The following is a 576,716-nucleotide window of genomic DNA, read 5'->3' on the forward strand; positions in this document are numbered from 1 at the left end:
TACAGAACATGAACGAAAGAAGTGAAGGTACTAGACTTTCAGTTTAGGCTTTCGTATAAAATAGTTTACACAAACAAAGAATTGCTTAAGATGTAACTAATTGATGACGACATATTTACATGCTGGGAGGAGGAACACGAGGACATACGACACACATTTTGGAAATGCATATTTGTAAAAATGACCTAGGGAAAAATCACTTATTATGTATTTGACAGTATATCTTTCAATGTTTAATAGCATTTGGATATGACGCTACTACATAGATACTACCTAGCGTACTAGTTTTATAAGTGGTATATCCAAATATGCAGTACGTGTAGAAGAGGCCGAATGTCGGAGGATTCTCCAAACATCAAAACATATAAATCATGTTGAACAGTTTATAGCAAATTAAAATAATAATTTCATCAAGCAAAAGATAAAAAAGTCACCATTGATGACACATTTCAGTTAAAAACAGAATGATTAATGACTGTGTACTATCATGGTAACAGTCACTGTCGATAACCCGTTGATATCCGTGAACAACCCCTCTGTCAGTGAAGATATTCCTGAATCACCTACATGTTGTCCAGTGAGAATATGATACTGGTTAGAGACAAATCTAGAAATAGCCAATTCGTGATGTTTACTGTGTGGAACTGATTTCGACAAATTTCCCTCGGAATATGTGGATGCTGTGTCACTCAACAAATATCACCTTGTGAATATTGAAATGTATGCAAACAAATAAAATATTATGAAAATATGTTCTCCTTTTACCATTGTCACATCCATATATATCTCCTTTTACCATTGTCATATATATATATATATATATATATATATATATATATATATATATATATATATATATATATATATATATACGCCCTCTGCCTCATAGCATTCATTCACCAGAAGAAGGAGTAAGCGTATGCTCCAAAACGTTGGGTTCCCCATAATAAAGAAGTTGTCATCCATAAATTCCTCTTCTTTATATGTATCACTGCTACATGCCTTTCAAAGACGTTAATCTAAGACATGTTCTATTATGTCGTTCCTTATGGATACAAATGCATTTACATGTACCTGTTTATAGCGGCGCCACCAGCTGCGGCAAGTTATTTGAACTACGTAACTTGACCTATTAATCGAAAAACCACATTTCACATATTGACAAGATATTACAAAAATATACACCAAAGCAGGTACTAACCATGGTGAAGTGTATATTTTAGCAAATGCACCTAAGGCGAGGTATTACGACATAAAAGCTTTGTAATGTATATAGTTTTCTCGACATAATTAATGTGTCCTGTATTTCATTCCATAAAGAGGTCATTGGATGGTAGAAGGCATCGGAATATAATGTATTATTAATATATTTACATAACTACCGTGTAGAATGTGTGAAACCCAATTCTGGTGCACAACTCCGTGATATTGCTGGAATGTAGTGACAAACAGCATGCAACCCACTCACTCGAGTATAAAGTCCCGTTCTATTTTCTGCAGGTGTGTGGGTGGTTTCAGAAAAGGTTCTGCAGCTGTTTGGCAGACTTGGGTCAGAATCTCAGACTCGATTTATACCGATAATGAGTTTTACTACTTTGGTAAGCGTGCACGATCGCCTTAGCTTTCTAGCTTTCTTCCCACAGTAAGCTGACAAGCCTTGGTATTACTGAAATACAGTTTAATGTGGCTTTAAAGAACAAGGATGGTGTGTGAGGGAGTTGAAACGGTGTTTTAGTCCTCTCAAGGCATGCGAATTGTTCCATAGATTCTTTGACTTCTAGACGTTTGTGGAAACAGTAAAAGCAGGTACAGAAGTACAAAACAAGGATCAAGATGATGAATAGCTCAGGATATAACCTATATCTACATGATAATTTCCCCTCTACCCGGGAAAAGACACTCTTGAAACCATACTTTTGTAACATTACATTCTGACGGGATTGATTGGAGTCAGTTGATGAGGAACATTTTTACCGCTGTGTCAAGTTCTACCTCAGGTGGCACGCAAATACTATATTAGTCATGATAATAACATTACACTGGTGCAATGTTCACCTTTTACGATGAAATCTGTTTACAATGAATCAAAGAGTTCCCATCTTCAGTGTTCAGGAAAATATACGTCTGGACCAGCAAATGTACTAACAAATCTCTGTCTTAAAGATTAACCATAATTCTTAAAACAACAAAGGAAGGACTTTCTTTATATTCACAGAACGTTTTTGAGACAAGTGAAATTAATATCATGTGGATTCTAAAAAATTGCTTGACTTTTTACAATCTCAGAAAAGAACCAAGTTCAATTCTGGCAAATAATTTTACTTTTCAACTTTGTACACCGCTATCCCACTTACCAAACTTAAGGGAAGACTTCATTCCTTGATCTAAAGTTTATTTTCTGTTAAACAAAGTGGTGGCCAGGACAATTTGGAAAAAGACATGTGAAACTGAGAAAGCCATGCGTGAAATGATGGACCTCCTCATTGATATCATCTGTGTAAAATTTTGGGGAAAGACATTAAGGCAAGAAGTAGGCATCCCCATGAGCACCAATTGTGCTCCCCTTCCTGTTGATCTGTTTCTTTATGCATATGAGTTTGAATTTCTGTTCGGATTGGCAAAGTGAAAACAGGTAAGTTGACCAAGAAGTTTAACTTAAGCTTCAGGTATATCGATGAGCTGATATCATTCGGTAACCACCAAATAGTCAATTTCCTTCCACTGATTTACCCTCCTAAACTAGGAATAGATCGTCTCATTTGTTTCATATTTACATTTAGGCATAAAGATTCAGAGTGACAAAATACTCTTCACAAGACAGCATGACAAGAGGGACAAGAAAACATTGATGCAGAGCATCAAAGTTCCCCGCCATATGTGATGCCTCACAAACGCATAATTATGATGTTACTGAAAGGCATGATGGAGCATAATTATATTAACCACAAATAACACAACGCTGTTGTGGAAAAAAATATTATTTATTTTGAGTATTGGGCAATACAGTTGATACATTTGCATAGGGTAGGTCTATTTAAAAATAGTTTCTTGTTTAACGCCGCACTCAGCATTATTCCAGCCATATGACGGAGGTCTGTAAATAATCCAGTCTGGACCAGATCATCCAGTGATTGACACCAAGAGCATCGAACTACGCAATTGGAATATGATGTTATGCATCGACCAAATCGGCGAGCCTGACTACCCAATCCTGTTCGTCGCCTCTTACGGCAAGCATAGGTTGCTGAAGACCTATTCTTACCTGGGTCTTTATTTAAAAAGTAGATCGAAGGAAATGGAAGCAATTTCTGGCACAAATGTAAACATGTGGAAGGAGTATCAAAACTGCCAACAACATTGGCAGATGCACTTACTCAAAAAATAGATCACATTCTTTTTACACTTAGCATTTGGTTATAATAATGTAAATGAAAATACTAAGGGCTCCATATGGCAAAAAAAGTCATACTAGATAAGGTCTTTTTGTCACAACCACAGATGCACATACTCAAAATATTATCACGTAGTTGGAGAACATTTCAATACCGGAACTAATCAATAACGGAGATTCCTCGTCTTTGTTTTACGTTTTTTTGTCAGTTTTTTGTGTATTTCTTTCTTTCAAAGAATAGTAATTGTGATCATGATGAGTTGAGTTACTTGTTTTTTTTCTATATACTGTTTTTTTATCCAGTGTCAGTAACTGTTGTGGAATGTGGTTTACTTGTAACAATGACTGGTTTGAGTTCATATGATGATGATTGATTGGTTTGTCGTTTAACGCCGCACTCAGCAATATCCCAGCTATATGACGGCGGTCTGTAAATAATCGAGTCTGGACCAGACAATCCAGTGCCTAATATCATGAGCATCGATCCAAGCAATTGGGATCGACGCCTCTTACGACAAGTATAGTAGCCTGATATATATATACTGTTAAGATGTAACATGACAATTCATCCATACTACTAAACAGAAGTAAAACAGCTTGTCCATTCGGATCAATGTGACCAAGACCATTCCGCTGATGACAGCAAATAATGCATACGAATCGAAATCCGTAAAAATTGCAATGGAGACATCATTAAAAGTTACCAAAAGTGACGGGGATATCAATATTGCTTTTTGAAATGATTCTATGAAATTTTTTTTCCCTGCTTCAATATTTGGAGCACCTGTGACGGAGCCATAAAACTGATCTGTTATGTAGACAATATCGCTTGAGGCAGTGGCTGCTGGGGACTGATTATGACCTAAATACACCTCATAGCCTTCGGTGTTAACTTTGTGGCTGTAGAGAGCTGTGCCTTCATCCCACAGATTATCGAGGTCAGTGGAACACGGTACAGACGCAAATAGATTTGAGCTATGGGACACAAAATATATGAATGACCAGAGCTACGGCTGTACATTGAATTCCATTTAACGGTTGAAAAATACTACAGCCTTGATGCAAATTCGCTGACACACTACTCCGATTTTGCTTTGACTTTGCTACCAAATGTTTCACATGTGGTTATGTGCGGTGCACTGATTAAAAAACACACACGGGGGACTGGGTTAATTCAGAATACGGAATATAACTATTCCAAATATTTCCAGTGAACAGAGCATCCAAACAATCAAAAGTGTGGTATGTAGAATATGGAATTCAGCCATATTACATTTAAATTGAGATGTCGTCGTTGTTCATGAATAAGCATATTCAGAACATAATTTTTATTATGCTGTTATTTACGATCTCCGGAGCACAGTTCTTCTTTTGTATACACCGTGAAAATCAGAAAATTAGTCCTTGAGGAAAAAAGGACATCGGATTACACATGAATGGTTTAATTATGTCAGCTAATGACCAGAAACGGTCAGATGCATCAATTAACTACATAAAGACGATTTTGAAGTATCTCTTATTGCTGGAAAAGAATAGCATCAACATTCGACGCACATGATTTGTATGTTTTGTTTCCGTAAATGCGTGGCTTGAAATTTCAAATAAACCAACATGTCGACATACATGCCACAAATTTAACGTTTCCCGTATACTTCCCCGCCTTAAGGGCGGGGAAGAATGACTTCAACTTTCCAACAGTCAACTTGCCTTTGTTGTTTGCATTTCACAACTTTTGAGGTACAATCGATTATGCTCTTTCTACAAAGATATCACTGAGTGTCTCTTGCTCAGAAGTGGTTTTATCAAGGTTACAACATTCAAGGCCTCAGTAAAGCTTTTAAAAAGTTTTATGGTTGACATGTGGAGGACATTTCCAAATTCGATGCATCAGTTTAAAAGATTATGTCCGATGAAGTTCTCTCTGTTGTATATGTGCTTTTTTCAGGTCAACAATTGACTTGCCTTTTCGCGAACACCTGGTATCATTACTTTTTAATAGTGATTCATAAACACATGTTCATATACTCCCGTCTCAGGTTTGGCTGCAGTGATCTTAACGCCTACAAATTTGCCAGATTTATATCCGACAGCCCGAGATGTTGTTGTGGCTATCACACGGAAGTTGCACTTCACTTCTTTCTTACGTGTCCCTTAAACAGTACATTAAGGCAAAATATGTATTATTTCGTAAAAGGCTACGATTTGAATTCAATTCTAAATGGTAATTCACATTTAACGACTGTAACAAATCTTAAAATTTTGAAATCAGTGCACAGTTTTATTCAATCTTCTTGCCAATTTAGAGATGTCTGAGATGTTGGCTTTGATATATGATACTGCGATGTTGTTGTGTTGGATTTAAATAATAACGTAGCTGTAGTTATGAAAGGTAATCCAGTAATTAAACACTTTCAGAACAATACTTATCAATTATATAATATATGCTATTTCTCATGTCACTTTTAATACATTGTAATTTGAATATGTATCATGTTTGGGAGAAGCATTCAGATAAGCAAAATTTGCTTTTGTTCCCATTCCCTGATTAAAATTCCATTTTGTTCTCATTTTGAAAACAATTGGCAATGTAATTATAGTTTTGGAGATGATTCCCTTTTCTAAATCAACAAACTTAATGCATTGATCTCAGTTGTTTTGACAGCCTATTATCACAAAGAGAATCATTCACTTTCTTAAAATAACACACAAATTAGTTTGATGGTGTTGATGATATCATGTTTTATAAGCTTAAATAAATTGGACTTCAATTGTCATCCTGAGTGACTGTATACGGCATGTCAGGAAAGCCTAGGACCAAATCACACCTGCTACAATTGCAAACACACGTGTATCCTGCCACAATTATCAGTTGGTTTATGTGAAAACAATTTTTAAACCTATCTGAATTATAATTGTCCACATTTGACCCCAGAGTTGGCGATGCATATGCTGAATAGCAATGTCTTGGTTTTTATCTAATATTCCACATATCACGTCAGAATGGTCTTGTTTTCCCAACCCTGGTTAAAATTCCATATTTTCCATTGGACGAAAGGTGGCTTTTCTAACCAGGGAGGACTGTATTACTGATCATTGTAAAATTAGAAACCATTCGTCACCACTCGCCCCTTTGTTATTCCGGGTGGCTTGTCCCGGAATAACACGAGTTGGTCACGAATGATTAGAAACTCCTAAATGTCTGTTTTCGATTGCTTACGTTTCTTCGCAATGCATCGCCAATTCCCTTTGTTTGAGGGAGACCCCGGTTTTTCCCAGCACAAATAGTTTCAATGACTTTAGACACGTCAATCTTCACATGGGGTAGAAACATTCCCGAACACTGTGTAAGAGATAAGACATTCGATTTGATTTTGCTGTTGACTATTCTGAAAGGCCCCCAGAATACAAAATATCACACATTGGGTGATATCATGTGGATTTCCTATTCTGATAAGTTAAGACGACATGTATCAGACATGTCAGACTGCACTTGTTGGTATCACTTTGAAAACGCAATTAACTTTTTCTATACCTGTCACAAATACGATAATATCAGAAACGCTATGTATTTCTACACACATGGGTATGATTTAAAAACGATATTACATGGCAGTGTTGGCTTCATATATTTCATTTGTGCATTTAGTATGTTTATGTTTAGCACTATCTTACATATAATCTTATATATAACCAGCTGTTGTAAAGTTATTACCTGGAGAGGTATTTACATAAGCAAGTTTTGCTTGTTTACCGATCCAGATTTCTTTTGAAATAAAAATATGTTTAAACCATCTCCCATTCTAGAGGTCAATGTATTGCTATGCGGCCTCAACTATCGTGCGAAGTATTCATGAAAAATATATTTTGTGTATGCATTGTATTACATTACCAAAACTTACGTTGGTACTTAGTGTCTGTAATATGTTACTTCTGTATGTATGTTGTAAGCTGAAGTAAATGTATAGATTATGTTATTAACAAAGAAGTCCCTGTGTTATTTCTATGTTGGGTATGTTAAGACCTGAGAATATAGCTTGTATTATAACAAGGCGATAATATTTGTCTTCTTGACCCTTTCTGTACCATTCTGTCACCCAAACTGTGACTGCCATTCATGAAAAGTCCCAATGACAAGGCCTCAAATAACATAACCATTATATGTAAGCATCACTTCATTAATTGTTTGATTAAAGAACTTGGTATAAGTGACACATCAAATAATGCCACATATAAGGCCAGTATATCAACTGAGGACGAAATCTGCCAAAACCACGCGTCAGTACTATTTTTAGACTTGACTCTAAAACCTAAAGCTACATAAAAATCCGTACAAAGAGACATATTTGGCGGGTTCTTGGAAGGACTTTCTCCACGTTTACATAAAATATTTGAGACAAGTAGAATAAATGCAATGTGGATTCTACAAAAATCAAAGGATTTGCTCGAAATTTGGCAATCTCAGAAAAGAACCAAGTTTAATTCTGGCAAAACATTTGACTTTTTGACTTTGTACACCACTATCCCACATGACAAAGTCAAGGAAAGACTTCATTTCTTGATAGATCGGGCAAAAAGTGGTGAGTTCCAGGACAATTTGTCAAAAATGAAAGCAAACGTCATCTGTAGTTTCCTGGGGAAAAAACATGTGTGAAATGATGGACTTCCTCATTGATAACATTTATGTAAAATGTTGGGGCAAGACATTTAGGCAAAAACTAAGTATCCCAATCGAATTGGTAAAATCAAAACAAGAAAATTTGACTTTAACTTCAGGAAAATCCATGAACTGATATCGTTCAATAGTGGTCAAATAGCCAATTTCCTTCCACTGATTTGCCCACCTGAACTAGAAATAAAAGAGACCAATGAGACCGCCTTATCTGTTACATATTTAGATTTATGCGTAAAGATTCAGTGACAATATACTCTCCACAAGTATCAATGGACTGAGGGATGACTTCATCTTTCCAATAGTCAACTTTACCTTTAAGTCGAGCAATATTCCTGCATCTTCTTTGTGCGTCTACATTTCACCATTTTTAGGTACAAACAAGCATGTATCTTTCTACAAATATTTCAAAAAACGTCATACAACTTTTACTTAAAAGCTGTTACAGTAAGGTTACAACATAAAGGGGTCGGGAAAGCTTTTAAAGTTTTGTGGTAGACATTTCTGGGGGACATTTTCAAATTTGATGCATCAGTGACAGAAATGATGTCTGGTGAAATTCCCATTTTTTACTTGTTCTGTATGTCCTTATTTACAGGTGAAAGTTGACTTGCCTTTGCATGTGTTTGTGACGGGTGCCACCAGTGAGGCAGAATACCCTTACCCTTTCGCGAACACCTGGTATCATCACTATTTGACAGTGATTCACAAACACATGATCATGACATGGTTACTCTACAAGAGACGCAGTTTTCAGCTTCTAGAAATTTAATCAAGTATAATCCCTACATCTGTTCACAAAAGTAAATTATGAGTTATGCTGTGTTAGTTGTGAAGAGAACACATCACTATATCCCAAGAAAGATAGTGTATAATTACCTAAAGTATAATTACAACTATGCGAATTTATGGAAGATTGTCACACTCACACCCCAAAATACGTTGTCAGTGAAGGCTAGGTGAATGTGTATGATTACTACCTTTTTAGGCAAATTCCTAGGTATTCCTATGAAGATTCTTGCAAACCTTCACTTGTCTGGCTGGTAGTGTGTATAATGGATATACGTTATGTATTATAAATATGCTGCATTGAAATATTTAGCAATAAAGTCGAATTAGTCATCTGTGCCATCAACAAGAATATGTTGATAACAGTAAATGAAAAGTCAAGAAACACCAAGGAAGTATCGTCAGTCGCCTCTTAAAAGTATGGGTTGTTGAAGACCAATTGTAACCTGGATCTTCACGGGGGTCCACACACCAATATTCAATTTTCCTTTGTCGTGCCATATACATAAATGTTGCGACGATTGAAACCCGTGTAGCTAGCATACAAAGTGCATACAGATATATCATGAATAGTTCGCGAGAACAAGTGTAACGGTCTTTCTGTATTGATTCTTTGCTGATTTGTTGATATGTAACATCCAATATAACGTCGCAGTAAATCGATAAAGATCTTAACGTGCCTAATATGTGGCAATAGGTACAAACAACCATGCGTGTGGGGTCTCCAGAAACGATGATACTAGACACATTGAGGAGGCCCCAAACTTATTCCGATGTAAGTCCGCACCTTCATGAGGTTTCGGAAGGCCAAACCAAAACATTGCACTTTCGAATTCCTAACGTCAGAAATTCTAAGATTGTTACTTAACAACCAAAGTGTTAAATTCCAATTCTTCGTGTTAAAATAAGTCTATTAATATATTCAAGTGTTAATAGACAAATTGTAGTTAGCTGTGTATTAAGCTTATAATCAATGGATTTCATAGATTAAGGTATGGTCCGATGTGATTCAGCTAGCACACAATAACACCTTCCAGATAGCTATAGCTGTATTGACATCGGTCTGACATCTTATGAAAGGCAATGTGTGTATCAATATCAAAATCAAAACTATTTCTTGTTCACATGTGTCTAAATTTGTGTTCTAAATGAATTAAACTGATTCCCGATAAGAGCTGATGCGTTGCCAAGTCTTGTAAAAGCCAATGATCAGTCGACTAGTAACAGAAAGTATAACTATCTCTTTGTGGGAATACTGTGTATACTTAACAGCAAACACAGTGGGATTTCCTAGTTTGAAAAAGACAGTCAAGCATGGTTTAAAGAGGGTGGGATTTGCGTCTGAGAATCACGTTCCTCTGAGAAACACTTTTTTAATAATCATGAGAAGGTTCTGCTGAATGAAAAGTACATTGTACGTCTCCGACCATATCATAAACATGTCTTTGTGAATCATTGCCCCATCAATAGCTAATTAAGCTATAGCTTAACATGCTATGTGTCATTATCATAATCATGTGGGCATTCTGCCAGCAGAGCTTAGAGTGAGTGAGTTGGGTTTAACGCCGCTTTTAACAGTATTCCAGTTCTATCACGGCGTGTCAGCTTAATGTGGGACGAAAAAACCCCGAAGTGATGCATGTCTCAGACGATTACCACTTCGGTGAAACCCACGAGCACGGGTATGGTGCTGACAAACCTAGAAACATAATCGGGGCGAACTGGGATTCGAACCCACAATCATAGGTTTCTGGCGTGCCCAAGGGACGCAACTCTGCACAGCGAATCGCGGCGCCTTAGACGACTGGGCCACCCGTGCCCCCAGCAGAGCTTAGAAGTTATGAAAGCGGAAAGACACATCTCGAGCACATATCTGATTATTGTCATTAATCGACGGTCGTACTCCCTTCATATTTATAACTTTCCATCTATTCCTATTTTTATGATAAAAGGATCTACGACAACCTTTGTTTTATTTTTTTATGACCGAGAACTCACCCCTGAACTACTTGACATTGTTAATCTTGATTTATCTAGATAGAAATATGATTGAATCATCAAGTGTTTTGTGTTATAGTCATCCGGTGTTTATGACTTTTCTAAATATAGAACATATGTATATTTATTTCTAACCCGATGGAGATTCTGAGTTAGAATTGGTCTCAAGCATTTTCGTTGCACATAATATCAATAACTAGTTTGTCTGGTCCACAATCGATTATTTACAGGTCGCCGACATATTGCGGGAATATTGATGAGTGCCGCATAAACAAAAACAAGAACTAAATAACGCAGTGCACGTTCACACTGGAAATTGGCATAATGAATTATTTGAATTAGGTAGCTATTTTGGTTCCGGGTTTATAACTATATTCTGTCTACAAAAACGTCACAAGAAAAACACATATACAGAAAATACATGTCCTGTATTGTAGGGGCGGTCGGGTAGCCTAGTGGTTAAAGCGTTCGCTCGTCACGCCGTAGACCCGGGTTCTATTCCCGACATGGGTACAATGTGTGAAGCCCATTTCTGGTGTCCCCCGCCGTGATATTGCTGGAATATTGCTAAAAGCGGGGTAAAACCATACTCACCCCCTCTCCTGTATTGTAGGGGCGACACAATGAGATAATGCAGTGTTCTATCAACTGTCCTTGATGTGTGCGAGGTTCAAAAATACTAAACGCAAAGCTGTAAACCCCAAACTACACCTATAGAAATAGTACATACGACTACCGAATAACACATACGTCATACGCTGAGTAGATAACACTGCACATATAAGACGCTCTGGTTAGAGACACTTTAACCACAGCGGTTGAACGCTACAGTGGACGTTGTGTGACTACCTGTCAGCGACACTTTGTCGTTGAGGGACGTGGAGTGTTTTGGGACAGTGCATTGAAATTGTTTCTTAGAGGTAAGCAATTGACACATTTTACCACTAATCTCCAATATCTGCATTTACACGAACAGGGTTGTTCTTTTGTGTAAACTTATGCTGATTTTTATCATGACGTTAATATTAGAAACTGCCTGTGTAATTAAAGTGACAAATCCTTCCACAAGGAAATTAGAAATCATTGTTGAAAGCACAATCTATTGTACGACTGCGAATATATCATAAGCATGTGATTATGGATATGTTCCTGAAAAGGCGAGAGTATCCTGCCCCTTCGGTGGTACCCGTCACAAACAAAATGCAACAGCAAGTTAACCTGAACAAACACGAGAACCCGTTACTTGAAGAAGCTATATATCGAAATAACCTGCATCATATACACATGTATGTACAGTGTCTAATAAATAAATGCGAAACAAGAAATGTCTGTTACAAGCAGAGACGATTGTATGATTGCGACAATGTCATAAGCATTCGTATATGAATCCTTACCAAAGAGCGATGATTTCGCGGACAGGTGAGCGTGTGTCAGGTGTTCACGTGAACAAATACGGGAACATAATGTACAAATCAAATCAGGGAATCGGACATCATTTAATACTACTACTACTACTACTACTACTACTAATAATAATAATAATAATAATAATAATAATAATAATAATAATAATGTGCATAGCGCTACATGTGCATTACCCCGGTCAATGGATCAGCGTTCACTCGATTTTCATTCTCATCTCCCTGGGAAGTATACAACCCAAGCTGCCTTTGAGGCGCTAGAAGGTTAACAGCCACATTACCATCTCATCCTACCGGGTACCCACTCACTGCTGGGTGAACAGGGGCACATTTCGAACAAAGTCACTTGCCTAAGGAGACACCACATGTGGTACATGTGCTTCAGTGTGGGGCAGAACCGAAGCACTAGAAACTCTCAGGAGTCAAGCTGCTTAACGTGGTCACCCAACGATCTACTCTCCGAGACCGACGTTGCTTAATTTTTGTCTCGGAAGCGTCAAATTTTGAAATATCCTCCAAATGTCTACCATAGTACGTTTTGAAAGTGTTATTCAGGTCTTCTGTGTATACTTATGCAGGGATAATTTACTGCACATTGAAAAATAGGATTGATCATTTTGGGTAGAAGATTTGGGATTGCGAGAAGAGAGTGTGTGAGAGAGATGTAGTGGAGGGCCACAAACACAATTGATATTAACAAATGGGTCATGGTAATTGTTAATTGATTATGTTTGTTGTTCTTCGTCGCTGTCAGCAATATTTCAGCTCTACCATGACTGTAAATTCTCAAAAGACAAACCTGTGGTTGATATCATGAACAAAACCCCATGCCACCGGGGCACGATGGCACACAACGAACCAAACCACCAAGTCTGACTACCTGATTCTACCCGGCTCCTAAGGGGTCATATGTTATCAATGAGAACAGTTTTTAAAAAGTATGTTCGTATCATAAACAGACATAAAAAGGTTACATTGTCGTAAAACAGCATATCACAGGCACCTTAAGATGTACAAAAGATATTTAACTTGCTTAAACGATAAAAGAGCTTATTGTTAACTTAGAATTTCTTTGCACAATATTAATGTAAGCGTATGTGGCAGGTCCAAAAACGGGGATATTGTGAACTCTATTTGCACAAACTGTTCATCCGGAGAAGTAGAGGATGAATACCATGTCTTACTTATATGTGAAACGTCTTCCGATTTAAGGTATATATTTCTCACCATGTTGCAAAGTATTTTTAACGACCGTCAGTTAATGATAAATCTGCTAAACTCTGAAAATCCATATATGATCCATGATGCTTCTGTATTTTTAGAACATGTCTTTATAATGAAAAATGTGTAACCTGATTTAAAATCTAACCATGTACATCAAGTGACAACATGTAAGTATGCAATCTGCAATGTACTATGGGCCTTGATGCCTTAAGGGGGCACGGGTGGTCCAGTCGTCTAAGGCGCCGCGATTCGCTGTGCAGAGTTGCGTCCCTCGGGCACGCCAGAAACCTATGATTGTGGGTTCGAATCCCGGTTCGCCCCAATTATGTTTCTAGGTTTGTCAGCACCATACCCGTGCTCGTGGGTTTCACCGAAGTGGTAAACGTCTGAGACCTGCATCCCTTCGGGCTTTCCTCCCACATTAAGCTGACACGCCGCGATATAACTGGAATATTGTTAAAAGCGGCGTAAAACCCAACTCACTCACTCACCCACTTGATGCCTTAAATACTGAATGAACTGCCTGTCTGTCTGTTAAGATGAACACGTTCTTACGCCTTATGTTCTGGATTTTCAGATGGCAAAAAAAAGAAATCCTGACCCAATGAAAGAGGCGCACATGCACGGACTACGAAAAAACTGGCATGTGGTTAAGGAAAACCTGGATTTAGACGATATTATATATATCCTTAAAGACAAAGGGGCTTTAGACACAGCAGACGTCGAGTTGATTAAGACAAACGGCACAAAGAATAGGTTCAAATACTTTTTTACAGCTCTTACTGAATATGGAGGAGCAAATGGACTTCATGTCTTTGTTGATGCTCTAAAAATGAGAGACGAAAAGTATAAGACAATCATAGAAGAGCTGTCGGGTGTGTTGGATGAACCGAATGTAAGTAGATGTCTTACAACATCCCAAATCGCGTATGTCTAAGGTACCTACCTCCCTAAGGTACAATTCATGCTGTAGAGTGGTAAATACAATTAGACAGTATATAAACGGAGGGGCAAAAGAAAGAATGCGAGTGTGTTTCTTATGTTATTGAAAGAACTGTTGTTAAATATGAATATGTCCATTTGTCCATCACTCATTTCTCCAACAGTTTGTAATCAGTAATCTCTGGGTGGGTAATTTTGTATAAACATAAATAGTCCAATGGGGTAATAACAATTTTGCAGCCAAATGATTGGAAATGTTTGAAATGTTATAAATGTGTGCCGAAAAAAAAGCAATTTTATTGATTTTCCAAGATAAGATGTCTAAAATACTAATTAGCAGGGTATGATGCGAATTGTGGATTGTTCATATTTCTAAAAGTTTTAAATACATTATACTTTGAAAAACAAAACCATGTGTTCTTTGAGTGCTTACTAAACGCCAGTACAGTTCAGTTTTGGGATATAATAACTTTTAATGATATCTATTCACAATCAAACATACCATAAAATCAACTGAGGGGTATAGTTTCCTTTTCTCTGTGGTCGGTCAATTCATTACAAGAAAACCTTCTATAAAATCTATATAAAAATTATCTATGATTCGATCATATTGGTTCAACAAAAAATCGCATTTAGATGTTCTATGGTTAACATTATGTTTTTTCTAGGGAGGGAGGAGAATAACTGCACGAAAGTAGTTAATAGATTACATACTAAGGAACAGAACTCCGTGACTAGAGCGTCTGCCCGGAGAGCGGAAGGTCGGTGGTTCGATTACAGCATTTCACCCCACATGTGAGTGAGTTAGTGAGTGAGTTGTGATTAACGCCGCTTTTAACAGTATTCCAGTTATATCGGGTAATACCTGATTATCCCCAACTTTCCTTCCTATTTTACAGGATGACCTTGAGGAAAAAGATAAAAAGATATTTAAACTAGAACGTCATCTCGAGGTAGAGAGAGACAAGAGGAAAGAACTTAAAACGAAACTGAAGAAAATGAAAACGGATTCAGCTTTTAAGGACAAAGAAATATATCGTTTGAAAACAGAATTGAATGACGTCACAAAACGGGTCATGGATTTACAGAATACTATCGAAGAAATGCGTACGGGGAAAAGCCAAGAGATGAACGAACTATTGCAGGGTATGATACAATGTGAAATACAAGCACATTTTAACACCGACAGAAGAACACCGACACATAGGCCTCCATCGGCAACTGATCAGATGAATAAACAAAGGAAAACTAGTGCTCCGTGTAAACCGAACGAGAGGGTGTTGCCCCACTTGCAGAGTCCAAGAAAATGAAAAACATTTTACCTGTTCATCAAGACTTGGGACAAAAGACATATATTGTTTTGTTGGTCACATTTAGAACAAACTCAGTTGAGTCTTTGATTTTAATATAATACTATAACATAGTATAGTACAACGTAACCTCTTTTACTCGAAGTCCATGGGGGCGAAGAATATATGTCGAGTTATCTGTGGTTTGAGACAAGACGATACCTCCCCATCCATCCAAGATGATGTATATTATATACCCGATACATCTACCCCCAACTTCATCCCATTATATCATAAAAACTCAAAATTTGTTTCGAGGTTATGGTGTCCTTTGTTATAGTTCTCCGACACATCAAACCCCTAAAAGCATCAGCACTTATACACTGAATACATGTCAATTACTGTCAAGCTACAAGGGAATAGGTTATCCTATTTTGAACTACACTTGAATGTCTCTTTTCAACTGGGAAACCCCACTGTGTTGTTTGTTGCACAAAGTATTCCAAGAAATACTTCTACTGCCTGTTAGGAGTTCATTGGCTGTTACAAGACTTGGCAATAAATCAGCTCTTAAGCCGGACCCATACGTGCTTGATTGAAGATTTCGGGGTGCAATAACACCATAAAATCGTAAATCACGGACGCATGGTTTACCTGATCAAAATATCTTTTATTCAATGCCGGTTTATTTTCTAAAAGACATTACAGATAATTTTTATACAAGTGACTTTTTAAAACTTGTCTGCAATATAAAGTTCCATGTAACTGCTTTGTACAGACATGTAAGTTAATGTTGTGAATGGTGCAGTTCATGTCAAGTGTACACTGTGCGGACATTAGCTGTACCCGGAATTCCACTGTTGCAAATCAAACTTCACAGGTGTAAAAACCTAATCTATAAACTTAGCGGGAGAACTCACCTAGTGCACGATAACATTCCAAAAGGATTACAATTACGGATTATCTGCCAACGACTGGAATATTTAAAGTAAGCCAATGAGCTTGTACCTACAAACCCTGGTTATTGAGTTAGTGAGTGAGTTAGGATTAACGCCGCTTTTAACAGTATTCCAATTATATCGCGGCGTGTCAGCTTAATGTTGGAGGAAAGTCCGAAGTGATGCAGGTCTCAGACGTTTACAACTTCGGTGAAACCCACGTGCACGGGTATGGTGCTGACAAACCTAGAAACATAATTGGGGCGAACCGTGGTTCGAACCCACAATCATAGGTTTCTGGCGTGCCCGAGGGGTGCAACTCTGCAGAGCGAATCGCGGCGCCTTAGACGACTGGGCCACCCGTGCCCCCGGTTATTGAGTTAATTCTTCTTGCAAAGTTAGTATGACCCAACACAAATTGAATGTGTGTTAGCAAGACTGTGCATCGCGCGTTCTCTCCAGTTGCTAAATACTAGTATAAAAAAAAACAGATATATTTTTAAGAGTGAAGACGCTGATATTCCAGCTACATGACGGCGGTCTGTAAACAATCGAGATGGACCTGACTATCCACTGGTAAATATCATGAGCATCGATTCACGCAACTGGGATCTATGACCTGCATCAACCAAGTCAGCGAGCCTGACAACCCGCTCCTGTCAGTCGCCTCTTATGACAAGTAGAGTCGCCTTTAACGGCAAGCATGGGATCCTGAAGACTTATTTGATCACTATCAAATAATGATGATACTATGATAAAAGGTGAGCATATTCTGCCCCACCAACAACTAATAACGACTTTACATTTGCAGCATATCATGTGTGAATTATTCCTATTAGTTTCATAACTTTCTACCTTTTCCTGTTTTAATAACTTGGTGGCGATTCTGGGTTAGAATATTGCTGGAATATGGCTGGAGTGTGGCTTTAAACAAACAAAGCACCAACAAAATAATTCGAACTATTGTAGTGCATGTTCACACGCACTGGAAATTAGCATTATATTATTAGCAAATTATTTGAATTAGGTAGCTAGGTTGGTTCCTTTATCATACATTATCACTAGATTTAGTGTGGTATCCATACCATGATAAACAAACAATGGAGACACGCTTATCCGGACCCTTGATGTTCGGAAACTGGAGGAGTAAAGCTGAAAACTGTGCCTTTGTAACTGGAGAATGGTTGATGTGAATGAAGAGAGAATGCGATGGACGCGTAGGATGCCAGACTGCCAAATATGAGGGAATGTTTCTATGCTCGAACAGTTAAGGCAAGTGCATACTGCCTAAATTATCTATGTCTCTATCTATATTCTGTTTGAAATGATGTTATGAATAAGGGAATGGTCATTCACTAGAGGAGAGGGAGTCCAGTGAGTTTGAGGGGGTGGGGGTTGAAGGAATGACACACGGAAAAGGGGGGTCGCCACAAATTATCACAACTATATGGGGAATTCAGGGTATGAACAAATTACACCGAATATGGGACAGTCCCAAGACTAGATTCACCACCCACCCCTTCCCTTCTATTCCAGTCCCTAATTTCAAGTAAGTTAATTACAGTAAAGAACAAATGTCCCAGATGACCTGAATAGCCTTTAAGTTCGCTTTCAACTGTCAGTGAGTGAGTGAGTGAGTATGGTTTTACGCTGCTTTTAGCAATATTCCAGCAATATCACGGCGGGGGACACCAGAAATGGGCTTCACACATTTTACCCATGTCGGGAATCGAACCCGGGTCTTCGGCGTGACGAGCGAACGCTTTAACTAGTAGGCTACCCGACCGCCCCTTTCAACTGTCAGTAAAAATAATCACAAAAGCTTTCAACAAAATATCTGCGGAAGCCTTTTAGTGCCATTTATTTATATTTTGTTGACATTTCAATATACTAAGTTGAAATTTCAAGATACATAAGTTGGAATTTCAAGATACATACTAAGTTGAAATTTCAAGATGTTATGTTCACATTTCAAGGTACTGAGTTGAAATTTCAAGATACATACTAGAACTAAGTTGAAATTTGAAGATTATAAGTTGAATTTCAACTTAGTGTCTATCTTGAAACTTAGTATGTATCTTGAAACATCAAGTTAGTATCTTGAAATTTTAACATAACACTTTAACATTTCAAGAAAAAACAAAACAAAAAAAACAAATGGCCGCAAAAGGCTTCCGTAAATATCGCGTGTCTTCAAAACAAAAACGGAAACACATATGAGATAAAGCATTGTTCTAACAACTGTTCTTGGTGTAAGCAAATTATAATACGCGTCCCAGCATACACCTATTCAACCCAAAGTACACCTATAGAAAGGTACATTCGACTATCGAATAACGGCCACCTTTGCTGACTAGATTATACTGCACATATAAAACGCTGTAGTCAGGGCCACTTTTACCACAGCGGTTGAACGCTACAGTGGACGTTGTGTGACTACCTGTCGGCGAAAATTGAGATTTTGGGGCAGCGCATTCATATATTGAATAGCAATTCCAATACTACGATTTCGAACCTGTAATCATAATTTACCTAATGAGACTGGCCGATGGAAAAATATTCCAAAGGAAAATAGAACTTGTAAATTATGTAATTCCCCATCTATTGCTGATGAATTTCACTACTTATTCAGATGTAATTATTTTAAAATAGAGAGGCGAACATTCCTCTCACCATATTATACTGAATGGCCAAATATTATAAAATTTGTAAAACTCTTATCAACAACAAACACACAGGATCTAAAAAAATTATCGAGATTTATTGTAAAAATGTCCATTAGTATTAAAAATGCTAGGTAATCACATGTTGTTATTTATTGCCATCTTGTATGCTTTTTGTACATATGCATAATTATTTATTGTAATATGCTCTTGTACCACCTTTTGTGGTTTCTGAGAATAAACTGATTCTGATTCTGATATCACTTCTTAGAGGTACATCGTACCACTAACCTCCACTATATGTATACACGCGAACAGGGTAGATCTTATGTGTAAACAAATGCTGAAGAAAAAACAGAATCCATTGTACAATTCCAACCAAATCATAAGCATGAGGTCATGAAAGTGTTCGCGAGAAGGTTAGCGTATCCTGCCTCAACGGTGGCACCCATCAGAAACATTGAAAAAAGACAGGTGTTCACCTGAACAAGCAGGTGAGCATATGGCACAAGTCAAATTAGAGAACTGCATCAGACATTACTGATGGGTCAAAGATGGAAACTTTTTCTACTCGTCTAACATATACTGAACAACAAAAGTTTCTGTGACATTGAATAAGATTTAATGCAAAGTTATGTTTTTTACCAAATCTGAAACAATGTCGGTTTGCAACAGATAAAAGACTCCTGCAAGTGTTCAAATGGTTTAATTTGCCATACTGACTTCAGAAAATGCGTGATTCATATAAAAAAAAACATGAACATGCCAAAATGTCAATTAACAAATCAATAGCGTGTTTGTCCACCTCTGGTTGCGATGCAAGCAACACATCTTCGTCTCATGGAATGGACCAGGCGTCGTACAAAGTCCTGTGGGATATCTGTCCATATCTGCTGGAGCATGTTTCGAAGTTCCTAGAGTGTCTGTGGAACACGTGGTTGACGTCGAAGGCGCCGATCCATCTCATCCCACATGTGCTCGATTGGTGAGTGATCAGGGTAGCGATCCGGCCAGGGAATGACATTCACGTTGTTTTCTTGAAGAGAATCCCGAACAAGTCGAGCAATATGAGGCCGGGCGTTGTCATGTTGAAAGGTAATGCCTGGGCCATGACGACGCAAAAACTGTAGAACAACAGGGCCGATGATCTCGTCGCGGTAGCGCTGTCCATTGTGATTTCCCTCTACCACTATCAAACGGGTCCTCTGTCTTGCTGTAATCCCACCCCATACCATAACGCGGCCGCCCCCGAACCGATCTTCTTCCATGACACAATGATTGACGTAACGTTCACCTCGACGTCGGTAGACTCGAATCCGTCCATCGCTGTGGCTGAGGTGAAAACGAGACTCGTCAGTGAATAGAACTTGTCCCCACTGCATGGCCGTCCAGCGTAGACGCTGTCTGCACCACTGTAGACGTGCTTGACGGTGGTTTCCTGTCAAAATAGGACGTCTGGCGGGTCTTCTGGCGACAATCCCTGCACATCTGCGGCGACGTACGGTTTGTGAAGATATTCGTCGAAGGCGATGCTTCTTGCAGTCACTGCTGCTGGCTGGAATCGATTTCGTATGTGTATTGTTCTAATCCAGTTGTCTTGTCGACTATTGGTTACGCGTGGCCTGCCACTCCGAGGATGGTCTCTGACTGCATTCGTCTGTTGCCAACGTTGCCATAAACACCAAATGGTGTTTCTGTGGACGTTTAATTGTCTTGCAACATCACGTTGACTCGATCCTGCTTCAAGCATACCAATGACTCGCAGACGCTAAGTTTCGGACAGGCGTGGCATTTCGTAATGTTGAATAATTGCGTAATTTTGTTGTTTTTCTGAGTGGTTGTTGTCAGCACGATGCTAAACAATGCATATGGAATCCCGTTAACGCACATGTTTTTATACCCATTCTTGGGTAGTGAAATGCATTGGCCTTGCATAAAAGTCAACTTTTGCATGGAATGCATGCTTTTCTGTAGCAGTTGCGTTTTTATGACTTAATTCCATCAATGTACTACAATATTGAAAACCAAACTTTACTTGTTTGAAAAATACACTAAAATATTGGTGTCACATGAACTTTTGTTGTTGAGTATATAAACAATCTGAAAGCTGTCCGCCACATATCTACCATAGTTCCTTTGGAACGTTTTATTAGTGGGAGAGTGAGTATGGTTTTACGCCGCTTTTAGCAATATTCCAGCAATATCACGGCGAGGGACACCAGAAATGGGCTTCACACATTGTACCCATATCGGGAATCCAACTAGGTCTTCCACGTGACGAGCGAACGCTTTAACCACTGGGCTACCCGACCGCCCCGAAAGTTTTATTTAAGGCATTGAATGTGCTATTGTGCAGATGGAATTTACTGCAGATGGAATTTATATGAATGATCATTTTGTGTAGAACATTGGTGATTGGTGATGAAAGATGTAGTGGACGGACCACAAACACAATTGAAATAAAAACATGGGTCATTGCAGTTGTTCATAGATTATGTTTGTTGTTCTACGTCGCTGTCAGCAATATTTCAGCTGTACCATGATGGTCTGTAAATAATCGAGTCTGGTCAAGACAAACCAGTGGTTCATATCATGAGCAAACTCCCAAGCCATCGGGTACGATGACACACAATGAACTAAGACACGATGCCTGACTACCTGATTCTTGTCGGGTGCCACGAGGATCATAGCTTATCAACGTGAAAAGTAATATAAACATGTTCGTATCAAAAAAGGTGTCATGAAAGAGTTACACAGCCATAGTGCACATTTGTGAAACATCATATCACAGGCACCGCCAACACAACAGTATTCTATTCAGAGTATAACAACATTTTAAGTCATCTTAAGATGAACATGTTCTTACGCAATAATTTCTGGATGTTCAGGTGGCCATGACAAGGATCCCTAACCCAATGAAAGAGGCACACATACACAGACCAGAACAAAACTGGCATTTGGTTAAGAGACATCTGGATTTAAATGATATTTATATATATCCTTAAAGACAAAGGGGTTTTAGACACAAAAGACGTCGAGTTGATTGAGACATACAGCTCAAAGAAAGGGTTCAAATACTTGTTTGTAGCTCTTACTGAATATGGAGGAGCAAAAGGACTTCATGTCTTTGTTGATGCTCTAAAATTAAAAGAAAACAAGTATGCGACGATCATATCCGAGCTGTCGGAGGAGTTGGAGGAACCGAATGTAAGTAGACAACCCAAATCGTGTATATATTAGGTGCCTAACGTGCAATTAACGCTGTAGAGTTGTCTCCCTTAGTCGGTTTAGAATCCACTGATCGCCAGTTCACCGCCACTATTATTCATGCTTCGTCATCACAAACGCCGCTCTTATGGGATCCATCGAAGGAGTAAATACAGTTGAACAGCATATTTCGGTTTTTTGCAAGAATATCTTTGTTGTGCCAGCTCCCTATTAAATTACCTGTGAATCGGCCATATCGGTTCAACCAAAATCTCATTTATATGTATATGATTACTGTTATATTTTGTATAAAATCCAACTTATATATCACGATTGTCAACCTGAAAATCCCTTTTTTGATTAGTGTTTGCGCCTAATTGGAAGAATTCATTATTTTTAAGGGGCTTGGTTGGACCTGTTGTTTATAAATAGGGTTTACAATTGCAAAGTGGTTGGACCTTTTGTTTATGAATAGGGTTTACAATTGCAGGGATGTGTCCCAAGCAATTGGGCAACAATGTGTTATTCAACATGTGTCTGTTCTTTATATTACTTAGAAATGCATGTGATGACTTCCCTATTCCTAGTTGATTAATTCATTGTTGTCAATTGTTGTTATAAATCGGTATAGTATATTTCTAGTTATCCCTAAATCCAAATGAAAACACACAATAGGGAAGCATGATATATTGCATTTTCCGGCATGTCATATGTGCATTGTAATAAATATTTAACATATTTATCCTCAGCTCTGCCTTTCCCTTTCACAAGAGCTTGATGAAAAAGATAAAAAGATAGTTGAACTACAATGTGACCTCGAGGTAGAGAGAAGAATGAGAGAAGAACTTGAAAATAAACTGGAGAAAATGAAAATGGATTCAGCTTCCAAGGACAAAGAAATGCACCTTTTGAAAACTGTCTTGGATTCTGTCTCAGAACGAGTCAAGGATTTAGAGAATTCAATCCAAGATATACGAGAGGGAAAAAACCCAGAGATACGGAAGCTTGTACGGGAAATGATACAATGTCAATTAAATTCACAAGATAATGTCGACATACAAGCAAGACCCAGGTTTCCTGGATCATTACCAGGAACTAATCAGGCAAATAAACAAAGGGAAACTAGTACTGGTGCTAAACATACCAAGAAGTGGTTGCCCCACTTGCAGAGTCCAAGAAAATGAAAAACATTCCACCATTATCAAGACTTGGGACAAACGATACCTATTGTTTTCAGATATTCAACTGTATATAACATTGTAACTGTAAAACATTGTATAACATTCAACTGTATATAACATTATAACCTCAACTCAAAGTCAAAGCGAAGAATATATGTTGAGTTATCGTAGTTTGGAGACTAGGCGATAGCTCCCCCAACCATCCTAAATTATATATATCGTATAGACGGTACATCAAACACACCTACGGTAGCCCATACCCGCCACTGGTGAGATCATTTTTCACTGTAAACCTCTATATTTTATCTCACCAGTGGAAGTATCTGGCTGCCGCCAGAAAAGTATTTGGCGGCCGCCAGATAAAATATAGAGGCTAACAGTGAAAAATGATCTCACCAGTGGCGGGTATGGGCCACCGTACACACCAACCTTCGCACCAACTCATACAAACCGTTCTTTAATCGTTTTTCGAGGTTATGGAGCTCATCGGGCTTTTTCACTGTATATGACCAACGTCGTGTATGATATGCCAATGTCCATCATATAACAGTAAACTTTTCAAGTGTAATGACATGGATGTAATTACTTATCAAGTAACTTCATATTAATTCACTGATGTCCTTGTTGATTCAGACTATCAAAAGTCCCAGTGAATTATGCTTGTGGTAAGAGGAGACTAAATGGTTTGAGTGGTGATTAAATATCATTGCATCCCCACCGCGTGAGACGTTGCTCATATTGTCAATCACTGGTTCAGACTCGATGATTTACAGGCCGTCTTGTTATAGCTGGAATAATGCTGAGTGCTGCCAAACAAACATACTGCACTACAACCTGATAATTAATAATATTCATTAAATCAAAGTAGATAATGAATTATTAATTTAACTAATTTTTATATTAATTTAATTCAATGTTACTCATAATTGTTGCAATAAAACTCATATTTGTTACAATAAAAGGAACACTGTAGAGTTTTTGGTAAGTCAACAGTATATTGTCCCTTGCCCGGTGGTTAGAAAACATATTACCAGGTATACTGAAATAGTTTAAAAAAAGGAATTCGATTTTTTGTAATATTTAGTAAAATAGTTACCCAAATGAAGTTGTTCTGTGTATTTAGGCATGAGATAATCACACACAACAATAATATCGTACGGGTTCGAATCTCATTCTGTGTGTTTGGAGATTGGCTTGAGCACAAAAACGCATCTTTGAAGTTGATTGTGGTTATCATCGTGTGTCAGTGTAACAGCTTACCACGCATTCTACCAGATTAGAAACATCAGCAATTTTACGTTGAATACAAGCCACTTGCTACATGGGGATATTCCAGTATCCCAGTTAGTATCGCAGTTTAAGTTATCACTTGGCTGTATGTGTAGCAGTGTTTGTTTTAATTTAAAACATTCAAAACATTGGAAATTTTATATTTTGGCAAGTAATGAAGTGCATCTCCTACTTTGCATTGCTAGCTCAAAAACGTTTCGCCCATATTGTCTAGAATTCGTCAGACCAACAAGTATTGAATATCTGTCGGGTCACGAGTGAGAGAACGCTTGATCAATAGCAGGACGCATTGAAGACGACGAATATGGAGAACTGACAATAGGAATACATAAACACAAGAGGAAGAAAACACACGCAAAGATAACCTACAATCTGAATTAACTGCAATGTTGGAGTGGGGTCATGGAGAACCATGACACGGTGTCTGTACATGTAATTATCATGCATGAGTCTGCAAAGTCCATGCAATTTTTTTATGGGGCATGTGATATTTTTTACACAAGCATATATTGGTATTTATCAAATAATGGGTAGGTTTCTCAGCAGGATAAAGCCAAAGGATAAAAACGATATCCGTTGGGTTCATATGCGGATAGAGATATCAAAGGTCAAGTAGGGACTACTTTCACTGTTTATAAATAAACATGGCGTCGCCCTCGTCATTCGGCGATCGAGTCAGAATTAACCATCGAGAATCTGGATAAACTACAGGGATAATTGCTGTTATTATCAAAAGAACAGTCTAATATACTGAAAATCAGTGTCTAACTGTGACGTAGCTAAGGCATTTTATACGTTTAAAGGTTTTGGCAACTTTGAAGATATAAATTTCGAAACAGTTTTGCGAGGGCACGAGGCCTACCTAGCCTAGCGGGATCAGTAGCCATATCTATGCTTGTAAGCCTCTGCGGCTTGAAACCTTCTCCACAAATTAAAATAGTTGGATTTGTCCGAAATATGTTTGAATTATTACCTTGTTTCGTTTTGTTGCTGTGTGTACATCTGGCTAATCTTCTAAACGTTATGACAGGACAGACCGACTGTCAACAACGTCTGACCGTGGCCGTGACGTCTCATAGACTAGGGTTAGAGTAGCTTCCCTTTTACAAAGGGCAGTTACTCTCGCGGACAGACCGATGGATTGCCGCGAAAGGCAAATAAAAACAATTGTTGTTTTGCGTATACATGTTCCTTCGCCACTGTATAAGAAACAGATTTCAGTTGGAACTATATTGGCTACTGTCACTCTCCGACTGACACATCACTTACCCTGTGACGTAATAAATATAAATGCGCGCATTGCAGCAAAACTCGCAATGTTTCGTTAATGTTTGTGAGAGAGGGAAAGCGATTTTGAAGCACAGAATTAAAGAATGGCATTATATGATAAAGAGGTCATCACGCTTGTGTGTTTGGGGATGGTAAATATACTGTATAGGAATAAACACTATGTATTTAGCTCGCTACAATGTTTATTCCTCATGCAGGATATTTACCATCCCCAAACACATTCGCGTGATAACCTCTATATGGTCTCTGCTCATATAGGCAGAAGTTTCACATGATCAACAACAATACTGTAATTACATATCTAGTTGATACCAGTTATGTACATGTATTTCTTCGTCCCATGCCAAGTTTGAGTGAGTGAGTGAGTATGGTTTTACACCGCTTTTAGCAATATTCCAGCAATATCAAGGCGGGGGACACCAGAAATGGGCTTTGTACGCATGTCAAGAATCAAACCTGGGTCTTCCACTGACGAGTGAACACTTTAACCACCAGGCTACCCGACCGCCCCTGCCAAGTTTGAAGAGTGCATGTGGTATGAATATTACTGGAGTGTACAAACACAACACTAAATTACCATCCATATTACAGTACATGTATTGGTTTTCCGTTACCGTATTCGACGTAATAAGCGCCCAGGGCGCTCTCAAAATTAGAAATAGGGGGCTCTTATTAGAATATTATTTTGGTGAGAAAAAAAACGGAGTTGAGAGATAAATTTCTTGGTTTATGCTGACAGCCTGAAATGTTTATGTATTAATTGCCCATAATTTAGGATGCATATAACACACGAGTGCGTCTTATTCGCGAAAAAATAAGTCTTGTGTACATTGCTCAATCGGAAGGGGTGCCAATTGGGATTGTTCACTAGCCAATATATTAGCAAATATCGCCGTGGGCGCTTATTAGAGCGGGGCGCTTATTACGTCGAATACGGTAATACATTCTCTGACAGAACGGTGAGGTGTTGCATGTGGTAGTTGTGGTAGCTACATGTTCCAAGCAAACGTTTACTGGCCATGAATCGCTTGTCTGGATCAGGCAAGGAACAATGTCATTTTATGCCTCGTATGTTGTGATTATCATGCATAGCAGTAAATATAAAAATATTAAAATGCCATTTTTACTCCCACATTCCCGAACCAAATAAAAACTCCTCAGGGTACTCACCATCCTCTTCCTCGGCTCCAAGATGGTGTTGGGGCGGTCGGGTAGCCAAGTGGTTAAAGCGTTCGCTCGTCACGTGGAAGACCCGGGTTCGATTCCCGACATGGTTACAATGTGTGAAGCCCATATCTGGTGTCCCCCGCCATCATATTGCTGGAATATTGCTAAAAGCGGCGTAAAACCATACTCACTCACTCACTCCAAGATGGTGTTAAACTGCGTAAACTTGCAAGACACACAGAAAACACACTGAACATTTTTCTTTCAAAATCTTTAATCAAAATGTGATAAAATATCATAATCTCACATGGCATGTGAAGACAAAACATCAAAATACTTCATAAGATACAAACATCTATCCTCAGTTGACCACAAATCTTTACCTTTCAAGATAACAGCAATTCATTTTCAAGAGGACTACTTGCATATTTGATTATATGTATTTGATAGTGATGAAGCTTCATAAACTTCTGATATAATACATTCATACAATCAGAGCACTTAACCTATGACATTGATTACAAATATACAAAAAATATTCAAAATAGTTAATGCACAACCTAGCACAAAAATGTCAGCACATTAGTGATACCTCTAATAATGGATACTAATTTTTGTTCTGCCTTAACATATGGCCATTTAATAGTTTAATGACATGAATCTTAGACTATCAATTATCCCTCACTGTGGGCCTGGGATGAGTCCAAATTTACTACCCAGGGCCCACTTGCACAAAGCGATCTTAGCGCTAAGACTATTGTAAGCCTATGCTAAAGTATGGGAGTTACGATCATCTTAGCGCTAAGATCGCTTTGTGCAAGTGGGCCCAGGTAACCAACCCCCTGTTACCCGACCCTACCCGGGTACTGTCTCAAGAGATAGGTACAAAAAGTCTGATTTGGAATAGTTTGACCATAGCCCTGGACAAAATGTATTTACATACACGTATAAAACGATCTGGTCATGCATACACTGAAGTTGACTGAAGTTTTATCTTTATTCAAACATATAAAAGTCAGAAGGAATGGGTTCATTGTCAGAAAGAAATGCAAACATTTGTGACTTGTAGTTTAACCATATAGTTTTAAATAATTTTTGTCGTTAAACAATATATCACATGACACTTACTTTATCTTAACCAGAGCTTCAGATTCGAGTGGCATAACTTACCTATTAGTCTAAATGTTTTTACAAGAATCAGGCTTCAGTCTGGTAGATAAGTCTTCTATTCTACTTCCATATTTTCTTGTATATATTTACATAACAACATTGTCAGGGGTAGACCCAATTGGTCAAATCCAACTAGTCCACAATTCAATTTGGACAAGTAGTTTCATGTAAATTAGATCGATTTTAGGAGAAATCAACAAGTTTCAGAAGATTTTCAGTATTCTTGGACTAACGGACAAGTGGCCGGGTCTATCCCTGACTGACAGATATACCTATCCTTGAAGCATGCTAAACAGTCACAAGCATTTACTGACAGTGTATAAAATGATGGCACATCTCACCCATCAATCTCCTTCTGTTAATACAATGAAACATACCTTTAATGGCTAGTAACGTGCATTATCAAATGTCTCACACAAAAGACAGGGTAAAAGCATAGATTAATGTGGAATGTGTTAACACTGTAGTGTTCATGTCACTTCATTTCCAGCTGGGTTGTTTGGCACCCCGGATGTACAAAGTTATAATGACACTATGACATTGTGTGTCAAGTCCAAGAACCTCCTTAACATGCGTATATTGTAACATGTCAAAATCGGGCAATTGCCACCCTAAGTCTTTTGTTTCATAATCAGTAACTAATCTAATCAATCTAATGTTTCTAAATACTCACCAAGATCGTCATAAACATTTTAACAAGAATAATGAACCTAGGCTAGGAAATGACAGGTAAATATTTATTGCAGCCGTAATATATTTATGTGCATTTTCTGCACAATTTACACCACATTGCAAAGTAAACTCCCATGATACATGAAACCCATTAAATAACTGATCATTTAGATATCCTCTGCAGGCTACACTCGGCCCTATTTCACACAGCCATCGTAGCGCAACAACTGCCGAAATCCCATACAGGACAACCGACAGTCTTAGTACTAAGATCACTTAGTGAAAAAAATATGGCGCCAACAAGTAAGTAACACATGATCAGCTATTGCTCTACAAATAACATGGTACCCGGATTATGTAGAAAAGCAGGAAAAATAAGTGTGCCTGTCGCATTGAATATACATATATACATATACAAATTGTATATAGGTCACATGAAATGAAGCTTACATTCATAAATCAAAACAATGCATAAACATCTGATGAATGCATCATGATAAAAATCATATTTGTTTCTTGCCATATTTTAAAACAATCAATAAAATAATATTGAAATATAATATCTGCCAAACAGACTCGTAGTGGAGCATACTATGAACAATTATAACTGAAAGACAAATAGTATGAACGTGTAAATAATTGTAAGCAAACTACATACTTATGCACCCTTTGCCATTTCTAACATTGGTGAGACTACAACATTAAGACCAATGAAAATAATGTCAGCCAAGCAACATTTTTTCAAAATTATTTCCTTCTCTCAAAAATCAACAAAATCATTCGATGTAAAGATAGTTTCATAACAAAATAGTAAGGAACAACTAAATGAAGAATAAATGTTTGTGATCATGAAACAAAAACAACTTTTATAAAACAATTCAGCATTGTCTAAGAAGACTACAGCTGGCAGTTGGATCCCATGTTGTGTTTGTTGTCTTACATTGGAGTATGCAATATTCTAGTGATTTCACAACAGACTGTAAATAATCGAGTCTGGGACAGACAAACCAATGGTACATATTATGAGCAATGTACCACACTGTTTCAACACGTCAACATGACATGACAATCATGAAAGTCAACGAGAGATCCTATCTAAGCTTGCAACATGTGCCATTGTTGTTTATTCAGAAACCCAATGACAGAAGGTCTCCTGAAGAATACAAGACCTTGCAGGGTAAGTCAACTCTCTGATCATGACTATCAGGTAAAACTTCGCACCGTGATAGCCAGATCATCTGGTCCACAGATGCAGATGGTCACACAGCCAAACATTAAATCAAATCATAACACAGAAAAAACATACTACTGTCCAAATATAATAAGCACAATGCCTTGACTGAGTAAGTTACCATATTCGATGTAAGAAGTGCTCTGGTCTTCTGAGTGACAAGCAAACACCTTTACCATCAGGCTTCCCATTTTCTGAAGGCAAGGGTGTAAAATGACTACAAAAGTCCAGTTATCACCCTTGCCGAACTAGGCTGGAACTTTGTGGCTCGATCAAAGCGCCACCAGTGGCTATTACAAGTTAGGTCCCTCTTTGCCCCATTATATGCTCTATGTAACTCGTATTGACCAATCAGATTCCACGTCTCATACCACTTGCATTTCCTTGAAACAAAATGGCGGCTCCCAGTGAAGACAATCTGATCAATAATCAAGATCTATATTCTAATAGAACATGTCTTACCTCACAAAGTGCATCTAATGACATGAATACCTCGATTAAAAACATGAAAAGATTTGTAAAATATCTGTTGATGCCCAGTTGGCGGTACATATGCCCCATTTTTTTATGAACCAGATGTCAATTTCATTGTGTGAATTTGATTGCACTATTCATAGACTCGTTAGTCCTGCCAAAATAGAAACTGCAGCCTAGTTCAGCAAGGGTGGAAACAGGACATTCATAATCACTTTACTCTTTTGCATAAGCCAGATGTAGGCAGCCAAACTGACGAACATTTTTCCTTGAACAAAAAGTGAAACTAAAACTAAAATACATTCAACTTCCTGTAACAATTTTAAACATAGAGCCACTAAATCAAATATAACATGCTTTCCATTATAGAAACCTGTTTCTTGCTCCCTTTGTCAGTGTCCTGCCAATGATGAATGTTACCCAGAAATTACAGCATTTGTCAAACTTAAAAATAATTCAACAAGTCTGAGTTGTGACAAACATGCTCTCACCTAGGACATAAATGTTCAAATATCAAATGCCATAAAGGGTTTGAGCAATGTTGTGATTGATAAAACATTATGCTTACAGCCATAATTCTAAAGTAACTGCATTAGGGAATGATACAAAAAGGCTCTTGTCCATTTAGGGATTGCCATTTGATCAGGTGGAATGAATTTATATCCTGATATACATACTGCAGAAAATATACTAAACATGACTATAGGCTAAAGTCTAGCTAGACATACATTTTATGTTTTGTTGAACTCTCAGTTTGCAGTAGAGCTTGTGACACTACAGTATCAGACCATAATCTACTGCCTTGCAAAGATATACCGGTACTCAGATTTCACAGAAATGCCTTAGGTGCTTGATTGAACTGTTCCACTGTTGACATGCAATGCAAGCTTACCGCTATACTAAACATACAACTATACTAAGTTATACTGTCATTAAAATTCCATTCTACCCTTCATGATTTCAAGGACTCAACATTAAAAGATAAATGATGACTTCTGCCACATATATGATGGTCAGCTTTGAAGCTGATGACTTCCTATTTGGTAAACTAAAAAATAACATACTGAGATCATGGCTTTAGTTGTTTGAAAAATAATACAATATAATGGCATTATGGGAGATTCCGAACAATTAATGTTACATGTGAAACATGGACAGCTTGTGTGATGCCTCTACAGACAATGTTGCAGATGCAGAGGCTGCTGATGGTGGCAAGATGAATTACGCAACCTCAATACCCTATACCTTGGTGCCTTTCAAGAAAAGTTATTATAAGGTCAAATAACCATATACCACTTAAAGTTGGAATGAGAAATATAACTAAGTACATTACACTATGCCTAATTCAATTACATCATAAAAAAAACTTAAAAACATGGTTTTAACAATTCTATTCCAGCTTCATTATCATCTTAAGAAACTGATTCATTAAATACAGAATAATACTGATTTCCATTGTGACACTGACAATATCAAAGTTCATAAAAAATACACAGTTTTCACTTGAAATACATTTTACAAATGCAATTAATTGAAGATCAGCAGTAAGAAAAACAAAAGGAATCCTGTTTTGATAATTAATTAAATATATCATGTAAATAAATTACATCATATAAAACATTCACAGATGCCAATAGATCAGAAAAATAAAATGCTTCTTGAAATGGTTGCAAAATACAATAATGTTCTTAAAGACTTGTATACAATAGAGGTGTCAATATATCAACAATGCATAATCTGTTTCCAAATAATAGCTTTATGCCATTTGTATGTAATGCTTTCAAGCATATAAAGTTGTAAAGCCATGTCTAATCATACAAGAAGAACAGCCTATTTTTGTGAGCTTCTCTATAATGGAAGACAACAACAGTGAAACATTGTTAATTTAAACTCAATCAATTTAAAACATCACTTACGATGTTATATCATTGTTGCAGAAGAATCTGTATCAGCACTGTTGTCTAATATTGGAACTCCACAATTCAAGTATGGAAAGAATTACAAAATCCCCTTGACTTTGAATTAACAAGATGTCACTGTCTTTGAATATCATAACCAGTTGTCATGAAAGTAATGTTGTAAAGCTTACAAAAATAACAAAAACTCCTACAGCTTACAAATGCCGGTATGCTCCCTTCAGTCGATGGTTTTGGAATCTTTGACAAGGGATATACATTTACCGTATTTGACACAAAAAGCGCCCAGGAGGCTCTCAAAATTAGAAATAGGGGGCTCTTAATAGAATAAAATTTTGGTGAAAAAAAAACAGAGTTGAAAGATCGTAAATTTCATGGTTTATGCTGACAGCCTGAAATGATACAAAAGAAAAGTCTGTGTGTATTATACACAATATATATTTTCCAGAATTTAATTGCCCAAAATTGAGGGTGCAGATAACACCCGAGTGCGTATTATACAAGAATAAATAAGTCTTGTGTACATTGATCAATCGGAAGGGGTGCTAATTGGGATTGTTCACTAGCCAATATATCAGCAAATATCGCTCGGGAGCTTATTACGTCGAATACGGTATGTAGAACCAAATATATGATACAAACTAGCCAAACAAAACAACAAACCACTCAAATACACTGATACGAGGCAGTTAAAATATATCTTCAAAATTAACAGTATGGTAACTGTTCAACAGAAAATTGGGGCGGTCGGGTAGCCTAGTGGTTAAAGCGTTCGCTCGTCACGCAGAAGACCCGGGTTCGATTCCCGACATGGGTACAATGTGTGAAGCCCATTTCTGGTGTCCCCCGCCGTGATATTGCTGGAATATTGCTAAAAGCGGCGTAAAACCATACTCACTCACTCACTCAACAGAAAATTAGCTCAATGAAGGTTGAACTATACCATGAAGTATTTGCAAATACGTATTTGTGTTCAACACAAGCATATAATGCACTAATTTAAATATTCATTTCTCTCGAGTGACTTTATAAGAAAACTATATACATAATTCCAAACAAAAGAAAAATGACTTCTATGGTGCATAGAACGTCTAATAATATTTCTCATAAATATCACAAGTTAAAAGGTAAGTTTTGATCAAGGAAGAATGTCATGGCACCACTGATCAAGGTTACATTTAAATACAAACAGTCATGCACTCGTCACCACTCAACCCTTTCCGTAACCTGCAGGTCCCTCGTCCCTCGTCCCCCTATCGATGAATGTTATGTAGGAAAATACTACAAACCAATCAGAATGCGCATATGACTTCAAGTACTTCAGTCAAAGAATCCCTAAGGAATATTTTTCGATTTTACTTATGTCTTGCATCTACAAATATACCCTAGGTACAGTTAAATATTTTCAATCATACTGTATAAATACTGTAAGTCCTGATGTGTTTTCAGTAGCAACTGGAATATCTATGACATGGGGGAAAATATACGTGAAACATTATGCAACAAGTTGACAATTCTTTTAACTATGCCCGTTGGCGCTTAGGGTGAACAGTCACAAAAATGGCTACAAGACAGGCACGAGTTGCTATTCAGCTTGTCCAAGAATAACACAAGTTGGTCGAAATGACAGTCATGTTGAACCTGCATGACCAAGATGATTCAGGTTAAATTTGGTTTGAGGTTATATGCAAAACAGGTCAACTGTTATTACACACTAACAATCTGAAACCTGAGATCTTCTGAGATCTTGTGACCAAGAAACATCTTTTACTTTATAAAGCAATACTTGAGGACTAGTAAGGCAGTAGTACTAGTTGAGGCAGTAACATGCATGTGGTCTTGATGTACATAAAAAGCAAATACTGTACTTATTGGCCATAATAAATACTTTTTTCATTTTCATCCCCGCCCACCTCACGAACAAACATCCAATCCATATCATTTTATTGCCCTGACATGCCTACAGATGAAGTGATTAGTTCCTGTCCTCATAACATTCATAAGCATTTAATCTTCACAGATGCTCTAAAGAGATTGTTTAAAAAGACAAAAATGAGAAAAATTAAAATGCACGTCAAATAAAAAATAAGAGGACATTTTTATAATTTTTGGTCTGAAATCTAATAATAAATTCATCAAGCATACATTACAAGTTCATCTAATACTATCATCAATCCTAATTTCACACGTCTTACGCACATGAAACTATACAATGTACAAGTACAAGGCCGAATATACAATGATAATGCATGAAGCATATCCAAATCTCACAACCAGTTAGCACTTGAATAATACAGAAAAGTCCATAAATGATTGCATAGCAACTATCATGCAGCATCCTTATCGAGTACTATATAAGCACCAGCTGAAGCATGCATCGCAGGATCTAGTGCTCCGAGGCTTGGCTGGCACTCTGTCCCTACACTTTGTGCTGTATTACGCCCATCTCTAGGACGGACACCAGTCAGCCTTCACCTTCACACTAATGAAGAGAGAATGCAGGTTACTTTGGGCTGCATCTGAACTGATCCTAGGTTCAGCTTCATCCTACGGTGAAGCGGCAGAACACAGCAGCCTCACCTTTGTAAGTGTTGGTAGACTTCCATCACATCCGTGATACCCAGCAAACATTAATTTCTATTTTTTTAAACTGAGGCAATGTTCTTTTTTTACATTAAGTTTATTTCCCCCAAAATCCATGTCCCCTTTCCCAGAATAGCAAATGGTCAGTCCCTTATAAGATGACAGACTTCATCAAGGCATCAGGGACATGAGGCACAAGGTGACTTGTGTGCCATTAATATACACTCCATGCACACTACCAGTGGTTCTGTCCCCCTAAGGCCTGCCTTCAATCAAGGCACTGTCTCTATGTTGTAGTATCTATCATCTCACACATATCTCATCCCATACCACCCATACATCTATCAGAGTCAACATGATCCATGGCACTAGTCCACCTCAGTCACTGCTTCAACATAGGGGAGGAACACACACTGGCCCAATGGTATTGGTAAAGGAGTCCCTTCTGGAAATAAGGCCTGACTGCTTCAACTAACGGAGGAACACACACAAGGCCCAATGGTATTGGTAAAGGAGTCCCTTCTGGAAATAAGGCCTGACTTCTTCAACTAACGGAGGAACACACACAAGGCCCAATGGTATTGTTAAAGGAGTCCCTCCTGGAAATAAGGCCGGACTTCTTCAACATGAGGGAGGAATACACACAAGGCCGAGTGGTATTGTTAAAGGAGTCCCTCCTGGAAATAAGGCCGGACTTCTTCAACATGAGGGAGGAATACACACAAGGCCCAGTGGTATTGTTAAAGGAGTCCCTCCTGGAAATAAGGCTGGACTTCAGTCCTTTCTGAGGAATGCTGAGCAAATGTGAGGCAATTAAAAAACAAGATCCTCCATAGCGGTAAAAAGGGATTCTTGTCCTGTGTTGTGATTCTGGTTCAGGATCCCAAATGACACACCTCCTTCACATCCTTGAATATCTTCCACCATCTCCAGCAACAGCTGGTGAGAGTCCTGTGGAATCCCAGCACCCATGCCATCACTATGGTAACACACAGGCACTATGATTCTCTTGGACACAAAAGCAAATGGATGTGGCAGATTCTGTCTTTGCTGGAGGTCTGTCCGGAACATACACACCTGTACTGTACCTTGTTGGGGGTGATGACATACGGGTCCAGGGAAGAACCCGTGCCACCTTCCACACCACAAGCAGCAAACATCACAACCTTGCTCTGAAAAGGTGATAACAATAGATGTATGCCTCTTTGTAGTCTGTCATACAGACCCTGATACAAATATATCCAATACAGTCCATGCAAGTCTAAAATGTTGGGCAAGTCTAGATTTCTTTTGAAAATGGAAAGTCTCTGGGGTCTTTTGTATTCTATTTTTATTAAGATAATTTAACAACTGTTTTTTTCTGTAAGATATGTTCATTTCAATCCTCATAAATAATAGCCTTTTTCCCCTGGCACAGATGTACTATATACAACACCATCATTTAAAAGCTTTTTGTCATTTCAGGACCAATTTACCACACAATTCTAGTCATCTGACCTTTACGATACAACACATTCAAACTAAAACGACATTCCTACAAAATGTTCAAATATCTTTCTGAGAAGGCTTGGGTAAAAACCTCCTTCTGGTCCTAAGTGAATCAGGTGGTCAGGCTAAGTGTGTGTCTTCTTACCCCAATGGCATGAATCGTTGCTCACAATATTGATAACTGGATTGTCTGGTCTAGATTATATTTAGGGGCCACTGCCATATAGTTGGAATATCCCTGAATGTGGTGTTAAACCAAGAAGACACAAACTGCATCTCACCTCCAGCTGGCTCATCTCTGGCTGGAAGGAGGTCCTGGATGGAGAGGAGGAGGAGACTGCAGTACTTGTCACCTTTTTGTATTCACATGCTGACAGGTTCCCGACCCCTGCTGGACCCTGCAGTCAGAATGGTAGTATTAATAATCAGTGGTGAAAGTATTCTTCACATTGGCAGTGGAGTGGACAGCAAGATGTCTGGATTACCTCCCTTGGAGCAGAGACCATATAGCTATTCCAGCCATATACATGTCACAATCAATGGTCAGCTAGATGCCTGGATTACCTCCCTTGGAGCAGAGACCCTATAGCTATACCAGCCATTTACGTGTCACAATCAATGGTTGCGGAGCTCTCTATACTATTGCTGCCACCAGTCAAAACTCCCCACTGTGATAGGTGGCCCCAACCATGCTTGGAGTTGAACTCGCAACCGAATGACCGTTATGTTTACAAACAAGTGACGACTGTCATGACGCCGAATACACTTACCCCTGCTAAATTACTTTCTTTGTTTGTCAATTTGAATTTCTATTTCATTAAAACTATCATCTTTAATTGATAAAGTAAGAATGTAAGGGAGAAGTTGGTTGATTTTCTGTTAGTCTGCAATGTCGAACCAATCTGATTATTAAAACAACAAAGTAAATTCATCTGGAAAACATGGTCAGTCGTAAACTTTTTCAAAATGAAATATGATGGCATTCCCAAAGACATAAACAAAAGTATAAACATTACTACATTTGGGGTTTGTGGGCAAATCTAAGATTCTTGTAATGGCCGCACCCACACTGGTGGCAGCGATGTTACCGAGAGTGTAACGAAAGTGTCACACGCTGGGAAGGAGCTTGAGAGACCATATAGCTCTACATGTCACAATCAATGGTCAGCAAGATGCCTGGATTACCTCCCTTGCAGAAGAGACCATATAGCTATTCCAGCCATATACATATCATAATCAATGGTCAGCAAGATGTCTGGATTACCTCCCTTGGAGCAGAGACCATCAAGCTCCTTCCCAGCGCGTGACACCTTCGTTACACTCTCGGTAACATCGCTGCCACCAGTGTGGGCGCGGCCATTACAAGAATCTTGAAATTTGCCCTCTAACCCCATATGTAGTAACGTTCATACTTTTGTTTATGTCTTTGGGAATGCCATCATATTTCATTTTGAAAAGGTTTACGACTGACCATGTTTTCCAGATGAATTTACTTTGTTGTTTTAATAATCAGATTGGTTCGACATTGCAGACTAACGGAAAATCAATCAACTTCTCCCTGACAATCTTACTTTATCAATTAAAGATGATACTTTTAATGAAATAGAAATTCAAATTGACAAACAAAGAAAGTAATTTATCAGCGGTAAGTGTATTCGGCGTCACAACAGTCGTCACTTGTTTGTAAACATAACGGTCATTCGGTTGCGAGTTCAACTACAAGCATGGTTGGGGCCACCTATCACAGTGGGGAGTTTTGACTGGTGGCAGCGATAGTATATAGAGAGCTCTGTGAACGGACTATCGCTGTGAGGAGCTTAAGAGACCATCAAGCTCCTCATGTCGCAACTCACCTTATATATGGTATGAAAATGAATACAATTTTCTGATGGTATGCACAAGTTTTTAAGCATGTAGTATAAGTATAATTTACATATTTGTATTAGGTCACTACTCATTGACTAAGATGAAGGAATATGGCTTCTCCATGTGCAAATTATCGTCAGACTTTAATATATCATATTGTTCATCACAATTACAATGCAATGCATATTGTATAGCCCTACAGAGCTATTACATATTCTTAATCTTCCCGACTCACCTGTGGTCCCGGCATCTTCTGGGTCTTCACGATGCTTTCATTGAAGTAGGCCGTCCAGTAGTCCAACGTCTGTGACACATTCTGCTGGGTGAAGGTCATTTGTTGATCCAGACTGTTGAGTTTTTCCTCAAATGTCAACACTGTCTCACTGGCATTGGTCAACTGGAAAGATATGTTAGATGAGTGAAGGAGTCAGATTTTATGCTGCTTTAGCACTAATCCAGCAATATCAACAAGGCGGACTAATCCAACATTATCACATAGGGGGATTAATCCAGCAATATCTCAAAGGGGGATTAATCCAAAAATATCACAGGGAAGGGCAGGTGTATCCAGCAATATCACAACATGGTATTAATCCAGCAATACCACAGAGAGGGATTAATGCAGCAATATCACATTGGGAGGTTAATCCAGCAATATCACAGAGAGGGGTTAATCCAGCAATATCACATTTGGAGGTTAATCCAGCAATATCACCAAGGAAGATTAATCCAGAAATATCACTAAGGGGGATTAAACCACCAATATCACTCAGAGGGATTAATCCAACAATATCACAGCGAGGGATTAAACCACCAATATCACTGAAAGGGATTAATCAAACAGTATCACAGAGGGTGTTAATCCAGCAAAAGCACAGGTGATTAATCCAGTAATATCACTGAGAGGGATTAATATTATGATTGTTCCATTTTTAGGATAGATTAAAGAATAAAGATATAAAATGCAACCAAAAAAAAGATATTTCATTTGATAATAAAATGGTAAAATGAAAAATATAGTCTCTGGCTACAGCAAAAACCTAATAAAAACAACAAACCATTTCCTGGCAACTGAGAATAGTTGTTACGCAAATTTAAACAGACTAAGAATCAATTACAGTTTGAATCATTGACATGATACCATGCTGTAAGGGTAACATTATTTTTCAAGGCATTATCATTTACAGCAGCCCGAAATCTGATATTAAGTGCCTGATGAATGAAGATATCTTAGTAATTCAAATGCATGGAAAATATATCATTGAGGAAGGATAACTTTAATTTATCAATGTCTCAATAATAAGTGGCCAAATCACAGTCCCAACACCGATTATCTCAAAATGTTCCTGTAGTAAAAAATCTTCATTACTTTAATGCAAGTTATGCAACACATTTCTGAAAGAATTCAATCTGACTTAGCTATACAACAAAACATTTCTTTTATTATACCGTATATGACCGCGGATAAGCCGACCCCGTAGATAAGCCAGGGTGTTAACTTGACCATTGAAATACGAAAGAAAATGATATGACCCACAGATAAGCCGAAACAGGAAGTGAAAGGCAAAAAACACTGCGAAATCGGACTGCAAGACATGTGCTGCTGGTACTCGCAGATATTCAAAAATATAAGATGACCCCTTTCTACAGAATCTTTTTTCTGGTCCTCAAAATTCGGTTTATACGCTGTCATATGAGGTATATGTCTGCAAAACTTTAAACTTCAGGATTTTTTAATCATTTTAAAGCAAGTACAAATACTTCTATATTTCTGGTTATTGTTTCACAAAGAGATCTTACCACTTCAACCATAGGCAAGATGCTAAGATCTCCTTTTGGAAAGAGCCGCTGTGTAATCAACAGATGTGAATGGGCTAGATCTTAATACATTACATGATTAATCAAAAGGTGAAAACATGCAACTGTTTATGGATTACAACTTCTTTATTCTTTGAAAGGATGTTTCAGTGCTACTATATGTCCCCTTATCAGTTGACCCACCTGACAGTTCCATGTCTTCACGTTCTTCCAAATTCTAAAAGCCTATCAAAGACCCAATCAAAAGGTATATCTCGATCCTTCATTACAGCTTGATATGAGCTGACAGTTGTCTTCTTATATCATTGAGTTCATGAGAACAATGCAACAACAATAACATGACTCACAGTTTTAATGAACGGAGATGTCGTCAAGGAAGTGTTGAAGCCTGCTGCCGTCACAATCACCAGGAGTGCTTCATTCTGGACAGGAAACATAATGAACATGAAGGTGATCAATCCAGGGACTGAGATCATGAGCATCAATCCATGCAATTGGGATACGATGACATGCATCAACCAAGTCAGCAAGCCTGACCACCCGATCCTGTTAGTCGCTTCTTACAACAAGCAAAGTCGCTTTTTATGGCAAGCCTGGGTTACTGAAGACCTATTCTACCCCGGATCTTCAGGGGTTTGGGGAACATTGAGTACTATTTTAAAAGTTAATTGTCGGTGGGCATATTTAAATAATCATATGTACAATTACAGTCTACAAAATGAAAAGTTGCGGTTATTCAATGGATGTGTGGCAATACATCAGAATACACAATAGAAATCTACATTGTATTTCAAGTTTGGAGGACACAGGAGAGCTTGGTATTTGGTGCTTTTTTATATACAACTGTGATGTCAAATGTTTTGCGTCACAATGAGAGACATGACATCATGAACGTGATGTGGGGTGTAGAATGAAACCTTTGCAAGGCTTGCTTAGTTTTTTTCAGGGGTGCTGTGCTACATGCTTTCATTGCCTGTCATATGTTTGAGTGAAGTATTTCGGTGTAAACAAACTGCTTGAGCATATACAGTGCCATATTTTGTTTAGAGGCTGCTGTCAGTGATTCCGTAAATTCTGATTGACAACCCACTCAAAACACTGGACTCAACCCATGCCGCTTCACTCATTATATTTGCTAAGACCAAAGAGTTAGCATTTTATTTAAATCATGATAGAATTGAGATACCGTATTCGACGTAATAAGCACCCAGGGCGCCCTCAAAATTAGAAATAGGGGGCTCTTATTAGAATATTATTTTGGTGAAAAAAAAAAAACAGAGTTAAAAGATAAATTTTGTGCTGACAGCCTGAAATGTTTATGTACGACAGATATATTTTTCCAGAATTTAATTGCCCATAATTAAGTGTGCATATAACACATGAGTGCGTATTATACACGAATATATAAGTCTTGTGTACATTGATCAATCGGAAGGGGTGCTAATTAGTATTGTACACTGGCCAATATATTAGCAAATATTGCTGTGGGTGCTTATTAGAGCGGGGCGCTTATTACCTCGAATAGGGTAAGCATACTGTGTTTCAATGTAGAGCTAGGTTACCTGTAGATTTAACCACACTAAATAACCTTTGAAATCTCACGTTGCACATTCGGTCCCAAATTCAATTGAACGTAGTTAAATCTACAGCATGTTTAACTCCTAAAAAAATGATAAATTTATTCAATTTGAGATGTGAGATATTATCATACTGTGATGTTAACAAAGATCTCCAGTATCCTGTACAAATATCCGACACACAGACATCATGACACTTACTTCTTGTGACAGTTTCTTATTAATCTCTTCAAGGCTGTTGAGTCTGCTCAGCACAAATTTGTTGTGATCCATAACTAGAAAAAAGAACTTAGAAAGTTGGGAAGTATCACTGTTACTTGATTCAAGCAGCCCTAAAAACTCCTCAGTGTACACATCAATGAAAAACACAAGCTTCTCCGAGAGGTGAAAATGTGTTGCTGTTATGGTACCAAACATCATGCACTGACATCATTTTAGCATCTACTTTACAAACTGACAACCTCACACAACGCCATACTGAAAAATAATAATCTGATACTAATATCTAATTTATTTATTTTTCAACCTGTCCATGCTTATCAATTCCAATGGCCAACCATGACAATGCCAAAATATACATTCAGGTACTAACTTTTTATTTTTTGTTGTACAATGTATTTCAACCTGTCCTTGCTTAAAAAGTGAATATTTGTTGCTGTAAAGATAATAAGCATCCTGCACAGTAATCATTTTTTACTTTATTTCATTAACTGACCAAATTGCTGCCAAACAATAAAACACACATTCTTATACACACATTTTTCTTTCAAACTTTCATGTTAATCAATTACTCATCTACTAACCATAACATAACCATAAAAAAGAAGTATGGAATTGTCTTGGACATTACACTCAGAGAAAGATGGGTGAGTGAGTGAGTAAGGTTTTACAGCACTTTTAGCAATTTTCCAGCAAAATCCTGGCAGGGGACACAAGAAATCGTTTTCACACATTGTACCCATGTGGGGTAACAAATGTAGACATCATGAGTGAGTGGTTTAACGACTAGCCCACCCCACCACCCCCAGACGAGGATAGAGGGCTGACCTTGAAAGACGAGGAGGTACAGGCTGAGAGCCAGGGCGGCCAGGGCGAGGATGCTGAGGAGGAGGAGGAAGGCACACTGGACTTGCACGTGACGCTCCAGACTGGATTGCTTCTGCTGCTTCTTCTTGCGGGCGTACGATGATGACGCGGACTCACCTCCGGGCTGGTACAGCGGGTTGTAGCGTTTCCTGAACACACAGGCAACTGAGACTTGAGACTTGAGATATATATTTATAATCTGTGGCTTACTGTTTCTTCCTAATCCAGATTAACACACATTTCACTCACATGTGTGGTAAGCTGTTCTCATCAATAACTTACAACATAGACAAAAAGCAAAATTTATTGTTATATATAAAGTGTGTCTTCGATCTTTAAGTATCACATTAAAAAATACCAAGGGATGTAACTAATGCTAGAAACATATTTCTGTCACATCCAGAGAGCTGTTTAATCGGACCTGAATATCAGTACCATGCAAGTCCAGTTTAGAGTACAGAATACTTTCACATAACATTTGATGAATTATCTAGCATTTGTAATTTCATGAAATATGTCCAATTTCTGCATAGGACGAAATCAATGATAACAAACATAGTAAAAATAGCAATACTGAACCAATAAGTTGTTATGATTTAACTTATCTTTAACATCTCCTCAACCCTAGCAGCTATATGGAGGGAGATCTTCATGACACTCAAAGTGTAAAACCGTTACTCACTTCTTATCAGCGGCTGAGCGGAAGATGGCAGCAGTATCATCTGTATTCATCGTCACATCAGTCATAGCAGACCTCGACTCGGACACCACTGACTGCCTCACGTCATGGCCTCCATTAGGTGTCTGTGACACACTCCTGAAGCCAAGACATCATCAAGTCATCAAGTCAAACGCCCCAGTATTTCAGTTATATCCCAATGTGTCAGCTTCAATTGGAGCTAAGCCCAAAGGAATGCAAGACTGAGACATTGACCACTGAGGTCACACTCACAAGCCCAGGCAGGTGCTGACAAGCCAGGGATCCTTATCTAGGATTCAAACCTCGACCACAGGATTTGGGCAAACTTATGGATGAATTCCAGCTCCTTTGATGATGGGGGACATGTCCCTCCTCATCAGCATGATCACACACCATGATATGAATTCTTGTCGTATTAACACGTTACTCATCTGCTGCATCAAATATATCAATGTCGCAACAAATGAATACTCTCCTTCAAAGAGGTTCAGACTGCTGAGGGGGATGAGTGGTACAAGAAGGAAGCTAACTCTGCCAAAAGAGTCTGTGAGTCGGTTAGATGGGGCTACCAATGCAGCATTAGAAATTGACACCAGTCCTATAGTCCTTGCCAAACTTCCCAATAGTTAAGGTATCATAAGGACTAGCAGAAATTTGCCCTTTTTAAGGGTTTTGCTATATGTTATCGGGGCGGTTGAATAGCCTATTGGTTAAAGCGTTCGCTCATCACGCCGAAGACCCGGGTTCGATTCCTGACATGGGTACAATGTGTGAAGCCCATTTCTGGTGTCCCCGCTGTGATATTGCTGGAATATTGCGAAAAGCGGCGTAAAACCAAACTCACTCACTGTATGTTATCATTATAACGACTAGTGGACTAAAACTGTTAGTTTATATCACTGCAGTAGATGACACTTGTGTCAAAGGGCACGTAAAGAAAACATAGCATCTTTGCAGATTTAAATACTTTAGGGCATACTTACTCAAAAATGCTTGACCAGAAATTAAATTAAAAAACGGAAATAGCTTAAAATAGACGATACAGAACGACAGAGGAAATCGTCCCCCAATCAAAACATTCCGCCACTGTGGAGAATCCCCTTACTGGGGTTAAAATGGGTTACGCCAAGTTTGCCTGCTTCTGCCTCAGATTTTATTATACATATCTTTTTTCTGTCTGCTCTCAGGGGATTAATCCCTGTCAAGAATTTAATGTGTACAATAGTGCAGAGAGCAGTTGGCACTCAGTTCCCTATGTATTCCGAGGCCAAAAAATAAAAATTTCGCTGTCAATTTTTTGTAAATTCTGCAACCACATGTTGACAATTCTGCTCACAATTCTGCAATCTTTAAAGTTTAGTTTTTGTGAATTTCATGGTTTTGCATCTGTAATTGATTTGTAGCAGACATGTTTTTATAAACTTATCCACGGCTAAAATAACTTATTGAAGTGAATCAGGAGATCACTAGTGTAAACATAGACATGCACTTTCAGTAAGCAAAAATACAAAAGTCAACTTTTGAAAACAAAATATAAATTTGTTTCTGCAGTGTATTTGACAAATTCCTTGGCAGATAAATTATTTTCTTCAAGATAGGTACATTTCTGCACTGAGAGGGCATTTCTGCAAAATATTTCTAAACACAGAATCCCTGAATACAGGCAGGACTGTGGTGTTTTATTACCCAAACAGGATGTTAGTAATAAAACACTAGTTACCGATTGCTAATTGTCATCTTATTTGTTCACAATGTCAAGATCAAGAGTTGTTTCACTCATTCAACAATGTTAGCAATGTTAATATTATTGTGGGGTTAACGGAAATAACAGAAACAGTGCATGTACAAAGGCTTAGAATTACAAGATCAATAAACCCAGCAAAAGTAGCAGCCAGTGAAAACAGTTGTCACCAATGCGCCAGTAGGTTTAGGACACTGCCCTGAAATAGGTTTGTTTTTAAGCCGATTACGAAGCGTGTGATTTCATCACTTTCACTTAGACATTTAAATATTTTCAACGAATATATTGTATTTTTCTCTCTTGGAAATGTAAATTGACTGAATGTATCTAGGAAAATTGATATTTGCAAAACAATTGCAATCATGTGATTCACTTTACTTGCCTGTTGTGATATGATAGGCCAAACAGAAGACAAGACTACTATATTGGTAACAGGCACCAGCCCAGCGGACTTGTTATGATGGTTAAACAGTGTTCAAAGTTAACATAAGTTCACTAGTTTGACACTAAAATGATACTCAGGAAGGACTATTGATGATTTTTACTTTATCCATTGGAATATGGTGACTCAGTAGATCATTTTCATAGATGAGTGAAAATAAATAACAATTTCTGACACTGCTGAATGTACACAGCTGAAAGACAACCATAAGCATTGTAATGACTATTATAGAATATAACAAATCTTATATGGAAATGCATATGAAGTGATTACCTTGCAAGGGTTCCGCGAACATCCTCATAGTGAGAGTCGGAGTCGATGTACTCATACATGGCTGACGACTTGGGCCTCGGGGAGTTTGACAGCCGATGCATCTCGAGATCAGCTACACCTGTGGGGAGTGAATGTTGTGTTACTCAAACAGCCAGCAATATATCCACATTACATCAATACCTGTAAACAATCAAGTCTGGATGAGACAATCTACCTGCAACAATGTGCAGGTTGTGTCACAATGTTTCTATTAACACTAGCACTGCAAAATATTTTAGAAGTATTAGCTCTTCTATAAGTAATGAATACTGTTTTTACATGTTTAGTTTCACAAAGGCAGATATAGGTTTACGAAAGATTATTGGGATGGGTATTGGAGGTTCAAAGTGTATCACAATATTTTGCGATGCACAAGGCCGTATTTCTATACGTATCACGATATATTGTATAATTCTAAATTTTGAATTCAGAAGCAATCTGTTACAGTAAGGTATGAATTCATAAATGGAACAAAACAAAATGCTGGTACAAAATAATGTTTACTCAGTCAATAATCATCTTGGGGCTCCGGATGCATGCTCCGGGGCAGCGTGGCATTTGGCAAGTATATAAGTATTAAACACATCATAAAAATCACTATTTGAAATCACCCGATAAATCAAGCATGGAAAAATAAAACTGTGATTTATATCGAGGAAAACATTTACCTCAATTTACAGACATACTGCACACCCTTACAAAAGAAGTAAATAATCTGCTATGCTGGAAGCAGTCATAAAATGTACAGTTCTCTCTCTTTACTCTCTTCCCAAATACAAACAGACATGTTCATATCGCGTATGGAAATCACAAGAATGTGTGTAATAGATTAAGAAGACAGTGTCCATATAATTTTTCACAAAACTTTTATTGATTTTGTTAATACTCTTTAACTTTTATAATTAATAATTCTATTCGTGAATGGGTAGAACTCTGTTAACACCATCATGTGTAATACCACAGCTACAAATAACTGAATGAAATCAAGACAAACCAGTGGTCGATAGTGTGAACATCAAACCACAGAGCAGAATGACATACATGGATCCAGTTGTAAAGAATGATCATACAAGTACTAATGTTATAGATTATGTTTTAATTAGGTTGAAGTTATGTTTGGGTTTGGGTTTGTTTGTTTGTTGTTTAACACCACGCTCAACAATATTTCAGCTTTATGACGGCGGTCTGCAAATAATTGAGTCTGGACAAGACAATCCAGTGATTGACATCATGAGCATCGATCCACACAATTGGGATACGATGACAAGCATCATCCAAGTCAGCTAGCCTGACCACCCAATCCCGTAAGTCGCCTCTTACAACAAGCAATAGTCGCCTTTTACGGCAAGCATGGGTTGCTGAAGACCTCTTCTACCCCAGATCTTCACGGGTCTTGGGTCTTGGTGATGGAATTACCTTAATTATTCAACCTAGAAGAAGAGAAAAATTACAATTCCCAGTATGAATATATCCAGTATATTGTACAAAATTTGAAATACCCAAGATGAAGGTTTTTCAGCTTCCATGGCTGTCTGTTCAGTCAAAGTTTTCTGTATTTTTTACAACCCTGGTACCCAACTCCCTATTACCCGACCCAACCTGGGTACCCACTGTAGCTATCAAACGTTGGGTACAAAATGTTCAATTGGGAATTGTTTGAACCAGAGCCAGGCAAAAACTATTTAGATAGTAATATATATCGTAGGGTCATAGGTTTTCGAACATCATACGTTTTCGTACAGCTATGTTTATCAAATTTCTCACGCTATAGCAGGGGTGTAGCATCATGCAGACATTGTAAATAGCTAGATGATGGCTTGTTTTTAAGAGAAAGTTGTCGTTTGTAAGTGAATGAGATTTTTTACAGTGTTCATGTGATTAGAGAGAAAACTATGAATTTTCTTAAGCGCCCCAAAACCCATAACACAGGGATACACGTATAAACGATCTGATCATGCATACACTTTTAATAAAGCATATGAAAGTCAGAAGGAATGAGTGCATAGTCAGGAAGAAACGTGAACATTAGTGACATGTAGTGGAACCATGAGTTATAAATACAACACTACAAGTACAACACTACCTGAATACTGCTGGCTATATAGGTAGATGTACCACAATCCCTGGAAACAACACTACCTTAACACTGCTGGCTATATAGGCAGATGTACCACAATCCCTGGAAACGACACTACCTGAACACTGCTGGCTATATAGGTAGATGTACCACAATCCCTGGAAACAACACTACCTGAACACTGCTGGCTATATAGGTAGATGTACCACAATCCCTGGAAACAACACTACCTGAACACTGCTGGCTATATAGGCAGATGTACCACAATCCCTGGAAACGACACTACCTGAACACTGCTGGCTATATAGGTAGATGTACCACAATCCCTGGAAACAACACTACCTGAACACTGCTAGCTATATAGGTAGATGTGCCACCATCTCTGGAAACAACACTACCTGAACACTGCTGACTATATAGGTAGAAATACCACAATCCCTGGAAACAACACTACCTGAACACTGCTGACTATATAGGTAGAAATACCACAATCCCTGGAAACAACACTTCCTGAACACTGCTGGCTATATAGGTAGATGTACCACAATCCCTGGAAACGACACTACCTGAACACTGCTGGCTATATAGGTAGAAGTACCATAACCCCTAGAAACAACACTACCTGAACACTGCTTGCTATATAGGTAGATGTACCACAATCCCTGGAAACAACACTACCTGAACACTGCTGGCTATATAGGTAGAAGTACCACAATCCCTGGAAACAACACTACCTGAACACTGCTGGCTATATAGGTAGATGTACCACAATCCCTGGAAACAACACTACCTGAACACTGCTGGCTATATAGGTAGATGTACCACAATCCCTGGAAACAACACTACCTGAACACTGCTGGCTATATAGGTAGATGTACCACAATCCCTGGAAACAACAAGTACCTGAACACTGCTGTGTATACAGGTAGATGTACCACAATCCCTGGAAAAGACAAGTACCAGAACACTGCTGGCTATAAAGGTAGATGTACCACAATCCCTGGAAACAACAAGTACCTGAACACTGCTGGCTATAAAGGTAGATGTACCACAATCCCTGGAAACAACAAGTACCTGAACACTGCTGGCTATAAAGGTAGATGTACCACAATCCCTAGAAACAACAAGTACCTGAACACTGCTGGCTATAAAGGTAGATGTACCACAATCCCTGGAAACAACAAGTACCTGAACACTGCTGGCTATAAAGGTAGATGTACCACAATCCCTGGAAACAACAAGTACCTGAACACTGCTGGCTATAAAGGTAGATGTACCACAATCCAGGGAAACAACAAGTACCGTACACTGCTGGCTATATAGGTAGATGTGCCACAATCCCCGGAAACGACCAACTACAGTGTACCATGTAGCCACACATTTCTGGGAAATGACACTTGTTTGTGTCTGTGAGTGGGTGTAGGGTGAAGCCATTAGTAGTTTGTGTTATCTGGTCATGATAAACCATACACATTATTCTGCTTACTGGTAAGTCCTATCATTGGCTCCAAAGGAAACAATAATTAAGACAGCAGTTAAAATTAATAACTCTTATCAACTATTAATTAAGCCAGGTCCAATTATTTAATACCACAATGGAACCTGTCGATGGAGTTTTTCCAAATTTTGAAGAAGTGAAGAAAAAAATACAACTTTTGTTTTTGTCTACTAAGGGAATGAATCTTGTTTTAAGCCATAGTTACCAATATTCAGCCATATCACTACATCATACACATAATCAGGAAAAGACGTAATGAGTCGTGGCCGTCAAAATTGGACAGTTAATAAGTATTTTTAAAGTCACTTTTTCATCGACATCAGTGTAAGATATTGGGGGGGAAATGGGTAGGTACAAAAGTACCAGGGTTTGTAAACTGAATCTGTCAATCACACTGCATACTTAGGTCTAGAATATGAATGAAGATTGCTTTACTTTCTCTAATCAATTATTGTTCAGTACTTTCATTATCGGTTTATCAAGTGATGATTAGGTCATTTGGGGCCATCAGCTACCTCTTGGTAATGGGGGGCGGTCGGGTAGCCTAGTGGTTAAAGCGTTAGCTTGTCACGCCAAAGACACAGGTTCGATTCCCGATATGGGTACAATGTGTGAAGCTCATTTCTGGTGTCTCCCGCCGTGATATTGCTGGAATATTGCTAAAAGCGGCATAAAACCATACTCACTCACTCACTCACTCACTCTTGGTAATGGGATATAAGGCAAATTATAAACTGTCTCTTTATTATTTAAAATTACATATCACTTGTGTTGTTATTATTATTTCCATTAAGAATACGATTTGATATCAAACAAGAATTCCCTTATGTACAGACCAAAAGGTCTGTCCTTGTGACTTGATATTTTCTGGGTTTTTTCATACTTAATAGTTATTCATGTGACATACTAGTAAATGATTTCCTAGCTAATGTCTGAACTTTTTGTCTCTACAAAGTGAAACTGACCACACTAACTGATAATTAATATACCAGTAAATAAAAACATAAAAAATAATTATTTTATGAATCACTAAACCTGTTTAAGCACATTTATATGTTGCCACCATGGAAACAATAGTCTGAGAAGACCTAGATTAAATATCATTGCCCCTTTTAAAAAATGTTCATTTCTATAGTCATGTTGATTGTTAATCACAAAAGCACTTTCTGTTGACATCTATCACAATTGCCGTGATGTCGACTTCCTGTAATGGCTCAGCTGGCCTTTCCAGCCAGGTTCTGTAAAGGCCTGGTTCTGACATAGTGACCGACATTGTCCTGGTCTCAGACAAACAATGGTTTGTCAGCCACTTCCCTTGACTCACTATCAGCATGACACCATCAAATAATTTCCATTTTCCCTCCCCTACATGAAACAATTGTGATTCTGAAACACATAGTTGATATGCAAGGAAGATAAGGATAAACTTGGAAAATCTAAAATGTTCTGGAAAGTACTTTAACAAGGGCAAAATATTATGAGTAAATAGTTGAATTTAACACTGCTATATATAACAACATTTGGACTAATCACGGCATGTCAACTTTATGGGGGCAAAAAGCTGAAGCAAGTGCAGGATGTTTACCACTGTCATGAAACAACCAAGGTACAAACACTTTCAAATTTAGAAGAAATTTACTGTTAAAGCAATACTCACCAAAAACAAATGTTTGACAACCATCAACAAAAAAAGTTGATCTACCTCAACTGGCTACCTTGCAGCATGAAATTCTAGTGATATGTCCTTCAAACAATGAACTCTTCACAAGCCAATCCAGCTAGAAACCTTTGGACTTCCTTTTTGTCTGATTTGTGCCAAATGCCAGTATCGCCAACATTTTGACTGATTTGTTCAAGATGAAAACCTTTCACCCATTTACTTATTATGTGTTGTCTGAAACTTGGTCCTTTGAGAACCAATTACCACCTACAAGTTACATTCCACATCTACAAGATAATTGGGACTAATGGCACCCCTGTATCATAGTCAGTGTAGCTGGCGTATAACATTACAGGGACAGCCAAGCCCTGCTGGGCCAGATTCTGTTCATCCAGAAACCTGGTTGTTCAGAGAATTATTATTGGAAAGGTCTACATATACAACCCAAAAGAAGTTCAAGAACAACTGATTTATTCATGTTAGTATGAGTGAGTGAGTGAGTGAGTATGGTTTTACGCCGCTTTTAGCAATATTCCAGTAATATCACAGCGGGGGACACCAGAAATGGGCTTCTCACATTGTACCCATGTCAGGAATTGAACCTGGGTCTTTGGCGTGACAGGCGAACGCTTTAACCACTAGGCTACCCGACCGCCCCATGTTAGTATGAAAGCATCGGGTGTTTTTTTAACATATTACGAGTTGTATATATAGAAAAGGGACATTACGAAACAGAAACACACGTTACATGACTTGCTGCTGACTAGTTGCAAAAGTTATTTGCTGAGCTTACAAAACAGAAATACAGTGTACTGGACCTCCCTCTGGTAAGTTGCTTAAGTTATTATTTGAGCTTGCTAAACAATAAAATGTCATTCAGACTAGTGGCTAAAGTGACAGACTGGAAAGTCAGAGTATTGTAAACATGGACTAGTCAAAATGTAGGAGTGTAAAGTGAGGTCAACTTCAATACTTACAGCAACTAAGCCACATTATGGTGCAGATGCAGTTTTCAATCTTGATATCACCACTTGCTTGTTAAAGTACATACTCCGAGCTGTGCCTCACAATGACATCAACATCCATATACTTAAACCTGCTACTTTTTCTTCACAATGGAACACTTTCACTTATCATTAAACACGCTTTATCATGACTATGTATTCTCATTATATTTGACCCTTGAAGATCCAGGTTAAAATAGGTCTTCAGCAACCCATGCTCGTCATTAGAGGTGACTCTGCTTGTCAAAAGAGGTGACTACACTTGTTGTAAGGGGCGACTACGCATGTAAGAGGCGACTAACAGGATTGGGTGGCCAATGGCATAGATCGATGTTCATGATACCAATCACTGGATTTTCTTGGTCCAGACTTGATTATTTACAGACTGCCATCATATAGCTGGAATATTGCTGAGTGCAGCGTTAAACAAAAAACAAAGTTTAATGTTTTCATTGATTCCATTACAAAATACTACTTGTGAAATGTACATGCAAGGGCAATTACTATTGCAACCCTGATTCTCAATGATACAGTTTTCAAACTAAACGATAAAAGTAAAGGGCTCCTTGTCATAACCCTAATGTAAAAAAAACCTGAAAGTTTGGGGGGGCTGCGGGTACCCACAGGACTAACCCAGACCCGTGGTTAGTCACGTGATATATTGTTTAATGACAAAAATTATATAAAACTCTATGGTTACACTACAAGTCACTAATGTTCGCATTTCTTTCTGACTGTGCACCCATTCCTTCTGACTTTTATATGTTTGAATAAATATAAAATTTCATGCAGTAAACTTCAGTGTATGCATGACCTGATCGTTTTACACATGTATCTAAATACATTTTGCCAGGGCTATGATCAAACTTTTCCAAATCGGACAGTTTGTACCTATCTCTAAATATCTACAGCGGGTACCCGGGTAGGGTCGGGTAATATGGTGGTGGGTACCCAGGTAGTAAATTTGGACTCGTCCCAGCCCTAGTATATTCCTTAATTTACATGCAATAATAGCATATCATTATTTCAATATGTGTTCTGAGTACATCATTGTTACAATATAGGTTTGTTTCTATAGTCATCATATGCCGGATGAACCATAAATCAGCTTTGTTTCCGTTTCCCCAGAAATCCCATAATACAGTAATTCCTATCCCAACACACCCCTCACATCATAAAGTACAGTTCCATGAACTACACAACCAGTGACTCATCAGATATACAATATAGATGGAGGGTCTTGTCAAACTTGCATAATAGGGCTGGGACGAGTCCAAATTTACTACCCGGGTACCCGCCCCCTATTACCCTACCCTACCCGGGTACCCACTCTAGGTCTCAGGAGATGTCTCAAAATGTTCGATTGGGAATATTTTAAGCATAGCCCTGGCAAAACGTATTTCGATACATCTATCAAACAATCTGGTCAAGCATACACTGAAGTTGACTTAAGTTATATCTTTATTCAACCACATGAAAAATCAGAAGGAATGGGTGCAGAGTCAGAACGAAAAGCAAACATTAGTGACTTGTAGTGTCACCATAGATTTCCAGATAATATTAGTCATTAAACAATATATCACGTGACTAACCACGAGTCCGGGTAGTCCAGTGGGTACCCGGGTCCTATTCTGTACCCACCCGCCCCGGTTACCCGAGTTACCCGTCCCAACCCTATTGCATAATCCTCTCATCATCAAATGGGTTATAGTGTTGGAATCAGGACTAACTCAGCCCCTGACACACCGACATGCAGTTTTGTGATGACATGCTTGGCCATGCCTGTGTTGCTGTGACTATGAGAACACTGGTTCATTGCTAGATGAACTTGACAAATTCTCCTTTACAAAGTGAGGAGAAAAGTACAGTAAACTACGGTTATAACAAACTCAAAGGGGCCACTAATTTTAGTTCGTTATAACAGTAGTTAATTATAAGCATATGTACAGCAGACATACAGCAAATGGCCGGGACAATAAAATAAGTTTGTTATATCCGTCAGTTCATCATAAGTGTGTTCATTATAAACTTGTTTACTGTATGTAATGACAATGACTATGAAACACAATTCCACTTTTCACCCAATGATTTCTCAACATGTCCTTAAAATCATTAATTGTATGATAAATCGTGTTGAAAAGCACTAAAGTGAAATGGGTTTACAATCATGCTAGGAGCCACAGTGATATGTGTTCGGCATACACTCAGCGTTAGAATCAAACAATTTTAATCCACTAGTCCTTATAATGATAACATATAACAAAATGAAGCGAACACTTTAACCACTAGGCTACCCGTCCTCCTCAATAACACATAGCAAAACCCTTAAAAAGGGCAAATTTCTACTAGTCCTTATGATACCTTAACTATTGGGCCGTTTGGCAAGGACTATAGGACTAGTCCCATTTTCTAACACTGACACTGCATCCAGTATTGTGTTCATCTATAACATATCTGTCCCAATAATTCCCTCCAATTCCTCAGCTAGTTTTACCCATCAAATCATGTTACAATTTCCTGTTCACAGCACATTCCAGTATCTAACTTAAAGGTAGAGAATACTCACTGTACGGCTACACGGTGCTAGTCCACAAGTCCTCTAACTCACATCACGATCACTACAAGAAAACGTCTACTTGACACAACCGGCTCATTTCCCCTCCTTAACAAGCCTGGTCTTCCTCTCAAACACCAGCACAACCATCACATGAACTCAGAGTCCAAGCCTTCCCTCAACTGATGACCAAATCCATTCACTTCTAAAATCAGGAAATATATCTTCCAACAAGTCATCAAGGACATTCCCTTGTTATGATTTTTCCAAAGATATCACCAGTCATCCAAGATCTCGGTATACTTTTCCTTTGACGTCTAAAATCAGGAAATATATTTTCCAGTGAAAAGTCAAGGACATTCCCTTAAACCTTGATTATTTCCAAACAAATCAACCTCAATCAATCCAGCTTTTAGAGACCTCCTTGTTTACTTTTGCCTGAACCGGAAGAGCACATACACACATCTGACACGAAATACCTGCCTAGAATTCACATTGAGCCAGCAAGACTGGGGGTGGCTCACAGTGCATGTTTACACATAGCCTGTCCCAACTTATCTGTGTAACCCTGCATGTTATCTCAGGTCAGATGTTCACCTCACGCAGTACGCGGTACACCATCAGTCAGGCAATTGTTCAGTAATTCCATATCTCTTGATCTCTAACACATTCACTGTTTGTGGTAATCCGTTTAGCTTCTTCAGAATCATGCTGCAAGCATCTCTGTGCCAGTTTTTGATCCTTACATCATCGTGTAAGAAAGACTTACCGGTAAGGGTATTTATCAAGAGGATAAAATAATCCTGTGGAAACTATCTGTATTGCTGTTTATACAGGTTAAGCGGTAGGGTAAGAGTGTGAGTTAGTGAGTGAGTTAGTGAGTTGTGTTTTATGACACATTTAGTAATATTCCTGCAGTATCTGGGACACCAGAAAGGAGTTTCACTCATTTTACCATTGTAGAGAATCAAAACTGGGACTTCAGCAAGACAAGCCAACACTTTAACCACAACGCTACCTCAACATCCCTACAAAGTTGGATTTTACATAGCTTTGAACGGTATTGATCTCACTGTGTGAGCCTAATGAGGAGAATATGGGATGGATTTGAGATTTAGCTCTGCACAGTGAGTGAGTGAGTGAGTTGGGTTTAACACAACTTTTAACAGTATTCCAGTCATATCACGGCGTGTCAGCTTAATGTGGGAGGAAAGCCCGAAGTCATACAGGTCTCAGACGTTTACCACTTCGGTGAAACCCACGAGCACGGGTATGATGCTGACAAACCTGGAAACATAATCAGGGCAAACCAGGATTTGAACCCACAATCATAGGTTTCTGGCGTGCCTAAGGGACGCAACTCTGCACAGCGAATCGCAGCGCCTTAGACGACTGGGCCACCCGTGCCCCCTAGCTCTGCACAGCAACTTGCAGCACACTAACTGTACATCTAGAGTCCCTATATCAATTCAGATGACAAACAAACACATGAGCTCAGCCTAACCATCAACTTTGATTGGAACAAAGATAGCTGCTCATAGCAAACACTACAGTGACAATGTCTCTGACTTAGGGTTTTGTAAGTGCAAAGGATAAACACAATTTCCTTATAATCAAACAAAAAGGTAAATAGAACTTTTAGGAGAAGCAAGCATTCATATTTTTTGTTGCAAATGGATACTTCTACACACGTCATAAACTGCCAGAAATACTTACGATTGTCTCCCCAAACACCTACGCCCCAATGCACTAACACTTTGTCAAAACAACAACGGAATTTACCTTTTGTAATACATATAGTAGAACAGTCCAATGAGGGTGAAAGCTAATAAACCCATGAGAGTAAGGGGGCAGTCGGGTAGCCTAGTGGTTAAAGTGTTTGCTCGTCACACGGAAGACCCCAGGTTCGATTCCTGACATGGGTACAATGTGTGAAGCACATTTCTGGTGTCCCCCGCCGTGATATTGCTGGAATATTGCTAAAAACGGCGTAAAACCATACTCACTCACCCAGTCACTCACTCACTCATGAGAGTAAGGATAAGCTTGTTAACCCAGACCAGAGCAGCTTCACTCCAACCCGGCAAACTTTACACAAGATGATAAAACAGCACAGGTACAAAACAATACACATTGGCCAAATTTATAGATTTCAGGAAAGCACAACAGCCTTATTCAAAAACTACCGAACAAACCCGTGAACGGGCAAATTCTAAATTTCATACACACATTCATAACAGACAGAAATATCACACAATCCCTCCAACTGTACATTAGATATACTGACAATGAATAAGGTGTGTGTTGAAAAATCTAAACAGTTTTATTGTGCGAGAAAAAACAGAAATAATGGCTATGATGTAATAGAGGTAAGGTATTCAAAGGAATTATGTGCTATTCATTTAATTATCTCCATACAGTTGGTTCTTTATTCGGGTTAATCCATTTAATTAAAAAGGCAACAGGCGGGTCAGTCAACTGTGAGCTTTGTCATAAGCAATAGGGGTTATGGGGATGTAGGAGTTTGGGGAGGACATCATACTTACCCTTGAGCTACGAAAACAAAAACAGTTTATTTCCAAACAATTAAAGTGAGTGAGTGAGTATGATTTTACGCCGCTTTTAGCAATATTCCAGCAAAATCACGGCGGGGGACACCAGAAACTGGCTTCACACATTGTACCCACATTGGGACTCGAACCCCGGGTCTTCGGCGTGATGAGCCAACGGTTTAACCAATAGGCTACCCGACCGCCACCCAAACAATTAAACTTAATCACGGAACATATGCGGAGGATCTCAATTTATGTGCATATGTCAAATTCACAGGATTCCTCTTATAAAGACATCGTTCTTGGAAACTATTGACTATTGACAACTGTTACAACTGTTGTGCAGAACCATTGAGGAAAATAGAAATATATAAATGGCAATACACTTTAGAAGTAGGGATCGTAATATTGAAAATACAATCAAAGTTGTAATCAACAGTGTTGCATAGCATATTACCATGAAATAACATTTACGCCGAAGTTGTGACCAAGTTTGTAATATCCTGCACACTCCATCCAAGACTTAACATGAAGCAAACAATTTTGACTCCGTTATTTACACAGAGCATTCTCCATGGTATATTCTACAAGGGGGCATATTAATAACAATAGAATATGGTAACCAACAACCGCCTCCGTGGCCTAGTGGTAGAGCGGAAGGTCCGGGGTTCGATCCCCGCCCGCGTCATACCAAAAGATGTTAAAAGATGGTACTTGTTGTTACCCTGTCTGGCGCTCGGCATTAAGGACTTAAACAAGGACTGGTCGGCTTGGAGTCAGTATACTGCGTCTGAGTGGGGTATTCATGTTAAACTGTAGCATGGTATCTCAGTGAGCTAGCACTATACATCGGCATCAGTCCGGACTAGTACAAGCAGCCACACAAACACATGCACGTCGCTATATAAGTGCAATAATCTTGGACGCGACGTTAAACCCCATTTCACCACACCTCACCGGTAACATACACTGTGTAACTGAGGCTAAGGAGGCATACTCTACACAGTTCTGATATTGTGTCTTGTACTGTCATGATACAGCCTATTTAACATGTAAATTGATCTACCGGAATCATATTTTCTGGTGTGAGTTCAGAGGAAATGCTGTCTTGTGGACAAGAGTAACTGGTATACTACACTACTGACTTGCTGACAGGCTATTTCTGATGTAGGATGCTGACAGCATTGTTTTTGCTATGAGGAAAAATCAAAACTCATTGCATACTAAACTGTATAATTGACATACCAATCTACACAGCGGTACATTTTTTAAAATGTCTGCATTATACACAAGAAAATATTGCGTCACCAAGTGAGTATCACCATATTATACAATATTAACAAATAGATAGGACACCATTTACTTCTGGCAACAAATACAAAACTACCTGAATCAAATCTTGGCTTGGATTCCTGGCGTCCGTCTTGACGTAGGTCAGGTTGTGATTGCTCAGGCTGGTGTTTCAGTCTAGGGTCAAGGTCATAGTCTGCAGGCCGGGGCTGGAGGTACCCATCTTCGGACATTTTGTCTTTCCTCCTGGCTCAGAACAAGGCTCTGACTTTACACATGAACTACAGACCCATCAGTTGTTAACCCTACATCTGGAAAAGAAAAGAAACATTTTGTGATTGTTTCATTTAAAAAATCACAGGTTGCAAAAATAATCTATTCAATGATGGTCTAGTCCTATAATCTGATCTTAATCAAGATTTCACAGGAATCAAAACCACAATCAGCAGATCCAGCCATGGATAAATGAGGATGCAACCCTGCACAGTAGGGCTGGGACGGGTAACTCAGGTACCCGGGTCAGGTGGGTACAGAGTAGGACCCGGGTACCCACAGGACTACACGGACCCGTGGTTAGTCACGTGATATATTGTTTAATGAAAAAATTATCTAGAACTCTATGGTTACACTACAAGTCACTAATGTTCGCATTTCTTTCTGACTACGCACCCATTCCTTCTGATTTTTCATGTGGTTGAATAAAGTTAAAACTAAATTCAACTTCAGTGTATGAATGACCAGATTGTTCAATGCATGTATCTTAGAATGTTTTGCAAGGGCTATGCTAAAAATGTTCCCATTCGGACATTTTGAGACATCTCCTCAGACTTACAGTGGGTACCAGGGTAGGGTCGGGTAATAGGGGGGTGGGTACCTGGTTAGTAAATTTGGACTCGTCCCAGCCCTACTGCACAGCCAAATTCATCACCTAACAGTGTTTAGTTTTGGTTTCCTTGGATTCATGAGGAAAGTATTGGACTCAAGCAATGCACGAGATCTTCAATTTTTAGCACAGGGTCAAGAGAAGGAACAATAGACTTCAATACCTAATTTCGAACCTTGCACTATGCTTCTTGACCACTGGGCTACTCATGCACAGTGCTTTCTGAATCAGTGACTACCCCGGTATATCTTGTTTTAATTTGTTTGTTGTTTAACGCCGCACTCAGCAATATTCCAGCTATATGATGGCGGTCTGTAAATAAATGAATCTGGACCAGACAATCCAGTGATTGACAGCATGAGCATTGATCTATGATTGGGATATGATGACATGTATCAACCAAGTCAGCGAGCCTAACCACCCGATCCCATTAGTTGCCTCTTACAACAAACATGGGTTGCTGAAGGCCAATTCTAACCCATAATCTTCACAGGACCCGGTATATCTGTACATACAGGTTTCGTCTCTGACTCATGCACTCAGCATATAGTAGAGCCAATCCCATATTTGAACAAATTCACTAATATAAATCTGTACATGTAATAAAATGTTATGGTTTGTGAACTACTGTGTCTTGTATCTACATATCTTTCTCTGTTCCATACAATAAGAAACTTAAAATATCTAAATAAATATGTTTAAAAAGATTAATAATTTGAAAATCTGTTTCACTAAATATAGTGGTTACAGTGCTATCAAATGGCTAGTTTAGCTATCATTTATATTAAGGTATATATGCCCTGCACATTGTATTTAAAAACAGGACAAATATTAAAATAAATATCATAAAATGCAGCAGTATCTCATATCTATCTATCCCCATTCATATAAACAAATAAATGAATACATGCACAAACGCTCTTTACCTATATCTGTTCTAGTCTGACTCATGACAACTTTAAGAGTCTAAAGTCTAAACACTTGTGGTATTGTAGTCAGCAAAAGATTTTGTGATCTTACCAATCTTTCAAAAACACCTCCCATGACATACCAGTCCATGTCAGAATGTTGAGATCTGATTGGTTCACATGATCTGATTAAATATGATGTATCCCGCCTGGGAGAGAAATTAATTTCTAGGCGGGAGAATAAATCCCTTATACCAGTGTATACCCCATTTCGAAAGAAAAGCAGCACACTTTTTCCAAATCAATGAACGCGACACATGGGATGCATATCGATCGAGATACTGCTATAACTCATATACATAGTAGATGCTAACAGACGATATTATTGGTAACATAATCAGATGAATGCACAAGCAGGATCTTTTATTATGTTGCGTGATAGACTGGATAAACCCTTCAAAACAGGATCTAAAACTCATAGTCATTGAATGCATCACATATTTCTTCAGCTAGTCAGAGTTTTGTCTGTGACTTGTGACATAGATGCTATGGACTTTGACTAATTTAGATTTCTGGCAAAACTGGACGATAAACAAAATTTCTTCAACCTTACCTCTATGTCCTGTTCCTAATCCCATGCTATATATAATCTCACTAATCTGGACCTCTGTCAAAACCAAACTAAACTTACAGTACCAGAATTTGGTTTAGACAGACACTGTATGCCAAAAATGGTGGTTGACATTAGGCATGTCAAAATACATTGTAGTATTGATGTATTGACTGCAATAATTCTTGACAAGTATTGATACTTAGCCATACTTACACAGCCACCTATACATGTAATATTTCATATGTTTCATTGAAGTTATTCCATTTATTATGTTATTTATTATACAGAACATCCTTACCCTTATCACAAACACCTGGTGTCATCACAGATTTTCAGTGATCCATTCATATGATTTTCACTCCTTTTTTGGCTTTTACGCCTAATGGAATCTGTTTTTGAGGATGATCTAAACCGGTTTATTCCTTGGCATTGACGTTTTATATTTACCTAAAGTGAGATCTGCAACCATAAAAACTATTTGACATGTCAGCTACCGGTACTTTTACAATAGAAGTGAGGTAAAACAGCGCTCTTGGTGCTGACAAGCTTCTGTATGCAGTACTGACAGCACATCTGCTATTTATAGATATACAGTAAACTACGGTTATAACGAACTCAAAGGGACCACTAATTTTAGTTCGTAATAACCGTAGTTCGTTATAGGCATATATACAGCATTTATACAACAAATGGTCGGGACTAAAAAATAAGTTCGTTATATCGGTCATTTCGTTATTAGAGTGTTCGTTATAAACATACTTTACTGTATTTGCTATTTTATTCTGGAGACATTATGTGTCAATTTATCAATTACATAATAATTGGACCCATGAAGATCCAGGAAAGAATAGGTCTCCAGCAACCTTGTCATAAAAGGCGATTATGATTGTCGTAAGAGGCGACTAACGGGATTGGGTGGTCAAGCTCGCTGTCTTGGTTGATGCGTGTCATCGCATTCCAAATGCGTGGATCGATGCTCATGATGTTAATCACTGGAGTGTCTGGTCTAGACTCAGTTATTTACAGACCACCGTCGTGTAGATGGTGAGTGTGGCGTTAAACAACAAACAAACATAATAATTGTGACATACGTTTTTAAATAATAGCACACAGCCCTATGTAACATCACCTGATGAAGGGATGAGAAACAGCTCTGAAATGTCTCAACAACCAATAAAGAAGTTGTTATCCATAAAACGTCCTCATGTCCTCAACTCCTAAATGCCTATCAAAGACACAATACTCTGACAGTTGTTTAACTTGTACCATCAAAATTGATATTAAACAACTGTCCTCACATACACACAAAGTATTCAATCTAAAAACATTCTTCTTAACTTCTAATGTCCAAAGACCTTAATACTCACAAAAATCCCCATGTTTAAAAAACACAAACCATAAGAGATCTAGACTGCAAATCTTACACACTATACCAACATGATTAATACTCAGACGTTTGTATAACATGTGCCATCACAATTAGCTATCAAACTAAACATGAAAGCAGTCATTCACTCTAAAAATAAACTTCTAAAGAAGATAAAACAAAAATCACCAAAAGAGTAAACAGGAAAACAAAAGGTTTCTGTCCCACTTCCCACAATAAACACTGCAGTAGACCGACCTGTGAGCCGTGTGACAGCTTCCGATGTTAACAGTGGCGAGGATACTGGCAGTTAGTCAATGGGGGAAAGGTGTGGAGAGGGACTATGGAACACAATACAGGGATCAATGTACTGACCTTTATGTCTGACAGAAACATTTACCCTACCCACATGTCAGCAGGGTACACAGAGCAGTCATATTGTCCTGCTACACCGTTACTCAATACCCACCCACTGATAGCCCATTTTCTTGCACATTGGACAAACTCCATATTCAAATACAGTAATAAACTGCACAGGCTATAAAGTTAAGGATCTCTGTGTCTCAGGCCCAGCTTGAGACACCTACAATCAGCTTTACCCATAACTTGGCAATACACATCACCTTCTATTCAGCTGTGTTTTCTGTTAAAAAGTGTGCATAATAGAGAAGAATATATGAATATCAATACCGGGTAATTTATCATACTGTTAGGTATCCATCAGGAGACTATCAGAAAATAAATGCATTGGTCATGGAGATGTTACATTTTTCATCTAAAAAAGCACAATGTATGGTGGCCACATTTTCGGCAAGGCTTGTTATGGCTTCTGTTGTTGTCAATAAAAATAATAATAACAATAACAATAACAATAAAAATGATAATAATAATACACAAATGTTTCAGTAAAGAATTCTAAGTAAAAAAAGAAAAAGACTGTATATTTTTAGAAAATCCAAATATTGAAATGAAACTTCACATTGCACCTCTCCTATAGGCATAAAAAAGTGTTCCTTGAGTTTGAAAAGAATCTATGAAGTTTTCAAGATATAGGTCACACACACAAATGTCCTCAAAAGGACAGAAAAGACGGAAGGGCAGACAGACAGACAGATTCCTTGGTATAACTATATACGCTCACCCTTTTAGGTCGGGAGTATAATAATAGACCATTTATATTGCGCATATTTCCACACCACTCAGGGGCAAGTGCTAATATTACCCCGGTCACTGGATCAGTGTGCACTGAACAATCATTCTCACCTCCCTGTGGATCATATAACCCAAGCTGCCTGTTAGGCGCTAGAAGGGTAACAACCACACTGCCATCTCATCCTACCGGGTACCCATTCACTGCTTGGAGAACAGAGGCAATTTTCAAACAAAGTCTCTTGCCCAAGGAGACACTACATGTGTCACATGTGTTGCATGTGTGTTTCAGGACCAAAGCCCTAGATATTCTCACTAGCCAAGATGCTGAAACATGGTCACCCATCCAAGGACTCTCCACAACTGATGTGCTCAATTTCACCTGATTTGTGACCTGTGCACTGTGATAATCATATCAATATAAAGAAATTAAATATGAAAAACCTCTCTTTACAGTTCATGTTCAATGTCATCAAATCCCCGTTGGCCCTTCCTTACAGAAGAACATACAAATTAAACTATGGTCAATTTTGGAGACGGTTGATAGTTAAAAATCCAAAGATCTTACATTATGTATTTATTTTCATTACATTCTTAATGCAAAGTCTTGTAATAGTGTGTTTATCTGATCATGCTGATAGGTAAAGGAAATTTTCAAAAGTGACAACAACAAAAACATACCAATAAAGCAGTCCTATAGAATGCTGTTTTCTTAGAAACTAATGTATGACATTACATCAATTAATAAGCTTAATATTTCATTAGAAATATTATATTACAGGTTTTTAAAAAAATGGAGATCCAAAAAGTCACTCTACATGGTAAATCCTTTTGCTTTGTGTTTGTTCTTCTTCCATCCTTTGGGGATTCTCGCACAGTTAGGTCCCCAGTACCCTAGTACACAGTATGGCATACTGTATGCACACCGTTTTTACGTTTATACCTCTATATTGTTTGTTTGTTTGTTGTTTTACGCCACACTCATCGATTCTCAGCTACATGATGACGGTTTGTAAATAATCAAATCTCGACCAGTCAATCCAGTGATTGATATCATGAGCATCAATCAACACAATTTGGGATATGATGACATGCATCAACCAAGTCAGCAAGCCTGACCACCCGATCCCTTTAGTCGCCTGTTACGACAAGGATAGTCGTCTCTAACGACAAGCATAGGTTGCAAAGACCTATTCTAACCCATATCTTCACGGGTGACCTCCGTATCGAATTTCTTTTAATGGTCTCACTCTCTGTGCTAAAACTGTAGGTAGGCCCTGGTAGATTATGTGCCATAATATGCAGACTGCATGGATTGTTATTGAGGCTATTAGCTACTTGTGTCCCTGTCTTAGGCTTGATTATTAACAGTCGTCAGTGATTATCACGGAATACTGCTGACACATGTGTAAAACATGTACTCACTCTTACGAAAAAGCTAAAATATTAATATGAGGCAATGTCCATTACAAGTATGCTTCTTCTCAGCCAGTTTCTTTACAACTGCCTGGTGTCAGGCAGTTGGCATGTGTCAGATAGTTGTCAGGAGTTCTGACATCAGAAATACTTCTACAACGTTACAATTTTCATACCTTTCACATCTCGTTGCAGTCTATTAAGCTCAGCCAAGAGTTCACATGCTCAAATATACTGCCAATGATAAGGATCATTTTGGCTGGTAGTTTTTGGTGCAAACTGACATTTGCCACATGCTTGGTGATAATACTTGGAAATATCCTCTCTATTGGCATTGATCTTGATGGTTGTTTGTCATCCTATCATCGTCCATGAGGAGGAAATAGATGTGATACTGTTAGTGAAAGACTGAGTTTTCGGAAGTTGAAAAAAAGGGATATTTTCATTGCAGTCAGAAAAACACTTGATATTTCACTGCAGTGAACATAACTCTTTGACGGAACTATTGTCTTATAAGAGTTACCTCCCCGTAAACTGTCTGCCCCTTTATTGTAAATGTCCAAGTACCTCACAGCGTTAGCCCCTTCGTGGAGCTCTCTATACTATCGCTGCCACCAGGCGGCCACAACCATGGTTGAACTCTTCGACAGGACAACATTTTAACCACTAGGCTACAAAACAGTTATGTGGTAACATGTGATATTCCAAAGGTTACATGAGATGCCAATTTTGTGAGTTTAAATGAGTCTAAATAAATTTAAGTTGTATTCATTGTAATTCCTGCATTCTGATTAGGTGAATTGGTCACATGTTATTGCAGTCATTTCCCGATGAATATAAAAAATAAAGCCACGCCCACCAATGCGTACTACTTTCACCACTACAGAATGTCGGGGAATCACAATACTTCAGTCGAGGGAAATCGTGGACATTTTAGCAACATTCATGCATATTTATCGGCCAAACCACCAAACAGCAGAGAAGTGATTATCAGTCTCGTCATTTTTGTCTGCTTTGATTTACGTAATTATTTTTGAATAAACAACTGTAGATAACAGTAGATGATGTTTTCATTGTCAAATTTAATTATAAGGATCAACTGTGTATTCTTTCCAATTCATTGAGGTATGATAAAAATTGATGTACAAACTTTTGTGAGAATCTGCTACACTACACAGATTCATACAGTTTGCACATCGGTTTTTCGATTCATACCTCAATAAAAAAAGAATTACTAAGTCAATCCAATCTCATTAAAATCAGATCTTAGTTCAAGCTATCGCTAAACAAAGATCTGAGGACATCCCATTACGGGTCACGTCAGAACGACCTTTCATTCGACCAATTAAAGCATCGCTTACCAGATCATGAAAGTGTCAGTCGGAATGTGTTTTCTGATCATGCAACCTCGAAAACGTTAACACGAGGAATTCTGAACGACAGTTACAGCCCGTACGACTGATTCCGACAAAATTATCGTCTATCTCTTGCTTCAGTGGGATAAACATTTGAATGGAGGAGGCATTGCACAGTACGTGGGAAGCACTGCCATACAATCTCAACCATATATTACACCTTCTGGAATGTTCGTGTGTTCAGTTTTCAAAATTTTAATCGTGAACTGTGTCAACATATTTTTCAAGCGTATTCTGAAATGTAAGTCGCCAGGTTGAAACGAGTGCCGTAGAGCTCGAGAAAGCTGCTTTCTAATTGGCTGCTGTCGACTTTTTGTTAGTCATTTAAGTGGTCGGTCAAAGTTCGCAAAAGGTCGTTCTGACGTGACCAGTAATTAGATGTCCTCAGATCTTTGTTTATCGGCAGCGAGAACTTAGATCTGATTTTAATGAGATTGAAAGTCAATCCTTAATTGAACTTTCAAATAATGTCAATTTGGTCAAACATTCAATATAAAGTTATCTCTATTATCAGGTATCATGGATGCAAATGAACTAGCCCGATCAGTGACACCACATAAGCCTATAAAAAGCGTGAAATTCTACTAACCCTTTGGATACCTGGCTAGTACCAATTTGCATGCCTGAGTTACTGACACCAACAATCAATCACTGATTCCTTACAATGTAAGCACCCCAACGGATCAATCATTATTCATACATAAATCATCCAGTGTTAGAGATAACTTGGGGTCATGGTGTCCTTGAGGTTTGGTGTGATGTCATCTGAATCTAGCATGTCTCAGGATCCTCTGAATGTTTCAGGACACCATTACTTTCATTCTTAATTTTGAACCTTAAAACATCAAAAATCAAAAGTCTTAATTCTAAATCATTACAGATAGTACAATACCACACTGATGCTATGCTCATGCAGGTTAGAAATATTATTTTTTATATAGTTATGTGGAGCATAAACAAGGGAATACACAAAGAATGAGGAAACATATCTATATATACTTGATGGACCTGGAAGTACAGGGATTATACAACAGACTAACAGATGGGGATACGGAAAAAACAGGGTCTTAATACAAGCTCCTGAAGCATGGTGTCTATTTCTAGTACAGTATTTGACCTAATAAGCGCGCAGGGCACTCTCAAAATTAGAAATAGGGGGCTCTTATTAGACAGCCTGAAATATTTATATACGACAGATATATATTTCCAGAATTTTATTTCCCATAATTAAAGACGCAGATAACACATGTATTATACACGAATAAATAAGTCTTGTGTACATTGATCAATTGGAAGGGGTGCTAATTGAGATTTTCAATATATTAGCAAATATATTAGCAAATATCGCCTTTAGCGCATATTAGAGCGGGGCGCTTATTACGTCGAATACGATAAATATGCAGAGACTAAAGATTGATGTGCCAATAAATATATTGCTAGTGATTCGGTGGCAATTGATTGACTTACCAAGCAATGTTTCCATAACACTGCACCCCCCCCTCCCCCCCAAAAAAAAAATAAAGGCCACACCCATTAACGCACTACTGTTTCCTGATAAATAAATAGAATGGGCGGAATTTTTGTTGGATAGTAATGATGAACGTTATTGATTTCGTATTGCTGTCTACAGTTTTTTATGTTAATTGATTGAACAAGCATTCTGTGAAATTACTGTGTTAGACATACTTTGTATAAGAAATGACTTCAATGTGTCTGTGTTTATACAGGTATATATGTAGAACTAAAGTGTACACACAAGTCTTTACCTTTAGAATGCCAATACATGCAAATACATATTGAGGTCATTTCTTAATATTTAGTTCATAAACTTACAAGTAGTATTCTGTGGTTAGGGAACCGTTACCAAAGGGAAGAGACCAAATGATTACTCCATGTCTATAATATGTAAAGATTCCTTTTCATCAGACCATTTGCTGACAATCTTATTTCTTTATCCACTGATGATAAGAAAAGCACAGTCATTTTTTTCTATGTTTGTTTTGTTTCTTAAAACATCTCAGACATAACTTGAACATTTCAGTTCTTAAATGATGCAGAGAGTTATCTAAGATTCTATACTAAGTTCCCTTGGCATGCAAACTGGGAACAAATTATTAATTTGTTCTAACAAGTTCTTATTTTCCCTAAATTCTGAGGTATTTCAACATTGCATTCGGTGCAAAAATGTAAACTAAGCATTAAAGCCTCTAAAAGTCTGAAAGCTTGATCACCGATCCCTGTCACCGAGGTATGATAACATGCAACTAACTACATTGTACCAAGCCTGAGCACCCATTTCTCTTCAGGTGGCTCTTATGACAAGTGTGGGATGCTGGGGACCAATTCTAACCCAGAATCTCCTACTACTGAGTTTTACAATGAGTATATGACGGGAAGCATAAATAAAGTTCACTATTTAGTCGTATGCAAAGAAAACCACAATGTTCTGTTCATGTCAAGCATGAAAGTGTGACATTTTTTTAAACCAACAATTTTATAAACAACATCCTGTAACATGTGCAATTACAGATAAACAAGTAAAAATAAGATGCATCTTCTCTCAAATATATTTTTTATTTTAACAAACCATTGCAATTGAAAATATAGTATAAAACTTTGCTTGAGCCAAATCATGTCTGTGTGATTGTCGATCAGTCTCTTATTTATTTCAGTTGACAATAATTCATTTAAAGTATATCAGCATCAGAATCCAGCACTAGTCCCATAAAGTGAACCAAAGTTCATAATGCTTAAGGTATCTGTAGAAATTGTATAGATTACTAACAACTGGAAGCAACAGTAGAAGGACTCATGACTGAAATGAGTTGGTTTCTACCCCTTGAGATATTTGCACACATTTGTACATTATTATATGTATGTCAGCCTTAGCTGAGGTTGGGTTTACCTTATATGAGACCAGTGGAATATCTAAAAATATCTAAAGATCTGATAAAACAACGTCCATTGGGTCACGGTCGGGTAAGAGAACACTCCATCATTATCTTACCATGACAACGCTGGAAATCCTATTTCAACATTATAATATGGACCTCATTTATATCACCTTAGGCATAGGATAGCATTAAATTTTCAACTTTTAAGACATTTATTCAAAACTATCAGATAATAATATATGTTCTTGTTTTATTTTATTTTCCACAAAATTATATTAAAAGAAAACCCATACATGACACAAACTACTTTCATGTTTTTTACAGTTATGTAAATATTAAGAAACATATATATTTAGTGTAGAAAACAGGATATGAAGTTCACTGCTCTGTTTTTTATATATAAATATCACTTAATTAGATATGGTGATCCAATAATATTCTAAATCAATTTGTTCAGAAACTTAAATAAAGTTTGTTATGGTCTACAAGTTACAACAACGATCCATCAGGTCCCAGTTCTAATCTTATTTTCAAAGATAAGATTCTTCTTACCTGCTAAAATACGTCCTGAATGCAACAGTGGCTACCTGCCCCGAACACTTATCCATCACTCACTGTATAAAGAATGGGACAACTCGGGCGTGACACCAGTCGACCGAATACTGATGACGCAATTATACTAATCCCTACACGGGTTACCCCCCTTGAGTACAGTTGATCGCTTCTTGTTTACTGAAGAAATGCGATGCCATAACACGGGTTTCAGAGTAGCTGTCACTTTCTGTGAAAATACGATATAGGTCACGATGAATGCGACAAATATTTCGTTTGCGAGTTTACCCCAATAATTACTGACATAGAACATCGAGATAATAAAAATATTGTGAAAGCCAATATTTACCTCTGGTCAATGTGGATGACTAAAGTCATCTCTGACACGCTTTGACAAGCAGATCGCAACGTGAAGTGCACGCAGTAACAACACTGCTTCGAGATTATATTACTCCAGGGAGATCTTATTATGTCCAAAATCATTTTCGGGAATGTTGTGTTTTGGGGTTTCTCCCTCAGTGTATCATGTTCTTAATCTGAAGTATTGACAATAACGATAAAGAATCTTATTTTTTTATCTAGAATAATCAAATATTGTACTCTGTGAAACCAAGAATGTGTCAAGTCATATCTTCATATAGCCGAGAGACGCGATGGGGTCGTACAGTCAAGACGATGTGGAGTCATGTCTTGACTGTAGAACGCTATCGCGGATCTCGGCTAGTTTTCAAAATCTCTTTATAACGCCGTCGAAATTTCGGAACAGGTCCCAGCGCGCAATACTTGTCATAAAAAAAACGACTGAAAGGTTCGTTCTTTCAAAATCACCAAGACATTATTTACAGGCCACCGGTGTAACGTTATGACATCACAGTGGTTAAGGTCACAATCCACAGGATATTGTGACGAAATACTACTCGTCTTAACTTTGTGACGTCACAATAGGCGGATCCAGCACGCCACCCCGAATGCATCGCTTGCAAGCGATTGGCGGATTGCAACGCACCCCAAGTCGCAACAGCAGCGGAACAACAATTTGACAAATGACGTCAACAATCGCCATCTATGACGTCGTTTCTAGTGTGACGTCATTCCGACCTTACGTCACAATAAGATTCGAATGACATCAACAATGCCGTCGGGATGACGGAATCAATACACTGTTTTCTCGTGACATGATTACACTAGGTCACATATGATTTTTATGAACCCCGATATGTTTCCTCGTAGGTAATAAACAACGCTGCTTCGTGCTTCATTGTTCTTTGCGATTTATCGTGTTGCTCTCTCATATTACATACTTCAGTGCGAAAGGGTTTACCGAAGTTGAGAAAAGTGATAAATGCAGTTAACATAACACTTTGACGGAACTACTGTCCTACAGGAGTCACCTCCCCGCAAATTGTCTCCCTTTATCGTAAGTGTCTCAAGCTCCTCACAGCGATAGCCCGTTCGCGGAGCTCTCAATACTATCGCTGCCACCATTCAAAGGTCCACACTTCGATAAGTGGCTACAACCATGCTGTGTTGAACTCGCATCCAACTGACCGTTATGTTTACAAACAAGTGATAATTGCCGTGACGCCGAATACTCTGAATTATTTTCTTTGTCAATTTCAATTTCATTTCAACTATCATATTGGTATAGTATTCTATAAAAATGTAAGGGGAAGTTGGGTGATTTCCGATTAGTTTGCAACCTCGAACCAATATGATTAAACAAACAAAAAGATAAATTCATCTGGAAAATCTGGTCAGTCATAAACCGTTTCAAAATTCACTATGATGGCATTCCCAAAGACATGATCCAATATATTAACATGGCTACATTTGCGGTTAGAGGGCAAATTTCAAGGTTCCCTGTCATGCCCGCTTCCTAGCTGACCGCAGCAATGTCACTCAGAGTGTAACGAAGGTTTCGCGCACTGGGAAAGAGCTTGTAAGTGTCTGGCCCATACACAAACCGTTCACTTCCATTGTATGTTAGTTCCACATTGACAAGACACAATAATGACAGTTGGTCATTTATGGAGTTAATATTGCTTTTTGTCGTTTGTTATTCTCTTGAAAATGTTTCGTTATAAACTGTAAATTGTTCTTCTTTGATAGGCATTTAGAAGTTGGAGTACTAAGTAAGGATACGAATTTATGGATGAACAACTTCTTTATTACAATTAATTCTTTATTACTCTTAATTGTAATAAAGAAGTTGTTCATCCATAAATTTCTTATCCTTACTTTGTAAATTGTTCATTTAATTCGTCAATCGAAAGTGTGCGTTTCGCAAAGCGCCAATTTTGTTACTTGACCAGCTTGTATCCATTGCTTACAAAAGCGGTCGTTGTTTTCAAGAATATATTTTTGTTGAAGTCGATTTTTTATATAATCATATCCAAATAGTAGATAAAGAACTTTAATGACTAAGTAAGGATAAGATATATGGATGAACAACTTCATTATTACAATTGGGAGCGACGTTTCGGTGTAGATTCTAACACCGTTATCAAGCAACTTTAGTGACCTCAAATATATTTTATTACGTTTGTTTATATTTTTTAAGATTTGGAAAAATCGCAATTACAAGGGGTAGTGCAAAAATTCCTACGTGTTAGTTTTACATTTGTAAAGAAAAAAACTACACGATAAGTATATCATAAGTAGGATATTCCATGTGTCGAAACATTATATTTCATTCGACACATGACATATATCAGACTTCGAAACCTCTATACTGAAAGCCCAGTAGGCTTGTCCTACCAAAGTGAAGAATTAAACTGGTTGTACTAGCGGAATTGATGAGTAGTGCGGCATAGTCTGATCGATGTCGTCAGTAGGTCAAATTCATGAACCAATAACGACCGGTTTTAAACCCCATATATTTGTTCCCATACCCTCAATTTAGTTTATAAAATCCTCTAGCGCAGATCAATCGGTCCTCCCTTGTAAGACTTATATAAGGCGCCGCGATTCGCTGTGCAGAGATGCGTCCATTGGGCACGCCAGACACCAATGATTGTGGGTTCGAATCCCGGTTCGCCCCGATTATGTTTCCAGGTTTGTCAGCACCATACCCGTGCTCGTGGGTTTCACCGAAGTGGTAAACATCTGAGACCTGCATCACTTCGGTCTTTCCTCCCACATTAAGCTGACACGCCGTGATGTAACTGGAATACTGTTAAAAGCGGAGTTAAACCCAACTCACCCACTCACTCACTCAGTTCACCGCTGGCATATGGACTCATAGGGAATTTTCATGAGACAATCGGCGATTCCCCAAGTTTCTACGCTCTAAAATCATTGGTGTCTGGCTAGAATACCTCGATAATTGTGTACAGACCAGTAATGAAAGGCAGAATGGGTCCCCAGTACCCCACGCTTGTCAGAGGCAACTAGAATCATGACGGGGTTGTCAGATCTCGTTACTGATTGCGTTCCATCGTACTCCGGTGACAATATGGGATCTTATGACATACTTAATGTATAAATATGTAAAAATGTAGAAATGGAAATGTCATTTTGTCTCATTTCATGACCATGTAACTTTCCCTACACCGTCAGGAAAGTATTATCTTTTTCGATCAAGTCAAAATCACGTGATTATAGTCTGATATGTTTCTAAGGAATCAAAATGATACCTGGTCGCCCTCACTTTTTCATCCCTCCCAGTCAGACCATTGTTTTAGGGCACAACAAACGTATTCAAGTTTTTCCCCCGTTTCTGAAGAATTGTTCTATGGTTCAAAGATCTTCAGAAACGGTATGGGGGACGAAATCTTTGAAATTAGGCAGAATATTGTATATGGGATAATCAATCCCCTTTTACTTCGTTAGTATATATTATGATTGTATCTATTAAGCCATCTAATGATTTGATTTTATTCCGAGCTGTGGGTTTATTTTTTGTTTAACGCCGCACTCAGCATTATCCGAGCTCCACTACGACGGTCTGGACCGGACAATCCAGTGACTGACAATATGAGCATCGATCTACACAATTGGGATACGCTGACACGCATCCACCAAGTCAGCGAGTATGACCACCCGATCCCGTTAGTCGCCTCTTACGACAAGCAAGTTGCTGAAGACCAATTCTAATGGAAATGCATCCCCAAAACCTTAGACAATTCTCATAAATTGGAGTTTCAATATGGCCTCTAACGCCCCGATAGCTTCAAGGCTGTGTTTGCATTTTGGTAAAGAGGTACCGAATTTCGAAACATTGGAGACAGAAAGTCTCGGAGTTAAGATAATGGGTAAAGGAAATCAAAAGAATGGTGACTCACCGGTCGGTAAATTTTCCGATAACCGAAAAAACATGTGATTATAGTCTGTAATGTTTTTAACGAATTAAAATAATACCTCAGGGTACGTAACAGGCAAGTCGGACTCGAACACCTTAAAAAGAGCTTTTTATACGCATTGTTAAGCTAGGTCATGAGATCCAGTCGAACCCTGGTCGCTCCAGTTGCCCATTCGGTGACGAAGCTGTCCTGTCAAGTTAGTGGTGTATACAGAGGTGGGCTGAAGATGTTGCTTTAATTCTTGTATGATTGTGCGACGGACACGAGTCTATGTATAAGTGATTAGGCGCTGCGGTCCTCGGACCCATCGCTCCTGGATTTCGAGAACCTCTCACGGCCATGTGAGTTGCAGATTGATGTCTCAGGCTTACTATGGCGACACTGAACGGCAGTACTTATGTAGGTAGCTGCTGACGGTCCCTTGGAAACCCCAAAGCCAGTTACAACGTGTTGGAGTAGGCGGATTTCTCTTGAACTTCGTGTTTAAGACGATCCCAATATTTACTTTCGTATTGTCGTTCAGGGAATAGTATCCAAATGACGGACACTCCTTTTTTCCTCAGATACACCTTTCTCTGATCCTGCCCCTCACCATACACCCACGCCCCTCGGTGCCTACGTCTCCCTCAGCCCGCCCAGGCGTCCAAGACTTTGCCCCCGCTGCTGACTGTATTAGGGGAGAGAACGGAAGATGCTCTCCGGTTACAAGAGGGTCCATATACTCTTATTCAGTCGGAAACAGAAGTTAGCTAGTTGTTAACAGTTGTTTAATTCGGCACTCAGCAATAACCATGCCAATCTCATTAAAATCAGATCTTAGTTCTCGCTACCGCTAAACAATCTCATTAAAATCAGATCTTAGTTCTCGCTACCGCTAAACAAAGCTTTGTTTAGCGGTAGCGAGAACTGAGGTCTGATTTTAATGAGATTTAACCATGCTTTATGGCGGTGACCTGTAAATAATCGAGGCCGGACCAGACAATCCAATGATTGATTTTATGAGCAACGATCCACGTCGTTTGTACAGTAAACTACGTTTATAACGAACTGATCGATATAACGAACTTAGTTTTTAGTTCCGGACATTTGTTGTGTATATGCTGTATATATGCTTATAACGAACTACGGCTATTACGAACTAAAATTTGTGGTCCCTTTGAGTTCGTTATAACCGTAGTTTACTGTATATGTTAATGACACCCCACAAACATGTCACTGAGTCTGACCACCAGATCCATTTAGTCGCCTTTTAGGACCAGCATAGGTTGCTGAGGATGCCCTTGGTACGCCATCTTCCCGAGAGGCTGCCTCCGTGGTCTAGTGGTAGAGCCGCCGCCCAGAGAGCGGAAGGTCCGGGGTTCGATCCCCGACCGCGTCATACCAAAAGACGTTAAAAGATGGGACTTGTTGTTACCCTGTCTGGCGTTCGGCATTAAGGGGCTAAAACAAGGACTTGTCGGCTCGGAGTCAGTATACTGTGTCTGAGTTGGGTATTCATGTTAAACTGTAGCATGGTATCTCAGTGAGCTAGCACTATAAATCGGCATCAGTCCGGACTAGTACAAGCAGACAAACACGTACATAAGTGCAATAGTCTTGGACGCGACGTTAAACCCCATTTCACCTCACCTCACCATCTTCCCGAGGCAAAGGGAGTCAACTGACTGTAAAAGTGGAAACTGGACTTTTATAGTCAGTTAACTCTCTTGCCTCGGGAAGAGTGAGTGTGAGTGAGTGAGTATGGTTTAACGCCGCTTTTAGCAATATTCCAGCAATATCACGGTGGGGGACACCAGAAATGGGCTTCACACATTGTACCCATGTCGGGAATCGAACCCGGGTCTCAGGCGTGACGAGCGAACGCTTTAACCATTGGCTACCCGACCGCCCCTGCCTCGGGAAGATGTTGGTACGCTGAATGGCGAACCCTGTTAAGTGGTATTCCGGACGCCACAGTGCAGTGCGCCTGGATGCCATAATCTGTTGACACTATTTCAATGTTGAATTTTTTTTTGCGTCTTTTCTTTATCTTGCAAAGAATGGCAACTCAATAACATATTTAGCTCAAAGCTTTTCAATCTCATTAAAATTAGACCTTAGTTCTCGCTACCGCTAAACAAAGCTTAGGTCTGATTTTAATGAGATTGAAAGCTTTTAAGCACGCATGGTAATGCATTGTATGTAAATATTCCAGTCTAATTTACTTGTACTAGCTGTGTACACTGATATGACTCAAGAGTTATCAAACTGGGTGCCACGGCAATTCAATTGGGATGCCGGATGCCTATAGGGTGGGAGGGTTGGCACCCTAGTTGCTTGGGAGCTATTCTAACCCGGATCCCCAGGGGACACATTATTCATATCATATAGGAGGTTCGTTATTGGCTGAAATGAACTTGCATATCGAACGTCATTAATTATCATTTTTCATTAAGCATAATTTGTATATGTACCAGTCACATGTCCACATTATGAATATCAAAGGTTGCTTCTCATATATAGTATAAAATCCTCGATAATCAAGTATAATATATCTCCAATCTATTATGAGATTAATGACACTGGATAATGGAGGATGGTGGTAAGACCATCGTGATTTCTTGTCCTCATTAAGCTGTACCAGTTTCATAAACACTCAAACATTTATAATAGGCAGAGCAAGGAAAAGTACTCAAACAAGTCGTATTTTCGAAAAATCTTGCTCGTAAGATCATAGACATTTAGTCATCTTCCCTAGGAAGATATTTGTACGTGTTCGTTTTCATTAAAAGTATGTCAAGTGATCCATGTCTAAGGCGCCGCAATTCGCTGTGCAGAGTTGCTTCCCTTAGGCGTGGGTTTCACCAAAATGTTCCAGGTACTTGCATTCGGTTGGGCATGAACACTTAACAAGATGCTCAGCGGACATGTGTTATTTCTTTTCTCCCATATTAAGCTGACGAGCTGTACAATAATTCTGTGGGTTTAAACCTAACTCACACATCAATTAATCAAACGAATCAATGTAAGAAGTTTCATTCGCCTGCCCGAAATACTTGTTGGTTTCTCCTGAAAACAAATTGAAATGAAAGTAAAGGTAACCTCGTGTAATATTGATGTGTCAAAAATATAACACAAGAGCCATATATTTATGTTAATAACTAAATATGTAGTTATTTATTTGGAATATTCAAATGTGTATGAGTGCAGAAATATCAACAGAGCCTGCTTCTTAGGAGAACAAAAACTTTTTTCATGTTACTGGTTGGTTGGTTTGTTGTTTAACGCCGCACTGAGCAATATTCCAGCTATAAGACGCCGGTGTGTAAATAATCGAGTCTGGACCAGACAATCCAGTGATTAATATCATGAGCATCGATCCACGCAATTGGGATGGATGACATGCATCAACCAAGTCAGCGAGCCTGACCACGCGATCCCGTTAGTCATATCTTACGACAAGCATATTCGCCTTTTACGGCAAGCATGGGTTGCTGAAGACCTATTCTACCTATTCATGTTACTGGTAGGAAACGTAATTGTTTCTTTTCATTTGAAATGTTCTTTCTCAAATATCGTCACGACGAAGACCCGGGTTCGATTCCCGACATGGGTACAATGTGTCAAGCCCATTTCTGGTGTCCCCCGTCGTGATATTGCTGTAATATTGCTAAAAGCGGCGTAGAACTATATATATACTCACTCATTCACTCTTTGTCAAATAAGGGAATACACAGACATAGATCTATGTGAAAGTAAGAATTAGTAAACCACGCGCACTGTATTTCCATATGTGACATTTATTTGCGTTTCCAGAATTGAGCTGATTAATATGATCAATTATTTTTAGTGGTATGCTGCCTTAGTGTCCATAGTCAAGTGCCGTGGCCTCAGTCACGTCTGATTTCAGGTTCGCGAAATGAGACCTCCCTAACAACTAGGATATCCTCGAACCTTCTGCTCGCATTTTCACGGAATCCAATCGTATGTTGTGATTTGGTCACGTGGCCTGTCAAGCGGGAGTTTGCAAAGCCCAGAAGCCAGCGTTTTCAAAGTCAAATTATTCATGTTATTATAATGTCTGGTCTTGCAGAGTCTATTCTAGAAACCCAAAACAATTACGAACAAAGGTAATGTCACTGTTTAAGATTGTTCCTCTTATTCATCTAGCCTATACGTAGCCTAGTGATCATTTGAGTGGAATCTGTACCTTCCAAAATGGGGCGTCAGCTTGTCTCATGTTTACATCGACACAAACAATAGACAATGTGTTGAGATGTCTCGTTTGTACCGTACAGGGCTGTCCAGTTAAGTCATTTTCAGGGACCCAATACGAATCATTGTAAGGGTTTGACATATTTATCCTTGTACCGCCTGACACGTTCACAAAATTCGTGAACCAAATGCAGCTAGACCTAATATATATTGACTGTCATTCAACTTGCGTAGTTGCATCCAATTTGAACATGTTGAAATATGCTGTTAAATGCAGCAGACAATATTTTCCAATGACAATTGTGGTGTTCTAAATCTATATAATTTCAATAAAAACATCGAAGTGAAGTTTTATCTTTGATATCGGCCATTTAATATGTATGTTAACAATCAGATAATTTACTTCACCCATTTTAGGCCTATTCACTATTGTAAATAAAAGCAACAAACCCCTTTCTGTATTGATATGAAATCTCTGTAATAAACAATCGATTGTATGATTATAACTAATCATGAGCATATGTTTATGAATCACTATCAAATAATGATGCTACCAGACATTCATTTTAGCAGAGGGTCCATGGCTCTGGTATCATTGCTGAGTGACCAGACCATGCACCTACATAATATATAGCCTTAGATGTCTAGAAGTATAGTATCATAAACATAGTATTGTCTGTAACTAGTTTCAGCATATATACAATTTTGATATCTTCATACCATCACTAATTACTGATGTGGCACAATATCTCTCATGATACATGTGGGGATCCCAGGTTAGAATATGTCCCTAAGCTGGCCGTATGAAGCAACTAAATGGATTGGGTGGGCAGGCAGGCTTGATGAATTGGTCGATGTTGTCACAACATATCCCAACAGTGTGGATCATAAGGCTACTCATAAAATGAATCACTGAATTGTCTGGTTCAAGTTTGATGTTTTTACAGGCTGCTGACATATAGCTGGAATAATGCTGGACTTAGGCAACAAACATGCACCCATTCAATGGCGAATTCTGTATTAGGTTGATAAAAGATTTCTCAGAACAATTTTGTGTTCAAACTGAAGATTTTATCATGAATGACACTGAAAAAACACTTTATACTAAAATGCATATGTTTCTATACTGAAACATTGTAAACTAAATTGGGTATGAGACTTACTCCAACAGAGGTATTATTCTTCAATTGGCTTATTACTCCATGATCTGTATTTATCCCGGTCCTGAATACCAACATTACAAATACCTGTGTCAGGGCCTACTAATATTCTTTTGAAAGATGATTATGTGTAAGGTTATTATGTTAATGTGCATGTTATAGGTTCAACTGTGCTGTGTGTTTGTGTCCTAAACTACACATGGTTTATGGGTACTGCCAACACCACTTCTGTGTTGACTGTCTCTATGATGCAGGAGGAAACATAAGAACAAGTATGATAAAATGTCCAACTTGTCAAATGGACAGCGCTTTCCCCAAGACCAGGTAAGGTTAAACTGTGTTTCTGAATACAGAGTACTTCATGATAATGTTTGCTGACCATTGTCACATTGTAAATTTATTGCTGTTAAGATCTTTTTGGAATTAGCTGTATATAAATCAGAGAGAGTTCTATCATGTTAACAGTTCAACTTGACGACCTGGGTATATGTTAACAATTAATTTACATTATGTTTAAGTGTTCTGCTTATAAATTTGAGCAGATTAATTTCTGTTTTCATAATGGATAGCATGTTAAATGTTCCGTGACTATATTGACATCAGTATTGTGCTTATTTGCTAAGGAAAGAGTACATGGATTATGACAATAATCTACAGATGTATTGCATTTTGATGATTTTCCGTTCTACGACCACTGATGACAGAATTTTATGACCTTGTTAATCAGAACTTTACATATGATGATATATGTTTCTAGTTAATCATGTTAACAGTTTATTTAAAAACTTAAGCTAATGTAATCTGGCTGATAAATAAATGAGAACATGTTCTCTCTAATATCATGATTTGTCATTGGGTACAAATGCCAACTTTTCTCTCCTGCCTTCCCATTGTCCTTTTCAACCATGGTAATTGTAATAAATCTAAACATTGCTTTTGTATCGATATTCATAAAAAAGTATTCATACATCATCTTCTTGACATTAAAAATTTGCAGATACATCAATATCACGAAATATAGGGAGTATTAGTGACATCGTTAATTTAATGTTATTGTACATGTATTATTTGCCTGGCAGACCTGATATTCCTGATGACAATCTGGAGATGATGAGATGTCTGGGTGTACAGTTGTGTGAGAACAAGGGTTGTGATGTGGAACTGTGGCAGTGGGAACTAGAAGACCATGTCAGGTAGCTGTTCTCTCCTGGACAGATATATCATGGCCATCATCATAAACTATTTGCTTTCTATAACCTTTTACTGTTTAATATGAAACCCAATTTTATGTGTATGTGTAATTCTTCCAAGTTCTAAATGAGGGGTCATTTTACACTGAGGTAACATACTTGATCAGTTTACAAGGATGTTTCATAACACAATTCAATAAATGCGTAGTTGTCCAATCTTTAACATGCTATTGGTTTTGTACAGTAACTTGCTTTGGTTGTTGTAGAAAGTATGTGTGGTTAAATAAGTATATAAATTAAATGTTCCAATTTTACTTTGTTCATTTGTAACTAAACATATTTCATGTCATAGCCCCAAGCCTGCTTTTCTCCAACTCAGTGTCAAACCACAGACAGCTAAATTATATACTGATTTTCCCTTTTTGTCCCCAAATGCACACTGATTTATTACTGTTATTCATTTCAGGTCCTGTCCAAACAGAGTGGCCACACCTAAAACACCATACAGCAGACATCGCATAAAACCAGAGAGTAGCAAGAGCACAAAGAAGGCAAAGAAAGAATCAGTAGACTCTCCTCCAACAACAAGACAGTCAGGAAACGTTGTGTTACGGAGACTGCGATCCTTCAGACGCTCCTCCTTGTTATGACATGGATTGAGGAGTTGGCAGTAGACAGTTAACTTATTCAGTATTATGTAAATACAGACTTCCTTCCAATTTGCCTGTGTGCAATGTGTTACAGTGTGTTGGTAAATAATTAATGGACCAAGGACAGTTAAGCAGTGCTATTGGATATGTATGAATTTTATTATACACATGTATTATGTGTGTGAATATGCAAAAATCAAAAATAAGACTTGGCAAGTCAGAAGCTTTTATGCTGATGATTGCTTTGATAATTAAATTGTACATGTTATGGCGTTCAAAAGATCAGCAGCAGTATTGACCATGTGGGCTGAAGAAGAATACCAATATCTGGTTGAGATTGACCAGTTACTCGGACGTGTGTCATGAGGAGTAGGTTATCGTGATGTATGTTGCAGTTGTGTTCAAAGCCTAAACTAGTAATAGTTTCCGTATCATGCCTGAGGGCAGTAATGGAAACTATTATGTGCCAGTGTATATAAAGATGAAAATTGTCTCCCATTGCACCAAGTCTGGACAGGGATTACCCAAGCCAACATGAGGGTCATTACCTTACTGCATCAAGTTTGGAAGTCTGGGGAACAGCAACTATGTCTTGTTTTATACTTTATTAAATACTGATGTATTGGATATGGAGACTTCCTTCAAGTTACAATCTCATTAAAATCGGATCTTAGTTCTCATTATTGCTGAACAAAGCTCTCAGGACATTCCATTACGGGTCACATCAGAACGACCTTTCATCCAACCAATCAAAGCGTCGCTTACCAGATCATGAAAGTGATAGTCGGAATGTGTTTTCTAATCATGCAACCTCGAAAACGTGAACACAGGGTATCCGGACGACAGTTACGGCCCTGCGACTGATTCCGTCAAAATTATCGTCTATCTCTTGCTTCCGTAGGATAAACATTTGAACGGAGGAGGCATTACACAGTACGAGGGAAGCACTGCCATACAATCTCAACCATATATTAGACATTCCGGAATGTTCGTTTGTTCAGTTTTCAAAATTTTAATCGAGAACATTTTTTTCAAGCTTAGTCTGAAATGGAAGTTGCCAGGTTGAAACGAGTGCTGTAAGGCTCGAGAAAGCAGCTTTCCAATTGGCTGATGTCGACTTCTTGTTATTCATTTCAGTGGTCGGTCAAAGTTCACAAAAGTCCGTTCTGACGTGACCCATAATGGGATGTCCTCAGATCTTTGTTTTGTGGCAAAACATGTGCAAAAGCTATATTCTGCAGCAATATGTACTTGTTGTCAAAGGGTTTTATTTACATGTCGTAGAATAGGTCTTCAGCAACCCATGCTTGCCATAAAAGGCGACTAACGTGATCGGGGTCAGGCTTGCTTACTTGTTTGATGCATGTCATCGTTTCCCAATTGTGTGGATTGATGCTCATGATGTCAATCACTGGATTGTCTGGTCCAGACTCGATTATTTAAAGGCCGCCGTCATATAGCTGGAATATTGCTGAGTGCGGCGTTAAACAACAAACAAATAAACAAATATTACCATTGTCATGTTCACATCAATTTTAGTCAACAGTGTGGGACTCCTGTGCCAAGAAAAGAAAATTAACAGAGGGATATTTAACCAACATTTATAGACGATGAACAGTCGCAATACAAAATTCTTCTTTTTTACAAAAATGCTGAAACAAATTCTTTAACAAACAAACAAATCTAGGGTTTATCAAGTTTTTTTTATTCTGTCTCTGTAGTTTTTAACCAATATGCCCAGATACCTCAGTCAATTAATAATAAATTTCTAATGAATGATGCTGACCATGCCTTATTATTCATGCAACCCGACTCACAATGCTACATTGGTTTTACTAAAGCCACAGCCAGGATCTACTATATTGTGCTGAGGACAAGTGAAGATCCAGTGACAGTAGTCTTCATTGACAAGTAGTATTTGAGGGCTGTAATTCCAGAGGGGGCATGGGTGGCCCAGTTGTCTAAGGTGCCATTATTTGCTATGCAGAGTTGCATCCCTTAGGCACACCAGAAACCTGTGATCGTAGGTTTTAAATTCCGGTTTGCCCCGATTATTTTTCTAAGTTTGTCAGCACCATGCCTATGACGGTGGGTTTCACCAGAGTGGAAAACTAAGACCTACATCACTTTAGGTTTTTCTCGGACATAAGCTGACATGCCTTGATATAACTTGAATACTGTTCAAAGCGGCGTTAAACTTAACTCTCTAGTACTCACCCAAATGCTTCAATTTTTCTTCTAATTGGAACTGAATACAGCTGATAGAAAATGTAAGCATTTTCATCCCATTCAGAAAGAACTAGCAGCAAACTCTGATGACTAGTGAAATAAGATTTCCACTAACTGTACCTAGTTAACTCCCTTTGCTGGCAAGAACTTTTTGTCTTCAGTTCACAACCAAGATTTCCCCCGATATGATCTGTCCTGGGTTTTTTAACCAAGCATGAAAGTCAAAGGGTCCTTGTCTTAACCCATATAAGGGGCGGTCGGGTAGCCTAGTGGTTAAAGCGTTCGCTAGTCACGCCAAAGACCCGGGTTCGATTCCCGACATGGGTACAATGTGTGAAGCCCATTTCTGGTGTCCCCCGCCGTGGTATTGCTGGAATATTGCTAAAAGCGGAGTAAAAGCATACTAACTCACTCACTCACTCAATCTCATGTAAATTTGGTCTTTTACTCTGATACGATTCTTCTCTGCGGGAAGATCAGAGGACACCACCATAGGTGAATTTAATGAGATTGGGTGTATTGTTGTTCAAGATATCTGGAACATTGCAAACCAAAGTGATTTGGCTTTAATATTCTCTTGTTGACTCAAGTATTAACTACTAACCTGTTTTAATAATTCTTCAATATTACTGATAACTTCCCTTCAGTAATGTTGTGTTCATATTTTTGCAGTCTACAATGTTGTAATTGTACTGATTTATCATGTTAGGAGTTCCATGTTAAAACTTGTGTTTAGATTAATATTTGGTTTAAATTTCCATGTTTCTTTCAGTCCGTTGATATATCAAGATATTCTTTTGGTTAGTTCTTATCTATTCATATAACATGGGACAATTTCGTGATATGTAATGTTTGTAAATATAACTGATCACATTGTGGCATAGCTGGTAATAGAATATTAAAAACGTCCAAATGTGAAGGCCATTCATGATGATGTAATATGTTTTGTGTTTCATATGTATATATTTGGTTAACCAATGGAATACATCAACAAATGCAAATGAATAAATTCTTTGCAGTGTAGTAGGATTGTCTTTTGTTCATTGACATCAGAATTGCACAGCAGCCAAGTATGATGGCATCTTCCTGCGGAAAGGGAGTTAATTGACAATGAAAGTCCAGTTGCCACCCTTGCCGAACGAGGTTGGAATTTATGGGCTCGATCGTACTTTGAAATCTATGTTTACCCTCCGGTTGTCTAGTTTGTTACGCGATTTTGATTGGACTATTCATGACTCCTTTGTCCAGCCAAAATGTAACTCTGAAATTCCATCCTTGTTCTGCAAAGGTGGAAGCTGGACTTTTTATAGTCAGTTAACACCCCTGCCTCTAGAATATGGAATGATGGGAATGTTCTTATAGGCATAAAGGAAAACGACACTGGATATTGCATTTCCAAACAGACATGTTTCCAACCTAGTATTTGTCAAATCTTGGCATCATTTACAGGTGTTGATTAAGTTCATCACAAATGTTCTTTTAACAGAAATTGAGGATGACTAACAGTACATTATCACATTCATTAACCATGCACTGTGCTGTGAAGTGATCCTGTTTTTCAAGTCCTTGACAGGAAGACCATGATTCAGCGCTGTAGTTTTCAACTAGATCATAGTTTCAATATGGCTGTGATCACTGATGTGAACCAATTCTTTAGTGGCTACTAGAAAAGATAAGGCATTTAGCAGAAGTTCTACGTTTTATTGATTAAATCTTTAACGACATGGAGAAAATGAAAACTTAATCTTGAGTAGAGCAACAATGATGACAGGACCCAAATACAACTATAAGACTGATCACGTATGAAATGATAAAAGAAAATTATTCCCAAGGAAGACTTCAGAGGCGTCTCTTATCGTCATTAAAACTGATCCCATCAGCTCTCAAATGCATTTCAAGCAATTACATAAGATCGTCTTACATGTTCAATTTCTTTCTCCTCTAAAAGTATTTCCTAAACACGGTTATACATGACAGATGTTTACATAAATTGCTATGTAAAATGGCACTCCAATGTTAAGTCCATATTGACACACAAGAAGGGAAACATTTTGAAACTAAAACTCCCGATGTTTGTGACAAAATACAATCCTTTGAAACAATATTGTATCAAATATGTTCACAACCATGTGCAGGTACTTCCTTGGTATTGTTCTTGCAGAAATACACACTCCAAGTCACAGACCAAGTATCTTCTGGTTTATAACATTGCAACACTTGCCGACAGGCTTAACTATGAAACACTGACAAGAAGGCACATTATTGAATGATTGTGCACAAAAAGCAAATGAAAAAAAGGCACATTAATATGCAGTTGAAACAAATAAATGGCATAACGTGTTTAACAAAATATTATTACAAAGTGTATAAACATGTATGATCGGTGAGCACAGTCGGAAGACGGCTAGAGACATGGCTAAAATGTGTGACTTTCCAAGCACACAATAACCCACAAAGCAGGTTTCACAAGTTACAATTTAATGATCAACACATCTTGTACAGACATAAGTTGGTGTCTTTTCAAATTACCCACTTCTGAAAAGATATCTTCACAACAAACAAGGAAATGATGTAAATTGCAGTTCATTACTAAATGGCCTCCAAGGAAAGTCCTAACAAAAGAGAGTGGACGAGTGAGATGAAAGTCATATTTGGGTCAATAAAGATTGGTTTGTGACAGGTGATTATGGACTGGCAGGACTGAAAAGCATTGACAAATTTCATGTTTATAAAATGCAAATAAACTGGTTCTCCCAAAAAGGTTTTCAATAATCATGGTTTGGATTACCTGGTTTTCAAAATTTATTATTTTCCATAGTTAAATTATCCTTTGAGCATTTGTATTAATCTAGAAATATATTTGGTCACCATGTACATTGATAGGAATAAAAATAGATCTAGGTTTGGCATAAACATGTTGGGAGTTTGAAACTGGAAACAGAATCACAATGAAACAATTCGATATCTAAAATAAGGAAAACACAACGGAAATAGACAAGTTTGATGACACTGTCAAAGCCCTGAGCTCATAGTGACTAAAGGTAGTGAGTGTTATTTGTTTCAACATCTAACACTACATTAAATCTGCAGCACAAAATCACATGGAATGTTAAAAAAATGTAACCAGCCAATGCTCAGATATACATTGTGCTGGAATCAGTCTTTCAGTTGGAAAAAAACTGTAATGTAAATGAATTATGCACACAAGAATTAAGACATACCGTATGTATTCAATAAAATGTACACAGAGACATATTCTGAGAAGAAGTGCGACAGTTATACAGGCTGCATAAAACAATGTAAGTTGTAACCTTAAAATACATGAAATTTTAGTAACACTACATCACAAATTAACATATATAGTTGAGATGAAACTACGGGATGTACAAGCAACAGTATGGGTTATAGCACTAGGGTGAGATACAGTTAGGCAGTGATATTATATATGTAGTGAGGTTATGTCATTTCATATATCATAGCACTGGGTGTTACATTTATCTGAGGGGTCTCTCACACACTCATTCCCTCAACCAGTCCCAGACAATTCTAAAATGCTTTGAACCCACCATGTTAACTAAAATATTGATGTTAGTAATTTATTTATGCTGGTTCTTTCAGTTACTTCATTTATACCGGGGTATTTATCACTAGGTCAGACAAGGCTAAACAACACTAAACAAGACCATAAAACAGAACCTATTCGATTTTAGAGCCTAATGGTAGGCAATATTTGGAAAGACAGAGAGAGAGAATTGAAACTTACTGATAAAATTGTGTTTGACTGTTTACAGTGTTTATAAATGTTCTTTCACTTGGAACTGACATTGTTAGTCAGGTTTCAAATGTTAAAATTTCAACTTATAGTATACTTAATAAAACTTGCAAATCTAAAAACACACAATGTTTTACCATGAATTCATCTGAAACTGAATGTAAGGTGTGAGAATCTGTCCCCTCAGTACAACCGGTGAGACATGATACAGTCTTGTGATACATGCTTGTGATACGACACTACACGAGTGATTACTGGCCAGGATACATAAACATGATAAAGCTGAATGTATCAAACCAACATCCATACAGAGACTCGTTTATGAATCCATCTTCACAACTCCTGATTTCCTGCAGCTGTGTGCTACAAACCAAGGTTGTTCTCCACACAGAAGAAATCTGCTCTCTTTGAAATTCCCACATCTTTGGAGTATTTAATCACATGGCTTCTCATCCAATGTTTTACAGGGATATACCTTTGTCTCCATGTCTTCATTACAAGAGTATTGCGTATAGATAGAAAATATATATGTAAATATTAAATCTTTCATCTATGCACATCTTAAGAAGGCAAAACTAACAACATTAAACTTATAACATTTACAAACTTTTGGTATATAATAACTGCAGGAACTGTGGTATCAAAAGTACCATCTATTTTGTGCAACTAAAGCAGGTACCATATATTTTTGATTGTCATACCTAGTACCACTATAAAAGCTCTGCTTAACAAACAGTATGATCATAACAAATAACTGTGCTTGAATACAAATGTTCTTATGTGATATCCACATATCCGTCAGCAAGGGCTTATCAAAGGCAACCGTCTACTAAACATCATTTGCTATACACATCTAAAAATGCAATATGAAAAATACAAACTTTCTTCTCTAAAAACCCTATGCGCTATCAACATCATTGCCAGGTATAGCAGGTAGGAACACCAGATGTTGAATGATGCCTAAGGACAAGAAACTAAACCGGATCTACCATCAGGGCAAGCCAACACTGTTGCCACAGGGCCACCTAAAAAATGCCTGCTGATCTATTTTGTAATATAGTCTCTACCCATCATTGTATTCTAAATTCATAACAATATCCTGCTCCAGAGACGGGTCATGAAGGTCGTTGCCATTGGTATTTCAGCGGTGAGGTAAATGTCATACTCACAAGTTAGCTATTGAAAGACGCCCTTAGACAATATCACAAAAATAATGTCCTGACAAAACATTTTACAGGTATCAAAGAATTTACAAGTATCACAATACTGACAATTACTTCCTCTACAAATAACATATTCAGATTCTGATTTTAAGCACCATTAAACAACAAAGGAAACCATTTTGAGTTTGAAATATTTTAATCCTACCATCACCATTTTGATTTTTACAAGTACAACTGGTTTCTAGGATTTCTATAGAATGCTTAAAATACACAGCTGCCTAATCAAATAATAGCCTATAAAGTGTTCCTATGTTCTAAATCTTGCTTCCACTGTCACCACTGACAGGTGGTTCTGGTCGGAACTCTTGTTTAATGTCCTCGGGTATCTTATTGAGATACCACTCATGATTGGCTAATGTAGCCAGAACCCCCTCGGAGTTCTTCCTTTGAACATCCCGATGGTACAAGATGGGTTCCCCCAGCATGTTTGTCAGGGACCCCCCTATCGCATGAAGCACGGCCTCTGGGGCACAGGTGTCCCACTTCTTGCAGCCCTTGCTGGCAAACACATATGCATGGACTTTCCCTTCTATCAGAAGCAGCACCTGTAATCAGCAAGTAACAACATATCAAATGATCATACCGGATGAATAACTATGATATTACAGTTTGCAATATTTCCAATATTTTCTACACTATTTCATGTATGAAAAAGGAACTCACATCATGCCCCCGTCATACCTGACTAACTCACCTTATGTCACTCCCATCCCGACCTGATCAAATTACCTTATGCCCCACCCATCCCGACCTGATCAACTCACCTTCTGTCCCATCCTCCCACCTGATCAATTCACCTTATGTCCCATCCTCCCACCTGATCAACTCACCTTATGCCCAACCCCTCGCACTTGATCAACTCACCTTATGCCCCACCCATCCCGACCTGATCAACTCACCTTATGCCCAACCCATCCCGACCTGATCAACTCACCTTATGCCCAACCCATCCCCACCTGATCAACTCACCTTATGCCCAACCCATCCCGACCTGATCAACTCACCTTATGCCCAACCCATCCCCACCTGATCAACTCACCTTATGCCCAACCCATCCCCACCTGATCAACTCACCTTATGCCCCTTCCATCCCAACCTGATCAACTCACCTTATGCCCCTCCCATCCTGACCTGATCAACTCACCTTATGCCCCACCCATCCCAACCTGATCAACTCACCTTATGCCCCACCCATCCCCACCTGATCAACCCACCTTATGCCCAAACCCTCCCACATGACCAACTAACCTCATGCCCCACCCCACCCACCTGATCAACTCACCTTACGCCCTATCCCAACCACCTGATCAACTCACCTTAGGGCACCCCCCCACCCACCCCCAACCACCTGATCAACTCACCTTATGCCCCACCCCACCCACCTGATCAACTCACCTTATGCCCCACCCCAACCACCTGATCAACTCACCTTATGCCCTGCCCCTCCTACCCGCACCACCTCTGTTGGCTCCACTGCTTCTACTGCTTCGGTAACAGTTCTAGTAGAGTGTGATCTTGTTGTAGTTATGATGTTTTGATCTTTTGGGGGCATCTGTTTTGTAAAGCCATAAGCTCCTAAAAACATAAATCATGAAAGCATGATTAATGTTGTGTAAAAACAGAAAATAAGATTTGTCTTGTCAGTCTTCTTCGTTCTTTGAGAGGCATTTAGAGTACTAAGTAAGGATAAGATATATGGATGAACAACTTCTTTATTACAATCAGGAGCGACATTTCGGTGTAGGTTCGAACACCGTTATCAAGCAAGTGATCGATTCTGACCGGCTGATCCATATTAGTTGCCTCTTATCTATTCCAAACCAGGTCCCCATGCATGTCATAGCCTGTCAATAATCATCTAGACCAAATAATCCAGTGATTGATATTATGAGCACCAATTCACATCGTCAGGGTATGCTGACATGCTGACAACAAAGTCACCAAGCCTGACAACTAGTAGAGGTCGCTAAGGGGCAGTTCTCACTTGAAATCCCCTCACAACAATGAGTGCCTAGCTGCGTGAGAGCCACATGGGTAGGCCTATAATAACATGTCACTCACCTAGACCAATAATTCCCCATATACATCGCCCAAAGTTGTTTTCATCCCCCAGCTGGTAATTGTGATACGGCTGATATATCACTCCTCCAACCGCCTTGCCCTTGACTGCTACACCAATCAACACTGTCACATGATCCAGCAGACCTGTAGGACAACATAGGAAACAGGGCATTCTCAGCTGATATGATGACCAAATGAAACTGAAAAACATTAAATATATGTCATTTCTAAAAGTATAATGGTACTGTTAGGATGTAGTGTAGTTTTCCTTTCCTTTCCAATTAGTTGTCCTCTTTCTGAGATGGTCTGGCTTCATTTTGAGCAAAAGACAACCCATGCAGAACATAAATATTCGTTGACTGGTACTTCCTTATGGGTGTTTGTTTGTTTGTTGTTTTACGCCACACGTAGCAATATTCCAGCTATATGACGGTGGTCTGTAAATAATCGAGTCTGGACCGACAATCCAGTGATTGACATCGTGAGCATCGATCTACGCTATTGGGATATGATGACATGCATCAACCAAGTCAGCAAGCCTGACTACCCGATCCTGTTAGTTGCCTCTTACAACAAGCATGGTCACATTTAACACTAAGCATGGGTTGCTAAAGACGTATTCTACCCCAGATCTTCACGGGTACCTTTTGGGTGTAGATGCCTGGTGATGCCATGGCTTTCAAACATGACAGGCTGTGTAAAATATCCATAACGCTATAATGGCTTGGAATTATTTATCTACACTCAGAACTTGTTGTTTCAGTTCATTCAACCCTGTTCTCAATAGAGCTGAGTATCACCTCGTATCACCTCGTATCACGGTACAGACTGATGATACTACCGGTATCACAATACACAACATCAAAAAGTAAAAAATGCTGAAATCACTGAAATACAGCTCTACCTCTTTCTTCATACATTTATTTTTTGTTATTAAAGAAAACCACAAGAACAAAACAGTTTTAAATGAAGGGATGGTTATCAAATGTAACAGTTAGTGAGTGTGTCCCAGCTACCACGTCCTTGTGTCCTGCCATGCTTACAGGTAGCACTATGCTACTTCTGCCATTAAGGGAGGTAACTCTATTGGTTCCTGATCTATTTATAACATATCGCAATCTCACAAACTGATGATTCAAGTATCGTGTGAACCTATGTCATCATAGGTATCGGTGAATTGTTACAGCCCTAGTTCTCAATTTACAGAAATCAGATATGCTAGTCTGAATGCTTCACTCATTTGTATCGACAATTTAGAGGCCTCATCACTGACTGGGTCAGTAGAAAGTTCACCTGATGCAACCTATTATGGAGTGTCCTCAGTTCTTCACGCAGAGAGGTATCTTATTGGAGTAAACTTGATGTGATATTAATGAGATTGGGCTGCAAAATTACATTATTGGGTTGAAAAGGCATTTGTAAAGCCTGCAATCATTTTGGTTCAAAACAATTAGCATGATTAGAGATGTCACGTTTAACATGTTAAATATGTATCTACTACTTCTCCAAATAAACCATGACACTAAAAGATTCACCTTAAACAATATGAATGACCTGTTTTCACACCTGCCCAACAAGATAGGGTTCTGCAACGGTTTAACTAGGCCTGCTCAGTGGCTCATATTCAGCCCCAAGTTTGTAGCAATTGTCAGTAAAACTTCCCAAATGGGAAACTGAAATAAGTTCCTATTCCATGTTAAAATAGTTAACTAATGTAATGATTGTGCTGTGGTTGCTTGAATTCCACTTATAACAGAAGTGAGTGAGTGAGTGAGTTGGGTTTAACGCCGCTTTAAACAGTATTCCAGTTATATCACGTCGTGTCAGCTTAATGTGGGAGGAAAGTCGAAGTGATGCAAGTCTCAGTCGTTTACCACTTCGGTGAAACCCACGAGCACTGGTATGGTGCTGACAAACCTAGAAACATAATCGGGGCGAACCGGGATTCGAACCCACAATCATAGGTTTCTGGCATGCCCAAGGGACGCAACTCTGCACAGCGAATCTCGGCGCCTTAGACAACTGGGCCACCCGTGCCCCCACTGATAACAAAAACAAAAAACAGGAAGAGGCTTCACTTTACATTCTTGTATTGAATGCAATGTTCAAAAACCTCTGAAAATAGGAAATAATCCCAATTTTAAGAAAATTGTAAATTTTACAATTAATTGTATATTCATAATACTTAAGTGGAAACGTGACTAAACATATTCACCGAAACCCACCTAGCATCACCATGGTCACCTCCCAGCAATCTGGGTCATGCATGATTTTCTTGCCGGTTGAGCCACTCATGCTGAAGACATGGTTTCCCGACCCAACTCATTCTCTTTCTGGAGCTTAATGGGCTAGAGGAATTGTGATGTGGGGATTGTCGGGTGAGATAGGACAAGTATTTTAGATATACAACTTATTGTAAAATGTGATTTAAAACCATATTAGTGAGTGAGTGAGTGAGTATGGTTTTACGCCGCTTTTAGCAATATTCCAGCAATATCATGGCGGGGGACACCAGAAATGGGCTTCACACATTGTACCAATGTCGGGAATCGAACCCGGGTCTTCGGTGTGACGAGCGAACGCTCTAACCACTAAGCTACCCGACCGCCCCCAAAACCATATTAAGTAACACTGTCTAGTGTCCTAAGACAAAGCTCATGGATATAGATGACACACTCACACAGACACATGTACGTGAAGAGAGGAAAACACATTTGTGTTGCAATATGTGTAACATGTTCATACGTGAGTGAGTGTAATTGTTAAGCTAAAATTATAATCGATTCAGAATGTATCCAGCTAATTGATTCTACAAGATTTGTGTATTACTATCTCCCATTGATGATAGGACCAACCAACTTGGAATCTCCTTTTACACTTCGTCAAAACCCGCCATCACTGTCTCGGTGGTTGAATCAATAGGTAAGGATGAGAAGAGGAACGATCTACAATATCCACAAGAGGATCGTCGATCCACTACCCAACAACACATGCCCAAAGCAGAGGTGAGAGGTGAGTGCATTCAAACTCTATCTCGGCAAGAGGAAGAGGAATAGCGGAGTTCAACGAATCCGTTTTCAATGAAGGTGCTAATAGTTTCGCTTTTTTACCGGAGTTTCCTGGTTTTAGTTATTTTGTATGAGATTTTAGAGAGCCTATCTAGCTCACAGCCCCAACATTTGTGCAAGTAAATACAAAAGGATTCATCAGGCAAATCCACACATTGGGCACATCGCGCCAATGTGCTGCAACATCAATTGACAATCAGAACACACATCATGCGGGTATGATGGTAAAAAAACAACGTCTGCAAGCAAGACACACAGGACCCCACGTGGACTTTTCATCCATGATGAAACATGACTAGTAGGAAAAGAAGGGGGTAAATTGAAATTGAAAATGAAAAAAAAAATGAATCCCCTTGTGTAGAAACATGTCACCACAAGGTGGCTGTTAGAAAGAGAATGAGTTGGCGGGGGAAACCACGTGTTCAGCGTGTGTGGGTTAACATGCATGACCCAGATTGCGGGGAGGTGACCATGGTGATGTTTGGTGTGTTCAGGTGAATGAGGATAAGTTCAAAAATTGACATTTGTCTCCTAATTTACCTGCCACATGATTAGATCATTCCTGGATCTGTACATGGCATATGTGCATGTTATGTTTATGAAATCAAAAACATGCACCCAAACACCTGGTACAGGACGTTGGGACCGGTAATATGTCTTGCATCATAGTTGAAATTAATGTGCTAATGCCGAACATAAGAATGAACCTTGTGACACCTTTCACAGTATTAACAGCATTAGTATGCTATCACACCTATCACATCCATAGAATCACTTTGGCAATAACATTAACAACAATAACAAAGAGAACAATCTGCAATCTTGTCCACAAAACACAAAATCATGCTTAAGCTTGATTGATTATGGTAAGTTCAAAGACTGAAATTTGCTATGGATAGAACCTGTGGGGTTGGACTGGAGAACTGTGGGTGGGAATATGGATCTGTGGGGTGGGCAATATGAACTGTGGTTGGGGCTTAGGATCTGTGGGGTGGGGAATGTGAACTGTGGATGGGGCTTAGGATCTGTGGGGTGGTCAATATGAACTGTGGATGGGGCTTAGGATCTGTGGGGTGGGCAATATGAACTGTGGTTGGGGCTTAGGATCTGTGGGGTGGGCAATATGAACTGTGGTTGGGGCTTAGGATCTGTGGGGTGGGCAATATGAACTGTGGATGGGGCTTAGGATCTGTGGGGTGGGCAATATGAACTGTGGTTGGGGCTTAGGATCTGTGGGGTGGGCAATATGAACTGTGGTTGGGGTTTAGGATCTTTGGGGTGGGCAATATGAACTGTGGATGGGGCTTAGGATCTGTGGGGTGGGCAATTTGAACTGTGGATGGGGTTTAGGATCTGTGGGGTGGGCAATATGAACTGTGGATGGGGCTTAGGATCTGTGGGGTGGGCAATATGAACTGTGGTTGGGGTTTAGGATCTGTGGGGTGGGCAATATGAACTGTGGATGGGGCTTAGGATCTGTGGGGTGGGCAATATGAACTGTGGTTGGGGTTTAGGATCTGTGGGGTGGGCAATATGAACTGTGGATGGGGCTTAGGATCTGTGGGGTGGGCAATATGAACTGTGGTTGGGGCTTAGGATCTGTAGGGAAGGCATATGAACTGTGGATGGGGCTTAGGATCTGTGGGGTGGGCAATATGAACTGTGGATGGGGCTTAGGATCTGTGGGGTGGGCAATTTGAACTGTGGATGGGGTTTAGGATCTGTGGGGTGGGCAATATGAACTGTGGATGGGGCTTAGGATCTGTTGGGTGGGGAGTATGAGCGGTGAGTAGAATAAAGTATTCAAATCCTGACATTTATTAATGACAGCTCAGAGTATCTACCCATTTTTCTAGTGATCTCAAAATAACTAAATAAGAACAGAAAAGAGGGCCTCTATCATGTATATGTTATAAACATTCTAAATAATTCTAAACAATTACCAACTATTTTTACTGTTCAACAAAATATACCAACAGCAATACAATCTTGTTCATAAGATAAACGTTCATGAAATGTTAAGCTTATTAGCAACCAAAAGTCACCATGGCTTTAACTGCTTACAGTGTAATACCGAGACACTTTTCATGTGTACTGGTTTCTTGTAGGTGATTCAGTGATGGGGAAGTTAATAAGTGGGTCAAACGTACTACAATCTCATTAAAATCAGACCTCAGTTCTTGCTACCGCTAAACATAGATCTGAGGACATCCCATTAGAGGTCACATCAGAACGACCTTACATCCGACCAATCAGAGCATCACTAATGATTTCTAATCATTTAACCTTGAAAACTTTAACTCTGAACGATAGTTACGGGTTTAACGACTGAATCCATAAAATCTAGACCGTCTATTAGTCATTCCAGAATGTTCTTATGTTTAGGTTTCAAATTTGTAATCGAGAATTTGTCAAAATATGTTTTGAAGCGTAGTCGCCAATTTGAAATTAGTGCCGTAAAGCACGAGAAAGCTGCCTTCTGATTGGTCATTCCATTGGTTGGTCAAAGTTCGCGAAGGTCGGTCTGACGTGACCCGTAATGGGATGTCCTCAGATCTATGTTTAGCGGTAGCGAGAACTAAGATCTGATTTTAATGAGATTGAACGTACTAGGGAGATGGCACAAAGTCACCTCTCACTAGTCAACTAGTCCTGTCCAAGTTAACATGGTCATCAATAATGTCAGGATGTGAACAGAATACTGTCAACTGTTCAAACAAAGAGCAACACAGGGACACGTCAAGTTCTGCCAAAGTAGACTAAGGCACAGCAGCAGATTTGTGTAGGCTATGTTAGAGGCGATTGTCATAAGCAAATGTATGCACAGCAAGTCAACACAATGCATTCCATCTACTTGACAAGGACTAGGGGAGGTAACTCATCCAACCTACTTCCTGCGCTACTGAGATCCACTTGTAATCCAGGTTTCTGTGCTTTCATTTTAGATGCACCTGCATATTGAGGCATCTATTGCAATTGTTGGAGAAGCAGTATGGTAACAGAGGTGATAGAAGAAGTCATTAACAAGGAATTAAGTTCCCCAGCAACAGATACAATCAGGTCAAATCAATTTATTTTCTTGTTTAAGGTTAAAAAAAATAATAATCTTCGTTCTCAGGCGCTGCCCGCATCATCATAAAGTCTGCCGCACGTTTCATTTTTATTTCCATTTTGCAAAGAATTTTTTTTTTAAATGTTTCAATATTCTGCATCTCGAACAAACGATCCCGGCAGATAACTGCTACAATATTTAAGAACATGATTTCCCCAAGATTATTGTAAACAAAATTTGGTTACATACAAGCTTGAACAACCCCCGCCAAAAAAACCACCACCCACCCACACAATAATTTCAAAAGCCTTTACCTGAGAACCAATCCTATTATTTTTTTAAGCCTAACAATCAACTCACTCCCATCCCCACTCTCTCCCTCCTTATATTTGGCAAACGTACTGTATTTGAGAGTTAAATTTACCTTTTGGACATTTATTTATTGAATCTTTGTTAGAGCAGTTTTTGCAAGAATATGAGAAAATATCCTCTAATCAACCTTGGATATCACTTTTAAATCATTTTGCTCATCGAAAAATCTGCAAAACAAGAAATGATACTAGTCTGGCCAAACTGATCCTCTAAATTTAACTAAAAGTTGGAATGTACAGGCTATAAACATGATAATGGAGTGCTGACCTATTGTAAATTCTGATGTTCCATCCAACGGGTCCACCCAAATGACAATCTGAAAACAAAAGAATGACAACTTTGACAGTGAACTTAACAGGCACCAGAAATCTTGATCCAACTTAAGGAAAACTGATGATTATCATTCATGTTCATTCATAATCATGATGCAGGTCATTGGAATTTAATTTCTGCAAAAAATTATTCGCAGTCTTCGAAAAAAATGTCCTTCAGGTTTGTTCACATAGTATTTGAATCAGGGGACCTTCTCAATCTTAAACGTTTAACAATAGGGTTATGACAAGGACCACTTTCATTCTTGATTACGAACAGGTATCAGTTATCAAATTTGAAGAAAAAATGAATTTATTAGACTTAACCTCATTACAGAGATGCGAGGTGAGGTGAGGTGAAATTTGGTTTAATATTACATCCAAGATTTTTGTACTTATATAGCGATGTGGATGCATGTGTGTATGCCGCTGCCTGTACTAGTTCGGACTGATGCCGATTTATAGTGCTGGCCCGCTGAGATACCATGCTACAGTTTAACATGAATGAATACCCCCACTCAAGACACAGTATACTGACTCAGAGCTGATCAGTCCTTGTTTTAGCCCGTTGATGCTGAGCGCCAAACAGGGTAACAACAAGTACCATCTTTTAACGTCTTTTGGTATGATGCTTCCAGGGATCGAACCCCGGAACCATCCGACAGAGATGCAAACTCAAAATCAGTGACAATTTGCAGTGAAACTGGTATCCCAGGTGATGGCTTCTAACGATAGCCACAAGAATCTCTGATGCAAATTCCTTGCAGTAAGTACAAATCAAACGTCATTTTCAGTCATTTTGCTTGGTTCCTGGGTGAGTTAAAATATACAGATTCAGCATTTCCTTACATCATCATCCTGGACGTTGGTCAGGTTTTCAGGACACTCCAACTTGAGGACCTCTTCATCCATGTCGGTCTCGACGAAGTCATCTGGGATCTTCTCAGCTGGATCCAGTTGCTGGAAGAAACAGTTCATGAATAAACATTCAAAACTCATATCTCTAGCTTGAGAGGACAACTTCATCCTTTGAAATGTCAGTCAAACCTCATATATCTAACTTGAGTGGACAACTTCATCCTTTAAAAATATCAGTTAAACCTCATATCTCTAGCTTGAGTGGACAACTTCATCCTTTAAAAATATTAGTTAAACCTCATATCTCTAGCTTGAGTGGACAACTTCATTCTTTCAAAATATCAGTCAAAACTCATATCTCTAGCTTGAGAGGACAACTTCATCCTTTGGAATATCAGTGACACCTTATATCTCTAGTTTGAGAGGACAACTTCATCCTTTGAAATATCAGTCAAACCTCATATCTCTAACTTGAGTGGACAACTTCATCCTTTGAAATATCAGCTAAACCTCATGTCTCTAGCTTGAGAGGACAACTTCAGTTTTTGAAAATATCAGTTAAACCTCATATCTCTAGCTTGAGCGGACAATTTCATCCTTTAAAAATATCAGTTAAACCTCATATCTCTAACTTGAGCAGACAAATTCATCCTTTAAAAATATCAGTTAAACCTCATATCTCTAGCTTGAGTGGACAACTTCATCCTTTAAACATATCAGTCAAACCTCATATCTCTAACTTGAGTGGACAACTTCATCCTTTGAAATATTGGTTAAACCTCATATCTCTAGCTTGAGTGGACAACTTCATCCTTTGAAATATCAGTTAAACCTCATATCTCTAGCTTGAGTGGACAACTTCATCCTTTAAAAATATCAGTTAAAATATATATCTCAAGCTTGAGTGGACAACTTCATCCTTTAAAAATATCAGTTAAAATATATATCTCAAGCTTGAGTGGACAACTTCATCCTTTGAACATATCAGTCAAACCTCATATCTCTAGCTTGAGTGGACAACTTCAGTTATTGAAACATCAAATGACATATGACTGATACTTAAAACTCTCTTAATTGTATGAACCCTAACATTTGCTAAATCTTTCAACTTCATCTTGAGGCTCATGGCATGAACCCTTGACCTTAATCCCAAAAGAATGAATAATATGAGATATCAATACATCTGAGATAAAATAGTTTGATAACGATGACAGATGTTATGTAAGAGACTGAGATAACCGATTGCTCAATCAACAGACACAATATCTCCACTACCACGAGTCGTGACACACGACAACATTGTTTTCTTTATCTTGAACATGAAGCCTTAGATATAGATGTGTACACATATTGACATCTAGATAGAAACAGTGACAGACAAGACAAACATCCATGTTGACCTCACTACGATAAAACCTAATCCACTGTGATGCTGATGCAATGTTATCCACATGACATCAGAGACCATATAATAGAGGGACGGCCCTCTAGCCTATGCGCGAAACCATCAGTGCTACGGCTTGTACTGCGCAGCCTGTCCGGAAGCGAGCTGAAACGCGTTCACTGCAGTCATCGTTGTTGCCTTTTTTTCCCATGCAAAAGATATATTTCACAATACATAATTACACTCATGTATTTCTTAACATTGTTAACATTACAACTGAGATTTGTTGGTGCCCTAAAGCATGTCGTTGTTACTGTATTTTGTGACTGTGATCACGCTTTGTCTTTGTCCGAGAGAACAAAATGGCGCACATGTAAAATCGGCAAAAGTGCAGATTTTGATTTTCAATAACGGCCTCTAATTCGCAATGAAAGTCCTTGGTTACGTAGGTGTATAAAAAGGAGATATGTTAAAAATTGGCTTAGTGCCATTAACAAATTTAGGGCTGATCCGAAATTTCAGATTTTGACTCCAGAAATGGGACTAAATCTGAATTTATCCGAAATAATTACATCACAACTCTTAATTTTCGCATGCTTTCAGACGAATGTGTTCCTATTATCGGTCCTGAATTTAATAGTTTTACATTCATCACGATTTCCCCTATGGCTTGGTACCAACGTTATTTAGATACGATCGGTAGTTTTTTGGGTATGATTTTTGGCGCAAGGCCATATTTTACGTCACATATTTTAAGTTAAATTACCATATAGCAAACACATAACATGAATTTGTCTGTGATTATCATCCGCATATATCCTTTGAAACATTCTACAAAGTGACTTATATTGTATGATATTAGAATTGTTTTTGTAAAACGCGTATTTTTTTTTACCATTGCTTCGCCATTTCTTCGTAAGTTTAAATTTGTTTCAGTTAGGCCTGATCACATAGCGCGCATATACTACATACTACAATACTACATATTTGTTATCTTCTGTAGATTTTGTCTGTATAAATCATGACTACATTTAATCAATTATTTTTTTTATGCCGTATAAATATTGATTATGAGCAAAATGATATTGGCCTAAACCCAATCATAATAATGTAAATATGATGAAGGTACTACTTACTTTGTGTATTTACACAACAATGAAAACATCATACAAAAATAAAAATCCGTTACATGAAATATTTGTATAATAAAATTATCATTTGCTTTGTAAATGCCAAGAAAGAAGAAGGATTATATCGGCAGTCGTCGGGAGAGAAGTTCCAGACAACAAGGTCGAAGGTGTCATTCAGTAAAATATATAGATGGTCTATTGTCCTTTTCTGTGAAAAATACATTTACATATTTGTCAGAGTTTGTGATGTTTTGTTTTGTTTTAATAGTAATACATGTGTAGTTGCATGCTTTGTTCCAGGTTAGAGTTTAAAGTTTGTTTTTCATTGATCAGATATAGAAAACTATGATGAAAGAATTTTGAAAACAACAAACGTTACTACAGTTTACGATATACTAGTAGATATCTGGTACCATGCTCGTTGAAGCTACATTGTATATTGTTATACCTGTTGTTATTGCAGCATAAAATGAGATCTATTAACTGATTTTTAAAACAAATAGAATGCGTTATAAAATACTTTTGATATCGGAACGGCTTTTTCTTCACACGCCCTCGAAAACTTACGCTTGTGGACAGACGTCATATTTTCATTTCCTATCTTTTTCTTTGAGTGAATCTTTTTGGGAGGTATTTACCAACGGCTTGGTAGCGGTAACATCACTGTCATTCTATTTAGACCAGGAAAATCTTTGTGATCCGCTAAGAGACGTCCTTTTATTGCATTGTCGCTGGTCGTAGTCGGAGAAATCTCGGCTAAGGGAATTAACTCTAGCCCCGGATATTATATAATATTGTTTACGTGGTTACCAGAATGGTCAGTCGTGAATGTCTGCGCATCTATTGCGCATCTGCAGCGGTACAGAGAGGTTAACAGCAGGGTGTCGGGGTGTATCAGTTACATGCCAGACCGTAGCGCTGATGGATTATGATAAACTTTTGGGGAGGGCCGTCCCTCTATTATATGGTCTCTGATGACATCAATCTAAATTGATTGAATTTTTCAGTGACTATAACCACAAAAAGAAAATGTAACATGTTGTCAAATCAAGCTTTGAAATTAACATACATCTGCAAGTCTTAAATATAATTTCAGGTACAACTAGAAACATTTCCTTGTAAAATACCACTTTGACCATGAGGTAGAAAGCAAGATGTTGCAGATCATGTTCCAAAACAAAAATTAAATTCTTCGCCTGCAAATTTGGCTACTCTAACTACTTATTGAGAAGTATTTTAGGCCTCTCGTGACCAACTCGTGTTATTCCGGGATAAGCCGAATAGCGACTTGTGCCCCTCTCATGGCCATTTTTGCGACTGGGTTCCGTCTTAGCGCAAACGGGCATACCTAAAACAATTGTCACCTTGTTGCGTAATAGTTTACATATATTTCCCCATATATTAAACATATTTCAGATGCAAATTAAAGCATATCGGGATGTGCGGAATTATACAGTGTGATTGAACACACTTAACTGTGTCTTGGGTATATTTTTAGATGCAGGACATGTAAAATAAAAAATTATTCTTTGATGAAGAACTTGAAATCATACGCGCATTCTCATTGGTTTGTTGTATTTTTGCACATAACATTCATCGATAGGGGGACGAGTCTTCTTGCAGGTTACGGAATGGGGTGAGTGGTGACGAATGTATTTTAGGCATATCACAGCGTGTTGGGTTAATGTGGAAGGGAAGACCCCAACGTGATGAGGGCTTAGATGTTCACCACGTCGGTGACGGCAATGGGCATGGACAAGGTGCTGACTACCAAGGATCAGAATCTGCTATTTAAAACCAGCTGATCCTGGGATGCACCTCTGTACAGCTATCTCTGCTGTCACATCAGGGGGGATTTATAGTGCATATTTTGGACACTTTGAAATACTTTAAGAACTTCCTAGACATTTATTATACCATGTATGCTGTCCAGTAGCGACAGAATGAACTTTTTGAGAGCTTTTGTTTGTACATGGTGATTTTCATTGTGACATTTTCCTTATGAACTGATATCTTTTCCACAAAAGATAAATAAAATACTAAAAACATGTTCCATTAGCTGTATGTTCTGTTCACATTTTTGCAGTATAGCTGATAGGTGCCAGCACATATTGGCTACAAACATGTGCCCATGTTGGTGATGAAACCCATGGTCCCACCACCAGGAAGTCAAAAGATGGATGATTTATCTGAAATAGTGTCTGGTGATCTGTATTCAGAGTACTAACTTTTTCTAAGATAGGGATTTTAATAATCTACATTGCAACTGTCCATATGAAAAAAGAAGTGTGTACTGCATGTACTGTACATTTTGTTGCTCTAGGCACACTTACTAACTACAGCTGCAAATTCACACATAGTGTAGAGGCATATAGGGAAAGCACACTTGTATGCCGATGTGTCTTATCTTGCACATTATCAAGGGAAGGGTGGAACACCTGAGCTTCCTACACACTACAACCCAGGTGGCTGACCTACTAATCCGCCCAAAGTGGAAATCTTCCATGGTCAGCTGACACTAATCGGTATTCTTCCTTCAAGGTCCATTCAGTTTTAAGTTTCATGGGCTACTCTGAATGTATCAATGATTTGGCTTGATTTTTTATTAGTCATGCAGCTTTGCACAGAGGCTGCAAGGCTGTTGGCGTCCTTTCATTATGATGCTGAAAAGCTATTTGAAAATCTATTGCATTACAATAAGATCCTTATTAATTGAAAAATTAATATACCCAACATTCTCTGGTAAGTATTCAACTTCATGCTTGCAGTGACCGTATGGTATATACTGAATCCTTGTATGTATTTCTAAACACTTTCAAACAATTTAAGCCCTACACATTTCTCATGTCCCCTTGAATGGTAGGTTAGTGGACCACGATGAGATAATCGCACTGTGACTTTGTCAGTCTAAGTTCAAGTAAGGAAGTAACAGCTGAAATAGGCCTCAGGTCATCACCCAACATTTTCCCAAGGCAAGGGAGTTAACTGACTATGAAAGTCCAGTTTCCACCCTTGTCGAACTTGGCTGGAATTTCATGGCTCGATCATAGCACCAGCAGTGGTTATAATGAGTTGTGCCCTTTCCATGCCCTATTGACCAGTCTTGACTCGAGGAAACTTTACCTTGCCTTTGGAAGATGCCATCCCTTGGATACTGTTAACACTGAATAATTTGGCTTGATCTCCAGGAAGTTTATAGGGTTGTACTAGTGTAAAATAGCCTCTCATGTCAACTTACCTCTTCTCCAAAAATGGCGACTTTAGGAAACTGTCTGTGCAATGATGCAATGATACACCGCTGAGCTGACCTGTCAGCTTCTGTCTGCAGGTCATTCTTGCCCTGAAACAAAACAGTCAGACATTCATATGACCAGGAACCAAAATGCCATGCTTTGATCTGTTATCAATATCAACATCACCCCCTGCGCTGTGAACATAGTTATTGTCTCTACTGTAATAAGCACCATGGGCACTTAGAAAATTGACAAGCGGGGGCTTGTAATAGTTTTTCAGAGATCAAACAATTGTGAACAAACTCAGTTCAAGGATCAATGACACCAAACCTACTTTGATAATAGTTACAAGGCAATGATATATACCCCTTATGAGCTGCTGTTTCCTGTAAAAAGAATCTGCAATATACACAAGAAAAAATGAACTCACATGTAACATGATGTAATTTTTCTGTCTTAGTTGGGGTCCCTAATAAAAAGATAGGTGTGTGTGTGTGCGTGCGAGAGAGAGAGAGAGAGAGAGAGAGAGAGAGAGAGAGAGAGAGAGAGAGAGAGAGAGAGAGAGAGAGAGAGAGAGAGAGAGAGAGAGAGAGAGAGAGAGAGAGAGAGAGAGAGAGAGAGAGAGAGAGAATAAGGCACTTTAAGCACAACTCCATCCATATCATGCTTGGGGACAGTGAGAATGTGCTTCACGCAGTGTATTCATGTAGAGAATCAATCCCTGGTCTTTGATGTGAGGAGTCACAGACCCATATACAAGTCCGTGGAGGAGTCAACACTTTAACAACCAGGCTACGCCTACACCAATTAACACACACAGAATAATCTTGAAAATATATTTCTCGTTGCCTTCTTTTACTGGAATTAGTTCCATAAATGGCTGTGCCACAATTTGTGGGGAGGAAACTCTTGTATGACAATACTTCCGTCAAACTGAAATGTTCGCTGCAATGTCAAGTGTTATGTGCACTGCAGTGAAATATCAAGTGTTATGTTTCTGCAGGGATACAGGAACGTTGTTCTTCTTTCCCTCCATTTCACAAAGGGGACAAATTTTCTCAAACATTATTTAAGTCAGAGAAATTAAATTTTACACACTAATGTTACTGGTTATGATCCCATCAATTATTGTTTTACAGAATTATGGCCCTTGTCCCATGCTTTTCAACTTAGTGTACACTGTGTAAAATGGGGGGACATGTTTTCTCAGTAACTACTGAAGTTACTTGAATGAAAGTTCGCATGCTTATCTAAGAGAAACTTGTAAAGACTGATTTAGAAAATTGGTCCCGTAAATTATTTGTTATTGCCCTTGGTCCATGTTATTTTACTTGGTGCATATGTCTGCAACGGGGACACGCTTTCTGAGAAACAACTGAAGTTAAGACTTATCAGGACTGAGTTAATTTTTTCAGGTCCTTCTGTATGTATTAATTTCACATTAAATCATTTAATCTGAAATAAAGAGGCCCAAGGTCTTATATAGATCTACTGCACTCATTCTGCTGAGTCACATGAAACTGGGACACTCTAATCTCAACGACAGAAACTACTGAAGTTAGCTAACTGATATCTGAGAGATACATATCAAGACTGAGTTATTTTTTCCAGAGAGAGGCCTTTTGTGTGTATTAATTTCACAAATGCCTATCTCTTTTTAAGGCTTAAAAGGACTCTTTTTTATAGTTTATATTCACAACTATATGAACTAACAAAATTCTAATGTGCCCCATGGTGGGAGATAGTGATAATCTGTTTTCTTGTTTTTTATGTGCATAAATGTCGGACTACTCCTGGAGTTAAACTAGATCTTTCCCGCACTCATTCTGCTGAGTCAGATGAAACTGGGACACTCTAATCTCAATGACATCTATCCACAGCAGAAACTCAGCTCATTCTGACTTGTAGTTCATGCAACCCAAATAATTATGTTTAAGTAAATATAGAGCTTCAGTCAACTTCAGTGTATGCATGAACAGATTGTATTACCGTATTCGACGTAATAAGCGCCCCGCTCTAATATGCGCCCACGGCGATATTTGCTAATATATTGGCTGGTGAACAATACCAATTCGCACCCCTTCCCATTGATCAATGTACACAACACTTATTTATTCGCGTATAATAAGCACTCATGTGTTATAAGCACCCTTATTTATGGGCAATTAAATTCTGGAAAAATGTATCTCTCGTATATAAACATTTCAGGCTGTCAGCATAAACCACAAAATTTATCTATCAAATCTGTTTGTTTTCTTCACCAAAATTTTATTCTAATAAAAGCCCCCTATTTCTAATTTTGAGAGCGCCCTGGGCGCTTATTACGTTGAATACGGTATATGTGTTTCTAAATAGTTTTAGAGAGGGCTCCAGTAACATAATTCCCAAAGGGACATTTTGTACCCAACTCTTGAGACCAACAGCAGGTACCCGTCATAAATGTCACTATATCATAAATGTCTCTTGTTATAAATGTCACAATGGGACAGACGGGTAGCCTCATGGTTAAAATGTCACGCTGAAGACCCAGGTTCAATTCCTGACATGGGAACAATGTGTGAAGCCCACTTCTGGTGAAGCTCACTTCTGGTGTCCCCTGCCTGATATTGCTGGAATATTGCTAAAAGCGGTGTAAAACTCTAGTCACTCACTCACTAAATGTCTCTATGTCGTAAATGTCTCTCTGTCATATATGTATATGTTACACAAGCAGAAAACAATATGTTTTCAAGTGTGCCACAGGATACTTCTATCATAAATGTGTGCCCTTGGAACTAAAGTATGCCAAGAAGGTGAATACTTTTGAGGTTATTTGAAATGTTGTCTTTTATTCTTTTAGTCAGTGTTGAGTTTCACTCATTTCACTCACTGGTCACTTTAGTTAACAAAGAAATACCATGTCAATCAACCAGGAAAGTTTCCATTGATAGCTTTTATGCAATTACTGGTTGTGATCAAGACCTATAAACAAGTCCATCTTCAAACCTAATAAATGCCTTTCACCCCGAGCTAAATATAAAGCAGTTGTAATTATGTAGGCTTGACTTTTTCCTTTTTATTGACATTAATAATACCATTTTAGATTTGTCAATCCCAGGAACTTGTTGGTTTTTATTATTATTTTTTAATTATGGGCTTTCAAGTTTCATATGCTTATCATTTATAACTGGCTTCATATTATTGAAGTGTGTGGTTTGTAGGCACCAGAAACTTATTTTAACCATGCTATTAGTATTACATTTTAACTATGCCGTTACAATTTTAACCGTTTCATTGTGACTTGAGAACACCAGACCCTGTGTTAACTTTAGAGCAAATAAATGTGCAGCAATTGAGGACGTAACAAGTGATGTGGATGCTGATGTAAAATGGGTCCCCCTTACACTTAACTGTCCTAGAAAGAGTCATTTGTATGTGTCAGTTGCCGATCAACAGACAATGAATTTCTGAAATTCTCACAAAAATGTCTATACAAGTGTTATGCATTTCAAATAAGAAAAAAATATTACATACAGTTATTGACAATTATAATATAACTGTAAAATAAAAATCAATAAATAGTCAAATTTGATGAAGAATGTGCAAAATTTGGACACATTTAGACATTTTTGACAGTGTTTTTGTCTATGTGCATATTTTTCAAGAAAATAAATTTAGGTACTTTTATTGTAGATTACAAAAATATGTCAGTTTTACGCACAGTGATCATGGTGATAGTAACCCCCACACACATTTGCGATCTCCATAAAATGTTTAATTTCTTTCAAAACCATGTAAGAAATTACCTTCAAGTATACAAGTGACTGGGTGCCACAAAACCGCACCCATCTTGTATACAAGAGGTGGTAGTCCATCTTGAGTACATGTTACATCTGCCACTACTCTATGAAAGTTCTGAAAGTACTTTCTGACTATTGCCCTGGATTCTGGTTGAAAACAGATGCCCAGTACAGCCTACCTCACGCTTGACCTAAGAGCTAACTAAAACAGGTTTGTCATGCTGACTGATGATGTGGAACATTATGCTATTCAGCCAAAACAATATAAAAAATCTAGATATAGTCATCATCTTGATTATGGGTATTCAACAATGATGCAAGTGCAACATTAACATTGATTAGTTTATCAGAAAGCTTTTGACATAGATGAATAAACATCAATGCACATTTATCAAACCTGCACAGGCTTAGGTGGTCTGTATATACATTAGTTGATAGCAGTTTGGATTAAAAAAATTATTGAATAAATTAAACATTGTTTAAATTAACAGGGGCCAAAATATTAGCAAATTAATTTGCCAATAAGTAAAATCAGTAACTTAGTTTTTAGCAATTTAACAAATATGAATAAATAAATAAATTTATGAAAAAGAAAAGGAGTACCACTACCAAAGCAACTTACTGGCAACCAAAAACAGATTGACAAAATAAGCCTAGATCTAATTTGGTCCCAAAATAAATGTAGAAATTAATTAATACAAATTACATCATAAAGTAATAGAAAATTCAATCAATCAATCAACAGTGGTCAACCTATCAATCAATTTACGCGAAAGACAGATAGCAGTGATGCGCCCAGTTAATAGGTTAGCCTAACGGTATAAAGCATTGGCCTACTGTTAACGAGAGCAATCGCTGAGGACTTGGGACTCGTCACCTAAAAGCGACCTTGGTGACAGGTTAATTTATGAAGTAATTTGATCATTTTACCTTCTCGACGATCCCCAAATCTCCCTTTCTGAGAATATCTCTAATAACTAATCCTGCTCGCTTTGAAACAGCAACAGAGGATGAAATTATCCGCATCAGAAGTGGAGCAGTGGCGGCCATGATGTATCACGGGTAAACAGTCGGGTGCGAATGCTTTCTAAGTCGTGATCGAAACGGTTTTGGGTTAACCCTATATATAGATAAGAAGACCTCAGCTCGTGTACTCGAATGGCTTTCTCACGCACGCTGTCATTATAACGTCCAAAGTTCACATCAAGACATCGTTAGATAAATGACTTGGTTCTTTCTAAAACACCATCACGCCTTCAGGTTATTTTAACGGCATGTTTGATTGTCTGTATCATCATTTAGCTTATATTTCATCCATAAAGGTTATAATTTATAATGAATTCAAATGCCAGTAGCTTAAAAGTAATGTTTTCTTCGATTGCAGCTTTGAAAATACTGATGCACAAAGAAGATGTGCGCCATAGAGACGAAACCAGTTAAAAGTATTTTAGCGACATGCCGGTTTCAGGTTCAAAGGAAATCGGGGTCGCGCAGTTTCGGGTTTCCGCTTCCGGACACATGAGAGCTGACACGAAGTCTTAGTGATTACAAGTGAAATAGTCATTGTTTTGAACGTTTAATGGAAGAGTCGAGATGTGGTCCTTCTTCAGTAGGGACCCTACGAAAGACTTTAATTATGACATAGGTGAAAAGGTGCCAGGTTTGGAAGAAAAGTCGATATGGACCCTGTACAGTGGGAAGAAGAGGGTGTGTTTGTTGTCTGTTGATTGATCAGTGATTTGACAGTTCTATCATCTGATCATATATCATGTACAGTTGGATGAAGTTCTCAATATAAGGATCATTGTCTTACACTAATGTGATGCTTTGTACATTTTCTTCAAAGACATGTAACGACCATGCTGAAAGCTGGGATGTTCTGATACTTATTTTTTTCATTTATACGAGAATGAACATGATTATTGAATAAGGGAAATTTTCAAGACACATGTCCTCAATACAGAAGATTTTCATAGCGATTGTTGACTTACATAAAAGATTTGGCAACACTGCAGTTTACTGGGCGCAGCTTCTTGTGCTAATTGGCTCAGGCTGCCGTCTGTTGCTCACGCTTCACATATTTTACATGCCTCTACCACACACTAACACGACTAACCCTAAGGATTGAAAAGTCATGCAGAATCAGTAAAGCGAGAGACACATCCAGGACCTGTAGCCAATCAGTGCAGGAAGCTGCGCCTGGTAAACTTCAGTCTTGCCAATTTATTTGTCTTTGTATAACTGATGAGGGGATGTGTGTTTGACCTAACGTACAAATTTGACACTCTGGGTCGAAATGATGTTTGCATCAATGAGATCATTTCAAACGTGAATGAAATCAAGAATCTGACAATTTATTTTCTAGGGAACTGGAGATCCTGTGTCAGTATTTGCATTTGATGTCAAAAGTGCAAGTGAATCTCAGGTATGATGTGGATAGTTAGGATTAAATGTGCTAATATTACTGTTATGTTATCATATAGTTATAATGCTTTTCTGAAACCATGTTTACTGAAAAGGTATTAGGCATTGACATGGTTAAGACAACAAAAATTAAATATATTTTGCACTGATTATACAACAAAACACTCAAACACTCTGTACCAGACTTAATGTAGAGTGGCACTTTAGAAATTGTAGTATCAATGAAGACAGAATTGAATTATGGATTTCAACTTCTCTATTCTTCCTATGCGACATTTTGGTACAGATGCTTGAGCCTATATCAAGCAATCCTAACTTTACCAGCGCCTAAACCAAAATGTCACAAAGAAAGAATAAAGAAGTTGACATCCTTACGTCAACTTGATCTTCATTGTACCAAACTTGTCCTTCCGTGGTATCTGAATGTTTTATTTCTCAGATATTATCTGTCAAGATCAGAAGAAAGAAAGAATTTTACCCAGTTCTGGTATTGATGACTAAGTATGGGTAAACATGCAATGGAGATTTCTAATCTGTGTATTGGGTCCAATAATATGCTTTGATTTTACCAGGTTCAAATTGCAAAGGGAGCATTCAAGAGGATAAAGACGTTGAGGCATCCCAATTTCTTGACTTTCCTTGATGGAATTGAGGTAAGATTCAAGCATAATGTCAAGGTGTTCCTCTCATTTTAAGGTTATTCAGTGTTGTGCACATGGTTACCATGGTTACATGGACATTTGCCTATGCCTGTTCTCCCCGTCGCAGTCTCACTGAAGAATTCACCATAAGCAAATGGAGAGCATTTTCCTTCAATGTTTTTATTCCCATCAACAAAATATGGTAGCAGGCACAACGCACTAATGAATTCACTTATTGATGTTGTCATTTAAACATATAAATATAAGAATATGTAAAACAGTTACACAAATAAGTAAAAAAGTAGAACACATTTATAACAAACACAGATATATATTAAACTATTTAAATGTTTTGACTGCAGCTCTAATTATATATTACCGTATTCGACGTAATAAGCGCCCTGCTCTAATAGCGCCCAAGGCGATATTTGCTAATATATTGGCTAGTCAACAATCTCATTTAGCACCCCTACTGATTGATCAATGTACATAAGACTTATTTATTCGCGTATAATACACACTCATGTGTTACATGCACCCTTAATTATGGGCAATTACATTCTGGAAAAATATATCTGTCATATATAAACATTTCAGGCTGTCAGCATAAACCGCGAAATTTATCTTTCAACTCTGTTTTTTTCACCAAAGTAATATTCTAATAAGAGCCCCCAATTACTAATTTTGAGTGCGCCCTGGGCGCTTATTACGTCGAATACAGTATATCTTACAAAAGTCATCTCCATAACAAACTCTGTATAATGAACAAGTGGATATACATGTACATTACATACATAGTGAACTGATGTAGTTTGATCTTATGTCATGTTGACATGAATAGGTAATCAACTGATATATCTTCTCAAGGCAAAGGAAGACTGAACCATCACAGGTTGTTGTGTCATGGATACATGCTCTATTGTGTCACAGACATACAGGGAACTGAAAATGCATTACTTTGTATATGAAAACATAAGTAGCAAATGGTTGTATCCTTGTATCATCTACATGGTTAAATCATTTCTGATACATTGACTACAATTTCTGTAAGTTTTTACTGCTGTTTTGAACAGCAGTAAAAGCATTAAGGTAGTAATGCAGGATAAGATTTGACATGTAAAAAATATTTAGAATTTACTACTATTTTTGCAGACAGAAAAGGTGATATACTTTGCCACCGAGGCAGTGACCCCCCTTGAGACACACTTGAACAACAATGATGGGGATGCCAAAAATGAGCTAGCCATATCATGGGGCCTGCACCAGATCGTGGTGAGTAGAAGTGACAAATCCATTCTCAGAACGTATCCTCATAGCAAACCATAATACCGGTAGTCAAAAAAGGTATTTTTAAACGAAAACATAATGAAATTTGTACCCAATCAATGCAAAGTGGGACATATCCTACAAATCAAGATGCTTAAGTAAGAGCAGACCCATAGTTTCATCCTCGTCTTTATCATGTCCATAAGTTCATCCTTGTCTTAATCATGTCCATAAGTTCATCCTTGTCTTTATCATGTCCATAAGTTCATCCTTGTCTTTATCATGTCCATAAGTTCATCCTTGTCTTTATCATGTCCTTAAGTTCATCCTTGTCTTTATCATGTCCATAAGTTCATCCTTGTCTTTATCATGTCCTTAAGTTCATCCTTGTCTTTATCATGTCCATAGTTTCATCCTCGTCTTTATCATGTCCATAAGTTCATCCTAGTCTTTATCAGGTCCTTAGTTGGACCACTTGGTTTTTTAAATTTTTGTTTGTTGATCCAAATACAAATAATTCCCGTCTGCTACTCTTCGTACCTTTGGCAACAACCTTAGAAATTTTGATTTGGTCAGTATAGTATGTCCCCATCATCATTGTTAACAGAAAGGACTGTCCTTCCTGGTGAATGACTGCAACTTGATCCACAACAATGTGTGTATGGCATCGGTGTTCGTGGACCAGGCTGGGGAGTGGAAGCTGGGCGGAGTGGAGTACATGTACCCTGCTGAGGGGGCAGAGTCTATTCCCCCTGTCAAAATACTCCCCATCCTGGAGAAGTACGACCCTCCTGAGAAGGCAGAGATGAGGAGGGGAATCAGGGGAGATAAGTGGTGAGTCGAGTGTGTGTACCTTAGTGCTTACAAAGCATCATTTGCCTCGTGTCACTGTTTGATACAATAGTTACACATTTCATTCTTCAACTAGTTTCAAATGAAGATGTGTAATGTGTTTCTGGTAATTTGAGAGAGCAATTCAAAAGTTTGATGTCTAAGAACTTAAGAAAAATACTGTTATTTCTGGTATCAAACTTACAGTTCTTCTTTGAAAGCTTTTCAAAATAACAATAAACTATGACATGTTCTTGTCACAATATGGCTGAAATACTACCGATGTGACTTGAAATTGTAAATAAGACCCATGAAGACCCGGGATAGAATAGGTCTTCAGCAAACCATGCTTGCCGTAAGAGGCGATTAACGGGATCGGGTGGTCAGGCTCACTGACGGGTGATGCATGTCATCGTATTCCACTTGCGTTGATCGATGCTCATGATGTCAATCACTGGATTGTCTGGTCCAGACTTGATCACTTGATGACCACTGTCATATAGCTGGAATATTGGAGTGCAATAAACAGCAAACAAACCCCCCAAAAATTGTATATCACCCACTCTCTACCAGATAGGGTGCTCCAAATTTGATGATATACTTCCTTTTGGAGTTTTTGTTACGTACAGACATTGAAGGATAGCCAGTCTTCTGCGGCTATCTGCTAGAGTAGAACTTTGAGGAACTTGGCCTAAAATCTCACTTGCTCCATATTGATGAAGTATGTATTAAGATGTATTTTGAATCCTAGTGTTAACTGTTACAGGTTTATAAAATTAACAGACTTCATTCATTATAGGAGTGCATTAGCTTTGCTCTATACAGAAATATTTTATCTATAATTGCACAATACACATGCCAGAGATAGACTTGTTGACAACTTGTTGATATGTATCAGGTCGTCGGATATGTGGGGACTGGGGTGTCTGATATGGGAAGTCTTCAATGGAACACTACCAAGGACAACAGCACTCAAGTCACTTGGAAAGGTACTGTGTTTGACATGGTATTGCTAAATTGTGCGAAATTCTTAGGAGATCCTAATGGACAATGTGAATGGAAATATGATAGTTCAGAATGCCTCCAGGTGATTCAATAATAATTACCAAAAATGATATGTATTGATATAATTGCTATATTTACTACTTACTACATGTACCACATGTACCACATAATTGGGTATTGTTGCTTGAGCTGACATAGATTGGCTGTGGTGTGTTTATTGAGTCCTACTAGAAGTAACTTAAAGTTCTTCTTACATGATCACATAAAGTCAGGTACCTTGTGTACCCCTCTGACAAGTGTAAATTGGCACGGCTGCCATGGCCGAAAGCTATGAACACACAATGCCATTTAGAAAGTGGTCAAATGTAACAAATGTTAAATTTGGGATAACACTTTCTTTGTATCAGAGGGGTACTCAAAGTACGTGATCTAGACTACCAGTTATCAGACTTTCATCTTTGTGGAAGCCTCGGAGACTGAGTGGGTTAGATCGCTGACTTTGTGTGCTGGCGATTAGGTGCCTCACTCTGGCAAGTGTGGGTTCGAACACTGGACGGAACTCAACCCCCCAAAATACGAGAATCTGTAATTTACAAAGAAAGTGTTATCCCAAATATAACATTTGTTACATTTGACCACTTTCTAAATGGTATTTTGTGTTCATTCTTAAACATGATTAAGTAAGCCCTTTGTTTTAGTTTAAATTTCTTGATTGACAAAGAAACAACACACTCAGCACTCTGGAGTCACAGCATTCGTTCACTGAAGAAAAAAATTCCAATAGTTTTGTCTTAATGTTATTGTTACAGATTCCAAAGAGCCTGGTGCCCAACTACTGTGAACTTGTGGGGGCCAACCCCAAGTCAAGGCCTAATCCGGCCAAGTTCATGGGAGCATGTCAGCGTAGAGACGGCTTCATGAACAACTCTTTTGTCAAGTCCATGTTGTTCTTAGAAGAATTTCAGGTAAAACTAAAGATTGGATATTTCTGCATAAATTTGGTACCGTCATGTCCAACACTTGTGTAGTAAACCATGTATGCTCTAAAGTAATTACATTCTTTCTTGTTTCAGATAAAAGACCAGAATGAAAAGACGAAGTTCTTCTCCAACCTCACTCCATCACTTGATTCATTTCCACCCCAGTTCTGTCGACACAAGATTTTACCCCAGCTCGTGAATGCGTTCGAGTACGGCAATGCCGGGTCCTCAGTATTAGCACCTCTGTTTAAGGTATTGGATTAAGAGAATATCTGATCAAGTAACAGCAATCTTTTATGTTTTAACTTATTCTGCATTACTCCTAAATGCATTTACTGCTGTTTTTTAAAAGAAGACAAAGATGTGAGGGGTCCAGCTGCACAAGAAGTTGTTCCAACCATTTGTGTGGCAGTACCCTCACATAGCTGCCACGCATTACTCCTAAATGCATTTACTGCTGTTTTTTAAAAGAAGAAAAAGATGTGAGGGGTCTAGCTGCACGAGAAGTTGTTCCAACCATTTGTGTGGCAGTACCCTCACATAGCTGCCACGTGATCTGGAAGTGGTGACGTCATTACCATGATTACTGCTTTGTCACACAAAACAGATAGACATGTTTGTGAGAAGCCTCTACCATATTCCAGCATCCTTTGCGTATTATTTCTACAATCGTTTCCTTATTGATATTGTTGTGTTGCTTATGGTTTGTGCCTTTTGGTCTTCCCTATTCCTTATTTGCAATTAATTCCTGCTTGTTTGTGGCTCTCAGTCACGGTAATTGGGTGTATTTATGTTCAAGTCCACCATTTTGAATTAACCATGTGGCCATGCTCTTGTGTTGTGCATTGTGAATTCTCTTGCTTGTTATTGGTAATTCATTCATCTTTATTACCTCTATCTTTGTGTGTGTCTTCGTGTTATTTTATACGTGCTTTGCATAATTTTTCTCTTCTAAAAATCAATGTAAATTCCAGATTTAATCCTCTCATTAATTGTCATGGCAACACGTCTGTCAGGGATCTCCACCCTGTGTGTTTGGATTGCATGGAGCCCTGTTCGACGACGTTCTCAGTGTTGTTTCTGACATCCTCTCTCGCTGAAAGCCTTTTCTCTTTACCAGTGAGAAATGCCAGACTCAGTAGTCACATCACCACCCTATGATGTCCGACTCTACTGAGACCCCTTCTACCGACTTCTATGACTGAGTTACAGCCTCCCGCAACTGCGCCTTAGGCTCTGACCTTACCCTATCTACACCTCTTTCACCACACTGGTGCTTGCACCTCCTTTGGCAACAACATCCTTCTTCCTCACCACACTGTCAGCACCGGTGCAAGTGCATTTCAGCCACTCATGGCGCCAACAGCGCCACTGGGATATGGACTTTTACATCTGCTTCTACCAGTGTCCTAACTGGATGTAATCGTAGATGCAGTCCATGTTTCAACACATTCGGTTTCAGCAACAGCAGCGCCAATGCCACCTGCATCTTCTCTTGTGTCTTTTTCTTATTCTCTTATTCTACTGTACCTTCTGCAATGCTGTCTTTTCCTGTGACTGTGGTGCCAACAGCGCCTCTTGTTGTCGTGGACACTACACCCACATCTCACCTATTTCCATGTCTCCTAGCTCCTCTAGGCCCAGCTCCAAGTTGTGTCGGTCACACTGCTGATCTCGGAGCCATTCTCCTGTACGCAGGAAGGATTGCGCTTATCATTCTGACTTTTCTGAAGGATCCTTCATCCCAGATTATGACCCTACCTCTCCAGACATGGACACGCACTTACACCTGAACCAAGACTCCGACTGGATGCCAACCATTTGGCCTTTAAAGCAACCCACTATAGGAGCGACGACTTCCCTGTCCATTTCTTTGAGGTGGCTAATGGAGCTCACGACGATTCGAATGCTCATCTGATCCACCTCTCTAAACCCCTGCCTCCTCTTCATGGGCTATTGATCTTATGATTGTGGGTTCGAATCCTAATTCGCCCCGATTATGTTTCTAGGTTTGTCAGCACCATACCCGTGCTCGTGGGTTTCACCGAAGTGGTAAACGTCTGATACCTGCATCACTTCGGGCTTTCCTCCCACATTAAGCTGACACGCTGTGATATAATTGGAATACTGTTAAAAGCGGTGTTAAACCCAACTCACTCATTCAATCACTGTCCACATCAGCACCATGCAACTCTGCACATTTGTCACAATGGTGAACACCACTTTTATTTGCAGCTTGGAAAACTACTTGATGCTGATGAATACCAAAAGAAAATAGTTCCCTGTGTCGTCAAACTCTTCTCCTCACCAGATAGAGCTACAAGAGTCAAACTGCTGCAACAGGTATGAATTGGATGGATTATAGTGATGATGAAAGATGATAAATGATGAGGATGATGATGTTAATTGATAGTGATGATGAAAGATGATAAATGATGAGGATGATGATGTTAATTGATAGTGATGATGAAAGATGGTAAATGATGATGATTATGATGTTAATTGATAGCGATGATGAAAGATGGTAAATGATGATGATTATGATGTTAATTGATAGTGATGATGAAAGATGATAAATGATGAGGATGATGATGTTAATTGATAGTGATGATGAAAGATGGTAAATGATGATGATTATGATGTTAATTGATAGTGATGATGAAAGATGATAAATGATGAGGATGATGATGTTAATTGATAGTGATGATGAAAGATGGTAAATGATGAGGATGATGATGTTAATTGATAGTGATGATGAAAGATGGTAAATGATGAGGATGAGGATGTTAATTGATAGTGATGAAGAAAGATGGTAAATGATGAGGATGATGATGTTAATTGATAGTGATGATGAAAGATGGTAAATGATGAGGATGAGGATGTTAATTGATAGTGATGATGAAAGATGGTAAATGATGAGGATGAGGATGTTAATTGATAGTGATGATGAAAGATGGTAAATGATGAGGATGAGGATGTTAATTGATAGTGATGATGAAAGATAGTAAATGATGATAAATGATGATGATGTTAATTGATAGTGATGATGAAAGATGGTAAATGATGAGGATGTTAATTGATAGTGATGATGAAAGATGGTAAATGATGAGGATGATGATGTTATTTGATAGTGATGATGAAAGATGATAAATGATGAGGATGATGATGTTAATTGATAGTGATGAAGAAAGATGGTAAATGATGAGGATGATGATGTTAATTGATAGTGATGAAGAAAGATGGTAAATGATGAGGATGATGATGTTAATTGATAGTGATGATGAAAGATGGTAAATGATGAGGATGATGATGTTAATGGATAGTGATGATGAAAGATGGTAAATGATGATAAATGATGATGATAGTGATGGATGATGATGATAATTGATAGTGATGATGAAAGATGGTAAATGATGAGGATGATGATGTTAATTGATAGTGATGATGAAAGATGGTAAATGATGAGGATGATGATGTTATTTGATAGTGATGATGAAAGATGATAAATGATGAGGATGATGATGTTAATTGATAGTGATGAAGAAAGATGGTAAATGATGAGGATGATGATGTTAATGGATAGTGATGATGAAAGATGGTAAATGATGAGGATGAGGATGTTAATGGATAGTGATGATGAAAGATGGTAAATGATGATAAATGATGATGATAGTGATGGATGATGATGATAATTGATAGTGATGATGAAAGATGGTAAATGATGAGGATGATGATGTTAATTGATAGTGATGATGAAAGATGGTAAATGAGGATGATGATGTTATTTGATAGTGATGATGAAAGATGATAAATGATGAGGATGATGATGTTAATTGATAGTGATGAAGAAAGATGGTAAATGATGAGGATGATGATGTTAATTGATAGTGATGATGAAAGATGGTAAATGATGAGGATGATGATGTTAATTGATAGTGATGATGAAAGATGGTAAATGATGAGGATGAGGATGTTAGTTGATAGTGATGATGAAAGATGGTAAATGATGATGATGATGTTAATTGATAGTGATGATGAAAGATGGTAAATGATGAGGATGAGGATGTTAATGGATAGTGATGATGAAAGATGGTAAATGATGATAAATGATGATGATAGTGATGGATGATGATGATAATTGATAGTGATGATGAAAGATGGTAAATGATGAGGATGATGATGTTAATTGATAGTGATGATGAAAGATGGTAAATGATGAGGATGAGGATGTTAATTGATAGTGATGATGAAAGATGGTAAATGATGAGGATGATGATGTTAATTGATAGTGATGATGAAAGATGGTAAATGATGAGGATGAGGATGTTAATGGATAGTGATGATGAAAGATGGTAAATGATGATGATTATGATGTTAATTGATAGTGATGATGAAAGATGGTAAATGATGATGATTATGATGTTAATTGATAGTGATGAAGAAAGATGGTAAATGATGAGGATGATGTTAATTGATAGTGATGATGAAAGATGGTAAATGATGATAAATGATGATGATAGTGATGGATGATGATGTTAATTGATAGTGATGATGAAAGATGGTTAATGATGATGATTATGATGTTAATTGATAGTGATGATGAAAGATGGTAAATGATGATGATTATGATGTTAATTGATAGTGATGAAGAAAGATGATAAATGATGAGGATGATGTTAATTGATAGTGATGATGAAAGATGGTAAATGATGATAAATGATGATGATAGTGATGGATGATGATGTTAATTGATAGTGATGATGAAAGATGGTAAATGATGAGGATGATGATGTAAATTGATAGTGATGATGAAAGATGGTAAATGATGATGATTATGATGTTAATTGATAGTGATGAAGAAAGATGGTAAATGATGATTATGATGTTAATTGATAGTGATGATGAAAGATGATAAATGATGAGGATAATGATGTTAATTGATAGTGATGAAGAAAGATGGTAAATGATGAGGATGATGTTAATTGATAGTGATGATGAAAGATGGTAAATGATGAGGATGATGATGTTAGTTGATAGTGATGATGAAAGATGGTAAATGATGATGATAGTGATGGATGATGATGTTAATTGATAGTGATGATGAAAGATGATAAATGATGAGGATGATGATGTTATTTGATAGTGATGAAGAAAGATGTTAAATGATGAGGATGATGATGTTAATTGATAGTGATGAAGAAAGATGGTAAATGATGAGGATGATGATGTTAATTGATAGTGATGATGAAAGATGGTAAATGATGAGGATGATGATGTTATTTGATAGTGATGATGATGTTAATTGATAGTGATGATGATGTTAATTGATAGTGATGATGATAGAGATGGTTTCTGAGGAAGATGATAGTTATGAATATTGATAAATGACAATGGTGATGAAGCTGATGGGTAACAATGGTGATATGGTGATGAATGACAATGGTGATGATGGCGATGGATGATAATGGTGATGATGAATGACAATATTAACGAATGACGATGGTGATGATGGTGATGGATGACAATGGTGGTGATGGATGACAATGATGGTGATGGATGACAATGGTGGTGATGGATGACAATGGTGGTGATGGATGACAATGGTGGTGATGGATGACAATGGTGGTGATGGATGACAATGGTGGTGATGGATGACAATGGTGGTGATGGATGACAATGATGGTGATGGATGACAATGGTGGTGATGGATGACAATGGTGGTGATGGATGACAATGGTGGTGATGGATGACAATGATGGTGATGGATGACAATGGTGGTGATGGATGACAATGGTGGTGATGGATGACAATGATGGTGATGGATGACAATGGTGGTGATGGATGACAGTGATGATGAATGACAATATTAATGAATGACAAAGGTGGTGATGGTGATGGATGACAATGGTGGTGATGGATGACAATAGTGCTGATGGATGACAATGGTGGTGATGGATGACAATGGTGATGATGGTTGTGAATATTGACATCAGTGGTGATATGTAATGATGCATGGCAATGAAAATCAAAATTAAAGAGTGTGATAATTGATGGTTATGATTAATTATAATGAAGGTGGTGATAATGAAATGTTTATGTAGTCTGGATATGGTGATCATATTCCAGGAGTTAACATTGGATGTTTTTTGGTTGATCTTTTGTCAGGAGCTATATCAAGTGTTCAACTTTTAATTCTTTCAGGTGGAGTTTTTTGTGGAACACCTACAGTCTAACACAGTGAATGACCAGATCTTCCCCAACCTCATCAGTGGCTTCTCAGACACAAACCCAGTCGTCAGGGAGTGTACAATCAAGGTGAGATCAGGAAGTAGGGTCGACTGACACAAACCCAGTAGTCAGGGAGGGAACAATCAAGGTGAGATCAGGAAGTAGGGTCGACTGACACAAACACAGTAGTCAGGGAGAGTACAATCAAGGTGAGATCTGGAAGTAGGGTTGACTCACACAAACCCAGTAGTCAGGGAGAGTACAATCAAGGTGAGATCAGGAAGAAGGGTCAACTGACACAAACCCAGTAGTCACGGCTGTACAATCAAGGTGAGATCAGAAAGTAGGGTCGACTGACACAAACCCAGTAGTCAGGGAGAGTACAATCAAGGTGAGATCAGGAAGTAGGGTCGACTGACACAAACCCAGTAGTCAGGGAGAGTACAATCAAGGTGAGATCAGGAAGTAGGGTCGACTGACACAAACCCAGTAGTCAGGGAGAGTACAATCAAGGTGAGATCAGGAAGTTGGGTCGACTGACACAAACCCAGTAGTCAGGGAGAGTACAATCAAGGTGAGATCAGGAAGTAGGGTTGACTGACACAAACCCAGTAGTCAGGGAGAGTACAATCAAGGTGAGATCAGGAAGTAGGGTCGACTGACACAAACCCAGTAGTCAGGGAGAGTACAATCAAGGTGAGATCAGGAAGTAGGGTCGACTGACACAAACCCAGTAGTCAGGGAGAGTACAATCAAGGTGAGATCAGGAAGTAGGGTCGACTGACACAAACCCAGTAGTCAGGGAGAGTACAATCAAGGTGAGATCAGGAAGTAGGGTCGACTGACACAAACCCAGTAGTCAGGGAGAGTACAATCAAGGTGAGATCAGGAAGTAGGGTTGACTGACACAAACCCAGTAGTCAGGGAGAGCACAATCAAGGTGAGATCTGGAAGTAGGGTTGACTTACACAAACCCAGTAGTCAGGGAGAGTACAATCAAGGTGAGATCAGGAAGTAGGGTCGACTGACACAAACCCAGTAGTCAGGGAGAGTACAATCAAGGTGAGATCAGGAAGTAGGGTCGACTGACACAAACCCAGTAGTCAGGGAGAGTACAATCAAGGTGAGATCAGGAAGTAGGGTCGACTGACACAAACCCAGTAGTCAGGGAGAGTACAATCAAGGTGAGATCTGGAAGTAGGGTTGACTGACACAAACACAGTAGTCAGGGAGAGTACAATCAAGGTGAGATCTGGAAGTAGGGTTGACTGACACAAACCCAGTAGTCAGGGAGAGTACAATCAAGGTGAGATCAGGAAGTAGGGTCAACTGACACAAACCCAGTAGCCAGGGAGAGTACAATCAAGGTGAGATCAGGAAGTAGGGTTGACTGACACAAACCCAGTAGTCAGGGAGAGTACAATCAAGGTGAGATCAGGAAGTAGGGTCGACTGACACAAACACAGTCGTCAGGGAGAGTACAATCAAGGTGAGATCAGGAAGTAGGGTCGACTGACACAAACCCAGTAGTCAGGGAGAGTACAATCAAGGTGAGATCAGGAAGTAGGGTCGACTGACACAAACCCAGTAGTCAGGGAGAGTACAATCAAGGTGAGATCAGGAAGTAGGGTCGACTGACACAAACCCAGTAGTCAGGGAGAGTACAATCAAGGTGAGATCAGGAAGTAGGGTTGACTGACACAAACACAGTAGTCAGGGACAGTACAATCAAGGTGAGATCTGGAAGTAGGGTTGACTTACACAAACCCAGTAGTCAGGGAGAGTACAATCAAGGTGAGATCAGGAAGTAGGGTCGACTGACACAAACCCAGTAGTCAGGGAGAGTACAATCAAGGTGAGATCAGGAAGTAGGGTTGACTTACACAAACCCAGTAGTCAGGGAGAGTACAATCAAGGTGAGATCAGGAAGTAGGGTCGACTGACACAAACACAGTCGTCAGGGAGAGTACAATCAAGGTGAGATCAGGATGTAGGGTTGAAAACCAAAACACTGTTATATAACCGAAATCTGTTCAAAGCTGTTTAAATCCTATTGTATTAATCTTGTTAAAATTGATACAAATCTTTTAATTATGAATGAATCCTTTATCATGTCAGGTAATGAAAGGAAGAAATTTCCTGCTCGTAATGAAATCTTGTGTAGGATATTTGCTGATGTGCTTTTTAACAGCTTGGATTTAGTCTTAAGATGCTGCCAATTTCTCATCTATACAGTGTGAACAAAATAGTATACCAGCTAATGTGACATTATTGTTTTGACAGGCGATGCTTCATTTAGCATCAAAACTCAACTATAAGAATTTGAATGAAGAACTTATGAAACATTTTGCTCGCCTGCAGTCAAAGGATGATCAGGTAATATTTATATATCTTACAACTGATGGAAACTGACAATATGTATCCAAGTATTTTATGTCTTTTTGACATGATTCAGCTTTATGTATTTTCTTTTTGTCTTGCTGTTAATGCACGGAAAACAGCATAACTTGGTGTGCACTTCTCAATCATTGACCACTTCCATGTCAACATAAACCGTTGTTTTGGTTAATGTCAAGTTAATTACTGGTTAATGTCACATGCATTGTGGTTTTTATCTATATCCTGTGTTCCAACAGGGGGGCATCAGAACAAACACAACCGTCTGTCTTGGAAAGATAGGTCATTTTCTCAACCCCAGCGTAAGTATTCATTGTTATGTTATTGTTTTATCACATTCTCATTTTCAATTATGTTCCCTATATTAACTCAACCATGTTAAATGATGTTGATTTCAATAATATTTGCCATTACCTTTTTGATTATGATTTTTTAATCAAAATGTTTATCAATGAATGCATAGTGTATCACATGAAGAATCAACATCGGATTCCACTGTCCTTCGCGATTTACAAGGTCATCATATCGCCATGTTATTATGATAATTACCTTGGACCTGCTTGCCACCTTAGCTTTGTTTGAGAAGTGACCTCACTATGTTATCACAGCATCTTTCTGACTCATGAGCCTGGAGGGGGAACGGGCGTCCCAGTCATCTAAGGCGCCGCGATTTGCTGTGCAGAGTTGCGTCCCTTGGGCACGCCAGAAACCTATAATTTGTGGGTTCGAATCCAGGTTCACTCTGATTGTTTCTAGGTTTGTCAGCACCATACCCATGCTCGTGGGTTTCACCGAAGTGGTAAAACTCTGAGACCTACATCACTTCTGGCTTTCCTCCCACATTAAGCTGACACGCCACGATATAACTGGAATACTGTTAAAAGCGCGGTGTTAAACCCAACTCACTCACTCACTCATGAGCCTGGAATAAACAACCTACCCGTGAAGATCCGGGGTAGAATAGGTCTTCAGCAACGCATGCATGCCGTAAAAGGCGACTATGCTTGTTGTAAAAGGCGACTAAGGGGATCGGATGGTCAGGCTCACTGACTTGGTCAATGCATGTCATTGTAATCCAATTGCGTGGATCGATGCTCATGATATTAATCACTGGATTGTCTGGTCCAGACTCGATTATTTACAGACCACTGCCATATAGCTGGAACATTGCTGAGTGCGATGTTAAACAACAAACAAACAAACAAGCAAACAAGCAAACAAAATGGAATAAACAAACATTTGAAATGAGAATGAGGATTCGGCAAAAATCTACAGTAAAGATTGTGCCATTTATGCATTCCCGGTTGTATTTGAGACAGAACACAACACGGTGAGTCTCGTGCTGGTGATATTGCCGCCTGATTCAGTAATGAGTGAACAGTGTAATTTGATTGGAAGTCTATTTTTAGCATTGTGTCTTTAGAACTGGACTCAAAATGAAGCTCTGGTGGCGAATGGGTTCAGGGTATTTATCAAAATAGAATGGATATATAATACACTCAAGGACTTGTTTCACTGTATTGTGAATATCCCCATGTGTCAGGTGTATTTTGTGGCAGTGATGATAAGGATGAGTAATCAAGGACTAGGTTCACTGTATTGTGAATATCCCCATGTGTCAGGTGTATTTTGTGGCAGTGATGATAAGGATGAGTAATCAAGGACTCGTTTCACTGTATTGTGAATATCCCCATGTGTCAGGTGTATTTTGTGGCAGTGATGATAAGGATGAGTAATCGAGGACTTGTTTCACTGTATTGTGAATATCCCCACGTGTCAGGTGTATTTTGTGGCAGTGATGGTAAGGATGTCTAATCAAGGACTTGTTTTACTGTATTGTGAATATCCCCATGTGTCAGGTGTATTTTGTGGCAGTGATGATAAGGATGAGTAATCAAGGACTTGTTTCACTGTATTGTGAATATCCCCACGTGTCAGGTGTATTTTGTGGCAGTGATGATAAGGATGAGTAATCAAGGACTTGTTTCACTGTATTGTGAATATCCCCATGTGTCAGGTGTATTTTGTGGCAGTGATGATAAGGATGAGTAATCAAGGACTTGTTTCACTGTATTGTGAATATCCCCACATGTCAGGTGTATTTTGTGGCAGTGATGATAAGGATGAGTAATCAAGGACTTGTTTCACTGTATTGTGAATATCCCCACGTGTCAGGTGTATTTTGTGGCAGTGATGATAAGGATGAGTAATCAAGGACTTGTTTCACTGTATTGTGAATATCCCCACATGTCAGGTGTATTTTGAGGCAGTGATGATGTCTAATCAAGGGCCTGCTTTCCTCACAGATAAGACAAAAGATTCTGTGTTCGGCCTTCCTGAGGGCAACTAAGGACCCCTTCCCTCCGGCTCGTCAAGCGGGCGTGCTGGGCCTGGCAGCCACACAGAACTTTTACAGCCTGAAGGAAATCTCAAGTCGGCTTCTGCCATCAATGTGTTGCATGACCATGGACCCTGAGAAGATTGTCCGAGACCAGGTACGTTCCCAGTTAGGGCTGTCATTGGTTGAAAAGTTTAGTATCGATAAGTTTACTCAAAAGTAGCATGATATCACAATATGTTGATTGTATGTGTGTGTTTGTTCTGCAGATGTATTCAAGGTATTTGTGTAATGTGTGTGTTTGTTCTGCAGATGTATTCAAGGTATTCGTGTAATGTGTGTGTTTGTTCTGCAGATGTGTTCAAGGTATATTGTGTAATGTGTGTGTTTGTTCTGCAGATGTATTCAAGGTATTCGTGTTATGTGTGTGTTTGTTCTGCAGATGTATTCAAGGTATATTGTGTAATGTGTGTGTTTGTTCTGCAGATGTATTCAAGGTAATGTGTGTGTTTGTTTGCAGATGTATTCAAGGCATTGTGTAATGTGTGTGTTTGTTCTGCAGATGTATTCAAGGTATTTGTGTAATGTGTGTGTTTGTTCTGCAGATGTATTCAAGGTATTCGTGTAATGTGTGTGTTTGTTCTGCAGATGTGTTCAAGGTATATTGTGTAATGTGTGTGTTTGTTCTGCAGATGTATTCAAGGTATTCGTGTTATGTGTGTGTTTGTTCTGCAGATGTATTCAAGGTATATTGTGTAATGTGTGTGTTTGTTCTGCAGATGTATTCAAGGTAATGTGTGTGTTTGTTTGCTGATGTATTCAAGGTATTGTGTAATGTGTGTGTTTGGTGTGCAGATGTATTCAAGGTACTGTGTAATGTGTGTGTTTGTTCTGCTGATGTATTCAAGGTATTGTGTATTGTGTGTGTGTTTGTTCTGCTGATGTATTCAAGGTATTCGTGTAATGTGTGTGTGTTTGTTCTGCAGATGTATTCAAGGTATTCGTGTTATGTGTGTGTTTGTTCTGCAGATGTATTCAAGGTGTTGTATGTGTTGATTCTGCAGGTATTCAAGGCCATCAAGGGTTTCATAGAGAAACTGGAGAAGGTGTCCGAAGATCCTGAGCTGGAGGAGGAGATGGGTATGTTACGATCCCACTGTTGTCATCTCGCTGTTGTCATCTCGCTGTTGTCATCCCGCTGTTGTAATCAACCTGTTGTCATCACACTGTTGTCATCCCGATGTTGTCAACCTGCTGTTGTCATCCCGCTGTTGTCATCCCACTGTTGTCATCCCACTGTTGTCATCCCGCTTTTGTTCATCCCACTGTTGTCATCCCGCTGTTGTCATCCCACTGTTGTCATCCCGCTGTTGTCATCACACTGTTGTCATCCAACTGTTGTCACCCCACTGTTGTCATCCCACTGTTGTCACCCCACTGTTGTCATCCCACTGTTGTCATCCTACTGTTGCCATCCCACTGTTGTCATCCCACTGTTGTCATCCCGCTGTTGTCATCCCACTGTTGTCATCCCACTGTTGTCATCCTACTGTTGTCATCCCGATGTTGTCAACCCGCTGTTGTCATCCCGCTGTTGTCATCCCACTGTTGTCATCCCACTGTTGTCATCCCGCTGTTGTCATCCCACTGTTGTCATCCCGCTGTTGTCATCACACTGTTGTCATCCAACTGTTGTCACCCCGCTGTTGTCATCCCACTGTTGTCACCCCACTGTTGTCATCCCGCTGTTGTCATCCAACTGTTGTCATCCCGCTGTTGTCATCCCACTGTTGTCATCCTACTGTTGTCATCCCGATGTTGTCAACCGGCTGTTGTCATCCCGCTGTTGTCATCCCCCTGTTGTCATCCCACTGTTGTCATCCCGCTTTTGTTCATCCCACTGTTGTCATCCCACTGTTGTCATCCCGCTGTTGTCATCACACTGTTGCCATCCCACTGTTGTCATCCAACTGTTGTCTTCCCACTGTTGCCATCCCACTGTTGTCATCCTACTGTTGCCATCCCGCTGTTGTCATCACACTGTTGCCATCCCACTGTTGCCATCCCGCTGTTGTCTTCCCACTGTTGCCATCCCACTGTTGTCATCCAACTGTTGTCACCCCACTGTTGTCTTCCCACTGTTGCCATCCTACTGTTGTCATCCCACTGTTGTCATCTCGCTGTTGTCATCCCACTGTTGCCATCCCACTGTTGCCATCCCACTGTTGTCATCCTACTGTTGCCATCCCGTTGTTGTCATCCCTCTGTTGTCATCCCACTGTTGCCATCCAACTGTTGCCATCCCACTGTTGCCATCCCACTGTTGTCATCCCACTGTTGCCATCCCACTGTTGCCATCCCACTGTTGTCATCCTACTGTTGCCATCCCGCTGTTGTCATCCCACTGTTGTCATCCCACTGTTGCCATCCCACTGTTGTCATCCAACTGTTGTCATCCCACTGTTGCCATCACACTGTTGTCATCCCGCTGTTGTCATCCCACTGTTGTCATCCCACTGTTGTCATCCTACTGTTGTCTTCCCACTGTTGCCATCCCACTGTTGTCATCCCACTGTTGTCATCCCACTGTTGTCTTCCTACTGTTGCCATCCCACTGTTGCCATCCCACTGTTGTCTTCCTACTGTTGCCATCCCACTGTTGCCATCCCACTGTTGTCATCCTACTGTTGCCATCCCGCTGTTGTCATCCCACTGTTGCCATCCCACTGTTGTCATCCCACTGTTGTCATCCCACTGTTGTCATCTCGCTGTTGTCATCCCACTGTTGTCATCCCACTGTTGCCATCCCACTGTTGTCATCCCGCTGTTGTCATCCAACTGTTGCCATCCCACTGTTGTCATCCCACTGTTGTCATCCCACTGTTGTCTTCCTACTGTTGCCATCCCGCTGTTGTCATCCCACTGTTGTCATCCCACTGTTGCCATCCCGCTGTTGTCATCCCACTGTTGTCTTCCCACTGTTGCCATCCCACTGTTGTCATCCCACTGTTGTCATCCCACTGTTGTCTTCCTACTGTTGCCATCCCGCTGTTGTCATCCCACTGTTGTCATCCCACTGTTGCCATCCCACTGTTGTCATCCCACTGTTGTCATCCTACTGTTGCCATCCCGCTGTTGTCATCCCACTGTTGTCATCCCACTGTTGTCATCCCACTGTTGTCTTCCTGCTGTTGTCATCCCGCTGTTGTAGTCAACCTGTTGCCATCCAACTGTTGTAATCAACCTGTTGTCATCCCACTGTTGTCATCCCACTGTTGTCTTCCTGCTGTTGTCATCCGGCTGTTGTAATCAACCTGTTGTCATCCCACTGTTGTCTTCCTGCTGTTGTCATCCCGCTGTTGTAATCAACCTGTTGTCATCCCACTGTTGTCTTCCTGCTGTTGTCATCCCGCTGTTGTAATCAACCTGTTGTCATCCCACTGTTGTCTTCCTGCTGTTGTCATCCCCCTGTTGCCATCCTGCTGTTGTCATCCCACTGTTGTCATCCCACTGTTGTCATCCCACTGTTGTCTTCCTGCTGTTGTCATCCCGCTGTTGTCATCAACCTGTTGCCATCCAACTGTTGTAATCAACCTGTTGTCATCCCACTGTTGTCATCCCACTGTTGTCTTCCTGCTGTTGTCATCCCGCTGTTGTAATCAACCTGTTGTCATCCCACTGTTGTCTTCCTGCTGTTGTCATCCCGCTGTTGTAATCAACCTGTTGTCATCCCACTGTTGTCTTCCTGCTGTTGTCATCCCCCTGTTGTCTTCCCACTGTCCAGGATGAGTGACATTGTGAAGGATAAAGCACATCTGTGATATACAACATTCATTATACAAAGCGTATTGACTATACTTTCACGGTCACATGCATATGTACTAAAAGCTTATGTATCACAATACTGACTCATTATAGTGGATATATTTCTCACACAATTTTACACGTTACTAAAGTGGGAATTGCCAAATCTCAGTGTGCATTCCCGCTTTTCAAAAAATATGTATCTGCACTTGATACGCAAGAACACTTGCTACGACACACGATACAACTCCTTGATATAAAGCATACATGATACACAACAATGCTATACCCCATATAGTATATGATACAAAGCGTACATAATACATGATTTGTATCAAATGCTATTCATATATTAATATGATATCTTTACCATATGCATTCTGTCTGTTGACACTCAGATTATCCAGTTGAGAAATAAATCTTATGAGAAATTCTTTGTTACCGCGGTAACTGTTTATTTCCACAACAGAGAGAGAGGTGATGACAGGAGGATCTGAAGCATCGTCATCAGCTGGTTGGGCCGGCTGGGCTGTGACTGGGATGACGTCTATCACGTCCAAGATCTACAACAAGGCCACAGCCAAGAAGAAAACTCCTTCCATGTCTGGTGGGTCGGGAATATCTCTGGTCAAGTCCCCCACCTCACCAGACAAGGCAACACCATCGTCCCAGCAGCCAGCTGCTGCTGAAGAGGAAGAGGAAGAGGAGGAAGAAGAAGGAGAAGAGCAGGAGCAACAGACGGATGAAGGATGGGACACGGAAGACTGGGGGAACATGGACGTGAGTAGGACATGGGGTCTTAATGGGGGGCTTAATTTGAGTTTTCTGGTGTGACAAATTGTGAAACGGGGAGTGCAACATTGTAAGGTGAGGCAAAATGGTGTTAAACGTCACATTGAAGATTATTGTATGACATGGGTCTCAATGGAGGGCATAGTTTTCTGGTTGAGGATGACATGTTTTTCTTTTGGAGGACAAGGCGTTTTTTCAATCTCATTAAAATCAGATCTTAGTTGTCGCTACCGCTAAACAAAGGTCTGAAGACATCCCATTAGGGGTCAAGTCAGAACGACCTTTCATCCGACCAATCAGTGCGTTGCCTACCAGATTATGAAAGTGACAGTCGGAATGTGATTTCTAATCATGCAATCTCGAAAATTTTAACATAGGGTATTCCGAACGATAGTTACGGGTTTAATGACTGAATGCTTACAATATAGACAATCTATTAGTCATTCCAGGGTGCTTTTTTGTTCAGGTTTCAAATTTGTAATCGCGAATTTGTCAAAATATGCTTCGAAGTGTAGTCGCCAGTTTGAAATTTGTGCCGTAAAGCACAAGAAAGCTGCCTTCTGATTGGTCATTCCATTGATTGGTCAAAGTTCGCGCAAGGTCGGTCTGACGTAACCCGTAATGGGATGTCCTCAGATCTTTGTTTAGCGGTAGCAAGAACTAAGATCTGATTTAAATGAGATTGGACATTTTTTCAGTATAACAACTTGTTAAGCTTGAGGAATATAACATGGGGTCTCAGAGGAGGGCATGATTTGTTTTCTGGAATGACAAAATGTTAAACTGGAGGTATTAATGCCCAAGGGCTGATTGAATGGCTGGTCCCTTAGGTTGTTGCCAGTAGAATTTACAAAGGGCCTGCTAAGTCAGTTAATGTAATTTTAAAGTCAGTATTCAGAACCGGCATTCCAAGCATACACCAACATAAGTATATCTGATAGATTTTTAGATTAAGCATATAACATTGTTGGCTCGTGATGAGTTTTAGGTCCAGTTCGTTTCTTAACAAGCAGGTCATGCTGACCAGTTGATAGGATTTCCAAAATTTGCATGTACTTGTTTCTGTATCACAAACGTGGCAACACACGAAACTGTGAGTGGTTGTAAACACTGACCATTGGTGTTGCAATATGGGTGAACATATTCTGATACTTGCTTCTGGTAACACCCTCCTCCCATTTTCAATTGTTTGTGAGTTGTCTCCCTTGGTGTAAACTGGTTGCTTTCAAATCATGAATTTCGATTGGTGTTGCAGCAGTTTGGAGGGAGTCAGTCGACAGCGTCACCAAGTGGCCAGCCGAGCCAGGCAGCTGTATCAGCAGCAACTGATGGCTGGGACAATGATGAAGATGATGACTGGGGCAGTCTGGAAGATACTGGCAGGAGTACAACTAGTGCAATGGTATGGACACACATATATTGTTCCCCCCAGTGATACAAGGTTGAATATCTGTTGACAGGGGGACAGTTCAGGACTGGGTAGATCCAGTGATACAAGGTTGAATATCTGTTGACAGGGGGGGCAGTTCAGGGCTGGGTAGATCCAGTGATACAAGGTTGAATATCTGTTGACAGGGGGGCAGTTCAGGGCTGGGTAGATCCAGTGATACAAGGTTGAATATCTGTTGACAGGGGGGGTAGTTCAGGACTGGGTAGATCCAGTGATACAAGGTTGAATATCTGTTGACAGGGGGGCAGTTCAGGCGTGGGTAGATCCAGTGATACAAGGTTTAATATCTGTTGACAGGGGGGGGTAGTTCAGGACTGGGTAGATCCAGTGATACAAGGTTAAATATCTGTTGACAGGGGGGCAGTTCAGGGCTGGGTAGATCCAGTGATACAAGGTTGAATATCTGTTGACAGGGGGGCAGTTCAGGACTGGGTAGATCCAGTGATACAAGGTTGAATATCTGTGGACAGGGGGGCAGTTCAGGACTGGGTAGATCCAGTGATACAAGGTTGAATATCTGTTGACAGGGGGGGTAGTTCAGGGCTGGGTAGATCCAGTGATACAAGGTTGAATATCTGTTGACAGGGGGGCAGTTCAGGACTGGGTAGATCCAGTGATACAAGGTTGAATATCTGTTGACAGGGGGGCAGTTCAGGACTGGGTAGATCCAGTGATACAAGGTTGAATATCTGTTGACAGGGAGACAGTTAAGGACTGGGTAGATCCAGTGATACAAGGTTGAATATCTGTGGACAGGGGGGCAGTTCAGGACTGGGTAGATCCAGTGATACAAGGTTGAATATCTGTTGACAGGGAGACAGTTCAGGACTGGGTAGATCCAGTGATACAAGGTTGAATATCTGTGGACAGGGGGGCAGTTCAGGACTGGGTAGATCCAGTGATACAAGGTTGAATATCTGTTGACAGGGGGGCAGTTCAGGGCTGGGTAGATCCAGTGATACAAGGTTGAATATCTGTTGACAGGGGGGCAGTTCAGGACTGGGTAGATCCAGTGTTACAAGGTTGAATATCTGTTGACAGGGGGGCAGTTCAGGACTGGGTAGATCCAGTGATACAAGGTTGAATATCTGTTGACAGGGGGGCAGTTCAGGACTGGGTAGATCCAGCGCTGCCAAGTCTGGAGGATCTGACTGGGGAAATGACTTGGGCCAGGAGGACTTCACCTCCACTGCTGATACCGGGATGATGTCCACCAGCGACTACAACTGGGGTGGCAGTTCTACAAACGATGACTTCTTTTCTACAAGCATGGGGGCAAGCAAGGTAATCATATTAAATGCCAGGAAGGAAATTGTATTGTGTTAAGGACCTAGAAACTCAGCAATTCGGTTTGGGAATGTGGGGCACCTTAAGAATATGCGTCATGTGGTGGCACAGGTCACAGGTCACAGGTCAGAGGTCACAGGTCAGGTGAAGTCAAGCAATGTCAGTCACGGAGAATCCGTGGATGGGTGACCATGTTTTGGCAGCTTGGCTCCGGAGAGTTTTTGGGGCTTCAGGCCTGCCCCACTTTGAAGCACATGTGACCCGTGAAGATTCCGGGGTAGAATAGGTCTTCAGCAACCCATGCTTGCCGTAAAAGGCGACTATGCTTGTCGTAAAAGGCGACTAACGGGATCGGGTAGTCAGGCTCGCTGACTTGGTTGATGCATGTCATCGGTCCCAATTGCATGGATCGATGCTCATGATATTAATCACTGGATTGTCTGGTTCAGACTCGATTATTTACAGACCGCCGTCATATAGCTGGAATATTGCTGAGTGGGGCGTTAAACAACAAACCAAACCAACCATGACAGTTTCCTGTAGCCAACACAATTTGACATGGAACTACTTCATCCTGCTAACTCGACATTTTTGTGAGAAAAATAAATGCAACTGAAAATGTGAAAACAATAAAATAAACAAAAATACCCAGACAAGTGCATTTATTTGTAGGCTCCATGTCTTCGGCTCCATTGTTTGAAAATGCATTAGAAGGAGATACAACCCCCTTAGACACCTTTCACAGCTCACAAAGCCTTGTATCATTTCCTTGTCAAAACAGATCTAACTGATTTATTGCAAAAGAAGTCCCATGATAGATAGTTTTAGGACCAGCGACATTTAGATGTGTGCAACGTCAATAAATGAATATCTAGTAAACTGCATTCCTGTGCATGATGATAAATACTGAAGCGAAAACTAAGATATGCATTTTAGTTCACATTTATAATCCTTTCAACCACATGATTTAAGTTGAATTTTTTTATTGAACGTGAAAATGCCTTCATAAACTGGCACCTGCTATAAAATGCACCACTGCAGGCTGTATTTAGTAAACAAAACTTGAAAACTCTCAACATCGCTGTGTGTAGAGATGATAGATCACTGAGTGGAGCTAATGCACACTCGATGACCCCTGACATCACAGGACGTATCTGGCAACACAATTGCACAAATTACATCAAAGGCTATTGTGACGTGTTTGAAAAGCTTGTGGTACTGTATTCTAAAGGTAGACTGAAATATGCAGGGGTGAGAATCTTCCACGGATCTGCAGATTTTAGTGGCCACAAATTTGTTAAACACCCCCCATAAACACCCCCAAATTATGGACCACGCTCCATTGCAAAGAAGTTTCAGCTGAAAAGGAAAATATCCATACTCATCCCTGAATATGTAGTCTGCCTCAATGGAGATACAATGGTACATACTGCATGAGCAATATTCATTATATGCTTCTCCACCTTTGATAGGGGGATGTTTTTATCTTTCTGATGAAACTGATTCTCATGATATGCCAAGTGTAAATTTAAATAGAATGACAGTTCTGATTATCCCAAACAAAAATTGAGCAGTATAGGCTAAAGAAAATAATAGTCTTGGTTCTCAGGCACCGCCCGCATCATCATAAAATCTCTCACACATTTCGTTTTTATTTCCATTTTCAAAAAACAGCAACAAAACAATCCTAATACTTATATTTAGCACTCAGTTACTTCCCTTTACATGTGCACTGTTTTACTGCACATCTAGTGTTATGGTCATGGCTGCAATTGGAATTTGTATGCTTCTTTATGTAGGGAGGCCAGGTTGATGGTACACTGTTTATTTTGTTACATACTAGTCTGAACAAGCCCCCCCCCAAAAAAAAAATACCGCCCAACTGCACTATATTTTCAAAAGTTATTGCCTGAGAACCAATTCTTCTATTTGGTTAACCCATATATTCATATTTATGATGGAATTAATGTTTTTTCAGGCAAATAAACCATCACAGAGTTCTGCCAGGAGGAAAACGCCACCAAAAGAGACTCCGAAGTCCCGAACTCCAGCCCCTGCTCCCAGAGCAGCATCAGCGAAAGTCACATCACCCTCCAGTAAATCAGAGGATGCTGCCTGGGCTGATACTGGAGGGGGCTGGGATGATGGTGGTGGGGAGTGGGCCCAGGATGCCTGGGGGTCAGGAGGGGGTATGCTGCTTATATCATACCTTTTGCACTTTGAACAACTCCTATTATGAACATACAATGCCATTTAGAAAGTTGTCAAATGTAACTAATGTTATATTTGGGATAACGCTTTCTTCGTAAAGTACAGATTCTAGTACTTTTTTTGTGTTGAGTCCCATGCAGGATTCGAACCCACACTGCCAGAGTAAGGCACTTAATCCCCAGCACACAAAGTCAGAGATCTAACCCACTCAGCCATCGAGGCTTCCACAAAAATGAAAGTCCGAAAACTGGTAGTCTATATCACATACTTTGTGGACCCACTCTGGCAGTGTGGGTTCAAATCCTGGATGGGACCTAAAAGGGTACTAGAATCTGTACTTTACTAAGAAAGTGTTAGGGCGGTGGGGTAGCCTCGTGGCTAAAGCGTGGTCATCACGCCGAAGGCCCGGGTTCGATTCCTGACATGGGTACAATGTGTGAAGCCCATTTCTGTTATCCAAAATATAACATTAGTTACAACTATAATGGTTGGTATAATTGTTTTTAGTCGTCACTGTGTGGATAATGAAGAATTGAGGTTAAGCTGGTAAAAGTGGTCAGTATTGAAAGTATTTGCAGGTTACTAGGGAAGAGAAGGTCAAGGTCCCTAATCTGTGACCTGACAACTTCTCACTCTCTGCGTTTACTTGGTCATCTGTGATGTAGCTATGATGTTGTTGACAATGGCATCAATCAAAGGTTAACTCATTCACTGTGCAGAAGATACGGGGTAGAATAGGTCTTCAGCAACCCATGCTTGCCGTAAAAGGCGACTATGCTTGTCGTAAAAGGCGACTAACAGGATCGCGCGGTCAGGCTCGCTGACTTGGTTGATGCATTTCATTGATCCCAATTGTGTGGATTGATGTTCATGATGTAAATTACTGGATTGTCCGGTCCAGACTCGATTATTTACAGACCACCGTCATATAGCTGGAATATTGCTGAGTGCGGCGTAAAACAACAAACCAAACCAAACTATTCACTGTGCAACAGGAGTAATCAGTATCAAGGATATTTCATCTTATATTTATAAAAGTAAACCTATTCCTACACTCTTGATTCAAGTTTCTTTGGTTGTTTAACACTACACTTCCCCTTGTCAGGCATGTCTGAAGCTGAGCGCAAGAAACAAGAAAGGGAAGAGAAGAAACTCCAACGTCAACGAGAGCTCAACGAGAAAAGAGAGGCTAGAAAAGGGGCAATGAAACTTGGTGCCAAAAGAATTGGCTAGCTCTTGTCATAAACTCGGCGAACTGAACCCAGGAAATTATTTTGAAGTCCATTACCGTGGTGACAGGATTCAAATTGTTCCGACTGTTGGACTTGTTTGTAGGACTGCTGTACGGTGGATGAGCTATGGGTGTAGAATATTACATCATTGCCGTACATTCGAAGATCCAAGTGTTGGTATTTGTATAAGTGCTGGACATTGGAAGATCTGATTTTTGGAAGAAGTGCTTATGTTGCCCGGTCTTGACTGTACAGTTGTGTTGTAGACAATGATACACCACGTTGTGTGGATTAGACAATGATACAGCATGTTGTGTTGATATTATCACCACTTCCTGTGGATGCATGTTGTGATCCCCATATGTGATTAATAGATGAAACCATCATGTAATGTAATGAATAAAATAGACATGATATGGATATTGCAATTGGAATTCACAGCAGTTGTTAAGGTTTGTTAATGGTAAATTGTTACATAGATTCTGTTGACTTTCAGTGCTTGTGCCTTTCTTTCTGTAGATGTATTGAGAGGCCAATGAACGGTTTTGTGCTCGTACTGATTCATGGATTGTTTCAGTTACCATGGTTACACAGTCTCTTACTTCCATCTGTCATGTTGGGGCATTTGTGTTAATTAATATTTCCTTAGGATTGGTGGTCTACCTATAATACATTTTGATGGCACAACATATTTACTTACACTTACATTTGTGAACTTTTGAATTGATAGATTGTGAAAAAATAGTAATATTTAAATGCCTTATTTTAATCCATCTTTGCGGGAGTATGCAGACTTGATATATCACTCTTGATTCTTGCCTGTGGCATTATATGGTGTTCTCTATCTACAAGCAACTGTCCGAGATTATGTGATATTTATACCACCCTTATTCCTCACCAACCACCTGTTTCTTATCTGTATACTTGAAGTTGAGTGTTGAGACACTCAGTATTCTGAAATGAAATCAGTTCAGATCAGCTTTTGCCTGTTGCCTCAATCAGTAAGAAACACTACTATCAAAATGTTGTTGAACTTGACAACTGTCCTGTACTTAAACTCTCTCATTACTTGTCTGTAACCCTGTGGGGAGTCCAGTTAAAATTGGTCTCCACAACATATACACGTATGCTTGTCATAAGAGGCCACTTGGGGTATTGGGTGATCAGACTTGGTGACATTGTTGATGGCATTTAATCAATATCCTGACACTGTGGATCGATGTTCAGCAACACTTGATTCTTTACAGGCCGCTGTCATATAGCTGAAATATTGCTGAGTGCAGTATTTAGCACACGCACACACGCACACACGCACACACGCACACGCACACGCACACGCACGCACGCACGCACGCAAGCACCCACATCACGTGAAACACGCGCACACGCACGCACACATCAAGTGAAGCGCACGCACGCACATGCACGCACGGACGCGCACACATCACACGCATGCACACACATCCACACATCACACGTGCACACACATACGCACACACGCACACACGTGCACACACACACATCACACCAAATCACACCATGCTAGATCACACAACACGTGAAAACACACTTGTCAACATATCTCTGTTCACAGTGGCATGTAATTAAACTCACTCACTCACTCACTTACTCACTCACTCCCGATCCTATGAAGATTTCATGATTTTGTTTAAGCAGCCTTTTCAATAGAGCTCGACTTCAACGAAACATGTCAATCATTGAAGATGGTATCATAGAGCTTTTCAATTTCTCATATACATGATATGCTAGGTTATTGATAGAGATAGATTCTCTATTACATCTCAACATCGATTCCCTTCATATCATTGACACGTTCTATATTATATGTAACTTTGCATATTCTTGTGTTTGTTTCATTGATGAAATCAACATCTGACAGTGTCTTCTACATATAATCTGAGGAATGATGGAATTGGTCAAGTTATTGCTCTATTTCTGGGATAGATTTTCTGCAGATATCAAGACATGATGAACATAAACCTTCAGTGTAATCTGAGTGATGTCACTCTCTTTAAAACATGGCCCTGTCCTTCATGAGACTTCATTAAGAAATCATTTCCTCATCAAATCTTTATTTGAATTTTGGTAATTTTTTAACTCCAACTAAAGTTGAAAGTTCTACTAAATGCAAAGAGTTACACCCCTCCAGGGTTCCAAGATCGAGCAGCCTTTCCTGATTTGCAAAACAGCAATGAACAGCAATGCTAGTCTTAAGGACCAGTTACATCAGAAAGTGCAGCTTCAGAATTGAAAATAATTACAAACATTTGAATCCGGGTCGATATTAACATGTTAAAATATTTTGTAAACTCCAGGATTATGTTGCAGGAAAATGAAAGTGATGCATTGCAGTGGTTATATGCAGGTTATAAAGTGAGACTGGTATTATAAAGTTGTATCGGTTTTTCAGCTAGTATGACGTAATACAAATAGTATCCATGGGAGTAGTATTGGTGTAGATCATTCATACTTTGAACTTGTGTTTTATTTTGTTTGATAGGCATTACTTAGAAGTTGACAGATGACAAAGTAGAGATAATTTATGGATAACAACTTCTTTATTTACTGTAGAGGCGACGATTGGGTATAGATCCTTATACAGTTGTCAAGCAAGGCTATACCGAAACGTCGCCTTTACAGTTAATAAAGAAGTTGTTATCCATTAATTATCTCTACTTTGTCAACCTGTGTATTGCAGAACATTGAAGAATGGAAGCAAGTGACAATGCTTCCTGCTTTACAGGGTACACGGTTCAAGACTTTTATTTAGCAGGGATTGAACTGGCTTATAAACAGACAAGATGGAGTTCCTGGTTTGTTTTGATGCTGTACCAATTACAGTGAAACCTCACTTGTCTGGACCCCAGTAATCAACCCTGCCATCCGGACAATACATATCAATGATTTGCAAATCCAGCCAAGAACTTGAGATTAAAGGGGTTTCATGTTGATCTAAGGCTAAAAAATAATAGTCTTGGTTCCCAGGCAAAAAACAAAAATAAAATCCTAATACTTAAAAACAATGCGATCCAATATAGCACCTAGTTACTTCCCATTACATGCACACTGCTTTACTGTGCATCTCGTGTTATAGTCATGGCAGCAATATGAGTTTGTATGCTTGTTTATGTAGGGAGGCCCTTTCCCAGGTTGATGGTTTATTTGGTTACATACTAATTTAAAAAAGGAAAAAAAAACCAAAAAAAAACGCCTGCCCACACTTTATTTTTAAAAGTCATTGCCTGAGAACCATTTCTTTAATTTTTTATGCCTAAGAGAGATAAAAAGATCTCCATCAATAGTATAATATAATGATTGCTGCAGATGCAGTGTGTTCCTCTCCATGGAGTCAGACTTGATTGTAGCAGAGTGGGCCGTTCTTGAGTTATTTCCTGTTAATCTGGCAATACATGATACAGGTTCCAGTTTCTATCCCTGTGGTGGTGTTATGTGGGGGCTGTTGTTGATGTGTAAGGATATTTATTGTTAATTATTAGAGCTGTGTTATCACGTTGCAAATGTTAAAAATGTACAAAGATGTTTCTGTACAGCTTTGAATGAATAAATGAAGACCTGTGTACTTCCTGTTCCCTGCAGTCTTTCACTGTCCACACCTCGGCCTCAAAGTGATCTTAGCACTACAACTACATGTTCTGATAGTCTAGTTTACCGTATTTGATGTAAAAGCGCCCCGCCTTAATAAGAGCCCACGGCGATATTTGCTAATATATTGGCTAGTGAACAATCCCAATTAGCACCCCTTCGATTGATCAATGTACACAAGACTTATTTATTCGTGTATACTATGCACTCGTGTGTTATATGCACCCTTAATTATGGGCAATTAAATCCTGGAAAAATATATCTGTCGTATATATAAACATTTCAGGCTGTGAACATAAACCACGAAATTTACGATGTCTCAACACTGGTTTTTTTTTTACCAAAATAATATTCTAATAAGAGCCCCCTATTTCTAATTTTGAGAGCACCCTGGCCGCTTATTAAGTCGAATAAGGTAAACAGAATTACAGTAAATGGATGTTGTCCAATGAGAGACTGTCAGTTGATCATGTGTTGTACATTCATATCAGAATCAATGGACAGGAATCTGTGGGTGTTGTTTAATGCTGCTGTCAGCCTATATGATGGCAACCAGTCATATAAACAAGCCTGACCCAGGCAAACCAGTGACTGAAAGCATGAGCAACAGTCTCCACAGCAAGGTCTGCTGAGAGCCAATCAGTCACATCACAGAGCCTGACAATTCCATCCTGATTCTAGTTGGCTCTTGTCATGTCATGGTGGTATGTGGTCCTATGCACAGCACAGATCACAAATCAGGTGAAGTCAAGCAATGTTGGTCGCGGAGAGTCCTTGGATGGGCGACCGTGTTCAGCAGCTTGGCTCCTGAGAGTTTCTAGGGCTTCAGACCTGCCCCACACTGAAGCACATGTGACATCTCCTTGAGCAAGTGACTTTGTTTGAATTGTGCCTCTGTTCACCCGGCAGTGAATGGGTACCCGGTAGGATGTGATGGCAATATGGTTGTTAACCTTCTATCGCCTAACAGGCAGCTTGGGTTGTATACTCCCCAGGAAGCTCAGAATGATTGTTTAGTGAACACTGATCCACTGACCGGGGTAATAAATGTCTAAGCGCTTGGAGCATGCTTATGCATGGAGTACAGCGCCAAATAAATGGACTACTACCATTAATATTATTATTATCATTATCATTATCATTATTATTATATACCTGGGAACCCATCTAACCCAAAATAACCACAGGCTGGACTAACGAGGTGTTGAGGTCAGCAGTTTACTTCATCATCATGGTGACCGCTTCCGTGGTCTAGTGGTAGAGTGTCTGCCCGGAGAACGGAAGGTCCGGGGTTCGATCCCCGGCTGCGTCATACCAAAAGATGTTAAAAGATGATACTTGTTGTTACCCTGTCTGGCGCTCGGCATTAAGGGGCTAAAACAAGGACTGGTCGGCTCGGAGTCGGTATACTGTGTCTGAGTGGGGTATTCATGTTAAACTGCGGCATGGTATCTCAGTGAGCTAGCACTATAAATCGGCATCAGTCCGGACTAGTACAAGCAGCCACGCAAACACATACACGTACATGCACGTCGCTATATAAGTGCAATAATCTTGGACGCGATGTTAAACCCAATTTCACCTCGCCTCACCTCATCATCATGGTGGTGATGCTGTCTACAGCCATGCGCTGGGTAATGATAGCACGTGACGTCATGATATTACATCATGTCCAGATAACAGTGAGTGAGTATTGTTTTACACAAACACTACAGCTCTCACAATATGGAGTCCTGATGACTTATTCTGACTGAGGAATATATAGTGCACATACAACTGTGCTGCATGTTTCATGTGAGGTCTGACTGTATTATCCCAGGTGTCAGTGCACATTTTTCTGACATTTGCAGTGTGCACACATCACTTTTCAGTTATTTAAGTAATAAATACATCCCCAAATGTCCTGTCACAAGTTCTATATGATATGATAAGACGTTCCTCTTTGCCTCCAGACATGAGTCCTTATCTTGGCAAGTCCCTGGCAAGTCCCTCGCATGTCCAATCAATGAGTGTTTTCTAATGCATCGACTGATTACAGTATGGTTAATGTTCAACATGGTGGCAATTGCCCAACATGACATGCCGTTTGGTGAATGCCAATGCTTTGCCATTTTCTGGGATAGTATGCTTAGGCATTTCAGTTACAATGATTCCAAAGACAGACTTTCAAATTTGGAGAACTTTCATTCAAAATTAATAGCAGTAAAGATGCATAAACTTTCTGTCATCAAACATGAACGTCTCTATAGAAACCCCTCAGGTGTGGACACGGCTCTCATAAACACACCTACAAGGTTGGCCAGCTACCATCCTACAGGCAGATTTGATCAAATCTCTACACTGAAAATGAACACGCAATTACACTTCAAATTTGGGGGATATATTTTGGACAAAGTGTATATATAAGGAAAACATCAGGGGTAGAAACTAACAGTTATAGTCCACTAGTCCTTACAATGATAACATATAGAAAAACCCTTAAAATTGGCAAATTTCTACTAGTCCTTATGATACCTTAACTATTGGGCAGATTGGTAAGGACTATAGGACTAGTGCCAATTTCTAACTCTGAAAAATATGTTTTATACAAAAATGTGCATGTATAATGCATATTATTTATTCCTTATATTTCATATTATCAAAACGGAAAACACACGAGTGATTATCTCTTTATCATGTAATATCATTTAAGACGTAATATTTCTCAATGAAGTAACTCTTAGTCTCAGAAACAGTGTATCAGTAAAGTGTTTAACTAAACAACCCTGATCAACATATAAGTGCCAAATGATTTGCATCCATGTTAGTCTTCACAAACACACACTCAATGGAGAACCCATATCTAAACTTACTGAGAACGTTAATCAATGGTTTATTGAAAAAGTAATCATTGAATCGTTGTCTGGAGATTTTTGTTTGTTTGTTTGTTGTTTAACGCCGCACTCAGCAATATTCCAGCTATATGACGGCGGTCTGTAAAATAATCGAGTCTGGACCAGACAATCCAGTGATTGACATCATGTGCATCGATCCACGCAATTGGGATCGATGACATGTATCAACCAAGTCAGCGAGCCTGGCCACCCGATCCTGTTAGTCGCCTTTTACGACAAGCATAGTCGCCTTTTACGGCAAGTATGGGTTGCTGAAGACCTATTCTACCCCGGAATCTTCACGGGTCTGTCTGGAGATTAAAAGTTTCTGCTAGGTGACCTCATTTTATATTTATGGGATCGTGATGCCAACTTTATCAGATTGGCTCATTTTATCGACAACACTATCCATTATATTACAAGCACTGAAGCTAGTTTACAAATAAAGCCTTTATTCATGAAAAACATTCACACGATAGTGTACATGGACCACACATATAAAGATATAACATAAGCAATAGGACTGATTTAAATTGGACTGTAAACTTAATAAATGCTGGATGACATTCGTTCAGAATATGACAAAAATGTAAGTATAAAAAATAATTCTAAATTACAACTTTGGTTTCAGTAAAATATTGGCTTCATTAAACATGAATGGTTATTAACTTTATTGTTGAAGTTAATAGCAAACATCATAAAGATTACAAAGGATTTCTTACAAGTTACATCCAACATGAAAGATGACTAGTCTCATGTTATTGAACAATATTCACATTCTTTCCATCACCCTCCCCTTCATTATCCTGGGTATAAGATCTATAATGATAAGTATGCTGGACCCATGTGCCAAGTTTTGTTTCAAGAGGGATGTCAATCTCAGCAATCACGTTCTTACCACAGAATATCTCTCGCTCATGACTATAGTTTTAGATTGGATGGCTATTTTTAGCATCATTTGATTTTAATCGCGCTCAAAACGAAGCTTTTGTAGTGAATGGGTAGAGTCTTTTGATGAAAGGGAGATAACTTCCATTCCGGATGGAAAGAGTTTTAATTTGAAAGAGAAGGTTTCACAAGCAAGGAATAAAGAAATTTATTTTGAATTGAGGATGTCTTCTGTGCTCGTGAAACCTTTTCTTTCAAATTAAAACTCTTTCCATCTTCTCAACTGTAAACAGAGAGTCTAACAAGTCAACATGGGGCTGCTATAACAATAAAATATAAGACCAGGTAATGAATATGGAGACTGAGCAGCCCTCGTTTCCACCAACTTTACCATTTTAGGGCTGACACCACTTTCCTGTGAGTTTAAATGCTGCATGCTGTTTGTGAGTTCACGAGCATTGTTGTACAGGACTTGCCACCATCACAACACAACATGACTGCATTTGTACGATAATGGTTTTACTTTTGTAGGAATGATATGAAGATAAGATCAGTGCAGTACAAACAGGGAGGCACTATGTTGGTGGTTGGGATTCTAAGTAATTTACATTGCTATTCCTGGTGGGAGCTAAAAGCTATCGTAGTTTGAATCGTTAACAAATTAATCGTTAACACAAATCATAGGACTTTTCAGCATAAAAATTGCATATTCATAGACATTTATCAAAATATGTATGAATTTTACTAAAACGTCCTGCACAAATCAAACTTGTGACATATACCGTATTCGACATAATTAGCTCCCTGGGCGCTCTCAAAATTAGAAATATGGGGCTCTTATAAGAATATTATTTTGGTGGAAAAAAAACAGAGTTGAAAGATCGTAAATTTCGTGGTTTATGCTGACAGCCTGAAATGTTTATATACGACAGATATATTTTTCATGAATTTTATTTCCCATTATTAAGGATGCATATAGCACACGTATTATACACGAATAGTTAAGTCTTGTGAACATAGATCAATGGGAAAGGGTGCTAATTGGGATTGTTCACAAGCCAATTTATCAGCAAATATCGCCGTGGGCGCTTATTACGTCGAATACGGTAAATGAATTTCAATTCTGGTAAGAAATACACTTTGCCGTGTCAATGGCATGTTGAACATGTTGAAGCCCATCTAAATTAGGCTTCTGGGGATGTGCAATACACATCAGTAAAATTACTGGAATTCCAAGTGAAGCATGTTGCCAGCCTGGGTCCCCTAAGTTTATGCCTTGGACCCCATACATTATAACTCGGGTCCATGAACTGAAAACTGAGAGACCAAATGAAATCCCTGCGTCAAAACCATACACACAGAAACCTCATCTCAAACTCTGACTCTTGACTATTGCTTATCACAAGATATTGTCATGATCCTGGTGGAATCCTTTATTCATCATTATTTGTTTCAAGTCAGATAATTTAAAAATATCTGATAAAGACCTCTGTTTTTCTGAAATCTAAAATCAGAATGTCTAGTAATGATTCCCCTTTGAGCTAGGTTGCCATTTTCATGGGACATAAATGTCAGTGATTATTGAATTCACAACCAACCATCTTGCAAGCATCTCTGTGAGGTGTTGTTGGGTTGTTTTCGGCATGGGTACTCTAGAAATGTACACCAGTAATTTCAAACATTGATGTTTGATACATTGAAGCCTTGAGTCACCCATACCAGTGCTACATTGTGGACTTCAAATAGATTTCACTGTCCCAATGTTTGAACTCATAATAACACAAAAGTTTCTGTTGTCCCAAAGACTTTAGTTCCACAGGAATCACTGTGTATATCATGTTATTAATATTAAACTGAACTGAATCCATTCCACTGACCACTGTACTTCATGCTTGTCAACAAGCTGAAATTAACATTTCTAGTCATCCTCAAACCCCAGGACCCTGTTCTTTATGTTATGACCATCTTCTCGAGGCGAGGGAGTTAACTGACTGTAAAAGTCCAGTTTCCACCCTTGCCGAACCAGGTTGGAATTCCTGAGCTTGATCGTAGCCCACCTGTGGCTATTACGAGTAATGTCCCTTCTATGCCTCTCCTATGGACCAATCAGATTCCACCTCTCATATCACCTGCATTTGCTTCAAACAAAATGGCAGTGCCAAGTCAAGACGATCTGATCCATAATCAAGATCTATTTTGTGATAAAACAATCTTACATTGCAAAGTGCATCAAATCATGTGAGCACCTTAATTAAAAACATGAAAAGAGTTAGAAAATATCTGTAAACAACAAGTTGGCGGTGCACATGTTTTGCAAATCCTGCAATCAACCGAAATCTGCACGACAATTTACAACCCGGATTTCAATTTCATTGCGCGATTTTGATTGGACTATGCATAGACTTGTTAGTCCAGCCAAAATGTAACTCCATAATACCAGCCTAGTTCGGCCAGGGTGGAAACTGGACTTTTAAAGTCAGTTAACTCTCTTGCCTTGGGAAGATGTGTGATGACTGTCACAAGTCAATGTTAATATATGGGAAATATGATCATCTTTGTGCTAAGATTGCTTCTGTATGTCCCATGTTGTTACTCTAGTTGTGAAATGATACACCAATACAGTATTGTCATACACAGCTACAAATGGAACTGTTACTTTTGTAGGAATTCATAAACGTGTACATCAGGGAAAGTCTGTCCACAAAAGAAAAAGGCTACACTAAAGTTGAAACAAAACATGACTGAATTAACATATCAGCCTGGGTATTCTGCTCTAAGTAAGTTGCCAGCGATTGTTCTGTGCAGATAAAACACACAAGGAAACATTGTGTATTTGGAAACATATTGTATCACATGTGTATCATAATGAGAATCAAATCAAGTATCTCTATTAAACTGAAAAACTACAAACAGGGATGACTATCTACTTCGGTGTAGTTCTAAAGTGAAAACTAGCTTGGTAATTTCTGTGAATCAGTTGTTGAATCAGCTCACAGTTCTAATCATATAATGCCTCATATATGAAATTTGATTTGTCATTCAGTATTCAGTGGGACTACGGTATTTTGATTCAAAGTGACTGATTCGTCTGGTGGTCATCAACACTGCACTAAAACATATTTCTCAAGTCATTTTCACAGAACTCTGCTGCTGTGCTTGCTTCAAAGTTTCTTCCAGCTCAGAAACTTCCATTTGTAGCGATGTCTTCTTCTGTTTTAATGCCAAGATAACTTCTGTAAAAATAAAATACATAGTGAGTGAAGGAGAAAGGGAGGCATGAGTAGGGTTGTATGTCACTTCAAGCAATACTCCAGCCATAAAACAGGGAAAACCAAGAATGACCATCACACACTGTACCCAGATGGTGAATCCAACCTATGTCTTTGCAATGGCCCCCATGGGGATTCTGGGTTAGAATGGTCCCCAGCAACTTATGCTTGTCATAACAGGTGACTGCCCGGATCACTGTTTTTTTCTGATTCAGACTAAATTTTTACAGGCCATCGACAAAAGCTGGAATATTCCAGAAAACAGCATTAAACATTACACAAAACACAAACAAATCTTTGGCATAATGAGTAATGATTATAACCACTAGGCTTAACCACCACCCAATATTGTCAATAAGTTTATTATGAGTTTGAAGTACCATATGCCACAACACACACAAGACAATCATGTAAGTCTGAAAACATCATCTTGATAATGTCGATATGATTGAAAATTGAATCTTAAAAACTTAAACAACAAACTCCATGGTGATATCACACTACTAGGTTATCACACTAGAAACACTGTCACACCTGAAGGTTGTTGACATCATTTAACAACACATGCTCGAAAGATAATCTCTATATATCTATTTATAATCCCTGATAATGAGAAAAGTGATCAGCTGATTGTTTTCTGTTATTGTTTACAGTTAATGTGGGAAAATACAGATAAATGTACTAACCATTTTCTGAGTCGGGGTTCTCTGCGGTTGACTGACTAATTCGCAGTGCTTCTTCGTGTGGTGTGGGTATTATTCTTATTCCACTCTCATTGAAGCACCACCGCTTTTCTAATTCTAACTTTTCAATTTCCTGTCGAAAAGAAAAATACCAGTATTATCATCATGATCATGACATTCATTGAAATACTTGTCTTGCAGCGTCCCTTTCGAACAATTATTAACTTGATTAACAGTAGACCCATCATCAATACTTCACAAGTACACAAAGCTCCTCAATCACCCACGATAATACAACCGCTATGTGGTTTAGTTGCTATTTTAACCCAACAAATCAAGTGAGGGCCTGGTTCCTGATTCTCATCTTACATCGCAATGTTTCTTGCTTGACAATGCATGTGCCATAGGCTTGAGGTTGCCTGCTCTACACGTTGTTTTTTTCACAGGCAATGTTCTGGTTTGTATTGTTGTGTTAGATTTGTTTACATATTGTGAGCGCCAATGTGCACGCGCTACTACGTCATACGTCACATGCCCCAGCATCAGGAGGGATGTCATGACCATGTACCTGTGGTCAGTTACGAATAAATCATCGTTCAGTTCAGACGTCTTGTTGCTTGATGTTCCTCCCAGTCTAGGTGCGGGTCGTACAAGTACCTGAGCATGATGTACAGTCTTACAAATACACTACAAGTATAGGGCTCATTTGATTTCCATTAGTTATAAATGGTCTCAATGTCATTAGCTTACTTCCAATAGGTATGCATCACTAATAGTATTTTCTGAGAAGACATGGTCGTATGACAATGACAATGAGTATGCTACTGACAACCTGGTGATAATTATCTACTGTTATTGTTGTAGATAAACACACCCTTTAAAAAAACACACAATTGCCGATGGTCTTATTCGGGATGGATGCAGTCAAAACTAGTTTTGACCCGCTCCCTAAACATGTTGATCGAAATCTGGACAGCATTAATAAACGTTACAAAATACAAAGAATTGTTTATCACTTAAGTTGAAAAAGAAGAATAAATTAATGTCTACCTGTTGTAGTTTCGCTACATCATCTTGAACACGTGTGGTTATGTTCTGTAGAGCATGCTGCTCATATATTAAAGTTGATAGGGAAGCAACACTTTGTTTTATTGTCTGTGAGGAATCCATTTTTCAGAGTTACCTTTTCTTGGTTGTGCTAAATGTGAAGACATGTTCGAAAAAACAGTTATACAATTATCCATCTATTTAATTAATTTGTGATATATTATATTCACACACCATTCGTATAATATACGTCTAGTTTAGGTTAATACTAGAAATAATATATATCGCAACGTGTTTCATTTTGTATTAGTGTTTGTTAAGAACTGGTTACAGTATTCGTTTTGGAAATCGCATTTCAACATTTACATATACCTGTTGCTGTCAGTGCACGTGTTGTTTGTAAACATAAGAAGTCAATGGTTTGTCAAGCAATATGTCTAAAATTATTGCTTTGATTACAGTACATGAGTTGCTGTGTTTTATTTTGTGTAGGCTACTATCCGAGAGCCGAGATGTATGTCTTAACTGTTGCACCCCGTGTAAGATCTCGGATAGTCGCCAACAGCGTGGACATTTGACATGCTTAGCCCTTGGATCCCCTTTCCGATCAAACACTCCTTTCTGGCCAATTACCCCTTAGAGTTGGCATCCCTTCCAGTCAAACAAAGCATGTCATGTTTTCACAATAAGTTGTGTTGCGTATAAGCTAAGTTGGAGTAGGCTAATTTCTAATGTAAACTTGTTTTAGCATCTCACAATTATTGGTGTCTGCAAGTTACCATATAAGTTAAATATCACTTATTTGATCAAGGTAAAAAAAAAATAAGGTGCCGTTTTCGCCAGGCAATAGTAGCCGTTTTCGCTCGGTGACGTTTTGCTGAGGTGCCGTTTTCGCTATCATCCCACATAGTCATGTGATGAAGTATTGGCTAATTTAATAGAATAACACGTTAGCCTAGCCACAGACTTGTAGGTCCGTGGCCTAGCTTAGCTTCAAGATGGCAAAGCAAGTTTGATCCTCCGTGCTAACAGATATTCAAGTGTGCCCAGTAAAGTGCAGTACTCCTGAATCATCATTGAAGCCAATTCAATTTTGTAACAAGGAACAAATGTTACTGTTTTTTACCTACAAAGAGAAAGGTCACGCCTGTTCTAAAGCAACATGAGTCTATTGTATGGATCTAGTCAATGTATTGCCATGCACTCACACATTCACTGCCAACAATGCTAAATGGATTTTGAAAAATTAAAACAATTCTCACGGGACTGCAATATGACCTGTGTTTCAATATCCCGTGTTATCCAAACACTAATTATATAGACAACAAGAATCGCTTCTGACTTGACACTTTACTCTCGGAGGCCATGATCTTAAAAAGCCCGGATGTACAGGGATCAGTTATTGTACTGGATTGTGATATGATAGGGAGCAGTCATTACCAGATATTGCAACATCCCTTCTTCTTTAAGAGTCCACGAGTCCATTGGAAACTTTGGCACACACTCCTTATTAATATCAAAATTATACTGGCATGGAAGTCAGTTTACATTATTTTGAATTAACGTTTAGGGTAGCTTTCATATTAATAAAGCTATTAAATTATGAAGGCCTTATAACTGTAAGTGAATCAAATTAGTGTCCATGACCTTACTGGTCTGTAAACATTCACTCACATTAACAGAATAGAATGACTGTTAAATGAGGCTTCAACATATAATTGTTGAACTTGAGCACAACTGTACTCTACACAGTAAAGTCTCTGAGATGTTTGGGCAACTTCACTGAACGGCCACTTCTGGTGGTAGTAGGTGGTGTAGTCTGTGCTTGCTTCATGATAGTCGTCGGTCTGTCCGTCTTCATCGGTGTCACAGGTGGAGTCACAGGAGAAGTCTTCTCATTACTCCTGCTACTAGTAGGACTGTTAGATGGCATAAGCTTTTCTCTTGACATTAATGGCTTTCTGAATCTCTGTTCACTTTCAACTTTGACAGGTGGTTGATTCAAAGAATGTTGTTCAGCTGTTTTCCTCAAATGTACACGGTTACGTCGGAGTATTCCTGTAGGTGTGTCTACCTCATAGCTTCTCTCGTCAAGTCTCTTTAGCACTGTTCCCTTTTTCCATACTTTGTCATTCATAGTGAATGGCTTCATCCTAACAGTATCACCTTCTTCTAGTGGCGTTAAATCTTTTGCAGATTTGTCAAAGGCTGACTTCTGTTTCTGCTGTTTCAGACAAAGTCTTTCTCTTTCACCATTCACTGTTCTCGGCTTCAGCAGAGTTTCACTTGTTGGAAGGAGAGTCTTTGATCGTCTGTTCATAAGTCGTTGCACAGGACTAGAGCCGAGTCCCTGAGTTGGTGTATTTCGGTAGTCTAATATTGCCATATACTGGTCGTTTCCACTGTCTTTTGCTTTCCTTAGTAGTTTCTTCGCGGTCTTTACCGCAGACTCTGCCTTTCCATTGGCTTGACTGTTGTGAGGACTTGAGGTTAAGTGCTCTATGTCCCAATCAATGACAAATTTGTTAAACTCCTCTGAGTAGAACTGAGGTCCGTTATCACTAACCAGCTGGTCCGGAATCCCATATCTGGCAAAGTGTGCCTTTAGCTTCTTGATAACTGTAGTAGACTTGGTGTCTGACAGGCAGTCCACTTCCCAGAAGTTACTGTAGTAATCCACGGTTATCAGATAGTCCTTATCATTAAGTGTGAACAAATCTGATGCCACTTTTTGCCATGGTCGTTCTGGTACTTCAGTGGTCTGTAGTGTCTCCTTCTGCTGGTCTGCCTGGTATTTGCAGCACAACTCGCAAGTACTGATGTACTGTTTAATGTCATCAGACATGTGAGGCCAATACAAACTCTCTCTTGCACGCCGTAAACAACCTTCGATCCCTAGGTGAGAAGTATGGATCCTGGTTTTCATTGTTGTTCTCAGGTTGTGAGGTATGACCAGCCTTTCTCCTCTGAATATGAGACCATTTTGTACTGTGATCTCGTCTCTACGTCTCTACAGTTGAAGTATGGGTACAACTCCATCGGTAAAGCGTCTCTTTCCTCTGGCCACCCACTTAACACGATTTGTTTGAGTTTCTGCAGAGTTTCATCCTTTTCAGTCTCTTCTCTGATCTGCTTGATCCTGTCATCTGTTATCGGCAAAAACTTTGCCATGTTCACCTGACTGAAAGGCTCTACAATCTTTGGCTCTGTGCTTGGCAAATATGCTCTTGACAATGTGTCTGCCAAAACAACATCTGCACCTTTCTTGTACTTGATAGTGGCGTCATACTGTTGCATAGCCAGAATCATAGACTGTAGTCGTCTAGGAGCACAGTTTAAGGGTTTGCTGGTTATTGCTTCTAGTGGTTTATGATCATTTTCCACTGTAACTTTCCGACCAAATGTGTATGTGTGGAACTTTTGAAGTCCGAAAACAACAGACAGCATTTCCTTTTCAATCTGTGCATATCTGGACTCAGCCGGTGTTAGGGCACGGCTAGCGTATGCAATTGGCTTGTCTTGTTGTAACAGCACAGCACCTAGTCCAGTGGAACTTGCATCACACTGCAGTGTCAGTTCTTCAGCTTCATTGTAGTATGCCAATACTGGAGCTTCCGTAACCAGTTTTTTCACTTCAGTGAAGGCTTTCTCGTGTGCCTCCATCCATGTCCAGTCCACATCAGTATGTGTTAATTGTCGAAGTGGTTGCATTACCCCTGACAGACGAGGTAAATATCTTGCAAGGTAGTTGACGAACCCTGAGAAGCGTTGAATGTCCTCAACATTCTGTGGTGCTGGCATTTCCAACACAGCCTTTATTTTCTGTGGGTCACACTTAAGTCCCTGATCAGTGATGATGTGACCAAGAAAGGTAACCTCTTTTCTGCACAACTTAAGTTTCTCCTTCTTCAACTTGATACCAAGTTTCTGACAACGCTGCATAAGGCATTCCAGATTCTTGTCATGGTCAACCTGCGCTGTCATCTTGTCATACCCTGAACCATAGATCAGGATGTCATCCACAATACATTTGACACCTGGTAGTCCTTCCAAAGCTTGGATTAAGCGTTTCTGGAAGATTTCAGGGGATACACTAAGCCCGAATGGTAGTCTAGTCCATCTGTACCGACCAAACGGAGTTCCAAAAGTACACAGCAAACTGGATTCGAGATCAAGTTCAAGATGCCAAAATCCAGCAGACAAGTCACATGTACTGAAGACCTTCGCATTTGTCAGATCGGGCAACACTTCCTCGATCGTAGGCAGCTGATAATGCTCACGACGAAGTGCCTCATTTAAGCGCTTGGGGTCAATACAAATTCTAATTCCCCCTGATTTCTTGGGTGCTATCACTAACGAGCTAACCCAATCTGTTGGTTCATCCACAGGTACCAAGACACCAAGTTTCATAAGACGATTAAGTTCTTGTCTCAATTCCTCTCTCTGTGAGATAGGCACTCTGTTCTGATGTGAGACGCTTGGGGTTATTTCCGGATTCACCTGCAGGTGTACTTTGCCAGGCAAGGTCCCAAGTTCCCCTTCAAAATTTTCAGAGTAAGTCTTAATGATAGCCTCAGAATTCCTCTCTTTGACTAATGTTGGTCCTGGCTGTGAAACTGAACAAACAGAAACAAAGTTGTCCACATTCACTGTTAGCAGTCCCATCTGCTGCACTGCTTTGGAACCCAACAAAGGTACAAGATGATTTGTGTCATCGGACACAATCACAAATTCTACACTGTAAGCCTTCTTGTTTTTGGGGTTTTGAATCAGCAGTCTTGTTACACCATCAGGGTGTACCAGTGAACCATTCCACATACGAAGCATTTTCGAAGTGGGTGTGACATCAGTATCAGCATTAAGTAATCTCCGTGGTAAAATGTTTACTGATGCTCCACAATCCAACTGGAATTTTACATTGGTCTCATGCTCCACAATCATCTGAGCGAAAATATCTGAGCCTGCTTTCTTTCCAACCTGGTTGCAAACTTCAACATCTGGATCCAATGACACACTGCTGATCACCTCAAGACAATCATCTTCCTCTGCTCCACTGTCTTCATCATCTGAGACAGAGTGAATCTTGCTAGCTTTGTTACCATGTCGACAACATTGCTGATAATGATTCTTTCCCTTACACAGGGTACATGTCTTTCCCCAGGCTGGACATTTGCGTCTGTCCATAATGTGTTTGTATCCACAAAACTTGCATAGTTGTAAAGATCCTGCCTTCTGTGACATGCTTGGCCCTTGTACAGGTTGAGATTTACCAGTCCTCTCTCTGTATTTATAAGACTTGTTTCCTGCTGAATGTCTGCTGACACGGTGTACATCTTCAGAATTCATGGCTTTAATTCTTACATTGGTTGCTTCAGCACTTCTGCATATTGCAATGCAAGATTTCAGTGACAGCTTAGTTTCCTGTAAAAGCCTTTTCCTGGTGTTAGGGTCTCTGATCCCTGTCACTATTTTGTCCCTTAATAGTGATTCACGTAGACATTCACAAAAGTTACAGCTCTTTGAGAGTGTGCGAATAGCTGTGAGGTATTCCTCAAAACTTTCTCCATCTGCCTGTACACGATTGTTCAAAATGTATCGTTCATACGTCTCATTAGTTTCTCCAATTGTGTATGAATCAAACTTGGCCATAATAGTAGTCACATCCCTGTGCTCTTCCGGCAAGAATTCCATTGCATTGTAGACTTTTAGTGCATCAGTTCCGATAGAATGCAATAAAGCAGCAGCTTGGTAATTCATCGGGTAATCATCTAGTTGTGAAACAATCACAAAGTTCTGCCACGCCTGTTTCCACATTCTCCAATTATCTGCCAAATCACCCGACATTTTCAGCGGCAATGGAGGTGTCAAATTCGGCAATGGCATTCTCCTGCCGTGCGGTATCTGCAAGCCCACGTGGTCGTCATGTCCGCCCGGTTCACGTTCTTCCTGACCATCCATAATGTTCATCAGTTAGGAAATCGAATGTGAAATCCGTGTGAAATGTTCATTCATTCACCAAAATGCATAATTAATCCAGAATCATCAAAATCCTGTAGTCGCAAACCACGTGCGATACTGCAGAGGTCCGACATTACTCACTCGCTTGGTGAACTGTCTCATCCGTGTAGGCACCCAGCACTACTGACAGCGTCAATTCTAGCGGTAAACATCAACATCAAGTTAATTCCGCACCGTTGCCACCATGTTTCAATATCCCGTGTTATCCAAACACTAATTATATAGACAACAAGAATCGCTTCTGACTTGACACTTTACTCTCAGAGGCCATGATCTTAAAAAAGCCCGGATGTACAGGGATCAGTTATTGTACTGGATTGTGATATGATAGGGAGCAGTCAGTACCAGATATTGCAACAACCTGAGCCTCGTTTAGGTTGGGCATGTGTACACAGAGATTATGAAAGTGTTCCCAAGCTACAGCTTTGATTATTGATCAACAAGTAGTTCACTACTTTACATGTTTGAACAAAAATTGATAAATAATAATTCAACATTGGAAGAGTTTCGGTCATTACCTTCAGGTTGAAGTCTGTTTGGTTCTATTACTGGCAGATATACTACAGACAGTGAGTGAGGGTTGAATCTGCTTTAAGCATGTCTCTGCAATATCGTAGCGGGACAAACATATTGTGACTCCGTCATTGTACCAAACTAAAGAGTAACACAGAAATGAGGGTATGCTGGCAGATGTGTCATGTATATGTGTCATAGTAGACTGGAGATTGAGTACACTCTATCACCAAAGAAGGGCTCACCCTTGACTATAACACTAGACTACACTACGGGACAGACTGGGTCTGAGAATGACAGAGAATCACATACAAACTTTCTTATTTCAGAAATACTTCCAGGCCATATGATGTTGCTAAATTTGTTTTATAGACACTGTTCTGTTCTGTTATAGATTGTCAGAGATGAGTTCTAGTGATGATGAAATAGACGTGTTCCGAAAAAAAGTTTTAAGTATCAACCCCACATCGAGTAAGATTTCCAAGAAAGGACCAGTGGAACAAGATTCAGACAGTGATGATTCAGACAGTGATGACTCAGACAGTGCTATGTCAGCAGATTTTCCGTCAAATTATTCAATACCAAAACAAGAATTGTCTTCAGAATCTGAGAGTTCAGAACTTGACACTCAACAGCATAAAAAGTCAGTGAAATTGAAACCTGTGAAAACTAAAACTAAGGACAAAAATGATACCAAAGTACATAAAGTGACGAAAGGAACGAAAAGGAAGTTGAAAATGAAAGAGGAGGAACCTGATCAGTCAGAAGATGAGCCTGAGGAGGTTACCATGAGTAACGTAGAAAAGGTTTCTCCTGAAGATGGGGAAGAATATGTGAGTTGAGATTTATAAAGGACAGACTGAGATTCATAAGCTCTGTTTGTCTGTAATGCTGGTGTAGATTTTGTACTTCACTATCTCATCCCATTTGAAACCAGGCTCTACGACTGACTGATTGTTGCATGGATCGTTGCTCATGCTTTCAGGGACTTGAATGCATGGTTCATTTGTATTATCGTATTCGACGTAATAAGCACCCCACTCAAATAAGTGCCCATGGCGATATTTCCTAATAATGGCTAGTAAACAATCCCAATTAGCACCCCTTCCGATTGATCAGTGTACACAAGACTTATTTATTCGTGTATAATACGCACTCGTGTGTTATATACACCCTTAATTATGGGCAATCAAATTCTGGAAAATATATGTCGTGTATAATATGCACAGTTTTCTTCTGTATCATTTCTCACCAAAATTTGAATAAGAGCCCCCTATTTCTAATTTCGAGAGCTCCCTTGGCACTTATTAAGTCAAATACAGTATTTACAGGCCAACATGGGGTAGCTTGAATATTGCTGCAGTGTTAAACAATTACACACTCATTACATAAAATGATACACCATCCTTATGCATTAGAAACCTTAATAATTCCAGTTGATCTAGTGTGATGTTTACCCAATGTGATGTTGATATCGAAACAGTATTCTAAGAGAATTTATCATCCAAAACTGGCTCCCACAGGAGATATCACTTGGGTGAGATCAAGCGATATCTACAGTTTAGATATCGCTGCAATGAAATTGCATCACAATGCTTTGCAGACCATTGTGACGTCATTGGTTACCATGACGTCACAATCAAATGACATCACTAATGGTTCTGCTACTGAGGCTGTTAGCAGTACTTTTTACACTTAAGACACTGCTTATTACTGTCTACAAACTGAAAAAGCTGGAAGAATGATGTTGGATGATAAATAAAATCTCACCCTTGTGTCTTTTGATATCAAATACAATGTATATCAACACTCGTTGATAAAAGTGGAAAGATTTTAAGAGAATGTAAAAGCATGCATGGTTTATATGTATATATGTGTGTGTAATTTTAAACAAAGTGTATTCGCAGATGGGAAATGAATTATTATGAGATAAGAAACAATAATTTGAACATTTTTTCTGTTTTTCAGACTGCAATAAGAGAAGGTATGTGGATACTCCAGCTAATGATGAGATATCTTAGAGATGTCTAACTTCCATTGCATGTACATGTGTTTGCTTTGTAATAAGTCAGTGTTGAGTATGACAAGTACATCAAACATGTTAGAATAATCTATTATTAGTAATAAAAAGTACCTATGCAATTTCTCACTGTCTTGTCCAGTTAACATGGTTAATGATTTGTAGTATGCATAGAGACAGCCATGGGGAAGGATCTCTCTGAGATACTATCAATTCACATCCATGTCCATTTATATATAAAGCATACTGATTTCCAGAATACAAATGCACTGCTGTTGCATGTAGCCTTATGAAATGATTTCAAGATTGACTTTTTAAAAAAAATAGCATTCAACATAATTAATTATCAATTCATGATCGATCATGAATGAGAATTGAAAACTTCTATTCAGAGCGTAGTTTCACCATATCTTTCGACAAGTAAAGTACCAAAACTATTACCGGTAAATAAAATATAATTTTGCTATACTCGTCAACACAGCATATCTTCTGGGAAACCTTGCAGTAGCAACCGCATTTGAAACTTTGTCTGTATGCAGCCTATGATGCTTTAAGCAGGTAATATGTATACCACTGATTTCCAGAGTTGTCACACATGTCGTTTGAGGAACTACAGAAGTTGAGAGATCGCTTGGGAGTAAAGGTGTAAGTATATGGTGAATCATAAAGTTTGTGAGTGATTTGGTTTGAATGCGTCAACATTCGAGAAGGGAACTATTCTTGTCTAATCTAATAGTCCAGATCATAATTAGAGTGACCTCTCTTTCTAAAAATCTCTCTCTCTCTCTCTCTCTCTCTCTCTCTCTCTCTCTCTCTCTCTCTCTATCTCTCTCTATCTCTCTCACACACACACTGATAATCCTTTTTTGGTGTCAGTTTGGTGTGGGAAGAAACCCCACTTCTGCCTATTAGGCAATGGGTTAGGATGAGTGTGAATTTTGGTCTTGTCTGCATCATAATACACATCAAATTGATGAGACCAGTGAAGATCCAGGGTAGAATAGGTCTTCAACCCATGCTTGCCGTAAAAGGCGACAATGCTTGTCGTAAGAGGCGCCTCACAGGATCGGGTGGTGAGACTTGCTGACTTGGTTGTCGTAAGAGGCACCTAACAGGATCAGGTGGTCAGACTCGCTGACTTGGTTAATGCATGTCATCGATCTCAATTGCGTGGATTGATGCTCATGATGTCAATCACTGGATTGTCTGGTCCAGACTCGATTATTTACAGACCACCGTCATATAGCTGGAATATTGCTGAGTGCGGCGTTAGACAACAAACCAACCACCCAACAAACAAACAAACAAGCAAACATCAAATTGATGCAACTTATGTTGTATGGATTTCATCCCCTTTACACTTGGGACATGTAAACCACAAATCCTTGTTGTTTATAGGTTACCTGAAGTATTTTATATTTTGGTAATGTTATAGATCTGATATTGTGTTTATATATTTGAACATGAGATCTTGTTTGGATTTTATTAGCTGGACACTTGAAATGTGTCACGTCCTTGGTTTCTGTAACTATCCGTTTCACTTTTAGATGTGCAGGGGATAAGTTAGTGTCCTGCATACATGTTTAGCCACCATAAGTTACAAAAACAAAGTTTTTGGTATCCAGTATATGTAAAGTATGTAACTTTAGATATGCCAATTTGTATATTTTATCTATAAAATGAGGATAACAAACATTTCTACCAGGAAATTAAACATTTAACCCTCAGATGATTTTAGACCCTCATCACTCTTACACTGAATATGTTCCAGCTACAAACAAGTGATGAAAGGTGAAAGAAAACAAACACATCATCTTTCCACAGCGAAGAGGAGTTTCAAACGAGAAAATAAAAATAGGTCAGAGCTGTTAACTTCTCACATTGTTCTTCTATTATGACATAGTTTGTTGTTTGTGCTTTGTTCCCTGAAGAGAAATAAAAATAGGTCAGAGCTGTTAACTTCTCACATTGTTCTTCTATTGTGACATAGTTTGTTGTTTGTGCTTTGTTCCCTGAAGAGAAATAAAATAGGTCAGAGCTGTTAACTTCTCACATTGTTCTTCTATTGTGATGTAGTTTGTTGTTTGTGGGTCAGAGCTGTTAACTTCTCACATTGTTCTTCTATTGTGACGTAGTTTGTGATATATTCCCTGATTAAATGATGCAATCATTCAGGTTCAATTATTTGTTGATCATGATAATTGTTTTTGAATGTGAAAAGGTTTGATTTTGCAGACCAATGGAAGCATCATCCAAGAAACCAGTGTCCATTTACAGAGACGTAATTCCAGTGAAAAAGAGGGTAAATATGGTGTCTGTTACTGTGTGTGTTTGTCTATGTTTGTCTGTGTTGTGTGTGTTTGTCTGTGTTGTGCGTGTTTGTCTGTGTTGTGTGTGTTTGTCTGTGTCGTGTGTGTTTGTCTGTGTCGTGTGTGTTTGTCTGTGTTGTGTGTGTTTGTCTGTGTCATGTGTGTTTGACTGTGTTGTGTGTGTTTGTCTGTGTCATGTGTGTTTGACTGTGTTGTGTGTGTTTGTCTGTGCCGTGTGTGTTTGTCTGTGTTGTGTGTGTTTGTCTGTCTCATGTGTGTTTGTCTGTCTCATGTGTGTTTGTCTGTGTCGTGTGTGTTTGTCTGTCTCATGTGTGTTTGTCTGTGTCGTGTGTGTTTGTCTGTGTCGTGTGTGTTTGTCTGTGTCATGTGTGTTTGTCTGTGTCGTGTGTGTTTGTCTGTGTCATGTGTGTTTGTCTGTGTCGTGTGTGTTTGTCTGTGTCGTGTGTGTTTGTCTGTTACTCTGTGTGTTTGTCTGTGTTTGTCTGTGTTTGTCTGTGTTGTGTGTGTTTGTCTGTGTCGTGTGTGTTTGTCTGTGTTGTGTGTGTTTGTCTGTGTTGTGTGTGTTTGTCTGTGTCATGTGTGTTTGTGTCGTGTTTGTTTGTCTGTTACTGTGTGTGTTTGTCTGTGTTGTGTGTGTTTGTCTGTTACTGTGTGTGTTTGTCTGTGTTGTGTGTGTTTGTCTGTTACTCTGTGTTTTTGTCTGTGTCATGTGTGTTTGTCTGTGCCGTGTGTGTTTGTCTGTGTTGTGTGTGTTTGTCTGTGTCATGTGTGTTTGTGTCGTGTGTGTTTGTCTGTGTTGTGTGTTCGTCTGTGTCATGTGTGTTTGTCTGTGTTGTGTGTGTTTGTCTGTGTTGTGTGTGTTTGTCTGTGTCGTGTGTGTTTGTCTGTGTCGTGTGTGTTTGTCTGTCTTGTGTGTGTTTGTCTGTGTTGTGTGTGTTTGTCTGTGTTGTGTGTGTTTGTCTGTCTTGTGTGTGTTTGTCTGTCTTGTGTGTGTTTGTCTGTGTCGTGTGTGTTTGTCTGTGTTGTGTGTGTTTGTCTGTGTTGTGTGTGTGTTTGTCTGTGTTGTGTGTGTTTGTCTGTGTTGTGTGTGTTTGTCTGTGCCGTGTGTGTTTGTCTGTGTTGTGTGTGTTTGTCTGTGTCGTGTGTGTTTGTCTGTCTCATGTGTGTTTGTCTGTGTCGTGTGTGTTTGTCTGTGTCGTGTGTGTTTGTCCGTGTCATGTGTGTTTGTCTGTGTCGTGTGTGTTTGTCTGTGTCGTGTGTGTTTGTCTGTGTCGTGTGTGTTTGTCTGTGTCGTGTGTGTTTGTCTGTTACTGTGTGTGTTTGTCTGTGTTGTGTGTGTTTGTCTGTGTCATGTGTGTTTGTCTGTGTCATGTGTGTTTGTCTGTGTCATGTGTGTTTGTCTGTGTCATGTGTGTTTGTGTCGTGTATTTGTCTGTGTTGTGTGTGTTTGTCTGTGTTGTGTGTGTTTGTCTGTTTGTCTGTGTCGTGTGTGTTTGTCTGTGTCGTGTGTGTTTGTCTGTTACTGTGTGTTTGTCTGTGTTTTATGTGTTTGTCTGTTACTGTGTGTTTGTCTGTGTTGTGTGTTTGTCTGTTACTGTGTGTTTGTCTGTGTTTGTGCAGTAAAGCACTACTCACTCACTCTTCTCAAGCTGTAACACTTGTGGTGTCATAGCGCCATTGACACAACACCATGTTCAGCAACAAATCCTGGTTCCATCTCAACTTCAAAGACTGATGGTCATAGTTGTGTTTAAAGATGTGCCCAAGAGTACCTCCAGCAGTGTACCACAGCACAGCACAGCACAGCACAGCACAGCACAGCATAGCACAGCACAACCAATACAGTGGAGTTGCATCCGTTAGATATGCCAGATAGTTATCAGTCATGAATTCATCCTGATTATATGTCACTTGGTCCGTCAGCACCATATTCATGGTCGGGAGGTTCAACAAAGATAGAAGCATGTAAGACCTGATTCACTTTGGGTCTTCCTCCTGTATTAATCCGACACATGATATAACTGAAATGCTGTTCCAAGTTGCAATAAACTTCACTCACTCAGCACCAGCTGGGGCTCCAGCAATGATAACTGACATTATCTGTATACAGCATATTCCATATCCCTAGGCTGTGAGGTCATCCTCGTAAGGAAAAATATGAATTGGATTTGCTCAAAGCAAATGTATTAGTTTGACTGTAAGAAAGTTTGGTATCAGCTTGGATAGTAATGGATAACATTCTAAACAAATGTGTAACTCTATGTGTGGTCTCAGATGTTTTTAGATCAACAAAACAGTTACCTTTCAAATGTAGAAGACATGTCATTTTCTTGAAGGTTACTCGGGATCCTAGGTTTGATGACATGTCCGGGAAATACAACGAAGCCATCTTCAAGAGCTCGTATGCATTTCTTGATGATGTGAAGAAAAGGGAAAAAGAGGTGAAAAATACAAATTTATTTCAACTGCTGCCTTACAGATTATTACTACATGATGTCACATTATTACTGCTGTGTCCATCAAACCCATCCATCTGTACAATATGAAACAAACCCATCCATCTATGCAATACGAAACAAACCCATCCATCTATACAACATGAAGCAAACCCATCCATCTATACAATATGAAGCAAACCCATCCATCTATACAATATGAAGCAAACCCATCCATCTATACAATATGAAGCAAACCCATCCATCTATGTAATATAAAACAAACCCATCCATCTATGTAATATGAAACAAACCCGTCCATCTATACAATTTAAAACAAACCCATCCATCTATGCAATATGAAACTAAGATAAGGCTATGTCATCTTTCTTTTCAATTTCAATGTCCCAGAGGTTTTACCTGTTATGTTTGTGCTCTAATTGTGTTTTTGTAAATTGATAATTAGTACCTCTTTCTTAAAAGTGATTTTGTTTTTTATCTATTATGAATAATAAACAACTTTTATTTGGCATATTGTATGATGTATGCAAGTAACGAATATGAGTATGTATGAGCAATGAAGTTGTTACCTAAAAGATTGATTGTCCTCATAGAACATGTGTATCTCCTCAGTTACTAGTTAGGGTATTAATGGGTTTGTCACAAATTGTGTCACTCTTTCATTGACAGAAACTGGCGAAACAGCTGAAGAAGACAAAGAATGACCAGAAGAAAAAGGAATTACAGTACTTGATCAACAGAATGGTATGTTCCTGTGTTGTGTCTTACATTGGATCCCCATCGGAAGGTTCCAGTAATCCATCCTTGTGATTGGCCATGAAAAAAACAGCTAAATACTCACTTAAATGTGGATCAAATGAACACAGTGTCTGCTGAACATGTATTATAACTGGAGGAACACGTTTCTCACCTATGACCTATTAGCATAGGTTGGAGGGTGAACAATGTATTTAATATGTTTGTATGTTCATATTATGAGGTGTGGAGTTTTACTTATGCACATGCCTATTGGTTCTTCGAGATGGATTCTGGGATTTGGTGGTCGGTGTCTGTTACATAGAAGGTGTTATTGTACCTTGAAGGTGTGGAATGTTTGTCATGCTTGCAGTCACTGGTTTACCTCCAAAATAGCTGGAATATATCTGTGATGTTGAACAACATTCACTAACTCTCCCAGATTGACCATGTAACTTCAAGGGTGAATTATTGCCGAAGTAACGTCATGATATCACTCACTCGTGTCTTGTGTGTCGTGTGCAGGACCAGCAGGCATCTGCTGACAAACAGAAGCAGACGAGGAAAGAGCTGGAGAAGGACTGGAAGAAGAAGGAGCTAGGTCGGGTGGTGGAGGGCAAGAACCCATACTTCCTCAAGAAAGGTGAGGGCAGGAGTGAGTGAGTGAGTTGGGTTTAACGCCGCTTTTAACAGTATTCCAGTTATATCACGGCGTGTCAGCTTAATGTGGGAGGAAAGCCCGAAGTGATGTTGGTCTCAGACATTTACCACTTCGGTGAAACCCACGAGCATAGGTATGGTGCTGACAAACCTTGGAACATAATCAGGGCAAACGGGGATTGAAACCCACAATCATAGGTATCTGGCGTGCCCAAGCTATGCAACTCTGCACAGCGAATCGCGGCGCCTTAGACGACTGGGCCACCCATGCCCCTGGTGAGGGCAGGATATGACCCAGACTTAAATTATTATTCAGTTTATGTCAAGCGTCTTTGATCAGGGATAGAGTTGACTTCATATGAGAAGTTAACTAGCCCAACAATTCAGTAATTGATGTAGGATGAGTGTTGTGACATGGACGGGACATAAAGTTACCGAAGGTCCCTCACACAGAGAGTTATTGTATCTAATTGTACATATTGGCTTTCTGGGCATGTGATTATTTCCAGCTGAGTTGGGGTGCAAATGTTGAGAAGCATGTTGTACAAGATAACACTGTTAACAGGTGACTTACGGAAGCTGGAGCTGGCCGAGAGATTTAAGGAGCTGAAGAAGACAGGTAAACTTGACAAGTACATGGGGAAAAAGAGGAAGAAGAACGCGAGCAAGGAGAAGAAGAAGCTGCCAGACTAGACCATCTACCACTGGACTGCGATTGTGCTGTAGCACGTGTAATAAGAACCAGACAGTGCAACAATTCTAATAATGACAAACGTTAAATATGAGGACAAGAAAGATACTTGAAACAATGTGAACGTTTGTTACCAATCAGTCATAAAATATGACTGTATTGATTTAATATTATGGAGGGGATGAAAATGCTTATGTTCATATTTGCTTAATTAATTTTGGGTAAAAGGTCCGTATTCAAATTCTCTACATGTATGGTGACAATACTTCTTTGAAAACCTACATTGATGTTCAGATCCACAGAACAGACTTGGTTTGAGATGTCAAACATGTACTTGTTAAGAAGAGTTACTGCATAAATCAAGCAAGACAGGCTTTGAAAGGCTGAACAAAGTGCTCTTGTTTTGAAATAAAGATGTGTCCTAGCCAATGAATCATATTATGATTGATGGATATGGGTGAATGCAATACCAACATGGACTGCCAAATTATTTGACAAATTATTATAGACATGTGATTTCAGACAGTTGTTTTAAATATATAAATGTGTGTATAGTGACTTTGTAGACACTGTAATTTCTGACTTCAATATAACAGTAATTTGATACATTCATTATGTATTAGACATTTTGGCCTTTGATATTTGTATGGAAATTTCACCTTTAAGTGGCACTATGTTGCCTTGTTTGTTCTTTAGCACTGCAACATTCCAGCTATGTGGTAGTGGCTTGTAAATAATTGAGTCTGGACCAGACAATCAGTGATTGCTGATATGAGCAACTATCCACGCCGCCGGGGTATGATGACATGCTATTAACTCAGTCACAGTTTGGACAAGTGGATCCTCATTTTTCATTTAAATTCAGTGTTTTGGATATTCTCCTTTGTTATGTCCGTGTTCCTTGCAAGTGTACCACACTAAATCATTTAAATGAGGACCAACTGTACTCTCATTTGACTTGCATCTACTATGATATAGGCATGTCCTGTATTAAAATATCACATTATCAAATGTTAGTTCAGACTTCTGGAGTGGGATGAGACTTGTCAACAGATGTTCATCAGACATATTGCCAGAGGTGAGGTGAAATGGGGGTTTAACGTCGCGTCAAAGATTATTGCACTTATATAGCGACGTGCATGTACATGTGTGTGTTTGTGTGGCTGCTTGAACTAGTCCGGACTGATGCCGATTTATAGTGCTAGCTCACTGAGATGCCGCAGTTTAACATGAATACCCCACTCAGACACAGTATACTGACTCCGAGCAGACCAGTCCTTGTTTTAGCCCCTAAATGCCGAGCGCCAGACAGGGTAACAACAAGTACCATCTTTTAACGTCTTTTGGTATGACGCGGCCGGGGATCAAACCCCGGACCTTACACTCTCTGGGCGGATGCTCTACCACTAGACCACAGAGGCTATATTGCCAGAGTGACATGTCATGAACATAACACGGGCCAGAATTTTGTGGTGTGAATAGTGAAGAACTTTCAAAAACTGACAAGACATACATATGTATATTGACCAAAGACAAGAAAACATCACTTTGTAGATAGTATTTCATATTTATTGTCTCATATACTATTCTTTCAAACTTGAGTAATAATCACAAACACCATGCATTATTCATACCACATGTTTACAAGTCTTTCAAATTAGCATATCTTTATTACTGATTCAAGAAAATATATCTTCTTACAATTTTAACTCTTGCTTGGAGTTTTAACTATTTAAGCAACAAAATTAGTAAGGGTAAATACTGAAGATAGTTTAGATGAATGACAGCATATTATCAGGAAACATTTCTTTGTGATTGAAATGATAGCTAAATGTAACGGTTTCAGAGAACAAGCCTTAACACTGGAGCTGAATCTTTGTAATATTATCACACAAATCCAAATCAGTCATTCACGGTGTAGTGCTGAAACATTAGATGACACAAACATGATCCTCTGATGCACACTATATGACATCCTAATATATCAAATCTGATCAGCTAATACTAAATGCATCTGAAAACACACACACTTCTGTTCTATCTTCTGAACAGGTTCTAAAAAACACTGAAGAAGTCATTTTTACATGAAATGTACTCTTGTATACGTCTCTTGACACATACTTGGTCATGAAGGGATACATTTGATGAACCCAAACATGTCATGAATTTCCCCCAATTCTCCAAGGATTCCAAGAAACCAGCTTGTGGATCTGAACAGGTCAAGCAATACTTTGCTACTGACATTACCATCTGACACAACTTTGATGTCTGCTACAACCTGAGCATCTTGCTTTGCCTCGTCTCCTCCAGCTTCTGGTCCTGTTCCTCGACTTCTAATTTCCGCTCTTCCAGGAACTGTGCGTAGTCATCTGCTTCCAGCTTCTTCACCACCTCAATGCCTAGACTGTGGGCCTGACCAATTATTGACCTACATACTGTCTCCAAACTCAGAAACTTAAATGTAGGGTCCTGAGATTTGATCTGCGCAATTTCATAAACATGCTTCAGAGATACTTTCCCAGCTATTTCATGATCTGCAACAACAAAACAGACCTTATGAGAGATGCCAATCCTAACTGAAGCATTGGAGTAATCAGTGGGGTTAAAACAGAGTATTGTCAACAGCACAAGTAGTCCGCAAAGATCAGTTGATGAAATTACTTTAGTTTGTGTTAACATAACAACCAATCAGAGATCTTGTATAACTGAATATGAATACTTTAACGCTATGTGAATAGTCGTGGGGAATTAATGATTTGCTCTTTGTGATAGGTTATGCAATTTGTGAAAAAAATTACAAAAATCAATTTGGAGGAGGACAAGCACAATAGTGTAATTTTAGGTTCAAAATCATATTGGTTGGTATCTCTGTGTTATACATGCTTCTGAAACGTTGGTAAGGAATATGAGCTAATCTCAGGCTCATATCCATTAGAAAGATAGCTGGCATCAATTGGTGTGCATGTTTCACAGTTGAATTAGATCATATTCCACAATGCAAATTCAAATATCTGATGGGAGTTAGGCTTACCACCAGCTTGAATATCACGAATAGCGTGAGATAAATAAGACAGACCTTGGTGTATGACCCACGAAAACAAGATAATAATTGGGGTTAATCTGGGACTCCGGCCCTTGGCTAGCGGATCCGAGCAGAGCAGAAAGAATACAAAGCTTCAGAGCTAGACTATCTCTTGAAAACCAATTCATGGCTAATATTCTAAACAATAGGGAACATCCTAACTATAAATCATATTACTAGGTTTCCTGGCTCCAATCCTGGCCCCTGCTGCCTGCTTCAGGAAGTAAGAGACTGGTGGCTGGTGGATTACGATGTCAAAGGATCGGTCAGGCTGCAAAAAAAATAGGTTTACATGAAATATATATGATTAACAAGGTGAGCGTGTGTGTACATAGCTTGTTTGTATATAGCTTAACCAATGGCATGGTTCCACGTATTACCATCTTTAACATGTTTAGTACCATACAATATACATCATGTAATTTTATACAATAGTGTGTGTGTGTGTGTGCGTGCGTGCGTGCGTGCGTGCGTGTGCAAAAATACATCTTCAGTCCTCATACTGACAGACACATAAACCATGAAAAAAACAATCCATTTATTTATTTAAAGTGATGTTGTGACGTCATCTGCCCCAAAAATTCCATGTGGGTTACGTCACTCAGTTTTACAAAAGTCATAAAAAAAGCGGCTACGGCATTGTCAATCATTTGAAAAACAAGTTGCACCCAGTAAAGCTAGAGTTGGAAAGAAATCCAGACCTGGTTGATTCTGAAAATGGATCAAAATAAACTTTAGGTGTGTGTTTGTCTACTGTTTATGTCATACGTTTGGTAAGTAGAGCATTCTCTGTTGTAACTTCGAATGGACGCTTTGGTAACGACACATAATGATCAGTCTGACTTCAAAGCCTGCATCATTCATAGCCTAAATTGTATGATGATACCGTCCCTATCTGCATGATCTGATATTATTTTTGATTGAGCAATTCCCCTGATGTTTGTCAGGAAATGAATGACACTCCGCTTGGCAGTGTTCATCTCGGCAAGGTCACCCACTACTGTAAATATTAATGTGTGTAGTCCCGGATGGTAGATAATCTTCACTCAGCAGTCCCAGACAGTTATTAGTAGGACCAGACTTACTTATTCAGTGAAAACAAATTATACTACTGAACTTTTGAAGGGATACTGAAATATTTCAAACTGTGATGAAACGTGAAAACAACAATTAACTTACTGAACTGTGTATTTATGTTTAATCGCGGACGTACATATTCTATATACGTCTTTGGTTTAATCAACTTAAAATGAAGCAGCAGCATGCTTCAGTTTCATGGCAAATTAGACTACTATCCATATGAAAACACCCGAGCGATCAGATACATTCAGATGCCACCTTGATACTCCCAATCCCTATCAAAAGTTGAATAGTATATTTCAAGTCTCATCTAGCAGTAGCAACTTACTGGCACATCATCATGATCATCACATCAGGCATGTAAGGGGCCTGCTTTTGAAACTACAATCTTACTTTGTCGGGGGTTTTCTTTGAACAGTTTGAAAATATGTTAACATCTTACATTAACCGTGACTCGAGTTGGCAATGGTATGCCAGGTCTGATATCCTTCGTCCTTTCATTGAAATCCTTGCAGAATGGAGCTATCTGGATGCCAACCTGGAATCAGAGAATACATAATCCATGTTACCATGTCTTTTTTATTTTTACTGTCACTGTCACTTGTGTAACAGTGACATTAAAAAAAAAGACATGGTAACAATTGGACCAGTGAAGATTCGGGGTAGAATAGGTCTTCAGCAACCCATGCTTGCTGCAAAAGGTGACTTTGCTTGTCGAAAGAGGCGACTAACGGGATTGGGTGGTCAAGCTCGCTGACTTGGTTTATACATGTCATCGTATCCTAATTGCGTGGATTGATGTTCAAGACATCAGTCACGGGATGGGCTGGTCCAAACATATTATTTACAGACCACAGTCATATAGCTGGAATATTGCTGAGTGCTGCATTAAACAAACAAACAAACAAACTAAGAATTGACTTTCACTTTGTGTGAGTTTATTGGAGTATGAACCTTCATAGAGTGAGGGCCAAACTGTATGAACGTCGGAGCTTGCAATGACATACATACAATATTTGGCCCTCACTATATGACATTTCATACTCGAATGGACTCGCACAAAGTGAAAGTCAAGTCTTATCATTTTCATATCACTATTTTTCCTCGAAGGATGTAAGCCGATATCAATACACGATTTTATTTAGTATCTAGATCTCTACATGTGACTTCATGTTTACACTGACAGCCATACAAACAGCTGTATTGCAGAATAAAATAGTACCTCAAACAGAGAGGTGACATGAGCATATCATGCAACTTGCTCTGAAGGAACATCTGTTGTAGTTTGTTAACTACAAATGTATTCAAATGATATCATCATTGGATGAGAAAGTTCTGTTAAGAACTACCTCAGTGAGACAGTCACAATGACAGCGCATCGTAATTCATTTACATCAAGTACAAGACGTCAAAATGGCCGACACAATAAACGTGATGGAAGTCGTTTCAAAAGTTGTTATTAGTGAACCTGTGGCGGTCACGTGTCAATCATCATTGATCAGTTGGCCCAACATTGAAGGGTGATTACAAAGATGTGTCAAGTAGATACTAAGGTAAGTTCATAGATTGCTGTAGACTTTCACTGTCATTCTAGACACAGATCGAGTGGATACTATGATAGTTTGGATGTGCATTTCTTCATTTTTTTCACTAGGATGGTCGAAGTGAGGATAATTGTGAACGTTCATGCAGTCAAACTCTCGAATGCTTCTCAATTTTTGCTAAAATTTGAGTTCAACTGAGTTCAACATTAAAGGGTCTAAATCAGCATCAGCGCTTCTGTGTTTATTCGTGCAAGGGAATTCCAAAGGTTTCCTCGAAGGATTGTATAAATAATGTGTCAGTGTTTTCATATTTCAAGAATACACTCTCGCGAAAAAGGAATGAACATCAAATTGAGTCGTTCATACACTTATGAACATCAGTCTATGCATAATTAACATGATTAAAGTGCATGATCAGCATAGTGACTATTTGAGCTTCATTTCATTTGAAAAGCTATTCACATCACACCTTTTATCTTGCATTTATAAATAAGTCTTTACTTTTAGTTCGCTATTCCTGGGGCCAAACACATTAGCAGGGAATAATAATAATAATAATAAGAGTACTACATATATGTACCCAAGGTACTTTTCTGCATACAAAAATGTATCCTAGCCAAAATCAAAACCCAGATAGGTACCTGGTACACTTAACGATGAACAAGTCCATGTTCCTCAACCCGAAACCAGCTCACCTTGTAGTTCGGTTTGCCTAATGACGAGTACAGGCTGGATAATGTTGTGCATCGTGGAATATTAAAGTAACGTACGTACATCACTGTGTTTGTTTGTTCTTGTATAGCAGACTGGAATGCATCTCATACAACATTATGCATTATACAACATGGAGTTGTGCACTTTATCGGGCACAGTTTTTCAGATCCAATTAGCCCTGTGGGGGCTCGAAAGCGCTTCTCTGGCTTACCGACTTGGCTTATTAGTGCATGCATGTTATTGATGTCACACCCTCTCTATTCATCTTTCTGAAGAAGCCACACCTACCATTGGCCATCAATGAGTGATGAGTAACCAATTGAGAGACAAAACATGTTAAAACGGACTACACTCTAATAGGATTACCCACACTGAATTATTGGAAACACTATAAAAAGGTAAGAATTTATGGCTAACCCTATCCCTAACTATGCTAACCCTAACGATCGAAGAGGGGTGTTGGATCTGAAAGGCGTTTCGGCTCCCTAAGATCAAAAGAAGTGTTGGATCAGAAAGGTGTGTCAGCTCCCAAAGATTGATGTGTCAGCTACCTGAGTGAGTGAGTGAGTTTGGGTTTACGCCACTTTTAGCAATATTCCAGCAATATCACGGCGGGGGACACCAGAAATGGGCTTCACACATTGTACCCATGTCAGGATTCGAACCCGGGTCTTCGGCGTGACGAGCGAACGCTTTAACCACTAGGCTACCCGACCGCCCGTCAGCTGCCTGAGACAAGAGCAAGTGCATTCGAGTGTGAGCCATGGTAACAGTAAAAGTGAGACAGCGGTAGTGCTAAAGCGCTGTAAGAGCTGTTGGAAGATGGCGAAGCTGTGCCCGGTAAACTGCACTGTTGACGAATTTCACTGTAGTTTGGCATCCAGGATGTGTTGTATACGTAAGCGTTCAATGAATCGGTTCTGCAACCATTATACAGAAACGTTCCTTGTAGGGCTTGGACAGGAAACTCAGGTACTCAGGTTGGGTTGTTCCTGAGAACCGGACCCATGGTTAGTCGTGTTATATATTGTTTAATGGCAAAAATTTTTACAAACCTGTAGAGGTTATGAATTCTCTGATGAAATCCTCCTTGGGGCACTTATTGCATTTTCCTGGCTCAAGAAAATCTACATGACATAGTTGTAACCATTTTCCTTAATAAAAATTGTTACCACACAAAAAACTTTGTTTTTGTATGATATACGTCCACCCTTATGGTGCCTCACCCTCCACGGCGCGTCACGCCAAGGGAAGCAACTCTCACCCAAATCACTTTCCATATGTCTAATGCTGACGGAATGTGGGGAGGCGGGTGGCCGTGCCCCAAGGAGGATTTCATCAGAGAATTCATAACCTCTACAGGTTTGTAAAATTCTCTTTCAGATTAAATCCTCCTTGGGGCACTTATTGCATCAAGATAGACTCCTAAAGATAATCTAGGAAGTGGCATCCGTCAGCAACAAGCGTGCATAAAATACATCGTATTTTGATTATTTCAATGAATAAACAAGAGTTCAATAAATGGAACCAACCTTATCGTGAGGCACCACCGTCGAAAGGCGGGGGCTGGAGACAGGGCGTTATCGACCATACACAATGAAAAGAGCCATTCTTTGTGGCTCATCATATCGAGAACTCGAGACACACACACCCCCCACCCCACCCACTTTTTTGAACAAGTGATATTGGGGGCACAGATCACGAGAGACTATAAACCCGCACAGAGCTAGGCCAGAGGGTCCCCGTAATCGAAGGAGTGCATGTGCAATTACGATGATTATCGACTAGTAATGGCTGGTATTGTATCGACCGTAGAAGATAAAATCCGGACCGTTACTGAGCAGTGTTATAACCGGTCCGGGCGGTCTAAAATCTCGAAGGCTCAATCGGCTAGAGATGTAGTACTTTGCCCAGTTCGGAGAACTGACTGACCAAACCGAGCACGCTCGCTTGAGTGTTTGTCGAGTTGGTAATGTTTGATGAACGTGCTCGGCTGGCTCCAAATAGCCGCGGAGCAGATCTCCTCAATGGGCAGAGCCGCAGCATACGCTTGTGTCGTAGCCACTGCTCTAACCGAATGAGCCTTCAACTTGGTAGGGGGGTCCCTGCCTTGAAGCGTGTACGCCGTACATATAGTAGAGACTATCCACCGCGAGATAGTTTGTTTGCTCGCAGGTGAGCCAGCCTTCCTACCGCCATAACAGCAAAATAGTTGATTATCCTTACGGATACCCTTAGTTCTGCTGATATAGGACTTAAGGGTCCTGCGGACATCCAATACATGAGCATGTCTTGTAGTGGTCCCCGACGAGGAAGGCTGTGAAAGAGCAGGTAGCTCAATGAAGCCGTCACGTGGAAGGCGTGTGCGACCTTAGGACGGTAAGAGTCCGGCAGGCGAATACTGACCCTGTCCCGGTGAAAGACAGTTAGTTCGGGATCGGCTGACATTGCGTGAATGTCGCCTACCCGTCTGCCGGACGTTACCGCCACAAGGAACGCCGTCTTCCAGCTCAACAGCTGAAGAGAGAGAGACGACAGATCCCGAAAAGAAGGACCGGACAGCCAATCAAGAACGATTGACAATTCCCAAGGGGGACTGATCCGCCGGACAGGCGGTCGGATCCTGTCCACACCTGCTAAAAAACGCTGCACTAATGGGTGCGCACCCAAAAGTGCCCCGTCGACGGGTACGTGAAAGGCAGCGATAGCTGTAGAGTACCCCCGGACTGTCGATGCGGCCAGGCCGACATCTAGTCGCGACTGGAGGAACTCAAGTACGGCTACGAGATCTGCAGAAAAGGGATCTGCAATCCTTCTATCGACACACCAGTGCGCATAGCAGGCCCATCTATCCTCGTACTGAACGTTTGTCGAATCCCTCCGCGAAGCCAGTATTGTGTCTGCAACTCGTGCAGGAATACCGCTCTCCTGGAGGCGATTCCGGACAGTGGCCAAGCCACCCACTGAATCCTGGGATTCGGGTGGAGGGCCTCGTTCTGGGATAGGAGGTCCGGTCGTAAAGGTAATAGAACAGGAGGCTGAGCCAGAAACCTGAGTATGACTGGAAACCAACTCTGCGCCGACCAAAGGGGTGCCAGGAGCACAAGTAGTCGCGCAGGCTGAGTGGCTAGCTGAGACAGGACCTTGGAAATCAGAGGTACTGGGGGGAATGCCCACAGTATTCTGTCCGTCCAATCTAGCTGGAAGGCGTCCGGTGCCACCGACCTCGGGTCGGGGACTCGGGAGCAGAACGTTGGTGTCTGGTGATTCACCCCAGACGCAAACAGATCCACCTGGAACGACCCGTATAACTGGGAGATAATCCCGAATATCCCCGGGTCGAGCCTCCACTCGTGAGGAGCGAGGATCCGGCGAGACAGAGCGTCCGCACGGACGTTGTCTACCCCCGGGAGATAAACAGGTAGCACCCTGATAACGTGTGAGTCGCACCATAGGAGGAACTGCCACGTCTCTTGGAGAAGCGACGGAGACACCGTTCCCCCCTGCTTCCGGATGTAAGTCATCGCCGTTTGGTTGTCCATCTCTAGACGCACCACTTGGCCACGAAGCAGATCCAGGAAGCGTTGGAACACCAACCTGACCGCTCTCAGTTCTAGCACATTGATATGCAGTTTGATCTCCTGCTGGGACCATAGTCCCGAGGCAGTGTGATCGTTCAGAACGCCTCCCCAGCCGGAGAGTGACGCGTCTGTTTGAACTGTGAGAGACGGCACGGGAGTGTCGAGGGGGAGCCCCCGGGACAGATTCCCGACCTCGGTCCACCACTGAAGGTGTGCATTGAGCCACTGCGGAGTCTCGAGAACAGTCTCGAGATCTTCCGAGTTCACCCAAAGTCGACAGAGCGCTTGTTGAATGGGTCTCATTCTCAAGCGCGCCCGCCAAACCACATCCACTGTCGCCGCCATGTTGCCCAGTAACTGGAGCCATGTACGAGCAGTGTGACTGGCGGACAGAAGGAACTGGGAAGTAACACTTCTGACCTTGGTAATGCGATCTTGTGACAGAGATACAAGTCCGCTCACCGTGTTGAAATTCGCCCCTAGGAAGACTAGATTCTGAGTAGGGCTCAGATCTGACTTCTTGAGATTGACTATCCACCCTAGAGTGATCAGAATATCTAGCACTTCTTGTGTAGCTATCTGACTCAGGGATTGCGATAGAGCTCTTAGTAACCAGTCGTCGAGGTACGGATGGCAGAACCGACCTTTTGACCTGGCCACTTGGGCGGGAATCAACATCAGCTTGGTGAACACCCTCGGGGCCGTAGCGATCCCGAATGGTAGAACCCTGAACTGATAACACCTCCCGTCGAAAGAAAACCTGAGGTATTTCTTGAACTCGGGGTGTATGGGTACGTGGAGATAGGCGTCTTTTAGGTCTATTGACGTTAGCCATTCTCCGGTCTCGACAGCTGAGATCACCGAGCGCAGTGTCTCCATCCTGAAGGACGGTACCTCTATAAGTTTGTTCAGCCTTCTCAGATTGAGAATAGGCCTGAACCCTCCGTCTTTTTTGGTGACTAGGAAATATGTCGAGTAGAAGCCCTCGCTTTCCTGTCCCACGGGAACCGGTTCGATCGCAGCCTTCATAAGAAGTGCGTCGACCTCGGCACGGAGGAATTCCGCCCTCTCCAGGGTAGCAGGCACCGGAGTGTGCTTTATCCCGGAGAAGGGGGGCGGATGATGTTTCCACCGAGGCAAATGGCCATCCCTTAGAGTGGACAGGGTCCAGGGATTGGATGTGACTGTCTCCCATTCCTGCAGGAATAGAGCCAGTCGGCCGCCTACGGGGACATCCGGCTTGAGGCAGCGGACCCCGGCTGTCGGCAGTTCGAAAACATGCGACCGTGGGTCCGCCCGGGGCGCTTCGGGCGCTAATGGGAACCCGATGGGTTCCCGGCCCCGCGAAAAGGCTGCTGGCCTCAACCAGCTGCCCTGCCCCGACCCCTGCCTCTCTTGCTCCTCCCGGCGCCCTTACCTGAAGGAAGCGGCTGCTTCCAAGCAGGTGCAGACTTCTGACCCGGCGCGTCAGCGTAGGAGGAAGCAAGTGGAGAGGTCCGCTTACGCGGTTTAACGCATGGTACCTCCAACAAGGCCTTAGAATCCTTGATGGAGGCATACAACTGTGCGGCCTCTCGGACCACCTGCTGAGCCCCAGGGAAGAGGGTGGCACCCATCTTATAAGGCAAAGCAAGTAGATCCTGGCGTGTGGAAGCCGAGTATTTGGATACCGACATCCACAGCCTGCGCATGCCCATGACTGCGCACATCATCTGCGAGGCACAGCTACGAATAGCGTCCCTCGCAAGATGACTATGTACCTCCGTCAGTTGCGCGGCCAACTCCGAAGAGTCGGCCGGCCCCTCTCCCGCTAACTCCCTCTGTACGGCCGACAGATAAGCGGAGTGTACGGACACCCGGAGCTGCTGACATGCGTTACGATATTGCTCCTCAAAGCAAACGTAAGCAGCCTTCAGCTCCGTACCGCACGCGGGAAAGGGTGGCAACCGCCGGCCCTGCTTGACCTTAGCCAAGTTGGGGGTCGAAGACCCCCCCAGGGTAACGGAGGTCCAGACGCATTCGTCCACCACCGGTACCTCAAAATCACCATCCTCTGCTAACGGGTACCGCTTAATAAGTTCGGGCAGGTCGAACTTCCTGCGGGCACCCGACAACAGAGGGTTGATGACTTCATGCACCAATGAAGACAGAATACGGAGCCGCACCTGGGGCGCCTTGCTCGGAGCAAAAGCGTCCCCCGGAAGGCGGAACTCAGTCGGATCCGACTGGGGCATGGGCGCAGCCACCTGAGGCAGTACCTGGACAATCTTGTCCCGTACATGCCTCAACGAGGAAACGAAGGAAAATATTCCCGAGGTCTCCGAGTCGTCTCCCCCCTCCTCCATCCACTCCTCCTCTCTCGATTCCGAGCCGAAATTAATCGACTCTTCCCCGAGAGAAGAGGCAGACGAAGTCGGAAGGGGACGCCCGAAGGCCTGGGCCTTCGCATCCCTGGGCTGCACCCGGCCCGAAGCCGAGTCCCGGTCCCGAGGTGCCGGGGGTTCAAGGGAACCCACCTGGCTCTGGGCTAGAAATCCGCTAGAGGAAGCCTCGGCCTCGGAAGAGGCGTCTGGCTCCGCTAGGGAGAACTGTGCGTCGGTAGTGAACGGGCCAGTGCCCGCCACCCCTCCGCTGGGGAGCGACCTCGAGCCGGCGCCGAAGCCCGGTCTGAGTTCGTCCCCGAGACCAAGTGGCCTGCCTCGGCCGACGCCGGGCATATCACAAGGTCTCGAAGCCGCGTCCGGCGCCGACAACGGGGAAGGCTCGGTCCGCAACTCCTCTCGGAGCTGAGACTTTACCTCCTCCATCATCGACGCCATCTGCGACCTCAACAAGGCAGAGATGTCTGCCAAAGACGGTGCAGGAGAGGGTGCAGTGATTGTGACGGGGACCCTAGAGCCTTCTCCCCCGGCCCCCGGGGAGGGAGCGGAGGAGACAGTCTCAGCTGCCTTTTTGCCCTTTCTTACTTTTTTTGAGGGGGGCGGGGCGGTCTTTGCCGATCTAATGTCCACCCCCGCCTTCAATAGACCCTTAAAGTGTAAGAGGTCCACATTTCTCTTTTTTTGCGCCCGTGGTGTAAATGCAACACAGATCGGGCATGACCCATCGTCATGCCCGTCTTCGGCCAAACACTTTATGCAGGTATCATGCCTGTCTTGGGGGGGAATCGAAGCCGAGCACCCCGTACACAGTTTGAAGGTCTGTAAAAAAGACCGTAATTTTTGAGTTTGGCGGGAAGGGTAATAAAGTGTATCAGTGCGATTGAAAGATCGGAAAGATACGTGCATAAATTGTGTAACTAGAAGCAAAGGCGTAATTTAGAATGCGATTGGTAACGCGATACTAATAGCCAATGTCGTAGTATAATTATAACACCAAAGTGGGCGTGTTACGCGCGAAGGTGTAGAAAACCCGTAAAAAAGGTAAGTGTAATTTAAAATGATTAACACACCACCTTGGGTTTATTTAAAGGAAAAGATTGTAGGCTAAAGCCCGATGATATAGATTAAAAAACCGAAGCCGTTTTTGATGGCCCTGGTGTTACATATATCATACGTGGCACTACAAAATGGACGCTACGACGGCCTTATTTCAAAGGTATCGTACACGTGTCACATAATTACAACTTTATAACTTTACAATGCGAGGTATTACGCCTTTGCATGAAAGAAATGTACCATACATACAGTTTGGTCTGCCATGGTTCTTGTACGAACGATTATCTTGTCTTTATATTGTCTTGAAAAAAACAGCACGTCTGTCTTTGTCAGATGACATAAGGAAAGTGATTTGGGTGAGAGTTGCTTCCCTTGGCGTGACGCGCCGTGGAGGGTGAGGCACCATAAGGGTGGACGTATATCATACAAAAACAAAGTTTTTTGTGTGGTAACAATTTTTATTAAGGAAAATGGTTACAACTATGTCATGTAGATTTTCTTGAGCCAGGAAAATGCAATAAGTGCCCCAAGGAGGATTTAATCTGAAAGAGAATGTTCGTATTTCTTTATGACTTTATAAATTTGAATTGCGATAAAACTTAATCACGTTCAGTCTGCTTCAGTGTATACATGACCAGATCGCTTCATACGAGTATTTAAAGACATTTTGCAAGGGCTACAGTCAAACTATTCCCAATCGGACATTTGTACCTAGCTCTTTGAGACCTACAGCGGGTACCAGGGTAGGGTAGGGTCAGGTAATAGTCTGGTGGGTACCCAGGTAGTAAATCTGGACTCGTCCCAGCCCTAGTACCTTGGGTACATATCTGTATAGTATCTGTGCCGACAACGGCCTCTTCAACGAGCGATACTCGTTTATGCAGCATTAGACCAATGAGTAAAATATAAACGGTCATCGACATTCACGAACCAATTTTTAATTAATTTTTAATACTCTACATTAAATACGACAATTGACGCATTAACATGAACAAACTCAAAATGTCAAACAAATGTCATTGCGATCATCACTTAGACCAACATTAAAGTGACATCCAAAATACTGCTATCTACCTGACCAAGTTGGGGTCCTAAAGGTGGAGCAGCTGCAGCCTGACCCGCGGGTATGTCTGTCTTCAAAAATGGTGGGTGAAAAACTTTTGGTCCTAATTTTTTGGCTGCTCTAGCAACCTTTCTCACTCCTTTCGACGCCATGTGCGCTGAGTTAGCTCCCCTTCACCTTAAGGGGCCATCCTTTCCATGGTAGAATAATTTTAGGACTAGGCACTTGTCTAGTATCATAGTTGATATCGTATGTATGTTGCGGCCGCGCGTGTAAGTAGAAAACATCAGTTCCTATGGGTGAGGGGGGTATACCTGGAAACCCTTTTTCCTTATTTGATTCTTTTTTATTTTGTGTATTCTGATACAATACGATGTAAGTTTTAGATAAAAAAAATTAGAAAAGGTTTTCTTTGACGACCATCATGAACCGAGGTAACCAAACGTAAAATGGCGTCGTAGGGAAAACGTGAAACGAGCTATTGACAAATACAGTGATTTGGATAATACAGATTGGGTTCTCTGGCATTGGTAGGTGTAGATTTTCGAAACATTTGATCACTTTATTAATATATTGCGATTACAGAGAACATGCTACATCAGCAATCTCATTGTTTTTATTCGTGACTCCAGTCTCAGTTTTCGCGCACCTGCAACACCGTGGAAGTGTATTGTTTATTACTGGTGGGCGCACCAGTATTCTATCGTTTATAAATATTGCCTACCAAGGCCCCCCTCTCTCAAAATAGTAGAACTAGCCCGTGTCGTTTGATTGATGCAATCCTGTATTGAGTTGTCATTGAAAAGTGCAGTCGTTGGTGTTTGAATGAAGCATGGCCCAAACGGGAAAACAGATCACGTCCTACTGACTATAACCCTGTAGGAAAACTTATCGCCTATCAGTCAGATGTTCAACGAATGTGATCAACTGTAATAACATTGCAACATTGTTGGGTAATGAGGTAGCTTAGTGGTTAAAGTGTTTGCTTGTCACACCAATGACTCGTGTTCAATTCTGCACGTGGGTACAATGCTTGAAGACATTGAGATTGCCTCCACAGTGCCGAAAGCGGTGTAAATCCCAACCCACTTACTCATTAAAGCATCAATGTCTGAACTTTGACAAAAATGTTTGAAAAACATCTTACCATCCTAGTTCATGTGGTGCCTGGAGACTATCCAGTGTTTACACATTTCCAATTGCCAATCAAACAACAACTGTGACAAATTAATCTGACATGTCTGATGTAATCATGGTTATTCTGAGGAAAATCTGTACAACTTTTTTCAAGTTTCAAGTTTTTCAGAGAAAATGGCTGTGTGCATGCACACAAATGTAAACAACTCAGTGCTAATTATTTGGTTAATGAGCACTTATTATTTCTGATTAACTCGTTTGCCTAGCTTAGCTTCAAGCTGGCAGTGTAAGTTTGATCGTCCATGCTAGCTAATTGAAATGGAAATGTGTGCCTGGTAAAGTGGAATACACCCCAAATTGATACAACCTGGATATGGACAAAGATGGAGAAAATGGTGGCCTATTTACTGCTGTTTTTGTTTAGACCAACTGGAGGTTAATACAGGTTTTTAGGATGAATAATTTGGTTGAAACCTCTTCAGAAAATGCCCAGACATTTACCCCGGATTGAAATACAAATAGCACAAGAAACCCTCCTGCACACATAGATATGACAAGTACATGTGGTACTTTATTTGATTAAAACACACACTAATGTTTCATAAATATGATTATGTTAATGATCATACTCATTTTTATTTTCAGAATTGAAAACTCATTAAAGAAGAATCACATAACAGAATGGCTGTGAGTAGAGTCTTTTAATTGGAAATTAATTAATTTGCCTAATGATCAGTTGATATAAATACTGTCAGTGACTTATGACAGAGTGAGTGAGCTGAGTTTTATGCCACATTGAACAGTATTCAGGTTATATCATTGCATGTCAGCTTGATGTTGTAGGAAAGCATGAAGTGATGCAGGTCTCAGATGGTTTCTACTTTGGAATAACCCATGCACATGGGTATGGTTTCATGAAACCTAGAAATATAATCAGGCAAACCAGTAATCGAACCCACTATTATAGGTTTCTGGCGTGCCCAGGGGACACTTCTCTGTCACTTGTGCCCCATGTAACTCATGAAGTAATATAAAAACCACACAATGACCAAGTCATGCCAAAGTGGTAAAACACATTGTGGAATTGCATTCTGGTCAGTATTAGATGTGACTGTTTTATTTTTTTAGCCTAGAAATTCAAGGCAAGAAATCAAATTGATCTGACCAACACTGCATGTATACTTGATATATAAGTAAAACATGATGCTTAGTACCATTGATTACCATGATTACCATCACTAAGAATAATTCAGTACCTTTTTTCACAGGGAATGGATGAGATGGATGATCTTCCAGAGGATGGTGAGTAAACCTGCAACCTATGTGTATTATCTGTGGTAGTACTTTTTGAAATCATTGTGATACTATGCTGATAATACTGTTATCAAATGAATGGTGTCAAAATATAATAAGAACTTTCCTCAATACCATGATACAGATCAATTATAGACTATTGTACTTAATAGCTTATCTTAACATTTTCATTTGATGAGGACCGAAGGTCCTAGTGAGCTTATGTCATGGCTCTTTGTTTTCAAACTCCTTAAAGGAAAAGCCTTAAAACTCTTAGAGAATCGTCTACTGAGAAACTAGGAAGACAAAAAATTGGTATGATGTGTGGCAATACAAATTAATGGGATTCGGATTTGTTCATGCCAGTAAAATATATATTTTAAAAAATCCTCAGAGAGATGTTATTTTGGTAGGATATGTACTTCAGTGGAGTTCAGATATGGCATGTAGATTAAGATGAGATTTGTGTGATTTTTAAAAAAAATATAATAAAAACTAGAAGAATTGACAAAAGAAAACTTGGAAGACAATCACATTACTGCATTGTGTGTATAATTTCACTGCAAATATTGTAAATCTGGAAAGTTTTACACCTTGAAATTATTGGGAGTGGCTTACAATGGCCTTAAGTTCATCTGGAATGTTTTGTGACACCTTGTCTGGCGTATGTCAGGCCTTCACAGTGTTGACAACTTGACAAGATTGGTGGGTAGGTGAACTTTCCTGATCAGACTATGGTAGCAAAGTCACAAGATATAGTTAAGGAAACATAATATGAGGAATCATGTATTTAATCATGTACTGCCTGGTTTGACAATATATGGAAATGACTCAAAGAAATATGCCTCCTTACGTTTTTTGTTGGTTGTTGGTCTGCAAAAATAACTATGTCAAAAAAGTGTTGCAAATATGTGCCACTCGCAGTTTTCACAGTACATTGCTGCTTGCAACACTTTCCAGATGTACAGTGACATTCCGGTCACTTTGAATGTTCAAAGTGAACAACAGTGCCTACGTTATTTGTAGAGATTTTACTTCTTGGGGAGTCAGAGTAAGTTGTATATTCTTTCTACTTAGTAAAGATATACAACATTATGCCTATGGCCTTAAGTATGTTACGGGCTGATAACCAAGCGTTGTCATGATTATATCCAAGTGGTTCCGTTCCCCACATGATGCTAGAAGCCTGTTCCTGGTGTCCCCTGCTGGAATATTGCTGAAACTATAAAGAATAAAAAGATAAAAGAAAATGAAAACATTATGAAGTCTTCTGTTCATTGCACATTATATACATCGTTTGGCTCACCCCTCTTGGAATTGACGTCTTTTAGCAAATGCTTTTCATATGTCTCCGTCCCCTCATGTCAACTGTAAAAGTAAACAAGCTATTATGTTCTTCAGTGAAGCTGTGAAAACCAGAAACTGTAACCAATGACATACACTATGTATTGAACACTGAGGCTTTACATGCTATGAGCATGATGAGAAATAACATGATTGATTTCAGAAATGGAAGATGAGATGAATGTTGGTCGGTTTGATGATGACCTGCAGAGGAAAGTAATGCTTCAACAACAGATGCTGGAAGCAGAGCGTCAGAAGGACGCAACCATGATGGTGTTCGCCCCACCCCCTGGAGTCCCACAGCCCATGCAGCAGCAAATGCAGGGTGTGCCTCCAGGTATGCCCCAGGGGATGCCACCAACTGGGCCTCCCCCTGTACCCCAGCAGATTGCCCCACCGATGCCCCCACAGATGCCTCAAGGAGGCCCCCAGGGTCTCCCGCCTGTCCCCCAGCCTATGGGTCAGGGTATTGGCCCCCCCGGGCCACCAGGTATGCCTCCTCCACAGGTGCCACACAACGTACCACAAGGTGTGCCGCAGTCCGTTCCCGGTGTTCCCCCACAAGGTGTTCCGCCTGGCGTTCCTCCGCGGCCTCCCCAGGGAATGCCGCCAGGCGTTCCTCCAAATATCCCCAGAGCCTTACCTCCAGGTATGGAGGAAGGGATGAGTCCAGAATTGATGCATAAGGTGATGCAGCAGCAGCAGATGTTGGAGATCGAGAAGATCAGGGAGCAGGTGGTGAGACTACTGGATTATAATGCTGTTTCACCAATAGATTTAATCAAATTGGTCCCCAGCACCCTATGCTTGTACGGGGCGTTTTAATGGATCATGAGTCAGACTTGGCGACGTGGTTGATAGCGTGTCATTGTAACCCAATGGCATGCTCCAAATATAAGTCACTGTTTTTCTGGTCCAGACATGATAACTAAGTTTTTGGATTCCAGGGCAGAGTAAGTCCACCACAGCCAAAGTTAGGACCAACAGAGTTGGGTATTGGGTGGTCACAATATGCAGCGTTAGAAATTGGCACTAGTCCTCTAGTCCTTGCCAAACTGCCCAAAAGTTAAGGTATCATAAGGACTAGTAGAAATTTGCCATTTTTAAGGGTTCTGTATATGTTATCATTATAAGGACTAGTGGATAAAAAATGTGGGACACACATTTTGTCACACATATTCAGCGGTAGAAACTAACTCAAGGCATGGGTTGTTGCTCCTGCTATCAACCACTTGTGTGCCTGGCCCATATCCCAGCTGGAATATTGCCTGCTTCAGCATAACATTACATTGGCTAATCGTTTCATGTGGCTTGATGTCCTCTTCATTATTATCTTTTGGCATGTTTGGTACGTAATTATATACCTTCTCAATTACAGATCCATTTTGACAGACCTCATCAGCCAATGGTGATGATGGAAAATCAACAATCAGGTCAGTGGAGAGTGTTGGTTATATATTCTGTGAATACTGATATGGAAAAGTATGGCGACACAGCAAAGAAGTGGAAGTATACTGCAGCCGACGATATGCATGATGGGGCTGTCGGGTAGCCTAGTGGTTAAAGCGTTGGCTTGTCACGCCGAAGACCCGGGTTCGATTCCCGACATGGGTACAATGTGTGAAGCCCATTTCTGGTGTCCCCCGCCGTGATATTGCTGGAATATTGCTTAAAGCGGCGAAAAACCAAACTCACTCATGATATGCATGATATGAATGCCTAATGTCAACAAGACAAGTGGTGCAGCTCCTTATAAATAACTAACATTGCTGTACACCATGTACTCTGCCTTTGTTGGATTGTAATGGCTAAATAGGCCCCTTCTACTCTGTGCTTATGCTATAAACTGACTGAAAAGTTGATTTGGTGGTTTCAAGATTTAGTGGATGCTGCATGTGAAGTGTTAGTAAATAGGTGCCCGCCATGAGTGAGAGAGTGAGTGAGTTCGGTTTAACGTCGCTTTTTAACAGTTTTCCAGTTATATCACGGCGTATCAGCTTAATGTGGGAGGAAAGCCCGAAGTGATGCAGGTCTCAGACGTTTACCACCTCGGTGAAACCCACGAGCATGGGTATGGTGCTGACAAACCTAGAAACATAATCGGGGCGAACCAGGATTTGAACCCACAATCATAGGTTTCTGGCGTGCCCAAGGGACGCAACTCTGCACAGCGAATCACGGCGCCTTAGACGACTGGGCCACCTGTGCCCACCACCACCACCATGAGAAACCAGCAGTCAGCGTTGACCATGTGTCATCATACCCAAATGGAATAAGTTGGTTTTCCCACCATCAACCACTGGTTTGTCTGTTCACAGTGTGATGACATTTAAGGTTGATATTGCCGACTGAGGCTGTATGAAACATTCCATCATCATGTTGTCATGTTCCCCAGGACCTGGACCTAATCAAGGCATGCCCCATCCCAACCAGATGTCCCAGCCCGGCCCGGCCCCCATACAGCCGCCTCCTCCAGTCTCTCAGCCAGGCCCCCCACCCCAGGGGCAGATGCCGCCACACCCGATGGGGATGCCTTCTTCATCTCCAGCAGGACCCCCAGGTGTCCCGCCACAGGGCATCCCACCACAGGGCATCCCGCCCCACCCTCCCCAAGGACCCCCACAACAGGGAGTGCGACCACCACCTATGATGGGAGGCCCCCCAGGGAGTCAACAGCCACCCCCACAACACGGTGGACCTCCCCAACAACATGGTGGACCTCCCCCACAACATGGTGGACCTCCCCCACAACATGGTGGTCCTCCCCCACAACATGGTGGACCTCCCCCACAACATGGTGGACCTCCCTCACAACATGGTGGACCTCCCCCACAACATGGTGGACCTCCTCCACAACATGGTGGACCTCCCCCAAGACTGCCACCTCCTCAGCTGGATGACAAACAGTCGATGACGCCTGTGAGTTATAAATATGATGTTGTACTTACATCCAGGGGTATTCTGTGCTGTGGTGGGTTTTTAATCTACGTTCTTGTCTTAGAAGCCTATTCAAAGTACTTCTGCCATTTGTCATATTGAGGAACATTTGCAAAGCATGATTAATTTATAAACAATTCCAACTAATATATCAGGTGGGAGTGGGTAAGTATAAACAAAAAACAAAATTGTCAATACACAATTATTCACTATGGAGAGGCCTGTCCACTAATGTTTTGCCATGACAGTTAAGTTTGTGGATGCCCTCTAGCAATACTCATAGATCTCATAGATCATAGATCACATGTGTAAAATTATGGAAACAGAACAAGTCATGTTTACTTCAGATGGAGCAACGCCCACCCCAGCCACTGCCCAAGGAAATCCGCCTGCCCCAAGCTCTGGAGAAGGTTCTTGAGTTCAAGACCGTGCGAGCCCAGGAAGTGGGAGTCACCCCAGAGGAGCTGGAGCACCTCAACAAACCAGATGGTGAGTGTTGACATGTCAGACAAGCCAGATGGTGAGTCTGTGTAGACATGTTAGACAAGCCAGATGGTGAGTCTGTGTAGACATGTTAGACAAGCCAGATGGTGAGTCTGTGTAGACGTGTCAGACAAGCCAGATGGTGAGTCTGTGTCGACATGTTAGACAAGCCAGATAGTGAGTCTGTGTAGACATGTTAGACAAGCCAGATGGTAAGTCTGTGTAGACGTGTCAGACAAGCCAGATGGTGAGTCTGTGTCGACATGTTAGACAAGCCAGATGGTGAGTGTAGACGTGTCAGATAAGCCAGATGGTGAGTCTGTGTAGACATGTTGGACAAGCCAGATGGTGAGTCTGTGTAGACGTGTCAGACAAGCCAGATGGTGAGTGTAGACGTGTCAGATAAGCCAGATGGTGAGTCTGTGTAGACGTGTCAGACAAGCCAGATGGTGAGTCTGTGTCGACATGTCAGACAAGCCAGATGGTGAGTCTGTGTCGACATGTCAGACAAGCCAGATGGTGAGTCTGTGTCGACATGTCAGACAAGCCAGATGGTGAGTCTGTGTCGACATGTTAGACAAGCCAGATGGTGAGTCTGTGTAGACATGTTAGACAAGCCAGATGGTGAGTCTGTGTCGACATGTTAGACAAGCCAGATGGTGAGTCTGTGTAGACATGTTAGACAAGCCAGATGGTGAGTCTGTGTCGACATGTTAGACAAGCCAGATGGTGAGTCTGTGTCCACTTGTTGGTATCCTGAGAAGACATTTAACATTTATGCCTATGTTAAGACTGGTATGATGCAAACGTTCAGTTTTGCTGAGGTCTGTAGGAATATATCATGCCCATTCCTCGTGTATATCCCAGATGACGATGATGACCAAGACTATGATGATGATGAGGATGAGAGACAGGATCTGGAGGCAGACGTTGACGAGGAGGAGGAGGAGGAGGAGGAGGTCAAGGAAGCGCCGTCTAAGAGTGCCAAGGAGGTATGATATCTATTGTCCCATATTTGGACTGACGTGATCCACCAAATATACTATGGAAAAACAGTATGGGATAGTGGGAATCATCAAGACATATTTTCTGATCTACATGGTACTGGCAAATGGAAATGACATGATCATATCTGCTGGGGAGTAGGCCATCAGATCTAATGGGTTCTAATGGTTGGTCTGATGAGATGGTGGCGCTCTAGGTCGTTAAAGAAGACGGGTCAAATTCAAAATTTGCCTTTTGCAGCCAACATCACTAGTATTGGGTAAAACCACATCTGTTGGCCAGACAGGCACACATTCATAGAGGCATGACTCATGTTCTTCCACTCCACAGTGGGACCGCCTCCATGGTCTAGTGGTAGAGCATCCGCCCAGAGAGAAAGGTCCGGGGTTCGATCCCTGGCCGCGTCATACCAAAAGACGTTAAAAGATGGTACTTGTTGTTACCCTGTCTGGCGCTCGGCATTTAGGGGCTAAAACAAGGACTGGTCGGCTCGGAGTCAGTATACTATGTCTGAGTGGGGTATTCATGTTAAACTGCTGCATGGTATCTCAGTGAGCTAGCACTATAAATCGGCATCAGTCCGGACTAGTACAAGCAGCCACCCAAACACACACTCGTACATGCACGTCGCTATATAAGTGCAATAATCTTGGACGCAACGTTAAACCCAATTTCACCTCACCTCACCTCACCTCCACCCAACAGTCTGCCACTGGCATCCCAGAAATGTTCATTAGGCAAAAGGTCAGGACTGAGTGCTGGCCATGGCATGACATGGATGTTTTGCTGTTGGAGGAATTGGGTCCCAACTCTGGCATGATGAACACAGGCATTATCATCTTGAAAGATGAAACGTTGCCCAACATGTTGTGATGCATTGTTGTATTCCTGATAGCGTTGACATGTGAATCTGCCATAGACAGTATGGAGCGCAGTTCGGCAAGTCATTGTTATACACCAAAACAATCATGCTGTACAACGTTAACGTGCTCAAAATGCTCATTAGGACATCTCCAAACTCATTTCCTTCGGTCATGGAAGTCGAGAGTGAACCTTGATTATCCCAGTGCTGATGTTCCCTAGACATCTGACGCCTCTGATTCAAGTGACATGCTGTAAGTTGTGGGATGACAAGTGGACTTTGTGCACGCAAATTCCATCTGTGCTTCATTAATGATTAAATGTGTTTCATAAAGTGTCTTTGAGCATTTGCTTCCAAGATGACAATATGCGTCTGCTCACGTCCAAGTCTGAGTGACAATGGTAAATCTGAGGTCACATGCTTAATGACTGATTTGGGGAGCATGATTTCTTTGAAAATGTTCTTGCCACATAAATCACTTGCTTTCATTGCCAGACATCTCTGTATTTTCCTGTAGTTTCAGCTCAAAACAAAATATCCCCTACTAAGTTTGCATAGTATATGTGGCTGATCAGGTCAACTTTTATTGTGTTTATATCGTTTTGATTTTTGGTGTTTAAAGGTTTTCTCGTTCTGAGGTTTTTCACTGATGATGCTTTTGTTTGGTATTTACTGTAACTTTCCCCTGGCAGTCCAAGAACAAGCGGCGCAAGAAGAAAAAGAAGAAGGCAAAGAGAAGTCGCTTGCAGGAGCAAAAACTGCAGAAGAGGATTGAGCAGGACTCCGAGAAGAGAGATGAAGAACTAGTTCACATAGAGTAAGTAGGGGGCTAGAGTAAGGAGGACACAGTAGGTAGGATGCTTGCGTAAGGAGAGACTTTACACAGTAAGTAGAGAGCTAGAGTAAGGAGGGGCTATACTCAGAGTAAGTAGGGAGCTAGAGTAAGGAGGACACAGAGTAGGTAGGATGCTTGTGTAAGGAGAGACTTTACACAGTAAGTAGGGGGCTAGAGTAAGGAGAACACAGTAGGTAGGATGCTTGTGTAAGGAGAGACTTTACACAGTAAGTAGAGAGCTAGAGTAAGGAGGGGCTATACTCAGAGTAAGTAGGGAGCTAGAGTAAGGAGGACACAGAGTAGGTAGGATGCTTGAGTAAGTAGAGAGCTAGAGTAAGGAGGGGCTATACTCAGAGTAAGTAGAGAGCTAGAGTAAGGAGGACACAGAGTAGGTAGGATGCTTGAGTAAGTAGAGAGCTAGAGTAAGGAGGGGCTATACTCAGAGTAAGTAGAGAGCTAGAGTAAGGAGGACACAGTAGGTAGGATGCTTGAGTAAGTAGAGAGCTAGAGTAAGGAGGGGCTATACTCAGAGTAAGGAGTGAGCTAGAGTAAGGAGGACACAGAGAAGTTGGATGCTAGAGTAAGGAGGGGCTGTACACAGTAAGTAGGGAGCTAGAGTAAGGAGGACACAGAGTAGGTAGGATGCTTGAGTAAGTAGAGAGCTAGAGTAAGGAGGGGCTATACTCAGAGTAAGTAGAGAGCTAGAGTAAGGAGGACACAGTAGGTAGGATGCTTGAGTAAGTAGAGAGCTAGAGTAAGGAGGGGCTATACTCAGAGTAAGGAGTGAGCTAGAGTAAGGAGGACACAGAGAAGTTGGATGCTAGAGTAAGGAGGGGCTGTACACAGTAAGTAGGGAGCTAGAGTAAGGAGGACACAGAGTAGGTAGGATGCTTGAGTAAGTAGAGAGCTAGAGTAAGGAGGGGCTATACTCAGAGTAAGTAGAGAGCTAGAGTAAGGAGGACACAGTAGGTAGGATGCTTGAGTAAGTAGAGAGCTAGAGTAAGGAGGGGCTATACTCAGAGTAAGGAGTGAGCTAGAGTAAGGAGGACACAGAGAAGTTGGATACTTGAGTAAGGAGGGGCTGTACACAGTAAGTAGAGAGCTAGAGTAAGGAGGGACCTGCACACACTAAGTAGGGAGCTAGGGTGTGAGTGAGTGAGTGAGTATGGTTTTACGCAGCTTTTAGCAATATTCCAGCAATATCACAGCGTGGGACACCAGAAATGGGCTTCACACATTGTACCCATGTCGGGAAACGAACCCGGGTCTTTGGCGTGACGAGCGAACGCTTTAACCACTAGAGTAATGCTAGTTCAAAATGATATGTAACCAAACAAACAGTAGCTTAACCAAATAAACAATTGTGTACAATCAATGAGAAAGGGCCTCCCTACATTAATGTATTTCCTTGATGAGTAAAATACTGGAATGCAGTATTTGACTACCATTGGACTTCGAATTATTAATGGGTTTTTTTTGGATTTTTTTTTAAATGGAATTAAAAACAAAACGAGCAGCAAACTTTATGATGATGCAGGCGGTGCCTGAGAACCAAGACTGTTATTTTTTAGCCTCAACTACATAAGGAGCTCGAGTAATGAGTGAGTGTGAGTGAGTTGGGTTTAACGCCGCTTTTAACAGTATTCCAGTTATATCGCGGCGTGTCAGCTTAATGTGGGAGGAAAGCCCGAAGTGATGCAGGTCTCAGACGTTTACCACTTCGGTGAAACCAACGAGTATGGGTATGGTGCTGACAAACCTAGAAACATAATCAGGGCGAACCTGGATTCGAACCCACAATCATAGGTTTCTGGCGTGCCCAAAGGATGCAACTCTGCACAGCGAATCGCGGCGCCTTAGACGACTGGGCCACCCGTGCCCCCTTTGAGTAATGAGGGCTTAAACATAGAGTATATGGGGATCTCTACATATAGAGTAAGTGGGTTTAAAAGATATTATCATCATATTTCCCTTGTTACGCCATGGTGCACTGGAGCATTAGCGATGAAGTTGCTGTCACTAGTGAGAAGTGCCTTACATGTACACAAGGCTCATATATGTAGCATGTCTGTATTGTCCTGTGTTTTGTGTAGGTACGTTCAGGAGCAGCTGGACCTGGACCCCATGGATCCTAACTATCACACCTTCGCCATGATATTTGATGCTTTCAAGGTGATCATATTGACTTTCTCTCAGTATTTAGAATAAATACTGACTTTTTCTTAGCATTTAGAATAAAAACAGATTGTGAACTAAAGTAAAGTCATGTTTCTCCCCATCTCCTCATGGAGTTGTCTCGTACAATTCTTTGACTGACTGAATTATGAAATTATCCAGGCTTGATAATTTCTGTTACCGTATTCGACGTAATAAGCGCCCCGCTCTAATAAGCGATATTTGCTAATATATTGGCCAGTGAACAATCCTAATTAGCACCCCTTCCGATTGATCAATGTACACAAGACTTATTTATTCGCGTATAATACGCACTCATGTGTTATATGCACACCTAATTATGGGCAATTAAATTCTTGAAAAATATATCTGTCGTACATAAATATTTCAGGCTGTCAGCATAAACCACAGAATTTATCTTTTAACTCGATTCTTTCACTAAAATAATACTCTATTAAGAGCCCCCTATTTCTTATTTTGAGAGCGCCCTGGGCCCTTATTACGCCGAATACGGTATGTGATAGGGGAGATAATATTAAAGTACTCATGGAAATGAAAAAAACCTGTTTTGCTGGATTTAATAATCGACACAAAGCATTACGTAGATGTAAATACGAAATAACAAAACAACTGGAAAAGTACTAGTCTGGATTTGCTAGCTTTATCTCAGTGCTCAATACAAAATGTACTTTACAGGAGGTAATTTGTAGGCACTTTCAACATTCAAAAATAAAACTAAGTCCAAATTGACATGGCAGAAACAGGCTATAGGCATTATGCAAATTAGCCTGGAAAAAAGTTATCAAAACAACAATAAAAATAATAGCTATGTTTATGTACATAATAATAATGACATGTAAGTTGTTGTTTGAGAAGGGAATATGTTACTTTTACCTTTTGATATTTTGACGATGATTCACTATCCCACAATGTCACTCACAAATCACTAACCACTGACAAATCAAATGCACGTGGGTTTCAAGCACCTGTTTTCACCTGTCGTCAAGGTGTCATAGGTCATGGACATTCACCTTGATCTACTAACACCTGGTTAATATCAGTTTCACAATAGTCTGTTTTGTTCATATTTCTACACACTTTTACGTGTAAAAAGACGTAAAAACCTTTGATACGCTGTATTTGTGCCAAGGCCAATTAGTACTATTTGAGTTGTTTGAATATTTATATATTTTGTATAATAACTGCATTTATTTAAAATCTGAGATCGAAAAGACAGGTTTTTTTCATTTCCGTGAGTACTTTAGGTACCCACTGGGAGACAGAATAATTTAAGGTGCATGTTTTGGTAGCTCCCTCACTGGTTGACTCATTCCCTTTTAGCTTTTTTTTCAAATCGTTGCTGCCGGTATGTTCCAGATTTCTGAGCCAGAGAAGCCCAAGGAACTGCCGAGAGCTGAGGAGAAGAAACCTGAGCAGAAACAGCCGGAGAAGATGGTGCCGAAGATGGATGACAGTGACAGCGACAGCGATGATGAGGTGAGTGGATGGATGGAGGCCCTGTTGCACAGAGTTGCCTTAGTCCTGGAGGTGATGCTACCATTGTAGTACAGATTACTTTCTGGTAGAAGTGAAGTTTGGTGAAAATGTTATACAGTTCGATTATCTGTCTGCAGGATACTCATTACGTACGAGCATGTTTAAGAAGTTGAAAAACTTTACTATGTAATATGATGATCACACTTTTATTTTTTATTTTTACCATGTTAACAAAATTGAAATCAATGTTTGTGTTGATGTTTTGTCCTTTAAATAAGTGCCTGCCTGTAGGCCCGTGGCAGGTAGATTTCATATCGGACTCATAGTTTCAAATTTGTAGTGGTCCTTATGGCCTGCAGTAACTTTATGTTTCGATTTAATTGTCACAATAAGATGGCGGCCTGGCACATTATTTTTATTTGGAAAACTGTTATCACTTACAGTAAACTACGGTTATAACGAACACGCTTATAACGAACACGCTTATAACGAACACGCTTATAACGAACTCACGGATATAACGAACTTACTTTTTGGTCCCGACTACTTGCTGTAGTCATGCTGTATATGTTCTTATAACGAACTACGGTTATAACGAACTAAAATTAGTAGTCCCTTTGAGTTTGTTATAACCGTAGTTTACTGTACGTCATATTGTGATACTATTCTGTTTCTCTCCATTGCGACATGACAAATTTAGCTACCCCAAAAGGTCAATCTGACAAATTCTAGTCTTTCTGCATATCATGGTTATTATTTCAGATGACAACGCAACTCTTTCATTCAACCATCTGGCACTCTGTTATGAGCTGCAGAATTACATGCTCTAGCCAAGCTGATCATGCTCGAATCCCATAGCTTATGGCCTTTGGTATGTCTGTACCATGTCTGTGCTCATGGATTTCCTTTAGTGTCACTTTGTCTGTCCTGTCACATTATTTTGATACGCCATGCGTTGTTTGAAACACTAGTCAGGATCCCAACTCACTAACTCTCCTCATGTCATTCAGGATGCTCCGCCAGAGGAAGAAACTCCAAAATTGTCGAAGAAGAAGATGAAGAAACTGACGCGACTGAGTGTGGCACAGCTCAAACAGGTCAGTTCCTTGAAGTGATCTACAGTGCTGATACAGTTTATCCTTCCTTATTATTTATACCCACCTCTGTCACCTTTAATATCACCTTCACTCTTGAAGCTCCCTGGGACTCATTCTGTAGCCTCTCTATGCCTAGGTAAGCTAGGTATTATAGTATGTCATCACATGGTTACATGTTACAGCTGGTAACTTATTCTGTAGTTTCCCCTTACAACAGTGTGTTACACATGTTACAGCTGGTGGCCTGTTCTGTAGTCTCCCCTTGCCCCTGGTATAACTACTTTAACAGTGTGTTACAGCTGTGACCTATTCTGTTGACTCCCTTTGCCCCTGGTATAACTACGTACAACAGTGTGTTACATGTGTTACAGCTGTGACCTATTGTGTAGTCTCCCCTTGCCCCTGGTATAACTACGTACAACAGTGTGTTACATGTGTTACAGCTGTGACCTATTGTGTAGTCTCCCCTTGCCCCTGGTATAACTACATACATACAACAGTGTGCTACATGTGTTACAGCTGTGACCTATTCTGTAGTCTCCCCTTGCCCCTGGTATAACTACGTACAACAGTGTGTTACATGTGTTACAGCTGTGACCTATTGTGTAGTCTCCCCTTGCCCCTGGTATAACTACGTACAACAGTGTGTTACATGTGTTACAGCTGTGACCTATTGTGCAGTCTCCCCTTTCCCCTGGTATAACTACGTACAACAGTGTGTTACATGTGTTACAGCTGTGACCTATTGTGTAGTCTCCCCTTTCCCCTGGTATAACTACGTACAACAGTGTGTTACATGTGTTACAGCTGTGACCTATTGTGTAGTCTCCCCTTGCCCCTGGTATAACTACGTACAACAGTGTGCTACATGTGTTACAGCTGTGACCTATTGTGTAGTCTCCCCTTGCCCCTGGTATAACTACATACATACAACAGTGTGCTACATGTGTTACAGCTGTGACCTATTCTGTAGTCTCCCCTTGCCCCTGGTATAACTAAGTACAACAGTGTGCTACATGTGAAACAGCTGTGGCCTATTGTGTAGTCTCCCTTTGCCCCTGGTATAACTACATACAATCAACAGTGTGTTACATGTGTTACAGCTGTGACCTATTGTGTAGTCTCCCCTTTCCCCTGGTATAACTACGTACAACAGTGTGTTACATGTGTTACAGCTGTGACCTATTGTGTAGTCTCCCCTTTCCCCTTGTATAACTACGTACAACAGTGTGTTACATGTGTTACAGCTGTGACCTATTGTGTAGTCTCCCCTTTCCCCTGGTATAAGTACGTACAACAGTGTGTTACATGTGTTACAGCTGTGACCTATTCTGCAGTCTCCCCTTGCCCCTGGTACAGTGATCGCTCGCTATTGCGCTCTTCGATAAAGCGCTACTTCGGTTATTACGCGCGGTAACGCATGGCTCCCAAAATTTATGTACACTTTTAATACTGAGAGTTTTACACAGACATGATTGTATTGTTGTTCGTTGTTTATTTGCACATAGCGCTTCTCATTGCATAATCAACGGTTTATCGCTGAATGGAGTTCTAATAATCTGTTTGAAAATATCCGTGGCAAGTCCCGGAAATACGATTGTTCAACTAGTTAACTTTTCACACTATACATCCTTTGATCTTAGAAGCGCATGCATGCAATAAAAGAGAACCACAAGTGAAGTTTATATTCTTAATTAGTGGGCAATCCAATTTAAGGCTAAACTGTCACACAAATGTAGTTGCTGTCACAACACGGCGGTCATTCATTTCGTAATCGCGCTTTCGTAACATCGCCTGTTTTTTCCCCGTAGTTATAACAAGCGATTTCATTGGATTAAAATTTGTTTCTAATGACGCTTTCTTGCCAAAATCTGCTACAAGTTTCGTGATTGGTCAATTTTGAGCACGTGACCTCAGGCAGCCAATCAAGCTTTGATACAAAGCTCGTGTTTGATAAATTTCAGAAGTTAGCGAAAGATTTTTTGTTAAATCGTGTTATTCTGAGCGTTTTAAGCAGGAAATCACGATATATATTAAAAATATGGAACTTTGCGAATGTATAGTGCTAGGTTACGAGCTGTGACAAAGATTTTTCATGCATATATTTTTGCATTAAACGTTGTGTCCGAGCCGAGAATTCAAGGCGACGAAAGCCGAGATGTCATTTGACCTACATTACACGCGATCGCACGAAACGATGGAAATAATAACTTAGATGTAAGTTTGATTACTTTTAGATATATTTTTGTTGATTTTATTTATCACTTTGTATAATATATTTAAAGATTTGCTTAAAATAGTCTTTATTTTGCTCTTTGACATGTTCGATGCGGACCAGTTGTCGAAATGTGTGTCCCAGAATTTTATTTTCAATAACATCGCGGGAAATAGTGAATAATTTTTTAATTTATTGATAAAAAATGATAAATTAGAATGGAATACGTATTTCAGACATTGTGAAATATGACAGATTTAATAAATGAATGATATTACAGGTAGATCTAGGTCCATAAAAATATATACTATTTTGACGTGACGTGAGATAAACACATAGGCCTATTGATGATTTGAGATTTGCCGAGCGCGCTCCCCCGCCTCGGCCTCGGTTAAACAGCTCATCGTCTATAACGCCCACCAATTATTTGGACCCCATTGGTAGCGCAATAGCGAGCGATCACTGTATAAGTACGTACAACAGTGTGTTACATGTGTTACAGCTGTGACTTATTGTGTAGTCTCCCCTTTCCCCTGGTATAAGTACGTACAACAGTGTGTTACATGTTACAGCTGGTGACACGACCAGATGTGGTGGAGATGCAGGATGTTACAGCAAGAGATCCCCGACTCCTCGTCCATCTGAAGGTAACTACCCCAGCTACTGTCTACAGACGCTACCCCCAACTGGCATAGCATGTCACTGTGTACATGTCACATTCAGAAATGAATCGATAATGATAAATATGTTGCTGAAAATATTAAGATTAAAGCAGTTTACTATTTACGTTACTGTTGTTTGAATTGTTTGGATGAGAATATTTTTTTGTATTTATAAATTGCACATGGCTTAAACCTAGTGGTAGAGCATCCGCCCAGAGACCTGAAGGTCCAGCATTCGATCCCAGGCCGCATCATACGAAAAGACGTTAAAAGATGGTACTTGGTGTTACCCTGCCTTGCGCTCGGCGTTAAGAGCTGAAACAAAGACTGGTTGGCTCAGTATACTGTGTCTGAGTGGGGTACTCATGTTCAACTGCAGCATTGTATCTCAGTGAGCTAGTACTATAATTGGGCATCAATCCAGACTTGTACATGCAGGCACGCACACACGCTATGTGTGTACAATAATCTTGGAAGCGACGTTAAACCTATTTCACCTTAACTTATGGCTTAACTATGGCTGATGCTACATGACACATTAACACTCTCACTCAGTTGAGAAATTTCCTGTTAACGTCCTCACACACCCTGTTAAGAAAAATCACATTAACACCCTCACACACTCAGAAAGATCCTCTGTTTGCACGCAGGCCACAAGGAACACCGTGCCGGTTCCCCGCCACTGGTCATACAAGAGGAAGTACCTGCAGGGCAAGAGAGGTATTGAGAAGCCACCATTCGAGCTGCCCGACTTTATCAAGGCCACCGGCATACAGGAGATGAGAGCAGCACTGGCAGAGAAGGTAAGTGTTTGGTCCTAGCGCAGATAGGGGGCACGGGTGGCCCACTCGTCTAGGATGCCGCGATTCGCTGTGCAGAGTTGCATCCCTTGGGCACACCAGTAACCTATGATTGTGGGTTCAAATCCCGGTTCGCCCCGATCATGTTTCTGGGTTTGTCAGCACCATACCTGTGCTCGTGGGTTTCACCGAAGTGGTAAACATCTGAGACCTGCATCACTTCGTGCTTTCCTCCCACATTAAGCTGACACGCTGTGATATAACTGGAATAATGTTAAAAGCGGCGTTAAACCCAACACACTCACACCTAGTGCAGATATATACTTAAACCTGGGCCCATTTGCTCAAAACAGTCTTGGCACTGACTGTTGATACTAGTACTTTGACCCAGACTTACTGTAGTTGTACTGTTGCTTTGTGCAAGTGGGCCATGGTCCAGACAGCTACTGTAATGGTACGACTATCAACTCCAGTATTTGAACATTGAAATTGAATTGAGATTGTTTTGTTGAATGGGGTTCCTGTTTGATGAAGTAAAGGTAGAAAGTAGCTTTGAATTGAAAATGATAAGAAAAATGTCATCTGTGAATGTTGTATGCCAATGTTAACTATAGGAGTTAATAAATAATTGAATTTCAATCACTTTTTTGCACGGAGCTTGAACTCATCAGATGTAGCAGTCTGCTACATCTGAGTACTGTGATGTATCATCAGCGAGGTCACACATTGCAGTTACCCAATTCCGATGTATTCCACTCCTACAATTACCATAGGATACTGATACCAAGGTATTCATAATCTCCACCTGCTTGTGATTGTGAAACAGTTTGAAAACAGAACAAGCCTTGGTATACATTGTTCTGAAGGGATCATGCCTCCTATGGAGGGGAATCCACACATTCATTACTCGTTACCTCAAGGGGGATAGCTTGGTTGATGCATGTCATTGTATCCTAATTGCATAGATCAATGCTCATTATGTCAAACACTGGATTGTCTGGTCAAGACTTTATTATTTACAGACCGCTGTCATATAGCTGGAATATTGCTGAGTGTGGCGTTAAACTACTAACAAGACAGAGTTATGTCCCTTAGTGTTCAAGGATCCCAAAAGCATAGGTTTGAATCCCAGATTCACCCTGATTCTGATGTTTGGTTTGCCAGCACCATACGAGCATCACCTGTATAAGGCAATACAGCTTATATATGTCAATGTTTTGTCCATCAGGAAGATCAAAAGACGCTGAAGGCCAAGATGCGAGAACGAGTCCGACCAAAGATGGGCAAGATTGACATTGACTACCAGAAGCTCCACGATGCCTTCTTCAGGTTCCAGACCAAACCCAAGATGACAATACATGGAGATCTCTACTATGAGGTAAGACAACACATACAAGTTAAGGAGCAATCAAAAAAAGAAGAGGTGCCTGTTTTCAAACAAAGTTGCCCTGTGAAGATCTGGGGAAGAATAGGTCTTCCGTAACCCATGCTTGCCATGAGGGCAACTAACGGGATTGGATGGTCAGGCTCACTGACTTGGTTGTTGCATGTCATCGTATCCCAACTGTGTGGATCAATGCTCGTGATGTCAATCACTGGATTGTCTGGTCCAGACTCGATAATTTACAGACCGCCGTCATATAGCTGGAATATTGCTGCGTAAAACAACAAACAAACAAACAAAGTTGCTCATTTTATTTCATGTCCTGAAGTTTATTAGACTATTTTGACCATATCCACAGACCCAAAATTTCACATAATAATGATTTCTTCTTTTTCAATATTTCCTTTGTGTTTTTATCATTGTTTATCTCAAGCACACACCTTCTTTGAGATTAAGTGGTAAAACAAAGGCCCTATTCATAGTCTATCCTATGATGGTTGATGTTGATTGAACAGAATACGTTGTTCCTAGATGATTGATATACACTCTACAATGTTTTTTTGTGAGGGGCACAGGTGGCCCAGTCGTCTAAGGCGCCGCGATTTGCTGTGCAGAGTTACTTAACTTGGGCATGCCAGAAACCTATGATTGCGGGTTCAAATCCCAGGTTCGCCCCGATTATGTTTCTAGGTTTGTCAACACCATACCTCGTGGGTTTCACCAAAGTGGTAAACGTCTGAGACCTGCATCACTTTGGGCTTTCCTCCCACATTATGCTGACACGCCGCGATAGAACTTGAATACTGTTAAAAGCGGCGTTAAACCCAACTCACTCACTCACTTGTGGTCTTTCTTTGCAGGGCAAGGAGTTTGAGACCAGATTGAAGGAGAAAAAGCCAGGCAACCTGTCTGATGATTTAAAAGTTGCTCTTGGAATGCCAGTGGGAGCGGTGAGTCTTGGAATGTACCTTAGGAATATCAAAATCTACCTCTCTCGTTCACCTTGTCTGTAAATCAAGCACATTTGTATTAAGCTCATCTATATCCTGCACAACATAAGCTTAGCAGATTATTATGCACCAGGGTATATTTGAAGGATTATTGTCTCTATACATATTGTAAATTGCAATTTTTTTCTCACACTATGCATATAAATATACAATTTATACTAACCTTTCCAATTGATGTAGATGATCTCTGTATGTGTGAATGTATTTTGTTCAGAACTCGGACAAGGTTCCCCCACCATGGCTGATTGCTATGCAGAGATATGGCCCTCCTCCATCCTACCCTAATCTGAAAATACCAGGACTCAATGCTCCCATTCCAGAGGTATGTATCCTTCATGCTTGCTCTCAGCTTGAGCCAACACAAGTGTAAAAACGGTGGTACCATGGACAGATAATTAGAGAATATGTTATATCAAGTATGGGGAACAAAGAATGCCCTGGGTGAATGTAATTCCACATTTCTTGTTGGTTGGTCTGTATATATAACTCATTGTCATTATAAAGCGATACTTTTTTGTCTGAATCCTGTATTTCTTATAAGAAAGGACATACCATGTGTAAACAAAAGGACTGATGTGCTCGCCTCATGACCATGACAGTCTGTGACTTTAGCCACTGCTCTCTAGAAACATTGTGTTGAGTCAAGTCAGTTCAGCTAATAATAGTCACCCTGCTTGCCGTAAAAGGCGACTACACTTGTCATAAGAGGCAACTAACGGGATCGGGTGGTCAGACTTGTTGACTTGGTTGATGCATATTATCGTGTCCCAATTTTTGTAGAACGATGCTCATGATTTCAATCACTGGATTGTCTGGTCCAGGCTCGATTAATTACAGACCGACGTCATATAACTGGAATATTGCTGAGTGCGGCGTTAAACAACAAACAAATAATAAATAATAAAAATAATAGTCTATAGTAATATCTGAAATCTGATGAAAATGATGCCAAGAATCAAGTTTAGGCTTCTCCTAACGTATTTGCACAGACTGCAATGATAAATTCAGATATGGCTATATTTTATCTCCACCCAACACCTAACAACCAGGATTTTTTAGTCAATGAAAAGAATTGAGGACATGGTGTGGAATGTCATCGAAAGAAATCTGGCATCAAAGAAGATTACTGTCCAGTTTCATCATTGTTGTCTGCACACATCAGCGGGCTTCTTCTGGTCACTTGATGAACATTTAGAAATTCTTTTGTCCCCATTAAACATTGAGTGTATGATGTTATACACCACGCTGTGTTGCAGGGCTGTTCGTTCGGCTATCACGCAGGTGGCTGGGGCAAGCCTCCAGTAGACGAGAACGGAAAGCCGCTGTATGGAGATGTGTTTGGTACCCAGGGAGGAGAGTTCCCAGTAAGTCACTTCCTGTCTTTTCTCACCATGCTTCCATTACATGCGACCCGTGAAGATCCGGGGTAGAATAGGTTTTCCGGTTACCATGCTTGCCGTAAAAGGCGACTATGCTTGTCATAAGAGGCAACTAACGGGATCGGGTGGTTAGGCTCGCTGACTTATTTGATGCATGTCATCGATCCCAATTGCGTGGATCGATGCTCATGATGTCAATCACTGGATTGTCTGGTCCAGACTCGATTATTTACAGACCACTGTCATATAGCTGGAATATTGCTGAGTGCGGCGTTAAACAACCAACCAATCATTACATGTACTTCTGCTTACTTGAACCTGCTGAGATGTTATCCAAGAACTACAATAGCCAAGTTAATAATAACTTTGTTTCACATGGACATAGATAAGATGATTTCCAAAGGGACCCAAATATCCTTACTATTTTCTGTGTCAAAGACAACTTTAGACACTTATTGTGGAATGTTGAATAAATAACCCAAAATATATTTGTCATGAGGAAAAATTCCCTAGTCCTTGAAGAAGACAGGATCAGGGTTTTTTTTTTCAGGGTTAAAAATAATAGGTTCATTTTCACTTGTCCACAGAAATGATCTGCTACAATGTTGCTATCTACCTAATGGCAAAAGTGGTATAGTCCACAAGGATTTCTACTGTAGTCTCTGACTGGTGGACTTGTGTTAATTTCAACCCTCCTTTTACACAGCTCAGTCTTCATAGCACTATTATCAGTTCATTGTTTTGACCCGTGAAGATTCCGGGGTAGAATAGGTCTTCAGCAACCCATACTTGCCGTAAAAGGCGACTATGCTTGTCGTAAAAGGCGACTAACGGGATCGGGTGGTCAGGCTCGCTGACTTGGTTGATACATGTTATCGATCCCAATTGCGTGGATCGATGCTCATGATGTCAATCACTCGATTGTCTGGTCCAGATTCAATTATTTACAAACCGCCGTCATATAGCTGGAATATTGCTGAGTGCGGCGTTAAGCAACAAACGAACAAACAAACAAACAAACAAACAGTTCATTGTTTCATGGCTGCAAAGAGTGAAAGCAACATGGATTTGCCTTTGTGTCTCATTGTTAGTTTCCCTGCCTGGCCAGGATGTACGGTCTACCTGACGCACAGGTGTATGTCTTGTATCAGTGACCCCTGTAGACATGAGAGAGGATGCGTTAGTGTTGGAACTGTTCAAGATGAATGTTGTTCTGTTGTAGGCCCCTATAGAGGAGGAGGAGATTGACAAAAGTCACTGGGGAGAGCTGGAGTCAGAATCAGAGTCGGAAGAAGAGTCGGAGGAAGAGTCAGACGAGGATGACCAGACAGGCCTTGTGACGCCAGCCGAGGGGTACGTAGACACATGATAACCGGTGACGATGGGAATAGGGGGATAATAATGCGAGTTGGTGTGATCATGTCTATGGATTACAGCACATGCCATCAGCCATCATAACTATGGATTACAGCACATGCCATCAGCCATCATAGCTATGGATTACAGCACATGCCATCAGCCATCATAATTATGGATTACAGCACATGCCATCAGCCATCATAGCTATGGATTACAGCACATGCCATCAGCCATCATAACTATGGATTACAGCACATGCCTTCATCCACTGATCCACATATAACTTTAACTGTATGCAAGAAAATTAGCACTTGTTGAGATTCTTCAAATCAGTTGACAGAAACTGAGAAAATGAGATAAAACATAAATAGAAATAAGCCATCCAACTCACAAGATGTATTGAATGTCTGTAGAGGAACACAGACAAATCAGCTGGCAAGATGTCTGTTATTGAATGTAGTGTGTCATTCCATCTGTATCCTCCAGTCTGGTGACTCCAAGCGGCATGACATCAGTACCTATCGGTGTGGAGACACCGGAGATGATTGAGCTAAGAAAGCGGCGTATCGAGGATGCGATGGACCAGGGAGGTGACACACCTGCTCTCTACACTGTGCTGCCGGAGAAGAAGACAGCTGTGGGCGGAGCAATGATGGGTTCCGCACATGTGTATGATATGACAGGGGTGAGTGTTGTCAGCACGCATGTTGAAATCAGCAGTTTCATGGGACTACGAAGTTCAGGAGTCACAAGTAAAGCAGCTCAGACTCCATTCAAATTTTATGTCATATGTTGCATACTGTTACTAGTTCATCCCCAAACTTAACCTTCAAAGACAAATATTTGAAGAAATGAAACCCCAGTACTCTAGGTATAAATCCTGACATAAGGCTGAAAAAAATAATAGTCTTGGTTCTCAGGCACCAACCGCATCTTCGCAAAGTCTGCTGCACGTTTTGTTTTTATTTCCATTTTCAAAAAACATTAAAAAAATCCTAATAAATGCAATCCAATATAGCACGCAGTTACTTCCCTTTACATACGCACTGCTTTACTGCACATCTCGTGTTATGGTCATGGCGGCAATATGAGTTTGTATGCTTGTTTATGTAGGGAGGCCCTTTCCCAGGTTTAACAACTGTTTATTTGGTTACATACTAGTTTGAACAAGCGAAACAAAAAAGAAACTGCCACCCACCCTATATTTCAAAAGTCATTGCCTGAGAAGCACTTCTTTAATTTTCTTAAGCCTAATGCATTCTGTGTAAGATGAAGGTTGTAGCAGCACCATGGATGTTGACTGTGTTAGGAAACTACCACTTACAGGCTGTAACCATGCCTAGGACACCATGATTGCCAGTGTTTGAGATCAAGACTGAAAGTCAAGGGATCTTTGACATAGCCATTATGTTGAAAGTTAAGGGGATCACTGGATCAAGTAGATTCAACCCCCCCCCCCCCCCTTTTTTTTTTTGTGTGTGATTGTTATGATACATTTGTTCTCAGGTGACAGCCAAGAAGGTGGGCGATAAGGTTCCTACAGAGGGCATTGAAGTGTCCTTGAACCCTGAGGAGCTTGACCTTGACACTGCGGCGATGCAGGCGAAGTACGACCAGACAGTACGGGAGCAGCAGTCGCAGCTGGAGAAGGAGGACCTGAGTGACATGGTGGCTGAACACGCCGCCAAGCAGAAGGTGAGCCAGACGCAGGCATAGACGGGTCTCAGAGCTCATTGAATAATGAGTCTGGAGGGCCTTGAACTGGGAGGTCTGTCCTTCAAAGGAGGGGCGGTCGGGTAGTCTAATGGTTAAAGCGTTCGCTCGTCATGCCGAAAACCCGGTTTTCGATTCCCGACATGGGTACAATGTGTGAAGCCCATTTCTGGTGTCCCCCGCCGTGATATTGCTGGAATATTGCTAAAAGCGGCGTAAAACCATACTCCCTCACTCACCTTCAAAGGACCTTGAATATGGTTTCTTTCAAGGGACCTTGTCTTTCAAAGGGATTTGTACAAAATTGTTTGTCTTTCGAAGAATCTCTTTGAAATATCTTATAAGTTAGGATATTTGTCTTGGAAATGCATTGAATTTGGAAAAAAACATAATGACTTTGAGATCTGCTTTGAAATGCACTAAACTTGAGAGAATTTGACAGTACTTCAAAACGGTGACATGCTATCTAAAAAGACCTTCACTTATGGTCATGAAGTTAATAATTCTCAGATGACTGACAAAGATGTTTAATTTTTAAGCCTTTTCTACACGTATATTGCATGTATCCATGATCTGTATAGTTGTGTTGTTCAAGGCATAACATGCCAACTGGTATTTTTTCCCAAAAAATGTAGCTGTAACTTTACATCAAATAGGTACATGGTAGTTGTGCTTTGTGCTTCATTACAGGTAGGGTGGTGGTACAAGTATCAATAATGAGGACATGTTATTGGATATAAAAATAAATTCTACCATTGATTTTGTAAAGAACAGATCTCAAGCCATTGTTATGAAGGATTTCTAAATTTGTATTAGAAGAGTCTTTTGTCATTGGTAGTAGAATATGATGCATTTGATTCATGGACAGTGGTCAGTCATCATGAACTGTATTGTGTATCTTATTGCAACCTTACTATAGAGATAGATTTTGCTACAAAATGTAAGATTACAGCCCTGCGTTTAGTGTTTCATATCTCATCCTGTTTCATGGCTATATGTCATGTCTGTTTTACCACAATTTGCTGTGCAGAGTTGCATCCCTTCAGCATGGTAGAAACATTTGATTGTGGGTGCGATTCCTAGTTTACCCTGATTGTTTCTTGGTTTCTCAGCACCATACCCGTGCTCGTGGGTTTCAGCAAAGTTGTAAATGTCTGAGACTTAAATCACTTCGGGCTTTCCTCCTACATTAAGCTGACACACTGTGGTTTAACTGGAATACTGTTAAAAGCAGTGCTAAGCACAACTCACTCAGTCACTCATATCGGTGTTATATCTGCACTGTTCCAATCAACATCCGTGAGTAGAGAGCCAGAAGTACTGGTAAGCATTTGCATATTGCACATGTGACCTAACATGTGATAACCGGTGAAGCTGAAATCAATTCCCGCTGTTTTAATTACTCACCATTGTCTCTTATATGTTATTACTTCATAAATGAATTTTATTTTACGGGCACCAATTTGGTGTCGTACCGTGTAAACACAAAATGGCAACATGTGCTGGAGTTACACACGCGACCAATCATCGTAGAAAAAACAACGCAAGATAAACATATTTTTATTGCATATATAAGGTTTGTGTGCGCACTTGTGATGTGCTTCATTCCAGGTCGCCTTATACACGGAGTATAGGATTTTGGGTTGATTTTGAAGGCGTGTACAGGGGGGTCGTCTTATACGTGGGGTCGCCTTATACACATCGATATACGGTATATCTCCGTCAGATTTTGTTTCACATCTCTCTCTTTCCTATCTGTTTCAGAAAAGGAAAAAGCAGCAGCAAGACAGTGGCAAGTCAGCCAAGAAGTACAAGGAGTTCAAGTTTTGATACACAGATTTTATCCGTAATGCTTGTCTTGGTGTATGTGTATTTGCTGCCCGATACTGATCATGTACCAAATTAACTTCACAGCATTTCCATCGTTTTGATTTATTCTTCTCCTGAAATCAGAAGAAATCATTTGTATGAAGCTTGGATTTTTGTCAGAAATTGAGTGTGCAAGCCTCGTCATGTTCCACATTGCTTATGCTGTGGTGCTCTATTGTCATCGTCTCCATGACCAGTCTCAGACTGTGTGAAGCTAAATTGTTTGATAGGCATTACTTAGAAGTTGCCGGATGACAAGGTAGACACAATTTTATGGATAACAACTTCTTTAATACTTTAAAAAGCGATGTTCGGTATAGATCCTTATACTGTTGTCAAGCAAGACTGGCTTGACAACGGTATAAGGATCTATACCGAAACTTCGCTTTTTACAGGATTAAAGAAGTTGTTATCCATAAAATTGTGTCTACCCTGTGTAAAGCTGTTTGTCACTGTTAATTTCCCTTTGCTTCGAAGAAGTTGCTATGTTGAAAAAGTAATTTTTAATGATGTATTGTTCAATATCTGACAGGTAGATCTAAGAAATTTCGTAATTCTTAAATTGAGGAAAAATGGATGCCACTCATGCCAACCTTAACCAGATCAAATTACTGTATGTCTGCTGTCTTGGATTATATATATATAAGAGTACCTCGAGGAGTGGAAATCTGTTTCTGCTTGTTTTGAAGTATATTTTTATGACATATAGTGTATGACAATGAAAATATTCAGAAAATTCAGATCCTGATCATAAACTATTTCCAGAGGAGCTCCAACAAGATCAGAAATTCTGGTACCCAATCATCACTTTTCATATTTTTCAAATAATAACATTGTATGGTAAATAGAATTATGCCTGCCAAAGAGGAATGTCAGGACATGTATGGGGAATATTTATCAAATTGTAATTTTTGGTACAAATGTCCAAACAATTTGAGTGAATCTTTACTGCCAAATTATTTTAATGACATCAAAGGCAAAAGGGAAATCATCAGCTGATGAAGAATGTTTGTGAATGTCTATTCATGTGTAAATATCATAAAGGAGAATAAACGCCTCCAAAAGGGAAAGATTGGCTTGTGTCCCTTAGTTGTGCCAGGATCCGCTGTTCGTGCCATCGAAGTCCAGATCATGTTTCTTGGTTTGTCAGCACTATCCCATGCTCATAGGTTTAATCAAAAGGGCAAACAGTGTCACTTCGAGCTTTCATCCCACATAAAGCCAACATACAATATGTAACTGAAATAAGACCCAAGTCACTAGAAGACTTTCTGTGAGGGCAGTGGTTGAGTGTTGACTACCTTGAAAAGTTACATTTGTCAAAGCCTGCTTCAGTCCTTGCTGAAGAGTGAGTGAGGTGAACCTATCACACACAGTCTGTCAACTGGAAGTGAGGCAGGTCATAGATGGATACTAGTTTAGTGACACCCATGAGCATGGATACAGTGCTAATAACCACAAATTGGGGTAAATCAGGTACTGGGTATTCTCAGGGATGAGAATCTTCTGCGGATCCGCGAATTTCCGCAAATATTAGTGACCACAAATTTGTTAAAATCTGATGGCTTCCCTCATAAACACCCCCAAATTATGGAGCACTCTCCAGCTGAAAAGGGAAATATCCATTCTCGTCACTGTATTCTTAAACCATTAAAATCCCTGTGGGCATACCAGGTTTTATCATCCAAAACAGGAGATATCGCTTGGATTAGATCAAGCCATATCTACACTGTAGATATCGCTGCAATGAAATTACATCATAATGCTTTGCAAACCATTGTGACGTCACTGGTTACATTGACGTCACAATCAAATGACATCACTAATGGCTCTGCTACTGAAGCTGTTAGCAGTACTTTTTTACAGTGAAGACACTGCTAATTACTGTCTACAAACTGAAAAAGTTGGAAGAATGATGTTGGATGATAAATAAAATCTCACCCTTGTGTCTTTTGATTTCAAATATATCAACACCCGTTGATAAAAGTGGCAAAAATCCTTGGCAAGCCTCAGAATTTTTCAACTCGTGTTGATATATTTGATATCAAAAGACACTCGGGTGAGATTCTCTATATGTCCCCAGTAACCTATATTTGTCGTGAAGATTCCAGGGTAGAATAGGTCTTCAGCAACCCATACTTGCCATAAAAGGCGACTAACGGGATCGGGTGGTCAGGCTCGCTGACTTGGTTGATACATGTCATAGATCCCAATTGCATGGATCGTTGGTCATGATGTCAATCACCGGATTGTCTGGTCCAGACTCAATTATTTACAGACCCCATCATATAGCTGGAATATTGCTGAGTGCGGCGTTAAACAACAAACAAACAAACAAAATATATTTGTCATTAGAAGCGACAAACAAATTGGGTAGTCAGGCCCTGACTGTGTGTGACATTGACAACACTATCAATCACAGGTTTGTCTGGTCCGCCATGATATATCTGTAATATTGCTGATTGCAACATTAACAACATGAATTCAGTGAATCAATTCAGCGATTCAATTCAGTGATGGTGAAATGATGGAAAAGAAAACACACACACAAATAGTTCATATTCTTTATGTCAAGACTGGAACACAATGAAATCATGAGAAGTACTGTTTCTATGAATGAAGATACTTTCACTCCAATAAAATTACATAAAAAGAGACCAATCTATCAGAAGCCAAGATACCTACACAATCTTTCTAAACACAATGAGATTCTTATATATACTTTGAGTAATTCATTTTCACATATAACATTTCAGGAATGTTGTTCTCAATTTTACTAAACATTTTCACTGCTATTGCAAAGGTTCCATTCAATGATATGAGGCTATATTGCAAGATAAAAATAATACATCAAGTATGTTTTTGTTGGTTATTTTATGCACCATCAAAAAATCAAAGTGTTAAATGTGTATTTTGGCAATGTTAGTTGGACTACTTACTACGCATCTAAATAACCTATACAATACCACTGATGGACACGCATTGCATGTATCAGCTTGATCCAGGACAAAACATTGTGACTATGCCTTCAAAATTAGAAGAAATGTAAACAGTTAACTTCTTGTAATACTTCTGGCGAATCAGCAGAATTTTAATTATTTTTATTCTATTCTAATTATGCATAATGATCACATATCTATTTATTAACTCACGAATTATTACCATGTATGTATTACTTTGGTAAATAATATCTCTAGAATTCATATAACTTGTAAAAGAAATAACAATTTGTTTCCAATGTAAAGAAAATGATAACTATATTGAATTTAGATATTAATAATGCTAACTTGACCTAGTGATTGTCGTATCAGGTTCCCTGTTGAAAGCATGGAAGGCAGTCTCGTCATTCTGTCAATCTAATTGTAATTCACACAGGACATGCAGTTTGTTAAAAATAATGTACGCTTTGTGATTTCTTCTGCAGGGTATATAAACAATATTACAGATCTAATGTCCAAACACCAATTTATGTTTTAGTAACAAAATAATAGTTACACAGATCATGATTTAGAATCCTGAAAATATATCATTCAGGGAGACATTGACCTGCTTTTGATTTTGAATTCAGAAAATATTATTTCCCAATATTAGTATATTTCACCAGGAAGTAAACAGTCAATAGATCTCATCTATAAATGTGTTCTGAAAATATAATATGGCATATTCAATTTAAATATTCTGTAACAAGATTATTAACAATGCTACTATCAATCAGCTACGACATGCATCAAGAAATCATACTCTGCTACAGGATAAAATATTGTTTGATTATGCATCATACGTAAGTAATCAACTCAATAATAAGGCATGCATATTTCTGACAACAAAATATACACAGAGAAATAAATGCAGTGTGTCATCTCTCTACAGCTCTGTCGACACCAAGGTCACAGCAAACGAAGGTCAATCATACCATAAATAGAGATACCCACTAATTAGCACTAGAGAAACAGACAAACGACTTGCAGGATCTCGCACACCTTGAACATGGAATACCAAATCTGATGTATTAAGCGCTGTAAAGGATTATAGACTCAACAATTAAGGGTCCAAGTGAATGCTTGTTATTGATGTATTGAGAAATATCTTGGCTATATGTTCCTAAAGTCTAAACTGTAACTGAATATTTACTCAATACAGGTAACTAATATTGTACCATGGCCCCTTCCACCTAGTGATATTAATGCTTTGACTTTCATAACTCTAATACCCTAAAACAGGAATAAAATGTCATTGATCGTTTTGTGGAACAGGGCCCCGTTCCACAAAGCGATCTTAGCACTAAGTCGATCGTAACTCCCATTCTTTACCACTGACTTACGACAATCATAGCGCTAAGATCGCTTTGTGGAACGGGGCCCAGGGCCCATCCTTGAGATTCTTCAGTGTATTACATTTCAATCCTTCTATGAATACCCTTGATTCACCATCACAGATGCATTTTGGGACAGATTTGAATGAATGCTAAACATAGCCGGCCAATCAAATACACCGTGCTTTCATGATTGGATCAAGTGGTGATATGTCACCAGGATGAGAATGCCCCTAAAACAACTGGGAACGCCTGATCACTCAAGGATAGGCCCCAATGTTAATACTCAAGAATACACTTTTTTTCCAGTTAAAGGATCAATTTTAGTCTTTGATTGAATGTACGGAGGGCTTGCTCATGCGAGGCTTCAAGTTTGAAAGCAAATGCATGCAAAACCATCAGTAAGAAGAGTCACTTTGATTGGTTGTTGGTTTCAAGCAAGATGGGGAGAGTCTGAGCTGGTGATGTCACTTCCAAAGTGAAGCTATGGAGGCAAGGTTCAAGGGTATTTATCAAAATAGGATGGAGATATAATACACAGATAATCGGGGATGGACCGTCCTCGAACTTTCATGACTTTTTAGAAGCACCCTTCCTGAATCTCTCCACACAGACTGTGACAAATGATGGTTGAAGATCTCTGTGTATTTCACAAATTGCCGACCCCCTGGGTCACCCTCCCCAAATCTCTCCACCCAGACTCCATAATAAATGATAGCTCGCAAATACACCCATCAACATGATAGACTAAACATGCTGGCTCTATCCACACTTACTCGGCAGCCATTGTTGCCACAAGATCCCCATCAAAAGCACTATTACTAACATCGGAGACCACACACCGTGTTAACATGTAATGTGGACATAAACAGTGATATTAAAATTACAACTTTTATATGTGAGTATTACTTGGCAATATCATGACAAGGATGTTCAAAGATGGTAATAACAAAATCTATCCTATCAATCATATGACATAAATCTGTAATAATACATTATTTGATGCAACTTATGCAAAAGTAAGCGCTTAATATATCACACTTGGTAAATCAATTTTCTAAAAAAAATCTCATAATTTGTGGAACTTATATCTCCCTGGGCCAGTATCTCAATGACGGTGAAAAGTGGATGAAAGTTTTACATCATGACAAACTGTATGAGGTTAAAATATTAATACACAACAACATACTATATATCTCTATATTAACTTTCAATAAACTCTTATGCAGTGGGATAACGTTGGATACGACTACAGCCAGCACAAACCGCTGGCTAGACGCATCGCAGTCGCTTCAAGTCAGATTATACATATACATCATTCGATTTCAGAACAGTACACACAATCGGTGGACAGCTGCTTCTGTCATCTCCATGACACACACAGCAGCAGTTGCTGACCTCATATCGCTGTAAGCAATATTGCAGCTATATTTCGGTGGGAAGAATCAATGAGCTTGACACATTACCCAGTCGAATCAACATGTTACCTTATTATGATGGAACGCCCAACCCATCAGGCTGCCAACTTCCTGTACACCAACGAGTCCAAACTATCATAACCATCATATATTCCGCGGATAAAACCATCACAAATTCACACTGTATGCTATGACAACATAAGCTCTCGTTCCCCCTGCCCCACTCCTTTGTGTTTATTCAGATAACATAAGACATTCCTCCTTAATTTATGAGTTCCTATTATGCAAGAAGCTTTAAGCAAATTACAGGGAGACGGCTTGGGTGAGCTTGTGATTCAAGTTTGATTCAAGTCTCAATTGTTATTAAGAATAACAATTCCAGTTAATGACTACCATATTTCACAGAGATGTTTCTATACTACTCAAAAGAAGTTAAGGGCCACCTGATTCTTTCATATTACTATAGTTAATCTGTCCGACCAGACAAGGAACACATCTAGCCTGGATATGGTACACGATTGTGGTGCAGTCTCCCAATATCACAAAGTGGAAAAGGAAGTCTTCACTTCACACACATCTCCTTGGAAATCCTCCATGTGTCCTGGGTACTTAAAACATGGAATACAGTCAGTGTAGGCATAACCAGTTCCATCTCAAAACATCAAAATATTTCACTTGGTAGCAATTTGACTGTTTAATCCAAATTTCGACCAGTATGTAAAAAACAATAAGTGTTAATGCAAATCCTACACTTCATCAATAATCCTTTGTTTTTAACTCATTCATGTTCAATGAATCTTAATATGCAGTAAATATGAAAAGACAATTATGAATGAAGTCAAACTTTTTCGGTAAAATATCTATACCAATGTGTTGGGAATATATCAATGAATCCAGGTATACTTGCATTTGGTTGTATCATTGTCTCTCTTGAATAAAGACAAACACCCCACCTAAATATCACACACATATGTTTTCTGGCACAAACACAACTAAATCTGAATCAGTGTTGCATATACAAGTCATTTTGCTTTTGAGTCTTATATGTTTGTACTATGTAAAATACTCAGGCAAAGACAATTCCAAGGATGCTATTTATAGCCTATCCCCTTCCCTAAAAGGTCCTGGAGTTGCTTAAGCTATCCACCCTACCACAACACCCCACCCTACCACTACACCCCACCCTACCACAACACCCCACCCTACAACACCCTACCCTACCACTACACCCCACCCTACCACAACACCCCACCCTACCACAACACCCCACCCTACCACAACACCCCACCCTACCACAACACCCCACCCTACAACACCCTACCCTACCACTACACCCCACCCTACCACAACACCCCACCCTACCACAACACCCCACCCTACCACAACACCCCACCCTACAACACCCTACCCTACCACTACACCCCACCCTACCACAACACCCCACCCTACAACACCCCACCCTACAACACCCTACCCTACCACTACACCCCACCCTACCACAACACCCCACCCTACCACAACACCCCACCCTACCACAACACCCCACCCTACAACACCCCACCCTACCACTACACCCCACCCTACCACAACACCCCACCCTACCACAACACCCCACCCTACCACTACACCCCATCCTACCACAACACCCCACCCTACCACAACACCCCACCCTACCACAACACCCCACCCTACCACAACACCCCATCCTACCACAACACCCCACCCCACCCTACCACAACACCCCACCCTACCACAACACCCCACCCTACCACAACACCTCACCCTACCACAACACCCCATCCTACCACAACACCTCACCCTACCACAACACCCCATCCTACCACTACACCCCACCCTACCACAACACCCCACCCTACAACACCCCACCCTACCACAACACCCCACCCTACCACTACACCCCACCCTACCACAACACCCCACCCTACAACACCCCACCCTACCACTACACCCCACCCTACCACAACACCCCACCCTACCACAACACCCCACCCCACCCTACCACAACACCCCACCCTACCACAACACCCCACCCTACCACAACACCTCACCCTACCACAACACCCCATCCTACCACAACACCTCACCCTACCACAACACCCCATCCTACCACAACACCCCACCCTACCACAACACCCCACCCTACTACTAAACCTGCCTTACCACTAAACCCCACCCTACAGCATCACCCAACCCTAACACAACACCCCACCCTACCTCAACATCCCACCCTACAACACCCCACCCTACCACTACACCCCACCCTACCTCAACACCCCCCAATACTGCAACATCCCGCCCTACCCACCAATTCCCCAATTATTATTTGAGGATATGCTGTCCATTACTTAGAGTTCTGTAAATATTCAATAGTTTTGCAACTATCCAAGACAATCATGCCCCAAGAGATTTATTTAGCATATCCCATCTACCCCTCATTCCCATCTACCCCCTCATTCCCATCTACCCCCTCATTCCTCCACCCCCAACACATGCCCCCACCCACACTGTGTGGCCCTTAGAGACGCCTGGCCTCATCGTCAATACTGCATGGGACACACAATGTCCCTCCACCACGGAATGCATATGGCAAGACTAATATTCACACATGTCAATTTTCAGACAGGTAATATAATGGGTTGGTGTGTAACTGACGGAGGTCAAATGAACCCTACTCCGTATATGTACCTTGTGCAAACCTACATCTACCACAGCCTGATATCAAAGCAATGTGTAGAGGAGATCGTGCACATGCACTAGGGCTGGGACAGGTAACTCGGGTACTCTCGTCGGGTGGGTCCTGAGTAGGACCCAGGTACTCACATGAGTACCCGGACCCATGTTTAGTCGCGTGACATACTGTTTAATGACATTAACAATAAAACTCAATGGTTAATCTACAAGTATAGCTAATGTTCACATTTCTTTCCCACTATGCAGGCATTCGTTCTGACTTTTATATGTTCGAGTAAGCATAAAGGGTCTATCAACTGCAGTGTATACATGATCATGTATCTAAATAGTTTTTGCCAGGGTTACGGTAAAACAATTCCCATTCGGGCATTTTGTACCCAACTCTTGAGTGAGTGAGTGAGTGAGTTTGGTTTAACGCCACTTTTAACAGTATTCCAGTCATATAACGGCATGTCAGCTTAATGTGGGAGGAAAGCTCGAAGTGATGCAGGTCTTAGACGTTAACCACTTCGGTGAAACCCACGAGCACGGGTATGGTGCTGACAAACCTAGAAACATAATCGGGGCGAACCTGGATTCGAACCCACAATCATATGTTTCTGGCGTGCCCAAGGGACGCAACTCTGCACAGCGAATCGCGGCGCCTTAGACGACTTGGCCACCCGTGCCCCCCCCCAAACTCTTGAGACCTATAGTGGGTATCCGGGTAGGGCCGGGTAATTGGGTGTCAGGTACCCAGTTAGTAAATTTGGACTCGTCCCAGCCCTAACATGCACCAAAAATATTGATGTCATGTAACTGGTCAAAGGACTCACAGGAACCAGGCCATGGCTTGATACAAGCACACAGCAAAGTGCATATGTTTTTCAAGGTACTGGAGGAACATCTTGTATACACGCTAGGGCTTGGACGTGAAACTCCGGTACTCGAGTCGGGTGGGTCCTGGGTGGACCCGGGTACCCACAATACTACCCGGACCCGTGGTTAGTCACGTGATATATTGTTTAATGACCAAAACTCAGTGGTTACACTTCAAGTCGCCAATGATCGCATTTCTTCACCTAATTATTTTTTACTTATGTATCTTTAAGTAATGATAAAGTGTATGCATGATCTGATCCTTTTGTACAAGTATCTAAATAGTTTTAGCCAGGGCTGCGGTAAAACAATTCCCAATCAGACATTTTGTTCCCAACTCTTGAGACCTACAGTGGGTACCCAGTAGGGTCGGGTAATAGGGGGTTTGGTACCAGGGTAGTACATTTGGACTCGTCCCAGCCCTAATACACACCCATGAAGTATTGACGTTGGTCTGGACTGTTTAAGGTACAATTGTATAAGGTATATTCGTCAGTTTTTGGTATCAGGAGAGCACAGATCTTGCTGAGACATGAACAATAGACATATAAAATGTGTAAACTCTAAAAGACAACCATATATATAAAAACATAACTATGAAAGTTTCATTGTTTAAATGTATCTAAAATACAGGTGGGATTTTTCAAATATTTATCAGTTGATGAATACATAATGCACAATTTCAAAAGACTGACTATTAACTGTTCTTTACATTTCGTACAAAGAATACAGTATTTGACTCAATTGACATCACAGCTGTTATAATTCCAATCTTGTTTCAATTAAATACAACTTTTTTGTCTAATTGTGGTGGCTTTAATTCACAAGCTTCACAAACAACATTTTTGTGATGTGTAGAAGTCTTTTCCTGGCACATTCTGATTATTCTATTTTTAGCAGGTAACCTTTTTGGGACTGAACTTCTGTTTGAGTAATGCTAATCAGGTCAAATACTGTGATACTAAGTACTTGTACTTGTGTTTAAAATATGAATAAATACAGTTTATGGGCTAAAAAAGGCGTTAGTCTTGAAAAAAGTGGTTATGTACATACTGTTTGTGAAAGACAATGTCATGGAAACAGCTATATATTCTATACAATTACCAAAGAAATCATATCTGAAGCAGCATCTTGAAGATTAGAATGTCAGATAAAGAGACAAACTTTCCACAAAGTAAATCATTTTGGTAATATCTCATAAAAAAACAATTGATCAAAGTATCACTTTTAAGACATAAAAATCTTAAACAGATAAAATTATATGTTAAAATCATGTCATCAAATGTTTTATTACAAAGTGGGTAAAAAGTATAAATTCAGTCGAAATCCATCAGTGGAGTCAACCCAAACGGAAAAAACCACATCACCCATCGAACCATTCTCACATTAACACAACAATGCAAGGTGAACATATCCTAGAAGCTGTCGTAAACAGCTGCCAGTGTTTGTCTCCCATGCATCTGTAGTCTGACGATTACATCTGGACCAACAGCTACAAGCCCTTTGCCATGTCTGTCAATACCAGGACTAGTCAGGCATCATGGCTGGGTAATTGAAACCATCACTGATCAAAAAAAGAAAAAGTGCATTTAAAGGTGTATAAAATCTTTGATTTAAGTATGGTATTTCTCATCCATCTGCCAAAAGTGACATTTGTGCAGTTCTCTTTAGCCAACCTATTTATATATTTAGAACGAGTACACAGACTTATGTCTTAAGCAATGTTCTACAAAGCAGTCATTGCATTAAGATAATCGTAACTCCAATACCTCAACAGAATTATAACAGTCATGGGGCTAAAATCACTTTGTGGAATGGGGTCTAGGCATAGACTGAGTGAGTGAGTTTATCATGCACTTCTTGGTAATATTTCTGCCATATCAAGGCATAGGACAAGTGCCCATGTCTAACCTTGTGAGGAATCAACCCCAGACCTACTGGCACGCTGAGCTAACACTTTAACCACAAGGCTACCCACTGGCCATCAGTACAGAACTGTAAGGTTCATTTGCTTCTAAATCAGCGTAAAAAAAAATACTATTTGAATTGTTTTCGCTATTTCTCATTACCTATAAAACATTGATTATTTAGTAAACTACAAGGTTCAACAGAAGAAATCTCTGGTCCAAGTAATGAAACGGTTGTTCTTCTGCAGTTAATACATTCTCATGCATGAGATGTGTGTGTTTATTAAGTCTACAAAACAATTATTTTGTGATGACAATGATTAGCAGAAGTTACAAACATCACCAGATCAGTCTAACATGTTGCACATGTTTTGCTAACATTGTGCCATCTAAATGTCATGGACTGCTAAAACATTTGCCTACTGGCCTTCAAACCACTCCACAAACATGTTTCATTCACGATGATCCCTACTCTGATAGAGCTCAGATACGGAGGATGGAATAATTTCTGTTCACAAAATGTTTACATCAGTTATGATATACTGTATTCGACGTAATAAGCGCTCAGGGCGCTCTCAAATTAGAAATAGTGGGCTCTTATTAGAATATTATTTTGGTGAAAAAAAAAAGAGTTGAAAGATAAATTTCATGGTTTATGCTGACAGTCTGAAATGTTTATATAAGAGAGATATATTTTTCCAGAATTTAATTGCCCATAATTAAGGGTGCATAATAATAACACACGAGTGCGTATTATACGCGAATAAATAAGTCTTGTGTACATTGATCAATCGGAAGGGGTGCTAATTGGGATTGTTCACTAGCCAATATATTAGCAAATATGGCCATGGCCCTTATTAGAGCGGGGCGCTTATTACGTCGAATATGGTATATACGACTTGACTAACAGTCCCTACCATTGTTCTTTGTTAGTTCAATGTTGCACAAGTAAATTCCAGTTCTTCAAGAATATTACAAATAAAATTAACCAATGGAGTTGATAATTAGAACTATGACCAATATGTTCTACATGTTCTATTACCTCAGCTATATCCTGTGTTATACAGACAGAACCAGGATGGATGTACAGGCCAGATCAACTTAGTTCCTTGTTTTATCAAATTTCTGGGGCAATGTGACAGGAAGCAAAATACAAATCTAAAAATCAGTTGCTTTGAGGCTACATTTCTTAAAAAGATAGTTTACAAATAACAAATTTTGATTCAAACTGCATTTTTCACGTCTTTTCACTCTTCTAGTCTGTAAAAGAAGAAGATAGCGTATTTCCTCTATTAAGAGCTGGGTTAGCTAATGATTTCTCTCCACTAGAGTTGACTGTTCACAAAGCTAAGCTGTACCTTCTCATCATAGGTACCGGAGAAATCTAAAGGAAAGATCTAGAAATAAGAGCCAACCTGGCCTATTGTACAGAATGGGTCTAAATGTAAACTGAATTGATAAGAGTTTGCATTCTTAACAGACTAAATAAGGTAAATTGATCTGGGTTTAGTAGCTTTGATCAAAAGTTTACAGCAATATTCAACTGGAATTGTACACAAAAACAATGGCCGACAGCCATGAATACTTCAGATAGTAGATTCCTCTTGCAGTCGATTTCCGCATACACAATGACTGATTCCACACAGGACATAATCAAGACCTGACCCTGTTCCAGAAAGTAATCTTTGTGCTACAACAATCATTACTCCAAGACTGACTTTCATTTGTTAGAACTGCTTAACGGAACCCTGCCCCGGTCTGGCACCATGGAGACAGGTCCATCCCTAACCAATACAGCACTGCAAACTGTTCAGGAGAAAATGAGATGACTATATACACATTTGATTAAGATGTCAGCTGGCAGGATCTATACAACAGTTTGGGTGGACTCAGCCACCTCAAAAAGCAGTAACACTTAACTTTCAGTCAAAATGAGCTTGTTCTTGTGAGAAAGAGAACACTACTGATCTACAGGAAGCACCGGTACTAATTTTCCATCCCTGACAATCATTTTTATTGACAAAAAACTGCCGTCTGAGCAGCCTTCATTATGCAGAACTCAACCATACCCGATATACACACAAATGTCCACATTTTTTCTCAGTTCCGTCCCACATTTGTTTGTGCGTGTTTTTATCAAGTCCTTATTATCACTGACTCAGCTTATTGTTTCTTTTGGGGCGATCTAGGTTTTCTGTAAGCACTTTTGAGGAAGCTTGTCTTGATGCTACCTCGGAGATATTTACTACCAATGCCCGATTTCAATATCATGCCTGTATTAACAAGGACTGTTAACCATAAGTCTATGCTGCCAAGAAGAAAAGATGGTGTGAGAGTATTCCAGGGTATGTGACCAGCAAAGATCAACAGACAAACAGACAGACATACGACAGCAAGTTCGTAAAGTAGAGCAAGGCTTTGGTAGAATGCAGGACTTCGGTGCATCCCAAATTTAACAATCATTCACACAATATTGACACATACAAGTTCAGAGTTCAAAACATAAACATGACTTCTAGCAGATCGTTGAACCTGATCTTGCAAGCCCAATCCACCACGTTCTGCATCACTGCGCTGGGCTCCCATCCTCCAAGTTATCAAGGACACATTGTGAGGTCAAGGTCACAATGAGAGGTCAAGGTCACAGAATATCAGTTACTATCTACGTGAACAGATCTCAAGACTTGGGTTTGTCACGCAACTTGCTGAGGTTATACGTTTCATTCACACCTTTCTGTCCGACCTCAGGCCAAAGTTTGAGATTCTTTTCTCGGCGCCACTGTTCCCATCTTTCGTCGTCTGATTCATGGGTGAGATAGCGCAAGCCGACTTGGGTCTCCAGAATACGCAGGTCACACCAAGTCTGGTAATCCTGTAACAAATAAACCACTGTTTTACACTGGCTGTGAGTTGGGTTTCACACTGGCTGTGAGTTGGGTTTCACACTGGCTGTGAGTTGGGTTTCACACTGGCTGTGAGTGGGGTTTTACACTGGCTGTGAGTTGGGTTTCACACTGGCTGTGAGTTGGGTTTCACACTGGCTGTGAGTTGGATTTTACACTGGCCGTGAGTTGGGTTTCACACTGGCCGTGAGTTGGGTTTTACACTGGCTGTGAGTTGGGTTTCACACTGGCTGTGAGTTGGGTTTCACACTGCCTGTTCCACCAGCACTGGATTACATGCGACAAAGTAAGGATCATAATCCAGGCCATTCTAGCATTCCTTACAAAATAGCCATATATCTTATCCTTACTAAGAACTCCAACTTCTAAATGCCTCTCAAAGAAGTCCTTACAAATACATGTACCACTGGATTTGAATGAGGACGAGAGTTTGGTTTGACACTGATTTAAACATTGTTTCAGATATATCTTGGTAGTAAGCTTAACACAGAAGGAACCTTGAAAATAACACAGGTTGTAGATATTAACTCTTTGGAAAATCCCATGAGCATTGTATGGAGCTGACAGACCAACGAGTGTAATCTGAGCAGAACTGGGATTTAAAAACTTTGACTATTGAATCCTTGCAAGTAAAACTGTGTAAAGCAAACTGTGGGGACTCATAACACATGAGTACGTATTATACACAAATAAATAAGTCTTGTGTACATTGATTAATCAGAAGAGGTGCTTATTGGGATTGTTCACTAGCCAATATATTAGCAAATATTGCAGTGGGCGCTTCTTAGAGCAGGGCGCTTATTACGTCGAATATGGTAAATACTTCACTCCTGACATGTTATGAGAATTAGTTTTGTGTATTATGGAAGGATTAAAACCTCCCTATCATATATGTATGAGGGTGGGTTGTTTATGGCAGGGTCTGCAATATTTCAGCCAGACTGCTGCGGTATGTACAAAAATCAAGTTTGACAATCCAGTGATTGATATCATGAAGATCGATCCACACAATTGGGTTGTAATAACATTCAATCAACCAAGTCACTGTGTGTGACCTCCCGATCAATTTAATCGCCTCTTTCAAAAAGCATAGTTTGCTTGGGGCCTATATTTTCACTCGTAATACCCAAGGGCAAGTTTTATTATACTGTTGCATGTACCAGAACCTTATACACATCCAAACCATGTGTGTGATGTGTATGGTGCAATACCTGAAGCCAGACGTGACAGAGAGACTTGTCGACAGTGAATCTCTTCCTCATCTTAACCTGCAGGAGGTTGCTGATGACATCAATAGCTGCAGAGAAAACAAAACCATTTATCATATCTCCACGACAGAATGATAAGATCTGATTGGTTCATGTGATCTTAATAAAATACTGTGTATCCCACCTGGGAGGGAAATAATTTTCTGAGCCGGAGAATAAATCCCTAATACCCCGCCGTGAAAAACACCGGCTGCACATGGATTTCTAAGTGGGAGAATAAATCCCTTATACCCAGCTTCGTTGCAAAAAGACGCACACTTTTCCCGAGTCAATGAAAGTCACGTGACAAAGCACAGGTTAACCACAGCTCAATGGAACAGCTGTTTGCTATCAATTTTGAATTCGTTTAGATTCTTTTACAATATCAGATTAAAAAAATGTCTTTAACATAAATTTGTTGTAGCAGTTTCACAAGGGGTACATGGGGTTTTATGCGTCCCACATTAGGTTTTATACCTAAAAACAAGGACTGGTCGGCTCGGAGTCAGTATACTGTGTCTGAGTGGGGTATTCATGTTAAACTGCTGCATGGTATCTCAGTGAGCTAGCACTATAAATCGGCATCAGTCCGGACTAGCACAAGCAGCCACACAAACACATACACGCACATGCATGTCGCTTTTCGTCCCTGTTGGGATGCATAAAATGGTACTGCTACAACTGATAGTATGAACTTATCTCACACACTAACAAGGAGTGAGTGAGTATGGTTTTACGCCGCTTTTAGCAGTATTCCAGCAATATCACGGCGGGGGACACCAGAAAGAGGCTTCACACACTGTACCCATGTCGAGAATCGAACCCGGGTCTTCGGCGTGATGAGCGAACGCTTTAACCACTAGGCTACCCGACCGCCCCACACACTAACAAGGAATGTCTCCTCATCGATAGCTGCACAGTGAGAACAACATGTTTGCCATCTCACACACTCACAAGGGATGTCTCCTCATCGATAGCTGCACAGTGAGAACAACATGTTTGCCATCTCACACACTGACAAGGGATGTCTCCTCATCGATAGCTGCACAGAGAGAACATATTTGCCATCTCACACACTGACAATGGATCACCTGGTACACTTGGTCTTCCATAGTGTACACACCCTTGACCCTGTGTCCTGGTCTCGACACAGAGGAGAACCAGAGGATGTATGTATGGATTTGAGATGCTTCACATTGCAAAGATTGATTGTGAGGGCTCTTTGTTTATTTGTTTGTTTATCTTCTTATTAAGAATTCCTGTTACAAAGTTGAGAGAGTTGCACCTTGGCAATGCAACCTTATTGCTGCACATAACAGGTACAAACTTAGCAATGGTGATCGTCAGCTGATTTATACAGTAGCTGATGAGATTCTAAATATGTTTTCCTGCTCTCACACACAACGCTTGCATTCTCTATTGATTTTAACACTATTTATAACTCTGGTCCATCCAGTGTGTTCAGGGGACTTAACTTTCTTTTTCAAACACTACAGATTATTATGAGGTGAGGTGAAATTGGGTTTAACGTCGCGTCCAAGATTATTGCACTTATATAGCGACATGCATGTGTGTGTATGTGTTTGTGTGGCTGCTTGTGCTAGTCCGGACTGATGCCGATTTATAGTGCTAGCTCACTGAGATACCATGCACCAGTTTAACATGAATACCCCACTCAGACACAGTACACTGACTCCGAGCCGACCAGTCCTTGTTTTAGCCCCTTAATGCCGAGTGCCAGACAGGGTAACAACCAGTACCATCTTTTAACGTATTTTGGTATGACGCGGCCGGGGATCGAACCCTGGACCTTCCGCTCTCCGGGCGGACGCTCTACCACTAGACCACGGAGGCGGTCGAAACATTAGAAAAACTGGCTAGTACCAATTTGCATGCCTGAGTTACTGACACCAACAATCAATCACCGATTCCTTACAATGTAAGCACCCCAACGGATCAATCATTATTCATACATAAATCATCCAGTGTTAGAGACGGTGGCGGTCCAGATTATTATGAAAAGGGCTTAATATATTAACATCCTAACACAACCTTAAAACCTGCTGCAGTGGAAACATTCTCCACACATAATTTCTGCAATAAATAACCTGTTTGTTTGTTGTTTAATGCTGCACTCAGCAGTATTCCAGCTATATGACGGCCTGTAAATAATCAAGTCTGACCCACACCATCCAGTAATTGATATTGTCAGCAACAATCCACACCATAGCAATGAACTCAGTCACGGAGCCTGATCACCCAATCCAGTAAGTTGGCTCTCGCGGCCAGCATAGGTTCTGGGGAGCGGTTCTAACGTGGACTCCCCACGGGGGTGAAGTAACTAACAACTCACCTTCCTGAGATATTTCCTTCCAAGGGCTGGGGGGGTACATAAAGGCAGCATTTTGGATTTGGTCACTGATTTCTTCATCTTCATTGAATGGAAAGGTGCCACTTAAACTGAAACATGTCATATTCATCCACAATCAAAGACTGAGACTGATGAGACTGAGACTGATGAGACTGGGACTGATGAGACAGAGACTGATGAGACTGAGACTGATGAGACTGGGACTGATGAGACAGAGACTGATGAGACTGAGACTGATGGGACTGGGACTGATGAGACTGAGACTGATGAGACTGGGACTGATGAGACTGAGACTGATGAGACTGGGACTGATGAGACAGAGACTGATGAGACTGAGACTGATGAGACTGAGACTGATGAGACTGGGACTGATGAGACTGGGACTGATGAGACTGAGACTGATGAGACTGGGACTGATGAGACTGAGACTGATGAGACTGAGACTGATGAGACAGAGACTGAGACTGATGAGACAGAGACTGATGAGACTGAGACTGATGAGACAGAGACTGAGACTGATGAGACAGAGACTGATGAGACTGAGACTGATGAGACAGAGACTGATGAGACTGAGACTGATGAGACAGAGACTGATGAGACAGAGACTGATGAGACTGAGACTGTTGGAACAGAGACTGAGACTGATGAGACAGAGACTGATGAGACTGAGACTGATGAGACAGAGACTGATGAGACTGAGACTGATGAGACAGAGACTGATGAGACAGAGACTGATGAGACTGAGACTGATGAGACAGAGACTGATGAGACAGACACATAGCCAGCAACCTTCTCCAACAGTCATCACCTGTGCAATCATCAGGGACGAGATTTTTTTTTCACTGAAAGTCAACCGGGGTTTGGGGGCATTAAATGTGTATGTGCTTTCATTGTAATGGCATTTATCACAAAAGTGACCCTTGACATAACAAAATTCACGGAAATCTGTAATCCACAGATCCACAGAAAATTCTCATTCCCTGAATGGACACATGACCAGATCCTCTACAGTGACTATCTCTTACAACCATCAGGAAATTGGGAGCTCTCTTCCCCTGAACCCTCATGAGGTTGGTGCCCCAAATCTGAAGTCATTCAGATATATCATCATGACAGATATCCTGTGCACACATATTTGGTGGTAGAGTCAATATCGACGTGCCTGAACCTGAGGTATTCTGATAAGAATGGAGACATGAATAGGTCAGTGAAGAGCAGAGACGACAGTCCTTATATTCTAGTACTGTTGTTTTTAGGGGATTGTTACTATCGTTCATTACCATATTCACTGTAATAAGCACCCTTATTAAAACCATTCACAAGTTAAATTTGTTTTCAGATATCAAACAGAAGTGAAAAGGATTAGCTCAACCATTGATGAAACTGAAAGTTTTCCAATAATAATTATTCAGCAATTATATATATTCCTTCTGCACTGCTGTTTTCTGTAAAAAAAATCTAATATATACATGAAAATATAATAAAATAAGGACTGTCATGTAACTAGTTAGTCTAAGTAGGTGAGGTGAGGTGAAATTGGGTTAATGTCGCATACTGACTCCGAGCCGACCAGTCCTTGTTTTAGCCCCTTGATGCCGAGCGCCAGACAGGGTAACAACAAGTACCATCTTTTAACGTCTCTTGGTATGACCCAGCCAAGGATTGAACCCCGCACCTTCAGCTCTCCGGGCAGACGCTCTACCACAAGACCACAGAGGCGGTCTCTAGTCTAAGTAGGGGTTGTTTATTCAGATTAATAACAGACTGCTCTAGAAGTTGTCAGAGGGTGCTTATTGGCGCTGGGCACTTAATACGACTAATACAGTTCGGTATGGAAATTCTGGAAATTCCTTTTCTATCCTTTCAAAAGTATTCTACATAAGCACCAATTTTTTTCACACAATAAGCATTTTTTATCTTCCCATATTTTCTCTGAGAAGAATGCTTCTATGTCATCAGCTAGTACAACATAATATCACTGCAAGTGTACAGTTGTGTGAGTTAATGGCAGGTGTGTCATACCTGACATAGACGACCACACCCACTGACCACATGTCCAGTGACCGGTTGTAACCTTTCCTCTTCAACACCTCCGGGGCTGAAACATTGTACAACATACTATAGGCCAAATATGTCAGCATTGTTCAACATATTGCAAGCCTAAGACTGAATAGAAGCATTGTACAACTTACTGTAGCCAAGGGGCTCTCACATTGTTCAACATACTGTTACCCTAAGACTGAAGCATTGTACAACTTACTGTAGCCAAGGGGCTCTCACATTGTTCAACATACTGTTATCCTAAGACTGAAGCATTGTACAACTTACTGTAGCCAAGGAGCTCTCACATTGTTCAACATACTGTTAGCCTAAGACTGAAGCATTGTTCAACTTGCTGTAGCCAAGGGGCTCTCACATTGTTCAACATACTGTTACCCTAAGACTGAAGCATTGTACAACTTACTGTAGCCAAGGGGCTCTCACATTGCTCAACATACTGTTACCCTAAGACTGAAGCATTGTACAACTTACTGTAGCCAAGGGGCTCTCACATTGTTCAACATACTGTTAGCCTAAGACTGAAGCATTGTACAACTTACTGTAGCCTAGGGGCCTTCACATTGTTTAACATACTGTTAGCCTAAGACTGAAGCATTGTACAACTTACTGTAGCCAAGGGGCCTTCACATTGTTTAACATACTGTTAGCCTAAGACTGAAGCATTGTACAACTTATTGTAGCCAAGGGGCTCCCACATTGTTCAACATTTTACCACATAGTGTAATCCTAAGGGCAGAGATATTGAATAAGATGATGTTAGAATGTAATATTGTACAAGATAGCAAAATGTAAGGTAGAGTGGGGTTCAAAGTCATATTCAAGATTATTTCCTTATACCCTGTAAATTTTGAAACAAATGTGTCTCCAAATTAATATGACTGCTGACCCCTAGCCTCAATATGCTGACTCAATATCAATGTCCACACCTCCCCAGTTGGCTTCAAAGTGGCAAGTTGACAGCTTTAGGTCGATATTATTTCATAGCAATAAAGACTTGGGAGGTGTCATGTACTGGAATCGATAGTATAATCACCCTAGACAAGGCAGGTATGAAGTTTTTGTGCATGATTTGTGATTTTACTATGGAAATAGTGTTAAAGGCGAGCGGTCTGGCCTTGTATAAAGATGTAACAGGATATCTTGTTTAACCAACGACACAAGGGCCTGTGACTAAGACACAGTATACAGACTCCAAGCAGACCAGAGGCCTGTTCCACAAAGCGATCTTAGTGCTATGACTGTCGTAGGCCAGTGTTAAAGTATGGGAGTTACGATCATCTCAGCGCTAAGATTGCTTTTGGGAACGGGGCCCAGTCCTTCTTTTATCACCTTAATGCCAAACATAAGGCAGGGAAACAATAGGGACTATCTGTAATGTCTTTAGGTATGACATGGTGCAGATTGTGGGCACATATATGTGTCTGAGTGATGTGAGAAACAGGCAACTGACAGGACTCACCAAGATAGGCAGGGGTACCCACAACAGATCTACGGAAAGACTTTTCACCAATGATTCTTGCAAATCCAAAGTCACATAACTTGACCTGAAAGAATAAACTGAAACTTCACTTCCTGAAGGAAATACCTTAATTTCCCAGGTGCATGCATGAATACCCATCCTGACATAGTCTGTCATTCATGCAAACAAACTAACAGCATCTTCTACTTGATATTGAAGGCTACTATGCTTGTCGTAAGAGGCGACTATGGGATCGGGTGGTCGGGCTCGCTGACTTGGTTGATGCATGTCATCGCATCCCAATTGTGTAGATTGATGCTCATAATGTCAATCACTGGATTACAATATACAATTTCAACCTATCAGTATGTAGGTCAGTATGCCTGTGGTGACTGATGTTGACCAAATTTTACATTGTCTGGTTTGTACTATTTCAAATTGGACATTTTGCAGTCACAATCAGACAAATCTGGCGCAAAGACCAACTTCCGGATCCCTGGTTGTTGCCCTTGGTATGTCAGATTGAATAAATGCACATATTGTTGGTACCTATTTGTACAACAGATTGAATAAATGGGTAATCTCCATTTTTTTGTTGGTACCTATTGGTACAAGGGATTGAAAATATGGGTTATCTCCATTATGTTGTTGGCACCTATTAGTACAACAGATTGAATAAATGGGTTATCTCCCTTATGTTGTTGGTACCTATTGGTACAAGAGATTGAATAAATGAGTTATCTCCATTATGTTGTTGGCACCTATTAGTACAACAGATTGAATAAATGGGTTATCTCCCTTATTGTTGTTGGTACCTATTGGTACAAGAGATTGAATAAATGAGTTATCTCCATTATGTTGTTGGCACCTATTAGTACAACAGATTGAATAAATGGGTTATCTCCCTTATGTTGTTGGTACCTGTGGGAATGCAGTCTCCGATGACAACAGTACATTCTCTGGCTTCAGATCACAGTGGACAATGCTCTTGTTGTGTAGGTGTTTTAAGGCAACCAGGATCTGAAGGAATAAGACAGTCATTGAAGCAATTACAAATGAAAAGATGAGTTGTAGTTAACGTATGTTAAGTAAAAATATAGTTGCCATTATTTTACTTACACGTTAAAGTTTTACCCCTCGGGAAAAAACCCATGATCTTGATAAGGGATGACAAATATCATTATCCAGGTAATTCTGTGACTCATTACAAATAAATGGACCACTTGATTTGATAGGGGAGTTTGACTTAACTATCCCTTGAACAGTCTTCAAGGAGGTGTTATATCACAGTTCAGTCTGCGAGGAAAGCATGCACTGATGCAGGTCTGCAACATTTATCACTTTGGTGAAATCCATCAGAGCAGATACAGTGTCACAAACCAAGAGTCAAAACTGGGGCAAATCGGGGATTCAAACCTGTGATCACAGGATTCTGGCATGCCAAAGGGACATAACTCTGTTTGAATTGAGCGCTTTAGACATCTGGGTCCCCCGTGTCACTGAGATCCTGTGCCCCTATTTGGGTGTCATGAAGGGTTTCTTACTTGTGATATGAGGTATTTGGTGACTCTCTCACTGAGTCGACCCTTCGGGCTGGACAGTATCATCTCTAGCATATCTCCCTTCAGCTTCTCCATCACCACAAAGATCTGCAACACAGGAGGAGGGAGGTGAGGGGGCCAATATCACATCATACCGTCACATGTTTTCGCTCGACATATACCGTATTCGACGAATTAAGCGCTCAGGGCGCTCTCGAAATTAAAAATAGGGGGCTCTTATTAGAATATTATTTTGGTGAAAAAAAACAGAGTTGAAAGATAAATTTTGTGGTTTATGCTGACAGCCTGAAATGTTTATGTACGACAGATATATTTTTCTAGAATTTAATTGCCCATAATTAAGGGTGCATATAACACACGAGTGCGTATTGTACGCGAATAAATAAGTCTTGTGAACATTGATCAATCGGAAGGGGTGCTAATTATGTGGAATGCGGTACTTCCACTGGGACTGGGACTGTTTGTCAACAAGCACTGTCCCACTACCACTCAATTAACATATGCTCAGAATCAAGCTACAATACGTAAGTTATTGATAACATTTAAGAAACATATCAGTTCAGTCAAATCACTAAGACATAACTCACCACTACGAAAAAATCGTATTAAAAAGGTTTTAGTGCTGTCAAAAAAACTGAGGGATGGATCGTCTGCTTGGTGTTGATATCGACTATCAGAAAATCACATGATCATCACATGATAGTCTAGCTAAAAATAAAATGTATGGAAAAGCAGTGGGGCCATCTCTAATACTAGTACTATCTGTGGATATTTTCATGATGTTTTAAGTTAATGTCATGATAGTTTTTATAGATTTTAGGGCTCCATCAGATCAGGGAAGGGCAATTATTTGACATATTCACCAGAAAGCATGGAAAAAGCTTAGAAGGCCGTCATTAGAGGCAAAGGGCTCAAAAGTGCAGCAAGACAGTTTTCTGTGCCCTATTTGTCTCTTCATGACCATCTTTGTGGAAATGTCTCTATTGAATGTGAGATCGGGACCCAATGCATAATTATCCCAAGAGGAAGAACAAAGCATCATATCTCAGGTAGAGATGATGTCTGCTTTTGGGTATGGTTATTCCCGTGCAGAGGTTACTGATTTAGCCACCGATCTTGCCGTCTGCTTAGGGAAGAAACAAAAAGACGACTAGCCTCTTTCACTTCAGTGGTTTTACAGTTTTCTTAAGAGATGGCCAGAAATGAATGTTCAAACTTTGAGTGAGTGAGTGAGTATGTTTTACGCAATATTCAAGCAATATCATGCCGAGGGACACCAGAAATGGGATTCACACATTGTACCCATGTCAGGAATCGAACCTGGGTCTTCAAGTGACAAGTGAGAAGATACTGTAAATCATGAACTTAATGTAGATTGTAAACTTAGAATTCAATGATATGGTAATATGGCCTGATAGCAGTTCGAATGAATGAAACTTAACTTCAACTTCTTGACATGTGATCTAACTTCCATGAAATTAAAGCAGAAAATTCCAAACAATGCATATTTAAATTACATGGGTCCGGTCACCAAAGAAAATTGTACAGGTTCCAAGTGTTGTTACATGGGTTCCTTTGAGCGTGATCCTTTGAGCGTGATCCTTTGAGCGTGATCCTTTGAGCGTGATCCTTTGAGCGTGATCCTTTGAGCGTGATCCTTTGAGCATGATCCTTTGAGCGTGATCCTTTGAGCGTGATCCTTTGAGCGTGATCCTTTGAGCGTAAATAAGCAGTGTCCTCTATTCACTACAATTTAACTGCTGTTGCCGTACTGGACATTTCACAGCATAGGCGAGCAGTGTTTTTCTTGTAATTATAAGATTATTTGAAAAGTTTACCAGGGACAAAGACGTCGTCCAACATGACTATCACAACGGCTTGATCAACATGTGTCAACAAACTGACCACACTGTCCAAATCTAGCGCTCAATTGCATTGTTTATTGGGAGCTTTGTTGGTGTTAGCCTTACACGTTTGGCAGTGTTTCCCCGTGCAGTTAACCTGATATGACAATATACTCCAATATGTCCAGATAAAAAATGTACATACTGTATTCGACGTAATAAGCGCCCAGGGCGCTCTTGAAATTAGAAATAGGTGGCTCTTATTAGAATATTATTTTGGTGTAAAAAAACAAAGTTGAAAGATAAATTTCGTGGTTTATGCTGACAGCCTAAAGTGTGTATGTACGACAGATATATGTTTCCAGAATTTAATTGTCCATAATTAAGGGTGCATATAACACACGAGTGCGTATTATACGCGAAAAAATAAGTCTTGTGTACATTGATCAATTGGAAGGGGTGCTAACTGGGATTAGCAAATGTCACCGTGGGCGCTTATTAGAGCGGGGCGCTTATTATGTCGAATAGGGTATTACTAATGTGTGCAAGGGACACTTGCATTTTTCGCATTAATTTCATGTTCGCATTAATTTCATGATTTACAGTAACAGGACTTTCTACAGATGCAAATTCTACACTGAAAATATAATAATTCTAGGAGGCTTTGTCTACAACACTAAAATGGAAATATCACCAATGCATTATGAAATTCCTACAGCACAAGTAACTATGGTAATCATTGTTCCATGTTGTGCCTACCCTCTCAGGTGTTTCGAACATCTGCTCTAGGTTGACGACCCCCGGATGATGCAAATTCTGTAACCAGGTATACATGGCATAAATTAAATAATTACATCAATATTTTCCATCTACAGTTTTCATGTTTCATATCTCAAACAATCTCCAAACTTCAATCTCTGATCCTCCTCCATTTTATTACTTTCAAATATTTATATCCAGCATCTATATTTCCAACTTATCATATAACCTGTCATAACATATAAACCTGGTGTCTGTACATTGCATTCAGTATCAGCCCATGATACCCATAATGATACTCATATCAACCAATGAGAGCAGTATTGGTACTCGTATCAACCAATGATAGCCATATTGGAACATGAATCAACCAATGATAGCTGTATTGGTACATGTATCAACCAATGATAGCCGTACTCGTATGTGTATCAGCCAATGATAGCCGTATCAACCAATGATAGCCGTATTGGTATGTGTATCAACCAATGATAGCCATATTGGTACGTGTATCAACCAATGATAGCCATACTGGTATGTGTATCAACCAATGAGAGCCGTAGTGGTATGTGTATCAACCAATGATAGCCATATTGGTATGTGTATCAACCAATGATAGCCGTATTGGTACGTTTATCAACCAATGATAGCCGTATTGGTATGCGTATCAACCAATGATAGCCGTATTGGTATGTGTATCAACCAATGATAGCCGTATTGGTACGTGTATCAACCAATGATAGACGTATTGGTATGTGAATCAACCAATAATAGCCGTATTGGTAGTTGTATCAACCAATGATAGCCGTATTGGTAGTTGTATCAACCAATGATAGCCATACTGGTATGTGAATAAACCAACAATAGCCGTATTGGTAGTTGTATCAACCAATGATAGACGTATTGGTACGTGTATCAACCAATGATAGCTGTATTGGTATGTGTATCAACCAATGATAGCCGTATTGGTACGTGTATCAACCAATGATAGCCGTATTGGTACGTGTATCAACCAATAATAGCCGTATTGGTAGTTGTATCAACCAATGATAGCCGTATTGGTACGTGTATCAACCAATGATAGCCATACTGGTATGTGAATCAACCAATAATAGCCGTATTGGTAGTTGTATCAACCAATGATAGCCGTATTGGTACGTGTATCAACCAATGATAGCCATACTGGTATGTGAATCAACCAATAATAGCCGTATTAGTAGTTGTATCAACCAATGATAGCCGTATTGGTACGTGTATCAACCAATGATAGCCATACTGGTATGTGTATCAACCAATGATAGCCGTATTGGTACGTGTATCAACCAATGATAGCCATATTGGTATGTGTATAAACCAATAATAGCCGTATTGGTAGTTGTATCAACCAATGATAGCCGTATTGGTACGTGTATCAACCAATGATAGCCATACTGGTATGTGAATCAACCAATAATAGCCGTATTGGTAGTTGTATCAACCAATGATAGCCGTATTGGTACGTGTATCAACCAATGATAGCCATACTGGTATGTGAATCAACCAATAATAGCCGTATTAGTAGTTGTATCAACCAATGATAGCCGTATTGGTACGTGTATCAACCAATGATAGCCATACTGGTATGTGTATCAACCAATGATAGCCGTATTGGTACGTGTATCAACCAATGATAGCCATATTGGTATGTGTATAAACCAATGATAGCCGTATTGGTACGTGTATCAACCAATTATAGCCATACTGGTATGTGAATCAACCAATGATAGCCGTATTGGTACGTGTATCAACCAATGATAGCCATACTGGTATGTGTATCAACCAATGAGAGCCGTAGTGGTATGTGTATCAACCAATGATAGCCATATTGGTATGTGTATCAACCAATGATAGCCGTATTGGTATGTTTATCAACCAATGATAGCCGTATTGGTATGCGTATCAACCAATGATAGCCGTATTGGTATGTGTATCAACCAATGATAGCCGTATTGGTACGTGTATCAACCAATGATAGACGTATTTGTATGTGAATCAACCAATAATAGCCGTATTGGTAGTTGTATCAACCAATGATAGCCGTATTGGTACGTGTATCAACCAATGATAGCCATACTGGTATGTGAATAAACCAATAATAGCCGTATTGGTAGTTGTATCAACCAATGATAGACGTTTTGGTACGTGTATCAACCAATGATAGCTGTATTGGTATGTGTATCAACCAATGATAGCCGTATTGGTACGTGTATCAACCAATGATAGCCGTATTGGTACGCGTATCAACCAATAATAGCCGTATTGGTAGTTGTATCAACCAATGATAGCCGTATTGGTACGTGTATCAACCAATGATAGCCATACTGGTATGTGAATCAACCAATAATAGCCGTATTGGTAGTTGTATCAACCAATGATAGCCGTATTGGTACGTGTATCAACCAATGATAGCCATACTGGTATGTGAATCAACCAATAATAGCCGTATTAGTAGTTGTATCAACCAATGATAGCCGTATTGGTACGTGTATCAACCAATGATAGCCATACTGGTATGTGTATCAACCAATGATAGCCGTATTGGTACGTGTATCAACCAATGATAGCCATATTGGTATGTGTATAAACCAATGATAGCCGTATTGGTACGTGTATCAACCAATTATAGCCATACTGGTATGTGAATCAACCAATGATAGCCATGTTGGTTGGTTTGTAGTTCTGACAACTGTGAATGCATGGTATTTGTACAACAGAAGGAAAAACGCTATTTTTTCACGTATTTGTAACATTTTTTGTCAGGTATTAGTATCTGCTTTAAACAGTGTGTAGCCTTGGTCAAAAAGAGAGGCCAAGAACACCTCTGCTACCAATCACATCTCACCTGTAATATGGAGACTTCAGTCTTGAGCTGTGCCTCCTGCTTGGTTGGGAATCTCATCTTGTCTATAACCTTGATGGCTACATCCCGATATGTCTTCCGATGTCGGCCTGCACATTCACATACAACTTACTCCTTGATCTCACAACAACATACAACTGTCTTAATTACAACAAATTTAACAATTACGAAAATATAAAACTGAATGATACTATTAACATTAGTAACATTGATGTTGGTGATAGAAGTTTATAGTTCAGTTTGGACGATTGTTGTACAGTACCTCCATAAACTATTCCGAACTGTCCCGATCCAAGGACATCTTCTGGAAATATTTGGTACAGCTGGCTGACATCCGGCTGGAAGAGCAGGTCAGGGATATAATCTGCAGTACATACTCACACCTAGAGCAATGTATCTAAAGCTTACAGAAAAATACTGATGTTTAGGCCATTGTTCCCTTCAATGCACATTCTGTACATCTGACACTACTATCTTGTGAACAGGTGAGTGAGGTGAGGTGAAATTGGGTTTAACGGCGTGTCCAAGTGTGTGTGTGTGTGTGTGTGTGTGTGTGTGTGTGTGTGTGTGTGTGTGTGTGTGTGTGTGTGTGTGTGTGTGTGTGTGTTGTGTGTGTGTGTGTGTGTGTGTGTGTTGTGTGTGTGTGTGTGTGTTGTGTGTGTGTGTGCTTGTACAAGTCCGAACTGATGACGATTTATAGGCACAGTATACTGACTCCGAGCTGACCAGTCCTTGTTTTAGCCCCTTAATGCCATTGTTTCCTTCAATGCTGAGCGCCAGATAGGGTAACAACAAGTACCATATTTTAACGTCTTTTCATATGACGCGACCGGGAACAGGTGAGTGAAGGGAACTACTGTACGCCTAACCTCATCAGTTACATCACCTGCAACATCACCTACATCACCTACAACATCACCGACAACATCACCATCCACATTAGTGTTGTTGCACAAACTAAACCAGGTTGCACTCATAACAGAACCTATAAACTATAGTTGAATATAAGTAGAAAAATATAAGGTCTTTTAAAGGCATTCTTACTAATTTTGTTTTCCTTACATGTACATACATATGCTCTCTGCCTCATGGCATTCATTCACCTGATGAAGGAGTAGGCATGTACTCCGAAACGTTGTGTTCCTCATAATAAAGAAGTTGACATCCATATATTATCTTCCTTGGAAAGATAATCTCAGATCCCAGATCAGTGTCAGTAGTATACTGAAGTTTTCAGTTCACTGACAAGATCACTTTGAACCGAAATACAAAACCATCCAATACATTCCCTTGCTTTCTTGTCATCATAAGATTAATCGGAATTTATAACCAGCATCTGCAGTAACGGCATCATTTCAGCATAATCTGTGAATGTCACTTCTTTCATGAACCCCAACATTATTCAACCTTATTGATTTACAACCAGTTCTAAATGTATAATTGTGAAGTGCCCACAGTTTGATGACATCAAACCTTAGGAACAATGACAAATTTCACATAGGTGAGGTCAAACGGGGTTTAACATCGCGTTCAATATTATACCACTACATAGTCACGTGTATGCACGTGTGTGGCTGCTTGTACTAGTCCGGACTGATGCCGATTTTAAAGTGCTACCACTGAGATACCATGCTGCAGTACAACATAAATACCCCACTCAGACACGGTATACTGACTTGGAGCCGACCAGTCCTTAATGCCGAGAGCCAGGCAGGGTATCAAAAAGTACCATCTTTTAACGTCTTTTGGTATGACGCGGCCGGGGAGTGTGTGTGTGTGTGTGTGCATAATATGTTTAGAGATCTCCACAGGGATTGTGCTTCAAGTTACTCAATACTCAAGAATTTTAATAACATTGTTTCACGATGTACAGTACCGGTTTCTGTGATGCGGTTCCATCGGTGCCATTGTTCTGGTTCTCACCTGGAAGACAACGGAACATTCACCTTCAAATTTGTATTAGAGCTACTCCACATAATGGCTGTTGTTTTATAATTACTGGACACCAATCACAATTACAACTTCAGAACAGACCTCCTTCCTTTCTGCATTGTCTGTTGATTCTTTCAGTTATTAAATATACCGTGTTCTACTGTATATCACAGCGTGTCACCTCAATCTAGGAGGAAAGCCATAAGTGACACAGTCCTCAGATGAAACCCAGGAGCACGGGTATGGTGCTAACAGACCAAGAAATGTAACATGATTGGAACGAACTGGGATTCGAACCCACAATCTTAGGTTTCTGGCATGCTCAAGGGATGCAACTCTGCACAGCAAATTGCAGAGCCTTAGACAACTGGGTCACCTGTGTCCACTCTATAAATGAAACGCTAGTGCTGAGTCTTGATCAGAAGTAACAAATCAGTGATTGGTCCCGTCCTAACTGGCTGATCATCAATGAACTAACTATTATTTATTTATTTATTTATTTATATTTTGACACTTAACGATGATCATACTAACAAAATGAATCATGCAGAGTTATTTTGATTCTTGTTGATCACATAAAACCACTTATTTCCATTTTTTGTTGTATCCACTGAGAAATAAAAAAGAGTGAGTTTGGTTTAACGCCGCTTTTAACATTATTCCAGTTATATCACGGCGTGTCAGCTTAATGTGGGAGGAAAGCCCAAAGTGATGCAGGTCTCAGATGTTTACCACTTCGGTGAAACCCACGAGCACGGGTATGGTGCTTATAAACCTAGAAACATTATCGGGGCGAACCAGGATTCGAACCCACAATCATAGGTTTCTGGCGTGGCCAATGGACGCAACTCTGCACAGCGAATCACGGCGCCTTAGAAGACTGGGCCACCCGTGCCCCCTCACGTAGATCAAGTGTTGAATACTTTATAACAGTCTATTCATAACATATTCATATTAGGTAAGAAAACTAGTGCCCCCGAGAAATAAAAGAGGAAAAATGACACTTTGTCTCATGTACAAAGTAGCCGCCTGAAACGAATCAATGATGAGGATTGTTTTACTAAGTAAAGAGGAAAACCATCTCCATTTTAGACCAAGAAAATGTGTTCAATTACTTAGGCTGTTTCAAGTAACAAATCTATGATGTTCCAAGTAATTGCCACAGCACATCATGTGTAGGTTTTCATTATAATAAACATGGTGGGAAGAAACACAGACTTTGTGAAAGTGAACACATTCAAGGCTGCCCAAACCCTTCTAACTCTACAACACATTAGCGGGAATATAATCCTAGGTTTCATCTTGCACCTAACACAGGGGCAGTATTTCACATGAAATGTTAGATGAATGTCAATTGGGATTTACCATTGAAACCATTGTGTTGTCTATTAGAAATTAAATATCAGTCTGATTTGCACACGAGAAAGTTATCAATAGAAAACACCATGACTCATTTAGTGCTTCATAAACAACAACAATATGGATGGTTATTAAGGACTGGATTTTTATGAGCATGCAAGTAATCATCAAGGTCATTATTGAGTCAATGTTCGTAGGACAAGTTTCATTACTCTAGCACTGGGTGTGACATGTGCATACATGTAATACTTCCCGATCTATTCAGGACCCAACCCTGCCTATACAGAACGTATATCTCACCACCATCCCTTCCTATATAGAACATATATCTCACCTACCAGCCCTGCCTAAATAGAATGTATATCTCACCTCCCACCCCTGCCTATACATAACATATATCTCACTTCACACCCCTGCCTATATAGAACGTATATCTCACCTCTCACCCCTGCCCATACAGAATATGTATCTCACCTCCCAGCCCTGCCTAAATAGAATGTATATCTCACCTCACACCCCTGCCTATACATAACATATATCTCACCTCCCAGCCCTGCCTAAATAGAACGTATATATCTCACCTCCCACCCCTGCCTATACATAACATATATCTCACCTCCCAGCCCTGCCTAAATAGAATGTATATCTCACCTCACACCCCTGCCTATATATAACATATATCTCACCTCCCAGCCCTGCCTAAATAGAACGTATATATCTCACCTCCCACCCCTGCCTATACATAACATATATCTCACCTCCCAGCCTTGCCTAAATAGAATGTATATCTCACCTCCCACCCCTGCCTATACATAACATCTACCTCACCTCCCAGCCCTGCCTATATAGAACATATATCTCACCTCTCACCCCTGCCCACACAGAACATGTATCTCACCTCCCAGCCCTGCCTAAATAGAATCTATATCTCACCTCCCAACCCTGCCTAAATAGAATGTATATCTCACCTCCCACCCCTGCCTATACATAACATATATCTCACTTCACACCCCTGCCTATATAGAACGTATATCTCACCTCCCACCCCTGCCCATACAGAACATGTATCTCACCTACCAGCCCTGCCTAAATAGAACGTATATCTCACCTCCCACCCCTGACCATACAGAAAGTATATTCCACCTTCCACCCCTGCCAATATAAAACATGTCTCACCTCCCACCCCCGCCTAAATAGAATGTATATCTCACCTCCCAGCCCTGCCAATATAAAACATATATCTCACCTACCAGCCCTGCCTAAATAGAATGTATATCTCACCTCCCAGCCCTGCCAATATAAAACATATATCTCACCTCCCACCCCTGCCTAAATAGAATGTATATCTCACCTCCCAGCCCTGCCAATATAAAACATATATCTCACCTCCCACCCCTGCCTAAATAGAATGTATATCTCACCTTCCACCCCTGCCAATATAGAATGTATATCTCACCTCCCACCCCCGCCTAAATAGAATGTATATCTCACCTTCCACCCCTGCCAATATAGAACGTATATCTCACCTCCAACCCCTGCCTATATAGAACGTATATCTCACCTCCCACCCCTGCCTATATAGAACGTATATCTCACCTCCAACCCCTGCCTATATAGAATGTATATCTCACCTCCAACCCCTGCCTATACAGAATGTATATCTCACCTCCCACCCCTGCCTATATAGAACGTATATCTCACCTCCAACCCCTGCCTATATAGAACGTATATCTCACCTCCCACCCCTGCCAATATAGAATGTATATCTCACCTCCAACCCCTGCCTATATAGAACGTATATCTCACCTCCAACCCCTGCCTATATAGAACGTATATCTCACCTCCCACCCCTGCCAATATAGAATGTATATCTCACCTCCAACCCCTGCCTATATAGAACGTATATCTCACCTCCAACCCCTGCCTATATAGAACGTATATCTCACCTCCCACCCCTGCCTATATAGAACGTATATCTCACCTCCAACCCCTGCCTATATAGAACGTATATCTCACCTCCAACCCCTGCCTATATAGAACGTATATCTCACCTCCCACCCCTGCCTATATAGAACGTATATCTCACCTCCCACCCCTGCCTATATAGAACGTATATCTCACCTCCCACCCCTGCCAATATAGAATGTATATCTCACCTCCCACCCCTGCCAATATAGAATGTATATCTCACCTCCAACCCCTGCCTATATAGAACGTATATCTCACCTCCCACCATGCTCATGACACTGGAGGTTGGTGTTACAGGCATCAAGGCTTGTCTCAGTGCCTGCTCCCAGTGTTTGGCCTGCTCCAGTCCGATGCCACTCTCCGTCGATGATACAATGTTGTTCTCCTGATGTCCAAATGTTGGGTCTTCCCCAATGCAGTAGATAGCATTCGATGTTCGGATCTCGAAGACATGTGGTGGTCGGGCGGGGTCAATATGTTTAGATTTAGCAGGTTCTACCCCCTCAATGCTGTTCAGTTGAATCTCCTAGAAACAAATACCCTCAACACATCAGGCATAAATGAGCCAAGATCTAATGTTGCATAAGACATCAGTGTAAAAAAATAAGCCTAAAAGTGAGTGAGTGATTGAGTGAGTTTGGTTTCATGCCGCTTTTAACAGTTTTCCAGTTATATCACGGCGTGTCAGTTTAATGTGGGAGGAAAGCCAGAAGTGATGCAGGTCTCAGACGTTTACCACTTCGGTGAAATCCACGAGCACGGTACTGGTGCTGACAAACCTAGAAACGTACTCGGGGTGAACTGGGATTCGAACCCACAATCATAGGTTTCTGGCGTGACCAAGGGATGCAACTCTGCACAGAGAATCGCGGCGCCTTAGACGACTGGGTCACCCGTGCCCCCAGCCTGAAAGTAATGGGGTAGGGGGACTCCAGATTCCAATAATAAAGCAACAAACCTCAAGGACCCCCAGACAAAACAAGGCAACATTTTGGACATTAGGAGATGAATACTGTGGAAAGTGTAACATACAACAGTGGTGGAATCCATCTCTGATCTTGACAGTTAATCAATTGTCAGTATTTCGTAGGCTGGTCCTGGGGTGCTTTAGGAGTTCTCAAAGAGTATTTAAATCAAGGAACCCCTTCAATCATTAACACAGGTCTTAAACATTTACCACTTTGGTGAAACCCAGAAGTATGAGTATTATGCTGACAAACCAAGGATCAAAATCTCGAGGAATCTAGGCTAAAACCCCAAAATTATCAGATCCTTGCATGGCTAAGGGACAAAACTCTGCACAGGGAATTACGGGGTATCTGTTCCTACATGTAGTGCATGTATTCCTGTATAAATCATCTATACAGCCAATGGAAAGACCGTTCAACAGGTGACTCTTACCTTGAAGTACCTTGAGGTATTTTCATTCATAAACATGGTAATAACTTTTGTGTCGAGTCTCCAATAATGTCGCTTTCTCTGCAAGAAAAAGGTGGGTTTTTAACACAACATTTCCTTCACATATACCCCTGAACACACTAACATCATAGCTCCATTTCAATTAATATATAATTAAAGATATATGAATAATACAGTGAAATCCATCTGCTGTAACAGTAGATATGACTGATGTTCAACAGAAGTCCAATTTGTCACCATGAGCACATCAGGAACAGCTCTTGACATTTATTCTGTTCTTATTAAAGATGAAATTTGTAGTTGACATGATGGTGTTCACTGAAGAAGGGACAACAGATAACACAGTAATATACATTCCATTTCTTTCCGTGTAAGATTTTATTGTATTTAGTATTATAACAATCAAATTTAACAAAAGACAAAAGGGTTTCCCACATTGGGGAGTCAAACCCAGATCATTAGTGTGACAAGTCAACACCCTTACCACTTAGCTACACTAAAATCACCAATACGTATGTTCAAATCAGTTACGATTATGATACAGAGATGACGTAATTTCCGATTCGGAGGTCACCATTCTGGTAGCTTGTACAGTGTAACGTCCACTAACTAACATGTCGAAACCTATATGTCTCCTAGATCTATGATTCCAGACGTGAGTCAGCGATCTGCCAACCTCCAGCAGAAAAGGAATTAAATGGCCAACTCATCTTGTCATTTAGGACTTCCTGGAATAGTCACAGCCCCCACCCCCTCCAAAAGTAAAGGGAGGAGAGTTACTGGATTACTACCACCCTTGTGACAACAGGTCCTTCAAGATCAAGTTGTATGTCACACAAGTAGAAGTTAGAACACATATTGTAGGATTTCCATTAACAGCTAGCCACCACTTGTTCAATGAATACAGAATTCCATGTAGTCAGATTTGTAGTTAGAGCTTTAATCTCATGAGTTCTGTAACTTCCCCATGTTGGTGTAGAGAGATGTGCCTGGTCAGAATAGTCGTCTCATATGGTGGTTTTGAGCCATCCTGCCTTTTTAGGACTTACAGTATCTAGCCACCATAATGTCAGACTCATTGACCATAAAATCACACTTTTTAAAACCCAGAACTACATTTCCTAAAAATTTCATAGTGCCTAACTTTCAATAAGGTCAAACTTGCAATACCACCACAATCTGTGTGTCAAGGGTATCTATGAGTGGTGGCTGCTGGAGGGTTCCGAGCCTAACTATGATGGACTGCATTGATGGAGTTGGCTTCTACTTTTTCTTCAAAATAATCTTCTCCGAGGTCCACCCACTTCTGCCAATGTTACTGGAGTGCCTGGATCCCACTGGAAGAAGTCTTCCTTCTGGTGGTGTGAAAAAAAGTCCTCCACAGCAGAAATGATGTCATCATCATTTGCATAATGCTTGCAAGTTATGGAACATATCTTCAGCAGGTTTTCCAAGATGTTTAGCCTTGACTAAGAAGATTGTCATAATAGGACCTCGTATTGTCCAATTAATGGTCTGACCTTTTGGGAGGTAGTCTACCAGTAGGATTACTTTGGAATCCCAGACGTTTGAAGCCATTGTCAGCTGTTGGAACAGACTTTGCCTTCTTTGGAGAAGGTGTTAGATGTTTCTACTGCTCTTATTGTTGCTTAGTTGCTGACTGATAGTGGTGAACCCAAGCCCCTTCAACAACATCATCTTGGTCTGCTTTCAAAACAATATACTTTTTGAATACACAATGCCATTTAGAAAGTGGTCAAATGTAACAAACGTTATATTTGGGATAACACTTTCTTAGTAAAGTACAGATTCTCGTACTTTTTTGGGTTGAGTAATATATTGGCTAGTGAACAATCCCAATTAGCACCCCTTCCGATCGATCAATGTACAAAAGACTTATTTATTCGCGTAAAATACGCACTCGTGTGTTATATGCACCCTTAATTATGGGCAATTAAATTCTTGAAAAATATATCTGTCGCATATAAACATTTCAGGCTGTCAGCATAAACCACGAAATTTATCTTTCAACTCTCTTTTTTTCACCAAAATAATATTCTGATAAGAGCCCCTTCTTTCTAATTTTGAGAGCGCCCTGGGCGCTTATTACGTCGAATACGGTATATCATGTAATTTATCAACATTTTCCTTTGTGGTGGCAGTTGAAGGTTTTCTTGACCTTGGATCTTCTCTTCTTGAACTCTGCTGCCCACAGTGGCAAAGGAGGGAGCATCATCCCCTCAAGTTGATTCCATATCTGTTAGCCCTTTCAGTTGGAGATACTTGATGACAGTGCAGCAGCCAGTTTTGTCCACTTTCTTCAACAGGGAATACCTGGTCACTTTGAAGTCTGAAGAAATGCTGCCAGGGTCTGAACTGGTTTAAATTCAGCCAGTAAACATGGATGGTGTTGTCCCAAATACATGAAAGATGGTAAAGGTGTACCCTGCATCAGGCACCTCTTGTACTTACAACATGATCCCTGTTGGTGAAGTGCACCATCCACCCCTCTTTGATGATCTTGGACCCGGTCCGCTTGGTGTTTTTGACGGACTGTACCACTCTCATCAGGGGGATGTTGCTGCTCTGGGTGGGACTGCACACAACAGATAATCAGTGAGTTCACACTTGAGTCACAATGTTTTATAGCAATCAGACATTCAGATAACACTGACAAATCATCAAATATTATACTATTGTTACCTAAGTAATAATTTTCAAATACTAGGTATATGTGATATTTATGTCAGGCGCTATGAATGTGTGAGTGAGTATGGTTTTACGCCGCTTTAAGCAATATTCCAGCAATATTTGATCAAAGGACACTAGAAATGGCATTCACAATGTTCCCATGCGGAGAATCGAAGCCAGGTTGGAATGGCGGGTGACCGTCTTAACCACTACACCCCAACACTGCCATCATATCACGAAGATCAGTGAGTGAGTGACTTTGGTTTAACACCGCTTTTAACATTATTCCAGTTATATCAGCTTAATGTGGGAGGAAAGCCCGAAGTGATGTAGGTTTCGGACGTTAACCACTTCGGTGAAACCCACGAGCACGGGTATGGTGCTGACAAACCTAGAAACATAATCGGGGCGAACCGGGATTCGAACCCACAATCATAGGTTTCTGGCGTGCCCAAGGGACACAACTCTGCACAGCGAATCGTGGCGCCTTAGACGACTGGGCCACCCATGCCCCCTCACGTAGATCAAGCGTTGAATACTTTATAACAGTCTATTCATAACATATTCATATTAGGTAAGAAAACTAGTAACACTTTCAATGTGTCTATGAGTCGAATAGTGACTGTGTCTGTTTCCAGGACATGTTGGCCTACTCTAAAACCTGAGGCACATGTGCTTGTTTTTGAAATGCCTAGTAACCACAGATAATTTATACTTCATATCTTGTTGTGGGTGTAACTATTCATTATAAGAAATACTGAAATTCAATTTTAGTACTTAGTTTATGGAACTGCCTACCCAAAATTGCATGTTGAATAACGTTTTGAGACACATACTTTTTTTAATTCCTTCCAAGTCTGTTCAACAACAAAAATATTGGATAATGAAATTATTAAACGGTCATTAATAATGTTTTATTTCACTTTCCATAAGTTTAACCCAACAGACAATTGTTAGAGATAATGTTTTAAAAACTGATAAAAAAAGCGTAAAATATATACACTGTATATTGCCATTAATAAGGCGAGTTTTTCGTACCTAGAACTCAGGGGGTTTCAAGGGGTTTCAACCCCATACACAGGGTAGACAAGTGTTGTTGGTTTTTACCCTAACACAAAGACATTAACATGAGTACGGAACACTGGAAATGCCATATCAAGAAATCTGGGTATATGTGGCATATGGGACATAAAAGAAATGACAAATAATGTCGGGCCTGGGTATCCTATACCACTGACCTGAGTATCCTATACCACCGGCCTGAGTATCCTATACCACTGACCTGAGAGGGGGCTTCTGTTGCCCATCTTCATTTTCCTCAAATTCCTGTTGGCAGTTTTCGTCACCATGAGTTGAGAACTCATCTTGGTCACCTTCGGCAATGTCTGGCTCAATCAAGCTCTCAGTCTCTGATTGACACAAAGATAAAACACATATGATAATTAACAAATAATCTGCACGTAATAGGTAAAAGGATTAGAGGATGTCTTCATCAAACAACATTCTTTATATGCTACTTCCCTCCAAACTAATTTTATGCCTGCTGGCTTTGTCCAAAATTAAATAACTTATTTCTGTTTATCTTCAATCAGCTTTCCACATTCTCCCTGAAAATGTCATTTCATTTTGTTAGGTCATCAAGGTTCAACATGATTTTCCACTTATCATCAAAGACATTTATAATTCCTTGGGTTTGTGGTCTACTCAAATCTTAGTTAAGTTTTATTCACTTCAACACAGATGAAAGCTTCACAAACTCATCAATCATCACTCCTAAAGATTTGCATTTCAAAGATGAAAAAAGAAAATACAATCTGAAACAATGCTTCACTGAATCTGTCTATAACCTGTAAACTGGTTCAATCACTAGTTCCAACATTTCAAAATGTACAGAATCTGTAAGTTGTATTGACAGAATTGTCATCAAAAATGATGAAAAGAATTATCAATAACTGTCGAAATATTTATCTGGAAAGATAACACAGGATGGAGAACAGCCCATATTTTGTTTGTTTGTTGTTTACACCGCACTCAGCAATATTCCAGCTATATGACGGCAGTCTGTAAATAATTGAATCTTGCCCAGACAATCCAGTGATTGACATCATGAGCATCGACCCACGCAATTGGGATACAATGACATGCATCAACCAAGTCAGCGAGCCTGACCACCCGATCCCATTAGTCGCCTCTTAAGACAAGCATGGGTTGATGAAAACCAATTCTAACCCGGATCTTTAGTGGTTGAGACCACACTATTGCTGGAACAAGCTTTGACCAGTTGAGTTAAGACATTAGTTGTTTTATAATGTGCCCATATCCCATTAACAGTATTTAACACGTAGCATTTAAGTCATATAAGATACTACTTTCCTGAAGTGTATCAAACATCACCCAAACTAAAAGGATGATTTTACTCAAATTTAAAAATGATAAAAATATAAAACATACACATGTGACACAAATAAAGAAAACTCTTGTTAGCCTTAATACAAAGAACACATAATTCAAATAATAACACAACTACACAAGTAAAGCAGACTGGACAACAAGATTAAAAGATTTGCTGGCAACACTAGCAGTGACCGGCAGTGTATGATGTCAGGTATTGATGAGGATGCAGACAGGTAGGTGAGCTGTAGCAAGAGCTGTTAGCTGGTCGTTAGTGCTTCACAAATAAGCAAAAGGTAGTGTAGACAGTCAGTACCAGTAAACAACATCGACTGCTGCAATGTGTTAATACTGCCAAAGGAAATAATAAGTAAAAAGATGCTTTTATTGTTTCAGTATCATCATGAATGAAAGAGATGGTCAATGAAATCTTGATATCTTTAGATAACCTGTTGTTTTTCTTTTTTAATCATCATTACATGACTAACTATACACTTAAAATGAACTTATTTATTCATAACATGTGGCCCTGAAACATGTGCCAGAAGTTTAGTTTTATAATATTGTGAATTCTTACTAAACCTTTGGACCTGATAACATTCAACCTATTTCCCTTAAACGTTTGATAGTTGGTGGATGTGAGACTTGTTTGTTTCGGTCTTCCATCCTCAGTCCTGGTAAATGAACTTTATACAAGAGGTGGGGCACTGCAATTACTAAGACATTACGTTTGTTTGTTGTTACATGCAAAATACATCTTCTATTCAAAAGAATGTAAGGACCACATGATTCTTTCATATTCCTAAAGTTAATCTGTCATATCATGAGGTTTGTTTGTTTGTTTGTTGTTTAATGCTGCACTCAGCAATATTCCAGCTATATGACGGCGGTCTGTAAATAATCGAGTCTGGACCAGACAATCCAGTGATTGATATCATGAGCATCGATCCACGCAACTCGGATTGGATGACATGCATCAACCAAGTCAGCGAGCCTGACCATCTGATCCCGTTAGTCGTCTCTCACAAAAAGCATAGTCGCTTTTCACGGCAAGCATGGGTTGCTGAAGACCTATTCTACCCCGGATCTTCACGGGTCCTCAAGACATTACATTTTGCCTCCCTTAGTTTGGCCAGGATATACAATTTTTCCTCTATTTGATGCCCAGCATAAGCTGTTGACCCAGTGTCTATTATAGTTTGGCGTGTACCATATACACCTTAGTATAGTGCGCACCAAAGTATAATGCGCACCCCCCTCTAGCGGATTCAGTAACTTTAAAAAAATTGAATATTATGCGCAGAAAAAAATTCCACTGCACCCCTTCAGCGAATTCCGGTAAACGAACGGGTGATGATAAACTTGGTCAGTACAAATTTGAAATTTGAGATAAAAAAATCACCAGACATGTTGATTTACCGTTTAAATTGTATTTTTTGTTCTACTTTTCATTGTTTTACATCCAGGGATTAAGATTACCTTGAGTATTTTCTCGTAAACCAAGCCGGACACAGCAATCAGCTGTACACACGTTTTCTTGGAATCTATCGGTGATTCAGTCAAGACACACCCAATGATATAACTTTACAGGATTTTAATGTAAGGATCGGCAAAAATTGTATCTGAAACTATTTTTTTATCAGGAATAATATATTCCAATAACTTGTTATTTTAGTTGCAGCTTTTACTAAATATAATTCAAAATGATTATAACCCTTAGCAAAGCAGCTGATCGCTATTGCCTGTTATTATTTTTCACATGGAACCAGTTTGACCATTCACCATCGAGGCTCCCACTCATGTGATCGCGTGTTGACATAGATTCGTCAAACTATAACAAATACGACTTTTAACGAGTCAAAGCATGGCATTTATGATATATGTATCCATTCTCTGTCGATTAAGGTTCATATCAAGGCGTCAATAGCGGTAATCTGACCGTGGTTGCTGTTAATAACGGTGAGTTGTGCGATCTTCCTATTGCTTCACACACGATTTCACCGAAATTAATTAAAACAATATTAAAAGGAATTTTTAATAAAAATTATGAAATAAGTTACAAACATAAGTCCAGATATACAAAGAACACTTTTTATAACCAGACAGTGTAATTACATGATAAATTTGTACTTCAGTATGGATTTGTTGACATGGTATTTCCAGTGCTACGTGCTCACGGTAATGTCTTTCTGTTGGGGGAAAAAACATCAAGACTCATTATGGCGTGTATAAAGCGCAGCCCCTTCTACACCGAACTTTTTTGGAAAAAAGTGTGCACTATACTCAAGAAAATACAGTATTCTGTTTAATGCTGACTCATTGGCAACTCACTACCTTTCTGAATCCTTAATTATATAATCATACTAAGGGTACATGTGCAGGAACAGGAAAGGGAGTAATTATTACATGCTGTAAGTTCATGTGATGGGGATCATTAGTTTCATCAAATGATGGACCTGGCCTCAATTACAGACCCGACGTCTATTCATTGAAAATAACACCTGAAACGCGCCAATTATAGACCAGCATGGACTGGACTATCGGCCTCTAATAGAGGAAATGTGGTACCCTGATTATTATCCTTAATTCATCAGCATCACACCTGTGTTCACCTGACCTTCCCTCATCCCACATCATGCTGACACACTGTGGTACAACTGAAATCTGTTCATACGAGTGTAATCCCTTACTCCTGTTTAGAGTTGATGCCTAAGAACAAGTAATGAGCAATTGTCCCTAAAACTCAGGTGTAAGACTATCAAACGGGAGACAGAGAAATACTGACTATGGTCCCCAAAAGCGAATAGTCTGTGCTACCTGCAAATTAGGTTCAAAACATGTAACATATTCATGTAAAAGGTCAAGCACCACCCCCTTGTTTATTTTCATCTATGCTAAACATCCTTAAATTTTGGAAATACCTCCACGGATTATTTCTCCATTTGGTTGCAAGGACAAGGTCGTATCACATGACGCAAACCAGCGGAGGTAGCAGCTATACCAGAAGACGACAAAGGGCCATTTCAATGGAACAGTTTACAAGACAGGTGGCCTTTTCAAGAAGCTGTCTTAGCGCTAAGATTGGCATAAATGTGTCGTAGCGAAAAACGTCTTAGCTGAGTATTCGAGAAGCTGTCTTAGCGCTAAGATTGGCATAAATGTGTCATAGCGAAAAACGTCTTAGCTGAGTATTCTAGAAGCTGTCTTAGCGCTAAGTTATCTTAAGTTTAAGACAAGGAAAACCCTTATGAAGTCACAAGAAAACGTCCAACTCTTTCTATCTCCGACAGAAGAGAGCTCCCTGTCTTAGCTGTGACAGCTGTCGAAGTTCAGAAAATAGTTTTATAAATATTGGAAGTTTTTTATATTTTATACAAGTTTCAAAGATTAGAAATATAAACAGGATACTTAAAAGAGGAATAGAATGAGTCTGAATTTGAGTCCTTGACTACTTGTCTCATAGTACTTATCAGTTACTCAAGAACTTGTGTCAACGTTACTTGGTTCAAAGTGCCTGTGTTAAAGTTGCAACTTAACATTGGCCTGAGTTTAGAGCATGAAAATGCAAATATCTAGAGGGTAAAAAATCACTGATATCAACTTCCTTATGCTTGAATATCAGATACCCATGTATTCTCAGGAAAAAAAAGAATATGTAGAATTGGAGGAAATTAAAGAATATATACAAACCCTCAAGGCCCCCTGTGAAATTCAAAGCTCTTTTTCGAGAACATATTACTCAGTGTTTCAAAATTAGCACTTGTTTTTTACAAAATAACAAACTAATTTTGTCATACTTTAATTTTTTTTTATCTGTTAGTGGTACCTACACATTATGTCAACTAGCGTCCGTCTACTTTTGCCTGTCATTTGAAGATGACACACTTCTAAGACACAGTTGAAAATGACGACAATGGACAGTGATTTATTGATTTTCAGACTTGATGAGAACGAAGGTGCCTACTATTTCAGGATGTATTATTTCCCTAGTTTGTTGAGGCGTTGATGGGGATAGATACTACGTAATATACATGAAACAACAAATCATCTGCCTCATGGTGACATCCATCATTTCTGTTGTTACTTGCAATGAAATAAGTACTGAAGTAGCAGGTATTGACTTTCCCACTGATTAACACAAATGGAACAGTACACTAGTGCATGTGACATCAGGCCTTGTTGCATCTTTCAGGAAACATCATCGGTCATCCTTGCGACATCTTTAGTCAGTCTTATCCAAGCTCTGCATCACTTAGCGTTATACATGGAGGTGGGAATAAACCTCATATGGAGTTTTCATCAACTTTTGAGACCTGTGAAGATCCGGAGTAGAATAGGTCTTCAGCAACTCCTGCCTGCCGTAATAGGTGACTATGCTTGTCGTAAGAGGCGACTAACTAGATCGGATGGTCAGGCTCGCTGACTTGGTTGATTAATGTCATCGATCACTTTGAACAGATTTCAGTTATATCACAGTGGGTCAGATACATATAGGATGCTGGTCTCAGGTGATACAGTTCGTATCACAGTGTGTCAGATACATATAGGATGCTGGTCTCAGGGGATACAGATCGTATCACAGTGTGTCAGATACATATAGGATGCTGGTCTCAAGGGATACAGATCGTATCACAGTGTGTCAGATACATAGAGGATGCTGGTCTCAGGGGATACAGATCGTATCACAGTGTGTCAGATACATATAGGATGCTGGTCTCAGGGGATACAGATTGTATCACAGTGTGTCAGATACATATAGGATGCTGGTCTCAGGGGATACAGATCATGGGCATTTGTAACCTTGATGAAACCCACAGTCCTGGTATGGTGTTGCCAAACCAAGGAATATAATGTGGTCAAATCTATGATCCTTGCACTGCTAAGGGGCACAACTCTACCCAACATGTTGCAGCACCTAAGATCACTTGGCTACTGGTAGTTATTATCAGTAACTAATACTGCTGGCCCATGTGACATACATGATATTTTGCTGGTTGTTGACTGGTTTTCCATATAAGTCAACGCAGCACAAAACTCACTTGAACAGTGTTCCCTCGCTATTGCGCCCATCAATATAGCGCTAACTCGGTTACAGCACGTGGTAATGAATGGCTCCCCAAATTTATGTACATATTTAATAAACACAAGTATTGCATTGACATGATGTTTTTTCCCATCACAAAGACATTACCAGCTGATCACTGCGAGCACGCAACACCAGAAATATCAACAACAAATCTGAACTGAAGTCTGCAATTTAATCCTTTTGTTACACTTGTTCAGTGTAATCTGGACTTAAGTTTGTAACATCTTTTATTAATTTTATTAAAAAATTCATTCAATATTGATAACATTTACTTCGGCGAAATCGTGTGTGAAGTGATTGGTAGATTGCAAAACTCACCGTTATTTACATCAACCACGGTCAGATTACCGCTATTGATGCCTTGAAATGGACTTAGTTGACAGAGAATGGATACATAAATGCCATACTTTTGACTCGTTAAAAGTCATATTTATTGTAGTTTGACTGTAACATGTCAACAAAATTTTCGCTATCTCAAGCTTATGTGCCACAATGGTGATTGGTCAAATTATTGACGTCAAAAATAATAGGCAATAGTGGTCAGGTGTACTAAAGTGCTTATGTTATGGTTAATATTATTTTTAACATATATAGTAAAGCTGCAACTAAAACAACACGATATTGGAATATATAACACCTGATAAAACAATAGTTTACGATACAATTCTTCCGATCATTGCATCAAAATTCTTTAAAGTTATATTATTGGGTAACTTTTAACCGAATCACTGGTAGATTGGGATAAAACGTGTGTACAGCTGATTGATGGCTTAGTTTATGAGACAATACACACGGTAATCATGATCTCTGCATATAAAACAATGCCTAGCAGAACAGGAAATACAATTTCAATGATAAATCATCATGTCTACAGATATTTCTTATCTCAATTTTTTCAGTGAATATATGAATCTTTTTTTTCAAACCCTGAAACGGGCAGCGTAGATCGTGTTAGGTAGGCAGACCAAGCACGTAATGTTGGTCATCCACCCTGTACGACTTGACTTTGGCTAAACCGCGTATCGTCTATAACGCTCATCAATCATTTGGACCCCGAGGCGAGGGATCACTGTTTAACTGTTAGGAAACAATACTGTGTAGAACAGATTAAGACAGGTGTTAATAGAGAACAATATTTGAATAGCATGACTACTAAAAGCATCTATGTTATTTCATATCTAACTACAGGTGATCAACCAACCTGGACTGCCAAACGTTTCAACATAGTCATCAATTCGGACTATTTGTTGTGTGTCTGCAGAGAAACAATGGCTATCAGACCACTGGATGTTTTGCGGAATGCATATTCATGGACTAAACCACCCTTCAAAACGAAAGGCATGCATATTCATGGACCAAACCACCCTTAGGACTCCAAAGGTGTTCTGATACATGAATATGCATTAATTTCATTAAAAAGTCCTGTGATCAAACATGTTCTATCAGCAGTTGCGCAATTTCCATTCACAGGTGTCATGAGTTCCATCAACGTCTTACATCAAAGTCTTACATCAACGTCTTACATCAGCACCTCCTGAAGCCCCCACCATCTGTTTCATTGAGGATGTTTGTTGTTCAACGCTACACTCAATAATAATCAAGCTATATGACGGCAGCCTGCAAATTATCAAGTCTGACCAAAAAAAATCCACCGACTGATATCATGAGCAACGATCCACACCATCCCCAAAGAGTGTACTCATCAAACGTAAAATCCCAAATGCTATCTTATCCCTGCTCCGGCCATATGTTTCATCCAACTACTCTGTTCCTGCTTGTCATAAACAAGGAAACCCTGCAAAAGATGACTCACACATTATTACTAGTGCCCACTCCTGTCGTATGAAATATCGGTGATTATAACATGTTCAGTTGACCTACATACAGGACAAAGTGGACGTTGACTTGAATCAAACATGCTATGAAAGTCATTTATCCAGAGCCTAGCACCAAATGTCATTGATATCTCCAATAATCAGAGCTCCAAATAGTTTTTTCAGCCATTGAGTATTTTCAGACAAGTTCTCATTTACTTTGGGTATTTGATATACTTTTACTCCCTTGGAATGAGACTATTTTTAAACCAATGAACCTTATTAAAGCATAATTCTGCTTGAAATGCTGTATCATGTGATTTTTTGTAGCGCCTGCTCGTGTGATGCCTCAAGGGTGTTACATACTGTGTGAGTGAGTGAGTGTGTATGGTTTTACGCCGCTTTTAGCAATATTCCAGCAATATCACGGCGGGGGACACCAGAATTGGGCTTCACACATTGTACCCATGTCGGGAATCGAACCCGGGTCTTCGGCGTGACGAGCGAACGCTTTAACCACTAGGCTACCCATACTGTGTGAGCACAGTGATACATGTCTAAGTTACAAAAAGCTGCATTTGTGCTCATCTCCATAATTGTTGGGTATTTAAACACAGTGTCATATGATTTGATTTTGAATAAAAATGAATTTGGTTCCAAGTGCGAAATCGGCAACACCGGAAGCGCTCGTTAAATCTCCAACATCATCATCATCATAATTAGTTCTGGTAATTTATTTTGCGCTGTTTAAAATGCAAACACACAGCTCACCTGGAGCTCTGATAAACCCAATATCTCATGTTTAGCGATGAAACGTCAACGAGCAACCAGTGACCTGAAGGGTTCACTAATGGCTGCCACTCATGCAAATATCAAGTTTGCCAGGTCATACACAGAGGTAAGCATGTTATCTGACAAGAAAATGCAAATATCCTCTGTGTTCTTTTTGTGTCCCTAACTCTTAAGTAAACAAGGTTTCATTGTATTTTTAACGAATGTGCATTATGAAGTCATAATTTGAAAATTCTCTGACACATGATTTTATAACATGTTCATTAGCTATTAAATTAATCTTTTTTCTTAAAGCTGTAATCCAATGCACTAAGTCTATGGTTATAACATTATTTTTCAGTTTCTGTAAATGTTTGCAGATTTTGTCAATGTTATACATGAAATGTTTCAACTTGATATATAAATACTCCTAGCCAGTGATCAGGTATCTCAATCCTTTAACTTGACTGATACCCCAATACTCAGTGACCAAACTGTTCCCAAATATGTTTACCCATACATCAAACAGGTTTCTCAATCCTGTTTCACAGTGACTCGTACCCGAACATCCAGTGATTAATCCTACACTTACCAAGGGATAAATTCGTACCTTGATAACTTTACCCACAATTACATTGAGACCGTTACCATTTTACCAAGTGATGAAACTGGTATTTAATATAAATTACCTTAAAGTGATCAAATGGCCATCTTAATTCTGCTACACAGGATCAAACTGGTACCTGATTTCACTCACAAAATGTTCAAACATGTACCTCAAAACTCAACTCAACCAGTGATACAACTATTGTACTACTGTCCCAAAAGCATTGTTTTTGGTACCTTAATAAATTAATAAATTTTCCATGCACATAAAACATTTGATATATTAAGCAAGCATCACATAACATGTATCACAACTCTCAAGCTGAAGTTAAATCAACAAACAAAATCAATGTTTGAACATTCAAGCAGAAATAATGATGCTAAAATTATGGACTTAAAACAAAATATCTCACAGACAAAATATTTTGATAGACATTAACACAGAACACTGTAAAAGTATCTACATCATGTACACAAGAAACAAACAAATTATTTCAGTTTATTCTATTATTTATTATTTTTTAAATCATTTTTTATAACAAAAATTCTGTTGCAGTTTACACATTTTGCATAGTATCCTGCTGTACAAAGAGATGACACAGAAGCCATATCATTGGAAAATGAAACCCCGGACTTGTGAACACACGGACCACCAGGCCACCCAACCACCCCTAACTACTGTTGCAAGTGCAACTACCAGTCTGTGAGCTAGACTACATGTTGTGTGAAACAATATATAAGATTTCATGCAAATACTTGTCTACTAATTGGTGATACCTCTCTACATCCATCACTAAGCCCCAGCCGTAACTCCAAGCGCTGATAAAGCTGTGTGGTATGTGTGTATGACAGGGATTCCTTCACAAATGCAACTTAGTACTGCCCTAAATCTGTATTACAGTATTATGTGGGATTAATCATGAGAATAGAACTAGGGTTGCTTTGTTGAAGGAGCTCTGATAGAACCCTGTTGGAACACTGTCAGAACCCTGTTAGAACACTGTCAGAACCCTGTTGGAACACTGTCAAAACCCCATTAGAACACTGTCAGAACCCTGTTAGAACACTGTCAGAACCCTGTTAGAACACTGTCAAAACCCCATTAGAACACTGTCAGAACCCCATTAGAACACTGTCAGAACCCTGTCTGAACCCTGTTAGAACACTGTCAGAACCCTGTTGGAACACTGTCAGAACCCCATTAGAACACTGTTAGAACCCCATTAGAACACTGTCAGAACCCTGTTGGAACCCTGTCAGAACCCTGTTAGAACACTGTCAGAACCCTGTTAGAACACTGTCAGAACCCCATTAGAACACTGTCAGAACCCCATTAGAACACTGTTAGAACCCCATTAGAACACTGTCAGAACCCTGTTAGAACACTGTCAAAACCCCATTAGAACACTGTCAGAACACTGTTGGAACACCGTCAGAACCCCGTTAGAACACTGTCAAAACCCTGTTGGAACTCTAGAAGTCTAGTTAAAACTCCATCCTACAGCATATATGGAAATAGCATACTCCGAAAATATGACCTCCTGTTAATTGATTTATAAATAAAGATGCTGAGAGAAAAACTGTTCGGGATAAAATGTCATCAATTGTTTAAGGGTAGAAAAATATCCATTTGAAAAATCTCGTAAATTTCAGACAGATTTTCATGCAAATGTTATTGCAATCATATGAAAAATATGTGTCAAACTATATATACTAATATGATTTGACTGGCGAGATGTCTGTGTTTAACAGCCCTACTTTCACTTCCCTAAAGTTTTGATAAATACAGACACAGAGTAGCATACCATAACACGAGACAAGACTAATAGAAAACATTCTTGAACATGAATTTAACAATTATTTTGCATCCAATGTGTGACTTCAATGCTCACACCCTAGAACAGGTCCTGATTGTCATGGCAAATAGGATTCACTTGACACCTATATCTTTCCGTGGTCAGGTGATAGAGAGTCTGCCCGGAGTGCAGAAGGTCAGGGGTTTGAAACCCAGCCCTGTCATACCAAAAGACGTTAAAAATGGTACTTTTTGTTACCTTGCCTGAGAGGCAAAAACAAGTACTGGTCGGCTTGAAGTCAGTATACTGTGTCTGAGAGGGGTATTCATGTCAAACAGTGGCATGGTATCTCATTGGGCTAGCACTATAAATAGGCAGTAGTACGAACCAGTACAGGCAGGGGGGGGGGGCGGGCGCGCGCACGCACATACACATGCACGCACGCAAGCACGCACGCGAGGTTTTATCTAACCTCACCTTTCATGCTGACATATTAAGGAGTGCTTACAGTGTAAGCCTGACACTATTTCCATACAGAAGACAAAGATTATTCAGTTTATCTGCAAAGTATCTGGATAGACCAAACACTTACTGGACTGTGTATAATTATTCTGCCTGTTTCTAATCTTATTACTCTCAAAGAGGTCCATTCTCAACAAATAGGTCTTGATCAACAGTATCAACAATAATTTATATCAAAACATATGACACCTAAGAAAAAGAACACTAAAATGAGTAACAGTTATAAAATAAAACAATATCCATGAAAACAAAAATCATACATCTGCTTCAGTGAAACATGACTAATCTTCATTTTTCTCAACTGATACATATAATAAACCCAAGAAAAAACTATCTACATCACACTTTATTTGAATGTAGGAAAAAGGTCCCAAACAAGACCATATGGTTCCATTAATGTCAGTTCTTTGACCAAGGTTGATCCTGACAGAAATATTCGAATACTCAGAGAACATTTACCCTGTGCAGTGCAGCTTACCAATCTTGATATTTAAAATCTTCCCAATGGGCCAAATTAGATTCTTTTCTTTGGACAAAGCAATGATGTCTTACTACTAACCATAAACGATATGATCCTTCTTCTGATCTAGCATATTCCAAGGACGTACTACATCAGCTTCAGATACTTTCAAGTATGTTATTCAATTCTTTCTTGCTAATGACTTACAGTATTAACTCACCCACAAGTAATATAGTACAGATTAACTTAAGCCTAGAACATGGGTTCGAAATTTGACCTCATTTGTATTTATTTTTAAATTTATATAATGTTGTAGAAAAGTACCCCACTAAGGAACCTTGAACTTCCTGAATACTACATATTTTGTGTGAATGAAGCAGGTCATAGGCAAGAAACAGAAGGGGGCATGGTCCAGCTTACCATAGTCCATTTCTGTTTAAGATATTAAGATAAAAAGAGAAACAAACAAATTGTGAAAATATGTTGAAGTTATGTTTTTACTCCAAAACAAATCACATGTGTAAAGCTCAATGCAAAAGCTTCAGACCTGCTTATTACTTGACAACAATAATAATGGCCACTCGAATGATATAGAACATATTTAAAAGCAAATCAATAGGTTTACATCTATCAGCTACCAAAGTAAAATTGCAAACGAAAAATAAAAGAAACAAAACACATAAAATAACAAATAACACTGTCTCTGATAGCAATATGTCCTTCTTTGTGTTTTAGGGGTCTAATTGAGACAAACACTTGGACGCATAGGAATACAAGGTACAGAAGCTCACCTATATTACTTAAAATAAGACAAAGGCTGGGGGATATGCAAAACTAGCAGTTACTTCTTCACTGCCCACTTCAAAGACACAGTCATCTTCTGAGTGAGTGAGTTGGGTTTAACGCCGCTTTTAACAGTATTCCAGTTATATCGCGGCGTGTCAGCTTAATGTGGGAGGAAAGCCCAAAGTGATGCAGGTCCCAGAAGTTTACCACTTCGGTGAAACCCATGAGCACGGGTATGGTGCTGACAAACCTAGAAACATAATCGGGGCGAACCAGGATTCGAACTCACAATCATAGGTTTCTGGCATGGTCAAGGGACGCAACTCTGCACAGCGAATCGCAGTGCCTTAGACGACTGGGCCACATGTGCCCCTGTCATCTTCTGATCTTTTGGTAATAATTGTTTTGTGAACGGCATCAATATTATGCTTCCTACCAGAGCCACAAAGCATTGTTTACAAATACATAGTTTCCTCCTATAGCGACATTGTCATAAGAAATCTTTGTTGACAGCCGAGTCTGTTGTACGATTCCAATCACTAACAAAAACTTTTCAACATCACGTAAAGTTTAAGCTATTCTAACCAATTAGGAGTCACGTAATTGTATCTCTTGAAAATTATCATAAAATATCACACACCAAATAATAAGCAAACATACAGCTTATGACCCATGTAAATTTTTAATTAATGATTGCACATGATTTAATGATCATGAAGTGTTGCACTTGCCCTCCCGTTGAATTGACTTCTCTGAAAGTCATCGTCACCAGAATGTATGCAAAACTCCAGCAAATACTGATATGGTTTGCAAGGTTTTATTGTGCTTCTAGTCCAAAAGTAGGAATATATGTGTGTATATCTTCATTTGTGACAGCTGCAACATGTAGAAAACTTCCTTAACTAATGACCTTCAAATGTCTTACAACCACACATTTAGGGGCTATTCTGCACATCAAGTCAGGGTGTCTATTGTATACGATGCTATCAAAACTGTGTGATATATATATCTATTATGTATTGCATTAATCATGTTTTTGTTTATGTTGCTGCTGAGATTCTTATGTTGCAAGAATTTGTTGAAAACTTCTTTCCCTCAGGTTAATAAATCCTTCATCTTAATACACGAGGGAGAGAGAACTCGGCACCATGAGATGGGAATATTGACTGACATCTGCATGTTCTTAACAGTTATAAACAAGATGTCATCACTTTTATCAGAAGAGATTATGTTTCTAGGTTTGTCAGCACCATACATGGGCTCGTGGGTTTCACCAAAGTGGTAAACGTCTGAAACCTGCATCACTTTGGGCTTTCCACCCACATTAAACTGACACGCCGTGATATAACTGGAATACTGTTAAAAGCGGCGTTAAACTCAACTCACTCACTCACTTTATCAGAAGAGTATAATTATCAACTTTTAGTTTTACAGTTGGTTACAAAATCGCCATTGCTAGTATCTGCAAATTACATCAGTGAAAAGGGTAAGTAATTGTTTTAACAGTCACTGTTTTCAACACCCATAATATCTTCCTCCATCATTTGCATGTGATTTCAGAACTATAACTGCCTTTTTGTAGCTTTCGATGAAACACATCTTTAAGCAATGTAAAGTTGAATAGCTCGTATCTAAATATGTCTGTCAATGAAAGGTATTTGGTTTTGTTTGCATGTTTGTTGTTTAACGCCACACTCAACAGTATTCCAACTGTATGATGGCAGCCTGTAAATAATGAAATCTGGACCACACAATCCAGTGATTGATATTGAGAACAACAGTCCCACCTTCGGGGATGATGACACATACTCAAGTCACCCAGTCTGACCAACTGATCCATTTGGTCACATTTTAAAAATATTTATTTATAGTGCTTATGTTTGGTTTGAGAAAGTGTTAATGACAAACATATCTTTTCAAACATGGTCAACAAAAATATTGTAAAACAGGTTTTAATATCGCCATGGCAACAATGAGCAACATTTTTGGTATTGTTTGACTGATCATGTGTTTTTCACTTTTTCTAACCATCTGGAGTTTGGTGCCTCTCTGGCCAGTCTTGAGATGAGCTGTAAATATACAATCACAGTCTGTCCAAACTGTTCATCTATCATAACAAAACGTAATATATACAGTCTGTATTACTTGTCACTACCTGGGTCGAGTACACTGCAATCACTAATTAAAACTTATCAATCTCCTATTAATGCCTCACTTTCTCTTGTCTTTGCAAAGGGAATGGTTTTACAACCCAAATAGTGCACACATCATAGTGAGTGAGTATGGTTTTACGCCGCTTTTAGCAATATTCCAGCAATATCACGGCGGGGGACACCACAAATGTGCTTCACACGTTGTACCCATGTCGGGAATCGAACCCGGGTCTTCGGCGTGACGAGCGAACGCTTTAACCACTAGGCTACCCGACCGCCCCACACACATCATAAACAAATTAGATGTAATTATCCATTAACAGTTGTCACTGAGGGAATCGGGTATGATTGTCTAGAACATTGAATAGATATGATTGTGTTAAACAGAAAATGATCCGTTATCACTGTACAAATATATATGTCAAGAAGAAGACTTTTTATATCTCTTCCAAGGAAATGAAGAGAAAACTTGCTAGCATAGATACCAAAAATATTACTATATGAAAATATAAGTACATATTACACTCATTATTCATAAACGCATTAGCTTGAAATACAATGAGATAGGGCCTAAGGCCAGGGTGATAATGACTATGGATATCCATAACAGTCATTTAAATGTGATATGTTAGTTATTATTAGTCATGTAACTGACAAGGCTGGTCGTTCCTGGTTAAACAGAGCCTCGCGGTCGTTAACACTACAGTTCATTGTGATATTCCTGTTCAGCACACATAGTCAATAGTTTCTGGTAGAAACTGAATCTAGAATCTAGTGTGTGGTGTGGTGTGGTGTGGTGTGGTGTGGTGTGGTGTGGTGTGGTGTGGGTGGGTGTGGTGGTGTGGTGTGGTGTGGTGTGGTGTGGTGTGGTGTGGTGTGGTGTGGTGTGTGGTGTGGTGTGGTGTGGTGTGGTGTGGTGTGGTTTGGTGTGGTGTGGTGTGGTGTGGTTGGTTGGTTTGTTGTTTAACGCCGCACTCAGCAATATTCCAGCTATATGACGGCGGTCTGTAAATAATCGAGTCTGGACCAGACAATCCAGTGATAAATATCATGAGCATCAATCCACGCAATTGGGATTGATGAAATGCATCAACCAAGTCAGCGAGCCTGACCACCCGATCCCGTTAGTCGCCTTTTACGACAAGCATAGTCACCTCTGACGGCAAGCATGGGTTGCTGAAGACCTATTCTACCCCAGAATCGTGTGGTGTGGTGTGGTGTGGTGTGGTGTGGTGTGGTGTGTGTGTGTGTGTGTGTGTGTGGTGTCCACTGAAATCTGTTCTGCTAGCTTTGCACAAGGGACATAACTCTCACCATCTCACATCTCTCACAGGTATGGTTATGTAAGATGAAGCAGATGGGTTTGGCCAAAACGAGAAAGGCATAATTGCAATCACTTGGTTCTTTCCCAACCATTCATATCCATGAATGGTGAGGTTGTTGATGGTATTCTAGCAGCGCAGCAATCAAATGTACTGAAGCATGGTGACATTGTGGTAACATTTAAGAAGTGACATCAATATTTTTGGGTGTTTATGGAGGAATAAACGGAAAAAGCTTGTACACTGTATAATTCCAGATATTAATAAATTAGTCAGCAAATCTTTTTGTAGGCAACAAAACAAAATCAGTGACATCAATCAGCGCATTAATGCAACACAAGCCCCACCCACTGTATTATCAAGAAACAATGTGGCCAATAGTTTTTTAGGTTTGGGGAATAAGAATGCAACAAAAATTGCTATGGATTCACTTGCAATTTATTTATGACGTCTTCCATCAAAAATCCTTGTAGTGTACTCTGATTGCAAAGACTTCCTGACAAAGTCATACAGCGCCAAAATTGTGTATCGAATAGATCTCACACTTTTTCAACAACTAAAATATGAAAACCTTACTTCATTGTAAACGTATCTCCTGAAAGAAATACATCTAAAATGTTCGCTCGATTTGATAATCTCAGTGGATCATGGGAAAAGTTGATCAAGTTCTGTGCTAATGGATGACAAACAAATTAGCTGTACATAAGCTCAGATTGACAATGTCAAATGAGCTACAAAATGTTTTCTGATTAAAGTGTTGACATAGGATAAGGCACTGTTTATAGATGATGTAAAGCGTTTTCCCCAATGACTGTGTTCATATGGCACTGTGTATACATTGCAAAGTACTGTTGATATGTGTAGGAGAAACCATGTCTCCGAGGGATTACTAGAGAGTGTAAACCCTCACATGAGGGACGTTCCTGAATGTGAGGGTTTACAATCTCTAGTAATATCGCGGAGACATGGTTTGTCCAACTTATAAACCGACTCATCGCATAGACAACGTTTTTAATGAAATAACTGTAATAAAAACTCTCAAATGTATAACCTGTATCGGAGATGAAATATTGCCTGCAGTCGTAAACTCGGTTCAATAAAACCGGTGACCTCAGCATGTGGGTTTTGCAATGGTGCAAAATCTGCACGTGCATCGCAATGGCACGAAATCTGCACTTGCGTCTCGTAGGCTGTTCATAGTTTTTGTTCTATCAAGGGTTTACAATTATTGTTACAATCGTTGTAATACCTCCTGCGAGGTGTTACAATCGTTGTAATACCTCCTACGAGGTGTTACCACAATTTCAAAAACTCCATATCGAGTTACACAGTAAGTAGGTTTATAAAGCATGGTATACCACAGTATTCACAGTAACATAGAACATGTTTCCTTAGGGTAGCATTGATAGAGCATTGTGTAGACACAGTATCATCTGTGCTCCATGTAATACTTACCCATAGCTATCCTGTATGGCAGCTCACCAGCACAGTCATTCGGCACCAATGGAGCACACTTCCGATGACAGTTGAACTTGCAATCTGAAAGGAAAGATATTTTCATCAAAGGCACATTAGATGATGATTTAGTAGCATAGCAACAGATGTAATATGGCCCCAGGTTTTATAATACCCTCATAGGAGGAAAATATTTAGTATCTTGTTTTACAAAGAACCATTGCAACAAACCCAAAACATATCGTGAATATTTGTTTGTTTCTTTTGTTGTTTAACGCCGCACTCAGCAATATTTCAGCTATATGACGGCGGTGTGTAAATAATCGAGTCTGGACCAGACAATCCAGTGATTGACATCATGAGCATCGATCCACGCAATTGGGATCGATGACATGCATCAACCAAGTCAGCAAGCCTGATCACAAGATCCCTTTAGTCGCCTCTTAGGACAAGCATAGTCGCTTTTTACGGCAGGCATGGGTTGCAGAAGATCTATTCTACCTATAGAAGATCTTCATGGGCTACATATCGTGAATATTTTATCATCTTACGTACTTTTGTTTCTGCTTTCATTTGGAAATGTACATCAAATGAACACTGACATCATATTTAAACATATTGCTGCCTTTAGGTGTATTGATAAAGACAATCCATGAAACAAGGTGAGGTGAGGTGAGGTGAGGTGAGGTGAGGTGAGGTGAGGTGAGGTGAGGTGAGGTTTAACGTCACGTCGATTATTGCACTTAAAAAGCGACTTGCATGCACGTGTGTGGGGGGGGGGGACTGCTTGAACTAGTCCTGACTGATGCCGATTTATAGTGCTAGCCCACTGAGATACCATGCGCAGTTTAACATGAATACCCCACTCAGACAAAGTATACTGACTCCGAGCCAACCAGTCCTTGTTTTAGCCCCTTAACCTTAATGTCAAGCGCCAGACAGGGTAACAACAAGTACCATCTTTGAACGTCTTTTGGTATGATGCGGCTGGGGATCGAACCCCAGACCTTCCGCTCTCCGGGCCGACACTCTGCCTCTAGACCACGGAGGCGGTCCATGAAACAAGCACTTATGTTGGTCCTTCAGTTAATCAGAGTATAATGTTATTTGTTATGGTGTCTTTAGTCGCCCAATGTTTTTCTGCTAACCTAATATGCACCATATACAGCAACTAAAGACACCATAACGAATTTATTATGCTGAAAAGTTTACACCATCTGGTATCCATATTGCACATGTCATGTCAATATGAAAACTTAAAGACGCTAAGGCTCAAAGGGAGACTACTCTTCAAACCTCAGAGGCCAAACCTTGTTGATAATTTTAATTTTATATAATCTATATTAAAGTCACAAACGTGATCCAAAAAACCCATTAACGTCCTTGCATATCAAAATTATTGATATTTAAATACGAAACAGTGTCGAATAACGAATTTCTGTACCAGAATTTTCATATATGTCAAATATGTGAGGTGGGTGTTGGAAAATCCAAAATGTCTGTTACTGATGGTATACGGTCTCATATTAGGTCAGTGACAACTATCTTGGATTTTTACTGGCAGTATACGGGCTCATATAGGGTTAGTAGTTCTGCACTCTGATTGGTCAATCTCACTTTGAGGCATAATAATATTCGTAATGGTGTCTTTAGTTGCCGTATATGGTGTCATATTAGGTTAGCAGAAAAATATTGGTCAAATAGTCTTACAGCAAACCTGTCAAAACAAATTCAACATGTCTGCCTGATAATCAGCAGTATTCAATAACAAAATCATTAAGAGAAGATTTGATTTCGGTTCCATTACCATGACAAAATGGTTGCAATTTATTGATTTTAAAACATCATCAAATTGACAACACTTAAACAACTATCCTCACTGTAAAATCAAGGCTTGGGATAGATACAGTTAAGCATCCTAATAACAATACACATTTCTACAAGCATCCACTTCGTAGTTAAATAAGAAATGATCAACTGTTCTCCAGCAATACAGAACAGACAAGTTGACACACAGACAGACAAACATTACAGGTTACTGGAAACTATTTCAGTTTAAAAAGAAAGCCTTTGAAAATTCTCCTTCAAGCTGGTTCCATGAGTAAAGTAATATATCATTCCGTGCCTCATCATTCATACATGACTCCTTTGACAAAGCGTGCTCACAGAGAGACAATACCAGCCCAACTCTTCAGAATAATCTGAATGTCTGTTCTCTGTGATCATTGAAGCTGAGTTATAAATGTCAAGTTAGTTCAGTGCGACTATAACCTTTACATAAACATAAATAGTAGAAAAATAGCCGAGTGGTCCTCGACTGCGAGGAAAACAAGTTGACATAATTGAAGACTAAGAGTGACAGGCCGCTTGCTTTGTTGAAAATTAGAAGTTACATAATGCATTTCCATTTTCTTTCTTTGTCAGCCTTCTCCTCAAAGGATGTACCCTCGTCACTGTGGTGCCAAACGTACTGCACTAATTACAAGCCACTGTAATTGATGAGGTAGGGCATTGACTTTCATTGCCACCGGCTGATAGTTTTGTCTCGGTTCAAAGATGTTATGTAAGAAGCATGTCATTGACAGAAAAATCAAAAGAAAGACATCTCTTGTTGGTTCAATGTGTGAAGGATTTTTCTTGTATATAGTGAGTGAGTATGTATTTACGCCGCTTTTAGCAATATTCCAGCAATATCACGGCGGGGGACACCAGGAATAAATCTGCCCCTGTCACATATACATGAACTTGGTCTTACAAACAATAAAAGTAACATACCAAAAGCTTTGTCTGTGTTCTACTTCAAATACAATCAGTATTATTGTAAGCACTGCAATAACATCAGCGAGTTCATGGATGTAGATGACAGACTGTTGCTGTATGCAGCAGTCACACAATAATCAGGCTGGATCACTATGGCCTGCAAGTACCAGAGTCTGGACCAGAACAAGGAATCATGTAGGTGAGCTGATGGGGTTTAAAGTTGGGTTCACAATTATACAGTGACGAGCATGCATGGGTGTCTGTCCATCTGTCTGTTTGGTTGTCTCTCTGTCTGCCAGTGTGCGTGTGGCTGCTTGTACTATTCCAGACTAATGCCTGCTGTATAGTTGGTTGGTTGGGTGGTTTTTTGTTTAACGCCGCACTCAGCAATATTCCAGCTATATGACGGCGGTCTGTAAATAATCCAGTCTGGACAAGACAATCCAGTGATTAATATCACCATTGGGATCGATGACATGCATCAACCAAGTCAGCGAGCCTGACCACCCGATCCCGTTAGTCGCCTCTTACGACAAGCATAGTCACTTTTTACGGCAAGCATGGGTTGCTGAAGACCTATTCTACCCCGGAATCTTCACGGGTCTGCTGTATAGTACTCGCCAAAAGTGACACATTGGTGCAGTATAAAAATACCCTACTCATGTGACCAGTTATCTCCTTAAAGCCAAGCACCAGGCAGGGTACCATTTTGTTTTCTATGACACAGCCAGGGTCCAATCACCAATAGGGCAGCTCCTGAAATATCCTCGATTATTCAGCGAATCACATCTCCATTCCATTATGATAAATACCCTGAACTAGAGCTGGGACAGGTAACTCGGGTACTCGAGTCGGGTGAGTCCTGAGTAGGACGCCTGTACCCACAGGACTACCTGGACCTGTGGTTAGTCATGTGATAATGGTTAAATGAAAATAACAATAAAATTCCATGGTTACACTAAAACAAGTCGCTAATGTTCGCATTTCATTCTGACTATGGGCACATTCCTTCTGACTCTTATATGTTTGAGTAAAGACAAAGCTTCAGTCAACTTCAGTGTAAACACAATCAGATCGGTTTATACTATATCTAAACACTTTTTGCCAGGGCTCCAGTATAACAATTCCCAATTGAACATATTGTGCCCAACTTATGACCTACAGAAGGTACCCGGGTAGGGGCGGGTAATAGGGCTGCGGGTACCCGGGTAGGGGCGGGTAATAGGGGGGTGGGTAACCGGGTAATATATTTGGACTAGTCCCAGCCCTACCCTTTTGTCCCATTCACCACCAAATCTTCATTTGAGTCTCATTTGTGTTGACTTACAAAAGCAATCAACTCAAATCATTCCATATATGGGCAGCAACATTGTCACAAGTAGCTGACTCATGTTATTATTGACCGCCTCCGTGGTCTAATGGTAGAGCGTCCGCCCGGACGGTATCTCAGTGTGCTAGCACTATAAATCGGTCCGGACTAGTACAAGCAGCCACACACACACACATACACGTGCATGCACGTCTCTATATAAGTGCAAAAATCTTGGACGCGACATTAAACCCCATTTCACCTCACCTCATGTTATTATGTACCATTTTAACTACAACTTGGAACACCTGAAGACCAATACCCCATCCTAACACACAAGAAAGTATCTTTTCAAGCTGTTAATTCTGATTCATAGTTTCCTCTTCCATCAGAAACATATCAAGGGCTTTGTCAAGGCTGAGTTCAACCCTACCAGCCACAGAAATTCTGTTCTAGGTTAGCGATACGGGAGATGGGAACTGTGACAATCTCCAACAAAGCTTTGGTGGGGTATGGGTCCTGGGTATGTTGAGATATGAATAAATTTGATGATTGAGGATATAACAGCTAAGAACAACTATGAGATGAAGATTTATGAAGATCAAAAACTGTTTTCTGATCTTGCAACTTTTTTTCTTGTCCCCAGTTGTAAGCTCATCCTGACAAACCTTGAAAGACGCATGTGAGTGAGTATGGTTTTACGCCGCTTTTAGCAATATTCCAGCAATATCACGGCGGGGGACACCAGAAATGGGCTTCACACATTGTACCCATGTCGGGAATCGAACCCGGTCCTTCGGCGTGACGAGTGAACGCTTTAACCACTAGGCTACCCGACCGCCCCGAAAGATGCATGTCCTTATGACCTTACACTCTCAGTCATGTCAGAGTTACATGACAGAGGCTGTGTGAGTGAGATATTGGAGCACTGAAGTTGTCAGTTTATTCAGATGTTGGAGTATCAAGGTGTCTGTTTACACAGGTGCCGGAGTACTAAGGTGTCAGGTTACTGATATGTTGGAGTACAAAGGTGTCAGTTTACACAGATGTTGGAGTACTAAAGTTATTAATCTTGTCAGGTGTTGGAGTACTAAGGTGTCAGTTTATTCAGATGTTGGAGTACTAAGGTGTCAGTTTATTCAGATGTTGGGGTTCTAATGTCTTCAGTTTATTCAGATGTTGGGGGTACTAAGGTGTCTGTGTTTTCGGACGCTGACCAGTGAAGATCCGGGATAGAATGGGTCTTCACAGCAACCGATGCTTACCATAAAAGGCGACTATGCTTGTCGTAAGAGCAACTAACGGGATCAGGTGGTCAGGCTTGCTGACTTTGTTGATGCATGTCATCAGAGATGTGGTCCGGACAAACATATCATTATGAACACAGTCAAAGTCAAACTTATTGCCATGGAAACAGGAAAATTGTTAAAAGGCAAAAGGCACCACCTCAGCCCTTGATTAATACATGTACCAGGTTTGGAGGAACAGTCTTTCACAGTCTTTAAGTTGTGCTCTGGAAACGAAATCCACCACCCCATTTTGAAACTAAATCCAAATTGTTTCCATGAAAACCGAGAAATATGAATATACAAAAAATCTGCAAATAGCAAAAGACACCACTTCAAGATCTGTCTGATATATCTGCCAAGTTATATTGAAAGATATTGAACAGTTTTTCAGTTGTGCTCCGGAAATGAAATCGACCCCCTTTTGAGACTAATTAAAAATTGTTTTCGTGGAAATTGAGAAAAATATATGCAAAAAAAATCCTTAAATTGCTAAAGGCACCACTACAGGATCATATATCTGCCAATTTGTGTTAAAAATATTGAATGGTTTTCGAGTTGTGCTCCGGCAATGAAATGATTAAGGATGGACAGACAGGCGGATGGACTGATGGATGGAGGACGGACGGACGGGCAAACAGATGAAGCGACGACTATATTCCCCAGCATTATATCCCAGGTGGATAACAATATAAGACATGATCTACTTGTGTTTCTATCAAGAAATTCAGCAATTCACAAACATCCTTCTGCAACTCAGCTCAGACTCTACGGAAACATAGAATAGTTATTTTGTCTGCGACTTCCTGCATTGTGTCATAACAAACATGTCACCTCCTCCATCAGACACCTATACCAAAGGTTCACAACACAGTATAATTCCAGTTTCGGGTAGGATTGTCAGACACCACCATTAAGTCAAATTAGCTTGGGAGGGATTTCGGATGCACTGTTTCAAGTACAAAATGACATAACCCTGATTGTCTTCTAATCACAGCTCCAGGCTACACCAGTGGAAAGACATTCGTAAAGATGATGCATGGAACAGCAAGTCTGTTTAAAGATTAATTGAGGGCACAGCTCGGTCAGCCTGACATGCATTAGGTCAGTATTAAAGGGGAGGGAATATGTGCCACCATCAGTTGATCTAATGGACACAGGGTCACTCACAAGTGTGTCTTTGTTAACAAAACAGACGACCACAGTGATGGAGGAAACATTGGCAAATGAGAAAAGTTATGTATGTGACCTTGTTCGATATACATATAAATCCATATACATACCGTATTCGACGTAATAAGCGCCCACAGAGATATTTGCTAAAATATTGGCTAGTGAACAATCGCAATTAGCACCCCTTCCGATTGATCAGTGTACACAAGACTTATTTATTCGCGTTTAATACACACTCGTGTGTTATATGCACCCTTAATTATGGGCAATTAAATTCTGGAAAAATATATCTGTCGTATATAAACATTTCAGGCTGTCAGCATAAACCACTAAATTTATCCTTTAACTCTGTTTTTTTCACCAAAATAATATTCTAATAAGAGCCCCCTATTTCCAATTTTTAGAGCGCCCTGGGCGCTTATTACGTCAAATACGGTAATCTCGGATAAAAAATCTTTCCAACTTCTTGAAACTATTGAATGATGGTATTGTGTCAATCTAATAACTAGAATATTGTTCATGACCTTGTTCGATATATAAATCCACATAATAATCTGTGATCAAAATTGATTGCCACTTCATAGCCTATTCGAATAATACTTTTGTGTCAACCTTGGCATCCTGTCTAGGTTTTAAATCCAGTGCTGTTGTTGAACTGTAAATAGCATCTAATGAGACCTTGCATGAAGGTGACAACCCCACAAGAGGGCTGAACTCCTCAAGTGGGTGTGTTGTAACACTTGCCTGTGAAGCAAATCAGTGGATGTGTATGATATACACAAGGTCAAGTCTCGTCATTTAGAAGCGGGAAGATCATGAGGACATGAAACTCTGATGGATAATGACTTCTGTATTATTCGTGACAATATTTCAGGGCTATTCCTTGCCCCTTCATCTGATGGAGGGACAAGAAGTGGTCACTGATCGTTTGAGGGACCCACGACAAATGTCTTTCAAGACATCCAGTAAACACCATTTCCCCCCCCCCCCCCCCCCCCCCATTATATTTAAAAACATTGAAAAACAAGGGCAAAAGTGGGCGTGGCTCACTAATACCCCCTGACCCGCCTAGTGTGTCAGTAGTTTCAAATTAAATAATGGATAGGGTTAGGGTTTGAAAAATTCATAAAAAAATGGAAAATTAATAAAAACATTTTTTTTCTTTTGACTGCACCCCTCCATATGACACAGATTATATGTACTAAGTTTGAGATGAATCCACTGAATAGTTTAAGAGAAATCTCGCGGACAAAGTTTTCGGACGGACGGATGGATGGACGGACGGACGGAGGGTATAATAACCCTCTTCTTAAAAGGGTGAGTGAGTGAGTGAGTGAGTGAGTGAGTGAGTGAGTGAGTAAACTAGTGGTTGATAAAATGATAAATTAACCATGCTGTCAACAGGGATTATCCTGGAAATTTTTACATATGAGAGAAAATCTCCCCTGGTCCAAAAGCAATGAGACTTTTTGGCGTGTGATGAGATTTTGCTAATTTTCAGAGATATTTCATCTTCACACAGTGGATGTTTGGTACTTGTGACTCAAATAATGCTGCAAGTAATATTACCAGATAATATAGATATATCCTCGGATATCCTATTTTCGCACATTAATCATTCCACTGCAAATACATGTATTTAAAAATATTAGCATTAGTATTAACAAAATATTACATTTGACTTATATTTCTGTTCATTGTCTACTTTAGGAGAAATGACACTTATATTTATGTATTTCTGTTCACTGGTGACTTGATGGGGAATAATTCGCGAGGACAATTATAGATCGTTTAGGTTGTTTACCACCATCAGCTGTTCATTTTGTTGGCATGCAGGAGACAACAAACTGCAGTTGTCAAATTTCGTCAATGTGTGTTTAGATCGTAATTCAGTATATTTAGAGTGATGACATGAAATAGCGACAAAAAAATGGCAAAAAATATATTATTTACATTCCAGTGCTTTCATCAATTTCGCCGTCTTTTTTTCCGTCTGAAGTGTGTACCATATCAGTGGCCGGGTCTCTGACCGTATCAAACAAAATCCTATCAATATGGACTTTTCAATTGATTAGAAGTGACAGTTCATAATACAATGACTATTGCTCCAGGTTCATCCTGTTGTTTAATTAGCAACAATTAAGTCATTTATTTCACACAGAAGGCAGCGTGTTTGCCATGAGCAGCAGCCAGAAAATGTTTACGAGTAACCGGAAGTTGAAAAGACTGTTGACATTCACGATGCTTAAGAGTTACATTTCAATGATTAAGTCACAGTTTTCAATTTGTATGGACAAATTTGGAAGCAAACATATCGTAGCATATTCTAAAAAATCTAAATCCAACTTGCTGTTTGGCCACTAGAAATAGTTCAAAATTTGTAATTCACACACGGTGGCCATTCTTGCATGAGGGTACGTTCATGAAAACTCTTCCACCAGTGCCGTCACTGGCTGGGCAAATCTCATCTAAAACACGATTTGCTCGTGTTTTGAAACTTTACCTGTGATTGCCTTATATTCTTTTGATTTCTGAACGGACACACATACATGTAGATCAACGTCTTAGATTTCTGCTAGGATTTAAGTCTTAAAAAATATGCTTAATGACTTGGAGTTGTAGAATACGTGAGCTACCGAAGTGTTTAATTCGTTAAAACAAATCGTTTTGCCAATCGGGGATAAAAAAATGTTGCACACTCCACCATTGTCAGCTGATGCAAAGCTCCATGCAGTGATATAGGAATAGGTTATGCACACAGTAAGAGATAGCATGCAATGTTGTGAGTATGCAAATCGCTGTTTCGATTGACAAATTTTGACGATTGAATAAACTAGCGTGTAAGTTTTTTATTGACATTTTTAGGTACCGTAGATCAAATTATTCAAGCATATTTTTATTTTTGCAGGTGAAAATGAGTGTTAATGGAGATAAATCTACTGAAAGATCTACACGATTTTCAATCGCGCTGATTGAATGTTGATGTGATATCTTCGACGACTATGCAAGAATATGGCGGAATCGTGGTCTAAGTCAATCTCTGTGTCAAACAATGTGACCACTTGAGCCAAATTCTAGTCAAGCATGTGACATGAGATATATATTCTGACCTAGAATCCCTATTCTGTTGCCGTGGAAACTATCAACAGGCACCAGTTCACCACTAGACCAATCTCTGCACCAAGTTTGGTGAAGAAATATTGTACGTTTTGAAAGATCTGATTCAGAAATAAGCACTACTGCCATTTCCAGTCAAAGTTGTTGCCATGGAAACTCGAAAAATGTTTTTGTCGAAAATCCCAAACTACCAAAAGGCACTAGTTCACCACTTGACCTATGGACAGACGGACAGACTGATGGACAGATTGAAGGTGTCCATTTTAATACCCATCGCAAAATGCATTGTGAGGGATAACAATCAAGTCAAAGTTCTAGACCAACCAGTCCATACCTTTACACTGCATTCCTTGTCTGAAAAGGCCTTTGAGTAGTCGCTTGCACCACTGGCACACGGTGGGGCGGGTGTAGTTGTGGACGATGAACGTGTGAGGCACCTTGATGCGTTTGGCGAACTCCCTCTCCTGCCACATGGGGCGGCCACTCCAGGACTTGGACCGACCACTCCCTGGGGAAGGGGGAGCGGTAGGACTCGGCACATTGAGGAGATTCTGTGACAGCAGAGGGGACAATTATACACAGTCAACATTTTGACATAAATAAGTGTACAGACGTAGGACTTAACACCTTCAGGAGGCCCTGTGACAGACGACACTGATGATACAGAGTGAGAGAGTGAGTTGGGTTTAACGCCACTTTTAACAGTATTCCAGTTATATCATGGCGTGTCAGCTTAATGTGGGAGGAAAGCCCGAAGTGATGCAGGTCTCAGGCGTTTACCACTTCCGTGAAAGCCAGGAGCACGGGTATGGTGCTGACAAACCTAGAAACATAATTTGGGTGAAACAGGATTCGAACCCACAATCATAGGTTTCTGGCGTGCCCAAAGGATGCAACTCTGCACAGCGAATCGCAGCGCCTTAGACGACTGAGCCACCCGTGCCCCCTGATGATACAGAGATGAAAATAACAAAATCATGAATATAGAAGTCCATTTAGCACATTCAGGAGGGTCATTGACTAAACATGGTGATTTCAGTTCACATCTTGTTACCCAGTGAGTGATTTGGGGCTAAATACCTCTTCTAATAGCACTTAAGTTATGTGACAGCATCTCTCGGTGACAAAGGTCATAAACAATCACCACAAACATCAATAGGTGCCGACACAAGGGTCCTGTCAGGAGTCCAAACCCACCATCAGCAGAACCTGGGCCCACTTGCACAAAGCAATCTTAGCGCTAAGACTATTGTAAGCCTATGTTAAAGTATGGGAGTTACGATCATCTTAGCACTAAGATTGTTTTGTGCAATTGGGCCCCGGGCCCCGTTCCACAAAGCCATCTTAGCGCTAAGGTGATCGTAACTCCCATACTTTTACACTGGCTTACGATAGTCGTAGCGCTAAGATCGCTTTGTGGAACGGGGCCCTGGTGGCTAATGGAAAAACCTGAGGCTTTCTGATCCTGACCTATCTAAATATTCTTTCTTCATCAGCCATCGTAGACACCCAGTCCACACTTTTTATGTGGTCTTACAATAAACATGTGGTATAACATGGACCTTTTCTTTTGACAATAAGTTTCAGAGGACTGAAGTACGTTCTAGGGGTCATGGTACAAATGTTTCTCAAGCAAATTGATCCCAAATTTCAGCAAACAAACTCTTACGTCTTTGTCATTCAGGGCTGGCTCTGGTAAAGGCAAAGTGAAGGACACATTGGACGACACACTCCCCGAGGACTGGCGTCGATAGCGTTGATGGTTGCAGTTGTTCGGGATCTTGTAGGCACAGCGCTTGTGGAAATTCTGTCCACAGCCTAAAATATACATTCAAATCAATCTTCATGAATCTTTAGTGGGTACTAAGATTATTTTTACAAATAGATGTTCTTCATGCTAAATGTAAATTAGCCTTCCAAAATTGGTGAACAAGGGTTATATTTCTTGCAACTGTTCAGCTCTCTATTTTCACATTTTGTGTCCCTGTTTGCCCATGATTAAACCTGCCTTTTCACATGCCTATTTCAGACATAGCTTCACATTTCTGTCCCTGCTTTTCTGTCATTGCCATGTTTAGGCCTACCTTCTTACTTGTGTCTCTGCTTGCTTATATTTGGACCGATCTTCCCACTTGCCATGTTAAGACCTACCTTCACACTTGCCATGTTAAGACCTACCTTCCCACTTGCCATGTTAAGACCTACCTTCACACTTGCCATGTTAAGACCTACCTTCTCACTTGCCCATGTTAAGACCTACCTTCTCACTTTCCATGTTTAGACCTACCTTCCCACTTGCCATGTTTAGACCTACCTTCCCACTTGTCATGTTAAGACCTACCTTCACACTTGCCCATGTTTAGACCTACCTTCACACTTGCCATGTTTAGACCTACCTTCACACTTGTCATGTTTAGACCTACCTTCACACTTGCCCATGTTTAGGCCTACCTTCTCACTTGCCCATGTTAAGACCTACCTTCTCACTTTCCATGTTTAGACCTACCTTCCCACTTGCCCATGTTTAGACCTACCTTCCCACTTGTCATGTTAAGACCTACCTTCACACTTGCCCATGTTTAGACCTACCTTCACACTTGTCATGTTTAGACCTACCTTCTTACTTGTCATGTTTAGACCTACCTTCCCACTTGTCATGTTAAGACCTACCTTCACACTTGCCCATGTTTAGACCTACCTTCACACTTGTCATGTTTAGACCTACCTTCACACTTGCCCATGTTTAGACCTACCTTCACACTTGCCCATGTTTAGACCTACCTTCACACTTGCCCATGTTTAGACCTACCTTCACACTTGTCATGTTTAGACCTACCTTCACACTTGCTCATGTTTAGACCTACCTTCTCACTTGTCATGTTTAGACCTACCTTCTCACTTGTCATGTTTAGACCTACCTTCACACTTGCCCATGTTTAGGCCTACCTTCACACTTGTCATGTTTAGACCTACCTTCTCACTTGCCATGTTTAGACCTACCTTCACACTTGTCATGCTTAGACCTACCTTCACACTTGCCCATGTTTAGACCTACCTTCACACTTGTCATGTTTAGACCTACCTTCCCACTTGCCATGTTTAGACCTACCTTCACACTTGCCCATGTTTAGACCTACCTTCACACTTGTCATGTTTAGACCTACCTTCCCACTTGCCATGTTTAGACCTACCTTCACACTTGCCATGTTTAGACCTACCTTCACACTTGTCATGTTTAGACCTACCTTCACACTTGCCCATGTTTAGACCTACCTTCACACTTGCCATGTCTAGACCTACCTTCACACTTGCCATGTTTAGACCTACCTTCACACTTGCCATGTTTAGACCTACCTTCACACTTGTCATGTTTAGACCTACCTTCACACTTGCCCATGTTAAGACCTACCTTCACACTTGCCATGTTTAGACCTCCCTTCCCACTTGTCATGTTAAGACCTACCTTCACACTTGCCATGTTTAGACCTCCCTTCCCACTTGTCATGTTAAGACCTACCTTCACACTTGCCATGTTTAGACCTACCTTCACACTTGTCATGTTTAGACCTACCTTCACACTTGCCCATGTTTAGACCTACCTTCTCACTTGTCATGTTTAGACCTACCTTCACACTTGCCCATGTTTAGGCCTACCTTCACACTTGTCATGTTTAGACCTACCTTCTCACTTGCCATGTCTAGACCTCCCTTCACACCTGCCATGTTAAGACCTACCTTCACACTTGCCATGTTTAGACCTCCCTTCACACTTGCCATGTTTAGACCTACCTTCACACTTGCCATGTTTAGACCTACCTTCTCACTTGCCATGTTTAGACCTACCTTCTCACTTGTCATGTTAAGACCTACCTTCTCACTTGCCATGTTTAGACCTACCTTCTCACTTGCCATGTTAAGACCTACCTTCCCACTTGTCATGTTTAGACCTACCTTCTCACTTGCCATGTTTAGACCTACCTTCACAGTTGCCATGTTAAGACCTACCTTCCCACTTGTCATGTTTAGACCTACCTTCTCACTTGCCATGTTTAGACCTACCTTCACACTTGCCCATGTTTAGACCTACCTTCCCACTTGCCATGTTAAGACCTACCTTCACACTTGCCCATGTTTAGACCTACCTTCACACTTGCCATGTTTAGACCTACCTTCTCACTTGTCATGTTAAGACCTACCTTCACACTTGCCCATGTTTAGACCTACCTTCACACTTGCCCATGTTTAGACCTACCTTCACACTTGCCCATGTTTAGACCTACCTTCACACTTGCCATGTTAAGACCTACCTTCACACTTGTCATGTTTAGACCTACCTTCCCACTTGCCATGTTAAGACCTCCCTTCACACTTGTCATGTTTAGACCTACCTTCACACTTGCCCATGTTTAGACCTCCCTTCACACTTGTCATGTTTAGACCTCCCTTCCCACTTGCCCATGTTTAGACCTACCTTCTCACTTACCCATGTTTAGACCTACCTTCCCACTTGCCATGTTAAGACCTACCTTCACACTTGCCATGTTTAGACCTACCTTCTCACTTGCCCATGTTTAGACCTACCTTCTCACTTGCCCATGTTTAGACCTACCTTCACACTTGCCCATGTTTAGACCTACCTTCACACTTGCCATGTTTAGACCTACCTTCACACTTGCCCATGTTTAGACCTACCTTCACACTTGCCATGTTTAGACCTACCTTCACACTTGCCAGGTTTAGGCCTCCCTTCTCACTTGTCATGTTTAGACCTACCTTCCCACTTGCCATGTCTAGACCTACCTTCACACTTGAGTCCCTGTTTGACAAGTCCAAACAGCATCTCCCCACAGAAGTCACAGAAGTGAGGTGACTTGTAGGAATGGACAAACAGCAAGTGCGGTCGGATCTGGAGCTCCTCCATAGTGGCCTGGGCTAAAATGAAAAAGTCAGACATGAGTATGGAGCTGCCGGGTTGCATCTGAAGAAATAGTGATTGACAAAAACAAATGGAAAAGATGACTTGTTTTGATCACACAGCTGGAGGCAGCAACTAAATTGCTTGAAAAAGAAACATCTTTTCCACATCATACAATATTTTGCATATGAACAAGATTCATTGAAGTGAGTATCTTCTCAAAACAAACAAGGTGGAAACAAATTCCCAGTCTGTTTTTGGATACAGATGAGATGGAAGCAATTGGCTTGGCTTTTTGAGGGGATACAGACAAGGTGGGAACAGCTTCCCAGTTTCTTTTTGGATACAAATTGGAAACTAGTTCCAAGTCTTTTCAGGATACAGACATGGTTGAGACAACTTCGCAGCCTCTATTCTCCACATGGGTAGAATGTTTGAAGCCCATTGATACTGCTGGAATATTGCTAAAAGCAGCGTAAAACCCAGCTCACTTACTCATTCACTCTAACAGTGAGGGTAAATTTCATGAAAATTGTTGGTATATACTTTGTTATAATCCAAACGTGGCTCCCAAAGGAGATATCGCTTGGGTGAGATCAAGCGATATCTACACTCATGTTGATATATTTGATATCAAAAGACACTCAGGTGAGATTCTCTATTTCTTCTGTTTGTAAAAAGATGATGGTGCCCCTTGCCATACAGACAAGAAGAAAATCGGTCATCTTGAAACATTGTGTGCTGTATCATGGCCCCTATCCTCCATTGTTACCAGTACAATTCAACACATTTTCAGAGTCCAAGTGATCTTCACGGCCACAGTCGAGCTATGACAAAATAATTGAGCCTCTTCTGGATTGACACTTACAAAACAGTTTCACGGTACAAGTGTTAACCTACCCTCAAGGTACAAAGTATATTAACAGTTCAAGACCAATGTAATGTTCTCCAATGATTTGTTTGTTTGTTGTTTAACGCCGCACTCAGCAATATTCCAGCTATATGACGGCAGTCTGTAAAAAATCAAGTCTGGACCAGACAATCCAGTCATTGGTATCATGAGCATTGCTCCACACAATTGGGATACGATGACATGCATCAACCAAGTCAGCGAACCTGACCACCCGATCCTGTAAGTCTCCTCTTACAACAAGCATAGTCCCCCTTTACGACAAGCATAGGTTGCTGAAGACCAAATCTACCCCAGAACTTCACGGGCCAATTATTTCCCAAGAAGTTACCCTCATCAAATTAACATTCGGTATCCTGTTAATCTGTTCTATAAATAATTAGTACCAGCCAAGCATTATATCATAGAAGCTTTGCCTCCATTGTCACTTCAACTGACCTTGACAGGATTTCTGTTGATCAGTCAACAACCTGGACAGCACTATGACTTGGTCAGTTCCAGGCCACAAGTTACATCACATATAACCATCTCTCTATATTAATTTCCAACAAGGACACAATCATATCACTATATTTTGAAATTAAGACCAAAAAAAATTAACTTATTCCATGTAATAAGGCCCCCGCTCTAATAAGCGCCCACGGCGACATTTGCAAAGATATTGGCTAGTGAACAATTATGAATAGCACCCCTTCCGATTGATCAATGTACACAAGACTTATTTATTCATGTATAATACGCACTCGTGTGTTATATGCACCCTTAATTATGGGCAATTAAAGTCTGGAAAAAAACAGTATCTATCTGTCGTACATAAACATTTCAGGATGTCAGCATAAACCATGAAATTTATCTTTCAACACTTATGAGAGACCCTTATTTCTAATTATGAGAGCGCCCTGGGCGCTTATTACATCGAATACAGTAACTACTTCATTTGATAGTCAATAAGTCTAGTTTTTATAACAAGTACTATTGATAATAATCTTATAACAATATTATTTTTTTCAATAATATTTGTTTCCTGTTCAGTGTACCCATGGTACATTGCTGCAATAGAGGCAAGCAGACATCATATACACAGTTGTAGCAGATATTATATGATCTATCACAGGATCGGGGCATGCAGTGACAACCTATGACAACTTGACATTTCTGTGAACAAAGGAAATGTTGAATCTGTTTAACCACATTATAAATGAATGCACTTGAGCTGCATGGCTTCATTCGAGTAACTCGTACACCTTCCAGGCAGAAACAGAACTGAAATTAACCTAACGTACTTAATACAGGGTCTGTTATCTCTCTGTTTGACCCAGAGTGGCTTGTTTTGATTCTTTATTCAAGGCAGATCTGTCCACAAACATTGTTCATCTCAAGATTCCTACTGCCAACAGTACCTGTAGACTGATAGAGCTCCTCCACAACAAGTGGGTGGGCAGGCCAGCCGATGACAATGGAGATATAGTCTGCTGATGTACACAAGTGTCTCGTCAACCAGCTGGGGCATATGGAAGTCACAGAGTGACCTTGTCACATACTGCAAGAGTGCAGAGGGTCAATCTCACCTGGGTGTGACCTGCTAATTGCCAGACTGTGTGAAGTCTGAAGCTGAAATACTTTTATTCTCTCACTTGTTTCGTGTATTATTTGCCCTGAACTAAAATGCACTATGACAAACTTTGAAATGTAAGTGTAAAGTAAGTGTCTAAATCTGGCTGTGTTATCTTGGATTCCCACCTATTTTTTTCATATTCAGTTCAGAAATTTGATTTACCTTGAAAACGTCTGACACAAAGAAAAAGACAAAATGGCTTTTTTTATTACTAGTATTGGTGAACTATATTTGAGGTAACTGCTAAAAGCAGTCTTATATTTTTTTATTCTTACAACTGTCAGCGTTGCAACAGTATTGGTCAGCTATACACTTTCTTCAACAGTATTGGTCAGCTATACACTTACTTCAACAGTATTGGTCAGCCATACACTTACTTCAACAGTATTGGTCAGCTATACACTTTCTTCAACAGTATTGGTCAGCCATACACTTACTTCAACAGTATTGGTCAGCTATACACTATTTTCAACAGTATTGGTCAGCTATACGCTTTCTTCAACAGTATTGGTCAGCTATACACTTTCTTCAACAGTATTGGTTAGCTATACACTTTCTTCAACAGTATTGGTCAGCCATACACTTACTTCAACAGTATTGGTCAGCTATACACTTTCTTCAACAGTATTGGTCAGCTATACACTTTCTTCAACAGTATTGGTCAGCTATACACTTTCTTCAACAGTATTGGTCAGCCATACACTTACTTCAACAGTATTGGTCAGCTATACACTATCTTCAACAGTATTGGTCAGCTATACGCTTTCTTCAACAGTATTGGTCAGCTATACGCTTTCTTCAACAGTATCGGTCAGCTATACACTTTCTTCAACAGTATTGGTCAGCTATACACTATCTTCAACAGTATTGGTCAGCTATACACTATCTTCAACAGTATTGGTCAGCTATACGCTTTCTTCAACCGTATTGGTCAGCTAAACACTTTCATCAACAGTATTGGTCAGCTATACGCTTTCTTCAACAGTACTGGTCAGCTATACACTTTCTTCGACAGTATTTTTCAGCTATACACTTACTTTAACAGTACTGGTCAGCTATACACTTTTTTCGACAGTATTGGTCAGCTATACACTTAATTTAACAGTACTGGTCAGCTCATAATACACTTACAGCAACAGGTTCAGGTTTATGGGGGGCGGTCGGGTAGCCTAGTGGTTAAAGCGTTCGCTCGTCATGCCGAAGACCCGGGTTCGATTCCCGACATGGGTACAATGTGTGAAGCCCATTTCAGGTGTCCCCCGCCGTGATATTGCTGGAATATTGCTAAAAGCGGCGTAAAACCATACTCACTCACTCACTCAGGTTTATGGTTCAAGGTTTGTCAGCACTAACTCGTAAGAATAAGTTGGTGTTCATTAAAACAACAAGCAGCCTACTTTGAGCTGATACATAAGTGACATATCAGAACAGCCGCGACAAAAAAATGTGACATGAGTAAGTGAGTGAGTTGGGTTTAATCCTGTTTTGAACACTATTTCAGTCATGTTATGCCATCTCAGCCTAATGTGAGTGAGTGAGTGAGTGAGTGAGTGAGTGAGTGAGTGAGTGAGTGAGTGAGTGAGTGAGTGAGTGAGTGAGTGAGTGAGTGAGTGGGTGGGTGAGTGAGTGGGTGAGTGAGTGTGAGGAATCGAACCCGGGTCTTCGTCATGACGAGCCAACGCTTTAACCATGAGGCTTTCCCACCACCCCTCCTTATGTGAAAGGAAATCCTGAGTGATGCAGGTCTTAGACATTTACCACTTTGGTAGCAAAATAAATTGAACTTCAAGTATATCTTGGGTCAGATTGTGTAATGGCAGAAACATTCCCGATTTAATGTAACACCGTTGCCAAAATCATCCATTTTAAGTATCAATTTCACTGTTCTCCAGCTTCGGGGAGTTGTTGAAAATGTGAAAGGCGGCAGAATGTCAGATGAATGGAATATGGACACACTGATATGAATCTAATTTGATCACAACCACAACACAACATTGTTAATATCAGTTTGGTCAATAATACAGCCAGTACTGCACGTATCGTATCTACGTGTAAATCTCAGGAAGTGAGTTGCATGTGCACAAGAGACACATTAGTCAGTCTATAAACCCTTTTAACCCTATGACCTATGACCTTTGACCTTTGACCTTTGACCTTCATGTACCCATGAACCTCATGCAGAAACAAAAGGTCATCTTTGTCATTTAAATTCTTCATGAATAGCCTTGTAAGATATTGCTTTAGACAATTATTTCCCAGTTTTTACTTGGCAGGATCGTTAAAAAGAAACATGTAAGACTTACAAGATGATGAAATGCCTTTAGAATGTTTTGACCTTCATGTTGGTCTGACACATAACAAATGCAACTGCAACATATTTCTTGACAGTTGTTGACAAGATAATTGTGTTTTATGTTGTTGCTTCAGAATCCAATTAACAAGGATATACAAATTCAACATTGTCCTAAATTTTGACAGATCAAACATTTTACTTAATATCCACTTACCTGGTAGTTAAAATAGCATTTTAGAACACTGAGGACAGATAAAACGTAATCAAGGTTTCCCAGTTTTCGAACATAGTTTTTCAGCTTTGAGACACATGTTTCCTTGTTTAAAGAGAATAACCTTTAACAACTAGTATTCTTCATGGTTAACGCGGTTAATCCACATTTTCCGCAACTAAAATCATTTCACCGACCAACCAGACAGAAATCTCAAGTGCTTGAATCTATTCAGCTGAAATTAACTTTGAGGTAACTAATTTAAAACAAGGACACACAAAAGAAATTTATTTCTTGAGCTAATCAAAATAACATAATCAAAAAGGCTTGTCAGTTTTTCTGACAAAATAAATGACAATCTGGCATGCAACTTAGCACACGTCAGCCTCACTCAAGATTCAACTTTTATTCAAGGCATGAAACAACGTAAGCGATGTCAGCATTTGAAGAGGTAATTGTCGTTCACATTAGCTGTTGGAGTCAACTCAACTGTAACAGTGGGCCGGTTCCCGTTTGATATGCACTCTCTTGCCTGTGGAAACCAGTCATTTCAAATTGGAAGATAAATGCAGTTTGTTTCCATGTAAGGAAATGGAGTCTGACAGCTCGATCATACCACAGGCTACAGTTATAATTTTATGTTTTACAGAGTTTTGCAAACCAATTAGCTTGAGTCTGTCGAAAAAACCCATACATTTGAGTTGTTCAATATGTTATCTGGACATGGTTTTTGGTTTGGTTTGGTTTGTTGTTTAATGCCGCACTCAGCAATATTCCAGCTATATGACGGCGGTCTGTAAATAATCGAGTCTGGACCAGACAATCCAGAGATTGACATCATGAGCATCGATCCACGCAATTGGGGTGAGTGAGTGAGTATGGTTTTACACCGTTTTAACAATATTCCAACAATATCACGGCAGGGGACACCTGAAATGGGCTTCACACATTGTACCCATGTTGGGAATCGAACCCAGGTCTTCGGTGTGACAAGCGAACGCTTTAACCAGTAGGCTACCCGACCGCCCCTCCACGCAATTGGGATCAATGACATGCATCAACCACGTCAGCGAGCCTGACCACCCAATCCCGTTAGTCTCCTTTTACGACAAGCATGGGTTGCTGAAGACCTATTCTACCCCGGATCTTCACAGGTCTCTTGACATGAAGATGTTGGGAATGTCAGTGGGGAACAATACTGTCTAAAAGCGAGAATTTATTATCATGTACCTGTGATTCATTAATACAGAAATGTATTCATCTCAACGACTTCACTGGGGAGGATTCCATCTCATTTAACAGGTTTTCACTGTCTATGAAAAATGATACATATTATATATACAACACAAAAACCAAGTGGCATTCCCAAACAATGCATTTCTTGATATTTGTTTCCCTTTATCTCACACAAGGTTTTTTATTTGTAATTTATGAATACCTGATCAATGTTAATTAATGTATAATATTTTGATATTGTAAACAATTAATTATGACATTTATGTCAGTGAGCTGTGTCTAGTTGTGTGATATTAGAAAATAATGACATACCCAAATTCCATGCATGTATAATGCATTTTAAATGTTTACTTTACTAAATGTGAGTGAGTGAGTATGGTTTTACGCCGCTTTTAGCGATATTCCAACAATATAACGGTGGGGGACACCAGAAATGGGCTTCACACATTGTACCCATGTCGGGAATCGAACCCAGGTCTTCGGCGTGACAAGCGAATGCTTTAACCACAAGGCTGCCCGACCGCCCCTTACTAAATGTAAGGATACAGCTATTAAGTTTTTACAAAAAAACATTTAAACAAACTTAATTATTTGTTTTACAGACTTTTATCAAATAGCCTGATGTCAGGAGGACAATTATCTCTTCATTGGGCTTATAATATATACACATCCACATTAGACATTTTAAAATTTGTATGATATAATTATTACCACTTATTGGGCATTTAATATATACACATCCATTTTGGACATTTATGACATTTTTTACAAAAAAAGGTTGTTTTTTTGCATCAGGTAGTGAGTGGGAGTGAACGAGTTGGAGAGGACAAAAATAGTCAAAATGTCAATTAACTGAAAGTTTCCATATAAAAGGTTACTACATATAGAATATTATAAGAGCTCCCGTGTAATACCACAACTATTAACGAGTTTCATAAAATTGGTTTTACACGGGAGTGAGTTTAGTATTTTATTTATTACTTGCCATTTATAACGTTTTTAGAATTATACTGTTGAGTGTAAATAGGCTGACACCTACACAATCCACGGCATAATCCAATTGAGTTTAACACAGTAATACTTCAAACACGTCAAAAGTTGAAACGTATGAATTTAATACCATACAACAGTCCACCTTTAGAATTCAGGCATCCATTCCACAAAATTATCGTAGCATTAAGGTTATTGCAACTCACATACTTTAACTTAGACCAACAACTGTCGTAGCGCTACAATGTGATTGCCTTGTGGAACGGGGCCTTGCACCTCAAAGTTTACAATCACGTCACAATACCCGATGACGTAATTTGTGGAATTTTGTTGCAAGATCCTTCGGCGAAACAATGCCATGTGACGTCAGCCTAGCAACAAGGTTGCTGGGGTCATCGAGTGTGCATAAACTCCTCTCAGAGATCTATCATCTCCCCATGCAATGTCGTTGAATAAGCCAAGGGATGTTGAGAGCTTTCAATATGTGTTCGTGAAACGTGTTCCGAGAGTACATAAGCACGCGTTTTGGTATTACACAATGTGTAATACAGCTGAATGTTTATTCAACGGGTGATCTCTTCACGGGCAAGTGATAAACACCCTTATTTCCTGATTAAAAATATTGATGGGGTTGGGCAGGAGAGAATAATTGGCTTTTATTACTAATTTACTTAATATTACTAATTTTAGATTTTAAGTACCAAGATATTCATAACTGGTTCCTGATCAGAAATGTGTCAGCCCCACAGACGTACATTGGTCTACTATCAAACACGGGCTGGCAATACATTTGTACATAGAATCCTAGCAAACTCTTAGAAATTCAATCCTACTGTGTGCCTAAGGGTAGGTACGCCCAGCAGATTTCTCAGGCCGAAGGGGTTGTTGTTTAGGGTACTACAGAATAGGGCTGGGACGGGTAACTCGAATACCCGGGTCGGGTGGGTACTGAGTAGGACCCGGGTACCCACAAGACTACCCGGACCCGTGGTTAGTCACGTGATTATATTGTGTAATGGCAAAAATTATCTAGAACTCTATGGTTACACTATAAGTGATAAATGTTCACATTTCTTCCTGACTTTGCACACATTCCTTCTGACTATATGTTCGTATAATGATAAAACATCAGTCAACTTCAGTGTATGCATGACCAGATCGGTTTATACGTGTATCTAAATCTATTTTGACAGGAGTACGGTCAAACTATTCCCAATCGGACATGTTTTACCCAGGTAGGGTCGGGTAATAGGGGGTTGGGTACCCGGGTAGTAAATTTTGACTCATCCCAGCCCTACTACAGAAGCAGCAGCACTAAGGTGACTCAGCAGACCATTGTATGGCACCAAGGCGACAGGACGGGGGTATCAAACAACGAGCCGAAGGTCTTGCATGCTGCAGGAATAGACTGTTAGAAATTTGCGACTTTGATATTGATACAAAATGGATTTGATTAGAACCTATGATTCTCCAGTTCCAAACAGCCTACAGTGGTATCGCATACCAACAATCTGAAGGTGATCCAGTTTGTTAGGCATTGTAATGAACTCACCCAGCTGCTACAGTCAGGCAGTGGCCAGCAAGAGAACGTTTCTGTCAAGTACCTAGACCACAATGACTCATTCAGCAGATCACTTGGTGAATTGGCAAAGTTGGCAGTCGGTATCATGTACCCTTACACCACGGATGCCTCATGATACGGACCCGTGAAGATCTAGGGTAGAATAGCTCTTCAGAAACCGATACTTGCTGTAAAAGGCGACTTTGCTTGTCGTAAGAGGCGATTGGGTGGTCACGCGCTGACTTGGTTGATGCGTGTCATCGTATCCCAATTGCATGGATCGATGCTCATGATGTCAATCACTGTATTGTCTGGTCCAGATTCGATTATTTACAGACCGACATCATATAGCTGGAATAATGCTGAGTGTGGCATTAAACAACAAACAAAACAAAAAAACTCATGATATGACAGATTAACTTTAGGAATACGAAAGAATCATGTGGTCCTTACATTCTTTTGAGTAGTATATGTATTTTGCATGTAACTGTAAAGGCAAGAATGGCATTTTGTTTGTTCCTTCACAGGTTAATGTTGCATTTAGCAATATTGCCAGAATATAATGGTGGCCAGCTGTGAATAATCGAGTCTTAACTAGACAAATTTGCAATTGCTATTACTCCCTGACACGCGATTATCCAAGTGACTGACTGGAGTCATCCCGACCACCTGACCCATGAAGTCACCTTGTATGACCAATTCAGGCATGTATACAGCAAGCCTGTCATACAGTACGTATTTTGTATGTAACTGTGCAAGGCTATACTTAAGGGTGTCAGTCACACATCCATCCTAACTAGGTGCTTCAGGCACTTGCTTAGCTGAGTAGTCAGATCACGAATCTCTGTAATAACCTTCCTCACAATGGCAAGATACTACCGTGAAGAAGACACACAATCCTGTCTTACTAACAGGCCAATTCTCCTGCTGTCTCACGAACAGCAACACTTTCCTGGTATATCACTGACAAACATGCTATCCTGCTGTCCCACTAACAGCAACACTTTCCTGGTATATCACTGGCAAGCATGCTATCCTGCTGTCCCACGAACAGCAACACTTTCCTGGTATATCACTGGCAAGCATGCTATCCTGCTGTCCCACGAACAGCAACACTTTCCTGGTATATCACTGGCAAGCATGCTATCCTGCTGTCCCACGAACAGCAACACTTTCCTGGTATATCACTGACAAACATGCTATCCTGCTGTCCCACTAACAGCAACACTTTCCTGGTATATCACTGGCAAGCATGCTATCCTGCTGTCCCACGAACAGCAACACTTTCCTGTCCCACTAACAGCAACAATCTCTTGATGTCTCACTAACAGACAAACTATCCTTAAATGTCTCACTAACAGGCACACTATCCTCAAGTGTCTCACTAACAGGCACACTATCCTCAAGTGTCTCACTAACAGACACACTATCTTGATTTCTCATTAACAGACTAACTATCCTCATTTCTCTCTAACAGACACACTATCTTGATTTCTCACTAACAGATGCACTATCCTTAAGTGTCTCACTAACAGACACTATCCTGATTTCTTACAAACAGACACACTATACTTAAGTGTCTCACTAACAGACACTATCCTGATTTCTCACTAACAGATACAGTATACTTAAGTGTCTCACTAACAGACACTATCCTGATTTCTTACAAACAGACACACTATACTTAAGTGTCTCACTAACAGACACTATCCTGATTTCTCACTAACAGATACAGTATACTTAAGTGTCTCACTAACAGACACTATCCTGTTTTCTTTCTAACAGCCACACTATCCTTAAGTGTCTAACTAAGAGACACACTATCCTGATTTCTCACTAAGAGACAAACTATCCTGTTTTCTTTCTAACAGCCACACTATCCTTAAGTGTCTAACTAAGAGACACACTATCCTGATTTCTCACTAAGAGACAAACTATCCTGTTTTCTTTCTAACAGCCACACTATCCTTAAGTGTCTAACTAAGAGACACACTATCCTGATTTCTCACTTAGAGACAAACTATCCTGTTTTCTTTCTTACAGCCACACTATCCTTAAGTGTCTCACACTATCCTGATTTCTCACTAAGGGACACACTATCCTGATTTCTCACTACCAGCCACACTATCCTGGTATTTTATTTTTTAAAACAGGCATACTATTCATTTGCAACATCAAATCTACAAAGAGCTGACCAAGGAGGATGCAAAACTGACTGTGCTTCTTCCTCAGGCTTTTTCCCCCCTCAAATTTGATATTATTTCCTCCTTTCTAATTTACTCAAATCAATTTTCTCTAAATTGTCTAGTCATCTTCACCGAGTGCTGAAACTTGACAAAGCTAATTAATCAAGTCAGTGAACCCACATGATGCGTCCTACCTAAGTGCAGCTGTGATTACTAATGACTTGAAGCAAGCCCACACCCCAGCTTGGTACAGACAAGAAAATCCAGCTACACTTTACATTACACAGGTCAGTAAGGGTGCCTCGACTGACTGACAAAAACATTCAAAAAGGTCACAAGGAATGGTTACTAAGAGTTGGTCCTCGGGTCATGTTTGAATAAGTCTGGGTAAATCTACCGAGACCTTACCCCCAGGGCACAATGAGGGACTTCCTGCTTGACAACGACTGCTTCTCAAACAAACCCTGATGATGTGACGTTTTCAGATGTACATCCTTACAACTTAACAATTTAGTAATCAAGGTACATACTCGTATCGTATCAGTCAAGATCTCCTTCCAAAGAGACTTTACAATTCCCTCCTTAACTTGACAATGACTTTAAAAACATAGATCTTCATATTTTCTTATCATGAGGACGATACCAAAATAATTTCAAATAGAAAATCAAATTAATTTGCAAAGTGCAGATTTCACGCAAATATTTCAAAACCGATGAAAATAACTGTATTTCAAGAGCCGGAATATCATCCCCTGTTTTGAGTTACAATCAGATTCATTACTGTCTCTCCGTGACAAGTGTGTGGAAGGATAGTTTGGATTGCCAATGATGTGCCTGTGAAACCGTTCTTCTGATTCTTGTGGTCAAATAATACCATTTACAATTATTGCCATCAGGAGAGTTATCAAGCACTCTTCAGTGAAGGCATTGTGATTGGCCAGTTCTCTCAGCGGTATTGGCTTCCTCATCACAATGATGCTCCCAAATCAAATATCGTTACTGAGGGTGAATACCGACTGAACAAAGATCAGGCAATGAGGATGCTGTGTGGATTTACCTTGTGTGGTAATGTACAGTTCTGGGGGAAGTAGCATTAACAGCCAGTCACAGTGGATGGCTACAGGAAGGGAAAAGGTCTGTTGACATGGTCCCCTCCTCAGCAATCGGTTGTCACAAAAACAGTTTAAGCCAGACTCCTTCTTCTGCACGATGGGTTATGAATACTTAAGAGTGATTTAGAAGGGTTTTGCAGAGCTTTTAGTAACAGCATGGCCTGTGCTTGAACACTGGGTCAGACATTGTATTGAAATGGGGAGTTGATCACAGCCTTCTGCCCAATAGTGTTTAAAGCACAACTAGTACAGCCTAGTACCATGTTGTACATCATAATGAATAAATAGTTGTACTATTGTACATCTCAGGAAAGGGGTTCACAGACTTGTACCACATAGTGTAAAAAGCACTACCATTGTAGACTTGTACCACCTAGTGCTACTATTTACCACACAGTGTAAAAAACACTACCATTGCGGACTTGTAACACATAGTGCCACTATTTAACCCCATAGTGTAAAAAGCACTACCATTGTAGACTTGTACCATCTAATGCAACTATTTACCCCATAGTGTAAAAAACACTACCATTGTAGACTTGTACCACATAGTGTCAAAAGCACTACCATTGTAGACTTGTACCACCTAATGCTACTATTTACCACATAGTGTTAAAAGCACTACCATTGCAGACTTGCACTACCATTGCAGACTTGTACCACCTAGTGCCACTATTTACCACATAAGGTTAAGAGCAGGGGTCCGGAAACCGTCATATGCGCCGGACATGTCCGATTGGGAATCTCAAATGTCCGGTTTAAAATATTGCTTACCGGACATTTAAATTTTTCTGTCCGGACATTTTAAAAAGTATTGTCCGGACATTCTTAAACTTTGACCTGACGTGATCAACAGTTAGGACTGAGCAGTTTCTATCTGCAGTTGTAACACAATGAAGATTATCTACACTGACAAGCTTTGTTTGTTTTGATTGCTGTAAATACATCGTACCTACATGATAGTCCAATCGGTCAATCACTGTATTAGGCAATAAACTGAGTTGACACTGATTAATCGAGGATTAATTACTTGTTAATTTGAGTAAAATGTGTTTACAACTGTACATAAATACCTTGCATCATCGATGTACCTCATTATCCTCACAATGCTACGATACGTAACCTCAGACGAGAAGCGAAAGCGTGACGACAGCAAGTCGACCGATGCAAATCAGTCGAGCGGATCTGCCAAACCCTCAAAGTCTGAATGATCATTTTGTAAGTCGTAGCTAACGACTTTCACTTGGTTGACATGCAATGAGGATTTGCAGATTTTATTGTTTTCAGTAGCTAGTCGTATATTGAATCTTGATTGACCGCCATTTTGCTTTCTGTGACGATCGATATCAATTTTTTTATGGTCAATAATTAAGAACAGATGAAAAAAGTATTCAAATAACTATTGCTATCAACGATATTTTAGTATTTATGATTATATTATCTGTCTTGTTTATAAATAATCTTTAGTTTAAAAAAACCCTTTTCCCGTGAGGTCACGTGACAACCAAATATGGAATAATAGTCTCGATCCAAATGTTACAATGCGTACACTTGAGCAGACTCATGAATATTAATTAGACCGTTCACTACGTTAACAGATCGTTATTATAACAGAAACAAACGTATGTTTTCCATATATATCTAAAATGATATTATTTGTTATTAATTGTCCGGTGAATAAAACAATTTAAATTGAAACAATTCATAATTCATCATATTATGAATACGTAACAACTTGTAATGTGTGTGTAAAAAGTCGTACTAAAATACGCTATTTGCAGGGGGCGTGGCCTAAATGCAAATGTCCGATTGGGATTTTAAATTTTCCGGACCCCTGGTTAAAAGTACTACCATTTTCGACTTGTACCACATAGTGTAAAAAGCACTACCACTGTAGACTTGTACCACCTAGTGCCACTATTTACCACATAGTGTAAAAAGCACTACCATTGTAGACTTGTACCAGCTTGTGCCACTATTTACCACATAGTGTAAAAAGCAATACCATTGCAGACTTGTACCACCTAGTGCTATTATTAACCCCATAGTGTAAAAAGCACTACCATTGTAGGCTTGTACCACCGAGTGCCACTATTTACCACATAGTGTCAAAAGCACTACCATTGTAGACTTGTACCACCTAGTGCTACTCTTTACCCCATAGTGTAAAAAGCACTACCATTGTAGACTTGTACCACCTAGTGCCACTATTTACCACATAGTGTCAAAAGCACTACCATTGTAGACTTGTACCACCTAGTGCTACTATTTACCCCATAGTGTAAAAAGCACTACCATTGTGACTTGTACCACCTAGTGCTACTACTTACCCCATAGTGTAAAAAGCACTACCATTGTAGACTTGTACCACCTAGTGCCACTATTTACCACATAGTGTAAAAACCACTACCATTGCAGACTTGTACCACCCAGTGCCACTATTTACCACATAGTGTAAAAGCACTACCATTGTGACTTGTACCACCTAGTGCCACTATTTACCACATAGTGTCAAAAGCACTACCATTGTGACTTGTACCACCTAGTGCTACTATTTACCCCATAGTGTAAAAAGCACTACCATTGTGACTTGTACCACCTAGTGCCACTATTTACCACATAGTGTCAAAAGCACTACCATTGTGACTTGTACCACCTAGTGCTACTATTTACCCCATAGTGTAAAAAGCACTACCATTGTGACTTGTACCACCTAGTGCCACTATTTACCACATAGTGTCAAAAGCACTACCATTGTGACTTGTACCACCTAGTGTTTATAGTGAGTGAGTCAGTTGGAGCTTTCCCTGCTTTCAGCAATATTCCAGCAACATCACAGAATGTACCCATGTGGGAAATCAATCCGATGCCTTTATCATGACAAGCGAATACTTCAACCACCAGGTTATCCGAGAGGCATAAAACCTTACGTGGGACGCATAAAACTCCATGTGCCGAGTGATCCTGCTACAACGAATATATCTTACCGACATGTTTTAATATGCCATTGTCAAATAATTCAAACAAATTAAAAATTGATAGAAAACAGCTGTTCGATTGAGCTTTGGTTAGCTTGCACTATGTCATGTGACTTCAAGTGACTCGGAAAAAGCGTGTGGCTTTTTGCATAGAAGCAAGGTATAAGGGATTTATTCTCCCTCTCCGAAATCCTCGTACAGCTTGATTTGCTTGTGGCGAGGTATGAAAGATTTATTCCCTTGCGGAGACATTTATTCCCCTCCAAGACGTGATACACAGTATTTTATCAAGATCACATGCACCAATCAGATCTCACCATTCTGACATGGAGGTTTGATCAAATGTTTTAGCACTGTTATTGTAGCCGTGTAGCACACAGTTGTAATAGCACTACTACTGTAAATCTTTATTGTAAAGGATAGTGCATTGGGTTGAGTGGTGACAAGTGTTATGTGGCAGTATATTTTGTAAGTTTAGGTCAAGTGATAGTGGCAGAAGTTATGAAGAGCTCATAAAATCTCAAGCCTTGATGTGGCATGCAACAAGCAGAACATGAAGAGTTACCCGCCTTTGTTAGCAAAGTCTCAAGCTTCTTCCGAGCTCATTACACTCTCGGTAACATAGCTGCCACCAGTGTGGGCGCAGCCATTACAAGAATCTTGAAATTTGCCCTCTAACCTCAAATGTAGTAACGTTTATGTCTTTGGGAATGCCACATCACAGTGAATTTTGAAAAGATTTACGAACTGACCATATTTCCCAGATGAATTTACCTTTTTGTTTGTTTAATCAGACTGGTGCGAGATTGCAGACTAACGGAAAATTACCCAACTTCCCCCTTACATTCTTACCATATCAATCACATAATAGTTGTAATGAAACAGAAATTCAAATTGACAAACAAAGAAAACAAATTTGGTAGGGGTAAGAGTATTCGGCATCACGGCAGTCATCACTTGTTTGTAAACATAACGGTCAGTCGGTTGCGAGTTCAACTCCAAGCATGGTTGTGGTCATCTATCACAGTGGGGAGCTTTCTACAATACAGGACCAGTGGTATCATAGTATGCATATTTTCTTTAGCAAACTTTTAATATGTTTAGTCCAATTAGGGGGCACGGGTGGCCCAGTCGTCTTAGGCGCCGCGATTCGCTGTGCAGAGTTGTGTCCCTTGGACACGCCAGAAACCTATGATTGTGGGTTCGAATCTCGGTTCGCCCCGATTATGTTTCTAGGTTTGTCAGCACCATACCCGTGCTCGTGGGTTTCATCGAAGTGGTAAACGTCTGAGACCTGCATTACTTAAGTCAAATTTTCTTCCAAGTCATAAAGTAGAAGTCTGGATGATGGTACAGATACAAGTACACCCAACATTTCAATGGCAGGATTAGTGAGGCTTGCAACCTGAGACAAACAGACAGCCACATATATAACAAATACTGAATATTGGAACAACTTATGATGGTTTCACATAGAGTATATCAGCATTCCTCTAACGAGCAGTAATAAAGTAATCAGTCCTGTTCTAATAGAATGCCTGCCAGGCAAACTATGGTAACACTGCTCGTACATTTCGATCACATTCATCAACCTGTGCCTTGAACCATTAGCCTGAAACCCAAGTCTAGTCATCACCAGGGCAGATACCATTCAAACTGATAGAGGGATGTATCTGGTTAGAAGAAATAAATCATAAGAGAAGCAGGAGTTCTTGCTTACTGGGGGACTAGTGAGGGGTAATTTCTGGTTTGTGGAAAGAAAGTTCTGGTTAAAAGGGAAAGTTCATGCTAGTTAGAGAAAGCTCTGGTTTGTGGAAAGTTCTGGCTAGTAAGGAAAAGCTCTCATTAGTGCCAAGGAAAGTTCAGGCTAGTTAGCAATAGCTCTGGTAAGTGGAAAGGAAAGTTCAGGCTAGTTAGCAATAGCTCTGGTAAGTGGAGAGGAAAGTTCAGGCTAGTTAGCAATAGCTCTGGTAAGTGGAAAGGTTAGGCTAATTAGAGAAAGTTCTAGTTTGTGGAAAGTGTGGACAAGTTAGGAAAAACTTAGGTAAGTGGAAAGGAAATTCAGGCTAGTTAGGGAAAGCTCTGGTTAATGGAAATGAAAGTTTGGGCTAGTTAGGGAAAGATCTGGTAAGTGGAAATGAAAGTTTGGCCTAGTTTGGGAAAGATCTGGTTAGTGGAAATGAAAGTTTGGGCTAGTTATTAGAAAAAGATCTGGTTAGTGGAGAGCAAAGTTTGGGCTAGTAAGTGAAAGATCTGGTTAGTGGAGAGCAAAGTTCAGGCTAGTAAGATAAAGATCTGGTTAGTGAAGAGCAAAGTTCAGGCTAGTAAGATAAAGATCTGGTTAGTGGAGAGCAATGTTCAGGATAGTAAGATAGTAAGAGAAAGATCTGGTTACTGCAGAGCAAAGTTCAGGCTAGTAAGTGAAAGATCTGGTTAGTGGAGAGCAAAGTTCAGGCTAGTAAGAGAAAGATCTGGTTAGTGAAGAGCAAAGTTCAGGCTAGTAAGTGAAAGATCGGGTTAGTGCAGAGCAAAGTTCAGGCTAGTAAGATAAAGATCTGGTTAGTGCAGAGCAAAGTTCAGGCTAGTAAGATAAAGATCTGGTTAGTGCAGAGCAAAGTTCAGGCTAGTAAGAGAAAGATCTGGTAAGTGGAAAGCAAACTTTGGGCTCCCAGGTTCAATTTATAGTGCATGAATATATGGTTATGTTTTGATTCTAAGGACGAGACATAACTGTTACTTACCACATGGGTGATTCAACTTGAATACGAATGCTTCACATGAAGTTCAATGAGATAGCTCATGATATAAAAAAATATTCTTTAAACTTTTTCCTGTAGAACCCTCAATCACTGTCTCGACAGGATAAGCTTTATTGATGTGCAGTATATTCAAAAGAATTTCTAATAACACAGCAGCTGTTGTAAACTTTGTCCTCATATATGCTGGAAGTATGCAAAAATCAAAATACCAAAAACATTTATGCCAATGGTTTGTCTTTAATATATTCTGTAAACGGGCACTTTCAATTGTTTTTTAATCTTAAATTACATTTTACGAGTTAAATGATGACTGTTATCAATGTTATTGCCTACTGCACCTCTACTTGCCATAATAGGACACTGTAACACTTTACTATAGACATACAGGTTAACAAAATTAATATCCCCAAATCCCCCCAAAATGAAACCTGCTTCCATAGAAACAAAGAAAATAAAACCAAAACAATTATCTAATGATATTCCTCATATTACGTCAGAGTAAAAATCATTGTCATAACCTATTTTGAACTATTTTAAACAAGAGTCATCAGAAGATGACAAATCCCCCCAGCCCGACAATAGCAAATGGCACTTCAGCCCCTGGTTACTACAGGTACCATGCATGGATGAAAATTCTTTATGCTCCGGAAACAGATGGACAGACCAGATGATGACAATATCCCCCCGCATTATATGCAAGGGGGATAAAAAGATGTGCTGATGTGTTTCTGTGTGCATGCATGCATGTGCTTCAGGGATCCAGAATAAATTTTGGTCAATTGGACATTTGTATTTTGCTCACTCCCACCTCATATTTGACGGGTTAATATCGGACATTAATGAATGAATAAAATAATGAAAATCAAATCAAGGATCACTTTCATAGCATATAGCATATTTTCTTGAGTATAGTGTGAAGTTTTAGTTCCATTAAACACACCACAATGAGTTTTGATGTTTTTTTGCCAATTCAAACTAAAGACCTACCATGAGCATGTAACACCGGAAATACCATGTCAACAAATCTGTACTGAAGTAAGGCAATTTTATCCTGTTGTTACACTATCTGGTCATAAAAAGTGCTTATTGTATATATGGACTATTTTATTTAAATTTATTCAAAATTTCATTCAATATTGTTTACATTAATTTCAGCGATATTGTGTGAAGTGACTCACTGTCATGTACAGCAACCACAGTCAACCGATATTGAGGCGGGGCGGTCGGGTAGCCTAGTGGTTAAAGCGTTCGCTCATCACACCGAAGACCCGGTTAGATTCCCGACAAGGGTAAAATGTGTGAAGCCCATTTCTGGTGTCCCCCGCCGTGATATTGCTGGAATATTGCTAAAAGCGGCGTAAAACCATACTCACTCACTCGATATTGAGGCTTTGAAATAAAGATTGTTGACAGAGAATGGATACATATACCATAAAAGCCACAAATTTGACTCATTAAAAGTAATATTTGTTGTAATTTGACTATTATATGTCAACATAACATTTTTGTAAGCAGCTTAGTTTACAAGAAAATACACATGGCAATATTAACTTCTGCACATAAAACAATTCCTAGGAGAACAGGAAATACAACCTAAATGGTAAATCATCACATGTATTGATATTTTATCTCAAATTTCTCATTTGTATTGACCAATTTAAGTTTATCACATGAATTCTGTAAAGGAATATAAGGATACGACCCTTGCAACGACCCTAATCAACAACAACACATGTCAGTCAGTATGCACCTCTTTATCTTATATCCTTTGTTATGTCAAGTCTCAGGCTGTAATGTCCGGCAAGTACTTTCTCGGAAATATCTGGTTGGCAAATTTTAAAATGTCCGGTTTGCTCTTTTTCAATCAGACATTTTGCAGTCACAACCAGATAAATCTGGCACACAGACCGGTTTCCAGCAGGGATGCAGTGCTGTGCTGTGCTGTGCTGTGCTGTGTGTGTGTGTGTGTGTGTGTGTGTGTGTGTGTGTGTGTGTGTGTGTGTGTGTGTGTGTGTGTGTGTGTGTGTGTGTGCGTGCGTGCGTGCGTGCGCGCGCGTGCGTGCGCGTGCGTGTGTGTACGTGTCCGTGTGTGTGTGTGTGTGTGTGTCTGTCTGTCTGTGTGTGTGTCCGTCTGTGTGTGTCTGTGTGTGTCTGTGTGTGTGTGTCTGTGTATGTTGTGCTAGTCAGCTTTGACATAATTCTGCAGTTTCATATAGATGGCCCACTCAGACACAGTATACTGACTTTGAGTCAACCAGTCCTTTTATCCCTTTATCTCTTTAATGCCAAGTGCAAGGCAGAGTGACAACAAGTACCATTTTTTAACATCTTTTGGATGCTGACAGGTATCACACTAACCCTTTGCTCTCCAGAAAGAAGCTCTATCCATTAGCCCATGGTGTTTGCCTATGATCATGAGGGTAAGGTACTTGGCATAATCACTGCCACAGGGTCTACCCAAGCCTGAGGTCAAAAGCGACATTTATAAGGAGGGCAGGGGTGATTCTTAGCAAATTGGCCATTCTGGAGCTTTATTAGGACAGAGTAGTCTGTCATACAGACCCTGAAACAAATATATCCAATACAGCCTATGCAAGTCTATAATGTTTGGCAAGTCTAGATTACTGCAGTATCAGGAAGAAAGTATCTTTGCTCCTTTTTATTATATTTCATAACTATAATTTAACAACCGTTTTTCTTTAAAATATGTTAATTTCACAGATCAGATGTTAGTCTAAGGGTAGGGGTGCTAATTACATTTATTAAGTATTAAGGTATCTACAATTATGACCATGCAGAGATTGAAACCAAGCTTCAGAATGTTGACGTGGAGTCAATGGCCAACAGTTTCATAAATAATTAGCATACAAAGATAAACAGCTGTCTTTCAAAGAACATATATGTCTGTGTTGAAATGAGATCTTCACTGAAAGCAAAAAGACTAAAAAATATGATCAGGGTGATTAGCTCTTCAACTACCAGCCTCGGTGGTCTATGCAAAGAGGGAGAAATGGGTCAGCGAAAACTGCTGTAAAATTCAATTGACGCCAATAACCATCAAAGCTATAAGTTGAATGTATTTCTAACATTGCATATGAGATAGGACAACTGATATCTAGGACATGCAGATACAGTATCTTATATTACGTCAACATTTGTTAAACAAGAACTACATTCAGTAACATACACTTAGAATATTTTGGACAAGATAAGATTGATTTTTTCTGCTTTTATAGTGGCTTTGTTCAAAACACAAGCAGTATATATGTATCGTATTCGACATAATAAGCGCCCCGCTCTAGTAAGCGCCCACGGCGACATTTGCTAATATATTGGCTAGTGAACAATCCCAATTAGCACCCCTTCCGATTGATAAATGTACACAAGACTTATTTATTTGCTTATAATACGCACTCGTGTGTTATATGCACCCTTAATTATGGGCAATTAAATTCTGGAAAAATATATCTGTCGTACATAAACACTTCAGGCTGTCAGCATAAACCACAAAATTTATCTTTCAACTGTTTTTTTCCACCAAAATAATATTCTAATAAGAGCCCCCTATTTTTAATTTTGAGAGCGCCGTGGGCGCTTATTACGTGGAATACGGTATGTGTTATTGACAGTAATAACAGTGTTACTCACTACTAAGAATGTCACATTATCAGTACAATGATTTGGTTTGGGTTTTCACTCAATAAACAGTCACGGTAACATTTGTCAGTCAGACGAATACAGATGAATATATAAGCATACAGATACAGATGGATATATAGGCATACAGAGATATAGAGATACAGATGATATATATAGGCATACAGAGATACAGATGGATATATAGGCATACAGAGATACAGATGGATATATAGGCATACAGAGATACAGATGATATATAGGCATACAGAGATACAGATGATATATAGGCATACAGAGATACAGATGGATATATAGGCATACAGAGATACAGATGATATATAGGCATACAGAGATACAGATGGATATATAGGTGGGATATATAGGCATACAGAGATACAGATGGATATATAGGCATACAGAGATACAGATGGATATATAGGCATACAGAGATACAGATGATATATATAGGCATACAGAGATACAGATGGATATATAGGCATACAGAGATACAGATGATATATAGGCATACAGAGATACAGATGATATATAGGCATACAGAGATACAGATGGATATATAGGCATACAGAGATACAGATGATATATAGGCATACAGAGATACAGATGGATATATAGGCATACAGAGATACAGATGATATATAGGCATACAGAGATACAGATGATATATAGGCATACAGAGATACAGATGGATATATAGGCATACAGAGATACAGATGGATGGATATATAAGCATACAGAGATACAGATGGATATATAGGCATACAGAGATACAGATGGATATATAGGCATACAGAGATACAGATGATATATAGGCATACAGAGATACAGATGATATATAGGCATACAGAGATACAGATGATATATAGGCATACAGAGATAGATAGATAGATATAGGCATACAGAGATACAGATGATATATAGGCATACACAGATACAGATGGATATATAGGCATACAGAGATAGATAGATATAGGCATACAGAGATATAGAGATAAAGATGATTTTTATAGGCATACAGAGATACAGATGGATATATAGGCATACAGAGATACAGATGATATATAGGCATACAGAGATAGATAGATAGATATAGGCATACAGAGATACAGATGATATATAGGCATACAGAGATACAGATGATATATAGGCATACAGAGATACAGATGATATATAGGCATACAGAGATAGATAGATAGATATAGGCATACAGAGATACAGATGATATATAGGCATACAGAGATACAGATGATATATAGGCATACAGAGATAGATAGATAGATATAGGCATACAGAGATACAGATGATATATAGGCATACAGAGATAGATAGATAGATATAGGCATACAGAGATACAGATGATATATAGGCATACAGAGATACAGATGATATATAGGCATACAGAGATAGATAGATAGATATAGGCATACAGAGATACAGATGATATATAGGCATACAGAGATACAGATGGATATATAGGCATACAGAGATACAGATGATATATAGGCATACAGAGATACAGATGATATATAGGCATACAGAGATACAGATGGATATATAGGCATACAGAGATACAGATGGATGGATATATAAGCATACAGAGATACAGATGGATATATAGGCATACAGAGATACAGATGGATATATAGGCATACAGAGATACAGATGATATATAGGCATACAGAGATACAGATGATATATAGGCATACAGAGATACAGATGATATATAGGCATACAGAGATAGATAGATAGATATAGGCATACAGAGATACAGATGATATATAGGCATACAGAGATACAGATGGATATATAGGCATACAGAGATACAGATGATATATAGGCATACAGAGATAGATAGATATAGGCATACAGAGATATAGAGATAAAGATGATTTTTATAGGCATACAGAGATACAGATGGATATATAGGCATACAGAGATACAGATGATATATAGGCATACAGAGATAGATAGATAGATATAGGCATACAGAGATACAGATGATATATAGGCATACAGAGATACAGATGATATATAGGCATACAGAGATAGATAGATAGATATAGGCATACAGAGATACAGATGATATATAGGCATACAGAGATACAGATGATATATAGGCATACAGAGATAGATAGATAGATATAGGCATACAGAGATACAGATGATATATAGGCATACAGAGATACAGATGATATATAGGCATACAGAGATAGATAGATAGATATAGGCATACAGAGATACAGATGATATATAGGCATACAGAGATAGATAGATAGATATAGGCATACAGAGATACAGATGATATATAGGCATACAGAGATACAGATGATATATAGGCATACAGAGATAGATAGATAGATATAGGCATACAGAGATACAGATGATATATAGGCATACAGAGATACAGATGATATATAGGCATACAGAGATAGATAGATAGATATAGGCATACAGAGATACAGATGATATATAGGCATACAGAGATAGATAGATAGATATAGGCATACAGAGATACAGATGATATATAGGCATACAGAGATAGATAGATAGATATAGGCATACAGAGATACAGATGATATATAGGCATACAGAGATAGATAGATAGATATAGGCATACAGAGATACAGATGATATATAGGCATACAGAATACAGATGAATATATAAGCATACAGATACAGATGATATATAGGCATACAGAGATAGATAGATATAGGCATACAGAGATATAGAGATAAAGATGATTTTTATAGGCATACAGAGATACAGATGATATATATATATAGGCATACAGAGATACAGATGGATATATAAGCATACAGAGATACAGATGGATGGATATATAAGCATACAGATACAGATGGATGGATATATAAGCATACAGAAATACAGATGGATGGATATATAAGCATACAGAGATACAGATGGATGGATATATAGGCATAGAGATACAGATGGATGGATATATAAGCATACAGAAATACAGATGGATGGATATATAAGCATACAGAGATACAGATGGATATATAGGCATAGAGAGATACAGATGGATATATAGGCAGAGAGAGAGAGAGAGTGAGATATTCACTTTTTGCTTAAATTCACAAAATTCACTGTAGTAATGTGCGATTGCGTAGATCTTTCCCCAATATATGGTAATAAAAGAGAATATCTAGTGACAGGAACGCTTGCATGAAGATAACTTCAGTTGACTAAACTTTACTGTCTGTTTATTTCGTCATATCATTATCTGCGTATTCTTTCAAGAACAAATCGTTTGCTTGTAAAACTTTTGAATTTGTTCCAGTTGTTTGCCTTTGCTTTTTGTGCATGTTCATAGCACATGAAGTTCACAATGAGATGTCATTGTAGCCTTGAACATTATTGAAATCATGGTCTTCATCAAAAACATGTCCTTTCTAATTCATTTAAGAAAGCTAGTTTGTTCAACACGGCAATATATTATATGCATGATCATATCTTTTTTGCATGTATCAAAAAATATCTTTTTGCCAATTAACATGCCAAAAATTATTTCATAATTAATTTTTTTCATATACAAAAACATAAATACTTTTGGGTTAATATCTTTAATGTACTTGACAATATGCTAGATGGCTAAAATGAAATACCTTTAAAGTAAATATTTAGTTGTGGCAAATGTGAATGAAATTTACAGAAATCAATTGTTTGATTCAACAAAATTTGTTCTAGAAATACATATTGACAAATTCCCAAATAAAAGTGTAGATTGAGAGGTTTCCAACAGTGGTATTATTCCACTGACAAGACAACTTCAACACTTCCTGCAAAATGAAATTTCATTATTCAAATGAAACACAGAACGATATCAGAGAACATACTATTTGATAACAACTAGTTTCAAGCCGTCTCACATAATAACATAACCCTCACAACTACTTCTAATCCATCAAAATATTACCAAGACACCTGATGGTGCGGTTTTCAGTTTTGAATGTCAAAAGTGACAACAATATTCATATATGAAATGCTATTCAAGTGACCATAACATCTATCTCCCGATGCTACTGGCAAGCAATCATCTCAGCAGTCAGTGAGCCTCCTGAGGTGTTGCCTCTTGGTTGTAGGCAGTGATACCGTCACCATGCCTCCCAGCAGTGGTGAGAGAGTGCTGTCACGGTGACACCATTTAGTCAGGCAGGATTGGCTGCTTCATGATGTAATGCATGACATACAACTTCCTGTGTTGTAATCAGGGGCCACATATACCCTTGTCCACAAGACAAATTCTGACAAATTGTTTGATTGGCCTTCCTTAGAAGTTGACGGATGACAAAGTAGACACAATTTACGGATAACAATTTCTTTAATATACTGTATAACAAAATTTCGGTACAGATCCTTACACCGTATATAAAGACTATACCAAAACGTCACCATATAGTATAAACAAGTTAAAATATATGTTATCCATAAATTGTGTCTACTTTGAAATTCTGACCAATCTGATAGAGATGAGTATGCTATATTTATTATAAACCCACAAAACAATAGTACAATAAATCTTTGAATAAGTGCTAGTCATTTATTTATTTTTTAAAGTCCTCAGATCTGGGACCTTTTGAACTGTTCAAGACAGGCATTTGATTTGTACAGGGAGGTTTTTTCACTTTCTGTCAATTTTGTATCAATCCTTGTAGCTTATGCTTAAGATTTGACAATGAGCTTATTTAAGGCAGGCATCAACTAAAGTAGTTTCAGTATATTGCACGACAGTCGATACGCACTTATACATTTGTTTGCTATATGTGACCACCCTTTCCATGTATTCAATATTGAAATTATTGTCAGTTTAAAAGAATCTTCAAAATGCTGACACTTCAAATTACAAACTGACTATAAATGATAAAGGTCTTCACATCCGAGAGGTTGTATTGAGTGAGTGAGTGAGTTGGGCTTAAAGCTGCTTTTAACAGTATTTCAGTTATATAACGGCGTGGCAGCTTTATGTGGGAGGAAAGCCCAAAGTGATGCAGGTCTCAGACGTTTACCACTTCGGTGAAACCCACGAGCATGGGTATGGTGCTGACAAACCTAGAAACATAATTGGGGCGAACCAGGATTCGAACCCACAATCATAGGTTTCTGGCATGCCCAGGGGATGCAACTCTGCACAGCAAATCGCGGCGCCTTAGACAACTGGGCCACCTGTGCCCCCAGAGGTTGAATTGTAGGCATCTTCCTATCTCATAGTAACCTTGTGTGAGGTACTACTTTCACGTGAGACCTGCTCAGAGGTTTCACATTTGAACTGAAAGACCTATGTTTGACATTTTGAATTGTAGGCATCTTCCTATCTCATAGTAACCTTGTGTGAGGTACTACTTTCACGTGAGACCTGCTCAGAGGTTTAACATTTGAATTGAAAGACCTATGTTTGACATTTTGAATTGTAAGACTAAGGCTGCGGTGCTGAAAGAGTTAACATACAATAGCATGTCTTGAGTGAGAATAACATTACATCTCTTTCAGAATTATTCCAGACATATCATGGCTCAGAAAAACAGGAATGGGCTCTGCACATTGTACACATCTATGGAATCCAAACTGGGTCTTGGGCATGATTAGCTGAACAATAACAACTCGGCTACCCAACTGCTGAATACCAACCAAGGCCAGTTCCACACATGCATCATCTTCCTGAGGCAAGGGAGTTCACTGACTATAAAAGTCCAGTTTCCACCCTTGCCGAACTTGGCTGGTATTATGGAGTTATCAACTGGAGTTATGGCTGGACTAACAAGTCTATGCATAGTCCAATCAAAATCGTGCACCGAAATCGATATCTGATTCGTAAACTGTCGTGCAGAAATCGATTTCGTAGCGTGCGTGATTTTGATTGGACTATGCATAGACTCGTTGTCAGCAGATATTTTCCAAATCTTTTCATGTTTTTAATCAAGGTGCTCACGTGATTTGATGCATTTCGCGACGTAAGACCCGTTTTATCACAATATAGATCTTGATTATCGATCGGATCGTCCTGACTCGGCGCCACCATTTTGTGTGAAGCAAATGCAAGTGATGCGAGATGAATCTGATTGGTCCATAGGAGAGGCTTAGAAGGGACATAACTGGTAGTAGCCACTGGTGGTGCTAAGATCGAGCCCAGTAATTCCAGCCTAGTTCGGCAAGAGTGGAAACTGGACTTTAAAGTCAGTTAACTCTCTTGCCTCGGGAAGATGCACATGTGTATACAATGATTCATGATGCCAAACTTTCACTAAAACTGACAAACACAATATGCATGTACCATTAAACATCCATTTGACTATGTGAATATTGTTTAATGCCACTGACATAAATACTTCAGTAATCTGGACTAGCCAATCCAGATCAACGGGGTATGTGACGGGCAAATCACCAAGCCTGACAACCCAATGCTCATAAGTTGGCACTTACAACAAAACAAGAACACCTCCATGCTCTAGTGGTAGAGCGTCCAACCGGAGAGCGGAAGGCCCGGGCTTTGATCCCCAGCCGCGCCATACCAAAAGACGTTAAAAGATGGTATTTGTTGTTACCCTGTCTGGCGCTCGGCATTAAGGGACTAAAACCAGGACTGGTCGGCTCAGAGTCTGTATACTGTGTCTGAGTGTTGCATTCATGTTCAACTGTGGTAGGTATCTCAGTGGGCTAGCACTATTAATCGGCACTAGTCCGGACTAGTTCAAGCAGCCACACACACAGACACACATGTGCATGCACGTCGCTATATAAGTGCAATAATCTTGACCGCGACGTTAAACTCCATTTCACCTCATCTACAACAAAACATCTGATACTGAGGAGCTATTCTTCCCTTAAAGCAGAATAAGATTTGATTAAACTGGGAACCCACTGGGATTCGAGTTGGAATTTGTCCCTGGCAACCTATGCCAGTCGAAAGAGTTGACCTGAACCTGACAGATTGGATGGTCAGGCTTGGTGACTTGGTTGATAGCATGCCATGGGTCCTGATGGTATGGGTTGTTGTTCATAATATCACAAACACACACACCAAAAGGGAGCCTGCCATCAGACTAGCAGTTAATCAATCTCTCCAGTGACAGCGACAAACACCAGAACACAGTAAGGAATAGGTTAATAAATAAGTGTCTACCAAATGTAAAATTATTCAGAATGTATCGGCTGAGAGTGACGCGCTGACCCCGGTCATGAGAACAATAGGGCAGCCATTAGGTTGTGTGTCCATATTGGTCTTCAGGGCAACGTTATCAAAGCAGCAATACTAACTGATGCCCTCTCCTGGGCCTCTTTAAAGTACATGGAGATAGTGGCGCTTCTGTGAAATAATCAGTTTGGATTTGTGCTTAATGGGTACTTGTGTTTTCTGAAAAAAATGTAATCTTGTGAACCAAAGTGTTGCTGAAAATCATACTAATGTTTCAACCCCTCTGCCTTTGTGGTTTCAGAGAAAAATCATTGATATTTTGCACAATATTTTGGCTTCTAAATTTTGACTTGAGTTAATAGCATTTAAAAAACACACACTTGCTTTTAGTCCTATTATTTCAGAGAATTTGAAAGTAAACAGATGAACAATTGGCACCTCCAGGGCAGTGATGGTATTATACTACTGCTACAAGGGACTAATTTGCATGACCAGACTTTCTAAGTTGTAAACATATATGCTTATTCTTTAATAAACACAAGAAGTATGTGTGTATAAGTCAATAGAATTTGTTCATATTGTACTTGAGCCACATGAGACAATAGCCCCTCCATACAAGCTGCGCACACCCACAACACCTCCATACAAGCTCTGCGCACACACAACCCCTCCATACAAGCTCTGCACACTCACAGCCCCTCCATACAAGCTCTGCACACACACAACCCCTCCATACAAGCTCTGCGCACACACAACCCCTCCATACAAGCTCTGCACACTCACAGCCCCTCCATACAAGCTCTGCACACACACAACCCCTCCATACAAGCTCTGCACACACACAACCCCTCCATACAAGCACTGCACACACACAACCCCTCCATACAAGCTCTGCACACACACAACCCCTCCATACAAGCTCTGCACACACACAACCCATACATACACGCTCTGCACACATACAACCCCTCCATACAAGCTCTGCACACACACCCCTCCATACAAGCTCTGCACACACACAACCCATACATACAAGCTCTGCACACACACAACCCCTCCATACAAGCTCTGCACACACACAACCCTTCCATACAAGCTCTACACACACAACCCATACATACAAGCTCTGCACACACACAACCCTTCCATACAAGCTCTACACACACAACCCTTCCATACAAGCTCTGCACACACACAACCCATATATACAAGCTCTGCACACACACACAACCCTTCCATACAAGCTCTACACACACAACCCATACATACAAGCTCTGCACACACACAACCCCTCCATACAAGCTCTACACACACAACCCTTCCATACAAGCTCTGCACACACACAACCCCTCCATACAAGCTCTGCACACACACAACCACTCCATACAAGCTCTGCACACACACAACCCCTCCATACAAGCTCTGCACACACACAACCCATATATACAAGCTCTGCACACACACAACCCCTCCATACAAGCTCTGCACACACACAACCCCTCCATACAAGCTCTGCACACACACAACCCCTCCATACATCTCTGCACACACTACCATAAGGGACTTATTTGCATATCACTTGTCTAGACTGTCTTATTTGTAAAAAAGCGTTCTTATTCTCAAAGTCTGTTTGTTGAGGTCAAACAGGATTTACAGATTGCTTAACATAATTACATATTGTACCTGAGGACAGATAAGTAATTCAGTTTGATAAGATCATTTAGCCACACCAGGGCAGCCTTGTCAGACTTGGGGAACACCTCAGAGCTTTCCTACTCTCTATAGTTCACATTCTAAATGTCACCCTGTTCGCTACAATACAAAACATTCAACACTTCAATATTGATCTTAAAGTTCCACACTGTGAGTACAAAAGGTAGTAAGTGAGTGAGAGAGGTTTAATCACACTTTGAACAGTATGTCATGCTGTGTTGGTTCTATGTGAGAGGAAAGTGATGCTGGTCTCAGACCATTACCACTTTGGTTAAACCCATAACCACGGGTGTTTATATATAAATGCAATTAAGAGGATTTGATAAAGAAGTACTAGTAGTCCATAAATAAGAGGTTCATGTGAATAAATGTTTTGACAAACTATTATTTAGCCAAAATACGAGATTTGTGTAATAAAGATGTTTTGACAAATTATTATTTGGCCATAATGTGGGGTTTCTGAATTAATGTAGTGTCAACATAAAAATGTAATATCAGTCCATATTTTGAAGTTTCTGGATTATTGAGGTTTAAACAAAGAATGTAAAACCAGTCCATAATGTGAGGTTTCTGGATTATTGAGGTTTCAACAAAGAATGTAAAACCAGTCCATAATGTGGGGTTTCTGGATTATTGAGGTTTAACAAAGAATGTAAAACCAGTCCATAATGTGAGGTTTCTGGATTAATGAGGTTTAAACTAAGAATGCAAAACCAGTCCACAATGTGAGGTTTCCAGATTAATGAGGTTTAAACAAAGAATGCAAAACCAGTCCATAAGGTGAGGTTTCTGGATTAATGAGGTTTCTGGATTAATGAGGTTTCAACAAAGAAAGTAAAACCTGTCCATAAGAAGAAGTTTCTGGAATGATTAGGTTTTAACAAAGAACATAAAATCTTTAAATGGCATTTACAAGTGATACACATAAGGAAGAGAATTTATGGATGTAAACTGTGCTCCTCATAATAAAGAAGTTGACATCAATAAATATTATTCAATATAAAATCAGTCCATAATATGAGGGTTCTGGATTACTAAGGTGCCAACAAAGAATTGAAAATCAGTCCATAAGATTAGACTTATGAATCGATGACATTTCAATAAACAACGTAAAACTATAATAACATAAAATTTCTGGATTATTGATATTTTTAACAAAGAATTTAAATCATTCCTCAATATGAAGTGTCTGGATTGATGAGGTGTCAACAAACATGGATTGACTGTCAGGAACAATCTCTGTACAGCTAGTGCTACATTCAACATGTGTTGAGCAAGTCCTCTTTCTCTGGTTTTCCTGATACATATTTCCTCCTCTCATTATTTACTTATTCATAAAGTAAACTGCACCTGTCATATCTCCTGATATGTGATGCTACAAGTGGAATCCAAGTATTGGAAAACACATACGGTTTCTCCATTTGTGTCTATTATTGAAACATATTCTATAACATTTATATGTTTTTCAATCATCCCTTATTTTGACACTCATAATATCAAATATCAACTCTGCCATTGCCAAGAGTAGTTGAATGAAGAAACCGGGGAATCCAATGACGACCGCACTCACATTTTGATTCACAATAGGAAGTCATTATTTGGCTTTCCTTTAATTTGAGTACAATGTACTCTTGAGGCAAATTTATCTGGATGAAAATAGCTCCATACATTTAGAGGAAAGAAACAGTCACAAATCAGTGCCAGCAATTTCAGTCACCTACATCTGTGATCTGCACTTAACACGGACTGAGTGAGTTTACATACAATCTTACACACACAACCCCTCCATACAATCTTACACACACAACCCCTCCATACAAGCTCTGCACACACACAACCCCTCCATATAGGCTCTACACACACACACAAAACAATCCATTGACACAAGCTCTACACACACAACAATCTATTGGCACAAGCTCTGCACACACACAACCTCCCATATAGGCTCTACACACACACACACAACAATCCATTGGCACAAGCTCTGCACACACACAACCCTTCCATACAAGCTCTGCACACACACACAACCCCTCCATATAGGCTCTACACACACACACACACACACACACACACACACACACACACACACACACACACACACACACACACACACACACACACACACACACACACACACAACAATCCATTGACACAAGCTCTACACACACAACAATCCATTGGCACAAGCTCTGCACACACACAACCCTTCCATATAGGCTCTACACACAGACACAACAATCCATTGGCACAAGCTCTGCACACACACAACCCTTCCATATAGGCTCTACACACAGACACAACAATCCATTGGCACAAGCTCTGCACACACACAACCCTTCCATATAGGCTCTACACACACACAACAACCCATTGGCACAAGCTCTGCACACACACAACCCTTCCATATAGGCTCTACACACAGACACAACAATCCATTGGCACAAGCTCTGCACACACACAACCCTTCCATATAGGCTCTACACACAGACACAACAACCCATTGGCACAAGCTCTGCACACACACAACCCTTCCATATAGGCTCTACACACACACACAACAATCCATTGGCACAAGCTCTGCACACACACAACCCTTCCATATAGGCTCTACACACACAAACAACAATCCATTGGCACAATCTCTGCACACACACAACCCTTCCATATAGGCTCTACACACAGACACAACAACCCATTGGCACAAGCTCTGCATACACCCAACCCTTCCATATAGGCTCTACACACAGACACAACAATCCATTGGCTCAAGCTCTGCACACACACAACCCTTCCATATAGGCTCTACACACACACACAACAATCCATTGGCACAAGCTCCGCACACCCACAACCCCTCCATATAGGCTCTTCACACAACCCCTTCATACAAGCTCTGCACACACACAACCCCTTCATACAAGCTCTGCACACACACAACCCCTCCATACAGGCTCTACACACACACTCACACACAATCCATTAAAACAACTTCTGCACAAACAAAACCCATCCATACAAGCTCTGCTCACACATAATCCCTCGATACAAGCTCAGATGAATAAATGAATTAATATAATCATAGCATTACAACTAACCAACAAACAGAATGTCAAGTAAATTTTCACTTCATTCCGATAATATGGGAAATGAGGGATCAACTAGAAAATGGTTCCAGCCAATATTAAAGCTCCTATCTGAGACAGAAACTAACTGCTCCAAGTCAAAGCTTGTCTCTTCATTACCAAACCAAATAGAGACTTCACAGTAATAATACAACATACACTTTATTTACTAATCACACCCATGAAAGAAAATCTAGGTTGCAATAAAATAAATATTGGAGTTTTTGTAACACTTAACAATCCATTGGGTGTGTGGGGATAGATTTTACCTGATACTTCTTGGTGAAAACAGCCACCATCTGTCTAGCCAAGTGAGGGAGGTATCCATATATGATCAGATCAGCAACGAGCCACAGTAGCTCAGTTTGTGCCCACAGCAGGGAGAGGTCGTATGCTAATTTATTATTTACAGTTGACTACACATGAGGTAACAAACTCAGCCACCATAATCTGATCCCTGAGGTGCTACTCCCCTACTATCAGTTTCATTCACAAAGGTACACTTCAACTTTCGACTTCAGAAGTTCATGTGACCAGGGAATTTACTTGACTTCAGATTTCTTATTAATGGACAAAATGTTTTTGTTCTGAATTAACTGTTTCTACTACTCTTGCCATTCTCAAAACCAACAAGTGATATACTCCAGTTTATTTGTAATATAACTGGACACTCTTGAAATGAATCTCCCCTGGCGATTCCAGGTTAGAATTGGTCTTCAGCAACCCATGCTTGTTGTGAGAGGCAACCACTGGGATCGCGTCAATCTCATTAAAATCAGGCCTCAGTTCTCACTACCGCTAAACAAAGATCTGAGGACATCCCATTCGGGTCACGTCAGACCGACCTTGCGCGAACTTTGACCGACCAATGGAATGATCAATCAGAAGGCAGCTTTCTCGTGCTTTACGGCACTAATTTCAAATTGGCGACCACGCTTCGAAACATATTTTGACAAATTCTCGATTACAAATTTGAAACCTGAACAAAAGAACAGTCTGGAATGGCTAATAGATGGTCTAGATTGTATGGATTCAGTCGTTAAACCCGTAACTATCGTTCGAAGTTAAAAGTTTTCGAGGTTGCATCACATTCCGACTGTCACTTTCATAATCTGGTAAGCGATGCTCTGATTGGTCAGATGAAAGGTCATTCTGACGTGACCCCTAATGGGATGTCATCAGATCTTTGTTTAGCAGTAGCGAGAACTAAGGTCTGATTTTAATGAGATTGGGATCGCGTGGTCAGGTTCTCTGACTCAGTGGATGGTTGTCATTGTGTCTCAATTGGATAGCTTGATGCTCATGATGTTAATCACTGGATTATCTGGTCCAGACTTGCCATAAATGGTGAGTATGCTTGTCGGAAGAGGCGACTAATGGGATCGGGTAGTCAGGCTCTCTAACTTGGTTGATGCATGTCATCATATCCCAAATTTGTGGATCGATGCTCATGAAGTCAATCACTGGATTGTCTGGTCCAGACTCGATTATTTACAGACTGCCATCATATAGCTGGAATATTGCTGAGTGATGTGCGATGTTAAACAACAAACAAACAAAACAAACAAGAGTTTGCCACTAACGTGGCTATATCCCCCGCCCCTGTTGCAGAATTTATGACATAATTATATCTAAACAAACCGTAACCTTTTTTTACCGAGGTGGAACTTGTAATGGAAATTGTAAAAAAGAGTAGAGTTTGGAACCTAAGTCCATCTTGCTGCCATGGAAACGTAAAAAAATGAAAAATTCTAAAATTTCTAAATAGCAAAAGGCACCAGTTCAGCTTGTACCTGACAGACCTGCAAAGTTTGATGAAAACATATTGAACGGTTTATGAGTTATGCTCTGAAAACGAACCCTACCTTCACAGAACCTAAGTCCATCTTGCTGCCATCATGGCCATGGAAACGTAAAAAAAAAAATTTCTCAAATTTCTAAATAGCAAAAGGCACCAGTTCAGCATGTACCTGACAGACCTGCAAAGTTTGATGAAAAAATATTGAACGGTTTATGAGTTATACTCCGAAAACGAACCCTACACTAACAGAACCTAAGTCCATCTTGTTGCCATGGAAACGTAAAAAATAAAAATTTCAAAAATTTCTAAATAGCAAAAGGCACCAGTTCAGCATGTACCTGACAGACCAGCAAAGTTTGATGAAAAGATGTTGAACTGTTTATGAGTTATGCTCCGGAAACGAAACGTGACGGACGGACGGACTTAAGGACGGACAGATGGAGCCCGTTTCTATAATCCCTGGCAACTTTGTTGGGCAGGGAATAATTAATCAGAATGCAGAGACATACATTGGATATTTTTGAAGACAACCATGAAGGGAATCTGGTTTAGAAATCTCCCCGGCAATCTTTGTTACATGAGCCGACTCAACATGGATCTTGTGGTTAGGCTTTGTGACCAACAAATAACTCGCATCACAGAGGCATACAATGGACACTCTCTAAACCAACAAACTCCCATCACAGAGGCATACAATGGACATTCTCTAAACCAACAACAACTCCCTTCACAGAGGCATACAATGGACACTCTCTAAACCAGCCAATATCTCCCATCACAGAGGCATACAATGGACACTCTCTAAACCAACCAACAACTCCCACCATAGAGGCATTGAATGGACACTCTCTAAACCAACCAATAACTCCTATCACAGAGGCATTTAATTGACACTCTCTAAACCAACAAATAATTCCCATCACAGAGGCATTTAATGGACACTCTCTAAACCAACCAACAACACCCATCATAGAGGCATTTAATGGACACTCTCTAAACCAACCAATAACTCCCATCACAGAGGCATTTAATTGACACTCTCTAAACCAACCAATAACTCCCATCACAGAGGCATTTAATGGACACTCTCTAAACCAACCAATAACTCACATCACAGAGGCATTTAATTGACACTCTCGAAACCAACCAATAACTCCCTTCACAGAGGCATATAATGGACACTCTCTAAACCAACCAACAACTCCCTTCACAGAGGCATTCAATGGACACTCTCTAAACCAACAAATAACTCCCATTACAGAGGCATTTAATGGACACTCTCTAAACCAACCAATAACTCCCATCACAGAGGCATTTAATTGACACTCTCGAAACCAACCAATAACTCCCTTCACAGAGGCATGTAATGGACGCTCTCTAAACCAACCAACAACTCCCTTCACAGGGGCATTCAATGGATGCTCTCTAAACCTACGAAATCATCCCGAAAAATACAAACGGGAGAAAAACAGTGTGAAAATTTCTTATGTTTAATCCCAGATTGGTTGCTCTCTCAAAAACATACCCGCATATTGAAAGCCAAATTTTCATTACGTTTCAATACAATCTGGTTGTCCTCTCAAGAAAACATACCGGCTATGCTCAGGACATGTCAAAATCAGCACGAAAGCCTATTTGATCATACAGTCAAGGGAGTTAATTACTGACAAACCTCAACTCTACTTCTTCTGACCTCCAAGAAAATTGGAGCCAGGTAGCGTGACACATTGGGGGCTCATAATGTAGAAGTTCTCAACGACCTTGAACTTTGGATCTGACAATCTGACCAAAACTGTCAGTATGCTAATGACATGTTCACAATTAGCACCATGGGTGAGAGGCACCAACATTGGTGATTAATCAGGGATGTGTTACCTCTGACATGGCTGTCATATCAATTTCAGCCATGCAGTCCCCATTGTTTTCTCCGTCCAATTACACCAGTTATTGACAACATTGTGTACTTGTCCAGATCATGTTGTCTGATGACAAATCAATGATTACTTTCACAGCTTGAAGAATAGAAGTTATCCTGTCTAGTGTTCGAAGCCAATCAGGACTATCGAGGCCACGTAACATTATTACCGTAACATATAAGCCGTATTGCCAAGTCACAGCAAGGGTCCAAAACCAGAGAGATTGGTTATTGATTTGTCAGTGCATTCTCAAACAGTGTCAGTACTACTGTCAAAATGGTTAAATAAGTTGAAACAAAAATGTTTTAATGAAGTCAGAGTTTACGTATGGATTTTTTCTTCGATGTTCTTTCAATGCAATAACTCGGTACAGATGCAAATACCTTGGGAAAGATGTGGCTATATAATTCAACGTTAATGATCATGAAAGACATCACCCTCTGTCTACCTTGTTTGTTGTTTTAGTTATTCTATGCATGTCTAACTCTTTACCATACACAGCCATGACCTATATCAAATAAAGTAAATATGGCTCACATTAGATCAAATACTGCGAGCTAGTTTTTGAGAATCCATAACTTAGATCATGCATGCAACACATAATCTTGATAGGGCTTGTAGTTTGAGAGAAGATGTCAAAAGTCAGGGTATGAAACTCCCAAAAATTTCAGCCAGACCACAGGACTGGCTAGCTGAAATACTTGCCAGCCCTGACCAAAACCTGCCTGCCCACTATAATCATATGTTTCTCAGGATAATTTAATTAAAAATATGAAAACTGATTGCTTGTAGCATAAGCGCATCGCTAAATGTTAGGTTGTCTAAAAGCTAACAGGTTTTTTGGGGGGTTACATTTTATCATTCATCTTTACATGTGAATTAATGCTTGTCATCCGGAAATATTTAGAATATTTTTACATATGAAATATAACCCGACCGTCGGGCAGGGGGATTTGAAAATCTGAGCCCGAGTTGAAATCAACCAGTCTCGGACGGTCGGGCAGGCAGTTATTTCGAACACTGCAAAAGTGCTGTAACACTAGAAAAAGGGGGATAGGTGAAAGTCAGAGGTTGTAGCCGGAGCAAAAACTCCAATTTGTAAAAAAACAAAACATTACTGTATGATATTCTAAAAAACATGCTAGTAACATACAAGTAACTGCTTCATAATCTCCTTGTGGGAGATTAAAAAATACAACAGATATCGACGGACGGACATATGAAGGACAATGCACCATGACAAACACTCACTTCATTGACCTCCAGTTAAGTGAACTAACAATACTGACTTAAAAAATTTGAACATTGTCATGTGCATTTTCATTATAAAGTTCAGTGAACACAATAGCTTATTTGTAAAAAACATTCAATGTTTCATTCACAAAATAAGCGATAAATAATATTCCTGCATTCTCCACCATTTACAAAACTAATTTTCCACCAAAATAGTCAAACATTTCTCAATGTTGTCAAAAGCAAAAAAGAGAATTAACAATGTGTCCCAAGGGTAACACGCATCAGCAAGATCTAAATGCCTGCATGAACAAGAAGATCCTTCAGATGATTGGTTGATTACACACAGTGTCAAGACTAACTTGTGCAAGTCTGAGAGATGCTCATTAAGCCTGGTCTCCTTCTGAGATGTTGTTAGGTATGCAGCACATGCCCACATTCAATGTCCACTGCTTACAAATGAGCACACCACCAGACATAAGCACCCACCACCTTGGTCACATTCCCCTTGCTTTCAATGTTAAATTATTGTGCCAAGAAGAAAATGGTTCAGTTAAATCTAATCCAATGTCTACAAAAAATTATGTTCAATCAGTCGGGTATTTATGATAAATAAACACTTAGGAACGATGGCAGCTGTCATGAATGTATCACGTACGTGAAGACATATACTCATGACAAAAAGAAAGGCAACAAGACGGGAATATTGTTTGATATGACATCCACAACACTTTAACAAGTTTAACAACAACTGAATGATGCCTTTGTCATATTAAAAGGTTGGGCAAAAACGTTCTTCATTAAACTTAAACATGGCCCAGTCATCAGTGCTTTTAGGAAAATCATGTCAGCATGCTCAGGACTGATGCCATCCGTTCAAAATGAAATTTCAAGGCATCAAATACTCAAGAAAACCCAATCTGCAAATCCGAAAACATATAATGTTTATATTCTTAACATGCTTAATAACAAAGCAGGTAAATATAGGATACAGTCATCCCTTGCTACAAAGCTACCTTCGGGGTCCAAATAATTGATGAGCGTTATTGATGATCAACGGTTCAACAAAGGTCGAGTCGTAGGTGGTAGATGACCAACAAAACAGTTTACTCTGCCTACCTGACACGATCTACATTGCATGCTTCAGAGTTTAAAAAAAAATTAGAATAGAAGTTGTTTATGATTCATAGTGTCAAAAAAGATTTATCGAGTATCAATATGTGCTTTAAAAAACCCACATCGTATCCCTTCAGCTAATTCAGGTGAATAGACAGGTATAACACACTTGGTCAATAAAGTATGAAATTTGATATAAAACATCACTAGACATGATGATTTACCATTCAAAATGTATTTCCTGCTCTCCAAGGCATTGTTTTATATGCAGAGATTAGGATTACCGTGTGTATTTTCTCGTATACTAAGCCGGATATACCAGTCAGCTGTGCACACGTTTCCTCCCAATCTACCGGTGATTCAGTTAAAACGTACCCAATGATACAACTTCAAAGAATTTTGATGCAATGGTCGGAAGAAATTGTCTATGAAATTATTTGTTTATCAGGAATAATATATTCCAATATTGTGTTATTTTAGTTGGAGCTTCCACTATATATATACTTAAAATTATAAGAATCATAAGCGTAGCACTTTGGTACAGGTGGTATGCAGGATATATTTTTTAGGTATGGAACAATTTGACCATTCACCGTAGGGACTTTACGGGCTACATGTATTTCGATTGCGAAAACCTTATGTTGACATTTAATAGTCAAACTGCCTCAAATATAACTTTTAGCAATTCATAGTACGGCATTTATGATATGTGTATCCATTCTCTTGCAACTAAGGTTCGTTTCAAGGCGTCAATAGCGGTAATCTGACCGTGGTTGCTGTAAATAACGGATAACAGATTTCCGATCACTTCGCATACGATTTTGCCGAAATTATTGTAAACATTATTATTATTATTGAATGAAATTTTGAATATATTTAATAAAATATATTGCAAACATTAGTCCAAATAAACAATGAACAATTTGTTTATAACCAGACATCATAATAGGATTAAATTGTGTACTTCACTGTGTCTTCAGTTCGGATTTGTTGATTTGGTTTGGTATTTCTGGTGTTACATGATCGTGGTGATCAGCTGATAATGTTTTCTGAGATGGGGGAAAACATTGTGTCATTGGAAAATTTGAGTTTATGTTAGTAATTTGGGGAGCCATACATAGTATGACGTGAACACGAAAATAATGTTCTATTTATTACTGAAGAAGATGTCAACATACAGAGACGAATTTGAGTGTTTACCTATAGAGACAGCAAGTTGCAACAGCAACGGAACCACAATTTGTCGAATGACGTCAGCAATCTTCAGCTATGATGCTGTTTCTAGTGTGACGTCATTCTCACCTCATGTCACAATAAGATTCGAATGACGTTGGCATTGCTGTCCGGATGATGGAAACAATACACTGTTGTCTCGTGACGTGATACGACCTTAGGGCACATATGATTTTTATGAACCCTGATATGTGTGCCTTCGTAGGTAACAATAAGAATTTACTCTGTAAATGGTTGATAAGTGGCATTATCGACAGTAGCAAACAATTCTAGTGTTTTATAATGTGTTCCTAATTTATATTAATAAGTATATATTCAGATTTTCATTTTTTACTTGTACAAAATATGGTTGGTTTCCCCTGAAAACTAAATCGAATAAAGAACATTGAACTGAATTAACATATAAAGTCTTCACATGGTATATCAAATGACAGTATAATGTTATTGTCCTCCACAACTTCCTGTTGCTCTGACAAACACTACAGTGACAACCAGTTCCTCTTGTGTAATGCATCTACCGTATTCGACGTAATAAGCGCCCCGCTCTAATAAGCGCCCACGGCGATATTTGCTAATATATTGGCAAGTGAACAATCTCAATTAGCACCCCTTCCGAATGATTAATGTACACAAGACTTATTTATTCGTGTTTCATACGCACTCGCGTGTTATATGCACCCTTAATTATCGTCAATTAAATTCTGGAATAATATATCTGTCGTGTATAATACGCACAGACTTTTCTTTTGTCTCATTTCAGACTGTAAGCATACACCACGAAGTTTACGATCTTTCAACTGGTTTTTTTTCACCAAACTTTTATTCTAACAAGAGCCCCCTATTTCTAATTTTGAGAGCGCCCCGGGCGCTTATTACGTCGAATACGGTATCTAAATATATATATCTGCCATGATTCTACCATGTGTCATATTTCATGTCTTGCTGCTATTTTAATGTTGAGATGTTGAATGTAGCATCACTGATTGAATAACTCCCTGTCACCAAGGAATTCCTATTCTCACAGCGTCAGCTGACATAATATCCCTTGTTCATCACATAGCCCTGTACTTAGTCTATAATAAGATTAGCAAATCACATCTAGAATTTTTAAACTCAAACGAAGCTGACACACCTCATCTCAAGAGCCTTGGAAAATATAGATCTGTCTTTCACTCGGTTGTTGCCTGGCTTCACAATGAGTGGAAGGATTTATTGCTCTGACATTGCATTGCTGGAATATTGCAAAAAGCGTTAAAAACCCAACTCACTAACTGATTCACGCTTTTAAAATCACCTTTTCAATTCCAAGATTAAATAAAATTTGTTAACAGTACTTTTTTAAATTTCACATTTTCTGATCACTTCAAACATACAGTTGTGAACAACTTATTCAGTTACATGCACATACAAACTCATAAACCTAATATATATACTAAACAAATGGAAAATAGCGATTAGTAATATTTTGGGAATTTTTGTATGTATGCTCATTTTTCACAACAACAAAATGTCCACCCAAAATATTCATGTATATAAACAATTGTAGATATTTCTATTCCTTCCCTTGCATTGACAATAACTGTTTTTTTCTGTTATCTATCTTTGATTTATCAGTGAACAAGCTACTTTGACAGGCTAGATACGATAGCCTCTTATACTTGTTAAAGCCAGTGTTAAAAACATTGTCATGTAAACAGGGTTGGAGACGTTTGCCTATCAAAAAATTCAACTTATTAGAAGCCTAATGTCTTATTCTGTAAAATTATCACCAATTAGATTTAAGCACTGTTAAACAGAGTTTAAAATACGCTTTTGAAACAAGTTCAAATTTAGAAAGTTTTGTCACATCAATCTGATCAAAACCCATAGAAAATATTGCCATTTTTTATTGACTACCACAAGGCTAATGTTGTAAGCTAGCCATGTTACAAGATAATCCTTTTCGTGAACAGTGCCATGTCTGCTGATATCAAAATCCGAGTGCCTGAGTCATTTACTATCTAGCCATTTTATTGTTTCCTCAGCTGGACCAATTGCCGATAAATATACCATTCACCATGTTCACTTATATCACTCAGGTTGCAATCCTGAGATTCAGATATATATATACAACTCCATGCAATAGTATTTCAGTGAGCTCTTCAAATAGCATCAGGTTTTATGTTATTATATTATGTGTTACTACGTGAGGTCTTCAGGAGAACACCCTACAACACGAGGTCTTCAGGAGAACACCCTACAACATGGGGTCTTCAGGAGAACATCCTACAACATGAGGTCTTCAGAACACCCTACAACATGAGGTCTTCAGGAGAACACCCTACAACATGAGGTCTTCAGGAGAACACCCTACAACATGAGGTCTTCAGGAGAACACCCTACAACATGAGGTCTTCAGAACACCCTACAACATGAGGTCTTCAGAACATCCTAAAACATGAGGTCTTCAGGAGAACACCCTACAACATGAGGTCTTCAGAACACCCTACAACATGAGGTCTTCAGAACACCCTACAACATGAGGTCTTCAGGAGAACATCCTACAACATGAGGTCTTCAGAACACCCTACATCATGAGGTCTTCAGAACACCCTACAACATGAGGTCTTCAGGAGAACACCCTACAACATGAGGTTTTCAGGAGAACACCCTACAACATGAGGTCTTCAGAACACCCTACATCATGAGGTCTTCAGAACACCCTACATCATGAGGTCTTCAGAACACCCTACAACATGAGGTCTTCAGGAGAACACCCTACAACATGAGGTTTTCAGGAGAACACCCTACAACATGAGGTCTTCAGAACACCCTACATCATGAGGTCTTCAGAACACCCTACATCATGAGGTCTTCAGAACACCCTACAACATGAGGTCTTCAGAACACCCTACATCATGAGGTCTTCAGAACACCCTACATCATGAGGTCTTCAGAACACCCTACATCATGAGGTCTTCAGAACACCCTACAACATGAGGTTTTCAGGAGAACACCCTACAACAAGAGATTGCCATATGTTCACCCACCACAACATGAGGTTCCCGAACACCTAACAACAAGAGATCTCATGAACACCTCACAACATGAGGTCTTGAGTTATTATACCTTTCAAGAGACCTCCAGAACGCCATACAACATGAGGTCCGACAGAGAACTCCCTACAACATGACCTATTTAAAGCCAATCAAACATATTCAATTTAACCATCAACAGCTTGAGAACCCTTGTACAAACATGTAAGCTCTATAATGTATCAGATAATAGGTCGTAGATGCCTTTCACTTCTGACATCTGCAGGTAATCGTTGGTTTAGGTAATCCCCAGCCATCAGTATTACACCTGCATTGCTCCAGATAGCCAGGGGCTGGTCATTGACCCCCCCAGGAAACAAATTACCCTCAATGTCTGAGCATGTCCCTTGGCCCTGTATGTCTGATACCTGACACATCAGTTTCCCCGGTGAGCAGGGGGTCACTTGACACATGCTGCATCAATCAATCAGTATCACTTGTTGCCATTATAACATGATACTGGCCAGGAAATCATCCAGTGCACAATGATTACTGCAAGATCTGTGCATAAACATGATAAAACTGGCATACTGTTCTTAACAATCACCTTGTTATAAAACATAGTAACAGTTTTTGTGAAACATATTGAATCTTGCAACAATAACAGATCTTTAAGCAGGAATAGCTCTATATCACTGACATATCAAGCTTGCTGTAGTACAAAGACTTTGTACACATCATATTCCACGGCTCATAGTCTGATCCATAAGGTCTTAAATAATTAATAATTTCTTGTTGTTTTTTATGTTTGTTGTTTAACGCTGCACTCAGCAATATTGCAGCTATATGACGGCGGTCTGTAAATAAACGAGTCTGGACCAGACAATCCAGTGACTGACATCATGAGCATTGATCCACGCAATTGGGATACGATGACATGCATTAACCAAGTCAGCAAGCCTGACCACCCAATCCCGTTAGTCGCCTCTTACGACAAGCATAGTCGCCTTTTACGGCAAGCATGGGTTGCTGAAGACCTATTCTACCCTGGATTTCACAGGTCGAACTTTAATTTAGGTGAGGTAGGTACACACAATCTTTTTCCAATTATCTTTTTTTTATAATCCTTCCAACTATGCAGGATGTTCTAGGTATGATGTATATTTTCTTGTGTCCTAATTGTTTTGTCATGAAAAGAACATACCACTAAAATATATATTAGTGTCGGCACCTTCACTTTGGGTCAGTCAGATAATGAGAACCACATCACTTTTTTTCAGGCCTTATACAATCCAGGGCCCACTTGCACAAAGCGATCTTAGCGCTACGACTATTGTAAGCCTATGTTAAAGCATGGGAGTTAAGATCATCTTATCGCTAAGATCGCTTTGTGCAAGTGGGCCCTGATGACTGGACATGATCCACAATGTGTGAACTTGAGAAGCAAACGTTACCCTATACTAGGATGGAACACCACCATTCATACACTTCCTGTCATTGTGAGTGATTTGAGTAACGTTACAGCAATATCACGGCAGTCTACTAGGTTGCTGAGACCTGCCTTGAGCTGGAGGCAGTATTTGAGTGAGTTGGGTTTCACACCTTTTCAACAGTAGGTCATTGTCATGAAGGTCTTTACGACTCACATTTTACATTTACAATTTGGGTGAAACACAGTAGTAGGGCATGTCACTGATAAACCAATGATAAGTCAACAAAAAGGGATCTTTGGCATCGCGAATTCTTGGATTCCTGCCATGGCTAAGGGAGGCCACTCTGCCCTGCAAATTGTGGCACTTTTGACCACTGTGTCATCTGGGCAAACGGTGCATGTCAGTGTAAAACAAGAAATCTTCGATCATTCCATCACTAGCAATAACTAGAGACACTACTGCTCTGTCTGCTCTCAAAAAATACCCCTGTGTGGATTGTGGTACAGAACAGAATCTGAGCACACCATAGAGATGACTACATTGGGGATCAGGTTAAGTTGAATAACACAGGAAATTACAGGATTTTAAGAGGTCACACGTTAAAAAGAACCAGGTTCCAGCCTTGTGTGATTCATTTGTGAGTGATTTTCTTTGTGAGTGATTTTCTTTGTGTGTTAGTTAGTGAGTGAGTGAGTGAGTGTGTGTGTGTGTGTGGGGGGGGGGTTAGGGTTTGTGTGTGCTGGTGGTTATGCTGGAATCTTCTCTGTAAGGAGCTGAACAATTCTGATATTGCACCAACACATTATTTTTCAGCATGTTCAGGACATCAAACTTTTCAAGTGAACAATACTCTTGAATATGGACCCATGACGAACAACATGTAGTGTCTGATCCTGTACGCTGTAGGCATCTACCGACCAGATGAGCTGAATGGCTCCTTATATAGTCACCTTACCTGAGAGTACAACTTCCACAAGACTGGCCTCCCCGATGGTGCTGGGGTCATCAATGAGTTGCAGGACATTGGCACAGCTCTGGTTGTGTTGGAACAACAGAATCTTGTCCACAAGGTTGTAGAAGCCATGTTCAGGGAACTGGAAACATTGAAGAGAGATGCACTATTAGACATCATTGTATTAACGCGAGCGTGAATTAAATGCAAAAAATGTGAGTGGTCTTGGTTCGCATTAATGAAACTTCGTATTTATGACTCCAAAATGACTATCAACAATAAGACGGCCTCACTGCTCACTTTGGATAGCTGAAATACCAACTTGAATATAAACACAAACACGATTTATTGAGCAGCAATTGTAACAAGTATATTTCCATGTCATTCAAAGAATTGAATTACACCATAGGCATCCAGTGAGTTACCACTGCTGGGGTCAAGAGTTCTACCCACTCATGTCAAACTAGGCATCATTGACCACTCCCGCAGACAGACACCACCCACTCAACACTTTGTTAAAGGCCAACACGACCCAACGCACACCGATACGCTTCACCACACTCCTCAGATCTACAGACTTTGTCTTGTCATCTGCCTTCAAGTTTGTTGACACCTTCTCCGCATACCAATCAGTGAACTGTTCTTGGTTTAATTATTTTATTGCCTTTGAACTTCCTTAATGCCAGTCAACAGAATAAACATATAAACTGTGTGTTGTTTTTAGGAAAACACTGTTTATTGTTTTTACGGAAGTGCATTAGGTGCTACTAAGCAGTGCTATTTGCTGTTTGATTGGATAGAGGTCAGGTTAGATTAAGGTCAGGATATGTATCATTCCATTGTGGATGGGGCGGGGGAAGTCAAATTGATATTGAGGTGCATTTTTGGCTAGTGGTCAGCAGTCATATTAATTTGGAGACGCATTAATTTCAAGTATTTACAGTATTCAGGGTACCTAATCATCTATGTCTAAAATCACATCATAATTCTGTGAGCAGGTCTTAGAGACGCCATTGCTAGGATCCTCCATGCAATTTAGTTTCCAGCTACGGGTTATGTAGGAAACGTTGAATATGTTAATGTTTACAATGGATGGATTGTTACACAGATGAGCACATGTCAAGGCTAGAGTCAGTGAGTGAGTGAGTTTGGTTTTACGCCACTCTTAGCAATATTCCAGCAATATCACGGCAGGGGACACAAGAAATGGGCTTCACACATTGTACCCATGTCGGGAATCGAACCCGGGTCTTCGGCGTGACGAGTAAACGCTTTAACCACTTGTCTACCCGACCGCCCCGTCAAGGCTAGAAGACATATATGGTTGCATGAAGATACTGTATACATCTTCCCGAGGCAAGGGAGTTAACTGACTATATAAATCCAGTTTCCACCCTTGCCGAATTAGGCTGGAATTATGGAGTTACATTTTGGCTGGACTAACGAGTCTGAGTAATAAAATCAACATCTGATTCGTAAACTGCTGTGTAGATTTCAGTGGTTGCAGGATTTGCAAGGCATGTGTACAGTCAACATGAGGTTAACAGAAATTTTCCAAATCTTTTCATGTTTTAAATCAAGGTGCTTACGTGATTTGATGCACTTCACAAAGTAAGACCTGTTTTATCACAATAAAGATCTTGATTATCGATCAGATTGTCTTAACTGGGCGCCGCCATTTTGTTTAAGGGATATGAGAGGTGGAACCTGATTGGTCAGTAGGAGGGACATACAAGGGACTAACTCATAATAGCCCAGAAATTCCAGCGTAGTTCATCCATATATCTTATCCTTACTTAATTCGACAAGGGTGGAACTCGACTTTTACAATCAGAGAACACCCATGCCTGAGGAAGATTGAAGATATAAGTAATAACATTTTTTTCATTATTTGAGCTCAAGATAAATTTAAACTTGAAAAACAATGTTTTGCTTTTACCCAGAAGGCTATTCAATCTATTGCTAAGAAACAGGCTCTTACTTCCTTTAACATGTGAAAGGAATCTTGAAAAAACTTGTCCTTAAGACTTTTAACACATTGCCTACATAACATCAGCCATTTGTTCAGATAACAGAAAATTTATTTCCAGAAAAGTAAGAGAACATTAACCAAGAATCTTTCCAACATGTAAACAATCAACAATGCAACAAATCTTTGTCTGCATCACCACTGATGTCCGACTCATCAGAAATTTCTTAATGTCATTTTTTCAAAATAGGAGTCAATGTTTATCTTTTTATCCCTAATGTAGACAAATTTACATGCTTTACACAAGAACATTCAAAATATATTTCCAATGCTTAGGTTGGCTATCATTGTCAAGAACAATATAGATAAGAGAGTTTTTTCACATATCTAAACATTATGTCACGATAAAACACAAAACCATGACATTTGTCATAACGTTCAATAAATATATAACTTAATATCTTGAAGCATGCATGAGTAATCGTGACAGTTTCTATGTGACATATAACAGCTGACATGGAATTTGTGACAGAAATACTCTTTGGGGGGCTAGTTATTATTACTGTGATGCCCCAAATCTGGATTAAACTTCAGTGCCTACTGGCGAAATGAATGGCAATCAATCAGGAAGTCTGATCTACTTGCCACACATGCTTTGCAAAACCTTTGAAATATTTGTGTACTAAATTTTGAGTTTTTATTCTATTTGAAAACAAAATATACATACGATACCCTTTTGAAAAGCTAAACATGCATGAAAGGTATTATTAACATTTATTTATCATGTTTGTTTAATCTTGTTTATTCTTTGCAAACAGTTCTGCCGGAACATACAACCTTCAAGGCAGCTCAACCAGAAATTGCAGAAAATCCTCCACACCAAACTCTTTTGTAGTCACATGTGAAAAAGCAAAATTCTGGGAAATTTATGAATTTGGATAACAGTAAAACAATACATGCGGACAAGGCTGTTGCCTCTCTACAATGAAGAGCGATGACCTGTACTTATTAACACCCATTAACACAAGCAAGTGTTAGGCGCCACTGAATACAGTAATGCTTCAGTTGAAATGGATTCATTATCGGCCCATCTGACACTCTTTTTCTCTCTGAGCAGCAGACTGACAAAAGATTGTTACACAATCTAAATAGTTGACCAGAAGTGCACTGATTTAAAGATTGACATTTTCATGGATGAAGATGGGTGTTGACATGGATGTACGAATCCATAGAGAAAATTACACTGTTCTTATTAAGGTCTCGTGAAATGGAGCACATAGGTAGTCCTGTCATCGCAGGAAATGCATTGCACTGTGCGGAGTTGTGTCCCTCAGGCAGGACAGAAAACTGATCATGGTTCAAGCCCCAGCTTTACTCTGATTTAGTTTCTAGCTTTGTCAGCATCATACTAGTGCTTATAAACTTATGGACTTATGGACCAGTGCAAACATCTAAGACCTGCTTACAGTTGACAATACTGTATTCGACATAATAAGCACCCAGGGCGCTCTCAAAATTAGAAATACGGTCTCGTATTAGAATATTATTTTGGTGAAAAACCACAGAGTTGAAAGATCGTAAATTTCGTGGTTTATGCTGACAGCCTGAAATGTTGATATACGACAGATATATTTTTTCCAGAATCTAATTTCTCATAATTAAGGATGCATATAACACACGTATTATACACGAATAAATAAGTCTTACATTGATCAATCGAAAGGGGTGCTAATTGGGATTGTTCACTAGCCAATGTATCAGCAAATATCGCCGTGGGCGCTTATTAAAGCGGGGCGCTTATTACATCGATTACAATAGCCATTAGAGAACTGAAATATTGTTCAAAGTGGAATTAAACCAAACTCCTTCAGAAAGAATGAGGGACACGGGTGGCCCAGTTGTCTAAGGTGCCATGATTGGCAGTGCAGAGTTGTGTCCCTTAGGCATGCCAGAAACCTATGATTGCAGGTTCGAATTCCAGTTCGCCCCGATTATGTTTCTAGATTTGTCAGCACCATACCCGTGCTCATGGGTTTCATGAAGGTATGAGACCTGCATCACTTTGGGCTTTCCTCCAACATTAAGCTATGAGTGAGTGAGTTGGGTTTGAACAGTTAAACTATGTTACAGTGTGTCATCATAATGTTGGACAAAAGCCTATAGAGACACAGGTGGTATATAGAAATTATCATCTGAGTGTGTTTCCGCAGCAAAAATATCACATATCAGAGATAACAAAATAAAAATGCTACAAAAATGAAAAAATATATTGAGTGAACTTCCCCATTTATCATATAGTGCCAATGATTTGCAGTCATGTTAGTCTACATAATCATCCACACATGGGAAACCCCTATCTTAACTTATGGGGAATATCAGTCAAAAGTTTGTTAAGAAAGCAGACAATGAATCAACATATGGAGATAATATTAAAAAGTAGTTCCTGCTACTAGGGTACCTCATTTGCATATTCAGCTAACCGTATTGGACATAATAAGCGCCCTGCTCTAATAAGCGCCCACAGCGATATTTGCTAATATATTGGCTAGTGAACAATCCCAATTAGCACCCCTTCTGATTGATCAATGTACACAAGACCTATTTATTCGTGTATAATACGCACTCGTTATGGGCAGTTAAATTCTGGAAACATATATATCTGTTGTATATAAACATTTCAGGCTGTCAGCATAAACCACGAAATTTATCTTTCAACTCTGTTTTATTCACCAAAATAATATTCTAATAAGAGCCCCCTATTTCTAATTTTGAGAGCGCACTGGGCGCTTATTACGTTGAATAGGGTATCATGATAGCAAGTTTATCAGATTGTATTATAGCATCGATACATTTATCCATTATATGATAAAAACATTTATACACTTGGAAAAACCCAAAGAGGGTGTGTTACTGACAGGCTGATTCAGGCACAGTTAGGGGCTGCTACTAAAAGTGAATTACTTCAGACCATGAGATCACATATGGTTCTTAGAGAGTACGCTCATGTTTTTCGCAACACACCTCACATACTGTTCTCAAGGTTGAGCCTCTCAAAAAAAATGTTTCTTATCACTGACCAACTCTAAAAATCTAACAAACTGTCTGGCCTTCAACAGTTTCGTTACTTCCTCACATGCGTTGTTTAGGTCCAGTTGCACATTATTAGAGTGACTATCCATTCCTTAGTTGCACTTTTTGAAGTAACCATGATGTAAACCAGAACTGCCTATTGTGATATATGACCTTATGTTGTAACTAAAGTCACAGAACATTCTTCTTAAAATCACTCTTTATGTACAGCTGTGAATTTGCGCTGTGATTGTTGTGAAAATGAAATAAATTCACACTTTCTTGCATGCGTCATTTAGCATGTTCCAGTTGCACATTATTAGAGTTGACTATCCATTCCTTAGTTGCACTTTTTAAAGTAACCATGATGTTGTTTGTTTGTTTATTGTTTAATGCCTCTCTCAGCAATATTCCAGCTATATGACGGCGGTCTGTAAACAATCGAGTCTGGACCAGACAATCCAGTGATTGACTTCATGAGCATCGATCCACACATTTGGGATACGATGACATGCATCAACCAAGTTAGAGAGCCTGACTACCCGATCCCATTAGTCGCCTCTCCCGACAAGCATACTCGCCATTTACGGCAAGCATGGGTTAATAGCACTTTTGCTAATGTTGCCCTGTTGATTCCAGTTCTGACATTGGAGATAAACAAAAAACAGTGCAGTTATGGTTCATTTTCAATTTGGTAAAACAGATCAAACAACTGAGTGAGTGAGTGAGTGAGTACGCCACTTTTAGCAATATTCCAGCAATATCACGGCAGGGGACACCAGAAATGGGCTTCACACATTGTACCCATGTCGGGAATCGAACCCGGATCTTCGGCATGACAAGCAAACGCTTTAACCACTAGGCTACCCAACCGCCCCTAACTGATAGAGTGAAAAGCTGTAGTCTGTTGTTTGTTTGTTGTTTATCATTATGACCAATATTCCTGCTATATGACCTTTAAATAATCGAGTCTGGACGCGACATTTACGGCAAACATGGGTTGCTGAAGACCTATTCTAACCCGAATCTTTACGGGTCCTGTAGTCCTGTAAATAATCAAGTGGACCAGACATCCACTCCTTGATGCGCCTCATCCCACACAGTCCGGGTACCACGACATCAACCAGGTCACCGAGCCTCATCCCACACAGTCCGGGTACCACGACATCAACCAGGTCACCGAGCCTCATCCCACACAGTCCGGGTACGACGACATCAACCAGGTCACCGAGCCTCATCCCACACAGTCAAGGTACGACCACATCAACCAGGTCATCGAGCCTCATCCCACACAGTCCAGGTACGACGACATCAACCAGGTCATCGAGCCTCATCCCACACAGTCAAGGTACGACGACATCAACCAGGTCATCGAGCCTCATCCTACACAGTCAAGGCACGACGACATCAACCAGGTCACCGAGCCTCATCCCACACAGTCAAGGTACGACGACATCAACCAGGTCACCGAGCCTCATCCCACACAGTCCAGGTACGACGACATCAACCAGGTCATCGAGCCTCATCCCACACAGTCAAGGTACGACGACATCAACCAGGTCATCGAGCCTCATCCCACACAGTCCAGGTACGACGACATCAACCAGGTCATCGAGCCTCATCCCACACAGTCAAGGTACGACGACATCAACCAGGTCATCGAGCCTCATCCCACACAGTCAAGGTACGACAACATCAACCAGGTCACCGAGCCTCATCCCACACAGTCCAGGTATGACAACATCGTCCAGGTACGACAACATCAACCAGGTCACCAAGCCTCATCCCACACAGTCCAGGTACGACAACATCGTCCAGGTACGACAACATCAACCAGGTCACCAAGCCTCATCCCACACAGTCCAGGTACGACAACATCAACCAGGTCACCGAGCCTCATCCCACACAGTCCAGGTACGACAACATCGTCCAGGTACGACAACATCGTCCAGGTACGACAACATCAAACAGGTCACCGAGCCTCATCCCACACAGTCAAGGTACGACGACATCAACCAGGTCACCGAGCCTCATCCCACACCGTCCAAGTACGACGACATCAACCAGGTCACCGAGCCTCATCCCACACAGTCCAGGTACGACCACATCAACCAGGTCACCAAGCCTCATCCCACACAGTCCAGGTACGACCACATCAACCAGGTCACCGAGCCTCATCCCACACAGTCAAGGTACGACGACATCAACCAGGTCACCAAGCCTCATCCCACACAGTCCAGGTACGACAACATCGTCCAGGTACGACAACATCAACCAGGTCACCGAGCCTCATCCCACACAGTCAAGGTACGACGACATCAACCAGGTCACCGAGCCTCATCCCACACAGTCAAGGTACGACGACATCAACCAGGTCATCGAGCCTCATCCCACACAGTCAAGGTACGACGACATCAACCAGGTCACCAAGCCTCATCCCACACAGTCCAGGTACGACGACATCAACCAGGTCACCAAGCCTCATCCCACACAGTCCAGGTACGACGACATCAACCAGGTCACCAAGCCTCATCCCACACAGTCAAGGTACGACAACATCAACCAGGTCACCAAGCCTCATCCCACACAGTCAAGGTACGACAACATCGTCCAGGTACGACAACATCAACCAGGTCACCGAGCCTCATCACCCCATCACATTCAGTGACCTCTTACAACAAGCGATACAGTGCTTGGGGCCTATTCTCACCTGAGGCCAAACACGATTAAAACAAACAAATCTAGGTTATTCTCAAAATGATTACCACTGCCTACAGGAAATCATCGTTTAAGAAGACTCCTTCAGATAATCCTCGAACATCAAGAATGCAATCATCTTAACGTTGAGAGTAACAGAATTTCATTGTCAGTGCAAACACAGAATAAATGGTAATGCATCCATAATGACATCCTGGTTCAATATGTTGAAGAAATCAAACATTATGATGGTTATCAGGTGAACTACTTGCTATCCTTTCTTTGAGTTTCAATTCATATTTTTTTCCCTTTCCTTCTTCTGTGAGAAATAGTTTGGGATTGTGAATTGTGTAAATTATTTCATCCAAGAGAGGCAAACCAAAACCCTTACTCAGCAAAATAAAAACTCTTAGCTGTTTACTGGCATGTATGTCTGGGTGTGACACTGGAGTTTGTTCTCCAGACCTACAATAATTCCCAAATATATTTAAAAGCGAAAGTAATGAGCATTCTCATTCATCAAATTGTAATTTAACAAAGTCAAAATCTAAAACACTGTATTTTCTCTTAAAGAACTTAAGTGAATGAGGCCCTAAAGCATTCTTAAGATTGGATTTGTTCAAACCAATATATAAACAGTTTTGCCTAAGCGGCATTTATCTAACTCACTCACTCACCAACTTGATATCATGAATGTGACCCCTGTTTGTCTCATACGATTTTCAAATAATCTTTTTCTATTCTTGGATAAACATGTGACATGAAAATACAAGAAAAAAGTGTATCACTATCCCCCGCCATGGGGCACATTAGAATTCTGTTTGTTCATATATAAGTGAATAGAAACACTAAAACAGAGTCCTATAAAGACAAGAGATGATCTGGGGCCGCTTTTGTGTCATCAGAAATTATTTATCTGTAAAAAATAAACTTAAGACACCAATTTTCAAACTCATTTGAGATTATGACCTGTAAGATCAGTCTGTAAAATTTCACTTCTCTGACTTAAATAGTTTTTGCGAAAATTTGACTCATTTGAGAAGCTGATGGACGAAGGGAAAGAAGGATAGACGGATGGATGGACTAACTCTGTTCCTGTATCCCCAGCCTCACTTTGTGGTAATAATCATTCTTCTTCTTCAGTAAAACCAAAATGCACAGTTGTCATCTTCCTCGCGAACCAATCAGGGAACAACACATACTTTATAATGCAAATTTTGTAAGTGGAGTTGAGTTGTGTTTAACGCCGCTTTTAACAGTATTCCAGTTATATCACGGCGTGTCAGCTTCATGTGGGAGGAAAGCCCGAAGTGATGCAGGTCTCAGACATTTACCACTTCGGTGAAACCCACGAGCACGGGTAAGGCGCTGACAAACCTAGAAACATAATCGGGGCGAACCTGGATTCGATCCCACAATCATAGGTTTCTGGCATGCCCAAGGGACGCAACTCTGCACAGCGAATCGCGGTGCCTTAGACGGCTGGGCCACCCGTGCCCCCAAATTTTGTAATGGGCAGGTGCAAGTAGAAGGGCGGAGAATGCTTACCCGTTTCACAAACAGCTGGTGTCATCACTGATTTTCAGTGATCCACTGACATAATTTTCATTGCTATTTTGCCTTTTACACCTAATGGAATCTGTTTCATCAGAGGGCGATCGGGTAGCCTAGTGGTTAAAGCGTTCGCTCGTCACGCCGAAGAGCCAGGTTCGATTCCCGACATGGGTACAATGTGTGAAGCCCACTTCTGGTGTCCCCTGCTGTGACATTGCTGGAATATTGCTAAAAGCGGCGTAAAACCTCACTCACTCACTCACTGTTTCGTCGGATAATCAAGACTGGTTGTTCCCTGGTGTTGACGCTTCATATTTCTATCAGAAATGTACAAAGAAAACAGAATGCAAGAAACAAACTTCCTCTGCCTTATTTTCAAATTAAAGTAGACACATCCTCCACTAATTATAGCCTTAGGCAACCCACCGGTAGAAACTTTTAACGCTTCACACTGTAATAAAATAATACACATCATGACAATTAAGATCACAAAAAAGCATAAAATGTTGACCCTATTACTGGACAGCTGTGCCACTTGTTGAATAAAACCATCACAACAGAACCTTCATTCCAAAAATCCTCTCTTTTTGCATTACACAACAAAATGTCAACGTGTAATCACTATATCTATGTAACAATAAACCGATGGAAAATCTGATTCTTTTCAAGATGGAAATGCAATTATTAGAATTGTTTTAACCAAGCAATGTTGGAAAGAAGCAGCAGATTGGAAACCTGTTCTTGAACCATGTAATTCTAGTTGAACGAATGTGGATGTTAACATTGAGAAATGTTTCAATGAATCACAACTGCCTGTGTTGCAATAGTTAAAGTTAAAATATTAAGTCAACATGCCATGCTACACTATTGATTTGATGAACTCAAGGTGAGGTGAATTTAACATAGTATTCAAGATTATTGCACTTCTTCAGCAATGTGCATGCATGTCTGTGTGGCAGCTTGTACTTGTCTGCCAGTGCTTACTGTACTCGCCCACTGAGATACAATACAGAGTTTAACATAAATGCCTAACTCAGACACAGTATACTGCCTCCGAGCCCTCCTATCCTTGTTTTATCCCCTTAATGCCGTCACCATCAACATGTTTATACAAATGGCAAAAAAAACTGATAAACTTGTGACTCACTCGGGTCACTATTCCTGGTGCCAAAACCATTAGCAGGGAAATAGAATAATAATAATAATAATATCCTCACATTATGTGTTTTCATTCATAATCGGTTTTCGTTCGGCCAATTTGAATTAATATTCTCGCGACACGCAACAACATATAACGTTACCACCGAGTCAGTGACAACCAAGAGAACTCCTTTTTTCACTCAGACTGACAATATGCTGCGATACAAGCATTGGTAGACATTACCTTATGTAATTTTTGACATAATTATGGGTTGAAAATTATGTGTTTTCATTCATAATCTGTTTTCGTTCGGCCAATTTGAATTAATATTCTCGTGACACGCAACAACATATAACGTTACCACCGAGTCAGTGACAACCAAGAGAACTCCTTTTTTCACTCAGACTGACAATATGCTGCGATACAAGCATTGGTAGACATTACCTTATGTAATTTTTGAAATAATTATGGGTTGAAAATTCTGATGGAACCTATCGTTTGTACGTTTACACTTAGCTATAAAAAATCACAACTTATCGTGCGATGCCGCTCACAAGTTTATTGCATGGAAAACTAGCCGGGCCGTATCTTATTTTATTGCAAAAATTAAGAATGCACGATTTTGAAGAATGGTCAGATAAATGAGAGGGGAAAACAAAAGCATGAAGAGCTTTTGGTGGGGTCGTCACCTGGAGACCTGGTTGTCGCTGACTCGGTGGAACAGTGATTCCAAATGTTCATATTCCAAAATCTTTCATTATTACCTGGAGAACCACTTTCTGAAAGACGTTGTCACCGTTGCAAACCATTTTGCAGGGTTTACAACAACAGTACTGAACATTCAGTTATACAAGAAGGAATTCCGAGGACTTGCCTCTATTGTGTTTGTGTTGTGGGCCTAGTGCACACGCCCTTGTCACCACTGGGTACATTTGAAAGTGTGTACCCGTGTGAGGGTAGTATGCATGCACTCTTATTTCTGTTGTCCATGTCATGATGAAAGAGAAGAATGCATAGGGTGAGTGAGTGAGTTGGGTTTAACACCGCTTTTAACAGTATTCCAGTCATATGACGGCATGTCAGCTTAATGTGGGAGGAAAGCCCGAAGTGATGCAGGTCTCAGACGTTTACCACTTCGGTGAAACCCACGAGCACGGGTATCGTGCTGACAAACCTAGAAACATAATCGGGGTGAACCAGGATTCGAACCCACAATCACAGGTTTCTGGCGTGCCCAAGGGATGCAACTCTGCACAGTGAATCGCGGCGCCTTAGACGACTGGGCACCCCGTGCCCCCAGAATGCATAGGACACCTGAGACATGTACATCATAATATCTAAAAGCGTTTGGAATTGGGACGGTTTTTTATTCACCAGAACGACCATCATGTAACTAGTAATTTTTGGGGGTAAAATTAGTCATTTTACGGATCACTTGCAACGATGACAGAATTTGTAGTCTTCAAGGTGCACCATATTTGCTCAAGGGAGATCACTGTTTGTCAGTCAATCATCTGACCACAATCCGATGACGTCACTGTCAAGAAGTTTGATTTGGAAGCTGAAGCGATTGCCTGATTGCTTCATTATAACAAGGGGAATATATATCACAATTTGGGCAAAATATCAATAAAAGTCAAGTTAACAGGTAACATTACACTTAGGTTCCATATTTATACATTCATTGTTAGGACGCTGGTATGTTTCTTATGTGACCGAAAACTAATTACACGAGGAGAATTTAGCTGTACATGTTGTGCATGTTCAAAGCGCTACAATCAGCACATGTAACACTCCCAAAACAGCTGGCTTTTAGCTGAGAATTGAACATGTCCATCGAACTCCCATCATGTGGTAAAAAATTAAGATCCTACTTTTGACTAACCGTATTCGACGTTATAAGCGCCCGGGGCGCTCTCAAAAGTAGAAATAGGGGGCTCTTATTCGAATACAATTTTGGTGAGAATAAAAATGGAGTTGAAAGATTGTAAATTTCGTAGTTTATGCTGACAGCCTGAAATGATACAAAAGAAAAGTATGTGCGTATCATACATACATGGCAGATATATTTTCCATAATTTTGTGGTCCATAATTAAGGGTGCATATAACAGAAAAGCATATTATACACGAATAAATAAGGCTCTACATTGATCCATCGGACGGGGTGCTAATTGGTATTGTTCACTAGCCAATATATTAGCAAATATCGCTGTGGGCGCTTATTAGAGCGGGGCGCTTATTACGTCGAATACGGTAGTCCAACTGTGCTGAATAGGGCTGGGACGAGTCCAAATTTACTACCCGGGTACCCACTACCCTATTACCCGACCCTACCAGGGTACCCACTGTACATGCTGTAGGTCTCAGGAGATGTCTCAAAATGTCCGATTGGGAACATTTTTAGCATAGCCCTTGCAAAACGTATTTAGATACACGTATTAAACAATCTGGTCATTCATACTCTGAAGTTGAAGTAAGTTAACCGTTTGAAAAATCAGAAGGAATGGGTGCATAGTCAGAAAGAAATGCAAACATTAGTGACTTTAGTGTAACCATATATAATTATTTTCACTAAACAATATGTCGCGTGACTAACCACGGGTCGGGTGGGTACTGAGAAGGACCCGGGTACCCACAGGGCTACCCAGGTCCTTCTCAGTACCCACCCGACCCGGGTACCCGAGTTACCCATCCCAACCCTAGTACTGAATATTAAATAACAAAACTTCCCAACATAATAACAAACAGATACCAAAGCACAGATGCCAAGGCAAAGAAGTCTTATAACAGTCCGTATCGTCCTAATCACTCCACACAGTATTTACCTTAATTAATACCCACTTCCCAACAGGGCTTCAACAAATTGCCCTGGCTCCTCACCACCAATAAATTGAATGTAGATCATCTCCCAGAAAAATCCATACCCAACCCTCATTAGCGACTGTGTCCCCAGCACTTGGGGACTAGACTTAACAGCCAGGGGCATACTCAACCCATACAGCTTATATAGCTAGTAATCCCAGTAGATCATCCTGATGCCATCATATAATCATAGACACAAGGATGAGGTCGGTCTGAGGCTGTTCTTCTGCCCCATGTGTCTGGTGCCAGCAGTGACTATTTACCATACTCAGCAGGCTACGATAGGTACTTTGATTTCTGTCCGTGCTCTCATACAAGAAGCTCATGCATTAAAGTCACACTTCTACCCCTGCCTGAGGAAGATGCTGTGATGGTTAAAATGGCTTTGGATATCAATATTTGTTATCATGGAAATTTGGTAATTATTGATTGGATTGTCAAAAGCTCACAAGGCTAGGCCAGTCCATTGAGGAATTTTAAATTTTGAAAATTTTGTTCTTGTTTTCGCTATTATCTTTATTTCAAAAGTTAGTTTAACATGTAAAGGCAAATCAACCTTGCCTCATATTTTGGCAAACAAACCCTGGCAAATTTGGCATATTGACCAAGTTCACAATGAAATGCCATAAAACATTTTTTTAAGGAAAACAAATCTTCTGACCTGACCTGAGATTGACTCTTACTATACTAAAACATAACGGCATGAAGAAATGGATCTGAATGAACCGGAGTGAGTGAGGGACTTGTGTCTTATGCCACAGTCAGCAGACTTCGCGTTACAACACTGCCAGGAGCAAAGTCAAGGTGAGGCAATCTAGTGGTTGATAGCATGATTGGTTGGTTTGGTGTTTTGCGCCGCACTCAGCAATATTCCAGCTTTATGACGGCGGTCTGTAAATAATCAAGTCTGGACCAGAAAATCCAGTGATTGATATCATGAGCATCGATCCACACAATTGGGATCGATGACATGCATCAACCATGTCAGCGAGCCTGACCACCCGATCCCGTTAGTCGCCTTTTATGTCAAGCATGGGTTGCTGAAAACCTATTCTACCCCAGATCTTCCGGTCTGATAGCATGACCATCAATCACATTGCCTAGGTATTGGGTACGGAAGCATTACAAAAATTCGAGAAAATGGTTGATTATGGGATCTTTGAGAATATATCTAATTATAAGTAAATCTGTCATCTTACCCATATTGTTTGTGATGTTTTTACTGCTTTCACTTACATATCAATATCTTTGATACTTGCTAATAGTCAAATATTTTCAAAAGAACTCTTCATAAGAACCACTATGACCAGCCTCGTCCATCAGTATTTGGTTTTGATAGATGTTCAAAAACCCTGTCACAAGAAATCTGTTGAAAGTAGAGCACATTGTACCATTCCAACTATATCATGAGGATGTATTTACAAATGACTATCAAATAGTGATGATACTGGGTGTTCAGGAAGAAGGTAAGTGTATCCTGTCCCTTCTGTGGCACCCATCACAAACACATGCAAGGGCAAGTCAATTGGCAAAAGGCAATCAGCTAGGTCAGAACAAAGCAGCTAATCCTCATTATCATGATTAAGGCAGCTGTTTGGACAAGATATGGCTCAAAGAATATAAGTGAAGCACTGGAATCATTTGAAACTCCTTTTAAACTAGCACTAAAAGTGAATTAGTGTCAATAAAATGTCTATCAATCCCCTATTGACAGAGATAATCAGGTAGACAGCATGACACACTTCTGACCAGGTCCAATTTGGCTAATAATCAAACGAATAAACGTAATTTCAAACCCTGTTTATTTGGTTAATAACTCATCAATATAGGTTTGAATCATATGCCACTGTTACAACATCAACAGGTGCCCTGTGGGGTTACAGATCAGAACTGGATCCTAGCAACCCATGCTTGCCGTAAAAGGCGAGTATGCTTGTCCTAAGAGGCAACTAGCGGGATCAGGTGCTTAGACTCACTGACTTGGTTGATGCATTTCATTGTATCCCAATTGTATGGATCGATGCTCATGATGTCAATCACTGGATTGTCTGGTCCAGATTTGATTACTTACAGGCTGCTGTCATACAGCTGGAATATTGCTGAGTGCAGCATTAAACAAAAAACAAGCAATTAAGTATCAACAGGTATACAAAACACAGATTCTGATTCCTTAAACACAACATCATGACTGTCCGGCTGAATCATTACTATAAGGCCATGGATTTACCTTGGTCTGTGTATTTACGCCACACTCAGCAATATTCCAGTTATATGACGGAAGTTTTATGCAGCCTAAGAAATTTGTAAAAAAAAAGACTGGTAAAAATCAAGAAAATGAAAACCAGTTGTATTTAGCTAGGACATGAAGAACAGGACATTGCAATGACATTATAAGATACTGGACACACAGAACATTGTATGCAGGTGATCAGAGCAGACCATCACCAGGAAACATGGAAGATAGGGGACCAAAACAGGGCATGGAGTACACGGGACCTAAACAGGGCATGGAGTACAAGGGACCTAAACAGGGCATGGAGTACACGGGACCTAAACAGGGCACGGAGTACAAGGGACCTAAACAGGGCATGGAGTACTAGGGTCCAAAACCGTAGGGCATTGGAATAGAAGGAGCCAAATCAAGGCATAGGATCAGGGGACAAAAACAGGGAATGGAATACAGGGACAAAAAAGAACATTGAAGAGTGGGGCCAAGACAGGGTATGGAACAAAGAGGGAAAAACGCCATGGAAACAGGGCATGGAATACAGGAGGAGTAAACAGGGCATGGAATACAGGAGGTGTAAACAGGGCATGGAAGATAGGGGACCAAAACAGGGCATGGAGTACACGGGACCTAAACAGGGCATGGAGTACAAGGGACCTAAACAGGGCATGGAGTACACGGGACCTAAACAGGGCACGGAGTACAAGGGACCTAAACAGGGCATGGAGTACTAGGGTCCAAAACCGTAGGGCATTGGAATAGAAGGAGCCAAATCAAGGCATAGGATCAGGGGACAAAAACAGGGAATGGAATACAGGGACAAAAAAGAACATTGAAGAGTGGGGCCAAGACAGGGTATGGAACAAAGAGGGAAAAACGCCATGGAAACAGGGCATGGAATACAGGAGGAGTAAACAGGGCATGGAATACAGGAGGTGTAAACAGGGCATGGAATACAGGAGGTGTAAACAGGGCATGGAATAGCATGGAATACAGGAGGTGTAAACAGGGCACGGAATACAGGGTATAAACACAGGGCATGGAATACAGGAGGTGTAAACAGGGCATGGAGTACAGGAGGTGTAAACAGGGCATGGAATACAGGAGGTGTAAACAGGGCATGGAATACAGGAGGTGTAAACAGGGTACGGAATACAGGGGATAAACACAGGGCATGGAACACACAGAGAGGATTAACACAGGGCATGGAACACAGAAGGTGTAAACAGGGCATGGAATGCAGGAGGTGTAAACATGGCATGGAATACAGGGGATTAACACAGGGCATGGAATACAGGGGATTAACACAGGGCATGGAATACAGAGAGAGGATTAACACAGGGCATGGAATACAGGGGATTAACATAGGGCATGGAACACAGAAGGTGTAAACAGGGCATGGAATACAGAGGATTAACACAGGGCATGGAACACTGAAGGTGTAAACAGGGCATGGAATACAGGGGATTAACACATGGCATGGAATACAGGGGATTAACACAGGGCATGGAATACAGGGGATTAACATAGGGCATGGAATACAGGAGGTGTAAACAGGGCATGGAATACAGGTGATTTACACAGGACATGGAATACAGGAGGTGTAAACAGGGCATGGAATACAGGGGTCCAAAACATGGCAGGGAATACAAAACAGTAGGGCATTGGAAAAGAAGGTGCCAAACCATGGCATGGGATCAGGGGACAAAAACAGGGAAGGGAATACAGGGGGCCAAAACAGGACATGTGGTACAGGGGGCAAAAACAGGGCATGGAGCACCAGGGGTTAGAAGATGCCAACCCTAACAAATGAAATGCAGGAAGGTGCTTTAAGCTATGAGTGTGATCCATTTGAAATAGCAGTGAATAATGGCACGCTCACAACACCTCACATCTCCAAAACTCAGGATTCATGGTGCCATACCTTGAAATTAATTACATCGTTTGGCCTTACCCTGAGATGTCAAGACGGATATGTTGGCTGAAGTTGAAGCCTTGTGTCACAGTTGGGAATGCAACATCTAACATGGGGGATACTTATAGTTGTGTGTTGAAGGAAAACAGTATCAAAGAAAGTAAATAGCAACTCTCATAAAGACATTAAAGAGTTATCAAGAAACAAGCCTGTTTATTGAGCTTGTCAGTTCCAATGAGAACTGCCAAGATACAGTTTCAGAGCCAGTTAAACCCAGTTGAATCAAGCACCCAGAGATGGACATTGCCACAGGCTTCAGATGGAGATTCACATTAAGCCCCCACATCCCATTATAACAAGGATATTCAATGCCAAGTTTTTTAAAAATAGATGAACTAATCATATTCTAAGAAAACAATTAATCTGAAAAAGAAATGAAATTATACTGTGTAACTACATGTTGTTTGAGATACATACATTTCGCATATGATCTGATAAAAAATTATCCAAGCCAAATCATTGTAACTGATATTTGTAATTGTTTCTTCACATCACACGATAACCCCCATGGGGCACAATCCATCATTTCGTTAATTGAAATACCTCAAGTGAGTGAGTTGGGTTTAATACCGCTTTGAACGGAGTATTCCAGTTATATCATGTTGCATAAGCTTAAAGTGGGAGGAAAACCCAAAGTAATGCAGGTCTCAGACATTAACTGCTATGGTGAAACCTATGGGCTTGTGTATGGTGCTGACAAGTCTAGAAACATAATCAGGGCGAACCAGGATTCAAACCATAGGTTTCTGGTGTGCCCAAGTGATGCAACTCTGCATAGGGAAATGTGGTGCCTTAGACGACTGGGCCACCCGTGGCCGCCTGAAATACCTCAAACTATTACAACATGTCCACTGAGTCATAGAGACATCAAAAAAGGTTGTGTTAACAATGTCAACTGAACTATTCACACAGTCAGGTCACTCGAGTGAGCAAATCTGTCATGCAGGAATGTCAGGGACAATACTGGAACAATCCTGGGACATCAGTCAGCAGCTGAAACTTCTCACCCTGGAGGAGGTAGTTACTGCACAGAGACATATTACCAGTAGTACTGACACTCAAAAGTTACAGAAAAGATAGACAAGTGTGAGTGAGTGAGTGAGTTGGGTTTAACGCCGCTTTTAACAGTATTCCAGTTATATCACAGCGTGTCAGCTTGATGTGGGAGGAAAGCCCGAAGTGATGCAGGTCTCAGACATTTACCACTTCGATGAAACCCACGAGCACGGGTATGGTGCTGACAAACCTAGAAACATAATCGGGGCAAACCAGGATTCGAACCCACAATCATAGGTTTCTGGCGTGCCCAAGGGACGCAACTCTGCACAGCGAATCGCGGCACCTTAGACGACTGGGCCACCAATGCCCCCTAGATACACAAGTATCCAAATTGCAGTGTTCCCATGATACACAAGTACCTAAATTGCAATGTACCCATATAGGTATTGAAACTGTACTTATCCAAACTGTACAGGTTTAGTGCTGATCAGGTGACAATACTGAACAGGAACTGATGACACAGAGGTTTGTTTGTTTGTTGTTTAACGCCGCACTCAGCAATATTGCAGCTATATGACGGCGGTCTGTAAATAATCGAGTCTTGACCAGAAAATCCAGTGATTGATATCATGAGCATCAATCCACGCAATTGAGATACGATGACATGCATCAACCAAGTCAGCGAGCCTGACCATCCAATCCCGTTAGCTGCCTCTTACGACAAGCATAGTCACCTTTTACGGCAAGCATGGGTTGCTAAAGACCTAATCTACCCCGGATCTTCACAGGCCTAGTCTCTATGTAATACAGGTGTATACTCAAATAGATATTAACAGGTACTGCACAGGTACTGCACGGGTACTTAGTGAGCGAGTTTGGTTAACAACTCCGGGTCGGGCGCAATAACATTTATTGAACTAAACTACACAAAACTACACCCTTGTTTAATAACAGTTGGATGCTGATACATACTAATTTAATAACAAGGCAAACAATATCTTGGCAAACTCTGCAGCATGAAATGTCACAGATAAGCATGAGAAACTCCCTACATAAAACATGTACATTGTGTACCTTGGCGATGAAAAAAAATAAAAAAAATAAAAGCAATTCAAGACCTAGGCAAACTTTGCAGAGCATAAAATATCATGGATTGATAATACTTGAATAACTCCTCAATCAGCCAAACTATATCCTAGTTTAATAACAGTTGCATGTTGATGCAAGGCAATACCATATCTTGGCAAATTTTGCAGGATGAAATGTCATAAAAGATAATGTACAAGAAAACACCCAACATAAGACAAGTAAATTGTGTACCTAGGTGACAAGAAAAAATAATAAACAAGAGTTTGCCACTAACATGGCTATATCCCCCACTCCTGTTGCAGAATTTATGACATAATTAAATCTAATCGAACCCTAACCTTTTTTAACCGAGGTGGAACATGTCATGGAAATTGTAAAAAAAAGAAGAGTTTGGAACCTAAGTCCATCTTGTTGCCATGGAAACGTAAAAAATAAAAATTTCTAAATAGCAAAAGGCACCAGTTCAGCATGTACCTGACAAACCTGCAAAGTTTGATGAAAAAATATTGAACGGTTTATGAGTTATGCTCCGGAAACGAAACATTACGGACAGACGGAGCCCGTTTCTATATCCTCCGGCAACTTTGTTTGGCGGGGGATAATAAAAGGCAAGGCAGTTCCAAACCTAGTCCAACTTTGCAGACCATGAACTATCATGGATAGAATAACTCCTCATACAGCTAACATGACATGGGATGGGAGGATGGGTAATGAAACCAAATTTCTTAGTCAATGCTGAAGGCTGTATGGCCGCTGACCGCAACTGCCAGACCTGAAGTTGAACTTATGTTACTATATAACATATACCTTTAACACCACATTGAACAGTTTTTCAGTTAGATCACAGCGTGACTGCTTGATGTGGGAGGAAACCACAAAGTGATGCGGGTCTTTTAGGTAAGACGTTAACCACTTGTGTGAAACCCAGGGGCTGAGGTGGAAGAGGTACTGGTATAGGTACTAACCAGATGATGAATGTGTAAGTCATACAGTCTTGGTTTCACAAGGAATGTATCAATAACTCTATATATACCTCGAGACATTCTTCCTTACAATAACTACCTCTCTGTATTTTTTTATTCTCAATTTAAACAGTTTTTTCAAGGCTGTTGGGTTCCAGCTGCAGTTCGAAGCAATACTAAACACAAAAACCTTTAAGGAAGAGAATATATGGATGCCAGCTTCTTTATCATGAGGAACACAACGTTTCAGAGTATATGCTTACTCCTTCATCAGGTGAAAGGAGTAAGCATATACTCCGAAACATTGTGTTCCTCATAATAAAGAAGCTGACATCCATATATTCTCTTCCTTATGTGAATCACTTCTAAATGCTTTTCAAAGACCTGACAAAAACCCTTCTTCAGTAAAAGTATTGGTCAGGCATTGAAAGGCAATAGACAAAATAGAGCACCATGGTGGCCAACAAGGGGACGGAGACAAAGATAGTGGGATTAGTTCAACTGGCAAAATGTCCATTTTGTTTTAAAGTGATAATTAGTCCTGCACATACTAGGGCTTGGACGGGTCCAAATTTACTACCCGGGTACCCATCATCCTATTACCCGACCCTACCCAGGTACCCGCTGTAGATATTTAGAGATAGGTACCAACTGTCCGGTTTGGAAATGTTTGACCGTAGCCCTGACAAAATGTATTAAGATACATGTGTAAAACGATCCGCTCATGCATATACGGAAGTTTAATGCATGAAGTTTTATCTTTATTCAAACATATAAAAGACAGAAAGAATGGGTGCATTGTCAGAAAGAAATGTGAACATTAGTGACTTATAGTTTAACCTTAGAGTCTTAGATTAATTTTGTCATTAAACAATATATATCACTTGACTAACCACGGGTCCGGGTCGTCCTGTGGGTAACCTGGTCCTACTCAGGACCCACCGGACCCGAATACCCGAGTTACGCATCCCAGCCCTAGCACATACTATACAATATATGTATTTTGTCAAACTTCCTAAACCCAGCAATTACTTCAGGGGATGTCACCGATATGGACGCATTGAGTGTCTGGGGATGTCACCAATATGGACACATTAAGTGTCTGGGGATGTCACCGATATGGACACATTGAGTGTCTGGGGATGTCACCGATATGGACACATTGAGTGTCTGGGGATGTCACCGATATGGACGCATTGAGTGTCTGGGGATGTCACCGATATGGACACATTAAGTGTCTGGGGATGTCACCGATATGGACACATTGAGTGTCTGGGGATGTCACCGATATGGACACATTGAGTGTCTGGAGATGTCACCGATATGGACACATTGAGTGTCTGGGGATGTCACCGATATGGACACATTGAGTGTCTGGGGATGTCACCGATATGGACACATTGAGTGTCTGGGGATGTCACCGATATGGACACATTGAGTGTCTGGAGATGTCACCGATATGGACACATTGAGTGTCTGGGGATGTCAGTGATATGGACACATTGAGTGTCTGGGGATGTCACTGATATGGACACATTGAGTGTCTGGGGATGTCACTGATATGGACACATTGAGTGTCTGGGGATGTCACCGATATGGACACATTGAGTGTCTGGGGATGTCACTGATATGGACACATTGAGTGTCTGGGGATGTCACCGATATGGACACATTGAGTGTCTGGGGATGTCACTGATATGGACACATTGAGTGTCTGGGGATGTCACCGATATGGACACATTGAGTGTCTGGGGATGTCACTGATATGGACACATTGAGTGTCTGGGGATGTCAGTGATATGGACACATTGAGTGTCTGGGGATGTCACTGATATGGACACATTGAGTGTCTGGGGATGTCACCGATATATGGACACATTGAGTGTCTGGGGATGTCACCGATATGGACACATTGAGTGTCTGGGGATGTCACCGATATGGACACATTGAGTGTCTGGGGATGTCACCGATATGGACACATTGAGTGTCTGGGGATGTCACTGATATGGACACATTGAGTGTCTGGGGATGTCACCGATATGGACACATTGAGTGTCTGGGGATGTCACCGATATGGACACATTGAGTGTCTGGAGATGTCACCGATATGGACACATTGAGTGTCTGGGGATGTCACCGATATGGACACATTGAGTGTCTGGAGATGTCACCGATATGGACACATTGAGTGTCTGGGGATGTCACCGATATGGACACATTGAGTGTCTTGGGATGTCACCGATATGGACACATTGAGTGTCTGGGGATGTCACCGATATGGACACATTGAGTGTCTGGAGATGTCACCGATATGGACACATTGAGTGTCTGGGGATGTCAGTGATATGGACACATTGAGTGTCTGGGGATGTCACCGATATGGACACATTGAGTGTCTGGGGATGTCACTGATATGGACACATTGAGTGTCTGGGGATGTCACTGATATGGACACATTGAGTGTCTGGGGATGTCACTGATATGGACACATTGAGTGTCTGGGGATGTCACTGATATGGACACATTGAGTGTCTGGGGATGTCACTGATATGGACACATTGAGTGTCTGGGGATGTCACTGATATGGACACATTGAGTGTCTGGAGATGTCACCGATATGGACACATTGAGTGTCTGGGGATGTCACCGATATGGACACATTGAGTGTCTGGGGATGTCAGTGATATGGACACATTGAGTGTCTGGGGATGTCACCGATATGGACACATTGAGTGTCTGGGGATGTCAGTGATATGGACACATTGAGTGTCTGGGGATGTCAGTGATATGGACACATTGAGTGTCTGGGGATGTCACTGATATGGACACATTGAGTGTCTGGGGATGTCAGTGATATGGACACATTGAGTGTCTGGGGATGTCACCGATATGGACACATTGAGTGTCTGGGGATGTCACCGATATGGACACATTGAGTGTCTGGGGATGTCACCGATATGGACACATTGAGTGTCTGGAGATGTCACCGATATGGACACATTGAGTGTCTGGGGATGTCACCGATATGGACACATTGAGTGTCTGGGGATGTCACTGATATGGACACATTGAGTGTCTGGGGATGTCACCGATATGGACACATTGAGTGTCTGGGGATGTCACCGATATGGACACATTGAGTGTCTGGGGATGTCACTGATATGGACACATTGAGTGTCTGGGGATGTCACCGATATGGACACATTGAGTGTCTGGGGATGTCACCGATATGGACACATTGAGTGTCTGGGGATGTCAGTGATATGGACACATTGAGTGTCTGGGGATGTCACTGATATGGACACATTGAGTGTCTGGGGATGTCACTGATATGGACACATTGAGTGTCTGGGGATGTCACCGATATGGACACATTGAGTGTCTGGGGATGTCACCGATATGGACACATTGAGTGTCTGGGGATGTCACCGATATGGACACATTGAGTGTCTGGGGATGTCACCGATATGGACACATTGAGTGTCTGGGGATGTCACCGATATGGACACATTGAGTGTCTGGGGATGTCACCGATATGGACACATTGAGTGTCTGGGGATGTCACTGATATGGACACATTGAGTGTCTGGGGATGTCACTGATATGGACACATTGAGTGTCTGGGGATGTCACTGATATGGACACATTGAGTGTCTTGCAACTTGAAAAACTGGTGATCAGAAACAATGGAGCAATCATGTGAATTAATAGTAAAAAAACATTTGGGTCGGAAGCATTTTATAGGGTAGATCTGGTAATCGGAACCACAGGATAATAGGGCCTCAGGAACCAAACAAAAACATTTTTTAACATCTTTGTGAGCTATCATATCTGGTTTAAAATACATAGTTAGGACAACATATTTTAACCTCACCCTAAAGTTTTAGTGATTCAGACTTTTTACTTTTTGAGAAGACTTGTTGGTAGAAAATCAGCGATGGCTGCCTGGTGGCCATATTGAATTTCCAATTTTGATGCATTGAACAAACTTGAACTCCCTAATGAGCTAAGAAAACAACAATGATTAGCATGGTTAGGCCTTACGTAAATCCCTTCAATAATCAAACTGTGTGGGCGCCCATTCTTGCTGTCTCCTGAACTAACATTGCTGCAAAATTCTTAAAATCAGCATAAAACGGAGGACATTCTAAAAATTAAAAAACCCATACGACATACACCTTACTATGTTGTTTCATTATTCAGCTGAGTTAAGTGTATCTCCGAAAATGATAATTTATACATCTGAAACCAAATCATTTCCTCAATAAAATAAGAAGAATGCACAGCTAAGCCTGCAGCCATGATAATCTCGGCTGAATTCATTGTGACCCAAGTGGGCTGCAAAATTACACACGCAGAAGAACTCCTTACACTAGTGTTATGCAGTAAAAGCAATGACCCAATGACTTCATCATCAGAGATCACAAGCCCTGTCTGGAGCTGGGCGACAGGTCACTCAAGCATGACATATGGTTAACCTTCTCCACTTCACTAGCAATGAGCTAAATGTTTTCAATTTCACTCAATAAAACTGTGATATTTTCACACTGTTCTCCAAGCCAGGGATATGTTAGCACAGGAACAGGAAACGTCATTAAGTCTCCAACAATACTTTTTCCACTTCCATGATCGCTATCACATTTTCCTGTCCAGGACAACTTTACAGAAGAGGCACGTTTCCTGTGGCTGGTGTAAAACCATGACAATAGTCGAAAAAATCAGCTGTTTACTGCCATACTCTTTTACATGAGCTTTCATAAAGAATGGATTTGAGTATCTAAGAAGAAAAACGACTTGTTTGTCAGACAAATTGGTTTGAATACAAAACCTGAAATTGTCCAAGAAACTGGGTTTATACTTTTTCAATCAGTGGTAATTTCACTGAATAAATTACAGCACATGCAAAATTCAACGACAGTATATAAGAGGATTTAGAAGCTTTTTTGTATGGTATTTTAATTGATCGACCAATTTATGTTTACATAGTCACAACACAATGACAATAATCATGTCCACAGTATTTAATCACAATAGTTTCTCTTGATAGACACCAATGATCCTTGACCTCTGGATGTATTAAAACTTTATTTTCTAGAATTAACCTTGAACATTTTTAATGTTTGACCTGCAAGATGGCTGATGATGTTAAGCATCTTTTGACGAAACGCCAATAGTTTGTTGTTTAACGCCGCACTCAGCAATATTCCAGCTATATGACGGCGGGCTGTAAATAAGACAATCCACCAGACAATCCAGTGATTGACATCATCCATGCAATTGGGACCGATGACATGCATCAACCAAGTCAGGTAGACTGACCCCCCGATCCCATTAGTCGCCTCTTACAACAAGCATAGTCGCCTTTTACAGCAAGCATGGGTTGCTGAAGACCTATTCTACCCTGGATCTTCATAATATGGGAGAAAAGCCTAAAGTTATTCTTGTCAAAGACCTTTACGTGTAGGATAAAGTACATCCAAGGGTTTTTATGATATTTAAAACCCACATCCGAGGGATAATACCAAGGAGCGTCAGCCCCTAGGTTTTATCCCAATGGTAAGGGTTTTAAAATATCCTAAAAACCTGAGGGAAAGTGTTTTATCGAACTTATAAACCGAAAAAAGAAACTTAAAACAACATTTATCAACATTTTGATGTTTCAAACATACTTTCAATGAACCTTAGGAAACGGGCGTAAAATATCTGTTGCTGGCATAAGATTTTTAAAAAGACATTCTAAAAACAATGCCATTTATCAGCAGCTCTATAGCATAGTTTGACTCTCACTGGGCGACAGATACATAGGTTGTGTGTTCGATCCTGGGGAATATAAAGAAAACATTTGTCATTTGATTTTACATTTCATTACATGTTACAATCAGAAGTTGTATTAAAAAATACCCGGGATATTATAAGACATTATAGAGCAAATATGACTGGAATATCCAATAAGATCCCAGGGACTTACAACATCCCTTTTTATGAGATTTAACCCGACTGGAGAACAACAGTTTACATCACTGGAGGTTTATAACTCTTGGTGAAACCGATGACAATGGTGATGGAACCGACCTACATTCATAATCAGGGTGAACCCACCAACACCAGCTCCTGGTACTCAACCAAGGAATGCAACTCTGAAAGTCTTTACAGTCATTTCAAAGTTAAAATTGATATAATAATGTTATGTTCTCCAACCTTGTCTTCACCCGAAGTAGGGGCTGGAAGTAGCCCTGAAACATGGTGTATGTATTTTAAAGAAGTTGTTATCCATAATACTCCTTATCAGTAAAAGCGATTCACTGTGCAGAGTCGCATCCCTTGGGCACGCCAGAAAACTATGATTGTGGGTTCGAATCCCAGTTTGCCTCAATTATGTTTCTAGGTTTGTCAGCACCATACCCCTGCTCGTGGGTTTCACCTAAGTGGTAAACGTCTGAGACCTGTATCACTTCGGGCTTTCCTCCCACATTACGCTGACACGCCATGTTATAACTGGAATACTGTTAAAAGTGGCGTTTAACCCAACTCACTCACATTATCAGCAACAAAGATAAATAGGCCACCATATCATGAATTATAACAATGCAAATAAAAAATTTACAATTACTATGCTTGTAACTATGGAAACAGAACACAACCATAAATTCTGTTGACTAAATAAAACAATTTGATCAATTTGATCTGAATTTTTATAAAACCTTAAAATATGAAAAAATGAAATATTAACATATATGAAATAAGTGAATTATTTTCTGACTTTCGCCATAACAATTCTTTCAGCATGTTCTTCCTATCTAGCTGTCAATCACAGAAAGCACCTGTCAATCAAATGTAACACCTGTCAATCAAATGAAAATGGATCTGCAATCTACACAGGAAGTGTGTGGGAATGTGAATTTAACACTGACGAAAGTGATTGTAGCAACATGGTCCAACAGATGTGCCCTGACCTTGAAGATAGGACATCCAAAAGCACTGTCATTATTATCATGATTATCACATCTGTATCAGAAACTGATGATAAAGAAATTATAGTGTATCTCCACTTTCACTTTTTATTACGACTAGTGCACAAAAACATAGTGACAATTACTACTTTTCTTTTTATCTTATCATCAAATTAGAGGGTACGGGTGGCCCAGTCGTCCGTGATTCGCTGTGCAGAGTTGCGTACCTTGGACACACCAGAAACCTATGATTGTGGGATCAATCCCGTTTCGTCCCGATTATATTTCTAGGTTTGTCAGCACTATACCTGTGCTCATGGGTTTCACCGAAGTTTCTCCCACATTAAGCTGACACGCCGCGATATAACTGGAATACTGTTAAAAGTGGCGTTAAACCCAACTCACTATCATCAAAATATTGATGCAAATTGTAAAAACAAGTTTGCCGAAACCTACTAACTTGATTTTCATATAGACAGGGCAAAGTAAACAGCACTGAATATAATTTTCCATGCTCTTATTCATCAAAAATAACTTAACATGACGTAACAAAATGTTAAATCTTATCCTTGATCTGGGCACTTGCTGTGGCGGCTATCCACAGGCGGTTTTCATGTTGTTGCAGAATGTGATCGTATCATGTTTATTGTTGATAATGAGCAGTCATTGTCTTTCATCTTAGGCAACAAATTAACAAAAAATTCTATTCTTCAGCTTGAATTTTGTTTAAGAAACATTTTATGAAGAACAAGACATATAGCTGAAATTCCTTTCCCATATTTCTATTTTGAAGATTTTTTCAGTCCTGAAATAAGCATAGGAAGGAACCATAGAAAAATACTACGGGTTGACAAACCAAGCAATAAAAAAACAACATATTTATCTATCCAACATTACTGTTATTCCATGTGCAACAAGTGTCTATTCACTTGCTGCATATTGAGTGAGTGAGTGAGTGAGTTCGGTTTTACGCCGCTTTTAGCAATATTCCAGCAATATCACAGCAGGGGACACCAGAAATGGGCTTCACACATTGTACCCATGTCGGGAATCGAACCCGGGTCTTCGGCATGACGAGCTAACGCTTTAACCACTAGGCTACCTGCTGCATATTGTCATCATACAACTGGGAAGATCTTGCAGAATAACAACATCCTGCTCTTGTCTTAATACTATTTAAAACATTTGTCAAGCTAATAATTCATTTTTTACAATCTTCTATGATAAGGTACATAGACGGCTTGCCTGTGTGAGGCCACAATTTTAAATGGAGATCTAAGATAAAATCCAGTTCAGAGGAGGCGATTTGATTGCTTGTGGATTTAAGCTCTAAGTTCGTGTTGAGATGGGCATGGTGATTCTTTGTACATGTATACAGATACCAGCTTGATTTAGCTGATCAATTTCTTTTGTTTCAATTTGCAGTCAGTTGCACTAGCAGTATTCAAGCTATATGGTGACAGCTTGTTCTGTAAATGATTGAATCTTGGCCAGACAAACCAGTGGTTGATACTGTGAGCAATCTCCAACATTGACAAGGGCATGATGACATGCAAACAAACCAGTCACCATGGTCACTGAATACTTAATTAATTAAATCACCTCTTACGACCAGCATTGGTTGCTGGGGATTTTAATAATGAATCCGATCTTTATCATAATTGTAGATAGATGTGTGTCAGTCCTCTAACAAGCTGCCTCGATCACAGTGTAAACACCTCACTCCGGGCAACTAAGACATTGTAGTGAGTGAGTGAGGTGTCCAGTGAACGGCAGCACCTTAGACAACTGAGTCACCTGTGCCCCCCATTTGTACATAGAATCGTAGTAAGCTGTTAAAACCAAAACAACATTGCCTGAACTGCTGAAAAAATATATGACAATGTGGAGGAATAAACATGTCATCTCATCATACCTTTTGTCTGTGTGGTGTGGTGTGGTGTGGTGTGGTGTGTGTGTTCAGACACCATACCACAGTCTGACATGAATACCCCACTCAGACACAGTATACTGACCAACCAGTCCTTGTACCATCTTTTCACGTCTTTTATGACGTGGCTGGGCATCGAACCCCAGACCTTCCACTCTCCTGTCGGACACCCTACCACTAGACCATGGAGGTGGTCTCATATACCTGGACATCAGCAAAGCTGCAGCAGCGCAGTGCATACTGCACTTTGTGTACATGAGTCAAAGGTCAAGCCCAATGGGAACACATGGTAGAAAGTGTCACCAGCACACCAGTATCAGTTGTAAGAGGTGACTATATTTGGAACAAACCCGTGGGGATTCATGGTTAGAATTGATCGCTAGCAACCTATGCTGGCCATAAGAGTTGACTAAATGGATCAAGTGGTCAGACTCAATGACTTTGTTGATGGCATGTCTATGCGCCCCAATGGTGTGTCAATGAACCCCAATGGTGTGTCAATGTACCCCAATGGTGTGTCAATGCACCCCAATGGTGTGTCAATGCACCCCAATGGCATGTCAATGCACCCCAATGGCATGTCAATGCACCCCAATGGCGTGTCAATGCACCCCAATGGTGTGTCAATGCACCCCAATGGCATGTCAATGCACCCCAATGGCATGTCAATGCACCCCAATGGTGTGTCAATGCACCCCAATGGTGTGTCAATGCACCCCAATGGCATGTCAATGCACCCCAATGGTGTGTCAATGCACCCCAATGGTGTGTCAATGCACCCCAATGGCATGTCAATGCACCCCAATGGTGTGTCAATGCACCCCAATGGTGTGTCAATGCACCCCAATGGTGTGTCAATGCACCCCAATGGTATGTCAATGTACCCTAATGGCGTGTCAATGTACCCCAATGGCATGTCAATGCCCCCCAATTGCATGTCAATGCACCCCGATGGCATGTCAATGCACCCCTATGTCATGTCAATGCACCCCAACAACATCATTGCCCATAATATCAATCATAGGATTGTCTGCTCCAGACCTGATGATGTACAGTCCACTGTCATATACCTGGAATACTGCCGAGTGTGGAGTTAAACAATGAACACAAACTCAAAGGTCAAAATGAAGTAGCTAAAAAATACAATACAAGCTGAAATTCACTACATTCTTCCTGCTGCATGCCTTACTTCGTGAAAACCAAGGCTAAAAGGGTCCCCTACACCCCAGTGCTGGTCATAACAGCTAAACAGGATCACTTGGGGGGCTAGAGTGAGTGAGTGAGTTTGTCTATAAGTCCTGATATGAGCACTATTTCAGTTGTATCCCAGCAAGTCAGCTGAATGTGAAAGAGAGCCCATAGTGATGCAGGTCCTTGGCATTACCAGTGTTCCCGCTGGCTTTTGAAACTGCCAGTCCTGGTGGACTGGTAACACTAAACATTACCAGTCCCCTCCTAATTTCTGTCAGTCCAAACTTTTAACAATTAAAACACGTATTAAAATTACCTGGTTTTAATTCATTCAACATGACATCATCTCTGAAGTAACTTAGTAAATCTACAGGTCATTCACACAAAGTTCAGTCACTATTTTCTCTTTTTTTCATATTTCAAGACTAATTAAGTCGCTACAAATATATATTTAACCTCGAACCAAAGCAAAATGTTATTTCCTTGCACTAAAAAAGACAAGTGGAAACCCTGAAGCCAACAGACGAGCTGACTTCATTCGAAAAATATACTTATCGCCGATGTTTTATTCAACAACAGAAATTTATAAGGTACTTTATTCGCCGGTCCACAAGGACTGGCAGTCACATGAATTATACCAGTCCAAGCCAAATTTTAACGGTAAAAAACTGGTAATTACCGGTAAACGGGAACGCTGATTACCACTCTAGTTAAACCACTAGGGTAAGGTGCAGACTAGGGCTGGGACGAGTCCAAATTTACTACCCAGGTACCCGCCCCCTATAACCCTACCCTACTCAGGTACCCACTCCAGATCTCAGGAGATGTTTCAAAATGTCCGATTGGGAACTTTTTTAGCATAGCCATGACAAAACGTATTTAGATACATGTATTAAACAATCTGGTCATGCATACACTGAAGTTGACTTAAATTATGGTTATTTCAACCATATGAAAAGTCAGAAGAAATGGGTGTATAGTCAGAAAGAAAAGCGAACATTAATGACTTGTAGAGTGACCATACAGTCCCAGATAGTTTTAGTCATTAGACAATATATCACATGACTAACCACGGGTCCGGGTAGTCCTGTGGGTACCCGGGTCCTACTCAGTACCCACCCGACCCGGGTACCCGAGTTACCCGTCCCAGCCCTAGTGCAAACGGACCCAGGATCATAACCAGCAAGAGGGATGTGAAAGTGTTTATATTAAGATCCAAAGATTTATTCACCATTGTGATATAGTTTACTAATGTGAATATCCCATCATTAAATTATGCTAAAAGCAATTCAGTGACTCAATCTGGAAATACGAATGCAATCAATGATGGTTGAAATAGTCTCTAACTACTTTATTATATACTACTCAAAAGAAGTTAAAGACTCGACTCATTCATATTACTACTGTTAATCTGTCATGCCATGACAGATTTATTATAATTTATAGTAATTTGAAAGAATTGGGTGTGTTCTTTAACTTTTTTAGTAGTATATAGCAGCTGTATTGAGTTTGTTACAGAAAGGTTAATAACATTTGCAGAAAGATCATGTATCATAGGAGTTCAATCAAATTATGAAAATATTATTTATAAATATCTGGGTCAAGTGTTGTCTGGCATATTTTATTATATACTTCAATGTTAAAGACTGAGTTTTCCAAAGATGAGAAAAGTTATATTTTCATTGCAGTGGACAGAACACTTGATATTTCACTGCTGTGAACATAACATTTGATATTTCACTGCTGTGAACATAACCCTTTGACGGAATTATTGTATTACAAGAGTAACCTCCCTCAAGTTGTCTCCCTTTATTGTAAGTCTGGCCTGTACACAAACTGTTGACTTCCTTCTTAAGTTAGTTCCACATTGACAAAGCAACATAATGACAGATGGTCATTTATGGAGATAATATCGCTCCCTGACATTTGTTATCCTCTTGAAAATGTTTCGTCATAAACTGTAAATTTCTCATTTAACTCATCGATCGAGACTGTTCATTTCGGAAAGCGCCATTTTTTAAGATTTTGCAAACACGAAACTCCTTTTTAATTACAAATGCGAAGGAGAATGTACATTTCAAGGTTAAACATTTGTTATGATATAATTTAATTTTCCGGTTGACAACTACACAAAAAGTATATAATAAATAGGATAAATAAATGTGTCTCGTAAAATACATGTATTATGTTTCTCTCATCTCGTGACAGGGAAATGGAGATATTTTCACTTGTGGCGAGATGAGAGAAAAATCACATTTCACTTGACACATGAAATATGCTCTATATATAACATCACTATATGTCCAACAGTGAATAAACACCATATCACCACTAACAATGACTACTTTGTCGTAATGTTGTAAATGGCATAACAATTGACCACTATTTAACAACATCTGTTGCAAATTGTTAATCTTCTTTTGACAACACTATCATGAAAATCATCAACATTACACAATGTTTCAACATATGATCACTGATCAGTATGGTATATTCCATGTAGTACAATTCCAAAAAAAACCCAGATCCTTTGATGTGACTATTTAATAACTACAAAGTTTATTTTCATCATCAAATGGCAAAACTTTAAATAAGTATTTGTGAAAGTAAAGCTATTGACGTCATATTTAACTGAAATAATACATAAACATGGCTGTCATCTTCACATCCATACATGCACACAATTAGAAACAGGACATCTTAGTCACACTATATACACTTATAAAGTCATAATACACATGTTTAAGTCTCAAATGACAACATAATAATTAGTAGTAAAATTGTCTTCCTATCTATTTTTGTTGTAAAGATTTGATTTAACAAATTGAGGGAAGTTCACTGACTTATTTGATGAGATACTGAGAAATGCTGGAACGGAGAAGGTAAATACGTTCACATATGAAAAGATTTCATGTTCGACACTTGATAAAAGTCGTCATCTTTCAAAAGAGCACAGGGTATTAGTACTAAGAAACATGTTTTCGCGACTAAACACGATTTGAATGCGTTGACCTATGAAGTCCGCAATTCCATGTAGATCTTATGTAATAGTACTGAGATCGTGCCTTGAAAAGTGGCACAGGAAGTTAAAACGTGCATCCACCCTTACTCAGCGTGTTTACTTCTCACGATATGATGACTATTGTTGTCAAAATATAGTAACGCACAGGGCGTGCCCAAGTGTACACGAAAATGTCACCAAGTGACTTGACCTACCTTTCGGTCCACGAAAGAACACGCCGCTTCCTTTAAGCCAGCTAAAGACAGTTCGCCTTCCACATTAATCTGTTCTCGAGTAAGTCCAATTTGCATCCAAAATGAAAACTTCTTAGGTAAATCATTTGAGAGCGACTCGGACATGATGCCATATGCGAGAGTGTCCCTCTTATCACCTGTTACAGAGAAATGGACCTGCTCAATGGCACAGCTAAGCTCCTCTACACCGCTTGCTTGAGAGCGGTGGCGATTTGGTGTCACTGACACACAACGGCGTGTTCCTCTTGTAACATCCGTGAATTTAAATTAATTAACCTCCGCGTGCTTCTGATGTTGTCGAGGTTTGTAGCAGTAATGGAGAACTACTCAGATCCGAGTCGACCTCGCTCAGGCGTAATATGGTCGAGACCAATACAAGTGACAGGTGATTTACTTTCCCCAACCTTACCCGCCAGACTGCCTTACGACGATGTTGTCAAAGTCCCCGCCCACGCTCCAAAACGGACGACCAATAAAAAGTGTCTTGTATATTTTCAACATGTGGCTATGACGTACTCTTAGAAGCAAAAGATCTTTTCTAAACACGTCTGGAACGGCAACTCCTTTTTTACGACAAACAACAGAACCAATTTCGGTATAGACATATACCATTAGTAAGACAACTAGTTGCATTTAAACTTGTCGAAGTTGTCTCGGTGCTGTTGCTGGTCGGTGACATCATTACACTCCGAGTTGAAGTGTATGTCAGCGCATAATGAGGATGGAAATAAGTACGCACGATTAAGCTTCATGACACTGTTGATAGATGACATTATCAATGTTCATAAATATATATTTTTTTATAGTTAAAGTCTAAATGTTGTCTATTTTAAGACATTTGTGCCGTTATTGGTATCGTTTGAAATACAAGTGTATCTAAGTGTACTTTGACTAACTTAGAGGGTATTATTTATGTTTATGAACCGAAAATCCTGTGAGGACTCCATTTCAGGTTAGAATAGGTACCCCGCAACCTATGTGATTGCCGGGTAGTCAAACTCGGTTCCTTGGTTGAATGCGTGTCATCGTACGCCCACGGCGTGAATAGTTGTTAATAATATCACTGGTTTGTCTGGTCCAGGCTCGAGTAATTACAATTTACAATTACAATTTGTTGTTTAACGCCGCACGCCGTATTGAAACTGTACAGGTTTAGCGCTGTTCAGGTGACAATACTGCACAGGAACTGATGACACAGAGGTTTGTTTGTTTGTTGTTTAACGCCGCACTCAGCAATATTGCAGCTATATGACGGCGGTCTGTAAATAATCAAGTCTGGACCAGACAATCCAGTGATTGACATCATGAGCATCGATCCTCGCTATTGGGATCGATGACATGCATCAACCAAGTCAGTGAGCCTGACCGCCCGATTCTTTTCGTCGCCTCTTACGACAATCATAGTCACCTTTTACGGCAAGCATGGGTTGCTGAAGACCTATTCTACCCCGGATCTTACACGGGTCCCACTAGACTTACATCTAGTCACTGAAATGAACATATCGTACAGAAAAAAACAGTTGTTCAATTATCTTCATAAAAATATAATAAAAAGGAGCCCAGAGACTCGCTTCAATTTCAGTAATCTAGACTTGCCCAACTTCATAGACTTGCATGGGCAATCCCATTTCGGTATCGAATGTGTCGTTATTCAAGTTATATATCGAGAGTTTATAGAGGTGACCTGAATGTGACGCAAATGAAAAAAAAAATCACTTTTACTATTTGGTACACGTCAATCAGGCGTATTGCATTGTGTCACGCAACCCCAAGTTCACTTTACAAAGAGTGGATAAACCGAAGTCCCTCCCCAAAACACGGTGGCCATGCAGGATTAGGAGACTCTTCCTATTACTTTTAAAGGCATTCTTTAGTCACGACGGAGATCCGATTCAATTCCCTAAATGGGTATACACTGTGCGAAACGCGGGGATATAGTCAATCTAACCTTGATTATTGATGTGTAAACATTTCAAATCTAATCTACTCAACAGGTAATAGCTTATTCATTGGTTATAATATACTTATAGTTCGTCTCTCATATAAACCCTGAAACCAAAGTATCAGAGAATTTCTAAGCAATTCTACGCTATACTTTTCCATTTTTTCATATTTCTGAAAACGAAGATATTCTATCTGCTGCTTGTCTTATATAGTTACAGACAATAACCAAATATATATTGAAAATATGTTCAGTTCAGAGATTAAATGTCAGTCACACAAGAACTATATATTTAAAGTTATTGCAATGGTCTATGATGAGGCCAGTGAATCATGTTTAGTATTTATTCTGGGGAGCCATGTTGATTTCCAGGTATATGATGAGGTGACATAATTATGTTCAATTCATCCACATTCTCGTATTGTTTCAGTTCGGGCAACGTCTTTAAGGGGGGCAAGGGCGCCCCAGTCGTCTAAGGTGCCGCAATTCGCTATGCAGGGTTGCGTCCCTTGGGACCGCAAGGCACCTTTGATTGTGGTTTCGAATCCCAATTAGACCCGATCCTGTTTCTAGGTTTGTCAGCACCATACCCATGCTCGTAGGTTTCACCAAAGTGGTACACGTCTTAAGATGTGCATTACTTTTGGCTTTTCTCCCATGATTTGAATACTGTTAAAAGCGGCGTTAAACCCAACTCTCCCTCTCGAGTATAGGATCTTCACCAGTCATTATACAGGCACAATGGATGCATGGGTGTGTTGTGTTTAATGCATGTATGTAAGTCATGACTTCCATGCATATAATACCTATAGGCCCAGCGCCCTTTTTCACAAAGCCATGTTATAGCGTAAGTCTGTGTTAAAGGAAGGAGTTAGCCTTTGCGAAACGAGTGAGTGAGTGAGTGAGTGAGTTAAATTTTAAGTCACATCGGCAATATTTCAGCCATATCGTGACTAAATCAAGTTATATATTCATGCTTTGCGAAACGAGACTTCCTGGCGTCGCAGCGCAAAACTCACTTACTTAAACATGGACGTACAAGAGTTGTCGTGCTACGATCGGACGAACTTTTGAAATACTTACATTTTTTGTTTCCAATGACTGAATTATATGCTTCTTAAAGAACAGTACTTGCAATTCGCGCGTACGGTCCATTATATATACAACATAAGATAAAAAACAACGTTGAAATACTATTTCCTAGATATGTTTAGAACGTATTCGTTGTTGGTTTTCTAAAGTTTGGATGCAACTTCCGTAGTTGCTTTGCTCCTAGACTAACATCTAGTCTCTGAAATGAACATATTTTACAGAAAAACAGTTGTTAAATTATAGTTATGAAATATAATAAAAAGGAGCCCAGAGACTTTCTTCATTTTCCTGATACTGCAGTAATCTAGACTTGCCAAACATTATAGACTTGCATGGGCTGTATTGGATATATTTGTTTCAGGGTCTCATGTATGACAGACTACTCTGTCCTAATAAGCCCCAGAATGGCCAATTTGCTAAGAATCACCCCTGCCCTTGTGTGATCCTAATACAGAAGAAGAAGAAGAAGAAGAAGAAGAAGAAAAATTGTTTATTTTTGTCTCACCCATGGTCACAAAATACATAACACCACAAGATAAAACATGGCCACCCATTCAGGGTTATGAGAGACATTTAACATATAAACGAATTATAAATTAAATCACATATTTAAAACATATAAGTATTGGGTCACACGAGCAACCTGCACTATAATACATGTCGCCTTTTGACCTCAGGCTTGGGTAGACCCTGTGGCAGTGATTATGCCAAGTACCTTACCCTCATGATCATAGGCAAACACCATGGTCTAATAGATAGAGCTTCTTTCTGGAAAGTAAAGGGTTAGTGTGATACCTGTCAGCGTCCAAAAGATGTTAAAAATGGTACTTGTTGTCACTCTGCCTAGCACTCGGCATTAAAGGGATAAAAGAGCAAACCGGATATTTTAAAATTTGCCAACTAGATATTTTCGAGAAAGTACTTGCCGGACATTACAGCCTGAGACTTGACATAACAAAGGATATAAGATAAAGAGGTACCTCCGGCTTGGGTAGACCCTGTGGCAGTGATTATGCCAAGTACCTTACCCTCATGATCATAGGCAAACACCATGGTCTAATAGATAGAGCTACTTTCTGGAAAGTAAAGGGTTAGTGTGATACCTGTCAGCGTCCAAAAGATGTTAAAAATGGTACTTGTTGTCACTCTGCCTGGCACTCGGCATTAAAGGGATAAAAGGACTGGTCGACTCAAAGTCAGTAGACTGTGTCTGAGCGGGGAATCTATATGAAACTGCAGAATGGTATCAAAGCTGACTACTTTGCTCCAACCGTCACTCGTTCCCACCCTCCCTCAGCCACTCACTCACTCACGCAGAACGAAATAGATTGGCATTGATCATGAAAGTAAACTGCACTATTCCGTGGAGAATGGGGTATTCGTAGATGTACACGTATAACAATGATGATAATATTGTCATGAAATCAATGTGAAAATCACAATTATTGACTGCAACCATGTTTTAACGCTACAACATAATTTGAGACAAGTTCTGATGGCTTTCTCGAAAGAGTTACCCCCCTTTGTCAGTCACTGAAATGACACCGACATCAACAATGGGCATGTCTGTATATGCAACCATAGGACAATGTGACTAATATTCTATGCTAACAGACTCGCAGACGGGACCTCATCTGCGAGTTTGTTGGTACAGAATAATAGTTACATGGTCATGTGGTGCGACACTGACTTCTTTGTTTTTACCTAGATTATGTTTCTAGGTTTGTCAGCATACAGTGTTCGTGGGTTTCACCAAAGTGGTAAACGTCAAAGACCTGCATCACCTCGGGCTTTCCTCCAACATCAAGCCAACATGCTGCATATATGTACTATAACTGAAATGATGTTCAAAGAGGCGTTACATTAGACTCCCTCACTCCCTCACTCCCTCGAGTCTGTGCCCAGGAATATGAAGTGAAATAATCGATTCCAAAACATCGCCTGAACAGTCAGGAACCGTGTGATAAAACATCCACGTTGGTTGTGATGTTTCTTATGTTTACGTGGTGCTTAGGAGGATGCTCTAAAAAAAAAGCACCAGTAAGTCAGAAATACCTAAGCGTTTAGAAAATTATGAGTTATATATATTTGAGATAAATTAAAATATTCAGGGTAACAAATACGACATTCAGGTCAAATGATCAGATCATCATCATATATGCTTCGTCTTTGAATCAAAATTTCAGACCTCTAGACCAAATGAAATATCTAAAGCAGTGCGAGGATTTGTCAACCCCTGAATAAAAATATGTTTAAGCGTAGACTCTATAAAAAATAATGTTCACTCCTGCTTTTTGTGTAGCTAGCACTCCCTGCCTATACTCTCTCTGTTCAGAAAGGGTATTTGTATTATCTTAGCACTATTAGTGCTTCTATTGTTATTGACCGTTTAAGGGTAGCTGGTTTCTGATAGGCCCTAGCTGGCCTGGCGTCGTATAACAATGTGATATGTTTTTATGATGGTTTTAATGTGTAGACACGTGAATAAAATATTTTTCTCCCTTTCTCTTTAATAAATGTTAATGTACAATGCATATTGCAACGTGTATGTACTATGAGATACACAGTTGTGTATATTATGTACGTAGTGTCGACAGATGTGTATGCACTAAATCGTTGATGGACATATTACCTTTAATGGATGTGTATTGGGATATAATGTATATACATACCCGTTGACGGAGTTGTATTTATATATTACCACATCTCGAGTCCATGTCGTTATTTGTTTCACTGAAATTCCGCGATTCACTTTTTTTATTTACAAAAGAGATACTGAGCGATTCGAATATCACACATGAACTGACACATTCTGGGATAAAGTTAATAAGATGTTTACATCGACGGTGAAATCTGTAGCAATAGGATATCTATATATGCATATCAAAATGCACACCATGTATATTAAAACGGGTGTCCAGGGGTCTATCACGTGCTGTCATTCGCGGAACAGACTTGTGTCCCTTAGCCGTGCCAGGATGCCAAGGTTCGAATATTTGATTACCCGATTAGGATTTAAAATGGTACGCCGGGATAAAATATATTGTTCACGGGTTTAAAGACGGGTTGTGTGCTGAGAAGGATGAGAACATATTTTACGACAAACCATGTACGCACACGCACACGCACACGCACACGCACACGCGCACGCACTCGCACTCGCGCTCTATATACCTCTACTCTCTGTCGTGTGTTATATCCTACATGCATGCATAGACATAGAGACCCTGCTAGCATCATTTCTTTCTGACCATGACAAGTGTCCCCTATGTCAGATACCCCATTTGTCAGATACCTTCAAATCACAATGCCACGGTTGAGTGAGTGAGTTGGGCTTATCGCCGCTTTTAACAGTATTCCAGTTATATCACGGCGTGTCAGTTTAATGTGGGAGGAAAGCCCGAATCGATGCAGGTCTCAGACGTTTACCACTTCGGTGAAACCCACGAGCACGGGTATGGTGCAGACAAACCTAGAAACATAATCGGGGCGAACCGGGATTCGAACCCACAAACATAGTTTTCTGGCGTGCCCAAGGGACGCAACTCTGCACAGCGAATCGCGGCGCCCTAGACGACTGGGCCACCCGTGCCCCCGTCACGGTTGAGTTCTCCCATTATCGGATTCTTGTTACCAAATTGATAAGATGGATTAGCCCCGATCATGCCCCATTTGTCACCTCATGAGAATATGATTTCTAAAACTTGTCACTGACTAAAACATGCTATTATCTTCTCTTTATGAAATAGGATGTTCACTCCTGCATGTGTTTCAACCCATCAATAGGATATATCAAATCATACAAAAAAATCACGCTGGTTCCGCTTTACATATTGGTTGTTATTATTTCAAAGTTCGTTTTGCTTTCAACACATTTTATTTTATTTTTGTGAAGCAAAACTTGAAATCTGTACATCATAAAAATTGTAACGTATTCACCTTGGTGCGCCCTTTGGCACTGGGTATATTATCAAGCTCTATATTAGCAAATAACCCGACTTCAACCTACAGCAGAGCTAAATCTGAGATTAATTCTAACCAATTAAGATTCATGTGGTACTGACATTTCATATTGTTTTTCTTATGTTCTTCGCGTGTATTTATTATTAAAAATCTTGCAAACGTCGCTGCTTAGATTTTTTTTATGTACGTTGATTAACAAAGGTTACAATAATTATCCCCAAACAAATAAATCTATTTACTCAATTTCGGATGAAAGCGTGTGCCATGCAGTATTGCCACTTTTGGTAGATTCATCCAGACTTGTTCTTGCTGCAGAGTTGATGTTGAAAGTGTACCTGGGGCGTACTCATGCAATGAAACGAAGTCTATTTTCTGCAAACCTGCCGTGTTTGTGACAAATTCACAATTAATGCACAATTGAGTAAAAATATGTAAAAAGGTAAACTCAATATTTTCGTAAGAAGCTGGGGTGAGAACTTACAAATTAAATATGATTTCGGAATCAAATGATTCATTTGTTAAATCTATACGGACAGAAAAGAAAACAATATATAATCCTGTATAACTGGGTATCTGACAAAATGGGTGTGACCGTCGAAAACTGGAGGCATACGAATCAAGGCACTTCACTGTCGTATGTCTATATTGCGTGATACAATGAAACGAGTATGTGTTACATATTACATTCACAGGCTTGGGCAATGTCTCAGCAATATATAAAACAAATTATACATTCATTTCAAACATATAGCAAGAGGGTAATATAAGAAATATCACAGATTTAATACTAGTACATGTATATGAAATAAACTAGACATATAAAAGTAACACGCGCTAGCGCACGGTTTTAATTAGAACTACAACAAACTATATGAAAGACTTGCTGCCTTAACACAGGTGGGATAAAAATCCTATGCGAATGCAACGTACACAGCCCAGTATCACATGTGATTCATAGAATTTATAGAAGGTTAATCTTCACCACTTTTTAAGGAAGTACCCAATAGTAAACCGACAGTGGCCAATACATGTCGCTGCTTTATAGGATTAAATGAGAACCAGGTGCAATTTACAACCTGCAGCACTGCAATTTACAACCTACAACACTGCAATTTACAACCTACAAACAACACTGCAATTTACAACCACGTGTATAACACAAACAAGCACACTTATCAAAACACCGCAAGCTGCATATGAGCAAATATTCATACTGGTTTATTGTCATGCTGAGGTAAGCATGACTGCTTTCACATTCCGTATATGGATCGTTTTAATGATGACTTAAATCATATACAAGAAACTAAAATGGTTACAAATATGTAAAGGTATATTGATAATATGGTTTCATGTAAATAATCAGTTTGTTGGTTTCTATACACACAGATATAAACTTGTTTGTTGCTTCTTTTAAAGTAAAGTTAAACAAAAGATCTTCCACGAAATTGTTGGAAATATTTTGAACATAAATTCAGTTTAGAAAATGCAAACCGTTTTTTTATCACTCACCTTTAACAAATGAAAACTATATTAATACTTCAAAAACAATTAAACACAATAAGTCCCATCGAGTGTTTGTTTTGTTTGTTGGTTGGTAGATCTATTTAACAAGCTAATTCTTTTCTTTTAAATCACGACGGATCAAACTCGTGATTAGTTTGTGTTTATATTGTTGAATTATTCAAAACGTGTCATACCTGGCTATATATCAAATGCTAGGACATGTCGTAACGTTTGATGAAATCTACATCACGAGTCCTGTGGATTCGCGGCGTGCTCGATCCAACAGACGGTTCAAAAGAACGGTTTCTCGACATGAACTGCCGTTAGGAAAACATTACTTGTCAATGTCAAGTGCGTCATCCATTGCGATGGCCTCCAACTCGGATACTGTGTCTGATAGTCACACGAATAGTTTATCAAATAGATCCGAAAGTCAGCCTGACAATGACTTTACTCACAATGAACTCAAAGGCTGGCTTTTAAAGAGGGGTCGGTTGTCCCGCAAATGGAAAAAACAGTGGTTCCAGCTTAAAAACTGTGACCTATATTATGGCAACACATCCGAGGTAAAGTTCGTTTTTGATTCGTTCTAGACTGTAATATGTTTCGCAATATTTGCAACAACCTTTACATGGTAAATTGACAAAAATCAGTGATTCATGACTGGTAAAAGTAAGTTGTTGTTACGGAAGTTTGTTGAGAGTCAACATGTTTGACAGTTTGACAGTAGAGAGTAGCCAAGCGTGAAGCTCTGTCAACGTTGTCATGGTTGTCCATGAAACGCTGTTGGCTGGCTCTCACGTCTAGCCCGTAATCTGGTCATTTATGTATTTGTAGTTGCTCGTAACGTTCTCAAATGAGATGTTAGTTATATTGGTTAAGAGTAGTATCTAATCAACCCTTGTAGATGTTAATAAAATAGTTGGTCGAAGCGTATTCGTTTAATAATGTTACATTTTGAGTTTTTGTTTACACAAATGTTACAAATCTATTCACAATTTCGTTGTGTGTTTCCATGTAATGATCTATAATGATTGATTTCATATGAGCCTTTTATTTAATTGATTGTCAAAGAATTTTAAAAATTTAATTTCATACGTTTTGTTATCATTAGTGTTTGTTTTTCAACAGATGTTTTGTTTATTTTACTGTCAAACAACCCATCTCTTTCGAAAAACACACAGAATGAAATGTGAAAACACTAACAATATAAAATGCGAACATAACTTAAAATACAGACTCTTAAAAATGTCTTTTGTATTTACGGCAAGTTGTATTAGGTTTAATGTGGAAGTCAAACCTACAAATTTACAATGTTATTTTAAATTTTACCAATGCGATTCAGTAGAGCACACAGTATTTGTGAAATTGTTTACATCTTACATTTGCATTCCCTGTTCTCTAGTGTGTAACATACCTCAACAAGTTTCAATAATTTGTAAGTGTCATGTGTCTTTCCATTAGGGCTGGGACGGGTAACTCGGGTACTTTGGTCGGGTGGGTCCTGAGTAGCACCGGGGTGAACCACCGGACTAAACCTACCCGTACGGGTACCCAGGTAGTAAATTTGGACCCGTCCCAGCCATTCTTTCCAGTTCAAGCTACATTTCGAGTAGCCAAAGTCTTTTCTACAAAGCTTATACATAAATAGCTATTATGGTTAACACTTATTTCGTGAGACTAACGTTTACTGATGTAGGGTTTCAGATCTGATGATTTTTCTAGGACCTTGACCAGCGGAAGATATTGGCACTCGTCCTATAGTCCTTGCCAAACTGCCCAATAGTTAAGGATCATAAGGACTAGTAGAAATTTGCCCATTTTAAGGGTTTTGCTATATGTTATCATAATAAGGACTAGTTAACGAAAACTTTTTGTTTCAAACGCTGCATTGACTGATTGATATCCGAAATGTCCTGAAGATATGTTTCAAATTTGATAATGATGAAGAAGAATGTCACATCAAAGGTTGATAAACTCATCAAAATGTCCTTTTAATGTTTGTCATTGATGATGCAAAAGAAAAGATCAGACTGATAGATGGAAATGATGTTAATTGCCAGTATCATTACTCACCTAATTCCATGTTAGGAATTGGCAAACATTTTGATGCAAGAGTGATCCCTTTATAACATGATCTGACTCAGATCACTGAGTTGTCATGGCATCATTTTGTTTAATTGAATTCAGGTTGAATAACAGGTGAAAAAACAATGAATAGATAATGACCTAAAGATTTAAAATAAACAGACTGAAATTGCCTAGTACATTGACATATTGTTACATATTACCCGTGAAGATCCGGGATAGAATTTGTCTTCAGCAACCCATGCTTGCCGTAAGAAGTGACTATGCTTCCCTTAAGAGGTGACTAATTGGATCAGGTGGTCAGACTTGCTGACTTGGTTGATGCATGTCATTATATCCCAATTGCTTAAATCGATGCTCATGATGTCAATCACTGGATTATCTGGTCGAGACTTGAGTATTTACAGACAGCCATCATATAGCTGGAATATTGCGGCATTAAACAACAAATAAACAAATAACCAGGTTCCCTTGATTTGTGCATGAAGTAAAGTCACACCATCGTTTCCAAGGAAATATAGCTGAAATATTATTGACATACACTCACTTCATTTACTGATCTTGATGATCATGGTTTGTGTGGTCCTAAGGAACAAGTGGTTTGTTCTATCCCAACAAGCCATGGTTTGTCTGGTCCTGAGGAACCACTGTTTTGCTCTACCTCAACAATCATGGTTTGTCTGGTCCTGAGGAACCAGTGGTTTATTCTATCTCAACAAGCCATGGTTTGTGTGGTACTGAGGAATCACCTGATCGTTCTATCTCAACAATCATGGGTTGTGTGGTCCGGAGGAACCCCTGTTTTGCTCTACCTCAACAACCATGGTTTGTCTAGTCCTGAGGAACCACTGGTTTCCTCTATCCCAACAATCCATGGTTTGTGTGATACTGAGGAACCCCTGTTCTGCTCTACCTCAACAAGCATGGTTTGTCTAGTCCTGAGGAACCACTAATTTGTATGGTCCTGAGGAACCACTGGGTTGCTCTATCTCAACACTCCATGGTGTGTGTGGTCCTGAAGAACCACTGGTTTGTATGGTACCGAGGAACCACTGGTTTGCTCTATCCCAACACTCCATGGTTTGTCTGCAACTAGCCAGATCACACTATACATTCCACATGTCCTAATAAATGTCTCAGTACAATTTCAACTACCACTGTCTGACCATCAATAATATGTTATCATTTTAAGTATTATGTTGTGCTTTGCTTTCTTTCAGGAGTCCAGTTTGAAAAAGAAAATTCCTTTAACCAACGCTGACTTATCAGAAGCAAATGTGGATAAAAAACAATATGCTTTTCGCATTAAGAGCAAGGAAAATGGACGCACATATTACATGCAAGCAGAAAATGAAAGTGAACAAAATGATTGGATGCAGGCGATATGTTTTGCGAAAGCTGCTGGTAGCCATGGATCTAACTCACAAGCATGTGTTATACAGTGACAGTGCTGTACAGCTGATGAATGTTGAAATACTGGGATCAAGTTGGATGTGGACAATTCTTATGAAAATGGCATAAAATGGTGAAAAAACATCTCAGAATGCCATTTGTGGTTGTCACCCAAATATTCAAGAGCTTTTGTAGTAGGTGGACACTGTCAGGAGTTGGAGTGAGAGAGGAGGTTTAGATTGTGGGATGAAGAAAGAACATGGCTTATTCACCCACAAGGTCTAGATTTTCAATGGATAAAAGGAAGCTAAATCTTATTCCTCCTGTGTGTCATGTCAGTTCATCTTAAGACTCATGGATGTGTGGTTTATTTTGGAAAGACACAACTTTGTCATCTCTCCATATTTGTTACTGTTGTTAATCTAATTACATATTACTTTCAAGTTAGTTTTTCAAGAAAATGCTGTGAAAAACAAGTATTTATTGACCATTTCTTTTCCGACTACATGAAATATTGCTAATGGGGATCACCATCTTTATATGTCAATGATATCAACATTTATATGATTAGGAATAGGATTTACAAAATTGAAACTGTTTGTTAAGATAATGATGTTTTCATCTGATAGTTCATGATGCAAAATAGATACAAAATTAATTTGATATTTTACTACAGACCATAACAGACATACACTACTCGTATAGATCATATTTATATTTGTTTTATCTTTTCACTTGATTCGATTATAGCATTGAGATTTGATAAGGACTATCAATATGGTTTCGTCAGTTGCAGCTAATGCAGATTTGTTTTGTTGTTGTTTAGCATGTTTAGATAACCAATATTTTGCAGTTGATGCTGAAGAGTGTAGGGATTCTGTGCAATTAAGATGATTAATTATGGAGGATGTTGTTTGACATTCAGTGACATGCTGGATATCCTGTTACATACTTGTTGTGATTCTGCGATGGCCTTATCTATGTGGTTAACTCGTGCCATCGGCTCTCTCTTGGTAAATATTTGGCTTTGTAAATTAAAAGATATTCTGTGTCGGTCTCACCAGTAATCAATGCTAATTAATAACTGTCACCCTAAATTCTACTGAAAAGGATACATGATTGGGCAAGTGATCTTTGTTTTGGCACATACTGCCTTCGAGAAAAACTATTAATTCTAAAAGGATTATCATTTTCAGCTCTAAGCTGACGTCCACCTTTTTAATCAGAAATGAAAAGGAAATCTTGTGTTATGTATACAGGGATTTATCTGGACCTGCTGAAGGCCGATATTCGGTTCTAAGTCTGCAGCAAATGGCAGTAAATATTCCCATCTTGGAATTTAGCTTTTTATTAATAGTTATTACTAGTATTATCACTTTGTAGAGGTGATTTTATATCACTGATAACAGGACCAGTAAAAAGGAAGAGACATTATTTTAATGGATACAATGTTGTAATTCCTTTGACGTTTTATGAACATGAGGACTCTTAAAAACTTCCCAAGTTTGCACAAAATTCATTTTTTATTCCAATTTGCCTGCATTAGGGCACTAAGTTTGAAACCCTAGATATATCCCTGGTATATGTATTTATATCCCAGGATCTGATAACATCTTGATAACATCTACAAAAAATATGTATTTGCAGAACTATTTAGTTCACTTTTTTCTTGTCTGTCATTCCTCTCCCAAGTATGGAATGATACGATGCAATTATGTAATTTTGTTTAATGAGGTCTAATCAACCATACTTAGATAAGGCCAGAGCAATGTTGTTTAGATTTTATCCCCACTGCTCAAAGGAATGTACATTAGATTTTGAAGCACTCAGTATTCTCGTATTACAAACATGCTGTATTTGAAATTGAGGATGTCCATGATGATTTTGGATAGGGTTTTAGAGCCCGAGGAATTGCCTACATGTTAACATGTAAAACTTCATTTGTAATTTCAAACACTGGACATAGCAGTGTTGGAGACTAAGAGGGGCTTTAGGTTCTTGTGGACTGGTTTTTGATCTTGGATACCCCTAAACCTTTAACTTTTAACATTAGGGCTAAAACTAGAAGACCTATGGCTATCAGACTTAATTTCAAATACAGCATAGTATGTGGTTTGGTGTATGATGAAGATTTAGCCCTGATTTTTGCTTACCATAATGAACTTAGCCCAGGAAATATAATCAAAGTATATCTGTCCTGTGAATATGTGTGTTACCTTTTCGTTCTGGATTCTAACTGAGAAACTGTTCAAGTGATCTTCATGGAACTGTGCACATGTTAACCAGATTGTCTATTGGTGGTTACAGCATCAACAGTCTTCATATTTCATGAGGCGATTTTACATTTTACAAGACCATTTCTACTGAAATTAGGTTTAAGATGAAATTGTTGTTTGGGTAAGTGATCCTTAACTTCAGGTATTTTACTATTTATAAGGTTAAAGCCAACTTCAAAAACGTTTGAAGACATCTCTGTGAACACGGTGAAACAACACACAACAACTAAGTGACCTAGTGGTGTCTTTGATATTTCAATTTTTTTCCCCTTTTTTTTAAACTTTTCCCTTGAAGCAAGATCAAATAAATGTTTGATGTTAGGGGTATGGGGTCCTTGAGGTTTGCACCCATTGTGTTTGAATTTAGGGACCCCAATGTTGTTAACCTTTAACATTAGGGCTTTGAGAAGGACCCGCTTGACTTTCATGCTTAATTTGTGTTGGCCAATTTTCTCCAGTATACACCATCATCAAATATTGGAATGAGTACACAGAATTAACTTACATTACATTTCAATCTTGTTTTGATGCTTTGTTTTGAGAGGTTTCTGCTGATATGTATCTATATCAAATTCTTTGTATTGCTTGGTATTCAGTGATACAGTCTATGTATATGTTTGAGTTACCAAAGTTCAACCTTCCAAAGTCTAAAAAGGAAATGCATACTGGTAACCATAGTAGCTGAAGTATGTGTGGGATGAGGGAAGTAGAACATGTTATTCAGAGGTCAACATATATCAGTGCTCTACAGTATAGCCAATTCGGATGGGATATCCTGCAGAGAATTCAACAGAAAAACACAATACATGTGTGTATGTCAGCAACTCACACAGAACCAGCTTGGATTTGAGATCATTCATTGCTGCATGTTTAACTTTTGAAATTGTGGTTATTTTATTGTGGAATGGAAATCATTCAATATTACATGGGCTGGATGTAAAAGTTTATTTTAAAGGGGCGTGATATGGAATGATTAGTTTTGAATGAATATATCTTTTCCATGCATATTCTTTGATACCTATTTAAAGGGTAATTCAAGTGTTGATCCCCAGGGTAACCTTTGAGTGGAGGATCAGGACCAGTGGAATCATAGAGGGTCCTGGATTCAAAGACGTTTGCTGCTCAAGTATTGGAATCCAGGGTGCCTCAAATATTGGTTTTACAGGGATCTATTTGGACCTGACAGAGGTCGAAATTCGGCCCCAAGTCTGCACCCAATGTCAGTAGAAATTCCCAAACTAGAATTATAAATTTCCCAATTCCCCGGTGTCATGGCTTCGGAGAGGTGACTTGTATTTTACTGATAACAGGACTGATAAAGAGGATCAAAAAGGCTGTCGTGATGTTAGTGATGTGTTTTACACTTACATTGAGTACAATGTTGAAATACCTCCTAACCTGAGAAAAATGCAAACAATAATCCCAATTTTGAAAAAATGAGGACTTTTTCCTAGTTTGCCTGCCAAGGGTACTTAGTTTAGAATCCTGGTTGCAACTACCCTGCCTTGACTGTCATGCTCATTTTTGAAATCCTGTGACCATTAGATATTTTTCATATGTGGAAGACCAATGCAATGTTTTAACACTGCAAGTGTTCTATGAAGAGTTCAGTATTCCCTTTAAAATGCAGTCCGGTTGTTACAGGTCCCCTGATGTCGATGTCCATTAGGGCCAGAGTCTTCAGACTGTTACAAACATATACAGGCACAGTGAGCACGCTACAGGTTATCAGTACAATGTATTGATTTGTGACAGATGTATCATGATCTACACTTCTTTATAAATTATCATTTTGTATTGAAGAGAGACCTTAACAGCAAATGTCAAATATTTGGGTTTACCGTATATGACTGTAGATAAGTCGATCTCATAAGTCGAGGTATTAACTTGGCCCTTGAAATCTGTACCAAAATGTTTTGTGAGGTAGATAAGCCTGACTCCCAACCTAAAACTACGTCTCGTCATGATCCGTCGTTGGCTTATCTATGGTCAGATACAGTAGTCTTTTTCAGTATCATTTCACATACTTTGGATCAAAATAATAAAACTTAGACTCCTATCCTAGATGGTGTTAGCCTATGAGGACACTCCATAACTGTAATTATAGCTAAAATGGATAGAATTATCATTAAACCGCCCGCATGTTATCAGAAATGAGCGGGCCACTGTAACTTGATAATGCCCTCATATTGCTTGACGACGGGCCATTATCACGCCCGTTGTTAGGTGACGTCATAGGATAGGGATAGGTGACGTCACGTTGAATAGTGACGTCATCTGGTTTGTTCGATGACGTTTCCATATTTGTAAAAGTAGGTCAGTGACATTCGTGTTGATTGCAGTAAATGTATCAAAACCGATATTGTCAGTTTTTTTTTATTTGATAGCAAATTCCATCCATTTTAGCTATAATAACGGTAACGCTATTTTTCAGGGCATTATCATTTGCAGAAGCCCTCGGTCTTTTCAACTTCCCTCCTTCGTTGGGCAGTTAATAGAAGACCTCGGGCTTCTGCAAATGATAATGCCCTGAAAAATAGCGTTACCCTTATATTAGTACAGGCCCCTAACATTCTTTTAACATTATTCATGATACAGTATTTCTAATATGCAAGTGTATAAATATGATCAATATTGATTGGTATAAAGTGACTGTCAGTGACTGGAATAATGTAAAGACCAGTCATTTATTAGCTTCTTCTCTGTTAGCAATGTTTGATGATTGTTGTTTATTTATAGATTGTTCCCATTTAAATTTAGATACAGGAAAATATGTTATTTCACAAGATCTCTATTTAGCATAGTGCAAGACTTCCTTTCCTTGTTGAAGGGAACACAATACGTAGGTCTTTACAAACTAATTATAAGTTCAATTGTAATACAGTCTATTTTTCTGCCATGTGTGTATTTGAATTTTGTGATGAAGTTTCTCTACATTGTGTCCTTGGAGAAATGTCTAATATTGTGACAAAAGGTTCCTTGGCATCACAATATGTACAAAAATATTGCTTCAGTTGAAGAAATCATATGCATCTGTAAATAGAAAATGTTCAAATCTTTCAAGAAACTACATGAACAAGTAGGCACTGTGTTGTGACATACTATTAGGACAAGAGGGTATTTATTGTTTATGGAGATTTGGATAGTTACCTCTCCTAATTTCAATGGCTATAAGCAAAACAATAAGTATATGTCAATTGCACATTTGGTTTGTGAATTGATACCATTATTGCAAATAACAAGTATGCCAGTCTCTGTATCAATTTATTTTGCAGAAACATTGTCAAATGTAAAGGACTTTTCTTGAACATTAAGGGGGCGGTCGGGTAGCCTCGTGGTTAAAGCGTTCCCTCGTCACGCCGAAGACCCGGGTTCGAATCCCGACATGGGCACAATGTGTGAAGCCCATTTCTGGTGTCCCCCGCCGTGATATTGCGTGAATATTGCTAAAAGCGGCGTAAAACGATACTCACTCACTCTCTTGAACATAAACTTCTTATCCTGTCCTCAGCATCATGAACTTCAAATAACTATTTTCATATTCTTTCATACATGCATTGAACAGTGTTCTTCCCGTGAGCGTGAGTTTTAAAAGGTTTGCTGATGGTGGTGTTGTAGGGTGTGAATAATTCACCCTGTACTTGAATGTAGACCAGCCAAACAGGGAGACTGGGGCTTTGGCGTATATATTGTACCTTACTCTCCGAGTAGTTTTGTCACAAAGAACATGGGTTCGAAACTCAGATTTCCCTGATCATGTTTGTTGGTTTATCAGCACCCATGCTTGTGGGTTGTCAAATGTCTAAGGTCTGCATTAATTTTGGCTTTTCTCCCAAATCAAGCTGACAGGCCGTGGTATAACTGAAATACTGTTCAAAGTGGTGTAAAACAAAAATCACTCATTCACATGGAACATATCCACCCTAGCTTACAATATATGGCCAAGGTATTGCATTTCACCCTAGGTCAACGACCTCAGTCACCAGGATGGGGATTCCCCTCACCAGCTCCACTCCGTCCTTGCCGTAGTCATGGCAGCCGTTACTAGCAATCTCATCAACATCCTGAGCTCCTGAGAGATTATGTTTATTTGATGAAGTAGGCAGCTTGAGGTGGGTCTCAGGTAAATGAGAACAGTTGAGGTGATGAGACACTAAGCTGTCTATAACTTTCTTGACCTACTTTGTCTGCTGTCTGTGGAATGTATCACCCAGGATGGCATTGGTTTACGTTTTGTCACTTGACTGTTTTCATAGTGTAAGAAATGGCTGGGATATTGACATTAAGATGTAATATTTAAACTCACTCACTCTTATGTAAAAATGCACGTAAGACAAATATGTGTAAAGAATTAGGTTAAGAGAAAAGTGTAAGATGGATAACACTTCAGAAAAGAGTAATGGAAATTGTAGAGTTATTTTGGGTCTGAATTAATATTTATGACAGTTTCATGAAAATTGGTAAGGCAAAAAAACAATTTGTGTTTCCTAAAGTACCGTGTGACAGTTTTCATTATGCAAAGCCAGTGATAAATTTACTTTAAAAAAGTAAACTGGACAAACACAATGAACATATGAAAATGCTCAATGAACAGAATTTGGAATAACCTGTTTCATTTTTTCACAAATTATTCTTCTGTCTGGCACATTCCGATCCCAAATTCACGATTAAACATCTTTGTCATTGCCCTGTGGATATGCTTGAAAAAAACTTCATACCTAGCACAGGTTTAAGGAAACATAAACCCAACACATTTGGGTCAGTAGGTAGAGGGTTTCTTTTATACTTTTATAATAATAATCTTAGACGCAATGGCTTGCATATTACTGATGTTAGTTGCAATGTTTCTCGAATTTGTTGGTCAAACTAGCTGCAGCAACAATGATAAAGAGAAGCATCTGTTTTTGATCCGAATGTAAAATATTGCTTTCTTGAGAGCGTGTCCAACTGTACTAAGAACATGTGGGTCACAAGAGGAACAATGGGTTAGTTGGGTTACCTGAAACAAGTATTCTGGGGGGGCTTAACTGGGAGTGTTGTTATGAACGGTCCTATGAGTTGTAGCAGTGTCTCTCAAGTACATGTGGTTTTATGGGTCCCAAGTTATGTTTTATGCCACAAGCTCTCTCAGATAAGTGAATTATGATGCAAACATGGTAACTTTATTTATTAAAATTCAAATTTGTTTGTATTATGCAGTATTTTTTTAATGTTCAACAATCATAATGTGGTTATATTTCTGTTAAACATTCAAGATTTCTGTTTTAGAAAATTCAAGATCAGCAACATAGTGAGAAAGAAAGGAAACAGGGAAAGGGGATGTCAATTATGTTGAAAACACGGATTCAAATTTCACATGTAAATAAATCATCAGGAAGCTGGTTGTCATGACAAAAGCTGTACAGAATAGTGCATTATTAATCAGGTCCCATGTCATGGGACACACTGTAATGTCATTGTTCAGGCCAACTCTATGAGGAAAAAAATGATTTGCTCTTAGATTGTTCATAACATTAGAAATAAGGAAAGTATATGAAAATCCATTTTTATATCTTCTTAAATACTATGAGAGTGAGTGAGTGATTGTATGGTATTATATGCCTCCCAAATATTACCTCAGTTATTCATGATGTCTGTAAAAGCTTGTTCTTATCAAACAAATTCACCTTGGCAGGAAAGCTAAAAACACAGAGAAGGTTTGATATACTTCTGAAGGGAGGAAGGCTTCCCTATTTGTTAGACTTATCACTCATATTTGATACTCGAATAAACATACTTGACAGTTGAATACATCACGTCTTAAATTTGATTTTTGTTAAATTTAAAGGAAACATCCAAAATTATTATTCCTGGAAAACATTTCAAATATTAGCCAAGTTTGTTTGTTTCTTGTTTAATGCCGCACTCAGCAATATTCCAGCTATATGGCGGTGCCAAGTTAGTAGTACCTGGTATTTTTAGCGGTGTAAGCTATTACAACTGAAGAATGGTGTATGTTGAATGATTGATTGAATTATTTTAGTATGGTTTGTGTGTTTGTTGCAGTTTAGCATCACAAGAAATATAAGAATGAATAATTAATTTATGCACTTGCTTTGCATATGTGCAAAAGTGCTTTCATGAAATCATGAACAAGTTTTGACAAGGGAAAGTAAGTCTCAGGCATGTTTTACGACTAAGTGATGGTTTGGTTAAGGTATATAAAAATATCAATATGTGTGTACCAAATGAGTTTCCAACTCTATTCCATGATTTTCAATAATGTTGTTATAGTATGTGATATTTCAATAGCTAGTTTGTGATTGGTAACCATGGCGATAACAGTGATATATGTAGATCATATGTTGAGAAATACTGAGGCAAATTTCATTTGATTTGCAATTTTGTTATCATACTTCTACAGTATTTTCTAGGAAATGTATCAGAATTATTGTCACATTTTAATTTCTTTTTAATCAATAGTTTATCTATGCTAAAACAAAACCAGACTTAAAGAGAAAAAAACCCAGATTATCATTGATAATAACAGAGTTGAGAGAAAGTGTCTTATTTAAGGGTAGACGAAGAAATCAGACCAACTTTAAAATCTGCAGTTGATCAGCTAAAAGGGATTTAATAGTCATAATTTCTCCTACTACCTATAATTTTATAAGTCATACCAAAGTATAAAATAGGAGCAAAGATAGTAACAATGTAAACTTTGGTTCTCTCCTGAAATTCACCGATGATCTTTTCTTTCATGTTGTGAAACTGTATGCCATTGAATACACTCCAGTTTCATTTTTCTCAACATGTAAATATGCTAGACATACAACCCACTCCCTTCACACAGATAATGTGAAGATGTTCCCATGGAAAATATTGATTCTCAATGACTCTGTTCACCATTACACTTCACTCACGACTGTAGATAGAAGCAAGTTCTGTAAATACATTGTGTGTGGTGGTTCCAGCTTATGGCTTAATGTGATATGTCGATACATGTAATAACAAGGTACATGTTGTCATTATCATAATTCCTCAAGTGGACTCTGTGAGTGTCGTCGACGGATCTGGTGAATTTATGTCGTTTTCCAAAAGATGGAATCTGGTCATTGTTATTGTTCATCGTTTATGATCTCTTTTTAAGGTAGTATTATGTTATGCAGTTTATTGGCCCCCAGCATCATCATAAAGGTGTCGGGGGCACGGGTGACCCAGTCATCTAAGGTGCAGCGATTCGCTGTGCAGAGTTACGTCCCTTTGGCATGCCAGAAACCTATGATTGTGGGTTCGAATCTCGGTTCGCCCCGATTATGTTTCTGGGTTTGTCAGCACTATACCCGTGCTCATGGGTTTTACTGAAGTGGTAAACGTCTAAGACCTGCAACACTTCGGGCTTTCCTCCCGCATTAAGCTGACACGCCGTGATATAACTGGAATACTGTAAAAAGCAGTGTTAAACACAACTCACTCACTCACTCACTCACTCACTCACTCACTCATAAAGGTGTCTAAAATTGGTCACAATGACTGCCAAGTATGAATACGAGGGGGAAGGAGCTAGTCTCTGTGGTTTCTCAAGAGGGTTGAGATCATCCATTTATTAACCCCCATACTTAGAAGGATATAGTGAACAGCATGTCTGTCTGGAATAATTCCCACATTTTGGTGAAGCATTACTCAAAAATTGTCTTCATGAAAACATCACAGGCATGTGGAAGTTTTACCATTATCTTTTGCTTTCTCTTTATGTTATGTTTGCTCCATATTCGTGATATTAAGATGGACACAAACTCAGATATTGGTCAGGTTCATTTCAGAAGCATTTCCAAGGTAACTTCACTCGCATGATAATTTAAGGCTCCATATTGTCATTTCCATGCATTGAAAAAAGTTAATCCTCGTATCAACATGGAGACTTTTTATAACTTCTCAGAACTGTTGACTATATTTCTTTGCAAAACTGTATGGAGCCAGTGGAAAATGTCCCCTGGATAAATACATCTGAGCTGTGAGAGACTACTGTGGTCGTATATATGAGTAGTGTTGGTGTAAGAGCAGGCCATGTATGCAAAGCAACACAGTTTTATGTGTATGAAACTTATCTTCAAACTAATGTTTTGTCATGCGCAACTTGCCATGTCATTGAGTCACTGAACAGTATTACACTAAATGTATGAACTCTGTCTGTGAGTGAAGTTAACCTCAAAACTAGCTCCAAAGAATACATCCTGTTCATGTAGGAATAGAGATGATGCTGTTTTCCCATACCAAAGCCTTCATTATTTTCTGTATATTCCATTACATTGTGATCCAAGGGTGGCTCAGTGGTATATGGCATTTCACCTCCACATGCAGAGTTACTTCCCTTAGCTGTTCCAGGATATGGTTTTTTTTGTGTTCAAATCCTTTGTCAGAACCATACCCAGCCAGGGTAACCATCTACAGAGGCAGATCCAGGATATTGTGTGTGCACACTGTACCGAAGTCGCAAAATTAACAAACACATGATCGATTGGCATGTTGAGGTGTCTGAAGACAGCGTGTGTGGGCACCCCTGAACCTCTGGAGCCACAGTGATCAGTGCAACACTGTGTGTTTTCCTATCACATTATGTGGCTTGCCATGATATAACTGAAATACTGTTCCAAGCATCAATAAAGCCAACTCACTCATTCCTTCATATTTACCATATCTGTTGGATGTTTGGCACAGTAGATGGTTTAGGAATACCTAATTATGTTAGTACATGTAATATCAAAACTGTAAATATTATTAGATGCATAAATATCAAATTTAACTCGTCACATAACAGTTTATATGGTGTTAAGTTACTTGTCAAAAGCACTTTGTCCTTTATATATTATATTTCAGAGTTGGAACTATCATTATACAGTTCAGAATATCAACTAACTTTACTGATAGATCCTAGGTTGCCTGACTGGAACATTCAGCATAGAAAATGTCCAAGAGACATTGACTGCAAATAAATTGAAAACGTTTCTCCTTGATTGTGTTAATGATAAGATCAATAGCCATCACTCCGCCATTATATAACACGAGTAGGTCTGGCATAGCAGTATTGTGTCGGTGATGGCCCTGTCTCCTGGGATTCCGTTTAGTCAATCCAGCACAGGTATGGTGGAGGGCCTAGGGATGCACTGGTAAATGTGGGATGGACTTCTTCAACAGATGTGGAATGATGGTCCGTCCACAAGGTAAACTAAAGATTGTGATTCCAATGGTGGAGACTTGTTTGTGGATGCTTACCTGCTAAGGAGGAAGAATATGGAGAAATTGATTTTTGAATTTCATGAAAGATCAATGAGTATTGTAAGGTCTTTGATTTATAGTCCTGGAAGGTTTCTTTGGTAGCACAGGCAAGGGACTTGTTGTGCGGCCACATCTCTAGGGCATTACTGAAAATCATTTAGGGGAAAAAATCCCCCAAGAGGTATTTTATGTGCTAGTAACTTGCATAGATCAATCTAGAATTGAAAACAGTGAAAGCTCAAAGGGAAAGAATAATTCGGCAGCAACACGGTTAATTGTTCATTAAATAGTTACATGTTAAAATATATTTTGTATTTGAAAGAAAATATTGATATATAGGCCATACCAATTTGTTTTTATTTGACAGTCATAAATGACCATAAATCTTTCAAAGGTATAAAATTATTCATGCTGTTTTTTTAAATGTGCATTTTTGTAATTTTTTAAAGTTTATTTTGGGAAAGTAACCTCATATTGGACAATCCTAGACAACATTGTTCTGAATTGAATTGAATAGGTTGCTTTGGCATATCTTATAGCGAGGTGGTTGGCTTTATATACTTGGAAGACAATCACAAACATTCATACATCCTGTTTCATTGAAGATCTTGCTTGACATCAGAATCTGTTAAGCTTGTGTTCACTGCTGATGCTATCATTGTTTCATCCATTGCTATATACGTGACAGAAATGCCTCTAATTGTTTAGACTCAGACGAAAATCTTGATAGGTTTGAGACATTATTTGTTTGGCCACTTTATGTTTTGTTTTGAAATCTGAGGCATAGGTAAGTAATTTAATCATGATATTTTCTTGTACAATTTGTTTCCCCTTGTCTGTTTTTTAGCATCTTCCCAAGGCTAAATTTAAGAGTCCAATTTCCACCCTTGCTGAACTAGGCCAGAATTTCTGGGTTTGATCGTACCACCACCAGTGGCTATAACGAGTTATGTCTCTTCTGTCCCTTCTATGCTTAAAACAAAATGCAAGTGATTTTGATTTCGATTGAACTATGCATAGACTCGTTGGTCCAGCCAAAATGCATTGTATAACTCCATAATTCCAGCCCAGTTCGGCAAGGGTGGAAACAAGACTTTCTTAGTCAGTTAACACCCTTGCTTCAGGAAGATGGATTATAGAGACTCTCCCCTGTGTATTTAAGTAACATTTCCAATATATATTTGTTTCTTTTCTTTTTCGTTTATTCTGGCACAGTTAGTATTCATTTGCCATTCACTCCCAAAGTTTCATTACACTTCATATGTAATGTAAAAAGGAACAATAATAGCCAGTATCTAAGGCATCCACGATCTGTTTACAGAATGTTAAAGATAATGATAATCAAAGCAAGACTGTAAAACATATATATCTGTATAATTATGCAAATTCGGCATTATAAACAAGAATACATGTACTGTGTGTGGTGTCCACAATAACCTCAGACTTTCACATGGCCAATGGTGATGGATCATTTTTGGCAGTTTGTGTGATGATTATTTTTTGTTCGACAGTGTCACTGCTTTGATCATTATATTGAACTGGGTCACATCTCTAGAATACTGAGGACCTCTATTCCTGTGTCTGGTTCCGTTGCATTTATCTCTACATTCAACACCTTCCTCCATGACATGGCGACAAAGGATAATAGATTTTAGTTGCTCTTTTTTTCATAAATGGGTATAATTCTTCATTTAGTGCTTGAATTTTAAAAAGGGTTGTTTTGGGGGAGATATATATGATGTATTGCTATTTGCAATCTGATAATTGTTTATTTTGGTATCTGCATGTTTATTTTGAGTTGATTATTCCATATATTTCCTGGCTGAATGAACACGTGAATGAACACGGTAGAGATAAATAATGAGTTGTGAGGAAGGCATGTTTTCATTCCTCCAATTTCACAAGATCTAACAGTTTATATTTACAAACAGCAACATACTTATGCTGATAGAAACACATACCTCATGCAATGGTAAATATGAACGATTAAAGTACTGTTGTCTTCAGTTAATGCTTCTCATCAACAAACTAGAAATATGCCACCACATGAAATGATAGTATCTGATGTGTTCCCAGCATTTCTGAACAATATGTGGATTTCACGAGAATTCTCATGTTTCTTTTTTTATACATTCCCTTATTTATTGCCATTAGTATATTTATGTTATAGAATCTTATTAACACTGATGGACATTTTCTGAACTTGAATTAATTTTCACTTATCCAAGCAATTTTCTATATTTTTGTCAGGGCACTTTTCATGCACAGGGGACGTTAGCTCGTCACGCCGAAGACCCGGGTTCGATTCCCGACATGGGTACAATGTGTGAAGCCCATTTCTGGTGTCCCCCGCCGTGATATTGCTGGAATATTGCTAAAAGCGGCGTAAAACCATACTCACTCACTCACTCATGCACAGGGCACTTTTCATGCACTGGCCACTTTTCATGCACAAGGCATGTTTTGAATTTCAGTCACTCTCAGACCCCTTTCCACATGTAGTTATGTTACAGTGTCTCTGAACTTCAACACTTTGTGAATTAATTTTCACTTTCATGAAAAAGAAAGAGGTTTTCATACATTCGTTGTTGTCCCTGTGATAACTTACTCATTAGTGAGCAGTTCAAAGTTTGATGTTGGATTAAAAAAAATTATACTACTTTATTCTTGGAATTTTGGGTCACCCGGTCTGCAAGTGTTTAATCAAATAAAATAATCTATTCAGGAGTTTACAGTTCAAGTGAAAAAAGCAGCTTTTGTTGGAAAATTTTCATATGCTCTGAAAATGAACAGCATCACTATTGTAGGGAAAATAAACTGAAATACAAGATTGATTTTCCCAGTTCAAATATTTATCATGGTGTGTTGATCTTGGTCATGCACTTCAACTTCTCCCATGCTGTTTTGATAACATGTACACAGTGGAAATATGTATATTTATTTCTTAAATTCCTGTTGAGCGTGTTAACATTTTCACAATTATTTGTTATGGGGTCTAAGTGTACTTCTCAAGGCTCACACAGGTAATCTTTTTATCCAACATAAGACTTTTGAACTTCTCCCTAAAAATGGCATACAACTTTGTTTGAGAGAGTAAAAAAATGCTACAGACTTGCTGTCCATTAGGTCTAGTCTAATGTGAGATTGTAGAACTAGCACATGGGACTAAGTGACAGAAACACACTTTAGACCATGACACTTTAACAATGGCTTGAAGCGTGTGTTGTGAGTATCCCCATGTTACTCTAGAGCCTGCTATGATGCTTCTAGATTGTTGAATTTGATTTTGTGAAATACAGTGTTACAGTAATTTATTGTGGCATTGCCAGTGTTAGTTATTTATTGCTGGGACCCAGATGTTTGGCTTGTTGTTGGATGAATGGGCTATGTTGTATAATGTCCAGGAAGCTTGTCCTGTTCATTGTCTCCTTAATCAGGTAGGCAGCCGATACTCAATGATGAGGCAGATGAAAATACATAGTGATAGTGGTCGTAATGCTCATGACTGTAGATAAGAAAGATACAGTATCTTTGGTTGAAGAATATTTATCTAAAGAGGCACAAGGTTCCAAGGTTTGGTGCCAATTTCCAGCCAGGGTCGAGATATTGTGATATCATGATTTTAGTAGGGTCAGGATTATATTGCAAAAGCACAATGCAATAAGTATCAACTTTTTCAAAACAATGGACACCTCACAATACTCTATGTCAGATACAGTATTTCAAGTACCATATTGTAGGTTGGATATCACAAAGGACATGCAAGGCCTTTTTTTTTTATCCAAAAGCCTTGATTTTAAGTCTCATTTTTTATCTCAATAAATCAACACAAATATCATCAGAATGAATAAAAGCAAACTTGCTTGATAAAGGTGCTATAATCTACTCCAAAGTTTCACCTTAATTGTAATAATAAAAAGTTTGTTGTCCATAAGAACTTGTTCATCACACCAACTTCTAATGCCACTTTCAGAAATAATGTAATTGAGTTTGAAGATTTACATAGTGTTTAGGTGACTTGAATCAAACTGGCTGGGACAGCTATGTCACCCTTGCCTAGCTGCTCTTCCATGCTTTAACCATGGCAATAAGCAGTTCTACATTTAATACCATCCCTCCACAACTCATTGCTCTTGGGTTGATTATTAAAGCATCTGCTGTTACAATCTATTTGCTCTGCTTGTTTGCTGAAGTTTTATCAGTGCGGTGATTTCGTAATGAGGAGTCATAACCAACCCCTGGCTTGTTCCAGTGTAACCACACGATCCACGGACTGTTGTGCTTCCTGTGATTCCTCACATGATCACAATCTGTTACTAATGTAATTCCTATAGCATTGATTGTTATATCCCTAGAGAGGTTTTGAAATAAGGCCTGGCGTGTAAATGTCTAGATGATCTTCAGTCTACCATTGTTACAGATTGGTTCATTTCTATCATTGCTATGAGCTATAACAGACACAGGATGAAAACCATATACTTTGATGCAGGGATTCGGTCATGAGACATCAACAGCTTACACACATAGTCCAACATTTTGGGTATCATTTATCAAAGTTTTGAGATGGCTGGCTGGAAAGTTTATTTTTATCACCATCCTCCGAGCATGTATGGGTCTAGTGTATATTTATACATGCAAAGCATTTTTTTCCTATTTACATTTCTTTGATTGTGATGTACAAGATGTTTGTATATTATGGACCATTGTGTATTTAGCTGTGATTGTTGCAGAGACACTAGACTTGCATGTTTGGTACCATTCATTTCCGACGTGTTGATGACACATTGACATAAGCTTTAACTCACTCATAACTTTTAACATGTCTGTGGTGCAGTTATCAGGATTTGTTACATGGTGGCAAATCAGCTTTTACAACTATGTGCCATTGTCCTGTTCTGGATTCCATTCAGGGGCTGTTCCATAGAGCGTTGCACCAGTAGTGCATGCTTAAAGACTGCTGCTTGTGTTAAGGAGGGGTAGGGATACAGGTGGCCCCATCACAGAAGGCACTGCAATTCACTTGCAGAGTTGTGTCTCTTAGGCATATGTCAATCCTGTGATGGTGGGTGTGAATCCAAGATTTGCCCTCATTCTGGTTCCTGGTTTGCCAGCACCTCTTCAAGTTAGTGGAGTCAAGACATTACTGACATTACTTTGTGGAACAGTGTTCTGGTCCTGTATCCTGGGCATGTCATCCTCACAGCTTGCAGTGCTTAAGCCACACCTTTTTATTGTGTGGTTTACAGATGTTTTACTGACACATTTATAGCCGAGGCTAAACTTTGTATTTAAAAATATGTGTAGTTCAATATGTTTTGTATTTAGCACACTGGTAGTTACGTAGTTGCCAGGTATTTATTTCTGTGAAAGAAGACCTTTTCAGGTGTTAGCAGTGACCAGATAATATAAATCAAAGGCCTTTGATTAAATATTATTCATAAAATTATTGTTATTTAAAGTTAAGCTACAGCTTGTTAGAATTTTCTTCTTGAATCTTTTTGTAATTCATCAAAGATAGAGAGGTGTGCAAATGAAAATAAGTTGATGCTATGTTTTGTATCCATGTATTTTCTGAATGTGGCTTTGTCTTCATGTGTCAAATCTGTAAACCACAAACATAGAAAAGTGTTGTCGAAACATCACAGACAGTGATGAGCTTTATTTCCAGCCTAAGACAGCCATGCAGTGTGGATCATAATTCTCTCTGTCCAATCATAATGATGGCATGTACTACATTTGTAACCATGGTAACTTCTGACCTTGACCTTTTCTACCCTATGTGAAGGATTCTTCATGTAGCAATACCTGCTATTCAATCCACCCTGAAGTGTAATTAGTCATAGTAAAAAAAATGTGAATATTGCAAGGACATTGTTTAATCTGAGCTAGACTGGATTCAGTTTCGTTTTTGTAAATGGAAAAGATCGAAATACTCTATTTTATTGATATGTGAGTTTGCTTGAAAAGAAAAGTTTCACACTTTAGAAAGAAATTGTTTCATTGTACCTTAAGAATATATGCAAGACATATCTGACCGTAATTATAATGAAACAGACTGATCCAGTCGAGTTGAACACTGATTATTGTGTATTGCAGTACAGATGCAAACAGAAGAGTGATGCAAGAGTCAAACAATACTTGATGATGCACCTACCTTAGTAATTAGCCTGGGACACTTGACCCCTACAATATGGGGGTTAAATGTCACATGGCAGTTAATTAATCTAGTTTACAATGTGAGTCTCTTTATTGACTTGTCCACACCAAGCAGTATCCATGGTAACTGCCATAGGAGATGCATTGAGGCACTGTGCTGAGGTCATAGTCTTTACTACTATACTGATGACAGTAGAAATGAATTGGCTCAAAATATTGTTTTCGTTACATTTGGGAGAATTTTGAATTTCATCAGAAAAAGCTTTAGACTAACAGAAGTTCTGTTGTATTTACCATAGATATTCTGAAATATGAATAGAAACTATGTCATATATTTATATTTTTTCGAGGTCCAACAATTTATGCACATAAAAACTTTATGAAAAGCAGTGTTCATGTGGAAAGATATTTGGCAGCCAAATGTCATATTTTTGAATATTTGTGGTATATACTAGGTGAGATAAGATAGTGGGTCTACATTCTGTATACCAACACATGTCCTCAGTGTAAATGCCTTATCAGTTACAGGGACAAAGCCTCCAAGTGCCATGAAATGTACACGTTATTACCTGTCACATGTACAGTATGTTGTGTATATATATTTTACAGAAGGTTATTAACCTACTTATATTGCTGTGTATTTGTATACTCAGTATATGCACAGAGTCTTGAGCCACTGACATTTGCAGATGTACAAACTTGGCTTCTATTTAAATAAATCAAGATAATCTAAACCAAGATGCTTTGTTGTTATTGGGGTGTTGGGCTGTTCATTGATCAGAGGGTGCCGTGTGAGGGTTTCACACATTGATCACAGGGTGATGTGAGGGTTTTACACATTGATCACAGGGTGCCATGTAAGGGTTTCACACATTGATCACAGGGTGCCGTGTGAGGGTTTCACACATTGATCATAGGTGACATGTAAGGGTTTCACACATTGATCACAGGGTGATGTTTGAGGGTTTCACACATTGATCACCAGGTGATGGGAGGGTTTCACACACTGATCACGGGGTGCTATGTGAGGGTTTCACACATTGATCACAGGGTGCAATGTGAGGGTTTCACACATTGATCACAGGGTGCTATGTGAGGGTTTCACACATTGATCACAGGATGCTATATGAGGGTTTCACACATTGATCACAGGGTGACGTGAGGTTTTCATACATTGATCACATGTTGCTGTGTGAGGGTTTTACATTGAGCACAGGGTGACGTGAGGGATTCACATTGATCACAAGGTGATGTGAGGGTTTTACACATTGATCACAGGGTGCCATGTAAGGGTTTCACACATTGATCACAGGGTGCCGTGTGAGGGTTTCACACATTGATCATAGGTGACATGTAAGGGTTTCACACATTGATCACAGGGTGATGTTTGAGGGTTTCACACATTGATCACCAGGTGATGGGAGGGTTTCACACACTGATCACAGGGTGCTATGTGAGGGTTTCACACATTGATCACAGGGTGCAATGTGAGGGTTTCACACATTGATCACAGGGTGCTATGTGAGGGTTTCACACATTGATCACAGGATGCTATATGAGGGTTTCACACATTGATCACAGGGTGACGTGAGGTTTTCATACATTGATCACATGTTGCTGTGTGAGGGTTTCACATTGAGCACAGGGTGACGTGAGGGATTCACATTGATCACAAGGTGATGTGAGGGTTTCACACATTGATCACAGGCTGACTTGAGGGTTTCACAAATTGATCACAGGGTGATGTGAGGGTTTCACGCATTGATCACAGAGTGCTATGTGTTGGTTTCACACATTGATCACAGGGTGCTATGTGAGGGTTTCACACATTGATCACAGGGTGACGTGTGGGTTTCACACATTGATCACATGATGCTATGTGAGGGTTTCACACATTGATCACAGAGTACTATGTGAGGGTTTCACACATTGGTCACAGGGTGACGTGAGGGTTTCACATATTGATCACAGAGTGCCATGTGAGTGTTTCACACATTGATCACAGGATGCTTTGTGAGGGTTTCACACATTGATCACAGAGTACTATGTGAGGGTTTCACATATTGATCACAGGATGCTATGTGAGGGTTTCACACATTGATCACAGGATGCTATGTGAGGGTTTCACACATTGATCACAGGATGACGTGAGGGTTTCACACATTGATCACAGGGTGATGTGAGGGTTTCATACATTGATCACAGGGTGACGTGAGGGTTTCATACATTGATCTCAGGGTGACATGAGGGCTTAACGCATTGATCACATGTTGCTGTGTGAGGGTTTCACACTGATGACAGGGTGACGCGGGGTTTCACATTGATCACAGGGTGACGTGAGGGTTTAACACATTGATCACATGGTGCTATTTGGATGTCACATTAATCACATAGTTTTCACATTGATCACATGGAACTGACGATGCTTATCTTCATCATGTATCATTAACTCACACTTTCACACTCACTAAGCTTCACCTTGGTCATGCTGTCATCATCAGGGAATTGGAGAATGTTGTAATGCGGCAGTCAAGAAGATGCCTGCTGCATCAGTCCATGTTGGTCTATAACAGCCTGAACCAGATAAACCAGTACCAGACCGAAGGCATGAGCATTAATGCTGGGGTACGATAACGCCATAAGCAAAGTCACCGGCCACCCGAGCCTCATTTAAGTCAGGTCTTGCGTGCTTTTGTTGTTTGGCGCCGCGCTTACCAAAATTCCAGCTATATGACGGCAGATGGAAAATAATGAAACCTCGTCCAGACATTCCAGTGATTGATATTGTGAACACCGTTCCACGGCGTCGGTGTACGAAAAAATACGCAATCAACCAAGTCAGCGATCCTGATTACCCTACCGGTTTGTCGCCTCTTACAACGGGTATATGTTGCTGGAGACCAATAATATTCTAACCAGGAATCCCCACGGGGCCAGGGCTCACAATAACTAGGAGGTTCTTCGGAACTATACTGAGCCAGAATTCGCACAATATTTTTAGGACAGCTGTAGCACAAAGATCACGTGAGCAGCATGCAATCTCAATCAAATCAGATCTTAATGCTGTTTAACGGTAGCGAGAACCACGATCTGATTTTAATGAGACTGGGGAGCATGTCTGAGTGAGTGAGTGTGAGTGAGTTTGGTTTTACGCCGCTTTTAGCAATATTCCAGCAATATCACGGCGGGGGACACCAGAAATAGGCTTCACACATAGTACCCATGTCGGGAATCGAGCCCGGGTCTTCGGCGTGACGAGCGAACGCTTTAACCACTAGGCTACCCGACCGCCCCTGGAGCATGTCTGAGGCCAACAACCACCAACCGATGAGTTGGTTGGTTGGTTTGTTGTTTGACGCCGCACTCAGCAATATTCCAGCTATACGGCGGCGGTCTGTAAATAATCGAATCTGGACCAGACAACCCAGTGATTAATATCATGAGCATCAATCCACGCAATTGGGATAGATGACATGCATCAACCAAGTCAGCGAGCCTGACCACAACCGATGAGTGTTTAGTGTAACAGGCGATTGAACGTCCAGACATTGTGATCATTTTAATTCTGCTTGATGTAAAATTATACATTTTACCTGCACTGTGCAGACGTACAAATGGATGAAAGGGCATCCCTACCTCAGCTATCAAGTAATCGATTAATCAGAATAGATCATGAAATGAATCATCAGCTTCATATCATAAATCTGTCCCAGGGCACATACCTTTCTCGAGCTCCGGACACGGCCCCTTTAATCTCCTCTGCTGTGTGGAGCTGGGGAATGAAATGTACACACAGACCTCGGTGTTAAATAACATTTTGTGCAGTTCAGGAAATATATTCCTTTTTCAATTCTAATCTTGTTTGCACGATCTTGAACAAACAGCGGATTAGGTGATCTGATTTGTGTGTGGTTACTAAACCTACAATTGTGTCCCATTTGTTGGGAAACGTTTATATTTCATCCGTTATAACCTGCTTCCTAATCAAGACCATCCAGACAGAAGTTCTGCAGGATCATTCTCTGCCTGCAACAAGCAGCCTGCCTTGTCCACTAGAAACACGGAACACTGAATAGTAGCCAGTATATATGTCAACTAGGAACATGTAACACTGAATAGTAGCCAATATATATCCACTAGGAACATGTAACACTGAATAGTAGCCAATATATGTCCACTAGGAACATGTAACACTGAATAGTAGCCAGTATATATGTCAAGGATACACAAGGATATATCCACTCGTAAGAATTCGTAGCATTGAATATTGCCCAGTATACGTCTACTAGTAACACGCGGTATTGAATAAGGCTAGTATATGTCTACTGGTAACAAGCAGCATTGAATAACTACAAGGACATATCCACTCATAGGAATTCGTAGCATTGAATAGTGCCCAGTATACGTCTACTAGTAACACGCGGTATTGAATAAGGCCAGTATATGTCTACCAGTAACACGCGGTATTGAATAAGGCCAGTATATGTCTACTAGTAACACGCGGTATTGTATAAGGCCAGTATACGTCTACCAGTAACACGCGGTATTGAATAAGGCCAGTATATGTCTACTAGTAACACGCGGTATTGAATAAGGCCAGTATACGTCTACCAGTAACACGCGGTATTGAATAAGGCCAGTATGTGTCTACTAGTAACACGCGGTATTGTATAAGGCCAGTATACGTCTACCAGTAACACGCGGTATTGAATAAGGCCAGTATATGTCTACTAGTAACACGCGGTATTGAATAAGGCCAGTATACGTCTACCAGTAACACGCGGTATTGAATAAGGCCAGTATATGTCTACCAGTAACACGCGGTATTGAATAAGGCCAGTATACGTCTACTAGTAACACGCGGTATTGAATAAGGCCAGTATATGTCCACGAGTAGCATCGACAGACTATGTGAACCATCAGCAAGCAATATTGAATAGTGGCTAGAATCGGACTGGGTAGACAACGGAGACAGAGCCGACAACACTGATTAATTTCACTGAATTGGTTTGAGTTTTCGCTAATCTCTTGAGGGAAGTTCGCCAATCGATGGCCTACCAGCAGAGAGTGCAAAAACAGTGGAAGGGGACTGCTACATTTGCATCGGAATCATCGCGATTCAAAAACACACATAGTACAGTTTTAAGGACATCTACTATGATCATTGGTTATGAGGTTATAACTTGGTTTGGTTTGAGTAAGTACGTGGGTGTTACCTTTGTTTTACGCCGGCGTGGACCAGTCAAATTTGTGGTGTCAGCATGATCCACGAACCAGTCTGTCAAGGAATGAGGAGTCTAAATTAAGGAATAAAGCATTGTTCTGGTATTCATTTGAATTTTACGTTTTATTTCTAGATATATGTTCTCAAATAAGAAAATTATTTCCTGGACTAAATGTTAGTCTGGCGAACAGCCACCCAGCATAAAGCTTCGTGAGATAGATTGTTTACATCCCGGGCATTCATCACTATTACTGACATACCAGGACGACGTTTCCTTGTGCAGTGTACTTAATATTACCCCTATACCAGGGTCGACCTCCAATGTCAGAATACACTGACATACAGCAACCTGGAACCCGATCTACATGTAGACTGCGGCATTACGACTGTCGTGAAGCAGCGTTGGGCATTGCGACAGATCAAAGGTAACAGCTGAGAATTACACTGTCCCTCGCCACTACGATCCATATCAATCATCTAGTATAGCCACTGAATCCAAATTATATAGTGGCATCTCCCAAACATACGTCCTAGCCTTGGACGTAACTTGCCTCTTTCAGTTTGTACTCAGTATTGGCCTTGAGAAGCTTCACGAGTCCTGAAGTCTTTAGGAAGGTGTTGGGGCATGCCCCCAAGACTATATATTTTTTTTGATGCCCCGAAACGCTATTTCCAGGAATCTAGATCATGAAGTGAAGATGAGACAACAACAACAACAACTACAACAACAACACTAATACTAATAGAGCCGAATGGTTCTGTAGCTCACTTTTTCTTTCTTGAATATCATTTTAAATCAGAAACGTCACGCAAAAGTAAGAAAAAATAAAAATAAACAAAAGAAACAAGAGACGTTTCTACACATCATACATCCTCAAAGCATGTTTATTAAACTACACATAATATACACACAACTGCAGTTATTAAACCCGAATGAGCAATGATAGATGCCTAAAATACAGTTACGAGGGGATGGCTGAAATGCACTACGATGAACTGCGTTGATGGAGATGGTTTCTAATTATTTTTCAATATAATCCTCTCCGAGGTCCACACTTCTGTCATCGATGCTGGAGTGCCTGGATCCCACTGGTGTAGAAGGCTTCCTCCTGGTGGTGTAAAATGTCCTTCACATGCCGCAGAAATGACGCCATCATCATCCGCATGCTTGCCAGTCCGTTCCTTCTTCAATTGGGAAGAGGTGAGGAAGAGGAAATCTGTGGTGAACCTAAGACTCAACCATGTGGAGGACATTTCCAAATTCCCTATTTTGACTTTTACGATATGTTCCCATGTTTTTTCAGCATTCGTGTCCAAAACGTGTTATTCCGGGACAAGAAGAACAGCGACTCGTGCCCCTCTCGTTGCTATTTTTTGCGACTGGGTTCCGTCTAAGCGCAAATGGGCATAGCTAAAAGAATTGTCAACTCGTTGTGTGATGATTCACGTATATTCCCCAATATATCATATATATTCCAGATGATATTTAACACACATCGTGACAATTTTATACAGTATGATAGAACACATGTAACTGTATCTTGGGTATATTTATAGAGGCAAGACATGTAAAAACATTCTTTGACGGAAGTACTTGAAGTCATACGTCATATTCTGATCGGTTTGTCGTATTTTCTCACATGACATTCATCGATAGGGGGACGAGTTTTCTTGTTGGTTACGGAAAGGGGCGAGTGGTGACGAATCTTTTTAGGTGAACAGTTGACATGCCTTTGCATGTGTTTGTGACTGATGCCACCGTTGGGGCAGGATACGCTCACCTTTTCGCGAACACCTGGTATCATTAATATTTGATAGTGATTCATAAACACATGCTCATGATATAGTCGGAATCGTACAATCGACTCTGCTTTATGCACAGATTTCTGTTGGATATGGAAGGGTTTTATCGCTCAATAATGATAATGAACCTGGAGCGTTTCTGATCAGATCAGAATTTGAAGCCAGCGCGCTGAAAGCTTTGTCATGCCCATTTCATTCCTCAGAATGTTCTCAACTCTCTCATGAGGCATGCCTACTGTATTGGCTAAGGGACCCGTGAAGACCCGGGATAGAATAGGTCTTCAGCAACACATGCTTTCCGTAACAGACGACTATGTTTGTCGTAAAAGGCGACTAACGGGATCGGGTGGTCAGGATCGCTGACTTGGTTGATGCATGTCATCGATCCCAATTGCGTGGATCAATGCTCATGATGTCAAACACTGGAATGTCTGGTCCAGACTCGATTATTTATAGACCGCCATCATATAGCTTGAATATTGCTGAGTGCGGCGATAAACAACAAACCAACCAACCAACCAATTGGCTATAGGACGTGTGGTGAGTCGTCAATCATCCATAACCATAACATGCATCTTGTCAGCATTGTCCTTGTTCGCAGTTGAAGGTTTCCTGGTCTTGGATCATCATCAAGGCTCTCTCGACCCCTCTTGAACTCCGCTATCCCCTTCTAAACATTAGCAAAGGAAGGAACATCATTCCCTAAAGTTGACACCATGTCCGCAAGGTTGTGGGAGTTTGCCCTACCAGTTGGAGATACTAGTGATTGAGTGAGTGAGTTTGATTTTACGCCGCTTTTAGCAATATTCCAGCAATATCACCGCGGGGGACACCAGAAATGGGCTTCACACATTGTACCCATGTCGGGAATCGAACCCGGGTCTTCGGCGTGACGAGCGAACGCTTAACCACTAGGATACCCGACCGCCCGTTGGAGATACTAAGTCGTGATGACAGCGAGGTAGCCAATTCTGTCTATTTTCATCAACAGGGAGTACCTAGTCACTTTAATGCCTGCAGACATATGCTGCTTGGTTGTGTATTCGGTTGAAATACATGCTGTAAGCATGGGCAGCAGTGTATGTAATACATGCAAAATGGTAAAACTGTGCTATTCATCCTTCGTGGTTAGATTCGCATATATAGATATAATAATAGATAAATGGGGTATTGTGAAAGTCAAAGGTTTAAGCTTGGTTAAAAATCAAAGTTCGAAGAAAACATCTGTATTCCTAGTTATTCCGCGTTGCACGTTCCTAATGCAGGAACAATTTCATTATAATACATATATGCATAAGTGAGTGAGTGATGGGAACATGTATGATATTTTCAAATGGTTGCCATGGAGGCCAGGTTTAGAATTATGTGAGCAGGTTTGAGAGACAGCATAACTGGAATCACTCATGCAAACAAATATGCAGCGATAAGCCTTGTGGTTTGGGTTGGTTGGTTGGTTTGTTTGTTGTTTAACACCGCACTCAGCAATATTCCAGCTATGTGACGGTAGTCTGTAAATAATCGAGTCTGGACCAGACAATACAGTGATTAATTTCATGAGTATCGATCAACGCAATTGGGATCCATGACATGCATCAACCGATTCCGTTAGTCGCCTCCTACGACAAGGACCCCTTTTACGGCATGGGTTGCTGAAGACCTATTCTACCCCGGATCTTCACGGGTCTTGTGGTTTTGGGGATGTCGAAAATGTAAATATTCACGACGGATGGACCTGAATGACAAACATTGGACAACCTGACACGACATTCGAGTCATGTAAGCTCAACATTATCAGTAATTAAAGTCTTTATTGGTCTTTCAATATTGCAAAACAGCAGTGTTGTTCATATATTACTTTTTTTTAACCTTTTCGCAAGTATGAGTTTCGTATGGAAAAATATATTGATTCATTATTAGTCGAAGGATATAAACTCCCCAGTAGGAGCAGGGGGAATTCGAAAATACCATATGATTACAGACATACAAAGTTTTTAGGTTTTTTGTTTAACGCCGCACTTAGCAATATTCCAGCTATATGACGGCGATCTGTATATAATCGAATCTGGACCATACAATCCAGTGATTGACGTCATGAGCATAGATCTACGCAATTGGGATACGGTGACATGCATCAACAGAGTTACCTATTACGACAAGCATGGGTTGCTGAAGACCAATTCTAACCCGGATCTTCACGGGTAGAAATACAAAGATGTATCGAGTGATGTTAATGGATGGATAGGAAAAAGGAAGGAAAAGGTTTAACATGGCTGGCCATTGCATTCTAGTTCTGCTGCTGGAGTAGTCAGTTACGGTACTTGCACGGTGGGCACGTGCATTATTGACTTGAAAGACAAAGCGTGTAATAGCATGGCGCCATAATGGCGTCAGTACGTTGCCCCGGCAGTACCATCCAGTGACCCTTCCATAGACAATATACCTGACGTTCTGGCAGTCATTGTGACGCCCCAGAGCGATTTGACAATCTTTCACCGAATTGTCAAAATAAAGTATGATCCTCTATCCGTACATGGAGGACTTGCATGGCCCACACGTACAATGTTGTTGGGGCGTTAAGGTTTGCTTGCGAAATCATTCTATCTCTGTCAGCCATTTTACAAAGCTGATCTTCTGACGGCTGATCAAAACATTTTGATCATCCCTCCTTTCCAGAATGATGACATTTAATTGGTTCACGTGATCTTGATAAAATACTTTATCATGTCAGAATGACGAGATCTGATTGGCCCATGTCATCTTGATTAAATACTGTGTAACCCGGGGAATACATTTCTCAGTGGGGCTTTAAATCTCTTATACCCCGCCACGAGCAATGCGGGGTGCACGTATATTTCTGAGAGGGAGAATAAATCCCTTATATCCCGCTTCAAAGCAAAACGCCGTACGCTTTCCCTGAGTCAATGGAAGTCACAAGTTAACCTCAACTCAATCGAACAGGTGTTTTCTATCAATTTTGAATTTGTGTTTGTTCTTTTACAATGTCAGATTCGGTAAGATAAATTCGTTGTGGCCGGACCACTCGGGGTGCATGGAGTTTTATGCATCCCTCGTTAGGTTTTATAAAGCCTACATCGGGACGCATAAAACCCTAGGTACCCCTCGTGATCCTTCTACAACTTATAAAGTATCCCGCCTTTGAGGGAAATAAATTTCTCAGCGGGAGAACAAATCCCTTATAGCCCGCCACGAACAAGAGAGACTGCACGTGGATTTCCGAGAGGCAGAATAAATCCCTTTTACCCCGTTTCAAAGCAACAAGACTCTCACTTTTTCCGAGTCAACGAAAGTCACTTGACATAGCACAAGTTACCCCAGCACAATCGCACAGCTGTTTTCCATCAATTTTAAATTTGTTTTAATTCTTTTACAATGTCAAATTAAAACATTTCGGTAAGATACATTCGTTGTGGCAGTATCACTCAGGGTACATGTGTTTTTATGCGTCCTGCGTTAGGTATTATTATCACTCCGACTCGTGGTTTAATAAGTGGAAATGATTCTCGGGCGTTGCCATTCTACTTTAAATTCTGCGCGTCAGTAAATTTTATTGCCAATAAAATATAGATTTTTCAAATTTCCCCCGTCTTATGAAGCATGCTCTGTTATCGATAAAATGAAATGCTTGACAACTGACATTGTATTGAAGGGCCGAATTCAATATAATCTTGAGAGTTCCTCTCGCATCAGTTGCGTTTTCAATAAAAGAAATGATAGAAATAGTCATATATACCGCCCTCGTTACTTTAGAGAAAAATTGTGCCTGATAAACATTTAATTTTTAATGGAACATAAATGTACAATATTCATTGGTTGAAAAAACATAGTTGAGTTAATACATTGTAAACAAGTATTAGGGGCATTAAATTGTAATATTTATTTAGATAATTAATATGAAGTTAATCATTAAACCATGAAATTAAGAGGGAATATATTACGAATTACAATAAGTATTGGTGATATTGCTGAGTAGGTATACAGTGCTCTGAGGGCATAAGGTGGGACACTGGGCCAACGGGAATATCACATATCATGATGAGAGTAGCAAGGTTTAGAAATAGCATCCGAACTGTCGGAAATAGCGCAGTCTACCAATAAAACATAAATGGTCTTGGGAGGTGAGGTCCAAATTCCTGGAAATCGTGGAATCCATCTAACAGAAGACTACATAAGGCATCGGCGTAAGAACACTAGGGAGGTGGAATAATCTATTGCAAGGGGGAAAGGTTACCGACCAATGGAAAACGGTAATGATGATTGCTGTGACGCAGGAACCCGGGATTAGGTAAAAACAGATCCCAAGTCTTGAGTCTGGTGCCCGCCCGCTCTCGTCTTGTTGTCACCATCTTTCGAACCAGAATTCAACCTCAGGCACCAGCATTTCTACTAAGACTGAAGCTTTGCGGCCGAAGTCTGTTAATTAAATGGCAAATAGAGTGGGTTGACCAGCAACACAAGGGTGAATAAAAGCTGTTAAAAGAAGAACATCCCTTTGCTATTGCTGGAGGAACTACGGTAAAGATCCAAGGGCCCTCGGGTACTGACATTGTACCTCTCGCTCAAGCTGTCAGGACCAGGAACGGGGGTTAACCGTAGTTCAGGTGAAGGTACGCCAAGACACGTGCTGTCTGTGAACAAGCCGGTGCGCAGTCTACTTTCTAATAACCGTAAAATTAACATCTTTACAACACCTTGGACACAAGTACAAACTCAACCCAAGTGGGTATTTGGCGTCCATGCTTGTCGTAAGAGGCGACTAACGGGATCGGTGGTCAGGCTCGCTGCTCCTGTGTGGTATGGAAATGTAGCGCAATATGAATGGCATTCTTATTCTTATTCTTATATTAAGTACTATATGTAATTATATTATATACGCTGCTGTTTTGGGAGGTCAGGCTCGCTGACTTGGTTTGAGGTACGTCATCGTATCCCAATCGCGTGGATCGATGCTCATGTCAATCACTGGATTGTCTGGTCCAGACTCGATTATTTACAGACCGACGTCATATAGCTGGAATATTGCTGAGTGCGGCATTAAACAAACAAAACAAACTAAGTGGGTAATTGGTAAGTACAAATACAATGTACGACTGTGAATGGACAATGTCTTTCAGAAAGAGGTCAAATGTAACGTTTGTTATATTTGGGATTACGCTTTCCTTGAGTAAAGTACAAATTCTAGTACTTCTTTTAGTGTAATCCCCTCCGGGATTCGAACCCACACTCACATAGTAAGGCACATAATCGCGAGCAAAGTCAGCTACCTAACTTTCTCAGTCACTGAGGCTTCCAAAAGTCTGACAATTGGTTCTCTAGTATTTTTGTGAAATTAAACTATATATTGCCCAAAGCAAACATACAGTAACCCTAGTAACTTATATGCTCAATAGATCGATCCCTGGTCAGGCTTGGTGACTTGGTTGCGTGGGACGTTGCTGTGATATAAACGACTGGTTTATCTGGCCCAGTCTCGATTATGTACAGGCTGACATTATGTAGTTGGAATATCGCTGCGTGTGGAATTAAAAAACAAACAACGAATCATATAAAAACATACCACGTGCTTCAAACATTTCAGAAGTTTGAAGTTCCTGCATGTATATTAGCATCATGGAAAGAGAATTATATTTTTGTTGTCCATTAAAAGAGATATTTTGTACATTTAAATGCATAGTAAATCACTAAAATAACATCGGCCTTCTTTCTCCTAAGTATAGTATGAAGTGTGATCAGGACAGTGAGTTGTGTTTAACGCCGCTTTTAACATTATTCCAGTCATATCACGGCGTGTCAGCTAGCTTAATGTTGGAGGAAAGCCCCAAGTGATGCAGGTCTTAGACGTTTACCACTTAGGTGAAACCCACGGACACGGGTATGGTGCTGACAAACCTAGAAACATAATCGGGGCGAACCGGGATTCGAACCCACAATCAAAGGTTTCTGGCGTGCCCAAGGGACGCAACTCTGCACAGCGAATTGCGGCGTCTTAGACGACTGGGCCACCCGTGCCCCCTGAAGTGTGATCATTTAGGGGCATCATGGCTCATATGAAATACTAACAAAACAATTAAGACCCTGTGGAAGGGACCCTGATTCACATCGGTGTTGAAAACAATGCGACAACTTTGAAAACCCAATAATTTACTTTCACATTGCTTCTATATCATTTAAAACGCAGATACGTGACGTGCATGTTTTACGTGAAATGCACGTGCAGCATTCTGTTATGTGACCTGAATACGTTCTAACAGAAATAATTCTACTGTCCGTGATTCAATTACCATATCTCATCAATCCATATTACTTTAAGCGTAGGCAAATGTCCTGCACGTTCTTTACGAAATATATTGAAACGCACGTGCATGAACATGAACAAACTAACAAGAAGATTAATTTATGAAATACAATGACATCGACAGGTGAGTTTGTGTTTTGTAACCAGATAGACTTCTGCTAGAGCTACCGCGAAAATACACCAATGCTACATTTGAAGAGCTAAGAGCCATAAGGGCCAATGTCTGTATTTTTCCCCTTTTTTACCCTCAGGCATTTGCATGGGATTTAACATGTGAGACTGATAAACTACTACTGAAAGTACAAACACATATTGTTGAATACTCTTAAATGATTAAACCAATGTCAACTTTGTTGAAATAATTGAAACATGATAATAAGGTGACAAATCTCAACACACGGAAATGAGAGCTAAAAGGGCCGCAATCTAGCAAAGTAACTTTGGCCCTTTTGAAACTTGACTTTGGCCCAATCATTGAAACATACAATATTTTTACTACAGGTAGACAAGAACTCATAGATGTTATTTATGTAATAATATGCAAAAATGGCCAAAGTGCATTTTGGCCCCTTTCAGCTCTAAGCTCTTCATTTATTGACGGGCAAGAGTAAGCATATGATTGAAAATTGGATTTGACCAAAACATTACAAACGTTATTCAATCGTTACTATAGGCTGAAAACAGTTACCAAAACAAAACTTTGATATCCGTATCAAATACATCACTATCGAATAACCATTTCTTGTCTATTTCATTTTCTGACACAATCAAACATGGTGTAGACTTCCTTTTGTCCGGGGGGGCACGGGTGGCCCAGTCGTCTAAGGCGCCGCGATTCGCTGTGCAGAGTTGCGTCCCCTGGGCACGCCAGAAACCTATGATTGTGGGTTCGAATCCCGGTTCGCCCCGATTATGTTTCAAGGTTTGTCAGCACCATACCCGTGCCTGTGGGTTTCACCGAAGTGGTAAACGCCGTGATATAATTGGAATACTGTTAAAAGCGGCGATAAGCCCAACTCACTCACTCCTTTTGTCTGGCAGTTTATTATGTCATGGACATGCAGTCTAAATTAGGTTTATCCTTCGACGGTAGAACGGTATGAAAGAACCGTGTTTTATATGATACAGGCTATGGCATAGACGTCGGACAGAATGCACATCAATGTCTGTATAAGAAGACATGGCCACGCTGAACCCTGATTAAAACAAGTCCAGAAAATTAGAAATATGACAGATATTTGACAGGAAGCTCTACTTGAACTGTACTCCAGATTGTTGTCAAGCACAGATTTGGCGCGCAGATTAACTGTTTTCTGTTTACACCAGAGAGTGAAGACAGCTGTTTGTCCCGTCGAGGATGGCGATCAAGTCAGTACGGCATTTAAAGATTGAGTGAGTATGGCTTAACGCCGTTTTCGCAATATCCAGCATCTTATTCCAGCAATATCACGGAGGACAACAGAAATGGGTTTCACACATTGTAACCGAGTTTGCACTTTGGGAATCGAACCCCTACCTTTGACGTGAGGAGTTAACGCTTTAATCACTATAGGCTTCCCCATCGCATCCTAATCAAAGTGAGACGAGCTTATATAGTAGACATTCATAAGAAGCATTTACTCATCCATACCTCGTGAGAACCCTGGGGCAGAATGCATTCCCACTTCCCCATGCATACTTGCTGAAATCACCGACTAAAATGAGTGTGGTCTTTATAATGAGGAACCTAACCAAAAATTAACTTAAGCCAATCACACTCAATTAGCAAAATATGCAAACGATGTGCATGGGCACATATAGAGGCAATACAGGTTTCCTAAATCCTCAACCTTGCGTGTCTCTTGGATGAATCAAAGATCCAATGAACTAGACATCAATTGGTTGTCTGAGAACATTTCATCTCTGTTTATATTTAAGAGTCAGTTTGTCCTCTGACTTTTTGTTCTAAATGTCAAAGTGACTTGGTGAGAAATATTAAAGGACTTTTTTTTAGATATTGATTTCCCGGCTTCCTTTTTTCAAAAACATTTCTTGTATGTGTCTAAGTTCAGTTTCTGACGCAGCACGTCGGTATTTTCTTGTAAAACTGTATCTGACACGCGTCAGGACACCAGTGAAGACCTGTGCAAGTAGCCAGTTTCTACAGCTAATGAGTCACGTACATAATCACGCATGGTGTCTCGACTGGGTTTTCAAATCCCATGGTCGCGATTAGAGACCCATTATCTTGAAACACTCATGGTGTGAATTAGAGTACCTGATCTGAAGGGTAAGTGGTTTGTTCTTCACATTCCTGAAAATTTGTAAATACCAAAAAGAAACCATAGAGATGATTCGACGCAGATTTCTTTTAAAGACGCCATTAGCATTTTGCTGATCTCAGTGCAACGTCACTGGAATGGGAAGTTTTTATTTTTTGATATTACCAAGAAGGACAAGATAAAATAAATTAATATACATTCAAGATGCCAGTTGCAGAAGTTTGGTTGGCAGTAGGAAGTTGACCAAAAAGTCCTGTATAAACAGTGTGACATACACCTGTTGAAAGACAGTAGTACATGGATATAACTACAAGGGACCAGAGAAATCAGTCCGTTATATCCGTTGTTCGTTATATACGTTTTCGCTTGGAAACGTCCGCCATCTTGGATAAAAACAAAACACAATACACGTAATTGCAGCATTGACTTGTATAGGAGATACATCGGGGATTTTTTAACAGTTCGTTGTATCCGTTTGTTCCCTTTATCTGTGTTCGTTATATCCGTGTTCTGCTGTACAGAAATCGAACTTTGACTGCTTCCTCTGCTGCTATGAAGTCAACATGTACTTGTGTCATCTACATAAAAAGACATATAGTTCCTTTGCGAATGTTTTCATAAAACTAATAAAAGGGGCAATTAGTTTCGCATAAATAAGCAAATTTTCTCGAATAATTCGCAGTAGTTCTGAGGAGGGTTTGCGTAACTATACAGCCGCTGAGTACCCGCTTAGATACGCAGAAATTTTACAAAACTTCTGCGGAGTCCCCGCGTAGCTACGCAGACGTTTTACAAAATTCACGTGGAGTTTCAGCAGAAACTACCTAGCAAAAGACCCGTGAAGTACCGGGGTAAAAATAAGTCTTAAGAAACCTATGCTTGTCGTAAAAGGCGACTATGCTTGTCGTAAGAGGCTACTAACGGAATCGGGTGGTCAGGCACGTTGATTTGGTTGATGCATGTCATCGATTCCATGCGTGGATCGATGCTCATGATGTCAATCACTGGATTGCCTGGATTAGACTCGATTATTTACAGACCGCCGTCATATAGTTGGAATATTGCTGAGTGCGGCGTTAAACAACAATAAAAAAACAAAAACAATCCTAGCAGCAACAACAAACCCCAACATTAAATCTGCATAGTTTTCTATAAATCCAAGTCAGAGTTGTTCACTGTAGGTCAAAGGGAGATAACCACGGCAACCACTAGATGTCACTGTCTACTTCCGGATTCTAAATGCGATGCAGACGACGTGACGTGTTTGAATTTCTTTGTTTTGAATGGGTCACAAGTCAGCAAAGTTTGAGGAACGTGAAAGAATAACATTCCCAACCCAAAGGAGAGTCCGTTCTATTGACGCCTGCTTCACAGAAAGTTTCTAATCTAGTCAGTTACCATCACACGGGGATTTTAGAACGTGCCGATGTTTCTTTAGGCGCACTTGCCGGTCTCTCATCGAGACGTGACTTGTCGTTTGACAGGTCGGAGATTACGACAGATTACGTAAAGGTCCGAGGATAATCGGCTCTTATCAAGTAACCGAGGCCCCTCCTAATGACAGATATATGAATGATTACGGTTGTCACGTATATTTGAAGTTTGGATCTGAAACTTTGTGATAGTGGTTATGATGACCACAGCGATCGGTCATCTTTGACCATCACCGGGGGCACGACATTCCGGAGCGTTGAGTTGTGTTCATATCGGAAATGACTCCTCAATAGCCTGGTGATATGGCAGGTCTCGGTAACGGCACCTTCCCCGGGAATAGCGCAGACAAGATGGAGCTGTGACAGTGTCTCAAGATATTTTAAACAGGCTTTGCAATGGTGGTCGGTATATTGACACAATGTCAATGTCGTGATCCTGTACTGGGCTTGAATCCCCTGTGTGTGATCTAGTGTTGTTTCTAGATTTTGGCTGTGTTGCATAATACACACATAGTACAGTGTTTTGTAATGTAAACCATTGGATTACCCAGCCAGGATAGTTTTTTTCAAGCACTGCTTACAACAAAGATGTCAAAAAGATATGATCATTTATTACGTCTTCTCCTAGTGGGAGACACTGGAGTTGGGAAGACATGCATCATATGCCAGTACACTAAACATGAGTACTGCAACACTCATATATCAACTATTGGTAAGATTCTACTGTTGTTTTCACTTGTATTTGTAAGAGTTTCAATTTTCAGCAGATTCTTCTTACATGTTGACTTGACACTATTATATTTGACATATTTAGCCCCAGGGCCTCATCAAATTGAATTGTTGGGATGCTTGTCAAATGGGAAAAAACAGAAGTATAGGATGGGTAAGAAATTGTATCATATATTATGAATGTGTGTACATAACTTGATGATGCCCTTGCATAAGTTACAGAGTGAAAGATACCATATTTCTTTTATCAGGGGCCAGTCTCAAGGACAGGATCCAGGGTCAAGGCTTTCAAATAAGAGCCAAGTCTCTAAGCAGGGCCTGGGTCATTTACAGCTAATGAATTCTCCCCATTACATTTCAATACAAAGGCAGTTTGAACATATTTGGTAATGTTCCTACACTGTATGAAAGCAGAAAGAGCTGGGGCTCTTGGGGAGATGTCCTCTAATATTGACCATCAGGATCCTGATTCTAACTGAACAAGCAATCTCAGACAATCATAACTCCAATACTCTAACATAAACTGATTATAGTCGTAGGGCTAAGGTTCTTTTGGACTAGTGGGCCCTGTGGGTCTTAAAAAATGTAAACTGAAGTTAATAAGGGACCATGTTGTTACCTGTCTGGCGCTCGGCATTGAGGGGCTAAAACAAAGACTGGTCGGCTCGGAGTCAGTATACTGTGTCTGAGTGGGGTATTCATGTTAAACTGCGGCATGGTATCTCAGTGAGCTAGCACTATAAATCTGCATCAGTCCGGACTAATGGATTTTGGCGCGCTTGCGCGTGCGAGCAGTTTTCTTACAGAAACACACAAAGTGGGGACCCAAATACTGCAGTTGACCCCAAGCAGCCACACAAACACACACACGTACATGCACGTCACTATATAAGTGCAATAATCTTGGACGTGACGTTAAACCCCATTTCACCTCACCTCACCTAATAAGGGACCATGCTCTTATCTATATATTATACAATGTTTTTCTCCAATGAAAAGTAACAAGGTAAATGCTGTTAAGTGGGGTATATTTATTATAATGCTTACACTGTGAAGCTATGAATTAATTATGCTCTATGGGACCCTTTATGCAATGTTAAGCTTCTCCAGGGCCCAGATAAGCTGAGTATTTGCGTAAAATAAGCACAATAAATCACCATAACGCAATTAATTTTGAGTTACTTGAGTTCAAATACACATGAAATGATTACAACCCAATAGTATAACGACACTGTGTAATTACCCAATGTAGCCTTTCCAGTTTTTGTTCCTGTACAGACTGTTATTTACTGAAGAATGCAGGCATCAAGTATATATGAACTAAACTTCAGTGAATAATGCAAAATGTGCTATGTTTTGCCTATTGTAAGGTAGACATGTATAGCTGTTGTGAGCTTATGCAATATGTTTAAAAAAATATGTTGGAGCATGACATGGACAGGTAGAAATTAAAAGTCACCTGAAACAGTATTTTGAGCAGAATTATGTTATAAAAAGGTTCACTAATTTGTTTAAAAATACTCAATAGACTGAATTTAAGGGAATGAAAATATATTGAATAGCAATGAATACCCAAAGAAAAAAATATCAATCCCAAAGTGAAGGATAACATGTGAGATGCCTTGTTATTAGAAAAGGGAAATAATAATAAAAAGATGTTTATTGAGTATCTCAGACATATTGATTACTTCATCCTAAATCACTCTCTTGATGTGGCATTTAGCATATTCTTTTCTTACTCACTCCTTCTTAGTTATCTAAGAAAAACAATCCAAATACATGCACCAGATACAGTGTATATATTTTAAGATTAAATGAGTCTATAGTGATAATGAGATTCTGAGTAAAATGTACTTTAAAGGAACTTTATTGGATTGTGAATATATCATGTATGTGTTACTAATAATGGCTACCAACTTATTCACGCAAAGACCTTCAGTAAGTATATTACATTGTACATGCCTCAAGAGTAAACGGTACATAAATCAATGTTTGATAAAAACTTTTATTTGTTTCTGTCACACTTGCAGGGAAGAATTAGAATGATTTATTATGTCGGAAGTAAGAGATATATCAGCGTGATTAGTAGCATTTGGTTTTAGCATTTTTATGATCTTATCTTTATTATTTATCAGGGGTTATAAACAATGATAAATGATAGTTTTGATAGTTGTAAAATGACTCAATAACACACTTTCATCATGTTCATACCATGTTCTCACCAGTGAGTAGGAAAACACACAATCTCAATTAATGAGTTGTGAATTTAAACCAAACATTGCCAAGCAAATAGAATGTTAGAATAAAGAAGACTTGGTATTCCCTGCTTGCTTCATGATGAGAGATCCCCTGTATTTTGTTATGACCTGCAGCTGGCAGGTATGTCCTTCTATCTCACTGTTGTCAGCAGTAAACTGTTAACTAGAGGTCTCTTGCAGGGTTAAATATTGAATTGTGTGCTTCAATTTGTTCTTTGATCTGTGGCATCCATTGTAAACATTCCAGTTTTAGATGCAATTAAACGTAGGAAGGATTTAATTAATGATAATATTTACCCTCTGTCAATTTACATGATAAATACTTTGCTTCGAAGTTTTTGTTCATTGCCATGTCAGTGATTAAAATATTCATGAAAGGATAAAATATTTCAGGGATTAATGTCTGGTCAAACGTTCAGCGTGTTCAGTAGTCTAATTTAATTTTTAATTATTTTCTTTTTATGTCTCTTATAGTTTTGGTTGGGTATTGTTCTTCTCACTAACCATGCTAACTGAAGTTTCTCTGCATACAAATGTTTCCATTATAGGTGACAAAAACAGAAGTTTCCTTAATTAAGTAGGTAGGGCATTTTTCTTTTCACATGAAACCTACTCCCAAAATTACCCTTTGTGTTAACATGATAAAGAAAATGAAAATTTGTTTTGTCTACAGAACCACAAAATTTGTAAATAATAAAGAACAAATCATTACACAAACTGATTCATTGAAAATTAAATTGCTGTGGAACCAAGAATAAAAAATAATTAAAAAAAATATTCATTTCAAAGTCTTATTATGCCCTTGATGAGACTCAAGTAATACTGTCTACTATGTTTACATGGCCTAAATATTATAAATAATTCTGTAAATTCCAGATGTAATTGTGCGGATAGTCATCGTTACATGCATCACTGAAGAAAACCATTACCAATACATTACTGAATGTGCAACAGCATAATGGTGTTTTAATGCTGTATCAACATTGTGACTGATCCAAATATTGGCATTATAGTGAACCTCGTTCTAAAGAATGTCTCAAGCGTAACCTTTGCAGTATGAATTGACAATAAATCATCCATTGGTGTAATATCATGGTTTTGGGCATATTAATATATTTTAATTTAAAGCCACATTGACTTTGTATGGACATATATTTAATTGACGTCCATTAACAAGAAATGAAGGAACCTCAGGAGAGATTAGCATGGTTGAATGAAAAAGGATTAATGTCTGCATATATACTACTCAAAAGAAGTTAAGGATCACCCAATTCTTTCATAATGGTAAAGTTAATGTCATGACATGAGAGATTAACTATAGTAATATGAGAGATTCAGGGGATCCTTAACTTCTTTTGAGTAGTATACATGACATTGGGCCCTTGGTTGATGTAGAGATAAACAACTGGGATATCTTTGGAAGCTTATTTGACTATAATATTGCACAATTATCTTCCCATTCCCCTTGTAGAGTGGCTCTGTGTCGGAGAACAAGTAATGGCAGATTATTGATTGGCATGAAAATCTGTGAAAATTTGTGTCTTGACAATTGTGTTTGCACATAATATTAAACTGAATATAAATTAACGACAAGACCAGAATGGCTTGCCTGGGCAGCAGTTGGTTGTATATGATGAAGATACTTCCATGGAATGTGTATATTAGGCAAAAACAAGAGGTTTTATTAAACCTATATGTGGCAATTGGCCAAAAGCACTGCCCCATTTTGTGTTAATGCCAAAATAAAATTTAAAACCAATTTTGAATAAGTCCTTTTTTTGTCAAATTTCAGAAATGAAAAACATTGGCAGTAACAGCCATTGACAAATTTAGCTGACTCACCCATTTGTTGGGCTGTACTATAATTAATGTGCTGGCAAGATCGTATAATTAGCTAACATGTTTATACAAACAACTGAAAATGATTATTCAGTGATAATGCCCACTTTAACACAGTATAGGGATAAGAACACTGGACTCAAGACTAGACGTGGGTATTTCCTCATCCAAATCACTGCTGCTAACAGACCAGTGTCTTATTTGTAGCCATTATATTAAGTGTATTAACTGTAGCCAAACAGTCCTGCTTGTACACATTTGTCACCGAGGGTACAGGTTAAGGTGATGTTTACACATGGACCTTGTAGACCAGATTCTTGTCTTTGATAGCGCTGACAGGCAGTTAGACTGAGGTATGCCCTGTGACACACACGGATGGCCTGACCTGGCTTGCCAAGGCTACTGGGTCAGGTGTGTAGGTTCGGGTAAATATGTCCTGCCCATGGTCGAGCCCACAAATTCCCAGGAGGCTAAACTGATGCTTTCAGCTGCGGGGGAGTGACGGATTGTGGTAGATTTATTTACATGACAGAGCAGAAGCTTTGGTGCTTATACATGGTATTTGGTCATTGATCTTTTTAAATAACTATGATTCACAGCTGTGTTAAAACAAAAGACAATATAATATATATATATTATAATATATAACAATATATGACCTCAAAATAATTGCGAACCAGCAGGATATCTGTGAGTTATGGAGTCCCAGGCCTGGAATAGTTTTGGAGAAAAGAATTGTTTTATAAAGTCATTGAAATAGTTCTGGTGATCTATCAGTAACAGCAAAATAATAAAACTCAACCATCATCATTTTCAATGTTACAGCTGAGTTCACACCTCCCAAAGTTTGTTATTTTCCGTTGTGTTTGTATTTTTGTTGATAAATGGCGCACTTAGCAATATCCCGTTAGTCAACTCTTATGACAAGCATGCCGGCAGTTGCCCCTTACGACAAGCATGGGTTGCTGAAGATCTATTCTTTACCCTGATCTTCAAGGGTAAAATTTTGTGGTTATTTTCATTGATAGAAATACCATTGAAATCTGGCTTTTTATCCTTGAAAAATCATGGAAATTTGTCAGGCAAGTAGTGTACTGGGGTTTGAAATTCCTTGTATTACAGTGCCAGTGGCAAAGTATATCACCTAAATATCTTTGTGAGTGCCCTGTGGCATACTGGAAAAAAACATTTCTGTCCCTGCCCACTTTTTTTTTAAAGTTCTATAGGATGGAAGATGATAATCTTAATCCCTGATATTTGTCATAATTGTGTGCATTTTACATGTTTTAGTGAAATATGTTTTACATAATATTTTGAATAATGATCATAGACGTTATGGGTGGCATTACACTTCATACACCATTGTAACAACATATGCTATTCTATGTTTGGGAGTGATTTAATCAATATTTTATTCATCATGTTCATTGTAATAAATGTCAGGCATATCTGCCCTTTTTTATGTACCAAAACCATTAGTAGTATTGTGTTTTAGAAAATTCAGTTTGTGATGTTCATGTGAAATGTTGCACAAATTTGAAAAAGGTATTAAACATACAAGTTCAAGGTAACAATATTTGTTTTTCCCGTTCTAGGTTGATTTATAGTTTTTGGAAACAAATGTATTTATGCATTACATTTTTTATTTCCCACCCCCTTTTTATGACAATTCTGTTTTTTTTCAGGAGTTGATTTTAAAGTCAAAACCATAGAAGTAAATGGGCAGATGGTGAAGATGCAGATATGGTATGTTTTCTGTTGTCATGGTTAAGTTATGATTATTTCTGAACTGAATAACTAGAATTATTTTAAGAATGCAAACAGTGAAAAATACCATAATCATATTAATGTTATATTTGTAATACATCTTCCCGAGGAAAGGGAGTTAACTGACTTTAAAAATCCAGTTTCCACCCTTGCGGAACTAGGCTGGAATTATGGAGTTATGTTTCGGCTGGACTAAAGTGTCTATGCATAGTCCAATCAAAATCCTGTAACGAAATTGAGACCCATGAAGATCCAGGGTAGAATAGGTCTTCAGCAACCCATGCTTGCCGTAAATGGCGACTATGCTTGTCGTTCGTATGCCAATTGCGTGGATCGATGCTCATGATATTAATCACTGGATTGTCTGGTCCAAACTCGATTATTTACAGACCGCCGTCATATAGCTGGAATATTGCTGAGTGCGGCATTAAACAAAACAAACAAAAAACAAAATAAATGAAATCGACATCCGGTTCATAAACAACATGGCAACTGCCATTTTCCAAATCTTTTCAATATTTTAATCAAGGTGCTTAAGTGATTTGATGCACTTCGCGAGGTAAAACCTGTTTTATCACTATAAAGATCTTTATCATTCATGAAATTGTCTTGACTGGGCACCACCATAGAAACAAGTGCAAGAGATATGAGAGGTGGAATCTGATTGGTCAGTAGGGTGACACAGAAGGGGCATAAATCGTAATAGCCACTGGTGGCTCTACAACCGAGCCCAAAAATTCCAGCCTAGTTCAGCAAGGTTGGAAACTGGACTTTAAAGTTGGTTAACTCCCTTGCCTTGGGACAATGCTTGTTATACTACCATAGGTATAAGTATAATAAGTATAATTTATGTTACCCATGTACAATACAATGTAATACAGTTAGATAATGTTTTGATAGTCTTCATTGTGAGCCTAGAACTAGTTTCCTTCTTTCAGGGATACAGCTGGCCAGGAAAGATTTGAAGCCATCACCAAACAGTTTTACAGGAGGGCCCAGGTACAGTAGAAAACTTCATTTATTGTTGAGGTTAACATTGTGTTTGGTATTTATCTGATATATCTTACTATTCAATATGTTTCCATAGCATTAATTAATTGTCACAGAGTGGTCATGAATAGGATTGACAATCTATAACGTTGACCAGTCTTCTAGAAGAATAGTTGATAAGTATACTGATTTGTTTTATATTCCTTTTCTTTTCTCTCCAGGGGGTGATGGTGGTGTATGATATATGCAGCCGGAGTTCCTTCGAGTCATTACCAAAGTGGATTTCCTATGTCAGGCAGGTCAGTATACAAGGCTACCTTATCATAGTGAGTTGTGTTTATGCCACCTTGAAGAATGCTCGAGTTAATTCATGGTATGTCAGCTTAATGTGGGAGAAAAGCTCAAAGGGCCGCAGGTCTCAGGTATTTACCACCTTGGTGACCCGTGAGCACTGGTGTGGTGCGGACAAACCAAGAAATGTAATCAGGGTGAATCTGAGATTCAGATCCCTTGGGATTAACTGCACATGAAACCCTACGTTCTACTTGCATTACAAATGAAAAGGGAATAGTTTGACCCCAAAGGCTTCCCTATGATATGAATATTTATTTGGTAGTGCTCAACCTGCTATGAGGAAGGATATTCTAATTCCCATGTAAGAGGAAATACATGCCGAGGAAATCCATTGTGCTGATGAAAAGTTATTCTAAAGATCAATGATATCTTAATAATAGCACACAGTGGTGCCCTATTACTACACGGTATAGTACACTGTGAAGAGGAGCTGATGAACTCACAGATTAGTCGTGCAGTTTAACTCTATGGCTTACTATTCATGACGGTGGGACATGAAGAAGGAAATTTAGAACTGACTTCAATATTTTTTGTGTTTATTCAGATTCACACATAATGTGCACACTTGCTGTTACGTTTATACAACACAAAAAAATACATTGAGGTCAGTTCTTATTAAAAATAGTTACTTCAAAAACTGCCCATTTAATCATTGAAACAAGAATCCAGTGCTAAAATGCAACACAAGCTCTGCCCACTCAATTATCATCCAATCAGGAAAAAGTAGCGGTGGTGGACATTGATCAAATTCTTTTAGGTTTATGGAAACATATATACACACAAACTGCTTGGTTAGCCAATCAAAATCCATAGAATCTCTTGCAATTTATTTATTGACAATTGAATGAAAATGTTGACCTGTGTGACAAAAGATGTTTGCTTGAAACTATTTTCCAGTTTGCGAAGGAAGACACAGTGATAATGGTGATGGGCAATAAAAAGGATGAAGACCACTCCAGAAAAGTTGATTCTGAAGAGGCTGAAAGGGTTTGTGAAAATCAGACATGCTGTATTCAGTTTTTTTGATGTCCTGCTTCTAAAAGATGCTTTCTTATCATTCTTATAGAAAGTTCCAATTTCACTGTTCCTGTGGGGATACCAGGTTAGAATAGGTCCCTTGCAACCTGTGCTGGTCGTAAGAGGTGACCAAGTGGATTTGGTGGTCAGGCTCAGTAACTTGATTGGTCGTACCCTGATGATGTGGATTGTTGTTCATACTATCAATCACTGGATTGCAGCAATAGAAACTAATATTTTTAGTCTACTCGTCCTTATAATGATAACATATGGCAAATCCGAATAAAAATGGCAAATTTCTACTCGTCCTTGTGATACTTTAACTATTGGGCAGTTTGGCAAGGACTATAAGACTAGCAAGGACTATAAGACTAGCAAGGACTATAAGACTAGCAAGGACTATAAGACTAGCAAGGACTATAAGACTAGTGCCAATTTCTATCGCATGGATTGTCTGCTCCATCATATACATAAAGCTGGAACATTGCGGAGAGCAGGGTTACAAATTCACTGAACTTTTGACAAGCTTCTTTTAACTTTTAATTTTGGATTTTCACAACCTGTTTTAATGCAGCTCCTTAACTCACCAGGTTCTGAGATAAAAACTGCCAAGAGCAGATGCTTGAACACATTTAATGTCATATTTAGAAAAACCTACAAAGAAATATTTGCAGTTTGTTGTGACATTAACGCTATGTGGCATATGACATCCTATATAAATGTATATTTTTTCCCATAAAGGTGATTATTTTTTGGTATTTTGTTCCAGTTCGCCGAGGATAATGACTGTCAGTTCTTTGAAGTTAGCGCTAAACAGAGAGAAAATTTGGAAGTTGTAAGTGTTCATCTTTGTAAAGAATGATCAGCTGTATAAAAGTCAACATTGCTTTTCTCATCAGGTAATACTTACTGTTGAGGTATACATACTGAATGCAAAATATAAGGGAACATGTATAAAAAAGAGACTATTTGGCAATCTAGTGAACAAACCGCATACCAACATTTCACTCAAGGACTTATTTTGATCTGAATAATAATTGTATGGATGACAACTTCTTTGTTAACACAAGATGCAAAAATATTGCAGCAGTGTAAATAAATAAGTTATGCATATGCTTGTAATTACCTTAGCCAATTGGGGGGCCGGGTGACCCAGTCTAAGGCACCATGATTTGCTGTGCAGAGTTGCATCCCTTGGGTACGCCAGAAACCTACGAGTGTGGGTTTTAAATCCCGGTTCGCCCCGATTATGTTTCTAGGTTTGTCAGCACCATACCCGTGCTCGTGGGTTTCACCGAAGTGGTAACCGTCTGAGACCTGCATCACTTCTGGCTTTCCTACCACATTTAGCTGACACGCCACGATATAACTGTAATACTGTTAAAAGTGGTGTTAAACCCAACTCACTCACTCACTCACTCACTCACCCCACTCACTCACTCACTCACTCACTATTTATTCTGTGGACATTTTTTTGCATTATTGTTATGTGCTCTCTTATATTTTACCACCAAAATAGTTCCAGACTTGCCCTAGAGAATTGTAGAAAGACAGTCTTACATGTCTCTTGTATGAAAGATATTTACCAAAGAATATATATTGAAAAACATTTTCAACAAATATGTGAGTGGGTGAATGTTGTTTTACACTTTAGCAAACTGTATTCACTGTGGCCCTTAAGATTGGTAAGTAATCTAGTCTTTACAGGGTAAGGTGGTTGATAGCAAGAGGAACGATCAAAAGACTATACCAAGATGCCAAGCATGAGGTACTTGGGACCCAGTTTGCCCCCAAATACCCACTGTGGTGTCAAACAAATACACTTGATTTCAGTTTTAATCTGCATGTCAGTGAAATGTAGAGCAATTATCTCTTTCATTAGTATGGGGCGGTCGGGTAGCCTAGTGGTTAAAGCATTCGCTCATCACGCTGAAGACCCAGGTTTGATTTCCGACATGGGTACAATGTGTGAAGCCCATTTCTGGCGTCCCCCACTGTGATATTGCTGGAATATTGCTAAAAGGTGTAAAACCATACCCACTCACTCTTTCATATGTATGTTGTCTGTTTCAGCCCTTTTATGACATGTGCAGGCAGATATTAAACACACAAGATCAGAAGAACTCCAGCTATTCCCTCTCTGAAAATGACAACTCAGCAATTGTGATAGACAAGTCCATGACTGGCCGGAATAACTCTGACACATCGCAACTGATCACATCAGAAGAGGATGATGATGAGGATGAAGACAAGGGCGTACGACCAGTCTACAGCAAGTGGGCGTGTTGTGCCATATTGTAAACAATCTACAGCCAAGTGAGCAAGAATGAGCAATTATTAAGAATGATTATTATGTTAAACTGGAATCTTAGGCCGAAAGGAAAGGTTACATAAGGGCCAATGTATTTACAATTATTTAGTTGACCAGTAAATGGCATGAAGGAATAAGGCTGGAAGATAAGAATAACTGAAGACATTGAAAATCATGCCAGCCTTGGTTAGAACTTGACATTTTTATCTTTGATTCTTACAGAAACTGGGGCAACCCTTATGACCAGCTATGTTTGCCAAAAATTTAGCAACTTTAAATGTTTTAAGAACTTAATGAGGCTTTTTGTCTTTGCTGTGCATTTATTTCACAGTAGCATTCCATCCATCCTCAATTATCCCACAAATCAGATATCCATTTTATTATGATACATGTATATACCTTGGATCCTTAAACCATCATACATGTCAGTTGCATCTGGTTCAAATGACTGACACTATGGGTCCAGGGTATCAGAATAGAATGGAGATTTGATGCACTGGATAATTGAGGATGCATTATATCTGAGAACAGCACATTCCGATTTTGGATGGTGTGTGCAACACGGTGTCATGGTTTACCCACGTATCCATGCATCGTGAGTATACACCTGACAATATGAAACACTATATGCCTGCCCATGGATCGATGTTTTTATTCTGTATCAAAAAGGTAATACTTACGAAGTGTTGCAATAACCTGGCCTGATAACTACTTGGGGAACTGTTACTTTACCACCCATCATGAAACAAATCGCTAAATCTTATTGCATAATACTGTTAGAAAAAGCCTTAATTTACCAACACAAACTGGTTGATGGCAACAACCTCTTGTTAGCAGAGCCACATGGAATATTGAGAATTTTACAATATGGTGCAAATTAAGTATAGCAATGTATATTGTATCACGACTCAAGTATTGATACTTGAGGTAGTCATATTTTGACACGCCTAGTCAGAATTTCACTACATTTTGCTATGGTCTTATGAAAGCTTTGAAGAAATCTTTTATGCTCCTGTGAGTATAACAGAATAACTAAGGAATGATTTTATTCAAATCTGTTTGCACAGATGCATGTACAGTATACTTGGTGTAAATATACAACTATTATGAGCATTAATTCCACGACATATCAGTTATTTGTCCATCAGATTCCCTGCCCCCATCAGGCAGACAATATTTTGCTTGAGTGATGAAAAGATTTGGTTATTTTTTCTTAGCATTGGTTATCTTTTTGTTTCTGTCAGAATATCAAATGGCGTGATTCGATGTTAGTGATTTTAAATTTTAGATATTTTCTTCCATCGCCGAGCCTTAGCAGAGATATATATCAGCCCACATCTATTAGATATGGAATGAGCAAGTCATGAGTCCTACTATGATGCTGGAAGTCCTAAAGTGACACATGGCTTAAGTATGCCATGATGAAAATCCCTTTGAGCACACATGGGCAGTTTTGTTTAAACATACCTAGCAAAACAAACAATATATTCGAGTAAACATTTGTTTTTGTCACATGAAGCCTACACCCATGTCATTTATGAAATGTCTACTTGATGGCCACCTTTAAGGGGTTAATTACAGTATCTGATCCTGAAAAAAGAAATCACTTAAATATTTTAAATATATTGATTAACAAATAATCATTTTGTTGTTGCCTACCGGTAGTTGATTGTTTACTGTAGGTGTTTTATGTCTTTCATACATGTTGATGCAAATTTGTCTCCTAGCCTACACAGCCTCTTCGGGTTTCAAAATGACATTGCTATTCACTAGAGTAACTTTAGAAACCACGTAGCATTAAAAAGCCTGAGTGAACTGCCTCATTTATGATATAGTGCCAAAAGATTTACAGCCATGTTTGTTTACATAAGAACTCACGCATGGGGGAAACCACTATCTATATCATAGTCCTTTTCAGCACACATGGTCAGTCTTGTTTAAACATACCTAGTAAAACAAACAATATATTCAAGTAAACATTTGTTTTTGTCACATGAAGCCTACACCCATGTCATTTATGAAATGTCTACTTGATGGCCACCTTTAAGGGGTTAATTACAGTAATCTGATCCTGAAAAATGAAATCACTTAAAAAGAAATGACAGCCTTTTTGGAAGAAAATAGGCTCAAGAGGGAGAGCCTTGAATTGTGACTGAAATTGTCTGATCCTGTACTGGTTCAGAGTGTGACATTGTGCTTGAGGCTAGTGAGGGTATACAAACTGTAGTTTTCTTCGAGCTACTCTCCTTACTTCTTCCTGCTGTCAATGCTGATGTAGCCTGATGTGTGTTGTTCAATATGCTCTAAACCAGGCTTCTCTCCAACTGGGAAGAAAAGAGCAAGTACTTGCCAGAAAACAAATGATTATTATTGCATATATAGATGATTATGTAAACCGGTGATAAAATCATCTTACTATTACCTGAGTGTAAGTTCAGCTAAAGGGTGCTGTGTCCATCTTTCCATTTGGAACTTTCCCAAAGTGTTCACATTTCAGGATTCACTTGTCTGAAACTGGTCAGACATTTGTAAGGATCTGTAGTTTAACAAGTCCAGAAATACGACAGACAGGTTGTGTTAACACATGACGTCTATCCCCGATTTATGTTCCCAATAGGTGTGTTAAATGATTCAGTTTTAAATGAATAAATACATTCAAGTTTGTTTGAAATAAATCAGAGGGAAATTTATTGAAGTACAAATTAGATGTTAACCTTGTGCTTTACAATACTGAAATTAATGTTTGTACTTTGGATTATTTGCGGAGGGAAAACACTAAACATTGCAGTTGACTTTTCTTGATTATTTAACAAACAGATTTATGGTTATGTTGGCTTTCATTGTGAATTAGAATTTCTTTATGTACCATAGTTTTGTGTGAGCTGATATCAACAAGAATTTGTCATGACTGATGTCATATTTATATGATTCATTATGTACTGGTTATGTAAATTTGATCGCATGTATCACATTTCAAAATATCTGTTGTGTGTTGTAAGAATTAGCTTTCTACTTTTTGCTCTGGTTAGATGGGCACAGAAATGACTTATTCAGGTTTTCAAATGTGATAGAAATAAGTGAAATTCATATTCCAGACTTGAATATTATCTTATGGATGACATATCAAGTAACAACGTGTTGACAGATTATACTGACTGAACTCACCTGGTTGTCCATGGAAAGGTGAGCATGAGATGTGGAAGTTGTCTGTTGTCTATCACCACTATACATAAACTTTCCAGATCAAGTGAGCTCTTGGTGTGGTGCATTCTCTGCATCCAACTGTCTAAATCTTTTACAGTTGCGACAACAAAGCCTAATATACCTAAAACCACAAAGACTTTGAAACTTGAAACTATTCCCAGGAAGATCACAGTCTAAGGCAGTGCAACTCATTCTGCAATGATGCATCCCACAGTCCTACCAGAACCCTTTCATTGTGAGTTCAAATCCCAGATTAATCGAGATTAATATTCTTAGTTTGTCAGCACCATACCCATGCTTGTAAGTTTCACCACAGTAGAGAACACTAAGGACCTGCATCATTTTGTTTTACTTCACGCTCATGTTGTCTGACTACTATTCAAAATGGTGTTAAACGCACCTCAATATGAATACAAAAATATTGAACTAGGTCAGCTCTTACAAAGGTGAGCTACATAGCCTTTAGGCTAGTGTTTGTTTAAATGTTGACAATTATAAGTAATCATGTTGATATGCTGTATTCAGGGTTTAACTTCACCAACAAAACTAGGAGACCCCCAATAAATAGTTTCAAGGATCCTTGCCGAAAATATGAGCGTCCTCTAAAGTAATGAAATTGAGTAGTATACTGTACTGTACTTTTAGATTGATAATTACTATAAATACAAGCACTTTATATTTCTTGTCAAGAATTAGATACAATGAATATTATAGTGCATCCCTCTGCATCCATGATGGATACAGAAAATGTGTAATGTAAAATCCTGCTGTATACATATAGCACTATTCAACATATAAATTCAACACTATAATGGGGTTCCTGGGATGCTTGGGGACTTCGTATTTGAATCTAAAGAAACCCATTTTTTTACATTATAACAAAGACCCGTTGACTTTCCATGCTTAATTTCTAACACTACATTTACTGTAGTAAACCTGAAACCCGTTGTCTGAGAGATGATGAGCTAAGTTGTATATATATGTTTGTACAGGAGTGCATCTGATGTTCACTATAGTAGATATTTATTTTTGCATGGATACTTTAATCCATACTTGCTATGCAATTCTCAATGTTTGCCTTGAAAAGCTTGCCTTACTTACTGTACCTATTAAATATCTTTATTGATCAATTTGTATAAACATGTACCGGTAATTTTACCTTTAAGTCATTTCCTTGTTCACTTAAAGGTGAACTGGAGGTACAGAGAAATATAACTATGTAACTTCTGTGTTCAGATTAATGACACTAGAAACTCTTGGTGAAATAATTGTCTGATACTATGATTAGCTAGAACTCATCTGTACTATGTTGGTGTTATGTCCACCATGCTTCGAGTATTGAGAGTGGATATGAAATGCTTTGAAATGCATTTAGAAGTGATACACTTAAGGAAGAGCATTTATAGATGTTAACTTCTTTATTATAAAGACACAACGTTTCGGAGTATATGCTTACTCCTTCATCAGGTGAATGTACCAATGAAAGGAGTAAGCGTATACTTTGAAACATTGTGTTCCTCATAATAAAGAATTTGACATCCATAAATTCTCTTCCTGATATGACCATAGGTTCAAAGCAATATTACAATACTTGAATGATTTCACTCTAACCTGTAGTAGACATACCAGTGCTTGATAGTGTACCAGTAAATCTGTGCTTGCTTTGACATGATAATACACTTTGTTAGAGAAGGCCCCACATGAAGGTGGATGTTACTGGTTGATCCACCCTCGTCTTGGAATCTCATACAAGGCTTTAGCCAAAGCTACATTTAGGGCTTCCAAAGACCTAGCCTACATTATTGTTAGTTCTAGTGATTCCAGTGAGCATCTGCTGCTGCCTGATCCAAATATCTCATCATTTGGTTGCTGTGTACAACAAACTTTGAAATTGTTCCAACCCAAACCATTGGTGCTCTGAATTGAGTCTAAGGTTCATAGATCTATAGGTCTGTTTTGTGGCCTGGCTGATTGATATGAGGACTGTTAGCTTTGCATTGAGTAGTTCATAGTTCAGACTCCTATACCTGACACTCACTTTATCTCTCCAATACCTGTCTCTCCACCTTAAGACACCACAACCTTACACCCAGCATATGGTCCAATACCTGACACCCACCGTTTGAGGATTCATTTCAACCTAAATCAAACTCATTTAATAAATGAATTTATGTATAAATATATATTAACTATTTTTACATTTGAATATTATTTTATGTCTTCTTTATGCCACTGTATTTGAAGAAAACTGATTATGTTTTCCCTTTTAAGAAAAACAAATTAGAGAGGGAGAGAGAGATTGACAACTTTTCTATTTTAAAATGTCAATAATTATTACATGTTTGTGTTTGTTTGTTTTTGAGTATGTTATGCCTTGGTATTTTACAATTTGAAACCTCAGGCTGATGCCATTGTATGAAACAAAATTTCCAGACATCAAATAACAGAGCGAGTGAGAGAGAGTTAATTTACCAAGTAATAGCAGGATATCCAAAGTTAAATCTACATTGTTACTACACATTACGCTAAACAGGTTCTGTACATTTACAATCATATCAGGGGTTGTACAGGCTTGAAATAGGTCTTGACTTTAAGGTCCCTCTTGAATAGGCTTGATTTTTAGTGTCAACATTGAGAAAACTTGAAAATCACCAACATAGCTTGGAAACCTTGAATTTGTACAAAATGACATATACTTGTTGATAAAAGTATCAAAGCACACATAAATATGAACCCATAATGTTTTAAGTGAGATTTATCACAGTGATAGAAGTGTGTGTCAAAAACAAAAAAGAATTTGTGACAATTCAATTTTTGGGGCGTTTGAAAATATATCTTGTTCGAAAATATCTGATGTTTATACTGTTTTTGAAAGTATGATATAATAGTATGGCATGCTGGATGTAATAAAATATTGACAAGACTAATAACTCAACTAAGAAAACCTTGAAAATGAAAAGTGTGAACCTATATGAACCTTGTATATGATTATTGGTACAAAATGATTGATCAATAATCAATCATAAGTTGTCTACATCTTAATGAATATTGATTATGGTCTTCGATGTGATTCCAATAGTATTTATACAAGCAGTTAACATCCTTGACATTCTTAGAAATAAATGAGTTATTTGATCCACTAAATGGTACAATGGCCAAAATATGGAATTTGTACAGGAGCGACCAGAACCCTGACTCATGTGTATATTGAATACATATCGTATATCCTTGCTAGTAGTGATGATTCTTTTACTGTACATTATGTTCAGACCCAGGCTTCCAACCTGCCAGTATCTTGTTCAGCAATCAGAAAGGGAGAAACTTCTTTTTAACTCTAAATTAAAGCAGAGATATTTGGGAGGCTCCATGTCTATTGTTACTCTGAGTACTTGATTCAGTCTTTAATACAATTCAGAGTCATAACCCTCAGAATCATGAATGTGTGGAAGATGAATGCAAAAAATAAAATAGTTTGATATATTTTTTGTCACTTGGCAGTCAGTGTTAAAAATTAAGACCAATCAATGTAACCTCACTTTTAACAAATTATTGAACGTTGACCAATGGATGGACACTGAATCTCCCTACTTTGTTCACATTTAGATTGTTTATATTATATTTATTTATGAATTGTTAAAGTTATTTACATTTATATCAAATTCAATCTTTTGCACAGAGGAACATTAAGTCATTTTTGTCTGCTGATTTAATTAATATTTATTCATAAATGTCATTCACACAATCTTTTCATTATTTTTTTCATATAAATGTTTTGTTCCCCTCGGATTGTACACATGTATACATACTACACATTCCACATGTTTAATGAATTTCATATTCCACAGAGAAAATTAAATGTTACATGTACAAGGAATGTACATTGTGCCTGCATGGAAAATGGCAGTGTTGACATTTATCCTCATCAGGATGGCTGTTTATTAGATCTTTAACTATGCAAAGAAAATTTGCAGTTTTATGTGAACTGTCGTAAATGTTTTATCTTAATAACAACTTAATTACAATTAAAACTATTCAATATTTGGCCCTAGACACCAACAAAATGTGTGGCAAGTACGTGTCTTGATAGAGGCCAGACATTGTCATCTACAGGGAAACCAGATTGAAACTGTACATCCTTATGTTCTTTTTACAATTTCTGTTCAATATAACATTTCCTGGTGAAAACATTGACTTATGTCAACGCAGATGCACAGCATGATATTTCACAAAAGTAAAACTTCAACTTGAGTGCATTCCTTAACATTAATGTTTTGAATTTCAAAATGAAGCATGCAGTGAAACCAGTTTTGCCCAGACACTGTTAGTCCTGAAAATCCACTCACGCTCATGAATATCTTGATAGGAAGTTCAATATACCCAAAGGAACATTGTTCCGTTTCCATTGACTCCAGTTGGAATGGTACAATTTGGATTAACAAGCCTTCACTGTATGGCTGTTTTATGTAATGATGATGAATCTCTAGTTATATGTCCAGTGTATTGACAATATGTTATTCCCACAAGAAGTCATGCTATGTTGTCTCATTGCTTCATATGGTGCTGCCAAAGATGTTTTATCCATGTTTCATTGGTGGGTGTGTACTTTATTGAAAACACATTTCAGTCACACAGATACAATCAAAATAAACTTTGTTTTAGGAACTGTGTTGTGTGGTTTATGAAACAATTGTAAACAACTACAGGTACTGTTATTAGTGGGTATTTATATAAATGCAACCCATACGATTGGTGGCTGAAAAGTTCTGATGCTGACTATGATGGACTGGATTGGTAAAGATGGTTCCATATTACTGGTGTAGAAGGTGTATGCCTTGTGGTGGAAAAAGTCCTCAACAGAACAAATGACATCATCACTTGCATAGTGCTGCTTGCCAGACAGTTCTTTCTTCATTTTGGGAAGAGGTGGAATGGAGTTGTTCAATGAGTTCAAAGCCATTGTCACACATTTCAGCCATTGCGACAACAGAATGGCTTTTTCCTGGTGCAGCAACATACCTTTAACTGCGTTTTCCACCATGTTTAGTCTTGATATTCTAGTCAGTTGCCAAAGCAGAGTAGCAAAATATTGGCCATTAAATGTGTGACAATTTCGGATACAGTCCACCAGTATGTTTCCTTTTGAATCCCAAACCAAACTTTTGAAAACCAAAGCCATTAACATTGCCAGCTGATGGAACCCAAGATTCATTCATGGTTACAAATTACTCCACAAAATCAGCAAGGTCTGCTTCAAAACAACCTAAATTCTGATGAGATGAACATGGAACATTTCTTATCAGGAATTGGAGAATCATATTATGTATTGTATCAAACATTTTCTTAGTTGTGACAGTTCTCTTCTCTTCTTGAACTCTGCTGCCCACTTCCTAACAGTGCAAAGGAAGGAGCATCATCAATAAAGTTGACACCAAGTCTGTATATTTTCGTCAAATGTTAAGGCTGCACTTACAATACATGCTGAGTAGTTAATTCAGAAACTTTTCATCAACCCCTCGTACTTTCCTTAGAAAAGCCTATTTTAAAAGAAATTGTCATAAAGAGATCAATATTTTCAACAAAATAAATGAATAGAAAATGCCCCACCCATATACCACGTCGTGCACAAAGACAAGTGGTGAAGTTAAGCAAGGATGATGAGTATGGAACCTGGAAGATTGACCCGTTGACGTACTCAGTGTTAATCTGGAAATAAATGAGTGTATTTCTATCAATGCTCACTATATATCCCAAAACTAACTATATCTACAATATTGTAGATACAATTAATGAATAAAATCCTCAATCCAATAATAAATTAGGGGGGAGGTTGGGGGTTGAGGTCTCATTCATAAGTCTTATTTTTGGCTAGGGAGGCCAGAAGTCGTATTCATTTGGAGACGCATTCATTTAAGATTTACAGTACATGTTTATCCTTTGAAGAACTTGTGTGGAGTGACCACTGACCTTCTGGGGTGTCCAGTATACAGCTGAACTGAGTACCCAAGCTGGTCACATAAACAACAGGACTTGAGTGGGGAAAGGGCTTAGGCTACAGCATGCTTAGTAAAAGGGCTATGACAAATAGTGTAATGTTTAATACAATAAAATAAGATGACTAAAACTGTGAATGAAAAAGCATTTAATTGTGTACATGAATTATACGTAGCATGTAAAAATTCAAGAAATATACCAGATCTATTACTGCCACACATGTGACATTAATGTCGAAGTATACATTCATTGGGTTTGTCCGTAAGTTTAATTTATCGAGAAAACATCCCGATGAAATTGTCAGGTGTTTACGTCAAAGCGAAAGTGGTCGTGAATAGTTCATACGCAGACTGTCAAAGATTATGTTACAATAAGAAGGACAGTTTAAATTATATATCTTTATGTAATTCCTGTTACGTCCATATAGGTTTCAATGTCAATGCCCTTCCATTAGTGATAAAAACAACTTCGGGGTAATTGACATGGTAAATTGTCCAGACAATCCGCCTCAATTTCGCACATAGTTAGTATTTCTTAATAAATAACGAGATGATATCACCCAAGAATACATACAATCAAAATCGTTAAAACGTTTTCATCATCAGCAAATTTATTCAACAAACCTATTTTTAATCACTAGTCACTTGGGGGCCATGTGATACAAGCATATAACTTCATTGTGTAATCACACAGACCGCTTATTTATACTATGGGTGTTGTGGTGTGTTGTTAATGATTTAATTCTAATTTATAAAACTCCTTGAACGTGAATATTGGACAATTTTAAAATTTGAATTTGAAAGCACAAAAAGTGTAGAGTATGCTATTTTTAATATGATGAAAACGATAACTTACGTAGGGGAAAGAATAAAATATTTTAGTTTTTACAGTACTTTAACTATCTAATTTAAGTGAAAGAAAGTTAACTAAAATATTAATTAAACATTAAAGTTATGTTCAATTTATATACTATTCGTGTGCTCAATAATCGAACAAATTTGTTTCACATTGACCACTAGAAAACATACATCCTTGTCTCACCTTATATTTCGCATTTGACTGCCTTACTTGGACCTTTACTCAAAATATACTTGTATGGCTAATCCGTGAAATAAAACTTTTTCTTTCATATTTGTTTATAAATCAAAGCGACTTTAACATTCTATTCAAACCTTGGTAAATATGTACATTAAAAAACATACGTGATAATGTATTTCAAGTAAAGTTTCCCTTTTCATCACATTCTACGAAAGGAAAAAAATTGAAATAGAGGATCACAGATAAATGTATATGTAGGGAATCTATTGTCATGAAAGGAAAAACAGGTGGTATATTGAATGACGAATATAAAACTTGCAAAATCGCATACTCATTGCTGATACAACAGGTGACATATTAAATAAATTTTTAAGACTTGTGACAGATTATCATACCATAAATCAGAGAACACTTTACATCAATAATTTGGAAGTCTATTCATTATTATCCCATTGCAGAATGTTGAAAATACGAACCCTATCTTGTTATAATATATTCCATTTTCTGGGGAATTTTTAATGTTTACTAGATAGTGTCTGTGAACTTTCAAAATATCTAATTATTGGAGATAGAGGATATCAAAGATGCAACTCGATCCAGCACTTTAATATTGTCTTTAACTTCACAAATTCCATATAACATATTTCCATAGATTAGTGAATATCCACACAATGATTGAATAATATATCACACACTCCCTGAATAAATCGTAATATAATGAACAGTTGCAGCACAGTTGCAGGATAGATGCAGGATAATAACTTAGTAACTTTGATAGTGACTCGGACAGTGGCTCGGACAGTAACTTGGACAGTGGCTGGGACAGGTTGAAAAACCGTATGTCCTCTATTCCCTTAACACAATCTTTTTACACTCTCTTAGAACCATGTCTTACTTCTTTCATATCTTAAATTCTCTTTCTCACACTCATTCGTCCAAATCTATTTCTGAAATACTTGTGGGATGCTTATCGCGGTTGATCAGGTCACGACCTCTACGACTCCACTCCACAGACAATTGACTTTTAAGTCTTAGCTGCAACATTATACTATTGCTGTCACCAACCCCTGGGAAAATAGCCTGAAACGTCCGCTGGCAGCAAGGGCTGGCTGTTTCTTATGTTTTATTTTAAAACTATACTAAACACATGCACACACGTACACAGACAAACCCTAACAAAGTTGCAATTAAAAGGATTTTCAATGAACTACAAATACCTAAAGTTCGGCTCTAACAGTATCTACCCATACATAATTAGTTATCAATTACCTTGTATGATCACAATATGTCACATGTACATTTATTAGACAAATGGAAAATTATTTCAGCATACCAATCACAGCCATTTTCACAGTTTCAATGACAAGACAAAAAAAATTGAAATCGAACTTTACCACATATGGTATCCAGAAGCGGTGAGGTGAGGTGAGGTGAAATGGGGTTTAACGTCGCCTCCAAGATTATTGCACTTATATAGCGACGTGCATGTACGTGTGTGTGTTTGTGTGACTGCTTGTACTAGTCCGGACTGATGCCGATTTATAGTGCTAGCTCACTGAGATACCATGCCGCAGTTTAACATGAATACCCCACTCAGACACAGTATACTGACTCCGAGCCGACCGGTCCTTGTTTTAACCCCTTAATAACGAGCGCCAGACAGGGTAACAACAAGTACTATCTTTTAACGTCTTTTGGTATGACGCGGCCGGGGATCGAACCCCGGACCTTCCGCTCTCCGGGCAGACGCTCTACCACAAGACCACGGAGGCGGTCCCCCTACAATTGATTTTCAACACCTGGTAAATAAACTTCAATCGATAAGCTTTCCTGAAAAAGCAGGGCAAAACACAAGCTACTTATGCACTTTTGCTTCATTGCCATTGGATACATTCAAAGGCACCAGTTAACCACTAGATTGATCTGTATAGCAAGTTTCATCAAGAAATATGCAACGGTTTTTGGAGTTCTGAGCTGGAAACAAGCACAACCCCAAGTCCAACTTGTCGACATGAAAACAAAACAAAAATCTCAAATCATCGAAAGGCACCAGTTCACCACCAGACTGATCTGTATAGCAAGTTTCATCTGGAAAGATTCAATGGTTTAGGAGTTCTGCTATGGAAATAAAGGACAGACGGACAAGCTGATCGCTATATCCAAACAGCACCTAGTGCCAGTCACTTTTTGTTCTTGGACTTTAGTATGTACTTTGACAGCCATATTGGATTTAAGGTTTTCCAAGTTCATTTTGGGCTCTCTAAGGGTTCATGTCTTCATCCAAAATCATCTCTGCAACTTTCCAGTGGAACGCATCCAAACCTTTTATAACTCTGGTCAAGACAAAACTAAAACACCAATTGTGTCCACCATTGAGGCAATGGAACAACAGCGAACCCTTCCTTCTGCCAGACTATTAAAGGACCAAGACCCCGTGATCTCGATGGTTTTGGTTCTATTAAAGGCAGTTAAAGGCCAGAAACGGGTTTTACTGCTGAAATAGGCTCTTTTTGTCTTCAAACTCTGCCTCTTCCAACTGTGTAACCGGTGGGCCATTCTATCAGTATATGTGTGTTTGTTGTTTAAGGTTGCACGCATCAATATTCCAGCTGCATGAAAGTTGGCAGTATCCAAATAATCGAGTCTGACCAGACACACAAGTCTCAGATGGACATCATGACCATCGATCTACACAGCTGGGATACGATGACATGCTTGAACCAAGTCAGCGAGTCTGACCACCGATCCCTTTAGTCCCCTCTTACAAGCATTGGTTGCTGAATACCAATTCTAACCCAGATCTTCATTGGTTCCAGTATATGTAGACAAGATCTAATGGTCCTGAGACTTTGGGCCATAAATTCATTTAACACCACACAATTAACCTTATTGCTCCCCGGCAGGTCATCCAAAGACTAAAACTGTTCTGTGATTTCTTTAAAAATTTATGTTTGTGAGGTTGGTTGGTTGTAGTTTAACGCCGCACTCAGCAATATTCCAGCTATATGACGGCGGTCTGTAAATAATCGTGTCTGGACCAGACAAGCCAGTGATTGACATCATGAGCATCGATCCATGCAATTGGGATACGATGACATGCATCAACCAAGTCAGCGAGCCTGACCACCCGATCCCGTTCGTCGGCTGTTACGACAAGCATAGTCGCCTTTATGGCAAGCATGGGTTGCTGAAGGCCTATTCTACCCCAGATCTTCACGGATCTGTTTATGAGGGATGCCACCGACGGGGCAGGATAAACAGATGCAAATGAGATCGTTAGAATTGTAAATAGATTTCTAATAATTATGTAAAGGGTTGTGTTGCCTAATTTTCTATCTATTTTGTATGAAATTATTTTTTACTACAATTATCATGCAGATGCCACATAAAAGTACTCAAATTAAAATATGTGAGAAAACCCGACGTTCAATGCCTTTCCATTGGCGATAGTTAAGCAAAGCCTTGGTATTATCTTTTTTGAAAGTCTATAAATGTAAACACATAATTTGTGTTGCCAAGTAACAGTGCCATAATAACCAATCAAAGTCTTCTGTGGTAGGCATGTTTTTTTCCAAAACTTGATTTGATTTATTAAAAACGGAACTATCAGATATGCTGGTTGTGCTTGAGCGAAGTGACCTTTTGGATTAATTTCTATAAGAGCGAACATGGTTTCTAAATCAGGAAGTGGTACACTTCAATGTGCCCCTTGGAGGCCTACAGTAACCTTTTCAGCTATACTTTGTTTGGTTTTAGTAACCCTTTGTTGAAACTGAAATTTTCAAATAGAGAGATGAAACTGTTTGAGAAAGCGGACATCTGAGTGGCTCAAGGAACCACACATCTGCCATTTAGACTGGGCGGTCTATGTTTGCTCATTGTCCACCTGATGCAGTCTCCTACAGAGGGTTTGTCACATCTTCACACAGATGAGGTATTGTATGGGAGTAAAAGATTGGATGTTATACGATATTGCAGTCAGTATGGTATTACTCATCTTTTAGCAATGTGTATGGGCCCTGTATTATGTTTCATAATCTGTCAAATGTGAGCAAGTATTGTTTTAAACCCCTTTTAGCAATATTCCAGCAATATCACCGATGGGTACAACAGAAATGTGAGGACTGGTAATGGTAATAAATAAGACATTCATTTTGTGTTTGATTTCTTTGAAAAGGATAGGCACCAGTCCTAACGAGCCTGATAAATTTGCAAAGTTTCAATGAGAAATAATTCCTTGCCTTGGAAAACAAAAGATAAAAGCTTAAAAAATTTGAAAACATCCATACAACTTAATGACGAAACTATCAGTCTAGTGTTACTACAGAGTGTCTTTATTCTTATCACGATATGCTGTGTGATTTCCAAACTTTACACTTTAATCCTGCACAAGACAAATGGTGCGATTTCGAGTCATAGATCTATGATGTCAAGTGATGTTTTCATGAGCGTTGGTTCATGCAACATAACAGAATGTTCGTTTGTGCATCGAACCATTCTGATATCTCTTGAATATGAGTAATTCTTAACTTGTATGGTGTTTCGCGTTTCTTTTGCAGGTGAATATATATATCCCTTCTCAATTGCAAATATCACCCTTGTATCCACAGGTTTCTGAGAAACTCTCCACTCCCCTTCTTTAGGAGGAAGGGTGCTTGTGTCCTGTGCAAAAGACCAAACAAGGCCAATATTTCTGTAAAACATGTAACTTCAACGATGGTTTTCAAACTCTTATCAACATATTTATCTATTAATGATGTATGCAAATGCCATCCTTGCATCCATAGCAGTTTCTGTGAATCCTTGTCATCACAGAAGTTGGACAGACGGAACCCACACCTATATCCACCAACCGAATTTGTGGTTGGGAATTTTGGAGATAACACAGATCATCTGAGATGAGAGAAAAAGCCCCTTAGACCACCAGCCAACTATATCCATGGAAATAATGCATAATAAAACAACACAAGTGCCCTTGTCACATTTATTTTCCTCTGTGTAGGAATAGAGACTTTTTATACATAGGAAATGTACATAATCTAAGAGCGAGCGTTGGGTCCCTTCCTCCTGCCAAAGGTGGCAACAACATTGACAAAGCGTCGGTTGTACTGCATTCTCCTCTTTGCACGGCCTGTCTTGGACTTCTTCTTTTCCTGCTTCTCAACCTGCAAACAAACATGGGCATGAGTGGAGTCTCGTTGCAGTGTCAATCAGATTTCAGAGCCAGTTATGGGATTTATTCTACAGCTTTTTCGTGGCGTCTTCAAATTAGTCCAAACATTGATTAATATGTTTAAGCAGGCATGGCACAATTACTGTTTTGCAAACATCTTAGACCAGAAGACCCCATCCAGATGAAAGCATTTCAAGCATGCAAGTTTTATGAATAGCAAGCAGTCATGATTAGGACATGCATGCATGTTCAGCATGTTCAGCTTACTGGATGTTATCATTGATAACTCACCTTGGGGGTCTGTCCACGGACTTTGCCGGCACGAGCCAGGGATCCGTGAACCTTACCTGGAGAAAGACAATCATTGTTAGACCAGTAGGTACAAGACAAATGTTTGGGATAGACACCTATTTTCTTGACTGAATATAAAGATCAACACACGCTGAGCATGCATCATTATTGTTCCTATCAGAAAACAGTACCTAGTTGTATGATATCAAAATAAATACCAGTAACCGTTAGCTCAATAACACTGTAGGCTTGTTGGAACTTTTCATCCAATAAAATTGAGTACTCAAAAAGAGAGGTTATAATATCACCTACTTGAGCATGTCATTTACTGGAATTTTAGCATTGATATATTGACTAAGAAGTATCCTGATATGTCAATAAGTAACAAGATTCAATATTCTGTATGTGTAAAGATAAAATGACTCATAACTTAAATAGACTGATTCATCAAATGTCTATAAGGCAGTGAATTATTAATTAAGTATCAATATTCATAAATTTGTATTGATACAAAAAGTTATTGATACACCAATACCACATTGTGTATTAGAATAAATCCCTACCTCCAAGCATGCGGACCTCTACATCAAGAGTGGTCAGGTTGTTCAAGCCAGACAACAGCTCGGCATCTTCCAGGGGGCGACCAGCAGAGAGCACCACGAGGTCAGTGGCAGAGAAACCCTCCTTCTCGTTGATGAGGGTCTGGGGGTAAAAACATTATTCTTCCACAATATCAATATGGTTTCAACAAAAAATTAACCAAAGTCCACATTATAGTGAGTGAGTTGAGTTTAATGCTTTGAACTGCATTTCAGTAATATCACAACGTGTAAGCATTAATGTGACTCGTTCTCAATAGACCTTGACAACAGTGATGTAACAGGGATCACATGGGGACAAATCTGGGTTTCAAACCCAGAACCAGATCCTGGCACTTCTTAGGGATGGAACCATGCACAGTGAAATAGTAGTACCTTAGACCACAAGGTTAAGTTTGCAGTTTAAGTTGCAATGGACGTAATTATAACTGAAATGTGGACATAAGCTACATGGTTATTAAATTACCTTGACATCCTGAACAGTCTCGGTTCCAGACACCTCAAGGGTGTGGGTCAATGAGCAGCGCACAAAGATTTGCATCTTCAGGAAATTCTGAAATTGAAGAAGTGGTGGTGTTATTTTAAATTGGACCACACAATACTTATGCTGTAGTGAAAACATTTTTGGTTACAAGAAACAAATAAGCAAACCACCATGGTCATTTTGTCCAAGATATGGCATATAGTTCTTGTATCTGTTGTATAGTATTAGTTGAAACGGTTGAACCATTTACCAACCATTCTAACTTGAATAGTGAAAATATACAAGGACACTGACTAAATAGTCTTTTGGATACCTTTGAGATCAGACAAACTGACTTAGGCTAGCAGTCTACAGCTGGATAAACTAACGGATTCAGTCCACTAGCCCTTATAATGATAACATATAGCAAAGCCTTTAAAAATGGCAAATTTGTACTAGTCCTTATGACACCTTAACTATTGGGCAGTTTGGTAAGAACTACAGGACTAGTGCCAAGTTCTAACTCTGAGTCTACTCCTTAACACTGATAACCTGACAACCCCCCCCCCCCCCCCCCTTGCGATTCAAGTTGAGCGGTCATTTTGACAGTACAGAGATGGAGAATTTGAATGTTGAAATAAGTTCATGATAGGTACACTATTTAATGTTTGACAAATAACAACTTTTTCTGAGAACGATCTGGATTCATAACATTATAAAAATGTCAACATTTAATTCTTACCAGTTTACAGTTGCCATGAGTTGATATACATCGTACCAGTTATCATGCCCTCTGCGTAATATCAATCGGTTTTAGATCGTTCATATGTACTCAACGAAAACCTTGCACTGAGAACAAACAGACTACTAGTCTACAACATCACACGGATGTCATATGTGGAAATGTCTTGTGGCGCCTGCGATATTCCCTGTTCAAAACGCAGCATCTCTCACTTCAAAAACAGAAATTAAGAACATTCTGCGTTACCTGTCTGTATTGGTGGTTACCAGTTTGCGCTTCGTGCGTATCACAACAGTTCTGACATACTACTGATCGGCAATTCCCTAAATTATGAAGATAATAGTCAATTTATAACGCTTACTATACTTACACGTGCTTGTGAAATGCCAAGATGGCTGAAAAGACCGGAAGTTGCCCAACAGTGTAAGTCTGGGATTGAAGTGCACATGATTTGATGACGTAGTATGGTAGGAAATGAATGTTCCGATAACTTGAGAGCAGGCTGGCTAAGTAGCTTGTCGCTGCTTATTTTTTACAACATATTTACGAGCCCATATTTACAAGCCTCGTGGATGATTAAAATCAATTAACAATGGCACAGCATCTACCGTGTTTAGTGAGACAAGGAGATAACATTAAGAAATATAAGTATTTGCTGTTAGAGAAAGATCAGGTAATTTTCAAACGCTTAGATTCTGCTAGGATTCGGATGTTTATCATCTCCATAAACATAAGCATCTTTCCGAAGGACATACGTTCAATATATTACATATTACATGAGTGATCTTTTTAAACGATTGTCATTGACATTAAATATGTCCAATGATTTGTAAGTTTACAGGTAAATTCGCCAGAACAGTATGGACCTTGTAGTCACAACAAAAGGACATTGATTCTTGTACTCGATTTTACTTCATCTTCACTTCATACATCACAGCGTTCACTATTCATAGATCTAGTCAAGTACAAGAATCAATACCCTTTCGGTTACAGACCTGTCTTGCTTACTCAACATATAATTATTAATTTTAGGTCCCCCGATGTGTTTTAAAGTGGATTAAAACAACATTTCCTTGCTTATCTGCCCAGAACCAAAAATTGATGGAATTTAGACACTTTTGAGGACCAGTATGTCGATTGTTTAGAAACATTTTCAAATTATAGCCGATAGCTCCCAAGATTACTCAGCCCTGCTCGCTCTTTTCTGCGAGTGAAGTTTCTTGCTCCAGTGACCACACATACTGGCCCTTTGACAACTATATTTTTCCACATTTCATACTTTACATACAACATTTAATGATGATTTAAGTTTTTAATATTAGTTTGTTTGTTTGTTGTTTCACGCCGCACTCAGCAATATTTCAGCTATTTGATGGTGGTCTGTAAATAATCAAGTCTGGACTAGACAATCCAGTGGTTGACACCATGAGCATCTATCTACGCAATTGGGATACGATGACAAACATCAACTAAGTCAGCCAACCTGACCACCCGATCCCATTAGTTGCCTCTTACAACAAGCATAGTCGCCTTTTACTAATCTTTACCTGGATCTTCATGGGTATTGTCATTAATGCATGAAAGTTTAGGGTCTTTGCAGTCAGTGTTTAAAATAGTTATAAAACCCAACATTAATATTGCCTGCCCATCTTCAAGTGACCTGCCCACATTCAGACACACATTAAAACGTTAAACGCTCGTGGGAAAAAGAAGAGACAAATTGTGTCTTGATTCACTTGAAATATTGCAAACGATTGCTTTAAAATCTATGAGAAGTTATGATAAAACTGAATACTTAGTAGTAATAAAATTAACAGGTGGGCAGGTAGAGGAAAATGACTTTGTCTGAAGCACATCTGTAAGTGTTATGTAGAAAGCAGTTTTCAATGCAGTTATGTTTGTGTACATTAGTTTTAATTTAGAAACTACAGCATGTACAGTGAAAACATGTTTACAGAAAGTTAAACTGTAGGGGCATGAGTGGCCCCGTTGTTTAAGGAGCTGTGGTTTGCTACCCCAAGAAGCACCCCTAAATTATGGACCGTGTTCCATTGCAAAGAAGTATCAGCTAAAAAGGAAAATATTCGTTCTCATCCCTGGATATGCCATATACCAGTGATCATGGGTTTGAACCCTAGATTCCCCCTGATAATGTTTCTAGTTTTTAAGCAGTGTTAAACCAAAGTTGCTCAAAGTTCAATACATGTATATTGAAATATATTGATTCAGTGTGTTGATATTGGATCTTATTTTCAAATAAGATGCACCTGGGACGGTAACACAAAATCTTCTTAAACCAAAATGAATTTCATGCTTTCACTGTAATTTAACTTGTTTTCCTATGTTTTTTAACAACATTTTCAAAGACACTCTATTGATCTAAATGTCTTACATCTACTTTATCATATAGTTGCTACTATCATTGTTTATGTCTGGAATATTGCTGAGTGCGGCCTTAAACAACAAACAAAACAAACAAAAATGTTTATGTTGCTAGGTTACCATTGGTCGGTCTCCTGAGGTCACACATTGTCTCCTGTCGGTAATGGTGTCAAGATGTCACGCTGTGATAAAGAAACAGGCCGACAGTACATGGAGCATCACGGACAACAAGGTACAGCATGATTATATTAGTATAATATTGTTCAATGTCATACAAGTATTATTATTGAACAACATGGTACAACTATTGTTATTAAAGTACAAATTGATAGGAACAGTGTTATTGTAAGTTAAATTCAGATATTAGATAAATAAACGAAATACTCAGATTTCTGTTATTTTTTAACGTATCCTGCATAACTCCTTAATGTAACGTCATGGCTTCTGGGTCACGTGCTGACTGTGCAAGGGTGCTGCCTCTTCTGGTTGGAACAAATTTTCTTTAGCAGCTGGATCTCACACAGTTCATCTTTCTGTCAGAGAACAGCTGTTAATGCATCATGGAGTTATGTAGGATAAGTATAGAAATGTAAAAATTATTTAGATTTTACTAAACTTTCAACATTAGGGTTACTACAAGCCCCCTTGACTTAGATCCTTAACTTCAAGCACTACATGTTCCTTATGATCATGACCGCCTCCGTGGTCTAGTGGTAGAGCGTCCGCCCGGAGAGCGGAAGGTCTGGGCTTCGACCCCCGGCCGCGTCATACAAAAGGACGTTAAAAGATTGTACTTGTTGTTACCCTGTCTGGCGCTCGGCATTAAGGGGGTAAAACAAGGACTGGTTGGCTTGGAGTCAGAATACTGTGTCTGAGTGGGGTATTCATGTTAAACTGCGGCATGGTATCTCAGTGAGCTAGCACTATAAATCGGCATCAGTCCGGACTAGTACAAGCAGCCACACACACACATACACGTGCATGCACGTCGCTATATAAGTGCAATAATCTTGGATGCGACATTAAACCCAGTTTCACCTCACCTCCTTATGATTATGATCTTCAGAGCCTGAATGGTGTGTATGTAAATGATAAGAAGTTGACTGCCCAAGTCTCGCACATATTGAAGGATGGGGACAAGGTGCAGCTGGGTTTTCCAGTGAAGTCAGGACAGCCAGCAGAGTTCATCTTCCAGTTTCATGCTTCCTTAAAAGTCAAGAGAAACAGGAAAGATTCTACAGAAGAAAACAACCCAGCCAAGAAGAGACTTAAGGTGCACCAAACATCTACAAATCTAACCAACAAAGATGAAAACTGTCCACAAGTCAGTAGAGCTGAAAGAATCTCCAACCCACAAGGATGTATGCCAGGTTTGTGACAGATAGTAGAGATCTCTACATTAATGACCTGAAGGCAAAATCTTGCTTTTTTGAGTATTTTGGATTAAAAGTGAAAGAAAAATGATAGTAATGCAGGGTTAGAAATTGGAAACTATATGCTTCTTGTTCCATCTACTATGCTTGCCATAAAAAGCGACTAAGCTTGTCGTAAGAGGTGACTAACGGGATCGGGCAGTCAGGCATGCTGACTTGATTTATGCATGTCATCGATCCCAATTGCTATGGTTGTTGCTCATGATGTCCATCACTGGATTGTCTGGTCCAGATTCGATTATTTATAGACTGCCGTCATATAGCTGGAATATTGCTGAGTGTGGCGTTAAACAACAATCCAACAACAACCTAGTGGTAAGATGGGCAGTTCATGAGGAAACGTCGCGAGTCCTTCCTGAATATCATTAGTTTTGGACAAGCAGACTTATACTAATTTCAAACCCTGTAGTGATAAGAGTATAGATATATTTTTTTCAGTTTGTTTGAGCTCTTTGGAAGATGTAGTGAGTCTTATGTTTTGATTTCATGAATATTGTTATTTTTCTATGCTTTATTCAAACCCTTCACAGGATATACTCATTTGTACTTATTTGTACTTATTGAAGACTCATAAAAGTGAGTTAATATATATAGTCACATCATCAGCAATGTTTCAGCCAAATGGCGACAAATGACCTGTGAAGATCCGGGGTAGAATAGGTCTTCAGCAACCCCTGCTTGCCTTAAAAGGGGATCAGGTGGTCAGTCTCGCTGACTTGGTTGATGCATGTCATCATATCCCAATTGCATGGATCAATGCTCATGATGTCAATCACTGGATTGTCTGGTCCAGACTTGATTATTTACAGACCACCGTTATATAGCTGGAATATTGCTGAGTTCGGCGTTAAACAACAACCAAACAAATCATGACTTGTATAGTTCCAGAGTTAGTGGATTCATCATGTAGTGTTCTTGAATCCTACTTTTAGATGTTATTTGGTTGTCAGATTCTCCCTATAAGTCGTACAAGCTGAAGCTGGAGGCCCACCAGAAAGAGAAGGATGCTGCTGTGGACATGTTTAAGGCTCAGCTGGAGGAGATGCAGCAGAAGCTGAAGGCCAAGGAACAAGAACAGGAACACATGCGAGAACAGCTGGAGCAGGAGAAGCAGGAACGTGTCTGTCAGGCCGCGGCCCTGGTCCAGCTCAAGCAGAAGGAGTCAAAGATGAAGGAAGAACTACTCAGTAAACAGGTAGGGGAACACATTGTATCAGAGTGTATACTCAGTAAACAGGGGAACACACTGTGTTGGAGTGGACTAGGAGACTACTCAGTAAACAGGTAGGGGAACACATTGTATCAGAGTGTATACTCAGTAAACAGGGAACACATTGTGTTGGAGTGGACTAGGAGACTACTCAGTAAACAGGTAGGGGAACACATTGTATCAGAGTGTATACTCAGTAAACAGGGAACACATTGTATCAGAGTGAATACTCAGTAAACAGGGAACACATTGTATCAGAGTGTATACTCAGTAAACAGGGAACACATTGTGTTGGAGTGGACTAGGAGACTACTCAGTAAACAGGGAACACATTGTGTTGGAGTGGACTAGGGAACTACTCAGTAAACAGGGGAACACATTGTGTTGGAGTGAACTAGGAGACTACTCAGTATGAACAGGGGAACACATTGTGTTGGAATGAACTAGGAGACTACTCAGTAAACAGGGAACACATTGTGTTGGAATGAACTAGGAGACTACTCCGTAAACAGGGGAACACATTGTGTTGGAGTGGACTAGGAGACTACTCAGTAAACAGGGGAACACATTGTGTTGGAATGAACTAGGAGACTACTCAGTAAACAGGGGAACACATTGTGTTGGAGTGGACTAGGAGACTACTCAGTAAACAGGGAACACATTGTGTTGGAGTGAACTAGGAGACTACTCAGTAAACATGGGAACACATTGTCTTGGAGTGAACTAGGAGACTACTCAGTAAACAGGGGAACACATTGTGTTGGAGTGGACTAGGAGACTACTCAGTAAACAGGGAACACATGTTGGAGTGGACTATGAACTACTCAGTAAACAGGGGAATACATTGTGTTGGAGTGAGCTAGGAGACTACTCAGTAAACAGGGGAACACATTGTGTTGGAGTGAACTAGGAGACTACTCAGTAAACAGGGAACACATTGTGTTGGAGTGAACTATGAACTACTCAGTAAACAGGAAACACATTGTGTTGGAATGGACTATGAACTACTTAGTAAACGGGGGATCTAAAAAGCATGTTGGGTAAATTGGTCCAGCACATGATATGAATTACCCTCAATGAAAATAGTGGTTGTTGGTGTAGGAAGCACTGGAGAGGGAGAAGCAGGACATGGAGGGTAAGATGAAAGCTGAGCTGGAGACCCAGTTGAAGGAGCGAGAGGCTCGGTTGACAGAGTACCTGACGAACCAGCGCAACTACCTCCTGGAGGAGAAGGGGCGGGTTCAGGAAAGACTGCAGCAGGAGATGGATAAGGCCCTGGAAGAGAAGGACAAACTGCTCGAGGAGGAACTCATTAAACAGAAGGTAGGAAGATTGGCCCTCATAATGAGCTGGATACTCGTGTCTATATGTCAGCTAGATTTGTGAGGAGCTGCATACTTATGTACATGTGACCGGTGATGAGTTTGATACTTGTGTACATGTGTCCCCTTGACTCTTGATGCTCCAGATACTTGTGTACATGTGTCCCCTCAACTATTGATGAGCTGGATACGTGTGTATGTGTGTCCCTTGACTCTCGATGAGCTGGATACTTGTGTACGTGTCCCCTAGACAAATGATGAGCTAGATGCTTGTATACTTGTGTCCCCTTTAATGATGATGAGCTGGATACTTATATACAGTCCATAATATTTTCGCTAATCTGACTGACAGTCAAGTGAGGTTAAGTCATGGCCTTTGTTCAGCATCCTGCGTCTGGCGTAACTGAATGCAGTGACTAGATGGTGACTGAATGCAGTGACTAGATGGTGACTGAATGCAGTGACTAGATGGTGACTTAATGCAGTCACTAGATGGTGACTGAATGCAGTAACTAGATGGTGACTTAATGCAGTGACTAGATGGTGACTGAATGCAGTGACTAGATGGTGACTGAATGCAGTGACTAGATGGTGACTGAATGCAGTGACTAGATGGTGACTGAATGCAGTGACTAGAAGGTGACTGAATGCAGGGACTAGATGGTGACTGAATGCAGTGACTAGATGGTAACTGAATGCAGTGACTAGATGGTGACTGAATGCAGTGACTAGATGGTGACTGAATGCAGTAACTAGATGGTGACTGAATGCAGTGACTAGATGGTGACTGAATGCAGTGACTAGATGGTGACTGAATGCAGTGACTAGATGGTGACTGAATGCAGTGACTAGATGGTGACTGAATGCAGTGACTAGATGGTAACTAAATGCAGTGACTAGATGATGACTGAATGCAGTGACTAGATGGTGACTGAATGCAGTGACTAGATGGTAACTAAATGCAGTGACTAGATGATGACTGAATGCAGTGACTAGATGGTAACTGAATGCAGTCACTAGATGGTGACTGAATGCAGTGACTAGATGGTAACTAAATGCAGTGACTAGATGGTGACTGAATGCAGTGACTAGAAGGTAACTGAATGCAGTGACTAGATGGTAACTAAATGCAGTGACTAGATGATGACTGAATGCAGTGACTAGATGGTGACTGAATGCAGTGACTAGATGGTAACTAAATGCAGTGACTAGATGGCGACAATGCAGTGACTAGATGGCAACTGAATGCAGCCATGGCTCCTGTTTGATGTGTAGTGTTGCATGTCCCCAGGAGCAGCTGGAGAAAGTCATCACAGAAAAGGAGTTGAAGCAGAAGATGCTGGAGAGTCAGCTGAAGGATACAGTGGCAGAGAATGAAAAGCAGAAAGAGTCGACGTACCAAACCAGGGAGGACATTCTAGCCAACCTCACTGACGTCATGGAGACCGAGCTGCAGTGCAGCATCTGTAACGAGCTCTTTGTGCAGGTAATCCCTGGGTATGCGTGGATCATGTCTTACACAAGACTAGTCTGATGAAGAATGTTGTCATTTATAGAATTGTTGTCTTCAAAATCATTAAGATTATGATCTGAATGTGGAAGTTTCTGCCTATCCCTGGGGGTTGGTCAGGTAGCCTAGTGGTTGAAGCATTCGCTCATCACGCCGAAGGCCCGGGTTCAATTCCCGACATGGGTACAATGTGTGAAGCCCATTTCTGGTGTCCCCCCGTGTTATTGCTGGAATATTGCTACAAGCGACGTACAACCATACTCACTCACTCACTCACTCACTCAACTCACTCAACTCACTCACTCACTCACTCACTCACTCACTCACTCACTCACTCTGCCTATCTCCGCGTTATATAAAGCTATGAAAAACTACTGCAATTAAAAAAATTAAGTTTAGCCTTCCTACCAATCCTGATTTAGGTAATCATTGGAAACACTAGATTTTATTTGGAGTAAGTACCAAACTGTAATACCATTTCTAGTAAATTCATAAAATTGAAATAAATATCTTATCAACAGATTCTGTTGTACATGTGAATTATGCCTCTGTCTACACTAGGCGACCTCACTGAACTGTGCCCATGGATTCTGTGCGCTGTGCATCAACCAGTGGATGGAGAGGAAGAAGGACTGTCCTGTGTGTCGAGCCCCTGTCACAACACACCATCGATCCATCGTCCTGGACAGCTACATTGATAAGATGGTGGAACATCTCACGGACGAGCTGAAGGAGAGGAGGAAGGAGCTTGTGGAGACGCGGAAAGGTGGGTGAGCAATGGCTAGAGATAACATCTTTAAAGGGCAAGTTCACACGGAAATTAACCTATTTTTCTTGTACTTTTTCCACATTAAAAGTGTTAACCTAGAAGTGTCATAGACAAAAATATAAAAATATCACAATTAATCAACATATTTTTCGCATTAAAACGATTTATATTTTTCACATTTACCAAGTGTTCTATTTCCACAACAAAAACACCATGGCTTATGCCCCTTGCAATATGACGTCATTGGTGCCAATTGATAAACATTATGACGTCATCATGCTTTGTTAGAGCCGCTTCACGTGGTGTAGGTCTAGGTGTGTGATTCTAGCATCTCAGATGCCAGCCAGCATAGTGTTATGCTGAGTCACCACTGCGCCGGAGTGTGTCGTAGGCCATGTTGTTTTACCGCAAACTGGTACTTGATATCTTTTGCGTTGAGAATAGACCGGGACCCAGTTGAATTGGCACCAATTACGTCATAATCTAAGGGGGATAACTCAGGCCTGTTTAGCTCGAAAAACGAAGGCCTCATAACGGCATATCATTTTCACACTATTGTGAGCTTCCTACTTTCACTGTGAAAAAAATGAGTGTATATTTTCAAACACAGATACTAATTAATTCTAAAATTGCGTTTTGTTTAGAAAAAGAAAGAAAGTGATTTTTGCGTGTACACTTCCCCTTTAAGTGGCGTTTTAGAAGATGTGTCAATGAAGATAGATGAGTTGACTTGCGGATTTCAACTTCTTTATTTATTAAATGCAGTGCTATGGACTTGTTGGTTGGGGTACTAGCTTCTGTATTAAAACGTTGCATTGAAAGAATAAAGAAATCCCTAGGTCAACTCTGTCGTCAGTGACTGCACATGAGGTCCATCTGCTTGTATCACATAGTCCAGTTCTTGGGGTACTCATACTGTTATATTATGTTTACTTCTGGGGTTCAGACAAGATGTTGCAAAACCAGAGATGCACTGTTTTTTCAAACTACTGTTTTAAGTGTTTCTAACTCACAAATCTATACTTGAAACACAAAACGCTGCTTCAAATCACCTGAGAGAATCTCAGATTCAGTATTGGTTATTTTTATACCATCTCACACTATCTTTCTTTCACACACTTTCTTCTTCTTCTCCAATCCTTGTGTGCAAACAATCCTAAAACAAGTTTCCAGCTTAAAAAAACTGCCTTACCCTAACACATCCCAGCCTTGGTCACGTGATGTCCCCAGCTCACTCATGCTCTTTCTTATCAATCTTGTGTGGAGATGGGGTTTTTTTGGAAGAGAATAATATTTTGTATTTTTTGGTTCAGCATGGATACCAAGAAACAGAAAGTGTGTGATAAGTGCAAGTGCACAGGACCCACACTCTAGTTGTTGCGATTGTCGAGGACATTGTACTGAGTTGGACAAATGTAGTAAATCAAAAAAACTATCAGAAGCTATAATTACTACCTTCAGATGCAAGTGTGAAAGACATGAAAATGACAGGCGTTCCTAATCATTCTTAGAGGAACATGGGTCATTGTCTGTTATTAAGAGAAAGAGGACTACTCTAAAGGCAGCACATTCAGGCTCCTCTATATCTAAGACAATGAGAGATTTGTAAAGTGTGTCTGCACTTTCGTTAGATGAAGGATCGGAAACCTTTCTACCTGTTTCAGCTGAACAAGCCAAATGGGATGCTGACCACCAGACAGACACAGCAGGACCTTCACGAGTTCGGAAGAAAGCAAGACCAATAGTTATAGATAGTGACAGCTACAGTGACAGTGACAGTGACAGCTCTCCATCTCTTGAGACAAGTGACTCAGAGGAAGGAGCCGGCAGCGCCTACTATGGGGGATACGGAAGATGTTACTCCTGTGGTAAGTCAGACTCTGAGCACTGGCAAGCTCCTCCCTGTGACTGCCAGATGGCAGAGCTCTCTATAACATTACTGTCACTAGCCACAGCGCACCATTTTGCTTGGCAGCCTACAACCATGCATGAGTTGCTACCGACTGACCGTAAGAAAGTCATGACTGTCCTGATGCATATTTCTTATTTCTCTAAATGCTTTTCTGTCTTTGTCAATTTGAATTTCTATTTCATTTCAACTGCCAGGTAATTGGTACTGTGAGAATGTAAGGGGGAAGTTGGGTGCTTTTCCATTAATGTCCAATCCTGAAAAAATCTATTTTGACAAAGTAAATGTAAATTAATCTGGAAAACTGTAAATCAGTCGTAAATCTTTCCCAGTTCACTATATAGCATTCCCAAAGAACATACACATAAATATAAATTTCACTGCATTTGGGGTTTGAGTGACAATTTGCAAGATTCTGCTACTGGTCGCTTGCCCACTGGTGGCAGCGATGATACTGGGAGGGTAAACAAAGTGTCACTCGCTGGGAAGGAACTTCGAGTGGTTGCAGTGATGATACTGGGAGGGTAAACAAAGTGTCACTCGCTGGAAAGGAACTTCGAGTGGTTGCAGTGATGATCCTGAGAGGGTAAACAAAGTGTCACTCGCTGGGAAGGAACTTCGAGTGGTTGCAGCGATGATACTGGGAGGGTAAACAAAGTGTCACTCGCTTGGAAGGAACTTCGAGTGGTTGCAGTGATGATACTGGGAGGGTAAACAAAGTGTCACTCGCTGGGAAGGAACTTCGAGTGGTTGCAGTGATGATACAGGGAGGGTAAACAAAGTGTCACTCGCTGGGAAAGAACTTCGAGTGGTTGCAGTGATGATACTGGGAGGGTAAACAAAGTGTCACTCGCTGGGAAGGAAATTCAAGTGGTTGCAGCGATGATACTGGGAGGGTAAACAAAGTGTCACTCGCTGGGAAGGAAATTCAAGTGGTTGCAGTGATGATACTGGGAGGGTAAACAAAGTGTCACTCGCTGGGAAGGAAATTCAAGTGGTTGCAGCGATGATACTGGGAGGGTAAACAAAGTGTCACTCGCTGGGAAGGAAATTCAAGTGGTTGCAGCGATGATACTGGGAGGGTAAACAAAGTGTCACTCGCTGGGAAGGAAATTCAAGTGGTTGCAGCGATGATACTGGGAGGGTAAACAAAGTGTCACTCGCTGGGAAGGAAATTCAAGTGGTTGCAGCGATGATACTGGGAGGGTAAACAAAGTGTCACTCGCTGGGAAGGAAATTCAAGTGGTTGCAGCGATCATACTGGGAGGGTAAACAAAGTGTCACTCGCTGGGAAGGAAATTCAAGTGGTTGCAGCGATGATACTGGGAGGGTAAACAAAGTGTCACTCGCTGGGAAGGAAATTCAAGTGGTTGCAGTGATGATACTGGGAGGGTAAACAAAGTGTCACTCGCTGGGAAGGAAATTCAAGTGGTTGCAGCGATGATACTGGGAGGGTAAACAAAGTGTCACTCGCTGGGAAGGAAATTCAAGTGGTTGCAGCGATGATACTGGGAGGGTAAACAAAGTGTCACTCGCTGGGAAGGAAATTCAAGTGGTTGCAGCGATGATACCTGGAAGGTAACGAAGGTATCCTGAGAAGGAGCTTGGTATACTGGGTGGATTGGCTCTTCTGTGCTTCTCTCACTATGTGGAGATTAACATGTGGTTTTATGTTTACTAGTGTTAAGTACTTAGTAACATCCAACTATCTGAAAACCTCCTTTAAGACATTTAGATGCATAGAAATGACGTAACTTTGGAATGCAGCAGTGTCATCGAACAATTCAAGTTATAGACTTCAACGACAAATATTTCAGATAAAAATCAAGTAAACATTTATTAACTTCTCTTTTATTCAAATTTTAATCATTTTGAAATTGATTGTGTAGATATGTAGCTGAGTTTCGACTGACTGTACAGACGGTGTATACTTGTGGCAAGAATTAGCTACAGCATTGTTGATACTGGAATATGACTTTAAACCATTACATGTGTACAGGACAAATAAGGAAGTTTAAGTTTAGACATGAGTTTAGACAATAATGAATCAGACTTTGGGTGACGTATAAGGTCATTTCATTCAAACTTGTTACCAAACTGTTGATGTCTTTGAAGCAGAAGTTAGACGATGAGAGTCATAAATACCAGAATGATAAATACGAAACTGTGTATAGTCACAGAAATCTTGTGTTGTTAGTATACCAACCACCAAAAGAAACAGAAACACTATACATTTTGGTAAATGAATGAAGAATTACTCATATTCAAAAGATATTAGATTGGTTCAATGCACAAACGAAGATACTGTTATGTTGCACGAACCGGCGCTCATGAGAGCATCACATCTCATGTCATAGATCCATGACTCGAGATGCACCATTTCATTTGTCTCATGTAGGATTAGCATGTAAAGTTTGGAAATCATGTGCAGCATATTGTGTTCAGAATAAAGGCATTCTGTGGTAACACATGACTGATTGTTAGTTTTGTCATTAAGTGGCACTCATCTGTTCTTATATACATACTTCTCTGTATGTTTTTATGGTTGTGTTTCCTTTGGCAGTGAGTATCTATCAAGGGTTCTTTATTGCCCAATTGCGGAGTTCACAGACTTGTGCTTCATTCACAGGAAGACGAGGTCACTGGGCCAATGGATGTCCGAACTAAAGATCAGCTTGAGTACCCCCAGGTACTGGTACCCCAAGGCCAGGAACATGACTCCTCGGAGATGAGTGGACTACTGCCTACACCAGAACATTCTTGTTGATTCGTCATGGCTTCAACAGTTCAAACCTTGAGGACATTGACCTATGATAATGACAAATGGTTGCTTCAAGATGGACATGTATGGTCGTGATGATAAAAATACTGTCTTCTGAGTTGATCCAGTTGAGATGACAGTATCTTTGGGATGAATATCTATTAATCTAGCTGATCTCACTGATATTCACTTCAAGACAGGCGTTCAGTTGAGATGACAGGAGTACAAATCCAGTGCAACTTGTGGCATTAACAGGATTGTCCATCCATCGCTGAAATGGCCTGGCATTCAGGTTACAGTTTGATTGTGTTTGCACTTAGACAGTTAATGGACTTACTTTGACAGTGCTCTTTGTGAGATTGTTGCTGTGTTGACTTACTATTTTCCATAAACATCTGCAAAGCTTTGCGTTCAAGCATTAAAAGAATCTACATGTACAAGGCATCTACGAACAGCAGATGGTATAGGTATTGTGACACTGTTCTATCTGATCACACAGATAACGTTTCAGAGAAAAAGGTTTGCATTTTGTGATTTTTAAAATCTTGTTCAGTAATTGTGTTATGGTGCTGTAAATATACTCCTCAGCCTTGATAGGGATAATCAGATTTGTCATTCAATACTTGACATATTATGAAAATTGGTTTTGTCTATCGTTGAACGATAGATATATCCCTGTTAAAAGTGGAGTAGTATAATTCATCATAAAAGAGTTAGTCGTGGTGTTATAAATTGACTTATATATCATATCCGATTACCTGTAACATTTGCATGTGTATAAATATTGATGCTTCAAGAAAGAGGGTTTCTGGCGAATGTTACCAAAAATTGATAACATCAAAGAACTTCTATAGCTGGTATTAGCTGCACAAACAAATATATATAATTTACATTCAGTCAATTGCATGCTCTACTACTTTGCATCATAATTATGACCCTGTCCTTGTGATCATCTGGACAAACATACAGTTTGTATACCAACTCTTTATCATGTATCAGGTGTTCCTGGTATCCTAAGCATCTATCAGCATAGATATTTCCAAAAGATACAGGGAAGTTCGAATATGATGTCATTAGACATACATCCTTCATGTGAAACATGTTCAGTCAGGACTACAATAGATTCCTGTTGCATTCATTGTTTGCGTTCAGGTTCATTGTAGCTTTAGCAGGTATCTCTGATATGATAAGGTTCACAAGCTTGAATCAATTTCTTTAATTGAAAGGCATTACTGTTCTCATCAGCAATAGTATCATTGTAAAAAATGAATGTTAAAGACATATTTAGAGGGTCTTTCCTTGTTTATTGTGTTTGTGGACTGTTTCATGTGAAGTGTATGGTGCTAAAATCTTATGTCTTGTTCAGTGATTGTGCTGCAATTCGATGTGCAGAGTTGTGTCCCTTAGTCATGTCAGGATTTGGGTTCTAATCCAAGATTTGGTCTGAAGTCAGTGCAAGGCCATTATTGTCACTGATTCCATTCCAATCACTGTGATTTTGAGAGAATTTTAGAATGAGCTAGGTGTGAACAACCATTGTGTAGTTTTTTATGATAATCATATTTGTGCTTTATTATTGTAAAAGTAGAAAACAGTTGCTGTCAGGCAAGACAGTATTTCATTTCTTCTTTCATAAAACAAAATACTGTTATACACATTTAAAAATGAGACCCCTGCTCACATCAGTTTTAGTGTGGAGAAGAAACAGTTTTTGTTTTCAGATTTGTAGCTGTTATGAAGAGTTGGATTTCTGAGAATCTGAGAACACAATGCTTATTATAATTTTTGTAAAATTGTAATTGTTGGCATTAGTTTCTGTTGTTGTATTCCTGTAGTCAAGAATTGTGAGACAGAAGTGGTGTCACTTAAGAATTCAGCAACATCATCCACTGCCTGGTTAATAGAATGCAGAAAAGATTCAACTAAAGAGTAGGCTCTCTGTAAATGTCTGTGTAATAGTATGTGTAGTCGAGGTTTTACAGTGTATTATTTTTAATATATGATGTCCTGAAATCCCAAGTTTGGTCGACCAGTCTCTGCTGTCTTGTGGATAGAGCATCTGCCTGGAGAGCGGAAGTTTACTGGTTCGATCCCTGTCCATGTCCTACCAAAAGATGTAAAATGATAGTACTTCTCAAGTCTGTGCTTTTTAGTTGACTTGCCCACACACATCTCTTGACATCATTTTCAGTAGATTTTAGTGTTATCTTGTTATCAGCTGATATTACTAGACCAAAACAGAATTTTGCTAGACTGGGGCTTCGGACTAGTTGGTAAGGTCGCAGACTGCATTTTGTTTCCCTGCCAGGTGTTCGGTATTTGGGGAATAAAACAAGGACTGGTCGGCTTAAGGACAGTATACCATGTGTGACTGGGGTATCTCAGTGGGCTTGCACTTTCATAACTGGCATTAGTCTGGACCAGTACAAGTAGCCACACACATGCACATATACATGCATGTTGCTATATAAGTGCAATAATCTTGAATGCGACATTAAACCCCATTTCACCTCACCCCCGAAGTTTTGTGATTGAGAAAAAAAGAATATTTAGCAAGAAAAGTACCATTTTGTGAATCCCATATAAGCCAGACAATTGTGGCACACAATTATTTTTTTTTTAAAGTAATTTTTTGTTTGTACTTTCTTCATTAAGGATTAGATCATTTGTGAATACATTGTTGTTGTGACTATCCCCTCATACATGAGTCAAATGTAGAGATGTACAGATGTGTTTGTTTCTGATTCACACAATGTTACCAAGTTTCATTGATTAAAATAACATAAAATAGAGACTTTTTGTTGTATGAAAGTAAAGTTTTGGTCAGAAAAAACACCTCAGTAGTCTAGTAGCATAAAGGATCTGCCTGGAGAGCAAAGGTTGGGGTTTCGATCCTCAGCCAGGTCATAGATGGTTTGTTGTTTAACGCAACACTCAGCAATATTCAAGCTATATGACGGCGGTCTGTAAATAATCGATTCTGGACCAGACAATCCAGTGATTGACATCATGAGCATCGATCCATGCAATTGTGATTGATGACATGCATCAACCAAGTCAGTGATCCTGTTAGTCGCCTCTTACAAAATAGATGGTACTTGTTGATACCCTGCCAGACACTTGGCATTTAGGGAATAAAACGGACTGGTAGGCTTGGAGTCAGTATGCTGTGTCTGTGTGGGGTATCCATATTAAACTGAGGCATGGTATCTCGGTGAGCTAGCACTATAAAACCGGAATTAGGTCGCACTACTACAAGCAGCCACACACACACGTGCACACACATGTGCATGCACTTTCCTATATAAGTGCAACAATCTTCAATGCAAGGTTAAATCCAATTTCACCTCACCTCTGGTCAGCAAAAACAATGTCCCCCTTGAGAGTTGTCGGGCAGAATCGGTGCCTTGTAACCAAGTCAACAGACATGGATCACTCAGTGACTTGGCTGATTGCATGTCATCATACTCCAGGAGATTTCCTCATGCTTTCAGTCATTTGTTTGCCTGGTTCTGGTTGCACAGAGCACACAGCGCACACAGAGCACACAGCGCACACAGGGCACACAGCGCACACAGAGCACACAGCGCTTAGGGCTGGGACGAGTCCAAGTTTACTACCCGGGTACCCACCACCCTATTACCCGACCCTACCTCGGTACCCACTGTAGGTCTCAGGAGATGTCTAAAAATGTCCGATTGGGAACATTTTTAGAACATCCCTGGCAAAACGTATTTAGATACATGTATTAAACAACCTGGTCATTCATACACTGAAGTTGAATTAAGTTATATCTTTATTCAACCAAATGAAAAATCAGAAGGAATGGGTGCATAGTCAGAAAGAAATGCGAACATTAGTGACTTGTAGTGTAGCCATAGAGTTCTAGATAATTTTTGTCAATAAACAATATATCACGTGATTAACCACGGGTCCGGGTACTCCTGTGGGTACCCGGGTCCTACTCAGTACCCACCCGACCAGGGTACCCGAGTTACCCGTCCCAGTCCTAACAGAGCTACAGCGTATTTGCGTAAAATACCCCCAAATATTCAAAACTCAATTTCTTTCAATTTACATGCGTACAGAAACGCATGCATTAAATGAAAAACTCAAATATGTAAAATAAGCACGCGTAAATACCCAATGAAGCTTTTTCAGCATGCGTACAAAGGAGCTAATTTACTTTCCAAATACCTATATATTTAGAACAGTTATATACATCTAAAGCATTCTTTTTCATGATTAATAAAGATAAAATCTACATATGATCACAAATATAAATCATCGTCAAAATATGAAGTTTTCTTCAGCGCGATACGTGATAGAAGCCTAACTGAAACAAAGTTGATATAGATGTCAAACTTACGAAGAAATCGCGAAAACTATGGTAAAAAAAATACGGATCTTACAAAAGTATTCTAATATCAATAAAAATAAGACACTTTATAGGATGTTTTAAAAGATATATGCGGACGATAATCACAGACAAAATGCATGTTATGTCGTCTGCTATATGGCAATTCAACTTAAAATGTATGACTAAAATATGGCTTTGCGCCAAAACTCATACAAAAGTAACTACCGATCGTACCTATATAAGTTTGGTACCAAGCAAAAGTTCTTTCACTATTTTTTGTCATTCTTCAATCACATGCCTGCAAATGAGAAAATCTATTTTGAATTTAATAGATGGGTTAAAAGAATTTGGTTGGAATGCAACATTGGTGTGAAAATATAGCACCACTTAATCCATAAAACACAACGCTGTAGACAACAATACAAAATGATCGACAATTGTGTGTGTTTTATGATTAAATAAGCAGTCTATGGAGTTATTTTTTCTTAATGGAGTTACAAATGTTAAACACCAGTAAAAACCGGTGTGTTCACCTTTGCGTAAATCTGCAATGTATAAAACACAAAACTTATTGAAGTCAATCTTGATATACTACCATGGTGCATTTTAATAATATTTAGCATGAATTCGTTTCCTGAAATCATTGAGACACTTTACAAAGGTCAGTGTATTTTATTCGTTATCACTTTCCACTATATAATAAAAGACAGCTCTCTCTGAAAACTCTAATGCAAAGTACGCTTCGTTTTCAATCGGAATGTCTCAATTCAGTGTAGAAAGCGGACTTAGCCGATGAACCCGAGTGATCTAAGAAAAGGTAACTCTGTTTTATCTTCATGGGAGGTAATCCATTTGTTTACGTCCTGCGTTCGTTTCGTCATTTGACACAGATGTTCATTCTTAAAACCCATAAGTAAAGTTATATTCAAGACTATGGATGACCCCTGGGGCGATGATGACGACGATGGCATACTGGCACAAGCAGTAGATAAAGTGGAGGAAGTTTTCTTTGCTGAAGACGACGACGATGACTGGCTCTTGTCACAAAGTCTCGCTGAGGTGGAGGAACAGCTCCAGCTCGATACGTCACATTCGCACAGCTCCCAGACAGATCACCAGCGTAGCAACAGGGTATGACATTTGTGCTGTTTGAGAGTAGGGAACATCAAGAATTCACCTACGCTTGATATTTTCGGCTATGCACCAATATTATACGCAGTATTAAACAACTTTCATCACACTAGTCCCATGTTGTTGTATCTATAAATGAAACATCATGATCTATTTATAGTCAGAACGGACCTTTTGTAAGGTCAGCAAAGTCAAATAAACTTGATTTTATATGGACTCACAACTTTATGCTTACAAAATAAAGCTGTGAACAAACACACACCAATATGATAACAAACCCAACAACAAACAAAATTATGCATACTGGCTTGGGACCAGTTATCACCAAGGACCAATTATCCCCAACTCACCGTTATAAGCGAGCACATGATTGCATCTCATTTAACTGTTGCTCATTGTCACCAGAAAAGAGAAATATATATCCTAAACTGATGAACAGAACGGACTCTTCTGAGGAAATACTAAAACAACACACCATATGATCACCTTGCTCAAATATAACTTTAGGAAAGACACGTGGGCTGTGTCATGTGACTAATTCACGGGAAAATAGAAATCAATCAACATGATGCACCTCATTTCTGTCATTGCTTAAAACTGAATATCAATTAATGCAATTCATAAACATCGAAAATTTGACATCAACATTGAAATATTACTCTAAAATAACAGTGTGCGGAAACCTCATCAATGACATAGGTTATATGTTGTTAAAAAATTTGACTATCATAGTTAAAGGGTCATGCAATTGTAGTCCCGGTAATCCAGGTACTGTCCGACGTTCAGAATGCAGTTCCACAAATTTTTCAAACACGTCACAATACTCTATAATGTAATTTCTGAATTTTAATGCCAGATACACCAGTGAAACAATGCCCTGTGATGTCAGCCTAGCATCAGTAACCATGCTTTGGCCTTCCTAGATCCATATGCTCCCAGGTACTGAATGGCCAAGATGTGAATCAGAATACATTTGTTCTATTTGGCATTAAAAAGAGTTACATGTCTGATTGAGATCATGGATTTGTTCCAGGTGCCACAAACGAACTCAGCAATATCAGCAAGGTCAGAGAGTCATTTCTCAAAGGACACTTATTATCTCAATCCAGAGTATGAGAAAGGAGCTTTGCATTTAACAAACAGTCAACAAAGATCATCCCATGATCTACCTTCGAGCACTATTACTTCAATGTATAAAACTAGTACACCAAATTCAAAACAACCATCTCCACCATCAACATCAGGGATGAGAAAAAGTGTGAGCAATTCAAATAACATGCTAACTAAACCTAGTTCATCCCATAGTACTACATCAGACAGTAAGGGCCAACAACAGAAAAAGATGCATAAAACTCAAAAGACATCAGTATCAGAGACATTTCCCAAAAGAAGTCAACAGCATTTTGAGAAAAACATTTTTGACCAGAAATGTGGTGTACATGATGTAGCTGCAGGTTTAACCAAAGAACCAGACTCGTGTTCAGAGTCTGGGGGTGGTGCAGAAGGTTTAGGGCCTCTGTCCGGGACATCTGGGAACAGGAACTCCGGCAAGGATATGGAGGAGGAGCTGCAGAAGCAAAAGCAGTCTCTGGAGAGGGTGAAGAATACCTTGGACAGTGAACTGCAGTGCAGTATCTGTAATGAGCTGTTTGTACAGGTAACTAGGACTGTATAACATTGCAAATGTAATGATTACAATGAATCCCGATTTGATTTTGCTTTTTTGCTTCTGATGATATATTGCTGAGCTGATGTCCAGTTGTAAGTGATAGGTTGTATATAAGAATACATTATTGCCACACTTTTAGTTTCATCGACATTTAAACTAAGTTTGTTTTCTACCACTTGATCTCTGACAACAAAATTAAATTTTCAAGTACAGTTTTAATAAACCTCCTTTGTCAATTTGTTATGCATTGGGCACTTACTACAGCAATTACAGTAAGTCTACAAGGCATGTTTTCTATTTGGAGTTCTCCTTTTCCACCCACATGTTTTTGTACAGACACAATGCTACAAGGAGTTTTGAAAGCAAAGTCATTGTTTCTCTGTGTAGGCAACATCTTTAAACTGTGCCCATGCCTTCTGTGCCCTGTGTATCAGTCAGTGGATGAAGACAAGCAAAAATTGCCCAATGTGTAGGACCAACATCACATCCAAGAACAGAAGCTTAGTTCTGGATAGCTTCATTGATAAGATGTGTGAGCAGCTGGGTGAAGAGATGAGGGAAGACAGGAAAGCTCTTTTAGTAGAGCGCAAAAGTAAGGAGAATTATTATAATTGATACTTGGCCAGTGTTGGCTTGTCAGCTTGTCAGCCCTGCTGCTAAAGAGCTTAATATGTGGTGTTTGGTAAGAAATGGCTTGTCACTCCATGGACTATAGAGCATAATATGTGATGTTTGGTAAGTATTGTCTTGTCACTCCATGGACTATAAGGCATACCACGTGATGTTTGGTAAGAAATGACTTGTATAAGCGCTTCTAGCACAGTTGAATGCGCACTAACCGCCTTCTTTCTCCAATTGGAAATCTGATAGATTCTTTAAGGACCTTTCTTAGAAACAGTTAGATACTCCATCGGAAATCCTTAATATTTGCTGTTTGTTAAGTATTGGCCTGTCAACCCCCTGGACAATAGAGCATAATGTGTGATGCTTGGTAAGTATTGGCTTGTTAGCCCTTGGACTACACTGTTTAAATTATGATGTTTGGTAACTATTGGGTTGTCAGCCCATGGACTATAGAGTGTAATGTGTGATGTTTAGTAACTATTGGGTTGTCAGCCTTTGGGCTATAGAGTATAATGTGTGATGGATGAAAGCATTGATGTGTCAGTCTTTGGGCTATAGAGCATAATGTGTGATTGATGGAAGCATTGATGTGTCAGCCTTTTTGGCTATAGAGCATAATGTGTGATTGATGGAAGCATTGATGTGTCAGCCTTTGGGCTATAGAGCATAATGTGTGATGGATGGAAGCATTGATGTGTCAGCCTTTGGGCTATAGAGTATAATGTGTGATGGATGGAAGCATTGATGTGTCAGCCTTTGGGCTATAGAGCATAATGTGTGATTGATGGAAGCACTGATGTGTCAGCCTTTGGGCTATAGAGTATAATGTGTGATGGATGGAAGCATTGATGTGTCAGCCTTTGGGCTATAGAGCATAATGTGTGATGGATGGAAGCATTGATGTGTCAGCCTTTGGGCTATAGAGCATAATGTGAAATGGATGGAAGCATTGATGTATCAGCCTTTGGACTATAGAGCATAATGTGTGATGGATAGAAGCATTGATGTGTCAGCCGTTGGGCTATAGAGCATAATGTGAAATGGATGGAAGCATTGATGTGTCAGCCTTTGGGCTATAGAGCATAATGTGAAATGGATGGAAGCATTGATGTGTCAGCCTTTGGGCTATAGAGCATAATGTGTGATGGATGGAAGCATTGATGTGTCAGCCTTTGGGCTATAGAGTATAATGTGGGTGGTTGGAAGCATTGATGTGTCAGCCTTTGGGCTATAGAGTATAATGTGTGATGGATGGAAGCATTGATGTGTCAGCCTTTGGGCTATAGAGCATAATGTGAAATGGATGGAAGCATTGATGTGTCAGCCTTTGGGCTATAGAGCATAATGTGTGATTGATTGAAGCATTGATGTGTCAGCCTTTGGGCTATAGAGTATAATGGGTGTTGGTTGGAAGCATTGATGTGTCAGCCTTTGGGCTATAGAGTATAATGTGTGGTGGTTGGAAGCATTGATGTGTCAGCCTTTGGGCTATAGAGTATAATGTGTGGTAGTTGGAAGCATTGATGTTGAAGTATTGTCCAGCATGTCATAATTATCTCAATGATTTTAATCATAAAGATGTATGTTATATTCAGATGAACAAGCAAAATTTGACGATGCTAATCCTCCACACCACCAGCCTTCACGAGGACAAACTAGAACTGCAAGTCCACCTCATACTCGATATGATCGGCCCTGGCAACACCATGATGATACATCATCAATATCATCTTTTACGGACTCAGATTATTCTGAAGAATATTGGTCGTTAAATAATAGAAATTTTGAGAGAGACAGGAGAGACAGTGATTCATGGTACTCCACAGACAGTTCAGCCACTGATTTCAGTGACCATAGTCCTCGCTCAAGACAACGACGTAGGGATATGAGGCATCGAGAAAGGAGGAGGACGCGTCAGCATCGACGAGGCAGACACAGCAATAGTGACAGCTCAATGAGTACTGGGAGAAGGGAGGATTGGAGGAGAAGGCGGAGGAGGGAAGAGGAGAGGAGACAACAGACAGATGAGCATAGTGATGAGGACAGTGGTGACTCACATGATGAAGAATCTTTACATGGGAGAGACAGAAGACGAGGAGGACGAAGAAGAAGAGCTAGAATAGAAAGTAGCAGTGAAGACAGTGATTGGGAGAATGATAGACATGCTACAGTTAGACATACTAGAAGAAGGAATAGTCATGACAGAGAAAGGAGCAGAAGTAGAGAAAGGAGCAATAACAGAAGACAAGGCCATGCCCAGAGGAGAATCATAAGGTCAGATGATGAGGATGTGGACAATGGAGGCAGAGGTGGGAGAGCATCCCATCAACACACTGACAATGATGGCAGTTATCAGTCCACCACTACAGCCTCTAGTCAGGGCTCTACATCATCTACAGCGTCAGTTCCAGGGACTAGCAGGGTGAGGCCAACCAGAGCTTCAACCAGCTATGGTAGAGGTGGACAGCCCAGGAGAACTCAACTGATCAACCCGAGGCCAGAATCCAGACGCTCTTTTTATGGAGGGTATGGAAAGTGCTATAAATGCGGTAAGTGTTTCATGAATTGATGTTGATCCCTAAAATCTGTGATAATGTGTAACATTCATTTCTATATTCCCTGAATGTTTCACAATCCTAAAGTAGGTAAATATGAGGACCAATATGATTTGCATCGTAAAATAACAAGCCAGTCTAATGACATTTTCCGAGGCAAGGGCGTTAACTGTAATAGTCCAATTTCTAACCTTCCCGAAACTTGGCTGGAATTCCGCATTTAGATTTTGGCTGTACTAACGAGTCTATGTACTAGATATCCTGTTCGCAAACAACATGGATTTCAATGTGCAGATTTCGGTCGACTGCAGGATTTGCAAAGCATGTGTACTGTCAACTGAGCCTGGGCAGATATTCTCTAAATCTTTTCATGTTTTTAATAAAGTTGCTCAAATGATTTGATGCTCATCGATGGGCAAGACCCGTTTTTTACAATATAGATCTTGATTATTAATCAGATCTTTTTGACTGGGTGCTGCCCCAAATTTTCTGAAGCAAATGCAAGTGATGTGGGAGATGGAATCTGATTTGTCAATAGGAGGGATATAGAAGGGACATAATTTGTACACTGGTGGCACTACTTTCTAGCCACGATATTCCAGCATAGTTCAGCAACGGTGGAAAATATACTTTTGCAGACAGTTAACAACCTTGCCTCGGGAAGATGGTCAAATGATAGCATGATGGGAGCCGTCAATACATTCAGACCAATAATAAAAGTCTCCTTTCAGATACAGCACTTTGAAAGTACTGGAATGTAGTTACCATCATATTATCAAATTTATTTTTGGGGGACTCCATCATGTCTTTGTTTCCCCTAGCTCTAATCATGCTCATCACTGTTCCAAGGATTCGCTTCACCCACACAAAGCTAGGAGCATGTTTCTTCCAAGAGCCAAAAATGGTGCAATTTGATTCTTATTTATTGATGTGAATCACTTTTACTTTGCCAATGGCTATCACAAACATGGATATCGGGAGTTTTCTAATTGTTTCTTACAAATGATCATATCTGCAATGTATATTTGTAGGGAGATCTGGACATTGGGCAAATGGGTGTTCATACAGATGAGTGAGGAGAGTTGCCATGGTTGCAGCCTGATTTGAGGATCTGAAGTCACACCTGAAGATGTTCACAGTTCTTCGTGACTTGGATGCGCCATGATATCTTGATATCAGTACAGCTTATAGTAGCTTAGTTTTTTGTCATGTCACTCCACGATGTCACAGAATATTCATATCATGCAGTGGTCATTGTGGCAGAATAACCATGTCATGCAGTGGTCATTGTAGCAGAATAACCATGTCATGCAGTGCACATTGTCACAGAATAATCATGGCATGCAATGGTCATTGTGGCAGTATAATCATGGCTTGCTGAGGTCATTGTGGCAGAATAACCATATCATGCAGTTCATATTGTCACAGAATAATTATGGCATGCAGTGCATATTGTGGCAGTATAATCATGGCTTGCAGAGGTCATTGTGGCAGAATAACCATATCATGCAGTGCATATTGTCACAGAATAATTATGGCATGCAGTGCGTATTGTGGCAGTATAATCATGGCTTGCAGTGGTCATTGTGGCAGAATAACCATATGCAGTGCACATTGTCACAGAATAATCATGGCTTGCAGTGGTCATTGTGGCAGTATAATCATGGCTTGCAGTGGTCATTGTGGCAGAATAACCATATGCAGTGCACATTGTTACAGAATAATTATGGCATGCAGTACATATTGTGGCAGTATAATCATGGCTTGCACTAAGTTGCAGAGGTCATTGTGGCAGAATAACACCACATCATGCAGTGCATATTGTGGCAGCATAATCATGGCTTGCAGAATAATCATGTTCTAAAGTGGTATCATACTCATTGTGTCGTGTTACACAAGTATGATCTATTTTCCAATCAACTGCTACACATTGTCTGTGATGAATGTAGATTAGGTGAAATAATTGTGTTTCCAATTTGCTTGCATCCTTCTTGCTGCATTACTTCTGGATTAGACCCATGAAGATCCTTGGTAAGATAGGTCTTCAGCAACCCACTCTTGACGTAAAAGGCGACTATGCTAGTCGTAAGAGGCGACTAACGTGATCGCGTGGTCAGACTCGCTGACTTGGTTGATGCATGTCATCGTATCCCTATAGCATGGAAAGATGGTCATTGTGTTAATCACTGGATTACTTGTCCAGACTCGATTATTTATTTACAGACCGCCGTCACATAGCTGGAATTTTGCTGAGTGCGGCGTTAAACAGAAAACAAACAAACAAACTTCTGGATTATTGAAACTGAAGCTCACCTGTTGAAATTGTGGGCATTTTCATGATCAATGTCATTAAAATCCGATCTGTCACGCAGATACGTCACCTCTCTGCATGACAATCTGACAAACCCTCCATTGAGGCCCTTAATAAACTCTAAGGTTGCTAAATTCGTAGTACAAGCGAACAAAGCATTCAGAGAAGCATGTCTGATTTCTCCATAACAAATGTAAGTGGGCAGTTCAGAATTTAAAAGAATAAAGGCCATGCTAACATATTGTTGTGGACATGGAGGGTGTACAATGGAGGGAATATTTGTGTTCTGTGTAGGTTTCTTTTATTAATATCAAAATTTCTGAGTCATGATGGTAAAGAAAGGAAACAATTGTTTTTTAAGTCTGGCACCTGATTCGCTCTAGAGTCTACACATCTCTCATTTAGATTGTGTGGTCAAAGTTCCTGTGTACAATCTCATTAAAATCAGATCTTAGTTCTCGCTACCGCTAAACAAAGATCTTAAGACATCCCATTAGGGGTCATGTCAAAACGACCTTTCATCCGACCAATCAGAGCGTCGCAAACCAGATCATGAAAGTGACAGTCGGAATGTGATTTCTAATCATGCAACCTCGAAAACTTTAACACGGGGTATTCTGGACGATAGTTATGGGCTTAACGACTGAATCCATACAATCTAGGTGATGTTAAATTTTAACTCACTCACTCCATGCAATCTAGACCATCTATTACCCATTCCAAGATGTTCTTTTGTTCATGTTTCAAATTTTTTATTGAGAATTTGTCAAAATATGTTTCGAAGCATAGTCGCCAATTTGAAATTAGTGCCGTAAAGCACGAGAAAGCTGCCTTCTGATTGGCTAATGTAGACTTCTTGTCAGTCATTACATTGGTTGGTCAAAGTTCGTGCAAGGTCGGTCTGACGTGACCCGTAATGGAATGTCCTCAGATCTTTGTTTCGCGGCAGCGAGAACTAAGATCTGATTTTAATGAGATTGTTCCTGTGTAGTGTTTATCAGGTCTAAATGGATTGGTAACGGTACATGATGTAATTGTTTCTCTTTTATCACAGTTAATAAATGGTTTCGGTAAACTCTGTAACAAGTCTCAAACGTTCCAGCCAATCATTGTCGTTACTCAAATGACCAGTCCCAGTCTTTGCCATGTTGTCCAGTTCTACCATGTATAGTGTTATACTGTCAACTACTTTATACATATATATCATGCGTATACCATGTATACACTTGCTATTATCAATATTTATGACATTTCTTTTGGTCTATTATCATGTTACTGTTTGCATGTTTTTGAAACATATGTTTTGTTGCTACTGTGGTTTTGTTGTAGCAATTAGTTTTTTTTGTCCATACAGTAGTGACACATTGACAAATGTGATCGATGATCAATGTATATGTATGGAGAGCCAATTACTGCATAATGATCCTATATTTGTAGATTGTATACAAAGATATGTCAAATACAATATACTTGTACACATGTATGGTATTTGTACATTGACATTAGAGGGAGAATTATTGGTGAAGGGAATTTGCGTGATTCTCAGTTATTTCCACTGAATATTTGAGAAATAAGTCGGTTAATGAAAATCTAAACAAAAAATAGTAAATGTTTGATGGGTAATGTAAATGGGTAGAAAACAATTCTGAATATACTGATAGTTGTTTATAATTTCTTTTGTCTATTAAACTGATAGTCTGTAAACTCTGATGTGTTCCTGTTTAGAAGGAAAACGTGTTTGCTGCTTATTGTTTTGCTGACTTTACTTTACATTTGTTGTCTAAAACCTGTCTCTTGTTTATTAAATCATCAGGAGACCATCCCGTATATATCTTACTCTGACAAATTTTAGTAGTTTACAATGCTAAACAACATTTACATTATACAAACAGCATTTAAATAAATAATGTTATCACAAATTGGTCTGTGTTTTGTTTCTCTGTATGTTGCGAACAACAGAAAGGGGGGCCAAATTGATATTTTAGGCACTGCAAATCACCGTGAATGGCTGTGTCCCTTTGCGTGGCCAGGATTCCCTTGTTGGGAGCATCAATCTTAGATATCACACACTAAGCTGATGTGACATGATACAGTAAACTATGTTTATAATGAACACGCTTATAACGAACTGACGGATATGACGAACATATTTTTTTTGTCCTGGCCACTGCTGTATATATGCTGTATACATGCTTATAATGAACTACGGCTATAACAAACTAAAATTAGTGGCCCCTTTGAGTTTGTTATAACCGTAGTTTACAGTATAACTGTAATACTCTTTAAAACAGCATTAAGCTGAATTCACTTTTTCTCCAAAACCTGTAACTAATATGCAATTCTGGCAGCAGTAGATGATAACTTTTTGTGTGGAAAGGGAGATAACTTTGATTGGCATGATTCTTTTGTATCAGATTCAAGTATTTAAATATTTGCAATTACTTTGCAATTTGTTGATCCTTTTCGTTCATTTTAAAAGCCCAATGTATAGTAATTATAAAATAGTGTTACTGCATCAATATATGGAAAGTGAAATAAGAGTGCTATATAGATATAAGTACTTACTAAATCTAAGACACAATAATAATGGGTGGCCCAGTCGTCGCGATTTGCTGTACAGAGTTGCGTCCCTTGGGCATGCCAGAAACCTATGATTGTGGGTTCGAATCCAGGTTCGCCCCGATTATGTTTCTAGGTTTGTCAGCACCATACCCTTGCTCTGGGTTTCACCGAAGTGGTAAACGTCTGAGACCTGCATCACTTCGGGCTTTCCTCCCACATTAAGTTGGAACACTGTGATATGACTGGAGTACTGTTAAAAGCAGCGTTAAACCCAACTCACTCACTCACTTTAAGTCTCAGAACCTGTTGGATTCTTGTTTAGAATAGGTCCCCAACAACCTACGCATGTCTGTAGGAAGCAACTGAATCAATAGGGTGGTCAGACAGTGGACTTTTATTTATTTTATGTCATCGTATCTTAATTGCATTGCTCACTATGTCAATCACTGGATAGTCTGGTCCAGATTGGATTATTTACAGACACTCTTCTTATTGCTAGAATATTACTGAGTGCAGCGTTAAACAACAAATGAACAAGTGTAGTAGGTTCTTACAACAAGCATAATATTCAAGGAACCTTTTTCTATCCCCAAACCATGACAGGGTTTTAACAGTTTGAAATCAATAGATAAGAATAGTAATTAAATACGCATGCACCTTTACTTGCAACACAATATGGAAGAGGGGTGGTCGGGTAGCCTAGTGGTCACGCCGAAGACCCAGGTTCGATTCCTGACATGGGTACATTGTGTGAAGCCCATTTCTGGTGTCCCCCGTCGTGATATTGCTGGAATATTGCTAAAAGCGGTGTAAAACCATACTCACTCACTCACAATATGGAAGAAAATAAGGACCCTGGTTAGTACGCGTCAGGGGCAGGGACAGTTTCGTACATTAGTCGCACAACAGTCCGATATTCACCCGTTCGAATCCCAGAAACGTCATTAATTTGATTCATTGTTTGTCAGCACCATACCCTCATTGGTTTAATCACAGTGTCCGTAATCTAGGAACTGCATAACTTTGGGCTTTCCACTGCTGCGCAATAGTATGTGGAGTGCTGCTCCGCTTTTACTATCTGACGTCCACACGGGCCCGTCCCACAAAGCGATCTTAGTGCTAAGACGATCGTGATTCCGTTACTTTAGCATATGGTAGACATACGGCAATCGTAGCGCTAAGATCACTTGAACGGGTCCCCTGTGGCCGCTAATGCACACTAGTGCATGCCAAATAGTTAATAGTATCAGTACATGGCTACGATTTCGCAGCTCTGCAACGGTGAACTTGTGTACAAAGCAGATTTATCCTAACTCACTCACTCGCGTCAAGTTTGTCATGCATTTCAATCAACAAATCAATCAGTCTAATGTGCATATGCCTTATTGTTTGTTCCACCTCTATGTTAACAATCAAGATTTAGTAAAAATTGTTTATGTTAAAATGAAATAACTGAAGGCGGTGCGATGAAATTGAGATCAATGAGGTCGGCTTTATCCAATTTATTTATCTAGGAGTGCCGACATGACAGTTAAGCACACCGCATTATATTGTTGTGTATATTCAAGGTAGGCATTATATGATATATAAGCATATATTATCCTAAAATCTGCTTGAAGTTTTCACAATTGGAGATCTCCATGGAAGAGAGGTGCCATTCCTCAATAACCGCCTACAGGCCCTGTGAGAGACTCGACTCGATACACAGTGGTTAGAATCCATTGTTACCGCATATGAAGTGTTGAGCATGACATTCGTATTATTATGCAGTGCATTCCGTAATTATTGATTCAGACCCCCACGAAGACTGGACATGGCTCTTTAACCGCAAGGTCGAAGTCACGTTTATTTGAACCTCTGACTGAGTTGATCTCTACTTGGGATTAGGAAACCTACGCACTTACCCAAAGTCTATGGGTAGTATAGAGTAAAATATGTTTAATAGATCTTTTATTCTGTGAGAGTCTCGACTCGATACACAGAGGCTTGAATCCATACTTACGAGGATATAAAATGTTGAGTATAACAGTCTTATTATGTAGTGTATTTAACACCACAAAGAAGTATATAATTGTAGTAGACCCGTGAAGATCCGGGGTAGAATAGGTCTTGAACAACCCATACTTGCCGTAAAAGGCGACTATGCTTGTCGTAAAAGGCGACTAACGGGATCGGGTGGTCAGACTCGCTGACTTGGTTGATGCATGTCATCAATCCCAATTGCGTGGATCGATGCTCATGATGTCAATCACTGGATTGTCTGGTCCAGACTCGATTATTTACAGACGCCGTCATATAGCTGGAATATTGCTGAGTGCGGCGTTAAACAACAAACCAACCAACCAAAATATAATTGTAGTAGAAGACAGGTCCCACAACGCGCTATATGGTGGAGATGCAGGATAGATACTTGTGTATATATTGAGCAGCCTTCATGCTATAATATGTATGAACTGAGAAGGGAACAATCTGTCTAAAAGGAGCAGTGCACAAATGTGATGACTGATTCTAATTCAAAGTTTATAAAAGTTTTTATACCTTTAAGAGAAACCATTGAATATATGTTTGGATCACTTGTTGCTCTTTTTTGAAGGAGCGAACGTTTTCGCAGTCTTGTTGGAAACTGTTTATGACGCATAATTGTTCTATTTTATGGACAAACGGCAATATTCTCTTACACAGACTTCCAAACTAATGTCTCCTTTTAGGCCCTGATGCCCAATTATATAAATGCAATCCCTTTTACCCATTTTAATTGTTGGAGACTATCGAAAATAATAGTGGTCAGTGGAATTTGTTACGAGTGCTTTTTGACAACTATAGTGTGGCCAGAACTGCACTGGCAAATCTTCTAGTCTTCTTGCTGACCTAGACCTATCATTATTATTCTCCCAATTTACAGTTAAACCATGTGGTAACTATCCAACAGTGCTATACATGGTAGATTTTCTGGTCCATGTTCTCAAATCTGTGCTGATCAAATTGCACATTTTACCAACTTATTTATACCTGTAGTACAAGCAAGAGCAGACAAACGTTTTGCATGATCGTTTGACCCGCATCAATTCTTATTTCACTATTTCAATTTTCAATTTGTCTTCAGTACCCAACTGAAGTTTGACAGGAACGTTGCTATATCTCCTTGTGTGAGTGTTGCTTTTTCCGGATAGATTTATTCAATTTATAGTTTCATCTTATTATAGATTTTATTGTATTCTTGAGAGTTTTCAATTTTCAAGGTTTTTCTTGTTCAGTGTTTTTTTCTTGTTTGAGATTTTTTTCTCTTGATTCATTCCATGAAATAGTCACATGGGGTTAGACTTTGTTAGGATGGCTGTTTCCAAGGGTAACAATATGGTGTTGTTGGGTTAGGCTGTTGCAGAAGAATGTCCTACAAAGTCCCACCCAATGAGTTTAGAGATTCAGTGTCACCGTCTCTGCGTGTTTTTAAAGTTTGCGTTTGTATCACTTGTAGTAGATAGTCTCGTTCCCCAGTTGCTAAAATAATCAGTATCCACCAAATCAAAATGTAATCCGATTTGCTACGCTACAGACGCAGTTAAACACATAAATCGCATGACAATGCAGAGAAGTTGACTAATTAATTAATATACAAAGAGGTGATTAACTGAACGTAATTAATTAGTTGACCGCTTAGTAATTCTAGTTTCATTGGGTATTACCATGGCAATAACTGTAAACACAATAGGACAATTAAAGAGAAGCTCCGTTATATGGAATATGGACACATGGACAAGCTAATGCTCCAAATGATGTGTATATGGATGTATGTCTATGTATATTTCCCCCCAAAACAAACAAATTCCCGAGGTATAAATCCATACTAAATTCCTTCCAGTAACTGTAAACCCGAATACTCGTGTATTCAATATCAACATATCAAGAATGCATATAGCTTATGGGTAATAATGTATATTTTAGTCTACTAGGTATACAGACACGGTATATACATGATGCATACTCTTTGTTAATGACACAACTCGTAATTGGTCTTTTTGCGTCTCATGTTTCAATGAGATGTGTTTGAATTGAGATTGAAAATCAAAACTCCATTTCAGAGTTTCTGAACCACCAATTAAAGCCTGGGACACATATATGCATAGTCTGTCTCACAGTCCCGGAACCATATCAGTTTCCTGTCCGCCCTGCCCTTACTGTTATGTTAAGCTCTAAATGAAGCAAGTCTAGATTTTCCACAGGTTCTGAATCTCCTTCACCGGGGCTCCTTTTCAATTTACATGAAGCTGCTGGTTTCTATCAAAAGTAGATATTCTCAGAGACCAAACTTTAGTCAAGTATCTATACATTGACTGTGAGGTGTAACTCGTTAATCTTTTGAGTGAATACATCCGTTCACATCTTGTCAAGAGTGCATGTATAAATATTTTTTTAGTCTACGTTCTTCCGAAGACGGGGCGGTCGGGTAGCCAGGTGGTTAAAGCGTTCGCTCATCACGCCGAAGACCCGGGTTCGATTCCCGACATGGGTACAATGTGTGAAGCCCATTTCTGGTGTCCCCCGCCGTGATATTGCTGGAATATTACTAAAAGCGGCGTAAAACCATACTCACTCACTCACTCTTCCGAAAACAATCCTTTTTTCTGAATCAGTCAATCAACTCTGTTCGCAATTACATGATTATCCTCTAAAAGCATATCTGTATATCACTATCCAATCCAGAATAAGTTGACTGTCCTCTTAAGATTAGGTACGAAATGTTATTATAAATGCTACGAAAATAATGATTGAGTTGTTGCTAAGATTACTATAACCTTTTCCGATTACCTTGTATATGGTTTATTATGCTTCGGCTCCGTCTGTGAGTTTGTTGATATAGAATATTAATTACATGGTCCTGTGAATTACCTGAAACAACGCACATGCACTGGGGCATAAAAAACTAGTGTGATTTAAATTGTATTTAGTCCATATGATATCATGGCCGATATCACCTATGTGTGTTTTGTGAAAGCATCTTCAAATCAAATTCTAATATCTATGCGGTTCCAACACATTTGCTAGACCACAACGGCACTTCTGCCATACATGGTTATCGCCGAAGAGGCTCCGCCCACTTTTACTTTCTTTGCGATATGTTGTTACGTAAGCACAACGTTCTGAACATTCCGGAAGTGAAGGGTCAACCATGAAAGAGGAAAACAATCATACAGGAAAGTCAATCAAGTGGAACCATGACTAGTACGTGTAATTTGTAGTTATTCATCTAGCTCCATGGTAAAACAATATAGTCTGTATATACTGCAGGTGTGCGATAACAGCCTGTCATTCATGAAACTCGGTCGGAGGTATAGATCTATTGACCGTTACCTAGCATCAGAGAATGTAAACAACATGGCGGCGCACGCATGACCAACCCACGTAGTTGCTTGACATTTATTGATAGGATGCAGTAAAGTTAGGGGTGTGTTCAGTCTCCTGATAATCGTGACAATACCTGTGCGTTCGCTACTTTGGAGTTCACTTGGTAAACTTTGGACTTGTGTGATTACGTATACTCACGGAAGGATTCGTAAACATGAGTTTTCACGGTATCTTGGATATGGACACACTGGCGTGTTATTTATTATACTTTTCAGTTTGAACATATCGCTGGCGCATATCCAGCTTCATTTGGAATTGTAGCTCAGTCATTTATTTCCAGGTAAGTGAAGTGTACATGGTGTGAAATAGCTGTATGCTGATTTTGCTGTTATAGTGTGAATCAACGTGACCATTATGCCTGGCAAATATGATCACTACCCAAGAAAGAAAGGAGGGTTTTATGCCAAGTTTAGGCTGGTATTGTTCACATGAAAAGAGGTGTAAGATAGATGTAGAAACTGATAGATCTATCTGTCAGATATATACATAAAGAATTTCACCAGCACTAGAAGTTTATGTCACATAAAAGAACTTTGTTAATCCAAGGACCTATATAACAAGTTGGCCCTAACAAGTTATACAAGTCCATGATTTATCCCATGTCAGTATTATCTATTTTGATAATTTATCCTTCAGTTTTCTAAATAATAGTAATATTTTTACCCTGAATTGTGTTATAGATAAGCCTTTTTTCGATTTAAGATTGTTAATTTACAAAAATATCTCTGTTCTTCAATGATGAACATTCACTAGAAATTCTACATTACATTATTATTTTTTTATGCTTTCTTTGATCACTCTTTAGGTTTATCATGCAAGTTCATACAGTTTGATATGCTGTTCAACACACCATCTTTATATTTATTTCACTGTCTGAATATTAGCACCTGCATTGTTTGTTTCCCACGTAGTCATAGTATTAGCAACTAATTAAGTGTTTGGTTTTGTAAGGTGTTGTCATGTTCAGGAGTCATACTATACAGTTGCACTTACCTTGGCATATAGGACTGCCAAGTTGATTGTGTTATTGAAGCATTCCATTGTACTCACTTTCAAACTTTTATAATTTATTTGATTTTGTAAATAACTGGCTACCAGATGAATGCTTTTGGGTACTGAATACCCATGTTTTAAAAAGCTTCTTGCTAATTATACCATGGCCTGTATTATTTCAAGTGGACCAGCAACTATTTTAACTTGCTACAATGATTTATTAACCTTTCTGTTTAGTGATTACTGTTGTCAATCTGGTGGTCAAATTTAATAGCATGATGGTGATGTAAATATAGTACATTCAATAACATGTTTTGGCCATGTATTAGGAACTACTGTTGTTTGATAGTGAGGGATACTGTGATATATTACTAGTCACAAGCCTGGCTAATTGCATATTAGAGATATTTGAGATTGCCTGCGATAATCACCTAAAAAGAGCTCCTTGTCTGTCACATGATAGTACCAGGCATCTCACTATATAACAGAAGTTCCAATGCAATGCCAAACCAGAAAAAAATAATTCATGAGTTTTCTGATTAGCCAACTGATCCTAACCAGTGTTTGAAATTAAGCATGAATTTCAAGGGGCCCTTGTTATTACCCCAATGCTAAACATTAAAAGTTTAGCCATCCCAAGATCGAAATTACTATTGCAGCAATCATTAAAGGACCCCAGAATCTCTCTTAGTTTTGGACACTTCTAACAGCCTAAATGGGTTTAAAAACAGCCTATTTGTCATATTAATACACAGTCAGTATTCATTGTTTATTGTGTATCAATTAGTGCTGTTTCAAGATGACGTGACAGTCTGAAATTAAGCATGAAAGTCAAGGGTCCTTGTCATAATGGTTCCGTTAAAATTGAAGATTTAGGGGTCCCTCAATTGAAATACCATGATAGCTATGCTAAAGAACCCTTAGATCACCCTTAATTTCAAACACTGCATGATTGTTTTCATACAAAAAATTAGTTTATGAAAGAGATCAGCTTTAGTTATTATTTGTATTTCTTACATCAACTGACATAATTTTATAATGAAATAGTGCATAGATTATCATTAAGTGTAACATGACTTTGGTGTATTGTTTCATCCTTAACAGCCTTCAAAATCCTCACCGGTAAGCTAAAAAATCCAATGATGGTAGTCCTCACTGGCTAGTTGCATTTAAGAGCTATAATTCTGAACCAGTTGTCAGTGCTTCAAGAATGCTACAAATTAGAACTGAGTAAAACTGACAGAAAATGTATATACTGTATTCAACGTAATAAGCGCCCAGGGTGCTCTCAAAATTAGAAATAGGGGGCTCTTATTATAATATAATTTTGGAGAAAAAAAACAGAGTTGAAAGATTGTAAGTTTCGTGGTTTATGCTGACAGCCTGAAATGATACAAAAGAAAAGTCTGTGCGTATTATACACAGCAGAAATATTTTCCAGAATTTAATTGCCCATAATTAAGGGTGCATATAACACACGAGTGCGTATAATACACAAATAAATGAGTCTTGTGTACATTGATCGGAACGGGTGCTAAATGGGATTGTTCACTTGTCAATATATTAGCAAACTTTGTGGTGGGCGCTTATTAGAGAGGGGCGCTTATTACGTCGAATACGGTAGTAAACAATTTTTCTCATTCAAGCATGATTAGCTACAAACTCCGAGGACCAGTGAAATAAGGTTTACATTAGTACATTAGTCCTCTGGACTAGTCTTAACCCCCAACCGACAATTTCTAAGGCTGCCTAGTGTGTTTTGTCTAGTTTGCTTGTCATGTGTCACACATCACCTCACTGCTGGCTTTTTTTCACTCCAGTGTTCACGACTTAGTGCAAGGACATTGCACCCAAAATGAACAAAGTTGCAGTTCCTCCTAACTCCTCTTACAGAGACACATCTCCATCCAAACTACCTCACTACACACCAGTCGGGATGAGTCAGAAACCTCTCAACAAACAGCCTTCGAAGCTGGAAATGCTGCAAGCAGACTTCCAGTCCAAATTACTCCGTGAAAAAGAAGAGAAAATGATTAGGATGTATGAAGATCAACAGAAACGGGCATTGTCTAAAGTTGGTCAACGCCAGAACAGTGGAAATAGTTCAACAGGGAGTCCGTCTGCTCGGCAGTTCTTTCAGCAGAGACGTCAGATGGAACAACAGGGGTATAACTCCCCTCCTATTGAGGAACACTATCGTATGATGAGGAGAGGGTACTCGTCAGGGGGTCACAGCAGTGCTAGTAGTCATGCATCAAACTCTTCATCAAGATACGGCAAAAATAGTGCCGGGAAGGACCGAGCTCACTTGTTACAGCCCCTTGACAAGAGAACACCACCAGTGCCAACCAAAGCAAGAATTGCCAGACAAAGGCCTAATAATACAGGAAATGCACATAATAATGCAAACACGATGCACTCTCCTAATGGACAGTATGAAGTGCGACAAGACAATAGTAGAACTAGTAGCAATGACAGTAGCCCACCTCCGAATTTACAGAATTTACGAAATTTTCAACGAAAACGGTTAGGTGCTCCACCTCCAAAGAGGAATGAAAATGAAGGTACTCAAAAACTGACAGACTTTCAACGCTGGCAGATGGAGCAGAACAAGGCCAGAGAGCAGAGGCTAGACAGATATAGTCAGCCTGTGGGCGGGCGCAGCCCCCAGGGGGGCCCGTGGGGGGAGGGGGACAGCACGGACGGAGACAAGGAGAACCAGGATGTGCAGGATGACCTGGAGGAGAAGCAGCGTGAGATCATGGAGGAGATCGAGAGACATAAACAGGAGTTGGAAACCATGAGGATGAAGAAGGAGAGGGAGGAAGAAGAGGTGAGTTGATGATGACTTGGTTTGCTCAAGCATCATAGTTATGCTTCCCATCCCCAGGCAGAATTTAACTTTAAATTTTACTGTTTCCTAATGAAATACAAAACAACAACAACGAAACACACAAAAACACCCTACCTACCCTTGTTTTGATGGGTTGAAATAGGAAAAGCACATACTTTCTTTATAGCTTCAGGGATAGAACTGAGTTTTTTAAAATTTGCTTCATGACACTCACAAAGATAACTGTATGATTGGCAAGTTGTTATTCATAAAGTTGTACGTTTTACTCACAACGATGCCCTGTGGAAGTAAAGAGTGCAAACAAGAAGAAAATATTGACACATCTCGAACTTGAATCCCATTTACCATGAGGCAGATAATAAGAAGTATTAATTGAGATAGTTTGCTCCATTTCTTTTCATTGAGATTGATAATAATTTCGAAGTGTGCCCTTCAAGCACTACGAATATATTTCAACCTACCGTAACGATTTTTTAACCATGCCATTGGCGTTCTAATTTTGGAAACTTTTGAGCCCTGGTTGTGCATGAAATATGCTTTGTATACTGTCCACTTTATCAGATGCACTTTGATACATCTCTGATGTATTTTATTTATCATTTCCTACTTTACAGACCAGTCCGAAATTTCCTCAAAATTGAATTATATCAATAAACATAAAACATTTTGACATCAAGTCTGTATAAAATGCAAAAGATCCTTACCATAATCTGGACATGTTTGGGTAGTTTGAAGGACAGGAGAAAAGATCAAAAACTTAATCTTCAAACTCTAACACAATCTGCGTAGCTCATTAGTGACAGGCAATGAGGGTGTTATGTCCATCAGTGACAACAAGTCTATCTGCAATAAGGGTTTTAGCAAAAGTACTAACCACAAGATGTTACAAAATTCTCTTTCTCAGTCAGAGCATTGTAACTTGTAACTTTTATTTATTTTACTTTATCAACATTGAGGAAACCTTGTCCATTAAACTAGGCAATAAACTAACCTGTCTTTAATGGGATGATTCTCGAGTGTTTATGTGACAGTTCTCCTGTAGGTCAAGTTTCAGTGTATAAAGGGTTCATTTCCTGGATGGTATCTCATTAAGTGACACCGGTCAGATAGTGTGTGGGTCAGTGTTTGACCAGTCATATCGCGTATTGACATTAAGGGTCTTTATCAGTCATTATTTCGAAGCAATTGGTGCCGTATGAACAGGGGCTGATATGGAAGCCACTTGAAGAGATTACGAGATTTTTGACAAATATTAGATGTTGACATGCTGAGTCACGCCAGAGATTGATAGTTATATAACCCTTGTTGTATCTGCGTATAAGCGTTCACTCGTCACGCTGAAGACCAGGGTTCGATTCCCGACATGGGTACAATGTGTGAAGCCCATTTCTGGTGTCCCCTGCCGTGATATTGCTGGAATATTGCTAAAAGCGGCGTAAAACCAAACTCACTCATTCACTGTATCTGCGTATCCACTTCTACATGTTTTGGTTTTGGGAGGCATTATGTTTTGATCAGCATTAAGGCAAGACTTTATTATGTCTTGGTTTTCAGAATTCTTTTTTGGAAATTCCTGGTCAGTTGGTGCGAAAAATATAAAAGGGCTTCTCAGATTTTATTTCATCAAAAAGATATTTGAATATTTGAGCTTGTATCATGAGTTATCCTCTTCTAACCATATGTCTTGCAATTTAATTATAAAATTGACTTCAATATTTTTATGCTATTATGGAGGTATAAACCTAAAGACCGATGTGCACACTTTGTAAATCATCGTTGCTATGTGTGTTATCATGCCTTGACAGGCTATCAACCACTGGTTTGTCTGGCCCTTTACAAATATACTTACAATTGGAATACTGCTGGACTGAGGCGTAAAAAATGCACTTGCTGACTAAAAGTTGCATTGTGTACATGTTCAACTGAATTGTTAATACCCGGATAGTATATTTTCAATTCATGAAGGTGTTGCTTGGAAACAGCCTGTATTGTATCAGTTGTTTGCTTACACATTACAAAATATCCCCCACTATTAGGGACCAGTTCAAAAGTTTGATTTCGGATAAAAAAACTTAATTCCTTAAGTTTTGAGACAGACCCTGCAACCCCCCAAAAGAAAGTTAGTTCTGAAAATGTTAAATTCCTGGGTTCCTTTTTAGTCATGCATTCTTGTGTTTTGCCCTTCTTTTTCAGGACGTTTATCGATTGAAGTTTATTTACCAGGTGTTGAAAATCAATTGTAGGGGGACCGCCTCCGTGGTCAAGTGGTAGAGCGTCCGCCCGGAGAACGGAAGGTTCGGGGTTCGATCCCCGGCCGCGTCATACCAAAAGACTTTAAAAGATGGTACTTGTTGTTACCCTGTCTGGCGCTCGGCATTAAGGGGCTAAAACAAGGACTGGTCGGCTCGGAGTCAGTATACTGTGTCTGAGTTGGGTATTCATGTTAAACTGCGGCATGGTATCTCAGTGAGCTAGCACTATAAATCGGCATCAGTCCGGTCTAGTACAAGCAGCCACACAAACACACACGTACATGCACGTCGCTATATATATAAGAGCAATAATCTTGGACGCGACTTTAAACCCCATTTCACCTCACCAATTGTAGGTTTGTTATAGATCCAATCTGCCATTCTATATTACGCCTGGCACTAAACTCCTACCTTGTGGAAAGACTAGATATATCTAATGACAGCCCTTAACAGCATACAAATGAAAAAAGGATTGGCTTAGTTTAGTTGATTTTGTCAGATGGAATACTTGCAGGGCCATTAACACCCTCCCACCTCTAAACTTAAGGAACTAATTTTTGTATCTAACATCCAACTTTTGAACTGGTCCCTTAGTAAAACTAGTGCTACCTTTGGTTACAAAGAACTTTGGTACTGGTTCCCACACCCAAAGACAGAACCGCTGACTTGCCTGAAAAGTCTCTCAGCTGATGTGTGACGCTTGCATTTCTCTGGTGGAAATGGAAATTGATTGTTCTGCATCAGTGATGAAGTAGGTGGAATAGCCCTGGGGAATACTGGCCATTGTTTTCTTCATGCTAGTGTGCCAAACATAGATAAAAATATGTTTGTTACTTTGTGATGTCATTGCCTTGAAACACCATTCATATGTAAAGGATTTGTAAACATGGACATGGAACACTGGTTCAACAAGAACCAATGCCTGTGAGAAAGCAGCATGGCTTGTCAAGGGGGTTCTAGCTTATTAACACAGTGCCATACTCAGGGGTTGTAGAGTGGGTCTAGTTGTCTTTGTCAAGACACAAGTGCATTATTAATGATGTTCAATCTCCCCAGGACTTGATGTTGAGGTCCTTAGGTATAGTTCCAGGTCGTGAGACAAGCTAGGTGCATGTTTGAGCTACTGTGACATTCCCAATGAAGTCTTTTATTGAATTAGAGTCAAAGTCTTCGTGATTACCTTATTTTATGATTCTTAGCTTTGCACGGTTTCTTTTTGAAATAATTGTTTGCTTTCAAGAGGATCTTCTGAACTTTGTACTTTCATGAAGTATTACTCCAATGACCAGTTCTCCATTTTGAAATATAAGCTAAACCTTAAAGATGTAGGTTACGTATTGATGACCATGTGGAATCGTAATTGGTATTTCGCACAATAATCCATTTTCATCAAGCTGTAATTAATTTAAGTAACCTGTGAAATGTTTAGAGGTAGGGGGAATCTTGGATTCATCACTGCTTCAAGACGTGCTATTTTGCAGTGAATAATTCCAAATTATTTTTTTCTATTTTCTGGAACCAATTATGTTTACATAAAAATCCCGATGGTCAGTCCCTAAGCTGAAAAAGAAGTAAAGCATATCACCGTGACTTTAGCTGCTAGTCAGAAAGCCAGAGTCTAGTAAAAGTCTGTTCGGTTTAGTATGGTCAGCTAATAATAGTCCATGAGGTGTCTCCTTTAATCCCTTAGGATCATGCAACTATTTGAAAATATTTAATAGTTTATTTCACACTAAACTGTCATGTGTTGCCGTAGCTGAGGTTGACAATTAGATGTCCTCAAATGAAACGATGGGTGTCATATAACTGGAATATTGCTGAGTGCGCCATTAAACAACAAACAAACAAAATAAAAAAACGATGGGTGTTCGAAACCCTGCTGGTGGCATATGTTTTTGACAAAATATGAAATCATTTCCTTGTCAACATATAACAAAATAGTTCTGTCAGTTTCATGTGTAAATAAGTGAAATGTTTTTGCAGAATAATGAATAACTGACAAACTAGTCTCCATTCCTGAAAAATAATAGAGAGTTTAAACAATAGAATGACGTCACAGATGTGTTTTGATCAGTGTTACTGAAGAAAACACACTCCAATAATAAATTGCCGGATGCTAGCAGTATCAGTACGTGCACACCCATTGCAGATACATCAGTGCACACACTCCCTCTGCAACAGTTCTTAGATATCTCCATACAACGCCATCAACATGAATATTGTATAAACATGCCTAGGTATCAAAGCTTCAATCTCGATACATATTCGCTCGTCTGACACCTAATGTGAAAGAGAGTCTGCCCAATCAATTGGATGACATGGTGTACCATATTAGTAGAGTCTAGCCTGGCATTTCATGTAAACAGATTGTGAGGATTGCCATGGGAACCTATACACATTGATCCAGGCTGCTGTCCCCTGTTCCCAGCCCAGCTTCATAATCTATAGACACACACAGTACAAGTAAACACCATTGTTAAGTTCCTCTTGTCTGTCTCAAAGAGCTTCCTTGCACTACAGTGGGAAATGCGCCAACGCCCAAGCAGAATTGATTGGATTTTTGTTAAGAATTTTTTAAAGCATTTTGTAATGAAGCACATTTGACATTGACTGTGAGAGGGTGTACAGTAGCTACCCAAGTCACTGTGTGACCGTGTGAATAAAAGAGTCATATATATGACTTTTAATGATTAATGCAAGCAGTACCCTACACACAACTATTGTAGGCAACAAACAGTAAGCTGTTGCGAAACTCTCATTCATTAAAAGCTGGAGCTCCACAATTTTTTGATCACTGCGAGGAACCTTTACAAATGAGAAGGGACCTGGGTTAAATTTTGCTGTGCCTTTGAAATGTAACTGACGTGTATATATTTAATTTTCCAAAGAAGGGTGAGAAGGGTCAATCACTATGGCACCCCTCTAGTTCCACCTATGCACTGTCACATTGTTACGGGTAAACACAGAAATGTTTAACCTGTGCGAGACTCAAGGTTTAAACTTGTGGGCGTTACATGTGCTATGCCTGAGTTCACTGAAGACTGAGCTACTTGTGACCATGTGACAGCCTCGATCTGCTTCTGTGCATGCAATTGTCAGTCACTCATACAAGAGATTGCTACCTGATATCATAATGTTTCAAGGGGGCACGGGTGGCCCAGTCGTCTGAGGCACCGCGATTCGCTGTGCAGAGTTGCGTCCCTTTGGCACGCCAGAAACCTATGATTGTGGGTTCGAATCCCGGTTCGCCCTGATTATGTTTCTAGGTTTGTCAGCACCATACCTATGCTCTTGGGTTTCACCGAAGTGGTAAACGTCTGAGACCTGCATCACTTCGGGCTTTCCTCCCACATTAAGCTGACACGCCGTGATATGACTGGAATACTGTTAAAAGCAGCGTTAAACCCAACTCACTCACTCACTCATAATGTTTCAAGGGAACATTAACATGATTAAACTGTATTTAATTCTTTGCATGCTTGTCTCTATGGTACTTGATCTGGGCAATACACATAAAGCTAAGCCATCACCCTTGAAACATAGTGGATTATGCCACTAACACATATTCATTGAGGACAACAGTCAAGCTTTTTCTTTTGAGTGTTCACCAGTATTGAAAAGATTTCTGATCTCAAACATTATGACATTTCAAATTAAAACTTCTTTCATTTTCCAAATTGTCTTCCTTGGTTTGTAAACATGGTAAAACAACAATTGAATTGTACGTGAGGATTTCACTTGGTGGTCAGATGAGTATCAAATGTAGTTTTGACGTTCAAGAATATTGTCACTCATCCAATGAGTAAATAAAAATCACCTTCTTGAGAGACTTTGGAAATAAGTCATTTGAGAGGCCTAGTTTCATGTTCTGAAATTGGGAACATAATTTGGACATTTGGGAGGTTGTTATCTGAAATAATTATCAAATCATTCCAAGTCTATTCATCATGATCATATCCCCCATTTATTTTGCCAATAGGCGAGGAGGGAAGCAGAGCTGGAGAGGAAGATGGAGGCAGAGAGAGAAAGGAGGCACAACAGGCAAATGGAGGAAGAGAGGAAGAAGAGGATGCAAGAAGAAGAAAGAGAAAGGAAGGAAGATGAAAGACTTCAAAGAGAGGAAGAGAAAATGAGAAGAAATGCAGAGAACAAGCGTAGGCAACAGCAACAGCGTCAGCGGCGAGCTCCACCACCTAAAGAACGTACACCATCGCCCGAGGATGACTACCGGGTTCCAGACAACAATGTAGACTTCTATGCTCAGGCTGCTGCTGACAGTGAGGCCCAGGGAGAACACGTACATCTTCTTCCCTGTAAGATGTGTGGGAGGAAGTTTGCTGCCGACAGGCTTGGTAAACATCAGGCTGCCTGCAAGAAGGCCAACAAGAAGAGGAAAACATTTGATCCCGCGAAGATGAGGACAGAAGGAACTGAGATGGCCAAGTATGTCGGGAACACCAAGACACCAAGGAAACAACCAGTAAGTTGAATTGTGTACGCTTGCTTTAAGGATGGGTTTGACTCCGTAGAAAAGTACTGGCTGATTTATTGACTTGACTTCTCCAGTCAGGTGTTCATGCAACGTTTTGCTAGTCTAGAAATTCAATCTATGTAAGCATGAATATTTGTATAATTATCTGCAAAGGACTTGTTACTTTATTACAATCAGAAGTATTTACAGGTCATTGTAACAAACACACGCAGACACAGACACAGACACAGACACACACACACACACACACACACACACACACACACACACACACACACACACACACACACACACACACACACACACACACACACACACACACAGACAGAAACACACACACAGAAACACACACACATAGAAACACACACACATAGAAACACACACACACTACTAGCCCATAGGATACCTTTAACGCTAACACAATTGGTATGTGCTAGCTGTTGTTCTACATAACATTCCTTGTCATAATTTACTAGACTGGTTTCTGTTTTGTTTGTTTCGCTGCTCAACCACCGGGTCCCAATTGAATAAGGGATCGACTATTTAATTTCTGGATTTCCCTCAGTTATCCACGTAAAATCCATTATGAATATTATATCACACATTAAGTATGTTCAATGTTTAACCACTTGTCTCATTGTTATGACAAATATATTAAATGATTGTTAAAGCTAACTCCATAAACATGCCAACATCAAGTATGTCGTTGTTTCACCTCTTGTCCTTCCTGAATTTATGACATTTCTCTTCTCATAGTCGGGTCTTCAAGTTGAATTATAGTCACCGTTAAACCATAAACATGACGTTATAAAACTTATATAGCACAAGTGTTATAACACATCAAGTGGGTGTTTGCTGAACATCGGATCCTATCCTGTATAACATTTATAAGATTGTTACGATGAAGTTGAAATATTGGACCACATGCTCATATTCAAGATGACACCCGGTTATTTGATATAAGCACACACTAAGTCTTCAGAACAGGGTGGCGTACAAAGCGATCTTAGTGCTGAGGTGATCGTAACTCCCATACCTTAACATAGACCTAGACTGTCGTAGCGCTAAGGTTGTTTTGTACAACGATACCCAGGACTTATCCAGTATCTCAAAAACAGGTCGTGATAGTGTTTGGTCACCCCAGTAGGGGGTACGACTGAATGGTTATCTGGGCTGTTACTATTTCAGCCAGTCTGTTGTGACACCAGGTAGAAAATACACACTACCCTACAAAGGTTCCTGTTTCAAGATTGGTGGGCGATAAGAGATTTAGGGTCACCCCAGCGAAGTCTTTAATCCTGGTGTTTTGTGAGTGCACGCCACTGTTAGAGTTGCCATGTTGCCTGTTTGTGTTGTGTACGGCATGCATGAATAACATGACTTCTCACAATGAAGACAGCCAAGGGGATATTGTTGAGAATGGTAGCATACTGACTAATGCCTGGGTGTTGAAACGTGTTGAATAACATGCAAGAGTTGGGCTATATTTTGTGTTATCGGCTTACGCTTAACTTAAGACCTTCAGGTGTAATATGCTTACTGATTTGTCACAGAGAGGAGTGTAGAGGTTATCAAGGATAAAATTAATATTCAAACAGCAGGTTTATTATTAAGCTTACCTGTTGTGTTATCCATGAGTCTGTAATCCCCTGATGTGAGTGTTGACTGGAAATAACAACATTTGAGAAGTTTTATTTTTTGGTTATGAAAATTATTTTGACATTGTCTCAAGACTATTTTTAAAGGTTTTGTTGTAATTTGTTAGCCTTTTTGTTTGTGGCCATGCAGTAGTTGTTTAAATTGGTTAGCATGATATAATTTTTGCATATATTTGGTCTAGAAAAAGATACTATTGTCTGAGACAGAGAAACATTGGATGAACTAGGTTTCCTCCTTAGAGTGGTGTTGTGTGAATGAACATATTGAATCTATTTATCCCGGCATGGCGATTCAAAGTGTGTGAATGTTCAACAGGAAAGTCTTGCAGTAATGTATTTCAGTCACGAATGTTTTTCTTCCAGTTATTCTGAGTCATTACTTTGGCAGCCTCAGTGACTCATTTCCATTTTTAAATGTAATCTCTTGTTTTAGCAAAACAATACTTTGTGTAGCTTGTGCTGATGTTACTACTTACTGCAATTTTCATGTGGAAAACATCTCAAGAGGAAACTAAAATCATATAAAAATACATATTAGATTGTACTGTATATATAGTATTGTTGTAGTTTGTAAACAAGTATGTGTATACACACATAGAAACCTTCTTTTTATAACACATGGTGTAAATCTTTTTAATAAAAAACACATAGGGTGGTGGTTAAGATAAAAATGATAATAATTAGTTTTAAACATGGTTAGTTTAAATCTTAAAAATGTAGGTATTGTCCTTTTGGTGAAAGAAATAAGAAATGAAAAACATTTTTTTGTGACAAGTTAAAGCATATAATGGAATATAAGAATATCTTGTATGGAAATATTCTTTTTTACATTTGGTTATTTCTACCAGGTATCCTTGTGCTACATCATAGTTCTCACGAAGGCTCTGGCAGGGGTCATGATATATATGTGTTGGTAATGTGCACAGTGGAGAGAAGGAAAGTGCCCTTTGAAACTAGACCTCTGCATACATTAATTGTACATATGTTGCACAATAATCTCCTCAAATGCATCAGGGGAGGTTGGGTAGCCTCGTGGTTAAAGCGTTCACTCGTCACGCCAAAGACCCGGGTTCGATTCCCGACATGGGTACAGTGTGTGAAGCCCATTTCTGGTGTCCCCCGCATTGATATTGCTGGAATATTGCTAAAAGTGGCGTAAAACCATACTCACTCACTCACTCAAATGCATCATTGGACTTATAAATTATCGTTTGAATATTTTGTTATTTCAGAAAAAGAAAGACTGGCGTGCTCAGCATGAGAGTTTCATAGAGACAATCCGCTACGCCAAGAAGGTCAGTGAGATGGAAGCACAAGGCGTGAAACCACAGAACCTGCCCCCACCCCCTAGAACTGTTAACCCAGACTATGTGCGTTGTCCAACGTGCAATCGCAACTTTAACCCCAACACAGCTGAGAAGCATATTCCCAACTGCCGAGCAAGACCGCGTCGATAAGTCTGATCCTTCTCTAATCAGCCGCATGTGCAAGTGACTTTGTGTATATGGGATAGTCAAATTTCAAAGATGTATATTTATTTGCATGTAGAGTGCCGAGACCGTTGTTTCCTGAGTGCCAGTAATAAATTCTGTGATAACGTCAAGATTGTGTAAATTTGTACAAATTACATATAAATATGTTTTTTATGCCCTAGATGTATTAAATTACAATAGAATTTCCTTTTGGTTTCATTTCATCTGTGAAGAGCTACAGATAAGCTGCGTATTTGTGTAAAATACCCCCCAAAACTATTCAAAACCCAATTACTTTCAATTACCTTGCATACAGAAACGCATGCATTAAATGGAAATTGTTTGAAAAACAGCACGCGTAAATACCCAATGAAGTTTTTTCAGCATGCGTACAACGGATTTAATTTCCGATACACAATTACAAGCTAATTTACTTTTGGAGTCAAGTCTATATTTAGGACCATTATATACATCTAAAACGTTATTTCACTTTTTTAAAATATCAAAATGCTTACTCATTTGTGAAAAAACCAATAGAGTGATGAATAGATGAGAAATAATATTTGTTGCCCAATGAAAAATGTAATAACCCAATTGAATTAGAAACCTTCGAGTAAAGACTCAATTGCTCAAAAAGTTATCTGTAGCTTTGATAAGTGCAACTTAAAAAACCCATCTAATGCACTTTATAATATAATACACATAAAAAATAGTATTATGGTGTTGTCAATAAGTTTTTCCAAATATTTTTCTGTGAAATGGTAGATTCACTTAATTTAAGAACCCAAACTGCTGTGAATGTATAGCAATTTATATTACACTAGACTATGTTCCAAAATCAATGTTTAATTAGAAATACCAATACCATACCAAAACCATTCAACTAGAGCAGTTTTGTAGTCACTATCATCCTATCCAACTGAGACTCCAAACGGTTTTAATTTGTTTTAGTTGAAGACATTGAATAGTTTATTATAGAACTGGGTGCTTTTAAGAAAGTACTTGTCATGTCTGTAATGCTGAAAACATGCTGCTGGTCAACACATGTTTATTATCTGCCATCTTGTTTGTGTGTAATTTATTACACAAAGATCATTTGTTGTTGTTTCCTGTTAATAATGAGTACACTAGGGCTGGGACGGGTAACTTGGGTAGTCGGGTCGGGTGGGTACTGAGGACCCGGGTACCCACAGGACTACCCGGACCTGTGGTCAGTCATGTGATATGTTGTTTAATGACAAAAATGATCTAGAACCATATGGTTACACTACAAGTCACTAATGTTCGCATTTCTTTCTGACTATGCACTCATTCCTTCTGACTTTAATATGTCAGCTTCAGTGTATGCATGACCAGATCGTTTTATATGTTACCTAAACACATTTTGTCCAAGGCTACAGGCTAACTATTCCCAATTGGACATTTTGTACCTATCTCTTGACACTTACAGTGGGTACCCGGGTAGGGTCAGGTAATAGGGGGATGGGTACCCGGGTAGTACATTTGGACTGGTCCCAGCCCTACAGTACACCAAGTGAACCTTCACTGCCAAGGTGTAGTGTTGTGTTGCTTTCTAGAAAGTGGTCAAATGTAACATGTTATATTTAGGATTACACTTTCAGTAAAGTACAGCTTCTGGTACTTATCGGATGGAGACCCATCCAGTATTTGAACCCAGACTCTCAGAGTAAGGCGCCTGAACACCAGCACCCTAAATCCTAACCCTAACTGTTGTGATGTGTCCTGCATGTCTTAGACTTGAAACAATGTGCATTAACACTGATGTTAATAAACCAATGATAATCAGAAATCAGATATATTCTTCTATGTATAGTTTACAAAGACCAAGAAATATTGTATTCAACGTAATAAGCACCCCGCTCTCATCAGCGTCCATGGCGATATTTGCTAATATATTGGCTAGTGAACAATCCCAATTAGCACCCCTTCCGATTGATCAATGTATAATATGGACTCTTGTTTTATATCCACCCTTAATTATGGGCAATTAAATTCTGGAAAAATATATCTGTCATATATAAACATTTCAGGCTGTCGGCATAAACCACGAAATTAATCTTTCAACTCTGTTTTTTTCCGCCAAAATAATATTCTAATAAGAGCTCCCTATTTTTAATTTTTAGAGTGCCATGGGCGCTTATTACGTCGAATATGATGCATGTGTTTAACTGCATAGTTTTAAACAGTCAAACCAATAAACATTACTCTCAATGATACAACCCTATTTGGTCAAACAAGAATATGTATACATGTATTTTCAAAAAAACCTTTATGTCCCGTGAATAAATAGAACGGCATACTATATTATTTTGAAACATTTTCATCGAAGGTTTTATAATGTTCACTCAGGATATTTGACATTCAAAATTAGCAATGGCTACCTGGTATTTAAAATATTGACGAAGTTGTTTTTTAATGGAGTTCCTCCTTGTCATTAATCTGAACTTGGTGTTGTGAGAAACATTATTAGCTGTTCATAGTGAGGAGGTATTTATTTATCAGACAGGGTAAGTACATATGTAGAATATTGTGATCATAACATGTAAATTTGGAGCAATGCCCGCATGATGTATTATGGAAATACGGGATTACTCGGATGTCACTCAGTCAATGTCCTGAAATATTTCATTCATCTAAAAAGATATTTGATAGCATGTAATTCCTAAACATTCACTAACAGTCTCCCCATGTATTGAGGAGGTAATCAAAGCTATCAACGTTAAACCTTCCCCATATGCTTGTGAACTTGTAGATTGTTAATCACTCAGTAATCCATTTGGAAATTTCTAAACCGTATTCGACCCAATAAGCACACACCCCCCCCCCCCCCCCCCTGGTTCCGGAAATTTATATAGTAATTATTTTGTTTTAAATGAAAATCGTCCGGGAACCGAGGTTTCCGGATATTTGAAGTCCGTATAAGCGGGGCATGACTGTATTCTGTTTATTTTAGATATTTGTGACTTAAGGCTTACTGATGAATTTACGCCAATTTGACTCTGAATTGGTCCCAATAAGCGCCCACCCCTTCTGTCCTTATTGGGTCGAATACGGTAAATACTATTTGCCTTAATATTTAGATTTGACTCATGGAAAGAACAATTTTTAGGTTGCCATCTTTTCAACATTCATTATAATCATACTTAACAACGCAAGGAAGGTTTGATAGACAGTTCAATTTGTGGATGACACTATCGAACTGGTGCTGTCAGTCAGCTGTGATATATATATACACACATTGTTGTTACTATTTACAAACTGTTTTCATTCATTTCAACTGCTGCCTGTTCCCACCTCTTATGACAACAACTTGACGTTACTAGTCACCATGGGAACCAGACTTTTGCACCGTCCATTCACCTATACTCTACTTCAGGTTTACAGCCTGTCCCAAATACAATGGACAAATTACTGCCGATCCTTATACCAGCAGTTGATGTTGTTATTCCGTGGTTGAACTGTCAGTGACCAAGTGGGCCTCCCAGGTCCACAATAACACAATCTATTATTTAGTATTGATGAGCAGGGGGAAACTACCTGGTGATATCTATTGTTAATCAATGTATGTGGGAAAGTACTTATATAGCCTGATTTCTCCGACTTAGCCGTTTACCAACGATCAAAGCTGGTCAGTCGACCTATTGATTAGGAATTGATTTGCTTGTAGAAACAACATGAAGAAATCTATATAATTCTGCAGAAAAACACTAATATTCTTAAAGCATCAGTTGCCAGTATTTTACATGAGACTATAGGCAATTCAATGTCGGACATAATTATTTCTTGTTGCATTTTCCTGTTTTTCGTGCTGCATCTTTGCATTTTGCCAGGAAAATCCATAGAAACAAGATGTTAGGTTGGTCTGGATTAACCATTTAAAAAAATATTCATATAGAAATATATTACTGTTGAATGAATTAACGTATGTACCTGTGTAGACGTTATAGCCATCGTCACATTCATCATTATGTCAAACTGAGTATCCAAACATCATTTCAGGCATATTTTTGCAATAATATTTTGCTCAAACTGATTGCTTTGTTGATCAAAGTGCTCACTGAATGCATATGAGAGGAGTATATTGACCATTAAAAAATACATGTTGTTTGTTGCATCCACCATTTTATATTTGTATAGCACACATCTGGTTAGATATGCAAGTTTACTGTTTTACCTGTTTAGAATCCTCTGCCAAAATACCTGTAGATAATATGTATGTAGCCTCACTGCTGTATTGTCTACTATTGTTTACTATTGTCTACTATTGTCTACTATTGTTAAAGCTATTGTGATTCTAGAGGAAGGTTTGGAAGGCAACAGGTTTCTTGGTTTACAGATTATCTTTTGTGAAAAAAAGGTGTGTCAAATTGAAACAAAAACAACATGTCAGATCATATTCAAGATTTACATTTTTTAAAACAGGTCTCTGTATTGATTTTGAGTTTCAGTTGTTTTTTCTATTTTTTCCCCGTTTCATTTACTTTTAAATATGGGTTTCGTTGGCAGTAATTTTACTGTGGTGAATCTGTTATCCAAGATAATCAGCCAGCATTACCTAACTCCTTTACTGCTGAACCTCTCCATAATGAGGTTAACCCTATTTGGTCCCATTTGAATATACCTGTCAATGACCCCTCATTGTTTTTGCGCCAAATGAATTTTGTTGGGAGAAAAAAAGATTTGAATGGTTTTATTTCACATTATGCCACGTTTTCTTGTACTTTCTATCACCTTGTGTCATTTCAAGAACTCTGGGCATTGGATGTCTGTTTTAAGATGGTCCCTATTTAAGAATTCAGTGGCCCTAATCCAAGTGGTCATGTGACAGGAAGTGTGAACCGAATGTTATGCTAGGGGCTTGTTATTCCTATCTGTGATCCTTACGCTGACCCTGGTGTTGGATACGCCAGCATGATTTGCATATGCCAATTTTACTCTTTGTTGTGTTGAAATAAATCTATTTGAAGTTAAATGAATGCTTTCATTGTTTCATTCACTTTGGACAGCTAGACATACACAACTTTGTATGACCATGAGAGACAGGGTATTATCTTACGGTCTTATGGTTTTGACTTGTTGATTATATACCTAATTTATCTAACTACCCTGTGTCAAGATCCTCGCAAGCTGTATCATTTGTTGGCTATGCCATGAAATTTGAGAAAGGCTGGGACCAATCACTATAGTTATCTGGTGAATTGGTTTGGTTTAACACCACTTTGAACCGTATATCAATATGATAGTGTGTCAAATTTAGGGTATGGGTTTACCACTTTTAACACTTGATGAAACTCAGGCTTTAGTGCTGGCAAACCAAGCTTCATAGGTAGAGCGAATCTGGGATTTGAACCCACAATCATCTGATCCAGGGATGCAACCAGTTCTGTGTGTGACACCTTTGAGTGAGTGAGTGAGTAGTGTTTTACGCCGCTTTTAGCAATGTTCCAGCAATATCACGGCGGGGGACACCAGAAATGGGCTTCACACATTGTACCTATGTCGGGAATCGAACCCAGGTCTTCAGCGTGACGAGCAAAGGCTTTAACCCCTAGGCTACCCGACCGCCCCGTGACACCTTTGAGTGACTTGCCCACTGGTTTTGAATGCTCCCAATCGTCTACTACATGAAGCAACATGTAAGTTCTAACATACGGAGCTACTTTGTACTGAATAGTAAGATGGAATGCGGACTGATGGATATTTTGATGCAATCAGATCGTTCATCCTGTTTCATTACGCTTTAATTTTTTGTTAAACGTCTTATACAAACCAATTTAATTTTTTTATATAAAAGTCTTATGCAAACTAATATTCCAAAGTGTTTCATCTTAGTCCAATTAAAAAACGTTTGGTCTTTCTTTTTATCTAGATGCACATTTGAAAATATCTGTTCAGAGTCCCCTTTCACAAAGCCACAAAAGTGCTACAGTTTTGTTGTTAAAGTATGGGAGTTACCATAATATATTGCCTTGTGAAACAGGGCTCTGAAGGACAAATTCGGTTTCTGTCGGTCGTAGTTCACTGGTACCTTAAATTGTTCATCAGAGACATTGGAATTGTTGGTCACCCGGGTCTCCTTAATTGTAACTTCGTTAGTCACCTGGGTACCTTAAGTTGTTGGGCATCCATGTACCTTGATCTTTTCCTCACCTAGGTAATTTTACTTGTTGGTCATCCGGGCCCTTTAAGTGTACCTTGGGTCGTCAGTTAAGGGAATTTTCGGTTCCTCAGTCAACTGACCCGTGAAGATCGGGGGTAGAATAGGTCTTCAGCAACCCCTGCTTACCATAAAAGGCGACCATGCTTGTTGTAAGAGGCGACTAACGGGATCGGGTGGTCAGGCTCGCTGACTTGGTTGATGCATGTCATCGATCCCAATTGCGTGGATCGATGCTCATGATGTCAATCACTTGATTGTCTGGTCCAGACTCGATTATTTACAGACCGCCGTCATATAGCTGGAATATTGCTGAGTGCGGCGTTAAACAACAAACCAACCTACCAGCCTCAGTCAACTGGTGACCCCGACTGTGTCGCACATGTCTCCATATGGCGGCCCAAGCGCTATAAATACATACTTTAACATAGACTTGCGATGGTTGTATCGCAAAGATTGCTATGGAGTGGGCCCTGTCTTGCATCAGAAGGTCAGAACGGCTTAGTTTTCATATTTAATCATTCAAAAATTATGATCTGCAATTGATAGGTTACGTGAATCCAGTCTCATTAAATCAGACCTTTTACCGCGTTCATGCAGGGAGGTATTATGTCGGAGTAAAATATCTGACTTTAAGGAGATCGACATCAATCAAGTAGTAAATACAGTGAAGGAAAGTAGCTGATAGAGCACGAAAAACAATTTTGGCGCTCATACGATACCCCGTTCACATGCGCCTTTATACATATGTGTGTATATGTGCATACGTGTGTAGAGATACATACGTGAGTATACTTGTCATGTGAACGCGTTTACTCATATGTGTAGAAGCTAATTTGCATCATGTCTGGAGCAGGTGCAAATGTAAATGTAAATTTGCACTGTGTGTATATGTTGCAATGTGAACGTTTATGTCAACGTAAGAGGATGATCTAATTAATATCTGTTCTTTTGCCAACACCAAACAAATTGTCAACAGCCAACTTTTATGTGTATATACAGAGTTGAGCGGTGTTTTCTTTTGGTTTCAACATGTTCAAGGAGTCAAAACCTTGTGTACAAATTAAATCAAACACATGTTGCTTCACGCGAAAAATTTCGAGAAGTAACTCTCTTCTCATTCAACTTTCATGGGAAAACAACCTGTTTTGTGTTGAAAGTCGTGAACAGACTGACGAATATGTGTGCCTTACACAATTTACGTACTTTATTTACACACCTAAGATGCTTTTCATGTGAACGCATAGTAAATTTACATATACGCATGTATGTATAGTTACATTTGTGTAAAATTACTTACGTTAGTAAATGTTGTGCATGTGAACGGGGTATAAGTTACTCTTGGCATTACCCACGTACAGGCGTAAATTCCCGAATCTTCTTAACCGATATAAGTAGACACCAGATTGCCGTATATAACAACGGGCTATGATTCATAAGAGGCCTATTGCCAAGTGTGGTGATAGAATTTCCAAACTCAAATATACTTGATAAATCTACATAATTGTATGTACATTGCAGTGGACAATGGGCCCGAGTGCCTGCATAGACCACGACACTGTCCACGTTAGCATTCAGTATTGATCTCATAAAACGTCCATAGATATGTTGGTGTTATTCATTTTACAGGTATATTTGCTTTTCACTTATCTGGCAATGGGTCGTGCTGGGAGGAAATGTGCTTTATGCTTTGAGCACAATAAAATATGGTTTCACTTTGTCATATGTCTTTGTGGGGATTCCAACAAACGTGTCCAGCTTGATAAACGCACTCACCGCCTGACCACCCACAGCCCCATAAGGCTAAAGCCCATACGAAGTCAACGATTTGTATTATTCTGAATTCCTCATTCATTTTAGATTTTAAAAATGATATCCTCGACTTGATTTTATGGTCACTAACAGCCCGCTACTTTCAGGAACATAATTACTTCAATTGACCAAAATGTGAGAGGAAACCCTTGACACACCCTCGATTATCCAGTGTATTATATCTCCATTATGTTATAATGTATATACTAATAGAATGGAGTTATACTGGATAATCGAGGATGCGCTCGACTCAGTTTCGACAGAAGGAAAACCCCTTAAATCTGAAAGCAATAATATATAATCTTTGATATTCCATTCCGTGAGTATAGGTATTTATTTTGAAGAAATAACTTTCAATCTTCAAACACATTTAATGCTAATTACAAAGAAAAAATCACCCTTCGCATCATGACATTGGATATATTAACCCAAGTACCCAATAGAAGCACGTGTTGCAGTGTTGGTGTTATTTCATATATAAAGAAGTGATCAGAGATCAGGGCCCCGCTCCATAATGGTATCTCAGCACTACGACGGTCGTAGGTCTGTGTTAAAGAGGAGTTGCGACATTCGTAGAGTTGAGATCGCTTTTAAGAACGATCTGTTAGACAATCGGCCTCTTTTTATTCACGGCCACACGCACACACTAGGTCGCAGTTTTCATCCCGTGACTAGTCTGTCTCACGGTCCCAGAACCACATTATTTTCCCTTCTGCCGAGCCATTACTACAATGCTATAGTGAGTGAGTGAGTGAGTTTGATTTTACGCCGCTTTTAGCAATATTCCAGCAATATCACGGCGGGGGACACCAGAAATGGGCTTCACACATTGTATCCATGTCGGGAATCGAACCCGGGTCTTCGGCGTGACGAGCGAACGCTTTAACCAGTAGGCTACCCGACCGCACAATGCTATAGCAATAACGAAGCAAGTCTACATTTTTCACAGGTCTGAGTCTCCCATCTCACTGAGGTTCCTTTTTAATTTAAAGGGAGTTGTTTGTTTCCATCAAAGTTATATGTTTTCAGAGACTAAAGAACTCAGTTTGGCATAACTGCACTTATCTCAAACTTACAACAGTACAGTTTACGCAGTACATGTATTGATTTCTTTATATCACCTTTTTTCAATATATGCGCTTTATCGATCGTTTCACGACAGACCTGGTCGTTATTTTTGTTTTTACACGGTGTTTAGTTTTTGTGTGTTTTTATTCCTTGTGTATTAGTGGAAAATACGGTAATCACGTGACGGTTGAGTTGAAAATTATACACACTACAGAAAGAAAGAGCACGACAACATTTTCAGGTAGATTTTATTAGAAACATGAGTGAGTGAGTGAGTGAGTGTTGGTAGGTGAGTTTGAGTGAGTGAGTGAGGGTTGGTGGATGGGTTTGAGTGGGCGAGTGAGTGAGTTAATGAGTGACACTCACTCACCGACCAGCAAACTATATACTACAAGCCTAACCCATTTGGGGGCCAGTTCTAGCTCATCCTCCCTTATCCAGTGTTATACCCCCATTCTATTCTGATATATTCTCGGACAAGTTCGATATCTTGGCATCGTATGGGATGAGACGTCAACATCTCAATCTCTTTTATTCATATAAGGGCAGCTTCCCACAGAGTGTGCTTCTATTGTACGGATATTCTTGTGTCATTCAAAACATACTAAAACTAAGTGTTAGTGAATGGATCAAGGCTATTATTGTAATAGGATGGAGATATAAGACACTACAGGAGAAAAAAAATAAATTGTCCCCGAAAATTCTTGAAATTATGCTTCAGAGTGTTGAAAAAAAAGAGATCCAAGGCCTTAATCCCACCCCCCACCCCCACCACCCCCAACCCCCAGAATATGAAATGGTCGGTCCCTAAGGCCAGGTTCACACAGTGCCGATTATGTCTCCCGTTTGAGATCAGACAGCGCACGGACACGAAAAGTGAAAAAGTCGGATTACTATTCTCAATTATTTGGAATGTCCTATCATTGTCTGAACGCAGTCGTATACGTTCGTAACAGAGTCCTATGGATCGGGAAAGGTCCAGAGAGGTCGGCCAAGAACTCCCGACAGTATGGTGCGTCCCGTAACATTCGGGAAACTCAGCCGATTTTGTCTAGTCGGATTACAATTGTGACTATGGCGTGACAGATTCTGCTGTGTCGGATTAAAATCGTAACAATGTCCTCTGGGTCGGGACGCTGTCGTGATGAACGGGCATGAATTGTTCATTGCCGTTTCTTGTCGATTGAGTCAAGATTGCGTCCAGATCTTGCCAAATGCGAACCTTCTTTGACGGTTCACTGTCCGGTCACTGTCAGATCTCTGTCGGATCGCATTCGGGAGAATCGAGACGCTGTCGGGACAGATTCGGTCGTTTTTTTACCACGCGGAAGATACAAATCGGATCAGATTCGGATTGAGAACGGGAGAATCGGGACGAACTCGGCTGGAAACGGCTGAATCGGGACGCTTCCTGAACAGTATCTGATTGTGAATTTCCCGCCACGAATCACAGGATCTTGATCAGACTTTTGACAAATGTTAATCGGGAATGGCCCTTTCAAGGACGGCAGAAAAAATCCTGAATGTGTGACTGAGCCTTCACATAGCTTCTCCTTAACGTTGTCTGCTTACATCAGCCCATCTAACTCATCAGCATAGAAATCAACTGTCAATATAACATTCATCATATGTTCGTGGAATGGGATAGAAGGATAGGTGAACTTCAATTGATATCATTAATCTAGGAATAGGATCTCAGTGACCTTCAGCGGCACCGGTAATAGTGTTGACGTGTTGGGGTGACGTGAGGTAACTATGGATGCTGCAAGTGATTACAAACATCACTCGCGAGGGACTGATTTGTGTGTTGCAGATAGCAACAGTAACGGCGAACAATAAAGGCACATCCAATATGACGTGTTGACACAGTGTTGACTAGACAGCGTCAGACGTGATGTGGCTGCTGATTCTGTGTTTCATTTTCAATCATCGACGTGATCATTCCTAGCAACACCACCGACTTCACCTACTGTCGTGTATTGCTTACTGTGGAGTCGATTCATATCGAACTATTATTATCTGGTGTTTGTTTGCTGATAAATTGAGAATTTAATTATCTTCCAAGATCAAGTATATCAAGACGAGTTTATAAATGTTACACGATGTTTAACTTCTTTCCAACAACACTTGATATATTTTGAGCTTCGAAGACACGAGGGTGTACGGTGGCCCATAAGGGACATGGAGTCTGTTTTTCAATATTTTGATATTTCACTTACTTTTATCGTAACCTTTCGCAAATTAACACAATTTGTCATATATAAATATGTGATAAATCATGTATAAAAATAACCGAAAACATTGAAAATATACTTTGAAGTAGCTAATGAATCGCTGAAATGTGAAGCGAAAATGTCATAAACTAAAAAGAAAATACATGTTTTTGACATTTTCATTTTAGTTTTTGACCTTTTCGTTTTTTTGTTTTTGACATTTTCATTTTAGTTTTTGACATTTTCGCTTCACTTTTCAGCGATTCAAAATTTTCATTATGCATGATTTATCACATGTTTAATTTATGCATGTATACATGCATTTAAAAATCATTAAAAATAATTAATAAGTAAAGTAATCATTATTTGTGTGTGTGCTTGCGTTCATTAACGATTTTGTATTTTTGTTATTAGCATCCTTGGGAGGAGATTAAAATCATCTAAAAAATGCATAAGAAAATGTTTAATACGCATTTGTAGTGTTCCAAAACGTCCCTAAAATGTTAAAATCATAACAAAAATGTCTTTCTTTATACATTACCTCCACCTTCCCATATTAACATATTCAGAAATTTTGCTCTCGTGTTCTTATTCTACTTTATTTTCCTTTAGTTATAAATAGTAATTAAATTTAATTTATTTTTTAAACGCAAATCTACATCATACAGGTACCAAATGTTCTTTTAGTGCATGCATGGTAGTTTCTGTTGTGTTATGCTATAGGAACATGCTATCGTGACATAATCGCTAATTCACATGTTTACTAATACCCGTTATGTTGTCATGGATACTTCTGTCGATTATTTCATCATCTTAACCAATTACTGACGACGAGTCAGTATCAAGGGTTTTATCACCACGAATATCCTTCCTGTGCTTATTGTTGTAGATACAATGGGAGCCAATGTTTTCCAGAACCTCAAGTGAAAGGTGACTGTGGCAAATGAATGAGCCAAATATAATCGATGGGCAATCACCAGTTACGTCATTTGTACAACAAACTCGATCACTGAATATTTATTATCTTATAAATATTCAACATTATAACAACCTAATACGTTTCTCGTTCAGAACCACCGTGTTTAGATGTACTGCGATCTATGAATTATGCATGGTAAATCTTAGTAATAGGTACTATTTTTTGTGTAAATATCTCACCCAATGAGCCGACACATAAAACACTATAACATTTGGAGTCCTTTTGTGTCCCTTAACGTCTCAGTCAGCAGGGGGCGGTGGGGTAGCCTAGTGGTTAAAGCGTTGGCCCGTCACGTCGAAGACCCGGGTTCGAATCCCGACATGGTAGGTACAATGTGTGAAGCCCATTTCTGGTGTTCCGAGACGAGATATTGCTGGAATATTGCTAGAAGCGGCATAAAACCATACTCACTCACTCACTCCGCAATACTGTCAGCTATATCATCACAGCGGCCAGTGCGTTATCGAGTCTGGACGAAAATCAGTGGTTAACAGCATGAGCTGCGAAGAGCACCGTCTTAGCATGGTGGCATTCAACCGTCCAGGTCAGATACTGCAACCACTCATTCCTAAGTAAGGCCGGCTGTTACAAGCCTTGGCACAAATACAGCGTATCAAAGGTTTTTATGTCTTTTTACACGTAAAAGTGTGTAAAAATATGAACAAAACAGACTATTGTGAAACTGAGCATAACCAGGTATTAGTAGAATGAAAGGTGAATGTCCATGACCTATGACACCTTGACGACAGGTGAAAACAGGTGCTTGAAACCCACGTGCATGTGATTTGTCAGTGGTTAGTGATTTGTGAGTGGCATTGTGGGATAGTGAATCATCGTCAAAATATCAGAACGTAAAAGAAACATATTCCCTTCTCAAACAACAACTCACATGTCATTATTATTATGTACATGAACATAGCTGTTATTTTTATTGTTGTTTTGATAACTTTTTTCCAGGCTAATTTACATAATGCCTATAGGCTGTTTCTGCCATGTCAGTTTGGACTTAGTTTTATTTTTGAATGTTGAAAGTGTCTACAAATTACCTCCTGTAAAGTACAATTTGTATTGAGCACTGAGATAAAACTAGCCAATCCAGACTTGTACTTTTCCAGCCGTTTTGTTATTTTGTATTTACATCTACGTAATGCTTTGTGTCGATTATTAAATCCAGCAAAACAGTTTTTTTTTTCATTTCCATGAGTACTGAGTACTTCAGAAATCCGTCGTTTTCCAGATTTATCAAAACATTGTTTTTGTTTTTAGAATCTATTGCAGCGCTCGTTCCTGATAACGAGCCTTCGCAGATTAAAAGGATATTTTACAGACGCTTTCCCCAGTATATGTCTTTTGCACTGTTTGTTTTGTTTGTTTGTTTGTTGTTTAACGCCGCACACAGCAATATTCCAGCTATATGACGGCGGTCTGTAAATAATCGAGTCTGGACCAGACAATCCAGTGATTGATATCATGAGCATCGATCTACGCATGAAAGGGTTCCATCTCTATTGGAGTTCGTTGAGTCGCAGCGTGGAGGGAGACAGGTGTTACTTGATAGCTTCAGGTAATGGCTGAACAACAGACGGTTTACATGCATCCACTGGAAATGTTGCTGTTCTGGAAAATCACGGCTGTCGGTGCATTTATCTGGAACAAGTTTCCGCACAATCATCCGTCAAAAAAATATGAACAAAACAGACTATTTTGAAACTGAGCATAACCAGGTGTTAGTAGAATGAAAGGTGAATGTCCATGACCTATGACACCTTGACGACAGGTGAAAACAGCTGTTTTAAACCCACGTGCATGTGATTTGTCAGTGGTTAGTGATTTGTGAGTGGCATTGTGGGATAGTGAATCATCGTCAAAATATCAGAACGTAAAAGTAACATATTCCCTTCTCAAACAACAACTTACATGTCATTATTATTAGTATCCTGCGTCTGTGTGTGGTCACTGAGTCCTTGTCCGTTCAGCGCATATTATGATGAAGAGATCTCAGAGAGATTGGACCGTAAGATGATGCTTTTCTCTTGTCATATGATACCCTGCGCCCTGGCTTGTGTAGGAAACGAAAGAAGAACATCCCAGCTCTGCAGCGTTCCCTTGCAGAGGTTGACCTTCCCATCCATTGGACAGTTACTCAAGACAACAAGAGCTTCCTCTGTGTCAACGGTGGACATATTCTCCGCCACACATGTGCGCCTATTGGATGGAACGCTAAATCTTCCCCAAGCCATCCCCTTTAATGATTACACAGTGACCAGCTGGGATTCCTCCTGGTTTATTGAATGGAGACCACAGAATGAAACAAGCTCGCTCAATACCGCCATGGCGCTCGATCCCTACCACGAAAGAAGTACCGTGAACTTCGCGTCTTCCCAAGGCAGGGGAGCTAACTGACTATAAAGTCCAGTTTCCACGTGGAAACTGGACTTTTACAGTCAGTTAATTTCCTTGCCTCGGGAAGATGTGAACGTCGTATCGTCAGACGCAAGATCACATCTACAGATAGGTGTAGGAAGTACGCTCCTTAATGCTGCTGGGCCAGTGTTAAAAATGGACTAAATGAGAACTGTAATTCTAAGATTGTGATCAAATCTATCAAATATATCTAATATTTATCAGTGTTAGTGATAACTAAGTATTGTAAGAGTTTCACATTGTTAAATACTTTTCAGTGTAAACAATGTATTTCATATTTTTATTGTAAGTATTTTACAAATGTCAAATATTTTCATTATCAAATATTTAAAATCAAAATTATTATGATTCACGGCATTGCTCCATTGATTAATGCATTCAGTACATCATGTACACATTTAAATAGAGTACAACCTAGTCTACTCCATTCGGCTCCTTTTAATGTCACAGGTCACCTCCGGCAGCATTCGGAAGAATCCATATTGAAATTGGATTTCATGACTGATAACGGTACAACACCCAATCTCATTAAAATCAGACCTTAGTTCTCGCTACCGCTAAAAAAAGATCTGAAGACATCCCAGAACGACCTTTCATCCGACCAATCAGAGCGTCGCTTACCAGATTATGAAAGTGAAAGTCGGAATGTGATTTCTAATCATGCAACCTCGAAAACTTTACCATGGGGTATTCCGAACGATAGTTACGGGTTTAACGACTGAATCCTTACAATCTAGACCATCTATTAGCCATTCTAGAATGTTTTTTTTTGTTCAGGTTTCAAATTTGTAATCGAGAATTTGTCAAAATATGTTTCGAAGTGTAGTCGCCATTTGAAATAAGTGCCGCAAAGTACGAGAAAGCTCCCTTCTGATTGGTCATTCCATTGGTCGGTCAAAGTTCGCGGAAGGTCGGTCTGACGTGACCCATAATGGGATGTCTTCAGATCTTTGTTTAGCGGTAGCGAGAACTAAGATCTGATTTTAATGAGATTGTACAACACCCAATATGGCGGCTATCATTACCCTTATATAAATGATGCTCGATATATAATAAAAGAAAAGAATATTTTGAAAATTGGACATATAGATGTTCTCTACGAACTGAATGCGGAGGAATCATGCAATATCACTATTCACTGCTGTCCCAGTTATTATGTGCGTAACGGAATAAGCCGAGAGAATGCCAATGCTATGTCCTTCAAATTGAGCTCAGTTGCGTATGGTATAAGGATGACGTTGTTTTTCTGTGCATCATGTACAGAAGAGCGAGGTCTGCCATTAACTGCCCGAAGATGGACTTTATACAGACTTGATGGAGGTACGAATGCCGCCATGTGTCTACATTCCGCAGCTACTGGAATTTACCAATGACACGGAGACTGTCCTAGTCATCGCGCCCGAAAGATATAAGAGGTAAAGACTTGTCAGCCTCATGAAATCTAATTGTAGGTCCCTGGTAAAACACAGACAAACTATACTCCAGTCTACAAAACAATTTTCGCCGCCGGAGTACACGTACACACCATCCCAGTCTTTATATGAGTCCCATGTAATCCGTAACATGCTGATGTCGACATAACGGCCGGGGAACTTGTAAACGCCTCACGATATGTTACACGCCCTCACACATCGCCAAACACTTTCCGTAGTTATCAAAATTATTGTAGTTGCCCCTGCAGCCACTGTAGATGAAGATGTCGCAAGATTTGGTGAAAGAGTTGTAGAAGTACCTCGGGATAGACTTCCTGCACGACCCGGGATCCTGGGGCAGTCGGCATATTTGTCTCCTGCCTGCAACAGTCAACCAGTGAGTTATACCTGCCTATAAGTCAGTGAGTTATACCTGGCTATAACTCAGTGAGTTATACCTGCCTACAACATTCAACCAGTGAGTTATACCTGTCCACAACATTCAACCAGTGAGTTATACCTGCCTACAACAGTCAACCAGTGAGTTATACCTGCCTACAACATTCAACCAGCGAGTTATACCTGCCTACAACATTCAACCAGTGAGTTATACCTGTCTACAACATTCAACCAGTGAGTTATACCTGCCTACAACATTCAACCAGTGAGTTATACCTGCCTACAACATTCAACCAGTGAGTTATACCTGTCCACAACATTCAACATGTGAGTTATACCTGCCTACAACATTCAACCAGTGAGTAATACCTGCCTACAACATACAAGCAGTGAGTTATACCTGCCTACAACATTTAACATGTGAGTTATACCTGTCTACAACATTCAACATGTGAGTTATACCTGCCTACAACATTCAACCAGTGAGTAATACCTGCCTACAACATACAAGCAGTGAGTTATACCTGCCTACAACATTCAACCTGTGAGTTATACCTGTCCACAACATTCAACCAGTGAGTTATACCTGCCTACAACATTCAACCAGTGAGTTATACCTGCCTACAACATTCAACCAGTGAGTTATACCTGTCCACAACATTCAGCCAGTTAGTTATCCCCGCCTACAACATTCAACATGTGAGTTATACCTGCCTACAACATTCAACCAGTGAATTATACCTGCCTACAACATTCAGCCAGTGAGTTATACCTGCCTACAACATACAACCAGTGAGTTATACCTGCCTACAACATTCAACCAGTGAGTTATACCTGCCTACAACATTCAACCAGTGAATTATACCTGCCTACAACATTCAGCCAGTGTGTTATACCTGCCTACAACATACAACCAGTGAGTTATACCTGCCTACAACATTCAACATGTGAGTTATACCTGCCTACAACAGTCAACCAGTGAATTATACCTGCCTACAACATTCAGCCAGTGAGTTATACCTGCCTACAACATACAACCAGTGAGTTATACCTGCCTACAACATTCAACCAGTGAGTTATACCTGCCTACAACATTCAACCAGTGAGTTATACCTGTCCACAACATTCAGCCAGTTAGTTATCCCCGCCTACAACATTCAACATGTGAGTTATACCTGCCTACAACATTCAACCAGTGAGTTATACCTGCCTACAACAATCAACCGGTGAGTTATACCTGCCTACAACATTCAACCAGTGAGTTATACCTGCCTACAACATACAACCAGTGAGTCATACCTGCCTACAACATTCAACCAGTGTGTTATACCTGTCCACAATATTCAGCCAGTTAGTTATCCCCGCCTACAACATTCAACCAGTGAGTTATACCTGCCTACAACATTCAACCAGTGAGTTATACCAGTCAACAACATTCAACCTGTGAGTTATACCTGCCTACAACATTCAACCAGTGAGTTATACCTGTCCACAACATTCAACCAGTGAGTTATACCCGCCTACAACATTCAACCAGTGAATTATACCTGCCTACAGCATTCAGCCAGTGAGTTATACCTGCCTACAACATACAACCAGTGAGTTATACCTGCCTACAACATTCAACCAGTGAGTTATACCTGTCCACAACATTCAACCTGTGAGCTATACCTGCCTACAACATTCAACCAGTGAGTTATACCTGTCCACAACATTCAGCCAGTGAGTTATACCTGTCTACAACATACAACCAGTGAGTTATACCTGCTTACAACATTCAAACAGTGAGTTATACCTGCCTACAACAATCAACCGGTGAGTTATACCTGCCTACAACATTCAACCAGTGAGTTATACCTGCCTACAACATTTAACGAGTGAGTTATACCTGCCTACAACATTCAACCAGTGAGTTATACCCGCTACAGTCAACCAGTGTGTAATACCTGCCTACAACATTCAACCAGTGAGTTATACCTGCCTACAACAGTCACCCAGTGAGTTATACCTGCCTACAAGATTCAACCAGTGTGTTATACCTGCCTACAACAGTCAACCAGTGAGTTATACCTGCTACAGTCAACCAGTGAGTTATACCTGCATACAACATACAACCAGTGAGTTATACCTGCCTACAAGATTCAACCAGTGTGTTATACCTGCCTACAACAGTCAACCTGTGAGTTATATCTGCTACAGTCAACCAGTGAGTTATACCTGCTTACAACATACAAGCAGTGAGTTATACCTGCTTACAACAGTGAACCAGTGAGTAATACCTGCTACAGTCAACCAGTGAGTTAAACCTGCCTACAACATTCAACCAGTGAGTTATACCTGCCTACAACATACAACCAGTGAGTTATACCTGCCTACACCATTCAACCAGTGAGTTATACCCGCTACAGTCAACCAGTGTGTAATACCTGCCTACAACATTCAACCAGTGAGTTTTACCTGCCTACAACAGTCACCCAGTGAGTTATACCTGCCTACAAGATTCAACCAGTGTGTTATACCTGCCTACAACAGTCAACTAGTGAGTTATACCTGCTACAGTCAACCAGTGAGTTATACCTGCTTACAACAGTCAACCAGTGAGTAATACCTGCTACAGTCAACCAGTGAGTTAAACCTGCCTACAACATTCAACCAGTGAGTTATACCTGCCTACAACATACAACCAGTGAGGTATACCTGCCTACACCATTCAACCAGTGAGTTATACCTGCCTACAACATTCAACCAGTGAGTTATACCCGCTACAGTCAACCAGTGTGTAATACCTGCCTACAACATTCAACCAGTGTGTTATACCTGCCTACAACAGTCAACTAGTGAGTTATACCTGCTACAGTCAACCAGTGAGTTGTACCTGCTTACAACAGTCAACCAGTGAGTAATACCTGCTACAGTCAACCAGTGAGTTAAACCTGCCTACAACAGTCAACCAGTGAGTTGTACCTGCTACAGTGAACCAGAGAGTTATACCTGCCTACAACATTCACCAGTGAGTTATACCTGCCTACAACATTCAACCAGTGAGTTATACCTGCCTACAACAGTCAACCAGTGAGTTATACATGCTACAGTCAACCAGTGTGTTATACCTGCCTACAACAGTCAACTAGTGAGTTATACCTGCTACAGTCAACCAGTGAGTTATACCTGCCTACAACAGTCACCCAGTGAGTTATACCTGCTACAGTCAACCAGTGAGTTATACCTGCCTACAACAGTCAACCAGTGAGTAATACCTGCTACAGTCAACCAGTGATGTTAAACCTGCCTACAACAGTCAACCAGTGAGTTATACCTGCCTACAACAGTCAACCAGTGAGTTAAACCTGCCTACACCCGTCAACCAGTCAGGTAGACCTGCCTTCAGCATTGACCTGGGCGGTATAGGTGTACCATTATTTGAACATACTCTCCTATAAAGGTCATATGTATTTAGCTGTCCCCTTGTTTACTACAACTACAACTGTTAGAATATCGACATAGCTGTAATAATGTCGATATATCTGTCATCTTTATCAACACAGCTTTCCTAACGCTCCATGTAGCTGTCTCATTGCTCCATGTAGCTATACTATTGTTGGACACAGTTGTCATTTTTTCCACAGTTCAAAGTTCTGCCACTCACTAGATATGTTAGTTATTTCAATTATCGTGGAGATCATTTAAAACATATTTTTATTGGAATACAGAAGAGGTATGATATGTTCAAAATTATGGAATAGGTATGATATGTTCAAAATTATGGAATAGGTATGATATGTTCAATAATACAGAAGAGGTATGACATGTTCAATACTATCAAATAGGTATGATATGTTCAAAATTATGGAATAGGTATGATATGTTCAATAATACAGAAGAGGTATGATATGTTCAATACTATCAAATAGGTATGATATGTTCAAAATTATGGAATAGGTATGATATGTTCAACAATATAGAAGGGGTATGATATGTTCAATACTATGAAATAGGTTTGATATGTTCAAAATTATGGAATAGGTATGATATGTTCAATAATATAGAAGAGGTATGATATGTTCAATACTATCAAATAGGTATGATATGTTCAATATTATGGAATAGGTGTGATATGTTCAATAATACAGAATAGGCATGACATGCTCAATACTATGGAATAGGTATGATATGTTCAATACTATGGAATAGGTATGATATATTCAATAATACAATTCTTACGTGATAGGTTTTTGAACTGCCCATGTGCGTGCTGTATCAATATGAGAAAAATCACAAGCATGCTTAAGAAGTGCGACATCTTTTGCGTGGCTATTTCTACCTGAAAGATAAAATTGAAAGAGGTATATAATTTAGTTAAGTATAATGATAATAATGAGTATAATCATAACAATAGGACAGCATAATGACGAGAAACAACTTTGTTAAGCAATAGCTTTGTACTGTGTTAGCGAGGTCTTACTTTGTACTTTGATAGTGAGGTCGTACTTCGTTATGCAATCGAGAGGTCACACTTCGTACTGTGATAGCGATGCCATACTTCGTACTGTGATAGCGATGCCATACATCGTACTGTGATAGTGAGGTCGTACTTCGTTATGCAATCGAGAGGTCACACTTCGTACTGTGATAGCGATGCCATACTTCGTACTGTGATAGTGAGGTCATACATCGTACTGTGATAGTGAGGTCATACATCGTACTGTGATAGCGATGCCATACTTCGTACTGTGATAGTGAGGCCATACTTCGTACTGTGATAGTGAGGCCATACTTCGTACTGTGATAGTGAGGTCATACATCGTACTGTGATAGTGAGGTCATACTTCGTACTGTGATAGTGAGGTCATTCTTCATACAAGGATAGTGAGGTCATTCTTCATACTGCGAAAGTGAGGTCATACTTCGTACTGCGATAATGAAGGCATACTGAGTACTGTGAATAGTGAGGTCATACTTCATACTGTGAATAGTGAGGTCATACTTCCTACTGTGACACACACACACACACACACACACACACACACACACACACACACACACACACATACATACATACGGTTGCTAATGACCTGTAGCCGAATATATTATGTATTGTTATAACCATGCATGCATTATAAAAAAACCCGGCCTACAGATCACCAGCGACCAGGGATAGGCAACGCTATTAGGGACCATGGGGATTGACAGTACCTCTGCTACCTGCAGGGTACCCTAGCAGGATTTACGCCATTCCTCTGGCTACTGGCGATTGTAAGACAGTTAAGTCGACAAACAAAATTTACGTGTATACTACGATGAAAACTATGGAAGGAATATAAATATACTTCTTTGAAAGATGATGTCTTAGGTGATTGGTCCTTGTTCAGTAAACAGCATTTAGTTCCCTCCATTGATATGGGATATCGACCCGAACGCCTGTTCGTGTCGTATAACACAACGACCTTGTCATGTACGTGTCGTATTCACATTTGATATGATCATCATATTCCATAGCGTATGCATTTCTCAAAACAGTGTGGATCAATGATGTTGACAATGAATTTTGTGAACAATTCAGTAACTTAATGTTACGTACCTTGCAGTGCGGTAAGGGTGTTACGAGTCAATTAGTGTGTCTCATAAAATCCATAGATTGATTAAAAAAATGTTTCCAATCTCATAATGTTAATACTTGTTTTAAGGCACGTAACGAATGGAAGTGGGTGTCGAGAAGTTTTCCGGACGTGTTTATATGTGACTCTGACATGTCACAGATGTGTGGGCGTGGCGTCACAGCGCGGCGACATGTGTTCCTTCAGATCCAGCGAATGCTTTCTGAATGTCCGTCAACCTTCATTATTCACACATTAGGAACACAGAAAATATTCATAAGCGCCGCGGAGAACGGGTAAAAATAGATCCCCAGCAAACTACTGGTCGTGTGTAAAAGCGACTAAATTGCACTACGTCGCGAGGCTCGGTGACGTAATTGTGTGGCATCGTACCCCATGACGTGGGACGGTGCTCATAATATCACTGGTTTGTCCTGATCATTTCCGGGCCTCCGCCATTTACCTGGAGTGAGTGAGTGAGTGAGTGAGTGAGTGAGTGAGTGAGGTTTTACGCCGCTTTTAGCAATATTCCAGCAATATCACGGCGGGGGATACCAGAAATGGGCTTCACACATTGCACCCATGTCGGGAATCGAACCCGGGTCTTCGGCGTGACGAGCGAGCGCTTTAACCACTAGGCTTCCCGACCTCCCCTCATAACTATACCTTGAACATTGACAACAAACAAATCAATAAATGGAGGCATGGATTTTGTGGTTGCTATTACTCTTGTATATTTTATGTAAAATATCCAATTGTGTTGCATTGCCCACGCCCTTCTGTATGACCTTTACCTGCCTATGTTCTTACTGTAACTGAGCGCGTCCTGTTGTGTACTTATTGTTTATTTGCGAGTCCGTCGAGGCCGGTTTTCTGGTACACATTTGTTAATACACGACCTTGTATCATCGATATGATTTCTTTCTCACAGAAACGTCAACAGTACGAAGGAAAAGTCGTTGTGGAAATTTTGGTCGATAATCAATGTGACCTCATCAACAGCTGTAGGCTGACAACTGTATACATGTATGCCCAATAGTGCATGATAGTACATACACTTTTAAAGCTATTACATTGTAAGCTGTTACTCGGGTCACTCCAATACGTTATCGCGGCTAGGATTGGGGGAATCAATTTTGTAATTTGATTCACTAGTATCACTAGTTCACGTGACTATCACATTACACGTCACACTGACGGCCCTTCAATAAATGATGCTCGAGTTTACGTTTTATTTTGTACAACCATGAAAAAGAAAAACTTTGCTCAAAATAAGCTGAAATGTTCTTCGAACAATACTAAAACAGTATGCGATTCAGATGATCAATCTGTATGTTCGGGCCCTATCTGTTTATTCCGTAACCTAACAATACGAGAAATAGTGATATTTCATGAATTCACTGTAAACCGTTTACCAATAGATCCCGCCGCATATAGTTCGTACACGATGACAGCCGATTTTGAGAAATGCTTCAAGAGGTACTTATCAATAATTTATTTTATAAATCATATTTCTATTTTTCTGTTATTATTGAACCACGAGGTCAGCCAACCAGTCGCAACATTTGAACGCTTGTTTTGTTTCAGGCGAACAATTGAACTGACTTGCCTTTGCATGTGTTTATGACGGGTGCCACCGGTGGGGCAGTTACGCTCACCTGGTATCATCACTATTTGATAGTGATTCATAAACACATGCTCATGAAATAGTTCAAGACTCTCCTTTTAGTTCATATTTCATATGATCATGTTCGTAAATGTTTTGTGTCGCTTTTATTTACCTTGATAACAATAGAAATATGGTCTTGACCACTCATTGACAAATACCTCTTTTGAATTGTCTTATTTCAGTTTGAATTAAAAGTGTAAAGGATTTTGTCTGGACCAAAGGATCTGCACAATATAAGAAACATGCCAACCATTCGTATGAACGAGTTTGTTGATTTTCTGCATGCTCTTGACGTATTCCAACTCCAAATGTCTTTTATGAACTAATGCTGAAATGTGAGAAAGTTCCCATTTTGAACTTTTAAAAGTTACACAAATTCACATATTTCCAGTGTAAGTAAATATTGCTGCAATATTCGGCTAATTGCTCTTCTAGTGAGTGAGTTGGGTTTAACCCCGCGTTTAACAGTATTCCAGTTACATCACGGCGTGTCAGCTTAATGTGGGAGGAAAGCCCGAAGTGACGCAGGTCTTAGACGTTTACCACTTCGGTGAAACCCACGAGCACGGGTATGGTGCTCACAAACCTAGAAACATAATCGGGGCGAACTGGGATTCGAACCCACAATCTGGCGCAACCAAGGGACGCAACTCTGCACAGCAAATCGCGGCGCCTTAGACTGGGCCACCGTGCCCCCTAATTACTCTTCTGAATGGCTCAAATGCAGCATAACAACACTGTCTTTGAGAAGGTGTCTGTAGGGTATGTACAAAATAGTCAGAACGCGATGATTAGCTAATAGTTGATAATTTTTCTGTTGAATTATTGCTGTCACTGACATAAAGACATTAAATGTGAGATGGTTTCACGCCGCTTTAAGCAATATTCCAGCAGTGTCACGCGGAGCATAACAGAAGCGGGCTTCACATATTGTACCCGTGTGGGCAATCGAACCTGGGCAGAGCGCACGCTTTAACCACTAGGCTACCCCTCCGATCGAAAGTTAATATAGACGAGAGACTAATTTCCCAGGTTGATTGGACCATGGCCACATAACGCATAACATTCTTTCATTTCAGCGATCTCAAGAAAATTGATCGAACATTGCTTTATTTCACTGAATTATATGAATAAAGGTACATTTGAAAGAAAAGATTAATCCAAATTCAGTTTTCTGACCGAACATTCACTTTAAAGGATTCTGTTAGAAAGGTATTATGATAAAATATTTGTCTGTTTCTGTTTGAGGATATCCTAGAATGTTATATGTAATAAATTGCACACGCAAATAATAATACATATATCGTATTGTACTTTGTTTGGAATCGAACCCGGCCATCAGCGTGGCGAGCGAAGGCGTTAACCAATAGCCTATCCCATACCACTAAACAACTGAGGAGGCCAGGTAAGAAAATAATATCAATAATTGTAATGTCATTGGTTCTATCATTTTATTTCGAAAATATTCATATTTCAGCCTGTTAAAAAAGGTATACAAAACATAGAACATTGTCTCAAAGTGGCTTAGATACAATATGGCCTTCACTAAAGCATTGACGGAGAGCATATCATCGTTGAGACGACCCACCCGTTCGGATGAGGGTTATCTCCCTTGACCCCCCTACAATGACAGCGTCTACTTCCGCCGTAGTTAGCCACGTCCCCCGGCTCCGCTCCCGCAGGTCCGTCTGCACTGGTTGAGGGTGGTGAAACGGTTGCTGTTACCGCCGCAACCGCTATAGGAGAAACGCTGACAGCCTCCCAGCTGCTCATCGTAGTAGTAGCGGGTGTACATGTTGCTGTTGCAGTTGCCGGGGTCCGGGTTCAGATGGCAAACTGGAGACAGAGGTTGTTAAATAGAGTTGTTTCTAACGTGTGACATCAATCACTTGAGTAATACTAGCTTGGTGATTAGCGTGTGAGTGAGTTGAGTGTAACGCCGTTTTTGACGGTGTTTCTTCAGTTGTATCAGGACAAGTTTGTGTGGGAGAAAATCCCGAAGTGCCGCATGACGTAATCCCAACAATGAGATCATGTTACCTTGAGGTTTCATCCATGTTCGTGAATTTCACTCATTATTTTCTGAGTTACCACAACGGCCATTCGACAAGCCATGCTTGCCGTAAAAGGCGACTATGCTTGTCGTGAGAGCATCTAACGGGATCGGCTGGTCAGGCTCGCTGACTTGCTTGATGCATGTCATCGATCCCAATTGCGTGGATCGATGCTCATGTTGTCAATCACTGGACTGTCTGCTCTAGACTCGATTATTTACAGACCGCCGTCATATAGCTGGAATATTGCTGCGTGCGGCGTTAAACAACCAACCAACCAACCAACCAACCAACCAACTGTCGTACTGAACAAAATCGCCTCTGGAACATCAACAAAAACATCATACAACAATCACATTCACTGAAACTGTGGGCATTAATAGATGCACATCTCTACCATGTTGACAATATTGCCCACAACAACTTACTTTTACTTTCAACGGCCAGATTGCTGCTTCTTCCAAACGAGCTCCGACCTCCACCAAGTTCATGGGGGTGCCCACCACGCCCAGCAGCGTGTCCATTCAGTCCACCCAAATGACCTCCGCCCAGTTCATGGGGGTGTCCACCAACTACACCCAGTCCATGAACGTGTCCACCCGGTCCATGAACGCGCCCACCTAGTCCATTAAGTCCGTGTTCATGTCCACCCGGTCCATGAACGTGCCCAACCGGTCCATTAATTTGTCCATTAAGTCCGTGTTCATGTCCACCCGGCCCATGAACGTGCCCACCCAGTCCATTAATTTGTCCATTAAGTCCATGTCCACCCGGTCCATGAACGTGCCCACCCGGTCCATGAACGTGCCCACCCAGTCCATTGATTTGTCCACCCAACCCATCGACATGTGCACCCAGTCCATGGACATGTCCATCCAATCTACTATTCAGCCCACCACCCAATCCACCTGTGAGACCATCAATGATAGCACCACCGAGTCCACCTTGAAGTCCGCCATTGAGACCGCCATTTATACCGCCACGTGGCACACAGTAGGCCGTCCATTGGTCCACATACTCGCACACGGTCCGACGGGGGCATTGCTGCAATAACATAGGTATCTTATTCCACTGTCTAGCCTCGGCATAGTGGTGAAAATTATTTTGAGCGCACTATCGTTTTAAAAAATTATATGACTTTTGTCTGCCATAAGACGAGGGACAATGACGTAAAAATGCATAAAAATCAGAGATCATATACCGATCTGTATATGGTCTCTGAATAAATTAATTTTAGGGACTACTTGATATATAACATGTATAAACATTGATGAGCTATCAAGGCAGCTTTGCGTAGGTATATCCCTCTCTCAAACGCAGAACTGCCACGATATGTTACAATATTGTACTTTATAGCTAAAATGGATAGAATTATCATAAAAACGCCCGCATGTTATCAGAAATGAGCGGGCCACTGTAACTTGATAATGCCCTCATATTACTTGACGACGGGCCATTATCACGCCCGTTGTTAGGTGACGTCATAGGATAGGTGACGTAACGTTCAATAGTGACGTCATCTCGTTTGTTCTATGACGTTTCCATATTTGTAAAAGTGGGTCAGTGACATTCGTGTTGATTGCAGTAAATGTTTCAAAATCGACATTGTTTCTATTTATTTGATAACAAATTCCATCCATTTTAGCTATAATAACGGTAACGCTATTTTTCAGGGCATTATCATTTGCTGAAGCCCTCGGTCTTTTCAACTACCCTCCTTCGTCGGGCAGTTAATCGAAGACCTCGGGCTTCTGCAAATGATAATGCCCTGAAAAATAGCGTTACCCTTATATTATAGCTAAAATGGATAGAATTATCAGCCAACCGCCCGCATGTTATCAAGAGTCAGCGGGCCACTGTAACTTGATAATGCCCTCATATGGCTTGACGACGGGCCAATATCACGCCCGTAGTTAGGTGACGTCATAGGATAGGCATAGGTGACGTCACGTTCAATCGTGACGTCATCTGGTTTGTTCTATGACGTTTCCATATTTGTAAAAGTGGGTCAGTGACATTTATGTTGATTGCAGTAAATGTTTCAAAACCGATATTGTTGTTTATCATATAATGGGTAGGTTTCTCGGGAGGATAAAGCCAACGGATAAAAACGATATCCGTTGGGGTCATATGCGGATAGAGATGCAAATATCAAAGGTCAAGTAGAACGGGGGTGCGTTGCAAAGCGCCAATCGCTTGTAAGCGATGTACAGCGATTCGCCTCACAACAGTGCGCTAACTTTCAGCCGCTTGCAAGCGAAACAATCGCTGACTGAGGTCGCCTCGTTCTCAAACCAAAATGGCGGATTACTTTGACAGCGGAACAAGGAATTATTGATTGGATCAACGAGAAAATTAGCAAAGGCAGCTAACACACCATCATCCTCAGTCTGCTCCACATCTTCAAAGTAGTCATAAATTTCATCAGCTCGTCATCTAGCCTCTTCTATTATGATCTTCATAACGTCTAGTTGCGCCGCCATTTTGGAAGAGTGCGCAAGCGCTTCCAACTGTTGCAGACCCCGGGATGAGCGATTACTTTGCTTTCTCTTAGCGATTCGTGGCTTGCAACGCGCCCCTACTTTCACTGTTTATAAACAAACATGGCGTCGCCCTCGTCATTCGGCGATCGAGGCAGAATTAACCATCGGGAATCTGGATAAAGTACAGGGGTAATTGCTATCATTATCAAAAGAGCAGTCTAATATACTGAAAATCAGTGTCTAACTGTGACGTAGCTAAGGCATTTTATAAGTTTTGGCAACTTTGGAGATATAAATTACGAAACAATTTTGCGAGGGCACGAGGCCTAGCCAAGCGGGATCAGTAGCCATATCTGTGCTTGTAGACCTTTGCGGCTTAAAACCTTCTCTTAAATGTAAATAGTTGGATTTTGCCGAAATATGTTTGAATTGTTACCTTGTTTCGTTTTGTCGCTGTGTGTACATCTGACTACACTTCTTAACATTATGACAGGGAAGACCGACTTACAACAACGTCTGACCGTAGCCGTGACATCTCATATACTAGGGTTAGAGTAGCTTCCCTTTGACAAAGGGCAGTTACTCTAGCGGACAGACCGATGGATTGCCGCGAAAGGCAATTAAAAACAACTGTTGTTTTGCGTATATGTTGCTTCGCCACTGTATAAGAAACAGATTTCAGTTGGAACTATATTGGCTACTGTCACTGTCCGACTGACACATCACTTACCCTGTGACGTAATAAATATTAATCCGCGCATTCCAGGAAAACTCCCAATGTTTCAGTAATGTTTGTGAGAGAGGGAAAGCGATTTTAAAGCACAAAAATTAAAGAATGACATTATATGATAAAGAGGTTATCACGCTTGTGTGTTTGGGGATGGTAAATATCCTGTATTAGGAATAAGCACTATGTATTTAGCTCGCCAAGGCTCGCTAAATACAATGTTTATTCCTAATGCAGGATATTTACCATCCCCAAACACACTCGCGTGACAACCTCTATATCTTTTTATTTGATACAAATTTCCATCCATTTTAGCTATAATAACGGTAACGCTATTTTCAGGACATTATCATTTGCAGAAGCCCTCGTTCTTCTCAACTGCCCTCCTTCGTCGGGCAGTTAATGGAAGACCTCGGGCTTCTGCAAATGATAATGCCCTGAAAAATAGCGTTACCCTTATACGGACTGAAGTAGAGACACTAGACATAAATCTCTACTTTCAGAAATGACATCCGGCTTTCTCATTTAAAAAAAAGATAACTCATTGATTCGGGCAATCATACCGGTTTGAATAACTATAATTTATAAGTTTATATAAGTTTATATAAGTTTAAATAAGTTTATATAAGTTTCCGACAGCTCCAGGTCTGTTTCGGTGGAGCTTACATGTTCTCGTCATTGGAACGAGTAGATAAGTTGGAACTATCATTGGTGTGCATCTTATAAGTGGGTCTTCCTGGCTGTGGGCACGCCAGAAACCTATGATTGTGGGTTCGAATCCCGGTTCGACCCAATTATGTTTCTAGGTTTGTGAGCACCATACCCGTGCTCGTTGGTTTCACCGAAGTGGTAAACGTCTGAGACCTGCATCACTTCGGGCTTTCCTTCCACATTAAGCTGACACGCCGTGATAAAACTCGAATGCTGTTAAAAGCGGCGTTAAGCCCAACTCACTCACTCACTCTTCCTGGCTGTCGAATGTTTTTACAGTAGTCTTGTGCGGCCTTGCAAGATAACAACCTCATCTTGTACATGTATGAGCGTGCGTGTCATGGTTGTAATTGGTACACGCACAACGGTGTCCATGACATCAAAGGAAGACGTAACGGTGATGGATCGTGACACTGACTACACCTGTACCCTCGGGGTCACTGACGCATTCACTTGCTATTTATAAAACATTTATTCTATGATGATCGATAGGTGTTTTTTGTTCTAAACGAGAAAAAAACCCGTCATAAAACTCGAAATCTAGGGCCAATATCTCCTTGAAAATAATATTATATATATATAATATCATCCATTTGTTCATTCACACAATTGAATGCATATTTTCTTCATAGTTCACTAAAGTTTTTTTTAAATTTCATTTTCTTGGAGTAAACTAATAATTTCTTCTCCGTCCTGCTCAATAAAGGCCTGACGTACGTAAAAAGATAGCCACACTCGAAGGTTTTACCCTTATTTGCTTAACTTACTATAAAAGTCCAGTTCCCCTTTTTCTGAGTAGTATAGTTTCAAACCGTGTATCGATTAGAGTACATACTATGTGGGCTTTATATATTTGAAAATTTAAATTGACCTGCTAGATGAAGCATTTTACTCTTTAACCATCTATTGCCATTCGTGTGCATTTATTTGACTTACAACAAATATCACAGACGTATTCAATTTTGGATTCACTTGGTGGAGAAAATGACCCGAAAACATTACTTTTTGTCTATCCTTGCATACTAATTGTAAGAGTGAGTAAGTGAGTGAGTGAGTACGGTTTTTACGCCGCTTTTAGCAATATTCCAGCAATATCACGGCGGGTGACACCAGAAATGGGCTTCACACATTGTACCCATGTCGGGAATCGAACCCGGGTCTTCGGCGTGACGAGCAAACGCTTTAACCACTAGGCTACCCGACCGCCCCTAATTAATTGTACTAATTGTAAGATTACCCATCAAGTTACAATGAGGATAAATAAATGACCATTTGTGTGACATACTTACTCTACAGTTCCTGACACGCCTTCTTCTGTTCGATATACCGCCTAATCCGCCCAAACCGCCACCCATCAACAAACGCCTGAGGGCGCGGGGGTTAAACTGCCCTAAACGGCTGATGAGGCCCATGATGTTGCCTCCGAAACCCCTCCCTCGGCCAAGCCTGCCGCCGATACCGCCGATACGGTTGATGCCACCATTACTGTGAATATTGCCGATGCCACCGATGCCTTTTTCTGGGACGGGTTCTGGAATTCCTATTCCTGCATACAAAGAGTCATGCATGATAAACGTGCTCGCAAAGCCTAACACATCACCACACCATCGCCAGCTCTTTTCCATTTTTAGCCACCATCGAGGGTGTATATTTCTTTTACCCGGCAGTTGGTACCAACTAATCTTACATTGCACGAACTGATAAAACCAAAACCAAAATGGTTCTTGCAACCATTCAGTCTGAGGAAAATATTTTCATTATTTCTACTTGTCTAATAGATAAAGCCAAAATACTCTAATTAACCATGGGTTGATTTTTTTATGTTGTTCCACAAAGCTATCTCGTGTCAACATAGACTTACGACTTACTCAGCGCTAAAAACTCTGATAAATCGTTCCACTTTCAAATGAACAACTAATACTTATTAAAAAACTGATTTCTTTCTTTACCCAGATTCCATATATCACATATCCAATCCAAATATGGGATTCACGTACCTGCTCCAATCGCATGGCCTGGCTCGGGAATGGCACCTGAATCATGACGTTTGAATTGTAAGGAGATATAAACAAACATTCATATCAGAGAACTTATATTGCTATTGTTAGTTAATCATCACGCTCGTGTCGTTTCTTTGTTTGAAATTAACATGTATTGTTTTGATATTTTAATTTTCATGATACATAAAAAACAAACTTACTTGTATTATTATGGAATTTACAATTAAATATATATTACCTGCCCCTATCCCATGCCCTGGCTCAGGGAGCGCCCCTACTCCAAATCCCGGCTCTGGGAGTACCCCTGTAAACAAATAAACAAACATATCATGATGCTTTTATGTCCAAGATAACTGTGACCCAGATATTCTGCCAAAATTATCATGTATGAAGATATAGTCCTCATTTTCAATGTACGATAATCAAGACCTCATATCATTAAAATACATGTAATGTCAACTATATGTTCAAATATATGTTTTATACTGCCCCGAAGACATAATGCGCGTAAAAATGATTATTTACCATGTAGGGAACCGAACAAATGTGGCAAATATCAAGCATTTTTACATTTACAGTAGCTTGACGTAAACTGCCAGGCAACATCAAGTATATACTTGAAAAATGTATTTGACAAACGATTACAAACGTCATCGAAACATTAAACATCACCAACCATTTCTTGTCTGTTCATTTTTACTTTAATATTAACTTTATTAACAACAGATTCATTTGTCTCTGTTGTTCCACAAAGTCATCTTACGTCAAGATAGATTTGCGTCGGTCTTAGGGCTGAAATAGTTTTGTGGAATGGGCCTCTAAGCATTTGTTCTACTTTTAAAGGAACAACTAAAACTTTATTAAAAAACTTATTTCTTTCTTTACCCAGATTCCATATATCACATATCTAATCCAAAGATGAGACTCACGTACCTGCTCCAATCCTATGGCCTGGCTCGGGAATGGCACCTGAATCAGGCATTAAATTGTAAGGAGATATAAACAAAAGCAATTGAAAAAAACAACTTTTTCTAATAACAGGGAACTTAAACAGCCATTGTTAGTAAACCATCATGACTATGCCTTTTCTTAGTTTAAAAATTAACATGTCTTATTTAGAAATCTTAATGTTCATGATACATAACACAAAATCCAAATTTACTTGTATTATTATGGAATTTTCAAAATATATATTACCTGCCCCTATCCCATGCCCTGGCTCAGGGAGCGCCCCTACTCCAAATCCCGGCTCTGGGAGTACCCCTGTAAACAAATAAACAAACATATCATGATGCTTTTATGTCCAAGATAACTGTGACCCAGATATTCTGCCAAAATTATCATGTATGAAGATATAGTCCTCATTTTCAATGTACGATAATCAAGACCTCATATCATTAAAATACATGTAATGTCGACTATATGTTCAAATATATGTTATATACTGCCCCGAAGACATAACGCGCATAAAACTGGTTATTTACCATGAAGGGAACCGAACAAATGTGGCAAATATCAGGCATTATATATTTACATGACTTGACGTAAACTGCCAGGCAACATCAAGTATATACTTGAAAAATGTATTTGACAAACGATTACAAATGTCATCGAAACATTAAACATCACCAACCATTTCTTGTTTGTTTCATTTTTACTTTAACATTTACTTTATAAACAATAGGTTCATTTATCTGTTGTTCCTCAAAGTCTTCTTACGTCAAGGTAGACTTGCACCGGTCTTAGGGCTAAAATAGTTTTGTGGAATGGGCCTCTAAGCATTTGTTCTATTCTTAAATGAATAACTAATATTTCATTTAAAAACTTATTTCTTTCTTTACCCAGATTCCACATATCACATATCCAATCCAAAGATGAGACTCACGTACCTGCTCCAATCCTATGGCCTGGCTCTGGAATGGCACCTGAATCATGACGTTTGAATTGTGAGGACATACATGGGAATTGGGGAATTCTTATGAAACGACACTGAAACGAAACAAATTTCACAATACTTCTAGACATAACCTCAACAAACGCACATTTTCAATAACAGATATTGTCGCCAAAATAAGATTGTTCACAGCTAACCGACTTTCATTCTTCTGTCAAATTAACTAAAACGGACACATATTTTGGACATCTCAACAAAAATATGAGCGCTTTATGATATTTTTATTTATTCATTTACACTTCATTAGCTATACATGAGTGTTTATTTGACTCTTCTTATGAAATCCTACTATCTACTTTACATAAAGGTTCATGTAGTTCCATTACCTGGTCCTATTCCATGTGTGATGTGTATACCTGGAAACAAAAAGATAATGTTTATAATAAATATGTAAACCTGTAAATACCAAGCCCATTGACAGAGAAAAATATCATATTGTCAACCACATCATGATTCCAACTTTGTTACCAAAGCCCAAATATTGCACTATTACCATTTTAACAATAGGTACCACAGTTTCCACATGGAAAATCGGCTTTTAGAAAAAGGACCAATTTACATACCTATTATACAATAAACGAGGATATATTTGTTATTATAAGGGTAACGCTATTTTTCAGGGCATTATCATTTGCAGAAGCCCGAGGTTTTCCATTAACTGACCGACGAAGGAGGGCAGTTGAAAAGACCGAGGGCTTCTGCAAATGATAATGCCCTGAAAAAGAGCGTTACCGTCATTATAGCTAAAACGGATGGAATTTGTTATCGAATAAAAAGAAACAACATCGGTTTTGAAACATTTACTGCAAGCAACACGAATGTCACTGACCACATTTTACAAATATGGAAACGTCATAGAACAAACCAGATGACGTCACTCTAATACGTGACGTCATTTTCTCTACCCTATGACGTCACCGAACAACGGGCTTGATAATGGCCCGTCGTCAAGCAATATGAGGGCATTATCAAGTTACAGTGGCCCGCTCATTTCTGATAACGTGCGGGCGGTTTGATGATAATTCTATCCATTTTAGCTATAAAGCCTATTAAATAGGGGGAAGGGGTACTGTACCTGACACGGCACCTGGTTCCGGCACTGGAATTGCACCAAACCCCCAAACTGAAAAAGAATAACATATGATTTCAAGAAATTAAAAACAAGAGACGTGTCGATATGATTGAACTTATGATTATTTTCTGAAACCAGTCGTTTTGCAACTATATAATCTCGAACTTAAATCTGGGCCAGAAGAAACTGACGTTGATATTATCAGCAACGTCCCACGCCATAGGGATACGATGACACACAGTCAACCAAGACACCAAGCCTAAACAACAATCTCATTAAAATCAGATCTCAGTGCTAACTACCACTACACAAAGATCCGAGGACACTCCATTACAGGTCGCTTACCAGATCGAGAAAGCGAAAGTACGAATTTGTTTTCTTCTTAAGCACACTCGAAAAGGTCAGCACAGGGCATTCCGTACGACGCTTACGTGCTGTGTGACTGACTCCGTCAAAATCATCGTTAATCTCTCGCTTCAATAGGATGAACATTTGAAAGATTTTCCATAGCGCTCGTGAAGTACTGTCATAAAATTTCAAATTTTGAACAGAGAACTTTGTTAAAATTTTCAAAGCGTAGTCTTGAATGAAAGTCGCCAGTTGTAACTGGTACCGTACAGCTGATTTTCTAATGGCGATTTCCTGGAATTCAGTGCTTCCGTTTTACTTACAGTTACTGAATCGTATTTTACGTTTTACTTACTGCTGATGAATCGTATTTTGCCTTTTATTTACTGCTGCTGAATGTTACTTTGCCTTTAATTAACTGCTGCTGAATGTTATTTCAGAGACATGGTGAGACATAAATATTATCACGCGATTTACATATATTTATCCCACACAACGGTTGGAGGAGTTGAAAATGTGTTTGCAAACATGGTGTATAACATGACATAAAAGGCGTTCATTGTAATAAGAATCATATATTTATTGTTATAAAAACTTAAGTAATTCAAGATACGAATACAATCCAGTATGGAACAATGCCGTTTGAAGAATTACATTAAAGTTAAAACACAAAGAAGAATATTCACCTGTGGTAAAAGAAAGAATAAATACTGTAAGTGCCTCCATGTCAACGGTCCAAGCTTAATAGTGTGAATGGTGTATGTAGTAGCCCTATATAGAAGCGTGCATGCGGGCCTGGTGACACAGTGATATTGATGGCCATATAATGCTTCAGTCACTGTCGCCCTCAAGGCATTCACGTCTCTGTTATTGATGTCTCCGTCTACGTCAACTATGCAATTACACAATGAAGTACTGATGAGTGTCTATATTTTGACACATTGTCTTCTGTATTGTCTCAACCGAGCTTACTCTTTGTGTACTCTTCCGTCTGACCCGGCCACCGAGTCAACACATCAAACTAACCTCTTATTTTTTTAGATAATTTGTCATCTGTGCATCTCATGCAGATTAAATTTATCATTTTGTTTCAACGAAACAGATTTCAAGGTCACTACGATCTACCAGCTCCCATGATGAAAGGACACGTTGTCACTATGTTTGAGGTATTTCTTGCTTACTCAATAGCAGGTACGTTGTTATGGCTGTTCAACAATATCTACTTATCATTATTCCAACCTAAGCTAGATTTGTTTTTGATTTTAATTTCAAAGAGCGTTGTGGAACTCTACAGTTGTTTGACTAGGGTTACCACATTCAAAGCCTTTGTAAAGCTTTCAAAGGGTTTTATGATAGACATATGGAGGACATTTCCACATTTGGCGTATAGGTGACCAAAACGATGTCCGATGCAAGTACAGTAAACTACGGTTATAACGAACTCAAAGGGACCACTAATTTTAGTTCGTTATAACCGTAGTTCGTTATAAACAGATATACAGCATATATACAACAAAAGGCCGGGACTAAAAAATAAGTTCGTTATATCGGTCAGTTCATTATAAGCGTGTTCGTTATAACCGTAGTTTACTGTACCTATTTTGCTTTATTATTTACAGACCGCCGTCATATAGCTGGAATATTGCTGAGTGCGGCGTAAAACAACCAACCAACCAACCAACCAACCTCAACAAACGCACATTTTCAATAACAGATATTGTCGCCAAAATAAGATTGTTCACAGCTAAACGACTTCTTTCACCTGTCAAGATAACTAAAACGGACACATATTTTGGACATCTCAACAAAAATATGAGCGCTTAATGATATTCTTATTTATTCATTTACACTTCATTAGCTATACATGAGCAAATAAGGTACATGTAATTCCATTACCTGGTCCTATTCCATGTGTGACGTGTACACCTGGAGACAAAAAGATAATGTTTATAATAAATATGTAAACCTGTAAATACCAAGCCCATTGACAGAGCAAAATATCATATTGTCAACCACATCATGATTCCAACTTTGAATACCCCACTTAGACACAGTATACTGACTCCGAGCAGACCAGTCCTTGTTTTAGCCCCTTAATGCCGAGCGCCAGACAGGGTAACAACAAGTACCATCTTTTAACGTCTTTTGATATGACGCAGCCGGGGATCGAACCCCGGACCTTCCGCTCTCCTGGCGGCGGACGCTCTACCACTAGACCACGGAGGCGGTCCTATTATACAATAACCAAGGATATATTTGTAATAGCCTATTAGATGGGGGAAGGGGTACTGTACCTGGTTCCGGCACTGGAATTGCACCAAACCCCCAAACTGAAAAAGAATAACATATGATTTCAAGAAATTAAAAACAAGAGACGTGTCGATATGATTAAACTTATTATTATTGTCTGAAACCAGTCGTTTTGCAACTATATAACCTCGAACTTGGGTCAGAAAAAACTGACGTTGATATTATCAGCAACGTCCCACGCCATAGGGGTACGATGACACACAGTCAACCAAGACACCAAGCCTAAACAACAATCTCATTAAAATCAGATCTCAGTGCTAACTACCACTACACAAAGATCCGAGGACACTCCATTACAGGTCGCTTACCAGATCGAGAAAGCGAAAGTACGAATTTGTTTTCTTCTTAAGCACACTCGAAAAGGTCAGCACAGGGCATTCCGTACGACGCTTACGTGCTGTGTGACTGACTCCGTCAAAATCATCGTTAATCTCTCGCTTCAATAGGATGAACATTTGAAAGATTTTCCATAGCGCTCGTGAAGTACTGTCATATAATTTCAAATTTTGAATAGAAAACTTTGTTAAAATTTTCAAAGCGTAGTCTTGAATGAAAGTCGCCAGTTGTAACTGGTACCGTACAGCTGATTTTCTAATGGCGATTTCCTGGAATTCAGTGCTTCCGTTTTACTTACAGTTACTGAATCGTATTTTACGTTTTACTTACTGCTGATGAATCGTATTTTGCCTTTTATTTACTGCTGCTGAATGTTACTTTGCCTTTAATTAACTGCTGCTGAATGTTATTTCAGAGACATGGTGAGACATAAATATTATCACGCGATTTACATATATTTATCCCACACAACGGTTGGAGGAGTTGAAAATGTGTTTGCAAACATGGTGTATAACATGACATAAAAGGCGTTCATTGTAATAAGAATTATATATTTATTGTTATAAAAACTTAAGTAATTCAAGATACGAATACAATCCAGTATGGAACAATGCCGTTTGAAGAATTACATTAAAGTTAAAACACAAAGAAGAATATTCACCTGTGGTAAAAGAAAGAATAAATACTGTAAGTGCCTTCATGTCAACGGTCCAAGCTTAATACTGTGAATGGTGTATGTAGTAGCCCTATATAGAAGCGTGCATGCGGGCCTGGTGACACAGTGATATTGATGGCCATATAATGCTTCAGTCACTGTCGCCCTCAAGGCATTCACGTCTCTGTTATTGATGTCTCCGTCTACGTCAACTATGCAATTACACAATGAAGTACTGATGAGTGTCTATATTTTGACACATTGTCTTCTGTATTGTCTCAACCGAGCTTACTCTTTGTGTACTCTTCCGTCTGACCCGGACACCGAGTCAACACATCAAACTAACCTCTTATCTTTTAAGATAATTTGTCATCTGTGCATCTCATGCAGATTAAATTTATCATTTTGTTTCAACGAAACAGATTTCAAGGTCACTACGATCTACCAGCTTCTCATGATGAAAGGACACGTTGTCACTATGTTTGAGGTATTTCTTGCTTACTCAATAGCAGGTACGTTGTTATGGCTGTTCAACAATATCTACTTATCATTATTCCAACCTAAGCTAGATTTGTTTTTGATTTTAATTTCAAAGAGCGTTGTGGAACTCTACAGTTGTTTGACTAGGGTTACCACATTCAAAGCCTTTGTAAAGCTTTCAAAGGGTTTTATGATAGACATATGGAGGACATTTCCACATTTGGCGTATAGGTGACCAAAACGATGTCCGATGCAAGTACAGTAAACTACGGTTATAACGAACTCAAAGGGACCACTAATTTTAGTTCGTTATAACCGTAGTTCGTTATAAACAGATATACAGCATATATACAACAAAAGGCCGGGACTAAAAAATAAGTTCGTTATATCGGTCAGTTCGTTATAAGCGTGTTCGTTATAACCGTAGTTTACTGTACCTATTTTGCTGATATCCTTTTCACGAACACCTCATCATAAGAAAACACTTTAGCAGAGTTATTTACACGCTCCAATCCCGTGAGATTCCGGGGTAGAAGGGGTCCGAAGCAACCTGTACTGGTCGTATGGTATTCGATGATGATGTATTTGATTCGGATATCATACTTGTGGTTTGGACCTCATACGTTTGCAGTATTTCGCTGACTGTTTTCAGCCTAGTAACGTTTTTATAACGTTTGAATATTTTGGCTGAAATCTAATTTTCAAGCGTGAATATTTTTGTCCGGCAGTTTATAGAAAATTAACGGAAAGACAATTTTGATAACAAAAAGGGCTTTACAATCAAGGTTTCGCAATTGAAGCCTGGATAAGTCGTTCCGGGAATTTTATGGTAGAAATTAAGACCATATTCTTAACCGGATATGACGCGTCGCTTGCCTTCATGATCCAAAGCTTTGACCTGTACATGGAGTTTTCACCCCGCCTCAAAGTCATATGAAAATTGCGTGAGTGGTGAAATCTGTTTATTCGAGACTGGTTACTTTCTGGCTTTGTCGTTTTGAATAGCCCTTAACTATACATGTAGGTATAGCTATAATTAAAAAAGTTGTTTTTGAAGTAATCGTTTATGTTGAATTTCAATGGCCACATGCGAGTGTTTGAAGAAGTTTTATTCTGCTTTTAACACTATTCCAGCATTATCACAAAACACAAGGACAACGAAAGCTTTAACCACAACTCACTGCTTCGTTCGACCTGGTGAAAAGTAAAACTATATTAACAAGTTACAAAACAATGGAGGTCAAACGTGTCCTCAGTTATCACCATTAAGCGTCAATATATTCCGATTGTTATTACCTAGCCAGGTATGACTGGTGCTAATTGAGGAGTGTTAATGACGCCTTGTACGCTCAAATACCTGTTTAGATCAAAGCCTTTAAACGAAATAGACATCAACAAAGACTCTCATGACAGTTATTATGGAATGTAATAAATTATATTTGTGGCATGTGCCTCGGGCTGACCCACTCTTCCAGCCAATCATATTTATTCTTGAACGGATCCACCTGTAGTCGGTGGCTTATGATGATGACTTGAACACGTTATGCTGTAGATCAGGAAGGGAAATGAAAGTATTATTACGTTTAAATCTGTTATTGGTAGACAATGGAGTAAGTTTTCTTGCAAAATGGCATGGGTAAACTGTAACAGTTACATTACATGTAATGAAAATGCTGTATGGGGTGTCCTGGTTCCTGAGTACAGTCTTTGTCTTCTGCCGCCTGTGCCAAGTCTGTCTTCTGGTGCCTGAGTACAGTCTGTGTCTGCTGGTGCCTGAGTACAGTCTGTGTCTTCTGGTGCCTGTGTACAGTCTGTGTCTTCTGGTGCCTGAGTACAGTCTGTGTCTTGTGGTGCCTGAGTACAGTCTGTGTCTTCTGGTGCCCGAGTACAGTCTGTGTCTTCTGCTGCCTGTGTACAGTCTGTGTCTCCTGGTGCCTGAGTACAGTATGTGTCTTCTGGTGCCTGAGTACAGTCTGTGTCTTCTGCTGCCTGTGTACAGTCTGTGTCTTCTGGTGCCTGAGTACAGTCTGTGTCTTCTGGACCCTGAGTACAGTTTGTGTCTTCTGGTGTCTGAGTACAGTCTGTGTCTTCTGGTGCCTGAGTACCATCTGTGTCTTCTGCTGCCTGTGTACAGTCTGTGTCTTCTGGTGCCTGAGTACAGTCTCTGTTTTCTGCTGCCTGAGCATAGTCTGTCTTCGCGGTCTGCCGCCTGTGCCCAGTCTGTCTTCTGGTGCCTGAGTACAGTCTGTGTCTTCTGGTGCCTGAGTACAGTCTGTGTCTTCTGGTGCCTGAGTACAGTATGTGTCTTCTGGTGCCTGAGTACAGTCTGTGTCTTCTGGTGCCTGAGTACAGTCTGTGTCTTCTGCTGCCTGTGTACAGTCTGTGTCTCCTGGTGCCTGAGTACAGTATGTGTCTTCTGGTGCCTGAGTACAGTCTGTGTCTTCTGGTGCCTGTGTACAGTCTGTGTCTTCTGGTGCCTGAGTACAGTCTGTGTCTTCTGGTGCCTGAGTACAGTCTGTGTCTGCTGGTGCCTGAGTACAGTCTGTGTCTGCTGGTGCCTGAGTACAGTCTGTGTCTCCTGGTGCCTGAGTACAGTCTGTGTCTCCTGGTGCCTGAGTACAGTCTGTGTCTGCTGGTGCCTGAGTACAGTCTGTGTCTCCTGGTGCCTGAGTACAGTCTGTGTCTTGTGGTGTCTGAGTACAGTCTGTGTCTTGTGGTGCCTGTTTATAGTCTGTGTCTTCTGTTGCCTGTGTACAGTCTGTGTCTCCTGTTGCCTGAGTACAGTATGTGTCTCATGGTGCCTGAGTACAGTCTGTGTCTTCTGTTGCCTGTGTACAGTCTGTGTCTCCTGGTGCCTGAGTACAGTCTGTGTCTTCTGTTGCCTGTGTACAGTCTGTGTCTCCTGGTGCCTGAGTACAGTCTGTGTCTTATGGTGCCTGAGTACAGTCTGTGTCTTCTGGTGCCTGAGTACAGTCTGTGTCTCATGGTGCCTGAGTACAGTTTGTGTCTCCTGGTGCCTGAGTACAGTCTGTGTCTCCTGGTGCCTGAGTACAGTCTGTGTCTTCTGGTGCCTGAGTACAGTCTGTGTCTTCTGGTGCCTGAGTACAGTCTGTGTCTCCAGGTGCCTGAGTACAGTCTGTGTCTTCTGTTGCCTGTGTACAGTCTGTGTCTTCTGGTGCCTGAGTACAGTCTGTGTCTTCTGGTGCCTGAGTACAGTCTGTGTCTCCAGGTGCCTGAGTACAGTCTGTGTCTTCTGGTGCCTGAGTACAGTCTGTGTCTTCTGGTGCCTGAGTACAGTCTGTGTCTTCTGGTGCCTGAGTACAGTCTGTGTCTCCAGCTGCCTGAGTACAGTCTGTGTCTTCTGGTGCCTGAGTACAGTCTGTGTCTCCAGGTGCCTGAGTACAGTCTGTGTCTCCTGGTGCCTGAGTACAGTCTGTGTCTTCTGGTGCCTGAGTACAGTCTGTGTCTCCTGGTGCCTGAGTACAGTCTGTGTCTTCTGGTGCCTGAGTACAGTCTGTGTCTTCTGGTGCCTGAGTACAGTCTGTGTCTTCTGGTGCCTGTGTCCAATCTGTCTTCACGGTCTGCTGCCTGTGTCCAGGCTGTTTCCCTGGTCTGGTGGGTGTGTCCAGTCCGTGTCTTCAGGGCCTTATGGGTGTGTACACTCTGTGTATTCTCGTCTGGTTGAGGCCTGTGTTCAAATTGTGGGGGCGGTCGGGTAGCCTCGTGGTTAAAGCGTTCGCTCGTCACGCCGAAGACCCGGGTTCGATTCCCGACATGGGTAAAATGTGTGAAGCCCATTTCTGGTGTCCCCCGCCGTGATATTGCTGGCTCCTCACTCACTCCTTCAAATTGTGCTGTCATGGTCTGGTAACTGTGTCCAGTCTGTCTTCTAGTCTGAAGCATGCGTCCAGTATGTGTCTTCACGATATGGTGCATGTGTTTAGTCTGTCTTCTAGTCTGAAGCATGAGTCCAGTATGTGTCTTCACGATATGGTGCATGTGTTTAGTCTGTCTTCTAGTCTGAAGCATGCGTCCAGTATGTGTCTTCACGATATGGTGCATGTGTTTAGTCTGTCTTCTAGTCTGAAGCATGAGTCCAGTATGTGTCTTCACGATATGGTGCATGTGTTTAGTCTGTCTTCTAGTCTGAAGCATGCGTCCAGTATGTGTCTTCACGATATGGTGCATGTGTCCAGTCTGTCTTCTAGTCTGAAGCATGAGTCCAGTATGTGTCTTCACGATATGGTGCATGTGTTTAGTCTGTCTTCTAGTCTGAAGCATGCGTCCAGTATGTGTCTTCACGATATGGTGCATGTGTTTAGTCTGTATTTGTTTTGCCATTCATGTGTTTTGTCTAAACTGAATCCAAGACAGTGTATTAATGGGCCAGTCTATAAAGTGATCTTAACACCGCGACTATGATAAGTCAGTTTCAAGTGGGAGTTAATTTCTTTTGTGGAACAGAAAGATAATTTTTTTTAACACATACAGCATGGTGTTCGTGACAAGCCACATGGAACACGGGTCAGACCAAACTATGTAGCACGAACCCATTTTATTTCTTTGTTGCGGATCGTTTTGTGAAAAGCCCTTGTGACATTCAAACATACATTTAAGAGATATCTGATAAGGTTGTCGCATGTGCAGTGTCCCATCAACCCTGCAGTTCAACGTGTTATGCCATGCATTGTTTTTGGTGATAAATAGTTTTGTTTTGTGACACTGACTGTGTAGAATTGTGTTTTGTGTGTCGGAAAACATTCGGTTTGGTTGGTACACCATGACAGGCTTAACTTCATAGTCTGGTGTCCATCGCTTTCTGCCACTTCGGGTTAACCAATGAGTGTGAAACCGAGTCACTTGCAGGGAACCAGAATCCAGCATTGGTGTTAAAAGACAAATAAAGTTTTCTCTGAATGAGCTAAACAACGTATTACGTATGAAAGAAAAAAAGCTTCAGCTGGAGCAGGAAAAAACACCCTGAACGACCCACCAGAAAGATACTGTCGGCTGATGTCAGCCCCCTTATACACATGCGATTTAGTCGCTTACCGTTACAATGTGAGTGAGTGAGTGAGTGGGTTTGGTTTAACGCCGCTTTAAACAGTATTCCAGTTATATCACGCGTGTCAGCTTAATGTGGGAGGAAAGCCCGAAGTGATGCAGGTCTCATACGTTTACCACTTCGGTGAAACCCAAGAGCACAGGTATGGTGCTGACAAACCTAGAAACATAATCGGGGCGAACCGAGATTCGAACCCACAATCATAGGTTTCTGGTGTGTTCAAGGGACGCAACTCTGCACAGCTAATCGCGGCGCCTTAGACGACTGGGCCACCCGTGCCCCCTACCGTTACAATGAGTATCATCAATGTGTCTGTGTGACTCATATGCCTTTCAGATGTATATGTATGTCAACAGTAAATAAACATGCGAATGAAGTGCTGTTAAATACAATCTGTAAATGATAGTGAATGAGTATGGTTTTACGCCGCTTTTAGCAATGTTCCAGCAATATCACGGCGGGGGACACGAGAATTGGGCTTCACACATTGTACCCATGTCGGGAATCGAACCCTGGTTTTCGGCGTGACGAGCGAACGCTTTAACCACTAGGCTACCCGACCGCCCCTAGCAGTTAACAACAGCGACAAATAATCATAAGACATCCCTGTCAAAAGCAATTTAGACTGCACAATTCCGACTACTTTATGAGCATGTGTCCATGCATCACTGTCAAACATCACCAGGTGCTCTCGAAAAGGCGAGTACACGCCGCCCAAACCGGTGCTATGCACCCCAAACAATAGTCTCCATAGGCTACCCGATGTTCTTGTGTTTGTAGCACTTTATACCATGATAACAAAGTGAGTCCAGAGTCTTGAGGAGAAGTGTTTTACTTGGTGGACATTCTGTTTATTCTCAAGTTAAACGCCACTAGTAGCAATATTCCACCAATATGAGGGCAAGGGGGGTAAGGAATGTACTTTGCATACTGTATCAATATTTAGAATCGAACCTTGGAATACAACGTGATGAGCGAACGCTTTACCCTCTCGGCTACCCAACCGCCCCAAAAGAAGATATAGACGGTACACTAAGGTTCATGGTAAGGTAATACATAACATTCTTTTATTTCGGGGGACCCGTGAAGATCCGGGGTAGAATAGGCCTTCAGCAACCCATGCATGCCGTAAAACGCGACTATGCTTGTCGTAAGAGGCGACTGACGGGATCGGGTGGTCAGGCTCGCTGACATGGCTTATGCATGTCATCGTATCCTAATTGTGTGGATCGATGCTCATGATGTTAATCACTGGTCCAGACTCGATTATTTACAGACCGCCGTCATATAGCTGGAATATTGCTGAGTGCGGCGTTAAACAAAAAACAAACAAATAAACAAATCATTTCGAGGACCTCAAGACAATATGAAATTATGAAAATTGCTTGAATTTGAACATTGAATATTTACGGAAATAAATCATTATGAATACAGGATATACATCAATATGGGTCATTGTTTATTCTCCAATACATCGCCCCAATACATCGGTTGTTATTTCCCAACCACGTGGCCGTGGTGGTGTCCATCTCCATTTTGCGGCGGTGTCGGGGTAAAGACGGGGAACCGACACACCTTCATGCACTCGTCTTCCGTCTCGAAGTTGTTAGAGTTACCTCCGCATCCGCTGTAGGGGAAGATGAGGCACTGGCTCTGGAATGTGTCGAAGTAGAACCGGCTCTCGGCACCGTGGCAGGTACCGCTCACCGGCGGCAACAAACACACTGAAGAATACCACATAGTGTTGGATACAGTGTTAAAACTGCCTGTAAACACGTTTTATTATTACATTTTGTGCTTCCAAAATAACAAATTGCAAACGTTCTAAGGATCCGTAATTTGTTTGTTTTCTAAACTAATCATAGGCAAATATCCCTCACGTAACTAATGTTTCAACCACCATGTACATTGTAAAATTAGTTAACACTTTCAAATTACATTTTGCAGTAATCTTGATTTTTCTTATTTCTTAATTCAATTTACGTTGGGTTTGGACCCCCCCATTATCATTGGCTTTATAACCCTTTTTCAGCTCTTTCGTGGTGGTCTGTAAGTAATCGTTTCTGGGCTAGACAAACCAGTGGTTAATATTATGAGACCCCCCCCCCCCCCCCCCCCCCCCCTCCCCTTTGTCGGGGTACGATGACAGGTAATCAACCAATAGCCTCAAGATCCATTTTAGTCGAAGTTTACTACAATTATTGGTATCTAGGGACTAACTCTAACCCGTGTCCCAACGCGGATCATTCTTTGTAAGTTAGTTTGTAATTACATTATAATGCACAAAAATACGAGGCATAAGGTAGCCAGAGATATTATATATTGTGTAATATTTATTATTTCTTTTGTTAGGCCATAATAAAAATATATATATGCCTTGGTTGGTATATGCTTCTTAATCTGTATTTAAAAAAACAAACTTATCCATAAATAGCCTTTTTCAATAGGTGTACGACACTCGAAGTACGGACATTGTATTCCAAAACGTTTAACCAAAACGGTTAGCTATATTGGAAAAGAATCTCATTGTGAAAATCATGTGCTATAATAATGTGTTTTTTCGATGTTCGGGAAACTCTTTCTTACAATGATTTCAGGACAAGATCTTGCACCAGGTTTTACCTAAAAACATTAGATTATTTAAGATGGGACTAAAAGATAACACATGTAGCTATTGTTTTACCTACTAACACTAGATTATTTAAGATGGGACTCACAGATAACACACGTAGCTGTTGTTTTACCTACTAACACTAGATTATTTAAGATGGGACTCACAGATAACACATGCAGCTATTGTTTTACCAACTAACACTAGATTATTTAAGATGGGACTCACAGATAACACACGTAGCTGTTGTTTTACCTACTAACACTAGATTATATAAGATGGGACTCACAGATAACACATGCAGCTATTGTTTTACCTACTAACACTAGATTATATAAGATGGGACTCACAGATAACACATGCAGCTATTGTTTTACCAACTAACACTAGATTATTTAAGATGGGACTCACAGATAACACATGCAGCTATTGTTTTACCTACTAACACTAGATTATTTAAGATGGGACTCACAGATAACACATGCAGCTATTGTTTTACCAACTAACACTAGATTATTTAAGATGGGACTCACAGATAACACATGCAGCTATTGTTTTACCTACTAACACTAGATTATTTAAGATGGGACTCACAGATAACACATGCAGCTATTGTTTTACCAACTAACACTAGATTATTTAAGATGGGACTCACAGATAACACATGCAGCTATTGTTTTACCAACTAACACTAGATTATTTAAGATGGGACTCACAGATAACACACGTAGCTGTTGTTTTACCTACTAACACTAGATTATTTAAGATGGGACTCACAGATAACACATGCAGCTATTGTTTTACCAACTAACACTAGATTATTTAAGATGGGACTCACAGATAACACATGCAGCTATTGTTTTACCAACTAACACTAGATTATTTAAGATGGGACTCACAGATAACACACGTAGCTGTTGTTTTACCTACTAACACTAGATTATATAAGATGGGACTCACAGATAACACATGCAGCTATTGTTTTACCAACTAACACTAGATTATTTAAGATGGGACTCACAGATAACACATGCAGCTATTGTTTTACCTACTAACACTAGATTATTTAAGATGGGACTCACAGATAACACATGCAGCTATTGTTTTACCTACTAACACTAGATTATTTAAGATGGGACTCACAGATAACACATGCAGCTATTGTTTTACCTACTAACACTAGATTATTTAAGATGGGACTCACAGATAACACACGTAGCTGTTGTTTTACCTACTAACACTAGATTATATAAGATGGGACTCACAGATAACACATGCAGCTATTGTTTTACCAACTAACACTAGATTATTTAAGATGGGACTCACAGATAACACATGCAGCTATTGTTTTACCTACTAACACTAGATTATTTAAGATGGGACTCACAGATAACACATGCAGCTATTGTTTTACCTATTAACACTAGATTATTTAAGATGGGACTCACAGATTACACATGCAGCTATTGTTTTACCAACTAACACTAGCTTATTTAAGATGGGACGAACAGATAACACATGTAGCTGTATCAGATAATATCATTCTTAAAACAATCGAGGTTTAAGACGTATTTCACCCAGTAAAGTAACTTTAGAAACAGCAAATGACTACATACATTTTCGCGGTTAGCAAACCTCCCCCTTATTTATATAGAGTTCCAGATGATTTACAGCCATGTTTGTTTATCGAAACATCGTCATATCGGGACCTGCCTCCGTGGTCAAAAGACGTTAAAAGATAGTATTCGTTGTCAACCTGTTTGTCTTTACAAAAACAACCAAACAACATCTACGTCATTGACGTTTAACTGAAAGTTGACTTTGACAATATACACACTACTGGTTCATGCTATAGACAGCGAACGCTCCCAGTCAGCAGGGGAGCATTCAAGATATAGATTCAGCAGCCAAGTGCACATGCCACCTGGTAATTCCCACATTGACTTACTTTCAGTAGGATGACGGTAATTTAACTGACGTCTTTAATTAGAACGCCCATCTTACCTATATCTGAAAACGAAAACAAATCATATAACTACACATTTATGAAGCTTGTTGACTTTCTAATAAAAAATACATGTTTACTGTTTATGAGCCACGTTTCCGCGATCGTAACATCGTGTACAATATTTTCGAATATCTTCCAAAATAAGAATCGATCAGAAAGATCGATACAGGTCAGCAACATATAACCGTTCTGTTATTCCCGATTTCTACTAATTTCTCTTATCTAGCAATACGGATCAATAGTGAGTGAGTGAGTTGGGTTTAACGCCGCTTTTAACAGTATTACAGTTATATCGCGGCGTGTCAGCTTAATGTGGGAGGAAAGCCCGAAGTGATGCAGGTCTCAGACGTTTATCACTTCGGTGAAACCCACGAGCACGGGTATGGTGCTGACAAACCTAGAAACATAATCGGGGCGAACCGGGATTCGAACCCACAATCATAGGCTTCTGGCGTGTCCACGGGACGCAACTCTGCACAGCGAATCGCGGCGCCTTAGACGACTGGGTCACCCGTGCCCCCTACGGATCAATAAAAATACACGGAAACAATTGAACAGTTTCACCTTAGTTGTAACGAGTCTGACCCAGAATCCCGTTATGGTTACATATTTCTATTATTGTAACAAATATGTGCCAAATCCTTGACCGTTTCCTAGATATCAGATTGTAAGATGTTTTAATTATGTAAAATGTAAAATTATAGCCACATCTTTCCTATTTTCTTTAGGTTGCGAATAACTGTGTACAGTTTAAACACAACTCGGAGCATGCGACATCCGACTCACTCAATACCATCAATACCACTTACCATAACTGTCGATTCGCGACACACAACTGAATACGACCAATACGGCGACTGTGGACGCCCAGACTTGGTTCATGATTGGCGTTGGCGTACGTGAACGCGACTGTACGGGAACACTAGGACAGCCAGATGTGTTGTGTAACAATCAGTTGTGTTGTGCTGCATGTCGTGCCACAGGCGCGATAAACTACAGGCTAGGCACATCCTGACATGGTCTGTCTGGCGACAGTGGATAGATAACGAACTAGAGCCCCACATTGGTGAGAAACTATTATCTGTCCGGTCGCCCTGTGTGACTCTCACGGAGCTGGCAATCTGTCCTGTCGTAGAGAATGACTTTCCTGGTGCTGGTAAAGTGCCCTGTCGTTATGGAGCTGGCAATCTGTCCTGTCGTAGAGTATGACTTCCCTGGTGTTGGTAAACTGTCCTGTCGTTATGGAGCTGGCAATCTGTCCTGTCGTAGAGAATGACTTCCCTGGTGCTGGTAAACAGTCCTAACGTCATGTGTGACTCTCTTGGTGTTTGGTGTCTGTCCTGTCGTGGGGTGCGACTTTGATGGTGCTGGATGTCTGTCCTGTCGAAGAGTGTGACTCTCATAGTGTCTGGTGTCTGTCCTGTCGAAGAGTGTGACTCTCATGGTGTTTGGTGTCTGTCCTGTCGTAGAGTGTGACTCTCATGGTGTTTGGTGTCTGTCCTGTCGAAGAGTGTGACTCTCGTGGTGTTTGGTGTCTGTCCTGTCGAAGAGTGTGACTCTCATGGTGTTTGGTGTCTGTCCTGTCGTAGAGTGTGACTCTCGTGGTGTTTGGTGTCTGTCCCGTCGTAGAGTGTGACTCTCGTGGTTTTTGGTGTCTGTCCTGTCGTAGAGTGTGACTCTCGTGGTGTTTGGTGTCTGTCCCGTCGTAGAGTGTGACTCTCGTGGTTTTTGGTGTCTGTCACGTCGTAGAGTGTGACTCTCATGGTGTCTGGTGTCTGTCCCGTCGTAGAGTGTGACTCTCATAGTGTTTGGTGTCTGTCACGTCGTAGAGTGTGACTCTCATGGTGTTTGGTGTCTGTCCTGTCGTAGAGTGTGACTCTCATGGTGTTTGGTGTCTGTCACGTCGTAGAGTGTGACTCTCATGGTGTCTGGTGTCTGTCCCGTCGTAGAGTGTGACTCTCATAGTGTTTGGTGTCTGTCACGTCGTAGAGTGTGACTCTCATGGTGTTTGGTGTCTGTCCTGTCGTAGAGTGTGACTCTCATGGTGTTTGGTGTCTGTCACGTCGTAGAGTGTGACTCTCATGGTGTTTGGTGTCTGTCCTGTCGTAGAGTGTGACTCTCATGGTGTTTGGTGTCTGTCACGTCGTAGAGTGTGACTCTCATGGTGTCTGGTGTCTGTCCTGTCGTAGAGTGTGAAGCTCATGGTGTCTGGTGTCTGTCCTCTCGCAGAGTGTGACTCTCATTGTGTCTGGTGTCTGTCCTGTCGAAGAGTGTGACGCTCATGGTGTCTGGTGTCTGTCCTGTCGAAGAATGTGACTCTCATGGTGTCTGGTGTCTGTCCTGTCGTAGAGTGTGACTTTCATTGTGCTGGGCATCACCTTAAGAATACTACGTTTAAGAACAAACATCCCACGATTGCCAGAGGTTGTTATATGCTGAACAAAAACGTTAAGGATCATGAATATTTTGGTGACTTTGTTGTGAAGACACATACTGATGATATAAAAATATCCTTCCAATTATTCATGATCCCTAACTTATTTGTTCAGCGCATATTGTAATTGAGTTGGTTGAAGCAGTCGTAAATGCGTTGAAGGTAAGAATGCGATATCTCCATAGCTTGATTTGATTATAATATGCCTATAAAGTCCAAATATGCACCGAAATACGTGAAAATGGGTGTGTATTAGGTTATCCTACTGTGTGGGGGAAAGAGATGCATGTTGTGCCCTTGGACATTTCAATTCTTGAATGTGCTGCAATATATTGGTTTCGTCACAGTTCGACTCACCGAACTCTGTGCTCACCGTGGGTTATCTTACTGAAAGGCGGACAAAATCGATAATGATCAATGTTATTATCACGTAGTAAATAAATCATCGTAATTTGTATGAAAGCGTTTTTTTCATCTCGTGCACATACACTTACACACATACATACATTTAAATTAAATTTTGTATATTCCCGTACATCACGCTATTGACAACTGGAACTCATTGTGCACATAGGACGGATTTAAAAGCAACGCCGTAGCTCCTCAATGCCAGGAAACAGGTGTCACCATGAATAAAGAAGACGTCAATATTTATAGCCACGGCTGAAAGAGAACAACTAAGAGCAATCAATACATCTGAAAACTGTTCATTTAGGTGGATAGTTTAGGATGTGCTCTATACATGAAGCATGGTTAGCATGAGTAGCTCAAGAACATTCTGGCAATGTTGATCCGGCATCGTTTCATGTGTATTTTGGTGGTTTCGGCTGTGGCCATCATTGTCGTTGCTGTACAAAGCACAACACGTGGCTATAAAAGACACAACACAGAAGAACATGTGGATATCAATCAGTTTTCAAAAGGAGAACATATTTTAACACTGGACTCGAAAAGTAACTCGGGGCAGTCATGTGTGTACCCTGCCCGTGAACCAAGTGGTGCTCCGTGTCCACAGAATCATCTTCGTGAGTCATCTTTGTTTCTCTCCGGGTAAGGAATGAATGAATGAATGAATGAATGAATGAATGAATGTATGAATGAATGAATGAATGAATGAATAAATGAATGAATGAATGAATGAATGAATGAATGTCTGAATGAATTTCCTCCAGATAAATCCGAAAATTCTCAAAACATCAAGATTATGTAATTAAATAATCAAATAACACAATAATCAAACATATATACAGACATATATACATATCAATGTCCCGCATATTTACAGGCTAAAAACAGTAAGAAATATTGGTAAGGTTACTACACGTTGTTTAGGATATGTTTAATTTGATATAAATACTTTGAAAATTCAATAATTGTAAAATGCCACGTTATTTCATCAATGTCATTGTTGTCTGCACCAAGAAAGAATGCTAACATATCATGGTCTTCCATCATCTCTATTTGAACATACATTTCAACATCAAGATTATCAATTAGAGTTGAAAAGAATACATCTCACTCTGAAAGTAGACATTCACAGTTTAAGATGACATGGTGATAAAATCATGAGCAAAAGTATTACATTTTGCACATTCTTTTGATATTTTGCTTCTGGATCCAATCCTTATTACATACTGTATTTCTTCTCTCAATTCTGGATATAACATTACAATGCTGTATAACACATGAAGAGTAAGTGTTGGGTGAATTTTAGGATATCGAGATAGGTCAGCTCTACATGATAGTTTATATCATCTTTGTTTTTCTCCGGGTAAGGTATCCGGGTAAGGTTTACTTAAGCTAACGAACAGTATTTTAGTCATGTCACGACTTTTGTGTGAGGAGGAAAGCCAAAGGTGTGTACGAGTTCCGCCACTTTGGATTCATACACCAATATATTAATCTGACATAACTGAAACATTATAGAAGGGGTCATTGAACCCATCACATCTTCTCACCATTTTGAAGCAATCAGAATATCATTAATCTCAGACCTAACATCTTATAATTTAGCCTGACATTCCAAGTTGGCATGCATGACGCTAACATCCATACAGTAGTAGTTCCAACACGTTGAAAACATTACAATTGATTTAGTTTGGGAACTAGAACTGTCAAGCCTGAGATATATTTGTGAGCTGCTTTTGTCGGAGCTCAACAGAGACAAGTTATGAGTGAGAATTATTCTTTGATGACTGAACAATATCAGTGATTTCGTATGGTTGTCTACATATTTACGTGTGTTAATGATTAAATAATCAGGTCGGCTACGTGGATTTACATAGTGTACCGGCTTTTACTTTTATTGCTCTATCAACGCAAAAACTGTTGAAGTCATTTTTTATAAAATCCTGCGCAACATGTGGTTATCATGATGTAAATTTCAACATAACTGTGCAGTGTCTGCTCAAAATAACCTTTAAACAATTCAAAAAGTATGAATATATATTTGTAATAGAGCATCTTTGAAAATAATAATTCCCTAGGCATTTCTGTATATCGGAAATTGTATCGGTGCTTTTCTTTAGGTGAGAAACGACGAATACTAAATGAATCGCTACCATGGATTGAACTTGAGACGACCTTGAATGCGTCCAAGACACTTCTCCCCGGGGGATACCACCAACCGCTGGGATGTGCCTCACCACAGCGACTTGCCATAATAATTCCCTACAGAGACAGAGAGGTGAACCTGAAGATCCTCCTCAACAACCTCCACAGAGTGCTCCAGAAACAACAGGCGGAATATGTCATCTTTGTGGTGGAGCAGGTTTGTTTTGTTTGTTTGTTGTTTAACGCAGCACTCAGCAATATTCCAGCTATATGACGGCGGTCTGTAAATAATCGAGTATGGACCAGACAATCCAGTTATTAATATCATGAGCATCGATCCAAGCAATTGGGATCGATGACATGCATCAACCAAGTCAGCGAGCCAGGTTACCCGATCCCGTTAGTCGCCTCTTACGACAAGCATAGTCACCTTTTACGGCAAGCATGGGTTGCTGAAGACCTATTCTACCCCGAATCTTCACAGTGTTGACAGTATACCTCACAGCATAGAAATAGACAGTCGCCCCCGTTGTAATTTGTTATGAATACCGCAGTCATTTGTTAAATTTCAAGATTAGGGTATGATAATTTTATATCAGCAAAAGCGCTATCGTGTCACTTGATTTTCGGGCCCATCACTTGATTGGTCAAGACACGATTGTTTACAGGTCGCGGTCGCATGGCAGCGTGCTGACGTGCAGAGTCAGGCAACAAACAAACATTTATTTTTTATGCGTGAGTGGCGGCGGCTACCGGTAGGGCAGGATATGCTTACCTTTTTCGCGAATGCCTATTGTCATGATGGACTTGCAGGGATCCATTCATGTATGTTATATACAACTTTTAAAACGAGAGTTGGGGAATCGGCTCGCTTAGCAGAGGTACCACTGTACACGACCAACCCACATAACAACACAAGACCCGAGTGAACTGTCAGTATATTAGACAGCCATATAATAATATATATAATCAGTCAACAATAGAATGTTTACAATCAGTTATTAGAGCATGTTGACAATCAGTCATAGAGGAAGATATATGTGAAGGACATTAGGTGAACATGATCACAATCATTACACAAGATACATACTGCATTAGTCACGACACATATTCCAAGGTACACAACGTAATACTTCAGTATACATATGATTGAAATTGGTATACCCGAAATACTCTAACTAATACATTATCCGAATGGGCATTCACACAAGATACAGTCAGTTCAGCCATAATACATAGTCCAACGTAATACAGTTAACATAATTGGCATAATCTATCACTAATACACAGAAGTAGTACAATGGGAACATCTAAGATATACACACAATTATGACACTTAGTTACCAATTAAACTTGCAGGTATTACCAAGTTAAGTTATAGTTAAGATTTAACATAGTACAAGATAGTAACGTTTCTTACCTGAGTGAATAAACACTCAGTTTATTAGACAGCCACAGAATGATTTGTGACTGTCTGTCGTCCGTATTTATACCTATTCTACCTACTACAGATAGTCACATCGACTGATTAAACTGACGATAAAGTCGTTATTGCGAACTTTAGTGGCGCTATCTGGAAAGAATTATATAATTTAGTTTGACCGAGGCATTGATGATAAAGGTGTTTATGAGTGAAGTTCAGTAAGAATAATAGTTCACCAGTGGATTTATGCAACGAATGTTTACGTGGTACGTGTGATTTGATAAGGGTGGTAACAGCTGTAGATACAGATAGAGATATACACGTCTTATATGTGTTTGCCTTACTCTATCTGACAAGGGGCGGTCGGGTAGCCTAGTGGTTAAAGCGTTCGCACGCCACCCCGAAGCCCCGGGTTCGATTCCCGATATGGGTAAAATGTGTGAAGCCCATTTCTGGCTAAAGGCAGCGTAAAACCATACTCACTCACTATCTGACCAGCACCATGAATGATGCGGGTCCTGTCCGATATGCGTTATCGGGTTGACCGTTGGCAGTCTAAAGATAATGGAACGTGGTCGTTAGATGTAATATTCCCTTATTTCACAATTTCCAATTCTTAATATGTAGCATATAACGTGATAAAATATTTGTCAAATTTTGTCCATTTTCCCCATGTTAATACAACCAACGGTGGCTTCGACTTGTACCATATGTTGCCGTGTTTGTTAAGGAGAACAGTTGGCTTGCCTTTCACAGGCGCGTGCCACTGGTCGCTTACCCTTTCACGTCCGCCTTCTATTTCCTATAATGATCACCAATATCCGTTCATAATCAGCAGCCATAGTGACTTCCCAGAACCCTCCGATATCATACACAAAACAAGGGGGTGGTCGGGTAGGCTAGTGGTTAAAGCGTTTGCTCGTCACGCCGAAGACCCGGGTTCGATTCCCGACATGGGTACAATGTGTGAAGCCCATTTCTGGTGTCCCCCGCCGTGATAATGCTGGAATATTGCTAAAAGCGGCGTAAAACCATACTCACTCACTCACAAAACAAGAAGGGCCGGTTCTGTTATGTTCGTGAATACCCTCATTGCATATACATTGAAGACACATTATGTCATCATAAATTTAAAAGTGTGTGAAGTCAGTCCATGTCTTTTTCAGTAATTTTGATGAAGGTGGTAGTCCAATAACGATCGTTTCATAACGAGAAATGATTACAATTACAGAAGAATCATAATAGAACTACAATAATGTTTTCACATATATTGCAGGAAAACGGTACACCGTTTAACAGAGGATTGATTAAAAACATTGGGTACCTTGAAGCCAAGGCTCGTTGTCATTTTGACTGTTTCACCTTCCATGATGTCGACTTGGTGCCTGAGAGTGAGAGGAATACCTACTGGTGTGGGACAAATGCTGTGCATCACGCTCGAAGACTCGACATATGGAAATATAGGTAGACCCAACTCTGTACCACGCTCTCTACCTACACTGAAGTAGTGAACCACGTACAATTATAAGCTCACCATGTGTAGAGGGCAGGGCATTTGCTTGTCAAGTGTATCAACTCATTTACGGTCAGAATGTTTTGTCGACTATAATGCATAATAATAAAATTGTTCGTTGGTTGGTTTGTGTGTTTATCGCAGCACTCAGCAATATTCCAGCTATATGACGGCGGTCTGTAAATAATCGAGTCTGAACCAGACAATCCAGTGATTGACATCATGAACATCGATCCACGCAATTGGGATCAATGACATGCATCAACCAAGTCAGCGAGCCTGACCACTCGATCCCGTTAGTCGCCTTTTACGACAAGCATATTCACCTTTTACGGCAAGCATGGGTTGCTGAAGACCAATTCTACCCCGGATCTTCACGGGCCCCATAATGATAAAAGCGACAAAACCCTTTCCATATTCCTAAGAAATCCCTGCTAAAGCGGGTCGATTGTACGATTCCGACTGTATCGTGCGCATGGGAAACCCTGTTTGAAGTCATTTTACCCCCGATAAAATACATAAAAAACATACATTAAAAAAACAAGGGGTGCTTTTTCGACACAATATTAAACTAAAAAATAAGAATATGTGTAGGACGTTTGCGATTTTAGTCTGGTCAACTTGCAGGCTTGTAGAAGAGGCTCAGGGGACAGCACTGCGTTTAACGAGTGCCTGTAAAGGAAGGATCGATATATTTATAATGAAAGAGACGTTTGCACTGTGTATACGGTTGTGTATATTTCTTATTAATTTCGTTAGCGTGAATTACCTTAAGTTTACATTTCAGGGTAATATACACCTACCTCTTTGGTGGGGTAATCACCTTCAACGAGACGTTTTTCTCCACCATCAATGGTTACTCCAACTTGTTCTTCATGTGGGGAGCGGAAGACGATGACCTGTTTCACAGGTAAGACGTTTCACCAGGAATGTTTCTGTTCAGGAGAAAACACGCCTCTGGGGTTGAAAATGTAAAACTCAAGCGGGAGGTTTTTTGGACCCTGGCGATTACATTTTTTACTACTACAATGTGTTTGTTTCGGAATTATAAACCGGCGAATTAACATTCAATAATATTTGTTTCGTATCATGCATAAAAGTGCGTTAAGACAGTCTAAAGAAGCGCCCGTAAAATTTATATGGTCAGGAAATATTCGCTAAAATTATTGACCATCTCGTGGAACGTCAGGCCTATACGTACTTTGCAGGTTAGAGAAAAACTCCAGAATGCCCATATCAAAGACAAACCTCGGGCAGAATACAAATGTAGACTTAGAAAATCTGGAGTTCAGAGCTGAACGCTCGCAATAGAGTCAAAGCCACAAATACTTATGCTGTGCCCGTCCTTTCGTATTCTTGGTGTTGTTGATTAGACGAAACAAGAAATTCACGGTATTGACACCCTCACACGAAGAATCATGTCAGACAATAGATCCCACCACCCTCGCTCTTCCCTCAATCACTTCTATTCACCAGTTAAAATGTGAGGGCGTGGTTTGATTAACGTGGAGGCCCTTCATAATATAATTTTATTGTGCACTTTTGCACACATTTAACTGTCTGATGATCCTCTTGTGAAGCATGTCAAGACTCATGATGAAAACAAGCCATTCCACATTTTTCTTAAACGAATCAAGGATTCGATTTAAAAAAAATGAAATAAAAAGGCAGAGAACGTATGCTCATTTTAGATTTAATTGTGATTTAAAAATAAATTATTTTGAAAATTGTCCAAAATGCACTCTTTTTTCTTATTAATCCTTCTTTTATCGCAGTAAGTCTTAATCGAGGGAAATATACTTATACTACTAATACTACAATATAAATTTAACATATATTTTCACCATAATAATCTTTAATTGTAATCTCAACAATAATTTTGCAATTTGGCCGTTTTTGAAATAATAATGAGAATAACTGATGTGTCAAAAAATTAATTGTATGTTTATTTAAAACACTAAACAGTTAAATATATAAAATAAAGGGTTCTTAAGCCAAACATTTGTAGACCTTGGAGCTTCTGAAAATGACCCCTTTCTATTCTGTCCGATAGCATTCGGAAATAGACTTGACGCTCCTTTGTAGGATTTAAGAACCCGGTTTGAAAGCTCTTCTTAATCTAAAATGACAGAAAAATAACATGTATCTGTATGTTCACATTAACTTGTAGTGTCAGATGATGGTAAATACAACTTGACAATTCCTAAATTATATCACTTTGTTAAGCACAGTCATTGGCATGTTCAAATTTTGACAAGAATATGTATCTCTCTATAATCTAATCTTTATTTAGATGTTCAAAGTACAAACAGCTTGAAATTCCTTTTGTCTTCGTTGATTATTCATGTAAATAACAAAAACGTCAACGCCTGAAAATAACCAGTCTCGATATCCACCGAAACAAAATCCACTGGGCGTAAAAGGCAAAATAGCAGTAAAAAATATATGATTGGATCACTGAAAAATAGTGATGACACCAGGTGTTCGCGAAAAGGGTAAGCATGTCCAGGTAGTCGACGCTCACACAATTCTTGCATAAGTATTTGTTACCTGACACCGCACAGCAGCACCCCTGCTATGCTACAGTGGCCTACAAACAAACCAGACAACCAAGTGATTGACGGACCAGAAAATCCAGTGACACGATAGCGCTTTTATTGATGGCTGAATTAATTGGAGATATTGATAAATGTATAAAATGAAAAAAAAAGTTATTATCACACGAGGTGCGCACGTTCATGAAGAATGTTGGTTTTCCAGGCGTAACTTGACTTTTGACATATTACTTAGAAAAAGAGTATCTCGAAATTGTATCGTGCCAATTTTGAGATTGAAGATCTTTACAGCATTGAAAGAAAATATTCAAAACCATTGTATTATTACCCCATTACTATCCAAACAAATGAAAACCGAAGAATAACATACGGACATGAGACACTCCATTTCCTTTTCGGTTCCATCAAAACTGTTCAACATTATAATAAACTCTTATCAAGATTCATTTTTAACAACTCTTTCGCCTAAACAGGTCATGGGGTGGTAGCCATGTGGTTAACGCGTTCGCTCGGCGCACCGTTTTCGATTCAGCACATGGCCCGCGCCGGTTTCGATTCAGCACATGGCCCGCGCCGGTTTCAAATCAGCACATGGCCCGCGCCGGTTTCGATTCAGCACATGGCCCGCGCCAGTTTCGATTCAGCACATGGCCCGCGCCGGTTTCGATTCAGCACATGGCCCCAATGGAGGAAGACCATCCCTGCTTACCCATTCCTTCACTACAGACTCCCTCTGTGGTCTAGGGAATAGAGCGTCTGCATCAATTGGTATATCAGTGGCTTAGCACAGTCTGTAAAACATACATTGGTCCACAAAATCGCACACACACGCGCGCACGCACGCACACACGCGCGCGGCCGCACACACACACACACACACACACACACAAACAAAACAAAACCAACCCCCCAAAAAACAAACATCCCAAAATCCCCCAAACAACCATTCATCTCACCTCACATTCACGTTAATGTCAAAATTAAAGGAAGAGTACCAAGTATGCTAATAGAAGTACGAAAAAGATAGGATGGCATTTTTACATACCATAATACCCTTTCCATAATCAAAAGAAATCTAACGAATCATTATCATTATCGGGTGTTCGCTATGTCCAACACAAATGTTTTCTGATAATGATAGTTTACTATTTTAGTCTGCATTGCTTAATCCTAGATGGTATTTGAACATATGTCTTGTGCATATCTTAAATAGAAACTTAATTTTAAAAGGTTAATGTAGTCAGCATGAGGGATTTAATCTCTTGCAACTGTATTGTAATTGCGGTAGTCTTGCTCCGAGCGTGATCTTATGGGACATTGTCTTGTTTAGTTCAACCATCCCCCCACTTCAGCTGTTGGTGTTTGTGTTCGATGCGAGTGATGAGTAGTGGAATGCTGATTAACGATGTAAATATTCCAGCACTAGTGCCGGTTTTTTCACGTCGGTCTGTAAACAATCGTCTGGAAAAGGCACACCTTTACCAGGAGTTGATAACACGGACAACTGTCCACTTCGTCGAATCACAGTGGCAAACAATCAGCCCAATCATACATTGTATGATCTGATACGCGTAGTTTAAGCGTTCGTTATGCCAAAGTGTTGCCGTGGAGCCCATCCTTGATGTCTCCGCCGTGATATTGCTGGATTAGTGCTAAAAGCGGCGTAAAACAATATTCATTCATTACTCGATTCCCAGGAAATCATATCCATTTCTAAATCAATACTCGTATAATACATTGACATACATACGCCTTTTCAGAGTGCGGAAGAAACATTTGAAGTTTGAAGTCAGCAAAGACCCTCGTTACACTGCACTGAAGCATACCAAAGAAACAAGACATCCTGAAGAAAAGTAGGTAGAGTTATGCTCGCCACGCTGTGGACATCACATGTGACAAGACACTACAATACAGTAAACACAGACACCCATGGACGTGTATGTTAATGGCTATTTATCCTTCTTTACTCATCTACATTAAATAAGTTTGAGTCCAGTTCGAATTAATGACCCTAAACATAGCCGTCGACTCATGTAAGACAGACTAGTCTGTGGGACGTTACTGTGGTGGAGATTGTGACATCACTTCACAAACGCAAAGTCGATCCACAATCGAGGAGGATAAAAAAGATGCCTCGTCAATATCATAGTGAGTGAGTATGGTTTTACGCCGCTTTTAGCAATATTCCAGCAATATCACGGCGGGGGACACCAGAAATAGGCTTCACACATTGTGCCCATGTCGGGAATCGAACCCGGGTCTTCGGCGTGACGAGCGAACGCTTTAACCACTAGGCTACCCGACCGCCCCGTCAATATCATAAGACTGCGGTGTTGTCTGTGGTGTTAATAATAATAATAATAATATAATAATAATAATATATTCTTATCGGGGACGCTTTACCTTGCAGATTGAACAATTTACGCAACACAGTGATGTAGCGTTACAAACATGTTTTTCCATTGAAAAGTATTCCAAAAAGGCGTAAAAAGTGTATGAAGAATGTATGAACATCATTTCAAGCAGACTGATATTAAGTACAGTTAACTACGGTTATAACGAACTCAAAGGGACTACTAATATTAGTTCGTTATAACCGTAGTTCGTTATAAGCATATATACATCATAACTACAGCAAATAGTCGGGACCAGAAAAGTAAGTTCGTTATATCCGCCAGTTCGTTATACACGTGTTCGTTATAACCGTAGTTTACTTTAACTTCAAATAGTTGTTAGTTGGCGTAAAACTAAGTAGATGTAATAAATTGTTAATGTTAAATAAATGTATGAAAATATCTTCAATCACGTAAAATGATTTCAACAATTTGATTTGATTTGTTTCTTCTTTTCAGGATAAAAATCTATACAAACAGCACTCAGAGGATGGACACGGACGGGCTCAACAGCATGGGAAGGCTTTACAGAGTTATATCTGTGGACTACAAGCCACTTTACACTCGAATATATGTATCTATTAATCAAACAGAAATATATACTCAGCTGAGGCATTATGGCATAAATTTGTAAATACCAATTAATATTGATAAATTTGTTTGAAAAGAAATGACATTCCTTTTGGTCCTTCAATAACCCGTATAATACACACGACATACAATCTGATGAGCGTTCGGATGAATGTGTTTACATATTAAAGCACATTGTCAGATGTCTTTATTGTGCGGAAGTTCTCTGTTTACACTAATGATGAAGACCTCCTTTTGACTTGGGCGGTGGGGTAGCCTAGTGATTAAAGCGTTCGCTCGTCACCCTGAAGACCCGGGTTCGATTCCCGACATGGGAACAATGTGTGAAGCCCATTTCTGGTGTCCCCCGCCGTGATATTGCTGGAATATTGCTAAAAGCGGCGTAAAACTGTACTCAGTCAGTGTTAACTGCTAAACATGAGAGATAATGTCAGGGTATAGTCTTGTAGCATCAAATTATGTCAATTTCTCATTGTTATATCATGACGAATCCATGTCGGACAAATCATGTAACATACATGAAATACCGTTGACTTCGACGTAAATTATTGTCATGATACATGATTACCTTTTCGTGTGCACTATTTCCAGTTGACAAATCCCATCTAATGAGATGCGGCCAGCTTTAGTTCAGTTCTGTGAACAGAGGCTAGTGTGGGGATCACATTCACGATAGTTCAGCCGAAGACGTATGCAGATCTATATACGTCTTCGGTTCAGCTTTGTAAAATTACAAGAAAAACGGCACAAAAATAGCCTAAATGTTAGGTCGGACGTTTTCAAACTACATACATTCGCAAACTGGTATATTATAATAATTAGACTGGGACATGGGCCTAAATGACAGTTCACATGAGGCTGCTATAGGGAATTTAAAATAAGATGTTATTTGCTTAGGTACGTTTAAGAAACGCGCATCCGTCATTGATTCAAAACTTCAGCACCTAAGTCTCAGAGGGGATGCTGAGAAACAAGTGAATGTTTACCAAGGATTGAAAGTTTGCATTTTCACCATTGTCATTGCATATATGACTTAATCACACAAATAAATCATCACTGAAAAAAAGAGGGGAAATGACATATTAATGTTATATGATTTGCAAGCGCGTTTTTACTACATTTGTAATGGAAAAGTAATTGTTGATGAAGTAAGTGGAATTAACCCATTATCTCATAGAGACGTAGGTGAGGTGAGGTGAAATGGGGTTTAATGTCGCGTCCAAGATTATTGCACTTATATAGCGACGTGCATATACGTGTATGTGTTTGTGTGGCTGCCTGTACTAGTCCGGACTGATGCCTTTTTATAGTGCTAGCGCACTGAGATACCATGCCGCAGTTTAACATGAATATCCCATTCAGACACAGTATACTGACTCCGAGCCGACCAGTCCTTGTTTTAGTCCCTTAATGCCGAGTGCCAGACAGGGTAACAACAAGTACCATCTTTTAACGTCTTTTGGTATGACGCGGCTGGGGATCGAACCCCGGACCTTCCGCTCTACCATTAGACCACGGAGGCGGTCCGCAAAATATAGCATACATGTACATGTATATCACAGTAAAACTCTAACTGTAAACGTCAACCATTTGGTAAGCTGATATTGGGCACCGAGTGTTTCAGGGCTCCACCATCACATTCGGAGATAATCAACTGATGAACAATGACGGGGGACAGCTGACGTGCTGTTGTTGACTTGCCACGACTAGAGCCATCATCGATCTCGCTATCACTGTTATTTAGAGACACTAAACTAACAATCTTTCCTTTATATTCCTACCTGTACATGTATGTGACGTTGCACATGCTGACCTGAAGAGAATGAGACTGCACCGAGTGCTTGAAGTGACATCACATAACAGTCAGTCTGTGAAAATGAATGAATGTTGCTCTCTTTGTTCAGTTTGAAACGTGAAAACGCATCAGCGTATAACACTGACACCGTGGCAAATAGTAACTTGGCCAAAATGAAAAAAATGACGCGATAGTGTATAACTTACATTTTGATTTCATGGGGAATTGAATACTAGTATTCATCTTATTTGTTTTTCATGAAGAAATAATATTTTGTAAAGGATTTATAACAATGTCATAATAACTACAGCTTTACTCGTATGTGAGCTGTAGCTATCTAGGGATGATATGGAAACATTTTCTACATAATCATACTTATTGTTGCTGATTAAAGAGTTCAAGTTTGCAGATGTGGTGAAGTTTAACATATACACAAAATCTATTTAGACTGTAGAGTAGCCAGTTCCTCACTATTTAAAATATAGTATTTATACAATAAATCTTACGAGCAGAATTCTGACAGAACTGGGGACTTTTATCTGTATACTGGTAAACCGCCACAATCAGATTAATGTTTGCGTACTGTGCAGGTTGTGAGCTAGACGAACGCTTAGACTCTGAAAATATAGAATTTAAGTTGAAAAGGGGTCCCAGTAAGGTGAAAGATAGACTTGCTTAACTGAGAACTATAGCATCACAGTAAGGTCTGACTGGAATTGAGATACGATGACATATATCAACCAAGTCAGTGAGCCTCGCCACCCAAACCCGTTTCTCGCCTCTTACGACAAGCGTAGTCGTCTCTTACGACAATCATGGGTTGCTGAAGACCTGTTCTACCCCGGACCTTCACTGTTCACCTGTAGGGGTTTCAGGACGGTTCAGCTGTAAGGGGTTCAGGACGGTTCAGCTGTAGGGGTTTCAGGACGGTTCAGCTGTAGGGGTTTCAGGAGGATACCATGTGCTTCAATATTCCATTGTGTGGTAAGTCAAACCTCATGTTGTGGTTCCGACGTATAAAGAACTGCTTAGTTAATGGAGTATTTAAATGAGTATGGGTATATATACTTGATCCGCCCGTGAATATTGTCCGACATCACGTGCGTGTGTGCGTTCATGTGTATGCGGTTGTGTGTTTGTGTTGTTAACATTACTATTATTGTGAAGCGTGATTATTTTTTGTGTAAACACACAGTATAACGAAATCGGGCCCCACGCTTGCAGACAGACAGTTTATTTGGGTCTCACCTCATGTCCAGCAATATATACATAAAATAATATACATCTATTATCAAAGTACACAAGACATTCTAAAAGAATTACGAGAGACCATATATAAAACAGGTTATACATAATATATTTAAAACAACATTCCCTGAAATAGAATAGAAATACATAATAATATCAGGAATATAAAAGCCCTCTTCGCCGGGTTAAACTTAAATACAAGGTTTTGGCCGAAATTAAAACTAAGCTAGTAAATGACAGTAAAACACACATCTTATCACTATCAGACAGAGAGTTGTATTGCGGTAATAGCAGCGCTGCGTTCTGCTCTAGCTTGTACGTCAGGTCTGAATATACTGCACAATGTAAACAAACAGGAAGTGACGTCAGCAGAAGAAACGTATTTCCCTCGCTGATAATTATTATTTTGTGGTGTGTACTAACTACTGTGTGTCTCATCTTCGATGCAGTTGTCACAAAAGGGGCATAACCGTTGTTGAATGGACAGTCCTTGCATGTGGCTGACCTCGCGAAGAAAGCTGGTATTACAGTTGGTAATTTATGACCGAATAACGCGTCATCGGCATTGTCTGTGGACACGTTCCACGAGCAAATCAACTGCAGCTGCAAACACACCAATCAGAATAGAGTAAAATGCAGACTGTACATCAACAAGGGTGACAACTTGGCCCTTTGTCTTTGCCGGCTGTGAACACTTGTCCTTCGGCCACCATGCTTGTTTGAGGCGATCAATGACACCCGTGTTGACCAACTGCAGGATTCTGGAAGTAAATAGGTGAGATGAAATGGGGTTTAACGTCGCGTAAGATTATTGCACTTATATAGCGACGTGCATGCAAGTGTGTGTGTGTGGCTGCTTGTACTTGTTTGGACTGATGCCGATTTATAGTACTAGCCCACTGAGATACCATCTCGCAGTTTAACATGAATACCCTACTCAGACACAGTATACTGACTCCGAGCCGACCAGTCCTTGTTTTAGCCCCTTAATGCCGAGCGCCAGACAGGGTAACAACAAGTACCATCTTTGGACGTCGTTTGGTATGACGCGTTCGGGGATCGAACCCCGGACCTTCCGCTCTCCTGGCGGATGCTCTACCATTAGACCACGGTGGCGGTCCCTGGAAGTAAATAAGCAGTGTTACTTCTTCTTCAGAGTGTCTTCTTGACTACAGTGTCATGTCACAACGTGATACGATCATATTTACTTTAGGTAATGACGAAAGTAGTCCGAACAATAAACAGGACTTGAAAAGAAAAAGAGCTTCTGTGTGTGGGATACGAAAAGACGTTAAAAGGTGGTACTTGTTGTTACCCAGCCTGGTGCTCAGGATATTGGGGACAACACAAGTTCTGGACGGTGAGCCAGTATGCTGTGTCTGAATGGGATATCCATGTTAAATATAGCATGGCATCTCAGTTGGCTAGCACTATAAAACCGCAATTCGTTTGGGCAAGTACACACGTACACGCACGTCGCTAAATAAGAGCAATAATCTTGAACGCGGCGTTAAACACCACCTCACCTTTGGTGTTTGGGATTAATAATTGTACTTACATGTCTGAAACAATCTCTTTGTATGGAGAACCATTTGGAAACGCAATGCTGTATGTGACAGGGTAAAGATTATCTTTGAGCATGCGCAGTTGGCAGTTACGACTCCTCCAGTAGTTGGAGAGCGGACGCCCTCCTATAAAGGCATAGTCCTCTGTTAATAGTCTCTTCAGGTGCACATCTTGATGCGGACTTAGAATATCTGGATCGGATTTGCTGAATCTCTGTATACCTTCAAGAAGGAGCTTGTGAACGGTCAGGTTGGACATCTAACAAAAAACATAATTCGAGGAATACATGTACGCCTTTCACTGTTTTGAGTACAAATTAGTGACTTAAAATAAGCTAAAACATTTTGCAGAAAGCATTTAAATTGCGACAAAAAAACATAAATAAAAAAGTGCTGATCATAACGCATGTGAGTATAATAGGTTCCATGACACGTGATAATCATTCACGATGTTTACTGTTTTTTTGTATGCATGTCATCGTATCCCAATTGCGTGGATCGATGCTCATGATAATAATCACTGGATTGTCTGGTCCAGACTCGATTATTTACAGACCGCCGTCATATAGCTGGAATATTGCTGAGTGCGGCGTTAAACAACAAACCAACCAACTAACCAACCAACTGTTTATTTGTTTTTCTTTATTTAATACCTCAGTGCGCAATATTTGAGCCATCAATTATAGCCGCTTGTAAATAATCGAGTCTGGACGAGGCAGACCAGTAATTGATATTATGAGCAACGACTTACGTCGTGTGCATTCGCTATAAACTCAGAGGACCCGTGAAGATCCGGGGTCGAATAGGTTTTCAGCAACCCATGCTTGCCGTAAAAGGTGACTATGCTTGTCGTAAAAGGCGACTAACGGGATCGGGTGGTCATGCTCGCTGACTTGTTTGAAGCATGTCTTCAATCCCAATTGCGTGGATCGATGCTCATGATGTCAATCACTAGATTGTCTGGTCCAGACTTGATTATTTACAGACCGCCGTCATATAGCTGGAATATTGCTGAGCGCGGCGTTAAACAATAAACAAACAAACAAACAAACAAACAAACAATATAAACTCAGACATCACGTCCATTACGTCGCCTCGTGTGATAAGCATTGTTTGATCGGGACCTATAATTCTAACAATCCTCACGGGCCGTTTGAACTAATTAATAGCTATCTACTGATTTATGTTTTACACAGATTATTGTTGTCGTGCCATGTACATTCACATGTAAATATCACAACATGGTGACGAATAAATAAACATTTTGTAGATGTTTTGTTCTGAAATATAGCCTACATTTTATTAATTACTCAAAATTCATAATCTATGACAGCTGCAATTGTGGCAGGTGAACATTCATCAGATTGTGATGCATCCTTGCACGATTATGGCAAACATAAGTCAGATCGTGATGCATCTCACATAACGTTATCAAAGATACACTCTTCAAAGTTAAGTACATAAAGTCAATTTATGTGGGCGATCGGGTAGCCTTGTGGTTAAAGCGTTCGCTCGTCACGCCGAAGACCCGGGTTCGATTCCCGACATGGGTACAATGTGTGAAGCCTATTTCTGGTGTCCCCCGCTGTGATATTGCTGGAATATTGCTAAAAGTGACGTAAAACCATACTCACTCACTCACTCACTCACTCAATATAAGTAAAAACAGTCATTTCAATCACGCTTTTTTAAATTTTAGTAATCTGTTGCAAATACCTTGAACAGTGTCAGAAAGCTGCATCCACTGACACAACCCCATTTGAAATTAGTCTGGGTTACCATCTCAAGTGCAGTCTCAAATGGAGGCGACTGGGCGTTGGCGGTGAGGAAGGCGACGAGGTTACCAGAGAACACAGCGGTCATGAGGCACGTCAGTACCCACCAGCAGCCAAGCAAAACACGACTGCGGGGATGCCGAAACATCTGCCCATTGCCTGTACAAGCGTAATAACCATCCAGTAAAACTAGTCAAAACATTCCCAGGAAGTATTATTCAAGTCATTCCAATACTGCATTGTCTGCCTGCTGCTTCAAATTTCAGATGATCGTAGCATAAAACTAGTCAAAAACATTTAGTTAAAGGCGGACTGGGCTCAGACAAATTGGCAATCCCAGGAAGTATTATTCAAGTCATTCCAATACTGCATTGTCTGCCTGCTGCTTCAAATTCCAGATGATCGTAGCATAAAACGAGTCAAAACATTTAGTTAAAAGCGGACTAGGCTCAGACAAATTGGCAATCCCAGGAAGTATTATTCAAGTCATTCTAATACTGCATTAAATATTGTCTGCCTGCTGCCTCAAATTTCAGGTGATCGTGGAATAAAACTAGACAGTTAAAATATTTAGTTAAAGGCGGACTAGGCTCAGACAAATTGGCAATCCACGGAAGTATTATTCAAGTCATTCCAATACTGCATTGTCTGCCTGCTGCTTCAAATTTCAGATGATCGTAGCATAACACTAGTCAAAACATTTAGTTAAAGGCGGACTGGGCTCAGACAAATTGGCAATCCCAGGAAGTATTATTCAAGTCATTCTAAAACTGCATTAAATATTGTCTGCATGCTGCTTCAAATTTCAGGTGATCGTGGAATAAAACGAGTCAAAACATTTAGTTAAAGGCGGTCTAGGCTCAGACAAATTGGCAGTCCACGGAAGTATTATTCAAGTCATTCCAATACTGCATTGTCTGCCTGCTGCTTCAAATTTCAGATGATCGTAGCATAACACTAGTCAAAACATTTAGTTAAAGGCGGACTGGGCTCAGACAAATTGGCAATCCCAGGAAGTATTATTCAAGTCATTCTAAAACTGCATTAAATATTGTCTGCATGCTGCTTCAAATTTTAGGTGATCGTGGAATAAAACGAGCCAAAACATTTAGTTAAAGGCGGACTAGGCTCAGACAAATTGGCAATCCCAGGAAGTATTATTCAAGTCATTCCAATACTGCATTGTCTGCCTGCTGCTTTAAATTTCAGATGATCGTAGCATAAAACTAGTCAAAACATTTAGTTAAAGGCGGACTCGGCTCAGACAAATTGGCAATCCCAGGAAGTATTATTCAAGTCATTCTAAAACTGCATTAAATATTGTCTGCATGCTGCTTCAAATTTCAGGTGATCGTGGAATAAAACGAGTCAAAACATTTAGTTAAAGGCGGACTAGGCTCAGACAAATTGGCAATCCCAGGAAGTATTATTCAAGTCATTCCAATACTGCATTGTCTGCCTGCTGCTTCAAATTTCAGATGATCGTAGCATAAAACTAGTCAAAACATTTAGTTAAAGGCGGACTAGGCTCAGACAAATTGGCAATCCCAGGAAGTATTATTCAAGTCATTCCAATACTGCATTGTCTGCCTGCTGCTTCAAATTTCAGATGATCGTAGCATAAAACTAGTCAAAACATTTAGTTAAAGGCGGACTGGGCTCAGACAAATTGGCAATCCCAGGAAGTATTATTCAAGTCATTCTGAAACTGCATTGTATCTGCTTCAAATGTCATGATGTGTATCAGTGTGACAGGGAACAATCACCCAAGGTACATTGAAACAATGTTTCAGTTTCACAAATCACAAGGCCTAAATTTAGTCTGGAAATGGGCATCACGCCCTGGAGCAAAGGCTCTCTGGGTGTTTAAACATTTGTAATAATCGTGTTATATGGTGAAATATATTGGTCGAAAGAACATAACAGATTCAGCTCCAATAATTAATACAATACTGGTACTTACAATATATTTATGCTACGATCACCTTTTATCTAAGTTGGACATGTGCGGTCAGTCATCAGCACTTCATCTAATGAACGCGAAAAAGAATTTATGATCCCAAAGGAGACATCGCTTGGGTGAGATCAAGCGATCTCTACATTGCAGATATCGCTGCAGTGAAATTGCACAGTGCTTTGCAGACCATTGTGACGTCATCGTTACCATGACGTCACAATCAAATGACATCACTAATGGCTCTTCTACTGAAGCTGTTAGCAGTATCTTTTACACTTAAGACACTGCTTATTACCGTCTACAAACTGAAAAAGTTGGAAGAATGATGTTGGATGATAAAAAAAATCTCACCCTCGTGTCTTTTGATATCAAATATATCAACACTCGTTGATAAAAGTGGAAAAAACTCCGAGACCTGAGGAGGAGTTTTGCCACTTTTAACGACTTGTGTTGATATATTTGATATCAAAAGACACGAGGGTGTGATTCTCCATATTCCTCATACCAGAAATGCACAAAATGCACACCTCCATACACACAAAAACAATTTTGGTGCAGTTAAACAAAGGAATCTGAGGGTTGTGACTACAGTCAATCACTGTAGAGACACCAACTACGATGGTCGCCAGGCATAGAACACAAACATTGAAGCGGGCCCAAAACAATTTTAACACATAGAATAAGAAACAATAACTTCAATTAGTCGCCTACTCACCTTGACGAAATGGTACTCCAAACATATACCAGAATATATCAACTCTCTTACACGTCCTTGTTGAGGTCATTGAATTCCTACAATCCCACAGATCAATAGCAATGACCATCATAAACACCGCGATAAAGGCCAGTGTTAAGCACACGTATACCTCCCACTTAAAGGGAGACGTGAACGTCCAGATCTTCCTTGTGTTATCTGTGGAATCCCTGACTATAATGCTGGTTGCGTCGATCGTGAACGGGAAAGCAAAATCAACAACTCTTTCTCGTTCGTACGTTATGCTCAAATCCGTTATTGCCATCTCCACTGCCTGTCAGAAAATGCACAAGTGACAAACTACATAAAAACTGCAGAAGAAAGTATACACTTGAAAATTGGATTTCACCAGAAATTGACTTACGTTGTGAAAACGTTTCAATGCTGAAAACAGTCGCCGAAACACTCCAAACTTAAGGTCCGAATCACGACTATGTTACCTGTATCAAATACATTACTATAACCATTTCTTGTTTGCTTAATTTTTATCCACCATCACACATGGGTGTATTTTTCTTTTACACGACATTTTATATCCACGTTGCGAATTTAGTCGGTGTTCTGATCTGATTATAACAACATAATTTAAGCTACGTTGATTGTGACAATTATGACAAAAGAAATAATAAACCTGTCGGAATTTTCATACATAAACCTGTCTACGACTGATAGTCACATTAACCATAAATTAAAAAAAAGTAAAAGTAATGTTGCAAATGTACCTTGTTTTGCAGCTGGCCGATAAGTCCTGACCATTTACCGTCGCCAATATGTGCACCGTACTGTTTATCTTCCGGTTGAATGAATTCGTAACTACAAACATAAGATGATAGATTATGAACCTGGAACTCGACACTGAGGTAATGTCACTCTCACTGCGTAGTGACGTTTGCTGTTTGTTTGTTTGTTTGTTTGTTTGTTGTTTAAGGCCACACTCAGCTATATTCCAGCTATATGACGGCGGTCTGTAAATAATCGAGCCTGGACCAGACAATCCAGTGATTGATATCATGAGCATCAATCCACACAACTGGGATACGATGACTTGCATCAACCAAGTCAGCTAGCCTGACCACCCGATCCCGTTAGTCGCCTCTTACAACAAGCATAGTCGCCTTTTACGGCAAGCATGGGTTGCTGAAGACCTATTCTACCCCGGATATACTCTCACGTGTATATATATAACGTCAAGGCCACGGAATAACCGGTCTCGATGATCCACCGAAACAGATTCCAATGGGGGTTAAAACGAAAATAGCGGTGAAAATTATATGAATGGATCACTCAGTGGTTTACAAGTGTGTGAATCCATTTATGGTGTCCTCTGCTGGTGCATTGCGGCGTAAAACCATAGTCACTCACAACGAGGTGTACTCACGTGAAGTTCAGTCGGTCCCTAACAATGTTGAGTATGTCCACACAGAAACCGGAATAGGTTTGATTTAGATGAAAGACGAATGGATGCCACTGAAACGTATAGTAATGATTTATGCAACATGTTTCTGAAGAAAGCGAAGCCATGAAAGGTTTCCCGTTTCCCGTCACAAAAATAGACATTGGGACGGGTGACCAAGTGATCTAAAGTCTCACAATTCATTCAGACTTAAATCATGTCTTGTTATAGGATCCAAATTTCCTTTCGTTCGACCAAAGTTCGCTCTTTGGTTGATAAGAATCATACCCACGCTCGTGACATGACTAAAATACTGTCAAAACGTGTCACTTATTTCCAATTATTCATTAAGCCGTCAGACGTGAATGAATCTGATTCTATTATATTTTAATCTCTTTTTAATACTGAAAAATTGGAATAACTGTATTCTGTATATTATCTAACACTGAAGAATATATTGAATTCAGAAGAAATAAATAATTGAATATTGTTATCAGGTTGTATTTGTGGAATGAGTAATAGGCGTACCGAGTCAGTTGTAGCACTAATATAAATTATAACCAGCGAATTTGAACCCGGGTTTGAAATAATACCAAATAAAAAATGACTCGTTAATGGACTCTTACCCCTTCAAATAGCTGAATAGACTCACCGATACAGGGGGGCACGGGTGGCCCAGTCGTCTAAGGCGCCGCGATTCGCTGTGCAGAGTTGCGTCCCTTGGGCACGCCAGAAACCTATGATTGTGGGTTCGAATCCCGGTTCGCCCCGATTATGTTTCTAGGTTCGTCAGCACCATACCCATGCTCGTGGGTTTCACCGAAGTGGTAAACGTCTGAGACCTGCATCACTTCGGGCTTTCCTCCCACATTAAGCTGACACGCCGCGATATAACTGGAATACTGTTAAAAGCGGCGTTAAACCCAACTCACTCACTCACACCTATACAGGCACACCCACGTGTAGTTAAGTTCAAGGGACCTACCATTTGATATTCTTGGGGGTGACTGGGATTTTTTATAGAGACTAGATATTATGCAGCTACAATTAAAACTATGAACCTAAATATTTAAAAACAATCCCCCATACCTTGCAAAAAAGTATTTATGGTGGCAGACAGCCTACGTTATTGACAAAAGTGACAATGCATTTCATGATGGAGTGGTAGTCTTGTGGTTAAAGTGTTGGTTTGTTACTCCTAAGACCCTAAGTTTTCAACAAAGTGCGAGGGTCTAATTTTAAGATATCGCGAAAAACGGAACAAATGTGTATGTTTGTTCTTTAGAGACGCACTCAGCAATATCCCAGCTATATGATGGCAGCCTGTAAATAATCGGGTATGGACCATATAATACGATGATTCAAATTATGAGCACGATCCACGCCGTCGGGTACGTTGACACGCCATGAACCAGGTCACCAGATCCATGTAGTCACCTACTGTCGGAATCCCCAAGGAAAGATTTTTTTGCGCTCGAACCTTGACGTGTCCGTTTTGGCGAAATGCTCAGATCAATTTGATAAGCGCGCCGAAAACCTACAGAATATTGCCTAATTTAAATAACCGCGAATAACATTTGCATTCATCTAAATTCAAAATAACCAATGTACTCTTTAAGATGACTTTGGTTTCAAATGGAAGCAAACAAGGTTTCCCCATGATCATGTTCGTCTAGCTTTGTCAGCATCATACCCAGCTCGTGGGTTTTACAAAAGTGGTTAAATCAAGACCTCTATCTAAGTGGTTCTCCCAACCATCTCTCTGACACGCCGTGATCATAAACTGCAATAGTGTTCAAAACGGCTTAAAACCAGACTCACTCTGTCATTCAGAAGCAGAAAAAGAGAAACGTGTAACGGACACACACAGTGATATGTTTATTATTATCAGGAGGTTCATTAAACTCTTTTGTAACTGCGTCCTCAATAGTACATCTTCCCGAGGCAAGGGAGTTAACTGACTGTAAAAGTCAAGTTTCCAACCTTGCCGAACTGGAACTCCTGGACTCGATCGTAGCGCCACCAGTGGTTATTACAGGTTATGTCCCTATAAGCCTCTCCTATGGACCAGTCAGATTCCACCTCTCGTATCACTTGCATTTGTTTCACACAAAAAGGCGGCGCCAAGTCAAGACGATCTGATCGATAATCAAGATCTATAGTGTGATAACACGGGTCTTGCCTCGCGAAGTGCATCAAATCACCTGAGCACCTTGATTAAAATCATGAAAAGATTTGGAAAATATCTGTTGACAACGAGTTGGCGGTGCACAAGCTTTGCAAATCCTGCATTCGACCGAAATCTGCACGACAGTTTACTAACCGGATTTCGATTTTGGTGCGCGATTTCGATTGGACTTTGAATAGACTCGTTAGTCCGGCCAAAATGTAACTCCATAATACCAGCCTAGTTCGGCAAGGGTGGAAACTGGACTTTTATAGTCAGTTAACTCCCTTGCCTCGGGAAGTTGCAATAGTAGGGCTGAGTTCATAAAGGAGAAATTCTGAGGAAGAAGTTGGTTGGTTGGTTTGTTGTTTAACGCCGCGCTCAGCAATAGTCATGCTATATGACTGCTGTCTGTAAATAATCGAGTCTGGACCTGACAATCTAGTGATTGATATCATGAGCATCGATCCACGCAATTGGGATACGATGACATGCATCAACCAAGTCAGCGAGCCTGACCCCACCCGATCCTGTTAGTCGCCTCTTACGACAAGCATAGTCGCCTTTTACTGCAAGCATGGGTTGCTGACAACCAATTCTACCCCGGATCTTCACGGACCCTGAGGAAGAGGAGAGTCTCGAAGAGATTTTCAGAATTGGTCAAAGAATGGAAGTAACCCTACAATGATTTATGTTGCCTATTCATGTTATTTTCCGAGCAAATGTTAAAATATGTATGTCATAACCAAACAGTTTAACTCACCTCAAGAGTACCAACAAGAAACTTGCGACCATTGAAGCCTCGTCGACTGTTTGGGTATAGTTCCTCGTCCACGAAAATAGGCAGCTTTCGGTTGGTGATTCTGTGAAAGTGGCGCCCTTCCTTACTCCACAGCAATGTGTACCAGATTAGCCGTTCCTGGTTATTTAATTTTGTAAATTTTTTGAATTAAAACTATGAGTGATGACACTATATCAATGTTAAACAACATTTTCAGTAATTACATCATTTTCGAATCTGTTAAAGCAATCTGTTAACCGTGGCGGGTCCCAGGTGGCATTTCCAGTTTGTATTAAAAATCATTGTCACAATATTTTGAGTTTACTCCCTATGAGATGACACTCTGCATTTCATAATCAAGCATTAGGTATCTCACTTACAAACATTCCTCATTCCTCAGTACAAGTGTTAGTTTGTTTTTGACTGAAGGAGCGCGCCATTGTGGTTTCTCTTAAAGATTTGGAGTTTTTAAAATGAAATGAAAGTGACCTAATCTGGACATATTTTAACCAATCGCCTGTCACATTCTGTGACTTAAGTCATGATTCGTAATGTAGATAATCCATGCAATTTGTTCTTTGTGTATTTGAAAGAGCTAAAAGTGTTTAGGAGAAAAATATCTCCTTTCGCTAAAGTTAACCGGTCTATATTTTGTAAGAATAAACTTTTTCTGATTTTTTTTCTGATTTTGAAGTCTCTGAGGTTAGTGGTGGGGGCTATGGACAAAAGCAGAAAACTACAAGAAGCCATCAATATCAAAAGACTCCAACCATCAATCAACCGTGACCAAGGCTACTACATACCACCGGCGTACCACTGGCTCATCAAAGACCCCTACCAGTCATAATCGTATATATTACTGGCTTCACCCTTTTGTTTATAATACCGGCTTCACCGGCCAATATGTTTTACCCTTCTGTGTACATAACGGGCTTCTCCACTCCATCAGTGTAACTGCATCTTAAACCTACTAAACTGTATAAACACTGCCTCCTATCCTGCATATAAACTTGTCAACCATACTCTGTACATCATCGGACCAATGTCCCCTAGAAAATGGTACTCCACAGGGCAGTATCCTCAGCCCCACCCTCTTCAATATAATGATAAACGATCTATTCGAGGGCCTATCCCCTAAAGTAAACACATCAAAATTCGCGGATGATGGAGCCATCTGGATCCGCACTAAAAGCATGAACATGGTCCAAAATTTACTCCAAAAATCTCTTAATAAAATACAACAGTGGGCTGACAAATGGGGCTTCTCCCTTAACTCAGAAAAAACAACAGGAATAGTATTCAAACATAAAAACATGAAACCCGCCTCCCCAATCCTCCAGCTAAACAATCAAACAATCAAATTTCAAAAACAAACCAAATTCTTAGGACTTATTTTCGATGAACATCTCACCTGGGATGCTCACATCCAAAACCTAACAACTAAATGCAGTAAAGACCTAAACACCCTAAGATGCCTAACTGGTTCTAACTGGGGAGCATCCAAAGATACCCTCCTCTCTCTCTACATATCACTAATTAGATCAAAACTAGACTACGGCTGCGCCATATACAACACCCTAAACAACTCTCTATCTAAAAAACTTGACTCAATACAATATCAGGCTCTCAAACTAATTACACGCACCCAACATGGCACCTCCTACACCTCACTTCAGGCCTTAACAGGAGAAATGCCACTAAGTCTACGCAGGGAACAGCTAAGCTTAAATTTCTGGGCCGCGTCCCAATCAAACCCTCTCATCCAAAACTTAATAAACCAAAACATCAGCCCCAAAAACCAAGCTCTAGCTCGTAAACACCCCTTACTTACCCCAATATCCCAAAGAATAACAAACTACCTAAATGAACACCAAATTAAAAATCTTAAACAAAACTGCAAACAATCAAATATCTTCACCCCTAAACTTAAAATACCCAAAATAGACACAACACTAGCTAGCCAAATAAATAAACAAACCGACCCAAACATAGCTAAAACTACCACACTAGCATACATACACGAAAATTGGCCAAATTGGTGTCACATTTACACGGACGGATCCTCAGATCCGACCTCCAAACACACAGGTTTCGGAGTCCATACCACACAACCAACTAAAACCACACAATCCTTCCGACTCCCAAACAACCAATCAATATTCACGGCAGAACTAATGGGCATGGCCTCAGCCCTCCATAATCAAGAATCCAAAAACCACAAAAAAATCCTAATACTTACCGACTCCCTAAGTGGACTGCAAGCCCTCCAAAACAAAAATACCAAAAACCGACCTAAATTAATAAATCAAATACTTAAAAGCTCCAACGACCTAACTAAGGCAGGCAAACAAATAACCTTCTTGTGGATACCCGCCCACGTAGGAATATACGGTAATGAAAACGCCGATAAAGCAGCTAAACTATCCCTCAAAATCCCAGAAATAAGCTTAAACTTACCCATCTCAAAATCAGAAATTAAAAGTGTAAACAAGCAAAAAATCACCAAAAAATGGCATAACCTATATCTAAACTCAAATAGCCAAATCAAAAAGGTGCTCAGCAAACCACTAACCAAACCAAAAATTCTCCATCCATCCAAAAAAATCGACAGAGTAATCACTAAACTCCAAACAGGACACACCAACCTAAATAACCACCTAAAAAAATTTAAAAAACACACTACAGGTAACTGCCCACACTGCAAACAACCAGAAACCCCAGAACACGCACTCATCCACTGCACACACTACCTAACACATCGAACCGCATTACAAACCACCCTCAATCTAAACAAGGCTCTAACTCTAGAAGCAATACTAAACCCACAAAATAAACTAGAAAACTTCAAGGCCTTAGGCGTATTCTTAATCAAAACGGAACTAATAAAACGCATCTAAAAACACAATAACTCACCAAATCAAAATCACATAAACAAACAAACATCCACCATACCCAGCTCCCTTAGTTCTCCTCCCCAATCCCATCGGCATCTATTCCAAATCTCAAAATTCCCAAATTCTATATAAGCAACCCCTAAAACCCCCCTCTTGGGTTGCACAGACCACCTTCGCCCCTTTCGGAAACACATTAAATGGCCTGGCCGGGCCCGTGTGCGAAATACGCATCAGTCGGAAAGCGCACGTTAAATCTCCAAAGTAAGTAAGTAAGTAGTCTGTACATCACTTGCTTGATAACGGTGTTAGAACCTACACCGAAACGTCGCTCCTAATTGTAATAAAGAGGTTGTTCCTCCATAAATCGTATCCTTACGAAATAAAGTTAGTAGCGCATTATGGAGATTGTAAGACGTTCTGAAAACTCCTTAAGAAGTCGTTACATAAAAATAGTAAACAGTTCTATAACTCCTATGCATGACATTCCTATTTTCAGAATTGATTGAACCCGACGTGCATGACGGCAAAAACAGAATTTAATCTATCTATATGTGTAATAAATGTAAGTAAACTACGGTTATAACGAACACGCTTATAACGAACTGACCGATATAACGAACTTATTTGAGCCCCGGCCATTTGTTGTATATGTTGCTGTATATATGCTTATAACGAACTACGGTTATAACGAACTAAAATTAGTGGTCCCTTTGGTGTTCGATATAACCGTAGTTTACTGTACTGAACTTCCATTCACGGAAGAATTGTTATCTGGTAAAGTATTAAAAAGTCTTAAAAAGGTAAAGCGGCAGTCGTTGATAGAGTCCCACCTGAATTTTACAAAATATCAGGAGATTTTCTAATACCATATTTGTTGCTTTTATACAAAAGAATACTTGACACGGGTACATTCCCTGATGCATGGAATTTTGAAATGATAATGTCTTTATACAAATTGGGAAATGCCAGTCAACCAACTTTTTGCATTTATTGTTGAAAGACGACATTAGAAGTAAGTGATATGGTATCTCTAGCTGAAGCAGGCTTTCGCTCTGAGTATTCTACTGTATCTTTGTTTTACAGTCACTTTGCTTCAAATATTTATTTATTTCCCCAAAGCTTTTGATTGCCTTTACAGAAAACCCCCAACTGCTGTTCCTATTGATCAGAAGGTCATGGAAAACCTTCAGTAGTTCTTTAAAACAATAACGTGTATAAAAAGCAACTCCTTGTTTTAATACTTCCAGTGGTGTTCTCAAGGTTGCATCGTAAGCCCCCGTCTTATTCATCTTTTTTAATTAACAAACTTGTTTCTGAAATTTACAACAAATGTCTTCATGGTGGGTTTGTGACACAAGACATTACAGATATACAGATGCTATTGCTGTTCGCGGATTATGTTGCTCTGGTGTCCTAGTATGTGGTAGACTTGCAGAAGTAGCTCATTGTACTATTGCAGTTCTTCTGTATGAAGAGGGGTTTAGAAACAAACCTTGAGAAAACGAATTGTTTTCAGAAATGGTGGAATTGTATCGAAGCTTGGAAATTGGATATATTGTGATAAACATTTAAAAATCGCTACTTATATAAGTATTTAGGACGATTAATGTCCTCAAGACTAAATTGGTCAAAGGCTTGTGAGACCTCATAAAAAGACACATCAGTTTCCGCTCCGTAGCTTTATGTATAACCCCACATATATTCATGAACACAGATATAGTCCACAGTTGATCTCTCATTATTTGTCACCACCATTCCCGCGCTGTTTAAGCAAGCGGTAAGGATTTGGAACCTGCATCACTTCAGGCTTTCCTTCCGCATCAAACTGTCATCTCTTTACAAAAGAGTACTGTCCTATGCGGTATTATATTCACTCTCTAACACGTGTCAAAAGAACCTGCTCCATCTGCACTGGCCGAACTCACACCATGCATATGTCAGAAATACTCACGCAAAGAGGAGTAAGTGGCAAGAAAAATAAGTTTGTAATCAGGATTGACCTCATCCTGCAGAAATGAATAGAATTGTAACAGCATTGCACATGTTTTGTCTTTAACCTTTGATGAATACTAAGAATGCGCATGTAGAAAAAAAGCATTTATATTTTTGAAGTTGTAGTTGTGTGCTAAATAGTTTCAAAGTTATAGTAAAAATTGTAAATATAATCTTGGCAGCCGTATTGGATTTCTTAAAAAGGTCATAGATGGTCCAAACGGATACATATAAAATAAAATACAAAATAACATTCTGTGGACAGACCCCCATCATAAACATTGAGCTGTAGAAAAAAAGCCTGATACCACAGTTAAGTTATACAACTGGCCTGAAAACTTGCCTGAGACATCAAACTAACAGAATATGAAGTTAAACATGCCGAATACTTGGTGTGCTACGTTACTAAAACTAGACTCTAATTGAAACTTAACTCCAGGACCATGTGTTCTTGATCAGTCAGTCCCACATGATGTGTTCTTGTGCATGGATTGTCAACGAGAAGCTAGACAGATACACATCATAGAATATCAACACAGGCAAAACTAGTATTGTCAATGAAAGAACACTTCAAATATTTTCTGGAATTGTTCGTCTAATGTCGCTTCCATTATAAGTCTTCTTTGATTAATAGTACACATACTTTTTCTACACACTCTTGACTGGAAATGTATGACGCATCCTGGAGAAAAGACAGGTGTTTTCTTCACATATTGTATTCTCTCTTCTTACTCTTCTTGCTACTTAAAGACGTCTTTACGTTCCCTTGCCGCAGCAGGTTCGAAATAGAATGTATATTCATTCGTCCAAGTATTATGGTAACAGACATCCACGAACGGGTGACAAACTTCATTAGAAGGGTGCACGTGTTTGATTATCAAAAGTACCATGCCACTACAAGGAACTGCACACAAATTGAATTTCCAATCCATAAACACTTAACCATCTATCCGTAAACCTGGCTTTGACGTCAAAAGGCTATCAGTATGAGCTGATAACCCCTACCTATTTCGATGGTTTAACAATGATATGCCACGGACCCATATTACAGTTATTTTCACAAGGTATAAGTAATGTTTGGAGTGATTTATTTCTTGTAGACATTAGTATTTAAATGAGACTAAGGGTTGGATAGTTTCCTGGGAACATGTTTTTTTTAATTAACAAGTATTGAATATGAGAGAAAAATGAAACTGAATGATACATACCTCTGCACATGAATTTTGTGTTGAAGGCGATGTGATGAAAATTGCTGCAACGTTGTCGAGTACGACGTCCAGTACGGGAAGAGATGTAGGTTGACGTATTGTTATCAGCCATCTTGACGCGTGACGCAACATGGACTCCACGTGATTAACCTGGGCGTACTGACTGGCCTGAAGAAGAGAGCTGATATTCAGGTTTCATTACCGGTTTATGTCTTAAGTGTTTCTTAACGTTATATATTTCAGTCAGTTTTAAACGAATAACAATAAAGATCTTCTGACAAGCAAAAGTCGTGAACATTTTATTTTAATAAAATATATGTGATTCTAAATTAAAGTGACCGCCTCCGTAGGGGTGGAGCGTTTGCCCGGAGAGCGGAAGGCGTTGTCATACCAAAAAACAGTACTTGTTGTTACCCTGCCTGGCGCTCTGCATTAAGGGGCTAAAACACGGACTGGTAGCCACGGAGTCAGTCTGTCTGAGTGGGGTATCCTTGTTACACTACGGCAGGTACCTCATTGGGTTGGCACTATAAAATCGGCATTAGTCCAGACTGGTACAAGTAGCCCCCCCACACACACACACACACACACACACGTGCATGCACGTCGCTCTATGATTGCAATAACCTTGAACGCGATGTTAAAACCCTTTGCAAGTAATTAAAAGACACCGTGTGGTTATGGTTTTGGACCTTGCTCATTGCTCAAGCTATTAACCTGTTGTTTTTCTGCATACACTCGATTAGTAATAAGTTATCACTAAAACACTTTCACCTGTGACAAGACGTGTGACAAACACGTGACCGAACACATGATCAAGGTAGTGTCCTTCCCCGAAAAGCTGCTGAAATCGATTGAAATGTTGCTTGTGTACGTATGAATACGCATTTGCATCCCTGTCGACGACAGTTTTTCTGATAGCCACGACGCCGACGCCTCTGCAAGTTAAAACGACAAAACGACATGATTGAAACAAAAACAAACAAAAAACAAACGACAAAAGGACATAATTATAAAAAAAACATCTGCTGAAAGCAGAGTCCATATTACGTTTACGACCATATCACAACTATGTGTTTATATAAGAATCAACATCAATTAGTGATGATGCCAGGTGACAACCGTCCCAAACACATGCAAAAGCAAATTCGATTGAACAAAAACACGGCAACTTTGTGAAAGAGCAGTATGATACTCTTTGACATTTTCGTAGAAAGAGCATCCTCCACTGTTCCAAAGGCACGAAAAGATTGTAACACTACTTTGTTTAAACAAATTAAATCATTATGGGTAAACACAAGGTTGACATCTGGACATTAAAACATCTGAAAAAGATAAGCACCGCCTACTATAATACCACAGTATACTATTTCCATTTGAAATAAAAATTTAAAACGAAATCGTATCCTGTTTTGTAACTCTCTTGAAGAATGAGTGAGTAAGCATAAACTCCAAACCGTTGTGCTACTCTAAGTAAAGTAATTCAAAGACTGGATCACAAAATATTCGAGTAATATCTTACCTTCATTTGAGTCATGTATAATAGTAACAGTATCCCACCCCAGATTGACAAGAAGTCTGTAAATGATGCCTAAAGCCTTCGTCGTGTCAAGAAGGCTATGGATATCTCTTTTTGCATAATGGCCAAACAGGGCATCTCTTGCTTTGCCTTCGTTGGCAAATATCCAGTTTGTGTGGACATTTTCATCCACTTTACAAGGTTTAGCTACACAGCACACTATTCCATCAGAGCCACCGTGGACAGTGTCATCCATGCTACAAGGTTTAGCTACACAGCACACTGTACCATCACAGCTACCGTGGACAGTGTCATCCACTCCACAAGGTTTAGCTACACAGCACACTGTACCATTACACCTATTGTCATCAACTACATAATTTTTAAGCATAGCAAGCCGAATCGTGCCGACGCATCCATCAACAAGGATATGGGAGGAATAAAATGCCCATACCACAAGGAACGTTGATAACAGCGATGGGATTTTTCGCGATATAGACATGTTGAATACCAATTGCAGTCAATGCAGCAATGTCAGTCAGTATGTACTTTCCACAAGCACCGCTGTCGCTTCTATAGATTATTCGTTCATCATTTGCTCGAAACTTGCTGAAATGTTAAGAGCATGGTAAACTGCAGTACAAATACATTACCGGATTACTTCCGGTACGAGATGGTTGGTAGCGAACATGACACGGGTTCGCCATTACATTCTGCATCTGTCCATAAAGTATGACGCGATACTTGATATGGGAACATGTACCCAGAGAATATATTTTTACCTCGCCGCACAACTTGCTTTATCGGTTAAACACCATTAAGCGGGATTCTATTTGCTCTTTCCTCGCAAGAAAGATCAAATATGTAAGATTCTGTTCAGCGTGAGTAGGAAAATAACATACTAGTAATTACACACACAACACGTTTCTGGTGGTTACTAAGAGATCACGGAGTAAACACCTATTGTCTGGGATATATTTCGACACGAATATTTGATATAGATGACATTTATCCAGTTATTGCAAAGTTCACATTGAAACATAATTCTGAATTTGCCACAAGTAAGATACCAGTACAATGTGGTTTAAAAATATTTATTCCATTTTAATATTGAGGATCGATGAACCGGCAACAAGATGCCTTCTCTCCTTGAATATTATACAAAATGTGCATTTATACATAATAAATAAATATTTAAAAAATGACAACGTACAACATAATATATAGACTGAGTATATTAAATAAAATGGAACATGGGACAAGGTTGCCATAATAGGCGTATACTCACTATAAATATTTGCATGTGGCTCATCGACACATTAAAGGCATTAAACAATTTGATACAACATATAGTGTTAATTTAGGAAAAGTATTGTTCATAAAGAAGTGAGTGAGTGAGTTTTACGCCGCTTTTAGCAATATTCCAGCAATATCACGGCGGGGGACGCCAGAAATGGGCTTCACACATTGTACCCATGTCGGGAATCGAACCCGGGTCTTCGGCGTGACGAGCGAACGCTTTAACCACCTGGCTACCCGACCGCCCTTCATAAAGAAGAGACAATGCGATTAAATAATACTTCTGGTGTGGCATGGTAAATATGATACAAAATATCGTTTATGTTGTTGCAAGACATCTGGAAATGTGACAAGTGTGAAATGTGAAACTGTCACAGTGTGGACATGAAAGGATGAAGTTATATTCATATACGTGAGTGTGAACACCCGAGTGTGATGTCTACGAAACATGTGGACGTTGTGATCTGAACAGCCAAGTCGCAGGTGACTGTGGATTATGTGGGAAGCCAGAATATATCTTACATACAGTTGTAATTGACTGGCCTTTGTGTCTATTTGTGACCCTTGCCACCGTTGGGGCAGGATACGCTCACCTTTTCGCTAACGCCTGGTATCATTAGGTTGAAAAAGGAAAGAGTATCAGTCTCATTTGAATCCGGGAGATCATTCCATATCTGAATGATGCTAAATATTTGCTGAAGGTAGACCCCTTTATGTCGACGCTTGGCGATTTATTAGTGAAATATAGGTGTTGTACACATAATAACTATTAATTTCGTGCTAAAACAATTTAAAGAGGTTTTAGGATAAGATTATCTTTTCACGAACACACTAAATTATAGTGATTTATAAACACAGGCTGAATGGATTTATGTATACATTTAAGCAAATAACAAGAGATATGTTCATGCAAGAATGGTCAGATCGTATATCTAATTCACCAAGCCTAGAATTCTATTTCAGCTACAGATCTGTATTACAGCCTGAACACCATCTGTCCTCACATAAGATTGTACATTTAAGAAGACATTTTGCAAACATTGATGCTGTTTAAATGGTTTTAAAATACGAAAATATAGAATGTCAGACAGTTTATGCGCGAAGACTTAGATGATGAATATCATGTACTATTTATATGTCCAGCTCATACTAACTAAAGGTCAAGATGTTAGCCGTTATATTGTTATGTATATCCTTCGATGCATGGGGCCGCCACCTACTGGCAACCGGTTTAAAGATGGTCAAAAACCTATTCAACTTATTGTCTGGACATGACTGAATGTCATGTGTAGAAACTTGGGCTAATGATGTGGATGAGCTGAAATTACCAGACAACACTCATCTAATGGCCAATAGACTAAAAAAGGCAGCAGGTATTATGAAATCTGGTGGAATATCAGGTTTTTAAAAATGAAAGACAACATACATAACTTTGTAAAGAATCAACATCCAGTTAACTCTTATGGCTAAAAATTGAAATTCAATATGCGCCCAAACTGTTCCCTTGTGTCATATATTACACATCTTAAAGATCCAATGCTTACTCGCGTGGACCTGTCATCGACAAGTTAGAGGAAGACATCACATCTGTCACAGGACAGGTATCCCACCTGACAACATCGACAACGATGATGCTACTTGCTTACCCGTGGACGACGAAGATGAGTATGATTTAAACATATTTTTATTCAATAAATTAATCTGGATTGGTAAACAAGTAATTTGACTTATGTTAATACCGCTCAAGTACAACGTAATAGAAGCAAAATATATTTATAAAGTAATATTGATACATGTTGGTTGTATACATACATTAAAACCGAACAAACATGAGTGGTCAACAGTTTTGTGCAGTTGACTGAAAGGTGTTCAATTACTAAGAAAATCAAATCTTTAACTATTTAATACTTATTACTTATATTAAAACATGAATTACGTCTTTAGTTATTGCATCAGTGCACATCTATCTAATCAGAGCACTTATGCACAGTGAATGGTGCGCTATACAAATGCATATATTATTATTATTATTTTTATTATCTACCAGAACGCATGATGTACATATGGGCCGAATTGAAAATCTCTAAATTGACAGATTTTGTTTCATTTCCATTCCCATAAAGCACTGAATTTATACTGTAACCTTTTAAAAAGAAAAACAAATCCTTTCTTACAATATTGTAGTTAGGGCATGCAGTATAAATAAAATAATAAAATAATGCAGTATCTCTTCAAAGGGATAGCCAAAAGAGCATGATGCGTTGTCTTAGGTATGTTTTTCAAGTCGATGGAAGTTTAAACCGCTACAACCGACTGTGAGGCGAGAATGGATTCTCTGACAGAATCTGGCATGTCCCGGATTCTCCAAACCAGCTGTCATCGTAAGATTCCGATGCAAACAGACGCGGCCATGGGCGACTTGATATGTGCAAAAACACTGGGCTTCGCATATGCAATTGAAGGTTGCTTGGTGACAAGGATGTAGGTAAAATTACATGCTTATCATGGAAGTAGTGTGGTTTATTATGTCCTCGGCTGGGATAGGGTATGTGAATTGCTTACTGATGTTATATGAAGTGGAGTCAAGTCATATGCCCCTCCACTACGTTCTCAACGTGCAATGCAAGTGTTATAGGTGATGTCAACAACAACTGTGATTTAATACCTAAAACCCGTTATGTCGGGAAAGACGACTATTGTGCTGTGTATAAAGAAGAGTGGGATAGTTTAAATCTGGAGCAATGTAAAGTGGCAGCTGAAAAACAACGATGTTCAACTCGCTTATGATTTAAACAATATTTGTTTCCAAGATAAAGGAATGGGATCGGTGAACAGGTTTAACCTATTTAAACCTCTGTCCCTACAAAGCATATTTAACAATTAGTGAGCGTAAACTGTACATAAAATAATAAATGTAGATTAATTGTACCTATTGTTACAAATATTATGATGATATACAAGACACACACAAATACTAGTACACATATACATATATCGGTACATAAACAAACAGCATACCAGCATATCACACATACAAACAACTATGTGATCGATGTAATCACTAAGAAGACATATTTAGATTTTATGATCAGTTTACAAAATGCATGTTAACCTTTGCAAATAAGCGTAAAAAATCTGTTACTATATTTAATCGACAAAAAATAAAGATTGGTACGACAATGAGTGTCACGAGGCGAGATCTGTGGCGTGACGTCTACAACGTGTATGCCATTGCACAAGTTCTGCACGTGCTAAACAGAAATATGTTGATGAACATAAGTTTGTATCTTTACTCACAACAAATGATGGCCGCATCTTATTTCAGCTCTTTATCATGAACTTTTTTTAATAGAAATTTCAAAACCAGTGTAAATTGAAGCGCTCTGCCAGAATGTGTTATCTGATAGTCCGTAATATTGGCCTCATGGCCAGAATATATTATATAAATTCTGTTCTGATATACAAGTCGTCGAAATCGTACTACGGACTCTGCTTTTGGCAGTGATTTCTTATGAAATGAAAGTTGTTTCTCTCTATTTCCTTGTGATACATTGTAGTAATCGTCACTTAGGTAACAACAATCGTCACATTTTCCAAGCTGAATCGTTCACCATTAACGATACGTACAAATATCAGGATTTCGAATTTAGGTGTAATTCATCAACGTACCTGTATGATAGTCAACGTGAATACGTACGAAGTTAAACACCATTACATCAAGATGTCTTCTGTGAATAGTAACTCTATTTTTTGGGAAACCGAGTGCAAAGCAAACAATACTTAACACATAATAGTCTTGTTTGTTCACTTTAATCGACCGTAACTAGTCCCGAGGCTTTATTCATAGATGAACTGGAGATAATCGGTAAATTCAGGCTCACACGCACACCTCGGCACATTTGAAGCCTTCATTGGGTGATTAATATTGGAGGAATCCTGAATAGACTGCTATCACAACACAGACTAGACAAGCAGTTTCAATTTCACACCAAGCCAGTCAGGGTGTACAGCAAGGTGCTTTCTTTGTACCGTTGCCTTTTTTCTGGTGAGCTTACCCTGAGTTTGTTTTCTTTTCTGTGAATAGATTTATCTTTGAATCCTTTAATACCCCTTCCACACACCAGTATAAGGCGAGTGGATATGCAAACATGTTGATTCCACTATAAATGCGGACCTCGTTACATTTTGTATTGCATTAAGAGACGGACACTGACAGAGGAACATCCTAGGAATATCGCACAACGTCGCCTACTTTTCTATCTGGATATGAGACAATCCCGTAATATACGTAGTCGGCGAAGACTTGTTGTGAGTTATGCAAGATGTTCTCATACCAGCTATGACATACTATTCATATGATACATGTGTGACAGTATAAATGAACACCACGTTGCCTTTTATACTCGAAACCATGGCCTTCTCGCTTTATACTACTTGCCCTCCTTGATTGTGTTAAGAACGTCTTTGGTATTGTTAATTGCCGCTTCCAATTTTTTGTGACTGTTGCTTTCTTCTTCTGTCTTTTTCTTAAGACAGACTCAAATATGAATATAAATGAATACAATGTGAAGTTCGTTTTCGATTTGATATTATACTATTACTATTGCAATAATTATTATATTCTATTTTTACAGACTATTGATGAAACTTTGTGTTAAATATAACTACATGCTAGTCATTGATTGAATGTATATATAAATGGTATTTCTTTGTTATCCAGTATACTATGGCTTCGTCACCAGTGACGGGGATATCGAGACTCACTCTACAAAGTCCAAGTCACGTCACGTCACCCCATGACAGCCCACGTCCACTTAATGACATCATTCAAATCTTTCCTGACAATGAAGATTCACGCGACAGTGGATTTGAATCATCTGAGAGCAGCGATGAGGTAAAAGTTCAATAGCATATACAACGTATGTAAAGATCTAAATATTAATAAAGTGACTTGAGGTGTTTTGTTCGAATTGAAAATTAATTAAAGTCCTGAGTAAATACAGTCCTCCGTGCATCAGTAAATAATAATACATATATTTGCTTTTAGTTGACACCACCCAGCAAAGCCAGTGGTGTAATTTATCCTGACCCAAGTCTGTCAAATGTCAGAAGAAGCCTATTTTCAAAGAAACGAGCACACGACGACATCAAGGGATATCCTTGCACTAAGAAATCAAGACAAGGCAACAGTGACCCTAAAGTGACATGTGACGTAAATCTATGTATCCATGGCGCCATATTGATGGACATTGACTGATGTCACGGCGATGTGCTTCTTCAAGCACATGTGCTTCCGGAAACAACATCATTTCTGACATATCGCTCCCTGTTCATCGCTAGGAAATGATAACACCACAACGGTGATGGTGAAACCACCGCGTTTGGGACGGGAAAACCACGTTTAACGATTATAAAGTGCAACAAACATGCTTGTAATACGTGGCCATGTTGGTTCAGGATATATACTTGTGTGGAATACTCCGGTGATACAGTGTTACTGTTATTTGATTCAATAATCATATATCTTAAGGGATTTGTTTTCCAGTGAATGATGTGTGGCTTGGATGATGAAAGTATACACAGTGGAATCCCGTTAATCCCATTTACGAATCATAGACATGGAGTCATTTCCCTTTCCCATCAGTAATCTCCCAGAAGGCTTATGGCTAATGGGGTCCCGAGTGATAAAATTTGGCGTCAGGCAACAAACTGATACAGTCAAGTCCCGTTAATCTGACATGGTTGGTTGCATATGATTATGTCGGATTAACGAGTATGTCGGATAAACGCACCTACATTTGTATGGGTGAAAGGCGGGTGCAAACAGTAAAACAGAACATGCTTACACAGAATTTCAGTGATCAATTCATATATTTTTGTACCGCTTAATAGTTTTTTACGTCCAAAGGAATCGGAATCCAGAGACTTGTCATTCTCTGGTTCTTAACATCTGATATTCACTTTTTCTTTACTCAAAAAAGTGAAAAGATGAACATGATGATGCCAAAAACTGACACATGTTCAGGTTCATACGTGAGGGGTTCGTCACGCCGAAGACCCGGGTTCGATTCCCGACATGGGTACAATGTGTGCAGCCCATTTCTGGTGTCCCCCGCCGTAATATTGCTGGAATATTGCTAAAAGCGGCGTAAAACCATGTTCACTCACTCACTCATACGAGAGGGTATTTCATTATGAACATAATGTTAAGTGTAATCATAATATTGCTACAATTAACGAAGCACGGATTACATTTTACGTCACGTTGTGGTCGAGGACAGGCCAAAGTATAATTGTGTTGATTGTCAAACTTGTTTTGACCCGCTATGTTAAGGTCAAGAAACCGTTCTGAAATTGTTTTTTCATGTGTGTCATTCTTGTATGTTTTAGTAATATATATCAACGTTGTTATTCATGTATGTACCCATGTGTGTAGTAATTTATATTTACCGAAATAGCCTTTCGGAACAGGCGAATCATAACGGCCAGGTAATGGACGTGCATTGATCAAATAAATGATGCTTACGTACTCATAAAATAGTTAGATTTTTTTTCTACTGTTTATTAATCACCATACACTTTTCGGATATATCGAGAAGCTTGTACATGAATTGTTCTTCTGTATTTAGTTGCAGCATTGCATATATTTTACTCATTGATACAGAGGAACGAGGTCCTTGCTTCAGTCTGTTTTGGTTTAAAAATATTCATTTTCACAAACGTGTGAAAATGGATTGGTAAACAAGCGAAGCACTTATGTTAATACCGCCCCATTACACATATGACATATTACAATAAATACATCAATGAAGGTTAGATGTAACAAATGAATTGTACATGCCAAGCTAGATGTGTATATATAATAAATCTATTTGCAGTTTATATTAAACAATTCATTTAACTGACTTAATACAACAGATAAGACATTCTGCGTGCGAGTGCTAGTATAATGTAAACAACAACACGATTCTAATCAGTAAATGCGGACACAAACAAATAAACAAACAAAGTGGCAGTTCTTACGTCTTATTCTCTTTGTATGAGCTTTTACTGGCTGGTCGCAGCCGGCGCCCGCTGAAGACAATACAGCCGTCACAAAGGGTTTCACAGCGCGTCCACCGGTACCATGGTCGGAAGCCACACTGTTCAACTATGTCTAATCTGTTTATTCAGTACATGAGTGGGCCAGCGGCCCATAGTACAATTCGGTTCACCAGACATGTATAAAAATACAACTGTGTACACCTAAATACACAACAGCAAGGCATTCATAGATAAAGAATATTACTTCTGCAAAAATGAATTCCTTAACTTAAAAGCGTGGTAAATATAACAAGCCAGACTTCTAATTGTTGACTGATGCAGAGACGACATAAGTATGTAAAATTGTTCTATTGATGGATTTACATAATATTTTTGAGGAATATATGTCACTCGGAGAGCATAATATTTTTCACAAACCAATACAAAATGGTATTCAGACTCAACATAGCCTGTTTTACAAACCATACATAACCTTCGCTGTCTTGGGATACCAAAATATCTCCCGGTTTCTATGTGGAGCGAGTGGGAGCTAGCTCTAAAACGTGCCAGTGCAACACGAAACTTATTGATTGAAATAGCCGATAAATAAAATTCCCTGCTAAACCTAAATTTATAACAAAGATATGATGAATACTTGGGGCTATTGGTCAAAGCAAAATGCCAATCTTGTTCATAAGAGCATTTTAATCTTTGTATGAACTCATCAATAAATGAAATAACAAGATGCTGATTTTCCCATACGTAGCCAAAGCCATAGGCGTACAAAAGTAATTTAACTCTAGAGGCCCAATTAGTCTTACCTGCTATGGCCTGCTGCACAAGCATATTGTAACTTTTTCGTGGATAACGCGAATCGGGCATCTTTAAAATCTTACACCAATAATTCAAGCATCTTTTGAAAGCATAGATATACAAAGGGTATCTCCCACACTCTCCACGCACAACATGATTGGAAGTTGCTGACTTAACTCCTAAAATACGTTTACAAGCAAGTGTATGAACAACTTCAATCTCCTCGCAAAACGATAAAGATAAACCCCAAACTTCTGCACCGTAAAGAAGTACTGGCACAACTTTAGCATCAAAAATTTTAAAGAAAATATTCATAGGAGTAGGTTTAATTAGCTGTAGGGACTTCAAAAGCTTAAACAAAACCTTTTTAGCTTGATTAACAACATTAGATATATGTGCACTCCAAGATAGATTTCGAAAAAATAATACACCAAGGTATTTATATGTAGTTACACATTCCAACAATTTTCCATCGTAAACCCATTTTTCATATTTTGAAAGAACACTCCCATTTTTAAAAACTACTACTTTAGTTTTATCAATATTGACTGTTAATGAATAATCTTTACAATAACATTCTAACACATTGATTCTTTTCTGGAGACCATAAACAGTATCTGCTATGAGAATGACATCATCTGCGAAAAGTAATAAAAACAATTGAACTACATCTGGATGAAATTGGATACCATGTGCGCAACTGGATTCAATATCTATGGCAAGATCATTTATGAACAAGGCAAACAAAATGGGACTAAGGACACATCCTTGACGAACTCCCTTACTGCAGCTAAACATATCAGAAAATGAGTTATTGTATTTGACCAATGCCAAAACTTGTTTATAAATTGACTGTATACAACAGAACATTTTCGGAGAAATACCATTTTTGTATAGTACCATACGCAATTTGGATCTATCTATGGAATCAAAGGCTTTGGCAAAATCAACAAACAAGGCATAAATCACACCTCGTTTCTTAGCCAAATATTTCTCTATTACTGAATATAAAACAAAAATATTATCAGTTGTGGAATATCCACTCCTAAAACCAGCCTGAGACTCTACTAGTCTATCATAGGATTCCGACCAAAACTGAAGTCTTCTGTTTAAAATAGAAATATAAAGTTTACTGAATACACTTAAGATAGTGATACCCCTATAATTAGTGGGAGAATTGGCATCGCCTTTCTTATATATAGGAACAATGTGGCCAACAGCCCAAGATGAGGGAAAATATGCAGAATCAAATATAGCATTAAAGAAGAATGTCAAAAAAGGAACCAGAACATCAGGAGAAGACTTAAACATTTCTGCTATCAGTCCATCATCTCCCGCAGCTTTATTATTTTTCAATCCTGTAATCGCATCAAGCACTTCATCCTGTGAAATAGGGGAATCAAGAATACTCTGAGTTGTTTCGTCAAAATTAACATCGTCAAAAACTAAATTCTCCTCAACCTCTGAAGAAGAGTATTCACCAAATAAGTTCTTAAAGTGCTGATACCAATCTCCTAGTTCTATATTAGGAGAGCGTCTCCTTCCCTCACCAGAGAGTAGCTTCAATTGTGACCAAAATATTTTGCTGTTGTGTATGCCTGTCACCATATTACTAAGAATTTTATCTTGGTAGGCTTTTCTTTTGTTATGGAGTATATTTGTATATTTATTTCTTGCATGTAGATAGTTTGAAAGTGCCAAAATGATCCCCAAGTAGTCTATAAACTTTAAGCAGTCTTTGCTTTTCAAATCTAAGAAATTCACACTCTTTATCAAACCAAGGTTGCTTATCGACTAACCAAGCAGATGGGCAAAACTTACGCATACATTCTGCTGCATTACCTAATAAATCTGAGAATAAAGTTACAGCATCATCAAATTTTCCAGATAAAATATGTTCATTACACTGATCAAACACTGAAGCTGACTTGTCAGAAAGTAATACATCTCTAAATGTTGACACTTTATCTTCATTCCACACATAACGGGAGTTGTCACGCGCATCTCGTGCATTACATAAGCTAGCACCCACAGAAGCCATATCACGTGACACAAATGAACACGCAACAGGCAGATGATCTGAATCTGACCTAGATAGGACATCGAAGCGGTCACATGATGTAAACAAGTCAGGGCCTGTTATGATATAATCAACAACACTCTGTCCAATATGACTTATAAATGTAAAGTCTCCTTTCCCAGCGTCCGAACCACATCGGCCATTACAAATATATAAATTTAAAGCACTACAAACATTCAATAGCACTTTACCAAAATTATTAACTTTTGAATCACACGAATGTCTCTTAATATCAATATTATCATAAATGTCCGAAAAATCATCAATCCCAAGCCTTTCGGCAATGTCACATTCAATTCCGCCGGGATCTGTGCCAGTTCTAGAGTTAAGGTCGCCACCAATCAAAATACTACAGTCTCCAAATCTTTGTAACACGTCAAGTAGTGATTCAAAGAATAAACTTATACCACACTTCGTTGTAGCCGATTTATACCAGGTTGAGCCCTCAGGATGGACATATACACAAGCTACAATGGTGTCCTTTCCCAAACAAAATAAGCGCTTGTCCAGTACGATGAAAATTCCGTTGGGACCGGTCACACAACCTTTCACATATTGGACTAGGTGTTGTTTTATCAAAACAACCAGACCACCTGACAGTCGCCCAAAAAATGATATTTGCTCAGCTGGGATGGAGTGAGTAATATATCCGGGGAAACATAGTTGACTATCACTATGGGATGACCATGTTTCACATAAACTGATGACATCAAATTGGTGTATGAATGAGATAAAGTCAGTATCGTGGAGCTTCGATTGTAGTCCAGCAATGTTCCAGAATACAAAAGAAGTGGTTAGTCTGGTATTAGAGTTACAGTTACGGCCTTGGCCACACCCCTATCTGCGAAAATCATCTTCATTCTGTGGGTTTCGGACACTAGCTGGCACACCCGCCCTGGGCGGAGTCTTTGAAGTCGCCTGGTCTGTGTCTGGGTGGCCTGGTGGAGACTCATGACGTCTATCTGTAGTCTGCATATGTTCAACCACAAGAACCCCTTTCTTGTAATATCCGCGCTTATTGTTACGTCGTAGCTCCTGTAGCGTCTTCCGTTGAGCTATAGTCAAGTCATTTGCGATTCCGTAACCATTCTCTTTAAGCTTTGGACGGAGCGCAATCGCCCTGATTTTCAAGTCTAACGACGTGAAACGAACAATAACCGGACTGGGGCGATTTACTGTACTTGATCTAAGACGGTGAGTATTCACAATATCGCTTGGTGTGAACTTACAGTCACTGTCACTGTCACGGGCATGGTCATTAAATACCTCACACAC

The 576,716-nt window shown here is 39.7% G+C and overlaps 19 protein-coding genes across 30 annotated transcripts; 10 read left to right on the top strand and 9 right to left on the bottom strand.

The window, feature by feature from the left end:
• Positions 1 to 27,713: 27,713 nt before the first annotated feature.
• LOC124140935 lies at positions 27,714 to 70,804 on the bottom strand. Of its 4 annotated transcripts, none has more exons than XM_048403671.1 (10): positions 70,716 to 70,804; positions 59,268 to 59,481; positions 46,497 to 46,614; positions 44,023 to 44,157; positions 43,302 to 43,489; positions 42,456 to 42,529; positions 41,025 to 41,099; positions 39,095 to 39,256; positions 37,275 to 37,391; positions 27,714 to 36,677 (listed from the first exon to the last, which is right to left on the bottom strand). In XM_048403671.1, the coding sequence occupies exons 2-10, from the start codon at positions 59,401 to 59,403 to the stop codon at positions 36,504 to 36,506; spliced, it is 1,179 nt and encodes a 392-aa protein (XP_048259628.1). In that variant the 5' UTR covers positions 59,404 to 59,481; positions 70,716 to 70,804; the 3' UTR covers positions 27,714 to 36,503. The 4 variants fall into 4 exon arrangements, with proteins under 4 accessions (XP_048259628.1, XP_048259627.1, XP_048259630.1 ...); XM_048403670.1 differs by lacking the exon at positions 70,716 to 70,804 and adding an exon at positions 70,367 to 70,474; XM_048403673.1 differs by lacking the exon at positions 70,716 to 70,804 and adding an exon at positions 57,875 to 57,881 and having other exon boundaries at positions 59,268 to 59,398.
• A 7,800-nt stretch (positions 70,805 to 78,604) lies between these two features.
• Positions 78,605 to 82,685, top strand: LOC124140934. Its single transcript, XM_046508778.2, has 4 exons — positions 78,605 to 78,776; positions 80,184 to 80,345; positions 81,101 to 81,214; positions 81,678 to 82,685. The coding sequence occupies exons 1-4, from the start codon at positions 78,724 to 78,726 to the stop codon at positions 81,859 to 81,861; spliced, it is 513 nt and encodes a 170-aa protein (XP_046364734.1). The 5' UTR covers positions 78,605 to 78,723; the 3' UTR covers positions 81,862 to 82,685.
• A 3,092-nt stretch (positions 82,686 to 85,777) lies between these two features.
• Positions 85,778 to 109,568, bottom strand: LOC124140933 (3'(2'),5'-bisphosphate nucleotidase 1-like). Its single transcript, XM_048403677.1, has 7 exons — positions 109,264 to 109,568; positions 104,560 to 104,661; positions 98,799 to 98,909; positions 97,906 to 97,954; positions 91,147 to 91,290; positions 90,515 to 90,660; positions 85,778 to 89,630 (listed from the first exon to the last, which is right to left on the bottom strand). Exons 1-7 carry the CDS (start codon positions 109,381 to 109,383, stop codon positions 89,340 to 89,342), a joined length of 963 nt encoding a protein of 320 aa, XP_048259634.1. The 5' UTR covers positions 109,384 to 109,568; the 3' UTR covers positions 85,778 to 89,339.
• A 239-nt stretch (positions 109,569 to 109,807) lies between these two features.
• LOC124140927 (N-terminal kinase-like protein) lies at positions 109,808 to 138,548 on the top strand. Of its 3 annotated transcripts, XM_048403674.1 has the most exons (19): positions 109,810 to 110,040; positions 110,699 to 110,758; positions 111,330 to 111,410; positions 112,551 to 112,670; positions 113,272 to 113,498; positions 114,394 to 114,484; positions 115,310 to 115,465; positions 115,574 to 115,732; positions 117,716 to 117,823; positions 121,682 to 121,795; positions 123,992 to 124,084; positions 124,345 to 124,407; positions 126,412 to 126,600; positions 127,508 to 127,583; positions 130,717 to 131,027; positions 132,295 to 132,441; positions 133,588 to 133,773; positions 135,755 to 135,965; positions 137,093 to 138,548. In XM_048403674.1, the coding sequence occupies exons 1-19, from the start codon at positions 109,927 to 109,929 to the stop codon at positions 137,218 to 137,220; spliced, it is 2,634 nt and encodes an 877-aa protein (XP_048259631.1). In that variant the 5' UTR covers positions 109,810 to 109,926; the 3' UTR covers positions 137,221 to 138,548. The 3 variants fall into 3 exon arrangements, with proteins under 3 accessions (XP_048259632.1, XP_048259633.1, XP_048259631.1); XM_048403675.1 differs by lacking the exons at positions 133,588 to 133,773; positions 135,755 to 135,965; positions 137,093 to 138,548 and adding an exon at positions 132,903 to 133,013 and having other exon boundaries at positions 109,808 to 110,040; XM_048403676.1 differs by lacking the exons at positions 133,588 to 133,773; positions 135,755 to 135,965; positions 137,093 to 138,548 and adding an exon at positions 132,615 to 132,683 and having other exon boundaries at positions 109,809 to 110,040.
• An 8,442-nt stretch (positions 138,549 to 146,990) lies between these two features.
• LOC124140926 lies at positions 146,991 to 149,739 on the bottom strand. The gene is made up of 3 exons (XM_046508766.2): positions 149,607 to 149,739; positions 148,560 to 148,689; positions 146,991 to 147,837 (listed from the first exon to the last, which is right to left on the bottom strand). The coding sequence occupies exons 1-3, from the start codon at positions 149,724 to 149,726 to the stop codon at positions 147,728 to 147,730; spliced, it is 360 nt and encodes a 119-aa protein (XP_046364722.1). The 5' UTR covers positions 149,727 to 149,739; the 3' UTR covers positions 146,991 to 147,727.
• A 195-nt stretch (positions 149,740 to 149,934) lies between these two features.
• Positions 149,935 to 165,455, top strand: LOC124140929 (ribosomal RNA processing protein 36 homolog). The gene is made up of 10 exons (XM_046508771.2): positions 149,935 to 150,022; positions 156,529 to 156,967; positions 158,103 to 158,118; positions 158,739 to 158,799; positions 159,926 to 160,012; positions 160,390 to 160,456; positions 162,821 to 162,925; positions 163,610 to 163,684; positions 164,201 to 164,318; positions 164,901 to 165,455. Exons 2-10 carry the CDS (start codon positions 156,539 to 156,541, stop codon positions 165,026 to 165,028), a joined length of 1,086 nt encoding a protein of 361 aa, XP_046364727.2. The 5' UTR covers positions 149,935 to 150,022; positions 156,529 to 156,538; the 3' UTR covers positions 165,029 to 165,455.
• Positions 165,456 to 166,573: 1,118 nt separating this feature from the next.
• LOC124140924 (39S ribosomal protein L11, mitochondrial-like) lies at positions 166,574 to 179,694 on the bottom strand. The gene is made up of 4 exons (XM_046508763.2): positions 179,539 to 179,694; positions 169,631 to 169,726; positions 168,286 to 168,379; positions 166,574 to 167,560 (listed from the first exon to the last, which is right to left on the bottom strand). Exons 1-4 carry the CDS (start codon positions 179,677 to 179,679, stop codon positions 167,298 to 167,300), a joined length of 594 nt encoding a protein of 197 aa, XP_046364719.2. The 5' UTR covers positions 179,680 to 179,694; the 3' UTR covers positions 166,574 to 167,297.
• A 254-nt stretch (positions 179,695 to 179,948) lies between these two features.
• On the top strand, positions 179,949 to 207,653 carry LOC124140923 (splicing factor 3B subunit 2-like). Its single transcript, XM_046508762.2, has 22 exons — positions 179,949 to 180,057; positions 181,310 to 181,351; positions 181,933 to 181,966; positions 183,465 to 184,039; positions 184,680 to 184,734; positions 185,697 to 186,220; positions 186,586 to 186,727; positions 187,589 to 187,713; positions 189,281 to 189,405; positions 191,517 to 191,595; positions 192,976 to 193,095; positions 194,106 to 194,192; positions 196,980 to 197,054; positions 197,720 to 197,872; positions 199,098 to 199,247; positions 200,114 to 200,203; positions 200,478 to 200,585; positions 201,520 to 201,627; positions 202,865 to 202,995; positions 203,488 to 203,686; positions 204,508 to 204,696; positions 206,479 to 207,653. The coding sequence occupies exons 2-22, from the start codon at positions 181,346 to 181,348 to the stop codon at positions 206,542 to 206,544; spliced, it is 3,141 nt and encodes a 1,046-aa protein (XP_046364718.2). The 5' UTR covers positions 179,949 to 180,057; positions 181,310 to 181,345; the 3' UTR covers positions 206,545 to 207,653.
• A 7,959-nt stretch (positions 207,654 to 215,612) lies between these two features.
• On the bottom strand, positions 215,613 to 358,630 carry LOC124140921 (serine/threonine-protein kinase D3-like). Of its 5 annotated transcripts, XM_046508759.2 has the most exons (24): positions 358,017 to 358,630; positions 324,188 to 324,326; positions 277,869 to 278,000; positions 274,738 to 274,886; positions 273,403 to 273,619; positions 263,424 to 263,507; positions 258,128 to 258,139; positions 252,940 to 252,993; positions 245,544 to 245,670; positions 244,043 to 244,166; positions 241,553 to 241,630; positions 240,410 to 240,677; positions 236,769 to 236,815; positions 235,155 to 235,230; positions 234,875 to 234,981; positions 231,997 to 232,053; positions 229,376 to 229,480; positions 228,753 to 228,851; positions 227,832 to 227,916; positions 226,334 to 226,409; positions 224,294 to 224,400; positions 221,905 to 221,990; positions 220,521 to 220,662; positions 215,613 to 217,447 (listed from the first exon to the last, which is right to left on the bottom strand). In XM_046508759.2, the coding sequence occupies exons 1-24, from the start codon at positions 358,158 to 358,160 to the stop codon at positions 217,422 to 217,424; spliced, it is 2,541 nt and encodes an 846-aa protein (XP_046364715.1). In that variant the 5' UTR covers positions 358,161 to 358,630; the 3' UTR covers positions 215,613 to 217,421. The 5 variants fall into 5 exon arrangements, with proteins under 5 accessions (XP_046364715.1, XP_046364713.1, XP_046364714.1 ...); XM_046508757.2 differs by lacking the exon at positions 215,613 to 217,447 and having other exon boundaries at positions 218,561 to 220,662; XM_046508758.2 differs by lacking the exons at positions 215,613 to 217,447; positions 258,128 to 258,139 and having other exon boundaries at positions 218,561 to 220,662; positions 358,017 to 358,629.
• An 8,286-nt stretch (positions 358,631 to 366,916) lies between these two features.
• On the top strand, positions 366,917 to 374,531 carry LOC124140920 (cytohesin-2-like). The gene is made up of 2 exons (XM_046508756.2): positions 366,917 to 367,121; positions 369,864 to 374,531. Exons 1-2 carry the CDS (start codon positions 366,924 to 366,926, stop codon positions 370,086 to 370,088), a joined length of 423 nt encoding a protein of 140 aa, XP_046364712.1. The 5' UTR covers positions 366,917 to 366,923; the 3' UTR covers positions 370,089 to 374,531.
• Positions 374,532 to 404,554: 30,023 nt separating this feature from the next.
• LOC124140919 (ras-related protein Rab-13-like) lies at positions 404,555 to 423,887 on the top strand. Its single transcript, XM_046508755.2, has 7 exons — positions 404,555 to 405,468; positions 411,268 to 411,328; positions 412,288 to 412,348; positions 412,561 to 412,638; positions 413,591 to 413,680; positions 414,480 to 414,545; positions 415,784 to 423,887. The coding sequence occupies exons 1-7, from the start codon at positions 405,345 to 405,347 to the stop codon at positions 416,009 to 416,011; spliced, it is 708 nt and encodes a 235-aa protein (XP_046364711.1). The 5' UTR covers positions 404,555 to 405,344; the 3' UTR covers positions 416,012 to 423,887.
• Positions 423,888 to 431,224: 7,337 nt separating this feature from the next.
• Positions 431,225 to 433,995, bottom strand: LOC124140918 (FAU ubiquitin-like and ribosomal protein S30). 2 transcript variants are annotated; one of them, XM_046508752.2, is made up of 5 exons: positions 433,893 to 433,995; positions 432,784 to 432,870; positions 432,282 to 432,420; positions 431,719 to 431,774; positions 431,225 to 431,419 (listed from the first exon to the last, which is right to left on the bottom strand). In XM_046508752.2, exons 1-5 carry the CDS (start codon positions 433,968 to 433,970, stop codon positions 431,294 to 431,296), a joined length of 486 nt encoding a protein of 161 aa, XP_046364708.2. In that variant the 5' UTR covers positions 433,971 to 433,995; the 3' UTR covers positions 431,225 to 431,293. The 2 variants fall into 2 exon arrangements, with proteins under 2 accessions (XP_046364708.2, XP_046364710.1); XM_046508754.2 differs by having other exon boundaries at positions 433,769 to 433,907.
• Positions 433,996 to 433,998: 3 nt separating this feature from the next.
• Positions 433,999 to 449,608, top strand: LOC124140916 (E3 ubiquitin-protein ligase RNF8-like). Its single transcript, XM_048403680.1, has 9 exons — positions 433,999 to 434,195; positions 436,020 to 436,136; positions 436,971 to 437,274; positions 438,288 to 438,532; positions 439,649 to 439,870; positions 441,161 to 441,355; positions 441,941 to 442,145; positions 443,813 to 444,016; positions 446,687 to 449,608. The coding sequence occupies exons 1-9, from the start codon at positions 434,115 to 434,117 to the stop codon at positions 446,722 to 446,724; spliced, it is 1,611 nt and encodes a 536-aa protein (XP_048259637.1). The 5' UTR covers positions 433,999 to 434,114; the 3' UTR covers positions 446,725 to 449,608.
• A 2,389-nt stretch (positions 449,609 to 451,997) lies between these two features.
• On the top strand, positions 451,998 to 460,020 carry LOC124140914 (peptidyl-prolyl cis-trans isomerase G-like). The gene is made up of 5 exons (XM_046508744.2): positions 451,998 to 452,309; positions 453,343 to 453,966; positions 454,366 to 454,570; positions 456,198 to 457,151; positions 458,189 to 460,020. The coding sequence occupies exons 1-5, from the start codon at positions 452,112 to 452,114 to the stop codon at positions 458,227 to 458,229; spliced, it is 2,022 nt and encodes a 673-aa protein (XP_046364700.2). The 5' UTR covers positions 451,998 to 452,111; the 3' UTR covers positions 458,230 to 460,020.
• Positions 460,021 to 467,148: 7,128 nt separating this feature from the next.
• LOC124140913 (zinc finger CCCH domain-containing protein 13-like) lies at positions 467,149 to 482,073 on the top strand. Of its 2 annotated transcripts, XM_046508743.2 has the most exons (5): positions 467,172 to 467,250; positions 467,649 to 467,713; positions 470,247 to 471,259; positions 477,512 to 478,012; positions 480,915 to 482,073. In XM_046508743.2, exons 3-5 carry the CDS (start codon positions 470,282 to 470,284, stop codon positions 481,137 to 481,139), a joined length of 1,704 nt encoding a protein of 567 aa, XP_046364699.2. In that variant the 5' UTR covers positions 467,172 to 467,250; positions 467,649 to 467,713; positions 470,247 to 470,281; the 3' UTR covers positions 481,140 to 482,073. The 2 variants fall into 2 exon arrangements, with proteins under 2 accessions (XP_046364698.2, XP_046364699.2); XM_046508742.2 differs by lacking the exon at positions 467,649 to 467,713 and having other exon boundaries at positions 467,149 to 467,250.
• A 14,467-nt stretch (positions 482,074 to 496,540) lies between these two features.
• On the bottom strand, positions 496,541 to 503,074 carry LOC124140998 (tissue factor pathway inhibitor 2-like). Its single transcript, XM_046508847.2, has 3 exons — positions 502,967 to 503,074; positions 501,861 to 501,960; positions 496,541 to 497,621 (listed from the first exon to the last, which is right to left on the bottom strand). The coding sequence occupies exons 1-3, from the start codon at positions 503,030 to 503,032 to the stop codon at positions 497,443 to 497,445; spliced, it is 345 nt and encodes a 114-aa protein (XP_046364803.2). The 5' UTR covers positions 503,033 to 503,074; the 3' UTR covers positions 496,541 to 497,442.
• Positions 503,075 to 506,339: 3,265 nt separating this feature from the next.
• Positions 506,340 to 530,718, bottom strand: LOC124140982. The gene is made up of 18 exons (XM_048403336.1): positions 530,526 to 530,718; positions 529,713 to 529,718; positions 526,594 to 526,821; positions 523,023 to 523,639; positions 521,735 to 522,806; positions 519,559 to 519,612; positions 518,546 to 518,581; positions 518,148 to 518,177; positions 515,907 to 515,954; positions 515,158 to 515,187; positions 514,767 to 514,802; positions 514,075 to 514,140; positions 513,811 to 513,846; positions 513,116 to 513,181; positions 512,875 to 512,910; positions 512,167 to 512,423; positions 507,385 to 508,000; positions 506,340 to 506,738 (listed from the first exon to the last, which is right to left on the bottom strand). Exons 1-18 carry the CDS (start codon positions 530,596 to 530,598, stop codon positions 506,554 to 506,556), a joined length of 3,492 nt encoding a protein of 1,163 aa, XP_048259293.1. The 5' UTR covers positions 530,599 to 530,718; the 3' UTR covers positions 506,340 to 506,553.
• Positions 530,719 to 532,678: 1,960 nt separating this feature from the next.
• LOC124129579 (beta-1,4-N-acetylgalactosaminyltransferase bre-4-like) lies at positions 532,679 to 543,329 on the top strand. The gene is made up of 6 exons (XM_046493022.2): positions 532,679 to 533,175; positions 534,679 to 534,920; positions 537,403 to 537,590; positions 538,427 to 538,549; positions 541,955 to 542,047; positions 543,047 to 543,329. Exons 1-6 carry the CDS (start codon positions 532,935 to 532,937, stop codon positions 543,219 to 543,221), a joined length of 1,062 nt encoding a protein of 353 aa, XP_046348978.2. The 5' UTR covers positions 532,679 to 532,934; the 3' UTR covers positions 543,222 to 543,329.
• Positions 543,330 to 547,762: 4,433 nt separating this feature from the next.
• Positions 547,763 to 549,658, bottom strand: LOC125384244 (glutamate receptor ionotropic, kainate 3-like). Its single transcript, XM_048402871.1, has 2 exons — positions 549,503 to 549,658; positions 547,763 to 548,045 (listed from the first exon to the last, which is right to left on the bottom strand). Exons 1-2 carry the CDS (start codon positions 549,647 to 549,649, stop codon positions 547,776 to 547,778), a joined length of 417 nt encoding a protein of 138 aa, XP_048258828.1. The 5' UTR covers positions 549,650 to 549,658; the 3' UTR covers positions 547,763 to 547,775.
• Positions 549,659 to 576,716: the final 27,058 nt, after the last annotated feature.

This window comes from Haliotis rufescens, unplaced genomic scaffold (genome assembly GCF_023055435.1).
Source record: "Haliotis rufescens isolate VD_foot unplaced genomic scaffold, xgHalRufe1.0.p SCAF_3, whole genome shotgun sequence".
NCBI classification, from domain to species: Eukaryota; Metazoa; Mollusca; class Gastropoda; order Lepetellida; family Haliotidae; genus Haliotis; species Haliotis rufescens.

Bases quoted from the DNA above. Each gene is read 5' to 3' on its own strand.
- LOC124140935 (XM_048403671.1), bottom strand. From the start codon at position 59,403: ATGTCCGAAGATGGGTACCTCCAGCCCCGGCCTGCAGACTATGACCTT. The intron at 46,615-59,267 runs GTAGTTTTGTAT...CACTCCCCACAG, and splicing joins CAAGCCAAGATTTGATTCAG to GTGTAGCTGATCTCGAGATG. The intron at 37,392-39,094 runs GTGAGTCGGGAA...TTCTGACTGCAG, and splicing joins AGAAGATGCCGGGACCACAG to GGTCCAGCAGGGGTCGGGAA.
- LOC124140934 (XM_046508778.2), top strand. From the start codon at position 78,724: ATGTCTGGTCTTGCAGAGTCTATTCTAGAAACCCAAAACAATTACGAA. The intron at 78,777-80,183 runs GTAATGTCACTG...TGCATGTTATAG, and splicing joins CAAAACAATTACGAACAAAG to GTTCAACTGTGCTGTGTGTT. The intron at 81,215-81,677 runs GTAGCTGTTCTC...TATTCATTTCAG, and splicing joins GAACTAGAAGACCATGTCAG to GTCCTGTCCAAACAGAGTGG.
- LOC124140933 (XM_048403677.1), bottom strand. From the start codon at position 109,383: ATGGCCGCCACTGCTCCACTTCTGATGCGGATAATTTCATCCTCTGTT. The intron at 98,910-104,559 runs GTAAGTTGACAT...TGTTTCTTCCAG, and splicing joins TCGCCATTTTTGGAGAAGAG to CAACTGGATCCAGCTGAGAA. The intron at 90,661-91,146 runs GTGAGTGACATG...TTATGTTTTTAG, and splicing joins ATGGGGAATTATTGGTCTAG to GAGCTTATGGCTTTACAAAA.
- LOC124140927 (XM_048403674.1), top strand. From the start codon at position 109,927: ATGTGGTCCTTCTTCAGTAGGGACCCTACGAAAGACTTTAATTATGAC. The intron at 117,824-121,681 runs GTATGAATTGGA...TAATTCTTTCAG, and splicing joins GAGTCAAACTGCTGCAACAG to GTGGAGTTTTTTGTGGAACA. The intron at 121,796-123,991 runs GTGAGATCAGGA...TTGTTTTGACAG, and splicing joins TCAGGGAGTGTACAATCAAG to GCGATGCTTCATTTAGCATC.
- LOC124140926 (XM_046508766.2), bottom strand. From the start codon at position 149,726: ATGGATTCCTCACAGACAATAAAACAAAGTGTTGCTTCCCTATCAACT. The intron at 148,690-149,606 runs GTAGACATTAAT...TCTTTTCGACAG, and splicing joins ATGTAGCGAAACTACAACAG to GAAATTGAAAAGTTAGAATT. The intron at 147,838-148,559 runs GTTAGTACATTT...TTATTTTTACAG, and splicing joins GAACCCCGACTCAGAAAATG to AAGTTATCTTGGCATTAAAA.
- LOC124140929 (XM_046508771.2), top strand. From the start codon at position 156,539: ATGAGTTCTAGTGATGATGAAATAGACGTGTTCCGAAAAAAAGTTTTA. The intron at 158,800-159,925 runs GTAAGTATATGG...AATATGTTCCAG, and splicing joins GATCGCTTGGGAGTAAAGGT to CTACAAACAAGTGATGAAAG. The intron at 163,685-164,200 runs GTATGTTCCTGT...TGTCGTGTGCAG, and splicing joins AGTACTTGATCAACAGAATG to GACCAGCAGGCATCTGCTGA.
- LOC124140924 (XM_046508763.2), bottom strand. From the start codon at position 179,679: ATGGCGTCGAAAGGAGTGAGAAAGGTTGCTAGAGCAGCCAAAAAATTA. The intron at 169,727-179,538 runs GTAGATAGCAGT...CTCTGATTCCAG, and splicing joins TAGGACCCCAACTTGGTCAG to GTTGGCATCCAGATAGCTCC. The intron at 167,561-168,285 runs GTAATATGATTT...TTGTTGTTGCAG, and splicing joins GATTGGAGCCAGGAAACCTA to ATCATGAAATAGCTGGGAAA.
- LOC124140923 (XM_046508762.2), top strand. The intron at 184,040-184,679 runs GTGAGACTACTG...TCTCAATTACAG, and splicing joins AGAAGATCAGGGAGCAGGTG to ATCCATTTTGACAGACCTCA. The intron at 200,586-201,519 runs GTATGTATCCTT...GCTGTGTTGCAG, and splicing joins TCAATGCTCCCATTCCAGAG to GGCTGTTCGTTCGGCTATCA.
- LOC124140921 (XM_046508757.2), bottom strand. From the start codon at position 358,160: ATGTCCGAGTCGCTCTCAAATGATTTACCTAAGAAGTTTTCATTTTGG. The intron at 278,001-324,187 runs GTAAGGTGACTA...TTTTCATTTTAG, and splicing joins TGTGGAAGTTGTACTCTCAG to CCCAGGCCACTATGGAGGAG. The intron at 234,982-235,154 runs GTACTGTACAAC...GTGAATGTGCAG, and splicing joins GTTCGGAATAGTTTATGGAG to GCCGACATCGGAAGACATAT.
- LOC124140920 (XM_046508756.2), top strand. From the start codon at position 366,924: ATGGCCTCCAACTCGGATACTGTGTCTGATAGTCACACGAATAGTTTA. The intron at 367,122-369,863 runs GTAAAGTTCGTT...GCTTTCTTTCAG, and splicing joins ATTATGGCAACACATCCGAG to GAGTCCAGTTTGAAAAAGAA.
- LOC124140919 (XM_046508755.2), top strand. From the start codon at position 405,345: ATGTCAAAAAGATATGATCATTTATTACGTCTTCTCCTAGTGGGAGAC. The intron at 405,469-411,267 runs GTAAGATTCTAC...GTTTTTTTTCAG, and splicing joins CACTCATATATCAACTATTG to GAGTTGATTTTAAAGTCAAA. The intron at 412,639-413,590 runs GTCAGTATACAA...ACTATTTTCCAG, and splicing joins GGATTTCCTATGTCAGGCAG to TTTGCGAAGGAAGACACAGT.
- LOC124140918 (XM_046508752.2), bottom strand. From the start codon at position 433,970: ATGTGCACTTCAATCCCAGACTTACACTGTTGGGCAACTTCCGGTCTT. The intron at 432,421-432,783 runs GTAATTTAATAA...TTTTACCCCCAG, and splicing joins AGACTGTTCAGGATGTCAAG to ACCCTCATCAACGAGAAGGA. The intron at 431,775-432,281 runs GTAGGGATTTAT...GTCTTTCTCCAG, and splicing joins AGAGGTCCGCATGCTTGGAG to GTAAGGTTCACGGATCCCTG.
- LOC124140916 (XM_048403680.1), top strand. From the start codon at position 434,115: ATGGCACAGCATCTACCGTGTTTAGTGAGACAAGGAGATAACATTAAG. The intron at 436,137-436,970 runs GTACAGCATGAT...TATGATCTTCAG, and splicing joins GGAGCATCACGGACAACAAG to AGCCTGAATGGTGTGTATGT. The intron at 442,146-443,812 runs GTGGGTGAGCAA...TACCTGTTTCAG, and splicing joins GCTTGTGGAGACGCGGAAAG to CTGAACAAGCCAAATGGGAT.
- LOC124140914 (XM_046508744.2), top strand. From the start codon at position 452,112: ATGGATGACCCCTGGGGCGATGATGACGACGATGGCATACTGGCACAA. The intron at 453,967-454,365 runs GTAACTAGGACT...TTCTCTGTGTAG, and splicing joins GTAATGAGCTGTTTGTACAG to GCAACATCTTTAAACTGTGC. The intron at 457,152-458,188 runs GTAAGTGTTTCA...GTATATTTGTAG, and splicing joins TGGAAAGTGCTATAAATGCG to GGAGATCTGGACATTGGGCA.
- LOC124140913 (XM_046508742.2), top strand. From the start codon at position 470,282: ATGAACAAAGTTGCAGTTCCTCCTAACTCCTCTTACAGAGACACATCT. The intron at 471,260-477,511 runs GTGAGTTGATGA...TTTTGCCAATAG, and splicing joins AGGAGAGGGAGGAAGAAGAG to GCGAGGAGGGAAGCAGAGCT. The intron at 478,013-480,914 runs GTAAGTTGAATT...TTGTTATTTCAG, and splicing joins AGACACCAAGGAAACAACCA to AAAAAGAAAGACTGGCGTGC.
- LOC124140998 (XM_046508847.2), bottom strand. From the start codon at position 503,032: ATGGAGGGAACTAAATGCTGTTTACTGAACAAGGACCAATCACCTAAG. The intron at 501,961-502,966 runs GTATATTTATAT...TTTATCTTTCAG, and splicing joins AGACATCATCTTTCAAAGAA to GTAGAAATAGCCACGCAAAA. The intron at 497,622-501,860 runs GTAAGAATTGTA...TGACTGTTGCAG, and splicing joins GCAGTTCAAAAACCTATCAC to GCAGGAGACAAATATGCCGA.
- LOC124140982 (XM_048403336.1), bottom strand. From the start codon at position 530,598: ATGAACCAAGTCTGGGCGTCCACAGTCGCCGTATTGGTCGTATTCAGT. The intron at 518,582-519,558 runs GTGAATATTCTT...ATTCTTTTTCAG, and splicing joins TATTCTTTCTTTTACCACAG to TTTGGGGGTTTGGTGCAATT. The intron at 513,847-514,074 runs GTAATATATATT...TGCCTGATTCAG, and splicing joins AGGGCATGGGATAGGGGCAG to GTGCCATTCCCGAGCCAGGC.
- LOC124129579 (XM_046493022.2), top strand. From the start codon at position 532,935: ATGTTGATCCGGCATCGTTTCATGTGTATTTTGGTGGTTTCGGCTGTG. The intron at 538,550-541,954 runs GTAAGACGTTTC...ACGCCTTTTCAG, and splicing joins GACGATGACCTGTTTCACAG to AGTGCGGAAGAAACATTTGA. The intron at 542,048-543,046 runs GTAGGTAGAGTT...TCTTCTTTTCAG, and splicing joins ACAAGACATCCTGAAGAAAA to GATAAAAATCTATACAAACA.
- LOC125384244 (XM_048402871.1), bottom strand. From the start codon at position 549,649: ATGACCGCTGTGTTCTCTGGTAACCTCGTCGCCTTCCTCACCGCCAAC. The intron at 548,046-549,502 runs GTATTTGCAACA...GTTTTTTGTTAG, and splicing joins GCTTTCTGACACTGTTCAAG to ATGTCCAACCTGACCGTTCA.